This window comes from Homo sapiens, chromosome 11, assembly GCF_000001405.40.
Source record: "Homo sapiens chromosome 11, GRCh38.p14 Primary Assembly".
Lineage (NCBI taxonomy): Eukaryota > Metazoa > Chordata > Mammalia > Primates > Hominidae > Homo > Homo sapiens.
Window position 1 is genome coordinate 27,254,866 of NC_000011.10, and position 548,175 is coordinate 27,803,040.

Below are 548,175 nucleotides of genomic sequence, written 5' to 3' on the forward strand. Positions count from 1 at the left end.
CTACCTCTGACACCATAATGCATTTCTCTTCAACCTCCTTACCGAGGGTTTTGACAGCATTCTTTGGATTGCTGTTCTCCAGAATCACTCTCCTAGGCAACTTCATCAACAAGGAAATATTTTTTGACAAGTTACAGATGTTCTTCTTTTCCTGAGAAACACCCTAACACATACTGTTTTTCAAAATGTTGAGTTTCTTGCCATGAAAATTGTATTCCTGGCCTTGGGTTAGCATGATATAAGAAACTTGAATAACCATGACCAATGCAGGGATAATCTTTTGTTTTTTGACTTTTAAACAGACATTTTTGACATTGCCCATAAGTCTTCTACCCTTTCAGACATTTGTCTAAACCAAAATGAATTTTTCTGTCCTAATATATAGCAAGTTCAAGCTTGTTCCCATTACTTCACCTTCCTTTACCTCTACAATCTATCAAATATATTACACAGAAGACATCTAAGGCTACAGAGACTTGTTTGTGGGTTCTTGAATCTTTTTTCAATTAATTCATTTATTTTTACTGTATATATTTAAGGTATACATGATGTTTTGATATTCATATACATAGTGCAATGATTAGAGTCAAGCAAATTAACATATCTATCACCTTTCATAGTTACCTTATGTTTCCTTGTGGTTTTTACTCTTCATTCATCAGTTTCCTTACTGTAAATGTTAAGTTTTGATGCTCACAAAATGGGTAATTGTGTAAGTATGAATGAGAACAGGGCTATGGAATGAAGACAACATCTGATATGGTTTGGCTGTATCCCCATCCAGATCTCATCTTGAATTTCCAAGAGTTGTGGGAGGGACTCAGTGGGAGGTAATTGAATCATGGGGGCAAAAGTTTCCCATGCTGTTCTCATGATAGGAATAAGTCTCAGGAGATCTGATGGTTTTAAAAAGAGGAGAAGTTCCCCTGCACAAGCTCTCCCTCTTTGCCTGCTGCCATCCATGTAAGACATGACTTGCTCTTCTTTGCTTTCTGCCATGATTGGGAGGCTTCCCCAGTCACGTGGAACTGTAAGTCCATATTAAACCTCTTTCTTTTGTAAATTGCCCATTCTCAGGCATCTCCTTATCAGCAGCGTGAAAATGGACCAATACAACATCATAGAGGCAAGTAATTATGAAATTAGTGGCCTGCCCTCACTATGGAAATATAGATATTTCTATTCCAGTGCAAATTTTCACTAATTTGGATGTAATCTGATGTATCAGTCCATTCTTGCATTGCTATAAAAAACTACCTGAGGCTGGGTAATCAATAAAGAAAAGAGGTTTAATTGACTCACATTTCTGCAGGCTGTACAGGAAACATGGCTGGGGAAGTCTCAGGAATCTTACAACCATGGCAGAGGGGAAAGAGGAAAGAGGTACATATTACATGGCTGGAGCAGGAGAAAGAGAGAGAAGTAGGAGGCACTACACACTTTTAAACAAACACATCTCATGAGAACTCCTCACTGTCACAAGAAAAGCAATGGGGAAATCTGCCCCTACCTGCCACCAGACCCCTCCTCCAACACTGGGTATTACAATTTGACATGGGATTTATGCAGGGACATAAATCCAAACCATATTACCTGGGCATCTGTCCAGTCCTCACCATCTTCCTCTGCCATCCAACTTCAACCTCCCATCATCTCGCATGCCACCAGCTTATCTATATTGGATACCTCTTGCATGTAACTGTCCTTCACTGAGTCTCAGCTGCTTCACAGAACTCCTGCTTCTGTAACTGCTATTTGAAGTGTGGGATGCCTATGGGGATTGCTCAGTCATTCTGCTTCAGTCTGCCTCATCCCTCAGTTCAAGAGAGTTATCCCCATGGGCAGCCTGGACCAATGTGGGGCAGGAGCTGAGCACATCAGAGCTGTATCCCCACCCGACCTCTTAAAGGATCTCTAGTGGCTCAGAGCCCTACAGAGTTTATCAGCATCTTCCACCCCACCAGATTGACTTTGCGTCCTTTCTTGTCTAACACTTCCCTTTCCGCCACTTCTATTCCTTCAATAACTTCCTAAAATAAATGGCTACACACAAGCTCTTGTCTCAAGCTTGGTTTTGTAGAGCAACTCAAGCTACAATAGCCTCCTAATTTTTCCCAGCTATCCCTTTTAATCTTCTAGAGTCTGTTCTACAGCAGCCAGAGTAGGTTTTCTAGAATATAAATCATACTATGCCATTCTCCTGATCAAAAACTTCTAATTGTTTCCATCACACACAGAATAAAATCCAAAGTACTTTCAATGACTCCTGAGGCTCACCATGATCTGGCTACTGGCCATTCTCTGATCCTATCATGGTTTGCTCCATACCACTTACCATCAGGTGACATGATATTGTATGTTTGTTTATCTGTTTATGGACTATCTCCTCTACTGAAATGGAAGCTCTGTGACAGCAGAAACTTGTCTATCTTATTTACTAGTATATCCCCATTGCCTAGCTCAATGCCTATCACTAGGTAGGCATCAAAAAATATTTGTCAAATAAATGATGGGACATGTGATTTTCATTATGCACATGGTTATAATGCTATAACTAACATATCAGACAAAGGGGAAAAAACTTGCTCTCAGCTTTTTTGAGTGGCTTTGTGATATGTTTATCCAACAATGGGTGATAAATGTGATAAAAACGACTAAAAAGCTTTGTGCCAATGATAGTCTTGGGAGGATAGGGAAAAAAAGGCCATTCCTCCTCATCAAAAGCAAGATGTAATCAAGGCTGGATTTGCCCAGGGATATTTAGCTTTATATCTATAGACTTAAAGCTATGAAAACACCAGTATTATTGAAATGCCTGCAGGCAAAATTATTATTGTGATTTGAAATGGCCCAGCCTCAAATCCCCTATTTACTCTTTGAAATAATTATTTTTAAAGTGATTTATATAAAAAGACTTCTCAGGAATGCAAGTATAACACTATAGCACAGATTATACTCCTGCCTCAATGAATGAGAGAAAATCTGAATCTAATCTACAAGAAAATTTTTCTTGATATACAAAGGAGAGTATTAAAAAGAGTAAATTATGGCAAAGCCTCAGAAATCATAACCCTAATCTTAAAAGGAGATAGAGGCCCAAGGAAAATATCCCCTGTTGAGATCACAGTTACTCAATTTAAGAGTATGCGACAATTCCAGTGTGCCATCAGGCATATGTTTGGCAGCCACTAGGGAGACCAGACCATCCCTTGGTACAGCCCCAGATCTGTCACTAACTAACTATATGACCCTGAATGATTCGCTTAAACTTTATGTTAAATTCCCTTGAGGGCAAGGACTGTCTTGTTCACAGTATATCCCTAGCATCTACCACAGTGCCTGGCACAAAGACAGTGCCCAATCAATAGGTGCTGAATGAGTGGGTTTGCAGAACTAGGTGAGGCATAATTTGAACTTATAAAAGGCTGTGTAAGTTTTAGCAAGAATCAGTAGGAATTGCATCTTTATTCTTTCTATGATATCCATTTGTATTTTTGCTAGCATCTAATTTGCATTCCTTGGGCTAAGTTAGCTTTTAACTTCCATGGCCAACATGACTCTCATTAGGATATTTTGATTACTAGTTCATATTAGAAAAGAATCCCATCCCATCAACAAGGATTGTTGTGTGAGTAGACAGAAACTTCTATGTATACGTTGGATGTTATGATGTGATTTTGGACTGGAATTCTCTCTGAAACTGAAGATATTTTCATGGCTCTTCATAGAAAAGGCATTGGATGCTGAATCCAAAGACCTAAACAAGTGATTTCGGATAAGTTACTTACTCTCTCTGAGCCTCAGTATTTACATTTTTAAAGCAAAGGCATTTGAAGAGATGAATGATCTTTTCCCAGGATAAATAAGAGCTGTGACTATTCTGAACACCAATATATTTTTGGTGATACATCATGGGATGCTTCCATTTGGTCTGTCCATGAGTGCTGGAGGAAGGGAGAAAAGAGGTTATGTAGCCATTGTATATCGTGACATAAAAAAAAACACCCCAAAATGTAATGTCTTAAAATAACAATGTATTGTTATATTCCACAAGTCTGTGGTTGCCTGGGATTATCTGGGTGGTCCATCTGTTTCATATGGTATAGCTGAAGTCACTCAGGTACTGCATTCAACTCTGAGTTCAGCTCAAGTAGGAATGTCCAAGTTGGTTCTTATCCTTCAGGCTCTTTTCGCATGGTCTCTCATCATTTAGTGGCCTGTCCCAAGCATATTTACAGCATGAAGCCTGGAGTCCAAGAGGAAGCTTTCCAAGAGGACATGCTCCCATGTGCAAGAGTTTATCAAGTCTCTGCTTGCATCACAATTATTAATATTCCATTGGCCAATGCAAGTAACTTGGTCAAGCCTACAATCAAAGTATGAAGATGAGGACTATGCAAAGGTATGAATACCAGGAGGTGTGGTTCATTATAAGAGCAAGAAATGCAAAATGAAGACAGGACTTTGAAGATTAAGATGTTTCTGCATAACCTGGTTGTATTAGTCCATTCTCCCACTACTATAAACAAATACCTGAGACTGGCTAATCTATAAAGAAAAGAGGTTTAATTGGCCCACAGTTCCACAGGCTGTACAGAAAGCATGGCTGGGGAGGCCTTAGGAGACTTTCAATCATGGCAGAAGGCAAACAGGGGAGCAGGGACATCTTACATGGCCAGAACAGGAGGAAGGCTGGCAGGGAAATGTTACACACTTTTAAACAACCAGATCTCATACGAACTCTATCACGAGAACAGCTCTACAGGTATGGTGCTAAACCATTGGAAACCACCCCCATGATCCAATCACCTACCACCAGGCCCTACCTCCAGCACTGGGATTACAATCTGACATGCGATTTGGGTGAGGACACAGATCCAAGCCATCACTGGTTGTCTTCTCCCAAGGAAACTATTTGCTTGATCCACAAATTCTACTAGACACTAGAGGTCATTGCTTCTGACTAGGTAGATCAACATCTTAAAATAATTAAGCATTTTTCCCCCAAAATACACTTATGACATAAGTGGCAATTTCATCATTAAAGAAGTTATCTGAAATTTTTATACATGAAATATTTTTGCCACCAATAATTAAGTTCATTGCAATAATCTAGAGAATAATGAGGAAGGGTACATGGTCTAACAGACTAGAGAAAGAATCACAGGAATAGATTTCAATTCTGCCCCTAGAAGAAAAACACAGCAACAGCATTTATTGAGGCCCTACAGTGTACTCAGACCTATACTGGGCAACTAGACAGTTACAATATAAAAGTATAATACAAATTTCAACACACATCAAAATATAACTAAAAGTAGTCTTAATTTACTGGCATTACATACTAAAAATAACAATAATAGTTATTATTGGGCTTACTTCTACTATTGCTACTATTTTACTTTATAAAAACCACTGTACTCTGGTACAAAAACAGACACATAGATCAATGGAACAGAATAGGGACCCCAGAAATAAAGTTGCACACCTACAACCATCTGATCAAAAAAGTCGACAAAAGCAAGCAATGCGGAAAGGACTCCCTATTCACTAAATCCCTATTGACTAAATGGTGCTGGGATAACTGGCTAGCCATATGCAGAAGATTGAAACTGGACCCCTTCTTTACACCGTATACAAAAATCAACTCAAGATGAATTAAAGACTTAAATATAAAACCTAAAATATAAAAACTTCTGGAAGATAATCTAGGAAATACCATTCTGGACACAGGACCTGGCAAAGATTCCATGATGAAGATGCCAATAGCAATTGCAACAAAAACAAAACTTGACAAATGGGGCCTAAACTAAAGAGCTTCTGCATAGTAAGGGAAAATATCAACAGAGTAAATAAGCAAACTACAGAATGGGAGAAAATATTTACAAACTATGCATCCAACAAAGGTCTAATATCCAGGATCTATAAGGAACTTAAATTTACAAACAAAATAAATAAATAAAGTAAAATAAAATAAAAAGTGGGCAAAGGACATGAACAGACACTTTTCAAAAGAAAACATACATGTACCAACAAACATGAAAAATGGTCAACATCACTAATCATTAGAAAAATGTGAATAGAAACCACAACGAGATACGATCTCATACCAGTCAGAATGGCTGTTATTAAAAAGTCAAACAACAAGAGAAGCTGGAGAGGTTGTGGAGAAAAGGGAACATTTATACACTGCTGATGAGAATTTAAAGTAGTTCAGCCATTGTGGAAAGCAGTTTGGAGATTCCTCAAAGAACTTAAAACAGAATAATCATTCAACCCAGCAATCCCATTATTGGGTATATACCCAAAGGAATACAAATCATTTAGACACATGCACATGTTTGTTCGTTTTAGGACTATTCACAACAGCAAAGACAAGGAATCAACCTACCTGCCTATCAACAGTAGACTGAATAAAGAAAATGTGGTACATACTCACCATGGAATACAACACAGGGAGACCATTATCCTAAGTGAACTAAATACCGCATGAAATCAAATACCGCATGTTCTCACTTATAAGTGGGAGCTAAACATCAAGTACATATGGTCACAAAGAAGGGAACAACAGACACTGGAACCTACCTGAGGGTGGAGGATGGGAGGAGGGTGAAGGTCAAAGAACTGCCTATCGGATACTATGCTTATTACTTGGGTGAGGAAATAATCTGCATACCAAATTCTCACAACGTGCAATTTACTTACATAACAAACCTGCACAAGTACCCTGAACCTAAAATAAAAGTTTTTTTAATGTTAAAAGGAAAGAAAGAAAACACAACTAAAAGTACAGAAAACACACACACACAAACCCCCACTGTACTCTGTATTTTACGTGCATTAGTGTATTAATCCTTTCTCCCATTGCTATAAAGAAATACCTTAGACTGGGCAATTTATTAAAAGGACAAGTTTTAATTGGCTCACAGTTCCACAGGTTGTACAGGAAGCATGATGCTGGCAACTGCTGGCTTCTGGGGAGGCCTCCGGAATTTACAATCATGGTGGAAGGCGAAGGGGGAGCAGGCACTTCACATGGCGGGAGCAGGAGCAAGAAGAGACAGAGTGGGAGGTGCTACACACTTTTAAGCAATCAGATCTCACAAGAACTCACTCACTCTCTATCGTGGGGACTGTACCAAGGAGATGGTACTACACCATTCATGAGAAATCTGTCCCCATGATTCAATCACCTCCCACCAGGCCTCACCTTTAACACTGGGGATTACAATTTAACATGAGATTTGCTGGGGACATAGAGCCAAACCATATCAATTAGCTCATTTAATCATCACAGAAATCCTATAAGGAAGGTACTAGCACCCCATTTTACAGATGAGAACACTAAGGCTCAGTGAGATTAGGCAACTTTCCAGGGTCCCTCAAGAAATTAGAGGCAAAGGCAGAATTCAAATCTGTGTACTTATTCATCCAGCCACTAGAAATTTACTGAATGCTTTCTATGTCTCAGACTCTGGATCTTTATTTTATATTTTCACCCATTAAATGTTCAACAGTATCATCTCAATCACATACCCAGAGGAGTTCCAAAGAGAACAGATGACTGGATGCTGGGAAGGGGAAAGAAAAATTATAGTAAAATGTGTTTTTACCTCTAGTCAAAAGTTGAGTCTCTGGGAACCAGCATCACAAACAACCACCCTTTGCCCTATGAAAAATTGTACAGGACTGACACTCCTTCAGGGAAACTTAATGCATTGACTGCCCTAATCTGGGGCTCCTGGTGCCCTGCTATCTTTCCTCATCACATGAGTAGCCCCGGCCATGACTTTGAGTTTCTCTTGTCTCACCAACATCATCTTTCATCCTGCCTTTCAACATCACTTCTATTGACTTGGACACCTCAAGTGATAATGACTGAAGGTTGTCTTGGGAATAAAGACTGAAAGAGACTATGAAACCTTGGATCTTATATTCTTGCTTTAACAGTAAGAGTTTTGGAAATGAGAACCTTTGTCCAGAATACTGAATCCACAAGTTCTTGAAAAATTATGGTAAATTTCATGATATTCTCTAAACTTTATTACAGAGGCATAAAGGAAGAATCAGTTATCTTACATATATTTTGAAGGAAAAAAACTCAGATTAGTTTTTTATTTACTCACATTTATAGTAAAGTGTACCAGCCCTAAGCCCCCTCAATCATTCTGATTAAATGAGATTTTCCTATGTGAGGCACAGATTTGGCCCTTTGAGTCATGTCCAGGTGAAAGGCTAGCCTCTTTATAAGAAACAACTAAGGAAAAATACAAGGCTGGAAAGAATCAAGCAGAATAGACAATGAAATATAATAGGAATTCAAAGAAGACATAGACTAGCTGGGTGGCCTGTCCCCAATAAACAGCACTGGAAGCTGGAGAGCTGCCTAGGAGTGGGAAGTGAGGACTGAGATTAATTATTGAATGAAGAAATAAGGGAAGAGTATTACATTGCATTTTCTCCACATGGGAGCTTGAAGAGAAGGATGCATTTCTAAGAAGACAGAGTAAGTGGCTGCTTACTGGTCTCATTTGAAAAAGGTGAACAGCTCTTTCTTCCTGGTCTTCCTAAGAAAATTCTCCTGCAACCTCATTACAGGGAATAAAATGTCCGCCAATAAGCCACTCGCTCCAGTTCAGGAGTTTAAAGACCACTATTCATTTAGAGTGAAAAAGGCACAGGAGAGACTAAGGCATTACCATCCATAAACATTTTAGGCCAAATTGAATTATCATATGTATTTTTTAAATAGAGAGACCTTTCCTGATCTATATTACTTTTGGAGTAGGAAGAAGTAGGAATCAGAATCCGTAAACTTTGATGAAGGTCAGGAGAATTAAAGAAAGAGTTCTGGGATTAAGGTGGGTGCTATAGTGAGGACAGCACGAAGTCAAGGTACCTGAGGACTGAAAAAAGGTAAAGGAAAAAGGGAAATTTAAAAAAAAACTGTCTTCATTTCACAATTTTTCCTAAAAAGTTTCATAGAAAAAAAAAAAGTGTCATTCAAAAGAAAGGAGCCACAAACTTACAAAATGGTATGTAGGTACAATTTTAAGCTCTCTAAGTGGTTAAGATACAAGAGCATTGATTCTCCCAGTCCCTAAAAGTTTGTATGCCTTCTATTTCCTAAAAAAAAAAAAAAATCCCGATTCCTATTTCTATGAGAAAGCAAGACGCCTTAGTAGAAAGTACTGATTTTTATAAGAGGAATAGAAGTAGTTTTCCTATAAATGTATGTTTTTCATTATAAATGTGAAAACACATATTTCAAAATAGAGAAGAAAATTTGCTCATAATTTGGCATTGTACTTTTTCCATTTACCATATATCACATAGCAGAATCATTATTCTACGTTGCTACATAGTCTTTATAACCACCATTTAAATGGCCACTTACTATTATGTATCTTAATTTGTGAGTTTCTTTTCAAACATGTTAAGTGTATGCAGCAGGCAAGAGATCCAATTGGAAATGTCATCTAGACAGCTCCACAAAGAATGTATTTCTTGGTTGAAGCATTCAACTCTTTGCTTTCTATTTAATGCAACGGTCTCTGTAATTTTTTCTGTGGTCATATTATCATTGCCTGAAGAATGGACTCCAGGGGCATTCAACATATTTGCTTGTGAATTCGATGAGGCCTTAGCTAGCATATTTATCAAATTTGTAAGCGGCCCAGGAGTTGAGAGTCATAACCACTATGGTAGATGACAGATTCTGAATCCAAAGAGAATTTGATAGGCTGAAAATACGATACAATGAATCAAACAAGATGGCATTTCACAGGGTAAGAGTTGAAAGAACTGAGGATGTTTTGACTAGAGAAAAGATGTCTTAGAATGGACAAGATAATGGTCTTCAAATATCTGAGGGATTTTCATTATAAAAAGGGAATTCTAAAGAGAACTGTAACAAAAGGTAAATAAGACTATAAGATTCAAATTAAGAAATTACTTCCTAACAAATGGAGCTGTTAAACAAAAAGACGGCCACTGTCATTTGTCCATTTATTCCATAAATATTTATTGAGCACACCTGCTATGTGCCAAGTACTATGTGCTAGCAGGGAACAAGGCAATCATGCTCAGCTCCCCTCTCAGGGTGCCCACATTTTAGCCAGAGACACAACTGAAACAAAACAATCAAATACACCAATTAAAACTCACAGGCCAGGCACAGTGGCTCACATCTATAATCCCAGCACTATGGGAGGCCGAGGCAGATGGATCCCTTGAGGTCAGGAGTTCAACACCAGCCTGGCCAACATGATGAAACCCCGTCTCTACTAAAAATACAAAACAATTAGCCAGGCGTTGTGTCACACATCTGTACTCCCAGCTACTCGGGAGGCTGACGCAGGAGAATCGCTTGAACCCAGGAGGTGGAGGTTGCAGTGAGCCAAGATAGCGCCACTGCACTCCAGCCTGGGCAACAGAGCGACACTCTGTCTCAAAAAAAAAAAAATTCACAAATTGTGTGTTATAAACAAGAAAAGGGCTTGCAATAGAGATTAGTGAGAGGGATCACTGCAAACAAATAGTCAAGAAAAACTTTTCCATGTAGGTGACACTTCAACAGAAATCTAAAAAATAGGAAGGAGCCAGTCATATAAACAGCAACAAAATATTCCAGGCTATAGCTCGGAGGCAAAAAAAAAAAGGAGCTTATGTGTTTGAAATACTGAAAGAAGGCTAATGATGCTGGAGCATAGTGTGAGAAGAGGAGAATGGAGAGAGAGAGGGAAGGTTGGGGAAATAAGCAGAAAACAGCACCCTATGGGCATAGTAAGGAGTTTGGATCCTAATCGAAGGCTACAAGAAGCTGAAGCTGTTGAAGACGTTTAAGCAGTCAAGTTTAAGACTTGATTGATTTTTGTTTTAAAAATGATCACTGGCTTTGCTATGGATAATGGATTCCAGAGAGGCTGTAGTGGAAACAGGGAGGCCTGTTAGGAGGCTATTGCAGTGATCCAGGTGAGAGATGGTAGCTTGGACCAAGGGGGTGGCAATGGAGATAGAGAGAAGAGAGCAGATCTGGGATAGAATCCTGGGAGAGAGTGTGGTCCAAATCCCTGGAAGAACTTGGATGACCCCTTCTCAGTAGGCCATCCCTCAAAAGAACTGGGATGACCACTTCTCAATAGGCCATCCCTCAATATCCCTCAAAAGAAGGGTTTCAGATCTTTTGAAGCCCCTTCTGAGTCTACGATTCTATGGGAAACAGAGAAGAGATTCTGGAAGAGACATAGCTCCCTTGTGGGTTTGAGGCACTGTTCCCACTGATTTACATGCACAGGCCCTGTTTTTCTTGCATATTGAGCAATGAAAGACACTAGGTCAGGGCAGATTTCCCCAAAGAGTTAATTACTGGCCTGGCCCCAGGAGGACGGGAATAAAACAGGGGCGTGTGGAAGGCATCAAGCTTACATGAGCAGCACTAATGGGAGCAGTCCACTGCCAGACACCATCTCCATAATGCTACAAATTACCAGAGCCTCTGGAATCCAATTCTGCAGCTGCTGCACAGATGTGTGTGGAGCACTGGGCTGGGAGCAGAGAAAGGAGAGTGGCACATAAAGAAGATCCCAATCAAGCCAGGTCTCTTGGCATATAAGGAAATAACTACTATTCCTGTCTCCACAGCATAACCAGAAAGATCTATTCAAAATGCCAATGTGATCATGTCCTTATTCATTCTCATCCCCAATCGTGAACCTTGCAGTGGCTTAGCATTGCTTTTAGGTTGAAGACCAAAATCCCTAACACGTTCTATAAGTAAGGTGAGCCTATGTCCTGGTGTCCCCAGGGTAATTGGAGTTTATGCCTCTTTGGGTAGTTATTCATGCCCCTTTATTTTACTCTCACAAGTGTTTCAGTTTAGATGGTAAATTATGTGGTTCCCCCTCCTTTTAATGTCCCATGAGGTCTTTTCATCACAGATATCTCGATCCTCATCTCCTACTGTGCTCTGAGCAGTAGCCCCACTAGGCTTCTTTCTGTTCCTCCAACTCCCTATTATCCTCCTGTTAGAGACTTTACATCAGGTATCCTCTCTGGCTGGAAACCTTTTCCACTTCCCTCCCTTTCACCAAACCACTCCTCCTCTTCCTCCTCCTCCTCCAGCTTCTCCCTGGCCAGGGAGCTCTCCCTTAGACTGGTCCTTAGCTCCAAGGATGCTCCTCCTCTCCACAACCCTTATCACAGTGGATTTTGGTTATTTGCCTGATTCTTTGATCAATGTTCAACTATCTCTCCCATTTGAATGTGGGCAGGAACCATCTATTCTTCACCTTTGAAAGCTGAACAGTAGGCAGATTTGGACAGAATGAATGAATAAACAAATCAATGATGAATAACTGGTTACCCACTGTCTTCTCCTGCCAAAAAAAAAGAAAAAATATATATGTATTAATACATTTAGAAAATGGTAGGAGATAACCTACTGGTGCCCTTTATAATATAGTTATATATCTGTGTGTATATATACATATATATATAGGTTTTTGAAATATTGACTTTCATACTGTTTTCCTCTTAAAGCTGGACTCTTTTCCCAAAGATACAACAATAATTCAGTGTACTTTTTTTTTAATAGATTGACCTATTCTCAACACTTTATATAAATGAAATCATACAGGCTGGGTGTGGTGGCTCACGCCTGTAATCCCAAAACTTTGGGAGGCTGAGACGGGTGGATCACGAGATCAGGAGTTCAAGACCAGCCTGGCCAAGATGGTGAAACCCCGTCTCTACTAAAAAAAAAAAAAAAAAAAAAAGAAAAAGGAAATACAAAACTTAGCTGGGCGTGGTGGCAGGTGCCTGTAATCCCAGCTACTCGGGATGCTGAGATGGAGAATTGCTTGAATCGGGGTGGTGGAGGTTTCAGTGAGCCGAGATTGCGCTACTGCTCTCCAGCCTGGCGACAGAGTGAGACTCTGTCTCAAAAAAAAAAAAAGGAATCATACAACATGCAGTCTTTTGTGATTCTTTTTTCACTTAGCATAATGTTTTTTCTTTCTTTTTTTTTTTTTTTTTTGTATACTTTAAGTTCTGGGATACATATGCAGAACGTGCAGGTTTGTTACATAGGTATACATGTGCCATGGTGGCTTCCTGCACACATCAACCCATCATTTACATTAGGCATTTCTCCTAATGCTATTCCTCCCATAGCCCCCACTCCCTGAGAGGCCCCAGTGTGTGATGTTCCCCTCCCTGTGTCCATGTGTTCTCATTGTTCAACTCCCACTTATGAATGAGAACATGCAGTGTTTGGTTTTCTGTTCCGGTGTTGGTTTGCTGAGAATGATGGTTTCCAGCTTCATCCATGTCCCTGCAAAGGACGTGAACTCATCTTTTATTATGGCTGCATAGTATTCCATGGTGTATATGTGCCACATTTTCTTTATCCAGTCTATCATTGATGGGCATTTGGGTTGGTTCCAAGTGTTTGCTATTGTGAACAGTGCTGCAATAAACATATGTATGCATGAGTCTTTATAGTAGAATGATTTATAATCCTTTGGGTATATGCCCAGTAATGGGAATGATGGTTCAAATGGTATTTCTGGTTCTAGATCCTTTAGGAATCGCCACACTGTCTTCCACAATGGTTGAACTACTTTACACTCCCACCAACAGTGTAAACGCATTCCTATTTCTCCACATCCTCTCCACCATCTGTTGTTTCCTGACTTTTTAATGATCACCATTCTAACTGGCATGAGGTGGTATCTCATCTTGGTTTTGATTTGCATTTCTCTAATGACCAGTGACGATGAGCTTTTTTTCATATGTTTGTTGGCTACATAAATGCCTTCTTTTAAGAAGTGTTGGTTCATATCCTTAACCCATTTTTTGATGGGGTCATTTGTTTTTTTCTTGTAAATTTGTTTAAGTTCCTTGTAGATTCTGGTTATTGGCCCTTTGTCAGATGGATAGGTTGCAAAAATTTTCTCTCATTCTGTTGGTTGTCTGTTCACACTGATGATAGTTTCTTTTGCTGTGCAGAAGCTCTTTAGTTTAATTAGATCCCATTTGTCAATTTTGGCTTTTGTTGCCATTGCTTTTGGTGTTTTAGTCATGAAGTCTTTGCCCATGCCTATGTCCTAACTGGTATTGCCTAGGTTTTCTTCTAGGGTTTTTATTGTTTTAGGTCTTATGTTTAAGTCTTTAATCCACCTTGAGTTAATTTTTGTATAAGGTGTAAAGAAGGGGTCCAGTTTCAGTTTTCTGCATATGGCTAGCCAGTTTTCCCAGCACCATTTATTAAATAGGGAATCCTTTCCCCATTTCTTGTTTTTGTCAGATTTGTCAAAGATCAGATGGTTGTAGATGTGTGGTGTTATTTCTGAGGTCTCTGTTCTGTTCCATTGGTCTATATATCTGTTTTGGTACCAGTACCATGCTGTTTTGGTTACTGTAGCCTTGTAGTATAGTCTGAAGTCAGGTAGCTTGATGCTTCCAGCTTTGTTCTTTTTGCTTAGGATTTTCTTGGCTATATGGGTTCTTTTTTGGTTCTCTATGAAATTTAAAGTAGTTTTTTCTAATTCTGTAAGAAAGTCATTTGTAGCTTGATGGGGATAGCATTGAATATATAAATTACTTTGGGCAGTATAGTCATTTTCACGATATAGATTCTTCCTATCCATGAGCATGGAATGTTTTTCCATTTGTTTGTGTCTTCTCTTATTTCCTTGAGCAGTGGTTTGTAGTTCTCCTTGAAGAAGCCCTTCACATCCCTTGTAAGTTGTATTCCTAGGTATTTTATTCTCTTTGTACCAATTCTGAAAGGGATTTCACTCATGATTTGGCTCTCTGTTTGCCTGTTATTGGTGTATAGGAATGCTTGTGATTTTTGCACACTGATTTTGTATCCTGAGACTTTGCTGAAGTTGCTTATCAGCTTAAGGAGATTTTGGGCTGAGATGGGATTTTCTAAATATACAATCATGTCATCTGCAAACAGAGACAATTTGACTTCCTCTCTTCCTATTTGAATACGCTTTATTTCTTTCTCTTGCCTGATTGCCCTGGCCAGAACTTCCAATACTATGTTGAATAGGAGTGGTGAGAGAAGGCATCCTTGTCTTGTGCTGGTTTTTAGAGGGAATGCTTCCAGGTTTTGCCCATTCAATATGATATTGGCTGTGGGTTTGTCATAAATAGCTCTTATTATTTTGAGATACATTCCATCAATACCTAGTTTATTGAGAGTTTTTAGCATGAAGCGGTGTTGAATTTTATTGGAGGCCTTTCTGCATCTATTGAGATAATCATGTGGTTTTTGTCGTTGTTTCTGTTTATGTGATGGATTACATTGATTGATTTGCATATGTTGAGCCAGCCTTGCATCCCGGCATGAAGCCGACTTGATCATGGTGGATAAGCTTTTCGATGTGCTGCTGGATTCGGTTTGCCAGTATTTTATTGAGAATTTTCACATCAATGTTCATCAGGAGTATTGGCCTGAAATTTTCTTTTATTGTTGTGTCTCTGCCAGGTTTTGGTATCAGGATGATGCTGGCCTCATAAAATGAGTTAGGGAGGATTCCCTTTTTTTCTATTATTTGGAATAGTTTCAGAAGGAATAGTACCAGCTCCTCTTTGTACTTCTGGTAGAATTTGGCTGTGAATCTGTCTGGTCCTGGGCTTTTTTTGGTTGGTAAGCTATTAATTACTCATTCAATTTCAGAACTTGTAATTGGTCTATTCAGCGATTTGATTTCTTCCTGGTTTAGTCTTGGGAGTCTTTGTATAAGGTGGGAGTGTGTAAGTGTCCAGGAATTTATCCATTTCTTCTAGATTTTCTAGTTTACTTGCATAGAAGTGTTTATAGTATTCTCTGATGGTAGTTTGTATTTCTGTGGGGTCAGTGGTGATATCCGTTTTTATCATTTTTTATTGTGTCTATTTGATTCTTCTCTCTTTTCTTCTTTATTAGTCTGGCTAGCAGTCTATCTATTTTGCTAAGCTTTTCAAAAAAACCAGCTCCTGGATTCATTGATTTTTGAAGGGTTTTTCGTGTCTCTATCTCCTTCAGTTCTGTTCTGATCTTAGTTATTTCTTACCTTCTGCTGGCTTTTGAATTTGTTTGCTCTTGCCTTTCTAGTTCTTTTAATTGTGATGTTAGGGTGTCGATTTTAGATCTTTCTTGCTTTCTCCTGTGGGCATTTAGTGCTGTAAATGTCCCTCTAAACACTGCTTTAGCTGTGTCCCAGAGATTCTGGTATGTTGTGTCTTTGTTCTCATTGGTTTCAAATAACTAATTTATTTCTGCCTTCATTTCGTTATTTACCCAGTAGTCACTCAGGAGCAAGTTGTTTAGTTCCCATGTAGTTGTCAGGTTTTAAGTGAGTTTCTTAATCCTGAGTTCTAATTTGATTGCACTTTGGTCTGAGAGACTGTTTGTTAGGATTTCTCTTCTTTTGCATTTGCTGAGGAGTGTTTTACTTCCAATTATGTGGTCAATTTTAGAATAAGTGTGACGTGGTGCTGAGAAGAATGTATATTCTGTTGATTTTGGGTGGAGAGTTCTGTAGATATCTATTAGGTTTACTTGGTCCAGAGCTGAGTTCAAGTCCTGAACATCCTTGTTAGTTTTCTGTCTTGTTTATCTGTCTAATATTAACAGTGGGGTGTTAAAGTCTCCCACTATTATTGTGTGGGAGTCTAAGTCTCTTTGTAAGTCTCTAAGAACTTGCTTCATCAATCTGGGTGCTTCTGTGTTGGGTGCATATATATTTAGGATAATTAGCTCTTCTTGTTGCATTGATCCCTTTACCATTATGTAATGCCCTTCTTTGTCTTTTTTGATCTTTGTTGGCTTAAATCTGTTTTATCAGAGACTAGGATTGCAACCCCTGCTTTTTTTTGCTTTCCATTCACTTGGTGTATATTCCTCCATCCCTTTATTTGAGCCTATGTGTGTCTTTACACGTGAGATGGGTCTCCTGAATACAGCACACTGATGGGTCTTGACTCTTTATTCAGTTTGCCAGTCTGTGTCTTTTAATTGGGACATTTAGCCCATTTACATTTAAGGTTAATATTGCTATGTGTGAATTTGATCCTGTCACTATAATGCTAGCTGGTTATTTTGCTCGTTAGTTGATGCAGTTTCTTCATAGCATCAACGGTCTTTACAATTTGGTATGTTTTTGCAGTGGCTGGTACCGGTTCTTCCTTTCCATATTTAATGCTTCCTTCAGGAGCTCTTGTAAGGTAGGCCTGGTGGTGACAAAATCTCTCAGCATTTGTTTGTCCGTAAAGGATTTTATTTCTCCTTTGCTTATGAAGCTTAGTTTGTCTGGATATAAAATTCTGGGTTGAAAATTCTTTAAGAATGTTGAATATTGGCCTTCACTCTCTTCTGGCTTGCAGGGTTTCTGCAGAGAGATCTACTATTAGTCTGATGGGCTTCCCTTTGTTAGTAACCCAACCTTTCTCTCTGGCTGCCCGTAACAGTTTTTCCTTCATTTTAACCTTGGTGAATCTGACAATTATGTGTCTTGGGGTTGCTGTTCTCGAGGAGTATCTTTGTGGTGTTCTCTGTATTTCCTGAATTTGAATGTTGGCCTATCTTGCTAAGTTGGGGTAATTCTCCTGGATAATATCCTGAAGAGTGTTTTCCAACTTGGTTTCATTCTCCCCGTCACTTTCAAGTACACCAATCAAACATAGGTTTGGTCTGTTCACATAGTCCCATATTTCTTGGAGGCTTTGTTCATTCCTTTTCATTCTTTTTTCTCTAATCTTGTCTTCATGCTTTATTTCATTAAGTTGAATTTCAATCTCTGATATCCTTTCTTCTGCTTGATTGATTCAGCTGTTGATACTTGTGTATGCTTCATGAAGTTCTAGTGCTGTGTTTTTCAGCTTCATCAGGTCATTTATGTTCTTCTCTAAACCTGTTATTCTAGTTAGCAATTCGTCTAACCTTTTTTCAAGGTTCTTAGTTTCCTTGCATTGGGTTAGAACATGCTTCTTTAGCTCAGAGGAGTTTGTTATTACCCACCTTCTGAAGCCTACTTCTGTCAATTCATCAAACTCATTCTCTGTCCAGTTTTGTTCCCTTGCTGGTGAGGAGTTGTGATCCTTTGGAGGAAAAGAGGCATTCTGGTTTTTTGAATTTTCAAACTTTTTGCACTGGTGTTTTCTCATCTTCATGGATTTATCTACCTTTGATCTTTGATGCTGGTGACCTTCAGATGGGGTTTTTATATGAACATCCTTTTTGTTGATATTGATGCTATTCCTTTCTGTTTGTTGGTTTTCCTTCTAATAGTCATGACCCTTTGCTGCAGGTCTGCTGGAGTTTGCTGGAGGTCCACTCCAGACCCTGTTTTCCTGGGTATCACTGGCAGAGGCTGCAGAATAGCAAAGATTGCTGCCTATTCCTTCCTCTGGAAGCTTCGTCCCAGAGGGGCAACCACCAGATGCCAGCCAGAGCTCTTCTGTATGAGGTGTCTGTCAACCCCTGTTGGGAGGTGTCTCCCAGTCAGGAGGCACGGGGGTCAGGGACCCACCTGAGGAGGTACACTGTTCCTTAGCAGAGCTTGAGCACTGTGCTGGGAGATCCACTGCTCTCTTCAGAGCCAGCAGGCAGGAATATTTAAGTCTGCTGAAGCTGCGCCCACAGTTGCCCCTTCCCCCAGGTGTTCTGTCCCAGCAAGATGGGAGTTTTATCTATAAACCCCTGACGGGGGCTGCTGCCCTTCTTTCAGATATGCCCTGCCCAGAGAGGAGGAATCTGGAGAGCAATTTAGTGTACTTCTAAAACACCTCTTTGGAACTTGCCTGGAAAGTCTCAGTATATTCTTTTGGATTTCCTCAATAATGGCAAAATTACGACCTTCAGAAAGAGGGGTTTTGTTGTGTTTTGTTGTTGTTGTTGTTGTTTTGAGACAGGGTCTTGCTCTGTTGCCCAGGCTGGAGTGCAGTGGCATGATCTTGGCTCACTGCAACCTTCTTCCAGGCTCAAGACATCCTCCCACCTCAGCTTCCCAAGTAGCTGGGACTACAGGGGCGTGCCACCATTCCTGGCTAATTTTGTGTGTGTTTTTGTGAAGACGGGGTTTCGCCATGGAGGCTGGTCTCAGACTCCTGGGCTCAAGAGACCCACCCACCTCAGCCTTCCGAACTGTGTGGACTACAGGTGTGAGCCACTGCACATAGCCCAGAAAGTTTTCATTTCTGGAAAAACCATCTGGTATTCAATACCAAAGCTAGTGAACAAGCCTGGAGACCAAGCCAGAGATGGATGTTCAGGTCAAAAATGAGGTGAAATTTTACAGATACCAAATCTATCACATGTCTCCTAACTAGCTCTGGAGAACATTGCAAACATTCTCTGAGCCCTGGCACAAATATGGAAGAAGGTAACAAGCCTACAATATAACCATTTTGAAAGATAAGCCTTGTTCAGTCATTTGAAAACGTGTGAAAAATCAACCTCCAGAAACAAGTACCTCAGAATGGCTATCCCACCTCCCAAATGTATGGTCAATTTAAGCTTGTAAAATGTTTTCCCAAAATTGATCAGGGATGTCCTTTCCAAAAAGTGTCCACTCTAACAGACTTTGCTCTTTTTATTTTGGAGAGCAAGGCTAATAAAGTTGAGGACGTAGGAAAATGGAACCTGAGCTTACCTAGGGTCATGAGTTGTGAAGGCTTTAGAGAAATCTAACAGCTCCCAGGGCTATGCGTGGCTGGAAAAAAATAAATCCCAGCTCCCCAAGACAGCATCATAACGGGTTCCACTTAAGTGTACACATCTGTGGAGCCCACCTCTTTGTGCTCTTTCCCCCAAATCTCCCAGGGCCTGCCCTAGGATTGACAAACAAAACTCACCTCTGAAATTTCATTAGCACCACCAGAATGTTTGCCTCACAGCTTCCAGGTGGGACAGGAGGAGAAAAGGTATTTTCTGAGCCCCACCTTAAATATGCAAGCGCCAAGTTCAAGGAGGAGCTATAGAACCTAGAGCTCTAGATCATGTGACTTTCTCCACAGCCCTTGAAAGACATCAGGAAGAAAAAGGATAAATATACTGGGGGATCCTGGTAAGCCTGTGCCTTGAGGGCTTTCCACCTTCCCACTCTTGACCATCTGGTGTCAAATCCAGTTTCCATTTCTGAATGTCAGTCCAAAAATAAACAATGGTCTAAAAATGTTTTGCCTCCTTGCTAGCACTTGTAAATTAGCCCTCTACTTCCAACCTAGAGTGCAGACATTTCAGCTATTTGGAGCACCATCTCCTCTGTCCTAAATATGAATCAGGAGATACAAAGAACAAAGAAGCCATTAAGTGTCACAGAAATGCACTCTTCACTGTGTCACAGTGGCAACAGAAGTTCAAGGACATTGCAAACACAGTCTGGTCCAGGATGCAGGCAGCATAACCAGAAAGACAACCAAGACTGGAGGAGTCAGAAGTTAAACCAAGATGATAGAGCATGATTTAGGACTGGCACCAATCTGGGAATTGCTCAAAACATGCTAGGTGAACAAAATGCCCCCAAATATGTAGTACCCGGACAATTGATTGAAAGGGGATCTTTTTCCTGGCCCTGGACCTCAGCAACAAATAAAATCAGGGAAGAAGGAGCTCTATACCCATTGCTTATACCACAAGAGAGTTCTTTCTGTCCCAATGGTCTATTGCACTGAAAATCTCAAGTTCCTTCATTTTCACAGTCTTTGGCCAGTCACTTAAACCCATGGCATAAAGTCCTCTAGTCTATCAACTTTCAAACTTTTTGGCCATGGCTCACCTGAGAAATACATTGTATACTATGACCCACTAAACATACTCTCTCTCTTTCTCTCAATATAACTGGAGAGAGAGCTCTAGGCTCTATAGCTCCTCCTTGAAATTCGTGCTTGCATATTTAAGGTGGGGCTCAGAAAATACCTTTTCTCCTCCTGTCCCACCTGGAAGCTGTGAGGCAAACATTCTGGTGGTGCTAATGAAATTTCAGAGCTGAGCTTTTTGTTTGTCAATTAAAAGTACAGATAGTACTTTTAATGCATGCAAAATATTTCCTATTCAATTCAATGTTATTCTCTAAGCAACTCATTTTTCAGTTAATCAAAGTGCAATCCTGATAAGGGAAGGCACTTGCTTAAGGTGCCTTGCACCTTGGCTAGCCTTGCATGAGGCTAGTTGTGAGCAGGATGGAGACTGAAACCCAAGGCTTCAACCTCACAGCCATTGTGCCTTCACTGGGTTCACTGACAATGCAAATTCCAGAAATGAACTTAAAGGCAAGAGTTACCAAACCGAGATTGGGAATTAGAGTCCTTATAAGGAGAGATCACAAGACAGATGATCTCTCTCTCTCCACCACATGAAGACACAGCAAGAGGGCAACCATCTGCAAACCAGGAAGAGAACCCTCATCAGAACTCAACCATGCTGGCACCTTGATCTTTGGACTTCCAGCCTCCAGAACTACAAGAAAATGAATGTTTGCTGTTTAAGTCATTCAGTGTATGGTATTTTTGTTATAGCATCCAGAACTAAGACACCAGTGTATTTATTATGTATTAGTTTTCCATTTTAAGATATTGGTTGGCTCCAACACTGACTACTCCTGTCTCTGATCTCCTGTCATAGCAAGTCTACACTACACAAAGGGGCACCCAGATTCCCTCATCACTGCAGGGAACACATGCTTCTCCAGTTGGATGGTAATGATGCTGAAGACCAATGCCCCCTCAACCATTCTGGTAGCATCACGACACTAAGCACAGGACAGGCACATGGTAGGCACTCAGTAGCTACTTGTTATAGGCTTTTTGGTCATAGTATTTATGTATATATTTGTGAAACTATTTGATTAACGATTGTCTCACCCACTGAACAGAAGGGAATTAATGACTTTTGCTTACCATTGGATCTCTGACACTTACTTCAGGAGCTGATATATGGTAGGTGCTCAATAAATATTTCTTGATTTAAAAATACATGATTGAGTGAACAGACCAAAGGACAACCAGGGATTCATATTATTTCCATAAATTCTCCGGGTTCACCTTACCTTTCCCATTTAGACTGAATAGACAAATAATTATCCAGTGAATTTTGTTTCTGCACACACTGAAGCATGGCCTCATCTGCCCCTTTGTCATAGGCCAGCAATTCCATCACAGAGAAAATGTTTAGAATTTCCCTGAAAATTTAACTCTTTGGAAAACAATTACCTTTTTTCCCCAAAACAAATAATTCCCAACATTAATGCCATTTTTTTTATTTTGAAGTTTTACGCAGGGAATAAAAAGAGTTGCAACAAGAAGTTAACATTAGATTTTTTGGTCCAAGATCTTGAGTTAACTAAATCCTCTCCAATAGGGTTGCCAACTTGGTAAGCTTTAATATAGTTTGGGGAAAATTGCCTCTGAAAGTTTGTAAAAAACAAAGAACAAACAAACAACACTGGAGAGGACTATAATAAATAACAAGAATGGTTAGCTCCGTGTAGTAGGATTACAAGTTATTTTTATTTCCTTTTCTTCACTTTTTGTGTATATTACAAATTTTCTAAAATTGGTATATATTATTAAGATAATTATGGAAAACATTTAAGTTATTTCTTCTTGCCCTCCCACCACCAAACTGCTTCTCCTCCTGCATTTCCTAGCTCAGTGAATGGCACCATGATCTTCACATTTTTCCAAGCCCAAAACCTGGGATCATGTTAGTATCCTCACTGTGTTTTATCTTTCAGAGTCAATGTGATCTACACACTGAGATGATTATTGCTCCTTGCCTTAGTCAACTCAGACTGCTATGACAAAATATCATAGACTGAATGGTTTAAATAACAGACATTTATTTCTCACAGTTCTAGAGGCTAGGTAAAGTCCGTGATCAAGGTGGCAGCAGATTCAGTTCCTGGTAAGAGCTCACCTCCTCGTTTGCACACAGCTACCTTCTGGTTGTGTCTTCACATGTCAGAGAGAGACAGAGAGAGAGAACACAAACATTCAGTCCATACTACTATTACCTCCCCAAACTTAGTGCCTCAAAACATTTATTATTAACCCTCTTTGTTCTGTGGATTGACTGGGATTCACTGGGTGGTTCTCATTTGGGGTCTCTCATGCAGTTGCAGTCATGTGTCAGCTGGACATCCAAATGGCTCATTCATACAATGACAGCTGATGGTGACTGTCAGCTGGAAGCTCAGCTGGAGCTGTCAACCGAATTGCCTCTGCATAGCTTCTTCATGTGACTTGGGCTTCTCAGGGTATGGCAGTTAGATTCCAAGACAGAGTGACCCAAGAGCAAGCATTCCAAAAGGCTCAGGTGACAGTTAAGTGACTTCCATATTTCCTGTACTTTGATAATTAGATATAGAATATTGATGAGATCTAGATTCTATCTTTTAATAAGAATATTCCCTATGGTGGTATGGTGTGCTTCCATTGGGAGGCACATAACACATGATGTTTGTCTTTTTATGATATTAACAGCCATTGATTATCAAATGCCTAGATAAAATAATTCATCAGAAGTTTAAATTTGCATTTTTCAAAGTCATTCCGACTATAGTACAAGTTATCTTAAAAATGAATAAATGTAATAGCTCTTTAATTATGTGCAACCTCATGAGAATGACAATCAAAATCAAGTTCTAACAATATGAATATTTATTGGGTACCTCCTGCTGGTTTGGTAATTTTAATAGTCTGTAAAAATAAGTAAGTTGAAAGGGAAAGAAAACAGGAATAAGTTGTTTTGGCATTCTCTTTCACTGATGCTGTTCCATGATTTCAGAAAGATTTTTATTTTAAAAAAACTTTTGAAATAAAACAAGGGCCCTTAAAGATTAACAATAAATTCATTTGCCCCATAATCAAGATAAATAACTGGAGTATGAAAATAAACTTTTGGTTTGCGCAAATGATTGCTTTTGCTTTTCTTTCTTCTCTGCTCTTTTTTCTGTCTTTACTCCCTCTTTGCTTGCCTCGCTCTTTTTTCCCTCAGGTAAGAAAATATCTTAAACTTTTTAAAAAAATAAAGGCAGAAAATCAAAATGTAACAAAATTACAAACACTGTGGTTAAAACTGTTTTTATTCAGAAGTTCCCTGAGCTGAGGAGTTTGCAACCTGCTGTAGGAGCAATGCTCAGGCTTCTTACATGCAGGTCAGACTGCATTTCAGCAATAACTCAGACCCTACCTGCATCCACCAAAAGATGAGGCAGAGCAGCCAAGAGGAGAGAACATTAGACCTCATCTGGGTTTCTAGCTTCACCACTTTCTGTATCATCTTGGTTATGGCTCCACGTGGAGTGGTGCATCTCAAGCTTTAATGGGTGTGCCAAACACCTGTGGATGTTGTTGGAATGCAGAGTCTGATTCAAAGGGACTGGAGTGGGACCTGCATTTCTGATAAGCTCCCAGGTGATATCTATGCTGACCTGTGGACCACACCTGGAGAGGGGAGGCTATAGAATCCACAGGAGCCACTATCTCTGCCCTTAAAGAAAGTCAATCCTTTTTAAGTTTTTCCCATATGGAATAATATTTTCCCTATTAGACCATGAGCATATCAAGTGACATTGCTACTGCCTTAATGATCCCTATTAGTTGAAAATATTTCCCAGCTAGCTTTATAATAAATGGTATCACTTACTCCTCGACCACAGGGTATTTATGGTAACTCACTCCAAGTAATGTTGCATGTGAAAAAAGACACCGAGAACTGCCCTATGCAAAGAGCAGACAGTAAGAGGGTTTGGAAGCCCACCAAGAAGCAATACTCTTGTCTTTGTCCCAGAGAAGCCAAGATTTTACCACAGGGCTGAAGTCTGGGTGGCCCTTTGGGTTTCCAGTCTACATCCGAGGCAAAAAAAAAAAAAATGACTTTATGATAATTAGCCTCCACAACATGCTTTCAAGGGAGGCATTATTAGACTTACGTTGTAGGTGGAGAAACTATAGCCATAGGGATGTCATTGTGCCCACCCAAGGCCACCCAAAGTGTCAGGGATAAAAACAAGGTTAAGAACCAAAAGTATGGGTAATCAGTCCTCAACATGAGCCATGAGACATTTTCAGTGAGGAATGTTTATAATACTAGTGAAAATGTCTATGTTAAAAGTAAAAAGTAGGAAAGCACAGAGAGCTCTAGGTAAAATATTTTGTTATTGCTTATAATTTGTTGCAATTTGAACTTATTTATTTGACACAAATACTTTTCACAAAAATCATTGCTTCAATGTCTTTTATTATTATACCTGGACACATTATTTAAATTGTCTGTGCCTCAGTTAATCACCTATGAAAAACTAGGATAATGATGGGACTTTGTGAGGATGAAATGAAATAATACATGTAGGAAACTTTAGCAGGGTCTGGCATGTGGTAAGCATTACGTAAGTATTAGTTATTATTCTCCGCACAGATAATGCAATGCATCTTCTCAATCATGACACAAGTTTTTCTTTGGCAGGAGCCACGGGTTTCACTCCCCTTCTGTTCTCCACAATGCTTAGTGGTGCTCAACTCAGAGTAGACTTAAAAAATGATTTCCTGTCTGAATCCCAAAGGCCAAGCTCTGTGTAACTCAATTTCCTTCCCATGTTTCATACTTTACAGATGTACCCCTCTTTCCCAGAATATTTACCATTATATACATGAAATGCTCAGTTTCTAAGAAGATTTTATTTTCTTTTTTCTTCTTCTTTTTTTTTTTTTTTTTGTGAGACAGAACCTTGTTTCCAGATTGGAGTGCAGTGGCACGATCTCAGCTGACTGCAATCTCTGCCTCCCAGGTTCAAGCCATTCTTGTGCCTCAGCCTGCCGAGTAGCTGAGATTACAGGTGTGTGCCACCCCACCCAGCTATTTTTTTTTTATTTTTATTTTTAGAAGAGACAGGGTTCATCCATATTGGCCAGGCTGGTCTCGAACTCCTGACCTCAGGTGATTCACCTGCCTCAGCCTCCCAAAGTGTTGGGATTACAAGCATGAGCCACTGTGCCCGGCTCTAAGAAAATTTTTTTCTAAATTATCATGATTTTCTCGTAGTTTATAATCTTCAAAGTCATTACACAAACATCAACTCATTTAAATTTTATAGCAATTGGTTGAAAGAGGCAGAATTTCAATGTGTCCTTTTTATGGTTGGGGAAACTGAGACCCTCTGATGTAAAGTAATTCCATCAAGGTCATGCTGATTAATAGTAATAACAGCCATTACTGCTAACATTTTTGAAGACTTATGAAGACTTTTCACATTTTTGAAGACTCATGTGAAGAACAAATGAAATTGCTGATATTTATCATTTAACCTGTCAGGAAAGGTAATTTTATATTGTTCAACCTAAACACTAAATGCGTTATGTAAGTTAATCCTCCTATGAAGCCTATAGGGTAAAAATGTCTATTTTATCAACAGGGAAAATGAAGACTTAAAAGTGAAGACATTTGCCCAAGGTCAAAGAGGGGAGCCAGGATTCAAACCCAGGCCAATATGATTCCAAAACCCAGACTGGCAACAACTCTTACCATATGGCCTCTCTAGTGTATGACTAGGAAGTGGCAGAGTTTGCACTGCTGCTTAGCTCACTGACTGTTGATACAACATTTTTAGTATTTAAAACTCGGCATGTTTATACTCACTCCCACAAGAACCACATAAAGGAGAAAAGATCATCCCCATATTAAGGATGAGAAAGTTGAGACTCAGAAAGTTTTAACGTCTTGGTCAAAGTCACACAGTTATTAAGTGGTGGGATTGGGATTCAAACTAGGGCTGCACAACATCAAAGTTTGGGCTCTTTACCACTGTATCAGTGGTTCCCAAATCACCCAGGAATCTTTTAAAACATCCTAACTTCAGGTGGCCAATTAAATCACAACCTCTTGGGGTGGAACACGGGTATTTGTAGTTTCTAAAACCCCCCAGGTGATCCCATTGTGCAGACAAGCTTGGGAACTACTGTACTTCACTCCATTCCTCCCCACCCAGTCTACCACATTTCTCCCATATCAAACCAACAGGCTGATAACATCTGGCCTTGAGGTCTCTGCTGTCGGTTTAACCCCACAGTAGTGTTCTTAATCATGCTTTATACAGAGTGAATGCCTATTTCCCAGACACATTCTGCAGAGAGCTAACAGCAGGAACCAAAACCAGCCCCAGCAATGAGACAATCACAGTATCTCTCCATTGAGAACAATCAGCTGCAACTGAGGCTGAAATAGAAAATGTTTCATCAAGGGAGGCCCTCAGCTCTCCTAGGTATTTAGCTTTTGGCCTTAGTAAGTACCCTGAACCAAGACAGCTGAGCTGCGCTGGAGTCTGGATGGAGAGCAAGGAGGGAGGCACTGGCGAGTCTGGCCAAGTGGGACAGCCCTCTGCCCTCACCATTACTCATATTCGTCATGTTGGGGTCAGGGCCGTGCTACTGAACATAAACTGGGAGGCCTACATTCCCTCCAACTGTGTCCAGTCACGACCAGTTCAGAATACTTCATCTTTACAAACTTTGCTTATTTTAAAAAATGTTTCCTTGATTCCTGCAAGCCAAACCCATGGAAAAATAACGGAAACCAAATGCCAGGGAAATAGAGCCAAAGCAAACACATGTGAGCTCTGAAATAACAGGAGATACTGTGGTCACGTCTGACCTTCTGAACTGTGCTATGGGTTGAAGCAAAAACAGCTCTTGCTGCTCCTTAAGAGGTGCATGGTAATAGTTTATTTGTAATGTGGAAGAGCTTGGGTTTAGAGAGATCACCATTTAAAATAGTAGGGACTTGGCCACAGAGCCAGAAATAATATCATTTTGAGGAAAGACTTTTTCTTATAAATGGCCACCCTTCACCTCCAATGATCAACATTAACCCAAGATCATCTGATTTTTATCTTTTATCTTTTATTAATAAGACCTCCAGAGCTTCTACAAATGTTTCTCTTCTAATTACACCAATATTTTGGTGCAGTCTAATATAGAAGCAGGAATGAAGTTCACTTGTTTATTTCAGCAGCCTGCAAGAGACAAATGGAGAAGGGCCCAGATGAAAATGTGAAATGATGACCCAGGGTCAAAAGGGAAAACAGAGACGACTCCTGGTTTTCACACTAACCAGTTCAGTCCCCAGCAATATGGCAGCGTCAGACCTGCTGGGGGCCTGCCAACAGTTACATTCCTGTGAAAAGCCAGTGGCTGCATTTTGGGGCACACAAAACAAGTCACCAGGAGAAATTTGCTCCATGTTAACATTACCAAGAAAAGACCACAAGCTACAGAGTTTATGCAAATGACGACTGGTTCCCATGGAAGAAATGCTTGTATTAAAATTGGCAAGTTTGCCTAAGAGTAAAATACTTATTTTCATTAACATGAAAACATGTTTTTCAGATAATATTCTCTTCCTTTAGTTACATCATTAGATGGAAAGCTAGAAGGTACATTTTTTCCTCCCTGAAGGAGAAAAGAAATACATTGTAAAAATAGCTTTATTGTAATTATTGTGGGGGAAAATAACCTATACATGAAGTAATAGCAAATACCTAGTAGTCTTTACTGTGTGTTCAGTCACAATGAAGCTTCACTCCTCTCCATGTATGCTATTATTGTCCAGATAATCTGCATGATTGCTATTATTGTCCAGAAGTTTTATTTTTATTTTAATGGAGTCATATTTATCAATCATTTCAGCTGTTCTTTCTCTTGTTTAAGAATTTTTTTAAACCCCCAAAATCAAAATAATTCCTCTACATTTTATTCTACAAGGTTTAAATATTCAATTTTTATATTTAGGTATATAAATTATTTGGAACTTATTTTGGATTAAATAATGAGATAGCAATCTAATTTACTTTTTCCCACTGGAGAATAAATTTTCCCAATCTCACTTATTCCCACTACCTCCATCCTTTCCACATTGGTAATGCCACATTTTTTGTATGTCAAGTTTACATAACTGTATGGGTTATCTTCTGAGCTCTGTTCTTTCTATTCCTGTTATGATATCCACAATCTTAATTACTACAGCTTTGTAATATGTTTATATTTGGTAGGACAATTCCAATACCCTCCCCACTCCATTTTATCTATCTTCTTTTTTGACATTAACCTTTGCCCTTTTATATCAATTTTAGGATCACTCGATTAAGTTCTAGGAAAATCCTATTGAGATTTTTGTCATAATCTGCAAGGCAATTTGGAAGTGGAACTGATATCTTCTTGATACTGAATCATCACATTAATGAACATGATATGCTTCTCCATTTCTTTAGCTTTTCTTAAAAATTTTTGAGAAAAATTTCTAAAAATAAAATTTTACCATAAAGGTCTTGTACATTATTTCACACATATTCTCAAATGCACTAATTTTTATGCTAACGTGATGTGTTTTTACAAGATATTTTTCTAATTGTTTTATAGAAATTCAAATGAAGTTTGTACATTAATAACTTATCCAGAAATCTTGCTAAGGTTTATTAGTTCTAATAATTTATAGATGTCCTTGGGTTTTCTATTGAGATACTCATAATGCCTGTGAATAATAACAGTTTTTTTCTTCTTAAATTATTTTATACTTTCTTTTGCCCATCAACATAAGGAATCTTTGTTTTGTTCCTTATTTTGGAGAGAAAGATTTTAAAATTTCATCATTAAAGATGATTGCTGTCCCACAAAAGAAATAAAATTATGTCTATATTTGCAGCAATATAGATGGAGCTGGAGGTCATAATCCTAAGTGAATTAATGCAAGAACAGAAAACCAAATACTACATGTTCTCATTTATAAGTGGGAGCTAACCATTGAGCACACATGGACATAAACATGGGAACAATAGACCATGTGGACTACCAAAGATAGGTGGGAGGGATCAGGGAATGGGTCAAGACCTTTAGGAGGCCGAGGCAGACGGATCACCAAGTCAAGAGATCGAGACTATCCTGGCCAACATAGTGAAACCCTGTCTGTACTAAAAATGCAAAAATTAGCTGGGCATGGTGGTGCCCGCCTGTAGGCCTAGCTACTCAGGAGGCTAAGGCAGGAGAATCACTTGAACCCAGGAGTTGGAGGTTGCAGTGAGCCAAGATTGAGCCACTGCACTCCAGCCTGGCAACAGAGCGAGACTCCGTCTCAAAAAAAAAAAAAAAGTACCTATTGGGTACTATGCTCATTACCTGGGTACAAGGTACAATATACCCATGTAGCAAACCTGCACATGTACCCCTGTGTCTAAAATAAAAGTTGAAGAAAAGAAAGAATATGTAAAAGTAAAAAAAAAAAAAAGGTCATTCGAGGTTTTTAGTACCTATCTTTCATTTAGAAAGACTCCTTGTATTCCTATTTTGTGAGGGGTTGGCTAAGAGAATTTTCTAATCATGAATAGGTATTGAGTTTTATCAAATGCTATTGAGATAATCATATGGCTTTTCTCGTTTAATCTTTTTAATATAAATCTGTGCATTCCTATGACGAATTTTATTTTATTTTAATACACTTATTAACTTTCTTGTCGTTTGTTTAGTTGTACATATGATATACATTTATAAGTAAGGCTGATTTGCAATCTCCTTTTTTTATACTCTATTTATCTGAGTTGGGGAATATTCCTTTGTTAATTATTCTTCAGTTAAATTGACACCAACATGAGATGATCTGTTCCTTGAATGCTCAGCCAAACTCATCTGGGCCTATGTGGGGGACAAGAGTAAGCTTTTTAACAGCTGATTCCATGTCTTTAATGGTTAAGGCTGTACTCCTGCTTCAATTTCTTCTTAAGGTAGCTTTGATAAATCATATTTTCCTTGGACATTGATCATTTCCGTCTTTTCAAATTTATTGGTATAGTATCTCCTTTTTCATCTGTATGGCATCAGCAGTTATGACCCCTTTTTCATTTCTAATATTGTTTGTAAATGCTGACTTGTTTTTTCAAAAAGTTTGGCCAAATCCTTGTCCATTCGTTTTTTTTCACAGATTCAATTATAGTAGACACTGCTTTAGTTCCATCCAGATTCCCTAGGGCTCTTTTATTCCTCTTCCAGATTCAGGGTGGTTTCCCTTCCCAGGGCCAGTACCTAAAACTTTTTTTTCAGAAGACTGCCCTCAGGCTACTGGAGGCACTTTGGCCACTTACACAGAGACACTGAAGTGTCTAGGAATCCACATCCACTCCAGTTAGCCCTTAGCCAATAACTGACAGCTGTGGGAGTATGGAGGCCCCAGGAGAAAGAACGCTGAGTGTACTTCACACATCAGAAACCCACCGTGGGATCAGATGGGAGCTGTTCTCCCTGGGACCTGGCCTGAAATGGTACCCTTGCCTATTTTTCCCTGGCCAGTTTTCACTGCCCCCTTACCTGCTTCTCTACGGAGCTTTTCCTTCACGGGTGAAATACACACTCATCTTCATCTCAGAGTCTGCTTCCGAAGAAACTAAGACAACAGCAGTTTTTCTTTTTTTCTTATTCTTTTTATTGTGTTCTGTTTTCTTTTTTTTTTTTTTTTTTTTTTTTTTGAGACGGAGTCTCGCTCTGTCGCCCAGGCCGGACTGCGGACTGCAGTGGCGCAATCTCGGCTCACTGCAAGCTCCGCCTCCCGGGTTCACGCCATTCTCCTGCCTCAGCCTCCCCAGTAGCTGGGACTACAGGCGCCCGCCACCGCGCCCGGCTAATTTTTTTTTGTATTTTTAGTAGAGACGGGGTTTCACCTTGTTAGCCAGGATGGTCTCGATCTCCTGACCTCATGATCCACCCGCCTCGGCCTCCCAAAGTGCTGGGATTACAGGCGTGAGCCACCGCGCCCGGCCATTGTGTTCTGTTTTCTAAGACTGTGTCATTAATGCGTCTCGTACCTTTCTTTTTTTTCCCTACTATTTCTGGGATATTTAATTTTCTTAGATTAGATGATTAGCTCCTTAATTCACAGTCTCTTTTTCTTAATATAATTATCTAAGGCTGGAAATTTTACTCTAAGCACTACTCTAAGCACTACAGCCCACAAGTTTTTGTTTTTTTTTGTTTTGTTTGTTTTTTTGAGATGGAGTCTCTCTCCGTCGCCCAGGCTGGAGTGCAGTGATGCAATCTTGGGTCCCTGCAACCTCCACCTCCCAAGTTCAAGCTATTCTCCTGCCTCAGCCTCCCGAGTAGCTGGGACTACAGGCATGTGCCATCACGCCTGGCTAATTTTTTGTATTTTTAGTAGAGACGGAGTTTCACCATGTTGGCCAGGCTGGTCTCTAACTCCTGACCTCAAGTGATCCACCCCCGCCTCGGCCTCCTAAAGTGCTGAGATTACAGGCGTGAGCCACTGTGCCCGGCACCATTCCCCAAGTTTTAATGTGTTTCATTTTCATTATTTTTAAAGTGTAAATGTTTTCTCATTTTCATATTTATTTTCTCTTTGTGATAATCACTAGTACTGGTAACTGACCTGTCCAGCTCTCCTCTTTCTGGCCAGGTCCCCATCCTCTTGAAGTCAGCTATGCCAATGAATATGTTTTGGTCAACAGAATACGAGTGAAAGTGATGTGTGTTCATTCCACCACTGCAACTGGCAATATGCCAGGTGATGGAGTCTCCATTAGCTTGAGTCCCAACATAAGAAAATGTGGAAGGGAGCTCCCAGCTGACTTACACTGGAAATGTACCATGAATGGGAAATAAACCTTCATTGTTTTAAAATATTAAGATATTTTCAGTTTGTGTATTATTGCAGCATAACTTATACAATTCCAAATGCTACTTTGACCAAATAGTCTTTAGAAGTATCTTTCCTTCTCTCTTTTTAATTTTCAAATGTATAGAGTAATTTCAAGTGTCTTTTTTTTTTTTTTTTTTTGGAGATGGAGTTTCGCTCGTTGCCCAGGCTGGAGTGCAATGGTGCGATCTTGGCTCACTGCAACCTCCGCCTCCCAGGTTCAAGCAATTCTCCTGCCTCAGCCTCCCAAATAGCTGGGATTACAGGCATGTGCCACCACGCCCCCCACTAATTTTGTATTTTTAGTAGAGACGGGGTTTCTCCGTGTTGGTCAGGCTGGTCTCAAACTCCCGACCTCAGGTGATCCACCCGCCTCGGCCTCCCAAAGTGCTGGGATTACAGGCATGAGCCACTGCGCCAGGCCAGCTCAAGTGTCTCTTTCAAGTTTATATTTTATTAGAAGGTGGTCAGAGGATATGTCTTATATGTTACTGAGTCTTTGGTATTTGATGAGATTTTCTTTATGGCCTAGCAAGCAATCAGTTTTTGGGTTTTGTATGTGTTGACTAGATTAAGCTAGTTAATTTGATTATTCAGATATTCAATATCCTTATTATTTTATATTTTTTACTCCATCAATTACTAAGAGAGATGTTTTTTATAACTTACTGTCTATAGGTTTTTAAATTTCTCTTAACTTGATTGATTTCTGCTTTAAATATATTTGAGGACACCTTAAGTACGTGCAAGTGGTTAACTGCCTTAGACTAGTAAAACAACCTTTGTTTTAAAATCTATTTGTCAGAGTTGCTTCTGTAAGGTGCTCCAAAGTTGTCACTGCCTGGGACATCACTGGCCTTAGCTACCTTTCATATTTACTTCCCAGCTGGGGAAGTGTGGCATGTGATTTTAGAACTGCACACATGGTTTAAATTCAAGCCCCAAGCCCCTGTGATGTAGGCCTCTCTTCCTTGTCATCTTCTTGTATGGACGGTAGATTGTTTTCTAGCCCCCCTGTAGTAAAGACATAACCCTTCTCCATGAATGGTCTAAGTTTCAACTTTTCACCACAGGCAGGCCCACTGCCTCATCTCCCTTCACCACTTGTAGCCACAGCATCAGCTCAACTCACACCCTTTCTCCTTCAGTTTTTATGCCCTTTTGTTCATTTTTTTTTTCCCTGCCTCTGGAAATTTCACTTATCTTACTAGTACTTTCTAAAAGAAATTTTACAGTAGTAGAAAGTGCACTAGTACTTTCTAAAAGAAATTTTACAGTACAGATTACCTGGTCCCAGCAGACCTAGTTGTCTTAATTATATTTTATTTTTATTTTTTATTTAATTAATTAATTAATTAATTTTTTGAGAGCCTCACTCTGTTGCCCAGGCAGCAGTGCAATGGTGCGATCTTGGCTCACTGCAACCTCCACCTCCTGGGCTCAAGTGATTCTCCTGCCTCAGCCTCCAGAGTAGCTGGGACTACAGGCACACACCATCACACCAGGCACATTTTTGTATTTTTAGTAGAGACAGGGTTTTGCCATCTTGGCCAGGCTGGTCTCGAACTCCTGATCTCAAGTGATCCACCTGCCTCAGCCTTCCAAAGTGCTGAGATTATAGGCATGAGCCACCACACCCAGCTTTAATTATATTTTATAAGTGCATGTCACTAATGCTTTTGCCTTTCTGAGCAAAGAGATCAGGGGGCTGAAAGCAAGATTAGTGACAGGACGGAGAAAACAGCATTGTGTTCCTGTTCTTTGGAAGATATTCTTTTGAGTCCACCAACTCTGACTGAGATCACTATCATACCCTCATAAAAAAAAAAACAAAAAAACAAAAAACCTCTTAGGTTTCTTTTTTTCCCTGTTCCCTTATTTTTCTTTTGGGGCAATAACCAAGGAGAGGAGTTTCAGGGAGCTTAGAAGGAAAATCATAGAAGGAAAATCATAAAAGGAAACATTGATGATAATAACAACATTAATAATAAGAGCTAACATTTACTTATTAACATTTAAATAAGCCAGGCCCTGAGCAAAGTATCTGAAACCTGAAAACCCTGTGAGGAACTGGATCTTTAGAAATGTTAAACAGTTTACTGTGGTTCTCACACCTAGAAATGGTAGAGATCCCAACTTCAGTCATCCAAAGTCAGAACCTGCACTGTCCGACACCCTCCCTCAAACATTCCAGTTTGAATGTTTTAATTCCTATTATTTACTTATTACCTTCCAATGCCCACACCCCACAATATCTATTTAGTCATTTCATCTCTTCCCTTATTACATGGCAGAGGAATATTATGCAAATATAGATTTCTGGAGCATAACTTTTGACTATGCTTGCAAGAGCCAGCTGAGATGACACTTCCTCCGGGCAGCTTTCATGGATGCCTGCAGGCTGGTTACGTGCCCTCCTCAGGGTTCCTAGAAGCACATTTAGATTTAAGTCTTTGCTAGTCTATGAGCTTCCTGAGGGTAGAGGCAGTCTCTCATTCCTCTTTGTACCTCAAGCACACAGCACAGATCTCAACACAGCGGGGACACTTCATAAACATTTGATGAATGAATAAATGGAAATTGTCTTTCATGGAGAAGGGGATCTCAAACACATTTTAAAGAATGGAGATGTTTCCTTATTCATCTTAAAAATATAAATTTATTCTACTTGTATTCTAAAAACATGCAACAATCTCTCTGGAGATTCATATTTTTCTGATTAATGAATAAGTCTATTTCAAAATTGCTGAGGCATCATAGGATAAGTGTGACTGCACATAGGGTCCTGTGACTTTCTCAGCTCAGCACTTTCTGGACCTGCAGAGGTCTGTTGCCTCGTGGCTCCAGTCTAACTACATGTATTCCATCCAGTTATAAGGAATGTTTTGTTTTGTCCTGTGCCCAAGCACTGCTCTCCCTGTTGTGACAGCATGGCCACCAGATGTTGCCTCCTCTGTGGGTGGCCACCCTGGGAAACTCTATGAATTTTTGCAAACTGATGTGTTTATCCTGAAAGCAGCATTTTGGCATCTTTTTATTCCCTCCGTCCCTCCAAAAAACTTTCATGGGGATGCCCTTTAAAAAAATGTGACAAATCTAGGCACAGATACAAATGCTTCGGTCCAAGGCTGACACTGTAGAGCCTTGGTCATTTAAAGGTGATGAACCCATCTTGCCTTCTGAGAAATAGTACAGAGATATCTCAGTCACCCAGCTCCCCTGAAGCCATGCCATGCTTCCTGCACCAAAGAGTTGATGAAGCTGTTCTTCTCCTGAAAAAAGAAAAACCACGTACACTTGGGAACACAGTTCTTTTTAATTGGCCCCAGATGGGATTTTTTAGTATTCCCCCTCCCATTCCATAATAAATTCTTATAATTCAATAACAGATATTTGTTATTCTTGTGCATGTAGAAGCCAGAAAAAGCCTTTCTCAGCATAGAAAACTGGGAGAGATGAAAGCTGAGAGAACAGGGAAGAAGAAGGTGGTAGTTTTTTCACACTTAGATGAAGTAGGAAGGTTACATTGCAAGTGGACAAAGCAGGGCTTGTCTAAGGAATCTCACTAATCCTAGATTTCTGTTCTTCGGGTGATCAGAGAAAAGAAGGCCACATGGGCTTCAGTCAGACAGAACTTGGTTTGAACCCTGTCTCTGCAATGTAGTAGCTATGTGATGATAAGCAAATTACCTAACCTCTCTGTTAGGTTCTAACTGAGGTCCGAGGGGAGTTGGTGGGCAAGTGGCAGGTAGCTGGAAAAACACTCGAGGAAGCATAAACAGTTTTGACATGGCTTTACTCTCTCTCTGGGCATGAGTGAGCCTGGGCGCAAGCTGTATGTACAGCAACAGCAGGGTAGTTATACCTTTTACAGACAATAGTGGCTCTGAGCCAAGCAGGAACTCATGTGGGTGATCACCTAATGCGCCTCATGTGGCGTGGTTCCATAATGTGCAGAGTTGTGCACCTGCACTCCAAACCCGCTGAGTCATGCTATGCCACCTCAGCCTACCCCTGACTAAAGCACAACCATTTCCCTTATGCTCTCTGAACTTCAGTTTGCTGTAAAATGAGAATAATTCTTCCTACATGGCAGGATTGTTGTGAACATTAAATGAGAAATCGATTAAGCCCTGGACACAGTACCTGGAACATAGCAAGTAGCTGTAATTAATAATCCCATGTAATAAGAGCTGTTTTGTTGTTTATAGAGACTAGTATGATGTAATGAGGGAAATGCATGATGTGAACTTGTACTGAGGGACACACAGACCAAAACATTTTCTCATCCATGACCTTATCATGATACCTATCCTTCCTCACTATAAAGCCATTCCATAAGGGCCATCTGGAAACACGTGTTTGACAAGATTAAGAGATTATGACACTGAGGTAGACAGATAAAGCAAGAGCTATCTTACACATTATGAAGGATTTGTTAAGGGGAGAAAAACCCATTAGCAACCAAGTTCCCATTGCATAAAGCCAGTTGCTGAAAGAATAAGACAGTGGAAACAGGTAAGTTTTGAAGAGGAAAGAGGAAATGTATGGTCTAAGGCATAGATGATACTGCAAGGGAGAATCCCTGGAGATCAGATCACCCATGGAGCATAAAACAGGAAGGGTGGAAAGGTTCCGGAAGAGGGATAGGAAAGAAGGACCAAAGTCCAACTTTGCCAGTTTTAAAATTTTGCATTAGGTAAGGACTAAAGAAAAAAATATTTTGTAAATTGACACCATTTTAAAGATTCCTATTGAATGATCTTGTTGAGTGAAAATTCATGAGTAATCACGAATTTTCATCCTGCATTTGATTTAAGGCTTAAGTCAGGATGGGTGTAAGAAGGAAATGCAGGAAATGGTAAACCCCTGTAATCAAGCAAGATAAAGTCCGTATGAGGAGTGACTATTTTACTTCACCCTGGCTCAGGCAATTTCTGGCAGTGCAGCTTTGGACCTTGCCCCAGGTTTATTCCACAGCTCGGAAGTTAAAGGCTACTCTGCTGCATGAGGAATTGCCAAAGGCACAGAGAACCCCACGACCTAGGCCTGAACAAGTCATTATCCAACAATATGCATTAAGTGTCCACACCCCACTCAAGACAAAAGAATTGCCCTCAGTCAATAAAACTGGGCTAGTGGACAAAAGCCACAGGGAGACCACTCTAAATTCAATAATAGAAAAGCTTTCTCATACTTAGAGCCGTTCAAAGGTTAGAATATAAAGTAGTAAGATCCCCATCACCAACTGTATTTCAAGCAGAGGCTGGCTTGTAGAAATTCAAATATTAAAGAGGAAACGGGACTTGATGAGTGTAAAGTTCACTTCCAATCTTCCAGTCCTATAAAGATAGAGGCATGACCTCCAACTACAATGAACTTACAGTTTCACCAAGATAAGACAAATTGTAAAAATAACAGCAGCTCCAAAGCAACATAAAATGAGCCAAATTAATGGTCTAAAAACTCACTATAACAATTCCAAAATGCAGCTCTCCAGAGAATATTCAAGAAAAACCTGAAATTTCTCATCCCTTTGCATAAGCAATAATTGGATTACTTCCTGGTAGTAAGAGAAAGAAGAAGAAAACAGATGATTTAGAGCCAGAGGAATTGGTAGACTGAGTCTCATGCTGTCCTACTGTGTTCCTGCATAAATGTGGTATAGAACGTGATGCCCACCAATGAAAAATAACCTCAAATAGGCTGAGCATGGTGGCTCATGCCTGTAATCCCAGCACTTTGGGAGGCTGAGGCAGGCGGCTTACTTAAGGTCAGGAGTTTGAGACCAGCATGGCCAACATGGTAAAAACCTGTCTCTACTAAAAATACAAAAATTAGCCGGGTGTGGTGGCATACACCTGTAGTCCCAGCTACTCGGGAGGCTGAGGCATGAGAATCGCTTGAACCCAGGAGGTGGAGGCTGTAGTGAGCGAGCTAGCCTGGGCAACAGACTAAGATGAAAAGAAAGAAAAAAAGAAAAGAAAAGAGAAAAGAAAAGAGGGGAGGGGAGGAGGTGGGGGAGGCAGAGAGGGAAGGGAGGGGAGGCGGAGGGAGAGGGGAGAGGAGGCAGAGGGGGAGGGGAGGGGAGGCGGAGGGGGAGGGGAGGGGAGAGGATGCTCAAATAAACAGTTGCTTTGCAATCTCATGAGAAAAACCAGATCTGCTTGAAGTGTTAATTCAGAAGACAGAATGTGTGACCTCATGATTTTTCATATGCTTTGCAATCATTACTTATTCATTCTTCATTTCTGACAGATAGGGGGATAGCTTATAAAATGTATTCCTCATCCTACTAACATCGTGCATCAGCTTGAAACAGGAAACACAAGACATACAAATTATTTAAGGCCTTGCTACTCAGTGTGGTCCAAAGACCAGCCATACTGGATCACCTGGGAATGCCTTGGCAATGCTGAATCAGCTCTTCTACCCACTGACTTCACTCCCAGACCTATGGAATCAGAATTTGCATTTTAATGAGAACTCCAGTGATTTCCATGTACACTAAAATTTGAGAAGTCCTAAACTGGGCAACAATGATTCTGTTGTCCACCTCCTGACCTTCCCCACCTGATATGGATTGGATGCTTGTCCCCTCCAAATCACATGTTGAAATGTGGCCTCCGGTGTTGGAGGTGGGCCTAGTGGGAGGTGTTTGAGTCATGGGGGTGGATGCCTCATGAATGACTTGCCGCTGCTGTCCTCACAGTAATGAGTGAGTTTTCTCTGAGTTCACAAGAGAACTGGTTGTTTAAAACAACCTAGCACCTCCTCCCCCCTCTCTCTTGCTTCCTCTCACGCTTCCATGTGACATGCTGGCTCTCCATCTCCTTCTTCCATGATTATAAGCTTCTTGAGGCCCTCACCAGAGCAAATGCTGGCATTATGCTTCATGTATAGCCAGCAGAACAATGAGCCAAATAAATCTCTTTTCTTTGTAAGTTACCCAGTCTTGGGTATTCCTTTATAGCAGCATAAAGGGACTTATACACCACTTGAAAGCTTTAAGAAGAAACAGCCTCTGAAAAACAAAAAAAGGAGAAAATTACTTGGACTATAATCATGAATGGAATCATTGATCAATCCATTTGCCTTGTTCTAGAAAATTTCCTATTGCTAACATGGTGCAGGCATGCTTTAACTGGGCTAGCAGAGCCTCTGGCTTGTTCTGACCCAAGTCAGCTGATTAGTCTCAGGTAGTTATTACACTTCAGGGGAAAGGAGAGGAAAGCCTTAAACAAGCGCCTTGACAAAGAAAGGCAGCTGTTTCTCATAAACTGCAATGAACAAGCCTAGCTAGGCTTCATTCATCCTTTATAACCTTCAGTCTCCTGCCTTTGTCAACAGAGAGAAATCCCTTCCTGCTGGGATGACTTTGGAGACACTAATAGCTGCAACGCAAGCTCGAGCTTGAATGGTAGTAAAGAAGAGCTTATTGCACCTCCACGTATGATAAATACACAAAACAAATATAAAGTATTTCCAAAAATACTTGCTGAATTCAAAAAGGCCATTCACTGTAGGAAATACCATAGATTTAATAATAGCTCTTCAGGAGGGGTAGTCAATGCTTCTTTAAATGAGACACAGACATGTCCCTGTTTTTAAAAAAAGTTAAATTAAGGAGGGGAGGGTTTGTGGGAGTATATCTTAGAATCAAGGAAACTTGGCAGATCAGTGCTTGACCATTTCATTGGCCAGTTTTGCTAACAAACATTAGCAATTAAGTTTTTACATTGCTTCCTGCAAATGTATGTGAAAAAATGAAGTTCACTGTTTTTTGAAGGCATTTGTTATACTGCAGAATGAAAACACAATCTGAAGGGCCATAAAGAGAAATATCAAGACTCCACCTTCTCCAGATACATTTGGGTTGAAAATTAGATAAATCTAGGGGCTTTGTGCTCCTGCAAAACACTGCCTTTCACGATCTGGGGCCTGAGTCTAATCACCTAATGTCCCATACTTGATAAGGAATGCCCATCAGACCATGAGTGTATACATGTGGAGTACATGGGATAGTATTGGTCAGAATCAGAGAGAAAAACTGAGGCCCCAAAGGGGGACAAATATTGTCTCCAAAATACACAACGAGTCAGTGAAATTCTGATTCCCTGAAGTACAAGTTCAGTATCTTTTTTAAAAAAAAGATGGAGTCTCACCCTGTCACCTAGGCTGGAGTGCCGTGATGCGATCTCAGCTCACTGTAACCTCCACCTCCCAGGTTCAAGCAATTCTCCCACCTCAGCCTCCCAAGTAGCTGGGAATACATGTGCACACCACCATGACCAGCTAATTTTTGGTATTTTTAGTAGAGACAAGGTTTCACCATGTTGGCCAGGCTGGTCTCAAACTCCTGACCTAAAGTAATCCATCTACCTCAGACTCCCAAATTGTTGGGATTACAGGTGTGAGCCACCACACCCAGCCTAAGTCCAGTATGTTTCATTCTCTCATACCTCCTCCTTCAGACCATCCTGGGGTCCTCTGATGTAACAGTCAAGCTCTTTTCAAATGAGTAAGATTCCTCCCACTCTAGCACTAGCAGGAGGAAAACACACCAGTTAAGAACTTCAGAAGGTCCCAATAGGACATCGAAAGCCAAAGTTAGACAATGTACTTCCCCTGTCCTGCCTGGATACAAAAATCCTCTAACAGCATTACCATGTGCCATGGAATTTACAATGGATTGTTTTTGCTAATGGAAAAGTACTTTCTTCCTATGGCCTTCTGGAAAATTGTGTTTTCTACTTTCTTTTTCTTGCTGTTAAATTAATTCTACATAAATATTAGGATTTTCAACAAGCTAAATTTATCATAGAGAAAGTTAAAAGGAAGAATCCTGTGGGTTAATGGGTGGGAAAATCTATGTCACAAGGAACTGTGGTCATATTTGCTTTTATAGACCTTTCTCTGAATTTTCTAAAAAATCGAAGTGGATATTTATAAAGCGCAAGTTTTTTAAAGAATTACTTCTCATAGAGGCCTCAAGCTTTCAAGAATAAGTATCACTAGCTTATTCTTCCCCTGAATGCTAAGGCTCCCTCTAGTGACCAAGAACATACACCAACTACAGGTATGAGAGTAAACATCTCTTGCTTTTAGATAACGCCTTGAAGTTTCAATAGCATTTTCACACACATCTGATCATTTAAAATAAGGCCACATGAAGTATGGTTTCCTCCATTTAAAAGGTAGGCAAACTGAGGCTGAAATGGGACCGACACTTATGCAAGGTCACATGGCTGGTAACTAGGAAACCAGAGCTAGAGATCAGGTCTGCTGACTCCTAGGCCCTATTGCTCTGTTGCACTGCCTCATATTCTATGGCAATTACATAAAGTCATGGTCATAGTCCGTTTTATGTGGCTTATAACAGAATAACTGAAACTGGGTAATTTATAAAGAAAAATAACTTATTTCTTACAGTTATGAAGGCTAAGAACTCCAAGGTTGAGGGGCCATATCTGGTGAGAGCCTTCTTGCTGGTGGGGACTCTCTGCAGAGTCCCAGGGTGGCACAGGGCATCACATGACAGGGAGGGCTGAGAAGGCTAGCTCCAGTCTCTATTCCTCTTCTTATAAAGCCACCAGTCCCACTCCCGTGATAACCCATTAACCCACTAATTCATTAATCTACGAATGGATTAATCCATTCACAAGGGCAGAGTTTTCATGATCCAATCACCTTTTAATGACCCTACTTCTCAATATTGCCACATCAGGGATCAAAGTTCAACATGAGTTTTGGAGGGGATAAATATTCACACCATAGTGATTATCCATGAATACTGTCATAAATGCTACTATCCTTTCTACCTTCATGAAATCACTTTCAGGGAATTTATGGAAGTGATTCTTGATTTTCAAGGGATCCCATTAGAAATCAGATGAGAGTTATGAACCCATACTTACAAATGTTTCCATACAATATCAGGAAATTTGTGGACCACATTGAAGGGCGTCCACTGATCCTCCATGACTCCAAGGACCCCAAGTTAAGAACCCATCAATAACTACTGGTTACAATCTTGAGATGTCAAGAACCCAAGGAAGTTTAACTTTGTAGCTCTTACTCTTTCCCTTAATTATGGTGTTTTCCATGCTTATCCAGTTATCTTTTCAGCCCATTATTCAGAGTATTTTCAAAGAATGAATAAATCAGTGTATATTCACTAACATTTAAGAAAAAGTCTGTGGATATTGCAATCAAGGAAGGCATTCTAGCATTCCCACAGGCATGTCTAGGATTAGTAGCAAATTGAGACGTTTCTAGGAAAGTAGCAATTTGGAAGCATTTTTTTCAAATGTAGGAGCACACCACAGTCTCACTGGCTAGCTCTGTGAAGAGCCTAAACAAGCAACACAGTGAATATAGGAAGAGCTTTTTTCAGTCAACAAAACCCAGCACTGACTAAATTCTTAGCTCTTTTCATCCTGGCATTTCTTTTTTTTTTAATTGTTTAATTTTATATATATATATTTTTATTATACTTTAAGTTCTAGGGTACATGTGCACAACGTGCAGGTTTGTTGCATATGTATACATGTGTCATGTTGGTGTGCTGCACCCATTAACTCGTCATTTACATTAGGTACATCCTGGCATTTCTAATGGCTTTGGAAAAGCGTGAATGAACAGTGACTAATTCACTAATTAACATGAGTCTCTTCCAGGTAAGCTCCACGAGGGTAGGGAGCATGTTTATATTGTTCATTCAAATTCTGGACACCAAACACCACCCTCGACACTAGTGCACACTCAACAAATATTTAATGAATGAATATGTGAATGGTCCTCATTGAGTCAGCCCCTCTGGGAACCCACTCATTTCCCCCTAATCAATGGCCTCTGGTTATCTGGGCTTGTTATCTATCTGTATCTATCTGTATGTAGGGTTATCTAGAACTCTACATATAGACAACCTCAGGCTCTGGATACTGGGCCACTCTTATGAAAAGTTCTGTTCTTTACCCCGTGATCCTCTCCTGCAGTCTAGATTGGGTGACAAACCAACCTAAGCAATAACAACAGCTTCCTACCTTAAACCTCCCAGAAATGGTGTCACAGTTTAAAAGGGATATTTTAAAATGTGAGTAAAAATGCAAGATTCTAATGACTAGAAGAACATTTCAATATCAAGGCAGACCCCTAAGTGTTCCTCTGAATTAGGAAGGTTTTTTTTGGATCTTCTTATGTACTGCCTACTCATCATGCCTTTGCATGTGTCTGAGCTTCTATCATACAACTTTCCTGAGTTTTTCATAGACTCTGCCCACCTACTACAATGTCACCTCAAAAATGTCTTTTCCAGCTCCCCTGGTTGGCAACTCCTGCTTGTTTCCATAGCAGAGTTCATACCTTTATGACTGTGCTATGATACTATCATGATTATATATATTTTTCCCCATATGGCAGTAAATCCAACAACAGGAGCGGGAGGTGCTGAGTTCAAGAACGAACTATACCTCTCATTCTCCAGTTTATTTTGCTTATCTTGATTGCAAATTCAATTTTTTATTTTGATTCTGACACATCCAATTTTGTTTAGCAGTTACTGGCAACACTGTCATGAAGGCACAGAGGCTTCTAAATTAAAAATTAAGGGCTAAACCACTACAAAGCTGGGATTTTAGGTGCAGTTGGGTCCTAACCACCGCTCACTAGACTTTTCACCCATAGTGCTCCTCTTTTCACAATCATTGATTATCTTATTTAAATCAAAATTTCCCAAATTTTAGGTGTTTGAGTTCTACCTTCAAGATTTTTGCCATATTAAAGTAGCACCTGAGCTAATATTTACTGAAAAGCTTTCTTTAACTCAACTTTTAACATCACTTTTGCTTTGTAAGTACTGTAATATCCATGAAATATGAGATTTGACATGCCATTTTTCATGAATACACATTAAACAAAAAACTATTAAAATGAAAAAATGCGGGGCCGGGCGCGGTGGCTCACGCCTGTAATCCCAGCACTTTGGGAGGCCGAGGCGGGCGGATCACGAGGTCAGGAGATCGAGACCATGGTGAAACCCCGTCTCTACTAAAAATACAAAAAATTAGCCGGGCGTGATGGCGGACGCCTGTAGTCCCAGCTACTTGGGAGGCTGAGGCAGGAGAATGGTGTGAACCCAGGAGGCGGAGCTTGCAGTGAGCCGAGATTGCGCCACTGCACTCCAGCCTGGGCGACAGAGCGAGACTCCATCTCAAAAAAAAAAAAAAAAAAAAAAAAAAAAAGCATTAAAATAATCTCATAACTGTTAAAAGTTTAAAAACACCTATGTAGCCATGAAAATCACCTCCAAGTATTATCCATGGCATTACCTGATCCACTTTGTGAAATACTCTTTTTTTTTTGGGACGGAGTCTTGCTCTGTCGCCCAGGCTGGAGTGCAGTGGCCTGATCTCCGCTCACTGCAAGCTCTGTCTCCCGGGTTCACGCTATCCTCCTGCCTCAGCCTCCCCAGTAGCTGGGACTACAGGCGCCCGCCACCACAACCGGCTAATTTTTTTTTGTATTTTTAGTAGCGACGGGGTTTCACCGTGTTAGCCAGGATGGTCTCGATCTCCTGACCTCGTGATCCCCCCGCCTTGGCCTCCCAAAGTGCTGGAATTACAGGCGTGGTGAAATACTCTTTAAAGCCCCCACTACCCACCTCGTGCCTCCTATCCAAACCTATCCCTTCATTCTCAGCAGACCACGCCACCTTCTTGAAAAAGGCAGTCCGTCAGACTTGAATTCCCCCAACTTGCTTCTCGCCATAGTTTCCTACTCCATACAGAGACCTGAAAGCATTACTTCATCTGGTTCCCATCCTTGGATCTACTTGCTCTGCTCTCAGAAGAGAAGTTGCCCTTCTTTCTGTTCAAGAAATGTCCACTTGCTTGTGTTCTGAAGCTTATCCCAGTGGACTGCCTTAAGGATCTTACTCCATCAAATAACTTCTCTCTTGCTTGTCGTTATCTTAATTATTTTGAATTGTGAAATGTTATGCATAGAAAAGAATATAAACATATTTGTTTAAATTAAATAATAATGAAAATACAGGCCGGGGGCAGTGGCTCACACCTGTAATCCCAGCACTTTGGGAGGCCGAGGCAGGCAGATAACGAGGTCAGGAGATCGAGACCATCCTGGCTAACACGGTGAAACCCCGTCTCTACTAAAAAATACAAAAAATTAGCCGGGCGTCATGGCGGGCTCCTGCAGTTCCAGCTACTCGGGAGGCTGAGGCAGGAGAATGGCGTGAACCCGGGAGGCGGAGCTTGCAGTGAGCGGAGATCGCACCACTGCAATCCAGCCTGGGCGACAGAGCAAGACTCCGTCTCAAAAAAATAAATTAAATTAAATAAAAAAGAAAATACAAGCACCCGTATAACCATCACTCAGGTTAATAGAGCGCTACTGATACCTTCAAACACACTTTGTGCACCTCCTTGTTGTATCTCTCTCCCTCTCACCCAAGTGTAAACTAGCCATTCTTTATAGTTTTACTACCTGTGTATGTAGACTTAAGCAGTGTATCATTTAGTTTTGCTTAGTTTTAAATTTTATGTAAATTGAATCATACTGATTATACTCTGACTCATTTCTTTTTCTCAATATTATGCTCCAGAGGTTTATCCATGTGGGTGTGTATAGTGTTAGTTTCTTTATTTTCACTTCTGTGGAGTATTTCATTTCATGACTGATCCACAAGGTTCTTTCATCTGTAGAATATTCCATTACATGACTAATCCACAATGTATTTATCATGTTACTGTTGTTGGGTATTTGAGCTGTTTTGAGCTCTTAGTTATTATAAGAAATACTATTATTTATGACACTCCTGTACTGTGTCCTGATGCATATGAAGATTTCTCTAGGGAGGTGACTTTCAAAATTTCTCGATCACAACTCACAATAAGAAACACATTTTACAACACAACCAAAAAAGATGAACAGAACAATACAAAACATGACTATTAGCGACCCAAAAGATTAACAAAACTGCAGTAATGCATTCTGATATTTTCTGTTTCTTTGTTGTTCTGTTTAACTTTACCATATCCTGTTCTAATTCACTTTTTTAAATGCTGGTTCACCCACTAGTGTGACCTGACCCCAATTAAGAAAAATTAGAAAGTGCCATAGGACATACCTAGGAGTGACATTGCGGAGTTTTGAAGCACATGTATATTTTAACTTTTCAATAAATCATGTTCCAATGGCACACTCTCAATTTATACTACCACCAACAGAAAATGTAAGTTACATTGTTCTATGGCCTTGGTAACTTTTTAATTTATAATTTTTTTCCATTTGTTGTTATTACATGGTATTTCATTGTGGTTTTAATTTACATTTTCACAGTTAGATAGAGCATATTTTCCTATGTTATAGGTCATCTGTGTTTCCTCTTTCATGAAATGCCTGTTTATATTTTGGCCATTTTCCTATTAGGATATCCACATCTGATATATTCATAGAAGTCGTAAATATTTTCTGGGTACTGATTGTTTTTTGGAAATAAATTGAAATATCATCTCCCACTTCATGGCTTGTCTTTTAATTTTATTGTGTTTCTTAATTAACTGCAGTTATGTAACATGGTCAAATTTATCAATCTTTTCCTCTATGATTTGCATTTTTGTCCTTGTTTAATGTCGTAAGGCCTCTTTCTGTATCAAAAGATTATATTCTACTACCTAGTCTTCTAAAAGCGCTAAGCTTATGCTTTCACATTTAAATCTCTTATCCACCAAAAATTGATTTATATGTATGGTGCAAGGTTGAGATATTTATTTTATTAATATACATGGACCACCCCAGCACTTTTTATTTAATGGTTCATCTTTTCTTCAGTGATCTGCAGTGACTTCATCATGAATCAAGACTGCATGTGTGAGTGGGTTTGTTTCTAGATCTTCTCTATTCTGATCCATGAATCCCTTTTTCTACCTCTGGGGCAATACAATGTCTTCATCATTACAGCTGTCTAATGAGACTTAAATCTTGGTAAAGCAATCCCCCCTACACCTTGTTCTTCTTCACAAGTTTCTAGTCTGTTGTTGACTTTTTTTCCTTCCATATACATTTTAAAATCACTGTTTCAATTTGCTCACAAACCCATTTGGAGTTTTATTGGAATCACTTTGACTCTATTGGTGAATCTAGTGATGCTTGGCATCTTACAACACTGAGTTTTTCTACTCAAGATTATGGTATATATATTATTTAGATTATCTGGTTCAATTAATAATTAAATAATTTTCAATATGTTCATTAATATTTAATAATTTTCTTCATAAAGAGGTCTATACTCCTTAGAACTTTGTATTTTGCATTGCTATTATAAAAAGGCAACTAACTAATTGCTACTGGTAAATAGAAATGCATCTAATTTTTCTATGTTGAGACTATATCCAGCTTTGCCTACTTCTCTCATTAGATAAAATGTTTTATCTGTAGGCTCTTTAGAATTATTGGCATTAATGATGATCTTTTGTTCTTATTTTCTAGTCTTTATCATTTCATTTCGTTTTCTTACCTTATTGTACTGGCCAGGATACACAGTGCATTCAGATCCTAGCTGACCTCCCTCTTTTCCCTTGATCCTAAAGGGAATACTTTCAACATTTCATCATAAAACGTATTTGCTGTAGGTTTTGTAGTTCCCCTTATAAGTTAAGGAGGTTCCTTTCTATATAAAGAATTTTTATTATTTTATCTGTCATCTTCATGATCCTTACTTGTGGCTCCTTCTTTTCTTGCGATTTTTCTTAAAATTTTAATAGCATCATTAAAATGGCACTATTGAGATATAATTGGCATACAATGAACTGTACATATTTAAGGTGTTCAGTCTGATAAATTTTGACATATGTATACATCTGTGAACCATCACCACAATCAAAATAATGGATAGAACCCAAGTTTTCTCCTGTCCCTGTGTGAATCCTCCCTCAACAACTTCCCTGCCCCTACCCACACTTCTGTTTCTAAGAAACCAGTTTGTCATCAGAATAGATTAACTTGTAGTTAATGAACTATGATAAATAAAATCATACAGTATGTATTCTTTTTAGTCTGCTTCTTTTACTCAGTATAATTATTCTGAGGTCTATTCATATTGCGTGTTTATAGCACATTCTTTTTCACTGCTAAGTAGTATTCCACCACATGAGTAGGAGATTTTTGACTCTGGCTAGTGGAAGCAGGAACAATTACTAGTCTTCTGTGGGCATTTGAGATTGTATCTTGTAATCCTTTCAGGTGGTTCTTTCCTAGCCTTAGGTAACTTCTTAGCCTGCATGCACTTAGTAGTACTGAGCTGAAAACATGAGGGAGACTCTGCAAATCTTCAGAGTCCTCTTTCTGTGCCGTTCTTCCCACGCCAGTAATGGTGCCCTGCAATGTCTAGTCATCTTGATCTTCCTAGACTTCCAGCTCTATCTCCTCAACTCAGGCCTACCACTGCTCTCAGCCTGGGGTCCCCCTACCTGCACACAGGCAGGAAATTCTCTCCAGGCAGTAAACTGAAACAATGTTAGGGATCACGTGGCTTGTTGCCCATCTCTCAGAGGTCACTGTCTATTGTGGCCTAATGTCCAAAGTCTGAAAAACTGTTATTTCATGTACTTTCTTCTATTTTTTTGGGTGGGAGGATAAACCTGGTTCCTCTTACTCTATCACGGCTGGAGGTGAAAGTCCTGACTCGTATCCTTATGTACTTTGTGACATCTAACTAGGAGTTGCAGATGTTCCTTGGAACTTACCTTTTAGGGTAATTCTTCGAGGCTCAATTTAGAGCTGATTTCCTTCAGAAGAGATTTGTGTTTGCTTCTGTCGATGACTTGGAAACATTATCAGTTAAGGACCACTTTAAAGTTAAATTCTTCACTTGAATTGTGTGAATGAATGTGTGGTTACCAATTCTCAGGCAGAATTACCCCCACCCCCGACTCAGCACTACCGATAACAGCAGCAGCCCATCTGGAGTGGCTGCTGCAAAGACTTGGGGGTGTAGTCTAGGGGGTGTGGCAGGAGCTGCACTCCACAGATCCAACGGGAGCCAGGAAGAGGCGGGAGCCCTGCCTCCTTCCAAGTTGGTGGGGCAGGAGCCCCTGCTCCCAGGCGCAACTGCAGCCACCCAGCCATGGCTACAGACCCGGGCATTCTGTGCTCCCCAGGGCTCAGGAAGCCCTGCTCCCCCTGCAGGCTTGGAAGTGTCTGCTCCTGCTGCCTGGCCTCTCCCAGCCCCTGGCGCCTGCTCTGATTTTGGAGCAAAGTTGTGGCTGAGCCCAGGTGCTGTCATGATCCAGCCAGGTATCCACACGCTCAGGGTGGCACTGACACACCAGCCCCCTGCCGCCTCGGCTCCCTCCAGACTTTGGGCACTGACAAGCATGGGAGGAAGGCCGAGGGGGTGCTGAGGGTGGCTTGGTGCAGGCCTGCACGCACCCCTCAACACGAACAGCCTGGGCACCATGAATAGCAGTAGGAGGCAGGCAGGCTCCTGGGCTGAAAGGGGAAGGTCCCCAGTGAAACCTTATCTTCAAGTCAGGGACGGCCTGAAGCCTGGGGGCTTGGGCTTGGCTGCCAGTTCCACAAACCAGAATGAGACCTTATGGTGCTTTCTCCAGGTATGCTCACGACTGCCCATGGACCAATCAGCAGGCACTACCTCCCCTCTGAAGCCCATAAAACCCCAGGACTCAGACAGACTTGGGCAGATGGGGACACCCTGCCTGCAGAGAGGAGCTACCCACTGTGGGTCTCCTCTCCACTGAGAGCTGTACACTCATTGAGACGACCTGCCTGAAGAAAGGAACTACCCACTCCAGGTCTCCTCTCCACTGAGGGTTGCACAGACACCAGGACGACCTGCCTGCAGAGAGAAGCTGCCCATTCCAGGTCTCCTCTTTGCTGAGGGCTGCATAGATGCTGGAATGACTTGCCTGTGGAAAGGAGCTACCCACTTCCAGTCTCCTGAGAGCTGTACTATCACTTAGTAAAGCACCTCTTCACCTTGCTCACCCCCCAGATATCTGCATACCTCATTCTTCCTGGATGTGGGACAAGAACTCGGGACCCACCAAATGGCAGGACTGAAAGAGCTGTAACGCAAAGAAGGCTGAAATATGCCTGCCCCACCCCCGCCACTGGCTTGCCATGTTGTGATCAATGAAAAGGAGAGAGAAGAGCAGCGGCCCTTTGGGGACCCCAGACCTAGGAGCTCCCTGAGCCAGGGCTGTGACACCCTCTTTGGGGCTCTCTGGTTCCTGGCACCTCCAAGCTTCTGGGCACCACCACATTCCCCAGCATGCCTGGCTGTGCGCAGTGGCTGGACACTGCACTTGCTTGTTCACCTACCCCTTGCCACTCTGCATTTGGCTCACCCTTGGCAGGCATGGGATCCCAGCCTGTAGCGCAAAACAAGTGCAGCCTGCCAGGCCGAGTGGGTGGAACAAGCCCAGCTGGCTTGAGCAAAACTTGGGCAAAGGCACCACTGGCCACAGAGGTTTCTGGCTGGTGAAGTGACACCCCAAGGATCCTGTGACACTACTGTTGAGAGAGGAAAGTCTTCTTAATGCCACCTACTGCAAGACAAGGCTTATTTCTTGTTCACCATTATACTGAGTTGTTAGCCTTTGGGATCCCAGCTTTATGCATGCTGCTTCTATTGGGAATGCAACATAGGGCCTAGGTGTTAAGTCTTGTCCCCCACATGCCATGCAGCCATCAAAAGAGAAGCTCAGCATCTTCTGGGTTCAGAAATCCTCCAAACAAAAACCAGCTTTGTTGGTTTATCTCCCAGGGTTTACTTTTTCATATTGTTTTAAGTATCTGTAGATTCCTTATTTTTATGGCAGTTCAGCATTTTCCTTTTAAAATGTCACTTCTGAATTTTAGCTATTTTAATTTTACAATGCCTATTCTGTTATCATGACAGAATAAAGACTCTTGTTTGTATCTTTAGACCCTTTCTAGGGGCTAATTCTCATCAGCTGGTAACATACTCAAGTATCTAACATCCTTAAAAAAATCCTTGCTTAACCCTGGATCCTCTCTTTTAAATGTAGCACTCTCTCACACTACCTTCCAGCCAAGTTTTTAAAAAGAATTGACTACAGTCATCTTGATTTTATAATCTTTAATTCATCTTTTAACCCACTGTCATCTGCATCTGCCTCCACATCTCCAGTAAAACTGGTCTTTAGAAAACCAACAGTGATTACCTCCACCTACCAACTCCAATAAACATTCTTATCTTTCTGGACTAATCTGTAACATCTGGTATTTTGGATCACTCTCTCCAGTATGACATTCTCTCCTCTTTAGGTTCTTTTACATCATTCTAATTCTACTTCTGCCTCCCCTGTCATTTCTTCTCATTGGATCCTCTTTCTCTGCTCACTTCTTTTCAATACTTTGCAAAAGTTTTTCCTTCATTTTCTCTTTGTAGCATCATCTTTTACCAAATCTCACAAACCATATACTACTAGATGCCATCTTCAAAACCATTTTTTCCCTTCCTCAGTAAAAATCCCCAGAGTGTTTTGTTTTGTTTTTTTGAGACATGGTCTTGCTGTGTTGCCCAGGCTAGAGTGCAGTGGCATGATCTTGACTCACTGCAGCTTTGACCACCTGGGCTCAGGTGATACTTCCACTTCAGCCTCCCAAGTAGCTGGGAGTACAGGTCCACACCACCATACCTGGCTAAATTTTTTGTAGAGATGAGGTCTTGCCATGTGCCCAGACTGGTCTTGAACTCCTAGATTCAAGTAATCCACTCACCTCAGCCTCCCAAAGTTGCTGGGATTACAGGTGTGAGCCACTGCACCTGGCCAAAATTTGCAGATTTTATCTGGCATAATACTGCTCAGAATGACTCATTTCCCAGCCTTCTTTGCATTTAAATAGAGCCTTGTGACTAAGTTATGGCCAATGACATGGCAGTGTTGTATGGGATTTCCAGGAAGAAAAGAAGAGAGCTGGTTTGGCTGGGAGGGGCCCCTCTCTGTCCTTGTCTTCCCTCCATCTTCTGTCCTACAACATGACTGGAATGATTATGGACCTTCAGCATCCATCTTGGGACAAGAGATGACTGTGGGGTTGGAAGCCATGTACTACGAGGATAAGGCATGAAAACAGGATAGGTCCTTACTGACCCCATGGAGCCATATTAGCCTGAACCATCGATCTCTGAACTTCTTTATGAGAGAGAAGTAAATCTCTATGTGTGAGCTTCCGTTATTTTGGAAGAGAGAGGGAGTGTTCTAAGCAGCGAGTCTAGGCCTAACTAGTACCTCTCCGAAATCTCAAACCTCAGTCATGCTAGGTTATTTTCTTTTCCTTGCCACCCCCTCCTTGCCCCCTACCCTGCACCGCATTAAACACATTTTGCTTATTTTGATTCCTAAATAGCTCTCAAATCTTCCCTTACTGCTCATTTCATACTGCCAGAATATAAGTTCAGGACTTTAATATTTTTTGCTTAGACTGACACAGTAGCCATTGAAGTGGGTTTTTTAAAACATAAGCCTTTCTTGTTCCTTTAAAGCCCTACACAAGTTAATTACTTATGGAATAGAGTCTCAGTGCCTTAGTGTTGCTTTCTTGGCCCTTCACAACAAGATGCCTATCTTCTTTTCTTTCCCTTTCACTTCAAACATTATTGCCGATAATATACATAGCAAGTTTATAATTATCTAAACATACAAAGCGGTTTTATGCCTTGTGCCTTTGCACATGTTCTTGCTCTCGCTTGCTCTTGTTCTTTCTCCTTTGTTCATCTGGTTAGTTCTTCTTGTCCTTTAAACTCCAGTTCATGCATTAGCTCATCCTGCCAGTTTTCCTTGATGTCTTCCATCCCTTCCCTACATTTCTTCCTAAAACCATGTACTGAATGAACAAAAATATATTTTAGGAAAATTAAGAAGAAATTAATACTTGAAGCATAATAATTAAAATGACTCTTATGAAAAAAACATTTTATCTAAAAACTGAAGAGTTAGAGAATGGTGTTTTAACAAATTGACAGACCAAATAAAATCATCAAGAAAATGAATATAATAATAGCATCTACCAAGTGGTGGTGTTGAATGATGTGAGCTATGCATATAAATGGCTTAGCAAGGTGCTTAGAACATAGCAAGCCCTCCCCCCCACGTTAATATCATCATAATAATCTATTCGTTACAATAATAATTAATATTCATTGTAATTGTGTTACGAAGAAAAAAAAGTTTGTGAAGGTTACAGAAATCCTTGTGTGGTATAAAGAAACCCAAGACACTTTTAAGATACTGCTGGGAAATTTGTTTCACAAATGTGAAAAATAGATTTCCTTCCTAAAAGTGGGTTTATCACATAGCTTCCCTAAGTAGCACCATTGCTTGGGAGTGAAAGGTGTCCATTCATTTGCATGAGACCCTTTGGCTATTGAATTAGAGCCATAAAGCTATGTGACCCACCCTTTTTATGTGTATGAGGAGCCCAGACTCTAAGTCTACTTCAAGAACTCAAACCATATTTTCCAAGAAGTTAAGCTTGGGTGTTTGCTTGCATTTTATATGAATATATGTATAAGCAAAGCAATGTTTTAGCAGGATATGGGAGGAGTGTGCATGGGAATTCAAACAACAGACACATTGTCTAGATTTTCTCTGGTATGAGTGATTAAAGGAATGATCATAGCTTCACACATACTGCGTGTTTGTGCAGTAATTACGCTTTACAATTGGTTCTGCCATTAATGCCAAAGATTCTTTTTTAGAATGTGATAAACCTTTTTGGCTCTAACATACCAGTTCCAAACATTCCTTGGCTTTTTTTGTGCTTAATGATGGAGTTTTAAAAGCCTATTTTTGTATAGCTCTGTGTGTGCGTGCGCACGTGTGTGTGTGTGTGTGTGTGTGTGTGTGTATTGGGGCCGTGGATAGGGCTGGGGATAAAGGAGAAAAAAAGAGAAAACGGAGCTTGAAGGACTGACAGTATTTTAAAAGTGAACTCACATGGCAACCATTCATAGTCAAAAAAGATAGATAGCAAAATGTGCAAAAGAAAAACAGTCCCAAAACATAATTTTAGGACTCTGACTTACTAAATTCATTTAGGAGACAACAAAACCTAATTATACACAAACATGGGGATACGTATCTAGATATGACTGTCAATTATTCTTCATACTTTGCTTAGATATGTCCATTCGACTGGCCCCATTGATGAAAAAGTAGCAACTGTTGTTTTAATGTATCATATGTAACAGAGTTGAAATTGAATTTGCTAAAAATTATTTATTCCTTTCTGATTTCATCCTAATGCATAGGTTTAGATCATCCTAACTAGACACCATGAACCTGTTTTTTTCTGTACCCTTGTCCTTCTCCAAGATATATTAGTAAAGCCGTCAGGAGAAAAAGGAATATTTCCTGTTATTCTGTTATTCTGATATATTACTAACATTTCCCTTTCTCTAGCTACCAATAATAGAGTTATTTTTATGAAATGTTTATTATATGTCAACTGTTGTGCTAGATATTTTGAAACCCAGTTCTGCTGTCTATTAGCAATTTAACTTCTCTATGTTTCCTTATTTGTAAAAACAAAGATAAAAGTACCTACATAATAGGGTTGCTGTAAAAATTACCAATAAGTAGTTAGAAAAATGTGTGGTACATAGAAAGCACTCAATAAATGTCCAGTGCTATTATTACTTACTATTATTTAAATTAATCCCCAAAACCACCCTTTAAAGAAGGTATAATAATCCCATTTTACAGATGAGGATGTTGAGGTTCAGAGGCCAATAAACATGCACACTCAGCTAATTAAAGCCACAGCTGGAATTTGAACCCATTTCTGCATGCCTTTGAAACCCATGCTTCCTATTATTCCACATTGCCTCCTCAATCTGATAAGTTTTCAGTCTTACCTTGAACATATGCTCTTAGTCTCTGTGCCTCAGTTTCCTCATCTGTAAAGTGGAGACAACAACAGTGCCTACATCCCAGAGTTGTTAGAGTAAGCACTCTATAAATATTATTATTATTAGTCTGATGTTTGTCCTAATGATGACATTTCTTTCTGATATTTAGGGCTACCTTGAAACTTTCTATGCAAGTTTTTTTTTAAAAAAATTGATTGTCTATACAGTAAAGTGATGACCAATTTTAACCTCATCTTTCACCCAGTGACATGATCATTATATTAAAGGTCCTTTTAATCTGTTTAACATTTTATTTCTAAATTCTCTTTGAACCTCTCTTGGAAGAACCTTAACATCTTTATGTAAGAATAACACTCAAACCACCTGAAATAACAAAAGTGGGGATTTTTTTTTAGGGGATCTGTTTGTTCTGGAATACCATGAAAGAAGTCAGCTAATTCAGCAGATTACTAGCTTCAAAGCAGTTCAACTTGACCAACTTGGGAGCCAAAACAGTCTTCATGGTCAGCATACATATGTGAATTTAATGACTGGCCTGACAAGTGCATTATAAAAGTTGTAAGTAAGAGAAAAGAAAAAAGTGGGGGCCAACTGTTCATTTTTGATGGAACTCTGGTTTATGATTGCCAACTTGTTATTTCAACAGTCATAGTTAATGCTTTATGATGTCCTACCTGGCTCAAGTTGCTATTCCCAGTTGGAGTCATTTTTTTCTGAAACTTGACTTCATTTTCCTTTTCTTTAATGGCTAAGAATTTCAAATGACATTCTAAAATCCAGAGGACTGAACAGGGCATCCTTCAAAAATAGTGTTGTCAAAACTGACAGAACTCTAAACTCCTACAAGGAATGAAGCATCAAGTCTTCCATCAAGGATTGCTGATTATACGTGGCATCATCACCTCCTGATGATACACATTAGTGGAGGGGACCAGTGACCCAGATAATCCAAACATTATTTATTCAATTTTGGAATGCATTTTGTATTTACATTTGATCTTGGGCATATCTTCAGTTTCTGGAATTGGAAACTGAAACAAAATAATGAAGTCACACTATTTGACTCAAAGAACCAGGAAAAGCAGCCCAGATTCTCTACCTTGAACTTGTCTTCAGCCCCTTCTGCTTTCAGTTCCATCAGGAGTTGAGGTTTTATTTGCCAGATTAACAACCCAAGTGGAGCTTTTCCTTTTTTAGCCTGCAGTCTTTGAGGCTTACATCTTCCATTAAGTAAGGGAGAAAATTGCATATGGAGTGGAAAACCCTTCTAGTGGCTATTAATAGGGCCACACAATGCATAAATAAGGATAAACAGATTTTGGATGATCTTAAGTAAGTTACTGCCCTCAGTTTCCTTTCCTTTGCATATGAGCTGATTCTGGTTAGGGTTAAATGAGATGGTGTGGCAAATCATATTTAATTCTGTAAAAATGATAGCTTCATTATATTAGCTTTAGGTGGGAAGAAGCTCAACCTCAAGCTAAATCACATGATTAATTATCAATGTATGGGTAAGAATTAAATATAATCCCACAAGAAAAATATATTTAAACACCTGTGCAGAGTAAAGGAAAAACACCAATGCAACCCAATGAAGACTTACATAAAGTGATATATTTAAGAAGTGAAAAATGTCAAAAGGTCAAGACGGAGGAAAACATTTACAAGTGGATGAAACAGATTGCCAAAAAAACTACTGATTTTTCTAACAAAAAGCCCTAGTTTATTGCCTGCAACATATTCCCTTACATTATCCAAAGTATAACAAACTTGTTTCATTTCAATTACTTGCTACTAGCAAGCAATGTACTGTGTCACTTTTGTTTTGTGATCATTTCGTAATACTCCTGGATTACTTATTAATGGTTTGTTTATTTAATTCCTAGGACACAAAAGTGTGCATTATCTGAATGCAATGCTTTTAAAAGTCTGTTCAACCCTGTTCAGAACTTCCTTCTAATAGCAATAAATGATGCAGGATTTTTTTTAAATAACAGTGAATATTAACTCTAACTTGGAAGGTGTTAGGTAGCAATTGTTTTTGACTACACCTTCAGCTTTTGGAAGAAAAAGTAGCATTTCTTTATCTAATTATGTGGGAGTAACTTATGTGTTAATCATATACAGTGTTTTTCAATGATTTTATTCCATTTAACCTCAATAATGCTCAGGTTATTAGGGCTTCTTAAATTTTTAGATTATATTTGTTAAATTTTAAAACTGCAAGATCAGTAACATTTACTTGTAGACTCGCACCAAAAAAAATTACTTCCCAAATATCAAGTTGAAATCATCATACATTAAACATACAATTTCATTGTTTATTTTCCCCCATACCAACTTAAGTTAAACTTCTAATCTACCTGAGTTAGGCCAAACAATGGTACTAACTTCTCAAACAATCTCAGTGGTTCTCAAAATTTAGAGTACATAAGACTCCAGGAGAGCTTTTTTAAAAAATGCAGATTCTTGGGCTCAACCATTAGACTGTACTAGTGTGTAAATGCAAAGTTCGGTTTCAGGATCTCCATTTTTAACCAACACTACAGGCAATTCTGATGCAGGTGGTTCGCAATACACATCTTTAGAATCACCAACTTACACCAATGCGTTAATTAGACTTGAAAAGGGATTTAGTTGCAATAATGACAGCACAAAACTTATTTTTTTAATGTGCTGTCTGTTAATCCTGATTATAAGCATTATACTAAAACATGGAATTGTTCAACATAATGCTGAGAAATTAGGTATACTGCAAAGAGTCATTTTTCTGGTTTGGGGAGTCACTAATTCAAATATTTATTGCACACTTATCACATTTGTCCTGCAATGTAACATTTAAAAACTAAACACAAAACTAGATTCTGCTTAGTAAGGATTTATAATCTAGTTAGAGAGGCAAAATATAACCACAGAGAAGTTAAGTCATGTTAGAGTAAATGACAAAACGGCAAATAAAGAGAAATCAGAGGAGGCACTGATAGGGATTGAAGTGAAAAACAGGCCTTTGCAGGAGTGCATAGGCAGAAGGAAGGAGGTTAGACAGACCTTGAGGCTGAGTTTTAAAAAGCCAGAGGGGTGATTATACATTGGAGTGATTATATTCTTGGATTGCCAAAAACACATGACATCTCAGCAATGCATATTTTGCCTCAGAGTTCAGAGATGCCAACTATAATTAAACCCAGATGCATACATAAAGTCACTGCTTAGTATAAATGGGGCAAAGCTGTATCTCCAATTTAGATCTTCTCAAACTGTCCAATTTTTTAATGTTAAAAATAGAAGAAAATAAAAACAACCCTCATCCATCGTCAATATTTACCAGAGAGTAACCACAACTGTGGGAGAAAAAACAAAGAAATTTAGTGTATAGGTATATTTTTAAGAAAAAAAAAAAGAAATATTTTTATTAATTAGTTCAAGTTTTGTACTGAAAAAAAGTGCAGAAATTGTGGAGAAATGAATATGCTCATGCCCTTTACAAAGGCCAGAAAATGTAAATGCAAAGCTTATGGGGGCAGAATAATATAGCAGGTGGGTAGATCAGGCCAGGGTGTGGGGAAATAGGCACTTTGGGAGCCCGAGGCAGGCGGATCACCTGAGGTCAGGAGTTCAAGACCAGCCTGGTCAACATGGTGAAAACCCGTCTCTAAATAAATACAAAAAAAAAAAAAAATTAGCTGGGCGTGGTGGCACACACCTGTAATCCCAGCTACTCAGGAGTCTGAGGCAGGAGAATCGCTTGAATCCGGGGGTAGAGGTTGCAGTGAGCTGAGATCGTGCCATTGCACTCCGGCCTGGGTGACAGAGCAAGACTCGGTCTCAAAAAAAAAAAAAAAAAAAAAGAACTGTGGCTGAAATACCCCAACATGAATCAAAAATACCAAAAATGTGATATTCATTCCAACAAAATCTTGTACACAAGCATTCATAGCAGCACTATTCATAATAGTTAAAAGGTAGTAATAGCCAAATGTCCATCAACCTGTAAATGAATAAACAAAACGTGGTATATCCATATAATGAAAGTGTTATTTGGCCATAAAAGGGAATGAAGTACTGACACATGCTACAACGTGGATGAACCTGGGAAACATTATGCTAAGTGAGAGAGACATAGACAAAAGGTGACATACTGTATGATTGTGTTTATATGAAACATCTAGAATAGATAAACCCATAGAAGCAGAAAGCAGATTGGTGGTTGTCAGGAGAGCTAGAAGAAATGAAGAACGAGAAGTAACTCTTTGATTGGAATGCAGTTTTATTTTGGAGTGATGAAAAGTTTGGAACTCGATAGTGGTGGTGGTTGCACAGCTTTGTGAATGTACTAAATGCCACTGAATTGTTCAATTTGAGAAGGTCAATTTTCTGTTATGTGAATTTCACCTCAATTTAAAAGAAATCTATCTACAAAAACAACAAAAGAACTATGGTAAACTAGAAAGGGCATACCTTCCAATAGAGGCATCTACTACCCAGCCTTACCAAGTTCTGCCATATCAGAACGTGGGCTTGGTGTTGTCAGATCTGATTGTTTAAGAGAGAATGGAAACTCAGATTTTAATGTAAAAACTCCCTATTTTAAATATTGCCAATTAATTCAAAAAATTTAAAATTATGCCAGTCAATGAAAATACAGGGCTAAGGGCATCCCATGAGCTACCAACTTGCAAACTTGTTATAGTCAATCCCAATTTAAATCAGAATATTTTTAATTGTCTATAAGCTTATTGTATTTTTTGTGATTTCAAATTCTTAGAGGTGGATTAAGATAATGTGTTTTACTTTAATATGTATAGCTATACACAAACATGCACTTATTTTAGATAGATGACGCCATGATATAAAAAAGAAGCTACTTTCTCCCCCAAACAACACCATGAAATTACAGTTCCCTTTCATGTATTTAATCTGAAATAATGAATTTTTCTCTGTGGATAATGTTCTGTTGGAAATATTTTAAACACTAGTTCTCTGCTCAGCAAAAGCATTATGTTGAATGAAATGTAGCCATTCTTGCACATTCATAACCTATCTGACCTTAGCCATGATTATTATTCAGTTTGACTTTAGTTCTGTTTAAGACCTGTAAATAAGTGGAGTGAAGCTCTTACTTTAAATAAATTCCAGGTATTTATAAGTATGTTTAAATGCTGTCCTACCAAATGACAAGTTATCATGTTAAAATAGAAGAATAACAAGATAGCTAACATTTTAAAGAATAAGTAAATAATAAACACCCTTTGAATTTGTATAAATTTGCAGGGCAGCTTTTTTTTTAACTTTCATATTAAAATAATTTTGGATTTACAAGAGTTGAAAGCATAGTATTGAGATGTCCTCTTCTTTCGTCTTACTCTTAGCTATAACTATGGTTCATTAACATATAACCATTTATAAACATTTATATAACTATGATACATTTATCAAAACTAATAAATTTTCATTGGCACAATACCATTAACTACAACCTTATTTGGATTTCTCCACTGTTTCCACTAATGGCCTTATGCTATTCCAGGCTCCAATCCAGGACACTGCATTGCATTTAGTTGACTGTTGAAGTCTCCTTTAATCTGTTACAGTTCCTTAGTCTTTTCTTTTAGATCCTTACAATAGTATCTAGACAAAATATGGTTTTCCATAGTTATTTAGGTCAACTCCTTCTTTCCCCAGCCCCTTCAGAGGAGCTATATTTGTAATAGAGTTAGATTCATTTGTTACAGTCTGCATTCCATCCTGGATTCTCCTAACATCTTGGGTGTTTTTTTTTTATTTGCATACAGCAAAAGTCACTTTTGTGTTATACAATTCTATGGGTTTTGGAAAATGCAGAGTAAAGCAATCCCATACCGCAGCGCTATTAGACCAGCTTCTCACCTTAAAAAAATCTCCTTGTGCAGTGGGGCAGCATTTTTATCTAGACCCATATTCCTTTAAAACTCAAATATACAGCCAGACATGGTAGCTCATGCCATTAATCCCAGCACTTTGGGAGGCTGAGGCAGGAGAACTGGTTGAGGCCAGAAGTTTGAGAACAGCCTGGACAACACGGTGAGAGCCTGTTTCTATTTTAAAAAATACAAAAATTAGCCGGGCATGGCTACATGCCTGTAGTCCCAGCTACTCAGGAGACTGAGGTGGGAGGATAGCTTGAGCCCACGAGTTTGAGGTTATAGTGAGCTATTATTGTGCCAGCCTGAGCAACAGAGCAAGATTCTGTCTCTAAAAAAAATTTAAAAATTAAAAACAAAACTCAAATATATAATTGACCACCGTAATTATTTTTAGACTAATATTCTTTCACATTTGCTTTTACTTTTTTTCACTCAAAGTTCATATTCCACATTAAGAAACTTCCATTATTTACAGAACTCTAAAATTCTCTCTTGAAGACATTTCAAGTCTCAATTACTAATGACATGTATGAATCAACTGAACACATTTTGATCTTAGTATAGTTCCCAACATGTCCTTGTCCATACAGCCATTGCAGAATCATTTCCATGCTCAACCAAAGAAATTAAAATCAGAAAAATAGGTTAAAAAAAGCTTCATAATAGATTCATAATATGAATCACAATCAAATATAGCATTTTATTGTCCAGTGTTTGAATTTTCCACATCTTTGCTCTTTTCTAAGGCTGAGATGGACAAAAGTTAACTAATTGTACTTTTTTCCCATAAAAATTTAAGCAATCAGTTTTTCTATTTGTGCAAGCTAAAAATGTTTTCATTGCTTTCCTAAATTCTTTACTTTGAAAAAGGAAGAAATGAGGGTGAGCCACTTAACAGAAGTGAAAGTCAAAAGCCAGACAGGTGGAAAGGAGGTAAGTCGTGTTGCTGGTTAAAATTCTGAAGGAGGCCTTTTCAGAAACCAGGCTTGGAGAAGTACAGTGGCCAGCAGTCCTTAAGTTAGTGACTTGGTTAGTCAGTAGCCACGAATCCAGAAAATGTTCAATTGGCAAGCTGGGCAGTCTTGGAAGCACCAAGAAATACCTCTACTCAGCCTATTGCTCCCTAGGATAAAGCAAGACGGAGGATTTCTTCTAAGGCCTCCATGGATTTAGACCATCACCTGTCCTTGTGACCCCAGCAAGTTTTGGTATCTGACAGTGGAACTGTAAGTACTAATGTGGGAAAACATGGAGAGGTTCGAGGATATTTGGGGTGGTGGTAGAGTGAGCCACGAGAAATCGCATGTAAAATTGTATGCGTATGTGTGCTGATGTGCATTTTTCTGAGAACAGCGTCATTAGGGTTCATCAGATTATCAAAAGGTCCTGAGTCCCAAAAAATTTCAGGAACTACTTCAGTTTAGGTTATGGCCGAGGCCTTGGGGTCTCCATAAATTTACAAGTCTGATTCCTTAGAGGTTCAGATTATCCCCCAGTGGATGATCCCTCCCAGAGGATGAGTCACAGCAGAGAGTCACTTTGCAAGAACACGTGCTGTCTGAGCCTCCCCTGGAGTACTGGCCTCACAGGCAATCCCTGCTTTATAAAACACCCCTTTCTCTGATTTTTGTGACACTACACTGATTCCCTTTTGCAAATCTTCTGTCTTCTTAACTGGCATCTCTTAATTTCTTCATGTTTCCTGAAGGCAGGTGTTGTTTAATGATCAGTCTTCTGTGTTTTGTTCTTTTCTTCCTATACTCTCTCCTTTAGAAGCTTCACATACTTTTTCTATTAATTTCTCCAGCATGTACTATAATTTCATATTCTAAAATATGCTGGGATATTTCCATTTGGATAGACAGCACTATCTTAAAATTCATTAATTATAAAAAAATCAACTTTGGTGATTGAACAAAATTCCTTTTAAAAGTCCTTTCCAATATTGATGTTTTATGATTCTAGCTTCTGTTAATCACAATGCCCTTCTCTGAATTACTTAGCTTCAAAACCTCAGAGTAAATAAAACCAAAGTATTATAAAATTTTTAAATCTGGAGAACTTAGAGAAAAACAAATCTAGACCCATTACAACAGCTAATTATAGAACAACATAGCAAGATTAATGAGAAAAATACAAAGAGACCTTGATAAAAAAGGGTCCTCAACCCAGCTGGAGTATGGAGTCCAAGGCTTTATTAGAGGTAACCCCTGAATTGAGACTTATTGGTTACTTTCAAAATTTCAGGTTGCTTTAAGTGACAGCATTGAAGGGGAAAGTAAAAGGTAAGACATTCCATAAAGAGAAGATATAAGCAAAGGCCTAAAGGGCGGGAACAATATGGTTTATACTAGAAATGTTCAGAAGTTTGGAGTACATGAAGTAAAATAACAAGGTAAAAATTAGTATAATAAAAGATGAGATTAGGGAGACAGGGCTAGATCAAAAGGTGGTGCAGTGCTGTACTCCATTTTAAAGGTTGGGCCCTTAGTGGGCAAGAACATATCAGAATGGGGAGAAGGGGACAGAGAGAAAAAGAGGTGGTGGAAAGTATTTTTAAAGTTGCACAGATTAAGTCCTTCTCCATTATTCTTACACTGTCCCCCCAGGGGCAACATCCCCAAATAGGTTGAAAATCATCATGTACAATACTGAAGGACATAAGGACATGTATTATGCTGGTGAATGCTATGGAGGCAGGAAAAGAGAAAGGCTTGAGAAGCAATGCTGTATATGTGGGAGCCCTGGAAGAGATGAAAGCACAGCAGTGAAGTGACATGGTCAGATTTGCATTTCTGGGAGGTCACCAGGTTACTGTAGAGATGATAAATACGAGGGGGATAACATTAGAAGCATCGTGACAAACAGAAACTGGGTGAGTAATCCAAGTGAGAAATGACTAGGGCCTTGGTAGTAGGAATGCAGAGTCAGACTTGAAAAACATTAAAGGCAGTGGTTTCCAAACTTGTCTGCATGTCATTTGGGAGGTCTTCAAAGAAGCTTGTGATTTAATTGATCTGGGTGTGGCCTGGCCTTTGGAATTTTGCCCAGATTATTTTAATGTAGAGGGAATGACTAAGGGTATAAAATCAGTAGAAATCAGTTACTGATTAGATGCAGGTGAGAATGTGGGACAGGAATCAAGGATAAATGAAACCCCGGGTTTCTAACAAGGGTCACTTGGCAGAGTTGAACCAACAAACAAGTTACCAGGACCCCACATGGCTGCTGGTCCATGGTGGACATTCGATACATATCTGTTGAAGAGATGAGAAGATGACAGAGAGCAGGTTTTGGGAGAGAAGACAATAATTTTAGTGTCATATGCATTGAACTTGAGATATTGATGCTTCCTTCCTATCCCTTGGATCAGTTTCCAAACCCTCCTCCTCTACCCTAGTTCAGGCCCTTGTATCCTGATATTCAAGATGACTGTCCAAGGCTCCTCTGAATTAACCTCCAACTAGCTCCATGCTGCACACCAATGCCAGACTAATTTTCGTAAAATAGAGCTTTCATTGGGTCATTTCCCTACTCAAAAATCTTCAATCATATTTAACTACATGACTCCTTAGGCATTTAAAAACCTTAAAATTCATGGTTTTAATGTACTTTTCCATCTTATTTCCCACTCATACCCCATGAGATGCTGGTTATTTTTGTCTATTCATAGTTTCCCAAATACATCCTTTACTTCCCTGCCCCTTGAGCCCTTGGACACTCTCCCTCCAGCCTGCAAGCTCACTGTCTTCCTCTCTGCCAAGTCAAAATCTACCATCTTCCAGCATCCAATGTTGGTTCCTTGGGGCTTCCCTGACCACTCTTTAAGAAAGTAATTTCCTCCCCTTTTGAAGCCATGTGGCACTGTACATGAAAGCCCTCTGACATCTAGCATTCCCAAAGATTCTCTGAAACACATTCATTTTAGTAATCTGAAGAAGAAATGTGAATGTTTTGATCCACTTTCATGCCTGGAAATGCAAAAAAGGAAAACGCAGCCTGGCAGTGGCACACAAAGGTGGTGGTGGTAGAGGGTGGGTGGGTGGCAGTCTGCCCTGGCGGGATGGAATAACTGACATCCCTTAAGTTGCCAGCACATGGTGATCATAAAAAAGCAGACCACATTTTAGTTGGTTTTATTGTTTTTAAATTCTCTACAGATCAATTACCCCCTTATTGCCTGCTCTCAGGGCAGACCATTCATATTCTACCGTTACCCAGTATGCCACTGACGGCTGGGAGAACAGGACTGGGGCCCAATCTCTACCTTAGCTCCAGGTTGCAATTGAAAGTGCTTTTAAAATACTGTCAAGTATATCTCAAAGCAGCATTACATATTCCTTTTCAATAATTTTGTGACACCAAAACTTGAATATTCACTATATAGGAGATGAGACATAGGCTATTGGAAGTGTGGTGGTGTGGTATTTAAGTGTGGTGGCCATGAAAATGGGACTTTGAGATCTACTGTCAGAAACATCATTGCCCGAAGTCCCTAGATGCTGAGCTCTGAATCTATCACTGTGTTCCAGCTGAGGCCATCCCTCCCCTGTGTGCTCCCAGACAATGACTGAAGACAGTAGGGATTCTAAGGCTCATAACTACAAGAAGTAGACTCCTCTGATGGACAGTTTTGGTTGGAGGACTCCCACATCAGCCCTGCTGAACTGTTTTTAGAACTGCACTGCAATCTAAGACTTCCTACCCAACTTTTCTTCCTTCCCTCTCTCCTCCACAGGGATTAGAGTTATATCATGGCCTGATGGCTCTTCTGGCCTCCTCTGGCTCCCTCCCCATTTTCCCTCACAGACTATTACCCAGATAATCTCTTGCATGACTAATACTGTCTTACTGTTTCTCAGAGGATCCAATATAACACACTAAGGTTTTAACTGTTTTAAAATTAATTTTAATGAAGCAGGGCAGAGCATCGCCTCACCTGGGAAGTGCAAGGTGTCGGGGGATTTCCTTTTCCTAGCCAAGGGAAGCTGTGAAAGACTGGAAAAACGGGACAATCCCGCCCAAATAGTGCACTTTTCATGAGGTCTTAGCGACTGGCAGACAAGGCGATTCTCTCCCGTGCCTGGCTTGGTGGGTCCCATGCCCACGGAGCCTTGCTCACTGCTAGTGCAGCAGTCTGAGATCAAACTGCAAGGTGGCAGCCTGGCTGGGGGAGGGGCGTTACCATTGCTGAGGCTTGAGTAGGTAAACAAAGCAGCCAGGAAGCTTGAACTGGGCAGAGCCCACTGCAGTTCAGCAAGGCCTACTATCTCTATAGACTCCACCTCTGTACGCAGGGCATAGCGGAACAACAGGCAGCAGACAACTTCTGCAGACTTAAATGTCCCTGTCTGACAGCTCTGAAAAGAGCAATGGTTCTCCCAGCACAGTGTTTGAGCTCTGAGAATGGACAGACTGCCTCCTCAAGTGGGTCCCTGACCCCCGTTTAGCCTAACTGGGAGACACCTCTCAATAGGGTCCGACAGATACCTCATATAGGGGGGTACCCCTCTGGGACAAAGATTCCAGAGGAAGGATCAGGCAGCAATATTTGCTGTTTGGCAATGTTTGCTATTCTGCAGCCTCCGCTGGTGATACCCAGGCAAAAAGGATCTGGAGTGGACCTCCAGCAAACTCCAACAGACGTGCAGCTGAGAGACCTGACTGTTAGAAGGAAAACTAACAAACAGAAAGGAATAGCATCAACATCAACAAAAAGGACATCTACACCAAAACCCCATCTGTAGGTCACCAACATCAAAGACAAAAGGTAGATAAAACCACAAAGATGGGGAGAAACCAGAGCAGAAAAGCTAAAAATTCTAAAAACCAGAGCACCTCTTCTCCTCTAAAGGATCGCAGCTCCTCGCCAGAAACGGAACAAAGCTGGATGGAGAATGACTTTGATGAGTTGACAGAAGTAGGCTTCAGAAGGACAGTAATAACAAACTTCTGTGAGCTAAAGGAGAATGTTCAAACCCATTGCAAAGAAGGTAAAAACTGTGAAAAAAGGTTAGATGAATGGCTAACTAGAATAAACAGTGTAGAGAAGACCTTAAATGACCTGATGGAGCTGAAAACTATGGCATGAGAACTTTGTGATGCATGCACAAGCTTCAATAGCTGATTCAATCAAGTGGAAGAAAGGATATCAGTGATTGAAGATCAAATTAATGAAATAAAGTGAGAAGACAAGGTTAGAGAAAAAAAGGTAAAAAGAAATGAACAAAGCCTCCATGAAATATGGGACTAGGCCGGGAGCGGTGGCTCACGCCTGTAACCCCAGCACTTTGGGAGGCCGAGGCGGGTGGATCACGAGATCAGGAGATCGAGACCACGGAGAAACCCCGTCTCTACTAAAAATACAAAAAATTAGCCAGGCACGGTGGCGGGCGCCTGTAGTCCCAGCTACTCTGGAGGCTGAGGCAGGAGAATGGTGTGAACCTGGGAGGCGGAGCTTGCAGTGAGCTGAGATGGCGCCACTGCACTCCAGCCTGGGTGACAGAGCAAGACTCCGTCTCAAAAAAAAAAAAAAAAAAGAAAAAAGAAATATGGGACTATGTGAAAAAACCAAATCTACGTTTGATTGGTTTACCTGAAATTGATGGGGAGAATGGAACCAAGTTGGAAAACACTCTTCAGGATATTATCCAGGAGAACTTCCCTAACCTGGCAAGGCAGGCCAACATTCAAATTCAGGAAATACAAAGACCACCACAAAGATACTCCTCGAGAAGAGCAACACCAAGATACATAATTGTCAGATTCACCAAGGTTGAAATGAAGGAAAAAAATGTTAAGGGCAGCCACAGAAAAAGGTTGGGTTACCCACAAAGGGAAGCCCATCAGACTAACAGTGGATCTCTCAGCAGAAACCCTACAAACCAGAAGAGAGTGGGGGCCAATATTCAACATTCTTAAAGAAAAGAATTTTCAACCCAGAATTTCATATCCAGCCAAACTAAACTTCATAAGTGAAGGAGAAATAAAATCCTTTACAAACAAGGAAATGTTAAGAGATTGTATCACCAGCAGGCCTGCCTTACAAGAGCTCCTGAAGGGAGCACTGAACATGGAAAGAAACAACCCGTACCAGCCACTGCAAAAACATGCCAAATTGTAAAGACCATTGATGCTATGAAGAAACTGCATCAATTAACGGGCAAAATAACCAGCTAACACTATAATGACAAGATCATATTCACACACAACAGTATTAACTTTAAATGGAAATGGGCTAAATGCCCCAATTAAAAGACACAGACTGGCAAGTTGGATAAAGAGTCAAGACCCATCAGTGTGCTGTATTCAGCAGACTCATCTCACATGCAGAGACACAAATAGGCTCAAAATAAAGGGATGGAAGAAGATCTACCAAGCAAATGGAAAGCAAAAAAGAGCAGAATTTGCAATCCTACTCTCTGCTAAAACAGACTTTAAACCAACAAAGATCAAAAGAGATAAAGAAGGCCATTACATAATCATAAAGGGATCAATTCAACAAGAAGAGCTAACTATCCGAAATATATATGCACCCAATACAGGAGCACCCAGATTCATAAAGTAAGTCCTTAGAGATCTACAAAGAGACTTAGACTCCCCCACAATAATAATGGAACACTTTAATACCCCACTGTCAATATTAGACAGATCAGTGAAACAGAAGGTTAACAAGGATATCCAGGACTTGAACTCAGCTCTGCACCAAGAGGACCTAATGCACCAGAACTCTCTACCCCAAATCAACAGAATATACATTCTTCTCAGCACCACATTGCACTTATTCTAAAATTGACCACTTAATTGGAAGTAAAGCACTCCTCAGCAAATGTAAAATAGAAATCACAACAAACTGTCTCTCAGACCACAGTGCAATCAAATTAGAACTCAGGATTAAGAAACTGACTCAAAACCACACAACTACATGGAAACTGAACAACCTGCTCTTGAATGACTACTGGGTAAATAATGAAATGAAGGCAGAAATAAAGATGTTCTTTGAAACCAATGAGAACAAAGACACAATGTACCAGAATCTCTGGGACACATTTAAAGCAGTGTGTACAGGGAAATTTATAGCACTAAATGCCCACAAGAGAAAGCAGGAAAGATCTAAAATTGACACCCTAACATCACAATTAAAAGAACTAGAGAAGCAAGAGCAAACAAATTCAAAAACCAGCAGAAGGCAAGAAATAACTAAGACGAGAGCAGAACTGAAAGAGATAGAGACACAAAAAACCCTTCAAGAAATCAATGAATCCAGGAGCTGGTTTTTGAAAAGATAAACAAAATTGATAGACTGCTAGTAAGACTAATAAAGATGAAAAGAGAGAAGAATCAAATAGATGCAATAAAAAATGATAAAGGGGATATCACCACTGATCCCACAGAAATACAAACCACCATCAGAGAATACTATAAACGCCTCTACGCAAATAAACTAGAAAATCTAGAAGAAATAGATAAATTCCTGGACACATACACCCTCCCAACACTAAACCAGGAAGAAGTTGAATCTCTGAATAGACCAATAACAGGCTGTGAAATTGAGGCAATAATTAATAGCCTACCAACCAAAAAAAAAGCCCAGGACTAGATGGATTCACAGTCGAATTCTACCAGAGGTACAAAGAGGAGCTGGTACCATTCCTTCTGAAACTATTCCAAACAATAGAAAAAGAGGGAATCCTCCCTAATTCATTTTATGAGGCTAGCATCATCCTGATACCAAAGCCTGGCAAAGACACAACAAAAAAAGAGAATTTTAGACCAATGTCCCTGATGAACATCGATATAAAAATCCTCAGTAAAATACTGGCAAGCCGAATCCAGCAGCACATCAAAAACCTTATCCACCACGATCAAGTTGGCTTCATCTCTGGGATGCAAGGCTTGCTCAACATTTGCAAATCAATAAACGTAATCCATCACATAAACAGAACCAATGACAAAAATCACATGATTATCTCAATAGATGCAGAAAAGGCCTTTGACAAAATTCAACAGCCCTTCATGCTAAAAACTCTCAATAAACTAGATATCGATGGAATGTATCTCAAAATAATAAGAGCTATTTATGACAAACCCACAGCCAATATACTGAACAGGCAAAAACGGGAAGCATTCCCTTCGAAAACTGGCACAAGACAAGGACGCCCTCTCTCACCACTCCTATTCAACATAGTGTTGGAAGTTCTGGCCAGGGCAATCAGTCAAGAGAAAGAAATAAAGGGTATTCAATTAGGAAATGAGGAAGTCAAATTGTCCCTGTTTGCAGATGACATGATTGTATATTTAGAAAACCCTGTCATCTCAGCCCAAAATCTCAGGCTGATAAGCAACTTCAGCAAAGTCTCAGGATACAAAATCAACGTGCAAAAATCACAAGCATTCTTATACACCAATAACAGACAAACAGAGAGCCAAATCATGAGTAAACTCCCATTCACAATTGCTTCAAAGAGAATAAAATACCTAGGAATAAAACTTACAAGGGATGTAAAGGGCCTTTTCAAGGAGAACTACAAACCACTGCTCAATGAAATAAAAGAGGACACAAACAAACGGAAGAACATTCCATGCTCATGCATAGGAAGAATCAATATCGTGAAAAAGGCCATACTGCCCAAGGTAATTTATAGATTCAATGCCATCTCCATCAAGCTACAAATGACTTTCTTCACAGAATTGGAAAAAACTACTTTAAAGTTCACATAGAACCAAAAAAGAGCCCGCATTGCCAAGACAATCCTAAGCCAAAAGAACAAAGCTGGAGGCATCACACTACCTGACTTCAAATTATATTACTAAGCTACAGTAACCAAAACAGCATGGTACTGGTACCAAAACAGATATAGACCAATGGAACAGAACAGAGCCCTCAGAAATAACACATCTACAACCATCTGATCTTTGACAAACCTGACAAAAACAAGAAATGGGGAAAGGATTCCCTATTTAATAAATGGTGCTGGGAAAACTGGTTAGCCATATGCAGAAAACTGAAACTGCTGAAACTGGACCCCTTCTTTACACCTTATACAAAAATTAACTCAAGATGGATTAAAGACTTAAACATAAGACCTAAAACAATAAAAACCCTAGAAGAAAACCTAGGCAATGCCATTCAGGCCATAGGCATGGGCAAGGACTTCATGACTAAAACACCAAAAGCAACGGCAACAAAAGCCAAAATAGACAAATGGGATCTAATTAAACTAAAGTGCTTCTGCACAGCAAAAGAAACCACCATCAGAGTGAACAGGCAACCTACAGAATGGGAGAAAATTTTTGCAATCTACCCATCTGAAGAAGGGCTAATGTCCAGAATCTACAAAGAACTCAAATTTACAAGAAAAAAACAAACAATCCTATCAAAAAGTGAGCAAAGGATATGAACAGACAATTCTCAAAAGAAGACATTTATGCAGCCAACGGAGACATGAAAAAACGCTCATCATCACTGGTCATCAGAGAAATGCAAATCAAAACCACAATGAGATACCATCTCATGCCAGTTAGAATGGCAATCATTAAAAAGTCAGGAAACAACAGATGCTGGAGAGGATGTAGAGAAATAGAAACACTTTTATACTGTTGGTGGGAGTATAAATTAGTTCAACCATTCTGGAAGACAGTGTGGTGATTCCTCAAGGATCTAGAACTAGAAATACCATTTGACCCAGCCATCCCATTACTGGGTTTATACCCAAAGGATTATAAATCATGCTACTATAAAGACACATCCACATGTATGTTTATTGCGACACTATTCACAATAGCAAAGACTTGGAACCAACCCAAATGTCCATCAGTGATAGACTGGATTAAGAAAATGTGGCACATATACACCATGGAATACTATGCAGCCATAAAAAAGGATGAGTTCATGTCCTTTGCAGGGACATGGATGAAGCTGGAAACCATCGTTCTCAGCAAACTATCACAAGGACAGAAAACCAAACACTGCATGTTCTCACTCATAGGTGGGAATTGAACAATGAGAACACTTGGACACAGGGTGGGGAACATCACACACCAGGGCCTGTTGTAGGGTTGGGGGCTGGGAGAGGGATAGCATTAGGAGAAATACCTAATGTAAATGACGAGTTGCTGGGTGCAGCAAACCAACATGGCACATGTATACCTATGTATCAAACCTGCACATTGTACCCTAGAACTTAAAGTATAATTTAAAAAAAAGAAAAAAAAAGCATCAAATTTAATTAGGCAAATCAATCTAGCCAGAGAAAACCAACATATGTCTAGAGTTCCCTTACAGAATTCATTTGGAAGATTTCTGCAAAATCACAACAAAGAAACTGATTGCATTAAAGCTTCTAAATCCCATAAAGCATCACGTATTGGAAAATGTGTAACATCACATAATTTGTCAGTAGGCATATGCTACTGCTGTTATTAACAAGTACACAAAATGATTTATTAAGCATCTTCTATGTGTCAAATATTGTATGAGGTACTTTACATGGTTTGTTAATCTTTGCAATCACCTTATGAAGCAAGTATTATTAAGCGCATTTTTTAGAAGAGTAAACTGTGCCTTAGAGAGGTTAAGAGACTTGTCTAAGTTCCCACAGCGTAGGTAGTAGATCATGTATTTTGTTTGTTTTTTGAGACGGAGTTTCACTCTTGCTGCCTAGGCTGGAGTGCAGTGGCACGATCTCGGCTCACTGCAACCTCCAGCTCCAGGGTTCAAGTGATTCTCCTGCCTCAGCCCCTCAAGTAGCTGGGATTATAGGCGCCCGCCACCACTGCCAGCTAATTTTTGTATTTTTAGTAGAGATGGGGTTTCATCATGTTGGTCAGGCTGGTCTCGAACTCCTGATCTCAGGTGATCCACCGGGCTCGGCCTCCCAAAGTGCTGGGATTACAGGCATGAGGCACTGTGCCTGGCTCAGACCATGTTTTTAACCTCAGGTGAGTCCCTACAGCTCTCTTGAGCCAGGGTGCCTCTCAGCAGAAACTGGGCTTGGCCCAGAGGAAGGCTTCCTGAAGTCAGTTGTTTATGAACCACCCACTCTTTCAAGATGGGAATGACATTGTCCTCACCACCTTTACTAGAGATAAGCAGTGACCAATGTTCACATACTAAAAACACAAAAAATGAACCACACAAAATAGAATTTTTAGGATAGAAACGGGCCTTTGACATCAGCCTAACATCTTCATTGAACCAATAAACCGGTGAGCATTTCCTCTATTTTATTGAGAGATATCTTTCAAGACTTACCTTTTAGATTTACCTATGTAAGCACTTTGCATCTCAGCCTATACAAAGGGAAGAAAACTCTTGGCCCAGGGAGAGGGAGTTGCAGACTGGTATGTACTGGATGGTTGTTTTGGTAAATTTTTCCAACTAAGAACACATTCCACTCCCACGCCACCCTGTGCTGCCACCACCAGAGAAACAATGATAGTTTCCATCTCCAGCTGCCCCTCAGGTGGTTCCCAGGGACATGAAACAAGGAGGAAGGGAGAGGCTCTTTCTTTTTCCAAGGTCATACGCGCATTCTATCAGCTAAGAGCCCAGGAACGAGAAAAGGGAGAGGTGGCTCTGTTGTTTCTAGCAAAGGAAAGGGTAGTGTTCCCTCTGACTTCTGCGCATAAGGCATAGCTTTCTCCCAAATGACAGATAATTGAATATTTTCCCTTCTCAATTTTAAAAGGTAATTCAAGATACAATTGCCCTTTCTGAAAAATTTGCTCTCTTAGGCAGACTGCCATTATCAATAGTAGTAGGTAAATATTCACTGTAAAGTAACTGTGTTTTTTCCCTCAAGCCAACATATGAATTTAATTTATGATATTAATGACCACGGCAAATACATGAATATCATTTACTATATTTTTTTTGGAGAAAGAAAAATTAGTTTTTTGTCATAAAGTGTATTACTATTTTTTTTTTTTTAGAGCTTGAGAAAACACTCTTTTTTTCCTTTTCAGCTTTTATTTTAGACCCAGGGTACATGGGCAGGTTTGCTACCTGGATATATTGCATGATGCTGAGGTTTGGGGTATGAATGACCCCCACCCGCCCACCGAGGTACCGAGCATAGTAACCAACATTTAATTTTTCAACTCTTGTCCCTCTCCCTCCCTTCCCCCTCTAGTCATCCCCAGTGTCTACTGTTCCCATCTTTATGTCCATGAGCACTCAATGTTTAGCTCCCACTTATAAGTGAGAACACGCAGTATTTGGTTTTCTGTTCCTGTATTAATTCACTTAAGATAATGGCCTCCAGCTTCATCCATGTTGCTGCATAGGACATGACTTTGTTCATTTTTATGGTTGTGTAGTATTACATGGTGTATATGTACCACATCTTCTTTATCCAATCCACTGCTGATGGGCACCTAGGTTGATTCCATGTCTTTGCTATTGTGAATAGTGCTGTGATGAACATATACACATGCATGTGTCTTTTTGGTAGAACAATTTGTTTTCTTTTGGGTATATGTCCAGTAATGGGATTGCTGGTTCAAACGGTAGTTTGCCTTAAGTTCTTTGAGAAATCTCCAAGCTACTTTCCACAATGGCTGAACTAATTTACATTCCCACCAACGTGTATAAGCATTCCCTTTGCTCCACAGCCTCACCAACACCTGTTGTTTTCTGACTTTTTAATAATAACCATTCTGACTGGTGTGAGAATGGTATCTCATTGTGGTTTTGATTTGCGTTTCTCTGATGATTAGTCATGATGAGCATTTTTCATGTTTCTTGGCCACTTGTACGTCTTGTTTTGAGAAGTGTCTGTTCATAACCTTTGCTCACCTTTTAATTTTTTTTTTTTTTTTTTTTTGCTCATTCAATTGTTTCAGTTACTTACAGATTCTGGATATTAGACCTTTGTTGGATGCACAATTTGCAAATATTCTCTCCCATTCTGTAGGTTGTCTATTTACTCTGTTGATAGTTTCATTTGCTGTGCAGAAGCTCTTTAGTTTAATTAGGTCCCATCTGTCAATTTTTGTTTTTGTTGCAATTGTTTTTGAGGACTTAGTCATAAATTCTTTCTCAACATTGATATCCAGAATGGTGTTTCTGAGGTTTTCTTCTAGGATTGTTATAGTTTGAGGTATTACATTTAAATCACAGTGTAATTTGTTAGTGTAACATAACTACTGTATTCTTGATTCACCTAGGCCTTAGGTATCATAATAAGCAAGTCCATGAAAGAATAAGCTTTGAATTGCTAATTAGATCATTAGCAATTTATTTTCAAAATAAGAAGCCCCATCTTTATTACTCTGAGGCCACAGATGGCCTATGTTTGTCATCAAACCTCAAAGTATATTTTCCCATAGAATGTTAAATATTTTCTTTACAAATGACCAGGATTTTAGAAATTTCCTTTGTAACTTTGTAGTAATGTGTCAATATATACAAGCATCTGAAAGTCCCTTTGATGTTCAAAAGCTGTCATATCACCTATCCTTGGAATCTGAAAGAAAGAAAGGTTACATAGGGAACCACCAGTGTTCTAAGTCCATTCCTTACTCTCCAGCCTCCAAAATTATTAAATTCTAAGTTTTGTTTATTCGGGTGCCTCAAGCCTGAGTCTCAGCTTAATCACTTTGTCCCAGAAGCTTTTCCTGACTCCAACAAAGGTTAGCTACCTCCTCATATGCCCTCACAGCTTGTGCTTTAAGGTAAGTATGGCTTTAACTGTAATCTCTGCTAGAATGTAAATGCTAACAGATTCAGGATTAGTTCAGTCTTGTTTACCACTAGAATCCCCAGATTCTAGCATAGTGCTAGGAATTCAATACATACTAGAATGCCTTGCTCATTCTACCTGACTGCTTGCACAGCATTTGATATTCTAGAAGACCTTCTACTTCCCCTTCCTGAAAGCTCCCCTCTCTCACTGTGGCACACTTTCCTCTTTTGCACCTCCCACCATTTTCACTGGTCTTCCAGTGGCTTCTTTCCTTCTGCCTTACCTTTATACTCAACCTCTACATTCCATCCTAGTCTATCTTTTCTGGGCCAAATATGGCAGGCACTTAATATGGGTGGAATGAAGGAATAAAAGAATGTCATGCTTCAGACTCTTCTTGAGAAATGCTATTCACCTCCATAGTTTCAATGATTATGTTAAACTAATAAGGTCTAAATATTCCCAAAACTACACTTCTCATCTGGGCAACAAACCTTTATCTGTAACACCCCCTTATGTCAATATGTTCATAACTAAATTCAGGATGTCCAATTAAACATAGCAGATTAATCATACAGAATTATCTCCTTTCCCACTCCAATCTCTGCTAAGATGATGGCAAAGGAATTTCTTTTAAGAAAAAATGTACAAATCCACAAGGGCAAACAGAAGAGAATACAATGGTTAACCACAGATTCCTACAAATTTTGGGATGGTGCAGAGAGGATAGAGGTGAAACAACTGACTTAGGAGAGTACTGGAGTTAGGACAGTATGGATGTAGTGTTTTTCCTCATCTTTAAGGACATTAATGATAGTTGCAATTTTTTTTCTTCTTTCTTAATTGGCTCTGTTTCCTCTGAGTGCCTTTTTTTTTTCTTTTTCTCTTTTACTGTTTAAAGGTTTCTAAATGCTGAAATAAATACAACAACAACAACAAAAATTCAGCCTGCAGAATCCTGGAAGGGCTCAGCATAGGGGAACACTAGCTACTAAGGAGAATGAAGCTTATACACTAACTAGCTAGACTGAAAACACAGGAAGTGACAGTTTACCAAGAAATGAACTGTGATATACAGAACTACATTCCCAGGTCCTACTCCGGAATGCTGGCAGCTAGGCTTATATCTCTCCGGAAGATTAGAAGATCCTTCTCTGAGAAAATGAACAGCCTAAGGGGGAAAGACTTCCAGGTATTTGGAAGTCTACCCACAACAATAAAAAATCCACCATCAACAAGCCCTACCTATGCCCACATAGCTTCTATTCAGCCTTTTAATGCCCTATTCTTAAATAGGAACAGACAGGAATTCATATAACAAATATAAATGTCAGACAAGGATTAAAAAACGTTTGAGGAAAACCTCTAATAAAACCTCAGAAAAAGAGAAAATGAAGAAAAAAAGGCATCTGGAAGAAACAGAGCCAATTAAGAAAAAAAACTGCAACTAATGTCCTTAGAGATGAAAAAAGATATTGCATCCATAAAATAAGTATAGGAGGCTATGAAAAAGGAATAAACAGAAAAGAATGTTTGGAATTTAAAATAAGGTAGCCATAAAAAAATTATTCAAGAATTGGAAAATAACATCAAGGACTTCTCACAGAAAGTGGTCTCCCTCACCAGGGTAGGGGGAAAAAAGTAAGACAGGAGAAAAATATTTCCTTTTAAATTATTAGAGAATTAATTCAGGAAGACCAGTAATTGCCTAACAGGATTCTAGAAAAAAGGGACCAGAGAATATTATGAGAGGAAATTATCAAATAAATAATACAATAAAATATCCCCTTGGGAGCAAGACTGTGAGGCAGTGAGAAGTAAGCAAAACGCTCCTGTTTTCCATCAAACAACATTTAGTACTATTTGAATTTTAAACTATGTGCATATATTACTTTGATAAACAATTTGAAAGGGGAAAAAAAAAACCCTCAGTTTCTCACCCCCAAAGCTGTCATTCCTTTCTGTATTCCCTTTCTCTGCTAATATTATCATCACCCGTCAGCTCCAAAGCAGCCCTTTAAGTTCTACTTTTTTTTTTTTTGAGACAAGGTCTCGCTCGTCACCCAGATTGGAGTGCAGTGGCATGATCACAGTTCACTGCAGCTTTGACTTCCTGAGCTCAAACGATCCCCCCACTTCAGCCTCTTGAGTAGCTGAAACTATAGGCACAAGCCTCCATGCCAAGCTAATTTTTTAATGTTTTGTAGAGATGGGGTCTCCCTATGTTGTCCAGGCTGGTCTTAAACTCCTGGGCTCAACTCCTGGGCTCAAGTGATCCTCCCACCTCGGCCTCCCAAAGTGTTGGGATTATAGGCATGAGCCACCACACCTGGCCTAAGTTCTACTTCTGATGGATCTTTCACACATTTCTTCTCTTCAACCCTACTACCCTCATTGGATCCTCAATCACCTCTTCCTGGAATGTTCCATAATGTCATTACTGGTGGCTCTGTCTTTGGTCTCTGTCCCTCAAAACCATCTTGCTACGGCCATGCTTTAAACGTTTTTCATGCCTGCAATGGACTCCTGAGAAGTTTTTTAACCGTTTGTAGCCTCCAACCTCCAGGGGCTTGGAGTTGGTAGGTAGGAAGGTGTTTTCTCTACCCATCCTGTTCCCCATTGGCACCTCCAAACCACTTCATCTCCTTCCTCCTTCAAAACTTCCTACTCTTCTGAAGATTATTCCATCTGACCACATTAGCCAATATTACTCCTTTTGACTGTCATCTGGCTAGCCAGTTACCCTGGTTTGCTGAAATTCTAGCACCCAGCTTGCCATCTTCCTCTCTACCACAACTTCTATCATAATCTTGGCAATTTCAATATCCACATTAAAAAGTTACTTCCATACTTTTTGTTTTTTTAGAGCAGGGTCTCACTGCATTGCCAGGGTGGAGTGCCATGGCTATTCATAGGTGCACTCACAGTGCATGGAAACTCCAGCTCCTGGCCTCAAGTGATCCTCCTGCCTCAGCCTCCTGAGTAGCTGGGACTGTAAGTGCAGGCCACTGCACCTGGCTCTGGCCTCTAACATTCTTAATTTCTTCAACTTTGTTGTTATGTTCCATCTGGGCCACTGACTGCCATGGCCATACTCTGGTTCTTGTCATCAACATCCTGACCAAAAGCCCCTATCTCTCTAGCTTCCCTCAAGCACCCCCCACTCAACCTCAAAACAGCACGGGAAATCTACGAAGACCCCTTCCTCACCACCTGTGTTAAGTAATATGTTTCAGTACCATAATCACTCCCTTGAAAACACTTTAACTGCTTTGTTCCTTTTTCCCTCCATCCTACTTGCCCACTTGTCCAGCTCCAATTATAAGTGATTCTGGGTCTACATCTAACTAGCTAAATTTTCTCCAGAAATAAAGAGAAACATAACAGAACTTCACTAATTGGTCTTTATGCCCAAAAATATCAAATGGCAAACAACATTGCCCATCAGTCTCGCTAATCTCTCTGGCAAATTTCTTTCTCCAAAATGCTTACTTTTCTATTAACCTTTTCCTTTTCCTCAAACTTGGAACATCCTATTCTATCCCTCTGCTGATGACCTTGCCTTCCCTTCACACTTCACTGAGAAACAAGAAGTGATTTGACAAGAACTGCCTATCTTGTCTTCCTGCCACCAACATTATCAATCCAGCCAAATCAGAACCTGTATGTACAATTTGTTCTCCCTGTGAATAGAAGAAATTTCCTTGCTTCTATATAAACCAGCATTTTTGCTATTTAAGAACTGCATTCCTAAAATCACCCCTAATCTCTCCTAAATCTTCAGGTTCCCTTTCAATTGGATCATTACCAGCCTCAGAGAAGTATATTTAGTATCACCCAGCCTAAGCAAAACAAACAGAAAATGTCCTTGACCCTATGTTCTCTTCTAGCTCCTATCCCACTTTTTTTTCTTTTTTTTTTTTGAGACAGAGTTTTGCTCTGTTGCCCAGGCTGGAGTGCAGTGGTGTGATCTCAGCTCACTGCAACCTCCGCCTCCCGGGGTCAAGCAATTCTCCTGCCTCAACCTCCCAAGTAGCCTCCCAAGGAGCTGGGTGGCTCCTGCCACCACGCCCGGCTAATTTTTGTATTTTTAGTAGAGACGGGGTTTCGCCATGTTGGCCAGGCTGGTCTCAAACTCCTGACCTCAGATGATTCTCTCATCTCGGCCTCCCAAAGTGCTGGGATTACAGGCATGAGACACTGCGCCCGGCCCCTATCCCACTTTTCTTCTCTTCTTCACTATAAAACGTTTCCAGAATGTCTTTAGTTATAGGCTCTTTCTCACCTTCCATTCTCTCTCCAGCCTATTCGATTGTAGTTTTATACCTGTTTTTCTTATCATATATATTATATAGGAGAGGAAATACAGTTATTAAGTTTGGGCTTTGACCTCATGGGTTCTAATCCATGTTCTGTGATTTACTAGTTATAAAAGCAACGTAACTTCGTGCCTCAGTTTCCCCAACTTAAAATGAGGATAATAAAAGTAACTATCTCATAGGGCTGTTGTGAGGATTAAAATAGCACATATAAAAGCACAAGAATACCAGTCATATAGAAATTGTTCAAGACATGCTTGCCATTGTAGTCAACAATGACCCTCCTTCATCTTATGAAATACAACAGTGAAGACTCCTCTCTGTCAAGCAGCACTGGACAGAGTCCACATCTCACTTCTACTCATGGATTCTGTGACATCCTACTCTATTGGGTTTCCTTCTACTTCACTGGCTGCATATTTTCAGGATCCTCGCCGGCTGCTTAATCTCTAAATATTGGATTACTCAGCCTTCCCTTTTTACTATCTAAACTCTTCTGAGGTAACCTGATCAAGTCCCATGCTTTTAAATACCATGTATGTGCTGATGTTGCTCAAATTTGTATTTCCTATCCTGGCTCTCCCCAGAGCATCATATATTTAACCATCTCTACCAGGTCATTAAGTTGGTATCGCAAACCTAACAAATCTAGGACAGAATTCTTAAAGACTTCCCTCTCCCCATCTCAGCCCATACACCTGCTCTTCTCAATCTTCATATTTCTGGTATAGTATCATCATTCACCTAGTTATCAGGCCAAAAAACTAGTCAAATCTGATTTTTCTTCCTTCTCTCAATCTGACATCCGAATGTTAGTGTTTGTTTGTTCCACCTCCAAAATAAATCCCAAATTTATCTCTACTTCTTACCATGTCACTGCTGCCATTTTAATCCAAGCTATCATGACTTCTCTGCCAGATACTGCAAAGTCATCCCAATGGGTGTCATTGCTGCCATTCTTTGCCCCCAACAGGCCAACTTCCTCAGAGCAGCCATAGTAATCTCAAAAGATAAACTAGATCTTATCAATTGCCTGCTTAAAATCTTCCGGACACTTCCTATTATGATTAGAATAAAATTCAAACTAGTGAACTCGGTATACATATGAATGATTAATGATTGAATGACTGTAAAGACTTATTAGGATTATAGTTATAGTTGAAAGTTAACCTACTCTGTAGAATTGGTTTGTAAGATGTAACAACTGTATATAAAACCCTCACAAATTCAGGAATATGTATACTATATATGTTTCTTATAAACAAGATTATTGCTATCCAGGCAAACTCTATGTTCTCTCTATATGAGTGAATTTGCTCAAGTAGAATGATCATCTGGAAGTTTCACTGTATCTGACAGGTTCTGAGAAGTATGCTCATGCCTCTAAATCTCAGCAACATTTGGACCCAATGAACCCTACTGATTCCTAATAAACTGTTCTCTGCTTAGAATTAAATTTTCCTAGACTTCTGATGACATGAATACCCTTCAAAGAGTGTATTGCTGTTTTCTTGCATTGACCAGCACCACTGCAGATCACCAGAAGCTTGGCAGATGACTCATCTGGCAGAAACATGGAATATATTCTAAATAGAAGTCACTTTTAAATGAATTGATTGATTCTTATACTGCCACAATAAATTTTCATTTCTTGATCATCCTCTAAAAAAGATAAAACACTTTTAAATTTAATAAAAAATGCTAGGCATTGTTTTGGTAATCATTTGAACCACCATTCTTTTATTTTATTTTATTTTATTTTTTGAGATGGAGTTCGCTCTGTCGCCCAGGCTGGAGTGCAGTGGCGTGATCTCGGCTCACTGCAACCTCCGCCTCCCGGTTGAACCACTATTCTTAAAATATATTTATTAATAAGATCTGTGATTTCTACCTCAGTAAAATATCGCTTAACATTCAACATTTTTAATATTAAAAAATAATGCAGTAATCCTAATTTTGAAACTAGCAACCTAATTATAATTAATGTTTATGTATTTTTACAGTGTGGCAAAATATTATCCGTGTCTCAAGATTACTACACGTTAATCTAAGATCAGAGTACAAAACAATGGCTTTGTCTTTTGTTTTTTCATTTTTGTGGAGAATGGGGTCTCACTATATGGCTCAGGCAGGTCTTGAATTCCTGGGCTCAAGCTATGCTCCCGCCTCTGCCTCCCTCAGAGTTGAGAGTACAGGCATGAACCACCACACCCAGCCAGCGTATAAAACAATGTTTTAAAATTTTCCTTCGGAGGCCAGCGCGGTGGCTCACGCCTGTAATCCCAGCACTTTGGGAGACCGAGGTGGACAGATCACAAGGTCAAGAGATCGAGACCATCCTGGCCAACGTGGTGAAACCCCGTCTCTATTAAAAATACAAAAATTGGCTGGGCGTGGTGGCGTGCCCCTGTAGTCCCAGCTACTCAGGAGGCTGGGGCAGGAGAATCGCTTGAACCTGAGAGGCAGAGATTGCAGTGAGCCAAGATTGCACCACTACACTCCAGCCTGTGCAACAGAGCGAGACTCCATCTCAAAAATAAAAATAAATAACAAATAAAAAAATAAAAAAATTTCCTTTGGAAACCCCAACCCTGATTTATTTGTAACCAAACATGCCTTCAGTTATTAATTTAAAAATATCCGAGGCTGGGCAACATAGGAAGACCCCATCTGTGCCAAAAGAAAAAAAAAAAATTAGCTGTACCTGGTGGCATGCTCCTGTGATTCCAGCTACTCAGGAGGCTGAGGTAAGAGGATCATTTGAGCCCACGAGTTCAAGGTTACAGTAAGCTATGATCATGCCATTACACTCCAGCCTGGGCAACAGAGCCAGAGGGAGACCCTGTCTCAAAATAAATAAATTAATGTAATATAAATAAAATTAAAATATTTACACAGGGAAAAATATGCCAAAACCCATCAGCAAAGACTGTTTTTGATTACTCTAGGGTGCTAACCCACTTAAATTCTAACCCACCATCCCTTAAACTTTTTTTCTATTTCCTTTTTTTTGCTTTAAATTCTTCTAAGGGTTACTCAAGCATGCAGTTTAGAGGTGCTTGTTTTGAACAAATTAATCTTATGTTCATAAATGTAAACTAGTAACAATATAAAACAATACAAGAAAAATTGTTAGTTTTATTGGTATTACAGTGTACTTTTAATACAAGCTAAATACAAACACAATTCTTACATATTCAGCCACTTATTCTGCAAAACAACATGCCAAGATCAACCTTAAAAAGTTTATAAAAACCAAAATCCAGAAAATATCTTCCTCAACTCTAAGGACTCCATATACAAATGCAAAAATTGCTATTTGTCAATAATCACATTAAGTGTTGAGTTATTGACTGAGCAGTAAAAAACAATTTCTGATTTTTAAATTAAATAGCTCCAGATAAAAGCATGTTATTTTCCACATACGCTATCTTTGTATTCTGCACAGAGTTCCAAGGCAAAGATTGCTCCTGGCTTTATGAATTACCAGAGATGATGACTTGTGTGGCTGACTTATCACAGGTCTTTTACTCTTCCTTCCTGATAGATCCTTAGCTTCTTTGGGAGGTGGCATATGAATTGGTTTCCACGGAATTGGATTATAAAAGGCTGGTTCTGGATAGGAATTTCCACTGTAAAAACCTAAAATTATTGAAAAATCAGATCAAAACAAGGAAAAACTTTCTTGACATCAAAGAAGCCACTTAAAACTTCTAGAAAAATGTTAAAATGTCAAATGGACAAATTATCACTAATAAGCCAATGTGACTTATTTGAAACTTAAACTCCTTGATATTTTCAAATAAGTAACACTTTCCAAATACAGTAAATATTTAGTTAAAATTAAAGCATAAATGATAATTCTAAGAATCCAAATAACATTAGTGTTAAAACCTATGTAAATCAAACTCCTATAAAATTTTTACTAAGAAATTAATTTTATGATCCTTAAATTCAACAAAACTTTCATTTTCTTAACTCAGTCTGGGAAACTACTGATTGTGTACTAGCTTCCTCTTGTCAGATACTGAAGTTTACAGAAAAACATTTATTTTTCATATGAAGTTATAGTAAATCAAGGTTCTTGTTTAGAATCACAGAAATTCTGAATCAGTGTCAATAAGATTTCACAATATCACTGTAATTGTGATTATGAGTTACGGAGCATTCTTTTGCTAATGTATATGAAGTGTTTAAAGTATTGTGATGTCTGCCATCTAATAAACACATTTGAAGGAAGAACATTTTACATATCATCTCCAAATCCTTCAGTCACTACTGACACAAAAATTCCTTTATTTCATAATTTATAAAAATGATATGAGCATAAAGAATAAAGAAACTTAAGTACAGCATTTGCAGACAAATATGCTGTTTGTTAGAATTAAACTCATTAAAAATGCAAAAAATTAATAAAACAATCCATTATTTTAGCAGTTAACTTCTAGTCAATATGTTTAGTATTCCCACCTAAACTTTTAACTTTACTACCCAATTACTGGGTTAAAGCCACTGCTTATTACTCTTTTTTTCAAGCAAGAAACAAAAAGAAGGAGCGGGACATGCTCAGTAGCTAAAACAGATGACCTTCGTGACATATGAGAGAGGCCTAATCCTGACAGCAGGAATGTGTCTTTCAGACACTGGCAACCCACTTGGCATAGATATGCCAACACTCACTTCACCAAGATGGTCAAAACAAAGTCTGGAATATGTTCTATTGTGTGAACAAAACAGAATGGGAGTATTTTAATAATAAATCACTTAAACAAGTGAAGGCAGCTGTCAGCAAGGTATGAGCTTCCAACATGAAGCACAAAGAAAAACATGCACTACCCTTTATAATCAGACCAAGACTAAAGGCCAATCGGTTTTGTGTCTGGTTCATGTGCTGTCTAGTATTCTACCTCACACAAAGAATGTGCCAAGGACATGGGAAGCTCTGCCTTAGAGAGGGTTAGAAGGAGAGGAGGCAAAACGACCCCTTAAAATATATCCTGATTAAGGCTTTATCACTGAAAAAATGTAAGAGAACATTATTCATTTCTTAATGTTACAAATCACTACTTTAAAGAATAAGTTTGCAGTTTTGTAACTACTGCTTTTAAGAAATACAAATGTGGAGAATGACAGTACATTTGTAGCATCTCCATAGGAACATGACATGTTTATAATATAATCTTCTGGAAAATAGTAATTTGAAAGAAAAATAATTTTTACACATTTCTATTTCTGTCAAAAGGAGTATAATATTTGCTTCTGCAAACCATATTTATGTAAGCCACACAACATAAAAACCAACCTGTAAGTTTTCCATTGGCATAACCATAGCTCTTTGCAGCTGGACGAGGTTTATGTTTCGCATTTTCCAACCATTCTTGAAACTTTTTTTCTGCTATTTCCTTTTTCTCCTGTATTTCAGCTTGCTGTTGTTTTTCTTTTTCCTTAAAATGACAAGACCAAAATATTTCCAGGGATATTCTGTAACTATACATTCCATTCAAATTCTACTGATTTTTTTTTCTCCAGTAGCTTCCTACCCCAATGGCTTACTGGCCATAATACTGAATCATATTTTTATAATATGAGTAGAATATTGAACATGATCATGGACATACATTAAGGTGTCTGGCTCTGAAAAACAATAAGACATCAAACCCACAAAGAAAAAAGTATTTGCTGTTTTCAAAGAATAGTAATTTATAAAATGGCAGTAAGACTTCCCATAAAATGCACTGAAAAATATTTAAAAGGAGTAACAGCAACCAGTTTTAAACCTGACTGAAAAAATATCAACAGGCTTACTATTTCTCAACTTAAGAAAACTACAAATGCATATTCATTTTTGAAGTTTAAACACAGCGTAACAGGATAGCTTCTTGTGTTTATTTTATGCTAAGATAGTGCCAATTTTCTATTAGATACTTTTTCTAAGATATAGTTGACACATATGAACACCAAAGTTATGTATTCTAACTGGTCACTTTAATAAAAATACCTTTTCTTTCTTCTTCCTCTCACATTCTTCAGCATTTTTTTTCTTTAACCATTCTTGATATTTTTCTTTTGCTTTTTCTTGCAAGTATTCTTTCTCCAGTTCCTTTGCTGCTTTTTCCTCCATTTCTTTATTAATTTTTTGTTCTCTTTCTTTTCTTTTCTTAAATAAAAATAGATAAAGTTTAATTGTAATACCAGTAATTATACTCATCTAAGGAAAGACTGCTGCATTCAGCAATTTTCTAAACTTCAATTATTTTTAAAAATAGACATGATATCATGGCAGTTGGCACAACATGGTTTATGAAAATATATAACATACCTGCAATTAACAGTACAATGTCAGTCTACCTGCTGGGCTATAAGTTTCATGAGGTCAGTGACAAAGATCTTGCTCACCAATGTCCACTCAGAGCCTGGGGCAGTACTGAGTGAAAAGCAGGTGTTTGATATGGTTTGGCTGTGTCTCCACCCAAATATCATCTTTGAGGGACCTGGTGGGAGGTAACTGGATCATAGGGGCAATTCTTTCCCATGCTGTTCTCATGATGGTGAATAAGTCTTGCAAGATCTGATGGTTTTTTAAAAAAGGAGTTCCCCTGCACAAGCTCTCTCTCTTTGCCTGCTGCCATCCATGTAAGACGTGACTTGCTCCTCCTTGCCTTCTGCCATGATTATTAGGCTTCCCCAGCCACATGGAAGTGTAAGTCCAATTAAACTTCTTTCTTTTGTAAATTTCCCAGTCTCAGGTATGTCTTTATTAGCAGCATGAAAACAGACTAATACAGTGTTCAATCAAAATTTGTTGAATAAATGATAGTGAGTAAAAATTACAATCTGTTAGATTGTCTGAATCTTAGTATTTTTTAATGGATGCTTACTCTCATTCTAAAACAGGGGCTATATATATATATATATATATATATACACACACACACACATTTATATATAAATATATGTATATATATGTATATGTAAATATATATGTATATATATTTTTATATATACACACACACATATTTCCAGGACAGTTTGTCAATATTAATATTTGCATAAATCTTTGCCATCAGTGAATTAAGAGAGGAGAAGTGAATAATGCTCATTAAACACTGTATGTAAGGGCACATCCAGGCAAATCTCTGGCTATATAATTCTTCCATAGAACAAAGGGTGGCAAACTAAGCACTGACAATCACATCTGATCTACCATCACCTGTATTTGTAAATGAAGTTTTATAGGAATGTGGCCACACTCATTTGTTTACATATTTATTGTTTATAGTTGCTTTTGCACTACGACAGCAAAGCTGAATGGCTGCAACGGAGACTGCATGACCCCAAAAGTTTAAAATATTCATTAACTGGCCCTTTATAGAAAAAAAAATATTGATCCTTGACACAGACTATAACTCAATATTTTTTCCTCCTTATTTAAATGATAATCTACCAACACAGCTAAATTCTAAATAACCAATGACATAGCCAGTCTTCTTTATCAAAGGTTTGGAAACAAATCTGGAAGGCATAAAAAGTATATGCAATACAAATGCCATACATATCACCCAGGCAAATAATTATGAGCCAAGAAAAGAAATTCTTCCCTTGAAAGCAGCTTATAGAATACATTAATATAAGCAATTCAATGAAGACTCAACCAACAAACATCAGTTATAGACAAGATATGTCCAGGGCTGTGCAGGAAAGACAGGTCTTAAAAATCAAAGCTCAGGATGGGCATGGTCGTTCATGCCTGTAATCCCAGCACTTTGCGGGGCCAAGGCAGGTGGATCACCTGAGGTCAGGAGTTCGAGACCAGGCTGGCCAACGTGGTGAAACCCCGTCTCTACTAAAAATACAAAAAATTAGTTGGGCGTGGTGGCATACGCCTGTAATCCCAACTACTTGGGAGGCTGAGGCAGGAGAATTGCTTGAACCCAGGAGGCGGAGGTTGCAGTTAGCCGAGATCGTGCCATTGAACTCCAGCCTGGGAGACAGAGCAAGACTCCGTCTCAAAAAAAAAAAAAAAAATCAAAGCTCAAGTAATTCCCCAAGTTGTATCAAAGTTGCTGTATTTCCTTCTTGCTGGGCAGCCAATAGCTGTGAAACAGAATCTTTTCATGCTGAGAACTCAATAGCCATTGGAACAATACTGGATTTTAACTACTTCAAACTGTCAGAAGATCTACAAATTGAAAAGGACCTTGGAGTACATCTTGCTTAATCTCCATGTGACTCATGACTGTCCTCCACAACTTTACCTATAAGAAATCAACCAGTTCTTACATTGTTTTTAATTATAGCAGCTGACATTTATTGAGTGCTAACTATGCCTGTTACCATTCTACATACTTTATTTGTACACACTCTCAATTCTTATAATCATGATGTGAGGTAGATACCATTATTATCCCATTTTACAAAGGAGGAAACTAAGGCACATGGAGGCTAATTTGCCTAAGGTCATAGAGACGGTGAGTGACAGATCACACAGACATCATACAGAAATCAAAATGGGAGAATGTTAAAACCAATTTTATGCCAATAAATTCAATATTTTAAATGAAATGTCAAAATTCCTTAAAATATGCCACTTCCCAAAATGAATTCGAGAAAAAGTAGTGTCTGAATAATCCTCTACTTATAAAAACAATTCAAAATTAAAAACTTTCCTACAAAAACTCCAGTCACTGAAAGCTTCACTAGTTGATTCCATTACAGTTAAAGATACTCCATATTTTAATAACATAAAATATTATTGTGGCATATCTTAATAGTATCAAACCTTAAAAAAATGATTTTAGAACACAGAGAAAAAGTAAACATATCAAAGCTCATTTTAAGAGTCCAGCATTATTCTGACATCAAAACCAGGCATGGAAATTACAAGGTGATATCAGAAACGTTCCATATGAGTGTGGCTGGGAAAAAAACATATATATGTTATAAACATATGTATATGTTATAAACACATGCATGCTGCATGTTATAAACACATGCATGCTGCATGTTACAAACATGTATGCTATATATTATAAACATGTGTGTTACATATATGCTATAACATGTTACTTGTGTTATACGCATTGTTACATGTTATAAACATGTGTACATTACATATATGCTATAAACCTGTGTTGTACATACGTGTAAATATATAAAATATATATTATATATCAGGAACAAGGCAAGATAACTGCCCTCATCAGCAAAAACATGAAATACTGAGAAATATATTTAACAAAATACTGCTATACATTGAAAACTAAAAAACACTGCTAAGAGAAATTAAAGAAGACATAAATAACTGGAAAGAAAAACCATGTTTATAGATTTAAAATTTGATATTATTAAGATAGGAATTTTCTCCAAAATGATCTATGTGTTTATATTTAGCAGAATCCCAATAGTGCCAAGCACTATTAGGACAGGCATTATTAGGGAAATTGATAAGATGATTCTAAACTGTATATGGAAAGATGCAGGGCAACTAAAACAAGTTTGAAAAAGAATTGAAGACCTGGAGGATTTACACTATCTGATTTCAAGAATAATAAAATTCAGAACTATAAAACTATACTAACAAGTTAGTGTGGTACTGCACAGGATATAAATCAATAGAATAGACTAGAATCCAGAAACAGACCTATAAATATGTGGTCAATTGATTTTAAACAAAGGTGCCAAAGGTAGTTTAATAGGGAAAAGATTATCTTGTCAATATTGTTAGGACAATTGGATATCCACATGCAAACAAATGAATCTTGACCGTTAATGCATACTATACATTAAAATTAAACTCAAATAGACATACAGGTAAAGCTAAAGCTATAAAGCTTCTGGAAGAAAACAGTGGAGAGTATTTTTACCCTCTTGTGGTGGGCAAACATTTTTTTTTAATTTTATTATTATTATATTTTAAGTTTTAGGGTACATGTGCACAACGTGCAGGTTTGTTACATATGTATACATGTGCCATGTTGGTGTGCTGCACCCATTAACTCTTCATTTAGCATTAGGTATATATCCTAATGCTATCCCTCACCACTCCACCCACCCCACAACAGGCCCCGGTGTGTGATGTTCCCCTTCCTGTGTCCATGTGTTCTCATTGTTCAGTTCCCACCTATGAGTGAGAACATGCGATGTTTGGTTTTTTGTCCTTGCGACAGTTTGCTGAGAATGATGGTTTCCAGCTTCATCCATGTCCCTACAAAGGACATGAACTCATCATTTTTTATGGCTGCATAGTATTCCATGGTGTATATGTGCCACATTTTCTTAATCCAGTCTATCATTGTTGGACATTTGGGTTGGTTCCAAGTCTTTGCTATTGTGAATAGTGCCGCAATAAACATACACATGCATGTGTCTTTATAGCAGCATGATTTATAATCCTTTGGGTATATACCCAGTAATGGGATGGCTGGGTCAAATGGTATTTCTGGTTCTAGATCCCTGAGGAATTGCCACACTGACTTCCACAATGGTTGAACTAGTTTACAGTCCCACCAACAGTGTAAAAGTGTTCCTATTTCTCCACATCCTCTCCAGCACCTGTTGTTTCCTGACTTTTTAATGATTGCCATTCTAACTGGTGTGAGATGGTATCTCATTGTGGTTTTGATTTGCATTTCTCTGATGGCCATTTCTTAAATAGAATACAAAAACTACCAACAATTAAAAAAACTGAAATATGGAAATTCATCAAAATTTAAAACTTCTCTTTAAAAAATACCATTAATCAGTGCTTCTTCTTGTTAGTGAAAAAAAAAATACCATTAAGAAAAATTAAATGGGGATTTCATGACCAGCCTGGCCAACATGGTGAAACCCCATCTCTACTAAAAATACAAAAATTAGCCAGGTGTGGTGGTATACTCCTATAATCCCAGCTCCTCAGGAGGCTGAGGCACGAGAATTGCTTGAGCCCGGGAGGCAGAGGTGCGGTGAGCCAAGATCATGCCACTGCACTCCAGCCTGGTCAACAGAGTGAGACTCTGACTCAAAAAAAAAGAGACAGAAGAGAGGGAAACAGGAGGGGAGGGAGGGGAGGGGAGGAAGGAAGGGAGGGAAGACAGAGGAAAGAAGGAAGGAAGGAAGGAAGGAAGGAAGGAAGGAAGGAAAAAAGGAAAAGTTAAATGGGAAGAAATATTTGCAATACATATATCTGAGAAGAGACTTATAGTCTGAATATACAAATTCTCATATCTTAATAATAAGCCATACAACCCCTTCAAAAATGGGCAAATGACTTAACACAACACAAAACAAGCCAACAACACAAAACAAGCCAACAACAAAAGAGATGTAGAAATGGTCAATATATGTTATGGACTGAATTGTATTCCTGCCCCTCTCCCAAATTCCTATGTTGAATCCCTAATCCTCAATGTGACTGTATTTGGAGATTGCATCTTTAAAGAGGTAATCAAGTTTAAATGAGGTCATAAGGGTAGGACCCTAATTCAATAGGACTGGTGTCCTTACAAGAAGAGGAAGAGACACCAGGGATATATGTGAACAGAGAAAAGCCCTGTGGGGACATAAAAAGACAGCCGTGGAGAGAGGCCACAGGAGAAACCAAACCTACAGATGCCTTTATCTTGATTTCCAGTCTCCAGAACTGTGAGTAAAGATATATTTCTGTTGTTTAAACCACCCAATTTGTGGTATTTTGTTATGGAAGCTCTAGAAGACTAATATAATAAGCTTATGAAAATACGCTAAACATCATCAGATCTCAGGGAAATGAAAATTAAAACAATGGCATACCACTCCACACTCACTAGAAGGACTTAAAATGAAAAAGATTGGCCATACCAAATCTGCCAAAGATGTGGAGCAACTGGAACTTTCTTATTATAATAGTAGTGGAGATGTAAAATGGTACATGTACTTTAGACAAATGTTTGGCAATTTCTTATAAAGTTAAACACATACTTACCATATAGCCCAGTAATTTAGTTCCTAGGCATTCACACAAGAGAAATGAAAACAAGTGTCCACAAAAAGACTTGTACATGAGTGGTCACAGAATTTTATTCATAATATCCCAAACTGAAAACAACTCAATTGTCCATCAACTAGTGAACAGATAAACAATTTCTATGAAATTGAATGAAACAGATAAACATATTCTATGAAATGTATTTCATAGAATACTATAGTCAGCAATAAAAAGGAATAATACATGAAATATCAGGATAAGTTTTAAAACAAAAGACCAACACAAAAGACTATATATTCTATCATTCCATTTATATGAAATTATAGAAAAGGCAACTCTAATCTACAAGTACAGAAAGCAGATTAATGGTTTCCTTGGAGCTGAGGCTGGCTGGGGGCAGGGAGTGGGGGTGAATGCAAAGGGGCAAAAGGAAACTCTCTGGGGTGATGGAAATGTTCTGTATCTTTAATGGTGATGGTTACATGGGTACCTAAATTTGCCAAAGTCATCAAACTTAAAATAGTTGTATTTTATTGTATGCAAACTACAGCTCAATAGAATTAATTCTGAAAAAAAATCAGACAGACTTCTGTAGGATTTAAACTAAAGAAGTGTGAACAGAATGCCTTTAGTTAGCAAAAGGAAGACACAACAGGCACTCAGAGCAGTCACTACTACCGAGAGAGGAACCAGCCACTAAGTGGCTTCAGATTTTCTGGCACGCTAGTTCTACACCACACAGAGCACAACAATAAATCTTCCTTTTTTAAAGACGCTGCACCGAGAGAACCTTTGTTTCATACAACTAAAGGAAACTAACATAACAATTGGCTACTTAAAGTTTCTGGATTTCTGTTTTGCTTTCTCCAATAGTGCCTCGCACACAGTAAAAGCTGAGTAAATATTTGTTGAAAGCATGAATAATGCAATGATAACAGTGTTATCCATCATATACCTTGTTGATCTGAATTAATGTCTTACATTAGAAAATCAGTTGTGTTTTGAGAACGAAAAACGATTTTATTTTTAAATAATTTTTAAAAACATTAAAAGTAAAGGACCTTTTACAAAATATGTGATAACACTGTAATAAACACATCCAGAAAATAAATTACCACGGCAACACAAATGTTAGGAGTACCAGATGAGATAGAACATTTATTTTAAAAGCACTTAAGAATTTACAGTCATATTATAAGAAACTAGCTTTGCTAATGAATGCATAAATTCTTTGTGTCTGATTTTTTGATAAAACACAGTGAATATGACTTAGAGAAAATAGCAGCCACAGATACAGCTAAAATGTGAATGAAGCTGGAGGCAGCTGAGGACCACACACCATGAAATGTAAACAGAGGAGAAAAAAGCTAGATGCCAGACAGGAAGAGAAGAACCAGGAGAGCAGTCTTTACAAATAGAGGTAAATGTAACTATGTCTGAAAGAAGAAATCTGATAGGTCTTAAAGAAAAAAAAAAAAAAAAAAGAATAATCAATTATTCCTTAACATGAACAAGAGTTCTGCAGAACAGGTAAATATAACGTCTCAGTTTTATTTTTAAATAATTCTCAACATTACGGAATTTTGCCTTCAATAACTAGTGATTTATGTCAGGGCAAGCCACTTCCCTCCAAAAGAAATAATTTTTTTTTTCTTCAAATAATTGGATTAGGTCTACTGCCACTAATTAAAACAGTGAATATATTGTCTCCCAGAAGTATCTTACATTCCTAGACAAACAACAACTAGGTTTGATTGGCATGGTAAAATTAGCTTAATGGAGTTAGAAGATAAGAAGGACTTTTAGAGGAAAGAGCAAACTATTCTGCATGTGTAAAATAATTTTGTTTTATAGTTACAAATTTCAAAAAGATATTACCCAAAGTTTTATAACAGTCACAGAGATTTATTTTGATTTTTGAATTTATTCACAAAGATCTCTTTCATGTTATATCATGGGATGAAGTAAACTTTTTTAAAAAAACAAAGTAATTGACTTCTAAACAAATATGGTTATAACACACATACATCTAACCAATTTCCTTCTTATAATACTTGGATGAAGAAGGTTATATCATCTTCAATTTACTGAAATTATTTACTTAGTACTCTTATTAATACCATTAGGCATTAGATTCAACAATAAAGATAAAAAGTTAGAATTAAAATTTAAAATATTGTCCTACAATTTAAACATTTTTCCACATTTGTAAAACTGGATTATAATAATAAAAGCAGTACCACTCTAAATATGTAAAAATCACAACAGAAGACAAATTGACCACAGAATAAGTATTTTTAAAATTTCGAATGTGTGTGATCCATAGAAGAATATATTAAAATTAAAAGGAAAAAATGCAGCCATTCAATGAACATCTTCACTCAATTAAACTATTTTTGGACATATATCATGCGCAGGTATTCATCTAGCTCCTGGAAAACTGAACAAAAGAGGCAAAAATCCCTGCCCTTATGTAGCTTACAATCCAGTATAAGAAGTAAACAACAAGTTGAAAGATATAATGGAAAGAGATCACAAACAGGGGAGTAGTAATTGTAAAGAAAAGGAGGAGATGATTAGGAACAACAGAAGAATTCTAATTAAGCCTTGATGACCGAGAAGACAGCTGAATGAAACAGAGAAATGGGAGGATGGATTTACGAAGGAGAAATGGGCAAAATGGGTTGTTTTAGATTTGCAGACTTGGAGGCACTTGCCATAAGGATCCAAAAGGTCAGGCCTAGAAATACAGACTTGGTGACTGCCTGCAGGCAAATATTAGTGCAAGCCACAGGAGGGAAAAAGGAGAAAAGTAGAGGGCAAAGGGCAGAAGATAGAGACTTGATAAATGTCCACCAGGATAGAAAAACAAAACAAGCCAAAGAAGAAAGACTCTAAGAGAAGTATTTTTTAAAACCTAGGTAATGAAGTATAATAGGAAGAAATATTTTGCAAAAGAGATGTCAATGTGTGTATCCATTTTCCCCTCCTTACTTGCTCATTCTTTTTCTGAACCCATTCCTTGTGCTTTTCTTCAGCAATTATCTTTCTTTTTTCACGTTCTTCCATTTCTTTTCTTTTTTCTAGTTGTTGATTTAATTCCTGTGGATTTTATTTAGACAAAAGGCAACATTTAATAGAAGTACCCAAATAACATACATTTTAAAAGTCTGAGGTTATTAACCAAATTAAACAAGAATATAGTTTCCTTTATGGAGCATATGCCACTAGTGGCAATAACTTACTTAAGTAACCAGTCTATGATGAAAAAAAGCATTGGTAAAAGTATAAGTCATTTTTTAGAAATGTGCAAATAATTGCTTGGCAGCAAAACACTAGTTTCCTAGACTAAACTTCAGCTAAATTACCCTCATTGAAATCAACTTTCCCACACATAAATTTTGGCATCACTCTAAGCTACTGGCAGAAGCTCAAGAGAATTGCAACTTTTTTTTTTAAACAGTTATAAGAAGCTTCTGGATTCCTGATGAAGATAAAGCATAGAAATTAAATAATCCCTATATTAAAAATTTAATTCAGTTACACAAAAGAAATACAAAGAAACCATTCAATTTTCCTTAGGGAAAAAAGAACCCAGAGTTTTCTTCACTGGTTTTATAGCTGCTGAAGTGTAAAACAAAATCACATTCATATCCCAGATTATTTAACTGCCTTGCTGTCACTCGAATCTACACGTTTGGGCATTTCCTCAGGAAAAAGAATGTGAAAGGTATGGCCAAATAAAACTACAAGTTGAATGCCACCACTCTGTCACTCATCAGTTAAATTACTGCATTGGTTTAGAATGCTGTTCAAACTAGACTTCACTAGGACTCCACAACCATAATTACTGGTTATTTTTCTTCTCCGTCTTTAGATACTAATAGTCAGATACCTTACGTATCTTCTGTTGGTCTCCACACTCCTCCATAGCCCTTTCTTTCCCAAAGACCTACCTACTTGGGCATGGGTGGTAGTGGGAAAGACAATTTTCCAACCCTCAGACTAATTCCAGTGTCTTAAATGAAGATAAAACTTGACACCAAGAACATCTCTTTTGCATTTTAAACAACTGGTCACAGGAAATCTGTCTTCCATAATCACTCATCCTAAAATTCTGCTGCATAGAAGATAGCCGCCCTCACTCAGGAAGTCTTCCAACTTTTAAACACTATACCCCCAAAAGCAAATATCCATCTTTAAGGATTTTTCATCACTTCAGCAGCTATTGTTCTTTGATGACTTACTCAGTATACTTTTATGGTACACCTACTATGGACCTAGCAATAACTGATATAAATCTGATATAAAGATGAAATCCCAGAAGTCTCTGATCTGATTTTCTATACACTAAAGAAATAAGTGCTACATTGCGAGTTATTGCATATCATAAAAGTTCAGAGAAGGGAAGGGAAGATGAGGAGAAACATCTTTCCTTCCCCCTAGCCTAGTCTACCAGGCTAGTCAGAAATGAGCACCATACAAGGAACAGTGAAAAGATGGCTTCGAAAGGAGAGAGATTGGGAGGTGGGAGGGGGTAGAAAATTTGAGCGTGGTACTAGGTAGATGGAGAAGGTCTTTTGAGACAGGCAAAGTAAAGTGAACTATATGAAACAAGAATACCCGGCAAAAGGGAAAATTCAGAGCTCTTAATGACAAAGGCTGAAGACTGCATTTGAAGGGATGAGAACTATTCTGAGGAAGACTGACGAAGAGTGTGCCATAGTATATGAGTTATAAGAAAAAGAAGGCCTGGGCCTCTGGGCCAGGCGCAGTGGCTCATGCCTGTAATCCCAGCACTTTGGGAAGCTGAAGCGGATGGATCACTTGAGGTCAAGGGTTCGAGACCAGCCTGGGCAAAATCGTAAAACCCTGTCTTTACTAAAAATACAAAAATTAGCCAGGTGTGGTGGCAGGCGCCTGTAATTCCAGCTACTGGGGAGGCTGAGGCCGGAGACTCGCCTGAACCTGGGAGGCAGAGGTTTCAGTGAGCTGAAATCATACCACTGTACTCCAGCCTGGGTGACAAAGTGAGACTCCATCTCAAAAAAAAAAAGGAAAAGGAAAAGGAAAAGAGGGTTTGGACTTAGGAAACAAAAGGGGGAAAAATTATACATATATATACATGTACACATACAAATACATGTGTATATATGTATGTTTATATGTGCATGTGTGTATATATACAAATATATAAATATGAAAGACATTAATTAATTGGCTAGATATAGACCTGACAACTACATATCAAAAATTTTCCAAAATAGTCCCAAATTTTATTTTCAAGAAAAGTAATTATTTAAATGTATAACTAAAGACATGATTGACTATATATTTATGTACCTTTTAAGATTCTTCATTTACCTAAACTAAAAAATCAGAAAAAAAGAAACCCTGTACTCCTATTTGATGGCTAACAAATTTTAGTTAATGTTGATTGAAGGGTTAAAGAAAAAGGGTCAAAATGTATCTAGAAAATGCTACCAATAACCCAAACAGTGTTCTAATCTTGGATGTCTGTTCAAGTAATTTGTCAAACCAGAATATACATCACATTTTGAGACACAACCCTCCCTTCCAAGTCTGGCCCTTCTTAGAATTTCCCACCCTGAATGACTCCATGTTTACCACAAAGGCCAGTCTCCTTCAGGACACAGCTGGAGTCTTCCTTCGAAAGGCCCCTACATGGTCTTCTGGTATACCACTGAATTTCAACAGGATTACAGATAGCTATTAATATTTTCCCGTGGAATACAACACTTGATTATGGAAAACCAAAATCCAAAGAAGATCTTAAACATGCATTTTTATTTTAATAGGTTTTGCCTACTTTCAAATAATTTTTTACCACTGAAGGTAATAATAATCAGAAAAACTGACAGTTTTGAGTTTCACCAACAGCTCTATATCCTGCCCTATTCGTTCGTTAAGGGCTCATTAAGGGCTAATGAATAAAATGGCCAAAGGCAAGATGGTTAAAAAAAAAAAGAAAAAAGAAGGCACCAGGACTACTCACAAACTAGGTAATTTTTATAATTTACAACTGATTATAATATTAAAGCAAATATTAAGAATTAGAATCAGCCAATGACCATAGAGAACCTGGAGCAGTTGGCTAAATAATTATTTATAATAATTAAAAAGTAAATAAAAATTAAATGACCTATAAAACCAATATACTAGTTTTTCATAATGCTTGATAATTGATTCAATATTTACCATATTTATCATCTCAACAAAAGTTACAAATGTATACCATTTTGTAAGTGGGTAATTTTTATGAATTAAAATAATTTTTTAACTTAGTCCCACAGAGATGTCTGAAACAAACCAAATGTCTGATGCTCAAATCAAATTTATGAGTGTGGATGATCTTTTTAATGATTAAATTATCCTACAAATGTTCTCTTAAATCTTAAAGGAAGAAAATACGAAAGCCAGAGTTCATTAAAAAATAAATACTAAGTCTGACTCACTTATTTCTAAAATACATCTTGATATTGTGGGAAAAGCATTTAAATGGAAGTCAAAGAATTAGGTGCCAGTCCCAGTTCTGCCATGGACGAAGCCTTGGCAAAATTACTTTTCTGCCTTTCATGCTTTTTAGTTTTAATAGGGATCTGAGATGACTATTCTTTATGGTTAAAAATTTGATATGGTTTATAAACAAATTAGGGATACAGTAAATACAGAAAAATAAGGAAAACATGAGATAAAAACAAAATAAAGGAAAAGGCAGTGAAAGAATGTGAATACCACAAGAGCTCAACATGAGCTTACAACAAGCTGAGTAGTTGGCCTATATGTTAGGATATCCCTGGCATAACTGATATGTAAGAGTCATGCTAAAACTGAATCACTTCAGAGTTGAGTAATAAAGTAGCCATAAGAAATGTCAAACTACTAAATATATAAAAAGGTTTTAATCTTTGAACCAAATTACAAATAATTATACCCTGCTACATGCTTATCATTGTGATAGGGTTTATATTTATTATTTTAATCTGTTCTCAAAACAAATCTTCATAGCAGTTATTATGATCTCCTTTCACATATAATAACTTTGAGTGCTTTGTACATATTAGTCCATATCCTGATGTTCATTTAGTCCTCATAACAACACTATGAAGCAAATATTATCCTCCCCCTTTCACTGATAAGGAAATTGAGACACAGAAAGGTTAAGGATTTGCCCAAAGTCCAAATTTTGAATGCAGGAAGTATGGCTCAAGAATTTATGGTTTTAAACCAGGCACCGTGGCTCACACCTGTAACCCCAGCACTTTGGGAGGTGTCACTTGAGCCCAGGAGTTGGAGGCCAGCCTGGGCAACATGGCAACCCCCCCACCCCCACCCCAACAAACAACAATAAAAACAAAAATTAGCCAGGCGTGGTAGCGTGTGCCTACAGTCCCAGCTACTCAGGAAGCTGAAGTGGAAGAGGAGGGGAGGTCAAAGCTGCAGTGAGCTGTGATCACGCCACTACACTCCAGCAAGGGTGACAGAGTGAGACCCTGTCTCAAAAAACGAAAACAAAACCCAGAATTTACACTTTTAACTACTCCACTATTGTCTCTCTAACATCTGGCTTATAGATGAAGAAACTGAGGCTCAGAGAAGTTAATTAACTTTTCTAATGTCACAGAATTAGAATGGCAAGGCTAAAATTTCAGCCTTGTTCTGTGTGACTACCAAGCCCGGGCTTTACTAACTTTCTGAAATTCAATTAACTTCTCTCTGTACACTGACTAAAAATGACTGGAAGTGACCCTCCTTTTCTTAATATAACAAGTAACTTCTTGTGAGACTGTAGATAAAGCCCAATACCAGAAATTGAATTTTGTTCTACCATTAACTCACAGGATCAGTATTTTCCGAATTGTAAGTTTAAAACCAATTTAATGAATTATGACCAGCCTTTTGAAAAAAGAATAGAATACCAGGTTTTGCACAAAATTAAGATGCTATTTCACATACATATGTATAAATACATATATATAGAGAGATATATGTAGGTATGTGTTTTTATAACATAAAAAAATAGAGTGCTCACTATGAACAAATATTCTTAAAAGCTACTAACTAAATAATGGACTTAGTCATTGAGGTAAGAGAAGTAAGTCTGGGAATTCAAAAATACACCCCAATTCTGAAAATAAATGAAAAAGCTTTAAGAAGACTATGAATAGTAATGATATAAATAACAATACAAATAAAAACAAAGCCAGGCATCTTTATACTTTGTTACATTTAATCCTCACAAAACCCCTGTGACACAGGTATTATTTTATTCCTCTTAAGCAGACGAGAAAATAGAAACATAAAAGTTTCAATAACTTGCTTACACCCAGCAAATAAAAAGAACCAGGGTTTTTATTATTCTTGCCTAACATCAACCGTAAGGTCTTTCTCAAGCCCTGTGTACTGTCAAGAGGAAATAAGTGCCACTCTCACAGCGCACTTTTCCAGGAATAAATTTGTAATCTAGAATACAAAGTATCATACAATAGGAAAACAGCAGAATGTATTAGTTTTCATAATCATTTGAATTATGCCAAGCCTCTGGGACATGTGACTGCTTGCCTGGTTAGAAACTTATCAAATAATAACTGGTTTCAAAACTAACAGAAAAGTTATTCTAAGGAAGATCATGAAGCTTTTGTTCCCAGGATTTTTTTTTTTTTTTTTTTTTTTTTTTTAGACAGAGTTTTGCTCTTGTTGGCCAGGCTGGAGTACAATGGTGTGATCTCAGCTCACCACAACCTCCGCCTCCTGGGTTCAAGTGGTTCTCCTGCCTCAGCCTCCTGAGTAGCTGGGATTACAGGCATGCACCACCACGCCCAGATAATTTTGTATTTTTAGTACAGATGGTCTCTCCATGTTGGTCAGGCTGGTCTCAAACTCCCAACCTCAGGTGATCCACCTGCCTCGGCCTCCCAAAGTGCTGGCATTACAGGTGTGAGCCGCCATGCCCGGCCAATTCCCAGGATTTTTTTTTAGCAACAGTTACTAATAGACTGAAACATCCAACAAGAGTGAAACAGATAACTATATTTTAACAAATATGTAATACATTTTAAATATATTTAAATAATATTAGACAGCCATTTTTAAATGTTATAAAAATGTTTAATGATAGAGAAAAAGAGTTTTATCCTGTTTCATTAAAAAGAAGAAGTGTCCCTCATCATTCAAATCTATCTGGCTTCAGTGTTTGGATAGGAAGAATTCAGATAGTCTAGATAGTGGGTTTAGGGGATGCCAAATTATCCAAATCTATTTGGTTGCCATGTTCTGAAACAGTAAGAGTTCAAAAAATATGTGAATATTCTCATTAAAGAAGAGATGTGAAAATGCATCTACAACTATTTATTTTTTGAGTTCATATAGTAAAAGTTCAAAAGAGACTCACGCATGGAAATGTCCATAAGTGAGGGAGGCACAGAGAAACTGAAACACCCTGAAAGACTAGCAAGCAGTTTCCCACCGCCCAGCACATAGGGCACATGCTCACTGAGTGACACACGGTGGGGTGGGGTGGGGTTGGGGGTGGTGGGGTGGGGTGGGGTTGGGGGTGGTGGGGTGGGGTGGGGTTGGGGGTGGTGGGGGGGGGCAGGTAGATTCTTGCCTCTATTTTGTTTCAGTAAAGTTAAAAATTTTGCCGAGTGTATACAGTTGAATTTACTTTAGTTAAATGTACATATGTTGATGCTCCAGTGTATGTAGACATACAACTTATACATACATTTGTACGTATTTCAAAATAATTTACATAGAAGAAAATCTGGAAAGCTATGTCATAATACTAACAATGATTATCTTCAGACAGTGAAATTAGAAGAGATTTTAATTTTCTTAATTATGCTTAGCTGTATTTTCCAAATGCTCTAACAATGAACATATTTCTATTATTATAACTTATTAGTTATTAAATTTGATATAGTAAACTAACATAAATGCAAAGACTTTGTTTTCAGGAATAATAACATTAACATTTTAATTTACAACTGCAGCTCTACTTTGTGAGCTCACAGATTAAATAAAAAGAACACTGTCTAGTTTTACCTCTAGAGCTTTCAGTTGCAGCCGGTCACGTTCTTCTTTTTCTTTGCCAATAAACCACACCTCCCATGGTGTCAGGCGGCTTTCTGGTAAGCGCACCTGTTTCTGTTCTTCTTGGTTATTTTCTGATTCAACCTGAGTGCTACAAAAGAGAGGCTACTATAGTACTTGTACAAGAACCTCTTTTGCTTCCTAGTCCAAATCACTTAACTGTACAGTAAAAGCAAAACTTAATAGTGTATTTTCAATATTGTGATTTTTACAAATATACAGGAATTATACATAAGTATACATTTAAAAAATCATGAAAAGAAATTCTAATATTTGAATTAGTTTACCTATCAAACTGCCTTTGAATTCCTTCACCTTCTAAAACCACGTTATTTAAAACCCCATTGGGATAACCCACACCCTATACATTTGCCTCAATGCCAACACTTTTTTATTTCTAAAAATCTTACCTGGATAACTAATTACTCATTACAACATATAATCCTAATCAGATACTGAAGCAGACTCTTCCCTTTCCCGCCCTTAAGTAGTTCAGGAAAAAAAGATTATGTAGTGCACACAAAGAGAATAATAGAGCAAACATGTAACAATTAGGGACTGTGGGTGAAGGGTAAATGAAAGTTCTTTATATTATTTCACCTTTTTTATAAGTTTGAAATTGTTTTGAAATAAGAAGCCACAAAACATTCTTTAACATTTTGGTTGACACCCTTTTGCCAATCCTTAGACAGGGTGTGTATGACTCTCTAGTCTGGTTACCTCCTACCATAGTCTCCATCTCCACCATGCACCTCTGTCAGTCTGTCTCTTCTGAGGGTAAGGAAAAATAACAATTCAGGGTAAAGAGAAGAGGGGCAGGGAAATAAGTATATACATAAATAAAGAACACAGGGTCTTGGCCAGATACACAAGCCTCATGAAACTGAGAAAAAGCTTAACAATCAGCAGCCATAGAAAGCAAGGTTGTTCAGGACATAAGGTAGCTCTAAAGACTAGTTTATTACAGACTCAGTTCTTTGTCTCTTTCACATTCCTGCTTATAGCAACCAATTGCTTCACCCACTGCTTTGCACAACTTTTCTACTTCATAGATTCAGCTTACTCATTATTTTCTGCTACTATTATTTCTTCATTCATTCATGCCCTTATGAAATTTGCATTCTAGTGGGAAAGAGACACTGTTGATGTGTTATTTCTTATATGCGTCTTTCCTTCCCAGTCTTGCAGAAGGAACCCATCTGCCCCCACTGTAGTGCAGTTTCAACTACCACTACATGCTGATGATGTCTATATCAGTAATTCCAGGCCAGACCGTCATCTTGAGTTCCAGATCCTTATTTCCAACTATGTGATACATAACTCAACTTAAATATCAATCAGTTGAAAACAAATCTAATCATCCTCTACCATCCACCCACCACCCTTCCCACCAAGAAAGTATACTCCTCTTACAATCCTACGTCAGTGAATGTTATCACCCTCCAGCCAGTTACTCAAGCCAGAAGCCCTAGCTCTTTGACTCCACCTGCTCCTTGTCAACATGTGGACCCCCCCCCCCCACCGCCACCACCTCCCATACCCACATGATCACCTAGTCATGTTAATTCCTCTTTCCATTTTTGAAAGCCATTCTTGTTTCCTCCAACCTTACAACCACCATCTGGACAAAACTGGCCTCCCTTTCTCCCTTTCAAATCATTATCCACACCTCTTGCCAGATTCATCCCTCAAATGTTATCTTTCTATCATGTCACTCCTCATCTTAAAGTTCTTCAATGGCATCTTTACCCACAGGATAAAATCCAAACTCCTTAGCCTGACACCCATGAATCTGCCCTTTGCCTATCTTCCAGCCTCTTCTTTCACCAACGGCTGATCCAGACTCTACATTTCACTCACTAGGAACCCCTGCAGGTTGATGAATGTGCCACGCCCCATGCCCTGTAACTTTCACCTAAATCTGAAATTCCTTTCTTCCACCTCCGCATAAAGTCAGATTAAGAGCTTAGATTTGGGCGTAAAACAGCCTGGGGTGAAATCCTATCTGCTTCTTCCTAGCTATGTACATTTTTTTTCTTTTTTTTTTCTTTTTTTTGAGACGGTGTCTCCCTCTGTCGTCTAGGCTGGAGTGCAGTGGCGCGATCTCCGCTCACTGCAAGCTCCGCCTCCCTGGTTCACACCATTCTCCTGCCTCAGCCTCCCGAGTAGCTGAGATTAGAGACGCCCGCCACTACGCCCAGCTAAGCTATGTACATTTTTTAAAAAACTTCTTTAAGCTTCTGTTTTCTTGTCTATAAAATGGAGATGACAGTTGTGGCTGGCTACCTTACAGGCAGAATTGCATGAAACTATCCATGCTAAAGCACTTAATATAGTTCCAGGCACTCAGTAAGTACTTAGTAAGTCATTTATGACGAACTCCTACTGTCCCTTCAAAATTCAACTCCAGCACTGCCTGGAGCCACAACTCTTGGGCTTCCTGTCACTTGCTCATCTCTGCCACAGGTCATGAGTTCCTTAAAGAAAATATATCTCAACTCATTTTTTTATTTCAAGAGCCTGGCTTAGGGTCTAGAATATAGTAGGGTCCTAGGAAACAGTTGTTGAAAGACAATCAGATCAGTGGGCTTTTCTTTTAAGAAATGACACTTTGAATATTAAATTTCCTTCCTTAATATTTATAACAAATGTGTTCAAAATGTGTGGCGCACACACTACAGCTCTACTTATAATCAAGAAAGGCTTGACAAGTGGCCATTTGTGAACAAGATATTTATTACAGCATGGTTTTCCTAATGGATAGTGGTAGAAAAACCAGGATAAAGCTGAATAAACAGCAGGCCCAGAGCACATTGTAAAATATTCCAGGAAAACGCTTCTCATTATCTTGTCTGAAGCTAACTTTGAGCTTAATCTCAGTTCTGACCAATACCCTTGAAGGTCAATGCATCCTCTAAACATGGCACTATTTATACCAAAAATACCTTGAGGTAATATCCATTATGTGCAGCTGATGCCTGAGCCTAGCTCAAAGAAGCCTTACCCGATTCGTTTTGCCAGTCAGATCAATATGGCAGGTGAGGCATGGAGAAAAGGCATAAAATCCCACACAGCTCTAGGTTGCTCTCTGCTTCACACAGAATACTCAAAACCCAGAACAATGAAAGGGCTGACTCAGGTTGCCTGCTCTCTTCATCCTGTCACCCCCAAGCTGTCCAGGGCACCAAAGAGAGGTCAGCAGTTTGACCTCAAAAGCCAGATTGTGGACTCCAGAACTCTTATCCCAAACCTGAACACCAGAACGTGGTTTACTGCACCTTAGTAGTACCTGTGGTTGGTTATTCTGAAAACATACTGATTGCTAGTGAAGTAGGTTGTAGTAAACAGGTCACTTTTTATAACACAAAGTGCTGAAGCACAGAGATTAGCAATGTCAACCTCAGCATGTGGAGACATGGTTAGATAGGATCTGAGCATGCACAGAGGAATGGATGTCATTGTATCAAAGAATGTTAGGACCAATGGAGAGAAAGAATGAGGAAATTTTCTAAAAATCTACCTTTCCTGAAAGGAAGTGCTAAGTTTCTGAAGCATTTGACAATAATCACTGCATGTATCTGTTCTTTAGGAAGTGGGAAATGGACATGCAGTCAGCAAACGTTTATTGAGCACCTAATAAGCATCTGACACTTGCCACACACAATGCTTGACAACTTCAGCATTCTCTTTTCAAACCCACGTCCCAGCTACTCCTTTGATTCATAGGGACTGAAATGTGATAAGGAAGGCAGCCTTAGCCCTGTGGTGCTACCAGCTCATTCTGGCTTTGGATAAGTGAGACGTACATACGTTCACCTCCTCCCCTGGCAGGCTCCACTTAGTCAGGGCTTTGGCTCTTGGAAACTAATGCAAGGTTTCAGTAGCTGAGCTATAGTTCCGATGGTCATTTATTCCGCAGGTCACTAACTTGTGTCCAGATTGCTTAGTCCAGTTGATTATGCTCAGAAAGTATTTCCTAAAGCCTTCAAATTTACTTTAAATACCTTTGAGACCAACTCAGTCCTGAAGAATACCTACAAAGGCCCAGATGAAAACAATTTACTGAAACCCTAACTCTACCATTAAATTTTACTATCAGGTTGATCAGAGGAGGCCTGTTTCTTGTTGCTACAACCAGCCTGGATGAGTGGCTTGCTTGGTTACTCTTTCTGATCTCCATTCCCACCAATGTACTTACTTTTACTTCTCATTCGTAACTAATTCACTCCTGTAACCATGTATACGGGTTACTTCATATGGGTTCCATATTCCATTCACTCATGCTGGATATGAACACCCTGTACTGAAGGGGGAATCTTGCTATTTACACATAAAGCATGAGTTCTCTGGCCTGTATTTCTTAGAGCTCCTGTACTGTGCCTTACACAGCTTGACAATCATAAACTTGTAAATGATTTCCGAAGAAAACGTAATGAGTCTATCCCAGAATAGACCTGCATTACTGGGCCTGTCTCAGAAATATTCCTTCAGGGATTGGCCCTTTGCTCCTACTTCTGTATACCCAATACTAGGCATGCAGTTTAGGAAAGAGAACATGATCTGTCTATCTTCGTAGTAGACCCAGGTCTGCTAATAACTAGGTGCATGCCTTTGAGTCACTTTTTGCATTCTGAGCCATGGTTTTATTATCTGTAAAATAAGTGGATTGATTTAGGCTTCAATTCATGAGAGTAGAGACCAGTATCTTGTTTACGGTCCCCAGTACGTAGACTAATATGTGGCAAACAATGTTTGCTGAGTGAGTAACAGTAGAAATAAACAAATTAAGACAGTTTTAATAACCCCATTGGTCCTAACATTGATACAATGACATCCATTCCTCTGTGCATGCTCAGATCCTCTCTAACCACGTCTCCACATGCTGAGGTTGACATTGCTAATCTCTGTGCTTCAGCACTTTATGTTATAAAAAGTGACCTGTTTACTACAACCTACTTCACTAGCAATCAGTATGTTTTCAGAATAACCAACCACAGGTACTACTAAGGTGCAGTAAACCACGTTCTGGTGTTCAGGTTTGGGATAAGAGTTCTGCAGTGCACAATCTGGCTTTTGAGGATTCATAGAACGCCTGAAATGGTAGCAGAGTTTTGTGTGTTTGAGACTATGTACATTTTTCTGGGAAGTGAGACTGCAGCAATCATAATATCTCAGGAAAAAAGGATTAAGAGCCATAGGAAATCTATGGTCATTTGCAAGAATTTGCACAGGGCTCTTTATGTGCAAAAAAAACCACGGCACCTCAGTCTGCAAGTGCCTGCTCTGCCTTTGGGGCGGAGGGCAGGAGGATGTTAGAAGGGGGTACTTAAGAGGGTCTAAGGAATCTTGAAAAGGGCTGAATCGGCCGGGCGGCCTCGGGTTTACCTGGCGCACCCCTGTAACTCCATTCCTCTCAGGCTCGCCACTTTGGCCTCTGAATCATGGGCATCTTCATCCACGTCTTCCTCATCATCCACGTCTTCCTCATCCTCCCCGTCACCGTCGTCCTCGTCAAACTGGAAGCTCTGGTGGCCAAGGGGAGACAACAGCGACCTGGTGGAATTGCTGCAGCTCAGCGGCAGCGGCGGCGACGGCGAGCGCACCACCTCCAGCCCCTGCCCACGTGCGCCCGTCATAGGGACTGAGCAGGAGTCCGAGGAGGGCCGAGACCTGGGTCTGCAGTCAGCAGAGAAACCGGCGTAGGAAGAGGGAAAAGTAGGCCCCCAGCGCCCCGCCGCCCACATCTGGCCCGCCAAGTTCAAACTGGCGGAGCCGCGGCGGGGACGCGCTTTCCCAGCGGGCCCTGCGCGCGCCAGGCCGGCCAATCCCGGCCAGCACAGACCCCGCGTTGCCATGGCGACGCGTGGAGGCCGGGAGGACTTTGTCAGGGCCTGCAGAGCTTGGCTTCCTCCGCCCCGGCCTCCCTTAGCCAGCCCTTCCTCCTCAGTGGCAGGAAGGTGCCTGCTGTTTGCAAGCTTGTTTAGTACGGTGTCTCCCCACGCCACTGGCGGGGTCCTGGCTCCCTACCGACAACTTTGAGGGCCTGTCCCTTGTTTGCCGTGGTGTTGCAGTTCATTTTGTACATGAAATATGTTACCTGCCACTGAATCAGGGAAAGACGCAGAAACCAAAACCACCCCCTATATAATTACGAGGTCAGAATTGTGAGCATCGGTCGTGATTTCTTTCAGCACAAGTCGATATATTTTGAGGAGAGGGGAGGGAACTTGATCCAAGTTTACAGGTGTATCCCAGAACGCACTTTTAGGACAGTCATTGCGTGTTTTGGTAGCACTTCGTTTGCCTGGCATCTTAAGGGACCTAATTTGTCTACACATGTGAATTTTTGACCTCTTTGAAGCCTCTAGTGTATTGTAGGGTCTGCGTAAAGCACAAGGGATAGATGATTAAAAGTCTCGCCCTTAAGTTCCTCATCCTGTTGTCGTGAAAAATGATCTCAGTAAATATGCTGATATGCATTTTATGTGGGATCTGAGGGGCACTCTCGGGAATGGGGATAAAGGCAGTAAAGGAAAGGTAGATGCTTTATTCATGCTGACAAAACTGTACATTTGTAAATAAATAGGGCTTTTGTCCAGTTCATAATGTATATTACCGGTAGAAATACCATAAACGAAAATTGACCATGGCTAACACATCACACAAAACTTTTTAGTGACCAGAGTGATACAAAAACTTTGATGAAATCTAGATCTGCAAAATTTAACACAGGAGAATTAGCTATGGTAGAAGTAATAGCAACCAAAGGCAATTCAGAAGGCAGAGCTATAATTAATAAAATATGACATGATTAAATCTATTTAAATTGAATATTTTCTTTAAAATTTCGGTGAAAACAAAATGAAAGAAAATTGGAGCACTCCAAATGAGTAATAAAGTTGATCAAGGAATAAAACTGACCTAATGGAGTTTTCGTTCTCGACCCTAGTTATTCAATATTGGCATTTAAAAACCTTTTATCAGAACATCTCTAGAATCAGTAACATCGAAACGCACTGAGCTGCCTTAGGGCCTCATAAAGAGGTAAGCTTGAGAAGCTGTTTTCCAATAGATATAACCAAACATAACTGTAGTGGGAAAAACACTAGTATGAAAGGGACCTGGAATCAGTGGTTTTCTTGGTACTTGATAGGTTTTCCATTCCTAACACTCCTCTGAAAATAGGGGAAAAATTTACCTCACAGGGTCATATTATCTCATTAATTCTCAAAGTTTCTAAGCTCAGAATCAGAAAGATACAATGAAAAGTTGTGTGTAAACTTCAGAACTTTTTCACTTTAACCTCTACGCATGGGAATCTAAATGTCATATACTTCTTTGTCCCCTTAAAATGTTTTCCTAAACAAAGTATACCCTTTTCTTGATGCGCCAGGGTCATCATTATGACCAACTGTGACATTATGCACTAGCAATGCTGGACCCCCCCAAGGGTATGAGGCAGAGTCAGATGGTGCTGGTGCTGGTGTTTGAACATAATTAAGTCCAGCGGCCTCATTTCTTACAGTGCCTTTTCATTACTGGAGCTGAGAAGCCATAATCGAGATGGGTAGAATTATATATAAATGTACAAATGTATAAAAGAGTGTCTCTCCCTTTAAGTTTTAGGGTATTGACTTAGTGACATCTTTTCATACAATTAGTACTTTGGCCATGGTATATTTGAGGTAATTATGTTTTGCTGGCTCTGGAAACTTATATAAGAGTCACTTTTGCTTAAATAATTCCATCACCAGTTAGCCCTGTGGCATATATTATGCAACTTTAAAAATTTATCCCTAGACATTAGTATTTACAGATGAAACAATATAATGTCTTAAATTTGCTTCAAAATAATGCAAGGGGCAGAGGGATTGGAGGGGATTAGTGAATAGGATGAAGATGAAACAAGGTTCACTACATGCTGCAGATAATTGTCAAAGCAGTGACAGGTATGGGGTGAAGGGTAGGGAGGTGGGGTAATTATACTACTCTACTTTTTGTTATGGAAATTTCAAGCATATATGAAATTTAAAACAAACACACACACAAAATTATGTCCCAAATGAAGAGGCATTGGGTTCTGGTTTGGGGTCAAATTTGCTGTGACTCAGGGATTCACTTAAATTTCATTAAGCCTTTTGTTTTCTCATCTGTAAAATGAGGACTTAATGATTGTAAATACTGAAGTATTTCTAAGCATCTGGGCAACTGACTACATTTAATATCATGCAGATTTTTTAATCATTTGCTTTTTAGATAAAGATTGAATCAATGGTTTTTCTGAAATTTCATAATCTGTTTTCCATGAGTATAGTTCAGACTTAGGATAAAACCTTATTTCTAAGTTTCAGCAAAATGTTCTTATATGTTTACAAATAAATATCAAAATAGTGTTTTCTAATGGTTACTTCCAACATTTCTTCTAATACTGTCCACTTACAAATATTTAATTTGCTTACTTTAAAACTAAATTCATTAATATACCTAGTTTTAAATTAAGGCAAAATAGATTGCTTTCTAGAAACTTTAATAATTCAAAACACTGAGTACAATATTGTATTTCATACCATATAGCACAAAGATTAACACTTTTATATATCTGTTATTCTAGTTTTTAAATGAATAAAATGAAAAGTTTTCAATAACCTGAATTTTGGAAAAAACCTTTTAATTAGGAGTTTCTTACCAAGTTATGATTTAATATTTATCAGATGTGTAAATATACATGATAGCAATTTTTAAAACTTGTAAATAGTTGGCCTTACAAAATTACAACACACTGTAAATAAATCCTTCCCACATTTTATACAAACTACATGATTTTGATATACAAAGATTCTGTTTTTATTACACTGACAATGTACAACAAAGACTATTTACAATGCAAAAAGTATATAAACCACAATTTAACAGTCTGCTACTGGCAGCCACTATAGTTTAGGAGGTAGCTTTAATTAAACGAAATGAACAGAAGCCACATTTCCCAACTTGTGTTCTAAAAATAATTTACATAAGATAAAAATTCATTATATGCACAGTATGTACAGTTTAATTATTAAACTGCAATCTAGCTGGATTTTTTTAGTATATTCAGAATAACTAATATGGCAGTGGGTTTGCTATTGATTTAGCACACTGTTCAAAAAACATATTGAACAATTATAACTTTAAGACTCCACCCAGTAATAGGTCTAAAGCCCATAGATGGGAATCAAGTAAAATTTTTAATTTTTAAAGACACAGGACTAAGCTTTATTCTTTCTTCTTCTATTTTTATTAATAACATATTATCTTGTTTAACCAGAGTTCAACCTCTGAGCTATTGAATAGGCTCTTTTATAAAAAATAGTATGGGGAAGATGTATGGAAATTTCCATTTAATAGCACAGGTTCAAGATAATCCAGCTCACTAAGAAATAAACATAAGTACTTCGTGTCATAATTACTCCCCGTTTCGTCTAATTAAATGCAAGTATTGACCACAGTTTACTTTCTATATAATCCAAGCTATTGCTAGGTGACATCCCAGCAAATTGGAAAATATTAGTAGAGCCAACGATATTAGGAAGTATTCATTAATGAGAACATTACATGAAGCCACCAAATCCCTCAGATACTATTAAACCCCCACATTAGTTAGTAGTTTAGCCAAATCGACTAAACCCACACAGCAATTAGCCTTTTACTTTTTTTCTAGTAGTGTAATCACAAAACACTTAAGAAAAAATTACTGATTGGACCAAAGCAATGTATAATGACTGAAAACAAATGTCCAGCTATTTTTTTAACCTAACAGCTGTTAATATTGTTTTAAAAACATCTTCAGGTTTTAGATTTATAAATTGCTTAAACAAAATTTATAGTTCTCTTATGTCAAGGATGGCAAGTGAAAACATAATAAAGTAATGCCTATGTATACTCTCACAGTTCTAGCTGGGACAGTCCCTTTTTTGGCCCTGCAGTAAGTTGTCCTGAGATTAAGGATGAAACATTAGGTAAAATTAGCAAGATATTTTCTTCAGTTATAGAAAATCACATTTTAAAATAGATTTTTAAAAAATATTAACAGCTGTTCTTTATCTTGTGCTTAATACACAAATAGGTATAAATTTGCTTCTTATGGATCAGAAAAAACTAACATTATATTGCTCTACTACACCTAAGATCCTTTTCAAGTCATATATTTGTTTCAAACAGATCATACATTGCTTGGACATTGCATTTTTCACCAATTTATAATTTAGGCACCTGTTCTTTGAAAATGACTGGTTTGAGAAATAAACTGCCACCTCTCCTTCTTCTAAGTGACACCAGGCAGTGATTACAGAAGTGCTTCCCAGATGAAAGATGAGAATAGGGTTCACTCTATAAACACTGATTTTGGTTGACGGGGGAAACGGTTACACACACAGTAGTTCAGTCTTTAACTCTTGGTAGATTGTAAGCATAGCGCACCAAAGGGAATCCTCTACTCTGGTAGAAGCAGGCTCGTCCACAGGCCTGCACCTGGTCAGAACTGTCTGAGACAAAGGAATCTTCTTCATCTGCATAATCAGAGTGGGCCGACTGTGTGCCACAGTCGGACCAGTAGCCCTCAGGTCTTTGGCAAGAAGCCACTGCCAATGCAGGACAGCTGTGTGATTTTATCAAGTGTTTGCATGATACTGGCTTTGTTAAAAGAAACGATTCGCAGCAGTCGCAAACAGTCAGGTTGCCCTGCAAATGTGAGTACATGCCACAGTCGTAGTAGAAATCCTGTTCCAGACAACCACCTTGGCTACTGATGGAAACTGAAACTGATCCACTTTTCTTGGTAACACGTCGCTTCAGTAACTTCCAGTCTTCTTTAAACTTTGGGTTGAAGAAAACATACAGGACTGGATTCAGGCAAGCAGGCAATGGAAAAAATATCAGAGTAACAGACTTCATTATTTCGGGGCTGATAGAGATTGCAGTGATCAATGGTGCAAATGAAAAAAACGCCACAGGGCAGAAAAAGATGCAATTGGTGAAGATTAGCCAAGCGACATGCTTAATCATGCTAGATTGTGAGTTTTCTGAGAGGTCCTCTTTTTCCAAGTTGCAGTATAGTTTAGTGTAGATAACGGCCATTAATAAAAATGCTAGTGAGTTTAATAGCACTAACGTTACAGTGAATCCTAATGATGGCGTTTCACCTGTAGGAAATGGCAAACAAAGGGGTGATGCAGAATATTCCCCTCTATGGAAAAGGGGAAAACAGCCTGCTACTGTAGCACCTAGGAAAGCCAAAAGGGCAGCAACCCGGAACTGTTTGAGATGATTGCTCTTCCCATTTTTCATTATATCTTTTGCAGATAAGCTTCTTTCGACAGTTGCTAGCATTAATAAAAATATGGCACTTTCTGAGGAGAAAACTGCAAGAAACCCAGCTACTTTGCAGCCACTGCCAGTTTCCCACCAAATGCCAAATTCAGCGAATCTGCCCCAGGACACAGCATCAAGAAAAGTTAGGATGCCAGTATAGATTCCCATGAATAAGTTAGACACAGAAATCAAGCCTATAAACAATTTGGACGAAGGCAGTGATGTACAAGATGCAAATGTTGTTAAAATAACAAGCAGGTTGAAAAATAATGCAACCAAGAAAATGAACCACACAGTAAGACGAATCATCCAGCTTCCCAGTAAATATTCACAGGGCTTAAAAGCACCTAAAAAAAACACACACAGAGAGAGAGAAATAAAAGATAACTTAGAAAACAATTTAGAAAATGATATGGCTTGATAGAAAAACTAATGATATAGACTAATTAAATCTGCTCTCTACTTGAACAAAACTGAACTGATTACTAGTTCTAAGATATTTTGGTCATGGACCAGGCTATTTTAAAAATAAACTGACTTTAATTTATTTTATTAAATATTTGGTAAGGCTATAAATATTTCTTTTATTAAATATTTGATAAAGAGTGATATTTAGATGAAATTTTTCATTTTTTCTTGCATCTAAGCTAATTTACATAGCACAATATCTAGGGCATAAGAGGTATTTGATGACTGAGGGTCTGGAATGAGATGGTTCATAACTTGCTATTCTTACCTTAAGAAAGCAACTTAAAATTGTATAAATTTTAACCTGTATTCATTTTCTCACTTGTGGATAATAATGCCTGTTTCATACAGTTGTGCAGCTTAAGTAAAATTATACACATAAGGAACTAAGCAGGATGCTGGATATATAGTTAGACTTCAATAAATATTAGCTCCCTTTTCTTCTTCCTTTCTAGCCCCAATATACTTTATAATCATGTATGTATATGTATGTATCTACACATATTTTTTATATATTTTCTTATGACTTTCAAAAGCAACCTGATGAAGCAGGTTAAGACAGTATAATTATCCCCATTTTTCATCCAGAGAAACTGATATTTCAAAGAAACTGACAAAGGCCATTCAGTAAGATAATATAGCTAGGACTACACCTCGGTGATGTTAACTATTCATACAAAGCTATGTACAATAAAATCCTACATAATACAAACTAGCATTGCAAGAACTCATTCAGTCGCTGAACTCCATGTTCCAGTAACTGACTTTGACATGCTAGTTATGACACAAATTACAACTGTTTTACTGAAAAATTAGAAAAGAAAAACAAGATTTTGACTATGAAACACAAGAAAACTATGTATTACAACTGTCTAAAAAACATGTTTTATGAACTTTCATGAAAATGACATATCCAATAAAATGTTTTAAATTGTTAAGATATTCACAGACCTCAAAAGCCAGTTCTGCATCATTTATCAGGCTTCCAAATAATACAAGAAACTCTTATTTTAAATTTCCTTTCTATTCCCCCTTCAGGAAGTGCTAAGAGAAAGCTCGTTATCACCTTTATCTCTGTTATCTAAACTCATCCTTCATGGAAGGAGGGGTAGCTCATCTACCTGAGAGAATAGGATACCTTTTGAGAACCCTTTTATGGGTGAGAAAGGTTACTTTTCCAAAAAAGCCTGGGAAGCAGCCTCCACCGTCCCTGTCTTTGGAAGCCTGCTGCCTCCTCTGGTGCTAACAGAAGGATCCCAGCTCTCCTCCACTTCCTGCTTCTGCAGCAAGCACATCAGTGTCTGTGTGTTACTACAGCTGAGTAGGGGGAGGCAGGCCTGCATTTCATCCCCATGGCAGCCCAAGGAGATGAGCTCAGACCAGCTTTCCTCCTGGCCAATCTCCAAGTTTACATTTGGGGTGGAAGAAATGGAAACGCTGCATGTTGAAGTCCAGCCCCCCCTTTAATAAACCTGTTCCCTTCTCATTGGATCATCAGTTCTTTATGTACATTCTCTGGCACATGAACTCCAGTGAGACAAGTAAGCAAGCTGCACCCCAACCTTTAAAAATTAATATAGACACTAACACACAATAAAATAAATTACATACACTTAGATGATTCTTGCCAACTGCATTCACTTATCTAGTAACTTAGAGCTTATTCTCTACAAAAGAAAGTATTCATAAAATACATACGCAGCCCCTTAAGAAGCTCACAATTCAGCAGCAATCACTAGTGAATCCATAATACTTATAATTCTGAGTCATAAAATTAATGTCCAGATTATCCTGTGATATTATACCAACAAAGGAATCTACTTTGTAGCACACAATTTGACTAAAATATTTAAGCCTTCCTTTTACAGTAAAATTATAAATACATCTTCTCTAGTAGATTAGGCAGACTATGACAATCATGACCAAATATGTGGTATCAGTTTAATAACTTTCCCAAGACTACGAAGTTCAATGAAGTAAATGAGGGGAAATAAGGAAAGGCAAGGCTACATTAAGCACACACATACAATCTGCATAGACTACTAACTTACAGAATTAGTCCCAGAGTTAAAGGAGCATTAAGAAAGTGCCTCTGAAATTCTAACGTGTACAACCTTCACCTGGGGGAGCTTGTTAACATGCAGATTCTGATTCAGTAGGTCTGGGCCTGAGATTCTGCAAAAAATTCCTAAGCTGCTGGCTGGTACGCAAAGCACAAAATCAGAAGGCCTCACAGGATCCTCTAGTACCATCCCTATTACAGAAATCACATCTATACCCAGGACATTTAGATATATTTGCCTAATGTTTGTTTAACATGGGTAACTGTGAAAAAATAGGCCAGGCATACCTGTTGAAGGTGTACAATGGATAATTATTTGACTATGTTCTTCATTTTCAAGAGTGCTTGTGACATTTGCTGCATCAGCAGTACCTGAACATATAACACAAAGCATGTTTAATTAAAACCTTATGCAACTCAAAAGAACCATATTTTCCTGCAATTTTCTCTGTATATAAGTGTGAGTTCTCCTTATAGAAGGTTCAATAACATATTAAAGATGCTGGTAGCATAGTGAATGCCATTGTTTTTTTTGGTTTTGGTTTTTTTTAGAGACAAGGTCTTGCTCTGTTGCCCAGTCTGGAATGCATTGGCACAATCATAGCTCACTGCAACCTTGAACTCCTGGGCTCCGCTCAAAGGATTCTCCCACCTCAGTCTCCCAAGTAGTGGGGAATACAGGCACATGCCACTACACTCAGCTAGTTTTAAAATTTTTTATATAGAGAGAGTCTCACTTTGTTGCCCAGGCTGGTCTCGAACTCTTAGCCTCAAATGACCCTCCCGCCTTGGCCTCCCTAAGTGCTGAGATTACAGGCATGAGCCATCACACCTGGCCAGACAATGCCATTTTTCTCACAGATTTCCTATTGATCATTCACAAAGTAATTATAATAACAGGAACTTTAATCAATGCCTTAAAGGAGTGTTCTATTTTTTGAAACTCATGCACTTGCCTTTCTCCTGTGCCACACTGTGGTCCTGGAGGCTGTTATCTTCTGTGTTTAAATTTGCATAAGAGTCACAACCCCAAAATGCACAGCACTGATAAGCATATGGTACTGATAAAGACCTGGAAAAAAAAGTTGTAAAATCTACACTGAACAGCAACTCCGCAGTTATGGTTTTGTTTTGTAAAAGTATTTTAAACTTTGAAAACCTCAGCCTAGGAGTCAGAAAGATCTGTCATGTGCTTTAGGCTGGTCGTTCATCCTCTCTGGGCCTCAGTTTCCTCATCTGTGAAAACAGCTCTGGTATCAGATGACAACGAGACTTTCTCCCTTTCTATAAGATCTCTCTTAACAGTTGGATGTAAATCAAACTGTTTAAAATTTAACAGCAGTACTGTAATTTAAAGTAATATCTTATGACTCCTTTTATAAATGTATTAACTATGCACAATTTATCATACGAAACTGATAGTTTCACTTAAAATTAATGCCCCAGGTCATTTGTGACTTTATACCATTAAATATATTTACTTGGTTTAAATAAATGTAATGAAAATATTTATTCTCTTCTCCAACAATAATATTCTCTCTCTTTTTTTTAGAGACAGGGTCTTGCCCTGTCACCCAGGCTATAGTGTAATGGCGCAATCACAGCTCAGTGCAGCCTAGAACTCCCAGGCTGAAGTGATCCTCCCATTTCAGCCTCCCAAGTAGCTGGGACTACAGGCACGTGCCACCACATCCAGCTAACTTTTATATTTTTTGTAGAGACAGGGTCTCAGCATGTTGCCCAGGCTGGTCTTGAACTGCTGGTGTCAAGTGATCAGCCCACCTTGGCCTTCCCCAAAGTACTGGGATTACAGGTGCGAGCCACCACGCTCGGCCTCGTAACAATACTCTCTATTATATTTAATGCAGTCCCCCATAACTCTAAAACCTTCATGAAGTATTATAGCATTGTTTTCTGCAGGTTCACATTTACATGGTTTCTGCCATCTTATTGCTAATGAAAAGTCCACTGTATTAAAAAACCATTCTGGTGAATAGCTGTATTATCTCTTTGAGGCCATCAAGGGCTCCAGTTCACATTCTTAAAGACTGTGGAATAATGTTCATATTCTATTTTTCACCAAATTTGCAAAGACTGACGTAGAAAACACCCTTAAATTATAGCCTATCAGAAAATCTGAGAACCAGAGCAAAAAACCAGGACACTCTGTAATTTTGGAGCCTACCATAACTTCAACAAAAAAGAAAAATAAGCAAAAACACACCTGAGGTTAACAAAGTCTTTTGCTGCTAAGGCTTCTTTCAGCTTGAAGTTGCCCACAAGTTTCAGTTGATTTAGCCCATTCAGGCCTTCCGTAGGAAAGGAAGTTAATTCATTGAAACTTACATCTCTAAAATATGAATGAGACTTCAAGTTAATGCCCAATATATAAATCACATAAAAACATCTGTACACGTATTAACATCATAAATATTAGATCCCTAAGATGAAGTTCAAGTGGGGGTGCTAAAATTATAGTTCTAGCATGTATCTTGCCGTTTAAGAAGACTTTTACTATAAATACAGCTTAGCATTTATACAAGGGAATAACTAAACAGAAAAATATTTTGATTCGACAATGTTAAAACAGATGTTTCTATAGCACTAGTTACTACTTTCATGACATTACTGCATAATCATCCACTTACAGGTTAGTTATTGGCCCAAGTGTGGCAAAAGCTCTACTGTGAATTTCATGTATCAGGTTTCTACTCAGATCTCTGCAATTATAAGAGTAACATGTTAATCTTTCAAATAAACACTCAGAATGCCACTTACTTAGACTATACTTTAGAATTAGAGGTAGTAACACAATATCGCTGATAAGATAACAAAGATCTTCAATCTTGGCCAGCAATATTTTTTCATGTTTATGTTGAATGCCTCTCCTTCACAACAATCTATTTCTTGGAATATGTTCTGTACAGCAGTAATTCTAGCTGGCATCTGTTTCAAAACAGGTGTGAATTTTCCCACTTTATCATTCTGATACCAATTCAAACATATAAATGATATGATATAACCTTTGGTACTGCTAACTCAGTGAGGAAAAGCTCAGTTTCTGAAAAAGCTGAAAATAAAAACAGACTTCGTATTGTTTGCCTTCTCAAAGGTTAGTGATAAGGCCCCGAGAGAAGACAAACAATCAATATGCAAACAAGAGCATTCCAGGAGGGCTGCAGATACCCTTCTTTTCCTAAGCACGATATAAAAATTGCATCAACAGTACAGCCAGCTCCGTATTCAGGAACACACCCTGAGAAATTCTGATATTATAGAATTAATAAAACAGAAATAATCTACAAACACACTTACACTGAACCTTAAAGGAAATTTAAACATTGAGTAAATTCATTCTGAGACATATTTCCTAGATAACAAGGAAACTCAACACACTTGGTTCCAAATCACGAAAAGACCAGCTTCTTAGTGTCACTTATCAGTTTCTAAAAGTGATGGCAACTAGGAGCCAGTCTTCTTCCCTATGACTGCCCAGGCTTACACAAAGTTAGTCCACAACTTGAGATGATCCAGCAACCCAACTACCAATTAAATAGTTTCTAGTAGAGTACATGTCATATTTCTTAAAGGGGATATACTAAAAAACTGTATTCAATATATGTAATTTCATTCACTATCAATTTTTCAAACTTTTTCTATAATAGAAAAATGTTGTGCTGGGCAAGGTGGCTCACACCTGTAATCCAAACACTTTGGGAGGCCAAGGTGGGTGGATCACTTGAGCTCAGGTGTTTGAGACAAGCCTGGGCAACATAGGGAGACCCCATCTCTACCAAAAAAAAAAAAAAGAAAAAAATTAGCTGGAGATTGTGGTGTGCACCTGTAGTCCCTCAGCTATTCAGGAGGTTGAGGCAGGAGGATTGTTTGAGCTCAGGCGTTGGAGGATGCAGTGAGCTGTGATTACACCACTGCATTCTAGCCTGAGCGACAAGAGTGAGAGACCCTGTCTCAAAAAAAAAAAAAAAAGAAAAAGAAAAGAAAAATGTTCATTAATTTAGTGTACTATGTTTCTGTGCTAAAGTTCTAGGAAGATAGTGAGTGGCAAGGTTTGTCTCAGTCACCTCTATATTCCCAAGTGCTTATGAGAGTACCTGGAACAAATATGTAGTCAAATACAAATGATTTTTTAAGTAAGTGCTTCTGTGGCTTATGAACTCTATTTGTCATGATAGATACTCCAGTGCAGGGGTCAGCAAACTTCTTCTGTAGAAGGCCAGATAGTAAATATTTTCACCTTTGTGAGTCATATACTCTCCGCTGCAACTACTCAATTCTGCTATAGTGGGGTGAGAGCAGCTTTAGACGGCACTTTAATAATAAAGGCCTGGCAGTGTTCAATTAAACTTAATTGATAAACCAGGAAGCAGGCTGGATGTGGCCCATGGGCTGTAGTCTGCCTACCCTTGCCCTAATGAATTGGCAAACCTCACTATTATAACTTGAAAACAAACAAGCTACATCACTTCAGTTATACACATTACACATTTTTCTACTTGCCAATGTACAATTAGCTAAAGTAAAAAATATTGAAAGATTATTTATAAAGTTGCAAGTCTAAAAATCTTGCAATGTCTAAAATAATATTTTAGGTAAAGTCTAAAAATAATATTTATTGAACACAAATTATATCTTTTTTTTTTTTTTTTGAGACGGAGTTTCACTCTTCTTTTTCAGCCTGGAGTGCAATGGCACAATCTCAGCTCACTGCAATCTCCACCTCCAGGGTTCAAGCGATTCTCCTGCCTCAGCCTCCCGAGTAGCTGGGATTACAGGCATGCACCACTATGCCCGGCTAATTTTTTGTATTTAGTAGAGATGGGGTTTCACCACGTTGTTCAGGCTGAAATTAAAATTATATCTTTAAGTATATCTAGTAACATGGAAATCATAACAACATATTAACATAGTTTGGAAAAAATTTATTGTCTTTAATAATCATAGACAAACTTACAGAATCCTTAGAGATATCAGGCCTTGAAAGGTGCCTTCCTTTATTTGGTAGATTTGATTACGCTGTAAAGAACTAAATAAAAAAAGAAGAAGAAAGAAGACGAAGACAAAGACAAAGAAGAGAACAGGAGGAGGAGGAAAGAGAAAGGGATAGAGAAAAAGAAAAAAGTTACTTTCTATTTTGAAAAATAACATTATAACATTTCTTAGTTGAGTTTTTTCTAAATTTAAATAACTATTCTTATGTAACAGTGATCTTGTTGAAAGAGAATTGCCCTTTTCTCATCTATAAAATGAAAGAGACTAATTGGTATTTCATCCCATATTATACTGGGAATTAACTGGTATGCTATCTAAATTCCCCCATCAACCCCACTCAGGCATAAGAGAAGGAAGATGATGCAGGGAGAAAAGGAACCAAGACAACACAACTATGACAAATACCGTAGGAATAAAGTTACAGGACTACATAGAGTTAAAATGGGAGAATTAATGCCTCCCCCTTCCCATCTCCCAACCAGCTTCCACCAGAGCTGTGCAACACAGGACATGATGGGAACTGGCATTCATGTCTGGTTTCCCTCAATAGCTGGACAAGTTTTTGTCTTCTATTTCTTTTAAATATACACTAACTTCCAACTCCCCCCCGCATAGCGTTTCATGGGATGCCTGATAGCTAAGTGCCTAATACATGCTGGTTGCATGAACACATCTGGTTCAATTTGACATGTTATTTATGGGAACATCTGATTACAGGAATTTCTAATTTCTTACTATTAAAGCCATCTATTAAAAATACGAAATGCTCAACAAACTAACAATACACCACAACAAAAGGAATAAGTCAAAGACCAACTCACATTTCTTCCAGAGCATGGCAACCATTAAAACTTGGAAGGTCTCTTATATTATTGTAAGACAAGTCCCTTAAAACAATGGAAATTAACAAATTAATGCTATGTTATCAGAGTATTATATTAAAAGAGTGGTACTCAGAAGCGTTGAAAGCAGAGCTAAGATAAGTAATAAAGAGATATGCCTGAATAAGAAAAACAAGTCTTTTTTCCTAAGACTTGTCAGCTTCTCAAATACCTCAGTGATACAATAAGCCTAAGATTGATAAAGTTCAAGAATATATTGTTGAGCATAGACACTAATATATGTAAAAATACATTTCTATAAAGTATATATATAAAGTACATAACATAAATATATAAAATTAAATAGGCAAATATAGAAAAATATACAAAATATATAAAATTTAAGTGGTAAAGCTACATTTTTTTAAATTTGTATTTATACGGTTTAAAAATTTGTATTTTTTCAATATTGTTTATCCCATAAATAACTTATATGTTCTTTTGTTGAAAAGCTCTAAGAGAAATGGTATGCTTATCAACATTTTAAAAAACAGTTATATTACATCAAACACCAGAACTAGTTAACTTTCAGTCCCACTGCAGTTTTTCCTCAACAGTGATCATTATGTTTAAGTTTGATACACCACTACATCACTAAATTATAGTCATGACCCAAATAACAGTTTTGGTCAATGACAGACACCATATACAATGATATGGTCCCATAAGAGTATAATACCATATTTCTGCTCCAACTTTTCTATGTTTAGATATACAAATATTTACTATTATGTTACAACTGCCTACAGTATTCAGTACAGTATTATGCTGTACAGGTTTGTAGGCTAGGAGTAACAGATTATATCATATAGCCCAGGTGTGTAGAAGAAACCACCGAGGTTTGTGTAAGCATACTCTATGATTTTCACACAATGACAAAATTGCCCCATGACACATTTCTTAGAATGTATTCCTATTGTTAAGTGGATGTGTGACTTTACTTGCTTAATCAATCAGTCATTTATTTTGTTACTATCTCCTGCCACTGAGTACTTATTAACAACTTAATAACTTAATCGTTTATTCTGGAGACATTTTTACATCCTTTATTTACTTTTAGTTTCTAGGTCAGCCTAAAGTTTTTAGAAAGCGACAAGCTTTAGTTCATTCCAGACTGAATAAAGAGTTAGGCTCTGCTTAGGCTGCAGATGAAAGAAGGAGACTATGAGGAGAGATACCCCTGGAGAAACTAGAATAAAGACAAAGAGCAGGATGAGAAAAAATGAAGAAAGAACCTATCTTGGTTTTACTTTGTTCAAAATAAAGTCACAAGTATATGATATATTCAAAACCCTAAAACCTAATTCAAATGCACATTACCCACCCTGGAGATGACTCAAATATCTGCTCCTTTACAACAACTAAGAAGTAATTATACCTCAAAACCACCTTATGAAAGTAGATCCTTAAAATAAAATTGAACATGTGTGAATATATAAACAAAAGGTATGAGGGGAAGGGAAGAAGAATCCAACTTACAAAGTCCTAAGCATCTTTTGTTCTTGACACAAATTATTAGGTATGCTGCTTATCTTTGTACCTGTCAAAGTCCTGCGGAAAAACATTATTCATGTAAGAAATAATTCAACTCAAGATAGTAAGCAAAATTTATTCCCATATAGAATAAGTGCTCACATATTTACATATGGACTAGATTCTATACATCCCATGGCCTAATTATTCCATAAAGTTAGACATGCAAGAAGGTGAACTGAACCCCAATTCTGATATCATCTTCACAGTAACTCAAAAACACTTGTGACATTAGATGTTGATACTGGGCTTGATTTCCCACATGGACCAGGAGGAAAACACTAATCTACAGTCACACAGTCTGATCACAGTTAATTGCAAGTTGTCACCTTCTTACACCCAAGACCTTTGAAACCAACTTGCATTCTGCCCCCAAATCTTGTTTCTGTCTTTTCTTTCAGTCAAACTGGCTCAGCATTCGAAAATGTTCTCTTATTCCCCTCCCTTCTGTAGTCTATCACCAGTTCCTGTTATTTCTTCCTCTGTTGTGTTTCTAGCATCTAATTCTTTCAGAAAAAGAGTGAAGTGAGGCAGAGAGGGATAGAGGACTCTCAGACAGACCATGCTATTTGTCCTGGTGCAAATCCAGTGATGGATTAAAGACCTGGAGCTGTCATAATTCAATGTGTTCATCTGGTCAGGTAGACTATTCCCACAGCCGCCTCACTGTTCTCCCCATCTCTAGTCTCTTTCTCCTTACCCTCCTCACATTACCTGCTTAAACATTCTCAACACCTCCAACTGCCTTAAGAGTCAAGTTTAAACTCCTTACCTCAGTGCTTCCCAAATTCTTTTTTAAAAAATATCTTGTCACATGTGACCATTGTAACATTTAAATGGCACGCTGCAGTAAGACTCCTGTGGCTAGAGGTCCTAGCTGCCTCAGGCCCCAACTGACTGTCTGGAGGGCTGAGGTCATCAAGATCTTAAGTGCACCTGTAAACTCATGCACAGACCACTCACTGGGAAACTGCCACAACCAAATGTGCAACGTTCAAAGCTTGTCATTTCAAAGTCTAATACCAAACAATTCTCCGATTTCTCCATACCATCCCCATTCTATTATAAACATGCAATTCTAGCTATATTTGCTCATCTATATGCTATCTCTGAGAATACTTTTGGTATTTCCAGTTTTACTAATCCTGCCTTAAATTAAACACTCAGCTCTGGGAAACCTGACAGTATTCAAACCTTCTACCTCCTCCGTGAAGCCTTCTGTGATAGTCTACATCGAATGCCCCCACTTCTAAATTCTGAAAGCACTGCTTCTAATTTGGCACTTTGTTACTGCCTTGTATTTTCTGTGAACCTTTCAGATCTTATCCACATAATCGGCTCTACTCTGCCTAAGCTCACTGACCCCATACCCAATATATTCTTCTCCATGCATGATATATACAAAGGGAAACCGGAGGAATCAACATAAACCCATCATTGTCACTAAAAGACCCTGGCACCCTGCTAGCAGTCCAGTAGTGTTATCTTTATACAACCCCTCTTCAAAGGGCCTTACTTACAGACTTTCCAGGTGGACAGTTCCTGTAAGATTGGGGAACTGCTGCACCATGCTTGCACCACGAATGACTCTTTATGAAATTGAGAAAGACAAGGTAATTTTTAAATTTTTTTTCATATTTTATGTTTTAAACAGTTTAAAATTACAGTGCAACTATAACTAAAAATAAAACTAGTTTCATCTCTTGAATGTACTTGAAAGTATGATAATGTGGCAAAGTATTCACAAAAATAAGAACAATTATAAATTCTGCCCAAGGGAGAAAAAAATTTTAAAGATTTTGTTTTCTGGAGTTCCAGTAATAAATTCTTGTTTTCCACTAAAACAACTGTATAAATATCCAGGTTTGTTTTTAAATTCACATACTTACAGGGAATGAAGATCAGATAAATTGTGAAATGCTGAGTTCCCCACAAAAGACAGAGGATTATCATACAAATGTCTGTGAAAATATCCAAAAAAAGTAAAATTTTCATATGTTCACAAGCACTCTAATATTAACTCTATGTTCACAATGTACATATATCTAAAATCCTGACTTCTCATTCTTTATCAGGGTGTTTGGCATTGTACGGACACAGCTTCACATAATTATACATTAAAAGAAACTTTCAAAAATACTTACATAGTTCTTAAGAGTGGATTACCATCAAATGCTCCATCAGGGATAACAGAAATAGAATTACTATGAAATCCTCTAGAAAGATAGGAGAAAAGTATTTTGAAATGCATTATCCTCTTGCGAAATAAAACCCAAGTATCTACTGCTGTTCAGCATTATATAAAATACAACTGATAATGACTACATGAAAATTTTCAAAAGCATAGGAAATCTCAAATTTTAATTTTATTTTATCTTTTTCAGTATCATACCTAATTCTTTTTTAACCCACTGCTTAGCTTGGTATCTATCAGATCCCTCATATGCATTTATCTGTTGCTTCATCATAAAAAAAAGCTTTAGACCATGAGAAACAGGTGTTCTAACCTCAAAATCTCTCTCACTGTAGCCTGTATTTAGCCTCTTGGCAATGCATCTTAGAATGTTAACCATCAACTAGCTCATGACACACAGTCCCTGTTGTGCCATATACAGTCACTAACTCTACCCATGACAAACCCGACGTCCAGAATGTTCCCTCAGGCAGGGCACAGTGGCTCACGCCTGTAATCCCAGCATTCTGAGGGGATCACTTGAGCCCAGGAGTTTGAGACCAGCATGGGCAACATGATGAAACCCTATCTCTAGAAAAAATTTAACAATTAGCTGGGCGTGGTGGTGCATGCCTGCAGTCCCAGCTACCCAGGAAGCTAAGATGGGAGGATCACCTGAGCCTGGGAGGTCAAGGCTGCAGTGAGCTGTGATCATGCCACTGCACCGTGACACTCCAGCCTGGGCGACAGAGTGAGACTCCGTCTCAAAACATACAAACAATCAAAAAAAAAAATAAAAACAAAAATGCTCCCTCATTCCTGTGTTTAAATATTTTTGTTCTTTCAAGTCTGGTCAAACTCCTTCCTTTTGGTGATGTTTTCTGCAGTAACTCCAAACTTCAATTAGGTATTCTTCCAGAATGATTTATTTATCCTATTCATTCAGCATTTATTTCTACCTAGAAACAGCTGTCTGTCTTAACATGATCAGTTTCCCCAGTAAGACTAAGACTACAAGCTCCTTAAAGGCAGACGCTGTATATCAGGCCTTCTTGTTTTACCAGCATCTAACCCTATACATCAATCTATACTCAAAATTGTCTCTGTCATCGAACACAATCCAACTTTATGATTATTTGTGTGTTTGTGTGCATGTATTATGGATATACGTAATGGAACAAGATGTTCTAAAATCCCATTGTTGGAACATTAAATGGTGAGTTTCAGGGATATGAAGACATAAAGAGAATGAAGCAATACTCACAGCTCTTTAAGGCTAGGAAGGGCTTTAATAGCCTGAGGAAATTCCCCCAAGTTATTATAATTCAAGTCTCTAGAAAAAAATGGGTGAAAATATATCAAAATATTAAATAGTGGTCATAATTCATAAGGCATTTTGTTACAGACAAGTATTTTTTTAAATCATATCCTCTGTATGGTAATCTTTCTTTATCAACCATATCGTCATTCAAAACCATGTAGGAGTTTAACTGAATTTACACCTTTTCTTACAATAATGAATAGAGAGAAATCATTCTTCTTCCATGATGTTTTTAGGTCAAGAAACTTACAAGTTCAAATAATTTTCAGAATCATGTATTACTGATGCATTAAATACATAAATCATCTGAATGGTATTTCTCTGAAAATTCATTCTAGAATATAATTCATTGAATATCCATTTGTAAATGACAGCGTGAAACTGAGGTTTCCATTTGGAGTTCACAGTGGCTTCCTGAAATTCTGGTATAAGAGCAGCTGACCTCAGTTCCACCATCAGCGTGATGACCTGAGATAAAAATAATCAGAAGGAGGCCAGGCACAGTGGTTCATGCCTGTAATCCCAGCACTTTGGGAGGCTGAGGCGGGCAGATCATGAGGTCAAGAGATCGAGACCATCCTGGCCAACATAGTGAAAACCCATCTCTACTAAAAATACCAAAATTAGCAGGGCATGGTGGCACATGCCTGTAGTCCCAGCTACTAAGGAAGCTGAGACAGGAGAATCTCTTGAACCTGGGAGACGGAGGTTGCAGTGAGCCGAGATCATGCCACTGCACTCCAGCCTGGTGACAAAGCGAGACTCTGTCTCAAAAAAAATAAAAAATAAAAAAATAAAAAATAATCAGAAGGACCAGGGTAGATTCACACAACTGTTGTCCTCATACAAGTTATGAATTATTGGGAATTTTACATTAGTTAGGAGAAAGACAAGCCATAGTGATCTGTACTAAAAAGTCTTAGTTCTGAGAGTGTTTAAAGTTTAATTTCTTTTAACATAAAGAGCACACTGGCATACGATTTGCATGATTGATTTCAGAATGAAAGTAAAATAAAATTAAAAGCTCAGCTCCTTTGAGACCTATTTTGGTTTCCTTTTCCTTTTTGTAACAGAGAAGAAACAATGGCAAATAAAAATTTAACTGGGAAGAGGTTTAATTTTAACATAATTGAAATAGTGTACACAGCTTAGGATTAGGAAACCTATTCAATCTTTTATTTATAACACTAGAACTCACACACTTAGCAAAGGAGATCTGAGTTTGGAACTATCCTCTACAAGATTTTCAACTTTCATATATCCATTGATGTTTCCTATCCTCTAATTTAGATAGAAAAGTGAAATAATAGAGTCCTAAAAGATTTTAAGTCTTCTCATTAATTGACAGTTAACCAGAAAATTCAGTCAAATAAAATACTACATACCCTGAGCATTCTAATCAGGTTTTACTCACCCATGTAATTGGGACCTTCTCTGAATCATTTACTCATCACAACAGCAAAAATTACATTATCTTTGAATGAAGGCAATAAAGGCAACTAATATAGGCTAAAAGAACAAAAATAAATATCCTATTCTCAATTATACACAGCTACACAATGCCTTTTACTTATATAGTGGTGCAATGTACAGTTGAAACAGCCAGAGGTCTCAAACACTTTAGCTCGTGGAAACAACAACAAAAGTATCATAGCAGAATATAAAATCTTCATTTGTTACTTGTAAAAGCAGATATAGTATTCAAACCCAGTGTTAACAATTAGAAGGCAACTGAGATCATGGAAAAAATAACACTATCCAGAATTCATTTTAGAACTTTCTAACTTCCAAAACTGTCATACATTTAACAAAACCAACATTTCTGGAAAGGTATAAATCTTTGTAGATTGAGCTGTTTTGAATGTGTATTCTTTGGGGGAAAATATGCAATTCACACTTTGCCATTTTTAGCCATGGACTTAGATTAGTATTCATAATTAGGTTATTTGATAGCAAGAATTTAATCCAGTATCAAAGTGAATTAATAAGGAGCTGAACTTAAGGCCAATATTTTTTTCTTTTTCTGCAGTGAAGTATAAAATTATACTTTCAATATCACAATGCAGTTGCCCAAAATATGAATATACTTACAAGGTCTCCAGGTTATCTAGTCCATCAAAACAGTGTTGACTCAGGCTTCTAATTTTATTGTTATGAAGATGCCTAAGGGGGAAAAAAAGCATAAAATGACTTTTCCATCTCCCATTGGCAACTATTATCATTGTTTTATATGTCTGAGTTGGTGTGTAAAGGAATGATGTAGCTAAACATATCAACAGCTAAACAGCTAAACAGTTTTCTGTTGACCACAGAAAACAAGTGACATTGGATAGTTATCTCTTGCTATGTACACTGCACAGACTCACTAAACATAGACTACCTCATGGAAAGAGAAAGTATCTTTAGTGGAAATATGGTACATACATGGAAGATTAATATTTATTCATATCAAAATAAAGTTTTGATTAGCTCTTAAATATATGAAGAAAAATTTGATGAGCTCTCTTACTGAGGACATGAGGGTAATGGTGTGGAGGAAGTGTGTAGTTTACACCAGTGAGATCTCCAACAGATTTTAAAAGAAGCACTATTTTGTTATGTCTTGGAAGATTAAAAACACACTGCATCACATACTCTCTGAACAAGTGGAAAACACGAAATATCCCTGGGACTAACTTCTATGGACACCTCGAAATGACTTCCCTTCTTTTAACATTGAATACGCTGCTGGGACACACGTAAAAGCTGTATAAGTGTGTGCTGAATGACCCAATTTCTTCTCATGATTATAACTGGTCATTTGTCTTAGGGAGATTCAACAATTATCATCAGCTGGTAATGTTTTAAATTATCCTATTCTGTTTAATATTGTACAAAAGCAGCTCCCAAAGCACTAACTACTCAGGAGCATATTCAGCGAGATGCCTTGATAATAATCTGTCAGAAGAAATCTGTTTTTGTACCCCAATTAACACAAATATATGGAATTAAAAGGGATAGATACTTACAGAACTACCAGGCTTGAAAGGTTGGTAAATGCAAAGTCAGGGATGCTTGAGATCTTGTTGAGAGCCAGGGTCAGCGCCTGTAGGGTGGGCAGATTGCTGAGGGGGTGCACAGGCACCTCCGTCAAGCTGTTGTCATCCAGCCACAGATGCCGTAACTGAACAAGTCCTTCAAAACTGTCCTCGGGGACTGAGGTAATATGGTTGGCATCTAAACGCCTAACAGAAACAAAAACAACCATGTTCAGTAACAAATTCTAGTGAAATGAGTCAGTTCAAGTCTCACAACTCAAAGCTTTCAAAACAAAAAGGACTTATAAAAATTATCATCTTTAATTTTACTAGAAGTCCTCATAACATCTAATAACTTTTTCATGATCTGTATAGTGTATGAAAGTCAGTTCTTTCTCTTTCTTCATAAGAATGGCATGTATCCAAATCTATATTCTTCAACTATCTTTGGCTTTTGGCTAAGAAGTAACTTTATAGCAGAAAGATATATTTTTTAAAAACACTTGCAAAGTTCATATTGAAATTATGTTTTAGAGCATAATTATCAGGCATACAAAAAAAAAAAAGAAACTAAACTGACCAAATAGGCTACTTTGCTTCCAATGTTACATTATAACTAACATTAGACATTAAATTTAGTTGCTACTCTGATTCTGTACCAAAGAGAAATATTAGAAAATACTTAAAATTTTTGTATAGCAATAAAGAATCTAAATAGATTTTCAATCATCCTTATTACCTCTAGGCAAGTTAAAAATATAAGTGTCATGTACAGGCAAAGCAACTTTTTCTTCTTCTCTTAGCAGTTAAGTGCTTTTGAAAAATCAGTATACCAAAATTAACAGTTATTAAGGTCAAATTATCTGTTGGAAAAACCAAGCAGCTCCTGGAATCAATGTTACTGTGGCTTTAAAGGTTCTTCAATTTTTCCAAAAATTTTGGAATTAAGAACACCTTACTAATAGGATTACTTATATTTAAAATTAAGTCCCCATCTGAAAATCAGGAAACTAAGTCCTACGTATTATTGTTGGCACAACAAGATGTAATTGTTGGAATAATTGCTTTTCAACACAAAGACAATCTGGTATTAATATGATGAGGGACACTACGTGCCAGGCAAATCACAGCTTTCCTCACAAATCCCTTGTTGATGTATCTTCATTACTTACATTCATGCCTCACAGCCTTGGACTTCTTTGTGAAAATTACAGAACAGAAAAAAACTGGTTAAAAATTCAAAATGCCTGCATCTTTTTAAAGAAATAGTTTGACAACTTTCAGGTTCAGGAAATTCTGAGTTTTAGAGTGGTTTTTGTGCCTCCTGTTTCCTTGCGCTGTTCCAACTTCAGTTCCTGCCATAATTGTCCCTTTCCACCACAGTCAAGTTCTGGGCCCCTGGTCCCAATTAACTGCTCCCAGCCCCAGATGCATTTTCCCTTCCTAATGACAGATTAGCAGGGTTTAAAGATCATTGGTCCTGGTGAGTATCTGATGGAAGCTTTCTTTCTAATAGAGTCAAGATAACTGAAAGAACACTTAAAAAGGGAGAGCTTAGGATATTGAGCGGCTGCCTTAAGAATCTACCTAGAAACACACATTTTTAGACTTGTTTATTTTGGGGGCTTTTAGAACTTGCCCTGAGACAGGCAACTTTTACATAACAGACTGGCCAAGTACTGGCTACAGAGCGGCAAAGTACTGCCTACAGAGCTGTTTAGGAGATTTGCTTTAATGAGCAGATAGAACTGTGTTCAAACATGTGTGCACACACACATGCGCACACGCACACACACCCCTCATGGAACTTTTCCATTCTTAGGAAGAAAAAGACTTAAATACATAATCATACAATTAAGCATATTATATAAATAAATATTAATGTAGCTAAATTATACTTGTAGATAATTACCTGCAATTCACTCAACGCAGTTAAATTGAGCATCTTGTTAGGTACAAAGGATAAAATAGTTAACACAACAGGCATGAGGCCTGTCCTCAAGAGACTGACATTCCAGTGGCGGAGGTAACATACAACACAATAAACACGTTACAAAATGATAACAAATACTCTAAAAACTACCTCTGGAATAGATAAACAGGGCACTGAGGTTAAAGACTGAGGGACTCTGAGGAGGAGGGTAGTTACTCAAAACGCATTTGGTCAAGAAAAGTATTTCTAAGGTGACATTTAAAGTGAGACCTAAAGAAAATGCAAGAATGAGTCAAAGTAGGAGCTGGGCAAGGAGTGTTTTAGGCAAAGGAAAGAGCCACGTCAGAGACCCAGTAGCAGAAACCAACTTAGTATGATCCAGCAACTCCCAGAAGGTTAAGAGTGATTAAAACACAGGAGGAGGGGAGTAGAGGGACCAGGGACACACATGTGGCAGGGGATGCAAACAGGGTCCACATTCCTTAAGTCCCTATAGGCCAGGTAGGGGGTTTGGGTTGTATTTTCATTACAAATTGAAGTTCCTTAGTGTTACTGCAGCTGAAAAGTTTAAATTGTTTATTTTATCATGCTGATGATGTATATTCATATTCAATAAAATAGTATGTAATGCACCTCCAAATACCTACAATGCCTCCACTGATACAGAAAATAGTATAACAAGGAAAGTGGTCAGTGCCTTTTTAATATAAATTCAGTACTGTATACAACCGTTAAACTCTTGTGAATTCTGTGTCATCAAGGAAAAAAGATAGCCTTAACTTACTGCTAGAAAACTAGGTGAGTTTTGAGCTAAGACAGTAATAAAGCTATCTTCTATACAAAATAGCATAATACAACAATAAAAGCATGGATACAATTTCCTCCGTACTAAAAATTTCCAAAAAATTGTGAAGTCACATATAAGTAGGGATTAAAAAGAACTATGGAAAAATGAAACTCTTAAATAAGAGGTTAAATGAGAAAAACGATTTGTGATGACTCAAATGGTTAATCCTTATCTCTCAATTCACATGTGGGTGTGGTGAGGCACCCATAAGAGTAAAGAGTATGTACTTATACTGAGACCAGTGCTTCAGAGCACTGTCTCAGTGTGGCTTTGTAACAATGATCTATTCTATTAGTATTCACCCCAAATAACAGATGAAGAAAATACTATAATTCTTTAAGTAGATGCTGAAAAGCATCAGCTATCTCACAAAGTAGAAAGAATATGAGGGTTTATTCAAGGTATTTTTCTATTTAAACTCCATGTGGTAAGAGATTAAACTATTGCTTTGTTAATCGCAGTTTTCTTGTTAAACGGTGAATAACATATTTATTCACTCAATTTCTTTGTTATTTTTGTCTGGAAGACATGCTTCTATTTTCTATTCTCAAAAGCCTATTTTACAATTGACTGAAACTCATGTATTTTTAAATTTCTTGTTTAAACAAACTACAGTAACAAAATAATATTAAATGCAGATATTTAACTGTTGAAAGTCTTTGTTATCAATAAACACCTGTATAATCAAAAGATCTCCTTTCTCTCTGTTCTAACTTACCAATAATGTAAGTGTTATAAACATATTTTAAAACTGAGAAAAACCTAGGAAAGTTAATCTTTGAGATCTTTTAATAGTCAATAAAAATGTAATCTGATGTTAAAAAATTTCTAATGGAGATAATTATGACATGTCATTTTAATACCCTGCTGAGGTAATGTTTTAGTTATTTTAACTTTATGGGAGGCAATTATGCTACCTTTTTATTAGTATCAACAATTGGCTTTCAGATTTTATAGTCATTATCAAACATACACTTGCATCAAACCACTTCTGGTCAATTTCAATCCCTAATGAACTTTGCTTCTTTTAAGCACTATTCAAAACCACAATGAAATCTTTCATGTAATTCAGATCTGAAGAACAGATTTTCAAAATGACTCAAGTGCTGATAAGACTGTTTTACACCATGAGAGAACTTTAACTCTATCTAACTTCACCACTGCACCCACTCTACTAACAAACGTATGAACATTTCCTCCTTAAAGAAAACAGGCCTGACACAGAGCAGCTCTTTGTGTTTCTGATGTATATGAAAACATCCCAAAGCCTTTAAAAAAAAGTTTGTTTTACCTCCACTCCATACACTCATCCCAATTTTGGAGATAATTTAAACTAAGCAATTTGCTCCATGAATGATAAGCACAGTATGCTTTTCTAAAACATGAAAGAGAAACCTATGATTTCTGTGAAAAACATCACTTTAAATCATCTACATTACCAATAAATGTCTCGTACTTTAATGTACTTATTGACCACAAATTAGAGAGAATATTTGTATTTTTTTGGTAATTTTTCTGTTCTACAGTTGAAAATGAGATTTTAGTCTTCTCTTTATTACCCTTTAAACTAGACAAAATAATTGAGTATTTTGATTATTAAATCTTACAAAATGACAATTCAATATGAAGGTCTTGAAGTAAAATATATTCTTAAGAAGCAAAAGAAAACATGACTATTTAAAATGCCTGATGAATTCAGGTCCAAGAGAGGTCAGATGACTTGTCCTGTGTATATCCACCCGAGGTGAGAGAGTGTGTGAAGTCAGCCGAATAACATTTCTATAAGGGAACTCATTCCCATTGATTCATTTTAAGAGTCTACCTAGAACATACCCAATTAGCTGTGGTGAAAAACAAATCCTTATGTTCCATAACTTACCATTTTAGTGAAGGAAGCTACTTAATACAACCACCTTAAATTAAACTTTCATTTCAACTAAGAATTGAATGGCCAACACCGTGGATATTCCTTGTTTATGGGTTAGATACAGTTTAAAGTTTAACTTTACAGCATATATTTTTATTTTCACATTCATTGCTCATTAACTACTAGAATATCTAATCTAAAATCAAATGGTAACCTATAATTTATAATTTCCAGGGATGTCTCTTTGGTGCCGTTAAAAATGGCTTTATGTTAGCAAACTGATGGGACAAGCAGCTCAATCATTTTCACGCTGTATTTTCTAACTTGCGTGCATTTCCTACTATTTGCAGTTATTTCAAAGTATAATACAAAACCTAAGAGACAAATTGTATGCAAATATGTGATGTCGCTAAAACACAATTTTATACCAGCACACATAAGGGTGATAACTATTAACATTTTTTATTCAGAGTGCTTCTGGGGAGATTATTTGTTATTTAAAATTAGACTTCTGAATTCTACCTTTAAAAAGAAAACCAGCATTACTTCTAGGATATAGCCTAGGGTTCTGCATTTTAGCAGTCTCCCCCTAGTGAGTCTGTTGCAAAGTGTGGTCAAAGTACCACACTTAGAGAAACTATGCCCCAGAGTCCCATTGCATTTGGTATTTAGGACATGAAGTGAGGCAATGCAAATTTGTATTCATTATTCTAGTAGAAGCTAATGAAGTTCCTTGTTTTGAAGAATACTTTTTCATTTTTTCCGAGAAGTTCCCTTGACAAAATTGAGGAATTACAATCGATTTGTTCTGATTATCATTACCACACGAAACAGAAACCTCTTTGTGGCTGTTTCTTGACAGTCAAGGCACAAGACACTAAAACTTCTGTACACACATAACTGGTTCCAAAGGGATGCTGATCACCAGCAGTGCACAAGTTCATGGAAGTACACCCAGCAGTGAATACCCAGTAGCTTTCTCTCAGCCTCTAAGACAAGAGAAGAGGTAAACAGAACCACCTCCTTCTCCCTCACCAAAGGACGTTTTGATAACATTGACTAGCTATCTCTGTTTTTATCTCAGATGAAAGGATAAATCTCCTCTTTCCTTACAATTCTAGTTATTTACATCTTTAACAGCCAGAGTAGTCTCTTGGTGAGTCAAGAAACCAAGAAGTTACTTACAAAGACTGCAAAGCACTCAGCCCTCGAATGGCTTCACTGGGTACTGTTTTCAACTGATTATTCTGGAGCGTTCTGAAAGAAAATTTTTGGTTAGTGAGTAACAAGTGATAGTTACCATTTTTTCTTAGAAAAATTCAGAGCCTTTTTTTTTTTTTTTTCAAAAAATATTTCCAATGGGAAAATGGGGGGGAGGTGGAGGTGGAAAGCATCTAAGACAAGAGAATTGCAAAACTTCAAGAAGCACTTGTTGTAAAGCCAGAAAGGAAATCTATACTGCTATCCCAAGCCATGCCCTAATACAGACTTGCTGGGTAATCCATGTTTCCAAGGGTGGTTTTGTTTCTGGTAATTAAGGCACACTAGTTAATGTTCATCACCCTGGGTGCTATTAGTTAATGTTAATTAGGAGCTATAACAAGTTAACTGGGAGGTATAATAAGCAAATCCGTTGGAATTCCTAATGCCTTTTCAAATTGGAATAAAGCAGAGCCCGGAAACATGGACATTAGGTAAAGCCAATTTTTTCAAGCGGATGGCAGATCCCAAGCTCTTAAGGAACAGCAGGCATGTCCTCAATGCATGTGGGGCCAGAAGAGAAATAGAGCTTTGATCATCTACTAGTTAGGGCCTGCCAAATAGATGCATAGATCCATACTGAAAATGAAATTCTTTTGATTTTTTTGCCTGAAGCCATTCCTGTCACATTAATAAAATGACTGCCTGACGTGAGTCATAACCACAGAATAGAAGAGATAAAGGTCCCACCTAGCTCACTGAACCAGAGAGGTCTAATGACCTTCTGAAGGTCATCCAGCATGGTAGTGGCAGAAGTGGGGGCAGTCAGTTCACCTGTTTCCTAATCTGCCATACTCCAGGCTCCTGACCACTGCCAAGAATTTATTTCCTCACCATTCGCTGGCTATACAAATTGTAGGCATCTGAATTCCCTTGAGCTCTAAAATTATTTTAACATTTGGAGCACTTGTAAGCCTTTTTCCCTTTTAGAGTCAGGTAATTCAAAGTTCTTATAGCTATAAAATAAGTAGAAACAAAACCCTACCAGTAAAACTGAAGTAAGGGTTTGCTCCAATGCATTAGGCACCCAAAAAGCCTAACATTCAACCGTAATATACTGGAGGTCAGAATACGTATTATTTAGAGTTTTAACTTTTGTTAATCTAGATGCAGGGTTGCCTAAATCAAACTCTGGCCTCTCATACTACTCACTGGCCACTCCTTAAATCTTTTAATCCTGAACTAAAAGAAACTGTGCTTAACCTAGTTCCAAGCATGTTGACTACGCAGAAAGAAAATACACAGCCAGCTGTGAAACTCTAAAATTGCATTACTTACAGAACTTTGAGTTCTTTCAACCCAGACAAGGCCTTTGGGTGGATAAAAGAAAGGTCGTTGCCCGCCAATTGTCTAGAGAAAAAAAAAAAAAAAGTAGCAAGAAAAAAATAGTAATTCAGACTTAAAATTCAGAACTTACAAAAACCTAATCTGTGATTAAAACTCTATGTTAAACATTTCTCAAGTCTATCTGACATTAAACGTGGACTTAAACCCTTGCTAAAATGATCCTGTGAATCTTCCAATGAGATAAATGTCTCTAGAATTTTTTTTTAAGTCCCAATACAATAATTTAAGCAGGCACATTTTTATTCTGGTGAGGTCAAGCAAGCCAAAACACATTAAACCAAATTAAGTTTGCTATTCATGGTCACTCTGCAGCTTGCAGTGTTTTCTAAGGGCCTCATAAATACAAGACTACTGGTCAGCAGGCAAGAGTGTTTATACAGATTAGAGCAAACCAGTCTGTCAAGGAAGAATGCTTTTGGGAGGAAAGTCAGCCTGTTATCTCTGCATAACCAAGGGCAGCATATCCAGTGCAAAAGAGAGGCAAAAAGTGTGAGTCATTGAAAGCATAACTTTCCAAACAATGGCCTATATATTTTTTTCTGAAGTAAAGAGGTTTTCCTAAAGAAATTTTGACATGACAAATTCAAGTGGAGATAAAAGTAGAATAAGGAAAGGATAAGAATTCTTTGGATCCTTTTGTAAGAAATCTGAGCACCCAATTCATACTGAGCCCTACTTTTCCTCCTATTTCCCTGGGCATAGAGAAATAGAAGAAAAACTTGAACAGAGGATATTAGGGAGAAGAATCAGGATGCAGGGCAGTGATTCACATAAGTTAACTTGTAGACAGGTGAAGTGAAGGAAGGTTTTCAAATGTGTACTCAAAAATGATGATTGTGTGTTCATATGATCAAACACAGGACTCTCCTGGGTCCTGGTTCTGTCAGGGATACTCTCCTAAACAGCTAGATTCTGTAACTATGTATATATATATTTTAATGCTCTCTTCTACACATGTCTCAGGACCACATAGTCACCAAGTCCTCCTTTAAAATTCCTCTGTTAAAATTTATAATTAAATTTTTTAATTTAAAAAATATATAAAACTTAACATTTATAATCCCTCCTTTAAAAGGTATGTATTTCCACTATTCTTCCTATTCCCTCCCTAAAAACTCTGCATCCCTAAGCCTTATTCATTAATTCATTCATTAATTTAAAAATGAGTACCTACTAAGTGCCAGACACACAACATCTTTAGGTTCCCCCACTTCTAATCTGTTCTACTTGTATATCCTGATTTTAGGGATACAAGAAAGACACTTTACCAGCCTTAAAATGTGAAGTCACTGTGGCCTGAAGCTCTACTTTTAGATGCATTATTTTCTCTTGAAGTGGTGTTCCAGTTACTAATAAAATGCAAATTGCCCTGGGAAGTGTAATCCTTACCTAGCATTAACACAGAGGCGATTGCACTGAAGATTGGGGGGGGGGGGGGGCGCGGGAAGGGGACAGAAAAGCAAACAGCCAAAAGACCCAGAAACCAAAGGGGTAAGTATGAAGAATTATTTCTTCAATGGCAAGAATAACAATGCCGGATTCTCAGGCGATACCACCAAGTAGCACAGTTCATGCTCCTAAACTAAATTCTTCCTAAAAAGTCCTCCCACCATACACTTTGTTTCTTACAAGGCATCCAAGTACCTAAATTCTACACTGCATTGCCTTTCAAGGTTTCCCCATAACCCAGGCTCACAACAGCTTGCTTTGTGCTGTCAGCCTTGTAGCCTTCACCTCCCAGGGCTCACCAGAAGTAAAACAAGAGACCGAAGAAGATGGTTTTAAGGCCTCTTCAGTTGCTTCCATTTTAAAATATTTCTCTTTAGCAAATCCTCTTGGTTCTAGACTAGCCAGCTTTATCACTACATTTTTTACTTACTTATTTATTTTATTTATTTATTTTTTGAGACGGAGTCTCACTCTGTCGCCCAGGCTGGAGTGCAGTGGTGCAATCTCAGCTCACTGCAATCTCTGCCTCCTGGATTCAAGCAATTCTCCTACCTCAGCCTCCAGAGTAGCTGGGATTACAAACGCCCACCACCACGCCCAGCTAATTTTTGTATTTTTAGTAGAGACGGGGTTTCACCATGTTGGCCAGGCTGGTTTCGAATTCCTGACCTCAAATGATCCGCCTGCCTTGGCCTCCCAAAGCACTACATCTTTTAAATGTTTCACCTAGCAACCTCATTTGTACCCCCTTAAACACCCAACTGCAATGCTGCTCCTCTTGAAAGCTTCAGTTCTTATAAATGTGCCCTATGCTTGAACACTCGGAGCTCATAAACTTGGGTCACAAGCTACCGTCTACTGGTTGTTTCTTGTACATTAGTCTTGTGGGCCAAGTACAAATGCCTTCAAGAACAGGATGTGCATCTCAAACTTCTGTTACCACCCACCAACATGCCAATTCATGAAACAGAAACTGCTTTCTCAGAAGCTCCTCCTTGAAAATGCTCACCATTCCGATGCCATAGCATCCCAAAGTCTACCTTAGTGCAAGCTTGGTACAAGCAATCTCAAAGGGACCCCGGTCTCACCCATTAAATTCAACTGATAATGCTCACAGCTGTAATGCAAAGTGCTTAAAAGGTCACATTTTAAAAGATCAAATTGCACCATAAAAGCCATAAGAGGCAGTAGCCATCTTTCCCCAGGGCCTCAGATAGCCCTGTGACTGCTCTTCCAAGTGTTAAAAAGCTAGAGTCCTCCAAAAAAGAAACACTATAAACAGAGTAAGGCTGTTACAGGATTCTTATTATTCTTTTGTCTCTAATATTAGTTGTGAATGTCCTTGTATCTATGGGCTTTCCTTGAGTTCAGCCTATTGTGCTGGGCTCATAAAAAAAAAAAAGTATTTTATAAAGTAACAAAGTGGCAAAATGCAGAACACCTGATTATCTTAACTTGTCAACAGAAAAGAGTGTTTGACCACATTAGCCAAAATATTTGCTTCCTTTTCCCAAATCTCTGCCCGTTTTATAAACCATGAGAAAACTAAAGTCACCTAACTTCAAAAAGCATTCTCTTTCTCCTCTATTTATCTTTAATATAAATGACAAAATGAGCTCTGCATGAGGCTTATCCTGAAATACAAGCCAACGATCTGGAGAAATAAACACTACTAGTATGTGGTGGACAGTGATAATGCTGTCCAAGAGGACACTCTACTTTGATTACTTAGTTTGTTAGTAGAGTAAACATATCCTGTGGAGCCTTCAGGAATGTATCTACGTAAGTTTACGGAGCTGCTGTGTTAATGAGTAACAAGCACAGCAGCGTGGTAAAAGCTCTGCAGCTCCAGTAATTGCACCCGCCAGAAGCTCTTCACATGTTGCTTATTTTATGAGCTAGTATTTCTTATAGTAAACCTTGGGGATGCTTCATGTCTAAAAGCTCAGATTCAGAAAAGAGCAAAGTAAATAAATAGCAAGGTTAGGAAAAAAATCCCAAATTCTTTGGAAGAAAAAAACTATACGCCTACAGTAGTTGCAGACACTGTGATACTGATAGCTGGTACACAAACATTCTTTCATTTTAATCATCTCAAGACAACTGCCCTGCTTTTCTGAGTCCCTGAGTGGTTAGGTGACTTGGCATAAGTCACACTGCTTGTACATGAAGGAGCCAGCATTCCAGTTCTCTTGCCCGGCTGGCTGAAATACTTATCCACTTCTACCTGTATTGTGATGCCTCTGGTAGTCACCAAAAGATTAGGAAATAATTCACAGAAAAGGTGGGGCAGAGTGGACTTGAGCAAGTTAACAGCCTTGTCTGAGTATCAATAGATGTCACCTAGCAGAATAAAGCTAGTAAGGAGAGACTATGCATTAGGAGCCCAGAACTGCAGTTACGGAGAAGTTCCTAACAGACCTACAGTGCCATCCTTCCCATAGCCAAAGATGACCAGCAAGAGGGGCTGAGAATGGGATTCCCTGAGTGCCCAAAGGTAGGGCATGCCCTAAACTCAGTGAGACTTAGTTAAGGATACATACCATTCTCTGTTGTTTGTTTTTTATTATTATTTTTTTTATTTTTTTAGGCAACTCCGGAGGAAAAAGAGGTGGCTGATCCTGAGCAGGAATTTGGCCCTCTATTAGCAAAGACCAGCCACTTCCCATTCCATGCCTGGGTTTGCACTTCTGTGCTATAGCCAACAGTTTTCGTAGCTTCTCACTACTTCAGGACCTATTGGCTGCCCTCAGAAAACCTTTTTCATTGACTAAATCTTGTTATTTATATTTTTCTTTTTGTCCCACAAACAATATTCTTTTACTATTTTCCAGTGGCTGTGAAATACTAAAGGAAAAAGATAATTAGGGTGAAAAAATAAGAGTGAAAGTGGTATGGTTTTCTGTTTGTGAAGGTGGAGAGTCCCAGGCATCAGTTCTTTCCCCTCCGTGTTCTGTTTCCAAAGACCACGAGAGTGTCTCTCTGCAAGGTTTCAACCCATCCACTCTTTGACTCTTCCTGTTATCACCTGATTTTTTTTCCTCCTGGACTACTGCCATGAACTTCCACAGGATTCCTGTCTCAAACCACTTAATCTGAAAAAGCACAATTCTAAGCATTTTCCCAAAGGCTCTCTTTTCCCCTGGTGCAACTAAGCACCGTTATTACATCCAAACACACCATGCATTGCCACCTCTGACTCTTGGCTCACACCATCTCCTTCACTTGAAATACCCACAACTCTGCCCTCTACAAACTGAAGCCTTGTTCAAGTTGTCCAAGTAGGGTACGCTACCACCGGTATGAACTCATGATATCACCTTCCTTTGATTCCACGGGTACCTTAGACAAAGCTATCCCATTGGGTGCATCTTATTCTGCCTTTAGTTCCTTTGTACTGCTCTGATCTTCTTCAATGATCTTATATGTCCCTCATGAGCAGGGACTAGGTCATCTTTATTCTATATTCCCTTGTATGACCCCTTACAAAGACAAGACACTTGGTATTTGCTATAATGTCTCCGCTAAGCCCCATTGTAAGACTCTGGATTTGCAAAGCTAATATTACTACTAAAAGGGTGAGAAAGCTTCCTGATTATTTTCCCTTTTCTGCAACTTTTCTTATTTCATTTCTACTCCCTCACTCTCCTAACAGGAAAGAACTACGTGGCTAAAGTGTCGAATGCCAGGGCAAACATTTTATTTCTCGACATATGCTGGAAGCATATTTTCTTAAGGAAAGGTGGGGAGGAACTCTAAACATGGGAACATCAGTCCACTGGTCCACAGTAGTATCTCAACACACGCTGTGTTGTGCACATGATCACACAGAATTAAAACAAGTCTAGCAGGATTTCAAAGGGGACACCGTTTACCTCAAGGCAACTCCCACTTACTCTGTTTGCTACAACAGCCCCAGAAGCAAAGAGAGCAAAGACAGAGAATGGAGAGAAAGAGAAAGGGCAGAGGAGAAGCAAAAAGTAATCCTCTAGATTTCCGCTTTCCCACTGGATTTGGAACCATTCCAGGAAGCGGCATACAAGTGGCTCAGTGTGCAATGTCTCTATGAATCTCTTTTGTGTGCATTTATTATTCATAAAGACCATGGATTGACATTAGGGGCTCCTTCCAGGGAAAGCTTTTTGGAAAGCAAGAATTTTCAATAATATCCTTGACTCTTAATGCATATATGACCTGAAATTTCCTATCTGCTCTCCCTTCCAGCAGGGGGAAAATGCAGGAACTGCGCTGTCTTAAATATGGGGCACTGGTCAAGGGTGTGTGTGAAGGACTAGGCCACATGTCAGATGGTAATCTGGGCCAAAGTTAACTCCTTCATGAAATGCACTGAGCGACACTAGAGTTTCTTCACTTAGGAAGCAGCTTAAAAAACAAGAGAGGCAAGTGTGAAATAGAGAATTTACCAATTGGTGTTATTTCTCTGAGAAATGATGGGACTTAGGTTTCTTGTGGTCTATTACAGAAATTTCATTGTAGCCTTTTGGCTGGAATTCTAGCCAAGAATTAGTGGAGTAAGAAATACCATATATACACTGATTAGACATATGGACTGAGCAGCAGGGAGGGCACATGAGGATTCAGTGGCTTTCAGCAGCTGTTGCGAGGAGACGTCGGGCAGAAAAAGCAGAGGGAGACTACAGCAACTGTGCACACAAATAATAGAGTGCTTTCTTACTAATGGCAATTTCCCTTTCCCCTTATGGAGAGGTTGAAGACTAGATAATAAAGCCAGAAGACAGTGACCACAGCCTCCCATTCACTCATGTTCCTACCTTCCCTTTGCAGAGGTGGTTACCAGATGGCCTGGCATTGGGCTCCCGTCAAGTCCTGCCTGAAAAGTACTTCGAGCACCACCATTCCCTTCTGACCAACATTTATCTACCCCTCAGCAATGTTTTCTCCTCTTCCTCTTTCTCTCTCTCTCTCTTTCTCTTTTTTGAGACGGAGTTTCATTCTTGTTGCCCAGGCTGGAGTGCAATGGCAGGATCTTGGCTCACTGCAACTGCCGCCTCCCAGGTTCAAGCGATTTCTCCTCCTGCCTCAGCCTCCCAAGTAGCTGGGATTACAGCCATGTACCACCACACTCGGCTAATTCTGTATTTTCAGTAGAGACTGGGGTTTCACCAAGTTGGTCAGGCTGGTCTCAAACTCCTGACCTCAGGTGATCCACCCCCCTCAGCCTGCCAAAGTCCTGGGATTACAGGTGTGAGTCTGAGTCACCAGGCCTGGCCCTCCTTGTTTCTTTCTATACCTACTTTTGAAGACACACATAGGAAGTATCACAGGTGGTACCCAAACACAGCCAGGCTGCTTCTCCTGGGATGCCATTCTATTCCCTCAAATGGATGGATCACCACAGTGCCGCATATGTGTAAAGAACACTAGGCACAACCACCAGCCCATGATACTGCCTCCAGAGAAAGCATTTCTAGTTCAAAACTGAACTAAGGCATTTAACAGGATGTGAGTGACATTCTTTTATTAAATGTAATTTGAAATCAGCAAGCTCCAAAATTTTGGCAACTACTTTTTTTTTTTTTTCTTTTTGAGATGGAGTGGAGTCTCGCACTGTCTCCCAGGCTGGAGTGCAGTGGCGTGATCTCTGCTCACTGCAACCTCAGCCTCCTGGGTTCAAGCAATTCTCCTGCCTCAGCCTTTGGAGTAGCTGAGATTACAGGCGCCCACCACCATGCCCAGCTAATTTTTGTACTTTTAGTAGAGACAGGTTTCACCACGTTGGCCAGGCTGCTCTCAAACTCCTGACCTCAGGTGATCCACCTGCCTCGGCCTCCCAAAGTGCTGGGATTACAGGCATGAGCCACCGCACCCGGCTGGCAACTGTTTTAAAAAGCAAAATACATACTTCTTAAAGTCCTGAGCCATATATTTATTAATATGTCAAGGGCTGACTATGTGTTCAGAACTATGTTGGCTCCTGTGAGAAATAAAAACTGAAAGAGGTACACTGGTTCCCATGTAGGGGCATTTGGTATCAATATATGTAATAAAAAACTATCATTTGTGTAGTACTTCTCATTTTCGTCATCCTATTATTATACAGGTTGAGCATCCCTAATCTGAAAATGTGAAATCTGAAATGCTCCAAAATTTGAAGCTTTTTGAGTGTTGACATGCATGACACTCAAAGGAAATGTTCATTGGGTATTTTGAATTTCAGATATTCAGATTTAGGATGCTCAAGCGATGTAAATATTCTAAAATCTGAAAAAATCTGAAATACAAAACACTTATGGTCCCAAGTATTTCAAATAAGGGGTACTCAACCTACTGGCCCTCAAAACCACCCTGTGTCATGGGTCAAGCAAGCTTATCGCCCCCTACTCCTCCTGCTTTTTTTGTTTTTCTTTTTTAACAGATAAGGAATGTGAGCCTGTTTCCTACGTGCCTTCTCCAAAGACCTACAGCACCTAAATAATGTAAATCCCAGGAATAAAACAATGTAAATAAACTAATGTAAATCCTAGAAACAAAAAAGTGTTGTTTTGTGTTATTTTCTTTTCCTTTTTTTTTTTTTGAGAAGGAGTCTCACTCTGTCGCCCAGGCTGGAGTGCAGTGGTGCAATCTCGGCTGACTGCAACCTCTACCTCCCAGGTTCAAGCGATTCCCTTGCCTCAGCCTCTTGAGTAGCTGGGATTACAGGCGCCCGCCACTATGCCTAGCTAATTTTTGTATTTTTAGTAGAGACGGAGTTTCACCATGTTGGCCAGGCTGGTCTCCTGACCTCAAATGATCCACCCACCTTGGCCTCCCAAAGTGCTGGGATTACAGGTGTGAGCCACCGCGCCTGGCCTGTTTTGTGTTATTTTCTACCGTTGACTTCAAGAGGACCGGAGGATATGGTTACTTTCTTAGTGAATAAAGAGGGCTAACAACTAATAGCATCCTTTATAGTTCTGCTTCGACACTGTTGCTATCAGTATAAACCTCATCTAAGAAAGCACATCAGAACAGTCCTATATCAACTAATGATGTACTACCCCATTTCTTCACATACTAGGGAAGACTTTTGCATCTTCATATAACTCTTATGAAAGTATATGTAAAAATTTTATATGTTTTAAGAATATACATGAATTAAGAAACCCTTATTATGGAAATTCTCAAGGTTTTAGAATAGCTTTCATTTGCTGAGAAGGGAGAAGTTATTTCACACATATTTCATATTATATATTTCCATTTAAATGCACAACAATGAAAGCAGTAATGCTTAACAAAAAATAAGTACGTTTCTGCTAAAACTTGGTTTATAGGCCATCTAGAACTCTTCTACCTACTAAAGAGCTTTATATTCAATTCACGGAAACTTTAAGTTCCACCTGCACCGAATTGGCCTTTGCGTCTCCCACTTCTTACAGGAACCCATGGAATACTTTATTTTAGAGGTAAATCAGTAAAAACCCAGGCAACAGTTATACTTCCTGAGCAAAGTTATCCTGACAACCTAGTCATTTACCCTCTGGCAATAAACACATGCAATATCCACCCATGTGAGGAAATAATATGTTCCAGCTTTAAAAAAAAAATACAGCTAACGTCAACCAACAAATATTTATTGAGTTTTTACTACAGGCTAAGTACCCTAAGCATGGCAAAGGAGGTATTGAGTTTTCCCAGGACATTTCTCATTTCATTTCTTTTAAATAAGGACAGTTCATTAATCACAAACTTCAACAGAATTCCGTTTTTATATAGACTGATAAGGTTTCTTACATCAATCAATTCAAAATGAGAAGAAATCCTTTGTCTTAACCCCTCCCTCAATTTCAAGTTCAAGAATGTGGTAACTGTCACCAAGGTCATATAGAAGTGTGACAACAGGCCCTGCCCTTCCTTAGAGAAAAGTCAATAGAGTTGAGGGGATAAGTACACACTGACACACTTGAAGCACGAAATAACAAGGCATGCAATACGCTGCTAAGTGGTGAGAAGTAGAGAGTGCAAGAGGGGCTTGGAAAAGGAAGATCAGAGAAGGCTTCATATGGCAGAAAGGGCTCAAAATGGCTCTATAAAAATGGGTAAAATGTGAATATAGAGAGGTACTCTGGCAGACAGACCCTGTTGGTTGCCCACCTAACACCCATTCACGCCTTCCTGGCAGAGCCTATATTTGTTCAAATATCCTCCCGTCCACATGACTCAGCTCCATGAGTAAATACCAACTGGCCTTAACCCTTCCTGCTGGTCCCATTCCAGTAATTGGTTTAGGGATAGACCTGTGACCCCAGCTCTGGTTAATGAAGTGAGAGGAAGTTTACTAGGGATTTCTGAGAAAGACAGCTCTACTCCTAAATGAGAACGCATTAGAAGGATGACCCTTTTCTCCTTCTAGGTGCTTTCCTGTCTGAATATTCTATGTGGAGTGATAACAGGATGGTACAGACCCTCCTGGGGAAGAGCACACTAGAAAGTAAGGAGATACCCTGGGTTCTTGACGACGTGGCTGAGCAACTCCATAAATCAGCCCTGGAATAGTTCTACCACCTTGTCATGTAAGATAATATACTTCCTTACTGTTTAAAAGTTACTTTTAATTGAGTTTTGTCACTTGCTGCCAAAAGCACCTTAACTGCCTAAATGATAACTACTCTTCTTTTCTTACCTAGTAATAAAGTAAGAAAAGATTTTAGTCCAGGCAACAATATACCCAGCTCAAAGGTCCTGTTTCCCAGCATCCCCTGCCGTTTGGCCATGTGACTAAGTTCTAGCCAGTGAGATGTGAATAGAAGCATTGTGCGGTATGCTCAAGATGCCTTCTTAAAGAAAGCTGGCTACTGGGAACTATGCCCCTCTTTATTCCCTACTTCATCCTATCTACTGCTGAGGATAGGGTTTTGATGGCTGCAGCTCCAGTACACAGTCATCTAGTGATCTTGACGTAGAAGCAAATACACAAACAACTACAGAGCAGAATGTCAGGGCCTACGTCTCTGCTAACTTTGTGATGCATCATAGCAGCTCCAGGTCACCAGGCTGCAGATTTCATATTCAGGTAAATAAAATAAAGCCTGATGTGTTTAAAGACACTGTTACTTGGAGTTTTCCCTTATAAACAGCTAAATCTAATTGTAATGTAAGAATTTAGGAAAAGAGCTAAATTTGGCAAGCCACACTGTAATAAAAGCAGCACAATTAAAGACAGTACATCCAATAAACAAAGACTAGATAGGATAAGAATGTTCCACAGCTGGGTGCGATGGCTCATGCCTGTAGTCCCAATACTTTGGGAGGCCAAGGCAGGAGGATTGCTTGAACCCAGGAGTTAGAGACCAGCCAGGGCAACCCCATCTCTACAAAAAATACAAAAATTAGCTGGGCATGGTGGCATGTGCCAGCTACTCAGGAAGCTGAGGTGGGAGGATCTCTTGAGCCCGTGAGGTCAAGGTTGCAGTGAGCTGCACTGCATTCTAGCCTGGACAATAGAGTGAGACCCTGTCTCAAAAAAACAGAAAGTTTCTAAAACTGCTGTTCATAACACCACCACAAAGCAAGAGACTTGTTACATAAAATGTGAATCATCCAAATGATAAAGCACTATGCATTTATTAAATGATGGTAAAAACTAGATGTATTAATATGTAAAATTATAATAAGGCAGATATAGCATAAGTGGTAAATATAGTAGGAGTCTATTTTTTAAAGGAAATTGTATACATATACTCAGAGAAAAGTTTGGAAACATGTACAAAATATTAACCATAGTTATCTCTCCATAGTAGGATAATGGCTCCATATCTTTCAAATATGATACATCTTCAAGATTTAAAAAACAGTATCCACTTATTTTTGTAATTGTTTTTTAAAAGTCCAGTTTATATTAAGCATTTTTATAACTATGATTTTTTTAAAAAGCTGAATGTATCTGTGATACAAATATTCTAGCATCTCTAAAATGATCATCTTTGAAGTATGCATATAGTCCAAACTAACAGGTAGTGAACAGGGGAAAATGATGAACAAATTCTAAGTCAAAGGTCCTACTAAAGCACATATTTATTGTATTGAATAAGCATGGCTTGACTAAGAGTGGTCAATGTATGAAAGAATGACTTAGCCTATTTTCTTGCTGGAAAATTGAATCCTGCTAGTAGAAAATCAAATACATTTTCATTTACTTACAGTCAGTACTATATTTAGCCAAATAATAGTCAGTATTGATTAAAATAAATAAATGAGCCAGCAAACCATGGTTTCATTTGCCTCGCTACACTTTTGGAACCCCATGCCAAACACTATAATACTGAACCACTTGATTCTCCTGTTTGATTTCTACTAGTCTCCTATGAAGTCCTGATTTATCAAATCCAAATTTTGAGTCCATCACATCTTTCATCACCTTCGTTCCTGGGCTGCTAAGCACTATGGGACAAAATTAAAGATCTAGTTGGTTTCACTACAAATTTATACTATCTAAGCCCAACTGAGGGCTTACGATTCTTCAATAATACTTTGTTCATTTCAGACTGGCCCAATTAAACAAATGTTTCCCACAGTATGCCTAGTCCCTAGATCCTAGTGGCCAGTGAATAACTATGGTTTCTTTCTGCCCAGCAGGTCTTCCTTTCTCTTTTCTTCTGCTTCCTTTGGGGAATTCCCAACTCTAAGCAGTCCTATTAGGATGAGTCCAAAACCCAGGTTGCACCATACCATCTCAAACAGAGTGATGGTGCAAGGACAGGCATACGAGGTCAGTCTGGCCAATCAGGATCCCCCTAGGAGTTTTGCAGTGAGGAACACTTTTAGATATTTATTTTGGGTGCCTAGAAGCAACAATGTACTGAAAGGTGTATTTCCCCACTCTATGGAGACAGGCTATTTGCAACAGGAAAGAATGAAGCCAGAACACAAAAGTAGAGACAACTGAAGCTAAGAAATGGAAAGCATGAGAAAACTCTTGTAGCTTTTAAGCCTCGAGATCCAGTAACATATGAAGCCAACTCCACTTCTGGACTGTCTAGTTCTATCTACATGCAACAATAAATCCTCTATTATGCCTCAGCTGGGTTTCTGTCTCTTAAACCCAATAGACTCCAGTCAAATGCAGTACAACTTCTAAGCTTTAACCACTCTCCAAAAACCACCTATTAGCAGTCCCCAAATGTCTGTTTCCTGATGAGCTTCTTTACCCAAAGTCACTTTCAACAACTTACTGAAATGATTCCAAAAATACTTAAAGAAGTCAAGGCCCTTTCTCACTAGTCATGGGCATCTTTCTCCAGCATGTCAGTGTTGATCTCTCATTTCTTTGTGAAAAACCTCTCCTCCCACAGCTCCTGGGGCAGAGTTCTGCCCCAGTTCTCCTGCTCCTCCGGCACTTGGTCTTCTTCCCACACCCTGATTCAAGTGTTTCCCAAGGAGTTGTCTTTGGCCTTCTTCCCTTTTCTTCTACCCTCTCTCCCTTGGCAAGCTCTTTCAATCTAATGTTTCCAGTAATGACCTCAAAATAAAAGACTCCTAAATCTATACCCACGATACACTATTCTATAATCTATGCCCTTCGATCTCTATCCTGGACTCCACTCCTGAATTTCCAGATGCCTCCACCCATATCCCACCTGAACTCCACATGTATGTTAAAAACAGCATTTAATTATCTTCTCTTCTAAAAAAATTTCTCTTTCTGCATTATTGCTAATTTTCGTCAAAGCACCACCAGACTCCTGGTAATCTTAAAATTCATTGTTAATGATGTTACCCCTATCATCCCAGCCAAGACATTCTCTTGATTCTATTTCCATAACATCTTTTGAATAGGTGCCCTCCTCCCTATCCCTGCCTCCCATCTGCCCTAATTTGGATTCTCATAATTCTCACCTAGACGATTGCCAGTGGCATTTTCATTTCTCCCTGAACTCTCTCAATTTCAAACTCTCTGCTATGAGACTACATTTATTGAAGGTCATATCTGAACAAATCATTCCCTAGCTCAAAAAAACTTCAAGAGTCACTCAAGAGTTTAAAGTCTGTTTCAGTCTGCCAAAATGTCCTTAGTCTAGCCCTAAGCTCTGCGTATCTTTTCCATAACTTCCTTTCAATAATTCAAAATTGCAACCAAACCAACCATTTTTACCACCTATCCCAGTCTGTGTCCCCATCTTTGCTCATGCTCCTCTGCAGGTCTTTGTACATGTCCTCTTGAATAACTCCCCCTATCCCCTCTAGGCTCTCCAGAAATGCCATCGTTCCTTCTTGCTAGAAGTAATTTTCCTTCCAATTTGAATTCCCATAGCGAGTATACTATCCCTCTCCCTTGAAAGCAAGAATCTCATTTGATCCAGCACTGAACATAGTGGTTCAGCCAACAAAAGTTTGTTGAATTTACTATACATTGTCTAGCAAGTCCTTCCTCACCCTCTCCACATCTACAGGGGCATAGGCAGATCTGGGATTGACACCCAGCTTATAATGAGCTATGTAAACTTGGGTCAGTTACTTAACCTCTCTGATGAAAAGCTTCGGCTCCCAATCAGCAAAATGGGAATAATGATAGCTCACAGAGTTTTATGAGTTAAAATAAAACAAAACAATGTTTTCTAGAAGGGCCTATACGGCATATTAGCACAAACTCCCTTATGATTTATCTGTTTTCACCCTTAATCTCTACTCTGAGAGCTCCCCAAATGACACACTATAGGCAATGTCTTGAGTAAGATAAGTAACACTCCTCTATGACTTCTGTATGTGCTTCCCAACAGTAAGGGTCGTGATCTTTGCTACCAAGTCATCCTACCAGAGGGCTGCAAAGTGGAACAAGAGAATGCTTCCAAAGAAGTTAATATTTTTAACTGTGAAACATCACCAGAGCAACTGAGGAACTATTTTGCTTTTTCTGGGAAATTACTGCAGTCAAGAGAGCTTATCTGAGAAAGCTGCATCAAGGGAGTAAACGTTAAGTGAGTCAAACTTTAGTTTGGAAGCAAAGGGAATTCCTTGTATTAGAAGAGAACAATAGCTACTTTCTACAGCTCTGAACAACCCAGGAAGACTATTTGAGACTATGCATCTCAGAGATATAAAAATTGGTAAGATATAGAAGAGATGACATTGAACTCTGTAAGGTCTAATTCTGGCTTAGTTACATACTAACTGTGTTACTTTGGACAAGCCACTTATCTACTATTGGGTCTTGATATTCCCATCTGTAAAATGGTATGGCTAGATAAGGAAATTTTATTCTAGGAAGAACTCCTTGTTCACAAATTTGGTCAGCAAACTTACTACAGGAAATACTGGGCAGCTGATCCCCTTTGACAGTTAGATGTTGACCTACTTAGAGTTGCAGGTAATAGTGACTGGATGGTCCCTTTAGCTCCCCTCCAATTCTGTGCCTTTTGAGGCAACATTATAGCTTAGAAACTAAGAGCAATGACTTGAATCAGATGAACATAGATCCAATTCCTGGCTGTGCTTTTACTCTATGAGCACAGTTAGGTTTTCCACCTCTCTAAAGCCTCCGTGTCATCACCTGTAAATAAGTAATAATAAACTCCTCATAGGGGTCTCATGAGTATTAAATGCAATAGAATATATTTTTAGCACATAATTAAGTTTTTAGCATTAACTTAGGTAAAGACTATGAAAAAATACTTTTAGAAATTTAAAATGAATTATTGAAACACAGGAACCAGATATAGTTTATTATTCTGGATAATATCCTGGACCAGAATATTTTTTTCTTTTTCGCTAAAGGATATCAGTGGGACAGCTGTTGAAATTTGAATAAGAATTGTAGATCAGGTGATAACATATATCAAAGCTAGTTTTCTGAGTTTGACAATCATCTTGTGGTTATTCAAGAGAATATCCTTGTGTTTCTGGACTACACACTGCAATATTTAAAGATTTATCTAAAACTTACTCTCAAATGGTTCAGAAAAAAATGTACATATATTTTGTATGTGTGTGGAAAGAAAGAGAGAGAGAAAGTTAACATTTGGGAAATTGGAGTGAAGGGTATATGAAAAATTATGCTTGCAATATTTTGAAAGTCTGAAATTACCTTGATACAGAATATTATATAGATCTGTGTGCAGAATGTTTTAAATATGTTTGTATATGTTATTATCATGGATTGAATTACATATATGAATTGAATAGCTGTATTTGACATATGTTATGTGTGTGTGTATAAATATGTAATTCAATTATTTAAAACTATTTAATTTGACCCACCCCTGTTTTTATTTGATTTTAAACCTTTCTGTTTAAATTATTTACTAGCCCCGTTTGGTAAAGTAGTAATTCCATTTAGAATTAACTGTCCTACAGATGAAACAAAATGACAGGTAATCTTCAATTAGTATTCAGAGACCTAAGTTTCACTTTAGCATTGTGAAGTCTTCCAAAGTCAAATCATGTTTTGAAACAACTGGAATTATCCTAGTCATATAGTGTGCATTAAACAATAACTGTCCAAGTGCCAAAGCTGGCAATGGCTTCTACTGCTGTTGCCACATCAAAGTAACAGCCACAGCAATTTTTTCAGTGACAGCTTATGGAAAATTAGCTGGATATTCCTTTCTGCTGTTCCTAACTCCAACATTTTCACAGCTCCAAATTTCAGCCATCCCCCAAATGACTACCAATACCCAACAAGCCTAAAGGAGAGCCAAAAACATGTCTGACAACGTCACATCAGGCAGCAGAGCCTGTCAACGCTAAGTGAATGTTTTCTTAAAATTCTGGCTTTCCTTTTACATTGTGAACAGAAACTCCAACTTCTACCCCCAAGCAAAACCATCTCTCTTCCAAATGATATCAAGGAAGACTGCAATGTTTAAGATGATTAGTAAAATTTCTCACGGCGACATAGCATTTTATGGTTACAAATCACTTTTACATAAATTATCCCATATTTCCTTTACGGTAGTTCTGTGAGAAGTTCCATTGTAAAGAATAGGAAAGTAAAGTGCAAAGATTTCAGAACCTTTCATGTACTGAATTTGGGGCCACAATCTATGTTTCTATATTCCCAACAGGTGTTGGGGGAGAGCAGGAATCACTAGGTAACACTATTTATGAACTATAAAACTTTCAAAAAGTAGGTTAAATATACAGAAGAAGCAGGATTGGAAAAAGAAGGAGGAAAAAAAGTAGGTTAAATGTGAAAACAAAACAAATGGCAACAATAGTATCTAAAGTACATTTCACTGAAAAAGTTGGATGGAATATTTTCCTGAGAACAAATACATATCACTCACAGTGTTCCAGAAAGCACTGGGCTCTAGGGGCCTGACTTCAAGTCCCAGCACATCACTCACAGTGTTCCAGAAAGAACTGGGCTCTATGGGCCTGACTTCAAGTCCCAGCAAAACAGCATACCAGGCTCATGAACTCCAATAAGGCCCTTAACCTTGTCAGTTCAGCTTCAACTTTTGTGAAACTGACTTTCCTTACAGAGTTATGGGAATGGACTTCTGTTCATTGTAAAGCTCTAAACACATACTATTTACACTCTTATCTTTATCAAATGGAATTCTTTGGGTCCCAAATAGATCAGCTCTCTGTGTTCCCGGTCTCAGCAAATGGCACCCAGTTATTCAGGGCAAAAACCCTAGTCTCATTCCTATCACTCCCCAAATATCAAATTAAACTCCTTCAGAACAAGTCTAAATTTCTTATCTTAAAATGACCCTTCATTATCTGGCCTCGTCTCCTGACATTTTTCCATATGTACCCTTTAGTCTTGTCATAACAAGACACAACTTTATGCGTCCTAAAACTTCTGAAATTTTCTATGTCCATGCCTTCCACATACTATGAAGTTCTTCCTACAACACCCTTACTACTACCCTCATTTGGTTAATTCCTACATGTCCTTCAACACTCAGCAGAAGCTACTGTGGAAGACTATCCCAAATCCTACAGTCTTAAGAAAATACACTGTTTTAGGCCTTTCCTCCCTGCACACACGTCTTCACTATGATGCAACAAGTGTTAGTTTCATTTCTCCCCCTAGATCAATGTTGTCCAATAGAACTTTCTGCAATGATGGAAATGATCCACATCTGCACTGTCTAATATAGTAGCAACCACAGGCAGCTATATGAGCACGTGAAATGTGGCTAGTTCAACTAAGGGAACTGAATTTTTCATTTTATTTAATTTTATTCATTTTAAATCTAAACATAATAGCCACCTGTGGCTAGTGGCTACGGTGCTGGACAGCACAACTCTAGAGGGTCTGTCAACTTTGAAGATGGGTCATGCTTGTATCTGTATTCCCAGCACCTGCCACCTGGCATAGAGTAGGATTCAGAGTTTATTGAAAGAATAAGGAAATGTGTAAGTATCTATACATACTTCTTCTGTATTCTTGGGAAGTGATTTCTCCCAATACCCCAAGCATTCTATCACATTTAAACATTCATCACATCAAATTTTGCCAAACCCAGTCACATCTTGTAAAGCACACCTCATTAACTAACATGGAAAAACCCTCAGCAAATAATTTCTACTCAGGGCATTTGGCTTCATGATCACTCTTAAATGACTTCCAGATGACTCCTAGACAAACAGTTATGCTGTTTATGAAATATTACAATAGTCATGGCGGCATCATTTTGGAATGTCAAAATCAACTACACTGTTTAATAAGGAAAAAGCATAGGCTTTTTATATTTATTTTAGTATTTATATTAATGTGGAAAATAAATTCTCTTGAGTGCCTACAGTACTGTAAAAGTTATTAAAGACTATTTTGAAGTATTCTTTAAAAATAACATTCTGCTCTCCTAACTGAATTCATTTTTGAAACACCATACAACATTTAGAGAGAGTATACGGACTTGATTTCATGGGTTTCATTACTATGATAGGAGAATATGGAGAGAATATGACCTTGCTACAAAGAATCAGCAGTCAAATTCAATTTGGTTCCAATTAAAAGTCCTGGTTGGCAGAATTCATGAGGTTGGCATATGGTTGGTCATTTGAGATTTTAAGAAATCCAAGATGTGAACTTCGCTAAGCAGATTAACCAGGTTTGACTCCACATCCAGGTCTTCACTTCGAAATTCCTTAAAGTATAACTGGCAATCGAAGGCATCAACGAAGATGGTGTGCACACAGTGGCCCCACCCAGAATGAGGGGAGCTTCTCCATTGCTGGCCTGGTACATTACCCATCCCATAGTGATTATATTATACAATGGCTGAACAACCATTTGTTAATGTCCTTCCATCACATAATTACTTCTGTAAAGAGAGACTAACCCTATAGTCTAAAATTGTATGTGAAATAAAAAGGAAGAGGTAAAGCATCTTAAGGCTTCATAAAGGGGGTGGAGGTGGAAACTTCAAATGGATGGTTTGCTTCTTTTAAACTCAATTGAAAAATCTTAATTAAAAATAACTTTATTACAAAATAATTAATGTTCACTATAAGAAAAAAAAAAACAACAACACAGGAGGCAAAAATAAAACATATACTTCTACCCAAGGATAACATTTGGTATATACTCTTCTGCTTTTTTTCTTATGCACTTTGAAAATAGTAAAATAAACATTAGTCAGCATTTATATAACATTCATTCTGTTTCATGTACTGTCCTAAGCATTTAACATAAATGAATTCACTCTGTCTTCTCTAGAATACTATGAGGGAGGGACTATTATTAGCTGCACCTTTTTCAAAGAAATTGAGCAGAGAGAATAATTTGACCTAGCTCATAAACTTGTAAGTGGCAAATAATCTCTGTTCAACTTTTGCAGTGGGAGCATTATGTTTGACTAAGTAGTGTGGGAAGAAACATTTCTCTTTAACTACTATTTCAATATTCTATCAGAGTACATAACCTGGATATCTTATTAGACTCCTGTTCCCCATTCTCTAGGGGAGTGGCCGAGCTAAAAGATGGAAGACATTCGCTGACTTGGATCTAATACTCAACAGCTGGGCTGTATGACACAATCTGTAATATGAATTTAGATTCCTTCAGGGCTATATCTCTTTGATGTTCTTAGTATCAAACCATCACCTTCCTACCTCTATATATTATATAATCCATTAGCTTGGCCTGTAGAAGCCTATATTAACTTAATTCAAGTCGATTTTATTTTTTCACTGGGATTCTCAAAATATAATATATAGTTCCCAATTCTTTTAAAACCCGAAAGTGCCTATTTTGATTATGGACTTCAAAAAAGTGTGGAGAGCACAACAAAAAGGAGGTTGAAACAAGGAGAAAATATTTCCACAGTGCAAACTGTTAAATTGGAAATGTGAGATGCAACTGACAAGTTCAGAAACATTCTTAAAGTTAAAGGTGCTCTTAGAGACCTAGACAGTGTTTCATGCCTTCACCCCATTTCCAAAGGTCATCTGCAATTGTCCAAGGGGACCTACCCTCAGTTTTCTGCTGGCTCACTGTTGAAATTGTTGCTCATGGCCCTGAAACACCTTGTGTTATTTTTTGTGGTTCTGTTACCCATATAGCAACTCCTTGGTAACAATGGTAATTATACAGCAGCCTTGTTATCTCAGAATAACACTGTAATTAACTGGTGTCACTGCAGCATTTGTAGTTATAATAATTGCAGCAAAAAAGAAGTCCTATGGAAGTAGCATTTTTTTAGTTATGGCTTTCAAAAATAGCTTCAGCAACTATGCTGCTTAGAAAACCAAGTTTACTTCCCCCAAGAAACATGATTTCCTCCTCACAAAGCCCACTGAAATTAAGCTATCAGAATGTCTAACAGAAAACATCAGACTTTCTCTGTAGCAAAAGCTTCCAAAATGAATTGGGGAAAAAGACATACACACACATTTCTCAAAGTAATACTTACAGCTCTTCTAGAAAAGGAAAGTTCTTAAATGCATCTTCTGGCAACTGAGTAATGTTGTTCATACTGATATCCCTGGAAAACGTAAAGTTAAGAATATTGTTAATTAAGTGGTATGAAGCTTAAAGTATTTAATCCAACAGAAAACTAACTAGGTGTTACAATTTTGTGAAAGAGCATAGAAGACACATAGAAACAGTCACAATTTGGCTTCAGAATGCAATATTCAGAAAACACAGAAAAGTTAAATGTTCTGTTATAAATTATGTCCCATAATTTAGAAATGTACTCAGATCCTGTATTTTCCCCTCTTAAGTATCCTTGGAAAAAAGTCTCAAACCACCTAAAATAAGTGGGCCAGGGTGGCTTCCCAGTGCTCTGGTATTCACAGTACTACCTATACCTGATCAAAATAAACAAATGAATACCCTAGGAACGATATGTAGAATTTATAGGTGAGGGTGGCTTCTGGAGTCACTCAAGGACAATAAAAGCATGTCCTAGCTCTACCCTAGTCATATTTTCTTCAAAACCTATAAAAGTCCTCCAGGTAACAGTTGTCAGTGGATTTCATGTTCCGCCTATGAACAGATGCAGGCTAAGGACAAGTGCGTACATGATAGGTATGTGGTCCATTTCCAGTTTTCCCTTAAGAGCGTCCGCAGAAAGAAAACTCACCCAGCAATATAACTCAACAATTCACTAATTCAAACAGCTAAAAAATACTTTATTAACCATTTCCCTCCTCCCTGGCAGCTGCCTTTTGAACTGGCTTTCTCTGCCACACTCCACTTGACATCAGCACCATGAAAGACAGGTTAAAACAGCCCCATAAGGGAAAGTCCCAGCATGCGCTGGGGCAGTGGAGTTGCCTCCTTCTGTTCCATGGTGTTTAATTCTGTGGCTGAGCCCTTGGGTCTCCCCTCTCTAGAACCTGGCATGAAACTTCACATGTAGGACATGTCCATTAGTATAGTACATATATTGGTATGAGGAAGGAGAAGAGAAATGAAGCATACCGAAGTCAGCTTACAACAATAATACTGTGTTATTCCATCCATTCCATCAGGTAAAATTTTCTTTTAAAGGAGGCGACACCTTCAGTATCATGCTAGGTACGTCCTTTCTCCCCATCTTTCCTCTCACTAAAATTTAGAAATGGAATCTACATCCTTTCTTACTAGCCTTTCCCAAAGCAGGTTTGGAAAAGTTTTTGGCTTGGGAATAACAGTAACAGTAGCAGCAACAAAAACAGCAGGAGCAGCAGCTAAGATGCAGTGCATGCTTTTAACATGGTAAGACTACATAGAAAATCTTACTTTACAAATGGGGAAACTGAGGCTTACTGAGGTTAAAAAAGCTTCCCCAAGACCATTCAATAAGCAGTGTAACAGAAAACACCAGAGCCCATGACCTTAAGTGCAAACGATGAGTCTTCTTAAGTATTATTTGAATCCTGTTATTAATACTTCTCTCCAGTGGTAGCCAAGATGTAAAACAAATACTTGAGTCCCATCAAGCTTAAAAACTGGGAGGAATAATGCCCCTAACACCTTGACATAATTATCCATGAATCTCTGGAAGAGCACTTTTGCTTGACAACCGGGGTTTAAAAAAAAAAAGAAAAAAGAAAAAGAGGACCAGGAATAGCTTTAGCAATTAAGGAACCAACATTAACCAACATTAATATACATTTCTTAGCACAAGAAATTTCCCTTTAGATGAGTCTTATGACCATAGAGACATACATGCACTCTAAAATGTTATATCATTGAAAACAACTCAAATCCTACTAAAGGAGCTTAAAAGAAAAGCCAAATTACTATGCTTCTCTAGGAATTACTATTTTAAAACCCAGGCCCCAATACTACTTTAGTCAGTGATCATTATCCCTGGGGGAAGGGGCGAGGAAATGTTTTGTTTTTCATAAACACTCTAGCAAGATACTGGAGAAATGGCACCAAAACAGGGGTCAGAAAAGGCAGGCGCAACTCCCACACTGCCACATAGCCATTGTACGATAGTGGGCCTCCATCTGCTCATCAGTAAATTGAAGCTGATTGCTTGGGTGGCTTCCTGGCCTGACATGATATACTGTCACCTTTATACTGACATTATATACTGATTCACCCTTTTCTGTAGTTTATTCATGGAGGAGTCTACCTTTTCAGATAAAAACAGATGAGATTCATTTTATAGAATGTTTCTGAAAAGTTTATCATAATGCAAAGTTTAAAGACTATCCCTCTGTCATTATTAAATTACTAAGTCACTCTCACGGGAGATACATTTGGCCTTAACCAATAAAATCATTCTCAAGAATACAACAAAACATTTAATCATATCGAAAGCAAAATAATGATCCAAAATGAGTAAACAATGATTCTGTAAAATATCAGACAGTTTTGGTGCTTTTCAGTCATTCTAATAAAAAGAGGAAGGACAACAAGAATTGATTGCTTTACAAAATGAGGCATTCTGTACAGTTTCCTCTAAGCTTGGCACACCTGAATTCAGGTGAGTTATCACTGTAACAGAAAAACTGATTAATTTCCTCATCAGAAAAAGGTCTGGAGAGAACCAATTAATTGCCTCACCAGAAAAAGACACATAATTAGAGACAATTTACACCACACTATTCTCTGCATTCCAGTTTTTTAAAACATGCACACACACACGCACAGCTCTGATTTTTTTCCTTATAGTAACAAGACGTAACAGGTAGTTTTGCTGTGAGCTGTAAATGCAATTAGTGAGACTCCATATTTACAAACTAACATATGTAAAACACACGGTGAGTTTTTATTTCAAAGCTTCAGATTCAGGAGTAATACTTATTTCTAAATTTTTCTTAATTTCACACACCCGGAGAAGTTCCCTCTTTACAGATGTTTTCTCTCATACTTTCTGGGATTCAGTTACAACATTTATGAAGTAAAAAGTTGGGTGTGGGGGCAGTGGTGAGCTACAAGATGTTATCTCCGGAGAAGCTCTGGAAACCTGTAGTTACAGAGTATAGTTGCGTGGGTATCCATTTAAAATAATGAGGGCTGATGGTGATAAACAATCTATAGATAGTCTTAAGAGTAGATTCTAGATCTGACATTACCAACACCATAAAGAGAATCTGAAGTACACAGACTTTATAAATAAGAGGTTAGAAAGGATGACCTATGACAATAATTACAAATATATGAGGCTCAAAAGCCATATAAATTATTATGATACATAAATATAAGGAAGTTGTTTAAAGAATTTTCAGCCAGAAGATGCTCCTACAGATTAGTACCTTCAAATTCACATGAGTTGTACAATCTTACCAGTGGCATCAGTAATAAATCGCAGGATTTCACCTTCTGGGATAGAAAACCAAATGTAAATATATATCATATGAGGTCAAAGCACCACCAACTCCCAAATGTCTCAGAAGGGCAATTTCCAGAGAGCTGATGGCCTTACTGGGAGTACGGGCTTTGGCGCCAGACAGACCAAGGTTTACATATGGACTTACTACCACCAGCTGTGTGATCTTTGGCAAATTGATATTTTCTCTGCCCTGGCTTCTTCGTTTGTAAAACGGAGGCAGTAATAACTGAACCTTATAGATTGATGTGAAGATCAGAAAATGTCAGGTCATGTATAATAAGTTCAACAAGAAAGAGCTGTTATCTTATCATCATCCATGTTTTCGCTGCTCCTGGAAGCCATCTGAATCCAGTGGACCAAGACCAGACTAAAAGGAGACACCACACTGCCTTTGTTGGCCTTCTCAGAAAGAAACCACTTTTACAGAAGACACTAAATGTTGCAGAAGACCTAAAACTTGGAGCAGTTGTTCCTAAACACAAAACTAAACTCCAGAACCCCAGGAGACAAAGATTTTAAGCTGGGAGAACCCTTCAAGATCAAATACTTCATTTAAACAAAAGATTAGAAATACAAAAGCACATCACCTTCCTAGAAAAATAAACATGAACTCCCAAATACCAGCAGTCATTGATTTCAAAATTAAAATTTAAAGGGTGCAACTGTTTAATTGAAACTGCCAAATCTCTCCAGTGGTTAAACTCTCATCGTCTTTTCCCCCATAAAATTCACTAATGCTAAAGTATCTACAGAGTAAAGAATATCATGTTTCAACAAGGTACCTTTTAAGATCCCTGTAAAATGATCCCTAAGCAAGCCTAACCTGTTTGCTGATGGCTAAGCATGTACCACTGTGGACTCTAACACTGCATCCTTACTGGGTCTGGGCCTTCTGCCACAGAATTATTTAATTTTAAATATACCGTGATTGACCCAATGTTATCTAAATTTGAACAAGCCCTCCTATTTGTATTAGATAAAACTGTACTGCTACTACTATATTGTTAATTTTATCTCAAATATTATCTGGCAGTTTAAAAAGTCACTAAATTATATACAGGTTCAAGAGAACACAGGGTTCTCTAAAATGTTCTCTAGGAAAAGAAAAAAAAAATGATGGTGATGTCCATAAACTCAAAAAACACATGTTGATAATGACCAAGAATGTCACCTTCAAATCTTAGAAATAAATAAAAAAAACTCTCCCAATGACTTTTCCAGGGTCTTTGGTAATCAACCAGAAATTTCAGGCCAATCTCCAGTTAACGGATGTCTACAATATGACCAAAAACTGAAAACTAAAAATGAACTTTGCAAAATGCCTCCAGTGGAACAAATTTGAAGGGAAGGTCTCTCTCAACCACAAGTAGTAAAGACACACATAACACCAAAGTTCTAATCAAAGTTCATTAAGAATTTGATTTCTGACACTATTCCATATTTTGGGGCAAGTAATCTCATTTTCTCCCCACCTTTTTATGATAACAAAAGTAACCACTGTTGTTTTTAAAAAATTGAAATACAGAGAAAACCATCCACAATATCAACACCCACTGGTAACCACAGCCATATTTCATGGATTTCATTACAGATTTTTTTCTATGTATGGTATATATTTTTACAAATCTGAAATCGTATAGTTCTGAACATGTTCATCTCCTGACACCTAAAAGATTCTTCATTTGCAAAATGAAAAAAATCTTCCTTGAAAATACCTTTGAATGAAAGTGTAAACACTGAAGTCTAATATATATCAATGCTATTTTTAGCAGCCCATACATCATGGGATTGGAACATCTTTGCTATTGAAAGCCACCATGCCAAAAGGAATAGAGGTTAATTAAGGGCTTCCTTTACAAGAGGGAAAGGAGATATCCTGTCATCCATTGAACAAATATTTACAAAATATCCATTATGCACATATGTGCAAGGTACTGTACGTGGATAGTAAGGCTTTTATGTCAAAAGATGTTATTATCAATAGGTTTTTTTTTGTATTAAACTCCATTAGTCCACTCTATTCTTAACTTGCTATTACTGTTTAAGACACTGTTGCAACATTCAATTAAATTTAACTGTTTTCAAATTGCATTATTTCATTTTGAAAACAACAAGAACAGCTACATGAAGATACGGCTATTTATACGGCCGCAGAAATGCGGCCAAAACAGTATATGTGCCATGTTAGATTTTGCTCCAAAGATATTTTTTTGACCCTACATGTTTTAGCACGACTAGAATCCAACCAAGTGTCACAATAGACACCCTTCTAATGTCTGTGTTCCATTTCTACTACAAACAGTTTTGAGCAGTAGGATAAACTGGCTCCATGCTGTCTGACATCTTCTGTTTTTTTCAGGTACCAAGGCTGAGTACTTCCCAGCAAGAGGAATCCAAAACATGCTTCTCTACAGCCTTGGAATCCTTAAGAGGACAGATGCCACAACACCCATATTGACACTTAAAAATAAACATTAATTATGGCAGAGACAAGTTATCAACTTGTAAAGTCATTATCTATTTAAGGTACTTCAACACCCTAAGTATAATCTTTCTTAACAACTTGGAAAGGCTAGAGAAAATGTCACCTTCAAATCTTAGAAATGAATTTAAAAAAACTTGTTTCTATCAGAAAAATGTTTAATTCATTTTATGATCATCTACTTTCGTGGATTGAAATCTTTTTTTTTTTTTTTTTTGAGACTGGAGTCTCACTTTGTTGCCCCAGGCTAGAATGCAGTGGCACAATCATGGCTCACTGCAGCCTCAACTGCCCAGGCTCAAGCAATTCTCCCACCTCAGCTTCCCAAGTGGCTGGGACTACAGGCAAGCACCACCTTACTTGGCTAATTATTTTATTATTATTTGTAGAGACCAGGTTTCACTGTGTTGCCCAGGCTGGTAAAACCTCTACTTTAGTACCTTTTAGGATATTCCCTTCAAAGACTTTCAAAGCTGTGCTGTCATTGTTAAGAAAATGAAACAACACAAAAAAGATTGGGAAGAAATATTTGCAAAACATATAAAGAATTTATATTACAATGTAGAAAGAACTCTTATAATCAATAATAAGAAAAGTCTGATTTTAAAATGGGCTTTTAAGATTTGAACAGATACTTCACCAAATAAGATACACAAATGGCAAATAAGCACATGAAAAGATGTTCATAGTAGTTACGAAGGAAATGCAAATCAGACCACAATGAGACATGATACAACTTTTAGAATGGCTAAATTTTTTTTAAATAGCAGCTGACAATACCAAGTACTGATAAAGATGTGGAACAACTGGAACTCTCATATGCTGTTGGCAACAAGCAAGATGGTACAACCACTTTGGAAAACAGTTTGGTAATTTCTTATAAAATTAAACATATACTTATGACTATATGACCCAGCAATCCTAGACATAAATTATATATACATAATTATATGTTTTAATATATATGTATTATATATAAATATAATATATAATAATATATATAATTATATATATACACATATATATGTGTATATATATCCCCAAACTGGAAACAACCTAAATTAGTGAATGGATAAAGAAATTTTGGTATGTCTATACAATGGAATGTTATCCAGCACAAAAAGGAGCAGACTACTGATACAAGCAACAATATGGATGATTTCAAACACCTTATGCTAAGTAAAAGAGGCTAGATGCAACAGGCTACATATTGCACGATTCCATTTATACAGCATTCTGGAAAAGGTGAACCTATAGACACAGAAAATTGATCAGTGGTGGCAACAGTTGGGGGGTGGAGAAAAGGCTGGCTACGAAGAGGCATTAAAAAAATTTATGTGGTGATAGAAATGATCTATATCTTGATTTTGATAGCAGTTACACAATTGTAGTTTTTCAAAACAATTGTATATTAAAAAGTGTGAATTTGGCTGTATGTAATTAAGTCTCAATACCTGTATTTTGTGGGTTTTTTCTTTTATAACTAAGAGTATATATGATAGTGTCTTCTCACATTTCCCCCTCAGAAAAAAAATAATTCATCCTATGTCTAGCCATTCTCCAAGTCCTACTCTAAATGAAAAATTCTGATGCATAGCTCTGTCTTGAGAATCGAGAAATATGGGGCTCTTTTCTGTCTTTGCGATTTTGGCTATCAATTTGTAGCAGAACACTGGGTCCAGTTTCTTCATTATCTCTTTACTGAGCACCTATTAGGTCTGTGCCTGTGTGCTAGGACAAGTGAGACACAGTCTCTACCCTCAAGAGCTGTCTGAGGCAGTGAGAGGAACAAAACAAGTAAATACTATGACGTGTGACTCAGCAAGTGAAGATGATCGAATCAGACCTGGAGCTCAAAAAAGGCTTCCAACACCAAAGCTGTTGTGCACAGGTACAAAGGGCAGATATTACTAATATCAAAGTTAAGTATATCACATATAAAAATAAGTATGTTCATAACAATTATTTAGATTTTTATATAAAATATATATTACGTATAATATACATACACACATGTACATTCATACACACACACCTATATATGTATATGGTCATAATGTAATTGCAATCCACACTGGGTTCATACTAAAAGAAAAAATTTGTTGAAAGCCTCTGAACTAGATAATGTGTGTCTTGGGGGAAGGTGGAGGGCGCCTTCTTGTCAGAAAGAATATCATGTGTGAAAGCATGGTCAAATGAGATAAAACCAGAGTGGTCAAAGAGATAAAACCATCAAGGAATTAGAGAATTACAAGCAGTATGGTCCAAAAAGATAAGACCACCAAGGAATTTGATCATTATAGGCAGTATGTGTACAAGTGGTGAGAAAAGCTACCAAGACAAGCAAAAACTACATCCCAAAAGGCCTTCATATGTGACCTTTAGAAATCAGAACTTTATTCTAAAAGTGTGGAAAGCTGCCAGCAAAGTTTATGCACATCAAATTTGCTGTAGAAACGTCATCCTGACAGCCATATATTACAATGGGACGAAGGGAGGGGAAGCTAGGAAGAAGAAACCCAGACCTGCTTAATTCCAGCTTCCTTCACTGTAAAATATTTTGTACCAACTAACCTCTAAGGCCCTTTCTAAATCTATCATGATTACTCCTACTTTGACATTCCTGCTCCTGCACATTCCATGCATAATTATGGAACCCTAAGAAACCCTTAGATTCATGCTTTTCCTAGCTGTATGTGTAGGCCCATTTGCTTGTGTTAGCAAGTATGGGAGTAAGTACAGGCTAAAATAGACCCCCTTCAGAATTACAAGAGTTCAGCAATTAAGAAAGACGCATGACTTCATTTCCAAAGGTACCATTTTATGCTGTAATTGTTTACACTCTTGATGAAGCAATACAGCCTAGGAGACATTTAAGGGTGTGTTCTTCAAGGGGAAGCTAACACTAGAAGGTAGAAAAGAGTGAGGATAAAACACTGGTGTGTAAATATCACAACACAACAAAAGGTATGTGTGGCTTAAATTACAAATTCTTAAAAGGGTAACTAAAAAATAAAACTATTAGATGGTGCCCACCTACAAAGAAAGAAAGAAAATAAATAAAACTAGTTAGACTAATTCAATATTTTCTAGCTTTAAAACAAGTTCAGCTTCTTTTGGTTTTGTTTATTTGTTTGTTTTTCTTTTGGTCTTTTTAAACAGGCTAGTTTTCACAAGTGTGGGATATGTTCTAAAGAGAAAAATATAAAATGCTCTAATTCTGGAGTAATGTCTATTAAATGGCAAAGAAAAATAAATGCCAAAGACAAAAAAAATTACTTTCCTGTCTCTAATTTGATCAAGAACCCTACCATCTGGCAACACAGGGAATAGATAAGGGTTAAAACTATAATATTCCTTGTTTTCTTCCTACCTAACTGGTGTTCCCAGGCATCTCTGGGTGTCAACAGCTGTTCTGGTAACCCTACGATGACAAAACAGTGTTTATTACCAGCCAAAACACACAGACAAAATACTATTTCAATAGTCCATTTAACATCAACAAGAAGTATTATAAAGATTATCGTCTGGGCAAATTGGAAACACTCAATTACTTCATCCTAGCAGACAAAATGCACTATTCATAAAGAAAACAATCCAACAGCATTTACTATGGTAAATATTCTAATTAACTAAATGGGTTATGTTTTATTATGGCTACACTTATTAACGCGACTGATAGGAAAACATTACTTCACCGTCCTTGCCTTCAAACATGCACGCCCACGAAAACTTCTGTTTAGACGCGTATTTTTTAAACTTCAGCTCACAACCAATTAATAGATTGTGAAATCATTTCAATGGGTCATAGCCAACTTTTTTAAAAAATTGAAAGAGGAAAGAATAGAACAGAAAAATGCCAGAATGCATCAAATGTTGTAAAGGTAAGTATCAATTCAGGAAAATGTTTCAGCATGTACCTGCTTCTCTCTTCCTGACTGCAAACTCTGAATGCCCTGATTTAGCCTCAAGTTCGAATATATTGTCCATGAAACAGACTCAAAACCATGAGTTCAAGGAATTGCCTACTCAAGTCAAATATTTCTTATTCCTCCATTTAAACTGAATCAAAATTACAGCTGCCTTCCTAGTACCACAAGCTTGGCCCAGTGATTTTAAAAACCTTTAAAGTTTCCCTTTTCTTTGTCCATACCCTAATCTTTAATATTTTAGTGACATGGGCCCCCTAAAACTGACAGTAACAGTATGAGAGAATGCCACTGAGATCCCATGGGGTATTTACAAGAATTTCTTACACTTCTATTTTCAACTGTTTCTATAGAACTGGTGATAAACTGAGTTAGCTGTATTTTCACTCTGCTACTCCTGGGTTCTATTGAGTTTTTAGAAGTATACATTAACATCGTGACATTTTTTTCACTTACTGTGCATAAAATGTTTATACATAACCTGATAAAACCATCCCTAGATAACATATTGATTTTAAGATTAAAAAAACAAAACAAAGGGAAAAAAACACAAAAAACCTACACTCCAGTAAATCCCTCCTAATGCCCCCAGTCTGAAAGGGGCCTTCCAATAAGCACTGTTTGTACATCCAATAAGTGACCTAGGCAAGAACAGCTCCAGTTTCTAAGACACTAAGGCACTGACCTCATTATGTTGAGGCAAGAGGAGAATTCTAAATGATGAGGCAATCCATATACCCTGAAGACCAGCTGCCAACCGTCAGAGCCTGAACCCAAAGGCAAGCTTCCTGGGATTTCACCATCCCCATAATGCAGGCTTGTGGAGCAATCACTTCGCCTCAGGCGATGAGGCGTGCAGACTCCCCTCCCAAACACATACCCCACACACACTCTCTCTCCTTCTCCCCTCTGCTCTGATGGCCATTTTTTAAAGGCTTATAAAAATGTATTCTATCCTTAAAGAAATGACTCAAAATTATAACTGGGATGATTCAATTGTTTCTATTAACTGTAAGACAATAGACATTGATAATGATGGTTTATAAAATGTCACTAGAAATATTCCCTTGGGAATGACTTATAACTCATTAAAATCACTAATGATTTATTCAGCAGAGAAGAGGCTATGCCATCAGAGCATGACAATGTCCTGAATCTTGGGGAGCAAATATTCTTAAACCTGGTTTGTAATACTCTTGGACAGCTCCACTTGTGACAAGTCTTTAAGTTCTAAAAAGTCCCAGAAACAAACAAAAAGGTTAAATTCTTTTTAATTTTTGCAATCAGAATGAATCATATGGTCCCTTGTTTCTTTCTCCAGGGAGAAAACAACGTGCTACCATGAAATTTGCTTAATAAGAAAAAACAGAGAAAAAGCATACACACACCCAGACACAAACATAAATTTCACGGCAGAACATAGTTTTCTGTCCAGAGAAAGATGACTGAGAGTTACTGCTTTATGACATTTACCTGAGAAAATTTCTCAATTCTGCAGTTGATCTGGTGTTTTATTGAAGCAGTTTCTGTTACTAAATTAGTAAGCAGAGAAACAAATGTCTTAGAAAATAAGCTCCTACAAGGAAGAGAATATCTAATTCCTCTAACCTCCAGCAAAACCAGCCACACACCTCTAATTCACTTACATACACACACACATACACATTATAAAGACCATAATCTTAAAGAATATAAGGCCAAGCACAGTGGCTCACCCCTGCAATTCCAGTACTTTGGGAGGCCGAGGAAGGAAGATTGCTTGAGCCCAGGAGTTTGAGACAAGCCTCAGCAACATAGTGAGGCTGCTCGGGAGCCTGAGGGAGGCTACTCAGAGGCTGAGGTGGGATGACTGCTTAAGCCTGGGAGGTTGAGGCTGCAGTGAGCCAAGATGGCACCACTGCACTCCAGCCTAGGCAATAAAGTGAGACCCCACGCTTACTAATTCTCCCAGGCCCAGATGCACACTTTCTCCAGGTAGTCCCTCTGCTGTCACCTAAAACCAGAATGCAATGGGAGCTGATCACACCATTGCAGGAGAAACCCCACGGAGCTCACGGAGCTCATCACAGAAAGAAGGCCACATCACAGAGGGAGCCCATGACAGTAGAAGCCCCATCGCCGTGGATGCTCAGCTAAACTAGCAACCCGACCTGATCATGTTTGTAATATTAAGATTAGGTTTTTTGTCTGTTTGTTTGTTTTTGAGACGGAGTTTCACTCTTGTCACCCAGGCTGGAGTGCAATGGCGCGATCTCAGCTCCCTGCAGCCTCTGCCTCCCGGTTCAGGCAATTCTCCTCCTTCAGCCTCCCAAGTAGTTGGGATTATAGGCACGTGCCACCACACCTGGCTAATCTTTGTATTTGTAGTAGAGACGGGGTTTCACCATGTTGGCCAGGCTGGTCTAAACTCTTGACCTCAGGCAATCCACCCGCCTCAGGCTCCCAAAGTTGCTGGGATTATAGGCGTGAGACACCTGCCTGGCGATAATATTAAGATTAGTAGCCATCCAGTATATCGATCCCCTCTGCTTAACTTTATCAGTCTATTTGCATAATGTGGAGTCGGCTTTTGAACTTCGATATGTTGACAATCAGAAATAAAGTAATGGATCTTCACATGGTTGAAGAGATACATAGCAATAAAATAAAAAATAAAGAATGTAAGATTGGAGGGTCAACTCAGATACCATGAATTAGGTGACAACAATAATATATTCTGGTTGGCCTGGTACAATCGCAGTTTATAGTTATTGTCTCAGCACAGTTTTTTTTTTTGTTTTTTTTTTTGAAACAGTCTCACTCTGTCACTCAGGCTGGAGTACATGTGGCACAATCAGAGCTCACTGCAGCCTCGACCTCCTGGTCTCAATAGATTCTCCCACCTCAGTCTCCTCAGTAGCTAGGACTACAGGCATGCAGGGGCTGATTTTTAAAATTTTTTTGTAGAGACAGGGTCTTGCTTTGTTGCCCAGGCTGGTCTGGAACTCTTGGCCTCAGCGAAGATCCCACCTCAGCCTCCCAAAGTGCTGGGATTATAGGAAGGAGCCACCATAACCAGCTCCATCATAAATATTAATAGTACACCCTTTCACTCTCAAAGGTATCCTACTATGGACAGTAAATGAACTGACCATCCCACTAATAGCAGTAGATATGGCTGAATGAAGTTGGGTGGGTTGTGATGGGAAGAGGTGGAATTTTTGGTTTGGACTGCCTTGGAAAAAGGGCTTGAATAAAAGGCTAATTCCTCATCTGTACAATATTATGATAATATGAAAAACTTAAACTTATGGATAATCTGTAAAGTTTATAAATATCTCTTTGATGGATTCCCTGCTCTTCTCCCTGGACCCCTATGCTCCTCTGTTAGGGTAGGGTCTGTGTTTTGCTCACTATTATATGCCAAGCCTCTAGTGCCATGTGTGGTCATAGCATCTGTTGAGTGAATGATGTGCCAGACATTGCATTAAATGCTTTACATAGTAATAGTAGTAAGTACTTACTTGGCACTTCCAAAGAAAAAACAGGCTTAACAATTTTCCAACCATCTAAATCAAAGAGCTGGTTGCAGGCGGAAAGAAAGGGAAGACATATAAAATATCTTCTTTACATGGGACACCTAATAAGTTTCCGGGAAAGACCAACATTTCCTATGGACAGTAAAGAGCGTTAACGACAGATTTCCTCCCTGTCTATTGCTACAACCAAATAATAACTTTACATGCAAACACATTGGGGGAAAAGCAGGAAAGAGAGTAAGGTTTTCATTTAAATACAAGTTACTGCATTAAAAATAGCTTGGGAGGAATGATGTAAAATTGGATTTCAGTAAAACTAATTTTTCTTCCTCAAAATTTCAAAATACAGGCTTTATCCTATAAATAGTATCTCACAGAACCACTGAACTAGAAAGCACAGTGGTTAACAATTTCCCCAAGCCAGCCCAAGAGCCTGCTGTATAACTCTTACTAGTTGTATAACCCTGGGCAAGTCCCTTAATCTCTGTGCCTCAGTTTCTGCAAGTGTAAACGGAGATAACAATTCTGACTTTAGAACACTGCTATAAAGATTAGATGACATGACCTCTGGTGAGTCCCCAGCTCATAGCAAAAAGTCAGTTATTATTATTTTTCTGTTAACCACCAACATGCAATCACCATCTAATCTCACCATCTCATTTTAATAATGAGGGAACTGAGACCCAGAGGGGTTAAATAATTCATTAAAGTATCAAGATCAGACTCCAAATGATAAATCCTGGTCCATGATTCTTTCCACTACCTTAAGCTGGATTGTGTTGCAGTGATGTTTTAAAAATATGCTTTGGAATTTGGGAAAATAATTTCCCCAGAAACAATGGTCAAATGGTGCTTAGACTATGAGGTTAATGGGTCACAGTGGGGTGAGTCCCTCCCTGTAGCTAAAGTAATGACCTAATGTTACAACAAAACATCAAAACAAAGAGAAAAACAGTACTACCTGTACCTAACCAAAGAAATGCAGGAAAAGTCTCTTCTTGCTTATTAATAATAGTGGTGCTTGGAGAAGTTTAATAAATTTAAAATGAGGCAAAATTTATAACATGGAATTCTGGGTACCTTTAAAAGGAGTGGATGTATTATTGATGGTAGTATGTTCAGTTTTACTTAAAAAACTCACAGCTTTTCTGGTTGTTGATCAACATATCTTTATTGGCATGATGAGCAAAACATTCCCTCTGATCTTAAGGGGAAAAAGAGCAGCTGTATGCAAGTAGGGAAAACAGCCAAGTAAAGGAGTACAGGGAAGGGCCTCCGAAACGAAAGAACAGCTGGCATGAAGGTAGAGTCTAGAGGACAGAGCCATTCAGGAAACTGCAAGTAGACAAGTATGGCTGGGTTATGGGGCAGCACATTGGCAGGTACAGGCTGCAGTCTCGGAACAACCTAGAAAGATAACCCAGGCTCATATTACAGTTGCCAGGGAAGCTCCATATAATACAGAGTTTGAGAATGGAGCAAGAAGGTATGAAATATTTTTTAAGAAACATAAACAAGGTTGCTTTACAAAGAAATTCTGGTGGGTAGGCACAATTTTTACAATTCCTACACCTTTGCAACTACCTTTATTGAAACAGCACATTGGCACTCTTCTCCTGGCCCACAATGAGTGATGTTAGAAGTAGCAGCTTCAAGAAACTGATTGCTATGACTATTCCAAGAATGCCAATGAAGTTACTATTCAGGAAGTTACACCGAATTCCCTTATTAGAGCCCTTGGGAAAAAAGTTCTCTCTGACCTCCATTCCAAGAATAGCTGCGTTTCTCCTTCACAACTTGTCTTTTTTATCTTATGGACAACGTGGAATCACAGAAATGGACCCTCTTTCCCTATCAGCTAAAGATTCTGTCAGCCAAAATTGTAACCCGATGTTTACAAATGCATACATTAGGTGAGTAGCTTCAGTAATTCCTGTCCTGGATTCATATTTTCTTGCCCTGTTTGGCAAGAGTCGGGGGGTGGAAGTAGTTCCTGGTCATCTCATCGACTTATTTTGCATTTTATCTTACGCATTTTTTGGTAAGCTATCTTGCATTCTTTTTTTTTTTTCTTTTTCTTTTTTTGAGATGCAGTCACCCAGGCAGGAGAGCAGTGGCACGTTCTCAGCTCACTGCAACCTCTGCCTCTCAGGTTCAAGTGATTCTCCTTCTCCAGCCTCCCGAGAGCTGGGATTACAGGCATCCACCACCACGTCTGGCTAATTTTTTTGTATTTTTAGTAGAGACGATGTTTCACCATGTTGGCCAGGCTGGTCTCAAATTCCTGACCTTGAGTGATCTGCCTGCCTCGGCCTCCCAAAGTACTGGGATTACAGGCGTGAGCCACCACGCCCGGCCTATCTTGCGCTCTTTTTGGAATAAAATGGATTATGTTAGTATCTTGTGAGCACGCTCTACGTGCCTGGCATGCATACACCAACAAATGCACAAACATGTCTTGCTTGGAAGTATAAAAAAGTGATTGCAGAGTCAAGAAGGAAAGATCAACCATGAGGGATAAATGAGATCCTGAACCAATACAGCAGCACAAGGGACAGAAAGGTATAGATAGATAAGAGCCCCCTGAGGGGCAGAACCAGTAGAACTTTGTTACTGAATGTTACTGATTAGAGGTTGGAAAAAAAGGTGAACTTTTCTTTCTTTCTTTTTTTTGTTTTTTTACGACATAGGCTCTTGCTATGTTGCCCAGGCTGGACTCAAACTCCTGGACTCAAGGGATCCTCCTGCTTTGGCCTCCCAAGTAGCTGGAACTACAGGCATGTACCACTGTGTGCAGCTTAAAGGCAAACTCTGAAGATGACATGGTGGTTTTTTTGTCCATGTAGCCGGTAGAGTGATGCTGCTGTCACCTGGAGACACAACAGGAGGAAAAAGTGTGTTGGATCTGTTGGGTCATGTGATGTTATCCAGCAGGGAGTTGTAACTTCAAGCCTAGAATTGAGAAGAAATGCCAAAGAGGAGGTAAAGGTGAGGGAGTGGGCAACACGGAGCATTAAAACTGCAGAAGTGGATGGCATCACTTAGAGATAAAGAGGAGAAAAATAAAGAAAATGGCTGAGAAAAACATTTCTAGATATAACCAGAGTTGAGGAATAGAAACAGGCCAGGCACGGTGGTTCACGCCTGTAATCCCAGCACTTTGGGAGGCTGAGGTGGGCAGATCACTTGAGGTCAGGAGTTCAAGATCAGCCTGGCCAACATGGTGAAACCTCATCTTTAGTAAAAATACAAAAATTAGCTGGGCATGGTGGCAGGTACCTGTAGTCCCAGCTACTCAAGAGGCTGAGGCAGCAGAATCACGAACCCTGGAGGCGGAGGTTGCAGTGGGCTGAGATCGCGCTACTGCACCCTAGCTTGGGTGACAGAACGAGATTCCATCTCAAAAAAAAAAAAGGGAATAGAAACAGGAAGGGGAGGTGGGGAGGTGGGAAACAGGAGTGATCAGGAAGTGGAGGAGGAACCTAAAAGAAAAGCTTCCAGGATAGAAAGTGTTCTGCTGTCCAAACAACCTGCAAATAGAGGAGCCACAGGATTTGGTAATTAGATCATTTGTCAATATGTTTATCATAGCATGAATCTCACGCATATTAACCATGACTAAAAAGTTTTTTCCCTTATTTTGGCTCTGGAATAGAACAAAGAAAAGGAGAGAATTTCCTGAGGTGACTGGGCAAGATTTAAAAGAGCAAAGGAAAAGAAACACAAGGTTTGAAGAGGATGTGTGTAAACATGTGAGAAAGAGACTGCCTGAGGTGGAATTGCCTGGGCTGGGATCCTGAGAGACAGGAAGAGGGGGGACCTCCATGTGACTGTTCCCCCTGCAGCCCTGCAGGGCAGGGGGAAGTTCCCCCATCAGTGAGCAGGTGGGGCTACCAGCTGACCACACCTCAGCAGGGTGCAGTGGTGTAGATGGGGCCCCAGACATCTGTGAGTACTTGGCATCTATTCCTTTATTCTCTAACTCCGGTATGGTTCATTCTAGGCTCACTCTCACATCGAACGTACTCCTCTCACTCCTACATCACAACTATGCATTTTTTCCCTAGTGTGTTTTCCCAGCTCTTCCCCAGCTATAGTAATTAATTCAAAGACACCATCACTTAAGTGCCACTCAAAGCTCCATCGAGATCCAAGAAGAACAATAGTATGCTTATATGCAGTCTTTTAATTTAAATTACCAGTTGAGTCACTACATGCCAACAATTAAGCAATGACACACACAGATTATACTCCACGTTAACAGGGCTAAATCAGAGATCTCAGAGAACAAGTTGCCCTGGACAGCCAAGCTTTCCAGATAGCTGAGGTTTACCTTCAGGGGAATGGAGGAGGTGGAGGCACAGACACTTAAATAACTTGATAATGACTATTTTTCTAAAATGTTATCTGTGCTTCTCTGTTTTCTAAAACAGCACATAGGAAATATAATTTAAGCTTTTCATGGGCCTCCATTATGAGCATCCCCAGGCGGTGATAAGCCAGTAGAAACAAAAACAGTGCATTCCTCCAGCTCACTTCTATCTTGTTTCTCCACCCCTCGACCCCTTGCCTCAATCCAAGCCATCACCATCTCTCCCGGGACCACGACAGTAGCCTTCTGTTTGGTCTCCCTCTTTCCATGCTTGCCCCTCTGAATTTGACCTACACATGGCAGTCAAAGCAATCTTTTTAAAACAAGAAGACAATTCATGCCAATCCAGTGCTTAGCAGTCTCTTTGTTCTATATCAAGGCCCTACCTGAACTTGCTCCTGCATCCTCTCCAACATCATCTCAAATCATCCCCACCCCACTCCCAGCTCCCCCAACCCCCACAAGCACGCAAACCTCTCCTCCTTCCACCTTTGCACTTGTTCTCTGCCTGGTCTATTCTTCCCTAGCTCTTCCCATAGCACCTCCTTCTTACCTCCTGGTTTTCTCTCAAATGTCACCCCTTCAGACAGTCTCTTCTTAGCCCCCCTAAAATGGCCCCCAGTAAACTCTATATTACCAACCAGTTTATTTCCTCTGTCTAGTTATCATTGGATTTATCTTCTTTCCTTTTACTTTATTAGAAAACAAACTTTCTTCAGCATTAACCACTGAGCGAGGGGTTCTCAGAAAGTGGTCCAATGTCACCTGGGAATGAGAATTTGATAGAAAGGCACTTTCTTGTGCCCTACTCCAGACCAACTAATCAAACACTCTAGGGGTATTAACAAACTTTCCATGTGATTTTGATGCACATTCACATGTGAGAACCACTGCAGTATATTACAATGGCCCCTTATGCGTTCATGGTCTTCCCCACTAGAAAAGAACATTTATGAGGACAAAGAGCTAGTCTACCTTGTTCACTATCAATTTTCTAACCCCTAGCCCAACACCTAACATACTATAAACATTCACGGGGAGGAGATATCCTATTCCATAACCAATATTTGTGCTACTAAACTAAAGCTATGTAAACACCATGGACGTTTAAATGGTCTGCTGTTTTTCATCGTCCCCCAAAGACACTGCCTAGCCTGGGTTTGCTCTTCCTTCTGTTTTTCTTCTTCCATGACTCTTGGGTCACTATCTTTTTCTTCCATATTTCTTGGCACTCAGGACAAAAGGATTGTCCATCCAAAGAACTTACTAATCCGTGTAAGATGACCAATCTTCAAGAGCACTCCATCCATATAATATTATTTCAGTCTCAGGCAGTAGAACATGACTTTCAGCAAGGCTGCCTGAGTTCAAATCCAAGTTCTACCATGTATTAGCTGCGTGATCTTCCACAGATGGATTAAATTCTGTGTTTAGCTTCCTCATCTATAAATAATGAATCATGGCATCCACCTCACAAGGTTGCTGTGAGAATAAAGTAATTCATCATGTAAAGTGTTTGGATCATGCTGACATAAGGAAGGTACTCTATGCACATTGATTGTAATATGTCACATCCTGCCGGTTATTATCCCCAGCAGGATGGCAAATTCTTGGCCCTGGTGGTTCAGGACTGAAATACTGATCTACATAGCAGAGCATTGCCACTCACTCCTAGGCAAGGAATAAAAAGGCATTCCACATACCAGGAGCACTAACCCTACTTAAGATGGGCTAGTCTTTACAATTCCCTAAATCCTCCTTCCCACAGTTTCCTACTGTACGCTAGCAGCCTTTTCCACTTGAACACCTTCTCTCCCCAGCCACCATCTTTGACCTTGCTTTCAAAATGCTCAGAAATAAAACAAGTATTTGTTTAACAAATTAGACATTTCCTGGAAGATGTCTGCAATTGAATGAAATTGCCCAGAGGTGGTCAAGCCACAGGATAAGGAGTACAGGAGACTGGCTCACCTACTTCATATAAAGTGTTTGTCCCAGAGAAGACCCAATGGCAAAATTCAAAGAGGTGGACATGGAAAAAAGCAGCCTATTTCTGCCCTTCAAATAACAGAGGAAAATAAAGAGAAAAGAAATCATGGAAGAACAATTGACATATAACGAAGAAGTTCTGGATATACCTAGAACTTACAGACAGCAGCAAATATTTTAGAATTACTAGGACATCCGAGAGTGTCTAAAGCAAAGCGCTGACAAGCCTAAGATCTTACAGAGGACCCCCCATTGCTTCTGGAGGCAAATTTAAACTCCTCTCCACCCACTGGAAGAAATTGAGATTCTCCATCAGTTATACTACCTTAATCTTTTTCTTTGCATGCTTCACCTATATTCTTCCGCTCTGGCTAGGTCCTCTTCCCTTAGATCTCCTTACCCGTATATCCTCCCCACCACAACAGCTGGTTTCTTCCCACTTTTTTTCCCACTACACCATTGCTACTCAAAACCTGAGTAGTCTGTAAACTGTTAACATTCCACAATGAGACAAGCAGAGCTACTGAAAGTTCACATCATGGCAACATGACAAATTTTATGATTTTGAATCAATAATAAGAACTTTGGGTTTGTATTATGTAGGCTTTCTTTGCTCCATTTTATTTTCCTGAAAATTAATGTTTATATTTTATAAAAACACGAACCATATTGGATTGGAAATTAAAAACTAAAACAAAAAACTGACACATCAGAAAAGGAATGTTAAGGAACACTACCCTAGATCAGTCACAGGGAACACTCGTCTATTCTTTCTTTTTTTATTTTTTTGAGACGGAGTCTCGCTCTGTCATCCAGGCTGGAGTGCAGTGGCGCCATCTCGGCTCACTACAAGCTCCGCCTCCCGGGTTCTCGCCATTCTCCTGCCTCAGACTCCCCAGTAGTTGGGACCACAGGCGCCTGCCACCATGCACGCCCGGCTAATTTATTTTTATTTCTTTTTTTTTTTTTTTAGTAGAGATGGGATTTCACCGTGTTAGCCAGGATGGTCTCCATCTCCTGACCTTGTAATCTGCCCACCTCAGCCTCCCAAAGTGCTGGGATTACAGGTGTGAGCCACCATGCCCGGCCCACTCTTCTATTCTTTTCTCCCACAACCTAATGTTCTTCAGAGTGTGCTCTAAACTATCCTCCCTGTGAATGTTTCTCCTATAGTTTATACCCTATTATCATGTAAGCGGCTGGAATTTTTTAAATGAACTAAACAGAAAGGCAAAACAAATCATTCATTCTATTCCTGTGCAAGTTCTTTGCACTAAGGAGCCCGTTATTTGCTTTATGCTTCTCTCATCCTTTGCACAACACAGACGCAGCACAGTGTGGTGGTTCAACTTCTGGGTTAAAAAGGGACTTAAAAATGGAGTCCAATTCCCATGGGCCACAGCCAAACTTTGGCCATGTGACCTGAAGCAAGTCCCTTAACTCTTCTGAGCTTCTAGTTTCTCTTCTGTGATGTGAGGTCGGCATGGCATGCAAAGCCTTCCCAACTCTAAAATTAAATGATGTCTGTTTGTTCTTAGAAAGGCTCTCAGGTTCCTCACAGTCAAATGGGAAAATATCTCCCCTACCTCAGGGCTGGGAAGATTGGAAAGCACCATTAAAACCACAGAGCCTTCTGGGAACTTAAGGCATTTTTATTACTATCCTACATATACTAGGTGCCCATGCAGAATTCATGAACCAAACATAGAAACTTCACATATTCAGCCTCCAAAACTGAAGGCCAGGACAGTGAGGGATCTGGAACCTGACGAGGCAGCCACTGAAAAGAGAGGCTATTTGTTCTGGAGAAGATGAGATTGAGGAAGAAACCTGAAGAGCTCTCATGTAAATAAGAGAAGAATATCTCCATTGCTCTAGATGCATGAATTAAGTACAATCAATAGATGCTTTCAATGGGAAAGGAAGGAAGAAAGGAACTAATAATTCCAAAATGTTTAATATAGCTTAGTGTTTACATCTCATTTCCCCTTTTAATATTCACAACTCTGGCCTTACATACCCAAAGTAAAATAATTTTTGGTGAAGTAGAGGCCTGTGGTCTGTCCACTACACTGAACTGGGAAGCTAACTGTATCACAAAAAATAACAAAAAAGATTACTGTTAATGTCTTGAGCTGTTCAGTAAGAGAAGCCCCTGCCTTGCCAGAGATACTAAACGCAGTGGCTAAAGACAATCTGTCAAGGACACTAGAGAAGAGCTTCCTACCATGAATGTGACTCCTAGAATTCTGGTACCTTAAATCAATACAATGCCTATTCATAGCCCCTGAAATACCACACAACTGGAGAGACCAATTCAAGGTTGTCAACTTTTTTATTTTGACTTATAAGCACATTTATAAAACAACTCCATCAATCTAAAGAGGGGAGAGGGGAGGAACATTAAATTTAATATTCTCCCCCAAAAGCCAAACGGTATGATCTTACAATAAAAGATGGCCCCTTAAAGTGACTAATAATAGAGTCACTTAAAAATCATGACAATACCCCTAGTTTTCATATTTCACCATGCAACGTGTCAAACAGGCAGCTGGAAACCCACAACACTACACCAGATGACCTTCCTGACGAGCTACTTATAGATAAAACTTGGCCAGGTGCAGAGGCTCATGGCTGTAATCCTAGCACTTTGGGAGGCCAAGTCGGGAGATCACTTGAGATCAGGCGTTCGAGACCAGCCTGGCCAATATGGTGAAAACCCATGTCTACTAAAAATACAAATTAGCTGGGCATGGTGACGCACGCCTGTAATCCCAGTTGCTTGGGAGGCTGAGGAAGGAGAATAGCTTGAACCCAGGAAGCAGAGGCTGCAGTGAGCTGAGATTACACCACTATACTCCAGCCTGGGCAACAGAGTGAGACTCTGTCTCAAAAAACAAACAAACAAACAACAACAACAACAACAAAAACTCAGAGATAACAATGCTACTAGACAGAGTCTCTTAAATGATCAAATTCTAATGATGGTATTATCCTTTCTAGATAACACTTATTTGACCAAGTGCCTCTTCTGTTCTGTTCATCAGCTACTTTTTTTTTTTTTGAGATGAAGTCTCACTCTGTTGCCCAGGCTGGAGTGCAGTGGTGCAATCTCGGTTCACTGCAACCTCCGCCTCCTGGGTTCAAGCTATTCTCCTGCCTCAGCCTCCCAAGTAGCTGGGATTACAGATGCCTGCCACCACACCCAGCTAATTTTTGTATTTTTAGTAGAGATGGGGTTTCATCATGTTAGCCAGGCTGGTCTTGAACTCCTGACCTCAAGTGATCCTCCCACCTCAGCCTCCCAAAGTGCTGTGATTACAGGTATAAGCAACTGTGCCCAGCTCATCAACTACTTTGAATGCATCTAGTGCCAGGCTGGAGGCAAATGGTTCACATATCTTAACCTCACAATAATCCTAAGAGGTAGGTTCTATCGCTATTCTCATTTTACAGAACTGGAAATGGAACTTCTTTTTTTTTTTTTGAGACGGAGTCTCGCTCTGTCACCCAGGCTGGAGTGCAGTGGCGCGATCTGGGGCTCACTGCAAGCTCCGCCTCCTGGGTTTTTGCCATTCTCCTGCCTCAGCCTCCTGAGTTGCTGGGAGTACAGGCGCCCACTACCACGCCCGGCTAATTTTTTGTATTTTTAGTAGAGATGGGGTTTCACCGTGTTAGCCAGGATGGTCTCGATCTCCTGACCTCGTGATCCACCCACCTTGGCCTCCCAAAGTGCTGGGATTACAGGTGTGAGCCACTGCTCCTGGCCAAATGGAACTTCTTAAAGTCACCTCGAAATGATGTCAAGCCAGGATCTGAATACCCAGACAATCTTCAAAATCCTGTCTCCCGAATCACTACACCATAATGCAAAGAAAGAAAGAAATAAAAGACAGAGAGAGAGAGAGAAAGAAAGAAAGAAAGAAAGAAAGAGAGAGAGAGAGGATGGGAGGGGAGGGGAGGGGAGGGGAGGAAGGAAGGAAAGAAACTGTCAGGCACTAATGAATGATTTTAAGAAATATTCTAAAACTACTTATTTATCCAGGAAATTTATCCTGGATGGATAAATTATAAGGATGGATGTTTCACTTGGCTTGGTGAAAAGTGAAGACAACACTTATATAACTAACAATATATATGTAATAGTGTTTTCACCATATTTTTTTATCATGTATATGGAGAGGAAAAAGAACAAAATCCCAGGAAAATAAATCATGATAGCAGTAAAGATATTTTCTATAAGCCCTACAATTTTTGTCATTATAGTTTACAACATGGCAATAAAAATAGCTATTGGACCACTCACTCACCACAGGTGTTAATATCGTTTGTTCATATGTTATTACGTACCTATCACACAGCTGCAGGTAACTCTAACCCTACATGTCTTACGCTTGCAAATCTTGAATCTGTTTGATAGATAGGCCCTTAGCTATACCAGTCTTTGCACTGCATTGCGGGGATAGGAGGGGGTGTTGAAGGGAGATGGAGGGATTTGAGGGGGTGGGAATGGCACTAAAAAATCTGGCATATATCTGTCTGTTTGGTTACTAACTAGTTTTAATTTCAAAAAATCCCCCCTTCCATTTTACTTTGGTTCTTCTGCTGTTTCCACCCAATATTTAGATAGAAACATGAGCCAAAAAAGTTGGGATGGGTCTTAAATTTGGGGGCCAGCAGGCTAAAAAGCTTGGCCCAGAATGCAAACTGCCACTTATGTGGCTGACTCAGGACAACCAATGTAAACATGTAAGTTAGTCCAAATATACACACACTTGTTTATATTTTAAAACTTATTTTGCATCTTAGTAATTTCTTCCCTAAAAATAGCCAAGGAACCCTACTGTTTTGGCCAATTTTTTTTTTTATAAATTGCTGTTTTGAAAAGAAATTATAATTATCCATGTGTATTGAACAGACCAAAGACATGCTACTATTTTCTAGTGTTGAGAAAAGTTTCAAAGTGCTACCTAGAAGCAATCATTAAAACCAACGTACCTCCATAAAATGCATTTTTTATCAAATGCTTTATAAATAAATAGTGAGTTAAAATTGAGAAGGAGTGACTATTTTTATTGCATGTCACCTGGTCAGGTATTTCCTGCAAGAACAGGGACTAGATCCGTCCTTCCAATCCTTGTAATGCTAGGCATGAAAAGAAGGTGGTCCTATTTTTAAAGTCTTTATGGATTTTTACTTGAATCTCTTTTAAAGGACTAGTGTGTGTGTGTGTGTGTGTGTGTGTGTGTGTGTGTGTTTATGCTAAAAGAAATCATAAAGCTAGGCACAATGGCTCAAGCTTATAATTCCAGCACTTTGGGAGGTACAGGCAGGAGGACCTCCTGAGCCCAGGAGTCTGAGATCAGCCTGGGTAACATAGTGAGATTCTGTCTCTACAAAAAAGATTAAAAAATACAGCCAGGAGGGGTGGCGTGCCCTGTAGTCCCAGATACTCAGGACAGGGGTGAGGTGGCTGAGATGGAAGGACAACTTGAGCTTGCGAGGTTAAGATTGCAGTGAGCTATGATCGCTCCAGTGCACTCCAGCCTGAGCAACACAGCAAGACTCTCCACCCGCCCCAGGAAAAAAAAGACATAGAAACCATAGAGATGACCTAGTTCAAGTCATTCTCACCCCCACCTTTGGAACTTGTACTGATGAGTAAATCAAAGGCCATTTCTTTATTCAAAGCCACACAACCAGAATCAAGACCCAAATCTTGGTCTGTGCATTTTCCACATTTCTCCCAATACAAACTGATAACTAGTATGTATTACATAAAAACATCATTATCTAAAAATTGCAAGAGATGGCAAAACAAATGCAAGTCTAGAATGAACATCTATTTTCCTTACCTAAGACATTTATACTCTTCTGAAAAATGTATAGCAATAGTTCTCAACCAGGGGTGATCTGGCATTGGAGACAGTTGGCAATGTCTGAGGATATTTTTGGTTGCCACCACTTGGCAGGCAGAAGCTGGGAGGTTACTGGTATCTAGTGAGTAGGGGCCAGGGATGGTGTTAAGCCTCCTACAATGCCTAAGACAGACCCTATGATGGTTAATTTTATGTGTCAACTTACTAAGCCATGGAGTTCCCACATATTTGGTTAAACGTTATTCTTGGTATATATATAAGGGTGTTTCTGGATGAGATGATCATTGTAATCAGTAAACTGAGTAAACCAGATTGCACTCCTTAATATGGGTGGGCCTCATCCAATCTGTTGAAGGTTAGAAAACAATTAAAAGGTGAAGTAAAGGAGAATTTGCTCTCTCTGCCTAACTGTCTTTGAGCTGAGACTTTGGCCTTCTGACTCATGCTCGAACTAGAACTTACACCATTGACTCTCTTGGCTCTCAGGCCTTCAGACTCTAACTGAAACTTACCCCATCAGCTCTCCCGGGTCCCAGGCCTTCAGTCGTGGACTGGAACTATACCTCCAATAACCACCTGAGCCAATTCCTTTTAATCAATCTCAGTAAACATATATACATATATCCTATATATATTCTACTGGTCCTATTTCTTTGGAAAACCCAGGCTAATACCGGCCCCTACAACAAGAATTATCCAGCACAAAATGTCAATGCCAAGGTTAAAAAACCCTGATGTATAAGAATATTGACATTTTCATAATGGAGATGTCGTGATGGTAAATGGAGATTTACCATTTTAAATGTACAGTTCAGTAGCATCCATCACTACCATCCATCCACATAGAACTTTTTTCATCTTGCAAAACTGAAACTCTACCCATTAATCAGTAACTCCCTATTCCCCACTCCCCCTAGCCCTTGGCATCCACCATGCTACTTTCTGTCTCTATGAATTTTGACTACTCTAAGTACCTATATGAATGGAATTATACAGTGTTTCTCCTTTTGTGACTGGCTTATTTCACTTAGCATGTCTTCAAAGTTCATCCATTTTGTAGCATGTGTCAGGATGGATTTCCTTCCTTTTTAAGGCTAAATAATATTCTATTGTATGTGTGTATATGCCATATTTTGTTTATCCAATTACCCATCAATGGACATGTGGGGTGCTTCTACATTTTGGCTATTGTGAATAATGCTGCTATGAGCACAGGTGTGCAAATATTTCTTTTAAAATCCTGCTTTCAATTTGCGGGGAATACATATACCCAGGAGTGAAATTGCTGGGCCATATGGCAACTCTATTTTTAATTTTTTGAGGAACCACCACAGTTTTCCACAGAAACTATGTCATTTAACATTCCCTTGGGTGCATTTTTACTCGGCAATGCTCTCAATAGCAGAAGTTTTCTTTTGTCTACCTCTCTCTGCTCCACTTCCCTCCCTGTACCCTGGCCATTTTATGAAGCAGGTAGTGAGCGAATACTTTAAAAACTGGGACACTCTTAAAGACACCCTAGGGAGTGATTTTTTAAATATGAATTGTCACTCTCTGGTTTTCCTTGAGGTAGGATTTCTCTTTTTTTTTTTTTTTTTTTTTTGAGACGGAGTCTCGCTCTGTTGCTCAGGCAGGAGTGCAGTGGCACGATCTCAGCTCACTGCAACCTCCGCCTCTCAGGTTCAAGCGATTCTCCCACCTCAGCCTCCCAAGTAGCTGAGATTATAGGCACCCACCACCACGCCCAGCTAATTTTTATATTTTTAGTAGAGACGTGGTTTCACCATGTTGGCCAGGATGGTCTTGAACTCCTGACCTCAGGTGATCTGCCCGCCTCGGCCTCCTAAAGTACTGGGATTACAGGCGTGAGCCACTGCACCCAGCCTTGAGGTAGGATTTCTACAATGCATCTTGACCACAGTGGAGGGGTGTGGAGAGGCACGGAGCACATGGGAAGGAATACACCTGCCCACCCAGCAGATGGACCCTTCTCCAAACCAATCCTGAAAGCCAACCCAGACCGCAGTCTGTGAAACCTGAGAAAAATAATCCCCATGTCATCTCGAGTTTTCTATGTGACACCTGTTTGTATTCTTTGAGAAAGAGAGTCTTTCTATTTTTGAGATCTCTTATTTACATGCATCTTGTGGGAAAAGATTCCAGTTTTACAGAGCACAATACCACTGTTAAGGTGACTTTCAATACAAGTTCAATGGTTCTCATGAGTTAATTCTTGGCAAAATGTAGTTTTGCATACTTACATGTGGGACAGTAGTAGGTCCAAGCTGCTTAGGAAGAGTATGGATTTCAATTAATTTGTAACTTTGTTCCCACAAAGACCCGGAGGCTTCTCTTTATTTTTCACTAAGAAGTATGGTTAACATACTCACATGGAACTGTCTGAAAGGGTAAGGTAGTATCTCACATATCTAGAACTCCTTAAAGTAGGGGTTCTCAAATTGTGCTCTCAGAACTAGCAGCACCAATATCACCTGGAAATTTGCCAGAAATTCAAGTAACTGGGCCCCCACCCAGGTCGATGGAATCAAAAATCCTAGAGGTGGGTCTCAGCAATGTGTTTTACACAGCCCTCCTGGTGATTCGAATACACATTATAGTGGCACAACGGGGAACCACTGCCCGGCTCTCACAAAGCACTTTTATGCTCGTGAAAGTATTTGGACTTCACAGCAACTTTACAAGGCAGGTAGGGTTGGGAGAGTGTCCCCTTTTACAAATGGGGAAATTGAGGCCCAGAGGAGTCTTACCTAAAGTGACACTGACTTACCTGAAGTGACACAGTTAAGCAAACAGAATAAGAAATTCATAGAACTAGAGAAATATTGGGGATCATGTAGCCAAGTATCCTCAATGCATAGGTGAGGCAACTAGAACCCAGAGGCTAAATGATGTGAACAAGATCACACAGTGCCATAATGGAAAGCCTTTTCTCCTGTCAAAGTTCCATTCTCATTCTCCATTAAACCATTACATCTAAGCAGTCAGCCTCTACTAGTTAACTACCTCCTCAAATGATGAGTTAAGTCATGTATGATAAGTACTTAGTTTGGGACTTACTAGGTATTTCACACACAAAAAAAGTGGCATGGGTGACTAAATAAGATTGATTTCATCATTACATAAAAAATCGCCTTTAATAAGACAACAGGGTAAGAGGGTTAAGGACACTGAGGCTAAAGGAATGGACAGATCTTAATCTAACCAGAGAAAGAAATGAATGATAGAGAGAAAGTAAAAAGTTCAAGGGACATGAGGGCTTAATGAGGCTGAAAAATTTGTATACACTGAGCTAAAAATTTTCTTAAAAAGAGAGAGAGAGGGGCTGTAGTCAGAGGGATTTAGCAGTTCTGTGGTCACAAGGTCCAAGATTTGGTCATGGGAGGAAAAGGCTGAAGTGGAGTTGAGACAGGGCTCACCAATGTGATGGAGATAAATGAAATGAGAGGCAAAAGTGTCAAAAGGATTGTCCATGTTGGGTGAATGACAGAACTTACGGCAGGGGAGAGGATGGCAGAAATCATAAGATCATGAACTTGGCACCCAATCCTCCTTTAAAGGGGACCAACAGACAAGCCAGTAGATGACAGTATTTGCGAAGGATCAGAACTAAAGGTCAGGGACCACAGATGGAACAGAGATTGTGAGTTAAGATGAAAGCCCAGTGACCTATGGGCAACAATGAGGAGCGGTGAGAATCAATCCTATTCTCTTAACAGTGTAGGAAGATGAGCAGCCTCTAACCAAAAGTCTGCAGGGGAAGCAGTTCTTCAGAGAAGAGCTAGTGAAGAGGCTGAGATGGAGAAAAGCATATCAACCATGGAAGAGGGTTAGACAGAATGGGGCAAGCAAGGGCTTGGGATTAAGAAGAGGAGTGGGAAATCAAACCAGAGAAGAAGAGACTAGCAACCCAGCTCCAATACCACATTTTGTGGGAGGTCTACAAATAGAACTACTCACTCTTTTGTAGGGGTGAAAATGCCATCCAAAGAGCCTGATAGGCCACAAGATGAACCTCAATATTAAACACCTTGTTCAACTAATAACTTAGTCCCATGCAGCTACACAACTACGTTACCTACCTTGCCGCAAAACTTTATTTTGTTTTGTTTTACAATTTTAGGGGCCTCATTCTTCCATTTTAATGTAGTGATACCTACAGAGGGCTTATAAACCACTTATAATCATCTTCAAACACATCTGAGGGGTAGTGAGTTAAATGTTATTACCACTATGTTGTCAACAACAACGACAACAAAAAAACACAGGTGATTTTCAAAAGATTACAGAGCAAAACAGCACCAGACCTGAGAAGACTCTAAAATGAATTATGACAATCATTCACAAAGAAAGAGTCAATATTCCATGTTCTTCACATTATACACAAGAGCTGTGTTGGTTCTATTCTAGACAAATGAAGAAGAGAGGGCCGTAGAGAGAAGACAGTTATTTTCATTAAATTATCCCTGAAAACTGAATCCTCTGCTACTTGAAAATCTGGAAGGAAGAAGACTAATTGGGTAAGAAGCAGAGTTTGGTTTCAGATTTTGGTATAAGGAGCTGTTCACAGCAAAAGAGAAATAAAGGAAGTTAGTATTCATCAAATATTTCCTATATAACAGGGACTGTACTAGACACATATCGTGCTCAACTCATTTAATTCTCACAACCATTCTGAGAGACAGGTATTATTAACTCCAACTGGAGGATGAAACTGAGGCTCAGAAAGGTTAAGAAACTTGCCCAAGGAAACACTGGACAGGGCACTTTATCCACAACACAAGGATGCCTCAAAAATGGAAGGCCTAGAGTCTTACTGAAAGAAATCCTGGCTGATCTCTGGTCTCCAAACCCCATCTCCCACTCCATTGTCTAAGGGCATATCAGAGTTGGGTGGATCCTGACAGCTGAACCATGTGCCCCTCTCCCAGGTACACCTGTTATTACACACTCAAGTAATACCACTGCACGATGGGAAATTCCTCCCCAAGCTCATTCCTACCACTGAACACCAGAGAGGTTAGAAGTCTGAACTAATGGGTAGGTGGTCTCTGAGACTCATGCGTCCCACCTAAGTAGCCTGTATATCAAAACAGCTTCAGCAAGACGACTCTGTTTTCCCCTAATTACTTGGCCACTTTAACAAGCTTTGGGGGATTTTACTAAAATGAAAATGGGGAAAGGCTGAAGCAGCTTACAAATGTACAAATTAAAAAATATCTTTACATAACTTTAAGGCTGAATCCATACGCAAGGAGCTGTTAAAAATATGTACATAGGTATTTATATACATATACATTGTTTTTTAAAGAGAACTCTGGGACAGCTAGAACATTAAAATGACCCTTTCATGAAAATTCCAGGGCATATTCATAACAGGAGTCAGACAGATTTTGTTTTCTACCAGAGTTCTATAAAAATAAACTGTCATCACAACATCCTTGTGGTAGTAAAAGGCCATATTTGCCTGCAGTTAAATCCAACAGCAGCTGCTCTATGGAAAAAGACGGCCCAATAATTGGCTTCTTTCACCTCTGTTAATCACGAACAAAAGTGTCATTCAGTTTCAAAATGGACAAAATGCTCCAATGGATGGTCAGCTAGCTGAGCCAATGGGGTGGAATAACAATAACCCTGTAGCATTTTCCTTTTTCCTTTTGTTTGGTCTTTCAAAGCCCTTAATTAAGACCTGCACAAAGCACCCCTACAGGCTTTTTTCAATGAGGCATTACACGCCTGTTTTCTTGTATTTAAAGAAAAAAAAAATAGCAGGGATTTTCTGAAACACATTAAACAGAATACACAATTTCCATTTATTTGCAACTGAAACACTGTTAAAATTTTAGAGCTTAAATATTATCATCAGTAACAAAGCAAGTTCTTTCCATTTCAGGCTTGGGGAGTGGAGGGTGAAAGAGGGACTACTGAGAAGGAGGCGGGAAAGTTAGAGCTGAGACAGGCAGAAGAGTGCCAACTCAAAGAAGTGCTGTTAAACCATTTCTCCAGGAATAAAACTGCAAGCAGCCATAATTTAGAAAGACCTAGATTAGTCTCTAAACCTTTCAATAGCTTAGCACCTACAAACTGAAAGAAACAGCAAAACATGAAATATTCTTAGAGCAAACAACTAGTCAACCGAGACAAAGGGTCATACAAGTTGGAATTGAATCTACTTCTGAAACACTCCTTAAAAATCACACACAAGAAAGATATTTTTACAATTAAACAATCTCTATAAGAACTTTGTGTAGGTCTATAATTGATTTCTTTTTCTATCTTGGCCTTTAAAAAGCTTCATATAATTAGGGTGGATAAGAATCAGAATGTCCAGCTTTAAAAATATCCATAGCCTAATTAAGTTTTCATTATTCAATTTTCTTTTTGCACAACTTAAATAAAGGCTGTTGTGTTCACTTTTAAATGCTCTGAAATATAATCTTTCCGGGTTTTAGACTGTTCTGAAAATACCTAGTTCTGCCCATAATTTGTTCTTCCCTCCCCCTCTCACAAGTATCCTGAGTGACAGCTTAATGTGACAGCTTTCTTGCCACAATTCACCAAAGGGGAGTGGCAGGTAGGGTTCTCAGAGAACAAATACCTAACAAAGCCATCATTCTGGGGAGTTACTTTCAATCTGTCAATCCAATCCATCAAGTGGAATGTGCTCCACTATTCTCTTGTAAATGTGCTTATTTCAAACAAGGCAGAACTCGGGCAGCTGCCCTACAGAAGACTAAATGACCCAGCTCAAATGTCACCTCTGCTGTGAAGCCTTCCAATCCCCAAGGCAGAGTAAATTCCCCTCCTCTTTGCTCCCACAGCCCTTTGTTCATCCCTCCTTTAGGGTACTCTCATACTGTATTTGATTCGTGCATGTCTGTCTTTTCCACCAAACCCTATCACCTATGGACACGTGCGGGCCAGTGTGAGAGACTGGAGGGCACGAACTCTGGAGTCAGACTATGTGGGTTCAAATTCTGGTTACAGATTATAAATCATGACCCTGGATATATATTTTCAATATATTTGACTAACGCTTATTTAAACATTTTGTACTTCAGTTTTCTGAGCTTAAAATGGAGATAAAGAATACCTCTTATACAGCTGTTATGACGATCAAGTAAACTCACACATATAAAGCTCTTAGCATGATATCTGGTACACATGAAGGGCTTCATAAATGTTAAAACAGGAAGCACAGTTCATATTGTCCCTCCTCCCCCAACGAATACAGCAGCACACTTAGAAGTACAATAGAGGCTGGTTTCAGTGGCTCACACCTGTAATCCAAGCATTTTGGGAGGCCGAGTAGAAGGATGGTATAAGGTAAAGAGTTTGAGACCAGCTAGGCAAGACAGTAAGACCTCGTCTCCACAGAAAAATTTAAAAATTTTTCAAGCCTGGTGGTGCATGCCTGCAGTCCCAGCTACTCTGAAGGCAGAGGCCAGTAGATCACTTGAGCCCACAGGTGAAGGTTGCAGTGAGCTGAGATGGCGCCACTGTACTACAGGCTGGGCAACAGAGTGAGACCCTGTCTCAAAAAATAAAAAAAAAAAGTGCAGTAGCCACATATTTGATGTTCATGGTATAAACTTTGGCTAAGCAAGTTAATTAATAAAATGTCACCAGTAAAATATAATAGAATATCGAAAGACAATCTGTCTATGTCCTTCAAATTATTCAACATTTAAGAGTATGTTACATGCAAGGCACAAATATAACCAAGGGAAGAACTAAAAAGATGCTGAGTGAGAGTTGATTCCTGCCTATAGAGAGCTTAAAAATGGGGTTGTTTGATTTTTTCTTGTAAATTTGTTTAAGTTCTTTGCAGATTCTGGTTATTAGCCCTTTGTCAGATGGGTAGATTGTAAAAATTTTCTCCCATTCTGTAGGTTACCTGTTCACTCTGATGGTAGTTTCTTTTGCTGTGCAGAAGCTCTTTAGTTTAATTAGATCCCATTTGTCAACTTTGGCTTTTGCTGCCATTGCTTTTGGTGTTTTAGTCATGCAACAACCCCATCAAAAAGTGGGCGAAGGATATGAACAGACACTTCTCAAAAGAAGACATTTATGCAGCCAAAAGACACATGAAAAAATTCTCATCATCACTGGCCATCAGAGAAATGCAAATCAAAACCACAATGAGATACCATCTCACACCAGTTAGAATGGCGATCATTAAAAAGTCAGGAAACAACAGGTGCTGGAGAGGATGTGGAGAAATAGGAACACTTTTACACTGTTGGTGGGACTGTAAACTAGTTCAACCATTGTGGAGGACAATGTGGTGATTCCTCAAGGATCTAGAACTAGAAATACCATTTGACCCAGCCATCCCATTACTGGGTATATACCCAAAGGATTATAAATCATGTTGCTATAAAGACACATGCACACGTATGTTTATTGTGGCACTATTCACAATAGCAAAGACTTGGAACCAACCCAAATGTCCATCAATGATAGACTGGATTAAGAAAATGTGGCACATATACACCATGGAATACTATGCAGCCATAAAAAATGATGAGTTCATGTCCTTTGTAGGGACATGGATGAAGCTGGAAACCATCATTCTGAGCAAACTATCGCAAGGACAGAAAACCAAACACCGCATGTTCTCACTCATAGGTGGGAACTGAATAATGAGAACACTTGGACACAGGGTGGGGAACATCACACACCGGGGCCTGTCATGGGGTCAGGGGAGGGGGGAGGGATAGCATTAGGAGATATACCTAATGTAAACGACAAGTTAACGGGTGCAGCACACCAACATGGCACATGTATACATATGTAACAAACCTGCATGTTGTACACATGTACCCTAGAACTTAAAGTATAATAATAATAATAAAAAAAAGCGCTTACAAACGATTCTGAGCATGAAGCTGATAGGAGGTCAGCAGGAGTGGTTGCACAAGATACAGGTGGTAAAGACCACTCTGATAAAACAGGATGCAATAAAGAAGCTGGCCAAAACCTGCCAAAACCAAGGTGGTGTAAGCGTCCTCTGGACATCCTCACTGCTCATTATATGCTAATTATAATATATTAGCTTACTAAAGGAACCTCCCACCAGTGCCATGACAGTTTACAAATGTCATGGCGATGTCCAGAAGTTACCCTATATGGTCTGAAAGGGGGAAGAACCCTCAGTTCTGGGGAACTCCCTGCCCCTTTCCTGGAAAACGCATAAATAATCCACACTTTGTTTAGCATATGATAAAGAAATAACCATAAAAATAGCTAACCAGCAACCCTTGGGGTTGCTCTGCCAATTTATTCCTTTACATTCTTAATAAACTTGTTTTCACTTAACTTTGTCACTCTTATTGAATTCCTTCCTGTGCAAAGCCAAGAATTCCTGTGGTCTCCGAGGCTGAACCCCAATTTTGGGGTTCATCCTATGACAAAGCATCTAGAAATGTATGTCTATTGTATTCATGGCTGACACTATGCTTTCACAATATGTTTGACTAATGTGCATTTTGTCAACAGTGTGTTAAGTCTTTAAATTTTTAAAAATATATGTACAACCAAAGTATCGCATTTCACTAAAGGAATAGAAAGTAATAGGGTTTATGCATGTTATATTTAATATACTTCAATGAACCTTATAATTCTCACTAATGCTCCATGTTAACATAGCACCATGTATGCATTCCAGGTCTATATCCTGTGGTTCTATGATTACAGTTATTGCTCTCTGTAGCACTGTAAGAGTCAAAACTACTTATGTATGAAATTAAAGAATTTGGATCATGAACAAATGTGTGGTAAAATCATTTTGTTTCCATAATGCTCTTTTCAAAGACCTTACCATTAAATACAGGATCACTGGCTTAAATGTGGCAATCTAGTAAGACCTAGTTTAATAAAATCATCAGTAAGTTAGAATCATGTTTAAATTAGAATAAATCATCCAGAGTTTCAGTTGTTCTTTTTTTTCTTTTCTTTTTTTTTTTTTGAGACAGAGTTTTTGCTCTTGTTGCCCAGGCTGGAGTGCAATGGTGTGATCTCAGCTCACCACAAGCTCCGCCTCCTGGCTTCAGGCAATTCTCCTGCCTCAGCCTCCTGAGTAGCTGGGATTACAGGCATGTGCTTCCATGCCTGGCTAATTTTGTATTTTTAGTAGACATGGGGTTTCTCCATGTTGGTCAGGCTGGTCTCGAACTCCCGACCTCAGGTGATCCGCTCGCCTCAGCCTCCCAAAGTGCTAGGATTACAGGCGTGAGCCACCGCGCCCTGCCTCAGTTGTTCTTTAGCTGAAAAGAATGTATGGAAACAAAATGATTTTGCTGTACATTTGTTCACAATCCAAATTATTTTGTCATGAAACACTAATTTCATGAGTCTGAATAAAACATTAAAGCTACAGATATGTATTTGCATTTGAAAATATCAGGTAGGTTTACTGTATTCCATTTTTCTAGAAGAGAGTAATGAGACTAACAAAAATGAGCTCCTTAAATCAACCATTGGAGCAAGCCCCCTGAGGACAGAAGTATTGCCTTTCACTTCTACTCTCACTAGATTAAGACTACCAACAAATGCCTTTCTCATTCACTCACTGATACTTAATAAAAACTAAATAAAACATAATAAACACATACTATAATAAATTTTTACATCTTTTCTGATTTTTCTATGGAAGTATGCAAATGGGAGGTAAAACTCACCTAGTTGACAATATCTAACTATCATAAGTTAGCTAACTTATAATAATAAAACTATCAGAAGTCAAGACTATTATTTGCATTATCTTCATCCAAGAGAACATGCTGCCCATCATCAACACTGTCCAGTATTTATCAGCTGCTGTAAAATAATAAATACCTACTTAAGTATAATGAGTGAATCCTCAAGACATGCCTAAGAGTTTATTTTTTAATATTGAATGTATAGTATCATAATAATTAAAGTTTAACAAAAATCTATTCAATCATTTTGTCAAATGTCAGCCAGGCGAGATGGCTCATGCCTGTAATCCCAGCACTTCAGGAGGCCGAGGTAAGATGATCATTTGAGCTCCGGAGTTCAAGACCAGCCTGGGCAACACAGCGAGACACTGTCTCTACAAAAAATAAAAAATTAGCCAGGTATGGTGGCCTGTGCCTGTGGTCCTAGCTACTCAAAAGGCTGAGGCAGGAGGGTGACTTGAGCCTAAGAGCTTGAGCCTGCAGTGACCCATGATCACGCCATTGCACACCAGCCTGGGCGACAAAGTGAGATGCTGTCTCTTAAAAAAATCAAAAACTTGCTTGGTTATTTACTATTATTAAAAAAAGAAAAAAAAAAGAAGAAGACCAATAAATAAAAAGTAAATAAAATAAAAATAAAGTTTAAAATGTTGACAATTATATCATTTCTGAGAAAAATTCTGTAGGAGATACCACTTCCAGAATTCAAAGGACGTATGTCTATAATTAGCTGAATATTCTAAACTCTTTAAAAACACTCCAGAAAATATAACAGGATGACCTTCAATTGTTTCTGCTATGCTTCCTGATCAATATTTTAACAATTAGAATTGCTTTATTAACAATATCTCTTCAGTGAGTGTTCCTTTGACTTATTTCTAGGTTAGCTAAAAGTTGGTTCCCCTAGAAGCTGATGATTTGAGGCAAAAATGCCTTGTTCAACATGGAAACTGAAAGGCAGAACTTGGCTACATCTCCCTGAAAAACGCTTTCGTTAAGTCTGATGAATGTGATATTCTGCTTTCCAAAAGACTGGCATACTAGTATTTTTATTGTATAATATCCAATTCCCTATATGCTATTGTTATTCTAGATCCTCTGAGCAAAATGAAGCTGTTAATATTAAGGACAACGGAAGGGACAGAATTTTGAAGATGGGCAATAGGGCCTTAAGACTAAAGCTTAAAACTATGCTACCAAAAAAATTTAAAAAGCAACATTCAACAAGCCTTATAAATTGTCAGTAGAGACATGGGTATATTCCTCTACTTGAAACATGGTACAATTAATACTTTTCAACTCCTCCTGGCAGAATACTTTCCTTCCGGCAGAATATCTTCAATTTCTCCTGGTAGAAAATAGACACTTTCAATTCCACAAACTTCCACTTGGAAATGAAACGGAACTTCCCATAATGTTGTTGCTGTATAATAAAAAATACTCAACACAGAAAATTGTGCTCTCAGGCCAGGCACGGTGGCTCACGTCTGTAATCCCAGTACTTTGAGAAGCCGAGGTGGGTGGATCACCTGAGGTCGGGAGTTTGAGACCAGCCTGACCAACATGGAGAAACCTCATCTCTAATAAAAATACAAAATTAGCTGGGGGTGGTGGCACACACCTGTAATCCCACCTACTCGGGAGGCTGAGGCAGGAGAATCCCTTGAACCCGGGAGGCAGAGGTTACGGTGAGCTGAGATCGCGCCATTGCACTCCAGCCTGGGCAACAAGAGCAAAACTGCGTCTCAAGAAAAAAAGAAAGAAAATTGTGCTCTCACATCCATTCCTTGCTTTGGGATGCTAGATGCAATGCACCTATATTTAGAAACAAAACAACCATTTCTTTGCCAACTCTTCATAAACCTTTCAATTTCTCCAACAAGTCTGATACCCTGGGACAAAATAATGTCCAGTGGCAGGTTATGTAATGATCTATATACTACTTCCAGGATTACTATTTCTAGGTTATGTAAGGATCTATACTATTTCTAGGACTCCTTACAAAAACACTTCTTAAAAACACTACAGTTTTTAGTATTCACAACTAAATGAACGGTACTTTTCAATACTTAAAACTAAAGTTTAAAGAGTCAACTTTTATTTCCAAAGTTAGCACAATTTTTCACTTAAAATAAGGAAATGTTAAATTTAAAGAGACCACCAGAGAACTGTTTAGAACCATTTAGTTTGGAACCATAACTTCAGACAAATGCTTCACACCACTATTTTAATGAAGAGTACCCACCAGACATCACTTAAGAACTGAGGCCTAAGTCACTATATCAAAGGTATAAATTATGGTCCAAAGACAGCGCCAGGCACTGCTGAGCTTGGAATTGCTTACTGAGCAACCAAGTTGTTTCAAACAAACTAAATGTTTTAAGGAGGCTAAAGGGCAGTGGAGGCAATTATTGGAAGGAAATTTCTCACTAGGCCAGAAAGGAATAATTAAGTCTTTGCATGCTAAATCACATCACTGGGGTTAACAATGAAGTAATCAAGTGTAAATGGTGACAAAGCCCATCTACAAGACTCATGAAAGGAAATTAAGGTTGTGGGTAATCTAGACTATTGTTGCTTAAATACCACAAAAATTAGTCCCTAAAACTTCATTCATTCATCCCCTGTTTAGATAAATGTGTGTGCTTTTAGTGGGAGGCAAGAAATTGGTTAATCCAGTAATTAAGGCAAATATACTGAATCATCAGAAGTAAAACACCATTCAGCTACTAATTCACAGGCAGAGATCCAAGGTCATTCCTCATACTAAGACTGTACCAAGCACTCAGTAATAAAATACTTTCATAATAGGAGAGCCATGTCCATTCCATTCAAAAATATGATTCAAACCATTTAAATTATAAACCTAATGCATAATTTGCATATTGTACTTTCTCTGCTTTAGAACATAAAAGAGAATTCACATACACACATACATAGCTGGGGGGAATGTGGGCATGAAGCTGGGGGAAAAAATGGACACCCACGTAATCTTCCAACAATTGCTCAATAGCAAATTAAAACTGGTTATGCTCTCAGGGAGCAAAATAATGTTGATGTGAAAGTTAAAAGATCTAGATTGAGACTCTGGCTCTGCAACCTCAGGCTGTCATCTTACCTCAGAGACTCAGTTTCCTCATCTTCTTTAAGGGGTAAGGCCATGGCTAAGACTTCTCAGGACTCTCAACAGATCTGGTATGTTTGTTGTTGTTATTTTAAAAAATGGTTTAAGACTCACTAGAAGTTGCAAAACTAGTGCAGACAGTTCCTGCATACCCTTCACCCAGCTTTTCCCAATGGCAACATCTTACATAACCATAATATATCAGCTAAACCGGGAAATTTACTTTGATGCAACACTATTTACTAAAGCTACAGACCCTACTCAGATGGATTCATGTAACTACCACTACAATCATGGTAAGGAACTGCTCCACCACTGCAAAGAAATGCCCTCCTGCGACACTTTTCTGTCGCATCATTTTCCTATCTCCAACCCTAGCAACCACTGGTCTGTTCGCCAACACTATAATTTTGTCATTTATAGTAAACCTGGAATCATACAGTATACAACTTTTTGAGTTTTTTTTTTTTTTTTTTTTTTGAGACAGAGTCTCTGTCGCCCCGGCTGGAGTGCAGTGGCGCGATCTCGGCTCACTGCAAGCTCCGCCTCCCGGGTTCACACCATTCTCCTGCCTCAGCCTCCCGAGTAGCTGGGACTACAGGTGCCCGCCACCACGTCCGGCTAATTTTTTTTTTTTTTTTGTATTTTTAGTAGAGACGGTGTTTCACTGTTGAACTTGGTTTTAATCACTCAGCCTTAATACCGTTGAAAACTATCCATAGTCATGTGTATCAATAGTTTGTATACTTCTGTGTAATAGCCTGTTGTATTGACATACCAATTTATTCTGCCACATTGACTTCAAACCTTTTTATGTTTTTTCTTTTATCTTTTATTTTCTTTTTTAATGTTCCTACATGCACAGTGACTTTTATGTTTAATTAAGTTGTCACTATGGGGTAGGGAGAAACCTTTTTTTTTGAGACAGGGTCTAGCTCTGTCGCCCAGGCTGGAGTGCAGTGGTGCGATCTCAGCTCACCACAACCTCCACCTCCCAGGTTCAAGCAAATCTCCTGCCTCAGCCTCCCGAGTAGCTGGGATTACAGGCGCCTGCCACCATGCCCAGCTAATTTTTGTACTTTTAGTAAAGACAGGGTTTCACTGTGTTGGCCAGGCTGGTCTCGAACTCCCAACCTCATGATGTGCCCACCTCGGCCTCCCAAAGTGCTGGGATTACAGGCGTGAGCCACCACGCCCGGCCAAGAGGAACTTTTTAAATTTTGTTTTGCCATTGCTTAAGATGGATTCATATTCCTATAGATATTGACTAATTATCTTAATATCTAAATTTCATTCCAGCCTTCCCTGGCTACCCTACTTTAACAGCAAACCACCTTCATCTTGCTTTATTTTCCTTGATGGTATGTAACATTACCTGACCTTTTATATTCATTGTGCTTATTTACTGTCTACCACTAATCCCCCACCCCCCTGCCAGGTAAGTTATAGGAATGCAAGGATGGCATCAGATACTGTTCAATTCTGTGTCCCCAGCACCAAAAACAGTCCCTAACACATCAGACACTTAATAAACAAATGTTGAACAAATTAATTTTTAAAGTTCTGACTTATTATCTCAGTAAGTAATTATTATTTTAAAGTTGAAAGAGTACTGATTCTGTAAACCAAAAATAAAATTCTAAGGGCCCCAGCCTTCTGAATGGAACCCTCCTCTTGGCCAAAGGCATTCCAAAGTTAACCTGAAAAACTAGTTCAGACCATGATGGGAAGGGGAAGTTGGACATGCCTCATTATATCCTACACCCTTTTGGAATTTAGTAAGAGCCAACCAGCATTAGCATCAACACAGACCTGAAGACTTATAAGAAACATTTATAATACAATCTATTCTCTTTGAAGCCTGCTACCTGGAGGCTTCATCTGCATGATAAAACTTTGGTCTCCACAATCCCTTATCATTGGAACTCGGACATTCCTTTCTATTTATTCCAGGCTTTTAGATAAAAACTAAACTCTTTCAGCCAATTGCCAATCCGAAAATTTTTAAATCTACCTATAACCTGGAAGCTCCCTGGCTTCAACTTGTCCCTCCTTTCCAGATCAAACCCATGTCATCTCACAGGTATTGATTGATATATTATGTCTCCCTAAAAAGTATAAAAGTAAGCTGTACTCCAACCACGTCTTCAAGACTGTCTGTGGCTGTGTCACAGGCAAGTCCTTAGCCTTGGCAAAATAAACTTTCTAAATTGATTGAGATCTGTCACAGATACTTTTGGGTTGACAATTCCATGAACCATTATACAAATATTTGTAGCTCTCAAAGAATAGTTTGAATAAATAAAATTATTGGCCGGGCACAGTGGCTCATGCCTGTAATCCCAGCACTTTGGGAGGCCAAGGCAGATAGATTGCCTGAGGTCAGGAGTTCGAGACCAGTCTGGCCAAGATGGTGAAACCCTGTCTCTACTAAAAATACTAAAACTTAGCCAGATGTGGTGGCATGCACCTGTAATCCCAGCTACATCAGGGGCTGAGGCAGGGGAATTGCTTGAACCAGGGCGGTGGTGGTTGCAGTGAGCCGAGATCATGCCACCTGCTCTCTAGCCTGGAAGACAGAGCAAGACTCTGTCTCAAAAAAAAAAAAAAAAGCAAAATTATTTGCATTAAACATTTTTATTCACCTCCACAAATTATCTCCTACAATTTCAACAAAGTACTGAGCCCATGGAAAACTGGGAAGACAAGGAAGAAGCACAGGAAATTTTATCTTGTCATCCAACAGACACAAGCCACAGCAACACAAGTCAAAAGTCTTACTAAATGTTAATATTAAATTAAATGTTAAAGATTAACACAGTCAAAGAAAGGACCATCTCTTCTGATAATGCTCTTCCACTTGCCTTCTCTGTCTGTCTTTCTTTCTTTTTTCCAGGTCTCACTTTGTCACCCATGCTGGAGTGCAGTGGCACCATCATAGTTCCCTGCAGCCTCAAATTCCTGGTCTCTAAGTGATCCTCCTGTCTCAGCCTTCTGAGTAGCTGAGACTACAAGTGTGTGCCACCACGCCAGGCTAATTTATTTTTTGTACAGATGGGGTGTTTCATTTTTAACATACCCTGGAGCACTATAAATGATTCTGGTCAAGTCATACAACTAAATGTAACTGGATTTCTCCCCCATTAAATGGGGAATTTGAGCCAGATCAACTGCCAGCTCTTAATAGAGAAGTACACAAAGAAGGGAGGAAAAGTCTAAAAAAAAACAACAACAAGAATTTGGTGTTATGATTTATGTGACTGAAAAGTTTAACAAATAATAACTACCATGTCTATAAACAGGTTAATATAATATACACCATTGGGAGAAACTGACTTTTTGCTTTCCCCATGGAACGACATAGCCTTTTTGATGGGTGGGCCATAATAAACAAGAGTTTTAGATCCACTGCATTAGATGACCTTTAAGATCCTTTCCAAATCTACATTCTAAGGAGCTGAGAACACTTCAAGCACAGAACAAAACAAAACCTCTCCAGAATTAATTCCCCATCTACATAATGAGAAGTTTCCGATACCTAAGACATGTACAATGGATGAACGCCTACATTTAGGAAGAGCACTGAAAGATACTGTTATACAGCCCACTCAACCAAATAACCCTAGTCTATAAAAGCAAGATCCAACACCCTACCTGCAAAACCTCTCATTACTAGTGGTAATAAGTCCTCACTTGCCATGGTTTCTCCATCTCTAAAATGGGGAGAATAATAGCATTGCTTTGGAGGCCTATTGGGAGGATTAAATAGATAACACGTGTTACGCACTTCATTTAGTGCCTGGCATTCAATAACATTATTATGAGCATCTAAGTTAATAACAAGAGGATGGTGATGATATTATCTGAATGGCAGGACAGACCAGAGAGCTCTTCATGACTAAGAATGCAACATAAGTGAAATGAGAAAGCAAAATGCTTCCAGGGGAAGAAGACAACCTTTAGAATCACCAAGCAAATGACTGTTTAGCATGAGGCTGGCTATCACCAGTACATTCAAAATTAAAACTGTGGCCACAGATTCAATCATGAATAATAGCCCTGCTGCTAAAGGAAAGAGCACACAGATCCAAATGGGAACCCATCAAGTCTGTAAAACATTAACAGCTTAATAAACATCAGCTCACACCATCAACACACAGTGTTCGAGTCAACTAAAGAGTACCAACTAAATTAATACCAAGTTGACTAAATGAAATGCCTTGGGGGAGAAAAAGGCTCATGGGTGATTCACTTTTATGCTGACTTCCCTATAAAAACATCTTCAACAGGAGAGGCAGGAAATTCCAGTGAGTGAAAGGGGGCAGCTATATGGAAACCATCATACTGCACATTTTGCTTTTTAATCTACTGCAAAGTTTTGGTTTAAAGGAGCACATTCAGAAATTTGCTCCTTTAGAAACAGAAAAGTGAGTCTGCTAACAGATCTGATCCTCATATACCATGTAAGTGAAGTCCACGGAAGAAAGAAAAAGCCAGTCAAAAAGCATATGACTGATACTTTCCAGACACACACAAAAAAACACTATTAACATGGGAAATGATGTGAAAGCTTTTAAACAAGTATGTATAAAAAGCAAAAAGACCAAGTTAGAGATACTTTTTAAAAGTTCTGCTATGAATAACAGACAACTTCATTTTACACAACAGATTTTGAATCTATTGTGTAGATTTTTGACTCTAAATCAAGTCATAGTCTCCCAGTGTATGCAGACATATAGATGTATGTGTGCTTTTTGGGTACACATTTTTTTCTGTTCTGATTTTTTTTTCCTGTAATAACCTGTAGCTTCTCACCATTTTGTTTCTCATTTCACCTGTTCCTCTTCTGATAAATTGTCAAATATCTAAGCAAACTACAGGGATGAGCAAACTTAAATATGGAACACCTGAGCTTCACAAACTACCACCCACTAACTGTGGGATATTTGAACAAGTTACCTAATCCTTTTAAATCCCAGTTTGCTCAGTGATAAAATGGGAATCCTGCCATGGACCAAGATGGTTACTGTGGAAATTCTAGTTAGCACATGTAAAATGCATAATGTATAGGTAGGCCCAGCAATTCTTCACTAAATATCCATTTTTTAAAAAAATCAGACATTCCAAATATGAATACATTAATAATTCAAACTTTTTTCACTGTAAGCAAAATGCTTCACATTAGGGTAATTTCTACAGGAGTCTCTGGCGGGGATTACAGCAACTGCTAGGTATCATAAAGGGAGCTAAGAATTCTTCTCTTTTAAAAGCAGACATTCTCAGCATAGAGGAGTTTAAAGAACTTAAAGAAAGCAGACATTTAAACAAAATCAGTTTTTAACAGCTTTTGCTAATACTACATACCATGCTAACAATATATTGTGACTATAAGTAATTGGTGATAACAAACCTCACCACAGTCTAAGACATTAAAATTGAGACCAACATTTTCTTATAAACATACATTTACCATATGACCCAGGATCTCACTCTAGGTATTTATGCAAGTGAAATAAATACCTATGTTCATACAAAAACTCTGTGTGAATATTTATGGTGGCTTTATTTATAATAGCCAAAAAGCTAGAAATAGGGCAAATGTCCCTTGACTGGTGAATGGAGAAACAAATTATAGTATACGTACACAATGGAACACTCCTTAGCAATGAAAATGAGTACTGGCCAGGCACAGTGGCTCACACCTGTAACCCCAGCACTTTGGGAGCCAGGGCAGGAGGATCATTTGAGGCCAGAAGTTCAAGACTAGCCTGGGAAACACAGCAAGACCCCATCTCTGCAAAAATTAAAAAAAAAATTAGCCAGGCATGGTGGCACATGCCTGTAGTCCCATCTATTTGGAGGGCTAAGGTAGGAGGACTGCTTGAGCCCAGGAGTTAGAGGCTGCAGTGAACTGTGATCATGCCACTGTGGTCCGGCTTGGGCAACAAAGCAAGTCCCCATCTCAAAAAGAAAAAGAAAAGAAAGTGAGTATTACATATTAATATACGCAACATGTTAGAATCTCAAATGCAGTATGGTGAGAAAAATAGGCCAGACGCAAAAGGTTACATTGTTTTATTACATTTATATGGCATCCTAATAAAGGCAAAACTACATAAAGTGAGGAAACCAAGGTAGAAAATAGTTCAGCAGTTGTCAGAGGTTGGAGGTGAAGAGAGGAGATAACTACAGAGAGGCATGGAAATTCATCAAGTGAAGAAATGCTCTATATCTTCACAGTGATGGTGGTCACATGACTGTATACATTGTGAAACTCATAGAACTGAACATTAAAAAGGATGACTTTTAAAATTGAGGAGCTTGGGGGAGTTTTCTCTATAAATTCATAGTTTTTTTGTTTTCTTAATTTTTTTAAGTATTTTTTTTTTTGAGATGGAATTTCGCTCTTTTCACCCAGGCTGGAATGCAATGGCACGATCTCAGCTTACTACAACCTTTGCCTCCCGGGTTCAAGCAATTCTACTCTCTCAGCCTCCCGAGTAGCTAGGATTACAGCCACCCACCACCATGCCCAGCTAATTTTTGTATTTTTAGTAGAGACGGGGTTTCACCATGTTGGCCAGGCTGGTCTCGAACTCCTGACCTCAGGTGATCCGCCCACCTTGGCCTCCCAAAGTGCTGGGACTACAGGCATGAGTTACCATGCCGGGCCTTGAATTCACAGTTTTGAAAGTCAGGGAAGCAGTCAAAGTAAGGAAGATGGAACATCTAAGATTAAACCATTTATTTTAGGATAAAAATATGGAGGCAATAAATAAAAAGGGAACCACAAATAGATTCATTTATGAAGAACCATAAAACAGAAACTTTTAAAAATTTAACCTTAAATGAGCCAATAAATTTAAAGGAAATCTATTATAATCAAGAACTACAAAAGGAATCAGTTTTATGAGAAAATGTGAAAGGCAATAATTTCTTTTAGCATGTTGTTATTCAGCTTATGTTCAGTAATGATACCAAGAACCATCAGAAATAACTTCTAGAAGAGATGTCTATATAAATTTAAATATGTGGCTATATCTGAGATAAAATAATCAACAGGAGCTTGCTTCCTTTTAGATAAATCATCAACTTCTGTCTGTCAAAACCAGTCTACATGTCTGAAAAACAATGAAACTAGAAACTCAGGCTCGAGTAACTTGAGGGTTGGGAAGGACCCTGATGAAATGGATGTCATTACTTCCTCTGCCAACGTCATAAATCTTCTTATCCTTGGATGTCACAGCGGGGGGTTTTTCCTCCTTCTGGAATTCTGGAATGCCACCTCAGCCAGGATGGTGTGAAGGGCAAATTCTTTTTTTTTTTTTTGAGACAGAGTCTTGCTCCGTCACCCAGGCTAGAGTGCAGTGGTGCGATCTCGGTTCACTGCAACCTCCACCTCCTGGGTTCAAGTGATTCTCCTGCCTCATCCTCCCAAATAGCTGGGATTACAGGTGCCCACCACTGCACCTGCCTAATTTTTGTATTTTCAGTAGAGACGGGGTTTCACCATCTTGGCCAGGCTGGTCTCGAACTCCTGACCTCATGATCCACCCACCTCGGCCTCCCAAAGTGCTGCAATTACAGGCATGAGCCACAGCACCTGGCTAGCAAATTCTTTTAACACAGAATAAGCACTGAGAGTCTGGGTGCAATGGCTCATTCCTGTAATCCCAGTACTTTGAGAGGCCAAGGCAGGTGGATCACCTGAGGTCAGGAGTTCGAGACCAGCGGGGCCAACATAGTGAAACCCCATCTCTACTAAAAATACAAAAATCAGCCAAGTGTGATGACATGTGCCTGTGGTCCCAGCTACTCGGGAGGCTGAAGCATGAGAATCACTTGAACCGGGAAGCGGAGGCTACAGTGAGCCGAGATGGCACCACTATGCTTAAGCCTGGGCAACTGAACAAGACTCCGTCTCAAAAAAAAGAATAAGAGCTGAGAAAGGAATTAACTTACCCTTCTATTTCATGTTCTTGACCATCTCCTGTCACACCTGCTGATGAGCCTCAATACTATAGCTTCAGATGCCACAGACCAAAGCCCTCAATGCTAGCTGACCTGAAACCGAGCTCCCAAGAAGAAGGCTAATACTATATGCAACGGAAACCTTTAAAGGTCATTGCAGCAGTGTTTGGCTAGCAGGACAATGATCAATTGATCTCTTTCTGTGGGCTGACAAGAAGATAAACATAAAGGCAGGCAGTTTTCAAGGCCTATCCTACTGGGAATTCAAGCATCTGTGATCCCAACACACACCACATATCAAATCTGGCAGAGCAATACCCAAATCCCCTGTGCTCACGCATACACAAATGTCCTTTGGTGAAATACATGATTAGGTGGAAAACCCATCATGGAAGCCAGCCATCCTAAGTTAATTCAAACTGATATTAGAAATTGATTTATCCAAAACAAGGGATTTTCTTTCTACAGAATGTAATGAGGCTCTGGAAAACACAGTTTGATTACTAACAGCAGAGCCTGTGGTTTGTGCACAGATTTGCCAACCTACCATGAAGAATGAAGCGTTCTGCTGCATGCCCTCACAGCCCCAGACTCTGTGTGTGAAGGGTAGGAATGAAATATTCCATATGTTTTCTTTGTCAGTGACATGGCTATTGAAAGCAAGGCCATGGTAGTCTCCCTGCTGAGGGACTGGGTCAAGCTATTCATGTGTAACCAGGCAGATGTCAAGATGGTAATGGGAAAAACATCTCAAACTTTTTTTTTTTTTTAAAGAAGGAGACCCAGGGTAGAAAACGCACAACTGTATTTGAAACACTCAGCCAATCTAAATAGGTTGTGAGGGCTACTGCATACGTTAGCTACTATTCTGTCTTTGTAATTCATGTTTAAATCAGGTCTGAATCAAAACTCAGAGAAGTTTTTAGTTTCTGAGAAAGATTTAACCGTGCTTAAGAATGTCATATAAACTTTTTAAAATATGTAATACTTTAAAGAAAGGATTTTAGTTCTAAATTTACTTTTAAGATAATAAGCTTTTCTTTAGCTACAAAACCAAGCATTAATCTCAAATGTAAAAAAAAACATAGGAGCACCGTGGCTCACACCTGTAATCCCAGCACTTTCAGAGGCTGAGGCAGGAGGATTGCTTGAGGCCAGGAGTTCGAGACCAGCCTGGACAACAAAATGAGATCCTATCTCCATAAATTAAAAAAAAAAAAATAACACATAGGTACCCCATAACCAGTAAAATCATAAAATAAATACTTTCAAAATACTTAAAAAGTTCATGTGTAATCTGCATATTTCTAGAACCAAAGTGATGTGAAAAATAAGAATGCAGCCAAATTGTCCATGATAAGTAAATCTTACCCATCTTCTACATCAAGCTTGTCCAACCCACAGCCCACAGGCCCCATGCAGCCTAGGATGGCTTTGAATGCAGCCCAACACAAATTCATAAACTTTCTAAAAACATTATGGGATTTTTCTGCACATTTTTTTTTTTTTAGCTCATCAACTATTGTTACCGTTAGTATATTTTATGTGTGGCCAAAGACAATTCTTCTTCCAGTGTGGTCCAGGGAAGCCAAAAGATTGGACACCCCTGCTCCTTATGTCCACATGGAAAGAAAGAAAGTGATCCAAGAAACTACAGTGGGCTCTCATTGGCATGAAGGTTCCCAAAGATTGAGTTAGGATTTTTTTTTTTTTTTTTTTTTTTTTGAGGTGGAGTCTCACTCTGTCGTCCAGGCTGGATCTTGGCTCACTGCAACCTCCCCCTCCCGGATTCAGGCAATTCTCCTGCCTCAGTCTCCCAAGTAGCTGGATTACAGGTGCCCGTCGCCATGCCAGCCTAATTTCTTTTTTGTATTTTTAGTAGAGAAGGGTTTCACCACATTGGCCTGGCTGGTCTCGAACTCCTGATCTCAGGTAATCTACCCGCCTCGGCCTCCCAAAGTGCTGGGATTACAAGCGTGAGCCACAGCCCCCAGCCACTGAGTTAGGACTTTTAATGAAAGTCCTCAGTGTCACAAAGTCTGGAAGTAGAAAGTCAGTATCTACAGATCACATTGACACTGTCTTTAAAGGATGGGCTATCACACGCCCATTTGCTCTGAAGAGAAACCCTGCGTTCCCATGTTAGGACAGCACCTTTCTACTTGACCAGCCATCTCAGGAAGGCAGCAACAAGTCACAGAGACCCAGGCAAAAATGTAAGATTTCCCTTGAGCTCCCTCCTCCAGATAAACTGTACCTCTCCTCCATAAGGCTTTCTTGTTAGAGGGAAGTAGCACCATCTACAAGAAGGTATCTTTATAAAATCAGATGTACTACTGTTTCTCTACCAGGGTCTTCATGGATTTTTATATGAAGAATCTACCAGATGAGTAGCCTTTTTCCATTAGCACAGTGGCTCACCTGTGAAGTCTATGGGCTTTGAACCTGATATACATTCAAAGAACCAAAGAAACAGGGTTAGAATTTTAATTCACTGTTATAACACACAGACAACGGCTTAGTCACTCCCACAAGAAATGACAAATTGCATTCTCACTCGGCGTCACTCAAAAAAGTCATGCTGAAGCGTTTCCTTGGTGCAACCCTGAAGATAATGCAAGCTGCCTCTTCTTGCACATGGGAAATGCTAAGTCCAAAGTGGTTAAGTGACCTGCCCAAGCTCTACAATGCCCTCCTGAACTCGGATGTCTTCATTTCCTGTGCCAGACTCTTAAAAAAAAGAAAAAGAAAGGAAAAAAACAAACCATTTTTGAAAATCTATTCATAAAAATATGCCTACAAAAGAAGTCTGAGGGCCTGGCGCAGTGGCTCATACCTGTAATCCCAGCATTTTGGGAGGCCAAGGCAGTCAGATCACTTGAGCCCAGGAGTTCAAGACCAACCTGGGCAACATGGTGAGACCCTGTCTCCAAAAAAAAAAAAAAAAAAAAAAAAAAATACAAAAATTAGCCAGGCATGGTGGCACTCACCTGTAGTCCTAGCTACTTCGGAGACTGAGGTACGAGGATGCCCTTAGCCTGGGAGGTTGAGGCTGCAGTGAGCCATGATTGTGCCACTGCACTTCAGCCTGGGTGACACAGTGAGATCCTGTCTCAAAAATAAAAAGACTGGGGAGTTGATAGTAACATAAAAAGCTAGATGACATGACCATGGACTCAAAATGAACTTGGAGAACGGAAGGCCAACAAGAAAATTTTTCCTTGTAGAAAAAATTAAGATGTTTAAAAACTAATCAAATGAGATAAATAGCAGAAATAGCAGAGAAGGGATGAAAACTGAGATTATGATAAACTGCTAAATATCAGTTAATAAACCCATAATGTGTAATATTTAAAACATGACACTTGGCTGGGCGTGGTGGCTCACACCTGTAATCCCAGCACTTTGGGAGGCTGAGGCGGGCGGATCACCTGAGCTCAGGAGTTCGAGAGCAGCCTGGCCAACATGGTGAAACCCCGTCTCTACTAAAAATACAAAAATCAGCCGGGTGCGGTAGCAGGTGCCTGTAATCCCAGCTACTCGGGAGGCTGAGGCTGAAGAATCACTTGAACCCAGGAGGCGGAGGTTGCAGTGAACCGAGATCGTGCCACTGCACTCTAGCCTGGGCAACAAGAGTGAAACTCCATCTCAAAAAAACAAAACAAAACAAAAAAAATGACAGAAACATATTTGAAATGTATTAAATTCATTTAATGTTCCCTTCTTATGAACTCTGATTAAATTAAGTAAGAATTCCGCGTACACTTCAACTTGTGTGAGAGAAGGAGATCCTGAAGGGCAACTGAAGAGCAATTATCACATTTAAAATACGCAAAATCTGAATTAATTTAGTACCTAAAACAGAAGGCTGAAGAGCACATGAACAGTTTCCACGAACTGAAATCTGAAGGTCCACAGTTAACATATCTGCTTTCTCTTCCCTACTACAGAAAAGAGTTGATAGGCTGGCCTAAGAGTTCCTGTTAAGTTACTCAAGAGAGAGTGTTCTCTCATTTTCTGGAGAATTATTCTGCAAAAATGCAGTTCTCTGAGACGGTTTGCACACAGGAGAAGGCTGGCAATCTAGAATGGAGTGGCAACCATGAGTTTCCTCCCTCCTGAAAATATCTGGTCTGCCAAGCCCTTCATATGTGACCCTTATGGTTTCTTCAAGGGCTTCTAGGCATACAGCTGATCCCTTAGGGAAATGGGAGAAACCAGGAAGTTAGCCATAGCCCACTCCTTACTCCCTAGTTTCAGAGAAGAGATTGCCAGTTTGCAAACACACCTCCCATTCAGCAACTTCAAAACCAGACACTTGAAGAGAGTGCGAATTATAAAATTCATCTCCCCTCACATGAAAACAGCTCTAATAAAACTCTTTAGGGGAGTTTCGATGTCACCACTTGTACTAAATGACTCTGCTGTTTACACTAAGAGCTACATAAGGAACCTCAAAGCCTGAGGGGAGTGGAGAAGTGTGACCTGAAGCAATCCCAGGCACATTCCTTAGCTATGCCTAGTACAGCTCCAAGGTAAGGAGCTATCTCCCTGCCAAATTTATGTCACTCTTCTTAGGAAGAAAAATTTCCCCAAATAGAACTTTAAAAATATAAGGGGATAGAGAGAATGTAACTTGTTATTTTTTCTGGATATCGGGTTCTACACTCTGATTCAAATACCAAAAGTACTTTGCTGCCAGGGTACAATGAGATTTTCACTCTTTCAAGGGTCAATTTTGTTTTTAAAACTTTGAAAAAAAAAACCTGCATTCTCCTAGTGTCAATCTAGAAAACACAACCAGCTAAAGGGGTTTACGCAGCCTTTTAAAAAGGCTTATCTTGATTCAGATTACTTAATTACAAATTAAATATAAGGAATAAAGAACCACTAAATGTCTTGTAACATATTAAATATGCTTCCTCTGCACATTTTCTCACTAGCACAAACAGCAGGCCAGCCTGGGATCTAAACGTATACCCAATCTTGGCCCAGCTGCCTCCCAAAATATCTATGGTTTACATTTCCTTACAAGGATATGCTTATATTCTTATGAACCAACATGTTGCCACAGGAGGGTGGTTCAATGTCTTACCCATAAGATCTTTCATGACAGAAAGCTAAGAAGGATATATATTTTAAATATTCATTTCAGGGACCTGGACTATTAGAAAGGCATTGCTGAACCCAGATGCATAACGCCAAATCTTGTGGTTGGGGGAAGACCAGGCTAGTGAGCTTTTCTGACAATTAAAATACGTAATGGTATGAAAAACATGTTTTAGAGATTAAAACCAACCAACCCAATCATTCAGAGTTTTAATTGCCTGGACACGACACAGAATATTTTAGTATGCTTTAAAGATCTTGCTAAAAATAGCTCAGCCATACACAAAGTTTAATAACGAATATTTGTCTATGTGTGAGTGAACTCAGAGTATACTAGCACACAATTACATCTTGCAATTTAAAAGAGGTGTTTGAATACTAACTTGTTAGTCTTCGGAAAGTTGAGAAGTTATCAACTGTACATGAGCTAAAAAATCACGATCTGTCTCATGCTAAGACTGATTTCTAAACTCAATTTTTAACTCACACAATTTTAGACAATAGAGTTGACACCTAGCATACAGTGTGACCATCAGGTGCTGAAAGGCACAAAAGAAATGTCAAGAGAGGCAGACAAATTAGCCATTGTGTAAGAGTACTGATTTGCTAAATGTCCTAGATTTTTTTCTTCACTGACAGGATTTACAATTACAGCATTTTATCATCTTCAATCAAGCTTTTAAAAAACCACACTTCACCGAACAAAGTTGGGGGAAAAAAGAAAAAAAGTCATCCATATTCTTTTATGTATAGGAAAACAAGCTTTAACATTGCCAACAACTTGAAGGCCGCACGGGACGGTTAAATAGCAAGCTGGGTAACATATTTCTCACTCCAAAACCTTGAGATCAAGTTTAAAAAATTAAAAGAGCAAAGGTGTCTTATAAAGAATACTCTAAGTTACATTACTTTTATTTTTCAGAGTTAAAGGCACATTTGGCAGGGTTTTAACTTTTAACTCAAGTATACCAACAAATACTGTACTTTTATAGATATTTATCTTTTTTTAATAGAGAAAAGGCAGGAGACAGTCTTAAAAATATTTCCATAAATTACTAAATGATTCTTGCAACTTTACTTAATATTCTACTCAGATTCACAGAAATTCAAAGCAAAGAGAGAGGCATTAGCCATCATCTAGTCAAATGTCCATTATTTATTGATTAGAAGAATGAGAATAAAAGGCACAATCAAGGAGACCAGAAACCAAAATCCAAACTTGCAGGCTGCCAGTACTTTCCATTATTATAAAGATGACTAAAATAAGAAGCTGAGAGATAGACCTGACAGAGACAGAGGCCAAGAATATGCCTAAACTTGCCTGGATCTACCTACTAATACAGAACTTTGATCTTTCCTAAGAGATTAAGTTGTCAAATGTTACCTTACAATCCTAATGTTAAGAGCCAAGGGCCTGGACATTAAACACTTATGATACCATAACCGGCAGAGCATTTAGTTTGACTGGAAATTATAAAACATTATTGGTTACTGCAAGTGTTAAGGAACCCTAAGTGAGAGAATTACTGGTTCATGTCTTTTTTATTTTTTTTTCTTGAGAGGAGTCTCGCTCTGTTGCCCAGGCTGGAGTGCAGTGGCACAATCTCGGTTCACTGCAACCTCTACCTCTGGGGTTCAAGAGATTCTCCTCCCTCAGCCTCCCAAGTAGCTGGGACTACAGGCGTGCACCACCACGCCCGGCTAATTTTTTTTTATTTTAAGTAGAGACGGGGTTTCACCATGTTAGCCAGGCTGGTCTTGAATTCCTGACTTCAAGGGATCTACACACTTTGGCCTCCCAAAGTGTTGGGATTACAGGTGTGAGCCACCACACCTGGCCTCAAGTCTTAAGAATTGCTCAGATCATATCCAGTACACTTTTGCCTGTGAGGCATGAGTTCCCCATGCAATGGAAATATTCCAGGTGAACTGGACAACTGGAAGAGTCTCCTGGGTTGGTGAGAGATTCTACAGTTTAGACACCTATACTTCATTTAACACAATAGAGAGGACCCAAGGAATGTATAAAAATCAAAATAAGGCGGGGCACGATGGCTTGTACCTGTAATCCCAGCACTTTGGGAGGCCGAGGCAGGAGGACCACGAGGTCAGGAATTCAAGACCAGCCTGGCCAAGATGGTAAAACCCCGACTCTACTAAAGATACAAAAAAATTAGCCAGGCATGGTGGCGGGTGCCTGTAATCCCAGCCACTCGGGAGGCTGAGACAGAGAATTGCTTGAACCTGGGAGGTGGAGGTTGCAGTGAGCCGAGGTCGTGCCACTGCACTCCAGCCTGGGCAACAGCGCAAGAGTCCGTCTCAAAAAAAAAAAAAAAATCAAATTAAATAGAGAACAACAATAAAAAACACTTTTGGCAGTTAAGAGTTGTTGACTTGTTTTACAGATTTACAGATGAGGAAAATAAGGTCCTGAAGGGTTAAGAATATGACTCATTCAAGGTCACTCCTGTGAATTATTGACAGATCTGGAACCCAGCACTCCCTATGCCTGGCAGAATATTTTTTCCTCGCTTATATTTAAAGAGAACACATGGTTCACTAGTTTGGAAAATAAAGGACCTATACTTAAAGATATTCATACATCGTTCTTGTTTTGAACAAAGTTCACTTGTATATAAAACTAATGCATCTCTAGAAAGACACACAACACAAACTAAGCCAACAATTGATTTCTGTAATTCAGAAATCAAAAGATAACAAAACTCTACCATCAATAAATACAAACATGTAGCCACTGACTACTGACCTGACCTGCCAGGAAATACACAGTAGATATCAGAGAATACGTTAAAAAGTACTTTCAAATGGTATTAGTAAAAGAAGAAAGGTGCTTGGAGTAGTGGGGGAAAAAAAATACACCTTAGGGAAGAATCTGAGATGATCTTTCCAAAAGGAGATTCTTTAAAAACACTTTAAAGTCCTTCAGGTAACTCAATTCTAAATAAAAAGCTCAACAACCTGCTCATGTACAGGATACATACACTGTGAAGGTTTGAGAGATTATGACTAATTATATGGAAGTGAGGATGTTGAGTAACTTTTTGTACAGTATCCAAATTACTGAAACAGAGTGATTTTATTTTCCAAGTGTTAAGCCATACCCACAGGAAACAACCAGGGCTATTCTACCCTAGCAAAGTGCCTTAGCTAGTCATGCATTCTGCAACAAGTCTCCATGGCAAATTTCCTAACACACACTTCTAAACACAAAGAACTCCTCCAAGTAATAAAGAGGGTGGTGTGAGCTCAACTAAAAGGATATTCTGCTACTCCTGGGATATTTTTATGAGAGGATCATAACCTTATTGTCACCTTGCCATCCTAAAATGGTGTAAAAAATATAAAATCATAGAACTTCTGGAAGTAAGCAGCAGCCTTAGAGGTGATCAAGTGAATCCAGTTGCTTCACTTTTCAGATGAGGAAATTGTCACGAGAAAAAAAAAAAAAAAGTGAATGACTTGCCCAAGGCCATTCAATTACTCAGTGGCATAGTAAAGCTATGATCAAGGACTCAGGTCCACCACTTTCTTCACGAAGTCACAGAAATAGCCTTGCTAATCTTAAAACTATGTGCCAAACATAACCTAGGACATGCAAATTTGTGCTCGAGGTCTACGTTTCTCAAACACCGTAGCAATAACACACAAACCAGAGGACTCACATACACATTCCCCTCCCCATGACTTCATCTCTTCTCCCAATCTTGGAATGTAGGTGATTGAGTTATTAGCACAAATACAGTAATAACCTTGAATCCTTCTGATTAAACTTCGGAATTTTAATATTAGTAAGATTACTGCCTTGAACACTCCTCGGGGTGAATTGTGACAGGCCAGTGCATTGTGACACAAGATTGAATACTGTTGTTCAAAAACATAAATAGTTGCTACAGGTGCAGCAAATGGTGTGAATACAGGAATCCCATTCACAGTACTGAGGATCACATCTGACGCTGTCCCCAGACTCCGGTAAAGCGGCTTTCACCAGGAAATAGACACTGTTAGACTGAACAAGTTTCAACCAGCCTCAAGGAGAAGAAGCAGGTATTCTCTCTCTGGGACCTTCTCAAATCTGGACAAAAGGCTAAGTGCTGAGAATGAATCTGAAAATCCCCTGTGGGAATGGTGTCTGAATTCCATGCCACGGTTCTGCTCCTCGGTGTGGCCTTGCATCCTTATTTATTCACTCCAGCATTTTTAAGTGCCTCCTATGTACCGGGCTCTGGGGATCCCAAGTTGAGTAAAATAAAATCACTGCCCTGTCAGTCCCAGGATCTTTAAAGTGAAATGCACCCCCCACCCCTGTCCCCAGGGAAGGTGAAAGCACTACTCCAGGACAAGCCATTGAGCAATGAGAAGAAAATGAAGAACTCTGATTAGTAATTATAGTTTCATCTTTTTAACTTCTACTTTCATGATTGTAATTTTCTGTATAACTACAGAGGTTTTTGGTTCACATGCTCCAGCAATTAAGAATAGGTGAACAAACGCTTAGAGACCACGGAACTAGTCTCCTGATGTGTAACTGTATCTCAGTAAAGCTGCGATGGGAGAGCAGACTGGAAGTACTTGGAAAAAGACCCTAGGTGATCGCAACATGTCCCATATATGATCGACTGGAGTGTGCAAACCTGCAGCACTGGCCTTGCTTCATACATTGCTTTTGAGAATCACTGAATGAGCTAGTTTCCCCATGAGTAAAATGCAAATATGCTGTCCTTGAAAACCCTTTTAGAGAGGGTGGTTATATATATTTTTGAGGGTGAAATGAGTACTAAGGAGAAATAAGGAGTCACCAGAATGTACGATCACTCTACCTACAGGTCACAAATCTAAGAAAATAAAACACATTTGCACACCACCAAAGCTCAGAAAGTGCTAAGATAATGCTAGTTTAGGCACTCTAATTGAGACTGGTACCAATTATTTTTCTGTTTCCTAAGCCATGAACACTAACTTATTCTAAGGCCCAAAGTTGAAGATACAGCATTTCACCACCTTCAGTGAGTTCTACCAGAAGATGCTTTGGAGAGAGGAGTATGCTCTCATAAAAGTGTGATTATTTCTCTGTGGTTTTAGATACTAATGTAAAACAGCCCGTTTCCTTATAGGACAAGTCTACTCACTAAAATGTGAGGAATCTGCTAAACAAGGTCTTTACTACTGGTCAAAATAGTAAAATTGTGCTTTTCTATTCTATGCAGAGCCTTGCAAGAGGTTCAGGTAAAGGGACCTTTCTTTCTGCATTTCTTTCTGCACGAATTCCCTAAACGTTTCTAGAGAACTTGGGGAAAAATTAGTCCCATTTCCTCTCCACAGGTCTTCTTTCTCTTGATTCAATCAATTCCTGCTCAAACTTTCCCACTTAATGTAACTTTATGAACAAAATGCTCTTCACTGCAAAGTTAACTTTTTTTTTTAATGACAAGTTAAACTTCACTATACTGAAAAAAAAAAAAAACCTCAAATACATAACTAAAACTAACCTGAGACAGGAAAAATAACAAATGGGGAGGGGAAGGCTGAAGGTAGAAGAATGAAACAGGTTCCAAGACAACAGGCCTCGATGCTCACTAAAAGTCCATCCTGAGAGGGCAAGCGGAACACCTTTGCCACCACCCACCTGGAAATACAGCAATGCTCCTGCCTGCATAAAGATTTCTTCACAGGGTCCTTTAAAACTGTCTATTTCTAAGAGGTCCCTTCCACTACAGGTAAAAGGAAATTCCCTCTACCCTAGGGCCCCTCAGGATCCCTTCCTCTCTCACACGTTTCTTCGACTGCTCCTGATTTAAGCATTCAGCTGGCCACGCAACGCAAGAAGCAATAAGAACACAAAAACCCTACCCTGTTCCTCCTCTATCCGTGGCCTTTGCCACCACCTCCACAACCTAGTTCAGATTCCTCTTCTTTTCTCAAGGGAACGTCTAAAGCTCTCAAGTCCGTTTTGGCAGGGCGATTTTGTAAGTCTGAAACATTTCAGTGTGTCTCTCGATCTCAGGCAGCTCAAAAGAAAAGATCTGCTGGCTGCGTGAAGGTGCATTAGAAACCTGCTGCTACCTTGCAGCCTGGGCTGAGCATATGCTCCGGAACTTGCTTCTCTTCCAACATCCTGCACCTCAGGTCAGCATTCCTTCTTTAAAAGGCCTTGTTGGGTAAGAGCATGTCCACCAACAGAACCCTGTAATTCTCCCTTGTTTTCTCGGACTCCCCTGCGTGCTGCAGAAGCCTGGGCGTTAGTGGGGTAGTCCCGAGTGGAACTGGGCCGAGGTAGGTGCCGGGACGCACTACCTGGATGGGGCCAAATTGGAAGGAGATTCGCCCTGACTGAGGTACAGGTGTTTCTTCTCCCCACATGCTGGAACCCAGGAGGCTCCAGGTGCTTCCCCACGAGACATGCCTCGGTATGCAGACTGAGGCCAAGTTCTCGGCGCCCTCAGCCCCGCCAGTAGCGGAACTCCTGCCCGCTGAGCGAGGGCCCTCATGAGAAGGGAAGGTCGCGTGGACAGGCTGCCAGGGGCAAGCGTTTTTAGATTACTTCCTCCTTCTTGGCCCCAGATGCACTTGTGAGTTGGGGGTGTGCGCGGTGGGGTGGGAGGGTGCTTGTGCCCAAAAAGTCTGGGAACGAAAGCTACTGCTGGCTCGAACCCGGACTAGCAAAGTGCGGAAAGCCCGTGGCACAGGAGTGGGTGCCAGGCAGCCCGCACGCAGGTGACCGGCGGACCCCCTCCCCAGGCCCGGGCGGCGGCGGGGCGGGGTGGGGTGGGACTGACCCCTGGCTCCGCCCCGCGGCGCCCCCCGCTGGGCCCCGTTTCCTCCCCCCCCCTCGCGTCCCCGCCGCCCGCACTCACAGCGCTTGGGTGAAGGCGCTGAGCCCCTCGGGCACGGCCGTCAGCCCCTTCCCGGAGCAGTCCACCCGACGGTCGCCGTCGCAGCTGCAGGGCGCCGCGCAGAGAGGCGGCGCCGCGCCGCTGGGCCCGGCCGAGCCGAGCAGCCCCAGGGCGAGGAAGCAGAGCAGCCCTAGCGGGCCCGGCATTGCTGCGGCCGCCTCCCGCGCCGGCCTCTCCCGCGGCGCTGCTCGCTCCGCTGCCCTCCGATGTCCCCCGCCGCCCCCGGGCAGCCGGCCTGCGGGCTGGAGCGGGGGTCTCTTCCTCGGCGGTCCGCGCGGGCTCGGCCCCTTCAGCAGTCCGCCGCAGCGGCGCAGGGACGCGGCGCTCCGGAGTTTCGCCCTTCCCGCTGCTCCATGGACGCGCAGAGGCAGCCCCGCTCCTCCGGCGGCTCACGCCAGCCGGGCCGGCCCGGCGCAGCGGCGGGGGCCGCGCTCTGCCATCGCACCGGTCTCCCTGTCCCTGGCCTCTCAATGCAGCGGCTCTTCAAGGTTGCAGAGCGCAGCCTTCAGCCATGCCGGCCACTCGCCCCAGCCCCCGCCGTGGCTCTCGCACAAACACCCAGACTCTGGCTCGCTGTCTCCCAGCCGCGGCTCAATCTCTTCCCGTCCTTTTCCCTTCTAGGGTTGCACGCTCTGGTTCCCAAACCCCCGGCCGCTGGCTTATGCAAATCACTTAGGTACATGCAAAAGTATCCCTTCTCCCGGAGCGCCATTGGCCCGGGGAGGTCTCGAGCTCATTACTATGCAGAGAGGAGAGCCGCCATTGGCCAAGAGGAGGACCAGAGGGGCGTGTTTCTCGGGCGTGAGTGACAAGGTGGTGGTGGTTGTGGTGGTGGCGGCGGTGGTGGTGGTGGTGGTGGCGGCGGTGGTGGTGGTGGTGGTGGTGGTGGTTCAAGGCAAAATCTTGACTTGGCTGGATTTGTCTGGCAGGTTGTGGATTGAAGGTAGAAGGATAGTAGGACAAGGGGTCTAGTTTTTCCCTCCCCCACCCGTCTTTTTGTTCCCTCCGCAGAAATTGGATCTCCTAAATTGGATGACCTGGTAAGTAGAACTTCCCTCCAGCGTTCAGTTAAGTTTTAAATGACTCTCCGCTGTTCCAAAGGGCGAGGACGTCTGGAGCTCTGCAAACGGAAAAAAGATTTTGAAGAGGAGGAAAAAAGTTTCCCTCGATCTGACACACATCTTTGGGTTTTAGCTATACACTAAGTTAAAAGTGTACCCTCTCCAGTGCCTCACTTCACCTGGGATCTTTACACCTATCTTGATACACATTTGGTAGCTAAGTCTTAGCAATTCATTCTCCCCAGTCCTCTCTCTGTATTTGGTGTTTTTGGTGACTGCAAATTAGACTCCTTTCTCACGCACTTTAAAATCCTGAAACACAGGAATTTTGTAAAAGGTCAGAGAAAGTGATGTTTCTGAACACTGGACAATTTCCAAAACATCTGAGTGGGAGGTGACTACGGCTGAGAAGCCAGCAGCAACGTTGGTGTTAGGTAATTATCAGCATTCCCTCCTCTTCTGGATTTTGAGTCCCTGTGGCCTAATAGACCCCACGGAATCATTACCTGTACCAACTACGGCTTTAAGGGTACTTCGTTTCTTGCTCTCTGCCATGGCGTTGAGTCGTTTTACTCTATAATGGAGACATTTTTAATGAATACATTAAAACAAGCAGGATTCGGCCGGGCGCGGTGGCTCACGCCTGTAATCCCAACACTTTGGGAGGCTGCGGCGGGCGGATCACCTGAGGTTGGGAGTTCTAGACCACCCTGACCAACATGAAGAAACCCCGTCTCTACTAAAAATACAAAATTAGCCGGGTGTGGTGGCAGATGCCTGTAATCCCAGCTACTCGGGAGGCTGAGGCAGGCGAATTGCTTGAGCCCGGGAGGCGGAGGTTGCGGTGAGCTGGAGATCGCGCCATTGCATTCCAGCCTGGGCAACAAGAGCAAAACTCTGTCTCAAAAAAAAAAAAAAAAAAAAAAAAAAAAAGCAGGATTTAAAGATAATTATCATATAAAGTTGACTAGCCATCGTATGTAAATAAAACTTAGGACAATGGAAACAGGTTGATGCAGACCTATAAGTTTAAAATGAAAAAATTTTATCATCTTTGTATTTGGGAGTTTATCTAAAAGATAATGTCAGGTTGGGCACATAAGTCACATACAGTAAATCTGTCTAGAAGCTAGAGAGTTAATAAATAAACATATGCCTTCATTTCAAGTTTTAGGAATGACATATCTCCTCTCACTGCAGGGCTGAAAGACAACTTAAAGACCCCCAGAAAACTCTGGTTTTATAGATAAGAAATCTGAGGCTCGAGAGAGAGTGTGTTCTGCCCAACATCATCACGGAACAGCTCCTGGGCTCCTGGCTCCTAATCTGGTACTCTTAGAGCCTTCCCTAAATAGGCTTTCATCGTCTAAATCATTTCCATTATTTTCTAGCAACTGTCATGAACAAATAAGGAAGAAATTGTAAAGTTAGTTTCTGTAATCGTTTCTTTAAGATCTCTTCTTTTTTTTTTTTTTTTTTGAAACGGACTCTCACTCACTGTGTCCAGTGGCGTGATCTTGGCTCACTGCAACCTCCACCTCCCGGGTTCAAGTGATTCTCCTGCCTCAGCCTCCCCAGTAGCTGGTATTACAGGTGCCCACCACCATGTTTAGCTACTTTTTTTTTTTTTTTTTTTTTTTTTTTTTTAGTAGAGATGGGGTTTCTCATGTTGGCCAGGCTGGCCTCAAACTCCTCACCTCAAGTGATCCACCTGCCTTGGCCTCCCAAAGTGCTGGGATTACAGTCATGAGCCACGGAGTCCGGCTTATATGCAAATCTTGATTAAAAATGCAGAATGATTTAGTAGGCCTAAGTGGGGCCCAGAAACCAGCATTTTGTTGCACAGCAAGTGAAAGTGACACAGGTGATTCATGAACCACACTTGGAGAACTTTATTCTTTGTCTTCAAATAATAAAATCTTATGGCTGAAAACTTAGGTGAAAGGAGAGATTTATATTTTGAAAAAAGGGGAGATGCAGATTTTACTAAAAAATAAATTCCTATTGTCTATTAGATGACAAATGTAAGAAAGGAAGATTCAAATTTGCAGCTTAGCCAAGAAGATAAAAGATCAGGAACAAAAGACTTGGGTAGGGAACAGAAAAGATAAGATATATTGAAGTGTTTGTATTTCTTATTTGGTACATTTTGTATGCTTTGCATTAGAGATACATTGGTCAATTAGTCTCCATCTCTTGGATAAGATGTCCCAAGAAAGTATAAAGACAAAAAACAAAAAACCAGTGATTAAGGTAATATCTCAGATAACTAGAGAAAAATGATCAGCTCTTAAATAAATCATAAGGACTGGAAAGATACTGAGATAAACCAAATAAAAATTGACGGCAAGCAAAAAATAATAGGGTCTCTGTCTACAGATCGGTTCCTCTTAAAGTTTTCATTGGTTGTGTGTAAGTAAATTTGCGGCATCCACAGGCTAGATAAAAAATAGAACTGGGCTGCAACCCCTCTGCATATGTGGCATGGAGCTTATGGGCCATGAAGAAAGTACCCTATCGTAGTGATACTTGCCTTGGTGTCTTTGTGCAGAGCACACAGGACTTGTTGACTGATGGATAAGCTGGACTTCGGTTCTACCACCCCTTTACCCAAGAACTCTTGTAAACATAGAACCTGAACAAGTATATGCAGAGGCCCTACCTGTTGGGTGAACGGTTCAAGGTGCCCTGTTACAACAACAGCTCAGATACAGTGGGGGCTCTGAGTGCTGTAATGATTGACTGGATAAAAGTCCTCAAACATGTAGAATTTCACTTTTTATGAACTATTTCGACTTAGAAAAAGAGTTAACAGCAATCAGCTTAAGAAATATTACGAATGTAGTTGAAGCTCCCTTTGTACCACTCCCCAATCATATTCCTTTTCTTCCTCTCCCTGAGAAGTAAGCAGTTTCCTAAACTTTGTAGTTAATTCCCATGCATATTTTCATGCTTTTCGTATGCATGTATCCCTAAACAATAAACAGCATTGTTTTTCATATATAAATCAACATCATTGCGTACTGTTCTGCAACCTGCTTTTTCACTCAACCTGTGAGTGTAATCGACATTCACGAACTATGAGGCTTGTAACTTCATTTTTATTACTATATAATATTCCACTTAATGAAATGCCCAGTGTGTTAGGGTTCTCCAGAGAACAGAACCAATAGGATATATATAGAAATACAGAAAGAGATTTATTGTGAGGCACTGACTTATACAATTATGGAGACTAAGTGACAATCTTCCATCTACATGCTGAAGGCCCAGGAAAGCTAGTGGATTTGTTTTAGTCCAAACTTGAAGGCCTGAGACCCAGGGGAGTCAATGATGTTTTGGTCGAAGTCTGAAGGCCTGAGAACCAGGAGCAGTGAAGTCTGAGGGGAAGAGAAGACAGATGTCCCAGCTCAAGCAGAAAGCAAATTTATCTTTTCACTCTTCCACCGTTTTTTGTTTGTTTGTTTTTTTAAATGGTGTTTTGTTTTGTTTTGTTTTTGAGATGGAGTCTCTCTCTGCGGCCCAGGATGGAGTGTAGTGGTGTGATCTCAGCTCACTGCAGCCTCCACCTCCTGGGTTCAAGCGATTCTCCTGCCTCAGCCTCTCAAGTAGCTGGGACTACAGGCATGCACCACCACACCCAGCTAATTTTTGTATTTTTAGTAGACAAGGGGTTTCACTGTGTTGGCCAGGCTGGTCTTGAACTCCTGACCTCAAGTGATCCACCCACCTCAGCCTCCCAAAATGCTGGGATTACAGATGTGACCCACTGCACCCGGCCTTCCATTGTCTTTTTGTTCTATTCAGGCCCTCAATGGGATGCACAAGGGCATCTTCCTACTCAGTCTACTGAATCTCTTCCAGAAATACCCTCACAGACACATCCAAGATGTAATGTTTTACCAGCTATCTGGCTATCCTTTGCCCAGTCAAGTTGACACATAAAATTCATCATTATACTCAGTATTTATTTATCCATCCTCTTGGTTAAGATTATTTTTATTTTTTCTAATGACAATTCAACTATGAATATTTTTGTATATATTTGCTTGTTCATACATGTAAGAGTTTCTCTAAAATGTGTGTATTTTCTTTAAATATTCATGTGTATATGTGTGTATTGTGTGTGTCTGGAAGTGGAATTGCTGCTGGGCACAGTGGCTCATGCATGTAATCCCAATACTTTGAAAGGCCAAGGTGGGAGGATCATTTGAGCCCAGGAGTTTGAGACCAGCCTGGGCAACATAGCAAGACCCCATCTCTACAAAAAATTTTAAAAATTGGCCAAGCTTGGTGGTCCACACTTGTAGTCCCACCTACTTAGGAGGCTGAGGTGGGAGGACAGCTTGAGCTCAGGAGGTCAAAGTTGCACCACTGCACTCTAGCTTGGGAGTGCATGATTGGACCATTGCCCTCCAGCCTGGGACAAGAGCAAGACCCTGTCTTAAAAAAAAAAAAAAAAAAAAGCAGAATTATTAGGTTGCAGATTATGTGCATTTACCATTATTAGATGTTGTTGCTAAATTGCTCTCAAAAGTGACTGCAGTTAGCTGTGCTTCCCTCAGAAGGGAATAACAACCCCTGTTACTCAACATCTTACCAATACCTGATATTGTAAGGCTTAAATGTTTACGAATCTAATGCATAGGAAATGAAATCTGTGTGGTTTAAATTTGAGTTTCCCTGATTCCAACGGCATATTTTCATGTATTTATTGGACATTCTTGTGTGCTGTTCTATGCATTGCCCATTCATTTCCTTGGCCTGTTTGTTTTCCATTGGGTTGTTTATATTTGCTTTTATTGTTTTATAGTGGGGATCAGCAAAGGTTTTCTGTTAAGGGCCCAGTAGTAAATATTTTGGACTTTGTGGGCCATATGGTCTCTGTCACAACTATTCAACTCTGCCATGCAGCACAAAAGCAACCATAATACAAAATAGATGTCATTGTATTCCAATAAGATTTTTTTGACAAAAACAGGTGTTGGACTAGTTCTGGCCCATAGGCCATAGTTTGCTAACCCTGTTTTATAGGATGTTAATCCTTTATTAAAATATACTCATTATTTCTGTTTGTTTTTGTTTGCTTGCTTGTTTTTAAAGGACAGGATCTTCCTGTGTCACCCAGTTGCATGCAATGATCTTAGCTCATTGCAGCCTCAAACGCCTGGGCTCAAGGGATCCATCCTCCTCAGCCTCCAGAGTAGCTATGACTGTAGGTTCACACCACCATGCCAGCTAATTATTATTATTTTTTTGTTGAGACCTAGTATTGCTATGTTGCCCAGACTGGTCTCAAATTCCTGGCTTCAAGGGAGCCTCCCACCTCAGCCTCCCAAAGTGCTAGGGTTATAGGCATGAGCCATCGTGCCCAGCCTACTGATTGTTTTGGAAACAATTTACGTGATTATGTAAAATTCAGAGAGACATACCTCAAAGGGTAACCATCTTTTCTTGCAAGTTAAGATCACGCACTTTCTTTTCTTTCTTTTTTTTTGAGACGGAGTTTCGCTCTTGTTGCCCCGGCTGGAGTGCAATGGCGCGATCTCGGCTCACCACAACCTCCACCTCCTGGGTTCAAGCGATTCTCCTGCCTCAGCCTCCCAAGTAGCTGGGATTACAGGCATGCGCCACCACCCCAGCTAATTTTGTATTTTTAGTAGAGATGGGGTTTCTCCGTGTTCGTCAGGCTGGTCTTGAACTCCCAACCTCAGGTGATCCGCCCACCTCGGCCTCCCAAAGTGCTGGGATTACAGGCATGAGCCACCGCGCCCGGCCAAGATCAAGCACTTTCAAAATTCCAGTCTCCATGATGACCTCATGCTGAAGATTATGTTGCAGAATGAGCCAAGCAGAGTGCAAGCTTAAAAATGCCCTGCTTTCTGGAATGAAGGACACAGAGGGAGTCCTGGGCACTTAGAGTTTACCTCACCCTTTGTGTAAAAGGCACCCTAAATATTTTTGACCCAAATAATAACATAACCTGTGAGAAATAGTTATCGAGCTTAAATAAAAGCATAGGTGCCAAAAAGCTACCTGAAGTGAGAAGCTGGCTATACATTAAAAATATACATGTATCAGCCGGGCGCCGTGGCTCATGCCTGTAATCCCAGCACTTTGGGAGGCCGAGATGGGTGGATCACGAGGTCAGGAGTCCAAAACCAGACCAGCCTGACCAACATGGTGAAACCCTGTCTCTATTAAAAATACAAAAATTAGCCCGGTGGGGCAACGTGCACCTGTAGTCCAAGCTACGCAGAAGGCTGAGGCAAAAGAATCGCTTGAACCCAGGAGGCGGAGGTTGCAGTGAGCGGAGATCGCGCCACTGCACTCCAGCCTGGGTGACAGAGTGAAACTGCATCTCAAAAAAAAAAAAAAAAAAATATATATATATATATATATGTGTGTGTGTGTGTGTGTGTGCGCGTGTGTGCGTATATATATATACACACACACACGTACATACATACATACATACATACATGTACCTATGCTGGGTGCAGTAGCTCATGTCTGTAATCCCAACCTTGGGAGGCCCAGGCTGGCTGATCACTTGAGGTCAGAAATTCGAGTCCAGCCTGGCTAACGTGGTGAAACCCCATCTCTACTAAAAATACAAAATTGGTGGGTACCTGTAATCCCAGCTACTGGGGAGGCTGAGGCAGGAGAATCGCTTGAACCTGGGAGGCAGAGGCTGCAGTGAGCCAAGATCATGCCACTGCTCTCCAGCCTGGGCAATAGAGTAAGACTCTGTCTAAAAAAAAAAAAAGAAACTATGTGTGTATGTGTATTTATATGCATATAAATTTATATACATATACATATAAATACACACACAAAGATTTGTATACATAAATGCGTAAATATACATACATAAATATTTCAAGACATGATAGGGTTAGGGAATAAAGAAAAGAATATCAAGTCTAATCCCTACTGATCAGATATCTTACATGCACCTACTCTAGTGAATGAATCTTCAAGGTAGTGCATAGTTTCTAGGCTTTGATGCCTCCATATTTGCATGGGAAGCTTTGGGATGGAAGAGCTTTCACATTAAGCCCCAGAGGCTTGCAGTCATTCTATCATGGTCTCAAATAAGATACTTTTACACACCTTATCAACATCTCTAGTGTGGTCCTATTGGACACAGGAAACAGCATCTAATTTTTTAGGGCTAATTGAAAACAATGATTTATTTTGAACAAAAAATAACAATGTAAAATTGTCGACAAATTTTAAACATCCTTTTAAGCTACACAAGTGACCAAATTTGGGCTCTGGGCCCTCTTTACTGTACCTAGAGCTCGAGCAAGGGTGAAGGATGGCTGGGAGCAGCACATGCCACTTGTGTAGAACTGATGGGACCTCTGGGATGCGAGGGCTCGTAGTGAGGCTTCTGGCACGACTGGTTGAAGGCCATTCTTGAAGACAGCCCTTTTTCAAAACATCACCAAAAAGCATCTTACTCTTTTGAGCTGGTTGGATACTACGGGGTTAGATAGCCTTTCAATACTTCTGAAGACCCATATTGACCCAAAATTTGAAAACATTTGGATAAATATCAGAAATATGGAAATGCCTAATCTTTTCATTTTCTTTTTTCTTGTTTGTTTTTTTCGAGAGAGTTTCGCTCTTGTTGCCCAGGCTTCAGTGCCATGGCACAATCTTGGCTTACCACAACCTCCGCCTCCTGGGTTCAAGTGATTTTCCTGCCTCAGCCTCCCGAGTAGCTGGGATTACAGGCATGTGCCACCGTACCTGGCTAATTTTGTATTTTTAGTAGAGACAGGGTTTCTTCCTGTTGGTTAGTCTGGTCTCGAACTCCTGACCTCAGGTGATCTGCCCGCCTCGGCCTGCCAAAGTGCTGGGATTACAGGCGTGAGCCACCGTGCCCGGCAATGCCTAATCTTTTCTAAATCTGATTTTCTTTTCCTGATCTTTCCCTTTCAATTCTAACACAAGAGGAAAATGAGACTCAAGGGAGCAACTTCTGAATTACAGAACCACATGTGGGTTCGTTCCAAAGTCTGAGTGCATAAACTACTGGTGAGAAATAGAAGTAGGCAAAAATTAAATGATTCTTAAAGAAACTAGATGTTATAAGAAAAGAGATAGAAAAGTAAAGGTAGAAAAATCAGAATAGAAAAGCAGGAAGATTACCACCTGGTCAAGCTGATAATTTGTTAAGACCAAAATACCAACACGAAGTTCAGCCATGGAATTGGGTAGTTTTCACTTCCTCAGAATCCCAAATAAAAGTGAACATTTTAGAAAGATCTTAGCATGACACAATTATTTCAAGAAACTACATGCAAAATCTGCGCATGCCCTGATGATGTGTAATCAGAAAACCAGCACTTAGGGTGGAGTAGGGGGCTGTGGTGGTGGTGGTGGTGCTGAAATGTTCTGAAAAGCTCTTCTTTGTCTACATCAAATATTTTGAAAGAAATCTGAAATGGAAAGAGGAAATTAAATGTAGACCCAAGGAGAAATATTGGGTAGGATGTGGAGGGAAGACTCCATATTCTGTAAATTGTCTTTTTCCTAACTAGACACCAAATACTGTCTCAAAAAAAAAAAAAAAAAAAAAAAAAAGACACTCTTAAATACCTGTTTGCTAATTCCCAAGCTGTTAAGTTATTTTTGTCTAGTGACAGCTACCATGGCTATCTTCAAATAAGAAAAGCGGCAGCCAGAATGAAAAGGTTAACAATCCAAAAGTTTTTGAAAATGTCTTTTAATTTTCAAAATAAAACACCCTGAAGCAGTGCTTTTAAAAACACAGGCAAACTGCCAGTCATTTGTAATTTCCAAGATTACTTTGGAAAGGGGCAAAGCAAAGAAAGCTTCAAGGCTGGGTTAGTGGTGCTGGGTGTCAGGATGATGCTGAAGATGGTATTTTCTAGGACTGGTTGGCAAAATCTGGTAATATCTGCTAATACCTCTCTCTCTCTCTCTCTCTCTCTCTCGTTCTCCCTCTGCCTCAGGCTAATGTTAAAACATACTTCGTGATCTGTAGAACGTAAGAGAAAATTTAGAAAATGTTTGATATGAAAGAGAAAATGAAGGATGTTGCGATAATAGGGAAAAACTTTATAGTAATTCTACCAATTTGCCCCTTTTATTCTAAAATAACACAAACTTGTCAAGCTTTTCAACATTTTTTGAATTTTTTTTTTTTTTTTTTGAGATGGAGTTTCACTCTGTTGCCCAGGCTGGAGTGCAGTGACATGATCTTGGCTCACTGCAACCTCCACCTCCTGGGTTCAAGCAATTCTCCTGTCTCAGCCTCCCAAGTAGCTGGGATTACAGGCCTGCACTACCATGCCTGGCTAATTTTGTATTTTTGGTAGAGACGGGGTTTCACCATGTTGGCCAGACTGGTCTCGAACTCCTGACCTCAGGTGATCCACCCCGCCTCGGCCTCCCAAAGTGCTGGAATTACAGGCATGAGCCACTGCACCCAGCTGGATTTTGTTTTTCAAGGACTATTTACCACATACCTACTTTTCAAAATGTACTCCGCTAGGTACTGAAGAGTTTTGACTGATGCAGGGCTGTCTGCATGTAAATCACCCTGGGAAGGTTTGTAATACAGAAGTTCCAAGATTCCATCTCCATTGATTCTATTATAGAAGGTCTCTGTGGGTCCCTGAATTCCCAGTGTTTAAAAAGTTCCTGATTCTGATGTAGGCCTCCACCACTAACCAAGACGTATGACTTTTTGCTACAAGATAAGGCAAGTGTGGGTCCTCTGAGAAGCAGACATCAATATGGGATTACTCATGCAAGAGATTTGTTAGGGGAAGTGATTGTGAAGGGAAAATGGGGAGGGAGCTAAGGGCGTCTGAGAAACCATCAGATTGAGATGTGGGTCTGGCCCCAGGTGAGGAGGTGAAGGAAGGAAAAGAGTCTTAGATTTCAGTGCAGTTCTATAAAATTTCAGCAAAGCCACAAAAATTATCTGCCAGAGTCTCACGTCTCCCAGGAACAGGACTGCCTTAGTATCTCAGCCATGCTCAGTCATGGGCTGGGACCAGCCCATAGGAAGTGTGGCCTTGGCACAAACAGGGTGAAGGATTTTACCTTAGGACTGTTAGTCAATTAGTGTCCCCACAGTGAGAGGTCTGACAGGTGCCTTTCACTGCAGCCCCAGGATATAAGGTACGACATGGAGCTCTCCTACAAGCAGTTTACAATTCAACTTTCAGAATGTAGAAACACAGGGTTAGAAAAGACATTAACGCTAGTTTAATTACCTTCCTAAGGCTTAAGAAGGCTGAACAGCATCCCTGCTATTCTTGGATACCTTAGAGTTGGCATATTCATACCTCCATGGGGAGTAGTCCATCTTTGGGCACTTCTGGCTGTTAGAAAGTTGTATTACGTTGTGACAAACTGTTTCTTCTTGATGCTTTAAAAATTAGAAATAAGGCTGGGTGTGGTGGCTTACGCCTGTAATCCCAGCACTTTGAGAAGCTGAGGCGGGAGGATTGCTTGAGCTCAGGAGTTCAAGACCAGCTTGGGCAACAGCGAGACCTCATCTCTACTTAAAAAAACAAACAAACAAACAAACAAACAAACAAAAAAACACATAGCTCTCTGGGCTTAGACTTAGTTTGCGGTGACATGGCCAAATGCACCAAGAAAGTCAGAATCATCAGTAAATATGGGACCCGCTATGGGGCCTCCCTCCGGAAAATGGTGAAGAAGAATTGAAATCACCCAGCACACCAAGTACATTTGCTCTTTCTGTGGCAAAACCAAGATGAAGAGATGAGCTACGGGGATCTGGCACTGTGGTTTCTGCATGAAGACAGTGGCTGGCAGTGCCTGGACCTACAATACCACTTCTGCTGTCACGGTAAAGTCGCCATCAGAAGACTGAAGGAATTCAAAGACCGGTAGACGCTCTTCTACTCTTTGAGACATCATTGGCCTATAATAAATGGGTTAATGTATGTAACAAAATTGCCTTGGCTTGTTAACTTTATTGGACATTCTGATGTTTGCATTGTGTTAATACTATCGTTTTGGAGAAGCATGCTGTGATGGATTATTTTAATTCAGTTTCTTTTTTTAGTAGTCAAATGATAAAATATGGCATAAGGATACAAGTCTTCCAAGTTAGATATATCTATTAGCTTTTTATAAGTCTGTTCCTACCAGTTTGATTTTGAGATACACTGGAGCAAACTGCAAACTTTAGTGTTTGTTAGTTTGTTTTTTGAGACGGAGTCTTGCTCTGTTGCCCAGTCTAGAGTGCAGTGGGGCGATCTCTGTTCACCACAACCTCCACCTCCTGGGTTCAGGCAATTCTCTGCCTCAGCCTCCCGAGTAGCTGGGATTACAGGTGCCCGCCACCATGCCCGGCTAATTTTTGTATTTTTAGTAGCGACAGGGTTTCACCATGTTGGCCAGGCTGCTCTTGAACTCCTGACCTCGTGATCTACCTGCCTCGGCCTCCCAAAGTGCAGGGATTACAGGTGTGAGCCACTGCACCTGGCAGTTTAGTTTTAAAATTACAGTTAATATTTAAAAAAAATGTTTTTAGGCTGGGCATGGTGACTCAGGCCTGTAATCCCAGCACTTTGGGCAGCCGAGGCAGGTGGATTACTTGAGGCCAGGAGTTTGAGACCAGCCTGGCCAACACAGCGAAACCCTGTCACTACTAAAAATACAAAAAATAGCTGGGTATGGTGGTGCATGCCTGTAATCTCAGCTATTTGGGAAGCTCAGGCACCAGAATCACTTGAACCCAGGAGGCAGAGGTTACAGTGAGCTGAGATCATGCCACTGCACTCCAGCCTGGGTGACGGAGACTCTTGTCTCCAAAAAAGTTTCTAAAGGTTTAGGATATACTAAATAATATACGTATACTGCCTCTTCTATTATACTTTTGGTGTTTTCTTTGACCTACACTGTATCAGCATTTTCAGGAAACAATATGAAACAATTATAATTTCCCATTAAATGTCTCTCTATATATGTATACATATGCATATATATATATAAAATGATAATTAGCAGGGTGTGGTGGCCTGCACCTATAGTCCCAGCTACTCAGGAGGCTGAGGTGGGAGGTCACGTGAGCCCGGGAGGTTGAGGTTACAGTGAGCCATGATGACACCATTGCACTCCAGCCTGGACGACAAAAAAAGACACTGTTTCCAAAAAAAAAAAAAAAATCCTCAGAAATAGAAGAAACTTTGGGGATATGTGCTAAATCCTCTCATTTAATAGTGTGAAATCAGACCCACAGAGGATAACCAAATTACCCAAGGCCACAACATACCTAGTTATAGACAGAACTGGAGCTAATATCTAGGTCAACTGCTCTTTCTACTCTGTACTCGGTTTAATTTTTATTTTAAATTTTCACGGAAAAGAACATTTTTGACAAGTTTATTGTCACACACAACAAGTTAATCGCAATGATTCCGATGGTCTCCAGTTTATTTAAAAGAAGCTGCCACATCCCCTATGAAATTACTTTTCTCAAACATCCTGTGAGGGGTGAAGACACGTAAGAGAAGCAAAGCCAAAGATAATTTCCAGTCATCTAAAGTTGTTTATATTTAGTAGAAGGACCGAAAAAGCAGTATTAAATACACCACCCCACCACCTTCCCAAACCTTTATACTAAGTGGTAGATGACTATTCATGTAGTTTGGTATTTTACATGTTTGTTTTATTTAGGGTTTATTTGGGAGGAGTTGTTTCTCCACATTTACAAAGCTTTGAATTTTATAAAATACATTTCAATTTAAATTTTGAATTAAAAAGAAAAGATGGAGTACATTTTAAATCTTTGGTCTGAGCTTCAGTTAGCAAGAACTGCTAGAAAATTCTAAAATAGAAACAATAGCACTTTGGCGTCACCTTGTGGTCAAATGTGAAAAGGTAGGAGAAAAGGATTATGCATATAGCATAATAAATTTGTGAGGAGTTATTTGTATTTACAGAAGGCAATGGGGGGAAAAGTGTGTGTGTGTGTGTATGTGTGTGTGTCTGTGTGATTAAGTCCTTCCCTCCTTAGCTTTAAAAGAAAAATATCATATTATAAATTCCAATACTGCCAATATTTGCAACAAAGGTTTAATTTTGTTTGCAGCCATTCTATTTTATAATTATGGATAGGTTCATGTGTTTGCCTGGATGCAGGGATACCATCCTTTCTAGCTTTTATCATGTGAGTGATCACTCCTACCCGCTTCCACCCTTGGTAAAATTGACTCCATGGGAGTGGAGTGGCATCTGACTGGTAATCTGAGAGGCAACAGGCCCTTATCCTAGCCACTCCTAGAGAGGGGGCAACCTCTGCCCCTGCGGGATGGGCACCATCAGAGTTCAGTCCCGACCATGCCCATTCCATGCCTGAAAATTGGCCAGACTGAGCCCCCCAGCCACAGGCTTCTCTGAGAAGTTTTCTCTGGCCAGTTTTCAGAATGCCCATTTTCTTCTCAGGCCTCAGGTACATGCCCCTGCCCAGCCTTGAGCAGAGTGTCAGCTCTGTGAGAGCAAGAGCTTTGTTTTGTTCTCCACAGAATTCCCAGCCCCTAACTGTGGCTGGCAAATAGTGGACATCCGACAAACATTTGTGGTCAGTATAAATTAATAAATAATAAAGCTCATATTCTGGCCCTCATCTGCCACTCATTTATTTCCTACTGTACCTAGAACCCAAGTGGGGAAGGGAGATACTCTTTATTGGTCCCTGTCAAAAACCCCGATTTCCCAGATAGTCCGAGAGTGGCTTCTTCAGTTCACGCCATTCAGGTCTCTTTAAATGTCATCTCAGATGTCCTTTCCTGTCCTATCAAAAATAACACCACAGTCTTCTTTCAAATTGTTTCTTCTGTGAACAAATATTGTTTACTATGTGGTAGGTGCTGTTCTCCGCTCTAAATACACAACAGAAAACTAAACAGGGGCCTGCCTGCCCTCAACAAGTTTATAATCTTGAGGAGGGAGTAGCCAAAATTGACAAATATATAGCAATAGAGGGCAAAGGAGGTTCCAGGTAGAGAGAACCGCAAGTGTGAAGGCCTGTCCTGTTGGAGACACTTGGAGACAGAGAGGGAAAAAGTGTATGAGTGAAGGCTGGGGAGGGAAGCAGAAGCTGGATTATGCAGGGCTTGGTGGGTCATAGAGAGGGGCTTGGGTTTCTATTCTAACTGGGCTGGGCAGCCAATGGATGTGTTAAGGATAACTGGTGGAAAGGGCTCACCAGCACACAGCAGGTGCTTTCAAGATAATGAGTGCTGGTTAGGTGCAGTGGCTCATGCCTGTAATCCCAGCACTTTGGGAGGCCAAGGCAGGCGGATCACCTGAGGTCAGGAGTTCAAGTCTAGCCTGGCCAACATGGCGAAACCCTGTGTCTACTAAAAATACAAAAATTAGTCAGGCATGGTGGTGCCTGTAATCCCAACTACTTGGGAGGCTGAGGGAGGGAGAATCACTTGAACCTGGGAGGCGGAGGTTGCACTGAGCTGAGATTGCGCCATTGCACCCCAGCCTGGGCGACAGAGGTCCAGAAATATGAGCTCAAAACTCTGTTTCAAAAAAAAAAAAAAAAAGGTAATGTGAGTGCTTAGTGATGACAAGCATAATGGGAAGTGCAGTTGGTGCTGTATGGAGGTTTTGACAAAAGCCACAATAAGCTGCTTAGACATGTTGAGCCCATGTCCCTGAGTCCACTCCAGACATACCCCAGTGTGAGAAGGGACTGTGGGATTTAGCTGGCACCTTGACAAGTGATTGAATTTCCGTGAGTCTAATTTTTTTTATTGCTCTCTAGCGCTCGTAGCCTGCTGGACTTTATAATACTTGTCACTACCTAAAATTACGTTATTTGTTCTCTTGTTCTTCTGCTTCTCCCACTAGAATATGTGTTCCTTATCAGGATTTTATCTTGTAGACTGCTATATCTTAACTACACTGTCCAGTACATAATAGATGCTCAATAAATACTGTTGAGTGAATGAATAAATGAATTAATTTTATGGTATGTACCCAGTAAAACAAGACTCAAAATCATGCTCATTTTATTGAAATGTATAAAACCATAGCTGATCACTTTCTTCTTCCAATTTTTCCCATTGTCATTTCTTCAGTTAGTTCCTTCCACCATCATTAACAGTTAATAGAATGCTATTTCATTATTTTTTAATGAAAAATTTATGTAGAAATGGGGTCTATGTTGCCCGGGCTGGTCTCCAAATCCTGGCCTCAAGCAATCCTCCCACCTCGGCCTCTGAAACTGTTGGGATTACAGGCGTGAGCCACTACACCCAACCTATTTTTTTTAAATTTTTTTTCCCCCTATGGAAATAATTCACTTAAATTGCTGCCATTTTCCGTAGAATTCATCTCTTAAAAATTTTTAATTGCTACAACATACGTATCATTTATAATTTTGTGATACAAAGTAACAATAGGTAGAAAATAATAGGTGGTATTTTCAATGTGCTAATGCTATTTAATGAAATAATACCTATATACTGGGGAAGAGATGCCAACTTAAAAATATCCAATTGAATATTGACATAATATACGAGTTAGATTCATACTCTGCTTTTTTTGTTGTTGTTCTTACAGGGCTCTAGATTAAAAAAAAAAAACCACAACAAATCCAACAAGAAACCTAAAAAAATAAAATAAAATGAATGAGAGAGAAAATCTTGCTAAAAGTGCAGTGTGGTATTGGGGGAAAATTATGGGTTTTGAAAATAAACTTGGGATTAGAATCTGGTCCATGAGTCAGTGTAAGTGTGTAATTATGAATAAACTATTTGGTGTTCCTGATTCTGTGAAACAGAATAACACCCATCTTATTGGGGGGTTATAAGGATTAGATGCAGTGCTTAGTAGATGCTTTATGAAAGGCAGCCATGCATGATTATCAATATTTCTGATATTTTAGAAAATACCCCCTTTGTGCATAAACTAGCTTATATGTCATTACATGATACAAAATAGTTCACATCAAACCAATTGCGTGTTAATGTTATTGCACTTTTAGAACAGGAATGGACTTTAAACTGGTCCCTGACCTTTTTGGCACCAGGGAATGGTTTTGTGGAAGATAATATTTTCCACCGGGGTTGCGGGGGAAGGCTGTGGTTCACAGGGAGATAGGGATGGTTTCAGGATGAAACTGTTCCACCTCAGATCATCAGGCATTAGATTCTCACAACAAGTGGGCAACCTAGGTCCCTTGCATACATGCGCAGTTCACAAGAAGGTTCACGCTCCTGTGAGAATCTAACGCCATCATTGCTGATCTGACAGGAGGCGGAGCTCAGGCGATAATGCTTGCTCTCCCGACACTCACCTCCTGGTGTGCAGCCTGCTTCCTAACAGATTTACCAGATCCTAGCAGATCTGCGGCATGGAGCTGGGGACCCCAGCTCTAGGACAAAGGTTTTCAAACTGTGCTCAGAGGAACTCCTGTCTGCAGCATGGGAAGGGGGGTTGAAGGGGACAGCCTTCTTGAACCAGCGTAGTTCTATATATTAGGCTTTGGCTGAAGAGAGGACTTTTCTAAGGAATAAAGAAATGAAACCAGATTGGAAACTACCAACCTCCCTTATTATACAATCAAGAAAATGAAGACTTAAGGATCATATGTTAATGGCATAATTGGAATGTAAGTCCAGTGTTTCTTCCACTACACTATGTCATTGCTGTTATTTTTTGAGACAGGGTCTCATTCTGTCACCCAGGATGGAGGGCAGTAGCACGATCAGGGCTCACTGCAGCCTCGAACTCCCAGGCTCAACTGATTCTCTGCCTCAGCCTCTCCAGTAGCTGGGACTACAGGTGTGCACCACCATGCCTGGCTAACTTTTGTATTTTTTGTAGAGACAGGGTTTCACCATGTTGCCCAGGCTGGTCCTCAACTTCTGGGCTCAAACGGTCTGCCTGCCTTGGCCTCTCAAAGTAGTGGGATTACAGGTGTGAGCCACTGTGTCCAGCCTTGTTATTTTTTATTTAAAATTACACAATAGACATTTTAAAAATTAGGTCTTGGTTAGCAGTACACAATTTTTCATTTAATTTTGGTTGTGGCAATACCCAAAGAAAATCTTTGTTCTATTTTTAAAAATTAGGTGTTACTGTACAAATTTTATCTACTATTAACATTAGTTGGAACAGTTTTACATAAAAGATGAAAGTAACCTTCATTGTTGTCCTCCACAAATGGTACTTGGCATGTTAATGGAGCAAGGTAATAAAAGATTGACAAGGGTATTGTCCCTATAGTATTTTGATCCTTTCTAGGACATCTAACATCAAGATCAGTTGATAAATACTGTGTCTACCTGATACACACATCATTGTGTTTATACAGTGCCAATATAAGTTATTGATCTACCTGTGGAATTATGGAAAGCCAGTCAATTCAACAAGGTATAACAAGACATCATACCGTTTTAGGCACTGTGTTAAGTAATGGGGGTACAGTCGTGTCCTTCTTGCTGTCATGCAACTTAAATTTTAATGGAAAAGACACAAGCATGTTAATATAAACAAGGTGTTGGTTGGGCACGGTGGCTGATGCCTGTAATCTCAGCACTTTGGCAGGCCGAGGTGGGTGGATCACCTGAGGTCAGGAGTTCGAGACCAGCCTGTCCAACATTGTGAAACCCCATCTCTACTAAAAATACAAAATTAGCTGGGCATCGTGGCATGTCTGTAATCTCAGCTACTTGAGAGGCTGAGGCAGGAAAATCTCTTGAACCCGGGAGGCGGAGGTTGCAGTGAGCTGGGATCATGCCATTGCACTCCAGCCTGGGAAACGAGCGAAACTGTCTCTCAAAAAAACAAAAACACCCCAAAAAACAAAAACGACAAGGTGTTGCCATGTTAAAGGATGAGGAATCAGCCTTTAGATGGTGAACTTAACAGGCAACGCAACTTTGGCTGACACCTGAATGAGGGGCAGCCAGTTAGTGGAAGAACCAGAGGGAAGCCTTCCAGCAAGGGAATAGGCTGTGGAGCAGAACAAGTAGGGCAGTGGACTGAGATGAGGCCTGAGAGGAAGTAGGGCAGGGATTATGCAGAACCTTTGAGGTCATGGCAAGGTATTTGGATTTTATCCTAAGTACAATGCAGAGTTTTAAAAAGGGAGCAACACAATTGGTTCTGGCTTAATTAATGCTTGGTACCAGGCCCATGGATCATAAGGAACCTGTACAAACCTTTACAGGCTGAATGTCCCATGTCAAAGACAAATCCTCATCTCACCCAGCTGGAGCAAGGACTGCTGCATAAACTACTCTCAGTGCTGAAGGAGACAATGCCCTGACGATACCAACTCCTGACGAGTCCTGGAGTTAAGACGCATCCATGCAGTAACTGACAACCTAAAGTGAAGAAACGGCTAGGTGCTTAGGTGCTCATGAGTCCAGGGGGCCAACGTGGAGGCACAAGCTCAGTTACACAGCTGCACAGGTATCCAAGGAAGCATTTCAACCACAGAAAGCAAAGAAACCAGCATTCTCCTCATCCCCAAGGGCCAGGAATCTCATCCTTTCTTAGCCAAAGCCACTTCTACTGGAATGTTTTTATCACACACTGGAGAACCCACATTTAATTTTGCTTCTGTACCCAGTTTTGGTAGTGATGCCGCTGAAAGGTGGATTCTCTCACATATTAATTTTCTAGGGCTGGCATAACAAAGTACCACAAACTGGGTGGCTTAAGTGAAAGTTAATTGTTTCACAGTTCTGGAGGCTGTTAAGTCCAAGATCAAAGTGTCAGGAGACTTGGTTCCTTCTAAGTGTGAGGGAGAATTTGGTCTATGCCTTTCTTCTTGCTTCTGGTAGTTTGTTGGTAATCTTCAATATTTCTTGATTTGTAGAAGCATCACCCCAATCTTTGCCTTCATCTACCCATGGTGTTCTCCCTGGGTGTGCGTCTGTGTTCAAATCTCTCCCAACTTTTCAAAAAATATGGACACTAGCCATACTGAATTAGGGCCCACCCTAATGACCTCATTTTAATTGGATTACCTCTGTAAAGATCTTATCTCCAAATGAGGTCACATTCTGAGGTACTGGGGGTTAGGACTCCAACCTATCTTAGGGGAACACAGTTCAACCCATAACACTGTAAAACACAAAGGTTAGATATCATTTAAAGTCTGGGCTCAAAATTATGTCATTTAAGAGATACCAGTAATAACTTCCTACTTCATGGTTTTATTGCATTTCTTTGCCAAATAAAAAACAAACACAAAATTAGTTTTGGGTTTTTAATACCCTCTGATGAAATGAATTACTTTCAGTAACTGCCATATACAGGAAACTTACCTGCTGCAGGGGCTAAAATTTCTATCCCTATTGGTTAGAATGAGAAATCATCCACACTTTCTTACCTAGAGACAAACTTTAAAAACACCAAATCTTTTTTTTTTTTTTTTTTTTTGAGATGGGGGTCTCACTCTGTTGCACAGGCTGGAGTGTAGTGATGCTATCTCGGTTCAGTGCAATCTCTGCCTCCGGGGCTCAAGCAATTCTCATGAAAGCCTCAGCTTCCCCAGTAGCTAGGACTACAGGGACGTGCCACCACACCCAGCTAATTTTTGTACTTTTATTTATTGACTGATTGATTGAGACAAGAGTCTCATTCTGTCACCTAGGCTGGAGTGCAGTGGTGAAATCTTAGCTCACTGCAACCTCTGGCTCCTGGGTTCAAGCAATTCTCCTGCCTCAGCCTCCCAAGTAGCTGGGATTACAGGAACATGCCACCATGCACCGCTAATTTTTGTATTTTTAGTAGAGATGAGGTTTCGCCATGTTGGCCAGGCTGGTCTTGAACTCCTGCCCTCAAGCGATCCACCCTCCTCGGCCTCCCAAAGTGCTGGGATTTATAGGTGTGCGCCACTATGCTGGGCCTCAATTTTTGTATTTTTAGTAGAGACGGGGTTTTGCCATGTTGCCCAGGCTGGTCTCAAACTCCTGGGCTCAAGCGATCCACCTGCCTCGGCCTCCCAGAGTGCTGGGATTACAGGCCTCCCAGAGTGCTGGGATTACAGGTGTGAGCCACTGCACCTGGCCCCAAAACACCAAATCTTGATGTTTGGTGATTTTAAATATACATACTGTGGTGTCCAAATAGACCCTGTCTCAAAAAAAAAAAAAAAGATTTGGTGTTTTTAAAGTTGTCTCTAGGTAAGAAAGTGTGGATGATTTCTCATTCTAACCAATAGGTATTGTTCATGAGAATTAGGAGAGGCCTTACATATACCTTGTTAAAATGAAGTATTTGTCCCTTTAAAATTTAAAATTCAAAAAATAAAATTGACAAATGGGTTCTGTATGAATTTACCTTTTGCCCTGTATATAAAGTAAATCTTCAAGATTCCATCAGGGAGATTATCTGCCACTAATAAGTAAACGTACAAAATATGGGTCAGCAATTCATTATAGTAAAATCAGAATAATCAAAATAGTGAATATAACAAAACCCGAATAGAAAAATTTAGTGAATGGATACTCTGGTCTACTAAAGTTTTGAAAAAAACTGAGTCCTAACACTAAATGCTTTTTGTTGTTCCTCGGCTGTGTGGCACATTTCCACACTTTTTTAAAGTTAATGGTGGTGATGCCTTGGACTGTCTAACACCTAGTCCAGTAGTCTCCTGTCTCTATGCCTAGGTCATCACCTTAAAGGTTAATTTAACAAATCCTTACTTGGACTTATTTTCCAATGATTTTCATTAGAATATGGCTTCAATCCTCAAAGCTCCAATTTAAAAATTCCGAGTTTCTTTGATCAAAATATAAATTTGATAATTTCTTATGAATCTTATTCTTCTAAAGTTTTTAAGCATAAAGGTTGTTTTCTAAATACCAAAAATAAAAACTTGCTAATTTTAATTTTTTGACCAGAATTATTTCCTTTAGCTCATAAGGTTCTGAAGCTATTTTACATGAACAAAAGCAAACACAAACAGTATTTACTATGCCAGGCACCTTTTTAAGGGCCTTACAGAAAATGGCATGACACTTACAGGCATTCTTATTAACAAATGACAGGTGAGGGAACTAAGGCACAAAGAAATCAAGCAACCTGTCTAAGGTGACACACGGTAATGGTGGAACTGGGATTGAAACCAGAGTTGTTTGGCTTCAGAATCTGTGCTCTCAATCACGTCATACTGCCGCTCTTGAAATAACACAAGAAAATGTTTTCTTTAAATTTTATGAAAGACAAAGCAAAATATAGAAATTCAAAGTTTCATTTCAGCAGCCACCAGGAATTATGTTTTTTTATACATACCTTTCATAAACGTTATCTATTGTGTAGTTATATCAACTTTTTTCAAATCCAAAGAACGAGGACATAACTCATACAAATTTATTTTAAATAAGCCTTAAAATCAGAATTAAATTGATAAATGAAGTAATCTATTGAAAAATGTTATTTTACATCCATTCTGGGTATTACCACAAATTTTAAAAGTAGAAGCATAGCATTTGCCAGTTATTTTAAAAAACCGAGTCAATACAAATTAGTCTCAAAGTTCTTGAAAATTAATAAGTGATTTTTCTCACTACTTAACCATACCTGGAATAACCTTTGAAGAAACACTACTAGCAAACTTTAGACAACAATTATAAAACCAGATTGTTGGCAGAGGACACAACAAAATGTAAGTTAGAAAATTCATAAACATACATTTATTCAGGAAATACAATTACTAGAATCCTTGATATTTCAATGATCATTCCACATTATAAAATATTCACAAACATGTAGTTTTTTAAGTCTACACCAGGTCATGCTGACATTCTTTTTGGATAAGCCATAACCATTTCTTCTATTAAATGCTATAATATCCATTTTAATTGTAAACAAAGTACTTGAGCCAGACTACTTAAGTACTTGAGCAAAATAACTTAAAAAAATCTTAAGAGGAGGAGGACAATGATATTTTTTAAAAACATATTTGAGGCTGGGCATGGTGGCTCACGCCAGTAATTCCAGCACTTTGGGAGGCCGAGGCGGGCGAATCACGAGGTCAGGAGATCGAGATCATCCTGGCTAACACGGTGAAACCCCGTCTCTACTAAAAATACAAAAAAATTAGCCGGGAGAGGTGGCACACGCCTGTAGTCCTAGCTACTCGGGAGGCTGAGGCAGGAGAATTGCTTGAACTGCCTTGAGGTGGCGGAGGCTGAAGTGAGCCGAGATCACACCACTGCACGCCAGCCTGGGCAACAGAGCAAGACTCTGTCTCAAAAAAAAACAAAAACAAAAAACAAAAAAAAAATTTGAATCGTCAAATCCTAAAGAACTAGGCTGCTATTATCTAGTATTATACTAACAAATGAAGTGCCCACATTAAGACAGTACATAATTATTAACGACAATATTTCTCATCTGCAATTTTTAAACATGCTTTCTCAAATAACAAACACGTATTTTTGTAAGTTTTAAAGGCAAAGGGGGCAGAATGATGACAGACATAAAAAGCTCACATTTAAATTACTGGTAGATTTTATTAAAAAAAAGAAAAAAGAAAAAAAAAGATAAGACTGTAATTACTTCCCAAATAAGGAATGCCAAGTACCTTTTATTCCTAAAAGAAATTACTTGGCCAGGTGCAGTGGCTCACGCCTATAATCCTAATGCTTTGGGAGGCTGAGGTGGAAGCCAAGGAGTTTCAGGCTGCAGTGAGCTATGATCACACCACTGTGTTCCAGCCTGGGAGACAAAGCAAGATCCTGTCTCTTTTAAAACAAAAAACAAACAAACCAAAAAAAAAACAAAAAAAAAACCTAAGAAATGTAATTAATCATTAAGTAGCTGCAAATTGAACTGTTCTATTTTGATACTTCCTAAGAGTGTCCAGTGTAATCAGATCATTTTATAATGGGTTATTGACCCTAGGTGTCCTTTAGAACCACCTGGAAAGCTTTACAAAAAAAAAAAAAAGGGTGATTTTGATTTAGTTGTTATGGAATAGGACCCAGGTATCAATTTTTTAAAGCTCTGCCAGGCTAATATGTAGCTAAGATTGAGAATCACTAAGTCAACACATTTTGATATATCAAGAAAATAAATGGAAATGGGGGTGATAATTTATATTTGTAATTTACAAATCAAACATCTATCATACACTTACTATGTACCTAGTTTTATTCACGAATCATCCATTTCTAAGATAAAAATTCCCATCATTTCCTCACTGCACTAAACCACCACTGTACATCTTTGCCAATGAATGACTGTATTTTTCTATGGTCAAGATTTAAAATTCTGGGATACATTATGAAAACTGCATTAATGAAAACAACCTACTGCTATTCATGCTCAACAGTAGCAAGCTAAACTACTGTACTTGGCTCCTTTGAGCTACCCTTATTTTAAGAATTATAAATAGGTGTCAACCCACACAAAGAACAGATTGTGGATTACCGTAGGGAAAAAAATAGCTTACTCAACTTACTAAAAGTTTCAACACCAAAAAAGATTTAACTTGGCTGAAAGTTCTGAAACAGCTGAGACACAGAACCAGGAAGCTATAATTTATAATGAAATGTTGATACATACTTAAAAGCTACTGCAGCTGTAGCTATACTAAAATAAGATTTCTTCAGGGTTTACTTACCCTGAAATGCAAGAATACAAGCATAACAATAATATTACTGTTTTTATATGCACCAATACCTCTCTTTAATATATAAAGCTCTACAACAAATACCTCTAATAATTTTACAATTAAATTAAGTCCATACTTCTATACTACTTTGGTCTCAACATTTTTAAAACATCAATTAATTTTGAAAATTTACAATTTAACAACATGATCCTATCAATAACAAGCACATTTTGTAGTGGATTAAAGACACATTCAACCATGCAATCCAGTGTTCAATACCTTAATGATAAATAACAATGCTGATTGACTTTTATTTTGAAAAATCATTGAAAACTGGAATAATCATCTGAGACTCACAGTGATCACAAACATGCAGAAAAAAGCATACAATTCTATTCTTCCTGAAGGAATGTTACAAAATGCCCACTTTTTTATATAGGGTCAATATGCCAAATTACTTATATTTTTCAATCCATCATCTTCTAACATTTGTCACTTAAATTTTTCTTAAAGTACAAATGTTCCTGTAAGTTGTAACAGAAAATGAACCCCAACTCTTTCAGTCTTTAAGACCTCAGTCACAGTCCCACACTAATAGCTGCCTTTTAGTAAAATAGTGACATCCAGTGGACAAATGAAATATTTCTCAAATTCCCATATTTGAATCATAAACAAAAGTTGCCTCTTTAAATCCAACAATTTTAGTATGAGTTCCTACTTATTTTGATGGAATCTACAGATTCTCATGAATACTTCACATCATAATTTCTATGTATCTTAAATATATCCTCTTTTCTTCCTATTTAAAATCAATTATTTAAATTGAGCTAGTAAGAATGTCTACTCTTGAAGCTAGTGAGGTTAAAGGTATTACTTTTCCTTCTTTGCTTCAGCTACTTCCCACCACCAAATAACTGGTTTGTCTCTAGGAATGGAAGGACTAAAATATAGGGGAAATACTGTGCATTTAAATAAAAATGAATAGTATTTAAAAGAAATCACAAAAGATGAAATCTGAACCTGTTTTGCATTTATAATTTGATGTACGGTTGAACATAAATAGGGATGTAATAAGTAATGCTATCAATTACATCCTCTTGCCTCAATGCTCAAATATTAAGAATATGTATTTTAGCAATGATTGTTTCAGTGTTTAAAAACTTACTTTCATAAATCAGTATAAATGAATATCCATTATATATTATGTTTAAGTAAAAGTGAAAAAACTTGCACTGTACTGAGTCATGATTTACCACTGGTTATATATATTATGTGTGTGTTCAAAGTACAAAATGCAGCAATGATGTTAACATTGACAGTGTAATGAACTGCCGTAGATGAGACTGTTATGCTTAATTTCTTGGAAAACTGTAAAGAAATTTCACAGGTTAAAAAAAATAGAGTAAGCAAAAAAAAAGAATTGGAGAACTTTACTTTTAAATCAGCAGCTAAATGAAGAAAACTTTTCCTTTCTAAAAAAAGATTAAGAATGTAAAAGTACATTTTAATATTAAAAAAGCATTTTAAAAAATCTATAACAACTTTATGACAAAATCTGCATTTGAAAAAGGCCTGTAAAAACAGTAGGACAGAATTGCCCTCATCACCTTTTACTTTTTCTTGTCAGAAAAAAGTGTATGCATCTCTGGAACCATAAATGATGTTAAAATAGGCATTTATAAAATGACAAGGAGAATTTCATGATAAATTTGTTTGTTTTCTTACAATCATTGGCATTGCAGCCATTAGTAAGTCACAAGGAAAACTTCTCTAGCTAAAACGCAAAATGAAATATCAAGTTTTGAAATGTATTAGGTCTGTTGCCTGCGTTTTGCTGATCTCATTTTTTCAAAGCGCGACTCCATTTCTTCTAAGACTTTGGGTGTGTATCGTACCACTAATTTAACCTTTCCTTGTGCGGCTTTCAGCAGTTCTACAGCTTTTTCATGATGTTCTCCTTCAACACTCTAGGGGAAAAAAAAACAACCAACCATACACTAATATCTAAGTTTTGAAAGTAACTCAAAATGCAAAAATGTTTACAATATATATAATGAAGAAAAGTTTTAATGTTATATTATTCCAACATTACAAAACTAAGAAATAATCCTGCCTTACCATTTTAATCTATATGAAATCCTCTCTTACATCATATTCTGTTTATAGTCTAAAAGCTGGCTTTTAAGTTCCAAATAATTAGCATATTAATCTATATGCCTTATTATTTCAGTAGATCAAGCAATTGGCATTTTATAAGAGTAAAATGAGGGTAGACTTCTAATTTAATGTATTGCCTTTAATAAAGAGCTTATGTCATAAAAATGACATTAAGCACTGCTAATTTACACTGCAAAATACACTTATAGTGCTTAAAAAAAAGGATCACTGTATTAATAGTACTGCCTAGGATTCCCTCAAGGCATTTCTAAACCACAAGTTTCTTAGGTTTCTCCTATTACTCAAATACGCCCCCAGGTGGTCACAACAGATCACTACAAATAGAAATAAAATTCATCCTTACCACTCCATTAACAGAGAGGAGTTGATCTCCACGTTTGAGGCCCCCATGTCTATCAGCAATTCCACCTGGAATTATTCGGGATATATAGATTGGAGAGTTTTGTTCTTTGCCTCCCATAATATTGAATCCAAGGCCCTCTTCTGTTTTTGGTAGCTCAACAACTCGAGGATGAGAATGTCCTTCACTGGCAGCAAATGCAGCAACAGTAGCCTGAAAGAAAGTTTTACATATTAAAAATATGACTTTTATTTACTTCAGTTCTTTCATCTTTTGTTTCCCCCCGAGATGGAGTCTCGCTCTGTCGCACAGGCTGGAGTGCAGTGGCGTGATCTTGGCTCACTGCAAGCTCCACCTCCTGGCTTCACGCCATTCTCCTGCCTCAGCCTCCTGAGTAGCTGAGACTACAGGCGCCTGCCACCACGCCCGGCTAATTTTTTTGTATTTTTTTTTAGTAGAGATGGGGTTTCACCACATTAGCCAGGATGGTCTCGATCTCCTGACCTCGTGATCCGCCCGCCTTGGCCTCCCAAAGTGCTGGGATTACAGGCGTGAGCCACTGCGCCTGGCCTCTTTTGTCTCTTTTTAAAAACTACTTTTGAGCACGTATTTTTGACGTCTGAATGCTCACAAATTCACTGGTGATTCTGAGAAGGTAAGCTAAACAGAAGGTATTTTAGAGACGACAAATGAATAATTTCGAGTTATGCAGGAAATGTTACGATTTTTTGTTATGATTTTTTAGGTCATTCCTAGCCCATTCAGTGCCCACTCTTTTGTGCAGTCCTGTATGCGCAGGGCTTGGCAAGCAGACTTACTGGGCAGACTGATATTGTACATGGTAAGGAGGAAAACCCCTTCCCCAGCATGCTAGCAGCCCTGGGCTTTAGATCTGGATCTCCCAACTCCTTCAGGAGCCTTTGTGCAGGACACAACCTACCTATATAATCAACATGGAGTTGCCCTTATATGTAATCATTTTGGCTTCTGTACTATTTGTACTATATACTAAATATCTAAGATGTCAAGAAATAACTCAATATTGAGAAAAAGAGAGGTACATATAGCCAATCTGAATGTTTTGTTGCTTTAGTTAACTAGACACAACTAAAAATCCCCACAGAAGATGAAACAGAGCCGTATCTTCTTTAAAGCTCAACTTTAGACTAATCCAAACTAATTATAAAGTTGAGATTTTGTTTCACTTTGCTTTAAAGGGTAATTATCTAGTACCATTTTTTTGTGATGGATCACAAAAATGGGGAGGAGGAAAGAAATCAAGATTTACTGAACACCCGTTATCTTTGAAGAAATCAAGATTTACTGAATACCCGTTATCTTCGAAGCTCTGAAAAAGGCCTCATTTTTCAGATAATGGAATTAAGGCTCAGAAATTCAGTAGGCTATCAAACTCACACAACTCAGCAATTAAAACCATGTTTCTCTGGTCTTTTCTACACTGATAAACTATATCCACATGTTTAAGTATTTGTATTCAACAAAGAATCCACCATTTCCTTTTGTGAGCCAGTAACTATCCATAAAAAACTATCTGCTGATGATTAATTTAAGTCACCGACTGCTGATATTACCCTGTTCAAACCCCCTATCATGAATAGTGAGGTCAATACCTAAATTATTTGAGGAAAACAATGGCACAGAAATGCAGATAATGTAAAGAAGAAAGCAAAAATCAACTCGGGGAAGTACCCCAGCTCTATCATATGCTATTTGTGTGGTTTGCGGCAAATCACCTCATGCTTCCTCATCAATAAGATGAGGATAGTAATTCATATCTTAAAATTCTGATTAGATTTTGTATAATGAATATTATATAGTATCATATATATAACATATACAACACAATTATATATTGCATGATACATATTGTATGCAAGTACATTTCTATTGCATTATCTAAACTGCATGATAAAATAGCTTATGTAAGCTATTTATCATGCAGCATTTATGTAAAGGCAATAGAAACAAATGTCTTATTTCTTAGTACTTGAGAAATTTGGTGTAGCTTGAAAGATACATGTTAGTCTTCAAAGTAAGTTTATTATGAATTTAATAACTCCATATTTTAAACTTCTAATTTATGAAGAATTCTTACTTTTGGAAAACAAAAAAATTTACCTTTGCAGTAGCGTTCGCTCTCACTTCAGGACTGCTACTGATGTCCACAGTCTCATAGACATGTTCATATACCTGTAAAAGCCAAAGTTATATCTCAGAATATACCATGCTTGAGTTCTCTGTGAAGTTAAAATTTCAGGCAAAGTTATGCATCTTTATAAAATGGTTTTATCAGAAATTCCAAAAATGAGAGGGACTGGTTTTAATGTTTTCTAAAGTTTTTCTTAAGAAATGTTGAACCCAAATTTAGAGTATTATCTGACCTAATTAACTCAAATTTTTGTAAATTTTAATGATGTTTACTCACCTCTCTCACAGCATTGCAGAATTCACTTTGAAGGACTCTTTGCAAAGCCTGAAGTTTCTGTGGTGGTACTTCTCCACTCCTTTGTAGTTTTTCCAATAATTCAATTGCTCTACAAATATCTAGAGTTAAACACACACACAGATAATTTTCTCCAAGGGTTTTCTCAATGCCTATGTAACAGTGGGGCAGTTAGGATTCATTCCTCAAGGGCAAATAATATACAGACAATCGAGGGGAAAAAAAGCATTGAATTTGCACATTTGGTGGGAAGGAGACTGTGTGTGTGTACACACATGGAGGGTGAGAATGTAAAATGTAAGAACACTAAATTTTACAGTAGATAGGAAAAACTACTGAGATTACAGAAGCATAAAATAAGACCTTGGAGAAACACAGGCAAATTGAACACAAAATACCAAATGTCATCGGAAAGGACTGTGACTCAAATGTGACCGATACATGAACATTGTACTGCTTCAGAAAAGCTAGCAATATTGTCAGAAACTAGTCAATAAAAATTTACCTAATTATTATTAGTAACCAAAGCACTGAACAGTACAAGGCACTATAAGCTAGTAAAATCACTGGTCATTCCTCGAAAGAAACATGATACATAGGTAGATAACCACTCGAGAGCAGATGCAGTTAGTGGCAGGGACACATTTAAAACAACCATAAAAATGCAAAAAACAAGCAGTACAAATGAAATAAACTGATTTTTTTTCAACTTAATTAACACTGTTAATTCAAACAAGCTCCAACACTTATGTTTACAAAAAAGAAAAATAAAAACAATTAGCTTTATCAATCTGGTCTCAATACCACCTGTGTGACCTTGGGCAAGTTACATGATGTCCTTATGTCTCAGTTTCTTTCACTGTACAATGGAAATAACAGTACCTTCCATATAAGGGTTATGAGGAAGAGTTATGAGTTCAGTTAACAACTGAACCACAAAATACATAAAAAAGGGCTTAGCAAGCAAAAGTGTTATGTTACATTGGTACCAATTAATCATAAGAAATATTGGCTGGGAATAGTGGCTTATGCCTGTAATCCCAGCACTTTGGGAGGCCGAGGCGGGTGGATCACCTGAGGTCAAGAGTTCAAGACCAGCCTGGCCAACATGGTGAAACCCCAACTCTACTAAAAAAAATACAAAAATTAGCCAGGCATGGTGGCGGGTGCCTGTAATCCCAGCTACTTGGGAGGCCGAGGCAGGAGAAGCGCTTGATCCCAGGAGGTGGAGGTTGCAGTGAGCTGAGATTGTGCCACTGCACTCCAGCCTGGGTGACAAGAGTGAAACTCCATCTACAAAAAACCAAACAAAACAAAAACAAACAAACAAACAAAAAAAACCCTAAGAGGTTGTATACATTTATACAAATGTATGAAGCACATTAGGGAATTCTCACTGAGAAGTGTGAGGATAAGTGTTTTATGAATTGAGACATTTTAGAAGATTCAGGAAGTCAGCTATAACACTGTTAACTATCTCTACTTTTATTTTTCCAAAAACTGTTTTGGTATACTGTTTTTGTACCCCTGGTACTACAATGCCCAGTATTCTATTATTGCTTTGCTTCCTTTTGACTTAAGTAGAAGTTCCTGATTTCGTTACACTCAAGGACTGGAAATTTTTCTTTATAGAGTTAGTATGGCCTTCTTCGTGTTTGCAGATAGAAAACTATGAATAAATGTAGTAAAGAAAGATATTTATTTATTTATTTGAGATGGAGTCTCACTCTGTTGCCCAGGCTGGAGTGCAGTGGCGCAATCTCCACTCACTGCAACCTCTGCCTCCCAGGTTCAAGCAAGTCTCCTGCCTCAGCCTCCTGAGTAGCTGGGATTACAGGAGTCCACCACCATGCTCGGCTAATTTTTGTATTTTTAGTAGAGACAGGGTTTCACCCTGTTGGTCAGGCTGGCCTCAAACTCCTGACTTCATGATCCACCCACCTCAGCTTCCCAAGGTGCTGGGATTACAGGCTTGGGCCATCACACCTGGCAGAAAGATTATTTATTTATTTATTTGAGATGGAGTCTCCCTCTGTTGCTGAGGCTGGGGTGCAGTGGTACGATCTTGGCTCACTGCAACCTCTGCCTCCAGGGTTCAAGTGATTCTCGTGCCTCAGTCTCCCGAGTAGCTGGGACTACAGGTACCTGCCACCAGGCCCAGCTAATTTTTGTATTTTTAGTAGAGACAGGGTTTCACCATGTTGGCCAGGCTAGTCTCAAACTCCTGACCTCAAGTGATCTGCTTGCCTCGGCCTCCCAAAGTGCTGGGATTACAGGCGTGAGCCACTGCGCCTGGCCAGAAAGCAGATTTTTAAATTTGAGGTAAAGAAAGCTTAAACTTAAAAAGTTAATCAAATGCAATGGAAGCAAATAGACCTTCACCATTCTGATTTCCCATCACCAGAATGACCGATACATGGGGACTGTTGGTTCATCAATTATTTTGATTTATAAAGTTATAATATATAAGCCATATAAAAATTTCCAGTGAAGAAAAAAATGGAAAAAAGTAAAATGCTTTTGACTAAATCTAAAATGTACCTACTATGTGCTCAAATTTGTGTTTCATTAAATCATAGTTTGATGATTTAGAAGGCACTCTAAATCATCATATGTGATCAGGCACTGTATTGTAATTGTACTGTAGGATTTTCTACTTTAGGATCGTTGGGAGTGTTTGTTAATAGAGTCTGTTAGAATTCTAAACAAGAATCAGAGGTGATGTAATCTGACTTTCTTACCCTGCTAAATGGCAACCACTAGTACAGCTGTCTTGGTAACAGTGGGGGATTCATTAGGACCTTCTTCAGATACCACAGATATCAAGATCTGCAGATGCTCAAGTCTCTGATATAAAATGATATAGTATTGGCATAAAACCTATGCATATCCCCCCTCTATACTTTAAATAATCTCTAGATTACTTACAATATCTGACGCTACGTAAACAGTTGTTATATCACATTGTTTAGGGAATAAGGACAAGAAAAAAATGTCTGTACATGTTCTATACAGACACGATTTTTTTCTGAGTATTTTCAATCTGCAGTTGGTTGAAATATGGAACCCATGGATATGGAGGGCTGACTGTAATTCATCCTACTAAGAGGTGGAGTCTTCTACTGAAGAACAGAAAAGAAATCTGTAACAGCAAAAAACAAAGCCAAGACTATCAAAACTAAATGCCACAGAAGTTCCACATTTTGTGTTGCATTTAAAAATACAAAGACCGGCCGGGTGCAGTGGCTCACGCCTGTAATCCTAGCACTTTGGGAAGCCGAGGCGGGCGGACTTCCTAAGCTCAAGAGTTCGAGACCAGCCTGGGCAACACGGTGAAACCCCGTCTCTACTAAAATACAAAAAACAGCCGGGTTTGGCGGCGTTCGCCTGCAGTCCCAGCTACTCGGGAGGCTGAGGCAGGAGAATTGCTTGAACCCGGGAGGCAGAGGTTGCAGTGAGCCGAGATCGCGCCACTGCACTCCAGCCTGGGCGACAGAGCAAGACTACGTCTCCAAACAGCAACAACAAAAACACAAAAGACCAATACGTTAGAATCTTAACTAGCTTTCAAAGAAAAAACTTACTCCTGTTAACACCAAACAGATTTGCTCCCATCTATAAAACACAGTGCCACTGTGCTCAAGAGGAAGATGTCAGAGACTTAGGCCTAACTCGGCAAGTCTTCCCAGAGTAGCTAGTCCTCTAAAATGATGCTTTAATAGGCTTAACGGAAACAATCTCATTTACAGTGAGGCTTCCAAATGGTGAACACGGTAAAGAGCAAATCAGCAACATTAAGTGCACATTTGTTTGTGGGAAGGCATTAGGAAAGAGGTTTTTCTAAGTACAGTAATTCTAAAAATGTGTTTTCTTAGGGAACAATAGTAATATTTAGACTAATTGCAAATGTTAATATGTGCAATATAATTTCAGTCTCCATCCTACATATACATTTTTTTTTACCACCAGTACTCAAAATGTTTATTTGTACTTCTCAATTCCTATCAATGATTTCTAATGCTGGTGTATGAAAAGCATGCTTGAAATTGTTTGAAATAAAGGACTTAGGGACAGAGTGGAATGCTGGAAATCTGTAAAAGGACTGGAAACGCTGGAATGCTGGAAATCATGGTAGGCGCATAGCCAGTTATTTTCGTAGGCTTCTCTATCTCTAATTACTCAGCAGAGGTGGTTTTATTTTCCTTGACAGTCTGCTCTAGGAAGCAATCAGCCAACCAGTTTGCAATTGTAGGGTTTGTAAGAAATGAAAAACACTGCACCTGCAAGTGTTTTAGCATCTACCACTATTCGGCTTACTTACGTAACCTCCTTCCCAAGACCAAGTCAGTAGGATTGTTTTTAAAGCAACCTCTCCATTTCTAGGAGGGGCACAAAAGCTAGCAAATACCCCAACCCGAATACAAGCGAGGTTGTGGAGAAAGTAATGAAGGAGTTTGTGTGCAAACAGCGGGGAAAGGAGGTTCTGTTGAATTGTACCGTGTGTCCGTTCTCGTGCTGTACAGGCAATGAGTGTAGTCTGTGCGAACCGGGTGTGTGACGTTTGCTTTTCGGGTGTACGGGTCTCCGAATGCTGCTTCTGCTGTGCTCACCAAGGGAGCGCGTGTGCGGCGTGTGTCTGCGAAGCGGGCAGGTTGTGTTTAGTTGTGCTGTGCCTTGGAACAGTCCGTGTGAACAGAGGAGGGCTTACGGTTAACAGACAAAATACCGTAAGCGCCCTTCCTAGAGCCAGGCACAGAGACAACGGCGGCCTCTGGCGCCGGCACAAGGGACAGCGTGGCCCGGATCTCAGAGCCTGGGTCACTCCTCCTCCCCTCCAGCGACACAGCACTCCCCCAACCCTTCCGCCCACCTCCGCCGAGCCTCGGCTGCACTCACCTCTCTCCAGCCGCACGGGTTCCCCTAGCGCCGCCATCTTCTCCCTTAACCTACAGACCCACAGGAAATGACGACAGAAGGGCTGAGGTGGGGGGGCGGGGCCTAGGGGAAGCCGGAAAAGTGAGTACCGGCTAGTATCGCGAGATCAGGAAGGTGGCCGAGTGTGTCGCCGCGGCCATCAGGGTAAGGGTACCTGGACTTGCGGCTTTTTAGGTCGGCCTGGCTCCGCTCCTTCCGCGGTGACGAGGTCCCCCGGCCTCCTAGGGTTGGGAAGAGCTGCTTTCCTGACTCTCGTTCCCTGCCTCAGGCTTCCCTTATCCCAATCGCTTCGAACCCTTGGCTCAGCGTAGAGGAGTCAAGCCTGGATTCTAGTCCCACCTTGCCCATTAGCAGCTCTGTGACCTGGGACTGTTCACTTACCCTCTCTCAGCCTCAGTTTCCGCATCTGTACAACGAGAGGTCCTATCTCTTAGGTCCTTACAATTTTTAAACTCTGGGATTCGGTGGCAATTAAATGTGTAATGACATGTTGTCAGTTCTCAATTTGTGACAGCATTGCTTTAAATTTAAAAATCCACGGCTTGAATCTTCCCTCCAAATCTGTTAAGGGGTGGAAAGTACAAAGAGCATGAAACATATCTGGGTGAGGGAGAGAACAAGGTGCTTTGGTGCACCACAAAGTAACAATTTTATAAGCAGCTGATTCTTATAAAATCTTAAGTAAATGAAATATTGTGAAGCAAATAATATTCTTAATGCATTACAGATTTTTGAGCCACTTCTGAAATTTTCGCGAACCAAGAAGAATTTTAGTACTTGGATTTGACTAACATTTATCCAAGCCCTTAGTCTGTACTGATACTGTGGTAGGTGTGTTTACATCCAGCATTTCAACACTTCATGATGGGACTGTTTTAATAACCTGTTTGCCCCTGGTCCACCCTTTCCATTCACCTTTAGTATTTTCTTCTCCAAATCCATCATGGATGCCACCACTATGCTCCTTTTTCTCCCCTTGAATTCTGATTTCATCATCACAAGTTCTGTTCAGAAACTTTCAATGGTTTCTCTCCTGTTTCCTATTTCTAAAGCCTTGCATACTCTGACCCTAACTCATCCAACTAACTTCATTTCTCATTACCACTAAGTGCAACCACCACTTCAGTCCAGATAGTATAGTTTCAACCATATTTATTCCTGATTCCAAGTCTTTTTGTTTGTTTTAGAGACAGAGTTTCTCTCTGTTGTCCAGACTGGAGTGCAGTGGTGCAATCACAGCTCAAGAGAGCCTCCTGTCTCAGTCTTGCCAGTAGCGAGGACTACAGGCAAGCACCACCATGCCTGGCAAATTTTTAAATTTTTAGTAGAGATGGGGGTCTTGCTATGTTGCCCAGGCTGGTCTCAAACTCCTGAGCTCAAGCAGTCCTCCTGCTTTGGCCTCCCGAAGTGCTGGGATTACAGGCGTGGGCCACTGTGCCAGGCTCCAAATCTTCATTTGTGTTGTTCTTGTGTGGAATGCCCTTCTTCATCCCTTCCTAGTCTCCAAACTTTGTACACACTCAGTTGAACCCATTTCGTGGGTCCCTGCTGAAGGCATGCCACTTCTACCAAGCCTTTTCTCCATATTATTCCCCTTTTTTGTCCTCTGATGGCCTAAATACGTTGCAGTAACACTCAGGTGCTTATCTCTTACTCGTTGTCATTTTTTTTTGCTGCAAATGTGTTCAAGAAATGTTTATTAAACACCTAATATATACCAGGTGCCTTGATAGGAATACCAGGTAGAGCAAGACAAATGCAAACATTGCCCTTATTTCTTCAAATATTTTTTCTTTCCATTCTCTTGCTCCTCTCCTTTGGTGTGACTATTGGAGTCATGTGCATGTACATAATATACATGTATATTGAACTAACTGGCATTGTCTCACAGCTCAGTGACGCTCTGTTCATTTTTTTTTCAAGATTTTCTTTATGTTTCCTTTTGGATAATTGCTATGTTTTCATATTCATTAATCTTTTTTCAATATCTAATATTGAAATCCTGTCCAGTTCATTCTTCATATAAAACATTGTAGTTGTTGCCTCTACCAGTTTGATTTGGGTGTGGGTGTGTGTCTTACATCTTTTATGTCTTAACATGCTCAACTTTTCTGCAGCTTCTTAAACACATAGACTACAATTATAATGACAGTTTTAATATCCTTGTCTACTAATTCTATGATCTATGCTATTTCTGGCATAGTTTCTATTGATTGATTTTTCTCTTCATTACAGTTCATAATTTCCTGCTTCTTGCATGCCTGGAAATTTTTTTTTTTTTAACAAGATGCTAGACTTTGTAAAATTTACTTACTTGAAAAACAATTTTGTTCTTTTGGGTTTTGATTTTTTTTAGGTGGAACCAATTCAGTCATTTATGTAGGGTTAATTGTATCCCACTACTAAGACAGTACCCTTCAAAGTTCCTTACCCCATACCCAAAGTGAATTATGTGGTTTTTCTACTTTGGTAGGAACGGGAACTATTCTTAGGAACTGAGTTTGTGGACTTTTTTTTTGCTCTTTTCCTTTCCCTGTCTGGTAATTTATTTCTTCTTCTTTCTTCCTTCTCCTTCTTCTTCTTCTTTCTTCTTCTTCTTCAGATGGAGTCTTGCTCTGTCACCCAGGCTGGAATGCAGTGACGCAGTCTCGGCTCACTGCAGCCTCTGCCTCCTGGGTTCAAGTGATTCTCATGCGTCAGCCACCCGAGTAGCTAGGTTTACAGGCACCTGCCACCGCACCCTGCTAATTTTTGTATTTTTCGTAGAGATGGGATTTCACCATGTTTGGCTAGCTGGCCTCAAACTCTTGTCCTCAAGTGATTCACCCACCTTGATTTCCCAAAGTGCTGGATTACAGGCGTGAGCCGCCACACCCGGGTGGATGTTTAACACATGTAATCATCATAAAATTTCAGAATCCTAGGAATAGATAGAAGATCCTAGAAGTTTCCAGAGAGGATAAAAAATTATATTCTAAGGATTGGAAATCAGAACAAGATTGTACTTCTCCTCAGCAGCACTGGAAGCTAAGACACAGAGAGCAACTAAATTTTTAGAAAAAATTATTTGCAAACTAGAATTCTATATCCAACTGTATTAGGTTTCTAGGGCTGCCATAACAAGATACAACAAACTGGGTGACTTAAAACAATAGATAGTCACTGTCTCACACTTCTGGAGGCGAGAAATCAGAAGCCAAGATGTCATGTGCTCTCTGAAAGTGTAGAGGATTCCTTCCTTGTCTCTTCCTAGCTTTCTGGTAGTTTGCTGGCAGGCTTTGGTGTTCCTTGGTCTGCAACTGTATTACTTCAATCTCTGTTGTCATTATCACATGGCGTCTTCCCTTGTGTTATCTGTTGTCAGCTGGAAATCATCTTACAAGAACTTCCTATTTCGGTGTGACCTTACCCTAAATTAGTTGCATCATCAGTGACCTCATTTCCATATAAAGTCACATTTTGGGGTTCTGGGAGTTAGAACTTTAATTTTTTTTTTGAAGGGAAGAGATACAGTTCACCCCGTAACACCAACCAGAGTATCAATCAGGTGTGAAGGAATAATGAAAAATATTTTACACATGTAAGTTCTAAAAATTGTTAACCTTCCATACATACTTTCTCAAGAGCTACTAGAAAATGTGCTCCATCAATAGTAGGAAGTGAGCCAAGCCAAGTACAGTAGCTCATACCTGTAGTTCAAACAACTCAGAAGGCTGAGGTGGGAGAATCACTTGAGCCCAGGAGTTTGAGGCTGCAGTGAGCTATGATTGTGCCACTGCACTCCAGCCTGGGTGACAGAGTGAGATCCCATCTTTAAGAAAAAAAGTTAGCTGGCCAGGGCTGGTGGCTCATGCCTGTAATCCCAGCACTTCGGGAGGCTGAGACATGTTTATCACTTGAGGTCAGGAGTTTGAACCCAGCCTGGCCAACATTGCGAAACTCCATCTCTACTAAAAATACAAAAATTAGCCAGGGGTGGTAATCCCAGCCCCTCGGGAGGCTGAGGCAGGAGAATCACTTGAACCCGGGAGGTGCAGTGAGCCAAGATTGCGCCACTGCACTCCAGCCTGGGCAACAGTGCAAGAATCTGTCTCAAAAAAAAAAAAAAAAAAAGTTAGCCAGTAAAGGTATGTGTAATCCAAGAAAAAGAGGATCCAATATAGAGGAGATTAAGGTGATTTCAAAATGATTAGTGTATCAGGGTGCCTCACAGAAACAGAACCAATAGAATATATTTAGATATATAGAAAGGATTTATTATGATGGATTGGCTCAGGAGACTACAGAAGCCAAGAAATCCCATAATTTGCTGTCTTCAAGTGGGAGACCCAGAAAAGATGCTTTAGTTCCAGTCCAAGCATGAAGAACCAAGGCCTGAGAACCAGAAGAGCCTCTGGTGTAAGTACTAGTCTGAGTCCGAAGGCCTGAGAACTGAGAACACTGGAGTCCAAGGGCAGGAGAAAGATATCTGAGCTCAAACAGAAAGGGCAAATATGCCCTCCCTCTGTCTTTTTGCTCTATTTGGGCCCTCAGTGGATTGGATGATGTCTGTTCACATTAGTGAGAGTGATCTTTACTCAGTTTGCTGATTAAAATGCTAATCTCTTCTAGAAACTTCCTGACACACTCAGAAATATTGTTTTACCAGCTATCTGAGCATCACTTAGCCCAGTCAAATTGACACATAAAATTAATCCACCACAATTGTGAAGGGAAGCCTAGGGTAGCAGACATGCAGCTGGCAAAGAGAGCAATCCATTCACACTGAAGCAGGGCAGAAGTGGAGGTGAGGTGTTGCCAAGAAAAAAATGAAATATGTAGTTCACCAGTGTGGGTGAGCATACTGATAACACATTTATGCATTTTAGTGGAGAGTTTGGGAATAAATTGGTGATAGGCACATAGAAAACTAAGCAAACGGGAGGAAATAAAGCAATTATTAACTCCAAAAAAACCTGAAAAGCCATGTAATAAAGGAAATGTTTATGAGTATAAGGTGGATCAGCTGCATACAACATATTCAGCAACTTTTAATTTTTTTGAGTATAAACCCTGTAATGCTGTTTGCATTTTTAAAGACATTTTAATAAAAATGAAAATTAATAAATAGGAATCACAATACTAAAGATAATATTTGATATATTTTATTTTGAAATATTTAATTTGTATTGGCCTCATCTTTTCAATTTGAAATCTTTGCTCTTGGGAAGGGGAATAAGAAAACTTAATTATAAGCACAATTTGCTGAAAAAGCACAGACTTACTAGGTTTAAAGTAGTGTTTAATGATTAGACAATTTTCATTTAATAGATTTGTACATCTGCTTTGTTTGGTATTTGAATCTCATTGTGCTGTAGTCTATGGATTTGCTACCCTTGATCAGATACTCACCCTTGGTTCAATCAATTCTATCTGGTACAGTGGAAGTAATGGTTCACCCAGGTCCCTGATAAGTCTGGGGGTAGAATATCTTCCCTTAGAAAAGGCTAGAGTACAGCAGGCAATGTATTTGGCCTGTCTAATATAGTACATTACATATACATTTGGGAAAAATGTTGCAAATTCCATAAGAGTAGCAGCCTGACATTATGGGAAGAGCACAGGACTAAGTGTCAGGAGCTCTGGTTACTAATCATAGATGAGCCACCTTGTGATAGTGTGATCTTGACAATGTCACATTCTCACTCTGGACCTGTTTCCTTATTTGGCACGACCACTGAATAAGATCTGTCTGAGCCAGCTGCAGTGACATCCACCTGTATGTAGTCCCAGTTCTTGGAAGACTGAGGCAGGAGGATGGAGGCCGGGAGTTTGAGGCTGTATGATTGCGCCTGTAAATAGCCACTTTTCTTCAGCCTGAGCATCACAGCAACACCCCAAATCTTTAAAAAAAATCTGTCAGCACATTAAAAATTACTTTACTCTATGTCAATAAAGTAATTAATATAAATACAGATTCCCTTGAACTTCATGGACTTATCAAATCAGAATCCTTAGGAGAAGGCTCTGGGAATCTATATTTTAAAAAATCCCTAGTGATTCTGACACAGCTAGCCTGACACAGGGACCTGTGTTCAGGATTTAAAAGATTATTTCTAGGGCCTTTTTCTACTAAAATTCAGTTTCCCTATAAAACTGCAGAGAAAAATTATTGAGAAAATGATTTTCATTATAAAAGAATATGTAGCTCTTGCATAAAGGGCAGCATTTCTAGCTAATTTTAAAATTTATTTTATATTATTTTAGGCATAGATAAGGAAGAAAAAAGTTTTGGAAACTACTTCTGAGAGGGAAAAATATGCCTGAAATTAACCAACAGCCAGCTTGTACTTAACATACAAAATAAACAAAAGAATCAACTATTGTGTAAGGAGAGAACCCCGAAATGTTCCTCGTTAATCGAAATTCAAGAGTATTAGCGTCGGGAAAGATCTAGAGAGTCAACTCCCTCATATTAAAGAAGAGAAGATGGATTGCTGTCCTACATTCAAAGGAGGCCATTAGGAGCATGAACCAAGGGAAGCTGGTTTTCCTTCTATGCCTCTGCCAGGTTATTAAATCACCAGGCCTCCTAATCAAGAATTGCTCTTCGTGTGGAAGAACTCCTCTTCACCTGTTGCTTCCTCATATTATTTCCTGCCTCAGAGATGTAGAGGAACTGTAAAATTAGAATAGGATGTTTGGGTCTAGACAAATCCCAGTGAAAGCTAAATTATGGAAATTTAGTCTTTGTATAACAAATGAAAACCCTAAGTAGGCTGCCAAGGTACAAAAGCTTTCTTAACCCGAGACATTGCAAATACAACGTACTAAGTGAAAAAAGGAGTGGGTGGGGAACAGTGGGAGTAGAAGGCTGTCTAAAGGGAAGCTAGGAAAATGGAAAGTAATATGGAGAAGCAACATGCTCCAAGTGGAGTGTTTTACTATTTCATTGCCTGTTGAACTGTACACAAATAGGCACTACTACATAAAATAGCTATTTGAAACAGTTATGCCATTGCAGGGTAGAACATTACTCTCAAGTAAAGGCTTCTAACTGTACAATTAAAGTCTCAATCTTCTTTTTTTAACAGAATTTCTCTGATGTACTCAGCAAAGTAAAATTTTGAATAGATTATTTTATTTGAAGTGAATGATATTGTCAAATGTTAAAGAGTCTGCATTTTAAAATAATTTAAACAATATATAAAAACACTTGGCCTAATTAAGTAATCATAACAGTATGGAAAAATCTCTTCAAGAGCACCTTTGAAGGGAAATTTTATCACAGATCTCAGATCAGAACATAGAAACCCATCTGTGAGTTCCAGAGATCTAACATAAACCCTACTTTTCCTTGTAGGATGAGTTGCAGATTCTATTAAAGTGTAAGGGTTGACTTTTTTAATGTCACTTGTTTCATCATCACTCTGTAGTACATGTAAAGGCACAGATTGATGTATTTTTCTGGCATCTTCCTGACGCACCCTTGCCCTATATAAATCGGTTTGCCAGGATCTTGTTGCTTAAATTAGCGATTGCAAACTCTTGGTCCTGCCAACACAGCCGATTGTGCCAAGGTTCTCAGCATCTACTGGCACATGAACTGTTGCCTTTTCTTTGGCTTTCTGCATGTACCTGGGGCCATCATCCTTCCTTCACAAAGCAGCAGTCTGGCTTAGTTGTCCCTGAGAAAGACTTCAGGATTGGTTGGACTCAACTCTGGCCCTCTTCAGGTTGTGCATCCTGCACAATGTATTTTCAGCCACACAATGTATTGTTCAGGATTTGTCGTGCACATACTTGCAGATTGGCAGAGCCAACTGCCAGAGATGAGAACCTTTTAAGTTGTTGTCAAACGTCATAAAATGTGTTCCGTGATTAATTTTGTGGGCACAGATTGGTTTTTGCACAGAGTCCAAAATTTAGGATATGTCACAGTGACTAAATGGCACCGGCATGCTGAATGAATTTGGAATTTGTTTTGTCAAGTGTGGGAGCAGGCACACAGATGGGCTTTGATCCAGTGGTGCTGCTTGGAATTCTCATTATAGCAATGATGTCACTTGTCACGTGGAGTAAGTGATAATGCTGCCAAATTGTGGAAAAAGCAAGGCAAATAGGAAAGTACACAGACCAAGAGAAAGGACTTAGGTAGCACAGTAAGCTTTCACTATCAGATGAATGGACATAAACATTGCTTTTGGGCTGCCAAAAATATGCATAGTAAAAATACAGGCAGAAAGGAAAACTTCCAACTGAAAGGGCCCTTAAAGTAGGGCCCCTGTAATCCAAGAAGTCTTCACTTCTTAGAGAAAATCAAGTAAAGCAAACATGTCCTTGATTTTTATATTAGGCTATGAAAGAAATTTCTGAGCTGCAATCAAGAGTCTTTCTGCAATATCTAACCAAACCAAAGCCAAAGTATTTTGCTTTATAAAAAAAACCTTTGTCTATGAAGAAGATCAGCAGTCATGCTGGGAAATTGAAAAAAACAAAAACCTTATAGTGGCAAAGAAGTACAGTATACTCTCACCAAGCATGCACATCAGAATTCTCTGTAGGGCTTTAAAAATATATTCTTGATGCAGCTACAGCAGTGCTTAGAGGGAAATTTATAGCTATAAGTGCCTATATTAAAAAAAAGAAAAATATCAAATTAACAACCTAAACTTCTATCTTAAGACACTTAAAGCAAAACAAACTAAACTCAAACTAAGTAGCAGAAAGGAAACAACAAAAGTTAGGGCAGAACTAGAATAAAATAACGATACAGAATAGGAAAACATAGAATATAAATAAAAACAATTGAGAAAGATGATGAAACCAAAATCTGGTTCCTTGAAAAGATCAACAAAATTGACAATGCTTTAACTAGACTGACCAGGAAAAAAAGAGGAATTACTAAAATCAGGAATGAAACGGGACATTTCTACTAACCTTACAAGAATAAAAAAGAATATTAGGAAATACTATAAAAATCTCTCTCTCTTGCCACACACGCAGTATATACTATATATAACTGAATGTATGTCATGTAACTTATCTAATTTGTTGAAAAATATATTTGTCACACAATTCACGTCAGAGGGTCACCATGTAAATTTTGATTCAAAAACTCGAGTATGGCATGAACATTTGTATTTTCTGAAAATATAAAGGTTTTTGTGAGTGACATGTACTTTTTGTTGAGAACCATTGATCTACCACATGGAAGGCATAAAAATTGTGGAATTACAATTAAATATGCATCAATTAGAATTAGGTATAGCTGCATATAAACACAAAAATCCAGGCTGGGCATGTTGGCTCATGCCTATAATCCCAACTTTGGCATGATCTCAGCTCACTGCAACCTCCGCCTCCCGGGTTCAAGCAATTCTCCTGCCTCAGCCTCCCCATTAGCTGGCATTACAGGCGCCTGCCACGACGCTCAGCTAATTTTTTGTGTTTTTAGTAGAGATTGGATTTCATCATGTTGACCAGGCTGGTCTCGAACTCCTGACCTCAAGTGACCCACCCACCTTGACCTTCCAGAGTGCTGGGATTACAGGTGTGAGCCACCGCGCCCAGCTATTCCCAGTATTCTGGGAGGCTAAGGCAGGAGGATCACTTGAGGCCAGGAGTTTGAGATCAGCTTGGGCAACATAGCAAGACCCTGTCTCTACAAAAATAAAAAATAAAAAAAATTAGCTAGTCATAATAGTGTGTGCTTGTAGTCCTAACTACTTAGGAGGCTGGGGCGGGAAGATTGCTCAGGCCCAGAAGTTCAAGGTTGTAGTGTACCACTACACTCCAGCTTCGGTGGCAGAGCAAGACCCTGTTTTGGAAAACAAACAAAAAACTATTTTGAAAAAAAAAAAAAAACTCACAAAAGTCCAAAATAATAGTGCATTTAAAGTGAATGAAAGAAATCCATAGATAGGTAACTTGGTGCAAGTATGACAGCCCCATGGTATCACCAGGATCCCAGCTTTTTTCATTTTGCATCACCATCCTAGGACATGGCTTCCATAGTCAAGTTCACTCATAATCTGAGATGGCTGCAGGAATTTCAGTCATTACATGTGAGTTGCATGCCAGAAAAAAAGAATAAGGAATTGCAGAAGGGTAAAAATCACCCTTTCCAGTTGAATAAGCATCTTTAAAGCACCCTTTTCAGATGTCCAACATAATATTTTGACCTATATCTTCTTAGCCAGACTCAGTTACATGTCTCCATCTTACTGCAAAAGAACTAGGAAGTAAAATCTTTTATTTTGAGTGACAAAGAGCCCAGCTACAAAATCTCAACTCTGTCCCCAAGGAAGAAAGGTAAAATAAATATGGGGATAAGCCTTCAGCAAGCTTTGCCATACTACACCACAACTTCTGGAAATTACCTTTAAACCTAGTTCCTGCAGCATTCCCGGTCAATAGATTTATTTCCCTTCATTGGAAAGTTTTCAACTTAACTCAAAAACGTTTACTAGCAGGTGCTACAGGAGAGAGGAGAAATGTCAGATGTGTTCATGTCCTTGAGGAACTTTCAGGCAATTTCAGCAAACGGAAACTACACCAATGAGACAGTAGGAATGTTATCTACCTGTATGTACTGCAATGCTATGTTTTATGGTTTGGACCACTACTTTATATTTTAAACCTAAAAACCCATTGTCTGCAAACTGACTCAAACTAAATTGAAATAAGCCACATTACTGTTTTAACCCAAACTGATTCTGAAAGCTAGTATTTACTCAACTACAAACCATTCAGTAGTGTGAAGATTAAACAAACAAGCAAACAAAAAAACCCTCTCCAGATCCTCCAGATCCATGTTTCCCCTTCCTTCCTTTCCTGTCTGTCTCTCTCTTTCTTTCTTTCTTTCTTTCCTTCTTTCTTTCTTTCTTTCTTTTCTTTCTTTCCTTCCTTCCTTCCTTTCTTTCTTTCTTTTTCTCTTTCCTTCTTTCATTCTCTTTCTTTCCTTCTTCCTTCCTTCTTTCCTTCTCTTTCTTTCCTTCTTCCTTCCTTCCTTCTTTCCTTCTCTTTCTTTCCTTCTTCCTTCCTTCCTTCTTTCCTTCTTTCTTTCTTCCTTTCTTCCTTTCTCGCCCAGGCTGAAGTGCAGTGGTCCAATCTTGGCTCACTGCAACCTCTGCCTTGATTCTCCTGCCTCAGCCTCCCGAGTAGCTAGGATTACAGGCACCTGTGACCATGCCAGGGTAATTTATTTTTTATTTTTAGTAGAGACGGGATATCACCTTGTTGGCTAGGCTGGTCTCAAGCTCCTGATCTCAAGTGATTTGCCTGCCTCAGCCTCCCAAAATGCTAGGATTACAGGCATGAACCACCATTCCCTGTTCTTAGTGTTTCTTATAACTTCCCAGATATGAACAAAACCTTGCAAAAGAGCATTTCAATAATCTTTAGCTTCTCGATCTTCCAACTGATGTGGCCATCAAATGGCTAGTCAGAAGACAAATAGATGAAGACAATAGCTTTATTAAAGTCAATTCAAATTATGACCTACTATGGTAAGACACTGTGCTGGGGTCTAGAGGCACCAGGACTTCACCCTTCTCTCAACAGCTCACAAACCCAGTGGAAAGGGTCAGACATATAAGCAACCAACAGAAACAAAGGAGATGGCATTAAATATTATTCTGCTCTTGTTGCTTTAGTTGTTGCTGCTTATTGTTGGTCTTGTTGTTGCTTTAGTTATAGGGGTTTTTAACAGAGTTGCAAAGTGTTGTGGAGTAATGAGTGGGGAGAAATGATTTCTCACTGGAGGTAACCAGAAAACAGATTAGAGAGCAGTGATTCTCAACCAGGGGCAATTTTCAAACCCATAGGACATTTGGCAATATTTGGAGATATTTTTAATGGTTATGACAATGGATAGATGGATAGTCAGGGTGAGGGTTGGTACTGGCACGTAGTGAGTAGAGGTCAGAGATGCTGCTAAGCATTTTTCAATGCATAAGACAACTCCCTACAACAAAGACTTACTCAGCATAAAATGTCAGTAGTACCTAGGTTGAGAAACCCTGCTTGAATAAGATGGATACGTTGTACAAGAAGGATCAGAATTTTCACAAGTGGATGAATGGGGACAAGAATCCCAGAGAGAGTACTAAATGAGCAAAGCCCCATTGGAAAAAAAATATAGGCCCTGTTCAGGAAGTAGGAGGGAGGGCTTCAGTGGGGTATAGGTTACACAACGGAACCTGAGGAAGCTGTAAAAGGAAAGGGGGCTTAGCATTTAGATTGAGGCTGAGTGCAAGCTGCTAAAGTTTGGATTTTATTCTTTTGGCCAGAGTGAGCTATTGAAGGATTTAAAAAATGGAAGCAATAGGATTAAAAGTGTGTTTTAGAAATAAAATCAGAGGGAAAAGCTTTGATTCTCATAGCAGATTGTAAGAAAATTCCTTTAAGGGAGTCACCCTTATTTTGGGTGTTGTCTGATGTTTATTAACCTCTGGTTGTTGGAAAATAGCAAAACTGCAGAGAAGGGAGAAATTCTGCATATTTGGGCCTGGGTTGGATGGGCAGTGAGGGGTGAGGAAGGCCAAGGGAATGAGAGAGTGGTGCAATGCTGATGTTTGTGCTGTGAGACCCTTCTTCATGGCTTCCAGAGCTTTGGTAATCTTTACAAAAATTATAATATGCTTGTGCTTGGATTTCTTGTGCAAAATGACTATATTTGGGTTGATTGTGAAGATTGGGAGAGGAGGTTGGTGACAATGGTGCAATGGTAGCATAGAAGTAATAATTTGGATGCTTCTATAATGGGCAGTTTCTTCTCCTACTTCTTCCTTTCAGATCCTGTAGTCCTGTCCCACAGAACTGCTCATGCTTCTCCAGTACGCCAGTCTGCATCATACTTACATGCTCTTCTTTCTGCTTGGCACGCTTTCCTTTTCTAACAAACTTCTGCTCATCCTTCAAGACCCACTTCAAATGTTCCATTCTCTGCTCTGCCCTGTATACAAAATATCAATATTGTATTGTGTTTGCTAAAGTGTTTATTTTCCCCAACCAGAGAGTGAGCCCCTTCACGGCTAAGAATGGCATTGTAATCATCACTGACTCTCCAGCAGGTAGCAAAGCATATTACCGAAGCTCCTTGATCATTTGCTGAATGAACCATGGGTAATAAAATCAGTGAGTGGCAGAAAGATTGTGGCTCTGGGCCTACATAGCCTTTGCCTGGTTGCTGTTAGAACTACATTTTCTTCTCTTTATTAATTTTATATTTTAAACTTCATCCCCAAGCTTAAACATTTCCTTCCAATAGATGATATTCTATCAGGAAGAGAAAAAAAAAAAAACCCAAAGTACAACTTTAATCCTTGAGTGAATGGGCTAAAATCAGGTTTCAATATGCTTTTTAGAATACTTCCATGTAATTAATTTAACATTGACCTGCTTATTAAGAGTCCATTATTAAGGAAACAATTGTAAAAGTCATTAAGGGCATTTCCACAGATCTTAGCTACTGACTCATCTTGCTAGTTCTCAATAAACGTGACCTGAAAATCTCTCATTCGCAGTATCAGGTAAAATGTTATTTTTCTAACCATTAGGAAACATTTACTCTTGGGCTGATTTTTATGTGTTTTTATTGTTGTTGTTAATGTGAAGAAAGTCCTATACAGGAACAGCTGCGCATATGGGTAAATGCCTGGGAATGGTTTAAAGATGCCTTTTCAAAACATCTTCCCCACACTGGTATTATGCAATGCCTCTGTCTCAACAATTAATAAGTATTTCCTTTTGAGTTAAACCATGAAGTATATAGTCACACTAGCTCATTTTGAGATAGGGCAAGACTCTTCTGGCATCAGAAACCCATATTTGGAATGTGGATATTTTGTCTTTTCTGTTTGTTATTTCATCTTATGTTTTCCTTCAGGATTTAGTAAAATTCTTTATGAAAGTATAAGCTGGCTTAGGTTAGGGGTTTTCAACTCTGCTAGGGGGCAAGTTTAATGAGGGAGCCATTCATCCTGGATCTGAGGAAGTCGTAAAGATGACACCAAAGTTTCAAAGGGCCCCAGAACCCTGGCAAGGTTCTGGCATGACCCTCATCCCTCGTCCCCCAACACTGACAGCCTCTCCACCACAATCTGCCTAAGAGACAATCCAGGACAATCTCGCCACTCCCTTCATCCCATATACCAAACTATAAGGTCATTCCTAATAGTCTAGATCTACATCCTGTTTGTTTATTCCCTATTCTGACCCCATTGCCCATTTCCCACTTCCACCCCTTTTCTGTGCTCTGTGGCCCATTATCGGCTAAAGCCCTCATATTCTCAACCTTTTCTCTTAGTGTCTCCTACACATTATTTTTTTAACTGAAACCTGGACCTCTGAGTCCTGCTTTCTTGTAGCCTGGTTGAGTGGTGCTTATTTTCTTTTCCACACCCCTTTGAGTTAAGGCAGGAAGCCTGTAATTATTCCAGGTTCCTTTAGGATAGAGTATGACTCTTGTGAGACCAGAAACATATAGCCTATATTTGGAATGTGAATTTGAATAGAATTCCGGACTTAGAGATGGGGAGATGTCTCCCTGGTTTTTATTGCTCCTATTAGACCAAGTTCTCTTCTCCCTTGGTGTGAAATTTAGACATCATTACCAGCTACCCTTTCTTATTGCAGTTATCTGCTGACTGGGTTACTTTCCACGTTCTTTGAAGATGTAAACTCCCAGCTTATCCGCACTTGTTTGTGACAACAATTTTTCTGTCACAATTCCTAGATGATCATTTCAATACTCTCTGGCATCTGAGTCCCTTGACCTCTTCTCCTATAATGATTTCATTCTCTTCCAACCTCAGCCACTCATGCTCATGGAATGAGCCATTCATAGCCTCCCCTCAACTTTGTCCTTATCAATAACTCCTCATCTTCCATAATCTCCATCTCCCATCCAAGAACTAACCAGGTCCGACCATGCTTAGCTTCTGAGCTCAGACAAGATCAAGCATGTTCAGGGTGGTATAGCCATAGATCAAAATCTCAATCTCAAGCATTCTACCCTAGGCCCACCACCTCATATCTTTCCAGCTCACTGTCCCTCACATTCTGACTTAAAAATCCGTTGACCTAACAATGAATTTGTCCTACCATCTTTTCACTGTCCTTTACATCCTGTGTATCCTTACCTCCTTATCCATCCTAGATCTTATAGTCTATCATAATCATCACTCACTTTATACAACTGTAACTCCCTGGAGCCTCTTTCATGTTTTTTTTCCTTCTTTGGAAAACCCCCAATCCTAGTTATTTGCAGCCCTTTTCTTACTCTGTACCTGTTTTCTGGTTGCTGAACTTGGCTGGAGGAAAGTACCCAATCTACTGCTTGGTATCACTTTAAACTCATGAGCCCCCAAATTTAAGTGGGCCCAGCAATTCTAATTCATTCAAAGAGTTTGTGAACTCTTGCTTCACAAACATGATCTCAAACCTTCTGCTCTCTCCTCAAACTTTTGCGACTTCTTGGTTCTTTATTCTCAGCTGATGGCCTTGATTTCTTTTACACGGCGAAAATGGAAACAATCAGAGGAGACCTTCCACATGTGGTTCCCATCACTTCTTCCAAACCTGCTTGCATCTTCGCCTGTGTCCCCTCATCCATTCTGTCCTCTGAGGAACTGTCCATGGGTCTGTCCAAGGCACAGCCCTCCTGTTCTACACTAGGTCCCAGGATCTCACATCTACTCAAGGAGATCACTCTAGCAATTTTACTCTAGCCATTTTGGAGAGGCTCTCTCTTCCTGTTTGTTTTTTTTTTTAATTTTTTTAATTTTTATTTATTTATTTATTTATTTTAGATGGAATCTTGCTCTGTCACCCAGGCTGGAGTGCAGTGGCATGATCGTGGCTCACTGCAACCTCCACCTCCCGGGTTCAAGAGGTTTTCCTGCCTTAGCCTCCCGAGTAGCTGAGATTACAGGTGTGCACCACCACTCCTGGCTAATTTTTGTATTTTTAGTAGAGACGGGGTTTCACCATGTTGGCCAGGCTGGTCTCAAACTCCTGACCTCAAATGATCCACGTGCCTCGGCCTCCCAAAATGCTGGGATTACAGGCATACGTGATGACGCCCAGCCAAGGCTCTCTCTTCTTCCTCCTGATCAATTTATGTCCATCAGTATATAAATATGCTTTATTTCTATATTAAAATACTTTCCCTTGATCTCAAGCTTCCCTGCAGCTACCTTTGCATTTTTCTTATCTTCTTTATAACAAAACTTCTTCAAAGTATTGTTCATACTTGTAGTATCCATTTCTGCTCTCTTACTCTCTCTTCAATAACTCTAAGTAGACTTTTATCTACACCACTCCACCAAAACAACCCCGTCAGCATCTCCAGTGACTTCCACGTTGTCAAAGCGAATTGTCAGTTTTCAGTCCTTATCTCACTCGAAACAATTGATCACTGCCTCCTTGATACATTTTCTTCATTTGATTTCTTGGATATCATCCTTTCAAGTCTGAGCACTTACAGTGTGGCCATCTCAAATAGAGATGTCTGAGTCTTCTATCAAAATCTTCGCTGACCTTATTGGGTACTTTCTCAATCTTTCTAATGGTTTCTCTTACTTGGCTTCTTAATTTTGGAGGACCCTGAGAATTCTATCCTTAGACCTGTTCTTTGTCTACACTCACTCACTAGATGACCTCATTTGGTCTAATAACTACATACTATCTAATAACTATATACTATCAGTGCTATCCCATACAAATATAATGCAAGCCACATTGTAGATAGGTGAGTCACAGATATAATTTTGAATTTTCTAATGGCCACATTAAAAAATGAAAAGGAAACAGGTTAGATTAATTTGGTAACATATTTTATTCAGCCCAACATATTAAAAAATTAACATTTCAACATGTAATCAATGTAAAATGAGTAATGAGATGTTTTTCATTTTTTAAAAATATTATTTGAATTTCAGTGTGCATTGGCATTTATAGCACATCTCAATTTGAACTAGCCACGTTTTAAGTGCTCAGTAGCTGCATGTGGCTAGTGGCTACTATATTAGATAGCACAGACCTATATGCTGGACATTGGCTTTTACTGAGTGAGATAGCCAATGGAAAGGTTTTTTATATACAAAGTTTTAAATTTAAAAATATATATACAGATAGGGTCTTACTATGTTGACCAGGCTGGTCTCAAACTCCTGGCCTCATGTGATCCTCCCATCTCAGCTTCCCAAAGTGCTGGGATTTACAGGCATGAGCCACTGTGCCCAGCCCAAATGGAAAGTGTTGGGGAGGGAAATGACATGACTACTCTTTTTTTTTTTTTTTTTTTGAGATGGAGTTTCACTTTTGTTGCCCAGGCTGGAGTGCAATGGCACGATCTCGGCTCACTGCAACCTCTGCCTCCTGGGTTCAAGCGATTCTTCTGCCCAGCCTCCCAAGTAGCTGGGATTACAGGCGTGTGCCACCATGCCTGGCTAATTTTGTATTTTTTTTTTTTTTTAGTAAAGACGGGGTTTCACCATGTTGGGCAGGCTGGTCTTGAACTCCTGACCTCAAGCGAGTCACCCGCCTCTGCCTCCCAGAATTCTGGCATTACAGGCATGAGCCAGCATGCCCAGCCATACTACTCATTTTTAAAAGGCCATCCTGGCTGCTCCGTTGAAAATAAACAATGTGGGAGTAAGGGGGCAGCAGAGAGACCAGCTAGAAGGTTAGTATAGGTCAAAGATGAAGGAGAGAGTGGGATAGACTGGAAGAAAAGTGGTATGTTGAAGGTAGAACATGTTGAAGAATAGGATTTCCAGATGAATTGTACAGAAAGAAAGCAGTCCAGGGTGATCCCTGGATTTTTAATCTGAACCACTGGAGGAATTGGAAGAATAGAGTTGCCTTTAGGTGAGATGGGGAGGACTGAGATCAATAAATTTTGGAGAAGCAGAGATCAGTAGTTTGAATTTTGGATTTGTTAAGTTTGAGTTTTCCATTAAACGAACAGACGAAAACCACAAACAACAACAAAAAAATGAAGATAGCTTCTGATAGCAACATGTGTCATGAAGAAAAGAAAATAGCCATAGAGTGACTGAGGAGGAGTTTCTTAGACAAGCTTGTCAGTGAAAGCGTCTCTGAAGAAGGGGCATTTGAACTGAGTCCTGAATGATGAAATGAGGCCAGCCAAACAAAAATCTGGAAGAAAATCATTTTTAGTTAGAGGGTACTACAAAGATAAAAGCTTGGAGGCAGGAATATCTGAGAGACAGAAAAGCGGCCAATGTGTCTGAAGTGGGTAAGATGGAGAAGCAGATAGGGACCAGTCATACAGTGCCTTGTCAGTCACAGTGAAGGAGTTTGGATGCTATTTTATGCACTGAAGGAAGCCTTTGGGAGGTTTTAAGCTAGACGTAGCATGATCTGATTTATGTATTACAAAGAAAACTCTGGCTCCTGGATGGCGCATGGATTTGTATTATACTAATTATTATTGCTATTATTATTACAGGAGACAAAAGTAGAAGCAAGGAGAGCAATTAGAAGCTTTTACACTAACTGGGCAATACATTATGGTTCTTTCCACTACACAGCTCTTCTTCTCTTGCCTCTAAGTCTTTTCTTGATTTCAACGAATTCCTGGAGTGAGAGAATGTGTATTCTTAGTCTCTGTGCCCTCTGACATGCCCAGCACTATGTCCTGCCCACAGCAGAAGGCTCAGTACTTATTTTTGAGTGAATTATATGGCTCTTCTCATCAAGGCTGAGGAGCACATTTTTAAAAAATATATATTTGTATTTTTTGTACATAGCATATTGTCTGTCCCATAGTTAAGACTCAATGAATGTCTGTTGGAGTGGGGCAAGACCTCACTTCAGATAACCAGTTTACTGAGAGAGATCCTTGGATAGGCAGAGGCAGCAAAGAGGGTTTGGGCCTTGCTAGCATGGAGGGTAGGAGGAAGGCAGGGAAGGTGGAGCATGTTGAGAGAAGAGAGGTGGATAAAGTCACCCAGCTCTGAGCAGGCCAAGGGTAGATTTGGTCTATATTTTAATTTAAGGCTGGCCTGGTTTCATTGATGGTGATATGATCCCTATGTGTGGGAATAGGTGAAATGGTTTGATCACAATGGGACCATAATCCATTACCCAAAGCCTTCATTAAGGAGATAATTCTGTTCAGCCTCACACATAGCCAGGCCTACAGGAATTTGCCATCCAGCACCAATACTGATGCTACAAGTCCCAGCAAACACAGGATGGCAGGCCAAATTCAAGCTTTCTGGCACTCCTCCTCTTCTGGCTGAGCCCGATGTCCTCAGGCCTAATCTCAGGCTGGCAGAGAGTTAAGTGCTGGGCTGAGTCTGTGCTTTGCTGCATGTGCTGGACTTGCATTTGATTCTGTCCAAAAGAGGTCTGTGGACCAGAGGGATGACATTTGGCACCAAGAAAGTAACCCAGGTGTCTGTCTCTTTTTCAGTCCCAAAGCCTTATTCTTTTCCCTCAAGTCTATGCAATCGTTTGGAATCCATCACTCATCACCTAGAGGTTTCAGTGCCTTTAGATTAGGGTTCTGCACCCATAGCTGATGATCCACTGGACTACCACACTTGGCACCTGAACAGAGCCAACAGGACTGGTTACAAATTCGTTGTTAATTACTGTGTGTAATTACACTAGACCCAAGGTTGGAGGGAGACACCCTACTCTGTTGTTGTCTTATATACGAATTCTGTATAATTTTTTAAAAGCCCACCATTTTTACTTTCTAATTAGGATATGGGGATTTGGGGCAGCAACCTTTGTTATTTAATCATGCTTTTTCTGGGGAGGGGAGGAGAGGAAAATATTTTCCTTTTTCTATCAACAATTGCTCTCTTTTCCGCATTAAGAGGGTGGAAACTTGGTTCCTCCCTCATCCCCTTTAGGCAAAGAGTCCATGGCTCAGATTCATAAAGGTTGTTGATTTTGACTTTGGGTTGCCCTACTCTGTTTTTCCCCACCTTTCATGCTAACTAACACAATACATAAGTCTTCCTAGCCAGCACTCCCTAAGGGTGGGGTAGAAACACAGCCCATTAAAAAAATTTTTTTTAAAGCTTTGAGTAATCTCCTTTTTATATTCACCCAAATGAACCAGGTTGGTGGCATATTCTCCTTTGTTTTTACATCTGAGACGTACTTAAAGTTTAAATAGTGCCAGAATGAATCACATTGCTTGTGTTCTTATACCCAGCTGCAAATCATGCCAGGCTCAAGCCCAGGAACACAAGATTGCATGCACGCAGAGAGGGTCACTGCTGTCTTATCTACTCCTGCTCTGCTAAAAAATTGCATTTATTTATTTATTTGTTTTTGAGATGGAGTCTTGCTCTGTTGCCCAGGCTGGAGTGGCAGTGGCATGATTTCAGCTCACTGCAACCTCTGCCTCCTGGGTTCAAGCAATTCTCCTGCCTCAGTCTCCCAAGTAGCTGGGACTACAGGGGGCCTGCCACCATGCCTGGCTAATTTTTTTGTATTTTTAGTAAAGACGGGTTTTCACCATGTTGGCCGGGCTGGTCTGGAACTCCTGACCTCAAGTGATCCACCTGCCCCGGCCTCCCAAAGTGCTGGGATTACAGGCGTGAGCCACCACAGCTGACCAGAAAATTGCATTTATTATATACTGCCCCGTCCCCATCTTGGCATTCTGATATCATTGTTGCCCATCCTTTCCTTCCCATTGAGAGAGTCAACATTTCCCCTTTCCCATCCTATTCTCATTCCTACTTCTAGCTTTACTATCTACTGTATAACCTGCTGAGCCTCAGTTTCCTCAGGAGTAAAATGGAGATAATAAGAAACACCTGCCTTGCCAGTGTCACACAGCTATTGAGGATCAAATGAGATAATGGGATAGGAAAGTGCTTTATTTCTACAAATGCAAGCTATTGTCAGTATCATTTACTTAACTATTCTTCGTTAGCTAGCTACGTAGTCTAGCTTACCTTGTCGTGTTCCAAATGTGGAAGGCTTGCTGTTTCTGGTAAGTTGAGGACCATTTCAAAGCCTCAAGAAAATGATTAGAAATGAACCAATGTGAGAACATTTTCTTTGTTGGGTAGTTCATCCGATTATTATGTATGTTGTTTGTCTTCTTTTAATTTGGATATAGGTTGCCTTCAGCTGCCAGTACTGTGAAATAAGAGACGATATTATAAATCCTTTGGAGATTAAGCATTTCCATCCTAATAGCTGCTGCTCAAAATTTGATTTCCCCTTGATTTTCAATAAAAGGAGGATAACAGAATGTTATTCATTCTAATTATAAAGCAACGGGAATTCTAGGCATTACTTTACAAATAGCTGCTTTCATGTCAGAATAATGAGTGTTGAGAGGAAGAGCTCTGAGCCCTTTACTATATTCTTTGTTTTCATTATTTTTGTACCTGTAAGGAAGATGGACACATTGAGGGACAGAGACTCCACAGAAGTTGTCTGAGTTGTGACAGCTTCTCATCTTCTTTTTCATTTCCGCATTTAACATATTTTCTACAGGCTTTGTAAAGAAAATAACTCAGTCTATGTTTACAATTTTCACACTGGCTTTAACTTATTTTAACTTATTTTATTTTTGGTTGGTGTTCACCCTGGGTTTCTGAGGGTTTTAAGCTGTCTGCAAAAAGCTGCTATCTTTGTCTCCAAAGAATGGTTAAGCCACTTTTGTAGAATCAGAATGTTAGGTGAAGCCCATCTTTACATAGGAAAAAGCAAAAGGAACTAATATTAATTGAATGTTCACTACATGCTGGGTCTCATGCGAGGCTCTTTACACATATCATTTTACATAATCCTCATAGCAGCTCTATATTATATAATATGATCTACATTTTTTTCACAAGTAAAAAAATATTTAAAGGGAGCAAGTTACATCATCAGAGCTTAAAGATACCTGTGCTATACCCCTATAAAAAATCTAATTCACTATGTGTTTTGGTCTATGGCATTTACATTTTTGAAACATTTTATCTTTCCTAAATTGTAGTTACTTCCCCCTACCTTGACAGATAGATATTGTATTGTAAAAATACAATAGAACAAGTATCTTTTAAAAAATATGAAAACAAAACATTTCTAGTCAATTGTTGAACTTCTTTCAAAGTTCTGGGTTAATATCAGGTAGGCCTTTTACTAATGCATTTTATTTCCTTCTGTCTGCCACCAGCTGGAGCTACTGTATAAAAGCCAACCATTTTGAGTTCAAAATATAACTCTGCAATATGAAGGTAGACTACTTTTGCTCCTAAACAATTTGAGAATAAATTGCAAGGAATTAAAGATTGAGAAATGCAATGTCATAGATGGTTAAGTAATTGCTATTGATCACTTACTAGTTATGCAATTTGGGCAAATTATTTTGACTGTGACTCCCAGTTTAGTTAGTTATGAAATGGTTATAACTACCAATCTTGTGGGGATCACTGTAGGGAAAATTAAATGTTAAGAAATTAGTAAGGAGCCTACCACATAGTATGTACTCCACATGTGTTCATTAGTATCATTGGCAGTTATTATTATTCATTTTGTTATCAGTATCACAGCCCCAGGGATGCTCAATTCATTGTAATTACAATTCATATTATTACTCATTATCGTGTGCCTGGCAAATGGCAAGTGCCACTTGACCTCCCATTGCTCAGTGTGTGATTTTTGGGTTTCAGTGTGGTGGACTGTAGGATGGCACCCACACAAAGAGGCATTCTGCTTGGATGTCAAAGGAAAGGAACCTGTGAGAGGCATTTTTGAGGTTGATCGGGTCATTTTGGGTCAGAGCAGTATTTCCCAATATATGTTCTGTAGGATTCTTGTCTCAATGGATCAAATAAGAATGAGAAATATACCATATATATCCCTTTTCCACTTCACGGAGCCACAGTGCATGTAAGTATATTTAAGGCTCTGAAAAATACTGTGAGAATCAACCCTTCTTCTATTTATACCTAATCATAAGTGATTTCTCCATTTTCTCCATGAAATTTTAAAAAGTTGATATGTAATATATAAATTTAGATGAATATAGGTATTCATGATTTCATATTATAGAAAAATATGTTTAGAAATATGGCTTTTAACTCAAATTTTATGTCTTTTTTCCACTTAAATTTTATGAGAAAGACATCAGTGTTTTCCTCCTTATTAGCACCACCTTTGGAGTCATGTAATTTTCTGGAGCACTTACTGGCTCACTGGTTTGAGTCACAGCGGTTTTTAAATGTGTATGATTTGCCACAGTAGATTTTATTTCTAGTTATAAGTATCCGTTTGTATAATACCTGAATTAAAAAATTCATCCTAGTGTATTTTTATAATTGTTATAATAAATGATCTTTAAAAGGTTTTTTTTTTAAAAAAAAAAGCAAGTAAAATTGTGAGGTTGTAATTTCAGAAATAATTGTGAATTTTAGTTAAATTTACTGGCCTTCCATTTAATACTTTTTGTCAGGTAACCTCTACTAATTTGACACCAAAACTAGCATTTATTTGGTTAATATGTTCGCCCTAAATAATACGTGGTTGATAAAGCAATTATAAGAGAGCCCAGTAATACAGGAGCTGCTATAAGAACTGGAATATATGACAATTCTTTCTTTTCTGAGGGATAATTTGAGGAAAAACCTTGTCTCATATCTATATTTACATAACCCAGTGTTGTTTGTGTGTGAATGTGTATATGTGTGCTGAAATACCTGTTTACGTGCTAGAAACACCCTCGTGGTAATGGTGGCATAGTGGGTAATTGTTTTCATCAGGATTTTTCTTGAGAATAGGCTGCTAGCAAGTGCTGTATGTGACAGAAACTTTGGCCAAAAATCTGTATTTATAACTATATCAATTTCTTGTATTTTCTTGTTCATTTTAACTTGCTTTTCCCTCAGAATTTAATCAAGTCTTCAAAAAAAATTATGGCAGAGTCACTCCCATCCCTGAGACACTTGGTCAGGAGCTTTACAGAAGGTTAGATACTCCATTAAGGTTAGAATGGTGGTGGATTGGTGGTTAGACCACAGAAGAACCCCCAGGGGAAGGTAAAGGCCTGGGGATAAAGACATGGCCCTTTTTATTCTGTCATCCTTCTCTCCTTGTAATCTCAGCACTGATGAACCATTAGAATCTCCATGGAAGGTTTTAAAAAAACACATGCTGTCACCTGAGAACATTTAAGTCAGAATGTCTGGGAGTGGACCCCAAGCATTAGTGTCTCTCAAAGTCTTCTTCAGGCTTAAAAGGGTTAAACCTTCTAGACAATCATCAGTCCTTTTGTGTCTTCCTCCTAAAAATTTGAACAGTAGTGACCTATTAGAAGTCAAGAGTTGGATCTAAACTGAGAAAGCATCTGTGCATTGTGCTCTATTTCTTCGTGTAGCTTCTCCCCACTCCCAAGTCACTCCTAATATTTCCATTATAGATTTAGACACAGAAAACCCAGATGAAGAAGCTGCATGCTCCCGATGGGATGGGATGATATTGGTAATGGGAAGTCTCATTTCTGAATTGAATTTGAGTGCTGGGAAAGCATATTGGCTAATGTTTCAGTCCTTTGGTTGAATTTGTGTCTTTGACAACAAATGCTTGTGGTTGAAGTTATACAATTCTCATCTCTTTCCATTTCCCCTCACTGGGGCAGGCTTCCTCTGTGTATTTTTTTCCTCTGATGGGAAAGAGCATCTGCAGCTACTTTTCTTCTCAGCCAATAGACTACCTTCTTGTGAGTTATAAAGAGGATAATATGTGAATCAGAAGCCAAGACTAGAACCCTTCTCCTATGGACATGGTCTATTCAGGAGGCAATTTTAGAGATAAAAATCAGGAACACCAGTTCAATAATAATAATAATACCTTAGAAGTTAACATACCTTTTAAAACACTTTCATATTTGTCCCTTTTCTCTTGAACATTCCAAAGAGATTGACAGGACAAATACCAATCGCCTCATTTTAAGATTAAGAAACGCAGATGCTGTGAAGATAACTCAGTTCCCCATGATAACATGGACAGGGACAGAGGTCGGACTAATAACTGGTTCTTCAGTAATTACTCACCTTGAGCAGCTCTGAAGGTCATAGAGTAGACCAGTGAGTGGTTCCCAAACTTGGCTGCTTACTAGAATGGCATGGGAGGATTATAAAATAACACAATTATGCCAACTTGCCTCTGGGGCTCTAATTCAATACACCTGGGATGGGGCTCAGGGAATCTGTCATTTAAAATAATTTCTTCATAGTTGTTCTCAATTTTGACTAAATATTAGAATTACCTGGCAGGGAGGGGCTTTAGAAAATCCCACTGGAGAATCACTTGAGCCCAGGAGGTTGAGGCTGCAGTGAGCTGTGATCATGCTGCTGCACTTCAGCCTGGGTGACAGAGTGAGACTCTGTTTAAAAAACAAACAACAGCAACAACAAAAAACATTTCCCAGATTGTATTCCAGACAAATTAAGTTAGAATTTCTAGTGCTGGGACCCAGGCATCAGAGGGTTTGTAAGTATCTCCAGGTGATTCCAATGTGGAACTAAGGTTGAGAAACACTGCTATAGACTAGAGCTTTACAAACTCTGTTTTTCAGAATTTCAGCACAGCAAGAAGGAAAAGACAAGTGTAGAATTGTCACATGTCTGGAGTAAGAAGACCAGGATTCAAGTCCTGGCTCTGCCTCTTGGGAATGTCACTTCATCTCTCTGAGCCTCAGTTTTTTATTTCATAAAATGAGGAAAATGAGCAGTACATACCTCTCAGGGAGGCCATGAGGGTTAGATGGGATATTGCAGGTGGAATAACCAAGCACCAGCTATTCCTGCTGTTTTCCAAAGAACTCCATTAAGATTGTGTGTGTGTGTGTGTGTGCGTGTGTGTGTGTTTCCCCCTAGATGTTCCCTTTGTGTTCAAAGTTTCCACCCTCAACCTTACACAGAGTTAGACTTGTAGGGCATGAAACAGAGCTCCAAAAGTTTCCACTAATGAAATAAGGTTTGGAAATTAAAGGAATGTCGTTAAGGCTTCTTTTTGCTGTTGCTATTGGCATGTTCAGCCCTCTGAACCTTGGAGTTATGAATCTGCCAGTTTGCTAAATGCATACTCAGAAGGGCAATTTCGTTTTCAGAATACAAGGACACTTTAGCTATTACTACTCACCCTCCCCATTGCTCCTTTCTAGCTCTTTGAGCTCCCCTGAATGTGCCCCCAAGCACCTCTTGTTTATTCCCATTCAGCAAATTAAGGAAGGTTCTAGTATGCGTTTCTTATGCAGCAAATGCTGAGTTCACTGGAACTCAGGCCTGCTGGAGAACAAATTAACCCATACTATAAACACCCACTCTCTTGCCTGACAATTTGCACTGGTTAGAACAGAACCTTCTAATATTAGGAATGGTGGTGTGAGGATCATTTCATAACCACAAACACAGCAAAAGCAATCATGAAATTATGGATGACTCATTGTCAAAGGAACACTTGGATCATTTTGAGCAACCCCCTAGGTTGATCAAATGAGGAAACTTCTGCACCAAACTCACACCGTGCCATTAGTCTTCTCTGTAATTGATTGTTATTGCCAGATTTGTCTCAACCACATCAGACCTATTTTTAAACCTCTCATAATTGCCTTCTCACTAAGTAAAATATTGTTTTTTGAGCACCTTTCTTTTATTTCATATGTGTCTATTTGTTTCTTTCTTAAACTGGACAGTGCATTGAGAACAGAGATTATTTCTTATTTATCCTAAATAAAATAGTACCTGGTGCACAGTAGGTTCTAGTACATAAATGTTAAATGTACCATAAATTGTACATTCTTTCCCAATGAAAGAGGTTGTTTCTAACAAGCTAAGGAAACTAAGATTTGCTTTGTATACCACTTTCTCTAGGGTTCCATGAACAAATAAATTTTGCCATGATATATACACATATATATTTTAGAGAAAGAAAGGAGCGGGGAGGAAAAGGGAATGGAGAGGAGGGGAAGGGAGGAGAGAGGAACAAAAGGAAGGGTGAGAGAGAGATAATACTAAGTTCTTGATACTATTTAAGGTGTTGGGATACAAAAATGAACAAAACTGCCCAAAATACTTGCTCTCAGAGTTTCCACTCTTGCGTGTTTATGTGTGTGTGTGTGTGTGTGCATGCATGTAATGAGGAAACAGACAAAAAACAAAAAAGTAAGTACAATATAATAGTGTTAGATCATGATCAATGCTGTAGAGAAAAATAAGTTAGAGTAAGGGAATAGAGAGTGCTGGATGGAGTGGGCTATTGGATTTTAAAATGGAGTAGACAGGGAAGGCCTCGCTGTGAAGATGAAACTTGAGCAAAGACTTGGAGGTGAGGCTGAGAGTCTTGAAGCTATTTGGGTGAAGAATATTCCAGGTGGGAGGAATAGGAAGTGTAAAGTCTCTGAGGTGAGACAGAAATTCAGGAGTTTCCAGGATGACGCAGGCAGTTGGCCTGGAGTGGAGCAGTGCAGGTTAGAGTGTAGGATAAGAGATCACGGGAGTGGCTGGACAGCTGAGTGGCAGTGTTGGGAGAGCTTTGGAGGGACCTGTCATTGTAAAGACCAGCCTTTACTCTGACTGAGATGGGAAACCATTGAAGAATTTGATTTGATTTAAGGTTGAAAGGGTTATTTTTGCTGCCAGGATAAAAATGGTGGGTGGGAAGGTAAAGAGGGAAACAAGAAAATCAGTTAGGAAATTATGGTAATAAGACAGGTGTCTCAGACCATGATGATAGAAGAGGAAGTAGTGTATGTTAAAGAATCTGAATAGATGTTGAAGATAGAACTAATAGAATTAACCCTCAGATTGATCATGAATCATGGGAAAGAGTGAAAAATTATCCCAAGTTGTTTGATCTGAATAGCTCAGTGGATGGATGGAGTTGCCAGTAATTGAGAAAGGGATTCCTAAAGAAGAGGTTTTGAGGTAAAGGGGAAGATGATCTATCTGTCTCTTTCTCTTTCTCTAGCTATTTATCTACTTATCTATCTATGTATCTGTCTAGCTGTCTACATACTTACCTGTCTGTGTCTATCTATCTATCTATCTATCTATCTAATCAGATGTTTTATATATGAGGTATTAAAACTCAAGATGTTAGGTATCTGGCTGAAGATCTCATAGCTAACATGGGTGATGCTGAGTTTGAAGTGAAGTATTCCTGTATAGACTTCAAAATCCCTAGTTTCCCTACCCTACCAGACCTTTTTCATATATCATTGCTTTTAATCTTCACAACAGCTTTTATCCACACTTTAAAATTATAAAACCTAAAGTTTAGAGAGTTTACACAACTGGCCTAAGTCATGCAGCTAGTGAGACAGCAGAGATTCAAACTTGGTCTCTGACTCCAAAATTCATATTCTTTTTTTTTCACTTTTATTTTAGGTTCAGGGGTACATGTGCAGGTTTGTTATATAGGTAAATTGCATGTCACAGGGATTTGGCGTGCAGATTATTTTGTCATCAAGCATAGCACCAAATAGGTAGTTTTTTATTCTTACCCGCTTCCCACTCTCTACCCTCAAGTAGGCCCCAGTGTCTGTTGTTGCCTTTTTTGTGTCTATATATACTCAAGTGTTCAGCTCCCACTTAGAAGTGAGAACATGCTATTTGATTTTCTGTTCTTGTGTTAGTTTGCTTATGATAAAGGCCTCCAGCTCCATCCATATTACACTATAAAAGACAAGATATTGTTCTTTTTATGGCTACATAGTATTCCATGGTATATATGTACCATATTTTCTTTATCCATTCTACTATTGCTGGGCATTTAGGTTTATTCCATGTCTTTGCTATTGTGAATAGTGCCACAATGAACATATACATGCATGTGTCTTTATGGTAGAACAATTTACATTCCTTCAGGTATATAATTAATAATGGGATTTGCTGGGTCAAGTGGTAATTTTGTTTTAAGTTCTTTGAGAAATTGCCAAACTGCTTTCCATATGGCTGAACTAATTTACATTCCCACCGGCAGTGTATAAGCATTCCCTTCTCTTTACAACCTCGTCAGCATCTGTTATTTTTTGACTTTTTAATCATAGCCATTCTGACTGGGTGAGATGGTATCTCACTGTGGTTTTGAATTGCATTTCTCTAATGATTAGTGATGTTGAGCCTTTTTTCACGTGCTTGTTGACTGCATTTATGTCTTCTTTTGAAAAGTGTCTATTCGTGTTCTTTGCCCACTCTGTGGGCTTTTTGTTTGTGGGGTTGTTTTTTGCTTGTAAATTTGTTTGAGTTCCTTATAGATTCTGGACTTTATTGTCAGATGCATAGTTTGTAAATATTTTCTCCCATTCTGTAGGTTGTCTGTTTACTCTGTTGATAGTTTCTTTTGCTGTGCAGAAAGTTTTTAGTTTAATTAGGTTCCATTTGTCAATTTTTGCTTTCATTGTTATTGCTTTTGGCATTTTCATCATGAAATCTTTGTCTGCTCCTATGTCCAGAATAGTGTTGCCTAGGTTATCTTCCAGGGTTTTTATAGTTTTGAGTTTTACATTTAAGTCTTTAATCCGTCTTGAGTTTTTGTGTATGGTGTAAGGAAGGGGTCTAATTTCAAACTTCTGCATGTGACTAGCCAGTTATCACAGCACCATTTACTGAATAGGGAGTCCTTTCCTCATTACTTGTTTTTGTTGATTTTGTCAAAGATCAGATAGTTCTAGGTGTGTGGCATAGTTTATGGGTTCTCTATTCCGTTCCATTTGTCTATATGTCTGTTTTTGTACCAGTACCATGCTATTTTGGTTACTGTAGGCTTGTAGTATAATTTGAAGTTACGTAGTGTGATGCTTGTTGTTTTGTTCTTTTTGCTTAGGATTGCTTTGGTTATTTGGGCTCCTTTTTGGTTCCGTATGGATTTTAGAATAGTTTTTCTCATTCTGTGAAGAATGTCATTGGTAGTTTATAGGAATAGCATTGAATCTATAAATTGCTTCGGGCAGCATGGCCATTTTTATGATATTGATTCTTCCTATCCATAAGCATGGAATGTTTTTCCATTTATTTGAATAAGCTCTCATTTCTTTGAGCAGTGTTTTGTAGTTCTCCTTGTAGAGATCTTTCACCTCCCTGGTTAGCTGTATTCCTAGGTGTTTATTCTTTTTATGCCTGTTGTGAATGGAACTGCATTCTTCATTTGGCTTTCAGTTTAGATTTTCTTGGTGTATAGGAATGCTACTGATTTTTGTACATTGATTTTGTATCCTGAAACTTTGCTGAAGTTGTTTATCAGATCTAGGAGCTTTTGGGCAGAGACTATGAGGTTTTCTAGGTATAGAATCATATTGTCTGCAAACAGAAATAGTTTGACTTCCTCTCTTTCTATTTGGATGCCTTCTTTCTTTCTTTCTTTTTTTTTTTTTTTAAAAGAGTTTCACTCTTGTTGCCCAGGCTGAAGTGCAGTGGTGCAATCTCAGCTCACTGTAACCCCCACCTCCCAGCTACAAGCGATTCTCCTGCCTCAGCCTCCCAAGTAGCTGAGATTACAGGCATGTACCACCAGGCCCAGCTAATTTTGTAAATTTTTAGTAGGGATTGGGTTTCACCATGTTGGTCAGGCTGGTCTCGAGCTCCTGACCTCAAGTGATCCACCCATCTCGGCCTCCCAAAGTGTTGGGATTACATTTGTGAGCCACTGCGCCTGACCTGGATTCCTTTTATTTCTTTCTGTTGCCTGATTGTTCTGGTTAGGACTTCCACTACTATGTTGAATAGGAGTAATGAGAGAGGGCATCCTTGTCTTGTTCAAATTTTCAGGGGGTTTGCTTCCAGCTTTTGCCTATTCAGTATGATATTGGCTTGGATTTTTCATAGCTGACTCTTACTATTTTTATGTATGTTCCTCCAATGCTTAATTTGTTGAGGGATTATAACATGAAGAGATGTTGAATTTTATTGAAAGCCTTTTCTGTATTTATTGAGACGATCATGTGGTTTCTGTTTTTAGTTCTGTTTATATAGTGGATCACATTTATTGATTTGCATATGTTGAACCAACCTTGCATCCCAGAGATAAGGCCTACTTGATTGTGGTGGATTAGCTTTTTGATGTGTTGCTGGGTTTGCTTTGCCAGTATTTTGTTGAGGATTTTTGCATCTATTTCCATTAAGGATATTGGCCTGAAGTTTTCCTTTTTAGTTGTGTCTCTGCCAGGTTTGGGTATCAGGATGATACTGACTTCACTTAGAGAGGAGTCCCTCCTCCTCAATTTTTTGGAATAGTTTCAGTAGGAATGGTACCAGTTCTTCTTCATACATCTGGTAGAATTTGGCTGTGAATCTGGTCCTGGGCTTTTTCTGGTTGGTTGGCTTTCTTTCTACGAAACTATCCTCCCTATTATTTATGCCTTGCAAAAAGGTGGTAAAGATTAAATGTATGTAACATACCCAGCATATACAACGTCTGGTGCATAGTATATTTAAATTAAAGGATAGCTATTAGAGATTAATATAGATTTCATTTGTGTATATTGTGCTTCTACCTAAGGGAACTATAAATTCATTAAAATACGGGACTTAAAATAATTATTTAGTGGCCTCAAGGACATCATAAATATTTATTATTTATTGAGTATGTACAACTACTATATTTCCATAATAATTAGAAATAATAACTTTTTAAAAAACAAAGATGATAGCAACCACAAAAAACATTTATTGAGTGAATCACGTTGGGTACAAATGAGTATATTGTAAAAAGTATACCATCAACACACTGACAATCTTTATCAGTATTTCCTAGTAGAAGAAACATGAAAGTCGGAGCAGGTAGGACTAAAGAATGCTAGTGTACACAGGACCATCAGATGCCTTTTAGTAGAAGAGGTCTAGAGCCTTGCGGAAGAGCTTCCCACCCTGTACAGAGAATGTGTTGCCTGTTCTTTGCTTTCTGAAAACTCTTGCCTATTATCACTCTGTGATTAATTCTGCACTAGGCTGTCTAGAGCTTTCACATTTGGGATCATTTTATCCCCGTCTCTCAAATAAGTTCATGGGTTCATTATGTCGCACATATCTTATCTTACATGCAAATGTAAATCTGTTGCACCCTTAACTCACAGGTCTGAGTATTTTTTCTACCACACAAAGTTTTTTGCAAAAATTAAAAAAATTGATAACATTAAATGGTTACCTGAGAAAAGAAGAAAGTCCTCAAACCCTTCACTTTAAACAACTAGAAAAATAAAACTAAAATAAACCCAAACAAGCAGATGGAAGAATATAACAAAGACAAGAGCAGAGAGCAATTAAATTAAAACCAGAAAAACAATAGAAAAAAATAAATAAAAACAAAAGCTGATTTTTTGACATTAATGACATTAGCAAAACTGACCAAAAAAAGAGATAAGCCATAAATTATTAATATCAAGAATGAAAGAGGGGGTATCATTACAGATCCCATAAACACTAAACAGATAATAAAGGAATACTAAGAACAACTCTATAGACATAGATTTGAAAACCTAGATGAAATTAAATTAAAATTATATTAGTGAACTGAACTTTCAGTTAAAAGTTTCCAAAAAAGCAACCTTCTAGCTCAGATGGTTACACTGGCAAATTCTACCAATTATTTGTGGAAAATTAATACCAATTCCATACAATCTCTTCCAGAAATAAGAAGAGAACACTCTCAATTTATGAGGCCAGCATTACCCTGATGCAAAAGACAGCGTAAGAAAAAAATCTTTTAAACACAACCAAATATACCTAATTAACATAAATGTAAAAATCTTCAGTAAAATATTAACCAGCTGAATTCTTAAACATATAAAAACAATAATAATACACCATGACCAAGTAGAGATTGTAGGGGGAATATAAGACTGGCTCAATACTGGAAAATTTTTCATTGTAGTACACCATATTAACAGTCTAAAGAAGAAAAATCACATGATCATATCAATTGTTGCAGGAAAAGTATTTGACAAAATTCAACATTCATTCGTGATAAAGACTCTCTGCAAACTAGAAATAAAAACTTTCTCAACCTAATAAAAGGCATACAGAAAAGCTAACATTATACTTAATGGTGAAAGATGAATGCTTTTTCCCTCAATTTAGGAATAAGGCAAGGATATTGATACTTTTTGTCTCTGTGTCCCCACCTAAATCTCACCTTGAATTGTAGTTCCCATAATCCCCATGTATCATGGGAGGGACCCAGTGGGAGGTAATTTAATCATGGAGGTGTTTACCCTCATGTTGTTCTTGTGATAGGGAGTGAGTTCTCATGAGATCTGATGGTTTTATATGGCGATTTTTTCCCTTTTGCTCAGCACTTCTCCTTCCTGCCCTTGTATGAAGAAGGATGTGTTTGCTTCCCCTTGTGCCATGATTGTAAATTTCCTGAGGCCTCCTCAGCCCTGCAGAACTGTGAGTCAATTAAACTTCTTTCCTTTATAAATTACCCAGTCTTGGGTATGTTTTTATTAGCAGCATGAGAACAGACTAATACAGATATCTACTCCCATCATTCAACAAACATTTTACTGGGTGCCCTATCCAGTTAATAAAGTTAGGAAATTAAATAAAAGGCATGCAGATTTTCAGATGATATGATTGTCTATGCCAAAAATTTCAAGGAATTCATAAGCAAATTCCAAGTACTAAAAAGTGAGTTTAATGAGATTACAGGGTACAGGGTTCAACACACAAGAATCAAATGTATTTCTTTATACTAGCAATGAATAATTGGCAACTAAACATTTTTAAAAAATTTACATTAGCTCCAAAAAATGAAACACATAGGTGTAAGTGAAACAAAGCATGAACAGGGTCTGTATGCTGAAAATTACAAAAACTTAGTGAAATAAAGCAAAAAAGACCTAAATAAATGGAGAGATACACAGTTTTATGGATTGAAAGAATTAACATAGAAAAAATGTAACTCAGCTGGGCGCAGTGGCTCATGCCTGTAATCCCAGCACTTTGGGAGGCTGAGGCGGATGGATCACCTGAGCTCGGGAGTTCGAGACCACCCTGACCAACATAGAGAAACCCTGTCTCTACTAAAAATACAAAATTAGCCAGGCATGGTGGCTCATGCCTGTAATCCCAGCTACGGAGGCTGAGGCAGGAGAATCACTTGAACCCGGGAGGCAGAGGTTGCAGTGAGCTGAGACTGTGCCATTTCACTCCAGCCTGGACAACAAGAGCGAAACTCAGTCTCAAAAAAAAAAAAAGAAAGAAAAGAAAATATGTAACTCTGCACAAATTGATCTATAGATTTAATGCAATTCCAAGCAAACCTCAGGAGTATTTTTACAGATCCAGACAAGCTGATTCTAAAATTTATATGGAAAGTCAAGGGAACTGTAATAACCAAAACAATTTTGAAGCAGACTAGTAAAGTTGGAGAAATCACACTATCAGATTTTAAGATTTAATATAAAGCTGTAGCAATCAATTCAGTGTGATATTGGCAAAAGGATAGACATAGATCAGTGGAACAGAGAAGCCAGAAGCAGACCCACACAAATATATTCTAGTTATTTTTCAGAAAGTTGCAAAAGCAATTTCATAAAGGAATGATAGCCATTCAACAAATGGTGTTGGAACAGCCAGACAATCATGGGCAAAAAAATGAACCTTCATCTTAATTTCAAATCTTACATAAGAATTAACTAAAAGATTTACATGTAAAATACAAAATTATACAAATTTAAAGGAAAAAATTTAGGAGAAAAACTGGCCCAGAGTTAGACAAAGAGTTATTAGACATGATACCAAGAGCACAATCATGAAAGAAAAGATTTATGTATTGGATTTCAACAAAATGAAAACTTTTGCTCTATCAAAGACACTGTATAAGAATGAAAAGACAGGCTACAGACTGGGATAAAATATTTGCAAATCACATATCCAATAAAGGACTTGTATCTGGAACACAAAAAAACTCTCATAACCCAACCATAAGAAAATAAACTACCCACATTAAAGAAAGTACTGCGTTCATCAACTAGAAGTCTCAATATAGTAAAGATTTAGTTCTCCTCAAATTGATTCATAGATTCAACTCAATTCAAATCAAAATCCCAACAGGACTTTTTGTAGGTATATAAAGCTGATTCTGGAATTTATATGAAAAGACCGTATAGCATAGGGACAATAGTTAAAAATACTGTATTGTATACTTGCAATCTGCTAAGAAGATAGATCTTAAATCTCCTCACTATACACATACACAAATAGTAACTGTAGAGGTAATAGATGTGTTCATTATGGGGAATGTGGTCATTATTTCGCAATGTATACATATATCAGAACATCAAGTTGTATACCTTAAATATATGCTATTTTTTCATGTCAGTGATAGTTCAATAAAACTGTTGAAAAGTAGAAAATAAAAATAGGTTATGTGAAAGACAAAGGAACTAAAATATGACAAACAATTTGGGCAAAAGGAATGCAAATAAGCAAATTAACAAATGTTAATTTGCTATTCAGAAAATGAAAGTTAAAACCACCATGAGGTACCATGGCACATCTATTAGAATAGCTGAAATAAAAAAATATTGACAAGGGCTGGTAGGGATGTGGAGCAACTGGAACTTGTATACATTGCTGGTAGCAAAATGAAAAACAGCCACTCTGGATAACAGTTTGGCAGTCTCTTGTAAAACTAAACAAACACTTTCCATATGACCCAGCAGTCCCATTTCTAGGTACTTGCCTTAAATAAATGAAAACATGTTCACACAAAAACCTGTACATGAATGTTTATAGCAGCTCTATTCATAATCACCCAAAATGGAAATACCTAAATGTCTTTCAACAAGTGAATGTATAAACAATCTCTGTTACATTTATCCAACGGAATACTACTCAGCAATAAAAGGAACAAACTATTTGTTTACAAAACAACTTGGATGATTCTGAAAGGTATTATAGTAGTTGGAAGAAGCCAGTTTCATGAGGCTGCATACGTATAATTAGTTCCATTCATATGCCATTTTCTAAAAGACAGAACTGTAATGATAGGGAAAAGATCAGTCATTTCCAGGGATTAGGAATAGAGAGAGGATATGACTACAAAAGGGATAACAAGAGAATTTATCTTTTGGTTATATGGAACTCTTCTGTATCATTATTGTGGAGGTAGTTACAGAAACCTATATATGTGTTAAACTCTAAAACTGGACACAAAAACATCAGTTACATTGTATGGTAATCTAAAAATAAAATATTTACTTGAACTTTTGGTGCTGAAGAACTTGATTTGTGTCTTAAAATCAGACTTTCCAAATTTTGGTTTCATTTGCTCCCTGGGTTGTCTGTATTCATCTATCACCAGCAGAGAGACAGAGAGAGAAAGAGGGAGAAAGAAAGTTGATTAGTTTATATACTTATACACACTAATGAAGTTGGAAAAACTTTGGGTGAAATATAATGATTTTGTGGGATGATTTATGCATTAAGGTATATGTGGAATATTTCTGGTAGAGATATTTGTTATAGATGTATCTAAAATTCAAGTAAGGGTGGGGAATTTTATTTAGAAAGTAAGAGATGTAGATGTAGATGAAAGAGAATACATAGGGCGAGAAAAAAAACTGAGAATAGAACTCAAGGATACTAATATTTGAGGGAAAATGAGAAAAGGAACTCATAAAGGAACTCATGAGTGTAGGAGGAGAAACAGGGCATTGAAGAAAAGAAAAAGGCCATGGAGGCTATAATAGTTCATTCTCACACTGCTATGAAGAACTACCCGAGACTGGGTAAATTATAAAGGAAAGAGGTTTAATTGACTCACAGTTCCACAGGGCTGGGGAGGCCTGTGGAAACTTACAATCATAGCAGAAAAGGAAGCAAACACATCCTTCTTCACATGGTAGCAGGAAGGAGAAGAATGAGAGCCAAGCAATGGGGGATACCCTTATAAAACCATCAGATCTCCTGAGAACTTACTTTCAGGAGAATACCATGGAGAAGCTGCCCCTATGACTAAATTACCTCCAACCGGGCCCCTCCCACCAGACGTGGGGATTATAGGAACTATAATTCAAGATGAGATTTGGATGGGGACACATATCAGAGGCCAAGAAAGTTGAGAAAGAAGAGGCAGCACTCTCCAATGGCATGGAGAAGTTGAGTAAGATGAGGTTTGAAAAGTCTCAGTGTGTTTGTCCAATAGAACAGCAGTTCTCAACCTTTTTGGCACCAAGGACCGGTTTTGTGGAATATAATTTTTTCATGGAGGTGAGGGGATGGGATGGTTTGGGGATGAAACTGTTCTGCCTCAGATCATCAGGCATTATTTAGATTCTCAGAAGGAATGGACAACCTAGATCTCCCACATGCACATTTCACAATAGAGTTCACACTCCTATGAGAATCTAATGCCCAGCTGATCTGACAGGAGGCAGAGCTCAGGCAGTAATGCTCGCTGGCCCACTGCTCACCTCATGCTGTGCATCTCAATTTTTAACAGGCCATGGACCAGTATCTGTCAGTGTCCCAGTGGTTGGGGACCCCTGCTCTAGAAGGTCATCGGTAATGTTGCAAAAGCACTTTTAGGGTTGATGTGGGGGCAAGAATCTTAGGGACATAGCTTTAGAAATACATGAGAGGTAAGGAAGTGCCCTCATAAAGCTTTGGCTTACCTGTATTTGGATTCTTGAATAAAGTTTTGGTGGGAAGATTACTCTTATGTCAAATCATTAGGCCAAGCTAAGTAAGAATTTTAGTGAAATTTTGCATTTCTGGCAAAACTTAAAGCCAAGTAATAGTGGCCTGGACTTAAGCTTTAGACATAATCTTTTTTTTTTTTTGGTAGTACTCAAAATTAATAAGTCAGTTCAACACTAGCTGAGTACCTACAGTGTTGCAGATGGTGAAAGGTATACAAACATGTACAAGAAATAAGAACTGAATTTATTTAACCCAACCTTCTCATTTTAAAGATAAAGAAGCTGAGACTTAGGAAGGAAATAACTTGGCCCAAGGACATGCTTAATCTGCCTCCCTCCTCTCCCATTGCCATATTTTGCTAGTTCCCCAATTTTTCCCTTTACATAAGCTACTCTCCACCACAAATATAGTACACATGCAGAAGATACTCATAACTACATGGCTAGTCCATTTCTAAATGTATTCATGTAGTTTGTTGAATCAGATTTTTTTTTTTTTTTTTTTGAGACAGAGTCTTGCTCTGTCACCCAGGCTGGAGTGCAGTGGTAAGATCTCAGCTCACTGAAACCTCTGCTTCCCGGGTTCAAGTGATCCTTGTGCCTCAGCCTCCTGAGTAGCTGGGATTACAGGCATGCGCCACCATGCCCAGCTAGTTTTTGTATTTATAGTAGAGACTGAGTTTCACCATGTTGGCGAGGCTGGTCTCGAACTCCTGACCTCAAGTGATCTGCCCACCTCAGCTTCCCAAAGTGTTGGGATTACAGGCATGAGCCACCGCACCTGGCCTTGAATCAGATATTTATGAGAAAAGAGAAAGTACCTACCTAGGCAGTAGCTGGCAACAAATTCAGTGTGCAGAGGGTATGATTGCAAATGGTTGTGTAAAGGAAGAAGAGGTATTAGGAAATAGATTGCCTTTTGAAAACAAAACAAGACCTTTGGCAGAAAAATATTGGGGTAGATAGGTACATATTAACAGATATTTGACTCTCTCCCTACCTGGGGATTATTCTTCTAGAATTCTTTGCTAAAACTCTAAAGGATTCTTGGTTTGCTCTAATGAGACAGGCAGTTTCTTTACCATACTTCCAGTTAGTGTTTTGAGGGAACATGGAATAGGACAATATGGCTGGAGTTTGCCTCCAAGATGAATTGGAGAGGAAGAGTGGATGGCCTTTAAAGCAAGACTAAGTTTAGAAGCACAGTGAATAAGCATGTTCATGCTCAGGTTCGGTGGGTGGATGTCTGCTTGAGTTCATTCAGTTACTTATGGGGTGTGTAACCTTAAAAAAGTATCTTGACCTCTTTAAGACTCAGTTTCCCCCTCTGTAAAATGGGTTCCTTGTGAGTACAAAAGATATACAATATACCTAGTGCAGTGCCAGACTTATTAAACAAAATACTTCATATTAGATTTTAATTTTATGATTAATTAGAAATGTGGTTCTATTCTTTAGGAAATGGCCAAGGACACGGCAAGCCAACATTTTCAGACAGAAATAGTTCCTGTCTTTTGTAAATTGATCTTTGTGTGGCTTCAGCTGGCATGACTAGGCCCCTCGATGGGAATTGCAGAGATATTTAGAGTTGAATGCAAAGCCTGAGCTCAAATGGGATAAATGATGAAGCACTACTAAAGATATAAATGGATAGGCACACTACACCAGGGGGCTGGTGGGTGGGAGTGGAGGCATTATTTGTCAAGTGGCATCAATGTACACAGCTGACTGTGTCTGTGTGAGGAGAGGAGATGGCAGTTGCTGTTGCAAAAGGGACCTGGAAACAGAGAGCAGCATGAGCAAACTGCTGATCAGGTTTCTTTAGGAGGATGAGGGGATTATAATGTTCTGAGAGATTACTGAAGCTTAGAAAGAGGAAGTAGTAGAATCACATCTTCCTGCCCCTGGGAATTTATGCTGCTGGATACCATGTTTCCAATGCTTCTTATTTTATCCATTCCTTTACAAAGTTATTTTAAAATAAAGATGAAAACATAGGTGAAAAAATGTCTAACTTGTTTGTTTATTGTAGATTTACTCTTGGATTCCAAAGTAAAGAGGCAATGGCACAGGGGGTGCTGTTTATATTCCTTTCATCAATCATTGCTGCAACTTAGATATTTAGTATATTTATGCCTATACACAGATACATATGGGCAAAAGATATTCTATAAAATTCATTTATGAGGACTCACAGTTGCACCTCTCAGAAAAATTTCTCCTCCAGTCATTAAAAAAATTTTTTTATGGGCTTGTAATTCAGTTACCTCTTCCCTGGAAGTAAAATTCCAGGGTAGACCAGAAAACTCACTAACAAGGCCCAGTGGTCTTAAACCCCGGCTGCATGCAAAATCAGCAGTAAACTTAAAACAAACAAACAAAAACAAAAACAAAAACAAAAAAAGTATGTGCCTGGCCTGGGTCTCATTCCAGAGCATTTAAGTTAGACTCTCTAGAAGTAATTGTCTTCAGTTTACGCTATAAAAATTTAAGATTTTAAAAAACCAGGCCGGGCATGGTGGCTCATGCCTGTAATCCCAGCACTTTGGGAGGCCGAGGTGGGCAGATCACTTTAGGTCAGGAGTTCGAGACCAGCCTGGCCAACATGGTAAAACACCATCTCTACTAAAAATACAAAAATCAGCCAGGCTTGGTGACGCATGCCTGTAATCCCAGCTACTTCGGAGACTGAGGCATGGGAATCACCTGAACCTGGGAAGCAGAGGTTGCAGTGAGCTGAGATCCTACCACTGCACTCCAGCCTGGGTGACAGAGTGAGACTCCATCTCAAAAAATAATAATAAAAATAAAATTCAAGTTGGCACAACATTTTTAGCTCTTATAACAAAATTCTTGACTTAATGAATCTTCTGTGAATAACTTTGGGAGTATTAAAACTTTGTAAACTCTGACCCAGCATATCCATCCTGGGTAATAGAGCAGGAGGAAATGGTCATGGATGCATGCAAAAATGTATCAATCTTGAGTCATTACAATAATACTTTTAATAATAAAAATCAGACGCATTATAAATGTGCAATAAGAAGAGATTTTTCTTTCAAGCATGGTACATCCATTTAGAGGTCTACTTTCTAGCCATTAAAAATAATGTAAGAGAAGAATTTAATGCATATAACATGCATGCAATTCATAAAGAGAAAAGAAAGATATTATTCAAGTATGGGGAGATATACTTCTTTGAAAAAAATCCATTTGAATAGAAAAAAGACCAAATGAATATATTCCAAAATAGTAATATGCATTATAAAGAAATAGCATGAGAAATGTGATGATTTTTATACTCTTCCTTAGGCCTCATATTATTTTTCAGATTTTCTATACTAAGCATGAATTATTTTTATAAAGAGAAAAATGCTATTAAATTAAAAGCAGTTATAGAACTCTAAAGATTTATATTAAAATACTACTCTGTGGAGCTGCCCACTTCATATGTTTAAAGTAACTGACACCATTTTGCATATGCTACCTGTGTGAATAGATTCCATAAATAAAATAGGCTTATAAAAACACTGTTGATTTTTGTGTGAAAGTAACCATAGGTAAGTCCTTCTTCAATGTATGACTTTGATTTAGGAAGTGGAGTCTGGAACAACTGGCTTAATTTGACAAAGGTAGAGGAAGATGAAATTTTATGCTCTGTGATTGGTTTTTGCAGTTGTTCTGAACTAATAGGTTGCTTTCTTCTTTAATGTGTTATAATGAGGAACAGCTGCTATGAGCTGTGCAGTTCGTTTTTTTCCCTCCTTTCAAACCTCCATCTCCTGAAGTTAAATCAATCTCTGTAATTAAAGAATTGGTGAAATAGGCAAGGAGGTGGGCTGGCAAATTTATATATTCTGTTTTAAAATGTTTAATTTAAGTATCATGTGGAAGAACTGGACTGTTGTGACATGGTGGAATAACATTTACATTTTCCAAAAAAGTGTCTTTCAACATGTGTTGTTAGACCTGGAGAACACAATAATATTAATTAATTGGGCATTCGATGTAAACCACAAAAGTGAGCAGACTCACTTCTCCTTCAAGTTGATGGGAGTTCAGATCAACCAAGAAGCTAAAGATGAGATGAATTCAAGACTACACTGTTTGAAGATATATCATTATCCCTTGTGAAAGAGTAGGTGAGGTGTGGTTGATCCTAGTAACTTCATGGACTAAAAGGAAAAAAAAAAGTCTCATTCCTTGAGTATATTTCCTAGTTGTTTTGGTGTTTTGATAGGTTTGTTCCCAAACTGAACTGAACCAGAAAGCCCCTATGACACCTCTTTCCAAGGGAAAGATGCACCTAGAAGGAGCTGGGCCTCTGGTGACAGCTGGAGGAGTCATTCTGAAGCCTCACCTCCCACATCACTGTCATCTCTAATAGTGGAGACTGGTTGAACTTCGGAAAGGGAAAAATCGATGGCTGAAGATGAGCCTTGGTGATTGTATTAGTCAGGATTCTCCAGAGAACCAGAACTAATTGGAGGCCCAGAAGATCCATGATTGTTTCTTTGCAAACTGGAGAACCAGAAACGCCAGTGGTGCAGTTTGGTCCATGTCCAAAGGCCTGAGAACCAGGATGAGGTGGCTGATGCTAGTCCTGGAGTCTGAAGACCTGAGAACCAGGCGCTCTGATGTCGAAGGGCAGGAGAAAATGGATATCCCAGCTCAAGAAGAGGGCAAATTCTTCCTTTCTCCACCTTTTAGTTCTATGTGTGCCCTCAACAGATTGGGAACCTTAATGGGGGTGATTATTCTTATCCTGTGAGGTAAGAATTAGTGAAAGTGATTATTCTTACCCTATCAATTCAAATGCTAATCTCTTCTGGAAACACTCTCACAGACACACCCAGAAATAATGTTTTACCAACTATCTTGGCATCCTTTAGCCCAATCAAGTTAACACATAAAATTAATCATCACAAGTTCACTAACCCCTTGTCAAGTCCGCACTTATGCATATCTCTTTAAACCATACTTAATCTCCAAGTAAATACAATAACAAGGTCAAAATCCCATGTAACATCATACAACTAACCTGTGTACAACCAAAAACACACTAATCCCTTCCCTCAAAGAGGAGGTAAAATTCTTGAGTGATGTTTTCTCTTCTCCTGGAATCCTGTAACTTAAATACTATGATGTAAAATTAACACCATTTAAATATGGATGTAAAGTCAATATATCTTTTGTTACTATGATAAGGGAATAGGAAAGAATACAAAGATATTTTCTTTACACATACACACATGCACAAATATATTTATAACAGAAGGAGAATATATGCAGGACAATTACAGTTCTCATTTCTGTAACTGGTTACATGGTTGTAAGCTGATATTTATAAGGACCTTCTTCTACTACCATTCTGTATTCTCACTGCTTTCAGCAAGCACCTCAGCTGGTTGTGGTTCTTTACCACAGGATAAAGGTGACCCAAACCTTTATTCTTGAAGGGTCTGGGCCATTCATAGTTTTGCCTGGACTGGGTTGTTGTAGTTCCTATTGACCTTAATCACAGGACATGGCAATACTCAGAAACTCTTTAAGAAATCTGTATTCCACACATACTCTTCTTTACCTCCATTGTTTAGGAGTAGTTCAATTTTGGTGGTTTGGATCAATCACTCCAGCCAACACTGTAACTCCCTTCTTTGCTTATTGACATAGAGGCATTAGGAGCCCAACATGGTTGGGTGGCAGTCTTAACTTCCAGTTCAATGGAGTCATTGTTGTATCTCCTGGTGGAAGCAGTCTTCCCTCTAGAACTATGACCTCTAGGCCAGTAGAGCATAAAGTCATGGAAACAAGAAGCAAAAATTTTGCCAGTGTGTCTCCAGGGATAATAGTGAATGTTGCCACAACCATGTTCACCCCTTGATTCCTGGACCTGTGATTCTGGCTATGGGAGAAACAGCACCATATATTGGTTGCTGATTCAAAGTATATGGAGCCTTATGGAGGACCATGCCCAAGCACTGCACCTAGCTGGAGCTGTAACGTGAGTCTCAAAAGGCCATTCCACCATTTTATCAAGACAGCTGCTTCAGGATGGTAGGGAACAAGGTAACACCAGTGAATTCCCTGAGTGTGGGCCCATTGCTGCAATTCTTTTGCTGTGATCAGAAGTAATGCCTGGTAGAATACCATGATGGTGGATAAGGCATTTTGTAAATCCATGGACAGTAGTTTTGTGTGCAGGGAAGGAAAATCCATATGCACTGTTGTCTATTCCAGTAAGGACAAAATGCTGCTCCTTCCATGGTAGAAGTGGTCAGTGTAATGAATCTGCCACCAGGTAGCTGGCTAATTACCCTGGAGAATGGTGCCATACTGGAGGCTCTGTGTTGGTCCCTGCTGCTGACACATTAGGCACTTAGCACTGGCCATAACAAGGTCAGCCTAGGTGAGCGGAAGTCCATGTTGCTAAGTTCATTCATGACCTCCATCCCTGCCACCATGGCCACTTTGTTCATGAGCCCACTGCGTGATGACAGGAGTAGCAAGGGAAAGAGGCTGATTAGTATCCACAGAACAGGTCATCCTATTCACTTGACTATTAAAATACCCTTTGGCCGAAGTCACCTTTTGGTGAGCATTCTTGTGGGCTACAAATATCTTCATATTTTTTGCTCAAAGAGATCTATCCATATATCTCTTCCCCAAATTTCTTGTCACCAATTTTCTAATTATGTACCTTCCAAGTTCCTGACCATCCAGCCAAACCATTGACTATAGTTCTTCAATCAGTATATAATCACATGTCTGGACATTTTTCCTTTTAAGCAAAGTGCACAACCAAGTGCACTGCCTGAAATTCTGCCCACTGGGAGAATATCCCTTCAACACTGCCTTTCAGAGATGTCCCAGAGAGATGTTATAGTGCTACAGCTGTCCACTCTTGGGTAGTGCCTGTATATCACACAGAACCATCTGTAAACCATAGCCAAGTCTTCACTTCCTCTGTCAACTGACTGTGGGGAACTCCCCATGGAGCCATGGGTGCAGCTGGAAGAAGAGAAGGCAGTAGCAGGAATGAGGACCATGGATCACTTGATGTGACTTCTTTGTGTCTTCAGGGCTTGCTTGGGCCCAATTACATATATACCACTTCCACTTGATGATAGAGTGTTGCTGTGCATGCCCAATTTTATGATTTGATGGGTCAGATAATACCCAGTTCATGATAGGCAGCTCAGGTTGCGTAGTAACTTGTTGACTCCTGGTCAAGTATTCAGTTTCCACTAAAGCCCAGTAGCAGGCCCAGAGCTGTCTCTCAAAAGAAGAATCATTACCTGCAGATGATGGCATAGCTTTGCTCTAAAATCCTGAAGGCTTAAACTGCAATTCACCTATGGGAGCTTGCCAAAGGATCTAAACAGCATCCCTGTCTGCCATTGACACCTCAAGTACCATTGGATCTGCTGGATCATATGGCCTAAGTGGCAGAGCAGCTTACGTAGTCTCCTGGATCTGTTGCAGAGCCTTTTCCTGTTCTGGGACCTACTCAAAACTAGTAGTTTTTTTTGAGTCAGTTGGTAAATGGGCCAGAATAACATGCTTAAATAAGAAATGCATTGCCTCCAAAATCCACATAGGCCCGCTAGCCATTGTGCCTTTTTTTTTTTTGGTTAGAGGCCAGGTGCAACAACTTAGCCTTCTCCTTGGAAGGGCTATTTCAACATGCCCACACCATAGACCCCTAGAAATTTAACTGAGGTAGATAGATCACACCTAAACTTTAATTGGATTTATATCCCACCCTGTAACACGTAAATGATTACCAATCAAATCTAAAGCGGTTGCTACTTTTTGCTCACTAGGTCCAATCAGCATAATGTCATCAACGTAATGAACCAGTATGATGTCTTGTGGAAGGGGAAGGTGATCAAGATCCCTGTGTGCTTGACATTGTCTAAATTATGACATATAACTGGAGAGTTAATATAACCCTGAGGTAGGAAAATGAAGGTGTATTGCTGGCCTTGCCAGCTGAAAGAAAACTGCTTCTGGTGGGCCTTATTGACAGAGATGGAGAAGGGGGCATCTGCCAGATGATAGCTACATACCAGGTACCAAGGGGTGTGTTACTTTGCTCAAGCAGTGAAACTAAATCTAGTACAGCAGCTGCAATTGTAGTCACCACTTGGTTAAGCTTACCATAATCCACTGTTATTCTCCAAGCTCCATCTGTCTTCTGCATAGACCAAATAGGAGTGTTGAATGGGAATGTGATGGGAATCGCCACCCCTGCATCTTTCAAGTCCTTAACGGTAGCACTAATCTCTGCAGTCCCTCCAGGAATGCAGTATTGCTTTTTATTTACTATTTTTTGAGGTGGAAGCAATTCTAGGAACTGCTTCTCCTTGGCCCTCTTCATCATAGCCCCCAGTCCACAAGTCAAGGAACCAATGTGGAGATTCTGCCAGTGGCTAAGTATGTCATTCCAATTATTTCTTCTGGAACTGGGAAATAACTACAGGATGGATTCTGACACCTATTGTGAGATGAACTTGAGCTAAAACTTCCATTGATCACCTGACCTATATAAGCCCCTCCTCTGAATGAGAGGCTACAGTGACATTTTGGGTTTCCTGGAATCAGTGTCAGTTCAAATCTAGTGTTCAGTAGTCCCCCAAAGGTCTGATTATATGTTTTACCCTGGTGCACAGTTACCCTGCTAAAATTCTGTAGGTCCTTTCGGAGAAAGCTGGGAGAAAGATTCACAGTATAAATTTTCATTTGAGGGCTTCTGGGTCTGTAAACTGGCTCAAGTCTGAAAATTGATTGAGGGGCTCTGACTCTCTAATTTTATGATTCAATTTAAACTTTGGTTCATTTGACCTGGAACTTTTCTGTTTATACAGATCAAGTAAAAATTTAATAGGCTTTCTATCTATTTCACTTCTAGGAACACCATGATTAACTAGCCCACGCCACAGATCTGTGTGAGTCAGACTATTCTAATTGCTGCTTTGACTCTGCCACCCAACACAGTAACTACGCCCACCTCGCCTTTGGCAGTGGAATGCTGCCACTTGGCCTCACCACTCTGGATCCAATTACTCCCATTGCATTTAGATTTTCCAATTAAGTGGCTGTGGTTCCCACTATAAGGTCTGGCCTACAAAGAGTAATCACAGAGTTCTTCAAGAATACTGGGGCTTCCTTTAGTAATTTATTTCTTAAAGTATTGATAAAAGTGTGTCTTCTAGATCTTCTCAGTGTTGGGGAATATATCATAAATTATAAATCCACTCTTTCTAATCTCCCTAAGCCTGTGAATCCCTTCCTCTACATTAAACCTAGGGAGAGCCGACATTTCCAATTTGCTTACAATGGGCCATCTTTTGATTGTGTTTCAGCCAACCAATCAACCACATTATTAGAGCCTTAACTCCCAAGCTGTAATATTAAATGCAGAATCTCTGCTTAGTGGGCCCACATCAATAAATTTGACCTGATCCAACATTATGTTCCTTCCTTCATTATCCCACACCCTTAATATCAATTCCCAGACATGTTTCCTAGATTTCTGCTTGTATAAATTAGAAAGGTTAGGTAGTTCTTTTGGAATATAGCATGCCTCCTCATGGGCCACACTTTGTACTTCCCCTTTAAGGGCCTGCTAGGGTCTTGAGTCTAGTTATTTGTCTAGAAGAAAAGAGGAGTGTTGGAGGTAGCTCTTGTGGAGAATCAGCAGTGTCTTGCATGGCAGCTGCCTCAGAGGAGGCCATTCCTCAGGCAATGCAGGGCTAATCCCTTCAGATGGAGGTAAATGACTCAGACCAATGTGAATGAGGAGATGGCTCCTACTGGAGGTGGGGATGCTGTTGACACTGGGAGTAGGGGGTCATTTCTGCTGGTATTAGGGATGCCACTTTTGCTGGGATTAGGGAGACCAACTACTCTGGGGGTGGGACCTAAGCTCTACTGAGGGTGGGGAGACTTCTTTCACTGCCAAAATAGATAATCACAGTTTAGGGACTCAGTGTCCCCAGCTTCTTTAGAGTCTTCCCACATACCCCCATCCCAACTTGCAAGATCCCATTTTTTCACAGTGTCCTCACTTTACAGTATATACCTTGTGAGGCTGAGAGTTTCACTTGTGTTGTAATTCAGCCAATTACAGGATGAGATCCTACATTTGATTTTCAGCAATTTTAGCCCTGCACTGCAGGAGATAATGCTGTCCCTCAGGGCACACCTATAAGCTCTTAGGTCATTTATGTAGCACTTGAGGTGGGAATTTGAATCCCTTAGCTCATTTTTTTTTTTGTAAACTACTTTTTCCAGTGATTCAGTGTCATATTCCTTAGTTTTCCAAAAGTGTTCAAAGCTAATATATACAGAGTTACTAAGCTCCTTGCATCTTAGAAGTGTTTGATTAGGAATATCCATATTTTGTATATATCTACAGTTTGTGCCACGAACTGTTTGCCTCTTTACTACTGGAAAAGGAATCATTATCATCTTTAAACTGTGTCAGATTAGAAAGCCAATTTCAGAAACTGCAGAATGATTTTTTTTTTAAAAAACCCTCACTTTTGAAAATCTGTTTCTCCAGAGCCAATCTCAATACCAAAATCTGTATTAGCCAACGTTCTCCAGAGAAACAGAACCAATATGTACTATGTGGTGGTGGTGTGTGTGTGTGTGTGTGTGTGTGTATGTATGTGTGTGTAGTCATCCCTTGGTATCTGTGGGGTATTGGTTTCAGGACCCTCTAGTGGATACCAAAATCTGAAGATGCTCAAGTCCTTTATGTGAAATTATGTAGAATCTGCATATAACCCACATAATCCTCCCATATACTTTAAGTCATCTCTAGATTACTGACTATCTAATATTGTATTGCTTAGGGAATAATGATGTGACAAAAGTCTGTATATGTTCAGTACAGATGCAACCATCCATTTTTTTCTGAATATTTTTGGTTTGCAATTGGTTGAATCTACAGATTTGGAACCCACAGATACAGAGGGCTGACTAGAGAACCAATAAAAGCCAGTGGTATAATTCAGTTTTAAGTACAGAGGCCTAAGAACCAAAGAACCGATGATGTAACTCCCAGTCTAAGTCCAAAGGCCTGAGAACTAGGGTGGTTGGTTGGGGTGGTGGCTGATGTTAGTCAGTCCTAGAGTCTGAAGGCCTGAGAACAAGGAGCTGTCCAAGGGCAGGAGAAGATGGATGTCCCAGCTAAAGAAAGAGATAATTTGTCCTGATTCTGCCTTTTTGTTTTATGTGGGCCCTCAATGGAATGGATAATGCCCACCCACATAGGTGAGTGTGATCTTCTTTACCTAGTCTACCAATTCAGATGCTAATCTCTTCTGGAAACACCCTCAGAGATACACCCATAAATAATGTGTTGCCAGCTATCTGGGCGTCTCTTACCCCAGTTAAGTTGACATATAAAGTTAAGAGGTCATCTGCTTACCTGTGCCATTTCCCAGTTGATGAAGCTTGCCACAGTTTATCCAAGAATACACGGAGTGGGAAAGGTAGAATTTAGTTTGCCCAGGTAATGTTCTCGCAGTGATTTCCCTCTGGGCCTCCCACCAACGCTGTCTCTTGTGATGAAACTGGGGAGAACTGTAGGGAGGAAGATAATTTCTGCCTCTCAAAACTCACAGGCTGATGGAAGGAGATCCCATAAAGCATTTATTGTAGAAAAGGAAGAAGTGGCAGAGGAAAATGCTGGAGAAAAGAAGATAGAAGAACAAAGCAATTGCCAAGCCCAGGTGTAAGGTGACCAGGTCTGCCTGGGATGATGGCAGCTTGAATGGTGAGGAAAGACAAAATGTGAGAAGAACATGTAAGAAGATTTGACCATGTTTGTATAGAGACTATCTTCCTTGGTTCATCCTTAAATGAAATGAAAATCCTGTAGCACCATTTCTAGCATTTGGTAAGTACTCAAGAAACGTGAGCTTTTACTGACCATAGACTGAACATATAGGCTACTAATGAGAAAATTCCTATACTTGAAGAAGCCTAACTTGCTAGGCCAATTTTATATTTTTGCTGGGCTGCCATAGGGTTAGAATTAAAGGCACATTAAAATATGTATTAAAAGGCCAATAGTGGTGGCTCATGCCTGTAGTCCTAGCACTTTAGGAGGGTGAGACAGGTGGAACACTTGAGGAGTTTAAGACCAGTCTGGGCAACATGGTGAAACCCTGTCTCTACAAAAAATACAAAAATTAGCCTGGCATAGTGGTGCATGCCTATAGTCCCAGCTATTTGGAGGTGAGATGATTGCTTGAGCCTGGAAGTCGAGGCTACAGTGAGCTATGATCATGCCACTGCACTCCAGCCTAGGCAACAGAGTGAGACCCTGTCCCCCCCAAAAAATTGTATTAAAGATACATTATAATGTGAATGTGTCTGTAGTATACATTAAGTCTTTATGTCTGTAAAGACATGCCACATTCTTTCTTTTTCTCTCTCAGCATATGTACACACATACATACACACTTAAATCTCTGTGTGTGTACGTGTGTGTACATATGTACACAAATGGCACATTAGCTTTATCTAGAAATGGATACATATGCATTAAGCTACTGTAAAGTTTATGCACACTTAAAGGCACATTAATTCTATCCAGGCATATTTCTCTATAATGTACTGTATATCTGTATGTATACTAATACATTATTCTATCATCCATCATAAATTTCTGGCCCCCCCACAGGAAATGACCTTGTATTTTATGATCAATGCAAGGACAAAAGATTTTGCATCCTTAAATTATATTCAATACATACTCTGTGAATAAAAATGCCATAACTTAAAATATTGCCCTTGGTATTTGCATAGTGCCTTTCATTACTGTTGAACAAAAACTAATCTATGCATTCATTCTGTGGAGATAAGTTGTATAAATGTGATAAGTGAGATATTTTCTTCCTTAGTCCTTAAAATGATAGTGTAAGGAAATGGAATTCTTTTGCCTGGAGATGAGATTACCCAAGGGTATAATATTTCCAGAATGGATACTATGAAGTTGTAGGAAGTTGCTGTATCTCATTTTCAGTGAGGCCACAAGAGAAAATTGTTGTAGCAAGAAGTTGTGGTTTAGGCTTTAAAATGCCTTTGCTGTGAGGTTAACATAGAAGGAATGGGCCATTAAAGAAGTTTGTATATTCTTCCTTTTTTCGATGTTTCAATAAAGTAACCAGTTCTTTGAGGTTAAGTCAGTCTGTTCGACAGCCTATTCTAAGAAGAAATGGCGCCTTCCTACCCACAGTGGGTGAGTCTAGGGAAGTAGTTTTATATCACCACAACCCTGATACACCTTTCTTTCCCCCACAACATGTGCTGATTGGACCAGGGATGGGAATTGTAATGACGGGAAACCAATTAGAAAACTGGTCAGAGACACCATGTAGCCTGACATTAAAGAATGAACTGCACCTATCCTGTTTACTTTTTCAGTAAATTACTCTAAGAGAAAATGTATTTTAACAATGGGAGCTGAAGTTGAAGGGAAGCCATGAAATAGAGGGGAGTTGTCTCTAGCCATTTGCTTAGAAAAGTAGCAGGGACACACACACACACACACACAAAATAAAAACAATAAGACATAAGACCTACTTACTATTTGATAACACAACAGGGTGACTATAGTCAATAATTTAATTGTACATTTATAAATAACTAAAAGAGTATAACTGATTGTTTGTAACACAATGGATAAATAGTTGAGGGGATGGGTACTCCATTTTCCACGATGTGATTATTACGCATTGCATGCCCGTATCAAAGTATCTCATGCACCCCATAAATATATGCATTATATACCCCATAAACCTAATATGTACCCACAAAAATTAAAAATAAAAATGAAAAAAGTAGCAGGTAATATTAACAAGCAGAGGAAATTATGACTAGAAAGCGGAGGTTGGATAGACGCAGGAGAGAGAAAAATGAGCAAGAATGCTCATGTGACTAATGAGAGACCTGCTTTAATTCGTGTCTTCCCAGACCTCATGCCATGCACCCTATTCCCATTTTTTCTTAAAGAACTTGAGAGTCTGTATCAGTTAGATGATTTGGGCTGCAAGAAATAAAAATAGTCATCTGAAAGCAGTGTAAACTAGGGACATTTATTATCTCACATAACATGAAGTGTGGAGACCAGCACGGTTTTAGGCTGTCTCAGTGATGTCATCAGGGATACAGTTCCGTTCTATCTTTCCTATGTGCTGTACTCATCATTTTGGCTGACTTTGGTGCATTCTTGTGAAATTGAGTTGCTTCTCAGCTTTCTCCACGGAGGGCTTACATTCAGCTCATTCAGCTTTCTTGGGTCTGCAAGTCAGTTCTACTTGTCTGTATGCTTCCTACTTTGTAAAATTTTCTTGGTCTTCTCTCCCCTCCTATTTTCCTCATTATTACAAATTTATGCCTTAAAGGAAATAATACTATTATTTTAGTGGTGTTTTGAGAGGAACCAGTGGTAAATACATGTATTTAATCATTTAATCTGATCTGCCAACTTTATTGTGAAGTCCCTTGCGTCTCTCTTTTAAGATGAAAGACATTTACTTGAGAAGTTTTCTCACTAGACTTCCCCTCCCATATCATTGGCCAAGATGGAGCTATATGCTGTATGCAGAAGACAGAGTCATAAGCCAATCACTGGCAAGGGGAATGAGGTCACTTTGGCTTGGACAAATTGCCATTCACTTTTGGCAATGAGAAGGAGCACCTTCCTTTGAGCACATAGCTGTATGGAGGATGAACAACTAGAGAATGATCTTCAAAATACTGAACAATGGATGGAGCATGGACCAACCAGTCAAAATGGGCATGCTACCCAAATAGAGCAAAGAAAACCCTATAAATACCCAAATGAAATCTGGTTCAACCAACAAGGAAGAAGATGGAAACAAAAGTCTTGGTTTCTAGCACCTAAATAACAATTGCAGAAAATAAAGTACACAACTGCTTCAGAGGAAGGACCAAATCACCTCATAAGGACCATTCCAGCCTGTAAATTTTTACGCAGAAGAGAATTGTTCCATTTAATGAATATTTTATTAAAGGAGTCTACAACCTGAACTGAGTATCACTGCAGGGAGCCAGAGTACATGTAAATTACAGGGTTGTGGGCACTTTCCAATTCTGGCACAACCTTTATGTAAAAGGTTACCCTAGTCCTTTAAGAGTGAACTTTTAGAGAAAGGTTCTACCTCAATGGTATTTGCAACTAATTGGCTTTATCTTACTTGCCAGCTCTTGATTGATGAAGCTGGCTGAAGGGTTGGATTGAATAGAACTCGGAGGTTGAGTTGGAATCAGCTGGAAAGAGCACTATGTTCATTTGGCAGTGTGTGTGTGTGTGTGTGTGTGTGTGTGTGTGTGTGTGTTTATTGGCATGGGGAATGGCAGCACTTGGGCCATGTATTTTCTCTCTTCTTTCAGGTCAGTTTTGTATGGGCTGAGACTCCATGGAGTCACCTAAGCTGGAGGCTTCCAAATTACAAACTGTACCTAAGACAAGGAGACGACCTTTCTTAGTGGGTGACATTCTTAGTCTAGGAAGAGGAGCATTCCTGTGGAAGAGTTCTCAGGGATTTGGGTAACATCAGAGTCAGAAGGAAAAGGAAGTTTTGTTGAGTTTCATATTTGAGAAGAAAGCTAGAAGGCAGAAGTCCAAGGGTGTGTCAGTTATTTTGAAAAGTAAAACATGAAGAAGAGAAGTATAAAATATTTCCAAAGCTCTGGGTTTAATGACACCAAGTTTGCTAGTTTTGTTTCCTGGTGGTAATTAGCAGTCAAACAACATGTGTGCTTTGGGTCATCAAATATTATTGTGGGTAGGGAGAGCAGCCAGTCTTGAGCAACATGATTTCAAGGGATTGAGTGAGTGATGAAAATTATTGCAGGATAGGAAAGCAAGTTGGATTTCTGGTAACTACAGTAAAGAGGAAAAGAGAATGTGAAGAATAGACTGACAGGGAAGCTCTAGGTTGAGCGACAGAAAGGCCTGTGTGGAGGTTTCCAAATATAGTGCCTTATACTACTCAAAGCCCTTCCTATTGTCTTGTATAATTCTCTTACTACTCTTTGGATTGGGTACACTTGATATTTTTAGTTCTGTTTTTCTGAATAAGTTAATTTTCAGAGAAGGTAAAGTAACCCAAAAGTACACAGCTAGATGGAAGCTGATCTAGGACCAGAAATGAGTTCTTTCAACTTATAGATCAGGGCCTTTCCTACTATCCTGCAAGGCCACTGAGATCTAAAACAGAACTGTCTGATCTGCAGGATATCTAGAAGTATATTAGGCACAGGTGGGGGTGTATGGGTGGGGAAGACAGTATTCCAAGTAGAGGAAATAGCACTTGCAAGACCCTGGGGAATGAGAGAGAATGGTGGTTCCTAAGAACACAGAGCAGACCCGTAGAGCAAGAGCAGGAAAAGCAATATGGACACTGGTGTAAGATGAGGCTAAACATGTAGCAGGGGCCAGATTCTGAAGCCTTTGAGGGCTAGCATTTTACTTATTTAGCTAAATCTCACACTCACCAGCAGTTTCCTTTCTAAATAGGATCAACATGCATTTCTTTGGACCTTTGCTGACACCAAATGGTACCAGTCTTTGAGCCTCTCAAGTGAGGTGGGAGGTGGGGAAAGGAGGACATAAAATTAGCATAAGTACATAAACCTAGTTGCACACCAGTCTTAGTATGAGTAAATAACATGTTCTGCATTTTCATGTGCTACTACTTTCCAAATGAATATAGATGTTATGATGAATAAAACTCAAATTCATTTCAATGTACTCCTGAATTCCTGGGAGCTTTTAGCTGTTATGCATATAACCCTTCTGCCTCTTGCCTTATCGGTCTGTGACAACAAATACAGTTACAACTCCTTTTGCTCTACAAATTATTGTGGCTTGAAAGTTGACCCCACTCAAAGTATCATCCAGCTATTTCTGGGTATTTCCATGGGGATGGAATAGATCCCTTGGGCTCTTCCTACCTGAGTTTCTCCACCTCTTCTCTTCTTCTCTGAGTTTCATGCTATTGTCCATGCTCTGTTCTCCTTGTGGTTCACTGCTTTTCTGTGCCTATCTTTGTTCATTCCCACCTCCCATGAACCCATCACTACCTTTCTTTATTCCCGCCACTCCTGAACCCCTTACTATGTTTGTTCATTTCCATTGGTCATGTCAGCACTGCTATTGTTGGGCTCAAAGGCTGAGATAGTTTGTTTTCTACATGGAATGGAACTGTGACAGAATCTCCTGAGGGTTGAGGGTGGCTCTGTCACTTCCCTGAGACTGGCCTCTTCTCCAGCCATCATCTCTGCACTTCTACACCCACAGCTGCAGCTGATGTAAGAGGACCAGCATATATGCTTGTGGAAAGCCCAGACTTGCTCTTACTACACTCTTCTAGCCTCCCCAGTTGTACAAGGGCTGCTTACTCCCAATGATGAAATTTCTCTGAGGGTTTGATACCTAGGATTTCAGTACAAATGGCCCAACAGAAATAGAGGAATTCCTTTCTTCCTCTAGTCCGGGGATCAGCAAACTAACTCAGGGGCCAAATCCACTTGTTTTTATAAATAAAATTTCACTGAAACCCAGCAACACCTATTTTATTTATATATTGTTTATGACTGCTATTATACTACACTGGCAGAGTTGAGGTTATGACAGAGATGGTATGACCTACAAAGTCAAAAATATTTACTATCTGGAATTTTACAGAAAAAGATTCTCAGTTCTTTATCTCATCCATAAAATCATTCAAGGAATTGTTTTAAAATGAAAAGTGGGTGATATGATCAGATTTATACTTTTCAAAGGTCACTCCAGTTGTAGTGACAAGAGTGGACTCAGGGTGGGAAAATAAAACTGTAGACAGAGACCAGATAAGAAGCTGTTCCAGTAATTCAGAGAAGAGGTGATGGTGGCCTGAACCGAAGGAACAACAGTGAAAATGCAGAGAGGTGATGGATTTGAGAACTATTGAGGAGGTAGAAATGATAAAACGTGATAATGGATCAGGTGCTTCATGCCTCTTCTCTGACACTCAGCCGCCAGGCTCTAGGTACTAGAAGTCTGATCATGGATTTGCTTCTTTGTTTCTGTGGTCTCCTGATTCCTGTCTGGGTCTTCTTCTAACCCCACTGGAGCATTAGAGTTCTATTTTCCTACTTTTGCCTGATTGCTAGGGCTCTGCTGCCTCTTGACTATCCTCTGTGAGGCAATTAGGGGAATTCAGTATTAGGATCCATGTATCTTGTCTTTGTCCACCAATAGAAGATACTGCTAACTTGGACTTGCATTGCCTTCTGATATTATAGGCAGAAACCTCTGTGAGAGGTTCTGTGATTTCTCTGTCAGGCTGAACTTTCTGCTAGCAGTTGTGTATTCCAGGAAATGAATATAGCTCTAAATCCAAATTCTCACAGTTTGCTTGGTTCTTTTACAGTACTTGAGATGTGCTGGGCCAATTCCAAAGGTAAAGAAGAGTAGGTGGGTATCCTGGGGCTTCATTATATTAAAAGTGCTAATTCTTTGATTTTTATTCACTTATCTCAACTGATTAATAATTTTTGATGGAATGAGAAAAGATAACTCTGTTTTAGTCTTCCCTCTAGGGTTCTGTCTTTGTTTATTCTATATCCCTATATGCTGATAACTTCCTAGTTTCTGTCCTAGAATCTAGCATATATCCAGCTTCCACTGAATTCCTCCACCTGGATGTTACCAAAACACTCAAGGTTCAATCTGTCTAAAACCTGAAACCTTTATCTTATTGCTCCTTTTCCTTTTCTTCTTCCCATATCCTTTGTGCTAATGAATGGCCCCACCAATCAATCCTGTCACACAAGCAAAAGATGTGGAAGTCATCTTGGAGTTATAAATTCTTCCTATTTCCTTACTCTACAATCTATCAGGATTCTGTCTCTTAAATACATTTTAAAAATCCTTATCTCTTCTACATTCTTGCTGCCTTAGTTTAGTCTTTTTATGTCTCATAATGACTAGTCATTTCCTGGCTTGTCTCTCTGCCTCTTGTCCTGTTCTGATCTAATCCTTCAAGGACAGGAACAAAATGACCATCATTTTAGTAGCCTCAGAACTGAGGATGAGATGGGAACACAGAAGGTCCTTGTTGAATATGCACCAATCTAAATAAAGAGGAAAATCAGGATCACATGTGTCTTTTCCTTTTGATACTCCTGATCTAAGATTTTCTCTTGTCGGTATCTTCCTTCTGGTTCCTAGAAAATTCCTCCTATGCTATGGAAGACCTCAAATGAGGTTTCTACCAAGACTTTGAGAAGATTTGAAGCTTTTTTAAAATAAAAAGTTTAGCTTTTTCACAGGCACTGTTATGGCTCACTGGGGAGGTGGGAAGGCCTTCTGCTGGGGTGAGAATACAAGTCAGGCTCCTAAATTTTCATAACGGAATGTCAGCCTTGCCACCTGACAGTCTAAAACATATGCCCAAAGCATATGGATCTCTTTTCAATCAACACAACGTCTTCACTTCCTCTAAAGAGCTCAATCTTGGACTGACTGATATTCAGCCCTATCCAAGAAGCTCAGCTAAAAAGAGTGATATTTGAGAGATATTTGGAGCTAATCATTCAGTCTCTAAGTTTGGACTACAAGTTAAAAATTCGTTTGGACCACAGCTCTAATTCCATTAGAAATGTCATCAGTGAATAACATTTAAGTAATGTGCTTTCTGATTTTTTTCCCTTTTTTTTTTTGAGACGGAGTCTCGCACTGTCACCCAGACTGGAGTGCAGTGGCGCAATCTCGGCTCACTGCAACCTCCTCCTCCTAGGTTCAAGTGATTCTCCTGCCTCAGCGTCCCGAGTAGCTGGGACTATAGGTGTGCACCACCAGGGCCAGCTAATTTTTGTATTTTTAGTAGAGATGGGGTTTCACAATATTGGCCAGGATGGTCTCAATCTCTTGACCTCGTGATCCGCCTGCCTGGGCTTCCCAAAGTGCTGGGATTACAGGCGTGAGCCACTGGTGCCCGGCCTGTGCTTTCTGATTTTGTGCAGGATTGATAAAAAGATGCCTACTACTGAAGAATCACCCCCAAAGTATTTTTCCATTATCTTAATGTGTCTTTGAGAAAAAAAAAACTTCTAAAGAAGTAGCATGCTTCTTATATTGGGTAATGAGAACTACTATAGTTCTGTTCAAGACAAAGTTTCAACATCTGAGCTATCCCTCTTCTTTGGATAATAGTAACTATAGATAAAATAACAAAAGAGAAAATTTAAAATACAATAACACTTTAAGGAACAAACTAAATATGTCTTTGACTAGAAAAGAACAGAAATGCAAAGCAGTAGGGCTGGAGATGAGTGTCTGCTGGGCTGTAGCACTGTAGGCAGGCAGAGATGATTAGGAGTTCAGCACTCACAAGGTGACAGGATCTAAAAGTGCCAAGCAGGTGGCAACCAGACATTGGATCATTGTTTGAAATCAGGGTCTGAGGTGGAGTACCACTGCATAAAAGGAAGCTTAAAAAAAACAAAAACAAAAAACTGCTGTCTAATACTACCAGAATATCAAGAAAGGAAGTAAAGATGAAGCTACAGTTTTGAAGCCAGAGCTTCTGTGAAGCTGCCTTCTGGCTCAGTGACGAGTGATAATGTCACAATTATCCCAATGAGGCAGGAACACTGATATAACAATATAAGATGTATTTCTAATTTGGGATCCTAACAGGGTTGGCTGAGGGCCATTGAAAACCCACCAGAAAGGGAGGAAAGAGATGGAGGAAGAAAAGCCTAAATAATTGACAAAGCTTCCGCCTACCCAAGACAAACCTGAAAATCTAAATTCCATAATTAATGAAGAAAAAAATGCTAAAAATAGCTGTGAAGATAAATTATTGACATCAATTCCTTCTCAGATGAAGTGAAAATAATTATACAATCTGAAAAATGCTTTATAATAAGACATTTATGATCTTTCACAGATAAGATAAAAAGGAAAAACATTCATAATGAAGACTAAGAAAATATAAAACAAAACCATGCAAAAATGATATGATAACAGGCAGATCTAAAAATAGCTTATTAAAAATTAGAGAAATAACATGGCATAAACTTTTGAAAAGGCAAAAGCAAAGAGAGAATTAGTAAATCAAAAAAATAGACCTGAGACATTATGAAAAAGCAGTTCAGAGAAAGGGAAGGAGGATTGAGGAGGTGAAAGGTATAGCAGAAGCTCCAGAAGAAGAGAGAAAAGAGTGAAGTAGCAACAGTTGAAGAGACTTTGGCTATGCATTTTTCAGTGTTGAAGACACAAGTCTCAGATGACAAATGTAATCCAGGTTCTAAGAAGGATGAATGAAAATAAATGCATACTTAGATACATCTTAGTAAACTTGAAGATAAGGAGAAAATATTATAAAGTTTTAGTTATGCAAGATGAATAAGTTCTAGAGATCAGGTGTACAACATTGTGCCTGTAGTTAACAGTACTGTGTTTTGTACATAAACATTTGTTGAGAGAGTAGATCTCATGCTATGTTCTTACCACAATAAAACACAAAGCAAAACAAAAAACTATTTGAAGGAAAAATCAGATTCTTAAAGAATGGCCTTGGCCGGGCGCGGTGGCTCATGCCTGTTATCCCAGCACTTTGGGAGCCCAAGGCGGGCGGATCACCTGAGATCGGGCGTTCGAGACCAGCCTGACCAACATGGAGAAACCCTGTCTCTACTAAAAATACAAAATAAAAATACAAAATTAGCCGGGCATGGTGGCACATGCCTGTAATTCCATCTACTAGGGAGGCTGAGGCAGGAGAATTGCTTGAACCTGGGAGGAGGAGGTTGTGGCGAGCTGAGATGGTGCCATTGCACTCCAGCCTGGGCAACAAGAATGAAACACCGTCTCAAAAAAAAAAAAAAAAAAAAAAAAAAAAGCATGGCCACTAGCAGACAGTTGACTTCCAATTAGCAACTGTCCAATAGAGCAATATCTACAAATTGCTGAGGGAAAGCCACTGTCAATCTAGAATTATATGCCTGGCAAAACCACCTATGTGTAAAAGGTTACATCAGGCCAGGTACCTAAACATAACAAGGCTTTCCCGGGAAGGAAACATCGGTTCTCACAACATCATTTCCTTGGATGCTTACTGAGTTAACATAAATATGGAAGGCCAGGCACGGTGGCTCATGTCTGTAATCCGAGCACTGTGGGAGGCCGAGGCAGGTGGATCACTAGAGGTCAGGAGTTCGAGACCAGCCTGGCCAACATTGCGAAACCCTATCTCTACTAAAAATATAAAAATGTGCTGGGCATGGTGGCAGGCATCTATACCCAGCTACTCAGGAGAATCCCTTGAACCTGGGAGGCAGAGGTTGCAGTGAGCCGAGATCACACCATTGTACTCCAACCTGGGTGACAAGAGTGAAACTACGTCTCAAGAAAAAAAACCCAAAAAGATAAATATGGAATACTGCATGCTAAGAGCTAATGATCTGTCTTGTTTACTCTGAAATTCCTGATTAGAGAGAGCATATCTGGACTGAGATTATTCTATGTGGGCCTACAAGTTTTGGGCCTATATGACAGGAACAATATATAAGAGAGGTGGGAAACTAAGGCAGTAGCTTCTCTGTGCTAAGTGAAACCATATATGTGTTGAAGTCATCCCCATTTTCTGTACACATGCTGTGTAGGTAAGGGGAGATAAAGGAAGCTGTGCATACATATACTTTTAGGACCTCTAAGTAGTAATAAGGCTGTTTTTCTTGACTTCTATGCTTCTATAAATCTGAATAATTTAATGATAGATTAAATCCTATTGTGTTACATGAATTTGATTCCAGTCTTAACTTGTGATCACTGCTAGTAAAATAAAACATTTTTTCACATACAAAAATTAGGAGACTTTTCCACTCACAAACTATTATGGAATGAACTATAAAGGATGTACTTTAGCAAGAAGAAAATTGAACTCAAGGAGGAAGACTGAGATGCAAGAAACAAAACCAAGTAGAGAAACTTAAAAATTAAGTGGATAACTAATGGTTATCTACCCAAAGGAAAATAAGTAATTATACGAAAAAAGATACTTGCACACACATGTTTATAGCAGCACAGTTCACAATTGCAAAAATGTAAGCCAACCCAAATGCCCACCAATCAATGAGTAGATAAAGAAACTGTGAGATATATATATCTAGATATATCTATATTTATATCTAGTATCTAGATATTTCTATATTTATATCTAGTATCTAGATATATCTATATTTATATCTAGTATCTAGATATATCTATATTTATATCTAGTATCTAGATATATCTATATTTATATCTAGTATCTAGATATATCTATATTTATATCTAGTATCTAGATATATCTTTATATCTAGTATCTAGATATATCTTTATATCTAGTATCTAGATATATCTTTATATCTAGTATCTAGATATATCTTTATATCTAGTATCTAGATATATCTTTATATCTAGTATCTAGATATATCTTTATATCTAGTATCTAGATATATCTTTATATCTAGTATCTAGATATATCTTTATATCTAGTATCTAGATATATCTTTATATCTAGTATCTAGATATATCTTTATATCTAGTATCTAGATATATCTTTATATCTAGTATCTAGATATATCTTTATATCTAGTATCTAGATATATCTTTATATCTAGTATCTAGATATATCTTTATATCTAGTATCTAGATATATCTTTATATCTAGTATCTAGATATATCTTTATATCTAGTATCTAGATATATCTTTATATCTAGTATCTAGATATATCTTTATATCTAGTATCTAGATATATCTTTATATCTAGTATCTAGATATATCTTTATATCTAGTATCTAGATATATCTTTATATCTAGTATCTAGATATATATATGGATATATATGTGGTAACTGTGATATATACATACATATATATATAAAATGGAATACTACTCAGCCCAAAAAGGAATGAATTAATGGCATCTGCAGCAACCTGGATGGGACTGGAGACCATTATTGGAGTAACTCAGGAATGGAGAGGCAAACATCATATGTTCTCACTCATAAGTGGCAGCTAAGCTATGAGAATGCAAAGGCATAAGAATTGACACAATAAAATTTGGGGACCTGGGGAAAGGGTGAGAAGGGTCTGAGGGATAAACGAGTACAAATTGGGTTCAGTGTATACTACTCTGGTGATGGGTGCACCAAAATCTCACAAATCACCACTAAAGAACTTGCTCATGTAACCAAACACCATCTGTTCCCCAATAACCTATGGAAATGAAAAAATTTTTTAAAAAGTTGAATGGAAACTCAAAAAAAATTAAGTGGATAAGGTTTTTTTTTTTTCAATTAAAAAGTGAAACAAATTGCTAAACCACAATAATAGAAGATAAGGTGAGTCTTCACTGGATACTTAATGTGTTAACATCTTTGTCCTATTTGAGAGGAAGATAGAGATACTATGCTGAATGACTTTATACTCTCCAAAAAAAAACACTGAAAAAAGGATACAGTTTTAAAATTATAAAGTATATATTTTTAAAACTTATTTAAATACATATTTTATCATTTTAAAACTTAAGAATAACCATTAAAATGAGAGTAATATTCTCCATAGCTTCTGAATTCACAGAGCAAAAAGGAGTATAGAAAATTTTATCAGTACCCCAGGAGGTAGAAAAGGAGGAAAAAAAGAAGCAAAAAGAAAGGAGGAGAATTAGATAACCAATGAGTTTTCGTTTTTCCTATGGCTGGCAGGAAGACCAGATAAAAAATATTTTCCAAGTATTTCATCCTATATTCCTAATATGATTATTTTCACTTTTCATAAGATAGTTTCATTTCTTTTGCCTTCATTTTGGATATCTATATAGTCAAGTTTAAAAAAAGCCACAAGAAAATCACATGGGGGGTTAGGGCTTCAACATATGAATTTTGGGGGATATAATTCAGTCCATAACTACCCTGAACCCCTGTCCTGCAGTAATGCCCTGCCCTCTCTGGTGGAGCCTGTGTGTGAAACCCTGACTTCCATCTCTGCCCTGCATTAACAAGGAAACAAAACTGGTAAATTAAACTTCATCAAAATTACAGTATTTTGCTCTGTAAAATACCTGCTACAAAGATGAAAAAACAAGCTGCAGACTGAGAGAAAATACTTGCAAATTACTTACCTAATAAAGGACTTATATCCAGAATATATAAAGGACTCTCTAAATTCAGTAGTAAGAAAACAAACAATGCAATTAGAATATGGTCAAAATCTTAAACAGACACTTTTCTAAAGATGACATACTGGTGGCAAATCAGTATACGAAAAAATAGCCTCTAGGAAAATGCGAATTAAAGCTATATGTGCTACCACACCTATTAGAATAACCAAAATAAAAATTACTGATAGTACCAAGTGCTGATGAGGAATGTTAAATGGCATAGCCAATTTGGAAAATAGTTTGGCAGTTTCCTATAAACATACACACACCATAGGACCCAGCAATCTCTTTCATCAGTGTTTATCTTAGAAAAATGAAAAGTTATGTTCACACAAAAACCTGTACATGAATGTTTATAGCAGCTTTATACTGTACCGGTCAACACTGGAAACAACCCAAATGTCCTACAACTGATGAATACAAAAACAAACTGTGGGCCATCTATACTATAGAATACTGCTCAAAAATTAAATGGAATTAACTGGTTCATGTAACATCTTGGATGGATCTCAAAAGAGTTATGCATAGTGAAAGAGGCCAGTCTCAAAAGGTTGCATATTGTATGATTCCATTTATATAATATTATTGATGTGGCAAAATCATAATGCTGCATAGATCTATGATTGCCAGGAGTTAGGATTGGGGGTAGGATATGATCATTAAGGTGTAACTCAAGGGAGTTTCTTTGTGGTGATAAAACAGTTCTGTATACTGACTGGTGATGGTTACACCAATCATAGAACGATATACACATGCACATACCCCCAAAAGAAGTCCACACAAAATCTGGTGAAATCCAAATAATGTATTGTACTGTTGTGATACACATTATTATTGTATTGTATGTAACAATGTCAGTTTCTTACTTTTGACAACGTTCTATGGTTATGCAAGATATTATCATTAGGAAAGGCTGAATGAGGGGTACATGAAAATTCTCTGTACTATATATGGAATTACTTTTGCATCTAAAACTATTTCAAAGTAAGAGTTATAATTTTAAAAAATCAGTTGTAAGAAATTTTAAAAAATGTTCTAGCCTCAAGCCTGTCTGACTTCAAAGCCAGTGTGATTAAACCACTACACCACATGGTAAAGATCCCTTAGAAAAATGCCTATGTCAGCAGGCACAAATAAGGGACACTCCTAGCTATTCAAAATTATTTTTGTCTCCTTAAACCCTAAAATAAAAAAGCACAAAACAAGAAATGGCTAACTGAGATAACTATAACATTTGAGGTGGGATGATTTTAATAGACCTTATATACCATTTTAACTCTTTTAGGTTAAATCCCACTTCGTTGTTCAGTGATCTCAAAATGTGTTATGAATTCTTTTTGGTAGATTTTCACATCAGTATTTCAAATCACCTTACTCTAGATGTTTTTCTCTTGGGTGTTCTTTTTGTTAATATTTTTAACTTCACAAAGCTCTTTTCTATCATTTTAGTCAGTTAATTGAAAGCAAAGCTTAAAGGAAACCAACATGTTTAAAATAAACTTTTTAGGGTTGGAGACTACATGCTTTTTGTTATTTTTCTTGCTCTGATATCTCATTAGTGTTATTACATTCCTGAAATACCTAAAATGGTTAAAAGCATGAAAAGCACAAGTATTGAAAGACCTTAGGAGACTGCATTTTGAAGCCCTCAAAAATGTGAACCGGGAAATACATAAAACAACTTTGTTTGTTGGGGTTAAGGTCATGGGAAATACATCTGTTTGCATTTGTGGAGTATACTGTCGTAGAAAACTACGCCGCATGAAGCAATGGAGCAAAAAGCACAGCAGCAATATGCGGTTACATCATCTGCTAAGCATGTATATTACAAATTACTTGAAAGCAATAATCATGATATTCTGGATCCCACCAAAATGTTATGATTTAAACATCCACAACAAAGGCTGTGCCCAGAAGCCTTTGTTCTGAGCAGGGTTTATTTGAAGAAAATGGAATGTGATTGTAATAAGAAGCCTGGGCTGGCTGTGTCTCTCCAACTCATTAGGCTGCATGAGGTGGTAGGGTGAAGGGAGATGGGCTGGGGAGAGGCTGGTGAGTTCCACACAACACCCTGGGGCTTCACAAGGGAAGAGGAATGACAGGTGCAGAGGAGATATATGAAGTTCTCCATCAGATAGCTCCTGCAGAGTTGGAGTCCTAGCCTTCAGGGCAGAACTCTCAGGAGGTGCACTCTATCATAGTCAAAAATTCCAGTGATACATTGTTCATGAGAAAAATCAGACAAGGCAATTACAGGAAAGAGCAGGAAGCCACCTCCGTCTTCCAATCAGATTTTCAATATTTAACCATCACTTCCTAAGTACAGTTGGGCTCTCTGAATTATGCAGCATCCACAAGACTGTCGGAGAAGATTTGTTCCTAATAATGGATTTTTGCATCACAAATGAATAGAGTTCTTTGTCTTTATATTCATCTCTCTTCTCTGTGGTTACTTCTTCCTAATTTGCGTTTTTACCTGTCACTTTGCCTATAAGAAATGTGAAAAATATGAAGAATCCTCTTTTATTATCATGGCCTATGAGTGCCCAAACTGTTTGACCCTATATGAATTAAATACACTTTTTTGGATATTTTGTTCTCCCTGTATGTAGGGTTTCAAATGGGTGCAAATAATATACAGTTAAATCTAAATGTGCTCTTTCCACCAGAAGAATAAAGTCTGTTACCAGCTGAAGATGAGAAAGTGGAAATAGGCATAGCTGAGATAAATTAAAAAAAAATGGGAGCCTTGGGCATTTTTCATAACAGCCCTGGAGTTAGTGGTTGGCTGGGAGGAGGGACTGTCCTGTGTGTGGCTTTGAAGTTATGTGGAAGTCATTCACATTTAGCACATTATTCTCAGGCTATGGGGGTAAGGGTGATGCTCATATCTCGTAGAGAGAGAATGTTCACTTACTGAAAGCCTGCCTGGACTTTGTCCTTTTCCAGGCACCATTTAACTATTAGGAGTTCTAGATCATACTTGGCATTAAGGATGTCATAACAAACTCCACTTTCTAAGGTTTCTGATCCTTAAATATAATCAAGAGAAGTAATGGTTTATTTTCATCTGCATGCATTCTCATGCCTTTGTTGAGACTATGCCAGGGAAAAGCAAGAACATCCATTTAATGGGAAGTGTCATATCTTCCTCCGACCCACCCTCCCTTCCTTTCTTCATTCCTTCCTTCAGCAGAGGTTTTCAAGTGCTTGCCATGTGCCAGATAGGCACTGTGCTAGGCTCTGGGGAAATCACAACTAACGACATGCAGCCTGTGTTTCAGGGATGATTTTACATTCCAGTATGGAATACAGAAAAGTGAACAGGCAATTGCAACTCAGTGTAATAAGTAGAATACATCTTCTGATTATAATTATAACAATAATAGGGATGTATTTCTTAGGTCATTCTCTCAACTATCCCTTGAGCTAGGTAGTAATTTTATTCCTGTTTTACTGAAAAAGCTTGAGGCTTGGTCAATTTTGCAAGTTCATAAACTTAGCAAGTGTAAAGCTGGAATTTGAATCCTGGCCTGTGGAATTTGAATCCTGTTTGTGCAGTCCTAGAACTCAAGCACTTAACTTTGACACTAATTGGTTGCTATGGGAAAACATGGTGGTGGGAATGTACATCTGGCATGGTCTTGGAAGTCCCAGAGGGTGGTTACAGAAGGCTTCTTAGAGGAAGTTACAACTAATCTGAGGATTGAAGAGAGAATAATAGTGAAAAGAATAAGGCATGAAGAATAAGCTATATTTAGGTTGGAAACCTGGCCATTCCTACCTCTTAGCTTGGGTAAAATGTTTAACTTCTCAGCCTCAACTGCCTTATCTATTTAAAAAAATGAGGCTAATATTATCCCTATTTCAGAGTTGTTAGAATGAAATGAGATAGCATAGCATATGTGAAAGTTTTAGCATAAGGCTTGGCATTAGGAAGACACCCAGTAAATGTTTATTTTCTACACTTTTCCAAGCAATAATAGCGTTCTGCATTTTACCGTGTGTACCATGGAATGTGTGATCTGCCTTAACCCAAAAGCCATGGGATAATTCAGATAGTTTAAAATGAGAGTTTAGATTATTTATTCTAATTTATATTAGTACTAACCCTAATATTGCCTTGGTTATTTTGGGTATTTCACTTATCTACTTGCCTAACAACTCATTCAGCTATTACTGGGTGTATTTTAGAATAAACATTCCTGGAGGAAAAAGATGTTTGGCTATTTCTCAGAAATAACGGAGCTTGAAAGGAGCATTTATCAAAACAACTAAAAAAAAATCTCTGTGACTGGTTGCTGGATTAAAGGAAGAAGACATGAATCTACAACATAATAAATTACTAATTGTTTCTCAAGTTCATGGCCATTTGTAACATTTAAAAATAATTATGTACATTATGATAGAATTACTTTCAGATGTAAGAAACCCCTCTTCTCCACACCATTTAATTAAACATTAGGTACTGTTGAAACAAATGGATGGAATTGGTTTAGGATAAATGGTTGTACCACTGTTACTGCAAGATGAATACTCATAAGCAAGATTCATAATCTTTCTCATTAAATCTCTTTTCCTCTTATGTGTCATATCTCAGTTCATATCTCAGTTAATATTATCACTATCCTCTAAATTACTCAGGCTAAAAACTTTGACTTATTTTTGTCTTCTCTTTATATCAAACCAGCTGTTAAATGTGGTAGGCAGAATTCTAAGATGGTCCCCAAGATTCCTGCAACCTGGTTTAACACTTTCTATATAATTTCTTCCCTTTAAGCGTAGGTGGGACCTATGAATATGATGATGTCACTTTAGCGATTAGGTTACATTATATGGCAAAGGCAAAGGGATTTCACAGATGGAATTAAGGTCCCTAGTCACTTGATTTTGACTTAATCAAAGTGGATTATCCTAGGTGGGCCTGACCTAATCAGATGAGCCCTTTAAAACAGGGATTTAGCCTTCCTGAGTCCAGACATTTGGAGTAGCAGATGTACTCTTGCTGGTTCTGAAGAAATAAACTGTAATGTGATCAGAAGAAAGAGCATGCGGTGAGAATATGAGAGTGACCTCTAGGAGCTAAGAGGTGGTTTCCAGCCAGTAAGTACCAAGAAAAATGGGGAAGTCAGTCATATAACTACAAAAAAAAATGAATTCTGCCAACAACCCAATTAAGCTTGGAAGCAGATTCTTCCCTAGTCAAACCTTCAGATAGGAATGTAACCCAACTGAAACCTTTACTGCAGCCTTGTGAGACCTGAGCAGACACCTAGCTAAGCCACACCTGAACTCAACCCACAAACTGTGAGATAGCAAATGTATGTTGCTTTAACTGACTACACTTGCATTAGCTTGCTATGCAGCATAGAAAACTAACACATTAAGTTCTCTTCATTCTCCCCTTCCAGTGTCTTTATCTATCCCCTTTTCTCTATTACTATGGCCCTCATTTATGTCTTCATGTCTCTCACCTGAACTAATAACTTTCTAACTAGTCTTGTCATTTTCAATTTTTCACTTCTCCAGGAAATCCACTGCCCCTATATCCACTGTATTCTGTCTTATAGAATGTAGTTTTGATTATATCTCCCCCTTTAAAAATTCTCATTGCTCCCAGTTTTCTCCACTGTCAAGGGAGTATAGCTTTGTCATTTGGGCTACGAGTTTTTGATTTAGAGAGCTATGGATTTGAATTTAAATTCCAACACTTAACTAACTTTATGAACATGGGCAGTGAATAAACATCTTTAAGCCTCAGTTTGTAAAGCAGAGATTATAATTTTCCCTTCCTTATAGGGTTATTGTGAGAATTAAATGAGATAATGCATGTAAAGATTATGTTACATAGTATGTGCTCAATAAATCATAGCTATTATTGTGGTTATTATGTAATTAAATTCAAACTCTTATTCTGGTACTCAAAGTTACTAATGATCCTCAATAGCTTTTTCAGCCACATCTCGTACATCTTTATGCAAATCTTGTGGATCAGCCATGACAACCTATCAAAAAACTTGAAGTCCTTGGTTGCATATTATGCAATACTTTTTTTGGTCTATTTTCTTCCCTCAAATTAGAGTCCCTCCCAACCCTCCACTCTACACTTATCAAAATTTTGTTACTCTTTTGAGGCCTCCCCTCTAACTAGGGCTAGCTTTCAGCTAGCACCTGTAAGTATTCCTTTACTGAGTACTTACAACCCAAGTGTGTTCTGCTTTGTTGGAGGCCCATTCTGATTTGTGGTGCCATATAACTTGTTGGTTTTTCTATCAACCCTACCTACAACCTTCCTTTTCTTTTATCTTTTGACTCAGAATTTATCTTTGTGTTCCTGCAGCAGTTTTCTTGCCCCTATGCTTAGTATGTCAAACTATGTTTTGAACTCCAACCTGCTCACATAGTTGGGTACCTCCCCATATAAAAAAGGGATCATTTTTTATATTCCCAGTTCGCTTGGCACATAATAAGTACTCAAAACCTTGTTGGATGATTAAGAATTAGTTTCACTGACCTCCTTGTCAGTCCTAAGAATGATGGAGCAAATTTTTGTAATGGATAATAACTACTAATGGTTGACTGGCTTTAGAAACATCTTATTTGGCTTAAATAATTAAATATTCTACATAAGAATGCATCAAAGTAAACTATGTGTGCTTTATAAAGCACAATAAAATCCATGAAGAATCTAGATGGCCAATTTATTTAAATAAACATATCTCTATCTTTATATATGCTTCTTTGACGGAATAATTTCAGATCTTCATTGTTCCAACAAATCTTTTTATTCCAAACAATTGCATTTATTATCCTGCAAAAAGTCTTGAGATACCACCTAGTGTAGAGGTCTGGAGACCTGAATCCATGTAAAGTAGGAACTGTGTCTTCCCTTTCTCTCTGTTAACATACGCCTGTTGATACATACACTCTGCCTGGCTTCTTCTTCCATAGCCAGTTGAGGACCATTCTTGCTGGAAAATGTAGACCTCAAATAGAAATTATGCAGCCTTGCCTTCTTTTCATCTGGTAATTATGCATAGATGTTCCCAAGAAGTATTTGAATGCTGAGGAAATCATTTTGTCTTGAGAAATATAATCTTTTACTTTCTTTTTCTCTCCCCGTCTCCCTCCCTCCCTCCCTGTCCCCCTCCTTTCTCACTCTCTTTCCTTTTGAGGCAGGGTCTCACTCTGTCACGCAGGCTGGAGTGCAGTGGTGCGATCTCAGCTTACTGCAGCCTTGGCCTCTTGGGCTCAAAGCGATCCTTCCACCTCAGCCTCCATAGTAGCTGCAACTACAGGCACACACCACCAAGCCCAGCTAATTTTTATGTTATTTATAGAGACAGAGTTTTGCCATGTTACCCATGCTGGTCTCGAACTCCTGGACTCCGGTAATACACCTGCCTCAGCCTCCCAAAGTACAGGTGTGAGCCACTGTGCCCGGCTCACTGTACAGGATTACAGGTGTGAGCCACTGTGCCCGGCCAACCTCATTTCTTTCTGAGCAATAGCTTTTTAAAACTTTATTCTTAGAAGATAATAATAGCAATGATATCCTTTTGTGTTATTAGTTGTATCCTCCTTTATTTCACTTTATATTTATTTTAAATCGGAGCTAGGCAGACTAGTTTCTTTCATGAATTTCTTACTTCTTTCTTAGAATTTTAGAGTCCATGAAATACTGTAAATAATGTGTGTGTGTGTGTGTGTGTGTGTGTGTGTGTGTGTGTGTCTTTAAAAATGTTCACTTTTTGTTAAACTCAGTGCTAGGTATTTTATGTGCATTTTCTTAGTTAATATTCCCAACAAACCTACATGGTATATACTATTACTTCCTTCATTTTTCCAAGTGAAAACAACAAGCTTAGGTTAAGTGATTTTCCTAGGCACTTTCCTTTGCTTTACAAAGGAAAACTCTGAGACTTAAAGAGGTTAAATATCTTGCTCAATGTCACACAACTGGTAAGTCTCGCACCTGGGATTCAAACTTATATGTTTCTTGAGTCTATAGTCTGAGCTTTTACCCTCTGTGCTATAGCTCCTTCCTTTCCTTTGAAGTTCTTGACATCTGCTTTCTTAACATCTTCAGCACATGCCAGCCTCTGCCCTATATTTTCTTTCTTATTACAAATTCCAAGATGACATGGTAACCATTCAGTTCTTCCTTGTAAGACAGAAATTGGTCCAAAAATAGCAGTCTCTTTGCTGTATCTGCTATCATTTCAGAGATGATATTGTCAGTAAGGTAAGTAAAACAGTTTTTAACTACTTTACTTTGAGCTGCAAAGACTTCTAGTAAATGTTGTGAGAGTTTCCCATGAACATATAGCTTACCTCTGTGCCAGTTTTGTCATAGAAGCAGTCCATTATATTTAGTACATGAATGTCCCCAAGACTGTGCAGGAAATCAGATCCACACATATTGAATCGTAGACTTAGGCATTATAATGGAGGACTCTGTTTCCAGAAGAATAAAGAATCCTTAATTATACCACAACTTTTAGAAAAGACAAAAGTTGACAGGACATAGTGGTTGACATCTGTAATCCAAGCACTTTGGGAGGCTGAGATGAGAGGATTGGTTAAGCCCAGAAGTTCGAGACCAGCCTGATCAATGGTAAGACCCTATCTCTACAAAAAAAAGCAAATGGGCATGGAGGTGCATTCCTGTAGTCTCAGCTACTTGGGAGGCTGAGGTGGGAGGATTGCTTGAGCCTGGGAGGTTGAAGCTGCAGTGAGCTATGATTGCACCACTGCACTCCAGCCTGGATGACAGAGTGAAAGAAAAGATAAAATAAAAGTTGATGATGTTCTACTTTTTAATTCAATTTCTTTAATATTAGTTTGTTCCTTTATAACCAAGCATCAGTTTGGCGTCTTGACCCCAATGACCTCAGTTGATGGCAAAGGCTCTGCTATTTTTGTTTTCAGACAGGATTTCACTCTGTCACTTATGCTGGAGTGCAGTGGTATGATCACAGCTCACTGCAGGCTTGACCTCCTGGGTTCAAGTGATCCTCCTACCTCACCTTCCAGGGTAACTGGGACTACAGGCATGTGCCACCACCCCAGGCTAATTTTTAATTTTTTGCAGAAACAGGGTCTCACTATGTTGCCCAGGCTGGGATGGGCTACTTTTGACATACCTAATGACCTCAATCTTGGTTTTAATTGTAATAAGTTTAGGAAAATATATTCTTTATTAGTAGCATTAATATGTTCACCCTTTTATTCCACACTCATATTTTAGAAAATAACTACAGAGATATAATAGATACTCATAATTGCATATACACTGTATTAAGGTCAAAGGTGGCTACATTGTTAAAACTAAGCTGTTTTGGCCAACCAATGGCCAATTTCACCCAATGATAGCTTGAAACATTTTTCAAAAGTTCATGGATAGCTTAATACTTAGGTGGTGGGTTCACAGGTGCAGTAAACCACCATGGCACAAGTTTACCTGTGTAACAAACCCACACATCCTGCGCATGTATCCTGGAACTTAAATTAAAAATTTTAAAAAGTTCATGGATGAATGTCCAAATTCAAGTATTAAAGTAAATTTAGGAGTATAAATATGTCATTATGAAAACTCAGGGCTGCCAGTATATTTTAAAAATGAATTAATTATCTGTAATTTTTATTTGATTGAATAGGCTGTAGCATTCTTCTATAATGATTAACTCTGTTTCTCTCTCACTTTGTCTTAACCCAAATGGTCTTCACTATGCTCCTGGTGACAAGTTTAAGAATTCCCATTAAGATTATATCTTATGTATCACTGGGCTTTCCCCCTTCCTTTTATATTTAATCCATTCATTTCCAGAAGAAATTCTCTTTAGTTGTCATATTCTTCACTGGAATTATACCAAATATTAATAATAACTCATTTATTATTGTTAGCATCAATGGTAGAGTTACCATATAATTTCTTACCTACATCAGAAAATGTGTGAGAGTGAAAGGGAACACTATTAATTGTTACTTTCTTATATTAAAATATCAAATTCACCCTTGTTATCTGTCTTAAGGTCTTTATTTGCAACAAACATAAATCCACTGAAATTAATTTAAGTAAATGAAGAATTTATTGGAAGGGAATGGGGATGGCTTATTAAACCCTAGGATAAGAAATGAAGCTGAGACTTTTGAGGATCTGAACCCAGCACATGGAAAGCCAAGAGCTTGACGTGTTGCTCTGCTTTTGAGGGGTCATAGATTACTAACTTAGTGATTAAGTCCATGCCTTTTTTAGGAGCCATAAGTAATGAACCATTCTCAGAATGAATAGATCAAGGATGCCATGAGGTGTCTTTCCATTACCATTATATACCTATTTATTGCTGTCGTAGTTCATTTTTCACGTTTTCACAAACACCCGTAATTTGCCACGTAAGCATGCTGCCATGTACATAATAGAAGATGAGTAAACATTTGTTGAATGAATAAGTATTATAACTCACTTTTAGAATGCTGTCACATTCCTTCTTTTACATGAAGATGTGACAGTGACATTTGTTCCCCCATTGACTGATTATGCACATCAGTATTGCCCTGGGCAGGATTGATGTGACTGATCTGACACTTTATCTTTGTGTTCCTTGCAGACTTTAATTTTCCACCTAACACATGAAAATCTTAGAAGATCAAATAACACTAGTCCAGGATAATTATCTTCAAAAACCATTTGATTGGTTTTCTTTGAAAGTCAGGCTTACTGACTTGAAAAAAAATTTTTTTTAAGTAATTGAGCAGTTTGAATTAATTAAAAGTCTGAATTAACAAAATCTGCCAGAATAGACTTCATTTAATTTTTTTTTTGTAGAAATTACAAAAGTGCCAGGAATTTAATTCTCTGAGTGACATCCTTGTGGTGAGATTAGGTCAATAAAAAGCTGGAGAAAACAGCCAGAAGTTTCTTCGCACAATTGTTCTATACCAGACCCTCCCTGGCTCCTGTCTGGGGTTTTTCCCTCCCCTTATTGTTCCTCATCAGAATTGGTCCCTGGGACCCTGGTCTTTGGATCTGCTTTCCTCCCAGCGTCTTAGCAAGTCATTTCTGATTCCCACCCAAACTCTTCTGCTCCCATTACCAACAATTCCAACTGGATTTCTAGCATCTATCTTTAAATATCTCTTGACATCCCTTTGTGAAAACATTAATTGTTGCCTCTACTGCATGATTTAGCTCCGCCTCCCACACCACAGACTAAGACTGATTACCAATTATGCACTGCTGGTAAAGATTTGGTTCCTAATTGTGAGGATACATTGTTTTTGTTTGTTCGTTTGTTTGTTTGTTTTTTGTTGTTGTGGATGTTGTTGAGATGGAGTCTCGCTCTATTGCCCAGGCTGGAGTGCAGCGACACAATCTCGGCTCACTGCAACCTCTGCCTCCCGGGTTCAAGCGATTATCCTGCCTCAGCCTCCCAAGTAGCTGGGACTACAGGCGCACGCCGCAACACCTGGCTAATTTTTGTATTTTTAGTAGAGATGAGGTTTTGCCATGTTGGCCAGGCTGGGCTTGAACTCCCGATCTCAGGTTATCTGCCCGCCTCTGCCTCCCAAAGTGCTGAGATTACAGGCGTCAGCCACTGCACCCGGCCTCATTGTTCATCGTTAATATATTTCCAAGCATGGATCTTTGTATCTGCTCTAATGAAGAGATACAACTCGTTTATTATTGTTAGCATCAAAAGTAGAGTTACCATATAATTTCTTACCTACATCAGAAAATATGTAAGAGTGAAAGGGAACACTATTAATAATTACTCTGGAATAACAGGTGCACATCAGGATTGCCCTGGGCAAACTGAGACTATTGTCACCCTAATCATTACTGATTATCTGGCTTCTCTAGGAAAATATTTTGTTTCTGTATTGAGATTCATTTATTTTTCTTCATGTGTTTAAATCTCTTTTTGAGTTTGCTAATTTCTGGAAATAAGCAGTTCAGTAAGTAGATTAGAGATCAGTCTTATTGAAATGCTCTTTAGTCCTTTTTGTCCGACATCTCAGCGAGGCTGCGGTGTCTGCTGCTGCTGTCCGAGCTTCACAATGCCACCCAAGGATGACAAGAAGAAGGATGCTGGAAAGTCGGCCAAGAAAGACAAAGACCCAGTTAACAAATCCGGGGGCAAGGCCAAAAAGAAGAAGTGGTCCAAAGGCAAAGTTCGGGACAAGCTCAATAACTTAGTCTTGTTTGACAAAGCTACCTATGACAAACTCTGTAAGGAAGTTCCCAATTATAAACTTATAACCCCAGCTGTGGTCTCTGAGAGACTGAAGATTCGAGGCTCCCTGGCCAGGGCAGCCCTTCAGGAGCTCCTTAGTAAAGGACTTATCAAACTGGTTTCAAAGCACAGAGCTAAAGTAATTTACACCAGAAATACCAAGGGCGGAGATGCTGCAGCTGCTGGTGAAGATGCATGAATAGGTCCAACCAACTGTACATTTGGAAAAATAAAACTTTATTAAAAAAAAAAAAGGAAAGAAATGCTCTTTAAAAGCGAACAAACGCCATGCCAAAACCTTAGACTTTCAAAACTAAGGAACATTTGACATTTTACAAATACTTGACATGGACACTTTTCTTTTAAAAGTAAGGAATTGATTACCTTGTCAGAAGAAGTTACCTACTTTTTTCTTTATTCACAAATAAGTACTAGTTTATGTACATCAGGATGGCATTAAGTCTTTAGGTTTTTTTTTTTTTAGAAGCCCCTGTGACGTAGACCAGTATGGACCATAATTCAAAGTTCTGTAATAGAAACATGCATCCAAAATTGACTAAGTAGTTTTGCCTCTTTTATGTAGCAATTTCTAAATTTTTAAGTTTTGGATAATTCTTTATATATACATTATATACATATATATTTATAGAATATCTGAATTGATAATTACCTCACAAACCATCTAATTTGGTGGTTTTCCCCCTTGGCTGCATATCTGAATATTTGGAGAGCTTTAAAAAAATACTGTCTTTTCTATCTCCAGAAATTCTAATTTAAGTGGTCTGGGATGGAACCCAGGCATAGACGTTAAAAAAAATGCCTCAGGTGATTCTCATGAGCAGTCAGGGCTGAGGCGTCTCTGATTTAATTCAACCCTGGTGTTTCACATCTGAGAAAATTGAGGCCCCTCTTACTTAGCTGTTACTGTGGGTTAACAATCTAAATATCTCTGTGAATCTCTAGATGTTTTTAAAAGGGCTCTGCAAATGTGACATCACCTTCTTTATTTAGAACTGATCATAATTTTTATGGCTTCCAACAGATGTCTTGGTTTCTTGAATTATCCTTTCACGTCATGGGGCTTCTAAGGCACTTGCTGCCAAAGGAGCCGGAAGGTATGCCTCTTTTTCTGTTCTCCAGGTAGTAGAGCATATTTTAGCTTTTTATTTCTTGCCAGTATTCTTGCTTCACTTTCTTCATTTATCTTTTGTGCACTAAAGTTTGTCTTCTAACACTTTAGATTATGTGGATTACATGCCTGAAGATGTCAAACTTCAAAAATGCTTCTCTTTTGCCTTTATATTTGAATGATAGTTTAGCTCAGGGATCAGCAAATTATGGCCCAAGGGCCAAATGCAATAAGCTGCCTGTCTTTATAAAGTTTTATTAGAACACAACCATGCCCTTTGATTTATATGTTGTCCACAGCTGCTTTCAGGCACAACAGCAGAATTGAGTAGCTGTGACAGAGATTGTACGAGCTGAAAATATTTACCATCTGGTCCTTTACTTTAAAAGTTTTCTAACTGATTAGCTAATTAAACTCTCTGGACTGCAAGAAATTTGTAAGCATTGCGCCTCTATCTTCTAAAGGTAAATAAAGCTGTAGAGATACCAGAGGTCAACTTGATTCCCACCTACACTTCCATTACCTACATTAATGACTTGGTCTTTTTGCATGATTAAAGGGTTTTTTCCTTTATCTCTGAAATCTCATAACTTTTAGGCTAATCTTAGTGTCACTCATTCTTCATCAGTTTTTCTTATCACACTGTACATTTGATTCTTTTTTGTTATTTTTGAATGTTGTTTTGAACACCTATAATCCAAGGATGCCAGTTATCTACATTTTCATTTAACTTTGATGGGCTTGTATAGTTCTATCTTTTTGCATATATATTCCTATTGCTTACTTTTTTAGCCCCGTATTCTGTGTATCTTATAGTATTTTCAGTAATGCCTATTCATCTTTTCCCTGGCTCTTGTATCTCTGCTTTAAGATTGTTAAAAATTCTTAAAATATATGACAATATGCTTGATCATAATTTTGTCTGCCTGGTGACAACATTTTTTTTTTTAAAAAAACAAATGTTCCTTCTTCATCTGCCATTTGTTTTTTCTGTTTCCTTCCTCCTTTTTTTCTTGCAATATCTTTACATAGTTTGTATACTGGTTTCTTTTTAATCACTGTTTATCTTTCAATGAGATAAGTTCTTTCTGACTATTTGCAGGAGATAGGACAGGGTTATGTTTTGAGCTGTAAAGAATTTTCTATGGTTCATAGTTGTGGCATAAACTACTAATTGTATCTTTCAACACTCATTTCTCCTTTCTTCTAAAACAATAGAAACCAGGTTCTATTCATTGTCACTGTGCTCAGCTATAGCCCTAAAATTCTCAACTTTCCTTGCAGGGGGTTATAGCCATGTGACTGATCTTCGTCCAAGAATATGTAAAGAAAAAGTGTTGAGTTGGCTTTTAGGTAAGTACCTTAAATGTGAGAGGGAAATGGAGCCTTCTTCCTCATCTCTGCAGCCTAGAATATGGATTTAATGACCAGAGCTCCAGAAGCCATCTAAAACCATGAGGCGTGCTTGAAGATGGAAGCCATGTACGGAGGGTAACAGAGCAGAAAGTTAGGAGCCTGGCTTCCTGATGACACCATGAAGCCACTATACAAATCTTATTCCTCGAAATTTTAAAACAAAAAATAGCTTTTTTGAGATATAACTTATATATACAGTTCACCCCTTGAAAGTGTACAATCCAATGGTTTTTAGTTTGTTCACAGAGTTGTGCAACCATCACCACAATCAATTTTAGAACATTTGAAATTCTTTTAAATGAGAGAAAAATAATCATGTTAAAGTTTTTTGGGTTTTTTTGATACGTAGTTGAACTTCATCTTAACTGATATGGTAATAAAGCTTTTTATAACACAGAGTTGTGTTAGTGTGAGTACGTGGGTATGCAAGAGAATCGCTTTGCCTTTATTTTTTCACTGCTTACCAAAAGTGCCAGCTTGGAGTTCAGGATCTTCCTCTATCCTGCCTCATCTCACCAATAACTTGCTTCCTGTTGAAATGTCATGTCTGTGCGGTTCTGCTTTCAGTCCCAGCTTCCCTACTTCTCTAAGGTGCCAAACAAGCACCAAAGAAGTTTCCCCTCTAAGCCTGCATGTTCCAGCACCATTGTTTAGACAAGGAATTGGTGGTTGCTGTCCCACTTCTTAGGAGAGCACATGCTCTGCAGGGTTGTCTGGGCTCTGCATTTTCCGGTGGGTCCTGGCTTTGTCTTCCTCATGGGCCAATTTAATGGGCTCTTCCCACTGGGCTCTTCCCAGTAGACTCTACATTAGGCAGCCCCTTCCTCATAGCATGCTTCAGATTTACAGTCATTTCCTAGTTTTCTCAAGGATGGAACTTGCATTCTGTTTTCCTTCTTCTGCTTGTTGCAGTGTGACTTTGGAGAAGAGAAAGGAGACAGATGTTTTTACTCCACCATTTTAAAACCAGAAGTCTCCTTGCTTAATTTTAAAATAACTCTTTTTTATTTATTTAGCAGAGGATATATGGTCACCAATCAGTGGTAACTACTATTAACTTTTGGGAGAATATTTTTCCAAATTTTCTCTCTGTCAATCTCTCTCTCTCTCTCTCTCTCTCTCTCTCTGTCTCTATCTATCTATATTAACCTATTTAATTTCTGGAAAACATGATATAGAATTATTAAATAGTCTACAACTTTGTTTTTAATTGGCCTTTGGCATCTCAGTGTATGAATATACCGTGAGTTATTAACCAGTCCCCTAGTTTGGGCCACAGGCCACAGGGTTGAAGAGCATTACCTCAACTCTAGTGGTGAGGTTGACATATGAGCTCTAGGCTCTCATATGAACTCTAGGCACAAAAGGCCACAGACTTTCAAGGACTGGGATACCTGCTCTGCTGGGGGTTCCCAACATCATAAGACCCAATGGCCCTCTCTACTTCCCATTGAAGTCTTTTAAAAAATACTTTTAAAATTTTAAACCAATTTTAGACTTATGAAATAGTAAAAGTAGTACAGAATTCCTTATATTCCTTACCCCATGTTCCTTAAAGTTAACATCTTACATAAGCCTAATAAAATGATCAGGAACGGGGTATTAACATTGGTACAATACTGGCAACTAAACAGAAGACCTTATTTGAATTTCATCAATGTTTCCATTAATGCCTGTTTTCTGTGCTAGGATGCTAACAGTGATCCCAGATTGCATTTATTTATTTCTCCTTAGTTTCTTTCAGTCTATAAGTCTATAACAGTTCCTCAGTCTTTCCTTTTTTTTTTTTTTGTGACATTCACACTTTTAATAAGTACCAGTCAGTTAATTTGTAGAATGTCATTCAATTTGGAATGTTTTCTCATGATTGGATTGAGGCTGTGTGTTTTTGGCAAGAGCACTACAAAAATACACCTATATCTTTCTCAAGGTATCATTATCCAGGAGTAATGATCTTGATATGTCTTATTGCTGGAGGACTTTATCTTGATCAGTTGTTTTAAGTCGGTGTCTGATCAGTTAGGCCAAATTAATGTTTTTTAGCCACACAGTGGCCTATCGAGACACTATCTCCCATATTTACTTAGGTTAGTTACCCATCCATTTCAGTGTGGTTATGTTATTCATTTGTGTATGATTAGGTTCATTTGTTAGTGTTTCTACTCGGTTCTGGGTTCTCCTTTCCTTGCATCCTGGTTGATTTTAAGTTTTTGTTTATTTTGAGGATATGTGAAGGGTTTGTGAAACTGTGGTTCTAAGAGTCAGAGCTATACAAAAATAGTACTTGGAGAAGTGTGACTCCCTCCTCATCCCTAAAACTCTGTTTCCATTCACCTCTTTTCTTCTCTTTTTCCACTTGCTTCCTTAGGTAACCACACTACTAAGCTTCTATTTATCCTTCTTTTAGATCTTTTGCACAAAAGAGCAGACACCTTGGTATTTTCTATCTTCTTCTTATGTCCTAGAGATACTCTTTCGGGCCTTGCCTTTTTCACTTAACAGTATGTCCTGGAAATCATGCCATGCCTGTTCAGAGACCTTCTTCATTCTTTTTTTACCACTGCATAGTATTTCATGGTGTGGATGTATCATAGTTTATTCAACCACTTTACTATGTATGGGCATTTGGGTCGCTTCCAGTATTGTACAGCTACAAACAAAGCTGCAATGAATAACCTTGCATATATGTATTAATGCGTAGTTGAAAGTATATCTTTGGGGTAGATTCCTAGAAGTGGGATTGCTGTTGAAAGGTAAAAATGTATGTAGTTTTGTTAGGTATTGCCAAATTTATTTCCAGAAGGGTTGTACCATTTGTATAATTGGTACATAAAACCCATAAAAATGACTTTTTCCTCACAGCATCACCAACAGAATGTGTCGTCAAGTTTTTAAACTTTAACCAGTCTGGTGAGAAATGATACTTACTGTGTTTTAATTTGTATTTCTCTAATTATGAATGAATTTCAGCATTTTCCCATATATCTGAAGGCCATTTTTAATGTCCAGTTTTTGTGAATTGCCCATTCATGTCTTTTCCCATTTTTTATATTCTTAATTTTAATTTTTTTTTTTTGAGACAGAATTTCTCTATTGCCCACGCTGGAATGCCCTGGTGTGATCATGGCTCGTGGCAGCCTCCAACTCCTGGGTTCAAGTGATCATTTTGCCTCGGCTTCCCCAGTAGCTGGAACTATAGGGACATACCACCATGCTCTATTATTATTATTATTTTGGTAGTGATGGGGGTCTCACTATTTTGCCCAGGCTGGTCCTGAATTCCTGGGCTCAAGTGATCCTCCTTCCTTGGCCTCCCAAAGTGCTGGGATTATAGGTATGACCCACCACGCCTGTCCTCCTATTTTTTTAAATTGAGTTTTCAGTCTTTTGTGTCTCAGTTATTAAGAGTTCTTCATATGTTAAAACTATTAGCCCTTTGTCTGTGGTATATGCTGTAAATCTTTTCTCTCAGTTTTATCAGTCGCTTTTGACTTTCTTTGTGGTGCTTTTGTTATATAAAATATTTTTTATTTTCAAGTAGTAAAATTTATAAATTTTGTTTTTTATTGCCTCTGATTTTTTTTATTTTTTATTGCCTTGGGATTTTGAGTCATCCTTAGAAAACTTTTCCCTACACTGAGATTAAAAATGAGTTTACTCATAGTTTCTTCTAGTACTTTTACAGTTTTATTTTTAAATATTTAGATCCCTAATTTATTTGAAGTTTATTAATATGGATGATGTGAGAGATGGATCTAATTTTGTCTTTCTCCAAATGACTACCCAGGACCATTTGTTTAAGAGTGTCCATCTTTACTCCAGTGATTTGAGCTTATAAATGAGAACATGATATTTTGTTTTCTGTTCCTGCATTAATTCTCTTGGAATAATGGCCTCCAGCCGCATCCATGTTGCTGCAAAGGACGTGATTTCATTCCTTTTATGACTGTATAGTATTCTATGGTATATATGTACTATATTTTCTTTATCTAGTTCAGTGTGGATGGACACCTAGTTTGATTCCATGTCTTTGCTTTTGTGAATAGTGCTGCGATGAACACACAAGTGTATATGTCTTTTTGGTGGAACAACCTATTTTCTTTTGGATATATACCTAGTAATGGCATTGCTGAGTTGATTGGTGGATCTGTTTTAAGTTTTTTGAAAAATCTCGGCCAGGCAAAGTGGCTGACGCCTGTAATCCCAGCACTTTGGGACACTGAAGGTAGGCGGATCACTTGAGGTCAGGAGTTCCAGACCAGACCAGCCTGGTCAACATGGCAAAATCCCATCTCTACAAAAATACAAAAATTAGCTGGGTGTGGTGGCACATGTCTGTAATCCCAGCTACTCAGGAGGCTGAGGCAGGAGAATCACTTGAACCCGGGAGGCGGAGGTTGCAGTGAGCCAAGACCATGCTACTGCACTCCACCCTGGGCAAAAGAGTGAGATTCCATATTTAAAAAAAAATATCAAAACTGCTTTCCACAGTGGCTGAACTAATTTACATTCTCATCAACAGTGTATAAGCATTCCCTTTTCTCCACAGCCCTGCCAGCATTTGTTTTTTGACTTTTTAATGATTGCCATTTTGACTGCTATGACATGGTATCTCATTGTGGTTTTGATTTGCATTATCTCTGATGATTACTGATGTGGAGCATTTTCCCGTTTATTTGTTGGCCACTTATATGTCTTCTTTTTAGAAGTGTCCATGTCTTTTGCCCACTTTTTCATGAGTTTTTTTTTTCTTGTTGAGTTTTTTAGGTCCCTTATAGATTCTGGATATTAGGCATTTGTTGGATGCATAGTTTGTCGTATTTTCTCCCATTATGTAGGTTATCTCTGTACTCTGTTGATAGTTTCTTTTGCTTTGCAGAAGCTCTTTAGTTTAATTAGGTCCTACTTGTCAACTTTTGTTTTTGTTGCAATTGCTTTTGAGGACTTAGTCATAAATTCTTTCCCAACACTGATGTCCAGAATGGTGTTTTCTAGGTTTTCTCCTAGGATTCTTAGAGTTTGAGGTCTTACATTTAAATCTTTAATTCATTTTAATTTTTGTAAATGGTAAAAGGTAGCAGACTGGTTTCATTCTTCTGCATATGGCTAGCTAGCTATACCAGGACCATTTATTGAACAGGAAGTCCTTTCTCCATTGCTTATTTTTGTTGATTTTGTTGAAGATCAGATGGCTGTAGGTGTGCAGCTTTATTTCTGGGTTCTCTATTCTGTTTCATTGGTCTATGTGTCTGTTTTTGTACCAGTACAATGCTGCTTTGGTTACCGTAGCCTTATAGTCAGGTAATGTACCTTTGAAGTCAGGTAATGTGATGCCTCTGGCTTTATTCTTTTTTGCTTAGGATTGCTTTGGCTATTTGGGCTCTTTTCTGGTTCCACGTGAATTTTAGAATAGTTTTTTTCTAATACTGTGAAAAATGACATTGGTAGTTTGATAGGAATAAGTGCTGAATCTGCAGATGGCTTTGAGCTGTATGGCCGTTTTAACAATATTAATTCTTCCAATCCATGAGGTTGGAATGTTTTTCCATTTGTTTGTGTAATCTTTGATTTCTTTCAGCAGTGAGAAAACTGACATCTTTATACTGTTCACTTACCTAAACCAAGAACATTTTATTTGATTTTATTTTAGTTTTTCTGGAGTAATTTACAATTTTTTGTGGAGTCTTTTGGTTGATCTAGAACTAGGAAAAGACTGTCCTAGGCCATAAGTGGTCAGGAAAGAAAAAATACACTAGAAAATGTATCAAAGATCTGGTAAATATGCTTACATTGTCTCAAAGTTCTTCACAACCACTCTGTGAAGCAGGCATTGTTAGCTACATTTTACAAATGGTTACAATGAGCCTTAAGTATTAAATAAATAGAAAGTGGTCAATAGTGAAGGCAGGATATAAATTTATGTGCCTGTATGTCACCACTCCATATATTATTTGCAAGAGCATGCCAGGTAATGGAACATCTAGGGAAGGAAGCATTGATAATAAAGTTTAAAATCTTCAGAATGAGGCTAGAATGGTGGTTAGCTTAGATCCAGTATTAGAACCCAGTGTTGAGCCTTGTATTTAGTTCTGCACACTTCACTTTTAGAGGGACATGGCTAGGCTTGGATAGCAACAAGATTTCACCCTCTTGTTAACACTACTTGATTGATCAGAGCTAGAGAGCTGTGCTGAAATTGATTACAAGACTTCATCTGGGCATATTAGTAAAGTACATAGGGATCAATATGCAATGTTTTCCATGAGTATGAAGATAGGGAAATGGGGTGTGTCAGCTATCTGTCAGTCAACCTTGGGCTATACAACAAGTCCAAAGGGAAGTGACAAAGATGGGGTGGGAACTTTATAAGCATGCCATGGAATGGAAGGTTTGAAATCCAGGATTGGGATGGAAGAAGTTTTGCTAGTTTTTTGTTGTTGTTGTTGTTGTTGTTGTTTTTAACGTTCGAAAAAAAAGTCATGTCAACTTTTTATGTGTGATTCCTGTGGTTAGAACAATGATACTGTGTAGAGTGCCAACTCAGGTTCCATAGAAGGAAGAACTCTTCTAATAATCAGAGTTGCCTAAATATGGGGGAAAATGGCCTGGCAGCGATCATGCACTTGCTGACTTTTCAGTGTGACATAGACATTGAGAGTTCAGGCTTTGGGATCATAAGATCATGGGTTACTTGTGTTGAATATATTACAGAAGTCAAATCCCTCCATTATATATACTCCTAACCCTCTAGAGCATGATGTGGGACTTATTTTACATTTATTTGTGTGATCCTTTGCTTAAAATACATCTTTCTCAGCACATGAGTACTCTAATGATGGCAGTGACTGTTTTGCTCATAGTACCTGGCACAGAATAAATGCTCAATAAATGTTTGCTGAATGAATGAATGAATGAATGTAGGTTTGTCACTCTCAGTTGTTCCCTCCTGGGAGCTACTATCAAGCTTGTGCTTGAGTCACTTGCTTTGATGTGCCAAAATATGTTAACCAATAGGGGCCCCAAGAGACACAGAAGTCACAGAATGGTGACACTCAGGCTTTGTGTCCCCGATGCCAGTTTCACTCATGGATCAAGGGAGGGATGAGGCAGGGGAGGAGGGATGTTCAGAAGATAAGTGAGGGAGGGGTGGTAATCTCCCGATAGTTGTTCTTTCAGACTTTGCACTTCCCTTTTAGAAACCTCATCATACTTCTATTAGTTGTTCAATATTGTCTTTTCTATCAGATCCTCCCTGTTCAATTTCTAATTTTTCTGTTATGCAGTATGCCCCATGAGGGTAGGGACCATGTTTTCCTTAATTATTTCCGTAACCCGAGCACCTAGAACAGTGCCTGGTGTATAGTAAGTACTCAATAAATTTTTGTGAGATGAATAAATACATAAATGAAATGTGGTCTAGAATCTGTGTGCCCAATAAAGTAGTGTATGAGATATTAGGACATGCAATACACAGTCTCTGTTTTCAAGTTGCTTGTGGCCTAGGTAGATACTTAGTAATATGCAGACAAAACTCTAATACACAAAGAAAAAAGGCACTGAAGCAGAAATTAAGTTTGAATCTTTGCCTGCAGTGATTTGCCTGTGAATAGGATTTCAGTGACCAATAAAAATTACCCTGCTCCTTTATGGTGAGTTGTCATAAAGTATATGTGCCCCTGCCTTTTCTTGTATCTTCTAGTAGCAAAAGAACACAAGGCTGCAGCTTAAAAGTCCAGAATGTAGTCTCTTCAGTTTCCCTCAACTGTGACAAGTTAGTGGGGAGCAATAATTCAAAAGGATCTTTCTAGAGGTAATCTTGCAAAATTCTTAGAAAAATCTAAATTGCAAAGTGAATGTACAAGGGGGTAATGGTGCAAGCATCTTCAGCCCAAGATGCTTCAAAAATACTGAGTCATCACCAAGGCCAGAAAAATAGACCTTATCTTATATAACCACACACTGAACTTAAAATATGTAAAGGGAAATTAAAAATTTTTTGCATATTACACAAAACAAGTCCCTGAGAAGCCAGAGAATGATATCTTGGCTAAAGGAGTATTTGATGTTAGTTGAACTGTAAATTTTTAGGAATTTAATATTGATTACAGTTATATGCAAAGAGGACATGAGGAATGTGATGGGCTGCCATCAGCCAGGAGAGACTGTTGTACTTGGAACCATAAGAAACATGTGTGAGTGGTCAGGGTGCTGAAAGAATAGGACTGAAATGGGCTGTCAAGAATGCATGAATGATTAATGTGTAAGTGCAGTGATGTGGATTGGAATATATTGCAAATTTGATTGAGTGGGAAAAGTGGGAGGGGAGACTTAGTGCCTCTAAATGTATGTGGGATTGTTTTAATATCATGCATTAATAGATACTAGCCAGATCCATTAAGAGGTTGTCACCAAGACTCATCAATTTTTCTTACCTTATATTTCTTGTATTCACTCTTCATTTCCTCTGCCTTTTCTCTAGTTTGGACCACACATTTCATGTCTTGGCTATTTCAATAGTTTTCCAGTTAATCAACATGACTAGTATTCCCCAAATTGGGTTAACAACATCTAAAACCACCAGGTCAGTATTTCTAAAACAACACTTTTCTATCTTAATCCTTCATTGTCCTTCTCCCCAACCCCCCAATATTACCCAGAATAGTGGGTTTCAAACTGTGTCCTACGATCATACATAGAATGCTCCAGAAAGAGAGATTATGTTTGTTTTTACTCAACGAATATCTTTCTATCACTTAGCACAATGTGGAGGCAGAAATATTCAATGAATATTTGTTGAATGAGTGAACGAGGTGGCTCATTGGTTGCTGGGAAATGGAATTAGAGAAAGACAAGAAATTGGATTCTGGGGCTCCTACTTCCTATCAAATCAGCAGCTCCATTATTATCTGCTTATTATGTAGGTGTTTTGAGTAAGTTTTGTCTGAAAAAGAGTCCTGTTGCTCTAAGTATTTGAAAGCCAATTAACTAAAAATATTTTAACTCGTACACCTAACATACAAATCCTAAATTAATCTTTCAAAGGAACCTGCTAGTACTCCCCAAAATACAGAGAATATAATGTGGTTTGTTGTTGTTGTTGTTGTTGCTTCTGCTGTTTTTTTTTTGTTAAATGTTTTTTTGTCCAGCAATCCTCTCCAAAACCCCATGGGTCTATGGGGCTGCCATATTTGTTAGTATATGATCCCATTCCTGAGAAATAGGTTTTGACCCAGGCCTGGCCTGTTATAATGTCTTGACATCCAGGCCTGAATTTGTTTGTGGGTAGATACCTGACCCCAGCTGGGCCATTTGTTATCCTTTCCTGGGATTTTAAACAGTTTTTATCAGAAACCAAGCAATAACAATCTGATCATTTCTGTGGCTAACGTTTTTCCCCCGGTGGCTAACATTAAGAGAAACTCTTCATGATCAGATTTCCCAGTGTTTGGAGAAGCAAACTAGAGTGGAAGAGTCAGAAGCAAAGATCCAGAAAGATGGAGATATGAGAGACAGAGAGAGCATCCTACTGGTATTTGAGTTCATTTCCAAGGCTGTCGAAGGTTGGGTTTTACTGAAACAGTCCCTGTGATAGAATTTGTGGTGTAGGATATTTATTAGGGACCAGCACTTATGGGAAGGAGGAAGAGAAAGCAAGATTGGGAAGAGGAAGAAACTGAACTCAATGCAAGTCTGACAACTCCACAGAGAATTATTGAGCATAATAAGTCCATTGAGCATAAATGGCCCATTGAAATTGTGCTGCATGAGCTGAGATGTTCTGGCCTTTATACTTCCACAGTGATTAGTCACTGGATATGGGCTACCCAGGGAAGGGCAAGCTCTTGGACAAGGCAACTCTCAGCATCTGAGGCAAACCCTGAAGTAGATGATAGATGAAGGCTGTCTACTGACCACATGGCCAGCATCTGGGAAAACATATTGTTCTGTGAAAGGGTATCTGAGCGGCACTTCTCCATGTCCACCATGTAGGCCCACCTTTACCCTGCCTTCAACATGTTTGATCTTCAACTTCTTTTAATGATGTGAGATATTCCAATATGCTTCCAATACATTTCCTTTTTTTTTGTTTTTTCGCATTCTTTTTTTATTATGATTATACTTAAGTTCTGGGATACATGTGCAGAATGTGCAGGTTTGTTACATAGCTATACATGTGCCATGGAGGTTTGCTGCACCCATCAACCCATCATCTATATTAGGTATTTCTCCTAATGTTATCCCTCCCCTAGCCCCCCACCCCCCTCATAGGCCATAGTGTGTGATGTTCCCCTTCCTGTGCCCGTGTGTTCTCATTGTTCAACTCCCACTTATGAGTGAGAGCATGTGGTGTCTGGTTTTCTGTTCCTGTGTTAGTTTGCTGAGAATGATGGTTTCCAGCTTCATCCATGTCCCTACAAAGGACATGAACTCATCCTTTTTTATGGCTGCATAGTATTGCATGGTGTATATGCGCCACATTTTCTTTATCCAATCTATCATTGATGGGCATTTGGATTGGTTCCAAGTCTTTGCTATTGTGAACAGTGCTGTAATAAACATACGTGTGCATGTGTCTTTATAGTAGAATGATTTATAATCCTTTGGGTATGTACCCAGTAATGAGATTGCTGGGTCAAATGGTATTTCTGGTTCTAGATGCTTGAGGAATCGCCACACTGTCTTCCACAATGGTTGAACTAATTTACACTCCCACCAACAGTGTAAAAGCATTCCTATTTCTGTACTTCCTCTCCAGCATCCGTTGTTTCCTAAATTTTTAATGATCACCCTTCTAACTGGTGTGAGATGGTATCTCATTGTGGTTTTGATTTGCATTTTTCTAATGACCAGTGATGATGAGCTTTTTTTCATGTTTGTTGGCCGCATAAATGTCTTCTTTTGAGAAGTGTCTGTTCATATCCTTCACCGACTTTTTGATGGGGTTGTTTGTTTTTTTCTTGTAAATTTGTTTATGTTCCTTATAGATTCTGTATATTAGCCCTTCATCATATGGATAGTTTGCAAAAATTTTCTCCCATTCTGTAGGTTGCCTGTTCACTCTGATGATAGTTTCTTTTGTTGTGCCGAAGCTCTTTAGTTTAATTAGATCTCATTTGTCAATTTTGGCTTTTGTTGCCGTTGCTTTTGGTGTTTTAGTCATGAAGTCTTTGCCTATGCCTATGTCCTGGATGGTATACATTTCCATTTTTTAAAAATCAAGGTCAAGTTAGATTGTTGTCACTTGCTATGAACATCCTGACTGATATCCTTCAGCCAGCCAGATTGCCCTCCAGAATACTCTTCTATCCTTTTGGTTTTGAAATACGTGTGTGTGTGTGTGTGTGTGTGTGTGTGTGTGTGTGTGTGTGTTATTCTCTACTGCTAAGGTCTGAATGTTGGTGCCTTCTCCAAATTCATATGTTGGAACTGGAAAACCAGTGTGATAGTATTAAGAGGTGCAGCCTTGGCCAGGTGCAGTGGCTCAAGCCTGTAATCCCAGCACTTTGAGAGGCTGAGGCAGGTGGATCACGAGGTCAGGAGTTTGAGACCAGCTTGACCAACATGGTGAAACCCCATCTCTACTAAAAATACAAAAATTAGCGGGACATGGTGGTGGGCGCCTGTAATCCCAGCTTCTTAGGAGGCTGAGGCAGGAGAATTGCTTGAAGCCAGAAGGCGGAGGTTGCAGTGAGCTGAGATCATGCCACTGCACTCCAGCCTGGGCAACAAGAGCGAGACTCCACCTCAGGAAAAAAAAAAAAAAAGGTGGGGGGAGGTGGAGCCTTTGGGAAGTGAATAAATAAATCATGCAGTTTCCACCCTCATGGATGAGATTAGCACTCTTATAAAACAGCCTTCAATGGACTCCCTTGTTCCTTCTGCCACATGAGGACACAGGTAGAAGGCGTAGTTCATGAAGCAGACGTTGAATCTGCTGCACCATGAACTTGGACTTCCCAGGCTCCAGAACTGTGAGAAATAAATTTCTGTTGTTTATAAACTGCCCAGTCTAAGGTGTTTTGTTACAGCATCCTGAATGGACTAGGACATCTATACAGTCATTCGTGCGACAAATACTTCCAGTGTACCCACCATGGATCAGGCAAGAATCTAAACCCTCCCTTTCCTAAAGCTTCAGCCCACTGCCTTTCTTCGCACATGACTCCTTATGAAGTCTGCTCTCCTTTGAATGACAATAGCACTCACATTCCTCATCACCTCTACCATTCGTCCAGCACTACTTTGTCTTCCACTGGATGGCTGGCCTCTGGCAGAACTGTTTTTTGTGACACTGTTTTATGAAATAATGGGTCTCAAATGAAGGATGGGGTGAGAAAAATTCCATGGGACTTTGTCCCAACCTCTAAGGATGTTGTTCACTACATTGCAGTGTTCTTTCTACAAGACCCTCAGGAGATATTTCTTTTCTATCTCAATATCAATACCACATGTGCTTCTGAATAACTGCTTGGTTTTTATCTCACTACCTTGTGAACTGTGCAACTGGCTAAATTTCTCTTTTCACATTGGCTGCTGGATAACTCAAGCCAAACTTGCACACCCTTAGCAAATGTGTAACATACTATGTCAGATGCCAGTAACTGTTGCCTCCAGGTCATTGAGACTGAGGACGTGATTGTTTGTTTAAGTGTGTTGATATGGTTTGGCTGTGTCCCCACCAAAATCTCACCTTGAGTTGTAATAATCCTCACATGTCAAGCATGGAGCCGGGGGGGATAACTGAATCATGGGGGCACTTTCCCCCATACTGTTCTCATGGTAGTAAGTAAGTCTCAGAAGATCTGACGGTTTTATAGAGGGGCATTCCCCTGCACAAGCTCTTTTGCCTGCTGCCATGTAAGATGTCCCTTTGCTCTCTGACTTTGTCTTCTACCATGATTGTCTGGCCTCCCCAGCCATGTAGAACTGTGAGTCCATTAAACCTCTTTCCTTTATAAGTTACCCAGTTTTGGTTATGTCTTTATTAGCAGCATGAGAACAGACCAACACATGGGGTTTCTTAAAAATTTAACCTGGGCCAGGCACAGTGGCTCACGCCTGTAATCCCAGGACTTTGGGAGGCCGAGGTGGGTGGATCACGAGGTCAGGAGATCGAGACCATCCTGGCCAACATGGTGAACCCCCATCTCTACTAAAACTACAAAAAAATTAGCCAGGCATGGAGACATATGACTGTAGTCCCAGCTATTCTGGAGGCTGAGGCAGGAGAATTGCTTGAACCCAGGAGCTGGAGGTTGCTGTGAGCCAAGATTGCACCACTGCACTCCAGCCTGGGCGACAGAGTGAGACTCCGTCTCAAAAAGAAAATAAATAAATAAATAAAATAAATTAACCTGAATGCATTGAGGTTGGGCATAGAGTCTTGGTTGCCTCAAACATACTCACCCCCTGTTGTAAACATCACTTGTCACTTCATATATGTATGCACACGCTGGCCCCCTTGAAGTTCTTTGATTTTATTATTCTTCCTCTATAGCTTGCATTAAAAAAATTTTTAAGAATAATATTTTTAATTTAACCCACCGTATTCAAAATGTTATCATATCAACTTGCAATCAATGCAGAAAAAAAGTATTAATGAGATATTTTTCATTTTTTTGTACTAAACCTTTAGAGTCCAATCTGTTTTTTATTGTTGTAAAACATATATAACATAAAATTGACCTTTTAACCATTTTTAAGTATACAGTTTACTGAAATTAAGTACATTCGCATTGTTGTGCAACCATCACCACTATCTACCAGCAGAACTTTTTCATCTTTCCAAGAGAAAACTCCATACCATTAAACAATAACTCCTCATACTCCCCTCTCCCCAGCCCATGGCAACCACCATTCTATTTTCTGTCTCTATGAATTTGACTTCTCCAAATACCTCATGTAAGAGGAATTGTACACCATTTGTCCTTTTGCGTCTAGCTTATTTTACTCAGCATAATGTCCTCAAGATTCGTCAGCGTTGTGGCATGTGTAAGAACCTCCTTCCTTTTAAGGCTGAATAATATTTGATTTATATATATTCCATATTCCACGTTTTGTTTATCTATTCATCTACGGTTTCCATTTTTATATTAGCCAATTTTATGTTGTTGCCCTTGTTTTCTCTGTAAACTGCCTTTAATTATTTTATGAGCAGTGTGCAGCTTAAATACATTCATAGTTTTCATCTTCAATAAGACAATAAGCTCCTTAAAGGTAGTGTCCAACACATGTTTTGCACAAAGGGGATGTTTGACACGTGTGTTCATTGGCACAAGTAACACTCTGTTCTAACCTATAGGTGAGGTGAATGCAGTGGGGAGTCAGGGGATGCCTGCACCTTGGCTTGGGGTGATGTAGAACACAGAACATTTGTGTCCCTGTGTCCAAGCCTTTGGTAATCTTATCTATCTGTTCTATGCTCCTGCATTTACTTTTCTTCCCCAATATCTTTTTAATGATCATTTTAGTAACAGTACTGTCAACATATATTACACTGAAAATGCTGAAAGGAGTCCCTTTGGGAGGAGGCACACAGGCTGAAAAATTGCTCTTCTTATTTTCCTCTCCTTGCTATTCCAGCCTCAACTGCTCTTCTTGGTGGAGACAACCACTATGGGACCAGAGTAGATTAAAATATAAGGCTGCTTTAATGGTAAAAAGTTTCCCAGTATTCAAATTCAGTGAAAAATGCCCTTAAGCTTTAAAATATAGAGATATAATTCAGTGATTTTTGGGGAAAACCTTTAAACAGCAATCTAAAAAGAAAAGTTTGGAAAGAACCTATAATCAGAGCCTGGTTGTCCCAGGAGGTAAGGTTATATGGGCATGGTGGCTTCTTCTATGGTATAACTAAAGAACATGAAAGTCCTTCTGAACTTACACCCAGCAGACCAGGAGAATTTTCCCTTGTGTAGTGACACTTGATTGGCATTCATGCCAAAGGGCTCTTGTGAAATGGTTGCCTGAGCAGAGTGAGGTGGCGCTATAGTAGCACATCAACACTGATTCCCCATGTGCTCCCTGCACTGTCAGTCCCTAACAGGCAGGCATAAAGCCTCTGCTGGAGCCACTGCAGGGATGGGAGCTCAAGACCACTCATGCCTACCCTCACCTGAGTAGCCCACTGTGGTTTGGGACAGCCTTGTTGTTAGAAAAATCTTTGTTTTATTGAGACCAAAACTTTCTCTATAAACATCACCTTTGGCTTAAAATTTGCCTTAATCACATCTAATCTTTTTTTTTTTTTTTTTTTTTTAAAGACAGGGTCTTGCTTCATTGCCCAAGCAAGCAAGAGTGCAGTGGTGCAATCATAGCTCACTGCAGCCTCAAACACCTGGGCTCAAGTGATCCTCCCACCTCAGCCTCCCAAGTAGCTGGAACTACAGCCATGGGCTACCATGCTTCCTGGCTAATTTTTAAATTTTTTGTAGAGATGGGAGGTCTCACTGTGTTGCCCAGGCTGGTCTTGAACTCCTGGCCCCAAGTGATCCTCCCACCTCAGCCTCCCAGTTCCATAAAAAGGAGAACTCACCAGGAGTTGCTGCACAGTTCATGTTCACAGGATGCACGTTCTTTCCTATTCAGCACTAAGAAAGCCATTGGCTTTACCACTGAGGTGAGGCCTGTGAACGAGTTAGGGTACAGCCCAATATATGGCTTCCTTTTATTTTCTTGTTTTAAAATGGCCATCTGTAGAGTCTTCTGGAAGCCACCATATGTCTCCTGTGTTCTTGACAACAACCATGAAAGGTGGGGTAGGCTGGCTCCTGTTCTGCAGATGGTGAGATGGCACATGGGGAGATGGTGTTGTACAGTGGGAAATGCAGGCTGAAGCCAAACAGACCTGGGTTGAATGCAAGGTCCACCAAGCATCTGGGTCCACACTCCCTGTCTGGCCTTGGCCTAGTCATTTAAACTCTCCGAGCCCAGGTTCCTCATCTATTAAGTGGGGGAAAATAATAGTAGCTACAGAACAGGGTTGTAATAACAATGAATGTATAAAGTTGTATAGCCCTAAGCTTAAAGCTTGGCTTGTGTTATTGTTGTTAATAAACTATTCTCCACCCACTCCCTTTCATTTGAGTAAATCTGCAGCCCAAGCTTTACTCAAAAGAAAATATTTTGCATTATGGGAAAAGGGGAATTTTTAAAAAATCCCTTCTCTATGATACCTGGAGTCTGTTTTATGAACCTAGAAACTAAATATTCTTATCAACTTGGCAGGTAAATGAAAACAAAATTATGTCACACCAAACTGAAAAGGCGAATGCATCTTTTTGCATCTGACTTTAAAAGCTGTCAGGTCTAAGCCACCTAGATTTCATTCTAATGAGGATTCAGGGCCAGCTTGTGAATCGTGAGTCATGTGCAGGCTCTGAACCCAACAGTTGGTAAGCTGGGCTTCAACAAAGAACTTAATTAAGGAGAACCACCCTCTTCCCACCCCCCACTTATTACCACCCTCAATCCCCACCCACAAACCACAAAGGGATATGCACCTTGCACTAGGTTTTTGACCTTATTATGCACAGTGTAACATTTATTACTTCACTCAGCACTGCTGGATGAAAACAGTCCTCTTTCAATTTACAAAAACGCACTTTACAGGAAATGTAGGAGAAAGGCCAGAGTACAGATTAATGAATGCTATCAAATACATCCACCTGAAAGTGTCACCAATTTTGCTGTGACACAGTTCCTGGAATTGCCTCAGAGATTTAAACTTGTGGATACCCCAGTATTGTATCCCCAAAGACTTTGAAAGAAGTGCAAAAAATATGTTCTGTTCATAAAGCATTGTCAAGGTTATTTGCAAGGGGGTTTGGTTTGTTTTATTCCTAGGGCCTCCAAGAAATTTGGCCCCCCTGCCTTTTCCATTTTTTTTTGTTCCTTTTTGGTTTAGCCAACCTGGCCTTTTTGTTTCCTGAACCAGCAAAGGTAGCCTTGCCTCAGGATATTTGCCCTTGGTGTTACTTTTGGTTAGAAAATCCTTTGGTTGGGGGGGTTTTTTCCCCATACAGGTTTTAGCCAAAAAACCCCCTCCTTAGAGAAGCATTTTTTCATCCCTTCTATGAAGTAGCAGCCCTCAGCTTTTTTTTAGAACATACTTTTTTTTTTTTTTTTGCCTTCATTGTACAGTCTTCCCTTGGTATCTGTAAGAGATTTGTCCCAGTACCCCTGGAGGATACTAAAATCCTAGGATGCTCAAGTCCTTTATGTAAAATAGCATAGTATTTGCATATAACATACACACATCCTCCTGTATACTTGACATCATCTCTAGATTACTTATAATACCTAATACAATGCTTACACATCATTTCATTTGCTTGAATTAAACATAGCACTTGGCATGTGGCAAATTCAAGTTTTGCTTTTTGGAACTTTGTGGAACTTTTTTTTCCCGAACATTTTTGACCCGCAGGCAGTTGAATCCATGAATGCAGAACCCACGAATGTGGAGGGCCAAGTGTATTTACCACTATGTCTCAGTGATTTTAGTTAATGGAGGTGACAACATGGAGAGGTCAATGCCATTGGAACAAGACTTATTACTTACATTTCCCAAGAGAAGGGGATATACGACACCACGCAGGGCCACAGAGAAAGCACCAGGTTTTGGTAGGAGGCAGAAGCCAGAAAGGGGAGAGTCTAGGCCACGGTCTTTATCAGAGATTCCATGGGAAAGTCAAGACAGGGCAGAATAAATACTTTAGGACTGGCTAGTTTTGATAATTTCTGTGGGCTTTGGGCTATAAAGGTGGTCTCTAATTGCCTCATACGTGGTTCCAGGATAATTTAGGGCAGGGAAAATATTAGCTTGGTGTGTGAGGGTTAGATAAAGGGGGTAGTTGGGGATATAGACTCTGGATAGGTTGGTTGGCATGTGAAAGGAATGCCTTTCATAAGAGCTCAATCCTGAGCTTTTAACTATCTCTAAGAATTGGCTAGTGTTGCAGGAAAAGTCTCTTTCCAGACAACAAGATTTTTCAGGTGTCAAAATGTCATAAGATATACAAAATAAAAAAATATGATTAATACAAACTATATGAAATAATCTCATTTATTTTTGTCTGTCTACTTTAACAGAAGGTAAGCCCCATGAAGGTAGGGACCGTGTCCTTATTGTTCATGACCATATGGCCAGCACAAAGTAGGTGTTCAATAAATATTTGTTGCATGAATAAGGAAATACGAGCTCCTAGAGTCTGGGACTGTGTGGTCTTCACAGTTGTATCTCCCTGTTCCAACTCCATCCTTATTCTTTCTCTAGCACAGTGCAGAATACATAGTAACTGTCATTTAAAAAGGGTTGTTGAATTAATTTGAACTGAGAAGGGTAATATACCATTTTAATTTGTGTAGTTTAAAATAGTTTTAGCAAATGTATTCATTTGTCACAGATAAAGTGGATGGCACAAAAAATCATACATTTTAGTAAGAAGAAATAAGATCAAACAGATTCAAAACATATGCTCCTTTTAATCAGGGATTAGCAATAGCATATTCAAATATCAAGGACAACACATCATGGATTATAGTGACCCGATCTCTGCATAAAATAGATATTTAAATTCACCTTTAAAAACAGGAGCACAGCCAGACAGGGTTGTATACAGCTGTAGTCCAAGCTTCTTGAGAGGCTGAGGTGGGAGGATTGCTTGAGCCCAGGAGTTTGAGTCTTGCCTGGGCAACACAGCAAGACTCTGCCTCTAAAATAATAAAAATAAATAAGTAAATAGGAATGTAATATACCAAGATGTTAAAAGCATTAATCTCTAGACAGCAGGAGAAGTATCTTTTTAGTTTTCCACATTTTCCTTATTTTTTACAATGAATGTACATGACTTTTAAAATAAGAAAAAAAATCATTCAAAAGAAATTAGCACTTTGGTTATATTTTATTCTGACTTCCTCATTAGAGTATGCCAGCAGATTAATAGAACTAACAAAGGAGCCTAAATTCTGCAACATTTTTTTCTAGCTCCTTTTTTATTTATTTATGCCTCAGAAGCAATGTGAATTCTCAAATTATCCTTTATTAAATCTAATCAGAGTTTTGATGGACTCCAACAAACGAGAGCACAGCATGTTAGTTACCATGTCATGCAAGAACAGAAAATAACCTGGTAGATTCTCCATGTCCCGCTACCAATGTCAGCCCTGCCAACGATCCTTACTGACGTTCCCAAAACTGACATTCCCCTTTCATTGATGTCACTGAATCAGGAAGCCGAAAAGCTGTTGCAAAATGACTGTTTCTATTGCAAAGGTTTAAAACTTTAGAGATTGAAAGGTTAAAGTTAAAAATATGTATTTTAATTTGAACAACAGATGGCCTTGGAGTGACTACAAGGCTGAATTAACTCTCAAGTCTCTATGGCTGTTTGTGGAAAGAAAAAATAAAAAAGACAACCAAAACCCTTAAAAAGCCCACACTGGAACACACAGCTCAAGTGCTGGTGACATCAGCAGAATCTCTCTGTTGAATTAGAGTCCCGAATTTGGCTTCAGAGCCATCTGTTAGCCTCCAGATAGAATAATCTTCTATGAAATTATACTGCATAGTTTCACTAATGAACATTTCCAATTGTCAGGGCCTCAGTCTCATAGCTGTCCCACCTCTTGGAGCCTCCATGGCTCCCTAAGCCCCTGTGATACACGGAGGGATCCTACTTGCTAAAGTTCACAATGGATCTGTCCTTTGAAAAGATGTGTCTTATCTTAGATTGAGTTCTATGAAAACAGTCTTTGAGATGGAGAGCTGCATGCAGAAGGTTTATTAGAAAGTGCTCTTGGGAAATACAGCTATAAGGAAATGAGGAAGGCTGCATTGTGCAAAGGGAAAAGCTGACCTACAAGGCAGTTCTAACTCAGGCCTTGCTGTCCTGTGGCGAGCTCTGTTGCTGGGAAGGGCCGTCAGAGTTGTCCCAGATTGAATCACAGAATCTTGGGTCTTTGCATCTTCATATCAGCTGTCATTGGATATCAGCTGCTCCCTGAGAAAATATTTAGTAAATGATTGCTTTATTATTATTACTATTGTTTGCTCTAGACTGAATGTTTGTGTCCCCTCAAAATTAATATGTCGAAACCTAACCCCCAAGGTGATGGTATTAGGAGGTGGAGCTGTGGGGAACTGGTTAGGTCATGAACATAGGGCCCTCATGATGGAATTAGTGCCCTTATAAGGTGCTAATAACTCTGGTCACCCTTTCACCATGTGAGAACACAGCAAGGTGGCACTGTTGATGAGCCAGAAGGCAGGCCCTCACCAGACACCACCAAATCTGCCTTGATCTTGGACAGCCCGGCTTCCAGAGCTGTGTGAAATAAATTTCTGTTGCTTATAAGGTACCCAGTTTATAATATTTTGTTATGAGGGTCAAATGGGCTAAGATATTATTAATCCCAAAGTGAGTGGATCCTTCTGCTCAACACCAGGCACCAGTTGGGGAGCTTTGGGGCCATTTGTATGGGTGATGAGGAAGGATAAAGGGCTGAGTAGAACACAAGTCAGATGTGCAGTGCTGGAATTAACAGAAAGGCAATGTCACCCTGGCATGCCTATGCACATGTACGGAATATCAAAATGTGGGGAGAAGGCAGCCACCCTACCCAGCAGCGATGAAGTCCTAGAGTCTACTGGCTTGGGCATCTTGCTGCTCTAACCAGAAAGCTCCGCGTCTGGGCTGCTGCCAGAGTGGGTATAAGTAGTCCCTTTTTAGGCAGAACATTATCTAGATTGGATTACATGCTTGTAAACTGATCAGTGCATCTTCATATGCTGTCAAGCATCTGAGTTCAAACAATTGAACTATTTTAATAAGATTAGCAACTTGGCCCTTTCCTATAGTTTTTCTCTCTACAGGATTCCATTCAGAATCCTCTGGAGAAGAGTGTCTTAGGGAAGTAGTAGGATTTCAGGATGCCCTGCATCTGCCTTCCTGAGGCAGATACAGCTAAAAAAGACCTTCATGTCCACTAGAACCACCTGTACACCCCAAAATGTGCCAGAGAAATGTGCCCAAAGTCAAGGGAGTGGTATTGTGGACAGGAGGTTTAATAGGATTAATATGTATTCTTGGTTGGTAAACCTTGCAATGAGTGTGCTTATAACTCACCCATGGATTGAGAGCCAATCTCTGCCTCCAAAGGCTAGAGTGTAAAAAATGGCCAGATGGCCAATAATGAGGCAGAATTTCATAATAATATAATGATTAAGGGTTTGAAATAAAGGTTATGGAATTGCACAGATCTGCTTTTCAAATTTCAGTTCCTCCACTTACTAATTTTGAAAACTTGATGAAGTGATTTAACATCTCTAAATCTTACTAGTTTCCTCCTCTTTAAAGTGGGATAACAATGCCTACTTGTGGCAAATGGACCTAAGCCAGTTTGCTCATTCACAAATACTAGATCCTTCGAGGATTATGATTGGGTTCTTTTTAGTAGATGGTAGGTAGATGGTAGATGTTATAATCGTTGCAGGTAGAAGGCTTTCAGTTTCCTCCTCAAAATTTCTCTACCAGGTGCTACTTGCTACATGAAAGCAAGTCTCAGGCCAGATTCTCAAATTCTTCCAGATAGGTAGGCACAAAAACAGTCATCTAACTCATTCTGTAAGTGTGACAAAATCCCAGCTCTCTCTGTAATTCTCTATTGGTTAATAGGACAATTTTTAGAGGTAGAATTCAACTTAAATTTCTAGTAGATTCTAGGTAACACCAGCCTCTCTTCAGAATCCTAAATCTAGGGATTCTTTTTTGAAGCAATTGGGCTATTTTAGTAAAGGGGGTGTGTCTGTATGATACTTATAGACAGTGCAGTGCCTGGAACACTTTTATTTATTTCACCAATGAGAAATGATTTCTAACATTTTTATGCTAATGAATAAACCTTTGGTGTTGACCAGAAATCATGATAGCTAAAGAATAAAGTAGTTCTGTGGGAACTCTTTCTGGAATACTGTATTCTAATATAGTCTCACAAAAGCTAGTCATTTTTGGAGAGTGTTTTCCTGATTAGAATTCTTTGAATATTAATTGACCACCCTAAGGTGGTTTTAATTAGGGCAATTAACTAGGGTAATTAACTACTTTAAGATGTGGATTAAAATACGTATGCAAACACTCTCTCACAGACAAACTACTGTCTATGCTGATATATTTTAAAGTTAAAGACCACATAGAATGTCTCATAGAATTAAATGACATAATCAAGTGGTAACTGACAGCCTGCCCTGATTTATGGGAATGAATGATACTTCTTTGGTGGCCACCAGAAATACATTGACGGTGGGGGAGTTTTTGCAAGGGATTGGAATTCTTGAGTCAACAGCTAAGGGGTGGGTGTAGAGAGCTTTAGATGTTAATGTTAATGTGATATTGATAGATATCACTAGAGGGTAAACTCCATAAGGACAGGAACATTTCCCCTTTATTTCCCTGCTGTATTTCAGTGTTTAGAACAGTACCTGGTATATTGTAGTTGCTCAATAGATAGTTGTTGAATGAAGGAATGAATAAATTTTAAAAATCTGATCTGATTCTTTTGAGGATGTTCAGGAGTTAGTGCAGTGCTAGGCATAGAGTAAATGCCTAATGAATGTTTACTAATTAGTATGAATGAATGAATGAATGAATAAGCAATTGAGTGAACAAGTAAAAGAATTTCCTAAAGGATATTGTCAAACTAGATCAATATAATGCTGCACAGAAATTTAATTTATGCTGTGTTTATAGCAACTCTAGCGATGATATTTTAGATAAGATGGCCTGAGCATAGTGGCATTATAACCAAATGAATGTCTCTATCTGAAGAATACAGGTTAAGAGACCCATATTGAACTGAAGAAAGGGCTCTATAGTAGTCGTTGGAAGGCTCCCTTCTAAGCTCATCAGAGTCTCCATGTAGAGATTGCCATTTTCCACGTTGTATATTTTGCTTTTTATGAACAGCTCTTAATTTTAATTTTCAAATCTATCAACCTTTCCCTTTTTGGTTTGCACATTTTATACCTTGTTTAAGAAATTCTCTTCTAGATCAAGGTTAAAAATATATACTTCTTTATTTTTTATTAAAGTTTTGAAAACTTTGTCTCTCTCAGAGGTCATCAAACCATCAAGAATTGATATTTTGCATATAGTATAAGGTAGGAAAATACAATTTCATTTTCCCTTATATGGTTGGTCATTATTTAAATATAATTTTATTTAGTCCAATAACTACATTTTATCATTTCCATCTAAATCTTGACTAGAGGCTTTTTTGGGAAGTGGAAAGGGCAGGTTGTACAAGTCATGTTAATTTTATCCTCCCAACTTGTGTAAATGGGAGCCTGTGCTTAGGGATTTGGTGAGAGGAGAGATCCTTCCTCCCATACTCCCTCCTTTCCAGCTCCAACTGTCTCAAGTCTGAGACAGGCCATGACTTTCTTCTCATTGCAAGTTCATTAATCATCTAAGGAGGATGTCAACCTTTGGGTTGTGGGAAACTTTATTCTAGAATCTCTGCTTTACCTTCTCATTCTGCTTTATTCCCTCACATCTCATGTCTGCCCCAATAAAACCAAGGCTTTTTGCTACCAGGAGTAAGGAATTTTAGTACTAGATTATTTCTCCTTATTGTTGATTCTGGCCTCAAGGGCTTTGGGAATTCCCTTTAATCTCCTGAAAGCTCATTCATGCATTAATTTTTTTTTAATTTAATTCAAATTTGTAGATGTTCTGAACCATGAGGAAGTCTGCAAAAACCTAGTCTTTCACGTTTTCACGTTGCTGAAATAGAAGTCTATGGTATCTTTTTTGTTTATTTATTTATTTTTTGTTTTGGGGGTTGGTTTGTTTATTTCATCAGTGCCTTTGGAGACTAATGTTTTTTACACTCACATCTTTGATCCATACAGACTTAATTTTGATATAGTAAAGGGTATGGTAGGGAATCCTGCTTTATTTTTTCAAAGTCATCCAGTAAACACAAAACAACACTATTTATTGAATAATTCACAGAATGGAAGTTTTAGAATGTAAATACTCAATATGTGATAGGGAAAAGAACACTAATACAAAGTATAAAATCTTCCAAAGCAAGGCCAACCCCTATTATTACTGTCTTACCAGTCTGCACTGGATGTGGTCAGCTTCTTGAATCACCAGGGCTGTCCATGCTAGAGATACTTCCATCTCTTTTAGCTCAAAATATTTACAGAAATACATATACTGTTGGGAATATAATGGAGGATATATAATCAACTTTTTCATGTTCATTGTTTTGTTACTATACATAGTAGATGAGTTTCAGAAAAGTTGTATTACATTAAAATCATATTTTTAGTTCCCCTGGCAAGTGTTCTCTTTAAAGGGATTTTACTTTGAATTATTTTTGAAAATCATCTTAAAGGGTAAATAATGACTCCCTAATTTTTCTATGATGCAAATAAGAGTTTTTATTTACTAAGTTTCTCAATGCAAGATATACTTGCATAATGCAGATTCTTTTCTAATACAGGAGAAAAAAATGAGGAGGCTAAATTTTAAAAGCAAATCAATGTGTATTTTAAAAAATGCGATTGTTGGAATACAGACTTAAAGACATTTCTTAAGGATCATTTACATGAATCCAATTTGCTTGCCTCTATATGAGAGGCAACATTTTGGGTGATTTTTTTTTTCAAAATCTAATTTTTAAGCTTTGTAGGGTAGGTGCCAAATGGTATTTTAAAAACACACATTTAAAAAAGGAAGAACGTGCAGTTTTGCCTGGAGTACAGATGGAGCCTGTGTCAATTGAAGGCATTTTGCCTAAGGACACAGAGAAAATCACTTCTTCATAAAGACCATAAACTCCACTCATGTTTCTGTTCATTTTAATTTGTAGAAAGTGGGAAGAAATCAAATAGGGGGGCATACAGGTTCATTTGTTTAAATAATCTCATCACTCAAATTTTATATCAGTTATGCTCTAAAAATTATTTGACCCCCAAATCAGTAACGTAATTTTTATATGAAAAAATATGGTCATTTCTGGTTATTTCTTGTTGCTTCTCTTACTGATTTTTTTTTCTGTCATGTACTGTGTATTGTGTAGATAGGGCCCAATTCTATTCCATCTCCATACCTCATACATATCTTTTATATCTCCTCACTTTGGTCCCCTGCAGCATACCTTATATTAGTAATTTAAAAAATGATGATAGTAACCCTTATTCCCTGTGCCAGGCATTGTGCTCAGGACTGTACAGGTAACTTTTCATTTAAGCTGCAAAACAGAAATGAGGAACCACAGAGTATTTGAGAGACAAGAGGCAGAGCCAGTATCTGAGCATGCGCTTTGGCTTTTAAAACCCCTTCCCTTTACCACTCTGCCGATATTCTTTATAAAGACATAAATGTGAAACTGCTGGTAAGAAGATAATATAAATCTTCATTGATTGACATGGAAATGTGTCTATTATAAATTGCTATGTAAAAAACTCAGATTGTAATACAGGGTAGGCATCAGGATCCCATTCTTTTAAAAATAAATTTGCATATGTACAAAAATGGCTGGAAAGATAGATTCCTAAATGTTAATAGCAATTCCCAGTGGTTTAAAATATTCTTCTTTAAATTTTTGGATTTCACTTTTCAGGGAGCGTTTTTCAGTCATGGTTCTTTATTGCAAGCAACAACTCTGGGGGAAAAAAAAAGCAGCAGCACATGGCCAGACGTGAGATCTTTGGTTTTAATACCATGTGCTGCTGTATCATTTATAGATGATAATCTTTTTCATTTTATTTCTTCCTTCTACTTTTGATTATTAAGCCAATTCTCATATTATCAAATATTTGGGACAAAGTTAATCCTGCCTGGCAATAATTTCTCATCGGTTTTCTATTTTTAAAGATTAACTCATTTTAATCTGTTCTCCCTGTGTCATTAATATTGTAGTGGCATCAAGCTACAGCACAAACTGACCTGTATGAAAAAGGGAAATGTATTGAGTTATAACTGGAGCACAGAGGTTGAGTCAGAGATTCTCAGTGTCATCAGGGTATTGAAACAACTTCTCTGTGATTCCTTTCCCTCTACTCTCCCCGCTTTGATAGGCTCATTCGCATTCTGCTTCCTCATCCTTGTATAAAAAGCTGCAGCTATTACAGTCTCCACATCCTTACCTTCCTCTCTTCAGCTGGAGAAAGACCATCGCCCCTGATAGGTCCTGGGAAACCATGAAGAAACTTCTTTCCTAGAGAAACCTCAGCAAATGTCTGTTTCTTATTTGCCCAAATAGGGTCACCTGTAAATTCCTGAACCAATTTCTAAATATCTAACTACTAAATACCAAATTCATTACTCAATACTAATTACCATGAAGCTGAGTTGGGTGGGTAGGTCTCCAAAGGGAAATTTGGCTGCTGTTAGTAGGGGAAGAGGAAAATGAAGGCTGGGAAGCCACTCATTCTCACTGGCTTTTATATCCACCCCCCAGTACCCCCACCCTCCCAACTGCCACTCTTAACTCTTCCTTACTTCATTTTTGTGACAGTTTTATTCCACCTACCTACTGAATTATTTTCCTCATTAAGGTTTTATGACCACTTTAAGAATCTAACATAACTTGCTTTTGGCCACAACATCAAACCCAAACTCTCATATCCATTTAAATTTTTCCCTCCCCAACCATTCACCACCACTTGATCTATTATCCTAAAACAGCTCTCACTTTGCCCCTTCTTTACTGAAAGTTGTCTGAGTCCTGGCTGCATAACAGGTGATGTTCATTCACCCTATCCTGTCATTTGAAAATTTTGACAATCTGGCCTCATCTACAATTTAACTTTTTCTCTTGTCCTTCCCCTTACTATTTCTAGAAAACACCATATTCTTTCTTACCTCCACAACTTTGAAAACACTGTCTCTTTCCATCTGGAAATCTTTCTTTTCATAGATTTGGATAACTAAGTAACATTCTATACCATATATTTCTGCATACTTATGTCTTTTTCTGTGAATTATAACTGTTCATAAAAACACAAACTAGCAATATTTATATGAAGGCATGTTTCATTCATTAGTTTATACACTGATCGTGGTCTATAAGGTTCTGCATGAGCAGATGTCCACCTACCTCCCAGTCTTGTGTCACATTCTCCTTTTTCTTGCTTGCTATGCCTTACCACACAACAAATGCCTAATGCTGTTTCCTGTTTTAGAAATTCCATACACATATCCTCCACCCAAAATGCTCTTTCTCCACTTCTTCACCTGAATAAACTCTACTCCTCTTTTAGGTGTCTCCTTGAATGTCATTTCTTTAGAAAGACCTCTGACTCTCAAAAGCTTTGGTCCTCCTGTTATGTGCTTTTATGGGACCCTTTACTTTTCCTTTGTAATATTTATTTCAGTTGTAATTAATTATCCATTCTATTATCTCTTGAATGCTTATTACTCTTAACATACTCTAAACACCTAACACGATAATTAGTACTGGTGGATGCTCCATTCTTTTTTTGAATAAATAATGGTGGATACTTTTTCTCCACAGCAGTGCTTTTTTTCATTAATCTTCACTGGCTAACAGGTGCTGCATAATCTAACATTGCTTTTATTTTTGGATAAAGCATTGCATTCAAATCATTTCATTAGATTTAGAAGTCTTCCTGGAAATAGACGTGAACTACCAACTCTAGAGCTTTGGAGGTGACTTTACTTCCAGCTCTTCTGCTGTCTTCTCCTCCCGTCCTTGATCATCTCACTTGCCTAACAAGTGAGTCATTCACATAACATTTAAGAAGAAACTCCCATTTGCTACTTTGTGTCCTGTTTGATGTCTTCTTTTCCTTAAGGACAAGACACAGGATAAAAGATAAGTATTACACGAACATGTCTTCATCATGCCTGGCCTTTTCCAATCAGTATTCCAAATATATACATGCATATAATGCACTCTGTTCATTTCAAATGAGATCTAATTAAATGCTATTTTATACCAAATATCAAAAATCCAATTAGCTATTCAAGTAGACTCCAGAATTTTTTCTGTTTGGCCATTCTTACTGAATATTTCAAGATTTATTGAGTCAAAATTTTATACTATTTAAACTGAGGCTACAGAGTTTCAGAATGAGTTTTAGAGAAACTAATTCCAGGTGTATTCTTACTGATCCTATGATATCTTTCTGTGAGAAATATAGGACAAATACTTCTCTTCTGACTTCAAAAAATGAAGAAATAGGGATTATGTCAATAGCCCACTTCTCTTTGGAGCAATGAAAATGTTCTAAATCTTGGCTGTTCAATATGGTAGCACTAGCGACATGTGATTATTGAACACTTGAAATGTGATTAGTGCACTGAGAACCTGAATTTTAAATTTAATTTAATTAACTTAAGGTTACATAGTCGCATGTAGCTAATGATTAGTGTATATCACAGCACAGCTTTATATGCTCAAAGTGATGGATAAATGGGCTTCTGGATTTGTAAAAGAAGAGAGTCAAGAAGGGACTGTTAGCCAAGCGCAGTGGCTCATGCTTGTAATTCCAGCACATTGGGAGGCTGAGGTGGAAGAATTGCTTGAGGCCAAGAGTTTGAGACCAGCCTGGACAACATAGTGAGATTCCATCGCTACAAGAAAAAAAAAAGATTGATTGTTAATTCTGGTTCTCTCCTCATTTCTCATTCAGGTGAGGGGACAATTCACAAGCAGACACTTGTTTCTAATAGGATGTCCTGACTATGTGAGACATTCCATGCCCTAAAACTACACATCACCTCATCGGAAACACTGAAAGACAGACTTCTGCCAAAATAATTTGCTAAGCTTGTTTAAACAGACAGGCTGGGTTTCTTCTCTCTCATAAGACTCAGATATAGAAATGTTTAAAGGGTTCCGAATCATACCAATAATATGAGCACGTATTATGGCTGAGTGTTTGTGGAAATATTGCACATCCACCCAACTCATCACCTGTTAAGTCACATCTTTGTTTAATTTTCAAAAATGAAATGATTCATAGTCATTTCATTCATGGGAATTGGTGCCAGTTTATTTCTGGGAGTTCAATTGCCAGCTTCTGGAATTGAGACACAAATATCTTAATATAAACAGGCTATATGCAGGAGCTTTCAATCTTCTTTCCCCTTGGAAAAGCACCAGTAATTTCATATTTGGTCTAATAAATCAGTTTCCGGAAGAATGTTTGCTGACGTCATTTTTTATATCCCTCATGGATTTTATATGGAAAAACAGCCTGGTCATGTTCAAAGCAATAGATTAGTTCTGGTAGTGTCTTTCGGCCTGTGGGAGCCCTCATTCCTCTGCAATCACGGTTTGGGAGTGGTTCTATATCCTGATACAAGAGAAATGCTTTTGTGAAAGGCAGCTTTGGAGGTATGTTGAGCAGAGAAGCTGGAAACTGATCTCCTTAAAACATTGATTTCATCATGTCTGTGTTTAAGTTGTGGCTGCAGTTTGCTATTTTCGGAGACAAGGCCAATGTCAGCCTGTATTCAAAGCTCTCTGTAGTAAAGCAATTTATACTTACTAGGTGAACCACACTGCAAAGGCCCTTCTACCTCACATTTAAAATTTTATCTATGTGAATTTTGATGAAGATTAACAGTAAAGGAAGGCTTGAAGCCAAAGAGATGAGAAGATTCCACCAAAAAAAAAAAAAAAAAAAAAAGCAACATGCAGCATAAACATACTTAAAAAGAAGAGAGGTTTTCTGTCTGGAGCCCACACTGCTGTGATTGTATGTTTAGGAGAACAGGGTGATTTTCATTCATCCTGTAGCTGTTTTCCATGCTCCAATTCTAGTAATTCATAATACACCTATTAAGCACCTACTGTGTGCATAGAACTGGGCTCAGTGGTACAAGAGAATCTGTTTTCAGCCTCATTGGCTATTTTAAGCCATGCATTTTAAATGAATCTTTATTTAAAACAATTTCAAACACAGGAAGATTGAGAGACTAATACAATGATCCTTTATGTAGTCATCACCCAGCTTTAACAATTAGCAAGCATTCATCATGTTTGCATCACTTATTCTTTTCTGTTGTAGTTATTGTTGCTAAATATTTTTAAGCAAATCCCACATTTGATGTGACTTCCCAACACATTTGTGCATATCTCTAAAAAATATTAGCATTTTCTCCCATAACTACAGTGCCATGATCACACCCAAGAAAATTGAGAATATTTCCCTGTACCCTCCAATAACCAGTCCATATTCAAATTTTCCTACTTATTAAAAAAATGCCTTTTTAAAAATTAGTTCGTTCAAATCAGGAACTAAACAAGGCCTAACATTACATTACATTAACATAGCCATTACCATAACTGTAAACATTACATTAATCCAATCCAAATTTTCTTTTATATATAATATACTTTTATATAAAAATATTTTTATTATATTTATAGAATAAACACACACAAACACACATATATTTGACATGTTGAAGAAATTTGGTCAGTTGTCCTGCAGTCCCTGCACTCCAAAATTCTAAATTTTTCTGTTTACTTCTTTGTGGCATCATTTATCTTAATCCTTTATCCCTCCATTTTCTTTTCTCATTTTTTTTTCTTTTCTGAGATAGAGTCTTGCTCTGTTGCCCAGGCTGGAGTGCAATGGCGTGATCTCAGCTCACTGCAGCCTCCACCTCCCAGGCTCAAGTGATTCTCATGTCTCAGCCTCCCAAGTAGCTGGGATTACAGGCATGAGCCACCATGCCCAGCTAATTTTTATATTTTTAGTAGAGACAGGGTTTCACCATGTTGGCTAGGCTGCTCTTGAACTCCTGGCCCAAGTGATCAGCCTGGCTTGGCCTCCCAAAGTTCTGGGATTATAGACATGAGTCACTACTCCTGGACCCTCCATTTTCAATAAACTTGAAAGTTTATGTTCAATTTTTCTTTTGGCAAGCATGCAGTACTTCAAAAGCGGTGCTATGTGCTGCACATTGTATCACATCAGGAGGCACACAATGTTGTTCATACCACTCTCTAAGCATCCTCCATCTTCCCCTACGAAGTTTAAGAGAACCTTGGGGAAATCATTTAACCTTGCAGAGCCTCAGCTTTCTCATAGAGACAATGGGGATAATAGTAGTACACCCTTGCAAAGTTTAGTGTAAAGATTACACTATGTAATCTTTGTAAAGACCATAACATGGTGCATAGTACACTGAAAAATATAAGAGACCTTAACTTATTATGAATAAGGCATGCAAAGTAGTTAGTACAGTACACTGGTCTAGGAGAGTGTTAATAATGTTAGCTATTATTGCCTTTATAAATTATTTTGGCTGAACAGGCCAGGTAAATTTCATTGAGTAGACAGTATTTGAAGGATGAAATGAAAAGGCATAGACCGCAACACACTAAGCCTCAGAGAAACCTCTCTGATAAGTTTCTTTGTAGGACTAGATTATAAACTTCAAGATGGCAGGAATGTATTAATTATTTATCCATAATATGTAGTTCAATGCATGGCCCTCAATAATATATGAGTAAAAAATCCTACACAAACTCAACTTTAGACTGGCTGGTGTCTTATTGTGAAGTCCCCTGCCCCCATCCCTATGATACCCACATAACATCCCCTTATTCCCAGCTCTGGACACTTGCCTCTGCCATTTCCACTGCTTAGAAGACCTAGGCCCAGCCAGGCACAGTGGCTCATGCCTGTAGTCCCAGCACTTTGGGAGGCCAAGGAGGGCAGATCACCTGATGTCAGGAGTTCAAGAGCACCCTGGCCAACGTGGTGAAACCCCATCTCTACTAAAAATACGAAAATTAGCCAGGCGTAGTTGCGGGCGCCTGTAATCCCAGCTACTTGGGAGGCGAGGCAGGAGAATCACTTGAACCCGGGAGGCAGAGGTTGCAGTGAGCCAAGATTGTGCCATTGCACTCCAGCCTGGGCAGCAAGAGTGAAACTGTCTCAAAAAAAAAAAGAAAAAAAAAAAAAAAAGACCTAAGCCCTCTGATTCTACCAATGTAAGTTGGACCAGTTCTTCCATGTCTTTCTCTTACCTGTGTCCTTTGGGAGGACTTTTCTGAGACTGTTCCACCCTATATCCCACTTTTTCTTTTCTCAATACCTACATCATACTCTTTGTTCACAAAGTTTGATGCTTATACTTTACAGATTTGTAGGTTGTCTTGCTTTCTAATAACTCCCTACACTTCCATCTTATTTCCTCTAAATAAATTGTAAACTCTTTAATGGGTGATGTGTTAGTCAGTTTTTGCTTTGTTACAAAGAGATATCTGAAGCTGTGTGCTTTATGAAGGAAAGAGGTTTAATTGGCTCACGGTTCTGCAGACTGTACATGAAGCATGGTGCCGGTTTCTGCTTCTGGAAAGGGCTTCAGGAAGCTTACAGTCATGATGAGGGGGAAGGGGAGCCAACATGTCACATGGTGAGAGGGAGTAAGAGAGAGGAGGGGGAGGTTCCACACCCTTTTAAGTAACCAGATCTTGTGTAAACTAACAGAACGAGAACTCACTCATCACCAAGGGGATGACACTAAGCCATTCATGAAGGATCCACTCCCCTCATCCAATACCTTTCACTAGGCCCCACCTCTAACACTGGGGATTACATTTCAATGTGAGGTTTAGAGGAGACAAACATCCCAACCATATCAGCTGAGTTGGTGTTTTCTGCCTTTCCATCTTCTATTCTCCTCTTACCCAATACTCATTCCCAACCGAAACACCTGGCACAGGAGTAGACACAGTAGAACTTCATATAAGTACTACCTGCTAATTTAGCATCTCCTTATTACACCTTTTTCAATGTACTTGGGAACTCAAGGACATGGTCATCAATACACTGCCTGGATGAGAGTGGCATATCCCTACTACCACTGCATTATGATTGTCTGCTTATGTGCCTGTGTCCCTATCAAACTGATAGAGTCCTGGAAACAGAGATTATGGATTTTTACTTCTGTTGCCCTAGGAACTTGCACAGGGATTGGCACATCACAGATAATCAATCAATGATGAATTTAAGAAATTGTGGGCCAACCAATTTGATGAAATTCACTTTTGCCTAAAAAAAAAATTTGACTGACTATTTAGACTAGTTCAGTCAACAAAGTAAGATGTTTCAACCATTTACACATATGGGCCCAGCCCTCATGAGAATATGAAACATATTTTTAGGAGTCAGATAAAATTAGAACTAAAATTGAAATGGAAGAAAAATATTAAAGACGGCCATTGACTACTAATGGCTTTATTGTTCTACTCAGGAGCATCATGGAGCTTTCAAGGTTTTAAACTTAAAGAAAAACTCTTAACAGTAGAATTTAAAGCAGGAGAGAGAGCTAGCTTGAGGCCTCTTGGTACTGCTTAATTCACACTCAAGAGATATCTCTCTTCTCTCTTCTGGAAGCTATACTATTGTTCCTCCTTCCCCACCCAGCGACCAAAAAACAAAGCAGCTTCAAGTCCTGGAAAGTACAGAAGAAAAATCTTCTCTGCTCATGTTGTAGGTGTGTTTCTTCCACTACTTGGGGTGGAATTCATCAACCAGGTTGGGGCATGTCCAGGCTGTGTTCCACACATCTTCTCCTGAATCCTCAGCCCAAGCAGAAATCAGACACCTCCATGCTGTCCTTTAAGAGAAAAGCTGGCATTTCAGTGTTTTAAACATTGGCATATTCTGGTTCAATGGCCCAGCTAGATGTAAGGAAGGTGTGTTACCCAATTTTTTTCATGCTTTGAACCAAAAAGATGTTCTTCCTTATGTTTTACTCCACCTGACCATTGCCTGGCTTGAAGAAAAAAAGAGAACACTTTTCAGGAGCTGAGAAAATTGGCATTGATTTAACATAATTTAGTTAAAAGTTAGTTCTCCCCTGCCATGAGCCACAGCTGATTATTTAGAGAATTATTACCATTCATTGTTCATTGAGTTTTATCTTTCTAAATTTTCACTGATTAGCATGATTTGTTACTAGGAAAAATATTATGATTTTAATTGCATTTTGGCATCTTAAAAGAATGTTTCACACTGCTTAACATCTGCAGTCAACAGATGTTTAAACACAACTCCCTCAATGACTAAAATTTGGCAAAATGTATAATAGTTGGAACAGCTTAAAATTCTAAATATACTTCTAGGAACATGATACAGGCAGATGAAATACTACTTGTGTGTGTTTTATATTAAATATTAAAATATTACATATACCATCCCTCTCGGAGATGACAGGTTTCAGGGAAAAAAACAACAGCCAAGAGATGTTTCAACCCTACCATACCAGATATATTCTATCTATAAGCAGGGCTATGTCTTATGGTCACTGTCAACTGCAGTGGGGACCCTTTTTTAAGTGCTATTTATTGTGGTTAACTCTAGAGGCTGGCAGAGGCAAAGCTGTGAGACAGACACGTTTGTCCCTTTTGCTTCCCCTTTTGGCATCCTTCTTTTCTCTGACTCAGATCCTCAGGAGCTTTCATGAAGATATATTCTAAGATTAATATGTCAGACTTGAGTTTAAGTTAATTGGTCAGCCTTCAGTTAATTGGGGCAAAGATTCATTCATATCAGAGTGTGTGTGTGTGCGTGTGTGTGTGTGTGTGTGTGTGTGTGTGCACGTGTGTGAGTGTGGTGTCTGTCTGCTGTCTGTTTCTCAAGGCAGGGGTTCAGAGAGGAGAGAGGATGACCCAATTAGCATTTCATCAACTATTTGACCAACCATTTAAGCCGTTATGTTTAGCATGGCTTAAAGAAATCCAGAGAAAAATCATGAATTTCATTTCGATCACAACTTTTAACAGTCTGCTCCTATGGGCACTTTATGACAGTTGATGACTCGGGGCTTAGCAGAGAGTTGCTTCCTGTCCCCTTGTTGAACTCATCCCCAATGAAAACGCCATTTCTACATCAAGAATCCTAGAGGCTGTAGCAGCAAGAATGAGAAATCCACATTTTCTGTCCCTGGATGGTTAAGTTCACAGTCACAGGAACTGTGCAGATATAAAGACTTTCAATCAATGTATCTCTGCCTAAGCTTATGAGGTCATTCTGTTCTCTGTTACTGATTTAAGTCAGTAAATTTTGAGTACAGCCGATTACTTAATATATTATGGGTGGGTCTACTCCAATCAATTGAAGGCCTTAGGAGCAAAGACTAAGGTTTCCTGAAGAAAAAAGAAATTGGCCTCAAAACTGCAGCATAGAAACCCTACTAGAATTTCCAGCCTGGCCTGACCTGCAGATTGTGGACTCAACACTGACTGAAACATCAACTCATCTGAATTTTCAGACCACCAGCTTGCCCTACAGATTTTGGACTGGCTGGCCCCCACAACTGAATAAGCCAATTCCCTAAAATCTCCTCTCTCTCTCCTCTCCCTCTCGACTAGTACACATGTGTATATGTAACATCTGGATTCAGAGAAAGTGACTATAGCCAGGAGGAAGTAGAATCATGGAGAGATAAATAGGACTAGGCTATGAGAAGTGCAATGCAGGTGGTCCATCAGGAAGGGGAAGCAGCTTGTACAAAGACCAGGAGATGGGGGTCTGTGCTTTTGAGGGGGAGAATGGAGGGAGAGAGCCTGAGAGTCTGAGTCTGGAGACTGTGTTAGAGAGCAGTGAGTACTAAGACTGGATGGATTGGTAGGACCCAAGAACTGATGTGTAGAAAAGAGCCTCTTCTTTTTTTTCCACGCAGGGGGCTTAGAATTATTGCATTTTTTAAACACTGAGTCATCTTTTCTGTAGTACTCTACAACAGAGTCCACTTCAGACTGTGCAGCTGTCCCCAGCTATCACCATATCCTCTGTCTTTCATATCTATCCTAAAAGGCATTTGCTCTTCCTAAAAGGGATGCCCTCCAAAGAAATTTTAAAAGAATCTTATCAAGGGGCCCTGGAGAAGAAAGGGATGTGAGGGTCAAGTCACAACTTTGAGGGGAAATAGAAAGAGGGCTCCTTTCTGAGAAAGAAGAATTTCAAAGAGTCCAAGAGAACCAAAAATTCAGGACCCAGGAGGGTAAGCATTCCTGTTTTTGCAAGCTTCACAGACCATTTGAGTGAGTGGGTTTTTCAGGTGACATTTAAATGAACAAATAATATCCATGTCTCAGGGTCAGAAATGGTACTTTGCAACTGATTCTGTCCCTCTTGAGAGGCTTCTGCAAGACTGAGAGGGTGGGATGACTTAATGAACATTAAAAACAATGTTATTAGGCTGGATATGGTGGCACATGCCTGTAATTCTAGCACTTTGGGAGGCTGAGGTGGGCAGGCCCAGGAGTTCAAGACCAGTCTGGGCAACATGGTGAGACCCTGTATCTAATAAAAATACAAAAATTTAGCCAGGCATGGTGGCACACACCTGGAGTCCCAGCTACTCAGGAGACTGAGGTGGGAAGATCACCTGAGCTCAGGAAGTCGAGGCTGCAGTGAGCCAAGATTGCACTACTGCACTCTAGCCTACATGGATAGGAGTGAGACCTGTTTGAAAAACAAAAAACAATCAAAAACAAAAAAAAACAACCCACACAATGTTATTTTTAAAATACTGAGGGGAGAGAAGTTGGGGAAAAAAAGGGAAAACCTAAAACTCTCCATAATCCTACCATCAGAAAATTACACTAATGTGATAAGTGACTTTCTCCCCTCTGAATCTCCAATTCCATTACTTGTAGTAAATATGAATCTTATTCCACAAACTCAGACATGCAAAAAAAAAATACCACTTTACTTTTTACATAAAATTAATTCTAAGCCTATAGCAACTCTCTTTATCATATTAGGTAATTAGGAATTTGGTCTCAGATATTATTGTCACCCTCAGGGATGGACAAGGGTCTCAGGGTTTTGTGTAGCACCAAACCCTAATAAGATCTCTTCAGCCATTGAACTTACTCTACAATATTAACTGCTGAGGTGTCCATGGTCTCAGACTACAAGGTGTCTTCCGGTTCTGGCTTCTCTGCTGCCGCTTTTCAAATCAGGAGAATCTTTGGTGAGGCTTTGGAATTCCCAGCTCCCTAGCCCAGCCTCCCTAGGGTCTTCCTCCTCATCAGAGTGCTCCAGAATTCAGACTAGGATTCCATTCACACTCCAAACACCTTCCCTTCTCTCTCCAGTTCCTCCAGGACACCAAGCATAATCTCCTCAATGGGTTTAGGTTTTACAAAATTCAGTACCAGAATCGGAAGTGTCTTGCAGACAACTTTGGCTTCTGGCCCTATGACAAACATCTCCCTTGTGGCAGGAGGCCACAAAAAGCCCTGACCATCTGCTTACAAGGGAGGAGGGGAAGAAACACTGGGAGGACAAACACAAGTTAATATTCCAAAAATTATACCACTACAAACTGTTGACCGTTTTCTAAGTCTCTTTCCAGAATGTTCTTGTGCTTATAAAGCAAAAATCTCTCTACACATAAGCTTTTCTTTTTTAAGCAAAAAGGGGATTGTACTATATATATGCAGTTACAGCTTGCTTTTTTTTTCACATAGTATAGTGTGGACACTATACTATGTGAAATAATAAGGACACTTCCTAGAGTGTCCTTATTTTATTTGTGACATTGGGTACTGCTCCACTGATGGGTACTCAGGTGGTTTCTATTGTTTTGCTCTTTCACACAGTGCTGTATTGTGCACGTACTTGTACGTCTCTGTGTTCTTTTTCTATCATCACTTTCTAGAAGTGAACTGACTAGGTTGACCAAGTGGCTAGTGAATCAATACAGAAGTTTATTTGCAAACAGGAGCATAGTTATCTGTTTCTCTGCACTGCGAGCCCCGGCCAACTCTGGTGGGTTGGTTAGCATATGCTGGTTTTAGAGAAAGAGCCTGAAAATGCATTTCTCAAGATCGTAGTCTTCATGCATTTGATAAAGTTGGTGGAGTTGGTGCAAAGATTATTCTAAAAGTCTCTCTAATTAGCCTTGGTGAATAGGACTCTCATTATTAGTGTATAGGAAACAATAATCTGGGCTTTACAACTAACTAGCTAAGAGACCCTGGACAAACCATGTCCACCTCGAGGTCTCAGGTAGATCATGTAAAATGGAGATGGGACACAGATAATCTCCTAAAGACTTCCTGAAGTGATATCATACATATTGTTATACATACTCTGCATTCCTAAACATACACTGTCCTGGGCAGGTAACAAGTATCTGTCTGTGGATTGATGACAGACTTTGGGCTATATTGACTTTGCTATGCCTCTTCAGTTTCCTACTTTATATTTTTGGAACGGTATAATACATTTGTGTTAGCTTGTGTTCCTCCAAAAGCTGACCCAGGGACAAGGGTTCAAGTTTAAGAGGTTTATATTTGGAAAGTGCAGGAAAGATCAGGAAGGGAGGTGGCTGATATAAGGTATGTTATCAAGCCAGCTGTCACCGGGCTTAATCCCAAAGGGCAATGCTGAGAAACAGCGTTAAAACCCATGCTTCAGAGTTATCTGCCTTTAGATCAAGGGTGCTCGGGTGTTTATACATGAAATCCCATCAGCACACCGTAATGTGCTAATGTGCTAATTACCAGCACATCTAGCCTGCCATGCAAAGGCTGAACAGCCTGCCTTGGTTTAAGGAAAAGCCTTCAGGTCAAGAGTGCAAAAAGAGTTTTCTGGAACACAGCTAAGGGATGCGGGCATGGCCACAGTGTCTACTGTGTAACTCTCACAGTTCCCCTCACACCAGTGTTGCTTTACTCTTTTGTGTCTTTGCTCATGTTGTATTCACTCCTTTCCCTTTCTGATCAATTTCAAATCCTCAGACTTCCTATGTTTGTGTCCTGCCTCTGCTACTTCCTAGCTGAGTGACTTTGGGCATGTTACTTAAGCTCTCTGTGCCTCAGTTTCCTCATCTGGAAATAGGCATAGTGATAATTCTCATCTCATTAAACAGTTGTTAGGATCAAATGGTAATGGTGGAAAGCACTTATGGCAGTGCCTACCACTTAATAAGTCTTCAGTAAATGTCATCATATTTATTATCCTTCAATAGCTACTTCAAGTGGTAGTGCCTTGAAGAAAGCATCCCTGAGACTTCAGGCAGGGTTAAGGGCTCAGGCCCCTTCTTAACACATTATGATGACACTTTCCATATGCAAGTTTATCTTCTCCTATGGACAGTGAGTCCAGGAAGGCGTCACTGTGGCTTACTCAGGTCTGCGTCCTCTGCAATTCTTGCAGGACCTAACCTGCCATTCTGTTAATGAGTAATAGACAGAGACTTTGCTTTCATTCACTCATAAATAAACCTTTGCTTTAAGATTGACCCTGAGTAAAACGTAAATTTCATCAAACTGTAGTAACAATACACTTTCTTTATCCTAACACATACATTGCCAACACTGCTCCCTTAAAACACACACACACACACACACACACACACACACACACGCACACACAAAACCACTGCTTAGTATTTCTGAAATCAGGTTGTCAGTCTAAATACTGAGATTTGTTTTTCATTTTATCTGCCTTTCTTTCACAAAGTAGGCTATTATTAAATAAATGCTAGACTCTAGTATTAAAATTGACAAATGTATGGTTTAGACCTCAAAGTGAAGGATAACTTGGAAATAGTTCTCGGTTGCTCTTCAAGAAGAAAACAGGTTCCTGGGGTGCCTCGCCATGTGGTGGATCTCACACTCCCGTCATTCTGCTAACACAATCCCAGGAGCTGATTCTGTTGCGTCTCGCAGGGTATCAGTCTCATCCAGATCAAGTATGAGCAGGGCAGACTGGTAGGTCCTAGGAGTGGGAAGGGACAGAAGAACTAATTTGATGCCATGTTGGAAGGTCAAGACAGAGATGCCAAATCAGATGTCAGGATGGAGGAGCCAACAAAATGGGCAATAGGGGACACAGTTGAGGAATGGAGTGACAGTAGCAAGAGAGTGAGAAGTAGGAACTCAGCAGAGATGCACACCCAGCCAAGAAGTTACCCTGCATTAAATGACAGTGAGCTGGCCTGGAATGGACACCCCAAAACCAAGATCCATGGCAGAGGGGACACTGGCAGTACAGGGTCTGGCCCTGGACATCAGGTGGGTGAAACTGTTGGGGATGGAGGAGAAGAAGGCATTGATGATGAACCATGAGTGTTGGGAGGGTTTAGTCAGATATTAAACATTGCCTCATTTAATTTTGCTTGAAAAGAAAAATAACTCTGGTTAGAATATTTTAGAATGCAGGCTTGCTAGTATCACTAAACCAGAAAAAAAAATTGTCAAAAATATATATAAAAAAGAAAAACAAGAGCAAATCCAGATTTGAATCCAGTCTACTTGAGTTAACAGCTGGATGAATTTGGGCAAACAATTTGGACAAGCGAGTTCTCTGCATTTAACTTTTCATCATGAAATACACATAATATTCCTGGGCTGTTGTGAGGAATTATTAAGATAAGAAGATAATGACAGCAATGGTCTACTGAATACTTAATATTTGCAGGCACAGTACCAAGGGTTTTCCCATACTTGGTCTTATTTTCTAAAATTAGCCTACAAGGTAAGTACCATAGATTCTTATTTTATAGCTGCAAATTGAGTTTCAGTGTGATTAAGTAACTTGTGCCATGTCTCGCTAAAGAATATATATAAATCATCACACATAGAATACAGTAGGTGTTTAACACATGTGAGTTTTCTCCTTTCACTCTGCTTGCAATGCTAGCCATAGAAGATTTTAAAATTGTCTGATTTTTGAAGAAAAAACCCTTGGAAGAGCACTCCCTCTCTGCTGGACTAGAGTTTAACTATCATCATGTTCTTTGTGAATTTGATAGCCTTTTAATCCACCGAGGCCATGACCTTCTTGTAATGTGTTGACTTCCTCTACCGCCAGTGTTTCTCTCGAGGGACCTCCATCTGCATTTGTTTGTGGCTGTCCCTCTCAGTGACATTTCCTCCTTTACCTGATTCTCAAGATAATTTGTTTTTCATTTGAGCTTCAGCAGCCTGAGAGATGATGTCAAAATCAATCAATCCTCCTACAAGCTTTGTAAATACAATCCCTTGGCTTTGCAGAAAGGGTATCTCTATTGCCCAGTTCTTCCTGGAGCAGTGGGGCCACCCAAAGGAGAATCAGGAGGTTAGAACACATCCTAGAACATGAAATCTCATGCATGAGGGGATGTCAGCCTCATAGCATCTGAGTCCTAGTGTGGGAAGATGGGAGCTGAGGAGGTGTCATCCCCTGGGACTTCTGGGAGCTGCAGGTGGAACCTTAGAGCCCTTGGTCCAATGTGGATAATAAGGAGCCCTGTTAGAGAGCCATAGAAACCATCCCTGAGTCATGTCTTCCTTTCTCCTTCAATATGACCTTCTCTGGGAGTCTTCTTGCGGGGAGGCAGCAATGCCTTGGAAAGTTTGAGCTGGTTTCTGATGAGAGGTTGAGGCAGGGATCTCATGGTTATCTCCTTCCTCAAAATGGAGCCAGAAGATGCAAGCCAGCTGTCATGGACTGATTGAAGCCTGTTATGGATTTGCCTTTTAATGTGTTTGTTAAAAATTTGAATCAGGTGCAACATTTAAAATGGGAGACTTCACATGAAACTCCAGATTTCTGGCTTCCCTTGAAAAATCACACCTGATAATCCTGGGCTAGCATTTCTATGGGCAAGAGTAGGCTGGATCTAGGGAAGCCTCTTCAGGTGGGGCAGGTGCAGTCCTGTGTGCCCCAGTCCCCACCTGACCCCATGCTCCCTTAGGTTACCTGTCTTGTTCCCTGGGCATTTGAGTTTTGAAAGAAGGAACGGGAAGGAAAATAACAATAGAGTTACAAGACTTACAACCTAACACAGTTAATAACAGGAAAAGTAAAAGGCGCTTCAGGTAACTATTTCCTTTACATATCACGCAAAACATCCAGTTTTGCAGAAAGATAAATTGGAGACCAGAGAAGTGAATTAAGCTGCTTAAAGTGTTGGTAAATGGTACAACCAAAATTTGAGGTTTGGTCTCTTTGACTCCAAGTCATGTGACCACAAAATCCCACTTTGCTACAGTGGCCTCCCCCAGAATCTGCTTCCCTTTGATTAACAGGATGCCCTCACGCTTCTGCATATCCAGGGCACCTGATGCCCTGTCAGATATCAAAGAGTTAATGTTATACCAGTCATCATTCTTGATACCAAGAAAATTCAAGAGGAGTCTTGTTTTTCTCTGATGCTGGCTGGCATCCTCTCTGCTCCCTGAGTCTCTAATGAGAATGTGTACAGTGGTATTCAAATAGGGTAGGAGAAACTTCTTTGTGTATCACTGAGGTCACCATTTGCATTAAGGGAAAAGAGGTTCGATGACTCTCAGTTCGGCAATTCAGCAGCCATCTGTACTTCACATCACTGGCCTGAATTTTCAGCCTCATTAAATTCTTTCAGGTCGTCTGGTCCCAATCTTTGTGGTTACCCAAGTGTATATTTATGTCTCATGAGTTATTGCCATTTCTAACCTGTGCTTAACTGCTCCCACCTCCCACTACCCTTAATTGATCTTGCAGTACTTCTGGTATTTTTTTTAAAGTCTTCCCTTTCCCAATTATTTCCAAGAGCCCACAGGGGTTACTGCATGTGTATCAGACACTGTGTCCTCTGGGTTTCTACATGGCTTCTACCTTGTTCTGTCAAAGCTCCCTGTGAACTATTTTTGCTGGGTACCACCATCTCCCACTGGACACCGCCGCCAAGAGGTGTTTAAGGTCATTTGGGGTTGCATGCACTGGTGGGTAGAATGAATGTTTCTTTCTCATGGTCTGTGTTTCACATGGCTACCAAACTGCTGGTAGTGCCATGTCTTAGGGAGCTTAGCTTGGTTGGTTTTTGTCACAACATCCCTCTGCCTCCATACATACCTTTGCATTGCTCCACAGGATTCAGAGGAGATGCCGTGGGGAACTGGGCTGAGAGATATAATACTGAGCTAGGGTTTGCTCCTTCCCTTTGATGACTAAGGCTTTATTTTTGCACCAAGACTATCTGCCTAGTACCCTCTTCCCTTAGGCTGAGTTTTCTCCCAGGTGGCTCTTTACTCCCCTGTGCAACCCTTGCTATCTTGCCTGTATTGGGCATGACTGGGTCTAAGTGATGGATATGTCTTGGTGGCTCGCAGTCAAATTGGAACCCCTGAAATCTGTTTTTTTGTTTTCTGTTTTTTTGTTTTGTTTGTTTTTTTTTTTGTTTTGACAAGGTCTCACTCTCTCACCTACTCCAGAGTGAAGTGGCACACTCTTGGCTCACTGCAGCCTCAATCTCCTGGGCCCAAGTGATCCTCCCACCTTAGCTTCCTGAGTAGCTGGCACTACAGACACATGCCACCATGTGTGGCTCATTTTGTGTATATTTTGTAGAGGTGGGGTTTTGCCATGTTGCCCAGGCTGGTCTTGAACTCTGGGCTCAAGCGATCCACCTGCCTTGGCCTCAGAAAGTGCTGAGATTACAGACAGGGGCCACCATACCTGGCCGGAACCCCTGAAATCTTAGGTGGCAGTATTTTATATAATTTTGTGTCCTTAAAGCCCAAATCACCTGAAATAGTTTTATCATACAGCCTCAACCCAGACACAGATTGGCTTAAGTGTTCCTCTAAGTGCTTGGGTATGCAGCTTCATTGTCTTCTTTCCTAAAGAAACAAGCCTGTAACTCAAAGATTTTGAAATTTGGATTCTTGCTTGATGTAAGCTGAGTAGCACGGTTATAAGGCTACAGACACCACTGCAATAGGTGGGACTCCTTGAGCCAGCTTAAGCCACAAGGAGGAAATGGAAGTGGAACCCAAGGAAAGGATTATGGCTAGGTCTTGGGAAGAAGGGATTGAGGCAGTGAACTTCCTCTTGTTCCTGCCTTCCTCTGTATCTTTATGCAGACTGTCTACCTTTGACTCCCAGTTCACAAGGTGGCATATGACCATCCCATTCTTTTCAGGTTTACATATAATAGTTCCAGAAATATGCAAGACTTTTCTAGTCCCAATTTAAAATTCCCAAGAGGAAGAACCTGATTGTTTCTGTTTAGGTCAGTGTTCATCTCTGATTCAATCAACTGTGTTCCATTCACCAAGTCTGTGTCTAAGGATCAAAGATAGACCAGAGAGGTTACAGTGAGCTGACAGCCACATACACATCCATTCTACTTGACCATTTTTTTTTTTCCCATTTTCTCACATTTACTTGTACCTTTCTGGAAAGGCACTGAGTAGAGGGGCAATACTCAAGATAAGCAATGAAAGTTAACCATAATGTTTTCTTTCTTTTCTTTTCTTTTCTTTTTTCTGTGACAGGGTCTCACTCTGTCACCCAGGCTGGAGTGCAGTAGTGTGATCTCAGCTCACTGCAACCTCTGCTTCCTGGGTTCAAGTGATTCTTATGCCTCAGCCTCCTGAGCATCTGGGATTACAGGCGCACACGACCACACCAGCTAATTTCTGTATTTTTAATAGAAACGGGGTTTTGCCATGTTGGCCAGGCTGGTCTCGAACTGTTAGCCTCAAGTGATCCCCCCACATCAGCTTCCCAAAGTGCTGGGATTACAAGCATGAGCCACTGCACTCAACCCTAACAAAGAATCCTAGTAGCTAATGTTTACTAGACATTTCGTATGTAACAGATACTGTATTGAGTGCATCACAGGAATTATCTCACCTATTACATACAAGAAGATCTTATCATTGATTATTATTATTTTCATGTGCGTCCCTGTGAAGAGACCACCAAACAGGCTTTGTGTGAGCAATAAAGCTTTTAATCACCTGGGTGCAGGTGGGCTGAGTCCGAAAAGAGAGTCAGCAAAGGGAGATAGGGGTGGGGCCATTTATAGGATTTGGGTAGGTAAGGGAAAATTACAGTCAAAGGGGGGTTGTTCTCTGGCGGGCAGGAGTGGGGCTCGCAATGTGCTCAGTGGGGGTGCTTTTTGAGCCAGGATGAGCCAGGAAAAGGACTTTCACAAGGTAATGTCATCACTTAAGGCAAGGACCGGCCATTTACACTTCTTTTGTGGTGGAATGTCATCAGTTAAGGTGGGGCAGGGCATATTCACTTCTTTTGTGATTCTTCAGTTACTTCAGGCCATCTGGGCGTATATGTGCAAGTCACAGGGGATGTGATGGCTGGGCTTGGGCTCAGAGGCCTGACATTCCTGCCTTCTTCTATTAATAAGAAAAATAAAACAAAATAGTATTGAAGTGTTGGGGCGGCAAAAATTTTTGGGGGGTGGTTTGGAGAGAGAATGGGTGATGTTTCTCAGGGCTACTTCAAGCAGGATTAGGGGCAGCGTGGGAACCTAGAGTGGGAGAGATTAAGCTGAAGGGAGGTCTTGTGGTAAGGGGTGATATTGTGGGGATGTTAGAAGAAACATTTGTTGTATAGAATGATTGGTGATGGCCTAGATACGGTTTTGGATGAATTGAGAAACTAAATGGAATAACAGAAGGAGAAAAACAGGTATAAAAGGTCTAAGAATTGGGACGACTCAGGATATCTGATTAGAGAGTGCCTAAGGAGATACAGCATAGTCCTGCCAGCAAAGATTATTTATTTACTTCAAGAGTTAACAGTGGCAGTTTGGGGATAGCACCAGGAGATATCAGCTGTGATGGCTTGGAAAAACAGTGTAAACTGGCAGTGTAAACAAGAGCAGGGTATGAGTAGTTGAGAACGGTGAATAGGAGTATGACTAGACAGAAGATAGTAGGGATGACAAGATTTTTGGGGCACAGTCTAAGTTGGTCTGGTGTCTGGAATGAGACCGGGGCCTAATAAAAAGGAGCATCTATACAGGAGCTTAAATGGGCTGTACCCTGTAGCATTCCGAGGACAGGCCTGAATTCTGAGAAGGGAAAGTGGTAAAAGTATTGTCTAGTCCTTTTTAAGTTGGTGGCTGAGCTTGGTGAGGTGTGTTTTTAAAAGACCTTTAGTCCATTCTACTTTTCTTGAAGACGGAGGACCGTAAGGGATATAAAGGTTTCACTGAATACTAAGAGCCTGAAAAACTGCTTGGCTGATTTGACTAATAAAGGCTCGTCTGTTATCAGACTGTATAGAGGTGGGAAGGCTAAACTGAGGAATTATGTCTGACAGAACGGAAGAAATGACCTCAGTGGCCTTCTCAGACCCTGTAGGAAAGGCCTCTACCTATCCAGTGAAAGAATCTACCTAGACTAAGAGGTATTTTAGTTATCTGACTCAGGCCATGTTGAGTAAAGCTAATTTGCCAGTCCTGGGTGGGGCAAATCCTGGAGCTTGATGTGTAGGGAAGGGAGGGGGCCTGAATAATCCCTGAGGAGTAGTAGAATAGCAGATGGAACACTGAGAAGTTATTTCCTCGAGGATAGATTTCCACGATGGAAAGGAAATGAGAGGTTCTAAGAGGCGGGCTAGTGGCTTGTACTATAGTATAACCTGCCTTTGCTGGTGTGTGGCGATTAGGCCTGGTGGAACTGCCGTCAATAAATCAAGCGTGATCAGGGTGAGGAACAGGAAAGAAGGAAATTTGGGGAAATGGGGTGAATGTCAGGTGGATCAGAGAGATAGTCATGGGGGTCAGGTGTGGTATCAGGAATAATGTGGGAGGCCGGATTGAAGTCTGGGCCGGGAACAACGGTAATTGTGGGAGACTCAACAAAGAGTGAGTACAGCTGAAGGAGCCGGGGAGCAGAAAGTATATGCGTCAGGTATGGGGAAGAAAATAGATTTTGGAAGTTATGAGAACTGTAGAGAGTGAGTTGAGCATAGCTTGTGATTTTGAGGGCCTCTAAAAGTATTAAAGCAGCGGCAGCCGCTGCACGCAGACATGAGGGCTAGGCTAAAACAGTAAGGTCAAGTTGTTTGGACAGAAAGGCTACAGGGTGTGGTCCTGGCTCTTGTGTAAGAATTCTGACCATGCTAGCCATGCCTAGGAAGGAAAGGAGTTGTTGTTTTGTAGAAGGTGCTTGGGTTTGAGAGATCAGTCGGACACGATTGGCAGGGAGAGCACGTGTGTTTTTATGAGAATTATGCCGAGATAGGTAACAGATGAGGAAGAAATTTGGGCTTGATTGAAGTAATGGGGGCTGTCTGTGAAGCTTTGCAGCAGTACAGCCTAGGTAATTTGCTGAGCTTGATGGGTGTCAGGGTCAGTCCAAGTGAAAGTGAAGAGAGGCTGGGATTAAGGGTGCAAAGGAATAGTAAAGAAAGCATGTTTGAGATCTAGGACAGAATAATGGGTTGTAGAGACAGGTATTGAGGATAGGAGAGTATATGGGTTTGGCATCACAGGGTGGATAGGCAAAACAATTTGGTTGATAAGGCACAGATCCTGAACTAACTTGTAAGGCTTGTCTGGTTTTAGGACAGGTAAAATGGGGGAATTGTAAGGAGAGTTTATAGGCTTTAAAAGGCCATGCTATAGCAGGCGAGTGATAACAGGCTTTAATCTTTTTAAAGCGTGCTGCCGGATGGGATATTGGCGTTGAGTGGGGTAAGGGTGATTAGGTTTTAATGAGATGGTAAGGGGTGCATGATCGGTCGCCAAGGAGGGAGTAGAGGTATCTTATACTTGTGGGTTAAGGTGGGGGGATACAAGAGGAGGACGCAAAGGAGGCTTTGGATTGGGAAGAAGGGTGGCAATGAGATATAGCTGTAGTCCAGGGATAGTCAGGGAAGCAGATAATTTAGTTAAAGTGTCTCAGCCTAATAAGGGAACTGGGCAGGTGGGGATAACTAAAAAGGAGTGCTTAAAAGAGTATTTTCTAAGTTGGCACCAGAGTTGGGGAGTTTTAAGAGGTTTAGAGGCCTGGCCGTCAATACCCACAACAGTTATGGAGGCAAGGGAAACAGGCCCTTGAAAAGAAGGTAATGTGGAGTGGGTAGCCTCCGTATTGATTAAGAAGGGGACAGGCTTGCCTTCCACTGTGAGAGTTACCCGAAGCTCTGCGTCTGTGATGGTCTAGGGGGCTTCCGAGGCCATCGGGCAGTGTCAGTCTTCAGCTGCGAAGCCGAGAAGATCTGGGAAGGAGTCAGTCAGAGAGCCTTGGGCCAGAGTTCCAGGGCCTCTGGGAGTGGCTGCCAGGTGAGTTGAACAGTCCGATTTTCAGTGGGGTCCCACACAGATGGGACACGGCTTAGGAGGAATCCTGGGCTGCAGGCATTCCTTGGCCTGGTGGTCAGATTTCTGGCACTTGTGGCAAGCTCCTGGGGGAGGAGGTTCTGGAGGAACGCCTGGCCGCTGAGTTTCAGGCATTTGGAAGTTCTTGTGTGCTGGAGATGTGGCTGGGGTTTGTCTCACAGTGGAGGCAAGGAATTGCAACTTTTTTCTATTATTGTACACCTTGAAGGTGAGGTTAATTAAATCCTGTTGTGGGGTTTGAGGGCCGGAATTTAATTTTTGGAGTTTTATTTAATGTCAGGAGCAGATTGACATTATTTTGAGAATAAGACGGCCTTTTGAGCTTTTAGGGTCTAGGGCTGTAAAGTGTCTCAGGGTTGCTGCCAAACAAGTCATGAACTGAGCTGGATTATTATATTTGATGAAAAAGAGCCTAAACGCTATCTGATTTGGGATAAAGAAAAAGGAGCATTAACCTTGACTATGCCTTTAGCTCCAGCCACCTTTTTAAGAGTAAATTGCCGGGCAGGAGGGGGAAGGCTACTCACGGAACGAAACTGTAAGCTGGACCAGGTGTGAGGAGAGGAGGTGATAAAAAGATTATAGGGTGGAGGAGCAGAGGCTGAGGAAGAATTGGGACCTAGCTCGGCCTGGCGAGGAGCAGCCTGGGGAGGAAGGGAGAGGTCAGATGGGTCTGTAGAAAAGGAAGATTAGAAAGACTCAGCGACGCTTGGTGTTGGGACTGAGGGGACAGGCGGGAGGGAAAGAGGGAAGATTTGGGACGAGTTGCACTGGGCACAGAGACTGGGAAGGGACTGATGTGTAAAAGAATGCCTGGATGTCAGGCACCTCAGACCATTTGCCTATTTTATGACAAGAATTATTTAGATCTTGTAGGATGGAAAAAGTCAAAGTGCCATTTTCTGGCTATTTGGAACTGCTGTTGAGTTTGTATTGGGGTCAGGCGGCATTGCAGAAGAAAATAAGGCATTTAGGTTTTATGTCAGGTGTGAGTTGAAGAGGTTTTAAGTTTTTGAGAACACAGGCCAAGGGAGTAGAAGGAGGAATGGAGGGTGGAAGGTTGCCTATAGTGAAGGAAGCAAGCCTAGAGAAGAGAGTAGAGAAACAGAGGGAAGAGGTTTGGGGGTTCTTACCTTCCAGAAAAGTGGAAAAAGGGGTTGGGGCACAGAGATAAGGGGTTGGGGCACGGAAATAAGGGATGGGGCACAGAAATAAGGGATGGGGCATGGAAATAAGGGATGAGGCGTGGAAATAAGGGGTAGGGGCACAGAAATAAGGGGTCGGGGCACAGAAATAAGGGATTGGGGTGCAGAGATACGAGGTTGGGGTACTTGCCCCTCCTCTAGAAAAGTGGGACTTGCCACTAAGAGTGAAGGAGAAGGGGTTGAAGGGTACTTGCCCCTCCCCCAGAAAAGCGGGACTTGCCGCTAAGGGTGAAGGAGAAGGGGTTGAGGGGTACTTGCCCCTCCCCCAGAAAAGCAGAGAAGGGGTAGAGACAAGGAGAGAAGGGGTTGGGGTACTTGCCCCTTTCCCAGAAAAGCGGGACCTGCCGCTAAGGGTGAAGGACCAAGGCAGGCATCCCTGCATGGTCTGACACCTTTGAAACGTGGGTGAATAATCAGGCGTCCCTGCAATGATTAAACACCAAGGGAAGGCTGCCTTCCCAGTCCGTGACCGGTGCTGGAGTTTTGGATCCACAGATAAAACGTGTCTCCTTTGTCTCTCCCAGAAAATGAAAGGAATTGAAATTAAGAGAAGGGAGAGATTGAAGAGTGGAAAGGAGAAAGTGGTTGAGGGACAGTGAGAGAGGTTGGAGAAGAGAGTAAGAAGAGGCCGCTTACCTGATTTAAAATTGGTGAGATGTTCGTTGGGCTGGTCGGTCTGAGGACCTGAGGTCGTAGGTGGATCTTTCTCACGGAGCAAAGAACAGGAGGACAGGGGATTGATCTCCCAAGGGAGGACCCCCGATCCGAGTCACGGCACCAAATTTCATGTGTGTCCGTGTGAAGAGACCACCAAACAGGCTTTGTGTGAGCAATAAAGCTTTTAATCACCTGGGTGCAGGTGGGCTGAGTCTGAAAAGAGAGTCAGCAAAGGGAGATAGGGGTGGGGCAATTTATAGGATTTGGGTAGGTAAGGGAAAATTACAGTCAAAGGGGGGTTGTTCTCTGGCAGGCAGGAGTGGGGGTCGCAAGGTGCTCAGTGGGGGTGCTTTTTGAGCCAGGATGAGCCAGGAAAAGGACTTTCACAAGGTAATGTCATCACTTAAGGCAAGGACTGGCCATTTACACTTCTTTTGTGGTGGAATGTCATCAGTTAAGGTGGGGCAGGGCATATTCACTTCTTTTGTGATTCTTCAGTTACTTCAGGCCATCTGGGCGTATATGTGCAAGTCACAGGGGATGTGATGGCTTGGCTTGGGCTCAGAGGCCTGGCAATTATTAGCCTCATTTCACATGAGGACACCAGGGTTAGGGGGCGGGCTGGACCAAGATCTATGTGGAGAGCAGAGTTCAACCCAAAATGCATGCTTTTTATCACTATATTTAGAGATAGACACACCTGGTTTCAATCCTTGAGGTTGCCACTAGCTATGTGATTTTTGAATAATCATTCTGAATCTTAGTTTCCACATCTGTAAATGAAGATAAAAATACCTTTCCAATTAAAAATGATTTTAAACTAGGCAACTTAGGCAAATTATTCTTTTCCTTCATGTACCTGGGCTTTCCCGCCTCATCTAAGCACACTTGTTCTTTCTAATGCTCCCTGACTGTAACCAAAACCTCCAGAGCCCTTCATCCATCCTCTGATTGCCATGAATTGCCAACATCAGATAAATAGTTTAAAAAGTGGCAAGAAAGTAGGATTTCAAGTCAGAAGACTTGGATTTGAATCTTGCTTCAGCTTTGTATTAATTGTTATCATTCTGAATCATAGTTTCCCCATCTGAAAAATAAGATGTGGAGTTGTTATTATTGGTGGTGGTCTGTTCTAAGCATTAAATGAAGAAATGCATGTCAAACCTTCTGAAAACTCAGACACCAAACACTTGGAAAGGAGTCTGTTACAGTCTCACCAATGCACCACAATGTAGCAGTCTCTCCTTGTGAGGTATCACCCAAGACCAAGAGAATTAAGGAGTATGGACCCAAAGGGTGAGGTCGGAGTGAAAGTTTAATAAGTGAATGAAGAAAGCTCTCTGTTGCAGAAAGGGGACCTGGAAGAGGATTGCTGTTTTTCACAGTTGAATGCAAAGGCTTTTATAGGAAACTGATGAGGGCTGGGCATTTTGTTTGCATAAGGCATGTTTTTCTGGTAGCTCCACCCCATCCTCCTAAGGTGCATGTGGGCCCTTAGCTTGAGTTACCCATATTGCTTTGTTGCCCTTATTATGCATGTGTCAGGGGATGAAATTTTCCACTGCTGGCATGTCTGGGCAAGTCACCTGTGTAGCCTTTCTTATCTGTGCAGCTGTGGGCATGTCTTAGGCAAGTCCCCCAGTGTAAGTTCCCTTATCTGTGCCTGCAGGCTGTTCTTTTGTTTCTAAAAATTCAATCCAGGGCCCATCCTAACTGCCTGCCTGACCGGTTTCTTTCTTTTTCCTCTCTCAATTCTTATTAAGGCAGAAAAATTCTAGAATGACTTTTTGTCCTATAGCCTTGTTCCCAGAATGCTTTGGAAATGTAACAGCCAATTTATCAAGACAGGGGAATTGCAATAGAGAAAGAGTACTTAATGCAGAGCAAAGAGAAAAAAGATAAAGTTCTTTTAAATATATATAGCTTGGATATTCATGTTTAATTAAGCAAATTTTAACCATAGAGCTCTTTTGTTTAAAGAAAATCTCTTTTAAATCTCTTATTACCAGACTCTAGTCAGGACAGCCAATATTTCTGGCCTTTGAATTCTACCCCAGGTAACCGCCCACATGAAATTAGTAAGTTTTAATTAAGGTTATAACTTAACCATGGATACAAAAGGTGTTTTAAAGAGATGGTAAGCAGCTTTTTTTTTTTAAAAACAAGATTTAGAATATCCCCAAAGGTAGTACAGTGAAAGGAAAATTCAAGACAGGAAATCAGAAGCTATCTATGGGGTGAAAAAAAAAAAACCTCAATAAATGGCAAAGTTCCACAAATAACAAACCAGAAAGGAATCATTCTGTAAGCCAAGAATTGAACCTGGGCCACCATTGTCAAGAGATAAAAACCTTAGCTACTGAGCTACACAGCATTGAGCAGTTTCTACTGCTCTCCCCCGAAGAAGTCTACAGCAGCTGATCTGAAGCTTGCAAAGGCTTTTAAGTGCTCAAGATAATTCTTAGGGCTGTGATATGAACCCCCAAATTCCTGTCCTCTGGATGGTGGAGACCAGGATGAAGTACCTCTACATGGTCACAAAGTTAAGCTCTTAAAGACACAAAACAAGACAGAAATTTCATCTGGTATTGGTTTCAGGGACCCACAACAAAGTTTATAACTGACCAGCCTGCCGGGTTGGCTTGAAAAGCAGGATTACAGGGGTCCTAAACTCATGTTCTATCCTGTGACACCCTTCTCTCCATTACGGAAGGACAAATTCTTAGTACAAAGTGCACCAGATTTGCCACAGCCTAAGACTAGTCTCACAAATCCTTTTTTACTATTCATCAAACCTTTGCAGAGACACACAGTGACATTTATTGCTTACCACTGCCCCCCTCCAACACACACACACACACACTCACACAGACACACAATGCAGAGAGACAGAGAGAAAGAGAGAGAGAGAGGCCAGACACTTTTCTGGTAAGAATTCTTGCCCTTTGTGCCAGCATATCAGGTTTCTGGGTCCCCTTTCTCTGCAGCTTCTAGAAGAATGGAGCAGCATTTGATGGCCCTGTTCACCGTGCCATAGACGTGAGGGGACCAAGCCCCATTACAAAAGAAAATGATCCTTTTCTGTTTTATGGAACCATAGGCAAAAGCTTCTCAATGTTGCAAGATGCTGCCTGATGGGCTACATGGGGAACCAAATTAACATTTTCCATTCCAGTGGAAGCAAAATACACATAACGCTACAGACATTGGTCACCTTGTTCAGCACCCAACATCGACCTGGCAAGACTCGAACTTTTTCCCGTTGGTCCCTGTTGTCTTTGATCTACACAAAGTGGGGAATGGTGACCTCCATCTGGGAATTCAATGGGTGATCTCTGGGCAAGATGAAGAGCAGTCACAAACCCGATCCAGGGCTGTTAAACTTCTTTCAGGACTCACTGAATGTGACCAGATAGATAAGGAGAGTTCTCTGAGTTAGGCCTGCTAGACTTCCATCAGCAATTCCTTCAGAGATCTCCTCCACATATACAAATACACACATATAGACAAGACAGACAGAAGGCTTTCCAAATCAAGATTCCTAACCAAGAATTCCAGAGTATCTCTTCCAAACTATCCTCCTATTCTCTGTTTGAGAAATCTCCCTGAAATCTTCTTGATTGAGGAGAAGTCTCCCGAACCAAGACTCTTTTTACTAGTTAGGCAGAGCCAACCGAGACCCCCCAGGAGCCAAACCAAGACAGACACCCCATGTTGTAGCTACAGACACCTCACAATGGAGCTACAGAACTAGTTGCGAAAAGGAAGGAGACATTGGCAGCACCTAGGATACTCACCAACCCAGACACCCTACAATGGGGCTATAGACAGACACCCTGTGATAGGGCTACAGTTATGGGACGTCTCCCCAGGACTGTTTCTCTATTAAATCCATGCCCATTGGGTCGGGAGTGCCCTGTCAGTAGAGAGAGTACCAGAGTCAACTCCCAGTCCAAGTGAACTAGGTGGCTGCTTGGGCTGGCCCCTGGATCCATTGCTGGAGGGGGCTACTGAACCACGGGCAGGTAGCCACAAGGGCAATCCTGGATGAGCCTCGAAATTTGTAACCACCCAATGGATTCACCTTGCCCACTGCTTAGACAGAGCTGATTTATTAAGACAGGGGAATTGCAATAGAGAAAGAGTAATTCAGCCAGAGCCAGCTGTGCAGGAGACTGGAGTTTTATTATTACTCAAATCAGTCTCCCCAAAAACTCGGGGATCAGAGTTTTCAAGGATAATTTGGTGGGTAGGGGGCCAGTGAATCAGGAGTGCTGATTGGTTGGCTCAGGGATGAAATAACAGGGAGTCAAAGCTCTTCTCTTATGCTGAGTCAGTTCCTGGGTGGAGACCACAGAACTGGTTGGCAGGTCCAGGTGGGGCCGTCCAGTTGGTAGAAATACAGAAACCTGAAAAGACATCTCAAAAGGCTGATGTTACCTTTAAGAGTAACTGGGGAAGTTGCAAATCTTATGACCTCCGGAATAATGGCTGGTAATATCTAGAATTCCAGCCCCTCTCATTCTAACTTGGTGGCTGGTGGCCTTTCCTTCATTTTATAAGAACAGTTTAGTTTTGGGGAAGGGCTATTATTTAAACTATAAACTAAATTCCTTCCCAAGGTTAGTTCAGCCTACGCCCAGGAATGGACAAGGACAGTTTAGAGGTTGGAAGCAAGATGGAGTTGGTTATGTCTGATATCTTTCACTGTCATAATTTCCTTAGTTATCATTTTGCAAAAGCGGTTTCGGGAAGGCCATTGTTTGCACAGTATTTTCATACTCTTAATTTGTAGCTGCATATGTTTGCATGTCTTACTTTTTAAGTGGCAGGAGTTTTGAGTCTAGGGTGTGTCTTTCAAGTTTCTTTACAGAACTTAGAAATAATGGATGTTTAATAAACGCTAGATGTACAGATAACATTCAAGCTTTCTATGCATCTGTCTTTCATGTTTTTGTTGGGATGTTTTTCAACAGTCTGGAGACCTCTTAACAATGGAGTGAAAGGCTTTGAAAAATCTCTAAAAGCCTGTATAAATGCAAAAGTATTTTAAATTTACAGGAGGTGCTGTTACTACTAATACTGTGCAAATTTATGAGTAGTTGTGGAAATAATAACTCTATGAGCAAAAATGCTTCTATTTCTGTTTTGTTCTTTGCATTGTGCAAATATAGCCTATATAAATCAAATTTCTACATTTCTGCATCCTGTGTGCCTTAAGACATATGTTGAGATATCAAAAGAAGAAAAAAACATATAACAACCTGGAATCACAAAAGGCTGAAGCTTAAAGATCATTATGTTCAGCCCTGCCATTGTACAGACGAGGAGACTACGTCTAACGGACACAAAATGACTGGCCTAAGGTCACACAGCAAAATAGTAATCTTTTTTCTGTCATTATTCGTTCTCTGAAATATGTGGGTGTGTTTAGTATTGTTGACATTTCCTTGGAAAAAGAACAATTTTTAAAATGAAATCTTTTCTTTCCAGGGCTAGAGCAATGTATCTTAGGCTCACTTAAGGAAGCTGTAGAGATGAGCCCAAGGAGGGAAACCAGAAGAGCCCCCCAGGCTCACCAGTTGTTTGTTGGCTCCCTACAAACATGTCATTCAAGTGGCTAATCTTACAACAGCACAAATTCATCTAACCAGGTGAGTTTCTTCGAGTCACTTCAAATAATTATTTCTTGAGCATCTACTTCATGCCAATGGTGTGCTAGATTCTATAAGAAAATAAATGTGAATTACTCACAGATAAAAATAAATAACAATCAGGCTGCGTACAGTGGCTCATGCCTGTAATCCCAGCACTTTGAGAGGCCGAGTGGGGTGTATCACTGGAGGTCGGGAGTTCAAGACCAGCTTGACCAACATGGTGAAACCCCATCGCTACTGAAAATGCAAAAATTAAGTGGGCATGGTGGCACACACTTGCAATCCCAGCTACTCAGGAGGCTAAGGCATGAGAAACGCTTGAATCCGGGAGGCAGAGGTTGCAATGAGCCAAGATCGCACCATTGCACTCCAGCCTGGGCAACAGAGTGAGACTCCATCTCAATAAATGAATAAATAAATAACAATCAAGAGAATAGAATCAATATAGCCCAGTGGACAAGACCATGGATTATGGAGCCAGACTAGCTACTTACTAGCAGAATGATTAATTTTGAGCAAGACCCTTAAGCTCTTTGGGAGTCAGGTTCTTCATGTATAAAGTGTGGCTTACTTAATAGTTTCTGTGAAGTTGTGAATTTAACAAATATCAACCTCCTTGCCAAAGCTAACTAATTTGCTAATCACTGATTTTGCAAAGCGTGTTGTGGAGATGTGGCTGGACAGGTTTGCCATCAGAGTCGATATACCGTTGTATTAAAAACAAGATAAAAAAGCTGCCAAGTTCTTTCGTGAGTGGTTGGTTAGTCTGAAATCTTTGCAAGATGCTGATGCTCAAGCTGTTGACCTACTCATTGCCTACTTTAACAACTGTCAGAGAAACATGATGTGGGGTAAGGAGGTGCTTTTTAAAAATCATTCATAGACTTCTGTAAAATGCAAGATAAAGTTATTTTAACAGTGGAAAAAAAACAAATATCAGGTGCTTTCAGGGTCCAACATATAATAAGTGCTATAGTTAACAGTTATTTTACATTTATTATCTCCCTGGGTCTCACCCTAAGCCTATGAAGTAGGTAGCATTCACCTTTTATAGAGGAGTAAACTGAAGTTAAGAGGTCAAGTAGCCTGCTTAGGTCACCCTGCAACCAGCAACAGAGCCAAAAGTCAAGCCCAGGTCTGTCTGACAGCCAGGCCTGGCCTCATAAACACTGTTCTGTGTGCTGTCCTCAGACACAAACCTTGCTCTCCAGAAAGTCATATTCTAGAAGCCTTATTGCAGGGCTGAAAACACTAAGTGCCACTAGAGAGATAGAAATAATGTGGATGGGGATTTCACAACAGGGCCTGTGGGAAATTGTTTCCAGCTTAGAAAATCAGAGGGAGTTTTAAGGAAGAAATGGAATTTGAGTCTTGAATGATTTATTTGTGCAGAAGCAGGAGTGAGAAAGGACAAACAAAAAACCAGGGATGAGAGGGGTGAGGTATAGTTTGGAAACAGGCAATAGATGGTTCAATAAAAGTGGACCCTGGGATATGTGCAGGAGAGCAGGGAAAGGTGAGGCCTGCAACCCTCCCTAGGTGAAGTCAGATCACAAGGGGCCTCAAGTACCAAGCTAAAGAGTGTGCATCTAAAATTGAAGGTCCTTAAATAGCTTTTTAAAAGACAAATGGGCGAAAAGACCAAATGGGAAAAAGGAAAAAATAAGACCTAAGACTTTGAGACATGGTGATTATTTGTCAGTAAGAATTGGCGGAATATGGGCTTATTAACCTAGTTAGTTCTCTTCTGAAAAAGCCACATAGGTTTTACAGAAAAAAAAGTTGATTTTGCAAACAACATACTTGTTCATTTGAAGAGTTGAAGCATTTTTTCTGAAATGTGATATAATTTTTATATTTAAGTTAAAATGCAATTATAGGTATTTTTCCTTGATTGGATAAAATAGATCCAGAATTTAAATTTTATTTGTGAATTGTTCCCCTCCTTCCCTCCCCCTCTCCCTTCCTTCCGTCCGCTTGCATTTGTGTTTGGTTCACTCCTCTCTCTTAGACAAAAGGTATTTTCTCATTTCTTAATCCCAATTTCTCCTTCATGTTTTGAGTGCTGTTTTATGTTTCAATTTCATATTTATTGTAATATGAACCCTCAGCCACTAGGACATCCAACATCCCTAGAATGGCAGAGTTGAAATGAACAGTAGAGATGATCTATTCTAACATTCATCTTACAGCTGAGACAATGAAGGCTCAGAGAAAGAACATGACTTTTTCAAAAACACAGAGTGAGTTCAAGGCAGAAGTGGGACTTGGACTTGTTTTCTGGCTCCTTTCTAGTGCTCATTTCAGTGCATCATCTGAGCACATGTGTAGGCAGGGCTCTGGGCCTTTACCTTCTTGAGAATGGTTTAGGGAGTCTCAATAGACTTCTCATGTACTGCTGCAGGACTTAGAATCTATGAAGTATTTAGAGCTGGAGGGAACCTTAAGATCCTCAAATTCTGCATCGTCCTGGCTATGGTCTAAATGGTCCCTCCAAAATTCATGTGTTGAAAAGAATTCCCCGTGCAACAGTGTTGGGAGGTGGGGCCTTTTTGGGAGATGTTTAGGTAAACAGATTAATGCCACTATAAAAGGGCTTGATGAGAGTTTGGCCCATTTTCACTCTCCCATCCCTTCTTCGATGTGAGAACACAGTGTCCTCCCATCTGAAAAATGCAGCATCAAGGTGCCATCTTGTAAACAGAGAGCAGCCCTCACCAGACAGCTGAACCTGCTGGTGCCATGATCTTGGACCTCCCAGCCTCCAGAACAGTCAGAAATAAATTTCCATTCTTTATAAATTACCCAGTCTCAGCAATTCTGTTAAAACAATACAAATGGGTGAAGAAACTCCTTTTGCAGAGGAGAAGACCAAAGCTGAAAGAAGTGAGGGGAGACCTGCTTAGCTTATGTGGCTAGAGACGTACAGAGCAAGGTCAGGGATTTCAATCTGCTGACTCGAGGCCCATGTTTTCACTCTGTACATGCTCATCCTTATTTTCAAAGTCTCCAGTTCAAAAATTCATCTCTTTGCAGTCACATATACTGAAGGGAATTCTGCTTCACAATGCCTGGAGGAGCTTCAAGTGGAATGTGTCCAAACCAGGAGGAAACAATTCCCTTGGTTCTCCTCTGGATGTCAGTGCAGGTTGGTGTGCAGTGAAGGTAGGGGTGTGGAAAGCTGGCCAATTCCACTTTACAAGTTCTTTATTCTCTCATACCCGGGAAGTACCACAGCTACTGAATTCTTGGTGAAACCAGAACCTAAAACAGTAAAAGTGGAGTTGGGAACCTGGGGAAGCAATACTCAACCAAGCCAAAACTAAGATTGCATATTTACATAGAATGGCTGTAGCCATGTTGTTCTTCACACTCACAAAGTGAACACACAGCTCAAGGCTCAGTGGCCAGACTATGTGGTGGGGGTGGGATGTGGCAAGATGTGCATGCATGTGAAAGAACAGTGTAAACTCTAAAACATCTACAACAGGGAAAAGCAAAAAGAAATCCGTATTTCTCCCTCTGATTATCTTGGTCTCTCTCTTCTGTCATGGATTAGACCCAGAGAAGAATACTAGTCCAAATCTCCAGCAACTGTTCATCATTTTTAACCTTTCCTGCCTGGTAAAATAACCTGGGAGCTTTGAAAATAATATTGATGCCTGAGCTTCACTCCCAGAGATTCTGATTTACCTGATGCAGGGATGCAGGATGGGGTCTACAATTCATAATTTTTTTAAAACTCCCCAGATGCCTAATGTGCAACTAGGGTGGAGAATTACTCAATTAAACTATCAAGTTGCTTTCCCTGACTGCTGGGATCCCTTCCTTGGCTGCTGCAAACAATGTTGTAGCCACTTAGGGCTAAATACACTTATAATGTGGCCTTACACTGCATTCATTCAATTTAATAGACACTTGTTGACTGCTTTCCGGTACATGGCTAGGTGAACTGCAGTGGGTACACAGGTGAATGAAAATGTCCACTGCTCTAGAAGAGTTTATACAAATAACTGCAGCTTAGTAAGGGAGCAATTATTTTACCCAAGAAAATGCTAAAGGCTTCATGCAATTGAACCTTTAACATATAGAAACATTTTTTATATTCATAGAAAATTCATTTGTTAAGAGAAACCTGCCTAATCGAAAATTTGCTTTGATAAGTCTACCATGGTATACAAACAAGCCGTGGACTAGTGCCTAGGTTTGAAAAGTGAAAGCTTCTCTGCATAATAGAGTGAGAGCAGGTGATCAGCACTAAATGCTGTGTAGGGAAATGGTCAAAAGGACACTTAATGACTTTTAGAGATGGGATCTCAATCTGTCACCCAGGCTGGAGTGTAATGGCATGATCTTAGCTCACTGCAGCCTCAAACTCGTGGGCTCAAGTGACCCTCTCGCTTCAGCCTCCTGAGTAACTGGGACTACAGGCACATGCCACCACACCCAGCTATATATATATATTTTTAATTTTTTTGTAGAGACAGGGTCTCGCTATGTTGCCCAGGCTGTTCTCAAACTTCAGGTCTCAAGCAATCATTTTGCTTCAGCCTGCCAACGTGTTGAGATTACAGGCCTGAGCCTCCATGCCCAGCCATAAGGCCATTTTTAATAAGAACTGTTAAAAATAAAATGTCAATTATGGAATGTAAACTTCATTTTCACATTTATTAAGAAGTCTTCCATAAAATACACATTGCTCATTATTCAGTGAGAGTGAATTGTGTATGAAAAATTCGAAGAAGTGCTAAATCCCACCTTGAGATGGCAGAAGAAAACCAGAGGGTATACATGGGGCAACTGCCTGATGTGTGGGTTTGCTAGATTTTACAATTAAAATTGCAGGACACCCAGTGAAATTTGAATTTAAATTAATACAAATCATTTTTTACTATAAATATGTTCCATAGAGTATTTGCACACACTTATATTAAACAATTATTCATTTGGTTTGATGTTTTTTCTGGCAGCCCTATTATGGGTTATGGTTGGGTAGGGATTTTATAATCAGAGAGGGAGACAGGGAATGGACAAAGATGCAGAGGAGGTAGAGTGTAAGGTACATTTAGGGAATAGGGAGAAGTAGGGTTGGAGTGCACTGTCAAGTGTGTTGGAAGTTGTCTGGACATTAAAGTAGGAAAATAAAGCTACATCCTATAAGGCCATAATGCCAATATCACCAATTTGTTACTCTGTCAGCAATGGATAGCCCTTTGATATATTAAAGGGAGGGAAATCATATGCTCTATTCATCCATTCATCTATCCATCCATCCATCCATCCATCCACATTAATGTATCTGTATCAATATGGCACACTTGAAAAGCATATGTCCTCTGAATTTATATTCTAGTTCTGCTATATGCTCACTGAGTGATCTTCTGCAAATTACTGCCTCTCTCAGCCTCAGTTACCTGAAAAATAGGCATAATTAGATCTACATCTTACATCTCTCATCAGGTTTATCACAGTGACATACAATTGCCAAGCAGGCAAGTCCACCTTGAATGCCTTTTTGACTCGTTTGAGGGTTCCAATACTGTGTGTGCCAACTTAGACCATTATTTCCCAGAAACATTCCTCTTAGTCTATCGATTTCATTCCCTTGCAATGCACTGGCCTTTACACCTGCATAGTCAACAGTGATTAAAGACAGCATTTCTGTCTCTCCTGCCACATCGGTACATTTGTGTATAGGTAGGTGTTGCTATTTGTGTAACGTATTACGAAGTGTTTTCATGTTCATTATTGTCATTGAACCTTCAGAGAGATCATTCTGCTATCATGGGAGGATGTTGGAAGTGGGTTGGGGTAGAGAGATTGGGGGTAGAGAGATGGGTTGGAAGGCTGCTGTGATAGCCCAGGCGAGATGCAATGAAGACCTGAACCAGAGTAGTGGAAAGGTGAGCTGAAAGTGAAAGGAATGGATGAAAACAAACGGCACAGAAATAAAAACAAAGGGAAGTTCTGACACCCGCGTTTTGGTCTCCTTGACATTGCTTCCATTTCCTCTAGGGACATGTCCTGGATAAGGGTGAAACTGGATGCTCCTTGGCAGTTTCAGATGTCACCACCCCTAACTTTCCATTGGATAAAAGAAGGCCCAAAATAGCCTCTGGTCCCATAGGCTAGTGATTACTGGGACTCAGATTCCTGTCCTGAAAACACGGGGAAGAAGCCAGGCATTTGCCCACTTACCCTCTCACCAGCTGACCCAGGGCATTAGCACCCTGGTGCCTGCTGACGCAGAGCATCTGCCAAATTCGATTAGCCCCGTGGCCTGGCTAAGCTGGGCATGTCCTGCACTGCTTCTAAAACAAGCCCTCCAGGAAGGGGCTGCGAGACTCGGAGATGTTTTTTCCTACTGTCAAGCAGGAATCACTGCTTGGCAGTTTGAGGTAGGGATGGGGAGGAGATAAAAATATTAGAAGATGCAGAAGATAAAACCAAATACTAATCTAACAGTCACTTCTGAAAACAGAGAAAACACTCCAAACAGTCAACATGGATTGTTTTTTTTTCTCTTTGCTTCAACTTAGTAAAGCCCTTTGGAGTCCAGCAGAATGAGCCAAGCAGTGTGAAATGTGTGGAAACATGTTGTTGGCTCAGAGCAGGTTGCTTGGAGGCGGGACAGGTGACGACCTGCCTGTGAGAAGCCCATAGAGCTCTCTTCTCCTCACCACTGGGTCAGTTGATCCTCATCTGTAGATGAGAGATCCTCATCTGTAGACTCAGCCCTCCTGCAGCCATTAGTGCCTCTCCTGTTTCTAATCACAGGGAATCTAAAGAAATTTAAGGAGCCTCGTTCAGGAGCTCAGTGTTAGATTGAGCTTTCTGGTGGGTCCATTCTGACTCTGAATGTTGATTTTACTATCTAAAATCATTATTCTTGTTTCTATGGCTAGGGTCCTACTTGTATTCAATTTCCTATAGAACTAGCGTCCTGTCTTGTTAATTCCCAGTCATTAGAATCCCACACCCAAGTTTGGGACCAGGTTAGGGCTCTGAGTCCCATGGGCAGAAATCTCTGATACCTCTGACTCCTGTTTACCTAGAGGAAGAAGAATCTGGAGCAGCAGTTCTACCCTGGCTGGTCAACAAAACCACTGGAAAGATCTTTAAGAAATACAGATGCCGGGCGCGGTGGCTCACGCCTGTAATCCCAGCACTTTGGGAGGCCGAGGTGGGTGGATCATGAGGTCAGGAGATCGAGACCATCCTGGCTAACAAGGTGAAACACCGTCTCTACTAAAAATACAAAAAATTAGCCGGGCGCGGTGGCGGGCGCCTGTAGTCCCAGCTACTCGGGAGGCTGAGGCAGGAGAATGGCGTGAACCCGGGAAGCGGAGCTTGCAGTGAGCCGAGATTGCGCCACTGCAGTCCGCAGTCCGGCCTGGGCGACAGAGCGAGACTCCGTCTCAAAAAAAAAAAAAAAAAAAAAAGAAATACAGATGCCTGGGCCCCACCCCCAGAGATTCTGATTTACCTCGTCTGGGTATAGATATATTTTTTAAATTCCCTATGTGATTCAAATGTACAGGTCAGGATTGAGAGCCACCAGTCTGGTGGTTAAAATTCGAGACCTTGGGATTATATAGATGTGGCTTCAAATCTGACTATATCATTTATTAACTGTATGACCTTGGGCAAGTTATTTAGGCTACTGTGTTGTCAGTTTTCTTGTCTCTCAAATTACATCTATCTCATGATTATTTTAGATAGCATGGAAAGCATTTAGCATGGCATCTGGTACAAAATAGGGATGTAACAGTATTGCCTATTGCCAAACACTTGTCCTTGTGTTCAACCAATTGCTAGGGTAATCTTACCCTTTACTTGATTTACATATGATTCTTTGCATATGGATCGTCTGTCTGAAACCCATCGATAGAACTCTTTATACTCATTATAGAACATTCTTCACCCTTTCGCATCTAACTTCTGCTGAACTCAAGGGACACATCAGTCCTCAGCACCTTGACTTTACTACCTGATCTACCCCATCACCAATGGGATCTGTTCTTAAGAAAGTGGGAAAGCCAAGATAGCAAACTGAGTTCATCTTTTGGTTCAATTCAATTCAGTTGGCAGTGGAGCATGACCTTGACATGACTTGTGAGGCTGAGGTGCAGCAAAGACTTACAAGTGATGTCAGCCATACATGGAAGAATGGGGGAGAGAAGGCTGGCGCTGGTGGCCAGGGCTATTGCAGACCCAGCAGGCCTGAGTCATTATCCTTTCTCTTCTCCACCAATCCCAAACACAAAATAACTGTAAAGTATTGACCTAGGGAGGATTGGGCACTCCTGGGTCTTGCAAGTGGTTCCACAACACTCTGCCTATCTGCCCAATCCCAGCAATTCACAGGAAGCTCATCAGATTGTCCATGAGGTTAAAGGGGTGACAACTGCCCCATATCCAAGTATTGGAAATAGCTGACATGAAGCTCTAGAAACCCTACATTCAGGTTTTTCAGCACAGAGTAGGGTTGTATCCACTTTTGGAAAGGCCTCCATGCAATGAAAGACTGTTTGCATGTTAACCTTAAAAGATCAATCCAGGACTCTTCTGAAAGCTAAAAATTCTAAGCACCACTGGTGGTCTCCCTTTTTGAAGGAAGCCAAATCCCTTGGACATGTAACTAGCTATTCCACCCCCCTCCCCACAACCACGGCCTTTTTTTTTTTTTTCCTTCTGTATGTTCTCAATGCCCTTTGCACTTTTAAATTTTTCAGTGGTTTAAGAGTGGCTCCAGATCCAGGCTGCCCTGCTACTCACAAGTGTTGCAGCCTTTGCCAACTTAATTGAATTCTCTGTGCCTTAGTTTTTTTCATCTCTAAAATGGGAGTACTAAAACTACCACCTAGTTTATGGATTGTTGTGCAGTGAGAAAATCTGCATAAGATGCCTTGAACACTGCCTGCTTATAGTAAGTACTAGTCACTATAATTGTGCAATGGGTTAAATGTATGTCAAGGACATGGGGCAGAAGTTGAGGTAGGATTTTCCTGATGTGCCATGTCTATTTTTAGAAATGTGACTGTGGCCCCTTGTTTCTTTCAGACTATGTGAGTTCATCCATTTCACCCTGGCTTCAGTCATTGCCATTCAGCTGGGATAGACACTTAGGAATAATGGGCTTCATTTGGAATGTACAGTCTAGAAAAACACCCTTTATTGTAGTATATCTCTTCCATTTGCTTGAGTGTATGTAGTGGCCACAGTTTAACTGCCAAGCAGTATTATTGCTAGTGGGTAAACAAGAGTTATCTCTCTGAGTCTTCCAGAAAAGACAAAGTGACCCTGGATGCTAATGGCACAGATGAGATGGGATCTCTTCCAGGAGTCTGAATATGAGAAAAGAGTCTCTGAAGTGTGTACTAGATGAGCCCAGCTTATTACCAGTCAGCAGAGTGACTTCCAAGAGTTTGTAAACATTTTCTGAGGCTTTCTCATGGGTCTGTAACTTTCCTAAGTGCTTTATATGTATTACCTCATTTAATTGTCACAAAATCCCATGAGGTAAGTGGGAATATTTTTACCTGTCCTTTGCAGGTGAGGAACTGAGGCACAGAGAAGTTAAGTGACTTGCCTACAGTCACACAGCTCTTGTAGCAGAGTTGGGATTCAGACTCCACTCTTTACTATATTATGTGCCCCCTGAGTGGTGAGATGTTGGATCCCAGAGGAAGCAGAGCTCTGAGGTCATCAGGAAGGAAAGCAGGGCATGAAGTGGGAGCAGAGGTGGATTGAACAAAAACATAGATTTCTCAGAGATTCAGGCACAAAGGACTCAGGGCCAGGAATAAACCAAAGTTGGATTGCTGAAATGAGGAGTTTCAAACACTGGCATGCCAGTGAGGTTTGTCTCCTAAGCTAGCCAAAGCTCCACTCAGAATGACCTCTTTACCATTCTGAAATATCTGCTGTTTCTCTGAGGAAATCTGCTGCTGAATGTGGTGTTGCTGTGATTTGTTATGAGATACTTTTGTTCTCAAGGCCATCCTCTCAGGAGGAGGAACTATCCAGAGTACTCGGGAGGTGGTGGTGAAACAGATTGGGAACCGTACATCCTTGGTGAATTTATAAAGCCCCAAAGAACAGAGATGCAAACCCATTTCATTCAAAGAGCTCTGTTAACAGTGACTCTACAGGATGCTAATCCAGCAGTTTCATGCAGAGTTTCCTGACCCTGCAACTTGGCAAAACACAAGGAATCTCTCCTTGCCAGGCACCATGTAATACAGTAAGAATGAGTGACATAAAACAAAGGTAAATACATTGCCTGGCTTTGAAAGTAAGGTTAGACCCTGGTAGAAAATTTGCATCTTGAGGAATATATGGGCACCTTCCCCAAGGTATTTTCTGCCTGCTTGTCAGACAGTTGGTAATATTTTTATAGTTGCATATGAAGTAGAAACCTTCCTTTGGTCACATCCTCCCCAACCGCCACACTAACCCAAGGTGCCTCCTGCTTTTAATCTTGTGGCAAGTACCATGATATAAGGACACCAGCTATGGAGGGAGGCAGGAGATGCACAGTGAATTATCTCAGAATGCTTCCCAGCCTTTAAGTGCTTCAGAAACCTCTTTAATCTCTTTTTATGGCAAATAATGAAGTAGGAAGAATGAAATTGTAATATTAAAACTGAAATTTACCTCCAAGACCATCCTCTTGGGAGATCCCCCAAGTTCACCCTCTTCCTCTGACAGTTGAGGGCATGGAGGTTCAGATACCGGAAAGGGTTGGCCAACCTGATGATTGAACTACCAAGATACCTGGCTCCCAAGGTAGGCTTGTTAGAATTCAGGCTTCTGTATTGCCTAATGGATGGGTAATACATTTGGACACCCTCCCCTCCATCCTAGAAATAGAAAAATCTTCTAATGCAATTTGCCTTGTAAAATGTGCAGGAGTGTGCACACACACATACACATACACACAGAGATGGGAATAGCTATGTTCAGGTCCTCATTTCCAGAAACCAGTTCCTACAATATAGAAAAGCTTTGCCACAAAGTCTGAGGAAGCCCTTTGTATTTATAGTCTGGTCATTCTAGAGGTGTGAACCTAGATTTCCTCAGCTGGATGTTAATAGCTGATTAATTCAGGATGCTGATTTAATTTGTGACCTATAAAACGCTATTTCACAGAGAATGGGCTGTGTTGGCATGTGCAGAGACCAGCTCCCCAGATGGAATAATCTTTTCCTTATTAATTTGCTGCATGTTGCTTCTCATTTCTCACAGTCGTTCCAAATGTGTTACAAACGACTACGTGCTCTGGGTCCTGAATCCACTACTGCTGTTGCTTTGAAAGAAAAAAAAATTGTTGACTATGAAGGGCACTGAGCTTTCCTGGCTCACATTTGCATGCTCACTTTCAAACCATCAGTGCACTCTTCTCTTACAACACTAAGCCTTGCTCCACCTGCGAGCACCCATCACTTTTGTGTTGTTTAGGAAATGCAAACATAGATAGTTTGATGTTTTCAGGGCCAAGCAAATAGGTAGTGACATGATTGGGATCAGATCTACAGTTTCAAATTCTTGGGTTGTGCTATCTTCCTATTATCTAGAACATGTGAAAGGCTGTTTAATCCCCTTAGTCCAATGATCCTCAAATTTGAGTGGGCACAGAATCACCTAGAGGGGTTGTTAAAACTCAGACTGTTGTACTCTACCCCCAGAGCTTCTTATTTAGTAAGTCTAGGATGGGAACTGAGAGTCTGCATTTGTAAAAAGTTCCCAGAGATGCAGATGCTGGTTGCAGAACACACTTTGAGATCATTCCATGAGTCTAACTGGAGGAGAGTATGGGTACTGTTATCTCCAAGTAAACACTGCTTGGTATCTGTTGGAGCAGGTCTCTGCTGGGTAAGGTTTCTATTTTATGTCTTTTTCCTCTTTCCTTCCTGATATGCACCAAATCCCAGTTGAGCAACTATTTTTTAAATGTTAGGGCTCAATGGAGAATGCAGCTTCACTAAATAAATTTAAATGTGTACTGCAGTACTTGACATGGATTTTTTCAAATTGTGAGCACTTAAGCCAGACAAAAATATTTCCCCTGGGTTCAGCCATTCTATGCAGACCAGCCCCTGGTTTCTAAGGAACCATTTGAAATAGAGTACAGTACCAAAGTGCAGAGCTGCAGAAGCATCTTTATGTCCTTTCTAAATGTAGAACATACACCTCAAGCTCAGGATTTCAACTAACACTTTTTGGTCATTTACAGGCTTGAGACAAGTCCTGTCATTAACTACAACATTATGTGTGAGGCTTTTTTCAGGACAGATAAGCTTATTTTTCTAAAGGAAAGGACTTTTGTTTTTCCAGATATAAAATAGCAGCTCACACTTAAATGCAAAGGTCTTGTTTATTGTTTGTGTGGTGAGGTTTAATTGGAAGGCCTGCTTTTTACAATTCCATGCTACTGACATTACCAAGCACACAGGATTGTTGTTAGAAAAGCAAATGCCAGGCTGGGGAGCTCCTAATCTGGTGGTCTGTGCCTTGTAAATAATTAGGGTGTGGGGGTGAGGTAAAGGCCTATGGAAATCCTACAGAGTGCCACAGAAATGGGTCTTCTCAATTATGATAATGTGTAAGATCACAGTGCTTTTTCTGTTAATATTTAAACATAGTCTTCAAGTAATTTACTGCAAATAATCACATATTAAAAAGCAAGGAGTTTGCTTTTTTTTCCCTACAAATAATTCAAATGGTGGCCAGAATTGAGAGAATGGATGATCATACTCACAAGATTGGGGATAGACATGCAGGCAGTGTGTTTATTAGAAGGAATGTCCATAAACATGGGCTGGTTTGGAGTGGCTTCACCTACTCTAGTTGCTAAGTTTAGCTATTAGGTGGGGAGTTCACCAACCACCAGTTAGTTCAATGTAACCAACAAAAGTCAGATTCCCAACCATTACCCCCGCTTGTCACCAAACCAAGCAGCCAACCAACCTTTAAAACCACAGTTTAAAAACCCACAGCTAAAAGGATGGCCTATGTTCCATAAAATACTAATTTTGCTGGTCAACATTCTGAGGTTGGATCAAATCTGTGAATGGCTTTTTGCAAGCTAAATGCTTCATCTTCCTAAATTTATGTACACGTATATTGTTTCTTATCCCAATTAACAGTCTTTATTTAACAATGGCTTATCAAAATATGCAGCCATTTCTACTTTAACTTGTAGACCAGGCTTGATGTTAGAACATGATGGAGACAAGTATGTTTTACAATAACCTTAAACCTTAACACTATTGGGAGTGCTGGCTGAACTGAGGCAATGCCTGAAGCCATTTGTTGCAGTTCAAAAAGTGTTTGACATTTTATCCAGATCTAGAAGTCACTTAAATGAATGAGGAACAATTTAACACTGACCCATTCTAAGACTTAGTTCAGATTCTCATTTCGAACTGTCTTATTATTCACTGAATTAGTACAGCTCATAAAAAGATTTCATAGACACAGCTAATGACCACAGAGGCTTATCAGTATGGTGAAAAACAACAGATCAAAGCAATGATCTGAGTTATTTCCTGGCATCTTAGTAATTAAACAAGTTTAACTGCTTACTCAATGAATGCAGTACACATTGGTTACTCCTATTAACTCCAAGTAGGATAATTTAGTAGATGTCTCTATTTTGTTTTTTTCTCCAACCTCATCTTCTAATGAAAACTTTCAGTCATGTTTACCAAACTCGTTTAACTTCAAGTAATTTGGATGTCATGTTTAATTTTTACTTTTTTTACTCAACCATTTAAAAAATATTTTAGTCCTCTGACTATGAAAATTGGTCAAGCCTGAAGTTTATCAAAGTTCTAAGTCCATGGCTGGGCTGTCATGACTGGCAGTCAAGGGCTTCTCTTAGAGTACTTTTCAAGTTCACTGGACAGATTAGGATAGAGTAATTCATCTCATTCGATCTGTTTTTCCATATACACAACACAAGTCAATGTTTGTTATGACTTTCCTGATCCTTATTTATAAGACAATACAAGAGGAAACCATGTGTGTATGTTTAGAAATAGAAATGATACATTGCACAGATATAGTTCACCACGTTATGGGATGGGTTGTCAGTGTTCAAATGGGGAGGCTGAAGAGTAAGAACAGATGCTTTTTTTCCTTAATGGCCCCTTCTCTGATTTAAAATCCTTCCATTTATTTCCCTAAGATTTAGTGATAACTTTAAACACTTTAACTAAATTACCCAGCGGCTTGGCAGCCATCACGGAGGCAAATCCTTTTAGAAATCCTAGCAATCTGTTAGATTGTGGGTACTATGATATAAAATCTGTGTGCTCCACGTACAAAAATTAAATCAGTGCTATGGATACAAATACATACTGCAAATGGCACCACTTCCAAACCGAGGATATGTGACCTGTCTCCAAATATTGAATTTCTTTTTTTACTTTTTTCCCCAGTACTTGACTTTCTAAATTTGGGCCAATTTATTCTCATTATCCCTAAGTAAACCTACTTTGATTTTTTTTAACAGTTATTTTATAGTCAAATAGAGCCAGCCAGCCAGCCGTGATTCGTGGATCCTGATGTTGCTAGGATACATGGTTTGGTATCTGATGAAAGTATATCACTTCAAAGGGGTAAAACTTTCAAGTGTCCGAGAAAATGACACTCCCATCTTCCACCATGGAAGACAGATCCAATCCTACAACTTCTCAGAAGCTCACAGACTGCAGGATTGGCCTCCCAGGCTTTCAAATAAGTATCCTCTCTGGAGGGCTGTTTAATTACTAAAACTAGTCAGATTAGTCTTAAAGCAAGGAACACACGTATTTATAATAAAACACGTTTTCATGTTTGTTTTACAGTAAAGAGAAAAAAACCCAGAACCCCCAGATTTTATGTACTTTGAAAATATATTTAAAAACATTAAAAATTCTATATTTAAAACATATATTATATGTTAATTAGTACACTTAAATAGAACTTGTATTTACAATAGGCTTCTGATGCGGTTAAGTTTTAATGCCAATTTTTTTCAATAACATAATTATATAAATATACTAAAATACAATAAATATTGTTTTTTGTTTTACATGGTGAATAATATCTTTACCATAGAGAGAACAAGGCCACAGACATTTACTTACATTTTCAATGGGAATCGCCATAAAAAAGCAACAGGCCTGCTGCCATGCATGAAACACTTCTGCCACAAAGAGACCACAGCAAGACTTTAAAAAACAAAACAAAACAGAACAAGAACGAACACAACAGAGAGAGATTTTAACAAAATAAATCTTAGGTCAACATAAACCATCAAGCATGTGACTGTGATGTATCTTATTGGGTAAAAGAGCCACTGACCACACAATTGCTGGATGTGTCTCCTATGAAACCACTTAACAGATCTGGCCCTTGCAATCCTTTAAGTTTGTGATGGGGGGTTGTTTGTTTTAAATTTGTCCCTCAAAAGGAAGCTGCATAAAGTTGACATACAGCAGATATTCCAAGCATTCCTTACATATTAAAAATAATTACAAAGATAATATTTTCAAACAACACAAAACAAATCTACACTACGTAAAGTCTTCCTTCTTTCAAAGAGGTATTCAGATGGTACTGTGAAAGACTAGCTCTAAATGAAAGACTGAACAAATTGAAATTCTTTGCTGATGGTATCTTCATTCCTGGGTTATGGTGAACATCCTCTTTTGCTTATCCCTCACCCTACTAAGATGCAGCAATTGCTTGGGGCTTTCTGATACTTAAGGATGCTGGTCCAAGTGGTGATCACTAACATTTTCAGGTGTGAAATGGGCTGAATGGGCTTAGAGCTCTAGTTTTCACTGGGGATCCATTTTTCCAAGAACCACTATTTCAGGCTCCCAACTTGACTTCTCCTAACCCAAAATGGCAGAGGTGAGGCAGGGACCCTCTCCATGAACAGACAGGATGGGCAGAAGGTTGCTGTGGCCTTCACTGGGGAGCAAAATTTTGTCAGCTCTGTCCTGGCCTCTTCCATTGAGCAAGGCACCTTCAAGTCTTGGTGTTCTGAATGTCCAGACACCTTCCCGAAGTCTTGTCTCTGGACAAGATTTCCTATGGGTCCCCTTGATCATTCGGCCTGAGTTTGGGGTTTCTTTTCCTGTTCCCTTTTCCCTTACCAAAAGTTCTCAAAAGATAAACCCTGGTTTCCTCAAGTCTAGTTTCAAAGCAATAAGTGTTCAGGTAGCAAACATCTTCTATCTCATTGCATCAATCTCATGATCACAAATGCCACATTTGGCTCCCAACCTGCTCCAGGCTAATCCAATTTTATGCAAAATTATCCAGAGGTGGGATGGTGGGCATAAGTCGGCTTGAGTGTGGTCCTCCAGTCGAGAACCTCTTGAGCACAGTTAGATAATGTAGGCACTTAAAGCACGAGGTCCAAGCAGCTTGACACATGTCATTCCAGAGCCACCTCTGAAGGGTCCTTCAGAGGCCTTCGTTTTGGAATGTCTCAAATACCATGCCCCACCTCCACCTAGACCTTGGGATGGCCACTCAGAAATTCCTCCCGCACTGCCGGTAAATGCAATGCCAACTCCACATAGCCTCCATTTGGCTGTTCAGTCTCATGTCACTGGCAATGTGGATTCCTGTTCTGATCTAGGTGTTTCTGGGTTGATACAGGGCTCTACCTTTTGCTTACAAGACATTGTTAAGCCTCACCATGAGTTTTTTTTAAGCTTAGCCATGATTTACCCAAATGTTCACTCCTCATAAAAAATAATCTTCATTTTGGGGTTATTTTTTGTTGTTTTCTGTTCTAAAAAAAAATCACTGTTCTCCATGCTTATACGAGTGTCATGATGTGACACAATGTGTTCACTTGTTCACAGCAGTGGTAAAATATTTCAGAACGCGCAACTGATTTTTCTTCCTTAAAACAAAACAAAGAGGAGACCAGAGGGGGAGGGGGGGAAAGAATGTGTTCTGAGCAAACATAGGTCCTTCCGTCAAAAGCAGCTTACTCTGACCAACGCCCAAAGAATGAGCGGGGCCTGGGAGGTGCATCACGGGATGTGGAGTGTGAGCATTTTTTTGTTCAGTTGCCTTAATTTTTATTCACTTTCTAGTCATCTGATCGATATTGCAAACATCTTCACAACATACAAATGTATCTTTTATCAGCCAGAATATATATTGTAGGAATTCTTTCCCCATCTCTACTCCCTGTGGGAACTAAAAAACAAAACAAACAAACGAAAAAAAAACACAAAACAAACAAAAATATACCCCCCATCCCCCATCCCCTAAGCCAGTAAAGCAATGACAACAGCACCTTGACATTGTTTTAATTCCAACGCTATCAGAAGTTAAAAGCAGTAAAACAGATATAGTACTAACAAGAACGAAGATACTTACTGTCTAAAATGTAAACGGAATGTTTTGGTTCAAATTTTTGTTGTGTGTGTGTGTGTTTTTTTTCTGTTTTCTGAAAGAGGACAGTTTATTATCAATTCACAATTAAAGCAGCATGCAATTTATTATTTTTTTTAACTTTTTATGTTTTCAGTTCTTGGCAACGGCAACAAACCACAACATTATCAAGGAATGTAATGCAGACTTTTTAAGTTGTGCGCAAATGACTGTTTCCCTTCTGGTCATGGACATGTCCAATAAATAGATTGTAGAACCACTGTACTGTATAAACTTCATTTATACATGCAGTTCATAAAATTATTTTTTTCTTAACTGAATAATTTACCCTGTTATGTATATATACAAATAGATAATTTTTGTCTCAATATAATCTAATCTATACAACATAAATCCACTATCTTCCCCTTTTAATGGTCAATGTACATACACAAGAAGTGTCTATCCTTATGAATCGCCAGCCAATTCTCTTTTTGCTATCCATGGTAAGGGCCCGCACGTACGACTGGGTAGTTCGGCACTGGGAGTTCCAATGCCTTTTGTCTATGCCCCTGCAGCCTTCTTTTGTGTAACCCATGGGATTGCACTTGGTCTCGTAGAAGTATTGCTTCAGTTGGCCTTTTGATACAGGGACCTTTTCAAGGACTGTGACCGTCCCGCCCGACATGTCCACTGCAGTCTTTTTGTCTGCCGCCGTTACCCACTCACTAATACTGTCACACACGCTCAGCTCCCCTCGGCGGGCAGGGTCAGAGTGGCGCCGGACCCTCATGGACATGTTTGCAGCATCTAGGTAATTTTTGTATTCCTCCAGCAGAAAGAGAAGAGGAGGCTCCAAAGGCACTTGACTACTGAGCATCACCCTGGACGTGTACAAGTCTGCGTCCTTATTGTTTTCTTCATTGGGCCGAACTTTCTGGTCCTCATCCAACAGCTCTTCTATCACGTGTTCGAAAGTGTCAGCCAATGATGTCAAGCCTCTTGAACCTGCCTTGGGCCCATTCACGCTCTCCAGAGTCCCATGGGTCCGCACACCTGGGTAGGCCAAGCCACCTTGTCCTCGGATGTTTGCTTCTTTCATGGGGGCAGCCTTCATGCAACCAAAGTATGAAATAACCATAGTAAGGAAAAGGATGGTCATCACTCTTCTCACCTGGTGGAACTGTAGGGAGAAAGCAGAAACAAGACAGAAAACTGGTTAGGGCTTTCTTTCACCGGGATGCCATGTGGCCCATCTGATTGTAATTCCAGGCCATTCTGCAGGGTCAAGGTTTTTTTATGTCTTGGTGATAAACTCCAGCTGCACCAGACACAAATCAGTGTCAGTAGTGTGCTGTATGTGGTTTAATATAAACCAGAGACATGCAGTGTTTCCCCCAAGATCTAGCATATAAACCTGAGATTAGATGGCTTCTAAGCAAGTGCAAAAATTGTGGCTTCAAGTTCTCCTTCTTCCCACTTTAGCAGCTTTGTAAGTTTAATTTTTAATGATCTCTGCTCATGCTGTCACGAGAAACACAAAATCATAAATGTTACTAAGCAACAACTGCAAGTGTAATTAATAGTAATTTTTTTCAAGTTAGCAACATGGTCCTTTGCAGGAATGTGTGACAGGAACAGCAGTGGCCTGAGGGGTCTGATGGGCCTTTCTAGCTATGTGATGTCTAGGCATGAATAGCACAATAAAACAGCAGTTGGGGAACTATAAGGAGCCTTTAAATTGACTTTTTTTTTCCTCTTCCCACAGAGATACTCTATTATAGCAAAGAAGAAAGATAATTTCATTGAGCCATCCTGTTTTACAGGTAAGGAAACCAAAGGCCATAGAAGACTTGCCTTATGTCATGAAGAAAGTTTATGTTAGAACTCAGGGCTCCCAATTCCACTGTTCTTTATTCTACACCTGGGTGGTCACAACTGAAAATGTTTTGCTTATTTCTAAACAGAAATCATTTTTTGACATGTTCATTTTAATGATGTGTCTATGCCTGGGGCTAATGTCATGAAAACAATGTGTCTGGTAAGGAGAAAACTGAAAAAGTCAGCATTAAAAAGACATTTAAGTCCATTTCAAATGCCTCCCATATGCAGACTCCACTTTATCTCCTCCAGTTCTCTAAAACCCTTCACTCCTTGGCTTTTTCTGGCTAATACACACATCTAGCTAAGAAAGCTCAACTTTTCTTTTTACTAGAGATGTTCTCTCTGTGTGTGTGTGTGTGTGTGCGCGCGCGCGTGTGCGCGCGCTCTGAGTTTATCCTACTTTTAAAAAGCTGAGTGGTGTTTTACACATTTTGGAATAGGCAGCTAGTGCTTCTTTTTCTGCTTTTGAAGTTTCCTGGGAAGTCCCTTAAAAGCATACCACAAAATTAATCTCTTCCTGTTTGCCAGAGGGTTGCTCTACTCTAAATTTGGCTCTACATCTACAAGCATGCTCTAGGAAGCCAATTAAAATGGATGAACAAGCAAAATGAAAACATACCTATGGACCAACCCAAGGTTACCGTCAGGTGGTGAAGGACTTCAGAATCACTTACCTGAAGCATTGTGTTTCTCAGCAGCAAAGAGTAGCATCCCCAGCCCTGACCCTAATTTTATTCCTACTTCTCAGTTCTGAGGCATGGACTTACAAAAAGACACATACATGCAATGGCCATCATGATATCCAAATAAGTAGGAAAAGGAACTGTGTTTCTGCCCATGAAGTTTTACTGAATTCAAAGGCAACCTACCTCCAGTCAATAGGTCAGAATGCAGAAATGGCTGAAAACTCTGGTATTGAAAAGCAAATGTTCTCCACTTTTGTAAGAAATAACATTTTCAACCACTAAGAGACTTTATTACCATCCCTAAACACACAAAAAAATTTCTTTTAGATTTACTCTCACTTTGCACGAATAGCAAACATGCTTAGAACTGCTTAGATTGCACAATGTTCTCAGATTAGGAAGGGAAAATTGGTTTGAATAAAATACAGATGTCTATTCCGCTAACAACTAAATCTTTGTGAATGTTCTGAGTCCTGTACCATCAAAGAAATAGATCGTCCATGGGGGTTTCTATTTCTGGTAGATTGTACTTACACACTGAATGAAAAAGCTTTCTCCTAATATTCCCAGTCCAAATAAAAACAACCCAAGGGGCACCTCTTATTTAGGTCAATAAAAGTTTGCAAATGTGGAATACTTTAGCCATCTACATCACACTGGTAGAGACTTTCTGTGATCAGCTATTTTTTAATACCATATTTAATCAAATCTAAGATACCATCATTGTGAAACTCGACATTTTATATATCACTAAGAAAGCAAAAATGCAGCCTGGGTGACCAGAGTGAAACTCCATCTCAAAAAAAAAAAAAAAAGAATTAATGAACTATAGTTTAATACATATTTACTAAGTGCCCACACTAACTACTTAAAAATGGTCCAAAATACTGAGGCATCTTAAGCTGTTGGAAAATTGTTTTGTTTTCACCACTACAGTAATGAGTCTTTGAATGATACCATTTTCTATACTTGGCTTCTAGTTTACTCTGCCTTTCACTGATCTTATCTTTTTATTAATAACTTTATGAGAAAAATAATTAATGCTTTATATATTGTTCTCTCAGTTCCATGAGCAAATATTTCAGAGGGAAAATTGGCATCTGAGTAAATATTACTTGGCTTTCATTCTGAAGCCCAAACATGGGTATTCCTCAAGCTGAGCATCTGCATAGAATTAGGAATTAACACAATGGTGACAAAGTCCAACCCCACATTGCAAGCCCTGCTCTCTGAGTGGCACTTCTGCAATTCTAACTAACTGTCTACTCACTTGTAAGGCCTTGAAGTTAAGTGGGTGCAACACCAAACTCAATACTTTTTGTTGGAACAGTGGTATCTCCTACCTTTTCTAACAATGGTTCCCTGATATTTTGGGCAACCCAGGCATAGGATAGAAATCCTGGAATCAAGTTTGACAATATATTTCCTGCATAGCCTTCCAATCCAGTCAGTAAAGATGTCCTGTTAATTTTTCCTTTAAAATATTTGTCCTGGCCATCCCTTTTTATCCATCCCACTGCCACCATCTTGGCTCAGCCCTCACCACCTCATTTTGTGACCACAACGTCCCGATGCTGTATCAGACACTCTTTCTGCTCCATTCAACTCTGATGACCACTTCCTGGGTAACCACCCTAATACTATTCTCTTACACAAAAACTGGCAATGGCATTTTTGTTCTATCTGCTCAAATCTAATGTCTTCTCTCTGATACTCAACTCTCTCCAACATCTGCCCTCACCCTTCTTAGCTAACTTTCTCAAACTACTCAATGCTTCATCACTTCTGCTCCGATCAGGACAGAGTCCTTGGAGTGCCGTACACATTACTGCCTCCTGACTTGTTCCATTCCTCTGACAAACTCCTCTCTCCCTCTCACTTGCTGCCAAAATCTTGCTTATCCTTCATGATCCAGTTCAAGCATCAAATCATGCATGCCCCTTTCTCTAATTACTCCAGCATACACTGCCTTCCTTCCCTAAAATTCCACATTACATCTTACGTAGTACTTGATTCCCTTCTCACTTGTTTTGTTTTGTTTTTTTCCCAAGACAGAGTCTTGCTCTGTCGCCCAGGCTGGAGTGCAATGGTGCAATCTCGGCTCACTGCAATCTCCACCTCCTGGGTTCAAGCAATTCTCCTGCCTCAGCAGGAGGTAGCTGGGATTACAGGCGCCCACCACCATGCCCGGCTAATTTTTGTATTTTTAGTAGAGACAGGGTTTCACCATGTTGGCCGAGCTGGCCTACTCACTTGTTAATTGTTAACCGTATTTGCTCATTCTAGTCAGTCTTCAGCTGAAAGGTAAGTTCTTTGAGGGAATGGATCATGTCTGAGCCCCCATAATGCTTAACAGAGAAAAATGTAATAGCAGTACTCAGTAAAAACTTACTGATAGGTTTATTAAACTAAGAGAAAAGACAGTTTGGATATAATTTTCGTAAGAAGCCTTTTCATTTGGAAAGATCAGTGAACCCATTGAAATTCTCAGGTAAATATAGGCTGTGCTAACCCCAAATTATAAACTCTAAGGCAGTGGTCCCAACCTTTTTGGCAGCAGGAACCAGTTTTGTGGAAGACAATTTTTCCACGGTCTGGGAGTAGCAGGGTGGATGGTTTTGGGATGAAATGGTTCCACCTTAGATCATCAGTTAAATTATCATAAGGAATTGGATTCTCATAAGGAGCACACAACCTAGATCCCTTGCATGTGCAGTTCACAACAGGGCTCATGCTTCTATGAGAATCTAATGCTGCTGCTGATCTGAAAGGAGACAGAGCTCAGATGGCAATGTTTGCTCACCCGCCGCTCACTTCCTACTGTGCAGCCTGGTTCCTAACAGGCCAGGGACTGGTAACAATCCATGGCCTGGGTGTTGCGGATCCCTGCTCTAAGGAATTTGACAGATAGCAATTATCAGCCATGACCAACTTCTTGAGTTCCTCTAATGGAATAAAACCTTACTTGAATAATTAAAAAGCAGATAACACTACCACATACTAACTGTCCTACAATTTCCTGTGTAGCTCTATTTCTAACAGATCAATAAGAGACTTGGGAAGTAATAACAATAATAATAGCAAAATTTGTAGTTTTCAGCCTTTTAACTTCTTGTTTCTTATTCTGCTAAGCTTTCAATGAGTAATTTTATATACTGTATTAGGAAATAATAAAAGATTAAGTAAGAGCTTCCAGGACAATTCTTCATTTTCAACCTTCGGATGACTCTTTATCACACATAAGATAAAGAGGCTGTGTAATATTGCTAAGCAGATTATATATTTATTTATACTTAATAAATTCATTGATGCTGTCTAATTCTGCTTTAAGGCTTACAGCCATTAATTCAACCACATCTATAAAATGCTAGGAAGGCTTTCATAGCCCCACTGTCAGGAAATTCAATATAGTACATAGAACTAAAAAGAAAATCAATGAAGTAGATATCAAGTTTAGCTTTAAGTGTGACTCACAAGTCTTAGACATTTCACTGAAAGAATGTCCATAACAACATGCTCTTTTACTCTTGCTGTAGTCATAACTTACATTTGTCTAAGAGACTATAGAACATTCACAGGCGTCATCTAATTTGATTTTTACAAGGAGACAGGATGGGTATTATTATCCCCATTATATAGATGAGGCAATTATGCGTCAGAGAGGTTAGGTAACCTGTCAAATGCCATAAAGCTAGTAGGTCACCTGTCTCCTGAACCAAGCTTTTACCATCAGGATGTGTTGCCAGTTTTAGAATATCAGCCACAGAGAAGAGAGTGGCTGTGACAACGAAGGAGCTTACAAAATGTGGACACTGCAGCTATGTGTGTCCTGGAACCTAACTTTCTAAAAGGAGTGCCATTAAGATACTACTTTGTAGGTCTAGATTAATCATGACCAAGATCCTTCAACTTTAAGGCTTGATTACTTAAATGGATGAAATTTCAGACAATGTGGTCTTTTTCTAAGAGAAAGAACTGCAAAAATTGTAGCATGTTAGAACTAAGTTTCTATGGCCAAAGGTGGGAAAACAAGCAACAGTACAGATAATTCAGGCATACAGAAAAAAAAAAAAGTCTTGTTTGTTCCCAGCCCCTTTGGGTTTTACCTGTGAGCGTGTAATCAGAGAAAACACAGTTTAAAGATATGGCTGCTCATTTTAGACAGTCCTATAAAGATAATGGTAATGCTGAAGAAGTTATTAATATTTGGTTCCTAACATATATGATACAAACTATTAAGAGTTGACCTTAATGAAATCTTGCAAATCAATATTTAAAAATTTTTAATTTGCATCCAGTTGACTATATCCATATGTTAGACTTCCTTTTGTTCATTCATTCATCACACATGAAGTCTACTTTCCAGTCTTACTTACCTCCCTCCCTAGGAGGGAGGTAGGACATACGTAACTAGAATATAAAGGTAGAAATGACCCAGAAAAGGTACAGATACAATTTTATAAAGAGAAAGAAGTTACTTCCAGTTAGGGAATAAAGGAATGCATTGTCAAGAAGGTTGCAAAGGGCCAGGTGCAGTGGCTCACATTTGTAATCCCAACACTTTGGGAGGCCGAGGCGGGAGGATCACTAGAGCCCAGGAATTCGAGATCAACCTGGGCAACACAGTGAGACCATGTCTCTACAAAAACTTAAAAATTAAAAAAATTAGGTGTGGTGGTGCACACCTGTAGTTTCAGCTACTTGGGAGGCTGAGGTGGGAGGATTACTTGAGTCTAAGAAGTTGAGGCTACAGTGAGCGATTGATCATGCCACTGAACTCCAGCCTGGGTGACAGAGACACTATTGCCCTAGGAAAGCAACTGTTTTGCTGTAATCAATGAAGGCTCCCGATAGCCAGAGCCACCCAGAATTCACAGTCACATCGAACCTTGCCCTCATCCTCTGCCTCCTTGTCACAGAGCAACACTGCCCCAGTAGCACACATCTCCAGTCTGTAACAAAGAAGTCTTAGCATCAAGCATACTCAAGCCACTTGGATAGCAAATGAGGTCATCTGAAAATACTTTTAAAGTTTACTTTTTTAAAAAACAGTTTTTTGTTTACAGGACCCAAATGGCAGTTGACATTCCCTGTAAAAGTTTAACCTCTTCAATTAGAATTCTGTTTTCTTTAGAATTTCAGGTGGGATCTGTTACAATTCACTGAAGTTTAGATTTGACAATGTTCTATCTACTATGTTATTGAAACCATATAATATTTACCAAATTCCCATACATGGTAGACAGTGACATTAATTAAGAAGATAATTTCCAATTTGTTCCATGAAGTTTCAGTGACCCACTCTGTAATAAAGAACTTGGAAAGGGAGGTTCCAAGATGGCCAAATATGAACAGCTCCAGTCTACAGCCCCCAGCGTGAGTGATGCAGAAGACGGGTGATTTCTGCATTTCCAACTGAGGTACCGGGTTCATCTCACTGGGGCTTGTCAGACAGTGGGTACAACCCACGGAGCATGAGCCAAAGCAGGGTGGGGCATCACCTCACCCAGGAAGCACAAGGGGTTGGGGAATTCCCTTTCCTAGCCAAGGGAAGCCATGACTGACGGTACCTGGAAAATCAGGACACTCCCCACCCTAATACTGTGCTTTTCCAATGGTCTTAGCAAACGGCACACCAGGAGATTATGTCCCAGGCCTGGCTCGGAGGGTCCCATGCCCACGGAGCCTGGCTCACTGCTAGCACAGCAGTCTGAGATCGAACTGCAAAGCAGCAGCGAGGCTGGGGGAGGGGTGTCCACCATTGCTGAGACTTGAGTAGGTAAACAAAGCAGCCAGGAAGCTCGAAATGGGTGGAGCCCACCGCAGCTCAAGGAGGCCTGCCTGCCTCTGTAGACTCCACCTCTAGGGGCAGGGCACAGCTGAACAAAAGACAGCAGAAACTTCTGCAGACTTAAATGTCCCTGTCTGACAGCTTTGAAAAGAGTAGGGGTCCTCCCAGCATGGAATATGATATCTGAGAATGGACAGTCTGCCTCTTCAAGTGGGTTCCTGACCCCTGAGTAGCCTAACTGGGAGGCACCTCCCAGTAGGGGCCGACTGACACCTCATACGGCCAGGTGCCCCTCTGAGACGAAGCTTCCAGAGGAACAATCAGGGAGCAACATTTGCCGTTCTGCAATATTTGCTGTTCTGCAGCCTCTGCTGGTGATACCCAAGCAAACAGGGTCTGGAGTGGACCTCCAGCAAACTCCAACAGACCTGCAGCTGAGGGTCCTGACTGTTAGAAGGAAAACTAACAAAGAGAAAGAACATCCACACCAAAACCCCATCTGTACGTCACCATCATCAAAGACCAAAGGTAGATAAAACCAATAAGATGGGGAGAAACCAGAGCAGAGAAGCTGAAAATTCTAAAAATCAGAGCACGTCTTCTCCTCCAAAGGAATGCAGCTCCTCGCCAGCAATGGAACAAAGCTGGACAGAGAATGACTTTCACAAGTTGAGAGAAGAAGGCTTCAGATGATCAGTAATAACAAACTCCTCCGAGCTAAAGGAGGATGTTTGAACCTTTTAGCAAAGAAGCTAAAAACCTTGAAAAAACATTAGACGAATGGCTAACTAGAAAAAACAGCATAGAGAAGACCTTAAATGACCTGATGGAGCTGAAAACCATGGCACGAGAACTATGTGACACATGCACAAGCTTCAGTAGCTGATTCAATCAAGTGGAAGAAAGGGATTGAAGATCAAATGAATGAAATGAAGCAAGAAGAGAAGTTTAGAGAAAAAAGAGTAAAAAGAAATGAACAAAGCCTCCAAGAAATATGGGACTATGTGAAAAGACCAAATCTACATCTGATTGGTGTACCTGAAAGTGATGGGGAGAATGGAACCAAGTTGGAAAACGCTCTGCAGGATATTATCCAGGAGAACTTCCCCAATCTAGTGAGGCAGGCCAGCATTCAAATTCAGGAAATACAGAGAATGCCGCAAAGATACTCCTCAAGAAGAGTAACTCAAAGACACATAATTGTCAGATTCACCAAAGTTGAAATGAAGGAAAAAACATTAAGTGCAGCGAGAGAGAAAGGGCAGGTTACCCACAAAGGGAAGTCCATCAGACTAACAGCATCTTTCGGCAGAAACTCTACAAGCCAGAAGAGAGTGGGGGCCAATATTCAACATTCTTAAAGAAAAGAATTTTCAACCCAGAATTTCATATCCAGCCAAACTAAGCTTCATAAGTGAAGGAGAAATAAAATCCTTTACAGACAAGCAAATGCTGAGAGATTTTGTCACCACCAGGCCTGCCTTACAAGAGCTCCTGAAGGAAGCACTAAACATGGAAAGGAACAACCAGTACCAGCCACTGCAAAAACATGCCAAATTGTAAAGATCATTGAGGCTAGGAAGAAACTGCATCAACTAACGAGCAAAATAACCAGCTAACATCATAATGACAGGATCAAATTCACACATAACAATATTAACCTTAAATGTAAATGGGCTAAATGCTCCAGTTAAAAGACATGGACTGGCAAATTGGATAAAGAGTCAAGACCCATCAGTGTGCTGTATTCAGCAGACCCATCTCATGTGCAGAGACGCACATAGGCTCAAAATAAAGGGATGGAGGAAGATCTACCAAGGAAATGGAAAGCAAAAAAAAGCAGGAGTTGCAATCCTAGTCTCTGATAAAACAGACTTTAAACCAACAAAGATCAAAAGAGACAAAGAAGGCCATTACATAATGATAAAGGGATCAATTCAACAAGAAGAGCTAACTATCCTAAAAATATATGCACCTAATACAGGAGCACCAGATTCACAAAGCAAGTCCTTAGAGACCTACAAAGAGACTTAGACTCCCACACAATAATAATGGGAGACTTTATCACCCCACGGTCAATATTAGACAGATCAACAAGACAGAAAATTAACAAAGATATCCAGAAATTGAACTCAGCTCTGCACCAAGCGGACCTAATAGACATCTACAGAACTCTCCACTCCAAATCAACAGAATATACATTCTTCTCGGCACCACATCACACTTATTCCAAAAATTGACTACATAGTTGGAAGTAAAGCACTCCTCAGCAAATGTAAAAGAACAGAAATTATAACAAACTGCCTCTCAGACTACAGTGCTTTCAAACTAGAACTCAGGATTAAGAAACTCACTCAGAACCACTCAACTACATGGAAACTGAGCAACCTGCTCCTGAGTGACTACTGGGTACTTAACGAAGTGAAGGCAGAAATAAAGATGTTCTTTGAAACCAATGAGAACAAAGACACAACATACCAGAATCTCTGGGACACATTTAAAGCAGTGTGTAGAGGGAAATTTATAGCACTAAATGCCCACAAGAGAAAGCAGGAAAGATCTAAAATTGACACCCTAACATCACAATTTAGAGAAGCAAGAGCAAACACATTCAAAAGCTAGCAGAAGACAAGAAATAACTAAGATCAGAGTAGAACTGAAGGAGATAGAGACAGAAAAACTCCTTCAAAAAATCAATGAACCCAGGAGCTGGTTTTTTAAAAAGATCAACAAAATTGATAGATCACTAGCAAGACTAATAAAGAAGAAAAGAGAAAAGAATCAAATAGATGCAATAAAAGGTGATAAAGGGGATATCACCACCAATCCCACAGAAATACAAACTACCATCAGAGAACACTATAAACACTTCTATGCAAATAAACTAGAAAACCTAAAAGAAATTTATAAATTCCTGGACACACACACCCTCCCAGGACTAAACCAGGAAGAAGTTGAATCTCTTAATAGACCAATAACAGGCTCTGAAATTGAGGCAATAATTAATAGCCTACCAACCAAAAAAATCCATCAGGACCAGATGGATTCACAGCTGAATTCTACCAGAGGTATAAGGAGGAGCTGGTACCATTCTGAAACTATTCTAATCAATAGAAAAAGAGGGAATCCTCCCTAACTCATTTTATGAGGCCAGCATCATCCTGATACCACAGCCTGACAGAGACACAACAAAAAAAGAGAATTTCAGGCCAATATCCCTGATGAAGATCGATGGAAAAATCCTCAGTAAAATACTGGCAAACCGAATCCAGCAGAACATCAAAAAGCTTATCCACCATGATCAAGTTGGCTTCATCCCTGGGATGCAAGGCTGGTTCAACATATGCAAATCAATAAATATAATCCATCATATAAACAGAATCAAAGACAAAAACCATGATTATCTCAATAGATGCAGAAAAGGCCTTTGACAAAATTCAACAGCCTTTGTGCTAAAAACTCTAAATAAACTAGGTATTGATGGGACATATCTCAAAATAATAAGAGCTATTCACGACAAACCCACAGCCAATGTCATACTGAATGGGCAAAAGCTGGAAGCATTCCCTTTGAAAACTGGCACAAAACAAGGATGTCCTCTGTCACCACTCCTATTCAACATAGTATTGGACGTTCTAGCCAGGGCAATCAGGCAATAGAAAGAAATAAAGGATATTCAAATAGGAAGAGAGGAAGTCAAATTGTCTCTGTTTGCAGATGACATGATTGTATATTTAGAAAACCCCATCATCTCAGCCCAAAATCTCCTTAAGCTGATAAGCAACTTCAGCAAAGTCTCAGGATACAAAATCAATGTGCAAAAATCACAAGCATTCCTATACACCAATAACAGACAAACAGAGAGCCAAATCATGAGTGAACTCCCATTCACAATTGTTTCAAAGAGAATAAAATACTTAGGAATCCAACTTACAAGGGATGTGGAAGACCTCTTCAAGGAGAACTACAAACCACTGCTCAAGGAAATAAAAGAGGACGCAAACAAATGGAAGAACATTCCATTCTCATGGGTAGGAAGAATCAATATCATGAAAATGGCCATACTACCCAAGGTAATTTATAGATTCAATGCCATCCCCATCAAGCTACCAATGACTTTCTCCACAGAATTGGAAAAAAACTACTTTAAAGTTCATATGGAACCAAAAAAGAGCCCGCATCGCCAAGACAATCCTAAACCAAAAGAACAAAGCTGGAGGCATCACGCTACCTGACTTCAAACTATATTACAAGGCTACAGTAACCAAAACAGCATGGTACTGGTACCAAAACAGAGATATAGACCAATGGAACAGAACAGAGCCCTCAGAAACAATACCACACATCTACAACCATCTGATCTTTGACAAACCTGACAAAAACAAGAAATGGGGAAAGGATTCTCTATTTAATAAATGGTGCTGGGAAAACTGGCTAGCCATATGTAGAAAGCTGAAACTGGATCCCTTCTTTACACCTTATACAAAAATTAATTCAAGATGAATTAAAGACTTACACGTTAGACCTAAAACCATAAAAACCCTAGAAGAAAACCTAGGCAATACCATTCAGGACATAGGCATGGACAAGGACTTCATGACTAAAACACCAAAAGCAATGGCAACAAAAGCCAAAATTGACAAATGGGATCTAATTAAACTAAAGAGCTTCTGCACAGCAAAAGAAACTACCATCAGAGTGAATAGGAAACCTACGGAATGGGAGAAAATTTTTACAATCTACCCATCTGACAAAGGGCTAATATCCAGAATCTAAAAGAACTTAAACAAATTTACAAGAAAAAATCAAATGACCCCATCAAAAAGTGGGTGAAGGATATGAACAGACACTTCTCAAAAGAAGACATTTATGTAGCCAAAAGACACATGAAAAAATGCTCATCATCACTGGCCATCAGAGAAATGCAAATCAAAACCACAATGAGATACCATCTCACACCAGTTAGAATGGCGATCATTAAAGTCCGGAAACAACAGGTGCTGGAAAGGATGTAGAGAAATAGGAACACTTTTACACTGTTGATGGGACTGTAAACTAGTTCAAACATTGTGGAAGACAGTGTGGCGATTCCTCTAGGATCTAGAACTAGAAATACCATTTGAGCCAGCCATCCCATTACTGGGTATATACCCAGAGGATTATAAATCATGCTACTATAAAGACACATGCACACGTATGTTTATTGCGGCACTATTTACAATAGCAAATACTTGGAGCCAACCAAATGTCCATCAGTGAGCAAGGACATCATTCTGAGCAAACTATCGCAAGGACAGAAAACCAAACACCGCATGTTCTCACTCATAGGTGGGAACTGAACAATGAGAACACTTGGACACAGGGTGGGGAACATCACACACTGGGACCTGTCATGGAGTAGGGGTAGGGGGGAGGGATAGCATTAGGAGATATACCTAATGTAAATGACGAGTTAATGGGTGCAGCACACCAACATGGCACATGTATACATATGTAACAAACCTGCAGGTTGTGCACATGTACCCTAGAACTTAAAGTATAATTAAAAAAAAAAAGAACCTGGAGAAATTATCAAGTAAGCATCATATTTAATGAATTTATGGTGAAATCATGTGGGAAAAATTTTTCTGTACAGGGATGATGACTCTGGAAATGGTGGAGAGAGAGACAGAAAAACAAATGTCACTGTAACACAGGTATTTAAATTGTATTTAAATACACAGACTTTTGAATTTATAGAAAATTTTCAAGTATGAAATTGATTTCATGCAACCTAAAGTCTCAAACTTCAAATAATTTTTTGTGTTAAATTTATAAATTGTGTATTAATGCAATTCAAATTTATTCCTAAAAATATTTTAACTAAAGGAGAAATTCCTGGGGCCTGAGATTAGAGTTTTAGGAAATGTACATATGGGATAAACTTACACAGGCTGAAATTAAGTGAAACCTTACTTCTCAATGTTGAGATGGATTAGCCATTTTAACATAAAGTAGAAACTTCTAAGAAATGCAGAATCTCAACTTCCCCACCCTCATTCCACCTACCCCACCCACTCAATCAGATCCTGCATTTCAATAAGATTTATTTAGTGCAATAACTTTTTTACTTATCAAAGTTGAGAAGCACAGGACTAAATGATAAAGAGAAAAGAGGCTGCTTAGGATAAGGAAATAAAAGGTTGAAGTTAACTTAAGTATTATGATACTTTCTTAGCGTGTCATACGGTTACCTGTCATCTTTCCTCTTTGGTTCAACTTGTTTTATGGGGACATTTATGTGGGAAAATATCTTTGCTTTTGTAATTTATGTGGGAAAATATCTTTGCTTTTGTGTTTTTACTTAAGTAAAATCTGGGCTCCTTTTATGTCAACTAGCTTTTCCACTATTGTTATTATGATAGAAAGTACAGGCTACTTATAAACATGATTAGTTCAATGAGAACTTTTAGAATATTGCTGACCTAAATCTGGACATCTACACAATCATTAATTCTTACCAAAATGCTACAAGGCAATATAAGCATAATTAGCCTCCCTGATCCCTGAACATAGCCTAATATCACTCACTCAATCAGAATCATACTGGAAACGATATGACCAACTATGGCAGGTAGTAGATGTCCAGTCACACTAGTATTGCTTTCAGCCAGATGTCTCTGGTCCTTGTGAGTTCCTTTCGTCCTTAATGGTGAAATAGCAACAGAGGGAACCAACTCACTCACTCAAGGCAGATTTCTTATTTCTAGACTTGTCCTGAAACCAACAGATCCAGCTCTCTCCTACCAAATACCATGAAATTTAAACAAACGAAACTCGCAAAATAATACAGCAGCAGCAGCAACAACAACAATGAAATATTAAAATAGTAAATATAAGTATCAAACATCAAAACCCCCTCTCCAACCAAAATCTCTCTTCTTCGATAAAGTTCCCAGGAGGTAACCCAATTTCTAGGTTGGTGTCCAATATTTGGGATCATTTGATTCAAGACTGAAGTACTTAAAATGGCTTTTAAAAAAGGAAAAAAGGTTAGATTTCCAGAGAAAAGTGTAACATTTTTTAAGTTGAACATTATGAGGGATTTGATGGGGGCAGCTTTGCAAGTAGAACTGGAGACTGGTCCACTGTTCAGGCTTTTTACGAAAGACTGCAAAGGTTGTTTGTTTCCAAACACCAAGAAGTCACCAAGTTCACCAGTCCAAATGCAAATGACTCACACTAGGAACCCTAATAGTGCTGCTGTTAAGTCATTTGCAAATGGGTGGGGCTGAGATGACACAGAACCCTATTTTCCCAGGTGGCATCTTAAGTATGGTTGATTCTACCTTCAGCCCCACATTTAAAAGTACAGTGTAAACACAGCTAAGGGACCGCCTCCTTCAAATTACACACAAGGCACACCTACTAATAGGAGATGTTGTGAAAGCCAGGTGGGGCTTTGTCTTTCAAGTCCCTGCATCCAAGAATAAGCATGCTGTGTACAAAAAAAAAAAAAAAAGCAAGGGTGATGCAACTGCATTCATTGTCCCTAAAGGGAGAACATGCAATAATTCTCAGATCCAAGGATAAAGGGAATCCCCCTTTAAGAAAAGATGTTGGCATTATGTGGGGATTGGGAACATGCCAGAACAATCACACATTTTTACAAGAGAGAGAAAGAGAAAAAAAGTTAAGACCCATTTGTCTTATTTCAGTCTCTTTCTTCAGAATTGACGACTTTAATCAACAGGTCACTTTCAGAGTATTGCTGGACACCTTGACTTTCTGCCATGAAATGCTATGGGAATTCTGGCAGTTGAGAGCCAACACCCCACTAGACACCAGTGCTGCATAACCACACTTTTAATAGACCCCAGAGCTGTGGTGACAGCATGCCCTTCCCAGTTTTTCCACAGACGGTGCTCCTGAAATTTTCCATAGACAGTGTATTCTTGTGGTTAATTAGTTATCTGAGCAATTTCCATTATAGAAAGAGTATCTGTACATAATTAAACCCATCTTAGGACCAAACTGCCGGGCTTCAATGTCATTAATTCAGAAGGGCTAAAATGAAAATGAGATGAATAATTCTCACCTGATGAAGGGACCGCACTAGATTAGATCCTATCCTCTGAAATACATAGAGCATTAAATTTAAAAAAACAAGAGAGATGAAAACAGGTGATGGAAGAAACTGGAAAGGTAAGTTGCCTCTAGAGACCAAAGAATAACACTCCTTTTCAAACTATTATCAAGAAATCTTGGGGGAAAGATAAAATTAGCAAGAGAAGGCTATTAGCTCTCTGTTACTCACCTTTATGAAACCATTTTCAGGGATCAGTTTGTTAAATTCCACTGAAACGTGGAGGTACACAGCACAGCCCTTCTTCTGGGATGCACAGTCATGCCATACAGAAGCGTGTGGGTAGACGCCAAAACATGTGTGGACCTGCAACCCTTTCTGTAGAAACTCAGCATTCTGAGTAGTAACAAGGATTAACCTTGTGCACTCATGGAGAAAACTGGTGGCTCCACACATCCAGTTGTCCTTCGGGTTATTTTTGCATCCCACTCTATAATTTCTTTTAATTACTTAACTGTAAAGCACAGGAAAGTGCTCATTACTTGTAGCTTAATGCAGGAGGAAATATAATTGAATATGTTCTCCTAGCCACTGCTCTACCCCAGCTCCCAGCTCTTCTGAAGTGTCACGGTTCATTTCAACAGCACGAGTAAGGCAGTTTCCAGGCCCTGTGCATAATGAGCCATGTGGACCCTATTCAAGAAACTGGCTGTACTCCAGAACTACTATAAAATATAAGGAAAATATTAACATCTTAGATGACAAAAGATCCATATGGCTGGCCAGAAAATATCTGCATCATTTAAGCCATTAGAATGCACCTATATGGAAACATTCAATTTGGCGGTACTGTGAACAACAGGACTGTGAAAACATCTGTTTATCTCCACCCGTTTTCACTAAACACTGATTCCTATAGAAGACATGCAAACTCAAATACCAACATATTTCATCTAAGCATAGGACAGGGACTCCATTTTTACATAGTTGCTATAATAAATACAATACAGTATTTGTTGGTGATAGGATTTTGGAAGATGCTCTGGATAGCTGGAAAAATAAGTAAAATGTTTCTCTTTGTATTAAACTTGATAAAAAATAATAGCTAACATTTATTAATGGTGAGGTAAATAATTTGATTATCCACCATTTATAGCTGAGGAAACTGAGGCCCAGAGAGTTTCGGTGGATTCCCTAAGATCACATACCCATTATGTGGTGGAGAGGGAATATGAACCAGTGCTGGCTTGCTATGCCTCTTTCCATATGGGGTCAGACATAGATGTGGTGTCTTATAATGTGAGGGAGGTCTACTTGGCAGAAATATCCTGCAGACCCTATATGCCAGTTTCTTATTTATTTAAACAAAGCCCCATATGAGCATTTCTGATAAGCAGTTTGTTTACACACTAATTCCACAGAGGTTAAATATAACCCTAATGTTTCTTTGTTGCTACTCTGTTTCCAGTATTGAATTATTACCACAAGGTACCAACCATATATGCATACTTAATAGGGTATTTTGTCAAAACTATGCATGAAGGTCATTTGTTTGAGATGTCAGAACATTTTCCCGTGAGAAGATCTCATTGGGCATTGAAACAGAACCACATGCTCTTCAGACCAGCAACCGCGACTACCAAATACTCCTCTGTCAACTCTACTTGAGTAAGAACGCTTTCAATTAAGGCCTAAGTGTCAACATGCCTTTAAAAAAAATCGTGGTGACACAAAATCTTTCTTTTTAGCACCCAACAGAATCCCTTCAAAGCCTCGTGGTCTGACACCCTATGCTACGTGACTTGTGACCCATCCATTTGTCATGTTCTTCGGGAATGTGGCTAAGGGGCTAAGATGTGACTTGAAAAGAAAGGTAGAACAAGATCATCTCAAATTTATTATCAAGGAATAGTTCAGAAAACGACTTCAGACCACAGAGACAGCAGAACAGATGGTCCGGCATGGATAGAGCATCAGACACTCACAGACTGTGCCAACAAGAGCCATCGAGTCAAAACAGCCAAAGGAAGGAGGGTCATGGAATGGGTTCTCTCACACCAAACTGATGCCCAGAGGCCCTCAGCATGAATAACAAAGGCAACCAGACCCACAAGCCATACTGAGTGGATACAAAACCTATACCTAGGCTGACATCCCAAATGTGTGTGGCAAGTTAGATGATGATGGCACAAAAGACAGAACACCTTGCTTCTGGCCATTGTCAGCTCTTGGAAGAGAGCACACTTTTAGAGGAGCAGCTGCAAGGAGCCTGAGAACAAAACTGGAAATGTCTGTTATGAAAGCCTTCACAGGTATTATTAACAAAAGAAAATGTCTATTTGTCAATGGTGTTTCAGCTAGATTTTGGCAGTCCATTCTTATGCCCAGGAATGACCTCTTGTGTAGACTGGATACAGTCATCAATGCAACTGTCCAGGTGCAACTCTTCTATAAAGGGGAAGAGGAGTGACTTTCCCCTATACAGTGGCCCTGTCAAAATTCTATAAAAAATATTGTCCATTTAAATTAAATAACCACTGTGCCCGGCTCCATTTACCACACTTTTCTATGCAGTGGAACTGAAGGGGATTTTTTTTTTTGCTGTCCTCAGAGAAAAATAAGACTAAGAATCAACCTTTCTAATGAGAATGGTAAGGAGTTATGTGGGGATGACCTGGAATATATGCTGCTCAAATGGTGGAGATGTTATCTAGGCCGTAAATCATGGCATTTTTATATGATCCCCTATTTGCCTAATGCAGGAAACCACTTGGCAACTTTAAGGAAAAAGTCTAGCAATAATGCATCATAGTTCAATGTTTATATTGTACTTGGACAGTTTAAATTTATCTTATAAAGTACTAATTATTTAATTACAAATGTTGAGTAAGTGTAAAATCATTCCTCAAAAAAGCATCCCTTGAGTATGAAAGTTCCAAGCTTAGCAAGACATCCCTGTGATTTGGGATACATCTCTTGAACTCAGTCCTGAAAATAATGTTAATAGCTGAGAAAAGAGCATTGAAAGCCTTATACACAGTGTGTTGTAGTGAAACAATTTTCTTTTTGGTTCTAAAAAACACTGTTGTGCTCTTTAGATCCAGCATGGCTAGTTAGATGAATAATGAATGCATGTTCAACTTTCTGCTACAGGAAATTCTGCAAGTGGCAACGTGGGTCCATTCCGTGTGTGTCACTAGAGCTGGCGCAAGCCCATGGCCATGGTGAGGCAGCGTTTCCACTGGAACTAATCTGATACCTGCACCAGCTCTTGCAACTGTGCAGTGTTCCCACTGCAAACTACGGATGGGGTAAAAGACTGCTCACCTCCTATTTCTCATCTAATCTCACACACTCTGTTTGATGAGGCTATGGAGAAACAGGTCTTCTCATACACTAAAGGTGGGAGTACAAACAATTCAAGCCCTGTGCAGGACAATTAGGCAATACCTATCAAAATTATACATGATTTTTCCTGCTGACCCAGCAATTCCACTTCTGGGAATAATTGACAGATATAGGTGCATATGTACAAAATGATGGAAAGCTCTCTGGTATATATTAGTAAGTGATAAAACAAGGTGTAAAATAGTGTATATATGGCTACTACCTTTTGTTTTAAAAATGGGGGAAAATGGTGGAGCTTGCGGTGAGCCGAGATCGTGCCACTGCACTCCAGCCTGGGCGACAGAGCGAGACTCCGTCTCAAAAAAAAAACAGGGTGGGGTGGGGGGGAAATAATAGTACATACTCATATTTACCTGTATCTATATAAAACACACTATCAAGGATTCACAAGAAACTAATACAAATGATCACCTTATAGATGGTATGTATTGGGGGATACTGAGGTGAGCAGGGTATAAGTGGGGCAAGACTTTTCAGTGTAAACTTCTTTTAAATTTTATTTTGATTTTTGAATAATGTAAATTAACTGTCAAATAATTAAATTAAAAATAACCAATTTATTAACAAAACATTTAATCTAGTGGCTTTACTTTTGACACAAGACAATCTCCAAATCTCCACCAATCACCAAAAACAGAGATTTACACCAGTTCCTTTGCTTGTTTTTCCTGGTAATGACTACAATTAAGAAGTCCTGTGGGTGCCATCTCAGTTTTGGAGATATTTCCCTAGAAGAAACTGATTCAAGGTGGGACAATTGGGTATAGAGAATAGTCCCTGGGACCGGGGGCTGAAGTCCTGAATTCTGGTCCTGCCTAACTCCCACTTTCTATTAAGCTGACCCTGTGAAACGGCTGATACATGACCATTTTTTACCAACAAATTAGACAAATTCATGGGTGATCAAATTCAAAAACCCTGTTGCCTTACCACTGTAATATGATGAGGACACGTATACACACCCTGCCTAACTCACAGCATCACACCAGGGATTGTCAACATATGGGAAAGAGCTTTGTACATTGTAAAGGTCAACCCTACAAACAGCAGCTGTGAAACACAACACAACCCTGAGGGGGTGGCCATGGCCAAACATAGGAGGGGAAAAGGACCCAGTCTCAAAAGCATCTGAGATACTGAGATAGTGCAGAGGAATGAAATCTTCCAAAAGATGGAATCTAAACATAAACAGACATCAAGAGCGGGCTGACTTGCAGTGGAAGATGTGGTTAAATGACTCCACATGTGGTCATCTGCCATTGCATACACTGCAAATTCTGTGAAGCCTACTAAGGGAAATTAGGGAGATGTAACTGGGAGCGCACTGTAAAGATACTGATACGAACACGAATGTGAGATCAATGTTGAATGATGGACCCAAAAGGATGGCTCTTAGTCCTTGTGAACATATAGTTGTTGGAGACATGTGTCTGTCATACACAGATAGGCCTCCAACTCACCTCTGAAATCAGATGCAAACTTCAAATACTTTTGAAAAGTCTCCCTAGAGGACCTTTTACCCCCAAATGTAGAGACTAAATGAAAAACCATTCTTTAAAAGGGGTTAAAAAAAACACTCAAAAAACTTCTCCTTTCCACATGTATAGTCATCTGGAAAACAGATCTCCCATTAAACGGATGGTCAAAGCTGTATCACAACATTAAACTAAGCACAAAAATTCAAGACTTCCCTTCCTCACCCTCCTAAAACGAAACATTCCAATAGGCTAGAAATAACCTCATGAGGAAGTTCATTGAAGGTACTCCCACTTGGCACTACTATCCAGACACTGGGTTAGGAAACTAGTTACTTGGAACTCAGAAAAAATAAGAACTATTTTGATTAGGCAAGGCCCCTGTGCAAGGTGCCTAGTTCCAGCTGGGTCTCAGTAGTCTGATGGGTGTCATGCACTCCTGGACCTCCTCTTAATGAAACAAGGGACCTTGACTTTGGGCCCCATGTTGAGAAGCTCTGAAGCCAAATATAATGGTCAAATATAATGTCCTCTCACTTCTAGCTTCATAGCAGACCATGTTTCCATATAGAAATTTCTCTAGGAGGCTTACTATCCTATGTTATCTCAAGCCGAGGCCTCCTCTTACACAAGAGGCTTAAACTGCCCGTAAGTAAGAATTAAAGATATGTTACATTTTTTATGAATTAGTCATTTATTCATTCAGCAAAGGTTATTAAGAAGGTACTGAGTTTGGATGTACTTTGCTTTAGGAAAATCATTTTCAAGGTTGCTTCATGCAAAGTGGGAATAATTAACTTGGTAACTCAATAGACTTGCTAAGTGATTGCCCCAAGTTTAAACTGTCACTGATTTGCAAGTATGACATGAAAACCAGAGACCCAAGGAGGTGGGCACATTCCCACCTGTCAATAGCCCTCAAGAGAAGTGCTTCAGTATTACCCCAAATGGCCAACTTTGCATGGTTAATCATTTAGTTAGAGGCTCACAAGATCAAAAACAATTCTTAAAAAACTATTTATGTGAACAAAGGGACAATGAGCTGACACCTTCAAGGTGCACGTCAGGGGCACAATACAAGTTCCTGTTTCACCAGCAGAGCTCTGGTCGCTCAGTTGAAGCTGAAAGTCAGAACCAGCTGTGTTTCTGTCATTCCCTCATATGAAAAGAACTCAGCTGTAGACCTTTACTCCATGAGAAAACATTTTTTAAAAACCCACAAATAATTTTTAGGTTTCATTTTTGCCTCTGCTTTCTCCAGAGCTACAAAGGTCACCCAAATTTCTGTGGCGAGGTTATTTAGGAGAGCCTTTCTTTTGGATGTCAACTTGTCAAACTTGCAGTTTAGATGAGTGTGATGTAGTCTCCTAAAATTTACTTTTGCACTATTTTTTCAAATAATAGATATTCTCTGAGCACAGGCACTGAGGACATCAAAATGAATGAGACTGAATTTCTGCCCTTGGGGACTGCAGTGTTAAGGGTGGGTTAGACCCAAAAACCAACAATACAGTGCAATGTGGTACATGCTGTAACTAACATGCACAAAGGGCATTCCCAAAAAAGAGAATGAAAAGAGGGAGGAAGGTGGCAAAGGAGAAAGGCCTTTGGCCCAAGTTTTTGTTCAATAAAGATCATATTTTGTAGATCAAAAGATTATATGATCTGCTAACCCCTTAGCATGTATAGCTCATGAAGCAAGACAAAGTACCCATGAAGAGTTCAACATTAGCGAGCCTCTGGGGCAAGTAAGTTGGAAATCATAACCCATTTATGGATACCTGCCTAGAACTGATTTCCTATTCAGAGTGCCTTCCTAGCTGATAAGAACAATACTGAAATCTTTCTTTTCCATGAGGGAAAAACATGTTGAATCATTTAGCAAGTACCTACAGAGCCACCTACTATGTATGTGCCCAGCAGTCTACTGTGTGCTATCAGGAGTAAGAAAATGTAGAAATATTCTTGCTTTTAAAGGGTTTACAATCTAATTGTAGAAATAATACTAAAATACATGAGAGGAAAGAAAAGCAAACTTAGCTTCTCTGGGATAAGGACTATATCTCATGCAACTTTTAAAAAGTTACCATTTATTCAACTTCCTACCACCATTACATACTTCTGGTAATCAATTATCTTCCTTCTCCCCTTGGGATTTTGAATTGGGAACAGAATAGAAATAAGTTGCCAAATAAGAATCAAAATACAGGGTCAGCCTCAATTTCAGTGCAAGTGGTCCATTGCTTTGGTTCACAGGCTCTACAGTCCAGAAGATGAAAGATTAAGGATTTCATCCATCAGATTAACCTCTCCTCTTTTCACAGAAAGAACAAGTAATGGGGATAAGAGAAGGGCCTAGAATATTCCCCTGAAAGTGTTACTTATTAGGAAGCAAGTTCCCTTGTGGAAACACAAGGATGGGGGAAAGGGATTTCCCTCAACATTGTTCTATCTACACACAGAGAATTCAAGTAACTTGCCCAAAATCACAGAGCTAGTAAGTGGTGAGGCTTAAATCAAACTTGATCATCAGGTCCAGGAACACAGGTACAGGCTGGGGCTGCCTCATGAAGTGTCTGTTTAGGAAATGTGTCTTTAAAGTCAACAGACTGTCCTGAGTAGGACATTCTAGAACATTTTTCTAGACAAAAACATCATATCTACAACTTCCAGCCTAGAATCTGATACAGCAAAGACACACAATAATGTTTTGTTATATAAGTGCATATACAATTAATTACCAAATTATGAGGTACAGACCACCTAGGAACTCAGATAGGGCAGGTTTATTATTATGGGCAAGAGTCTTTCTAGAAACAGGATTCCAGCTAGGTCTTGAAGAATGAGTAGAATTCAGATGAATAAACAGCAGAAAAAATCATTAATAAACACATGAGACTCAGAGAATTACAACAAAACAGTTTTAGTCTTGTAAACTTTGCTATAAAGTGAAGCATATTTAGGTATGAAGCATGCTGATTAAACTTTTTATTGTCTTAATACAAGTCTAAAAAAAGTATCTTTTTGGGGGAGCTGGAAAGTACTAAAAATAAAAACAGTGGCTGAAATTCATTAAGCATTTACTATGCCAAGCACTGCTCTAAGCACTTCACAGACACTAACACATTTAATCCCTACCAATACCCTGTTGAGAGGTTGAGATACAGAGAATTTAAATTACTGACCCAAGGTCATAGACCTAGTAAGTGTTAGGCCTGGAGTCAAACTCGATCCTCCTCTGGCTCAGGAATATTGTTCCAGGCCTTTGCTCTCACCTGGAAGTTTCTAATTAGAAAATTTATTTCAAGTCAGAATAAAATCTTCAGCAGTTCTCTCATCTCAAAATGTCTGAATTTCTGATTATTTACAAGGCTGCAAATCCCTTCTAGCCACGCTCTAATGCAAGTACTTGGATAGTGAAATAAACGATAAGTCTCTCTAAATCACAGGATATTCAGTTTATTTGATTTTAGTTCAGCGATTCTTAAACTGTCCCATACATCCAAACCATCTGTAGAAGTTTCTAAACCCAACATAGGCCCAGGGACCCAATACCAAACTTACAAATCTTGGAGACTAAGATCTCATATGTATATATATTTTAAAGATTCAAGGGTAATTCTGATGCTGAATGTGTTTGAGAATCACTGCTGTATGCTGCATTCTATTTTATTGTATTTCTTTTATTATTATTATTATAATAATAATAATAATACTTTTAAGTTCTGGGGTACATGTGCAGAACGTGCAGGTTTGTTACCTAGGTATACAGATGCCATGGTGGTTTGCTGCACTCATCAACTTGTCATCTACATTAGGTATTTCTCCTAATGCTATCCCTCCCCTAGCCTCCTACACCCTGACAGGCCCCAGTGTGTGATGTTCTCCTCCCAGTGTCCATGTGTTCTCACTGTTCAACTCCCACTTATGAGTGAGAACATGTGGTGTTTGGTTTTCTGTTCCTGTGTTACCTTGCCAAGAATGATGGTTTCCAGCTTCATCCATGTCCCTGCAAAGGACATGAACTCATCCTTTTTTATGGCTGCATAGTATTCCATGGTGTATGTGTGTCACATTTTCTTTATCCAGTCTATCATTGATGGGCATTCGGATTGGTTCCAAGTCTTTGCTATTGTGAATAGTGCCACAATAAACATACATGTGCATGTGTCTTTATAGTAGCATGATTTATAATCCTTTGAGTATATACCCAGTAATGGGATGGCTGGGTCAAAAGATATTTCTGGTTCTAGATCCTTGAGGAATCACCACACTGTCTTCCACAATGGTTGAACTAATTTACACTCCCACCAACAGTGTAAAAGTGTTCCTATTTCTCTACATCCTCTCCTGCATCTGTTGTTTCCTGACTTTTTAATGATCGCCATTCTAACTGGCATAAGATGGTATCTCACTGTGGTTTTGATTTGCATTTCTCTAATGACCAGTGATGATGAGCTTTTCTTCGTATGTTTGTTGGCAGCATAAATTTCTTCTTTTGAGAAGCATCTGTTCATACCCTTCGCCCACTTTTTGATGGGGTTGTTTTTTTTCTTGTAAACTTGTTTAGGTTCCTTGTAGATTCTGGATATTAGCCTTTTGTCAGATGGATACGTTGCAAAAAATTTCACCCATTCTGTCGGTTGCCTGTTCACTCTGATGTTAGTTTCTTTTGCTGTGCAGAAGCTCTTTAGTTTAATTAGATCCCATTTGTCAATTTTGGCTTTTGTTGCCATTGCTTTTGGTATTTTAGTCATGAAGTCTTTGCCATGCCTATGTCCTGAATGGTATTGCCTAGGTTTTCTTCTAGGGTTTTTATGGTTTTATGTTTTATGTTTAAGTCTTTAATCCATCTTGAGTTAATTTTTGTATAACGTGTAAGGAAGGGGTCCAGTTTCAGTTTTCTGCAAATGGCTAGCCAGTTTTCCCGACACCATTTATTAAATAGGGAATCCTTTCTGCATTGCTTGTTTTTGTCATGTTTGTCAAAGATCAGATGGTTGTAGATGTGTGGCGTTATTTCTGAGGCCTCTGTTCTGTTCCATTGGTCTATCTATCTGTTTATGTACCAGTACCATGATGTTTTGGTTACTGTAGCCTTGTAGTATAGTTTGAAGTCAGGTAGCATGATGCCTCCAGCTTGTTCATTTTGCTTAGGATTGTCTTGGCTATACGGGCTGTTTTTTGGTTCCATATGAAATTTAAAGTAGTTTTTTCTAATTCTATGAAGAAAGTCAATGGTAGCTTGATGGGGATAGCATTGGATCTATAAATTACTTTGGGCAGTATGGCCATTTTCACGATATTGATTCTTCCTATCCATGAGAATGGAATGTTCTTCCATTTGTTTGTGTCCTCTCTTATTTCATTGAGCAGTGGTTTGTAGTTCTCTTTAAAGAGGTCCTTCACATCCCTTGTAAGTTGTATTCCTAGGCATTTTATTCTCTTTGTAGCAATTGTGAATGGGAGTTCACTCATGACTTGGCTGTTTGTCATTATTGGTGTATAGGAATGCTCGTGATTTTTGCACATTGATTTTGTATCCTGAGACTTTGCTGAAGTTGCTTATCAGCTTAAGGAGATTTTGGGCTGAGATGATGGGGTTTTCTAAATATACAATCATGTCATCTGCAAACAGAGACAATTTGACTTCCTCTCTTCCTATTTGAATATGCTTTATTTCTTTCTATTGCCTGATTGCCCTGGCTAGAACGTCCAATACTATGTTGAATAGGAGTGGTGACAGAGGGCATCCTTGTTTTGTGCCGGTTTTCAAATGAATGCTTCCAGCTTTTGCCCATTCAGTATGATATTGGCTGTGGGTTTCTCATAAATAGCTCTTATTATTTTGAGATATGTTCCATCAATACCTAGTTTATTGAGAGTTTTTAGCATGAAGGGCTGTTGAATTTTATGAAAGGCCTTTTCTGCATCTATTGAAATAATCATGTGGTTTTTGTCATTGGTTCTCTTTATGTGATGGATTATCTTTATTGATTTGCATATGTTGAACCAGCCTTGCATCCCAGGGATGAAGCCAAATTATCATGGTAGATAAGCTTTTTGATGTGCTGCTGGATTCAGTTTACCAGTTTTTTATTGAAGATTTTTGCATCAATGTTCATCAGGGATATTGGCCTACAATTTTATTTTTTTGCTGTGTCTCTGCCAGGTTTTTGTATCAGGATGATGCCGGACTCATAAAATGAGTTAGGGAGGATTCCCTCCTTTTCTATTGATTGGAATAGTTTCAGAAGGAATGGTACCAGCTCTTCTTTGTACTTCTGGTAGAATTCAGCTGTGAATCCGTCTGGTCCTGGGCTTTTTTTGGTTGGTAGGCTGTTAATTACTGCCTCGATTTCAGAACTTATTATTGGTCTATTCAGGAATTTGACTTCTTCCTTTAGTCTTAGGAGGGTGTATGTGTCCAGGAATTTATTCATTTCTTCTAGATTTTCTAGTTTATTTGCATAGAGGTGTTTATAGTGTTCTCTGATGGTAGATTGTATTTTTGTGGGATCAGTGGTGATATCCTCTTTATCATCTTTTATTGCGTCTATTTGATTCTTCTCTCTTTTCTTCTTTATCAATCTGGCTAGCATTCTATCTATTTTGTTAATCTTTTCAAAAAACCAGCTTCTGGATTCACTGATTTTTTTGAAGGGTTTTTTGTGTCTCTAATCTCCTTCAGTTCTGCTCTGATCTTAGTTATTTCTTGTCTTCTGCTAGCTTTTGAATGTGTTTGCTCTTGCTTCTCTAGTTCCTTTAATTGTGATGTTAGAGTGTTGATTTTAGCTCTTTCCTGCTTTCTCCTGTGGGCATTTATTGCTATGAATTTCCCCTAAACACTGTTTTAGCTGTGTCCCAGAGATTCTGGTATGTTGTATCTTTATTCTCATTGGTCTCAAATAATGTATTTATTTCTGCCTTCTTTTTGTTATTTACTCAGTAGTCATTCAGGAGCAGGTTGTTCAGTTTCCACTGTAGTTGTATGGTTTTGAGTTAGTTTCTTAATCCTGAGTTCTAATTTAATTGCACTTTGGTCTGAGAGACTGTTTGTTATGATTTCCATTCTTTTGCATTTGCTGAGGAGTGTTTTACTTCCAATTATGTGGTCAATTTTAGAATAAGTGTGATGTGGTGCTGAGAAGAATGTATATTCTGTTGATATGGGGTGGAGAGTTCTGTAGATGTCTATTAGTTCCACTGGGTCCAGAGCTGAGTTCAAATCCTGAATATGCTTGTTAATTTTCTGTCTCGTTGACCTAATATTGACATTGGGGTGTTAAAGTCTCACACTATTATTGTGTGGGAGTCTTGGTCTCTTTGTGGGTCTCTAAGAACTTGCTTTATGAATCTGGGTGCTCCTGTATTGGGTGCATATATGTTTAGGATAGTTAGCTCTTCTTGTTGAATTGATCCCTTTATCATTATGTAATGGCCTTCTTTGTCTCTTTTGATCTTTGTTGGTTTAAAGTCTGTTTTATCAGAGACTAGGATTGCAACCCCTGCTTTTTTTTTGCTTTCCATTTGCTTGGTAGATCTTCCTCCATCCCTTTATTTTCAGCCTATGTGTGTCTTTGCATGTGAGATGGGTCTCCAGAACACAGCACACTGATGGGTCTTGACTCTTTATCCAATTTGCCAGTCTGTGGTCTTTTAATTGGGGCATTTAGCCCATTTATATTTAAGGTTAATATTGTTATGTGTGAATTTGATCCTGTCATTATGATGTTAGCTGGTTATTTTGCCCATTAGTTGATGCAGTTTCTTCATAGTTTCAATGGTCTTTACAATTTGGTATGTTTCTGCAGTGGCTGGTACCGGTTTTTCCTTTCCTTATTTAGTACTTCCTTCAGGAGCTCTTGTAAGGCATGCCTGGTGGTGACAAAATCTCTCAGCATTTGCTCGTCTGTAAAGGATTTTATTTCTACTTCACTTCTGAAGCTTAGTTGGCTGGATATGAAATTCTGGGTTGAAAATTCTTTTCTTTAAGAATGTTGAATATTGGCCCCCACTCTCTTCTGGCTTGTAGGCTTGTAGGGTTTCTGCTGAGAGATCCACTGTTAGTCTGATGGGCTTCCCTTTTTGGGTAACCCGACCTTTCTCTCTCGCTGCCCTTAACTTTTTTTCCTGCATTTCAACCTTGGTGAATCTGACAATTACATGTCTTGGGTTTGCTCTTCTTGAGGGGTATCTTTGTGGTGTTCTCTGTATTTCCTGAATTTGAATGTTGGCTTGTCTTGCTAGTTTGGGGAAGTTCTCCTGGATAATATCCTAAGGAGTGTTTTCCAACTTGGTTCCATTGTCCCCGCCACTTTCAGGTACACCAATGAAATGTAGGTTTGGTCTTTTCACATAGTCCCACATTTCTTGGAGGCTTTGTTCCTTCCTTTTCATTCTTTTTTTCTCTAATCTTGTCTTCATGCTTTATTTCATTAAATTGATCTTCAATCTCTGATATCCTTTCCTCTGCTTTATCGATTCAGTTATTGAAGCTTGTGTATGCTTCACAGAGTTCTCGTGCTGTGTTTTTCAGCTCCATTAGGTCATTTATGTTCTTCTCTAAACTAGTTATTCTAGTTAGCAATTCCTCCAACCTTTTTTCAAGGTTCTTAGCTTCTTTGCATTGGGTTAGAGCATGCTCCTTTAGCTTGGAGGAGTCTGTTTTTACCCACTTTCTGAAGCATACTTCTGTCAATTCATCAAACTCATTCTCCATCCAGTTTTGTTCCCTTGCTGGCAAAGAGTTGTGCTCCCTTGGAGGAGAAGAGGCATTCTGGTTTTTGGAATTTTCAGCCTTTTTGTGCTGGATTTTCCTCATCCTTGTGGATTTATCTATGTTTGATCTTTGATGTTGGCGACCTTTGTACGGGGTTTTCGTGTGGACATCCTTTTTGTTGATGTTGATGCTATTCCTGTTTGTTAGTTTTCCTTCTAACAGTCAGGCCCCTCTGCTGCAGGTCTGCTGGAATTTGGTGGAGGTCCACTCCAGACCCTGTTTGCCTGGGTATCACCAGCAGAAGCTGCAGAACAGCAAAGACTGCTGCCTGTTCCTTCCTCTGGAAGGTTTGTCCCAGAGGGGCACCCACCAGATGCCAGCCAGAGCTCTCCTGTATGAAGTGTCTGTCGACCCCTGCTGGGAGGTGTCTCCCACTCAGGAATCACGAGGGTCAGGGACCTGCTTAAGAAGGCAGTCTGTCCCTTAGCAGAGCTCAAGTGCTGTGCTGGGAGATCCACTGCTCTCTTCACAGCCAACAGGCAAAGAACATTTAAGTCTGCTGAAGCTGGGCCCACAGCCACCCCCTCTCCCAGGTGCTCTGTCCCATGAGATGGGAGTTTTATCTATAAGCCCCTGACTGGGGCTGCTGCCTTTCTTTCCCAGATGCCCTGCCCAGAGAGGGAGAATCTAGAGAGGCAATCTGGCTACAGGGGCTTTGCTGAGCTGTGGTAGGCTCCACCCAGTTCAAACTTCCCAGTGGCTTTGTTTACATTGTGAGAGGAAAACAGCCTACTCAAGCCTCAGTAATGGCGGATGCCCCTCCCCCGACCAAGCTGGAGCATCCCAGGTTGACTTCAGGCAGCTGTGCTGGCAGTGAGAATTTCAAACCAGCAGATCTTACCTTGCCGTGCTCCATGGGGGTGGGATCTGCTGAGCTAGATCACTTGGCTGCCTGGCCTTCAGCCCCTTTCCGGGGGAGTGAATGGTTCTGTCTCACTGGAATTTCAGGTGCCACTGGGGTATGAGAAAAAACTCCTGCAGCTAACTGGGTGTCTGCCCAAATGGCCACCCAGTTTTGTACTTGAAACCCAGGGCCCTGGTGGTGTAGGCACCCAAGGGAATCTCCTGGTCTGCCGGCTGCAAAGACTGTAGGAAATGTGTAGTATCTGGGCCAGATAGCACTGTCCCTCATGGCACAGTCCCTCAGGGCTTCCCTTGGCTAGGGGAGGGAGTTCCCCTGACCCCTTGCGCTTCCTGAGTGAGGCAATGCTCCACCCTGCTTTGGCTCACCCTCCATGGGCTGCACCCACTGTCTAACCAGTCCCAATGAGATGAGCCCGGTACCTCAGTTGGAAATGCAGAAATCACCCACCTTCTGCATTGATCTCTCTGGGAGCTGCAGACTGCAGCTGTTCCTATTTGCCATCTGGCCAGCCACCTAATATTTCTAATCATTCACTTAGCAAGAGTCTCAGGTTTAAGTAAAATTATAACTAAGTTACTAAGGAACAATACATCAAAAGTCATATATTCATTTTTCCCTCTAAGAGTTTTTTCTTTTTTAAAAAAATTAAATTAAAAAACTCCTTGGAAAAAACATTTTTAATCTTCCCATTACCACTTTATTCCTTGGCACACAGAAGGGTACCAGTCTCTGCTGGAGACAAAGGTGGACAGTAGGCCAGGGTGACAATATCAGCCTGTTCCTGCTCCAGGTCTCACATTAATGCATCAAGGGCAAGATATGGTTTCTTACTTGAATACTGCAGGTTTTGGTTATAGACAGCTGGAGTGGTGGTAAGGGGACTAGGTTAGGTGAAGTCACTGGGCTATCATCCTTGCTCTGGTTCTACAGCTGTGCATTTTGGATTGCTATTTAGCTTCTCTAAGCTCCAGTTTCCTCCTCTGTTATATAGAAATAATGTCTGCCAATCTTTTTTATAGAGTTATTTGTAGGATCAAATGGAATGAGATATGTGAATGCATTTTAAAAATGTATGGAATACCACACATTTGGACAAGATTATTATTGAAGTGTGCAATCTTGTCTACATGACAAGTGAAATCACGTAGGAATCGTAGTAACAACAAACCAGCTGAATTTTGGTCTCAGTACCAATGCCTACTGGGGCACTGCAGTAGAGCAAGTTTTCCTAACACCTCATGGAACAGTGACAGTGAAGGTTCTCCTAGGTTTTTATGTGAGACTGCCTGAAGAGCAATTACAGGCTCTGGAACAATAGATGCTACTAAGTTTATTTTATTTTATTATTATTTTTTATTTTACTTTAAGTTCCGGGATACATGTGCAGAATGTGCAGGTTTGTTACATAGGTAAATATGTGTCATGGTGGTTTGCTGCACCTATCAACCCATCACCTAGGTATTAAGGCTCGCATGCATTAGCTATTTGTCTGTTTGTCCTGACGCACTCTCTCCCTTCCCCTGCCCCCTGCTCCAGGCCCCAGTGTGTGTGGTTCCCCTCCCTGAGTCCATGTGTTCTCTCTGTTCAGCTCCCACTTATGAGTGAGAACATGCAGTGTTAGGTTTTCTGTTCCTGGCTACCAAGTTTAAGAAAGTCATTGTCAGGGATGTGAAAATCAGAAAAATAATCTGGTATTTTAGGAAAAGCACTTAAAATAAATTGTATTAATGACACCACATTTTAATGATTAATAAAATACTTGATAAGGCAATCCTGTATTAATATTCAACCATTTATACATGATTATTTCTAAACATTATACAATGCAAAAAAATTCACATGTTTAAAGAAGTATCTACTTTATCAGGTACCATTTGTGAATACTCTCAACAAGCAGGTGAATACAACTCTCAATGCAAGTGAATATACACAGAAATGGGCAGCAGGATGGTCATTTGCCTGTCTGTCTTGCTTGGGAGTAAAAGAGAAGGCTAGGAACATGGCTGTAGGTTTGGTACTAGAAGAAAAGTGGGACCTATTCCGACTTCCTGATCCTGTGATTTTTTTCTTTTTTTGAGATTCACACACACACACACACACAAACTATGCACAAGTTTGCTTCCATGTTGTATAGCAAGAGTTTAAATATTTCTGAGTTAATGATGCCAAACTGTGCTCCGATTATATCAGCATATTTACATGATCCTTGAACACCACATATAGATTCCTATACTACACATTTAAGCAAAATCACCTCCTGACTTCACAATGAAAGAGACCTATTGGATTAAAAAGTGGTTTCTAGTAAACCCCAAAGAGATACTGTTACTAAATTACTAAATTTAAAGGCAAAATAGTATTCACTAAACTGATTTTTCTGTCTTATTTTCCTTATTTGGCATAATCATTAACCAACTTCTAGTAAATGGAAGCATTCTCACAATTTAAGTTTTTTTAGGGGGAAACACACAATTTATAAATACTGTCAAGTGAAGAACAGATTCCTGAATACTAAAAGACCCATGCATATCCTTGTATGTAAAAAAAAAAAAAATCCATCATAAAATCATAGACTCAAACACCATCTTTGATTCAGTAGTTCTCCCTCTACTGTGGCTTCTGCTATAGAGTCATTGTTAAAAAGAGTTCTTCATGAAAGATTCTCACATAGCAAAATGCTTTAAGAAAATGTCTAACAAACATTTTTATTGTCTCAATTTGTACACAAACTGACACCTGAAAATCAGAGAGGATAAAGAACTTCAATCTTTAAAAAAGAGAGGTAAGTTATTCCAAAATGCTACCAGTCAATAATTAAAAATACAGTTTGGGGGCAAGAAGTTCTGAAATAACTCAGAGAACTTGCTCAAGATTTTACTTTTGGACCAGTCCTCTTTGGGAGGGAGTATGTGAATAGGTAATGAAAGCCTTATATGAGAGAGTCAATGGAGAGCCATATCAAGGAGCACCTGAAGATATATGGATCAATACAGGGAAAAGAAATCCAAGTAGCCCAGTGCCTGACACTCACTGGGCACTCAATTAATGCACGGTGAATTAACAAATGAATTAATGAAAGAACCATTTGCTACATATAACATTCTTACTTTAAGAAAAAAGAATTTGAAACAGAAGAAAACATACACGCAAGAACACATACAAACTATAAACTATATGATATCCTAAAGGAGATGTAAATATTAAACTGTTTGCTTTGCTGACTGACACTATTAATACCTAAAAGCAGTATGAGAGATCACAAAGAATAAGTACTCATTCATACTTGGAGTGGGCTGCTCATCTTATGGTCTAACTTGCATTTTATGTCATGGCCATGTTGCTTAATCTCCAGCTGTTCTACAGAAGAGCAAAATAAGTTATAAATAAATTATTAAAGAAAAAAAGTAACTCTATCCATGCTGAGGCCTGAGGGAGTTGGGGGAGGAGTCAATTCCTTTTAGTTTATATTTAAAAAGAGAAACTCTTTGGAAAACTGTAATATCTGAAGATTTTGTGGTTTCCAAAAGTGAAGGTGAACGGTGAGAAGTTTTCTTAGTTTAGCTACTGAACCCTAAAAAAATATAACCTCAAAAGTTAATTTCTTAAGCAATTTGGGCACCTGAATTTGATAAGAACTTTTTTTTCCAGACATTCTGTTCTGTCTAACCCAAAGGAAAAATAGCCAATTTTGAGAATCTGTATACAAATAAGGAAAAGTAAAATACAGCGCTTTGCAAAGAAATGGGAGGGATTTCTGATACTCAATTCATGATGCTAAACACTTCAAGTAGATGATTCAAAGGCAGAAATATATAACTGTTCTCATTAGGATTGTTTATGGACTATAAATAAGGAGCAGACTTATGGCCAATGCATTAGAAAAAAACAAGTACAAAGGCACTTCAGAAAATACCTTACTCCAACCTCCCATTTTAGTGTCATTTCTAAAAGGGTTTCATTTCAGCCTTCCTACCTTTCTTCCTTCCTTCCCTTCCTTCCCTCCAACGGGGTCTCACTCTGTCACCCAGGCTGAAGAGCAGTGGGACAATCACGGCTCACTGCAGCCCCAACCTCCTGGGCTCAAACGATCCTACTGCCTCAGCCTCCCAAGTAGCTGGGACTACAAGTGCCTGTCACCAGGCTTGGATAATTTTTTTTGTCTTTTGTAAAGATGGGGTCTTGCTATGTTGTCCAGACTCGTAATGATCTCCTGGGCTCAAGTGATCCTCCCACCTCAGCCTCCCAGAGTGCTGGGATTACAGGCATGAGCCACCACACCAGACCTCTTTTTTCTTTATTATATATTCCTCTAATAAAGTGCTCTGTATGCAGTGAGCATTCAATATTTGCTAAATTAAATTAATGGAAAGTTTTCTAACTACCATGTAGAGTATCTAAATTTACATCATTGGTTCTAGAACTGCTGTCTGAAGCAACACAAATTACACTTATGACAGTTCGTCAAATCTTTGAAGCCCATCCTCAAAATAAGGATGTCAAAAATACATCACACATGTTGACACTCTAATCTCCCAGCCACAGTAGGCATTAGCAATCTGAATGTTATTTTTACTAATCCTTCACAGTTTTAGAATTCTTCTCAACCCAACATTCAAAAACCACTTGCCATTCCAGCCTAAGTTTTCTTGTCCCTAAGTCATGCATTCCAAGTCCCCTCAACCATTGCTCACATGCAATGCTTTCAAATTCCCTATGCATCCTGGTCACAGTGATTTGAATGTACACTAATTTATCGATGATGTACCTAAAACAACTTATTTCATTTCCTTGAACTGATGATAATATTCTAGATACAGTCTATTTAAAAAGTGAAGAATTATTAGCTTCTCCATTTCAGTATTATATTTCTAGCAGTGCAGCCCAAAATTTCAGTAGCTATGATAACAGCCTCTTGTCACACCACTGGCTTATACTGAACTTGCAGTTAATTTAAAACATTCAAGCTTCCTTTCTACAATCTGCTGATAAGTCATCCCCTAAAACCGTGCCCGCAACTCTCTATTCTCTCCTAAATTGATTTTTTTGTACTTAATCATAGTATTTTACATTTAAGTAAATGTAAATGATCCAGATTCTATCATTCAACAGAATGTCTGCAATATCTGCTGGCTTTATGTTTCATATGATAAGCATATCGTCTGTGCCTTCAGACACATTATCAGCCAACATGTCGGTGCTGGATGTATTTTCCCAATGTTGCATAAGAGGAATACCTTCGAGAGTTTGGCCTAGGAATGTGGCCTGGGACTCCGCCAAGCATCTCTCTCCAGCAAAATGACTGCAAATTTCTCGACCTTCAGATTCTACATGATGTAAAAGAAGTTTGTCTGTGTTTAAAAACACATTCAAGAAATAAGTGAACATGTGAAAAGACAGAAAAACTTGTTTTAATTTGGGCATAGTTTCAGTTTTCAAAGGCACATGAAGGCAGAAAGAAAGAATCACAAAATGGAACTACTGATGATAGCAACTCCAAAACCAAGACTGATTAGACTAAATCCCATGTGGCAAAAATTTTATTTAGTAAGTTTCCTTCTCCCTCTCTCCCTTTAGATATATGTGCATACACACACACGCACCTTTATTTTAGTAATTTTTTTTTTCTGAAAAAGAAAGTTTTCTGCACCTGATTGCTTCCATGAATAACACAAAGCACAAACAATATGACTTTCTTTGGTTATCATGCAATTTTTTCTCTGCTTACCAGAAATTGGCACAAATTTAAGATATACTATATTCTACTCCCTGAAGCACAGTCGCTGGCATCTCCACTGGCATTTAAAAATTTGAAGACATTTAAAAGAAAATCCACAAGCTTATAGTTGCTGTCTAAATCAACTTTAACATTTCATATATTCACAATTTCATAAGTGAATCAAATTACACATAAGAAATTATAGAACTAAGCCAACTAAATGACTTTTATAATAGGTACTGGGGAAAAATATTATTAAACCTTTTCCTCCAATTTCTGCCTTTCTTCCAGCAAGACAAACCATTTTCATGAAGTTTCTGTCTACATCACTAGTGATAATCTGAAGCAGCCATTAATCAATCTATTAGTGCATTCAGCAACATTTATCAAAGTGCCTCCCCAGAACTGTTTTGGATGCTGTTGTGGGCGCATGCAAAAATGAACTAAATATAGATTTTTGTCATCCAAGAATTTTAAGTCAATTTGTAATTATTGGTTCCTGGTTCCATAACTTTTTTTTTTTTTTTTTTTGGTGCTGGCTCAGATGTATACCTTCATCTATTCTAAGGTTAAGGCAATCCTTATAATTTTCTTCCTTTTTCTTGTTTGTTTGTTTTTTGTGTGTGTGTTTAAAATCTTGCTTATATTTGACTTTATTTTATTCTCACATCTTCTGAGTACATTAAAGTTAAAGGTAGATCATAAATCGAAAACATTCTTAAAGGTCTCTCTACTCAAATTATTTGGTGTTATTGTATCTCAGAAAGTATAATGAATTGCCTGTAGCAAATAAATAAAATCAGAACCTTTATACTCAATGGTTCGGTTTGGTACATATCCATGAAAATAATAAATGTTAAAAAGGATGCTAGCCGTTGATTCCTGGCATGCTATTCTACATTTGGCTACATTACAACGTTAAAAGGATTTAGTGCATATATCAAATTGTGGATCTGCTTGTTTTAAAATTTCATCTGTAATTCCACATGCAACCCCCACCCCCATACACACTCACAAGATCTGAATATGGTAACAAGGAAATCCTAGTAACTGTAGCGTTGGAAAAATGGTTCATATGGAAATAAGCCATTTGGCTAGTAAAGCTGGTGATTTTGTTCTCTAGGTGGCACTATTACTTCAATTTTTGGTGAGTTGCTTAAATTACTTGGAACTGCCCGTTTATTTTCTTTGAATTCCCATTTTATAAATTTTAATTTTATACAAGCTAGTTGTAATTAAACGACAGGTTGCCTTCTAGGTTTTATTTCAGTAAGTCAATTTGAAGTTCAGTGATTTTTTATCATATAATTTTATGTTTCCTTACTATACTGTCTTAGTTTTAAGAAATCCTCCCTTGCCTGACCTCCTCTCTCCAAAAATGCAGAGGCATGTCAAAAACACAGAGGGTCGTCATAAAGTTTCCGTCAGACCAAAGGAACCAAGATGAAAGCATGTTTAAGAGCTACTAGGTTCTGGGAGATTTCAAAATCAGGACATTACTACCATGACAACCAATGAAAAGTTCTTTCAAGTGAACCTTTGGGGAAAACTATATAACGTTCCTTACTCTCTAGGCTCTCTGGAAATAAACTTTTACTTTATTATGGCTGTCACTAAAGCTTGTAAATTTACTTTGCTTCCTTCCAATCGTTCTCCTGTCCCACACTCAGCCCCCTAACTCACTTAATGCAACCCATCCTCAAACATCAATCTATAAATGAGACATCAGGGCAATGAGCCACTTCTTAGCATCTAGTATATTTGATAAGATTTGTCTCATCAAGAGGATAAGTGCCCTAGAGCTTCTACTTGAACTTAAATACTTAATTTAAATGAAAGCTTCCACACTTATCTGACCAGATACTCAAATTTTTCTACAGAAAAGAGAATACCTTCCTGTTCCACTTAAAGAACACACACATTTACCACTCCCCCTCCTCTCCCCTGCAAAAGGTTTTCAATGTCAGTACATTAGTGAGCTCCATTTTGCATCTGCCATCAATAATGATTCCATATAGTCAATAATTGGGTTCATGACCTTTCTAAATCTTTACAGTGTAAATATTCTGGAAATCCAGTGAGGCACTTAAGTATAAAATTATTTAGGATTAAATAATTCTATGCCTTAAGTAGAAGTTTAAGAGGACGTTTAGGACACACATGACTAAGCCTACAAATACCAAAGCCACTCTATGTTTCCTAGGTTTAAATACCACATGCAAATAACATACGGATTTCATTTGCCAGCATCATTTATTGCCTAACATTACTCCATACTAAACAGAGTAAATGGATGCAGAGTGTAACCAGTAAGTTTGCTCATTCACTTTTGAAGCTCATCTGTGCATGTTATTCATCCTAATAAAGAAAATTTATCACAACACAACTTGATGCGATTCTTGTTCAAATGATTTCCTCTTCCATTGAACAACAGCCAGCACTTAAAACCTAGAATTCCACAGAATTCTCTCCTCGATTCCTCTTTAAAATGCAATTCACAGTTTGAGATCACAGAGCCTGCCAGTGGCTGAATGGCTGCACTAGATGGCTGAGAGTCCTTCAATTAAGCAACAATTTTGCAATTAGTGGAAACTGAGTGCTCTATAACAATTGTTTGAAAACAAGTTGAGACAAGTTAGCAATTACCCTATAAAAGGGACATATTCACTTTTGTTGGATAGGCGAGACCCCTCACACAAATTGAACTCTTCCACACAGGGAGATGCAAGTTGAAAATTAATGTTTTAATCACTAAAATCAAATCCATATTATGGGCACCTGAAATGGGAGTGCCTTTCTTCTCAAAAGATATTCAGAGTTTAGCTATCATCCACTCTCTATGCTGTCTGTTTTTATTCAGGAAGTCTGAAATTGTTCTTCTGTACTCCGGGATTAATTTCCTACATCTCAAAATGTTAATAAACTACTTGAACATGACCTTTCCATTCTGTAAATTTCCTTAAGAGTAAGTCTACGATTGAGACCCAAAGCTGCTGGCTGTGTTATATTTCACAGTTCACAGTTCTCTCTCTCTCTCTCTCCCCCTCTACACACACGCGCACGTGCACGCACACACACACACACACACACAGAGAGAGAGAGAGAGAGAGAGAGAGAGAGAGCACCCCAGGTTTTAGAAGATGAATGTAAAAAGAATGTAAACAAGTTCTCTGCTATACTATCAGGTGGGCGTGCCCAGCTCACTGTGCGTGCTGAACTACAAACCAGTGCTATTCATATAAGAAATGATATCAATCATCTACATTTTGACTATTGAAAAGCTGGGACTCTTAAAGATTCCAGGAAAAAGGGAATAGCTTACATTTTCATGGCGCCCCTTTTAAACAGGAAACCCACGGACTTTGAGCCAGGATTTTAGAAATTTGCATTTCTTTTTTTACAGGATTTTCCCTCCTGGTGAGTCAAAATGAACAAGAAATACCCCAGGACCTCCCTTCCCTCCTTGGCCATTAATGAGATGAAGGCAATTAACTCACATAGTATAAATGAATCATTTGAGGTGATGACTGCATTTTAGGCAAATGATGACTTTCTTGGTTCCATTGGTTTGCAAGTAAAAGTTACACACATTGAAAAGACACTGAAACAGATTTCCTAAATGCTTCATTTTCTGGATGCACCAATGTTGACCTACTATACATGTTAAATGGTTTTAAAATATCACCTTAAAATAAAGGAAACTTCCAGCTACTAACTCAGCTCTGAATGGGCTATGAAAGGCTCCAAAGGTATGTGAAAAATTACTGTTATTTTGCTTTAAAAAATGTGATGTCTAAGAGTGTCTGCAATGTTCTAATGCTTCAAAACATGTACGTAAGCCTTGTTTATCTGGAAATCATTTCTTTCTGCTTATATCATTTATAAATAGAAAATGTTCTGTAATAACTTAAAATAGTTCCACATACATAATGCTTTTAGTGTCATAATACTTACTACTGGTCTATATTTACCAACATTTATCACATTTTACAAAATGAAGTAGAAGAAAAAAAAGACAACGACTTTATGGCCCTGGAATTCCAGTAATGGTGACCAACATGTTTTAAATTCCAGTAAAGGTTATGGTTACATTTCAACAAGTGTCTCTTTCCTTTTTTTTACCTCTCCTGCTAACCCAGAGGTAAATTTCCCAAAAAAAAAAAAAAAAAAAAAAAAAAAAAAGTCTTAAGCAAGGCATTTGCAAAATCAGAAAACAGGAACAGGAGTTTAGTGATTGTTTTTAAAAGGTGCTGTTCCCAGGGTCAAAACTTTGTGGTGTAATTTCAACATGCTATGTTACCTATTATGTGTAATGCCTTGAAACGCTACATGCCATAACATCAGAAATCTCCAACCTAAAAATTATGTTGCATGAGATAAGCATTGAAGGCACACACGTTCATACAAATTAAATCTGTAATTATGCCTCAATAAGTTAAAATGTAAAGACATATCAAATTGTAAGACCAAAATGGCTTTTGACCTTACAACAAACTCATATAAAAATAGATTTTTCCATAATAATAAAGGGGAGAGAGAGATTTTGCAGGATATTGAGTCAGTAGGGAGGGGTCTCATTTAATATCATGTCGCCTTTTATATGCAGTTAGAAAATCAACGTTCCCAATTACATATTACTTTGCTTTAAAAGATTACTAGGAGGATTAATAAACACTCAGAAATATGCCTTTCTTTGCTTCTGGCCAAGAACATTCCTGCGTGCTTGTCGGAAAATGTTCTTTGGTTGCTACTGACATTAAGGAGTAAGTGCAGGATAACTAGAGGACCCTAAAATAAGATCCAAGAAGCCCTAACACACCGCCAATCGAGGCTTATCAAAGCTCCCCCAGCGCGAGGAAAACTTGCATAGAAGCCAAACAAGAACGAGGAGTCAAAATCCACCGACGACGAGTCGCACGCCCCACCGAGCTGGAGTCAGCAGCACCATTCAACAAGTCCCTCCTACCAGCTCTCTAAGGGATCCCGCAAAACCTTCCTTTACCACTTCCCCACCCCCAGCCTCCCGCCCCCAGTAGCTGCTCTTGGCAGCATGGCCGGCAGAGGGCACCCTCTACCTTCCCTAGCTTCGTTCTCTGGGTCCCCTCCTCCTCCTCGCCTCCCCTCCACCCCGGTCCCTCATCCCCGCTCTACCCCCAACACACAAACACTGCATCCTCCAGTTCACCCTCGCAGCCCCGAGGCTTCTTCCTTAGGGATGCCCCTAGTCTGTAATCTCCCCTTCTTCTTGCCCGTCAGGCACAGAGCCCCCAATCCTCAGCTATTTCTTTCCAGGAGTAACTCACTCACCCATTCCTCTTCCCGGCTCTGCATCCCCAGAGACTAACCCGAGTCAAGAATCCCCCACGTACATCCCAACCACTCCCCGAAAGTCAAAACTCTTAACTTCCCTGGAGGGCGCTTCAGAAGAGGGGCGCAGGATGGGTAGAGATGTGGGTTCGGCCTGCCCGAGAGTGTCGCAGACCCTTTCAGTTCCCAGCGGTAGGAATTCCGCCTCCCAAGTTTTCCAAGCTACATTGGCTTCGGACTTGTAAGTCCACTTCAGTCTCAATTCCTGGGGAGCAGGTAGCCGTGTGCAGCTCCGGGGAAGGGATGCGGGCTGAAGGCGCAAGCTTCCCTCCCACTCCCCCCGCAAGTCGGCGCGGGGACCACCCACCCCCTGGAAGGATTCCTAGCCTAGCCCCAGCACCCTCCCCTCAGTCAGGACCCTCGACAGCTCTGGCCCCCTAAGTCTCTCTCGACTACTCCTGGGCTGGGGGAGGGCTGCGAGGGATCCCCGGGTCGCCGTCTTTGCTCCCATCACGCAGCTCTGGGTCTCCTCCAGGCCTTCCCTCCTCTACTTCGTGACTTCCCCGGGTCCCTTTTTCCCTGGTGGTGCCGGCTGACCTTCTGGGTTGTGGGATGGGGGAGAAAACTCCCCAAGAGTAACTCCAAATCGTCCCTTCTACCGGAGGGGAGGAAAGAAGGAGACTGGCCTCGTCCCACAACTTTGGGGTGGGGGATCCCCCAGTCAACTCTCTCCCGCGGACGGGCAGCTCCTGCACCAAGCCCCATTCCCAGCGCTTGCCTACCTCGGGGTCCACACAAACCTCACGGGTCCCCGGCGGCGGAGTCACATCGTGGTTCCGATTCTGGCTCCAGCGCCCAGCCCCGGTCCCCGTCGCGGTGCTGCTCCCCGCCGGCCCCACAGCAGCGGTGGGTGTCTCATTAAAGCCCCCCGAGCAGGAGGTGGAGGGGCGCACCGGGCTGGCTCCTCTGTCCGGCCCGGGAGCCCGAGGCGCTACGGGGTGCGCGGGACAGCGAGCGGGCGGGTGCGCCCGGGCGCGGCGGCGGCAGCGTCGGGGACCCGGAGCTCCAGGCTGCGCCTTGCGCCCGGGTCAGACATTATTTAGCTCTTCGGTTGAGCTTCGATTGGTCAAACGGCGCCGCCCCCCCCCCCCCGCCCCCCGCCCCCCGCTCCCCGCTCGCCCGCGCTACCGATACCCGTTCGAGGCGGCCGCTTAAAGGGAACGCCGCGTCTTTTCCTCGCGCGGGGAACCGAGGGGCGCCCGGAACTCCCCGCTCCCCCGGGGCCTGTCCTCACCTCCTCCCCTAGGGCCCCGCGACATCGCCCTGCGAGTCCTGCGCCCTCCTGGGGCGCCTTGGACAGGACGCCCGCGGCTTCGAGGGGTGTTCCAGCCCCAGCCTCAGCCCCGGGGAACCCCGCGTCCCGCGCCCTCTGCAGAAACCCCGGCTGTGGGCGCTGGGGCGGGAGGGAGCGAGTGAGAATCGCACGCCCCGAGGTCTCGCTCCCCTAGCTTTCAACTCTCCCCTTCCTCCCCATCCCAGCACCCAAGTTCTCTGGGAGAGGGCGTGCGTTTCCCGGGCCACAGACACACCTTCCCGCACCTTCCTGCACTACGGAGCTTGCGAACGCGAGCACACAATGAAATCGCACAGAGCATGGGGGCTATTGGTTTACTCTGCTGCCTTAAACACGCCGGCTTAAACAGAGTTCGCGCACTGACCTCTCTAGAGTTTGCCTAATAGGAATTCAATCAAGATAATAACAGCATTTTTTATTGATGAACGCCCCCAGATAACGTTACACCAAGTTACTTGTTCCAGCCAGGAAGCCCAGGCAATGACAGACCTCGCTAAAGCCACACGCTTTCTAGCCGACCAAACAGAAAAACGGAAAGAGAAAGAAAGAAAACAAACCCACCTTTTCAGTCACTACTTGTCAAAGTAACCATCAAGGCAGCTGCTCCGGGAAAGACTTCGGCCCCAAAACTCCCACACTCTATTATTTTTTCACGTTCCCTTCGCTTAATTAAAGGGGGGAGGGGGCGCGAGTCTTTGGTGCCCGGTATGTACTCCTTCTGTTCTGCAGCAAAGAAGTTAAATTATTGATAGTGGAAATTGCATGGCGGAGGTAATACTCGCACCCCATCAGCGAGAAGCTCCATTTGATCTCGGCAGAGGCAGGGAGATTTCATGCTAGTTCGCCGGGGGGAGCGGCAGCGAGAGCAGCCCTCTCCGCGGTGAATGGGAAAGTGGGTGGGAGTCCACGAGAGGGCTCCACGGTGCCTTGACGTGCGCTGTCATATGATACCTCCGCTGCCTCGAAATAGACACTCTAGTGCACGAATTACCAGAATCAAAATTCAGCGCATTTAAAATGATACATCTTTTATTAGAAGAGTTCCGTTCCAGGGCATTGCATGCTTTTGCAGATGTTTTCACTTCCAGCCCCAGCAAACACACGTATAAGCTAACCCTTTTAATAACGAACCAGGGCAGCCAAGATAAATAAAAAGTCTTCTGCTTTAACCAGAGTGGGGGTAGGTGATTCGAGGGTGGGGGCAGAACTGGCTCAGTTAATCCTCCCCCGCCCTCCACCCCCACCACTGCCCGCAGCAAAAGAGCAAATAGCCTTTCGGGTTCTCATTTGCCTGTAGCCAAGACCCTTGAAGAGAACTTATATGGCTAGGGTCCAGAGGACATTTTCAATTATCCATTTGATGAACTCTGTCAACCGTCTACCTGTGTTTCTGCTTTAAAGCTGAATTTTCTTCTCATTAGTTCAACCAATTTGTGCAGACCTTAAAATTTAGAATAAAGAATAAGACAGCAGTACCGTACTTAACTTGGAGTCCCTGGACCTCCTCGGAGCATAAAAATCACCTGGGTGAGTGTTAAAATGAAGGTCCCTCCTCCTGAAATTGTGATTTAGTAGGGGTGGGGCAGGGCCCAGGAGTTATAATTTTAATAAATACCACAAGCAATTCGAATGCAGACAATCTGAAGTCACACTTTGAGAAACACTCTCTTGGGGGTACAACACTGGGTATCAGAGGAATCTCCCACCAAGCCCACACCCAAATTCTGCAGGCAGCTTTCTGTGTGTGTGCGTTTTTCTGTAATCTCAAAGGGGTTTGACCTAATAATTGCGAAGACTATTGCTGTAAGAATTTCCCTAAAGACTCCAACATTAATTTTGCTAAAGGGAAAGATTTATAAACAGTTTCCTTTCCTGGACCCTCTTGTGGTTACCAAGAATGTGCTGTTGAACTGAATATATAATATTATTACATACTCAGTTCAATTTACCTAAGGGTTTACAGTTAGCAAAATGAATTCACTAACATTAGCTATTTTAGAACTTCTAAAGACTAGTGACAGAAATTATTTACCCGTTTTATAAAAGAAGAATCCGATCCTCTGCCAGGAAATAATTTACCCACGTTCACACAGTGAAGTACCAGGGACAAGACTTCAGTGAACTCAAGAATTCCTGCTAGAAATAACCCTGCTTCCATCTCCCCCACCCCCTAAGTGAAGCTATCTGTTCCTTGGAAGTGTTATCAGAATGTGTGATCATTCAGAGCGCCTTTGCAAATTGTTGGACTAAATAGTCAAATTATTCAAATATATGCATATTCTTCGAGTGTCACACATTTAGCTTTGCACCTCTGTCAACTTGACAGAGCACATGACCAATACAAACTACCCTACAGCACAGATGGCAGAGTTTATTGTGGAATATTTAATGTATGTGAAATACGCAGGCTAACCAGAAAGCAATAAAGGACAGAGGGCATGAAGCTGGATACCGCTACCCCACAGACCCTCTGCGTTGGTTCCCAGGTTGTAAGATGAATGCAGGCACAATTTCTTTTAGTAGCACAATACAATTTAAAAGGCTAGTGTTATACATTTAAAAAAAATACTTGTACTACATTATAAAGGACTGGAGGAACCCTACTCCAAACTTTAACTTTGTTAACTTCAAACTGATGCTTCACATTTGCTTGAAAATGAGTTCTACCCTCAGGTTTTTAAGCTCAATTGTAATTTATTTCCTTCCTGAAAAAATACCTGGCAAGTTAATGCCAGGAATCTAAGCTAGCATTCTGAAGGCTGCTCACTTAGAAGTTATGGCAAATCTTTTTTCTGCTAAATTCACATTGGCACGTCAGCATTTCTGCTGAAGGAAAAAGTGTTCTCATTTCCCAGACTCTGATTGGGTGGGTCTATGGCCAATCTTCTTATTCCTACTCTCCCTTGACATTATATAAATAAATGTGTGTATCTTCGCTTTCCAGTGTGTGGTGCAGTTTTACTGAGGAAAAGACAGAGGAGTCAGAAATGTCAGGGATATTTAGAAAGAAAAGAAGATCAGATGCCAATTCAGATAACCATGATGAATCACACCTCTTAACACTTGTAAGCATTTCCAAACTTTCTGATTTGTGATTATAGCATTGCCAATACTGTATGCGACCAGCTTAAAACATGTACTTATTTGCCTTAAAAGTACATCTTACATTCAAAAACAATGAAGCCAAGATAAACAAAATTGTACCAGTGCCTTGCATGGAATTCTAAATATTATTTTTTATTTGCTTAATTCAGGTAGCATATAGAGATAATTTTGGAGGTCTAAAATCAAACATTTTACAAAATTATTTCCCTATTGTGGGCAAGGATGATGCTGAGAATATAGAGCATGCATTTCTCTTCTTCTTAAAAATTGGCCTCTGGCATAATTGATATGTTAGGAGCAAAGTTTCCAAGTTTATAATCTGAACATTTTCTCTATTACTAAAATGAGGGAAAGTTTCACAGCTTGAAAAAATAATGCTACCTATTTCACTTTTGTGGGGCTTAAAAATTAATTGTGAATTCGTCTGAATCTTTATTTCTTTTTGGTTATGTTCTAATATGATCCTAACCCAATGTTCCAGGGGGAACAAAGGTCAGGAAGAAATTTGAATTCCCATCTATTCTTGTCGGGAAATATAAACTAATCCTCATTACTCAAGTGAGAACAGAGGTAGTAGGCTTGACATTGACATGTTTTTTCTATTAATAATTTTAATTGGCTGAGGTCAATTCTATCACTATAAGCATTTTATATTTATGTTTATTTAAGCTTCCTAGTTACTCCTACCTTCAGTATTCCTTGCAAGAAAAAAAAAATAAGTTGTCTAGTCTAGCATCAAATAAGTTGGCCTAAAAAAACTGTTGAAACTTTCCGTAATTAGCATAGGGAAAATACTTAGTAAACAGAAAACTCTGCTGTTGAGCAGAGTGGCACAGGTGTTTTCAAACTCATCCTGGATAATTTGAAAGGCCTGGTCCAATGTTAAACTATGTCACTCGCAATCCTTGAAATTCTTGTATGAGGCCTGTCCTGAGAAAAACCTTAAGGGAGAAGTAATTTCCCTATTCATGAGATGTTACGTTCTCACTAAGCTTTTTATGAACCATAAGAATAGCTCAATACCATACCAAAATGTGTTCAAATTGGTCAACACCTGTTACAGGAGTTATGTAACCAGGCATAGCCATTAGTGGCAGACAAAAGAAAGGAACCACAGCAAGAAACTTTTAGAAGGGCCAAGACTAGGAGAGTAGAACAAGAGGGTCAAAAGCTGATCCCATCTGGGAATAATATTTAGTTGGATCAAGAAAAACGGCATAGAAACCATTAAGAAACTGTTGAGACTAAACCCCCAAACATATGAGAAATATCAACTTGTAGCCCTCCAAGTTACCAGATTTGTGCTGAGAACATTTAAAAATTAATAATGAAGAATAAATTTGGTTTACTTGTTGTAATAGTTCTATAAGCGTGGTCAAAAGGGATGTGAGATTGTGGGCATAAGTTAGAGCTGACAGTAATAAATAGCTGTGGTATTAGTTGGTTTTGCTAGGAGAAAAGCCATGAGAAGAATTAACAAATTTAAACCAAAGGGTTTCAGGACATTGAATCAGATGAAAGATGAACATTAGCTTATTTTTGAGACTCACCTATTTAGGCTGTGTGATGTTTGGAGTGAGAGATTTTCTACAGCCAAATTTTAAATTCTTCATGAAAAAAATGAAAAAGAAGAATATGCAAAAATAATTTAGAAAAAAATAAGTGAACTTCCTAAAGTCTTATTTTAAAAACACACACTAAGAATTTGGCCTACTTTCATGTGATTCTGATACATGAATCTACAAAGCACTCTTTAGTGGTCTTTTTGACCAAGGACTTGAGCAGGATGTGCAACTGGCCCTCTTTCTACCTCCAGATAGCACAGGCATGGTGAGAATGAAATCCTTAATAGTGCATGGTTGTGAAGAATGGGTTAGGCTTTAGATTAGTCTGGCATACAGAATCATTTGGAAACATCCGAAACTCCTGACTTTCTCAACTTTAGTTGCCTTTCACTTCATAGTTACAGTCATTCAGTTGATGAAAGATTGCTGAGTATCTACTATCTGTCAGGAGGCTATTCTATGGGCTGATACAGGCAGATGCATAAAATACATTTTAGCCCTTTACATGCTCATATTCTAGGACATAAGAGTTGTATTTTAATCCATGGTGACACTTGCAAATTTGTTAAGTCTAGGAAGTTTTGTTTTGTTTTATTTTCCCTTGCCGTAGGTTTGGTGTGTAGAAAGATGATGGTAAACATGCCCCTAGTGGCCAGGGGGTGGTAGTGATGGACAAGAAACTTGCTCCCAAAGCTGGAGTGGCACTTAGAGGCGGGGGAGGGCCCACCACGGTTAATCAGTCCCCAGTTATTTCGGTTAGCAGTGTTTTACAAAAGGTAGACAAAAGAGAAGGAGTGGATAGGGTGAGAGGGAGGAAATCAGATAATTTTTGTTTGAGGCAAATAATTTTTCTAAATATGATAGATAGACCTATAAAAGATAGGTCCAGAAGGGATCTTAAGAGATTATCTCATCTTTCTCACTATTTATAGGCCTGTCATTGCAGACCAGGGAAGTAGACTACACATCCTTCTTTTGGGGAGCTATCTAGAATCCAGCAATGCTGGTGCTTGGAAGTCCTCACTTGTAATGCATTTTTGTTCCTGTTGCAATTTATATCTTATTTCATTTCATTCAACCTTAGTGAAGATGGAGAACAGCTGCTTACTAACCTCCTTATGTTATTAAGTCACCACTCAGACTTTTCTCGTAGCAAAAGATCAGATCTCACAACCTTTCTTCATAAACTCCAACTTTCAACCCATTAATCATTTCCCTTGGTCTACCCTGGACCTCCTCCAAGATTTCTATATTTTTCTGAAAATGTGGAGCCCCAAACCAGACATGTGTGTGAAATTATCCAGGGCTCAGGAAACACAGGAGTCATGAATTATCTGGACACAGCTGTTGGGAAAAACTAAAGGGAAGATTCAATCAGATTGACAAATCTTCCCTTTGCAACTTGGAGACAAAGTAGTGGTTGTTTAATAAAAAGATGAGCCTTCATAACAAAGCTACGTCTTCTGTCCTTAGCTTTTAAATGAAGCATTATTTTCAAAAGAAACAACTCTTGAATAGAACATTTAGCTTTCACTGTTTTCCCCCTCAACAAAATTGTTTAAGAAACAGTGGCTTTTCTGTACTCCATTTAAAATCCCAAGTTGTAGACCTTTCACATTTAAATTGGATTTGTGCTTTCATATTCTCAGGTGCTTATTATATACTGATATAATTTCTCTCAAAGGTAAGGTCTATGAAATACTACACTACTTTTGAAGCTTTACCTTTCACCTAAATTGAACCATTTCTTTTCATTTGGTCTGCACACAAAATCCAGTTAGAATAAAGTGAATAAAACTAAGTTGAATTCAGTAAAAGAGAATTATGCTAACCTACATGATACCTAGAATCAAGTCTTCATAAATTCATCAAGTATGTCTCCATTATGGCCTAACAACCCAATGAGACCAAATCATGGGATCAGCAGAAATATTGTTCCCATTACTCAGGAGATATTCTATGGTGTCTGTAAAATCAGTCCAATTGGCCTAAGAAGACATTAAACCAGATATAGAATAAAGTTAGCACTCTAAAAAGAAATGGGGTAGCAGAGGAGAATGTTTACTTCCTCTTCATAATATCGCCTTGAGAAATTGTCCAGGGACTTTGTAACCAAAAAGAGACTGCTGCAAGTGTTTGCTGTAAGTAGGTACTTCTGAAACCTTAGTCAGCCAGTGAGAGGCACCAAGAAGTTATAAGTCTAGTTGGATATAGGAAAGGCTGATGCTGATACAGAAGAATAGGACAAATATAATGTTTCATAAAAGTTGAAGACAGAGAGATGGGGTGGAATGGGGAATGAATTGGTGAGAGTACAGCCATTAATTTAAATTCCAGCCCCTATAATTGTTTTTTGTTTGGTTGGTTGTCACTGCCATGTATGTACTCTGGGAAATTACTTCTTTTTTTGCTGCTTGGACAGTAGTCATGACCTGGGAATGGGGGGTGGTGTGTGTGGGAGGTGAGGTACTATACGGCTAGATATCCAATTTTGGAAGTCAGATGTCGACGCCATGATTCAGACTAAATATATTTCTGAGACACAAACTAAGACCATAGTCAGTTTTCCTCAAGATAGTTTCCATGCTGAATTAGAAAAATGAAGACCAACACTTCCTTTATTACCAGATTTCATGTGTCCCCCAAATGCAGTAAAATGTTTAATATTGAGGATCTTTTATTTCATAGGCATGTTTTCCTGAAGGCCTTGAGAAGAATGAGCCAAACATATGACCATCCACTGGCCTTTTTAATTTAAATAAGTTCCAAGTGTAAACAACTTAAGTTAGCTTTGCATTGTTTGTCCCTTTATGTTCATACTAAATACTGATTTGAACTACTATTCCCACATAATATTCTTATAGCATTATAACCAGATTGTGGATGTAGATCATGTTAGAACTACTTTGCAAGCCAAATTTCCATTACCTTCCATCTTGTCCGCACACAAAAACTAATTAGAGCAAAGTGAGTAAAAATAAGTTGAATTCCATAAAGAAGAATCATGCTAATCTACATGATGCCAATTTATCTCAAAAGTATGTACAAGTTTGACATATTCTTGACTATTTCCTAGATTAATTTTTTTCTAATTTTTTTTTATTATTGTACTTTTGGAAATTCATATTGTTATTTATATGATTTTGCTCTCTGTTTCTAGAAAGAATTTATAAAACATCAGATTTACTCTTAATTAACTGATGTTTATAAGAGCACAATTTTAGAAGAGTAGTAATAAAAGTTAATCACAAAAGCAGAATTATATGTATGGATATTATATGAGGAACAAAGAAATTGCTCCAAAGAGTATTTAGTTGGAATATAAGGTGGTTTTAAAAATAAAAATTTTAAATGAGCAAACATTTTCTAACGTTTTAAGAGTAGGGATATTAATAGATATAATTAATTTTAGAATTCCTCTTTTTTTTTTTTTTTTTTTTTGATACAGAGTCTCACTCTGTCACCCAGACTGGAGTGCAATGGCGCAATCTTGGCTCACTGCAACCTCTGCCTCCTGGGTTCAAGCAATTCTCCTGCCTCAGCCTCCCAAGTAGCTGGGATTACAGGCATGCGCCACCACACTTGGCTCATTTTTTAAGTTTTAGTAGAGACGGAGTTTCACCATGTTGGCCAGGCTGGTCTCGAACTCCTGACCTCAGGTGATCCACCCGCCTCAGCCTCCCAAAGAGCTGGGATTACAGGCATGAGCCACCGCGCCTGGCTAGAATTCCTCTTTTATTTCTTGATCACTTTAGGGAAAATATATTAGTAGCTGTTGTTTTCTTGGGGTGGAGGATCAGGAGTGAAAAGAATTTTGTCGCTGAAAATCAAATAAAGCTGTTGTCCAATCTCAGATAAAAGAACCAAATGAAGTAACTCTGAAATAAGTAATAATATAGGAATCAATGAAAACTTGAAGTTTCAAGTTTTAGCTAGTGTCTCAATAGTCATAAAGTAACTATAGGATATTTAAGAAGTATAAAGTATAATTAGTTTTGTCCTACCATTTTGAAATTAATAATATCTGATTAGAATGCTATTAAAGTGTTGTTATGCTTATGTTTTAGTAATAATCTGTTTTTAATTTTATTTTGAACATTAAAGTAACTAAAATCTTGCACAAACTGTCCATTGTTTCCTTTTGATGTGACTATTAGGAAACAGAAGAAATATCTTTGTCATATGATATTATTTTAAGGCCCAGATAGTAGTCAAAAGAACTTTGGTCCTAATTTAAAACTGTCAGTTTCTGGCCATGTAACCTGGGCAAGCAACTTCACTAGCCCAAGATTGTTCAGATAGATATCGTAAGGGCCATATAATTGTTTATTGAATAAATTGAGAGATCTACCACTGTGCACCTCAGTTGCCCAATCAATCAAATGAGGTCAGTGGGCTACAAACTGAGTTTGCTAAAGCTGGCAACACATTCAGACCTTATCTCAGAAAGAAGAGATGATTTAGGTGATTTCAATGCATGAAGGGAATCAGTGAACTAGATCATTTGTAAGGTACTTTTTCTATCTAAATTTGAACGACAAGTTTAGTTTACCAAATGATATACAGTTCCTGAGCCAAGGTAAGGACTTACAGTCTACCAGCCATCATATTACTTAGTTATCTCTGACAAAGCTTTAGGTGGACTTTTTCATACATCAAAATGTCCTTCAAGATTATCCTTTTTTGCTAGGCTGCTTTCAGAGCTCTGGGACGTATCAAATCCATTATGTGTTCATGGGGTCCTTCCCTGAATAAATCAGAGTGGAGGTGGGATGAAGTCTCTTCATAGACTTCCGCATCTTTGATTACTTATATGCCTTTGGCAGCTCTGCAAAGACCACTGACTTGTGTGCTAAGACATACCAGTATGCATCCAATCCCTCATTTAAAACCACATCTTTCTAGGAGGTGCTCTCTAGGAGGAAGATGGATGAAATAAATGTATCAGGAAGATGCCCAAGTAGATATGCTACTCCCTTACCCAGAATATATCCCAGCTTAGTTTCTAGAGCTAGTATCCAGAGTTCTGAGTTGGTGCAAAGACACAAAGGACCCAGACACCAATTCCTGGCATGCTCCCAAATGAGATGCTATTTTCAGGAAAGTTCCAAGTTTGGAGTGGATCCTTTGGAGGAAGAGCATTGAATTGCACAAGGAAAGCCAATAAACATTCTAGTCCCCAACAGGGACTATAAGCCTTGTAATTACGTTTTAGACTGTGCTTGTCCATCCTCTTCTTCTCCATATCTGTAAACAACATGTTAGCTTTGGAGGTTTGTCATCCACTGTGTGTCTTTGGAGAGGGTGTTCCTCATCACAGCATCTGCAGTATTATAGCCAGTAACAGTTCGCAAAGGCAAACTTATGAAATAGCTTCTAAACATACTAAATCCTAATCCAAACAATTTATAACATTTCTTACTCAATAACTCTCAGAAGTCAACTAACTTGGAACTGCCCTAAACAAGTTAAGAAAGGAGTCAGACATCATCCATTGGGTTAATAAACTAAAGTGGAAGGAAGAACATGCAGGTGAAAAGTTTCAGATTCTAATCTCTTCAGTGACTATATACTTATGTCTGGATCATTCTGTATCTTGATAGTGTTTTAAGTGTGATGATAATTATAATAATAAAAGCTAAGATTGAATAGTGATTTGCAGATTAGTGATTAAAAAAAGGGCTTTGACATTAGACAGACCTAGGTTTGAACCCAGCTTTGCCACTTATTGGCTCTGCTAATTTAAGATAGTTAATTAATTACTGATGCCTCAGTTTCCTTATCTTTAAAAGAAAAATAATCGTCTTAGCCTAGAAAGATTGTTGTGAGGATTCAATGAACTAAGGAAATGCAGAATGCTCACCATAGTGAGCTCAACAAAGTTAGATTTTATTATTAATGTATATGATCCTAACAAAACATTGTAATACTGTTTCCATTTTATGATTATGAAAACTGGGCTTCAAAAAGGGTAGGTGACAATTAGCTATTTGAAAATCTCTCATCGGTTAGCAAAGATCAAAATGATTCTAAAGTAGCACTCCTGGAAATGAATTGTGAGACTCATGGCCATCTCAAAGAGTTGTGGTCAAGATCTTGTAAGAAAATGTGTATGTAAACCATCTGATAATGGGAGACCCAGATTAAATCTGGGTGGTAGCTATAAGATGGGGAGGCACAACTTCATAATGGACTTTGGAACCAGAAAACTTTGGGTTTGAAGTTTAGCTTCTCCACTTCAGATTTTCTGTGTTAGTTTGGGCAAGTTACTTAAATTCTCTGAGCTCTAGTTTTCTTAATCTATCTCTGAGAGTTACTTTAAGAGTTAAGTAATATATGCCAAATACAAAACAAATAACAGCACTGGATGAATGCAGAGTAAATGTCATCCCACATCATTATAATTTCCCATGGTGTAGTAATGACAAACAGGAAGAGTTTCAGTAATCTCTTGGGTTAGTGAGGTCAGAACAGGTATCTTAAGCAATGCTGAGTTAATGACCAGAATCTGAACTTTTTATCTTTTTCAATGGAGTGATGGATTGCTAGGGTAATGGGGTTGTGCTGGTGATGCTAAAGATAAACGTTAGAGTAATAGCAAGCTCAGTCAATAGAAACATGCTTACCATACCCTGGCCTTCTCAGTATTTGGTCCTTTCCCCACTTGACAGCTTGTCTAATGGCAAATGTGAATTTTAAAAGTTTTCTCCCAATGCTGATTTCCTTTTGCCAGGAAGGAAACAACAATGGCTAATGTTGACATTTACTAAATTAATATTTCTGAATCTATGCTGTGTTAATAAGTGCTTCTCAAGTGTTCTGTTGTTAAATATGTGTGGGAAATGTTACACAGTAGTACTTGCATGCTTTCTCACCAGTATACATCACAGACACCTTCATATCACGTCAGTTTTATAGATATTTCAAAATACATTGATACTTATCATTATTTCAAAATTATAATATTTACCTTGCTGTTAGATCTTATTTAATGTATTAAAAAGCATATATATTACTATATCACACAATATATTATTTTAAATGTTTTTATAACTGTACATCAATGCCACTGGCTTCCTTTGTAATCTTATACATTTATTTCATTCACTTAGAATTTTTTTTTTTTTTTGAGACAAAGTCTCACTGTGTCATCCAGGCTGGAGTGCAGTGGCTAATCTCGGCTCACTGCAACCTCCACCTCCCAGATTCAAGTGATTCTCGTGCCTCAGCCTTCCAAGTAGCTGGGATTAAAGGTACATGCCACCACGCCCAGCTAATTTTTTTTTTTTGGTAAAGACAGGGTTTTGCCATGTTGGCCAGGCTGGTCTGGAACTCCTGACCTCAAGTGATCCACCCGCCTTGGCCTCCCAAAGTGCTGAGATTACAGGTGTGAGCCGTCGCGCCTGGCCCCATTTAGACATTTTTATGAGAAGGGTTTACATAAGCTTTACCAGACTGCCAAGAGAGTTGAGTCCATGGCATGAAAGTCATTACAGTGAGCAATTCTTTCTTTCTTTCTTTCTTTTTTTTTTTTTTTTTTTTGCCAGGCTGGAGTGCAATGGCATGATCTCGGCTTACTACAGCCTCTGTCTCCATGGTTCAAGTTAGTCTCCTACCTCAGCCTCCCAAGTAGCTGAGATTACAGGCATGAACCACTAATTTTTTGTATTTTTAGTAGAGACAGGGTTTTGCCATGTTGGCCAGGCTGGTCTGGAACTCCTGACCTCAAGTGATCCACTCACCTCGGCCTCCCAAAGTGTTGGGATTACAGGCGTTAGCCACCACACTGGGCATCAGAGCAATTCTTAAACATTGATTATGGAAGTTATTGGCAAGTAAGAAGTCCTTAGCGGAGGAGGAAGGTGAAAGCAGAAGAAATCATTGTTTCCTACTAAAGTAGCCAGAACAACAATGAGCATGGAAGGTAGAGAACAGTCAATTCAAGAGCCCCTGTATAATTAGAACTCCACTGTGACTTCCCTTTTTATTTCTCAATTTTTTCCCACATTCTCTTTCTTTTCTCTATTCACTCACACTGCAATGCCCTATCCCAAAGGCTTTGGATGTTTGTGACACCTTTCTGCAATCACCTAATTTGTGTATTTTTTCCCCACAGTAACCTTGTTACTTAGAGACAGGAGGTGGTTGATATATTTCCTTGAAGCGGGAGGAATCAATTCTAACTCCTTTTGGTACTGATGAGCATGGTGCTACAAGGAAATTTCTAGATAGCATAACATTATAACATTCACTCTGGGAACAAAGATCTCAGAGCATTTTCTGCCGCTATTTAGGAAAATTGTTGGATCACCTTTCCCAGGTTGCGAAGATTTTGGAGTGGATTTAACATTCACTCAAAGGTTAAAAACTTTGACAAAGTACATTTTACTTCCTGTAGTGGTCTGGGAAATGCCCAGAGTGGATCAAAATGTCCTATACAAGCTACAGCTTTCTCCCAGCTTCAGGCTGAATTCTTAAATCCAGAGGTTGCATGTTACTAAACTGCTGGTTTTTAGACACTAGACTTTAAAGATTTTTTATTTTTAAATTAATACTTTGTAATACATTTTGCCATTTGTCTAAAATAGAATTCAAGAATGATGTCTGTTATGCCTAGTGCATCAGAAGTTATTTTAAATATGACATCTTTATAAAAGTCAATAGCTGCCTCATCAAAGGGCAATCATGTCTAGTGTGGGTGGCTGTGCCAATTGTTTTTGAACTACTGCAGCAATCTAGCCAATCCCAGGGAATGGCTTGCAGTCTTTCTACACCCACATTTTTTTTCTTAATTATCTCCACCAGGCTGAGTTAGTTAAGGACAGATCTATAGCATTTCCTGGATGTCAAAATGCCCACACACCTTCTGCAATCCTTGGGCTACCTGCTTCCTTTCATGTTTCTTTTGGCTTGTCCATCTAATTATCTATTATCATGTGTATATAATGCATTATTCATGAGACCCAGGCAATTTCAGGATGTAATATTTTTGATTTTAAAAGGAAATGACCTGAAAAATTATAACTTCTGCTTGCACAAAGAAAATAAGCAGTAAATTTGATAGCAGGTCTTCCATCGCACCACCTGCTTTTAAAAATAATCCGCAGAAATTTGAGATCATTCTCTAAATTAAAACTTTCCTAGCCATCATTCCATAAATGAACAGGTTCAACACCTAGATTCCTTCTATTCTGGGTTCAAATATGTTACTTTGATTTTTTTCATGATATACTTCTTAACAAGTTAAAAATTTGCGGTACCCACCCAGAATTGTAAATCACCAAAGGTTAGGGTAACTTAGGCCTTAATTTCCCCTACACTGCAAGAAATAGTTATAGACTATATCTTTTATATCACTCAAACTTGGAACGGAAGTGGAATTTAGAGTTTATTCTGAGAACATCTCTTTTGTTTTATGTGTGAGGAAGCAGAGATCAAGAGTGACTGATTGACTTTTTTGGGTACTGACAAGCGGTTGGAAGTAAAGCCTAAACTCAGGCTTTTAATCTTATTCACTGTGTTCTCTTGAAAAAAGGAATCTTATGAGTCCAGAGGTCTGTCCCCTTCTAAGGATTGGAGCAAATAAAGAGACCAGTCTTTGTCTCTAGGCCACAAGATCCACCAAGATAGGGACCATTTGGTCTTGCTTGTTCTTGAATCTCCAGATTGTAATACAGTTCCTGGCACATAATGGCAAATTATGTGTTGCCAATTAATACTTACAAAATAAAATTATGAATGCTAGAGTCTCTATAGAAAGTATACCTTTTGGGCAAAATGGGAAATGATCAGCCAAGCTCATGATCCACATAAGTATCAGAACATCTACCAAGATAAACAAGTACCCAGTGTCCAAGACTGGGATGAAATTCCAGAGGATTGAAACAAAACAAGCCAGCATGAATTCATGTATCAGATATGAGCTGGGCTAAGTGACCTCTGAGAACCTTCCCAGAACCCAGATTCTATGATTCACAAGTAAAGGTAATGTACATCTTGGCTTTGGTTCTTCTTATTCTTTGTATTTGTTTTTTGGGGAATTAGCAACTATGACTTAGATGGTATGTCAACTAGAGGAAGAGTCCTGCTTTCTTTGAGTGTCTAACTGTGGGAGAGGGAAATACTGTCTTAGGAAGACTAGTTAAAACTTTCCATTAGGCCTGAAATTTTGAAAACTATTTGTAAAAAATGTTTTTAATTTAATTAAATAAATCAAAATAGGAGAAAATAATGCCTACAGCTCCCTCTGATGCCCTAGTGGAGTTTAAGGCAGCATGGTCTAGAGAGGAACAAACACAAATTTCCTTAAAATTTGAAGAAAGACTCTGAGTTAGTCTTTACATCTTACTGGCAGTGTAGTGTTAGATAATTCTGCACCTTACTTTCCTCATCTGTAAAAGGTGATTGGTGATTCCTACCTTACATGACTGATAAGGAAATCAAATGAAACCTATAGAGAGCTGTCAAAGTACTATATGAATCTAAAGTGTTATTACTAGGAAATACAAATAAAGTCTGCACTATAGCAGAAAAATCTCTTATAGGATTGTTTTATAATGTTGGAAAGAAAGCAGAAAAAAAATCCACCTGAATTTTTAAAAAGTCAGAATGAATACTCCAAAAATTGCCAAATGAGATTAGAGGCAGGGTTAAAGAATTCATCCTTCCCTCTCTGCACCATAGTGTTTTAAGGGTATTAATCTTTATGAAACACGTGTATCTTTCTCAAAAGACACTTGTTAAAGCAGCAGCTCTACATTCCAAAGTAAAAGAGGAAAGATGTCATATTTTTGAAATTATAATCACCTTTAAGCCAAAAAGGGGAAAAATTTTTTTGTTGAAAAATTTAATCTTTCTTTAAGACCTCTATTTCCATAGCACTCAATGATGGTAAGCTTTCACTAGATGCTAATGTTTATTTTTATTGCTAAGTAGTACGCAATGTTCTTGACATAGATTATGGCATGTAAATTTAAGAGACTCACTGCTTGTTAAATTCCCACTAGAAAACACACACAGAGACACACACGCCCATACACACACACACACAGACACACACACACACACACACACACACACAGCAGTAGCAGATCAGCAGAGAAAGACACCAGCCAAAGAAAGATAATTTGAGATACTTCTGAGGTAGCAGTTGTAAAATTAAAATAAGCAACTCATTAAATTATCCATAGAGTGAAAAGAAAGCTGCAAAAATAGATATTTTTCTGGCAAGTCAGTGCTTTTCAGAATAAATTTAGTTTTCAGCAGAGCTTTTAAATCTGATGATATCAGTTCATATTCATTAGAGTTATTTAAGTGGTTAGACTAGTTTGTCTAATTAAAACCAAAGAGTAGCTTTACTGGCCTTTGAGAGAAGTATATTTAATAAAAAATATGCTCAGTTAGACATCATTTTAACTGACAGATTGTAAGCAATATGATCGAGTGAATGTTACTTGAGCAAGTTTGAGCCTGGTCCCAAAATTACAGAATTACAAAATAAAAACCCTTTGTAAGTCATGCTTTAATGCTGGTTTTCCCTCATTTCTGTTTCTTGGCTGATTATCTATTTTGTGGTCATCCAGTCCCTTGCCTTCTCTCTCGCTCACTGCCTGATTTTGGAATGTTGTTTCTTACTAAAGCTTCCCCTAGAGGACAGGCCAGGAAAAGGAAAGAAACTAAATTCACCAGCTTCTCTTCTTATTAAGAATTTAGATCAGAAATCTGATAGGGAAAGAGTCTGGCAAATGAAAGGGGAAGCTTATTTATGTTGATTTTAGATCTTTAAAAGCCTTCTTTCCAATGTACATTAATAGACAATTGAAAAATAATATTTTATAAGCCAACTAATCACTTGCTTTTAAAATCCCCACTTACTACCTTGAGCATATACATTAGATTATGTTTTAAAATAACTAGTACTCTGGTTCAGTGAAATGAAAATGATATGTGCAAAGAGAATGTCATAATGATACCTCCCATTTATGGAGTGCCTGCTTCCCAGTTTGCAAAGCCCTTATATATATTCTCTTCTATCCTCCAAAAATTGCTGTGTTGTAGGTCTTACTATCAATGACACTGAAAAAGCTACTGGCAGGATGCTCATATTCTCATCTGAATCAATACTGGTATACTCCATTGGGGGAGCTAGACCAAGCTAAAATCTCACATACAGAAATATTAATATGCAAGACCAAGGGGTATAAAAGTAGGCTAGGTTACTGTTAATTTAATAGCATCTAGGTTAAAATTCTCTCTCTTTCCTCTTTCTTCCCTTCTTCTCTCCATCACCTTCTAGTCTTCTGACTGATTCCAAACAGGACAATTGAAATGTCTTGCCTTCATGCTGAAGAGCTCTTTGTAAATACACATAAACAGTGAATATCAGGTGCACCATTTTTAAAGTGCTATTCATTTCCACAACAGTTTAGGTGAAACCATGTCATCTTACAAGTTGAGTGTGTGTGTGTGTGTGTGTGTGTGTGTGTGTAGAGGATGACGTGACACTTTTGAGGTTTATTTAAGTTGTTAAAGACCTCAAGGTTACAAGACTTAGACTGTTAAGCATTTTTCCTCCCAGAGACACGAAATCTACAATTTTCTCGATTCAACTGTCAACTAAATTGGCAAGTCAACTAAAAGGATAATATTCCCTTAACGATGCATTCATTTGAAGCCCTAGCAACTGTATTAGGCAGCAGCGAGTATTCGCTAGCAAGGGATGGCGCGGGGAGAGGGAACTCTGCAATTTAGAGTGACAGATGATTTCTTTCCCATCCATCAAGCTGCCTCAAAATGTCACAATATTTACACCTCTTTCTTGGTGAATTAGAATCCAGAGACAAGCAGACAGAAAGAAAAAAATAATAATTCCGGCCGGTTGCCGCCTGATTGGAAAAAGCAAGCGTTGCACCTTTAAATTCTGCTCCTCCATTCCCCGTTCCGCACACCACCCCCCCCCGCCCCTCCCGGGATTTTGCAATAAATCTCCCAGTTCTGCGTTCAGCCCTGCAGATCCGTATTTAAAACAGCACCATCTGGGAAGGGTGGGTGGCGATGGTGATGCGGGCGCCTTGGAGTTCCTTTGCAGCACGCTTGGAATTGCATCAGACTGATCAGAAATCCCCCCGCCCCCAAGCTCAGCCCCTCCCGCCACGCTCCCCTGCCCGCCCCTCCCCTCCCCTCCCTTCGCGTAGATCTGACTGAGAAAACGACTGGATCTCGGAACAATCTGTGCCCCATTCGCTGCAGGCTTGCTCCGTAAACCCTGCCCTACGCTCCCTTTGTGTGCCGAGCAGCCTATCACCGTCATCTGATCCTAGCGCCTGTTTTTTATCTTTTCCTTCTGAATTTCCACAATATCCTCGCTTCGCCTATGAATCCACCTGCGCAGAGTTGGGATTCTTTCTTTCGTTCGTTAAAACAGTGGTCTTGAGTTTCGGAAACAGATTTTTCCTACGTTCCCCTCACCCCTACCCCAAGCTCTTGCCTTTTAATTAAGAAGAGCTGATCGGGGGAGGAGTCCAGAACGACCAAACCCTGGGGCGAAAACTGCCACCGGGCTTGGCTCTGTGGCCGGAACAAAAGGCCTGAGAAGGGGGTGGGGGTGAGGGTTATAGGAGTGTGGAGAGCCTGGTGGCCCCCGCCCAGGGGCGCCTAAGTCCCTGAGCTCCCTGAAGAGTGGCAAGAGGATAACGCAGCCGCGCGTTCCGGCAGTTCGCTGTCCCCCGGGGGTGCAGGCGGGGGCGGGAGAGGTAGAACACAGGTCTGGGCGGCTCCGCGCCGCTTCTATCTCACCCGCCAAGCCCCTCACCTCCACCCACCGCCAGTCCCCTGCCCACCCGGGTGGCGGCGGCGGCTCAGCGACTAGCCGGCCGCCCTCCACCGGCGCCTCCGGACGCAACCTCGCCCTGGCAGGGCGGTCTGCGCGTCCAGCTGATTGGTGGCTCTGTCCAGCCGCCGCACGGAGCTAAAAGTGTTCTTCTCCACCGCCTCCAGCCGCCCAGGCCCCCTCGCCCGGCCCGCTCTCTGGCTCTTCGGTCCGGAAAGGACCTTCTACTCCCAGGCGGAGGCTCCCCTTTCCCTGAGTTACCCCGACTGACTCGGACCTGGGCTCAGTGAGGCATCCGGCCCGGCTGGGGAGCGGAGCGCGGTCTCGGCAGCTCCCCTTCCCTTGAGAAAGCGGGAACCCTCTAAGCCAGCGCCCGAAACTCGCGGGGAGGGAGGACAGAAGGGAAAAAAAAAAGAAAACCCAGAAAGAAGCATCCAGCGAGGAGCGAGGGCGACGGAGAGGAAGAGATAGAATGAGGGAGGGATGGAGGCTGGAGGAGGGGGCGGGGTGGAAGAAGGGGGGCGGGAAGGAGGGAGGGAGGGGGAAAGAGAGGGAGGGAGGGATACAGAGAGAATGAATCCTTCTCACTAGAAGAGCTGAAATTACCTTGATTCATTTTTTTGTGTTGGAGGTTTAGCTTTACCTCCTTCCCTCTTCCCAACCTCCACCTCCTCTCCCCACCGCACACCACCTCCACCGCCTGATTCTAAATGCTACAAAGTCAAATTTTAGGAATTCGAATGTTTTGCAAAAGCTTCATAATTAGTAATGAATCTACTGTACACACACACACACACACCAGCAAAGAGAACGGAAAAGAGGGAGGTGAAGAGGAGAAAAAGAGAGATAAATCTTACATTTGAATCAGACATTTGCAGGTCCAAGTTAACTAAACTCATTATATCCGCAGGAAGACTGAGTTTCTTTTTTTTCTTTCTCCCTTTGCCCCAGGGTTCTCACCTAGGGCAATTCAAACTGGGCAAATACCAAGAAACAACCCCCTCTCATGCTCTCCCTCTACCTCCTCCCCTCCACCACGCGTCCTCTCCGGAAGACAGTATCAAAATAGCTCAAGAATTGGGGATGCAAGGGGTCCCCGCCCTGGTGCTTACCTTCTTTGCGGCTTACACCACCCCGGTGGCTAGATCCTGGAGATAAACACTTGCATTTCCCAAAGTTAACCCAGTATACCAACCCGGAGCTTGCCAAGAGTCTATTCCAGCCTACACCGCTAGGAAGCCAACTTCAGCGAGCTCAATGAGGGGACCAAACTGGGGCTCGCTTTCCAAACGCTCCGCTCCAAAATCTGACTCTCTCTCCAGCCCCGATCTCAGTGTGAGCCGAACCTCAGAAAAGACGCTTTTTAAGGGCGACACAGGGTTGGCTTTACAGCGGGGCCAAGAAGACTACCTGGGGGTACCGCCACCTCGGACAAATCCGTTGGCTCTGTCCAAGGTGCTGAATGGACTCCTATCGCCCGGATTACACACCCGGCACAGCAGGAGGAAAAGGCTTAAAAATCTCTAATTAAGTGATACTTGATATTGCTCTAGACGGTTTCTTCCACTTCCTTACGGTTTGTCACGTGCGGATGGCTTTGCCAAAGCCATCCTGTTAATAGTTGATCACATGTTGATGAGAACCTTTTCTTCTACGAGAGGATTACCCATTACCGGTGATATGCACTTCTGACTTATTTCTCTCCCCCCAACCCCACCCCCCATCTACACCTAAACTCCCAGTCTTTACCCCACCCTTACCCCCACTCCACCCCCTAACCCCAACCTCTAACAGCATTATTGTTTTTAGATGGAAATTAACCCCCTTGCAAATGTCAATTACATGCCCACATATAAATCATAGAATATGATCATACACCATACACATTAAGGAAAAGAATAGAATGCAAGACTGCTGAGAGACAAGCATCAGCCTTGAACAACCAATATAACACACACCCCCCCACCCAGCTCCAAGTTTGTTCCACGCAGTTCCACATAGCTGTGTCAAATCTCAAATGATTCCAATTAAAGTTGCACTGTGTAAAAACCCGATTCCCCTGGCCTGAGTAGCTGCTGTTCTTTGGCGTGTGAAGTGCTAGGAAGAGCCGTGATATGCCCGTTGTTAAGCAACATGTCAAGATTTTTCAATTATAATGCAGGTTTTATTGCTACTCACCATTGTGCCTTTGCTGTCCTGGAGACTCAAGTGTCTTAAAATCTCGTCTCCCCAACAGATGCTGGAAGGTAATGTGTCTTGTTTGAAGTCATCATGTGAGAAGTTCGGCTTTGCTCAGTGGATCGCCCACCACTTGGTGTGACTTATGAATCTAATAACCCTTTGCAATATCCGCAAGCTTAAACTCTCAACCACCTTGGCGACTACAGAAGACAAAGCAACTGGCATCGATGTCGAAAAACCTATAGATTTACGCAAACGCCCTCACTCCGAGAGACACGTTTCCTTTTGAGTTCTTACGTGATTCTAATGAATGAGCGAGGTTACCAATGATTGCCCAACTGCCCTGCTATGTAGCAGGTGTTTCCTAGGGCTGCCTTCTAACCGCCCGTTACTGGGTCCTGGCACTGAAAGTTCCCAGAGAAAGTGAGGAGTTTCAGGGTACCCCTGTAAAAAAAAAAACTCAGCCTGCACACCGCTCCCTTGCCCACTACGCAGGTCACACCTGGGGCTCCGGCGAAGCTGAATTCGGCTCGGGAGATTTCCCTGTCGCCAGGTAAGAAAACCTTCGCCTTGTCAGGCTAGGGCGGGAAGACCGCTGGGGAACTTGTTGCTTATCAGCGCCGGCAGACTACCGCTTTAATAATAATACCAGAAAAGCGCAGCAGGGAGGGGGTGGGGGGCGGCAACGGCGACGACTAACCTCGCTGTTTACGTGACCGACTCACTGTGACTCTCTGGGTAAAAAAAGGAAACTTCTTAGAAAAGTTCGTGCCCCTCCCCCTCCCCCATCATGACTAAGGGTCTCCAGCCGATGAGGTCGTGAGTGATGATCAAATGGGGACTGGGGGGAGGGGGGCGAGTAAGTGACTTGTCCTTGGGAACATCTGCATGCGTCGAAGCGCGAACCAGCCCAACAACTTTCCCTTTTCCTCTTAGGTACTGATGACTAGGCGAGAGGCACCAAGGCGAGCCACTAGTTGCCCACAGGAACCTGTGTAAGCCGAGCTCTCGAGCGGCTGAGTTGAATGAAGTTATGACTGCGTTTGCTCTAATGGGTTATGGCTTCCCAAATGTGAGTTAACAGCCCCGGTGCGCAGCTAGGTCGGAAGGCGAGCCGCGGAGAGCGGAGCCGCGGGCCAAGGCAGGGACGGGAGGGGAGGCGGCAGGTTGGGCGCTCCGCTGCTGCTCGGTGCTGCTTCCCCGGAGCCGCTTCCTCATCCTGCGGGGGCTGCCCCGCCGCCGGGGTGCCGGGGTGAGCGCGGCGGGAGCCAGGGCTGGGGTGGCGAACCTCGGAGGGGGCTCTCCCAGGAAGCCCTGCGGTTAGCGCCCGCGCTTCCCCACCAGTGGCTGCGCAAGCTGGGAAGCGAAGAGGTCACGTGTTGGCGGAAAGTAACTTGGAGGCGAAAGGATGAACTTTGAGAAGAGGAAAAAAAGCACAATGAAACAAACTACCCCCTTGGAGTGTCTAATAGAGGGGGAGGCGGGAGGGGGGGCGGAGGGGCGCCGCTCTCCGCGGGAGATGTGGGGACGACTCCGGAAATCTCGGGAAATAGGCAATAACTCGAGCTTTGGCAACGTCCCCCAGCCTAGGGAGGCGCTAACGCAAGGTATCTTTCCACTGAAGCTGCCCTTTGCCTACCCTCAGCCATCGCTAGCACAGCAGAGCAGAAGAACCAGGGATGAATGTAGACCAGTTGTTATGGAGATGTCCGTCGCTCTGAGGAGCGCTAGTGCCCTGGGAAGTCCCCAGACGCATTTCAGGTTTCGTCGTTTTGGCACTGACACCATGATTTTACTCGCTCTGAGTTCCCACCAAGGGGAGCCCACCAACGGCGTCACAGGCCCTGGCCGTGGCGCTATTGACTGCAGGGATGAGGCACAGCGATGCTGCAGAAGATGGTGGATAGCTCTTAAGTTTCAGACCACCCAGCCCTTTCCAATTTCCAGTTTCTTTATTCCAGTCAAAAGTGCTTTGTTTGAATATCATTCTTGCTTGCTTATGTAGAAAAATCTTACTTACACGATAGGATGATTAGAAGCAACAGAACATAAGCATTCAGTGGCTGCTTCAAGGTCCTCCCTCTCCCATCCCAGAAATGCCTTCCTTATGGAAAATAAGTTTTACTTCCCAATTATGTGCATGGACCTCTGTTCATTGCAGCCCCCATTGGTACTGGGTTATTATTATTAGCAGTAAGTCTAGTGTTGAGTTCATGCTTCTCTAGAAATGTTTCCAAAGTCAAACAGGCTTATCTTAGGCTCCAGATAAAATATCTGTATACAAAAGCTTCCTGGTTCTCATTAGGAGTAGTTCTAGATTTGCCAGGCTCCTGGAGACCTGAGATGGGTCCTTATGAAAGGATTTCAGAAACCCTCACAGTCATCAACACAACAGTTCTCGCCAAATGAAAGGACTGCTCAAATTGCCCACAAACTGCCACTTTTTGTCCATCCATGAATTAGCCAGCAGATGCTGCCCTAAGACTGGGACAGCTGGTACATACCATTCTCAGAGGTCTTGGGGTACAGGCTTTGTGGACAAAACTGGTTTTTTGAGAATGGAATCCATAATGCTGTTAATAACTTTCCTTGCCTACTGACAAATTCAATGACTAGCACAGATCTGCAATCTTGAAAAGACATAAGGAGATGACCACTGTATATGAACATATTATTCCCCATTGCCATCAATGTGATATATTTTTCTGACTCTTTTGTCAACAGTTTGTGGTCTGTATAGAAACTATCAGCTACTCCTCTGCTGGATCTTTATTCTGAAAATTATATCTTACAGTGGGATACCCTGAATTGTTGGTGTAGGTGCCTGAGGATTCAGAACATGAATGACTGATTAGTTTGAAATCATTTAGACACATGATTGTACTGAAGATATTTCCCAAGAAATATGTTTAACCAGTGCTCTTATTTCTTGGAACCATTACTAAAACCTCCAACTCAGGGACCAAAATGATGGACAAGAGTTGCTAAATAATAAGGGTTGATATAGGGAGCTAGGGAGAGTGGTGAAGATATGGTGTTTGCCATATATCTATATATACCTATTCCCACTTTGGATTTCTCAGTGATCTGATAGACAATTCTCTTCTCTTGGTGCACTATCAACTCTCCAACCTTTTATCTCCATCCACTCACTTACATAATTTTTTTCCATCTGCAGAAATCCAGTGTCTAATGTAAGTAAAGATTGCCATAATTTCATTTGTTAAGATAGATGCCAAGCACTGTATGTGTCACAATTTTCATCTCAGTAGCACTTATTCCTGGGGTTATCTTATTTTTTCATACAACCCCAATCAGCTGTGATATGAATATCACACTTCTCTGGCTCATTTGACCCCATTTATATTTAGTAATGGCAAGAACATTTCAGACTGAATAGTGAACAAATCTTATTCCTTAAGGATCACTACCTAACAACATGACCAAACTTAAAGCAAAATGTATTAATACAACCTAGAAGGAAGGATTTTTGCTTTCAAAATATGGGTATTGCACTCCTTATAGATGAGCTGTTTAATATTCACAGTTTTCTACCTATGCCACAGTTATAAAGCTTGTTCTTTGCCCACATCTTTATGAAGATAGGTTCAAAAATTAATACGAGGCTCATCAGTATTAGGAGGCACAAAAACTTCACTCAGTAGATGTGTAGTCTTGGAATTGGTGGGAGATGGGTAACAAAGCAGGAGTCTACAAAGTCAGAAATGAAAGAGAACTCCTTTTTCTTAGAAAACTAAGAAATAATTGGAGTACCTCTTAAGACAAAGTCCACTGTCTTTATTTCTAAAAGGAAATTCAGTAAGTCACTTTTAATAGGATGGTTTGTGTATTCCTTACTATATATCAAGGAAGACAAAGATGAGATAGTACTTCCATTCTTTTCTCCCAACTTGTCTTTCCAAATCTATTTGGTTGTAGTTAATTTCCAGGCTCTCCATCTCACCTGGAGTTGGATAGATTATTTCCATCCTTCCTTCCCACTCTTACTTCTCCTTCCTTTTCAGTACTTATTCTGTGCCAGGGACTCTGATGGGACTGGTGATCCACATGTTAACAATTCTCTACCTAAAGTATCTCAGAAGTTAAAGAGTGCTTGGTTAATAATAGCTGAGAGGTCAACAGTGCCTTCCCCTTCATTACCTCAGGATCACTTGTTACAATCAATGCAGAAGAGTAGTCACAGAGAAGCTCCTGATGGTGATATAATTGCTATCTTGGAGCCTAAAAAACAAAAAACAGGTAGCAAAAGCCTTCTGTTTATGATATAAGAAGAGCTTCTGACCAGGTAGGAAGAAAGATTGGCTCTCTTAGTCACTTCCTGATCTCTAATGGTTCTCCACAGGTAATAGAAGGAGAGGCAAAGAATCACGACACACAATTTGGAAAGCCTTCTGAAAGCAAGAATAGGCAATGATTGCCAAGAACCTGGTATTGAGCTCATATTTAAAAAGAACTCAAAGAATCCTCAATCTACCAAACCTAGTTATAAAGGAAACAATCAAAACTTCAAAAAGAAGTAAGCAAGAGAAAGCCTTGGGAAAGTCATGATTTAGTTTGCAATAACCTCTGTGCATTTCTGAGCCTGACAAGCAAGCATGAGACAGAAGATCTGGACATGACTTAACTCAATTTCAGAACACCAGACAACCCTATAATGAGGCTGAAGCAAGACCACATGGAATACTGAGGAAGAACTGAATGACTCTTTCTAAACCATCTTACAGAAAAGAGATGAATAAGAGGAAGTATGGGTAGCAAGTAAGAGAGAAGTGACATTGTTAATATGAAAAGTTGACAGGGAGATTAAGATGGGTCAAGAGCATGTCAGGTCAGGACTTGCAAGATGTACTTAACTAAATGTAAGTTCATATTAGGAATTGGATAAAATGAGAAATAAAAACTCCAAGGAGTCACAAAACTTAGGATCATGGAAAGGCAAGTGAAAATTAGTAAAAAGAGCCAATTTTATATCATGATAGGGCCTACCAAGGTGTGCTTGACATCTAATCTGCCTAGAACATCTGGAAGGAAACTTTCACAGATGCTAAACTGTGCTTCTTATAATTTAATGTGCACATGAATCTCCTGGGCAACTCTTTAGAAAGCAGATTCTAAGTCTGGGGACAGCATCAACAGTTGGCATTTTCAACAGATTCCCAGGTGATATGAAGTTGTGCCACATTTTGCACAGCAAAATACTAAAGCTTGCTGCCCCAGCCTATGGTTTCATTTGCATTATGGCTTCATTAATACACTTCATTAGTAACTGAAGTGAATGCTATATAACAAAAAATAATTCAAGGAAAAGACCTGTTCCTTTAACTCTAATGTTACACAAACCACAGACTCTAATTTGCTCCTGAACCCATTAATTCTAGAAAGTTCTTAAGCACAGTGGACATCAACCTCTTATTATCAGTAACATTGGCTATAGTTTGAACATTTATCATTTTGTACCTATTGGAGTAAAAGAAAAGAGAATCCATTTGGAATATATTGGGCACATTGCACAATGGAAAAGTCAGGGAAAATTATTCTAGTCATGTAAAGAGGATTGGTTAGGTCATATTCTGAGTCCTGAGCTCATTCTGGGTTTCTTTCTATAAATAGGATATTTTGGAACTAGAGAAAGCACAGCAGAAGGCAACCAGAATGACAGAGGGATTTGGGGAATTTGCTTCTGCTGAAAGGTTAAGGAAACTAGGTCTGTTTTCTTTTGTAAGGAGAGAAAAGATGGTACCTCACTGAGGTGATATCATTCTAAAAGTAGTGGAAGTAATAGGATGAGACAAGAGTGCCTTATGGAAACAAGAGTAGAAGGATTCTGGCAAGGAATGAAGGCCAGAAGAATGGCTCTAGCTTTTCTAAAGGCCCTCAGTTAGCAGTGTTCCTACTGGCAGAACTCCACTACTCGCAAAAGGAGGGGTAAACACTAGATTGGGATCAGGAAATAAGTGAGAGAGAGAAAATGAGGAGGCAGAGGGGATCTTATGTCGTTTTTCATTGAGAACATTTTCAAACAGGCATTTATTAATCCTATAGAAGCCCTGCACTCAAGGCATATGGTGAACTTTACCAACATTCCCCAAGCTCAAGGGTTCTGCTTCTGTAACACATCACATCTCTGCTTCCTCTTCATCCCAAAATGGCATTTTGTCCATCAATTCAGCAAAGAAATGTAAATAGTTATAATATGCAGGGTTTTCCCTCTAAATTACTTTTTCCTCTTCATCAATCCTGGAAAACATTCTCTTTTTATTTTATTTATTTATTTTTAGAGACAGGGTCTTGCTGTGTCACCCAGGCTAAAGTTCAGTGGCTCGATCTTGGCTCACTGCAACCTCTGCTTCCTGAGCTCCAACAATTCTCCCACCTCAACCTCCCGAGTAGCTGGGAACACAGGTGCATGCCACTACACCCGGATCATTTTTACATTTTTTGTAGAGACAGGGTTTCGCCGTGTTGCCCAGTCTGGTCTTGAACTCTGGCACTCAAATGATCAGCCTGCCTCAGCCTCTCAAACTGCTGGGATTACAGGCATGAGCCACTGTGCCAGGGCTGATTCTCTTTTCAGTTGGTAGAAAAGCACTGTCCATGACTTCGCATATGAGACCTCAACATCTTCATTTGATCCCTGAATCTCAGAGATGAAAGGACTTGCCGACCATCCTGGGCTACCCCATAATTTTACAGCAGGGGAATATAAAGCTCATAGAGTTGATAATCATACAGATTTTACGTGTATGGTACTGGAGCATATATGCTTTCGGGAAACTGAAAATTCACCAGTGAGCTATGTGGAAAATGTCAATTATTCCATGAGTTAGCTCACTACTCTGGTCCTCTGTCAAAATTGATATTCAGCTCTGTGTCTTTTTACTTGGACAGCCTTTGAGGGGAGTTGCTCTATGTCCACTGCTTTAGGTAGTTGACCCAAACTTCCCCAAAATGTAGGAAAGTTGGTTAACTAACTTTAGGTGGGTTAAGCAACTTTTCCATAGTCACACTGCTTGTAAGTAGTAGAGGAGGAATTAAAATTCAGGATTTTCAGATCTAAAGTTCATGCTTTTAAGCACTGGACCATATTTACCCCTCTTGCTTTCTTCCTTTCTGAATACATACATTTTTGCTTTTGTTGCAGTTTGCTTGTGTTACAGTATTGGGACAAGCCAGTCTCACTTAACTATACTGCTTCCCTCTCTCCCAATACTTTGACTGCTATGTAATAGAAACTTAATATAATTTTCCTATATGAATTAGAATCAAACTGCTTCTGTTTATCTCTGGGAAGACTTGTTTTCTAACTTTATCCAGCACAGCAGCATAGATTGCAATGCAAGGAGAGACTGAAGAACAATGGTGATCACCAATTGCCGTATGTTCTGGGGAGGCTTAAACCACTTCTGGAGCCTCCTTTTCCCCCACCTCCATCCTAGAAGGTAGCAGATGCATCCTTGAAGAGGCCTCGACAGAACCTAGGCCAATTCGCTTCTAAGATGCAGGTTATTCTTGAAATCTACAAGCAGCAAATCGAAGATGGGGTATACACTGCAAATTAGGGGGCACTAATGCGATGACTCAAAGTCCCAGAATGGGCCTGAGTGTGCAGATCACTGTGGAGATGTTCCCAAAGTCTTGACAGATCTATGTTAAGGCAGAAACAAGGACATCATATTCTCCAATATTACTGTGATTCAGAATCTAAATAGTGACCTGAATGCCAGAAATGTCAGCCAAGAAATGGGAAAAGGAATGGGCAGTCCAGAGATCTGGGCCTGTTGAGAAGCCTATGAACCCAGTGACTTGGAATAAAGACAATTGGGAGAAGCCTGAAATTTCAAGAGAAAAAGAGGAATCTCTGGCCCTAATGCTGGGCCTTTCTTGGTGTTCCCTGTCTCTGTACTCTATTTCCTACCTCCTGTAAGACAGGACATCTCTTGGAATCATCTGATGTGTTGGAAGGGGGCTGGGAGGGAAAGAGCATTGATGCTGACTGTGTTACAAGCTGGATCGTCTGACGCTGGCAAACCATTTTCTTTCTCTGGGCCTCAGTTTTTCCACTTATATAGTGGCCTTAGATTTGACATTTGTTGTGGGTTGAATTGTGTCCTCTCTGAATTAATATATTGAAGTCTCAACCTCCAGTACCTCAGAAAGTAACCGTATTGGGAGCTGGGTCTTTAAAGAGGTGATTAACTTAAAATGAGGCATTAGGGTGGGGCTCCAATCCAATATACCTAATTTTTTTATAAGAAGAGAGAAACTGGCCAGGCACAGTGGCTCACGCCTGTAATCCCAGCACTTTGGGATGCCGAGGCGGGCGGATCACCTGAGGTCGGGAGTTCGAGACCAGCCTGACCAACATGGAGAAACTCCATCTCTACTAAAAATACAAAATTAGCTGGGCGTGGTGGCACATGCCTGTAATCCCAGCTACTTGGGAGGCTGAGGCAGGAGAATTGCTTGAGGTTGCGGTGAGCCGAGATTGTGCCATTGTACTCCAGCCTGGGCAACGAGAGTAAAACTCTGTCTCAAAAAAAAAAAAGTAGAAGAAGAGAGAGACACCAGGGATGCACACGCACAGAGGAAAGACCATGTGAGGACACAGCAAGAGGACATCCATCTGCAAGCCAAGAAGAGAGGCCTCAGAAAAAATCAACCTGGTTGGCACCTTGATCTTGGACTTCCAGTCTCCAGAACTGTGAGAAAGTGAGTTTCTGTTATTGACATCAAGTGTGTGGCTTTTTGTTTTGGCAGCTACAGCAAACAAATACAGATTTCAAATGGCCCAATTATCTGCCTTCCAATTTCTGTGAAACTTCCTTCAACAAGTTTAGTATTGGGAGGGATTGCAGTTGACTGCAAATTCTTTGATAGTTCTTTCATCAAGAAATGGGGTTGTATCTGCTCCTCCCCTGCTTTCGGGTGGGCTCAGTGACTGCTTTGACCAATAGAATAAGGCAAAAGTTACACTTCTAGTTTCCTGGTTCCAAGCCTTAGGAGACTCTTCACTTACTCTTCCTGTGTCATGGAATGCCTGCTCTTGGAGCCCTGGACCACCATGTAAAAAGTCCAACTACCCTGCTGGAGATGCAATGTGAAGCAGTGATGAGATTACATGGAGAGAGTGAAAGGCCCAACTGAGCCCAGCCTTCCACTTTGCCCTGCTGAGATGCTGGGCATGTGAGTACAACTCACTTGGACACTCCAGACCAGACCAGCCACCAGCTGAAGGTCACTAAGTGACTCCAGTCAGTGCCATGTGAAATGAAAGAATTGCCTAGCCAAGACCTGCCAGAATTCTTATTCATCAGCTATAATATGGTTGTTGAGTAAGCCACTAAGTTTTGTTACAGTGCTTGTTAACGTGTTACAATGATGTAATAAAAGTTTCTGAACTGATTTACTAGACATTTGTGACCACATTAATTCTGTACAGGCTCATTCTTACCAGGTCTTGTTTTGTGCTCACGGAGAAAGTAAGGTGCCATTATGAAGGGATTGGGGTTTGGACTGAGATTTGGATTCAGGTAAGCTCTGCCATTAACAAGTCACTTGGTTTCTTCAGACAAATAATTTGACATCTCTGAGTCTCACTTTCCTTATCTGTAAAATAGGGATAATCACACCTGCTGTGTGGAGTTTTGTGAGGACTTAATGTGTTAATTAGATATTTTATTGCTAGGCAGATAGCATCCTATAAATGGTAACCACTCTCACTGCAATAGTGATGCCACTGCTGCTGCTGATAATCATGATGAAACCAGGTCATCTTGCCTATGACTGCCAGTGGAGTTGGATGAAATGCCCCTTCCAAACAAGCAGCCCTCCTCGGTCTGCCAGAAGGCTAAAATCTCACCATTGGCTTTTTCAAGTTATGGCATTTCAGTTTAAGGACTCGATATCCTTTAAATTTCCAGTTACACCTGGCAAGGTTAACACAGGCAAAAACATTACAAACTGGAAACAGAACAGCAAAGTGAAAAAAAGCATGTGATTTAAAAAATTTTAGAACTAGTTTTGGTTACAAGTCCTTCCAGATCTAAACTAACAGTGGATTAAATGTGTTAGAAATTTGACTTCCATGTAAATTACAAGTAGGTCTGGAGCCATATGATGTTCTATAGTGTCAGAGACCCAAGCTCTTTCTGTCTTCTGTCTATCTTCTGCTGTATGTAGTTTTATTCTGCATGTCGTCTCATGGTATAACATGACTGCTGCTTCTTCACTATCAGGAAAGAAGACTGGTTGGGAAGGATGCACCCTATTACTTTAAGGACACTTCTCAGAAGTTGGACAAATTGCTCTTGCTTATACATTGTTGCCCAAAACTTAGTCATAAGGCCAAATCTAGCTCCTACATAGGGTGGGAAATGTGAACTTGACATGCATGTGCCTAGTACGTTAATTCTATTATCAAGGAAGAAGAGATGCTTACTGGGGAAAAGAAGTAATCTTTGTGACAGTTAACAATTTCTTGAGCACTATTTCAAGTCAGGAGTGGTGGTAGGCAATTCAGGTACTTTGCAGCCCTGTGAGCCTTTTATTTTATTATTTTATTTTATTTTATTTTATTTTATTTTATTTTATTTTATTTTATTTTATTTTAGATGGAGTTTCGCTCTTGTTGCACAGGCTGGAGTGCAAAGGCACGATCTCGGCTCATTGCAGCCTTCGCCTCCCAGGTTCAAGTGATTCTCCTCCCTCAGCCTCCTGAGTAGCTGGGATTACAGGCACCAACCACCACGCCCGACTAATTTTTGTATTTTTAGTAGACACGGGGTTTTGCCATATTGGCCAGGCTGGTCTCAAACTCCTAGCCTCAGGTGATCCACCTAGCTTGGCCTCCCAAAGTGTTGGGATTACAGGCGTGAACCACCGCACCTGGCCTGTGAGCTTATTATTATCATCCCTATATAAGAGAGAAAGAAAGTGAAACTGAGAAATGATTTTCATAAAGTCACACAGGTAGTTAGTGCCTGGGCTAGGATTGGATCCAGGTCTATGTGATCCAAAATGCATACTCGTTTCTCTAAAACGACCCTAGTTTCAGTCCTGGCTTGACGACTTTACTGACTATGTGACATTGAGCCAGTCATCTGCCCAAGCAAAGGCAGCTTTACCGTGAAGCTAATGAAACATCTCACTTGCACAGACTCCTGAAGAGATAGGAGTGTCCAGGAGCTGCAGAGTATTGAGGGTGGGGTGGAGGGTTAGAAGCCAGGGAGCATTCAGGAAGTATTTCTATGTAAGCCTTTCTTGCAGATTGACAAAGAGACTGAAGAAGAAAGAGACGTAACCTCTAAGTCTACAACAATTTTTTGTGATTTCTTTTCTTGTCTTTTTTTTTTTTCTTTTTGAGACTTGGTCTAGCTCTGTCACCCAGGTTAGAGTGCAGTGGCAAGATCATGGCTCACTGCAGCTTCAACCTCCCAAGGCTCAAGTGATCCTCCCACCTCAGCCTCCCAAGTATCTGGGTCTATTGGAACACACCACAACACCTGGCTAATTGTGTTTTTTTTTTTTTTTTTTATTTTTTGTAGAGATGGGGGTCTCACCATGTTGCCCAGGCTAATCTCGAACTCCTAGGCTCAAGTGATCCTCCCGACTAGGCTCCAAAATTGTTAGGATTACAGGTGTGAGCCACCACGTTTGGCCTCTTTTCTTATTCTAAATAAATATTTGCGAGATTTGTGTTTGGACCTACAGTTGTATCTGTAACAGTGTATTCTTTTCTTAAAGAGGCTCCCCCCAAATTGTATATACTTCAGCTCTCACAAAACCTGGATCCACCCCTACTGCCAAGCCAAAATTCAGCAAATTTTGAAAGAATGAATTTGAGACTTATCTTAAATTTTGACTAAGATTTAGGTCTCAGAAATGGCAGAGCAGAGACCCTGACCAAGAGGACAAACCCAGAAGGAAGCTATGGTGGGGTTCTGGAAACACATAAAGACAGACCTCCCCCAGGGATCTCTCCCAGTTTCCTCCAGAGAGGGACTCTTTCCTTCTGGCATATTCCAATCGCCCTGTAAGTGTTCTTTAGCTCATTATACATTCTGCCTTCTGAAAAATTACTAATGTCCATATCAATCCCTCCACCCAGAGTAGCAATTGTCAGAAAGCAGAAACCAGGTATCCTTCATCTCTGTACCAAGACTTCAGCAAGGGGCCTGTTGCAAACCAGGAACCAATAAGTAGTTGTTGAATTGAATTGAATTGAGGAACCCATGGATTTAGGAACATAAAAGAGTGCACAAAAGCAAAGTTACTAACTCATTTCTTTATTGCATGATGTTTTCCAGATCTCAGTTTTCTTCTGTGAAATGAAGGCATTAAATCTATTGATCCCTAGAAGGGCAATTGTGAACCTGACAGTAGTGAACTAATTAACATCTCTGAACTCTATATTCTCAGAGTGCAGGTTTTATGCCTTGAATTGAGGTGAAATCCAATCTGGAAGCCTCATGTTCATTAAAAAAGCCTTCAGCATTCCTTGGAAGTGTCAGATGTTGGCCTGACCAAATTTCAGCAGGGATAATTGCATTCTGACAACTTTGAGTTCCCCTGAACTCTTCAATTGAATAAGGTAAGCTTCGCTTCCCATCCCAAATTATTTTACACTGCTGTCCTTGGCCTTTAAACAGAGATGTCACCTCATTTGTAAGCTGTTTTATTCTTTCTTATAAAGGGTTATGTACCTTTGCTGAGGTTCAATAATTTTTAACACTTAAGGCATCGTATAATTTCACATAATTCCTTTGGATGAAAGGCTGTTCCTGCAAACTATCTCCAAACTATTTTAGGGCCTTATAATTTGTTCTCCAGTGCTGACGACAGTTACTTTGAATGATATGAAAACTCCTTCATAGTGAATGATCTCAGTGTTTATAGGAGGAGAATGAAATGAGATAAAAATTCAAATACTCTTTCTCATAGGTACACCATCTTGGCTCTAAAAGTTTTCAAGGGCCACACGTGTTATCTAGTCAGTAGAATAAATACAGATTCCAGTGGGTTGTACACTGGAGACTCAAACATCCCCAACCTGACTTGATATAACTTTCAGTCTAATAAAGGAATGAGAACCTGTGTGAAAGGTATTGGAAAGTGAGGCAGCTCCATAAATACTTGTGGGATCACAATGACATTTATTTGTTTATTTTCTGCCTTTGCTATGGAATGCAGTAACAGAACACTAATGTGCCATGACTTGCCCTCATACCCATTTACAGCAAGAAAGCTCTGTAAAATCATTTGTTTAATATTAGGGAGGTAATTTAACCCATTTTACTGGGCTTTATTTTATTAGAAGCTGCTATAATAGGTTTGCATCTAATAATTTTACTTTGGTTATAATAATAACATCCTTTTCCTCATAATGATGAAATTTTTTCCACTCCTTTGATGTCTGTGCCAATTGCTATCTATTGTAATATTTAACTTCAGAATTAAAATGAATTCCTTCCTTCATCTGTAGCTCTTTAAAAAGCCAGGTTGTGAATACAATGACAGCAAATCAAACCCAAACCTGAGGTTTGCTTAACAGCTGAATGACCCTGCTGTTTTAAATAGACGGTTCATTCCTTCCATCACCAAATGTTTACTGAGTACTTCCTTTGGCCAAATACAGGTGTTAAAAAACTTGCTATACCAATATGACCCTCTTACTTTGCTGCTTCTTGACATGGATAGTGTATACCTTGGAAAAAAGTAACAATTTCATAAATTATATCTGGAGTTAAAATAAATAAAAATGGGACGTGGAGGAAAGGAAAGGAAAGGAAGAAAGGTATGGTCATGAATTAGAAAGTAAAGTTCCTGTAGGAGGTCTTCTTAACTATTTTTGGACTTCTGGAATCTCTTTTCTAAAAAACATATGCACTTTCCAAATTTTGCTTAGAATTTTGGCATATTTACAGACTCACAGAAGCCCCTCCAAGCAACCCAGCTCCATAACAGTACATTTGGATGAAGTTGAGGAAGCATTCAAGTGGCCACACAAAGCACGCAATGTGCCCCTTGAAAGATTTCCCATGTGGTTATTGACCTTGTGCCAGAGTTTTATGCATTGCTCAGCCATGTCACTCCAGACAGGGAGCTTCCTGTTATGACCTTAAGTACATTATTATTATTATTATAGTTAGTGAAAATTCTCCTAATCTTGTGACCATTTTATTTATAGTTAGGGAGCCTTCACTGGAGTATGAGATGAAGCAGGACAAGAGAAAGGAGTGGTTTTTCAAGAAAAAGCATTTGAAAGTAAAAAAAACAAATAAAATTAAAGCACCCACTGGGAATGAATGGGAAGAATATGGAAATTAAAATTACTATATGACTCTCCCCTCCACTTGATGTGGGAAAAAATAATATTGATTTTCCTCTTCTACCTTAATGGAAAGAAATCTGATTGTCTTTTAGATCAGCTTTTTAAAGAACATCTAATCCTTAATAGTTAAACAAATCATAGAAGAGTATTTTTAAAAGTGAGGCATTTCAATTTAGCAAGGACTTTCCTTAGAACCCCTAAAATTTTTTTAAAATGCAATGGATATCCACACAATGCAAAGAGAAATACTGCATCAGCAAAAGGGCCATAGGTATGGTGTTTGTTAAAAAATAAAGTAGGCATATGTACTACTAAGCAGACAATTTTGAGCCTCATTGTTTTCTAGCTCATTTTTTTCCTTTGAGGGAATTCTGGGCTTAATTTTTTTTTTTTTTTAATCAGTTGCTGACCACCAAGTGCCTTGGTGTCATCCTGGCTCCTCTCTTCCTCTCACACCCCATGTCCAATCCATCAACAAACCCTGCCAGCCCTCTATCTTTGAACCAACAACTTTCTACCCCCATACTCACTTGGTCCTTGCTGTCATTACCTTTCCTTCTTTTTCTCTCTCTTTTTTTTTTTTTTTTTTTTGACAGGGTCTCATTCTATCACCCAGGCTGGAGTGCAGTGGCATGATCTCAGCTCACTGCAACCTCTGCTTCCGAGTTCAAGCGATCCTCGTGCCTCAGCCTTCCAGGTCACTGGGGCTACTGGCCTGTGTCACCATGCCTGGATAATTTTTTATTTTTAGTAGAGATGGGGTTTCACCATGTTGCCCAGGCTGGTCTTGAACTCCTGGCCTCAAGTGATCAGCCCACCTCAGTCTTTCAGTGCTAGGATTGCAAGCGTGAGCCACTGCGCCAGCCGTTAGCTTTCACCTGAGTTATTTTATCAGCTCTCCATCAGCCTACCTGCTCCCACCCTGGCCCATTTTCAGTAGTGTGTCTACAGTATCCCAAAGCACAGCACTCAGATCATTTCCGAACAGAAGCCAGGTCAAGTGGCTCCTCTGTTCAAACTCTCCAGGGGCTTCCAACCTCATTTGGCACAAAGCTGGCATTCTTATAAGACTTACAGCTTGGTTCTTATGGGATCTGTGAGGCTCTGCATTATTTTCCTCCTCCTCAAGGCTCCCACTACTTCTCTGACTATATCTCCTTCAACTCTCACCATCGCTCATTTTGTTCCAACCACACTGACTGTCTTACAATTCTTTAATCATGTCCCTCTTCAGTACCTATGAGTTCCCTTCTCAGCCTGCTAGAGACTTGCTTCTGACAACTACATGTCTCATTTTCTTACTCTCTCACATTTTTGGTTAAAGGTCACTTTGTCAGAGAAGTCTTCTTTGACCACCTCAAATGCACCTTATCCCCACTGTCTGTCCTCTCCTCTTGCCCTGCACCCCTTGGCATTTCCTAGAATGGTATTCTACTTTATTTTCTTCTAAAGTATTTATCAATGATTGACATTTTGTATCTTTGTTTATTGTTTGAATCACTCTATCAGACTACAAGCCCTGTGAAGGCAGGGACTTCATCTATTTTGTTCCCTGTTATGTATTAATCTCTTGGAACGTATCTTGTGTCTAGTTGGTACCCCATAAATGCTTGCAGAGTGACTGATGAATGAATGAATGAGTGAGTGAATAAATGAGTAGAGATTGACTATGAACTAGACACTGCTATGGTTAGAGCAGTGAAAAAGACAGACCTGGCTACTGGCTTTATGATGCTCACACTCTACCAGTTATTGGCATTCTTATTTTCTCTAAAATGTAGCTCAAATTCCCTTTACAATCAGTTGAAAACAGAATGAAGAAAAAGTGGGGGAAAGATACAGTGGTACAGTATGATACTGGTTAAGGAAAGAGGAGGGTCAAGATTTTAATGTACAATGTGTTACAGAGTTTCAACACTTTCTGTACTATATTAGTGTCATAAATACTGGAGTTCATTTAGGAAGGCTTCAGATACATCCTGTTCCAAAATTTGCCCTGTGGACTCTCTTTATAATACCCATCAAGGGAAGGAAGATAGAAGTCAAGCCAAACTGCTTGACGATGTTTTATCTCACAGGCATTCTTCACAAATGCTTCCTTTACCCAACATTATTCTTAGAGCACATTCTGCATGGAAAACTCACACCTTATTACTTGCTTTGTTTCACTGAATACCTACTTGCTTTTTCTGGCTTATTCATATGTCCAGTGTTTCATGTGCAGCAAAACCCAGGAGCATCACAGGCTACCTGAATTCTCAGGGGCAAGTTGGAAATTTTGAAAATTATTTTCCATGTCCCCATAGAAAATTCTTGAGCCATCCTTGACCTTCTTCTTCTGCCTTTTTTTTTTTTTTTTTTTTTTTGACAAGGTCTGGCTCTGTTGCCTAGGCTGTAGTGAAGTGGCACGATCTCGGCTCACTGCAAACTCTGCCTCCTAGGTTTAAGTAATTCTCATGCCTCAGCCTCCCAAGTAGCTGGCATTACAGCTGTGCACCACCAAGCCCCGCTAATTTTTGTGTTTTTAGTAGAGATGGGGTTTCGCCATGTTGGCCAAGCTGGTCTCAAACTCCTGACCTCAGGTGATCTGCCCACCTCAGCCTCCCAAAGTGCTGAGATTACAGGTGTGAGCCACTGCACTTGGCTCTGCATAACTTTTTAAAGCTGGTTTAGTGATAATGGATTTTCCTTTTTTTTTTTTTGAGACAGGTTCTCGCTCTGTCATCCAGGCTGGAGTGCAGTGGCACGATATCGGCTCACTGCAAACTCTGCCTCCTGGCTTCAAGTGATTCTCGTGCCTCAGCCTCCCAAGTAGCTGGGACTACAGGCACATGCCACCATGCCCAGCTAATTTTTGTATTTTTAGTAGAGACAGGGTTTCACCATGTCGGCCAGGCTAGTTTTGAACTCCTGACCTCAGGTGATCTGCCTACCTGGGCCTCCTAAAGTGTTGGGATTACAGGCATGAGCCACCGTGGCCAGCTGGATTTTCCCTTCTTAATCTATGGACAGTTCTCCAGCCACTTTGAACTGTGAAGAAGCCATTGTAGGAGCCTTGCTAAGTAGAGGGGCAAAGGTAAGCTTCAGGATCCTTTAAAGACTCATTGACATTTTAGGGATGGCTTAGGACAGTAATTGATTATTTTGCTACTGTGGAAATGGGCCTTTTTATTTCCAGCTGTATGGCTCAAGGAGTCAGAAAATAGACCATTTATTTATTTATTTATTTGTTTATTAGCTAGTGGGTTTTTCCTACAATCATAGAATACTGAGTAGATTTATTTTGCTTCTTGAGATTAAATTCATAATAGAGGATGGTCAGAATTTGCCTGGGGATTTTATGGGTATAAATTAAAATGACAATAGTTGTTATAATATAGGAAGTGCAGGAGTGCCACACTGTCCTCCTTCAGTGCTAGTTTTCCATCTGGTTCCACCAAATAATATCTTGGCTAGATATGAAGGACTTCTATTTGAACCACTATCACCCATCTAAGTTGCCTGGACCAATGAGTGTTCTGGTCACTGAGGGGAATTGCAGAATGGGTTGGATAGTTCTGAACAAAGTCTTGAGGGAAAAAATGGGGATCACTTTCAGACAATCATTGGGTGATCCTTGGATGACATGTTGGCTGCTGTCATTGGGTGGACCTCACTAGCTGATGAGAAGAAAGCTAATATAGCTGCTCAAGTCAGGTGATGCACAGGGGTCCAGGAATGGAAAGGGAACTATATGTGGGCACTGAGCCAGTTCTCTGCTGGTGACTGCTTTGGGCTGACAACAAATGGTACTTTGGCCACCTTCAGCTGTCTCTCCCTATTCTGTTCGAATCCTGTCTGTCTCAACAGTCATCCTCTCTTCTCAGTCCTGGAATATTTACTTGGTGTGGAGAAAGAAAATAAAATGTAATCATTTATTCTTATAAATATTTTGTTGAGTAACACTTAGATCACAGTTCTTGAAACTCGAGAGCCAATCAGTTACTTTCTTCCTTAGTTCCATGCTCACAACCTTCTCTAAGGCAAAGGGGGAATTTACTGCAGCTGCCAGGGCTGAGGAAAGTGTCACAGAGTCTATGTGAAGAAATGAAATGGGGAGTTGAGGTGGAAGTGGTGGAGGTGGAGTGGGGAAGACAGTGGATCACAGTTCAAAATATTCTCTTGCCCTACTACCATTTCATTCCTGGTTAGGATGCTCTATGCCAAACCGTGTATCGGGCACCTTATTTAACTTTTATAACAACTCTGTGGAAAATATATTGTTTTCTGATTTAATAAATGAGGCAAAGGAAACCCAGAGAGGTTAAGTAATGTATACAAGATCATACAACCAGTAGGCAGCAGACCTGGTGTTCAAAGTCAGGGCTTTCTAATTCCCAGATCTGTTTGCATGACCACTCATTCACTAGCCATATTGTGAGCCCAGAGAGATGCATTTTGAGAAAAAAAAAATGCCATGTCCTCTCCCTTACTTTATTTCTATATTTCTAACACCAGTTTAAATGGAGGTCTCATACAAATTGGTGCTGTGGGGTGACCATTCTTTTCGGCTTAGACCTGGACTATGTGGTAAGGGTACACATATAGCTGGAATGTTAAGAGGTCAAGCTTCTTTTTGCTATCTGAGCCATTACAGAGGTGTCAGCTTTTCTTTTATCTTCTGGGGGTATCTCCTATGGAAGTCCTAAGGACCTGCAGGTACCCAGCCTGCATCTAGCACTGTCCTTCCTTAGAAAGCGGTGGAAAACAGCAAGCGATTGTTTTCTTCCCTTTCACTCACAAGTCTCTTTGCTTTCACCTGGGACTCCTTCTAGCAAACTCTATTCTTCCATTTTCCTCTGGATGGCTACTCTGGCCCATTGCCAGCTCTGCAGGAAAACAAGAAGCCTTCCTTTCTGGGATAAGAGATTTCTCATTCCCCACTGCAGCTCCCTCAGTAGATAAAGATTTTTGGCACGTTTTCAAGGATGTTGCAGCTGAATTATCCACCTCTGTGCTTCTTCCATTTGCTTTTATGACATTTCTTCCGTTCTCCATTGTTTCTTGCAACTTTTCTTGATGACAAAAGATACCCCCCATTTACATTTGAAAAAGGGTAACGACTGCTGTTACAAAGCCAGAACAATACCCACTGAAGCTGAGCTTACTCAGTTGAATAGTCGTTTAATATTTTAATAAAATAAAGACCTCTTTTAGTACCTGCTGCTGCGTCTGTGAAGTTTATGATGCATCTTTTATATTCATTTCCACTTTTAAATTATAATATTTTCCCTCTCACCCTAGAACAGCTTAATACACTGCAGGGAACACTTTCCCTTGATGATGAAAACAATATTTTTAAGGTAAGTGGGGCTAATAGTTTAAGTATAACCAGAGGACTCATTAAAGAATGTGTTCAATGTCCCAGTACCTGGAATCTCACTTCTAAACCACTACTATTTGTGCTTCAGTTTAAAATACTGTTGATTGATAATTTCTGGAGGGAAATAAAGCATTTGTGTAAGGTTAATAAAAATCAGTTAGTAACTCCTGCTAGCTAACCCCTACAAAGCTTCAAATGATGACATTATCTTGGTGAAGTTAGATGATCCAGAATCTGAGCTTTGAGACTTACAGCCTCTGAAACCCGATTTGTCATTACATAGAGAGAAGTATTATTCTCTCAAAGTCAGATTTATATTAACTGGGCATATCAAGATTGTTATATAAATTGCCAATATTAGTTGATCAATTTTTAAAAAGAAATGTAGTTATCATTTGCCCTGGAATAATTGTGTAGCAGGAATCAGCACATTCTTTCCCTCCGTGAAGACCTACAGGTGAAACCAAATTATAAGCAGAAGATTGTAGCATGATCATAGAATCTGTATAAAGAGATTAAATTTATTCCAATGTCAGGCTAAGATTACCTGACACAGTGGTGATTCTCCACTCTGGCTATGTCTCTGGGACTATTGGAGTCTACAAAATTTTCAGAAGCTTGGGATCCATTTCAGACCTACGATTAGGGCAAGACATTTGTATTTGTTTTCTCTTAAAAACCATATGTGATTCTCTTGGTTATCAGGGTTGAGATAATTGGTCTGAAGCATTTGTCTCCACTACAGGAATGATTTTGCAATGGTGCCATATTATTCAAAGTCCACTGGGCAAGATTCTCTCCCTCTTGGATAGTATGTAGAATCACAGCACCAACATTTGCTTTGTTTGTTTGTTTGTTTGTTGTCACAGGGACAATCAGTTCTCTCTTTAGATAGGTTTTTGCATCTAGACAAATGCATACTCTGGCCAGATTCCTTTCAATTTTTGGTAACTTTCTCCATCTCTGCTCTCATCCGGCTTGCCTGGAACATACAATTAAATCTTCAGAAAATATTGTTTCTTTCTTTGCAAGCTTTGAGAGACCCCTGTTATTTTAATCCCACGTTCCACTTTGTCAACCAAGAAAAATCAGTGGGCAAAAGATATTTTTCCAGCTAAGTAAGTTTATGCAAAGATAAGATATTCCACGGAAGTATGTACTTGTTTTCATAAGGACCACATCCAGAGGCTTTCGGCCCTTCCCCATGTTGTAGCTAGATCATCTTTCTTTTAAACATAAGGTTTTTTTTGTTTGTTTTTTGTTTTGTCTAAACTCTGAAAACTACTTCCAAGGCAGCAGGAAGTACGATCTGTGCACTGCTTACTTCTCTCATCGCATCCCTCTCCCTCATCTCCTCAGTCATGCTTCAGCCATTTTTGAACTTTGTTCAGTTCCTTGAATGTGCAATTCTTACATTTTCTCTGCCTAGAACACTATCATCCTCTTCTTCATCCATTAGCTCTTCTCTTCCTTTGGTTCCTCAATGTCACTTGCTCTGTGAGGCCTTCCCTGATTTCCTCACTTGATTTAGAAATCTTAACCATGTACTCTCATGGTACCCTTGATCTCCATGGTCAAAACTCATATCATGTTTCTTAAAATTGCTCAGTGACTTGCCATTGCTTTTAGGATAAAGTCCAAATTTAGCCTACTATTTAATCAACAGTCCACCTCTTGGGGTCTTATTCCTCTGTCCTCTGGACCATTCTTTCTCAAGGATGCTTTATTTTAGCCATTCGTGGTTACTTCTTAGCCATCTATTAAGTATCTTTATTATTGGGTCGATACATTAGAAAGATATCTTGGCTTTTTATGTTGGATCCATATTGCGATTAGAATTAAGCATATGTTCTTTGCAAATCATTATAGACAAAAGAGTAGAGAGGTGTGATGTTTTCAAGGTGGATTTAGTTAAAAAATTTTAAGATATTCTCTTTCGTTACTACTTCTGAGTTTAATTTCTGGAGGCAACCACTCTTGTTAATCACTGCGCCCATGTGCTACCCATGTCTATGTCTTTACTGAATTGAATAAGGGGGAAAGAATCTTTTTGTAAGCATAGAGTCACAGTCAATCACATTTCCCAGGCTTAATTGAGAGGAAGCTAGCATATCAATGTGTTTGCTCTAGGCCGATCCCAGATTTTCCAGTAGAGTTAGAATTTCATGTAATTTTATATTTTCTACATTGGCATTGTGTTAAATGCGTCCCTAAATGGAAATTCATTTTTAGAACTTGTAAAGGTATAAGTAAATTCACAAACTTTTCAAAAACCCTTTGTCAAGCTATGTAACTATAAATAACTGTATCTCTCTGGTTTGGCAAATCCTGTGGCTGTGTATATAGAAGCTCCATCTTTCTCCAATAGTCATGTAAAGGGAACAACGTTTCCTCAGCCTCTTTACAATCTTTCCTCCCATCTTGGATGCCCATACTCTTCATATATACCCCTCTTTTCAGACAGACCTGGATTCAATTTTGGCTCACTTTCTTATTAGCTCTGCTGTTTGAATTTTCACTCTTCTGCTGTAAAGGCTAATAATATGAAATGGGGGAAATTAACTGAGATAATGTATGCCAAATGTTCGGCATGGTTCCTGGTTAAGACAAAAAAGCTGCTGGGCATGGTGGCTCATACCTGTAATCCCAGCACTTTGTTAGGCAGAGGTGGGATGATTGCTTGAGCCCAGGAGTTTGAGACCAGCCTGGGCAAGAAGGTGAGACTCCATCTCTACAAAATATTTAAAAATTAGCCAGGCAAGGTGGCATGTGCCTGTAGTCCTAGCTACAGGGGGAGCTGAGGCAGGAAGATAGCTTAAGCCTAGGAGGTAGAGGCTACAGTGAACCATGATCACACCACTGCACTCTATCCTGGGCGATGGAGCTAGACCCTATCAAATAAATAAATAAATAAATAAATAAGAGTTTGGTTTGATTTCCCTTCAGTGACACTAAATTCTCCATTTCCAGAACCTATCTTCAAGCCCCAATATTATTGCATATTCTTTTTATTCTACCATGAAGCCTTCCCAAACTCTTTCAGAGTTAGTTTCTTCTTTCTCCAGGCACCCTCAGCCTTTTTGTTCTTATCACTCTAGTAAGACTTCTCTCCCTGTTTTGGAAATCAATAACTTGCCCCAAATTCTGTCAGCTGCTCCAGAGATAGGCACTGCCTTATTCATTACTCTGTCCCTAGGGATTAAAATAGTATCTCCTCAGAAGTTGTTGTGAGGATTAAGTGAGTTAATACCTGCAGAGCTCCTAAAAAAGTACCTAGCACATAGGAAATGCTCCATGAGCATCAGCTATGTCATTAGTTTTTTATTATCATTAGTGCCCAGCACAGGGACTTGTATAGAGCAAGTACTCAATATAGGCTGAATGAATGAGAAATGGGAAGAGGGAAAATATGCACACCTTTCTTCTCATTATAGTAGCTTATCATCTTAGAAACAAATAGTGCAATTGACCACTTATTTTCATCTCCTTTTTAAAATTATTTTTCTGAGACTCTCCCTCTGTTGTCCAGGCTGTTGCCCAAGCTACAGTGCAGTGACAGATTCACAACCCCTTTACTGCAGCCTCCTTGAACTCCTGGGCTGAAGGAATCCCCAGATATCAGCCTCCCAGTAGCTAGGACTACAAGTGCATGCCAATACATCTGGCTAATTTTTCAATTTTTTATTTGTAGAGACAGGGTCTCACCTTCCCAGGCTGGTCTTGAACTCCTGGGCTCAAGCAATCCTCCCACCTTGGCTTCCCAAAGTGCTGTAATTACAGGTGTGAGCCACCACTTCCAGCTCATCTCCCTTTTTATGATGACAACTCTTTTTTTTTTTGGAAAGCCATCTCTCTTTGTGCATGCGGTTCAAAGGGTACTGAACCCATTTCCTCAGCTCGAGGTTGAGCAGGCAATCTAGACATGGTTGCTTAGCATGTCTTATTCCCTATTGTGACATTGTGCTTGGAGGATAAGGACATGACTCAAGTGGTCCAATGAGAGTCAGACTTAGGACTTTGGTTGGCACTCCCAGAAAAGAGGTAGTATTTACCACGGGTTTACTAATTTACTCAGATATAAGCCTGGGGCTGTGAATGGCCATGTTTGCTGCTGATGGGAGAGAATTAGCCTGGGAACAAAGCCAACTCAGAGCAAAGAAGAGCCAAAAGATATAGACAGATGTTTGATGATACCTCCTAAGCCCTTGGATTCAGCTATACCTGAACCCAAGATCTATCTCTGAAAAATACACACTGGCATGTAACTAAAAATTGTTGTCCGAGAAACCCTGGGGATCCCTGAGAGCCTCTTAGGTGTCTAAAGGGTTAAAATTATTTTCACAATAATAAGATGTTATTTATATTTTTCACTGCCATCCCCTCAGGAGCATATGGTGGAGCTTTACAGGCTAAGTTGTATGTGACAGTGCAGTTGATGGAATGTAGAAGCAGATAGAAGAATGTAGCTGTCTTCTATTAAGCTAGACATTACAGAGATTTACAAAAATGTAAAATGATGGCATTCTTCTCATGATATATTTTTACTTTGGAATATATAGCTACTTTAAAAATAAAATATGCTATTAGATAAGCATATAATGGGTGTATAGTTGCTATTTTTAAGTGAATAAGTAAATATTTAGAAATGATTATCAGTATGAATTTCTAATCTGGTAAATACTGATCAATATTACCCATATAGGCAAAAGGTCTTTGGGAGGTCATCAGTAATTTTTAAGAGTGTAAAGGGATTTTGGAGCCAAAATATTTGTGCACCTCTGAATTATACAAGTCAATAAATTATATATATATAGCTGAGGTCATTTTTAGTTGGGTCTCAATCACTTTCAAATGAAAGAGACTTGATACTGTATTGCATTTTACAGAAAAATAATATAGCCTTGAGAAATTGGGGATGTCTTTTGGCCAATAGTAATCTCTCTCTCTCTGTTTTTTTTTGTACAAGAAAATGTCCCCCTATCCCCTGTAATCCAAAAATAAGGAAGAGGCTTGTAATAAGTGAAAGAATTCAGGTCCAGAGAATGTTAGAGTGTGTTGCAGTGTGAACCACCTACAGAAAAGAGACCCTTCTGTATCCTAGCAAAGGGATTCATGAATTCTGTCCTTATGGGAGTACTGGGGGCTGTTCCAAACCTTTGGGATGTGGGTATGATTTCAGGTCAGCAGGACCAACGTTTTAGGTTAAAGAACAGCAGTTCTTTTGTCTTTGTAAACTGTCAAAACAAGATTTTATAGCCTGAATACTTAAAATCACTTTCTTCTAATGGGATTTGTTACTTGATTTTTGATTTTTCACCAAAATTGCTCTCAGTTTCACACTTCATATGTCAAGAAGCTGCTTTGAAAGTGTCTGAAGATTCAGCTGAATGCTGATTTCAGTACTTGGGCAGAACTGATCTATCTGCAGATAAGCCAACTTTGGAAAAAGGCCTATAACTGTATTTTTTTTCTCTTAAATTGCAAACATGGATGAGAATGTATGGACCTCTTTATTCAAGTAACACTTAAGCAGAAAGTCATAATGACATATCATAGTGACATATGGCCAGAGAAGGCCTCTCAGAAGACATGATGTTTGAGCTAAACCCTGTCATGGGAAGATGAGGAAAAAAGAAGTTACTGGCACAGTGAAGAACAAATGCAAGAGGCCTACAAGGCAAAAGATAAATTTGAAGATCAGAAGGAAGTCAGTGGGGCTGGAGTAGAGTGAGTAAACAAATTCCATGAAGAAAGAGAAGCAGACAGGAAACCTATCATGCAAGCACTGTACTATAAAAAGTCATTGAAGGATTTCAAATGGTGAGCGTAGACAAGATGTATAGAGGTATAGAAAGTGAGGATGTCTTCTCCTTGGTTTAGCATTTCTGAGAAACAAGACCATTGATTGTTCCTACGTGTATCCTAGCAAAGGGATTCACGTTTTGGCTGCTTTGTCTACACATGCTGTTGTTTGTTTATTTATTTATTTTTTTGAGACTGAGTCTCCCTCTGTCACCCAGGCTGAAGTGCAGTGGCATCACCTTGGTTCACTAAAACCTCCTCCTCCCGGGCTCAAGCGATTCTCGTGCCTCAGCCTCCCAAGTAGCTGGGATTACAGAAGCATGCCACCATGCCTGGCTAATTTTTTTATTTGTAGTAGAGATGGAGTTTCACCATGTTGGCCAGGTTGGTCTCAAACTCCTGACCTCAGGTGATGTGCTGGCCTCAGCCTCCCAGAATGCTGACATTATAGGCGTGAGCCCCTGCACCCGGCCTACTCATGCTGTTATTTGTATTCAGAGACAGTCTCTCTATCTGCACCTGTTGAAATCCTATCCAACCTTCAGAGAAGCCTTCAGAAACCATAGCTCCTTGATGAAGCTATGAAGTTTGGCTGTTTGGTGCATGAAAAGCCCATGGGCATTGGCATCCAGGAAACTTGGTTTTGTATCCTGCCTCAGTCACTGGCAAAGTCATTGTGCATCTCACGTAAGATTCTTAACCTTTCTGAGATACTTGTTTCCATATATGTGGTAATGATATCCATCTTGAAGAGGTACTGTGAGGATAAAATAAGATGGTATTTGTAAAGAACATGGTATATGATAGGTGCTTCATAAATGTTAGTTTGCTCCTGTCTTGCAAGGCAGTATGGTAGTGTTTAAGACCATGGGCTTGGCCAGGCACGGAGGCTTATGCCTGTAATCCCAACATTTTGGGAGGCCGAGGCAGGTGGATCACAATGTCAGGAGTTCAAGACCAGACTGGCCAATATGGTGAAACCCCACCTCTACTAAAAATACAAAAAATTATCCAGGTGTGGTGGTGCGTGCCTGTAGTCCCAGCTACTCGGGAGGCTGAGGCAGAAGAATTGCTTGAACCCAGGAGGCAGGAGGTTGCAGTGAGCTGAGATCGTGCCACTGTACTCCAGCCTGGGTGACAGAGCAAGACTCCATATCAAAAAACAAACAAACAAACAAACAAAAAACAAAAACAAACAACAACAACAACAAACATGGACTATGAGTCAGAAAGGTTTGGGTTTTCATCCCATCCTGCTATAAGCCTCCTGGGTAATCTTAGGCATTATTTCACCTCTTCTCAGGTTTCTCATTTGTACATGGAGATAATAATAGAACTAAAACTATAGGATTACCATGAGGATTAAATGAGATAATTTACTGAAAGCAGTTGGCACAGTGCCTGACAAATAATAAGGACTCAATAAATATTGGCTATTATAGACTAGGGCAGTACCCAGCATGTGTGCTGTGTGAAACACTGTATGTGTTATAATGATCTATAATACTTTCTCAATGAATAACTGCTGATGGGGTTGCTAAATTCAGATCTGGAGCATGGGCAACTGGGTAAGATCAGGGGGCAGAGGAATGGGGAACTGATGCAGAGTAAATTCAATAAGCAGGCACAGAGAGCAACGTGGGCTAAGGAAGCTGGTGGTGACAAACTCTGCTCTCTTTATAATTTTGATGCATGAAAAACACAAACTGAATCTCCTAAGCTATAATCAACAAGAATAAACTTAAAAAATACAACTGAATTTCCATGAGTCATATTTCTTTCTTGATGATATTTGGAGAGATTTAGGGTCCAGACGTGATTGCTCCCACAGAATGCATGCATCTTTATCTCTGCTGGTGCAGTGTCAAGCTTGCCAGCTCCACTCAGGAGGGGGTGGACATCCAGGGTGGTGGTACTTGACTAGGTTACATATCACGATCATTCTAATGCTACCCCCATAATCAAGGGGGTGCAACTGACCCAATATTCTTGAGCAAGGAATCTTGGGGAAATGTCAAGAAAGAACCCTTCAACATTAATATTGATCACTGATGACATGATGACTCTCTTTCTTGGTATAAGCTCATACTCCAAATGTAAGTCTTTGAGTTCTAAAATACTCCCAAATGAATGACACATGCTCAGCCTCTGGCACAGTGGCTTTCATGATGAATGTTCAACTCAGTTTATTGGAGTGATATTTGGCTGAAGAAAGATGAAAAAAATCTAAGGATAATATTGATACAGAGTCAGAGAGTTGTGAAAGTCAAACCTTTTCCAAAAGAACCTCTTTACACAACCCCATTCATATCACAGTCTATATAATAGTGCCCCCTAGAGTTGTGCAGGGCATGGGTTGTGTGACCATTTAGGGCATCATTGGAATTTCTAAACTGAAAACTTTCTGATTCCAACATACATAGATGAGTATTGAACCCTTATGTGCCGAATACTTTCTTAGAGATTATCATAGTTTATTAAGTCAGGCCAAAAATCTCAGGACCCATTCTTGATTTTTCTCTTCCCCTCGCCTTACCTCCAACCCAACAGCAAGTCCTGTCAGCTTGACTTTTAAAGTACAATGTGAATCTGATCACTTCTCAGCACCTCCTCTGCCACTACCTCAGGTCACACCTCCATCATCCCTCACCTGCAAGATCTCAGCAGTCACCTAACTTATCACCTGCTTCCATTCCTGTTCTGCTCTGTAGCTGGAATGTTCTTTGAACAGTGTAAGTCCAATTATATTTTCTTTTTCCTTGGGATCTTTGCACTTGTTGTTCTTTCCTCTTGGAGTACACTTCCCCGAAATCAGATGTCTTCTCTTTTTATCGTTTTTGATCAGATATGACCTCCTCAGAGATGCCTTCCCCAACTACTGCTGAATCCGAAATAATATTTCTCAGTGCGACTCAGTCACTCACTATTCCCTAACCTGCTTTATTTTCTTCAAAGAACTTAGCATAATCTGAAATGTTATTGTTTATTTATGGGTTTATTTATTGTCTATCGCCACCACTAGAATGAAAGCTTCATGAAGGCAGGGGCTTTGTTTTGTTCACTGCTTTTTCTTTCATACTGAAAACAGTTCCTAGTACACAGTAGGCACTAAATAAATGTGTGTTAAATATGCTTAATACATTTAATCCTTAGAGTAGGGGTTCTCAGAGTGTGACCCTGGACTGTTAGCATCAGAAACAACTGTGAAATTGTTAGAAATGCAAATTCTCAGTTTCTAACTTAGACCTATCAATACGTAATCAAAAACATTAGGAGTGGAACCCACCAATTGATGTTTTAAGACGCTCTCCAGGAAATTCTGATGCATGCTCAAGGTTGAGAACCACTGCATTAAAACAAACACGTAAAATATTATTAGGCTTGTTGTACAGATAAGAAAGTTACATTTTAGAAAGGTAACATAGTTCAGATAGAAAGAACTAACATTTATTGCCAAATATCACATTATAAGCACCCTATAAATAGTATTAATAATAGTATTTGTAATTGTATTGTTACCTACTATGCCAGATGCTGTATTTAATCTTCATAATAATTCTGTTCAGTATCATTGCTTCTATTGTTTATATACATTTATTGAGGCACAGACATTTAAGTAATTTATCCAAAATCATCTAGCAAAAAAGAGACAGAAAGATCTGTTTGCATCTTTCCTTTTTTCGAAGAGATCTAACTAAGGACAGATCACTGATGTGCCAGCAGATATGCAAGGAAAACACATTTGGCATTTTCTGAAACAAATGCCAAGTTTCCACATTTGGAAATGATGAATGGTGGGTCTTGACATCAAGGGTACCCTCAAAAGGGGAAGTAGATGCTCTTTCATTCTGGTGGCTTCAACTCAGAGATACTGGCTCTAGCTGACCTTGATGAGCCCCATCTTTTTCTACCTTGGAAATAGCAGCTTCGTGGACTTTGGATGTGGGCTGTCAAAAGCCTGGCTTGGACATCAGGAAGGATGAATAATTGTGGGCTCAGCAAATCACATGAGCCCCACTGCCTTCATGGAAGAGAACTGACATTTGATGGTGATGGAGTAGACGATGATGGAAATATATAAATACATATACTTCTGAAGTCGAGTCACAGCTGTTCTTGGAACTGTACACCCTGAGCACATACAGACAAAACCCCAAACAGCAAACTCCTAAAATTATGCTATAGCAATCTGGTCAATTTAACCATGAATATTGATGGGGAAATTACGTCAACTGGCCTTTCCAATTCCTCCTTATTCCTTTCTGTTTTGGTTTTTATGGCAACATCAATTCATTTCTTATTTTTTAGTTCCCTTATAATAGGGAGGCAAGCATTCATGAGACAAATATGCTTTAAGTCTCTAATGTAGACAAAATCACAGTTGTATTAGTTTCTGCTTAAAGTTGATATCTTTACAGATGTGCATTTATGCATGGAGGATATCTCAAGGATCCAAGGTGTTAATATTACCGTTGAAGTTTTGCTTTTAGGTGGCTATTGGCCATGGGACAATTGGACTTATAGAAAGCAAAGACAATAGGCTTTGAGTTGTCAGAGAAAGGGGACACTGTCTGAATCATGTGTGTCTCCAGCCCTAATGTGCAATACCTAGCACATAGTAGAGACCTAAAAAATCTCTATGGAGTGAATATTTAGAAGTTGAACATACAATGGGAACTCAACAAATAGTTTTTGATTGGATAAAAGAAGGAACCAGGGAAAGACTCTCACTATATCTGCTATAAGATAAGCATTCAACAAACATTTCTTGATTAAGAAAGTACTACTGAGATCCTCAGTGAATACTAAGTGAAGGTTTGAACAAATGCTTGGCACATGGCAGGTGGTCGAAAAACGACACCAGAATGAACAATCAGTCATATTTTCTGCCACAAAAATGCTGTCCTCAGAGTATAATGGAAAGACACTGGGCTACTTCTCGAGAGCAGAATCCTTATGCTTGGAACATATCTTTCTAAGTAAGTCTCTGTGTATTCCATAGGATTAACAGAAACTTGGGCTGTTCATTTGTGCTGTAACAGCTTTGTTTCTTTTCTCACTACTTCTCGGAGGCACACAGACACTCATTTATCCAAGTTCGCACATTAAGACAAGGGTATGGTCCAGGCTTCTGACACGTCCACACTCATTAGAGCCACCAGGAAAGTCGTTCTCCCCCCAAATGCTTAAAGAGTGGCTCTGTTCGTGCACATAGATCCTTTGTGTCAGTCCACATGGCAGAGTTCTGACACATTTGATGTCACGAGCCTGTGATGTCATGGGTTTTTCTAGACATCTCTCTGTGCTACCCAGACACCAAGGCCATGTAACCAACTTGGCTTAGCTCTCAAAACGGACTATTATGGAAAAGCTTTTCTGAAAAACAACATTTCACCTGTGACTGGCATTTCCTTCAAAACCAAGACACTATTCTCTGCTTGATTTTAGTTCCCTTTGGGTTAGGAGACTAGATATCGCTGAGTATCTGAAATCTCTTGTCATTCTGGAAGGAGGCACTCATTGCAAGAAGTCTTCATTCTTGGGTTTGTTAATCAAGCTCTTTGTGCCTCAGTTTCTTCTGTAAAAAAAGGTTAATAATAATACCTGTTGCATACGGTTATTGTGAGGATAAGGAGTAATGGTATGGAAAGCACACAGAAAGGTTCATTGGAAGTCCCCAGGAAATCTATCTTTCCTTAGGAAAAAAAGTCAAGTCTGGGAGACTGCACAGAGATCGTGGGCTTCCATATCTTGCAAAGTGGCCTTGGTAGGAGAGATGGAAGGGCAACAAGGCTTTGGTCCCATTGGAAGAGCTCTGTATTCCTGTGCATTTTCATCTGTGTAGCATACTTACTTACCTAATAATTTGGGGCTCTATGTCAGATTGCAGGTAGCAACACCTTTCAGCTGCTGCCTAAGAACAACAACAAAAAATGAAAACCATGGATTAGTAAAATCTTCCATTTTACAAATGAGAAGAGTGAGGACTCAAGGTCTCCTGATACTCACATCCAGTGATTGTTCCATTTTCCAGCTGTGGTCCTGACTTACCTCTCAAAATTGATTGTTCTCACCCTATGGCTATAACACAGACCCCATTAGATAGACCTAAGGGAGACATAAGTCAGCTCTCATTTTCCAGTTGAAATGAAGCTTGTATCTTTTCAATAACTTGTCTGAGGCTATGCAGTTTGAAAGTTGCTTGAACTGTAATGTGGGTTCATTTTATTCATCATTCATCACTATTTATAGAACATCCACATTTCAGTCACTTTTGGCACTATTTCTATGTACGCTCTAGAACCCTCTGCTTAGAATAGGGCTGCCACCATAGGCACGAAAATTCCCATAATGCTAAAAGATCACTTTCCAAGGTCATGTTCTCTTTCATTCCTCTTAAGGAGCCAAAAAGGGCTTCAGAAACCTTTAAGCCTTCCAGAAAAAAATACCTCATAACCTGAGTTGTGAGGAGGCCAGAATCAATCTTCAACTGGTACCTTTGCTTTCTTGGTGTGACTTTTCTTATTTATAAAATGGATATGAAAATGCTCTTCTCACAATGTTGATGGAATAGTCGGATGAAATAATGCTCACCCCAGGCCTGTGGTCCATCCTTGCAGAAGAAATTCAGCCAATTAGATATACCCTCTCCTTTCCCAGGGAGTATGTGCCCCTCTGTTTTCCCAGGTTCCTTTTAGGGATCCACCCCACTTGGGTGTACTAAATTCTTGTTTCTGGCCTTTTTCCCACTGACCCACACGAACATTTCTGTTTAATCCTAGCCCCTCAAGGTCCAGTTCCCTGGATGGCACAACAGTTGTATTCGAGAGTGATTGTGAGACCCTGTTCTCCACAAAAAGGAAGAAAAAAAAGAGGCAAAAAAAGAAAAAAAAAACTTCACATTAACTCCTTGACATAAGCAGAACACGTGATGTTACTCCCATTCCTCAGACAATAACACTGAGTTTCAGGAAAGTCAAGTGACTTGCCCAAGGTCATGCAGCTCATGGTGTCTGAGCTGGAATGCAAATAGAGGTTTTTCTAACTCCCTTGGCTGCCTCATGTTAAAACCTTTGTCTATCCTCCCCCAGCCTGGGGAGCTGTATTTTTATATAAGACAATTTTAGTCTCCTCTCAATAGGTGGTAAAAATACTGGTGAGAGAGGTCACTCCACCTTGGCGGCTGCTTCAAAGGCCTGGAAACGTGTGGGAGGCAGAGGGAGAGGGTTGGAATGACATTTGGTCCCCCACACCGTGAGAGTTGAGGAGGTGGGAGACATTGCAACAAGTCAAGCGTAAAGGAAGAACGAGGCCTTCCAAGCACTGCCCTGTATAAACACAGCCGTGGCAGAGGGAAGGTTGCCTACAAGGACACACTTGATGTTTCCTTGGGTTTTCGAGGGGAAGGGCTGAGTCACCACGGAAACACCGTCACTTTCCCTCCCCCAGGGTGTAGACAACTGAGATGTGACTCTAAAATAATGCAACTGATGCTTTGCATTCCTTAGCTGCTCACATAGCCAGAGAATTGTCCCCCTTCACCCACCAATTTGCCCCACACCCACTTCACCCTGTGGTTTGAGGTTCCAAACTACTGTTTTAACTCCTGCCCCCGCCCTCACCCTGCTCAGTATTCTTCTAATCCAGAGACAGACATATTGACCATTAACTTATAGGCAATATATCCCCTACCTACTTGGAAACTCATATGTAAAATTTTGCCTGCAATTAACAGAAGACCAACTTAAGGTGGCTTAAATGTAAATATATATATATATAATCTTAAATAAGAAGAAATAGAGAGGAAAGTGGTTTCAGGGTTGATTAACTCCGAGGCTTAAAGTCAGCGGCTTCCCTTCACCTTTCTCTCATCTTTAGTGAGTTAGTTTCATCTTTAGACTCATATGATTATGGTCCCAAGAAGGCTACCACAGCCAGCCGCAGGCTTCACATTCTTAAACAGATGCAGAAAGAGGGGTCATTCTCTTTGTGAAGTTTTTGTTTTTTTAATCAGGGAATAAAGCCTTTCCACAAGTCCTCTGGCCAACATCCAAGTGGGGAGGGTGATAATTTCTTTTTTGGTCAAATCTCAACTTGCCCTTAGCTCAAACAATCTACGCCAGCAGGATTAGAATTAGTGTTACAGGCTTAGATGAATAAAGACATCTCCTGGAACTGAGGAGGTGCTCTTCTACCAGGACAGGTCTGTCCACGGGGAATAGCCAAAATTAAATCAGGTCTTGGTGGCAAGGGAGGAGGACGAAAAAAGCTGTTGGGTAGGCGACCAGAAGTGTCTTCGATAATGTTACCTAAGACTGCTGTGAAGATTAAATGAGATATGTGTAAAACACCATGCCTGGTTTCTGGCAGATCATAAATTTCAAATAAATGTTAATCGTTATCTTTTCTGTTCTGATTTTCATCCCATCTTGCACTTGCTATTCCTCCAATTGGCTCATAGCCTTAACCCATATTCTCTCTGCTTAGCATGCTCTTTTCCTATTGCAATGCTACCAATACCCAAAAGCTCATCTCAATTGTCAAATCTACAATAATGTTTTCCTTGATTTCTCAATCCTCCAGGGTATTTGTTTCTTATTTATGGCTTTAATCATGCTTTGTCTTGTGTTTGTGTACTTTCTGAGATTTCTCTAGAGTTTGAGCTCCTTGAGGATTACACAGGTCTCATTGATTCCTCATTTCTTTGAATAACCTCTAGTGGGCCTTACACACAATAGACACTCAGTAAATAGCCTTAGAATTGAATTGAATGAATTTTGTTCAAAGCTATTATCCTGGAGCTCCAATATTGGCCAAAGCATGTGGTACATCCTTTTTTCAATTGTAATAGACACAACATAAAATTTACCATTTTAGCCATTTTTAGATATATAGTTCAATAGCATTAAATACATTCCCATTGTTGTACAACCATTACCACCATCTATCTCCAGAACTTAAAAAATTTCCCAAACTGAAATCCTGTACCCATTAAGTAATAACTTTCCATTTATCCCTCTCCACAGCCTCTGGCAACCACCATACTATGTTCTGTCTCTATGAATTTGACTACTCCAGATACCTCATATAAGCGGAATAATACAATATTTGTCCTTCAGTATCTAGTTTATTTTACATGGCAGTTGGTCCTCAAGGTTCATCCATGTTGTAGCATGTGTTAGAATTCTATTTCTTTTTAAGGCTCATATTCCATTGTATGCAAGTACCACATTTTGCTTTTCCATTCATCCATTGATGGACATTTGGGTTGCTTCCATCTTTTGATTATTGTGAATAATGCTGCTTAAACGCCGGCATACAAATCTGTGTTCAAGTCTCTGTTTTCAACTCTTTTGTATATTTAACCAAAAGTAGAACTGATAAATCATATGACAATTCTATGTTTATTTTTTGAGGGGTTGCCATATTGTTTCCCACAGTGGCTACACCATTGGCACATTCTTTTGACTTGTACCAGTGGCAATAAATCTCAGAACCTGCAGCATGGGTATGATTTTTTATTATTTTTTTATTATGCCTTAAGCTCTGGGATAATGTGCAGAATGTGCAGGTTTGTTACATAGGTATACATGTGCGATGGTGGTTTGTTGCACCCATCAACCCGTCATCCAGGTTTTAAGCCCCACATACATTAGGTATTTGTCCTAATGCTCCCCCTCCCCTTGCCCCCAACCCCCGACAGGCCCCGGTGTGTGACGTTCCCCTCCCCGTGTCCATGTGTTCTCATTGTTCAGCTCCCACTTATGAGTGAGAACAGAGCATGGGTATGATTTCAACATCACATGCATCCTCCAGGGTGTCATGTTGGTTCATGTCTATTACAGTTGATCAAGCCTATGATGACAGCTTTCAGTAAAAAAGATGTAAGGCAGATCAGCATAGAGATTTAGAGTTCATGGCCTAAGCCACATGGGCCTAGATTCCAAATGCTGTTGCTATTACTGTATGGCCTTTGGCAAATTGCTCTACCTCACTGAGTCTCAGTTTTGTCACCTATAAGATGGGGATAATAATAGAACCTACCTCTCCGGTGACTGTGGAAATTAATAGGATAGTGCAGGTAAAGTTCTCATGGCTGGGCATGACAAAGTAAACGTCCAATAAATGTAGTAATTAAATCATATGATAATAATAATTAATAATGGGATGGGCCCAGATACTGATTTTGAAAGCCATTCTCAGAGAGAAATTTCAAACTGGCTTGATGAACAGTGATATTGAGTGTTTAGTCCCTGAAGGTATCTATCTTGAGGCACAGAATTTATTCAGATATCACAGTTTTGTCACGTGTTGCCTTAGCTGAGATTCTTTTGGTTTCTAGTAAGAGAAGCCTGCTCAAACAGGTGTAAGCAAAATGGGGAATGTATCTTAGGGATACGTGGCAGGGGAGGGAGCTCTTAAAGAACCCTGGAATAAGATACAGCCAGGTAGTGTGTATTTGGGTCTGGGGCCCTATGGTATCTTATTGTGATATCTCTTCTCTCTGGGCATCTGCTCTGTTTTCATCCTTTCTGAAGATTGGCTTACTTCGCTGGTTGTTGTACATGATATGGCCACAGCTCCTGAGTTTTGTGCTTGTTCACTCTAGCCTCAAACACTAACTTGCTGAATCTGAATTCCCATCACAAATTCCCAGGAAAATCTGATTGTCCCTGGTGGGTCAGCTGCCCATCCTCTGTGAAACTGGGCCAGGAGGCTGTGTGATGGCCAAAGGGAACAAACATGGCTGCCCAAAGTAGATATGGTGGACTTCAGAAAAAGGAGGTCCTTGAGTTTTTTGTAGATCCACCAAAAAGGTGTTCACAACAAAAGACTTTAACATACAATATGGCTCCTTGTTGTCATATTTTTAAACCCATTTAAATAATTTCTTCAAACATTTAAATAGCTTCTTGGCTGTCCAAAGAAGAGGGAGGCTTTCCTTCTTTAATCAGAAGTTCTGCCAAGAAATTGGGTTAACAAAAACCTCAGATCAAGTGTTCCCCCTCACGTTTCTTCTCAGTCAAAATATTTCATATGTTTCAGATGCCATTCTCTTTTGAGAAGGGCCCAGAGTCCACACTAGACAGGAGGACTGGTCCTTGGCAATGTTACAGACTGATGACGGATGACTCATTATTACAACTCTATACATGTGTTTTGCCAGCATAAAAGGGGAAAAAAATACCACAAAAGGAGAAGACGAAGGATAAGGTCTTTAACATTTTGGCCATCCAAAGTCTTGTCATCCATCAGGTCCTGGAATTCTGCCACCCACCCACTTGGCCAGTACTGGACTAGAAATAATGAACATAAGTCACTGTGGTTTTTTTGGGTTTTTCAAAAATAGAAGAAAAGAGATGTGGCTAGAATGTGGCATGTCTGGGTTTCCAGATATATCTGCTTATACAGGGAGATGAAGGCCCCAGGGCATGCTATTGTAGATGTCATTACAGTTGTCCTCCAAATCTCAATGCTATCAGTTCCCCTAGATCAGAGGAAGATACTTTTACTTGCCTTATCTTTTTTTATGATTATAAATGTAGTAGATTCTCACTCTTAAAAAAGAAACTTTACAAAAACAAATGACTTCTCCATAATCTTATTCCACAGATATAACCACTGGAAGTCATTTAGTTTATATTCTTTCAACATTTTTTCTATACGTGTATGCTAATATAAGTAAAAGCATGCTTTTTCTACATGCGATATTTTACCTAAGTGAACTAATACAATAGTGTGGCTCTGAAATCCTTTTTTCATAACGATGTATCTTACACATTTTTCCCTGTCACTACCTAGAGCTCTCTCTCATTCTTTACAGGCCGCACAATTTTCCATTTTATGGGTGTACTTTAATTTATTTATTCAGCCCCAATAACAGCTATTCAGGAAGTGAGAAAAATATTTAATATTTATATTTCCCCTCATTTTCCCTCTTCTTTTTTTGCTTCCCACAATCTATACTTTTTTTTTTTTTTTTTGAGACAGAGTCTTCACTCTGTCGCCCAGGCTGGAGTGCAGTGGCGTGCGTGATGTCGGCTCACTGCAAGCTCCACCTCCCGGGTTCATGCCATTCTCCTGCCTCAGCCTCCTGAGTAGCTGGGACTACAGGTGCCTGCCACCATGCCTGGCTAATTTTTTTTTCCCACATCTGTACTATTTTATTGCAAAGGTGATTTTTGGATTGAAAGTCAGAAGTGGCTTCTGTTTACTCCGGAGGCCACATGGTTGCTTTAAAATTAGCATCTCTTTTAGTTATTCACTGTGGGGCTCAATTATTTGGTTAATTATTCTCAACTCAAATCACCCTTCATCTGTCAATTAAATGTATAGAATGTTCTCAGAACTACAGAAATCTAAGGGCTGGGAGAGATATAAGAGCTGTAGATCTGGGAAGAATCGGGGAACTGAGTCAGAGGGCTCTTCTGCAGTTTCTGGACTGCTTTTTTATTTTTTCCCTCTTGTTTCATTGCCATGGGAATTGGTGGAGTGCATGGTGTGTGTGTGGTGGGGGGGCTTGTGGGGGAATGCATGTGTGGGTGTCTGGGGGAAAAAAAGGCCAGAGAAGGATGACTCCCCAGAGCAAATGCTGATCTGTGCAAAGCCCAAAAAAGTGGCCAGGTGGAATTTTGGGGTCACTAGGCAGTAGGGGAAGTGACCTTTGTAAATTAGGACACAGCTGAGGGCCAAGGTTGGATGCTATTTCTGTAGTTTTCCTGAATTTGGAAAATTGATTTCTTTGCCAGTGTGATGATGCCTTGGGCATCTCTGATTAATTAAACCCCTCTAGGCCACTATTGTGACTCATCTTGTGGACTTCTGTGTAACATACCATTGAATAAACTAGAGGATCTTGAAAAAAGTTTGTGATGGTCCTTATTATGTATAGCTTATTTGGGCCACAAATGTTGGAAAAGAGCTTCCATTTAAGATGGATGCTGGCTACCAATGGTGTGGGGTTGGGAGATGTGATTGGAGAAGGGTGGATAAGGTTGTAGGATGAATTCAAGGCATCCAGCAACTGCTTTCAAAACACTGTTGTCTGTAGTGATAGAAATGTTAGTCTGTGTTGCTTAGAAGGGCAGCCTATCTTAGAGAAGCTTTTATTCTTCAAATGCTAATTTAAGCACAGCGTGGTTTCCCAAGTATAAATACAGATTTAGTGTGTACTCTACCCTACTCAATATACGATCGTGTATCTGCAAAAGCCACCTTGTTCTCAGTCTCACATTGCTGGGTGCAGACAAGAACCGTCAGCCTTACAGTTCCGATTTTTCTTGGGATAAAGATTGTTTTCTAGGGACCAAAGGGACCATTACAGCTTTTGTGATCATAAGTAAAAATTTTTTACATTTCTTTTAATGTACAAAGCCCCTTCGATCCACGGTTTCATATGCTCCTCTCTAGAAATCCTGGAAGGTAGGCATGGGTTATTTTTTTTTTTCAGATGGGGAAGATGAGCTCAGAAATAGCAAGTGGGAGCCAGGTGCCATGGTGATTAGTAACATAGTCTCCAGGGTCTGGCAGAACTGGGTTCAAATGGGAGCTTTACCCTTTATTGCCGATGTGACCTTCTGCAAGTTAACAGATTCCTCTGCTCTTCAGTTCCATTTTCTGTATAGTGAGGATAGTAATTTCTAGTCTATATGGATCACTGCAAGATTAAATAAAATAAGCCATGTTAAGCATTCAGTACAGTGTTGGCACATAGAAAGTCCTCAGCAAATGCAGAAACTGAATAATATGTTCAAGGACAAAACTATGGTAAGTTACAAAAGAGGACTAGAGTTAGAGTCTGACTCGGAGCCAAGTCTGTTTTTTACTCCATCATACAGCCTATCTCAAGACTCTCTGTGGGGAGTGAATTCGTTCCTGTTGGAACAATCTAGAATCTCTCCTTTGTGGTAGCTGTACATTTGAAATGTACTGATTCTGCCACCTTGGGGCATCTTTAGGACAGAAAGAATGCAAAAGGGGAGAACACATTCTGAGTGTCAGGTACTACTGTGTGTCAGGTAGCCTTACAATATTGTCTCATTTTATCATGACACTCTCACTCATCATAAAGATAAGGAACAGGAAGCTCAAGTAGATAGTTTTCCCCAGGTCAGGCAGAGCTGCCCGATACCAAAGACATCTTTCTGCTGCTCCAGCTAAGGGCTACAAAAAAGGCCCAAGAGACAAGTTTGGGCCGAGAAGGTGTGGGCTGTATTTGGTTTGCCTGCCTGTTCAAGACTCCTTCCTCAGTCTGACTCCCTGGACTATTTCGAGGCTGCCATGTCATTTCAGTCCCCCTCAAAGAGCCCTGAAGAATGTGCAGAGGAAAAAAGAAACCCAAAGAAATCTATTATTGGCACTCGCCCTTGATTTGTTATTATGACGTCCATCCTGCAAAGAAGTGTTTATACCCTTATAAGGTTCCTAGCATCAATTTAACTGTGTTATCTCCCAGTAGATGGTACAAAATGCAATCTCAGTAGCATACGGCAGAGAGAGGTGGGAGAGTTTCTTGGCTGAGGAATGAGAGAGAAATTAAAAAGGGCCTACTATGCTGAGTCACTAAGGCAAAGCAGCTTACTATGGACCACATTCAGGCCTGAGCCAAGACACAGCAGCGAGTCAGTTACTGGTTAGGGCCGCTGAGATGGTTCTTCATTGGGAACGCATCTTCTGAGAAGCTGCAGCCAAAAAAAGGGGGAAAAACGCCAACATCCTGAACATTTTAAGTTCATCGGTTATATTTTTATACAGTTAAATCAAGTACAAAAACAGAAAAAAAAGAAAGTCATGTTTCCACCAGCTTTCCTTGAGCCTCCCCCAACACACGCTCACCAGCCGGATGAGTTAGTTCTCCTCCCTTTGTCCTCATAATAATCCATTTAGAATTACTGGGAGTTGTTCACAGGCCAGACACTGAGCCCAGAGCATCCAGTGCTTTATCTCATTTAATTATTGCAAATATCTCATGTGGGTAGGTGCATTCCCATTTTTGAAATGAGGAAACTAATGCTTAGAGATGGTGTGTAGTTTCAGAGCCAGAGAGTTACACAGCCAGAATCAGAATCAGATGCTTTCTAACCCCAGAGATGGAATTCTTAACAGCTGGTCACTACTATTTCACCAATACCAAAAGCTAAGAGGGACAAGAAATCTTTCAGTTCAGGAGTCCCAAACCTGGCTTATTATCAGAATAACTTGGTGAGCTTAAAGCAAAACTAAAAAATGAAACAAAGCAAAAAAGATGCTTGTTTAGAAGGTTTATGTTGGACCCTGGAAATTTAAATTTATTGAATCCCCCGCCCTCAGGTGATTCTAATCAAACCTAAGTTGGAAAACTTTGGTCTCATCTATCCTGTTTCTTAAAAAGCAGCAGCTTAAAATAATAGCACTTTGCCTACAGAAGTACATCAATTTGATGGTAAACCAGAACTTGATCCTTGGTCATCTTCTCGTATTACCATGTCCATCAATCGATTAATGAACCAGCAAGATAGGTGGCCAAGTCATTAATTCTGTGAACTAGAGGATGTGCCTTGCCTTATTTTCAGGGAGAGGGTACTGGGATATTAGTGAGGACTAGATTCATTAGGGAAGGTTCTTGGATGGGATAGACCTACATTCACCAATGTTAAATTAACATTCCAGGATCTTCATTCTCAATAAGTAAGATTTGGAGAGTTGCAGAATTGTGAATAAAATACGGGGTATTTTCAGAAAGAGAGAGAAGAATTGCCGTGAGGACTTACCATTTTGTTTACTGCCCAGAATCTGAAGTGCCTTTCCATATTTGGTGATTTTGCTCTGTGTTAATCTATGGAAGTGGAAGAGGCTTTATAGATACTTTCACTCTTTGCGTTTGGAAGCTGGTATATAGACATGGTGGACAATTAGATACTCCCAACCAGATTGTACATCTAATCAACTGATATTTGGAATTCAATTGGGTGACTGAAGTCAGGCATCCAAGGTCCAGCAGTGGGCAGAGGTTGTGTCCAGTGTCTAAGCAGGCTATTTCTGTGATGCACCCTCGGCTGTGGACATGGCCACTTAGTTTCCCTCAGCTCCTGCCCCTTGCTCAAACCAGGCTCTCCAGCCTCCTCACTAAGTCTGGGAGCCACTCAATGGCCGGCCAAAAATTTTCTTCACTGCTTCACTTAGCCAGAATCAGTTTATATCCTTTGCAACAAAGAATCTTGGCCCATGTGCCTTTCCACACATGGCTCCCTACTGGCTCCCTGCTAGAATTTCTCAACAATTTTCTGTTTAACTTATTCCGACATTTTCCCTAACAACAATGCACTGAAGAGGTCATTTTAAAGTGCTTCATTATAGTATGTCTTTATTTGTGAGGCATCTATCACCATAACTTCAGTTTTCAAAGATGAGGAAACTGGAGCTATTAGAAATAAGTAAGAACACCTGTGTTCAGATCCTTATTGTGATACTTCTCTCTGGGATTTTAGGAGAATCTTATTACCTCTCTCAGTCTTCATTTGCTTGTCTTTGAAAGGAAGACAGTGATCACTTATTTCCCAGGGTTGCTGGGAGGATGAAATGTATGGCAAAAATAATCTAAATGTTATAAAACATATCTTAAATAAAAGTTATTATTATCACTGTGACTTTATCCCCCAGATAACCCTGTGCATTTTAATTCACTTTAAATTCACTGTATTTCAAAGGGATGAAAATTACAGCCTGAAAACCCTCCCATCCTAGAGGACATTCAAGCCAACATGTAAAAATTGATTTTCAACAAAATTGGTTTTCAACTGCATTTTGATTCCAGTTCTGTTGATGGTTCATTTTGGGGGTCCCTGATAGAGTATTTTATCTGAGTTATGGCTATTTTACAGGAACACTGGGCTGAAGGCATCTCTTCTGAGAAAGATGAGCCAGTACTGACTCCAGTGGTTTGGGCATTTTCCCTAAAACATGTTGGGAGTGGGAAGAAAAATGATCTCTTTTAATTGGAAGGCTCATGAGGCCTGACCTACCAGAAACAATGAAGCTATCACTTAGAATACTTGTCAATGGTGAGGGCTCCAGAAGCTCCCCCTAGATGAAATGCCAAGGGCTTAATGGGCAGCAGAGGAGTGTTGGGCTCTTCCCTTGATACTGAAGGGAGGAAATGCCTTTCTGGGCAAAGAGGCCTTTTCTGGAGAAACAATCCTGCTGTATGCCTGGCTGGTGCTATGATGGCCATTTTTCATTTAGAATCTAAGGGACTGATATTAAGCTCTCCCAAGAAAGATAGGGAAGTTTGGCCTTTTCCTTATTCCCTCCATGTCCAGAGCAGGGAATAACTGGATTTTCTGTTTATGGAAAGCTCTTTTGAGCTATGCACTTTCCCCATGCCTTTCGGGCTGCAGATCCTTCTGAGTACCTTCCAGAAACTAAAATACAATATGTATCTGTTTCCATACCTGTCCTTTCTTCCTTCTCCTAATTCTATGACACCTTCTCACTGTGACATCTCAGAGGTAAAGATGTTATTCTTCTTATCAAGGGCTGACCATTGCCCTTGGTCTTGACTCTATCATTTCCTACGTGTCCTATCTTCATCTCCTTTCTTCCCTGCTTTTCTAACTCTTTAATATCTTCCTTTATTTTGCCTCTATCTCCACAAACTATAAATTCACTGCAAGGTTCTTTTGTCTTAAAAATCACCTTTCTCTTGACCCTGTGTTCCCTTCTAGCTCCCATCACTTTAGCTTTCCTTTACAGTCAAGCAACTGAGAGTTACCTCCACTCCCTGTCATACTCCCTCACTTCATTCAGCTTTTTATGACTGTTCTCTCTGGCTCCCACTTTTCTACCACCTCATTGAAACTACACTTCCTCAGTTTATCAATCACCAGTTCAGTTGATCCTTTCAGTTCCAATCCTAGTGAAGACTGAAGCATTTGAGTGTGGTGACCTTTCTCTCCTCCTTAAAACTTTCTTCTTTTTATCATTTCCTTGACACTTCCTCCTTCTTTTCCTCCAACTTCCATGATATGCTTTCTCATTATCTTGCACTGTCTGTCTATTTTCCTTTTCCTAGCCCCCTTAAATATGTTGCCCAAATGTGACAAGTGACAGCTAAATTTTGTTCAGCTCTTAGGAATAGAGATCTATTGATTTTAGAGAAGGCAGGTTCCTACCTCAGATCTGAGGTAACATCATGATAGGTCTAAGAAGGAATATTAATCCCAGTTTCCTTCACTAGTGAATTATTTTTTCATATGATCAGACAGAATCTCACAAAGTAAAAATTTTTTCTGTGCTTAATATTCTTTCCTTGAACCTGGCTGGGTGAGGGCATGGAGTTCAGGCTATGGCAGCCATCTTGAGACCATGAAGCAACAAGCCTGGGGGCAAAAAGTCAACACGCAGAAAATGGCAGAATAAAAAATAGAAGGAGGCTGAGTCCTTGATGACATCATTGAACTCTGGACTAACCTCAGAACCAACTAACTCCATGATTCCAACTATGCAAGATCATTACAGGGCTTTATTAATACATTAAGCTATTGTTGGTTGGATTTTTGGCTACTTGCAGCTGAATGCATCCTAACATCCCTGGCTTAAATTATCCCCTGTACCCTGATGACTTCCAAATGTGTAACTCCAGCCAATTTCTGCATGAAGTAAGGTATTAAGTAATTACTATGTATCAGGCGCTATTCTCGACACATTACATGTTTTAATTCATCTTTGCCACAATCCTAAAATGAATGTCTTATTATTATCATTATTTTACAGGTGGGGAAACTGAGCCAAAGAGACTTAACTTGCCTGAAATCATAGAGCTATTACAGGTCAAAGCCACAATTTGAACCCAGTGGTCTGACTCCGGAGCCTGAGTTCTTGAGCATTATAATCTGCTTCCCACTGCCAGAGTTCAAATGTTAAAAAGTGCTTCTTTTTACAGATGCTTAATCTTCCCCCTTATTTATTTCACCTTGGTTGGTGGTCTGCTTATTCAGAATGTTTCTTCTGTCTTCCTCCTGTTAGCTCTTCAAATATTGGAAGAATCTCTCTTGTTTTTCTTCTCTTCTCCAGGCTAAAGGACACCTCAGAAACAATTACTAGAATCGTTCCTCAGATATTGGGGTTTTCAGACCACTTACCATTACCCTTTAGTCTAGACACACTCTAGTTTATTTCTGTCTCTTTTTAAAAAGGGATGCTTCTCACTGGACATAACACTAAATACACATGTGGTCTGATCAGTGAAGAGCCAGTGGGATAATCACATCTCACAAATTCCAAATAGAGACATTTACTAATTAATGACCACTTACTTGTGCTAAACCCCATGAGAGGTGTTGTATGCACACCAAAGCTTCTCAAATTTTCTACTGACATGCCCTGAAGACAGAAAAAGTGAATGTGTATTCCTAAGAAACAAAGGGCATAGACCATGCAGAAGTTGTTTGCTGTCTTGAAAGTTCTATACCATTTTGAGCTTTAAAAATGGCATCGGATTTTTCTTTCTACTCAGTAATAGCTCCCTGTTTGGCTTAATGTAAAAATAGGTTGTAAATGATTTGCCATTGAGTAAAATAGAAACACTGGGAACATGCCTTGTGTTTATGCCATGGCCTCCCATACTCCCAATCATACTGCCAAATACTCCTAGGAATTTGCCAACCTAATCTGAGAAGTGTGGCCATACATTATCTTTATTACTTACAACAACCAGGCAAGAGAAGCCTATTTGGGGACAGCTCAAGAACACAGGCTCAGAAGTAGTTTGCCCGAGTTCTCCAAGGTAGTAAGTTGGACTTGGCTTTGAATCTAGATCTGTCCAGCTCCTTTCCACTACACTCTGGGCTGCCTTTGTACATAATATGTATGAGTATATATCTGAGAATCTAACTTTAGTCTTCTGTAAAGCAGAGAATTCCACTCTTGAACACTTTTGTGCCAGCCTGATTCACAAACACAAACATTCTTCCATTAGCTCAGCCCAAGCTGGTGTGTGGAACTGCTGGCTGTTGTCCACCTTGGAGCCTGTTTCCTAGGATCTGCTGCAAGGATTCTGTATGGTGAGAAATTTAATTTTTGGATCCAAATGCTGGACTTGATGTTTATCTCTGCTACCTTTCCTTCATGCCATCTGTTTGAGCTTGTCTAGGTAGTTTTGAATCCTAATTTGGTGAATAAACCTGCTTCCTTAACCTCATGATAGGAATTGCATCTCCATTGCTCCAGGAAGTTTTCTAGAGGCCATCTTAGACTACAGAACTATTAGGTAAATTTCCTACTGAAGCACCATTAAAGACAAGTGTGTATGTGTCTGTGTGGTTTTCAGAATTGAAAACTACCTGTCTCTAGCAAAGCAGGATTTGACATTCCCTCCTCATTCTTCTCAATGCTGACAATGAAGAAGCGTTCCTGGTGATTCTGAGAATATAAGATGTCAGGGAATGGGTGGGGCTAAAAATCTAAGCACCCAAGCCCTGTTTGCACCTTCCCTGAAATTTAGCAAAGAGAACTTTTTATGACAAAATCTGCCCTTCTGTGTTCTCCATGGTCCTCTGCGACCCCTCTCCTCTTTGGCATCTTTCCGGAGGGCTGCTCCCTGACTGCTTCACCCTTCTCCACTAGTCCTTTCCTTGCCACCAGCACAGTGTCTGGGTCACTGCCTCCATGACAGCTCCTACACTACCATCAAAACCAAGAGCTTGAGGAAGGTAGAACAGGACAGCCAGACATGTCTACAGTAAATGCAGCTTCATTAGAGCCCACACTTACCTTTTAACAAATGGGAAAGGTGAGGGCCTGTATTAGTCAGGGTTCTCTAGAGAGACAGAACTAATAGGGGATATATTATATATTATATATTTATATATATGTAAAGGGGAGTTATTAAGGAGTATTAACTCACACAATCACAAGGTCCCACAATAGGCTGTCTGCAAGCTCAGGAGCAAGGAAGCCAGTCCGAGTCGCAAAGCTGAAGAACTTGGAATCACGTTTGAGGGCAGGAAGCATCCAGCATGGCAGAAAGATGTAGGCTGGGAGGCTAAGCCAGTCTAGTCTTTTCATGTTCTTCTGCCTGCTTTTTTTTTTTTTTTTTTTTTTTTTTTTTTTTTTTTTTTGAGTCGGAGTTTCGCTCTGTCGCCCAGGCTGGAGTGCAGTGGCGCGATCTCGACTCACTGCAAGCTCCGCCTCCCGGGTTCACGCCATTCTCCTGCCTCAGCCTCCCGTGTAGCTGGGACTATAGGCATGCGCCACCATGCCCGGCTAATTTTTGTATTTTTAGTAGAGACGGGGTTTCACCGTGTTAGCCAGGATGGTCTCGATCTCCTGACCTCGTGATCCGCCCGTCTCGGCCTCCCAAAGTGCTGCCTGCTTTTTATTCTGGCAGTGCTGGCAGCTGATTAATTGTGCCCACCCAGATTGAAGTGGGTCTGCCTTTCCCAGCCCACTGACTCAAATGTTAATCTCCTTTGGCAACACCCTCACAGACACACCCAGGATCAATACTTTGCATCCTTCAATCCAATCAAATTGACACTCATTATTAACCATAATAAGTCTACCCCTTATCAACTTGAACCCATACACATCTCCTGAGATCATACATAATATTCAAATAAAGATAATCATAGGTCATAATTATGCCTAACATAATACAACTATCCTTTGCACAATTGGAAATGCATCTATCCCCAATCCAAATGCTATCACATAAAGTTAACAACACTTAAATGCTGATATGAAGTCAATAAATCTTATGCCACATGATAATGGAAAAAGGAAATAAAATGAAGATTTTTTCTTAATACAACTGTATACATGCACAAACATCTTTTTAACAAAAGAAGGAGGAAAGACTCATGATAATTACAGTCCTCATTTCTGCAGCTGGTCACGTGGTCTTAGCTGGTATTGATGACTACCTTCTTCTACTACCTATTCTGTATTACCTTTGCCTTCAGTAAGCACCTCAGTACGTCATGGATTTTTCCTGGTAGAGTGACCCAAACTTTCATTCCTGAAGGGTCTGGGTCATTTGTAGTTCTGCCTGGATTGAGCCGTTGTAATTTCCCATTGACCTTAATCAACAGGGCATGGTAATATTAAGAGACGCCTCAAGGGATCTCCTGTATTCCATGCATACTCTTCCTTACCTCAACTGTGGAGTATTAGACTGATTTCATCTTAATAGTCTGGGTCAGTCACTCCAGCCAACACTGTAACTCCCTTCTTAGCCTGCTGACTTAAAGGTAGGAGGAGTCCAAAGTGTCCAGGTGGCAATCTTAGGACTGATAGGCCATTCTACTGTTCTATCAATCCAGCTGCTTCAGGATGATGGGGAACAGGGCCAGAGAGAAGTAGTAGAATGGAGAGAGAAATAAATGACAGAATGAAATTAAATTGCAGGCTCCCTGATCAGTGGTTAAATCAGCTAACCCAGCAAAACTGGTCTGCACTGTCAAGGCCAAAACAGGACTCTGTTTCCTTATATTTATCCAGAAGAACTTCTTTCTTTTCTAATGAAAGCAGGGGAAATAGTTAGAAGCAACGATGAGGTCCAATGGCAGGGTGCAGAAAGGGTGGGAGGGATAAAATGTTTCTTTCCTTAGAGAGAATACCCAGATCAAAGAAAACAGTTGCCTCAGCATCTTGGGTAAGGACGTTTTCATAGCCCTGGGCATAACCATAGCAGCTATCCTTGATGACCAAGGAAACCCTGTAACTGCTTGAGCCCTGCTCTGGTAGTCAGCTGTCTGTTCTTGTAGATCAGACAATGGAACAGATGAAGGGCAATGGTATAGGCTTGTGCTTCCCACTGTTTCCAATGCTAGCAGTACTGAGCCTAGGTGAGCCTCTCACCTCCCCACATCCCTTGGCAATGCACCAGTTGCATTGACCTAGCTTGTTCACTGGCCTTGACCTCCAGCACTGTGCATTTTCCATTGTACCAATCTGGTTTCTACTAGATGTCTGAAGATCCTGAAGGTTAAGCCATTAGAAAAGGTCTTTTAGTAAGGAAGCAGGATTAGGTAGTACTGCTTTAAACTACTTGGTTAAACTTTTTGGTTTTAAATCCCACTTTATCCTTATAGCTACAGAACCCTTGGCAAGTTATCTACCCTTTTTAATCTTCCACTCTCTCAGCTATAAAATAGGGATAATAACTAAGACACCTGGGGTTCTGGAGATGACCAAATAAAATAACACACATAAAGCAATTGGTGCTATAGCAAGTGCTCAGTAAATGTTAGCCATTGGTAACATGCAATTAACAACTCATTTTCCTTTCCCAAGTAGTGTGAGATGAAAATGGGAAATATATTGAAGCCTATGTGATTTTGCATATGGGATAATAAAAAAGCACTGGACTAGAAATCTACTCTGTTGTTGCCTTTCTGTCTCACCTAGGGAAAATCTCTTTTATTTCAGGCCTTAGTATTCCCATCTGTAAAATGAAGGCTCCCTGAGGTCCTTCTGTAACTTACATTTTATGCCCCAGTTTTTAGCGATGCAGCAAGCCATTGGGAATAGTATTCGAAGAATTAGAGTTAGTTATACATGCTGATCAGCACTAAAAGCTGCCTATTTTCTTAGCCTCTCCCTTGAGCAAATGCATGAGTGGTGGGGGCAAGGGAGGGCCTGTGTTTGAAGCATGGGAGACATAAGAACATCTGATTCAAGAGTAGACTTTTTTTGTGTGGGGGGATGTGTGTGCATGTATTTTAAATTAGAAGTCCAACAGAGAGATGGGAAATGGAAATGGCTTTATTCTTATGATCAGAAAGTTAAGTGTGACAGAGTTATGACTAATTCACAGGTAACGCAAGCTCCAGAGGAGAGCACTCAGGAAATAGATTGGCATGTGTGCTATTTTTACTGCCTCCCTTCCTCCCTGGCTGTCCAGAGCCTCAAGTGAGCCTTACTCATGGGCAGGTGGGGAATTTCCTTGAGGTATCGAATGTGCTGATGTCGCTTTGTAGCCTAGTTATGTCATGAAAAGAGAGGTGGAGGAGCCAAGCAAAGGGTGCCTGGTAGGATGGAAGCAGAACTCAGAAAAACGTAATCCTTCATTGCCAAATTCTGTCTCTGAAGGTCTAAGCTCTGGAACATTATCTGGGTCTGTGCTGGGCATCTTTTGTGTCTGGGGATCTGGCCAGCATGCTTTCTTTCTGTCTCATTTGAGGTACTGCAGGCTTCTACACATTAGGTCAGAGAGCCATCAAACACTAGTGTGACCAGTGAGAAAAGAAGGGATCTAAGACCTATTAAGAGCCAGTGAGGCACCACACACTAGGCTTGTTGATTTACACACTTTCTCTCCTTAATCTTCACAATATCCTATGGGATGGGTGCGGTAGTTCCCATTTCAGTTGAGGAAACTAAGGTTCAGGGAGATTAAGGAGTTTGCCAAAGTTCAGGCAGCTAAGAGGTGGCAAACCTGGTATTTGAACCAAGATACATCTGATTTCAAAGTTTTTTTTTTTTGAGAAAACCACACTTTCATGTCAGCATCATATGTTCAGCCAAGAGTCAGGGGATAGACTTACCTTTCAGCCAATTCCTTACAACACTACCCGTTTTACCTATTTTCCAGCTCCATTGCCTCCCTTGGTCCATACTGGAAGATCATTATGGAAAAGACCAAATCCAATAAGAATATATTCAATCTGTATCATGCAGACTAAACTTAAGTTTCTGACAATCCTGTGTCATGCAGACTAAACTTAAGTTTCTGACAATGCAAAGGCAAAGGAAGAATGTGAATCAATAAATATTATATAAAGCATGAAAGAAACATGCCCAAGGGGAAGTATTATATTTTACAATGCAAATTCTTTGAGCAAGAATAGTAAATAGTGTATACCACAACTCCTACTCCTAAGCTCAAAACAGACATGATTAATTGATCACAGAACTCCTTCTCCCATAACCTGAGTGCAGCCTCAGAATTCTCAAATCCTCCTCAGGAAGCAGGCACCAATTAATTTGGAATCTCTTTATCATTCTGTCTGACAGAGAAGCTATTCATTTCTTCACCATTCCTGTCTTACAGAGAAGCTATTCATTTCACCTCAAAGAAGTAACACAATTTTCTTGGAAGAGGGTGTATTTGAGAAAGATCTTGAGAAATGAGCAGTATGGTAGTGGGTAGGGAATGGTCATCCTAAGGGGACAGCATAAGCAAAGTTAGGGAGGCCAGGAGGGAGAAGAACTTAGGAATGACGAGTAATCTGGTATGAGTGTTTGTGTGTTAGGATAGGGGATGGGAATTGTAGTCCTTAGGAAAAAAAGAGAAGTTAAGTTGGATTAAAGTACAGAGGGCCTTGAAAATCATGTTAAGATAGCTATTCTTTCTTTCATAAGTTATAAAGCATCATGTTGAGATGTGTTCTAGAATAGCACTTCTGGCAGTACAGTGCAGAAAAGGTGAGAGAGGGTTCCACGAGGTGTAAGTATTTCAAAAATTCTAGATAACAGAAAATAAAGGTCTGAATCAAAACAGTGGCAGTTGGGAAAAAAGGAAGGAAAGAGGGAAGGAAGGAAGGAAACAAGGAAGGGATGGAGGAAGCCAAGTATTTAACATGTATCTATCATGTGCCTGGCATTATTCAAGATTCTGGGATATAGTGGTGAACCTGACAGATAAAAATCCCTGGCCCTCATGTAGTTTCCATGGATGATACAAGTAATAAATAGTAAACAACAACTGAAAGATTAGGATTAATTAAGACAGAGATAAGTGTAATGAAGAAAATAAAACAGGGTGAAGTGCTAAGGAAGTGCCTGGAGGAGACAAGACAAGATTGGAAAACCAGAGAAGACTGACTGTGGAGGGGATATTTGGGCTGAGATCTGAATCGTATGAAGAAACTAGCCATGCAAAAATCTAGGGAGTCAAAGGCCTTAAGGTGGAAGACACTTAAAGAGCTTTCAGAGCAGAAAAGATCCAGAGTGGCTGAAGCCTGGGGAGTAAAAGGAAGGTGATATGGGTGAGGCTGGAGATAACAGGGTTCCAGTTATTCTGAACTATCCAAGACTGTTCAGCAGCAGGATGCCTTCATTGCTTTATGTTTTGAAAAGAATAGACTAGAAATCAGTTAGGAGGCTATCTTAATAGTCTAGTCTAGAGCTGATGGTGGCTTGACCTAACATGGTAACCAAGGAGATGAAGAGAAGCATGCAAATTCAGGATATATGCTGGAAGTAGAAGTGATTGGAGTAGATTCAAAATTAAACATGGGAGTGGCAAGGAAAAAGAGGAATCAAGATTAATTTGTAAGTATGGATTGAGAAACTAGGTGGATGAAAAGAAAAAAAGGCAAAGAAGAGCATAATTACTACCTCTATACTATGTATACTATGTTTTACCCTGGATGGGTTTAACATTTAATACAGTGCGAGAAGTGCCATGTCACCGTTCTTGTTTTACAAGGAATCTTTATGGTTTTTTCAGAGCCCAGGAGGTATTGCATGAAAGAGCACAGAAGGAAATGCTAGAAATAAGAATGACCTTATTCCATTCTCATACACTGCTAAGGTAAAGTACATGGTTATAGTATTTCTGAAGAGCTATTTGGCAAACGATATCAAAAGCTATAAAAGTGTTTACATCTCATTGGCTAAGAAATTCAATTCATGGAATAGATCCTAAGACAACACTTAGAGAAAAGCATAACTATTAAGAACATATGTTAATGTCAACATTACTTATGAGAACAAATGGAAACATCCTAAATGCCCAACAATAGATGATTGCCTGAAAAATTGTCATATATTCATGTTATATTAGATAACTGTTACAAAAATGAAATTTTAGTGGAATAATTAATGATGAGAAATGCAAAAGCAGAGTACAGAACTATAAAATGATCTCTATTCTGTAAATAAGCATATAGGTGAGAATAGGGAAAAAAAACCTATCATCTTACCAGCTGGTATTACTATTTCTCTGGGTTAAAGTACTGCAGACATTTAGAAGCTGTGCTTTGATAAGTTGCTTGGATGGGTGTAAGACCCCCAAGGTTATACTCAAGTAATAAACCATAATCCCTAAACTCTTCTGCTTTCTAAAGAGGTGCATTCTATTGATTGTAGGATTTGCTGAGCAGAAGATAGAGAAAATATGCACATCTGCCGGTAGCACAGCATTGTTTTGCATAAGTGAGAGAGGGCAGTTAGGAAATCTACCATGTCACATAGGAGAGAGGAAGGAGAGAGAGAAAGGACATCTGGAAGGTGGTGGTTGGGTGAGGGATCACAGTGAGAAGGGAACTTTGGCAAAATGTTTAAGTGGTGTTGTCAGGTTGTTTGCTGTAAGCTTTTTGTTGTACATCCTCTCTTCCATGTCCCTTAAGGTATCTTCAGTAAATTATCTGTTTTTCACTAATTAGATTGGACATCTGTTGTTTATGCCCATCCACAATGTATTTCATCTTCTGCTAACAACGCCTTGGTTTTCTTCTGGGCAACCTCCCATCCTTCCCTCCCAGTCCACATGGTTTTGGTGTTACTGACCCACCCCCTCACCCCCAAATCCAGGGATGGGTACAATGACACAGACCAGGCTAATGAGAACATCACATGTCTCTCCCTTAAGGTGATCAATTCAAGGATGGGCATGGGATCCCACGAAATGGAACCATGCCATTCTCTTCGAGACTGTTGAAAGAGTGGTATGCTCTCTCTCTCGCTCTCTCCCTGGATTTTTGAGGGGAAAGTATGAGTTTATCAGCCAGAATTGTGAGAATATCAACCTAAAGCTTTTTGTTACCCCTCTCACCACCACAAGAGGAGAGCTTGCCTATAAATGAAGTTAACCTGGAGGAAGATGGAGCTGAGAGATAAACTGAGACAGGGATAGAGCCATGCCATATGCTGGCATTATCACTGGACCTTTTTTGGAATGTGATGTGTGTGTGCAGGAGAGGGCAATGGTTTTTAAAAATATACTATGAAATAATCTGACAAAGGGCTAATATCCAGACTCTACAAAGAACTTAAACAAATTTTGAAGAAAAAAACAAACAACCCCATCAAAAAGTGGGCAAAGGATATGAACAGACACTTCTCAAAAGAAGACATTTATGCAGCCAACAGACCCATGAAAAAATGCTCATCATCACTGGTCATCAGAGAAATGCAAATCAAAACCACAATGAGATACCATCTCACACCAGTTAGAATGGCGATCATTAAAGTCAGGAAACAACAGATGCTGGAGAGGATGTGGAGAAATAGGAATGCTTTTACACCGTTGGTGGGAGTCGAAATTAGTTCGACCATTGTGGAAGGCAGTGTGGTGATTCCTCAAGGATCTAGAACTAGAAATACCATTTGATCCAGTGATCCCATTACTGGGTATATACCCAAAGGATTATAAATCATGCTACTATAAAGACACATGCACACGTATATTTATTGTGGCACTATTCACAATAGAAAAGACTTGGAACCAACACAAATGTCCATCAATGATAGACTGGATAAAGAAAATGTGGCACATATACACCATAGAATACTAGGCAGCCATAAAAAAGGATGAGTTCATGTTCTTTGCAGGGACATGGATGAAGCTGGAAACCATCATTCTCAGCAAACTGTCACAAGGACAGAAAACCAAACACTGCATGTTCTCACTCATAGGTGGGAACTGAACAATGAGAACACTTGGACACAGTGCGGGGAACATCACACACTGGGGCCTGTCGAGGGTGGGGGGCTGGGGGAGGGACAGCATTAGGAGAAATACCGGCTGGGCGCGGTGGCTCACGCCTGTAATCCCAGCACTTTGGGAGGCCGAGGCGGGCGGATCACAAGGTCAGGAGATTGAGACCATCTTGGCTAACACGGTGAAACCCCGTCTCTACTAAAAATACAAAAAATTAGCCGGGCGCGGTGGCGGGCGCCTGTAGTCCCAGCTACTCGGGAGGCTGAGGCAGGAGAATGGCGTGAACCTGGGAGGCGGAGCTTGCAGTGAGCCGAGATTGCGCCACTGCAATCCGGCCTGGGCTAAACAGCGGGACTCCGTCTCAAAAAAAAAAAAAAAAAAAAAAAAAAAAAAAGGAGAAATACCTAATGTAAATGACGAGCTGATGGGTGCAGCACACCAACATGGCACATGTATACCTATGTAACAAACCTGCACGTTATGCACATGTACCCTAAAACTTAAAGTATAATAAAAAAATCAGATTTTTAAAAATGCATAGAATGAGTATAACAAAGCCTAGATGTGCCTCACCACCCAACTAGGATATAAAATATCACCAACATGGTTAAAGCATTCTTTTCACTTCTTACTAGTCACAATCATGTCCCTGCCTTTTCAAATTGAGTTTTATTTCTTCCAATCTCCCTTTTTCCTTTTTTTTTTTTTTCCAGATATATATGTATTCGGGAGCTACATTTGTATATATCCTTAAACAATTATATGTACAATGATGTTAGAGTATATGCATTATTTTGCAATTTGCTTTATTTCATTCAATGTTATATTTGTATAATTGTTTATATTCCAATGTATAATTTTAATTCACTCATTTTCTCTGCTTTATAGTATTTCTTTGTATGCATATACTATAGTGTATTTATTCCTTCTCCTGTGGATGGATATTTAGGTTATTACACTGAAATTTTCTATGATCCAATAAATTTCATTTTCTGCTACACCAGTTTGAGGTGAGTTTTCTGTTACTTAGAAGAGTTCTGACAAACACAGAAAGCTTTTGTGTGGCCTATTTCAGGCTCAAAAAGAGTAAGAAGAAACAGCCAATGCCTGGGTTACAATTATGCATATGAAAAAAAAAACTGTAATAAAATACACCAAAATGCTTGCTGGTGACATTGTGGATAATTTTTTAAAATTTGTTTTAAACCTTTCTTGTTTTTCCACATTAAATATGTACTATTATTATAATCAGAAAAACTATTATAAGTAAACATTAGGAGACGGTCATTGCAAAGTGACTCCTGCAGGGTAAATATGGCACAAATTCATTAGTAGAGTGCAAGTAAAAGAGGATTTGTAATATGTACCCAATAGCAAACAACAAGACAAATACCACTTAAATATTTCTCCAAAGAACGCTTTTTTACTGTGCCACTTTACTCCCTGGGGGTAAAGGTCCTTATTTCTCAGGAAGGTCTGGAACCTTGGAGATGGGGGTCTTTTTGCTCAGAGGGTCTTATTTTTGCCTGTTGTGCGTTTCATGGGAATCAGGAGAGGAGGCAAACAGATGGGAGTGGCAAACTAATGCTCCTTGTTTTTCTTCCTCCCTCACAGTCTCAGAGCTCCCCCACTTAGAAATGAATAACTTTTGAACCCCTAGCTGGAAGTCACCCCACTTAATAGCTCTAAAGCGTGGAAAAAATAACAACAACAAAATACTATCAGTCTTTATATAGGGTGCCTTAGACGATGGTGCTGAAATGAAAGAGGCAATGAGAAATTGTTCCCCAAATTAGGGATAAGGCAGTTCAGATTTAGAATCTGCCAACAAGTAAAGGCCTTAAAAGTGATCTAATCCAACCCCCTTATTTTATAGACATGAGAAGTGACTCAAAGAGAATCAAGGTGATTGGCCCAAGGTCACACACCTAGTTCATGGTAGGGCTTAGATTTGACAATAGATGTCTAGATTCTTCTGCTCCATTATCTTAGCTGAAGAACAGTGGCGAAACTATTGCTTTTGCTACCAGCTATGCTGACATTGCCAGAATTCACATTAAATGCTTCCAAGTTGCCTTTTTGTTGCAAGACAATCTTGTAGGCAGTATACATACATGAATGTCTATATTTGTAACAAGAACAACAGATGCCAATTTGGACTGGCACCATCTTTAGATTGGGAAGAAGGTAGATGTTAAGAATATCCACTATGGTATTTAGGATAAGAGTGACAGAGTTCATGGACTGATATTTAGTAACTTCAATATTAACTCCTTAAAACAGGAATGCAATTATGAATATGAAAATTAAAAAGCAGACTATAGAAATTTCAAGTTGTGGGAAGATTTTTCTCTCATAGGTGGCAAAAAATTAGGCAGACATTGGGGATTTCGTGAGAAATATTGCTAACTGATGATGGAAGATATCTCCAAGCTAAGTCCTAGGGCAAATACTTACTTAGGTCATCTCCTTGGGCAAGGTGCATTGACATTCAAAAGGATAACTTGGGTTCCTGGGAACTGCTCAATCATCTGAGTTTCTAAGACTCAATTAGGATAACTGTATGCTATTGTTAAAGTAGAAAGCAAGACTCAAGATTTTATTTTTAAAAAGTTTAAACATTTTTTAGAAAACAAAAGTGTATTTGGAATTTATCCTAAGATAACTAGGATATCAAATTAACTAGACACCCCATTCCTTTTTCTGATCCTTTTAGGTAATTTGTGTCCTCCAATGCACAAAACGGTAGCGGTCAAAATTGTACAACAAGCTGCAAAAAGGGGCAGCTTCAGATGTTATTGCCACTAGATTTAGAAAAATGGATCTGTATAGATCAAAATTCTCTAGTGAGCAAATGCACTCACCATCCTACACCATTTTCTCAGAAGCATAAATGTTCATTTATCCAATTAGGCAAAATTTTAAACGAGTCACTGAACGTAAACTAGAGGGAAAGAACGGCTAGGATTGTAAAGCAGATCCAAGAACAAATATTTAAACTATAAAATAGAGCTGGGTTACTTCAGAAGTGCATTCAAAAGGAAGAGGAAGACAATCCAACAGGGAGCAGGTGGCTGGAACATCAATGGGTTCAGGGAGTGGACAGGTCAGTAGTGATGCTTTGATAAAGAACAAAGAATCTGAAAAAAACAATGGGTGAGTTAGGGAATATTTGTGGGTTTTTTCCTTCTTTTTAATTTAATTTAACTTTTTCTTTTTAGAGATGGTGTCTCACCATGTTGCCCAGGCTGGTCTTGAACTCCTGGCCTCAAGCAATCCTCCCATCTTGGCCTCCCAAAGTGCTGGGAATACAGGCATGAGCCACCACACCCAGCTTGGAATTCTTGTTTCTTGAAAGCATTTTTGTTGAAGTCATTTCAAGAGGCTAATCTATATACTTTTTTAAAAGATGTTTTCTGATAGTTGTACATAGTTCTGAACTCAGTATCTGTTCAACAAACACTTACTGAGCACCAACCAAGTTCTAGGGAATCAAAGATAGCAAATAGTTTTCATCTATACTTGAAGCCATTGCTTCCCACTGGTGTCCTCTTTTCCACATGAGACCACCGGCTATGTAGATTGCCTTATCACTTATTAAAATTTTGCCCATCCTTCATCACACATCTCCTGAGCCTGCTTCTTGGTGAAGCCCTCCCTGATCATTCTAGCCAGCTGTGTTCCCTTGCCTTGTGAGGTCTCATGGTATTGAGTGATGGCATCTCACAAACTTGTTATCTGAGGTCTAGCTTGTTGGCTATTTGTAGACATGTCTTTGGTACCTCTGTCCCAAAATCATTAGTGATTATAACTTCCTGGAAGACAGGAAACATATTGCAACAAATTTGGTATAGAAAAAGAACTTGGAACTTTGGAGTCCCAGTGTTGGAGATACAAGGATGAACAACACAAAGGTCGGTCTTCATTGTGTTTACAGTCTAGTGGTGAGGATAGTAGGCTACAATTGCTCTAGTGAAGATCACTTGATTCCATATGTGGTGTCAGGAAGGAAGATGCAGGTGCAATGGGAACAGATTATAGAGGAGCCTAATTTGGCTCGTAAAGTCGGTGGTTTCTTTAAGGAAATGGTGGTTTCAGCTGAGTCTTAAAAGATACAAGCTATCTGGAAGAATTCAGGTGGGATAGAGCTTTCCAGGCTGATAGGACATCATGTGTGAAGGCCCTGAGGTATTCAAGAAGCAGACAGAAAGCTGGTGTGACTCAAACCTAAAGAGTTAGTGAGGGAAAGTGTGATGTGAGATGAAAGAGCACATGTGTTACGTTAACCAGAGGCCTTGAAGTTGTTTTAAAGACTGGAACAACTGGAAACCTCTGGAAGATTTGGAAGATAGCGACCTGTTCAGCTTTGTGTTTTAGAACAGTCACTCTGAATATAGAGTGGAGAATCGATCAGAGGTAGGCAAGAGTGGATGACCAGTTAATAGACTCAGAATATTCCACATGAGAGATAGCAGGGTCTTGAAAATGGTAATTTAGCATGGTGGAAAGAAATAGTTGGCTTTGAAACCCATTTGGGAGACAAAATCAATGGAACTTTGTGACTGATTAGATATGAAAGCAAGGAGAGGTAGTTGTCAAAAATGTTTCCTGGATTTTGTCGTGAGCCACTGAATAGGGTGCTGATCAATGAAATGGCAAACACACCGGGTGAGCCAGTTTGGCAGAGCTAGTGAGTTACATGGTGGCCACATTTAACTTCACAGCAGCACTTCAGATGAGAAAAAAATGAGATTCAGATAAATTAAATGACTCCTTATTTTCACCATTAAGGATAATACTGATCAGGTGGGAAGTTCAGACTTCCTGATTACAAAGTCCCAAGTTCTTTTTCTATACCAAATTTGTTGCAATATGTTTCCTGTCTTCCAGGAAGTTATAATCACTAATGATTTCGGGACAGAGGTACCAAAGACTTGTCTACAAATGGCCAACAAGCTAGACCTCAGATAACAAGTTTGTGAGATGCCATCACTCAATACCATGAGACCTCACAAGGCAAGGGAACACAGCTGGCTAGAATGATCAGGGAGGGCTTCACCAAGAAGCAGGCTCAGGAGATGTGTGATGAAGGATGGGCAAAATTTTAATAAGTGATAAGGCAATCTACATAGCCGGTGGTCTCATGTGGAAAAAAGGACACCAGTGGGAAGCAATGGCTTCAAGTATAGATGAAAACTATTTGCTATCTTTGAGTCCCTAGAACTTGGTTGGTGCTCAGTAAGTGTTGAACAGATACTGAGTTCAGAGCTATTTACAACTATCAGATCTTATATATCCCAGATCCTCCCAGTAGAGGATCTGGATATATAAGATCTGATAGTTGTAAATAGCTCTGAACTCAGTATCCTCCCAGTAGAGGATCTGGGATGTATAAGAAGTTTCTGTAAGGTTTTTAGTCTCAACCAATAACACTCAACATGCCCTTCTTATAACAAGTATTTTGTAGTACAAACTTTCCTATCCTGAAATGAAAATCATGGATAAAATAATCTGCCTATACTCACAGTTTCAAAAAAAATCAATTGTGATGTTTTAAGTGTGAGGAAAAGACTAATTAAAAGAAAAGTAAATGATAACATGGTACATATTTTAGTATGAGATTGCTAGTAGGTAAGCACCCTAGAAGACATTATGAAGGAGTCAGATACTTGCAATGACACAAAGAATATCCAGGAATGTAACACATGCAGACTGACACAGGTGCCATTCTTAAATTCCACGAGTTATGTCACCTTCCATCACGTAATTTTTTTTAAATGGTAAACAACTTTTAGTAGAGTTATTCTTTTAAATTACAAACAACTTTTGATTTACATGGAAATTGTGTTCCTGGAACATTTAGTGTATATTAAAACCTTGAAAATAAATGAATTTTTATATATGCAAAATGGAATTTGATGTTAGACTCAGATAAATATAGCTATGTTTCTTTCTCACGTATATGAATAATGAGTGGAACATTAGAAAATTATGTGGAACACTAACAGTTTTTTACTTGGCAAGATTATATTATACTTTTCAAAGTACCTGGCATCCCTGACCCTTGTCTAATAAATGTTGATATTGCTCTCTCAAATCAATAAAAAATGTCCCCACAATTTTCCAAAACATTACCCCAGGGGTGGGACTGCTTCTATTGAAAACTATTGACATAAAGCATGATTTCATATCACTGAAAGGTTTAAATTTTTACTTTGCATATAGTAGCAAGGTTTAAAAAATCTCGTGAATGAATGGGATACAAAAAGTAAATTTTCATAAAACAGTAATTTCCATGATGCTAGTACAATGAATAGATTTCTTTGCTAAGTCCAAGTTGAAGAGATCAGGCTAGGACAGCAAATATGGGCAGCTGCCATCTTTTACCAGGTGTAAATAGGGAGACATGTTTATTTTCTCTTGTTCTGCCAACATGAATTAAGCATCTCCTAGCCATGAGGTCTATGCTGAGGCTGCGGGATCCACAGTGACATACAACAGGCTTCCCACACGGCAGTTACACCAGGAAGGGACAAAGTATTGAAAAAGAAATGGAATGTATTCAGCAGTTTGGCAGTTAACAGAGCTCATAAAAAATGACTTTCCCTTAAGACAGTTTTTACTGGGTTGTGTTTTTATTGAAAATCCTAGTTTTTCTCCTGAGAGAATCATTCTGCTGGAGCAACAAGCAGAAACAAAGCAGAGTGGGTGACATCCAAGAAATGACTTTGGAGCCATAATGTACCTATCCTACACAATAAACACCGTCACTTCATGTAAACTGGCAAGAGTGGGGTAAGAAACTGGCTAATATGGAAATCACTCTAACACTTCTCAGTTCTACAGATGTAGTCTTAAACAGACAAACAAACAAAACTCTACAACCATAGTGACATGGAAACAGGTTGCTGGATTCAGCAGGAAGGTTGACAGGCAGTGAACATTTATGTTAAGAATATTCCCAGCAAACTCTTTCCACCTCTGGGTTTGACACTGGCTCTCAACTAGGGAATGCTGCTAAGGGATAGAGTGCTGGGTAACAGGGTGGCCCTGTCACAGCAGCCAGCATAAACCCAATGGCTGAAATAAAAAACCATGATTTACTCACTTACCCTGTACATATTTACAGAACACCCACTATGAGCCAGGCACTGTTTAGCTGCTAAGTTATAATATTAAATAAGGTACATAGAGTTCTGCTTATAGGCATTTCCATAACACAAAATAAGTATATAAATAGGTCAACATATATGTCAATATCTATAGTGAAAAGTATTAAGAAAAGAATAAAGCAGTGTAATGTGCTGATGGGTGACTGGAAGCGCAGATAGGAAGCTATCTGTCTGGGGTGATCAGTGAGGATGTCTACTGCATTGTCAGGGATCATTTGTGTCTGAGATGGTGACCTAGGAGCTGAGATTTGAATGGCAACAATATTCACTTAACCAGAGTCCTCATCGCAAAATGTTTGGGCCCAGTGAAGTGGGTCTCATAATGCTGGGTCCCTTAATTCCTAATAGAATTGGGAAGTAGGTAGGAGATGCCTGTGTTTCTTCTTTAACTCAATAAGTACATCCTAGACTCCTAGGAGACAACATAGTATACTGCAAAAATCTCGGGACTGGACATTTGGAAACCTGGATGCTAGTTCTGATGTCCCTTGATAATAGGCTGAGTGACCTCAGGCAAATCATCCATCAGGCTGGGTGTGTTTCCATAATATGAAAACAGACTGTACACTCCATAAGAGAAGACATTGTGTCTGAATTGTTACCTGCTGTCTCTCCAGCACCCAGCACACAGTATCTGGCAATGGTGAGTGCCCAATGGAAGCTATTATTGTTGCTTTCATTATTAGCTGATAGGTATGATTCCTTCCCATCCCAAAACTCTAGTACTTTGGCTCAATCTCCTTGTGATAACAACACCCCCCACCACCAAAAAGAGAAATAACAAGAAATTTATTTCTGAGTTTGCCACATCTGGCTACATTACACAGGGGCTAGTCCCTTCTTTCTGGGACTCATTTCCCCTCATCCATAAAGTGAAGAAGTTTATCTCAGCAATTCATCCTGGCTCTAGAATTACAGATTTTTAATTAAATTCTGCAAATAAAATTGTATTTCAAATACACTAGGGGGACCCCGTGGTGAATTTTAAAATAAACATGTAGTGGAATTATTTCCCAAAGCAAAATGTATCATTTTCGATACTATTATTTTAATCTGGGTCTTATTGCATAAGAATGAGCTTTCTTAGAGGAAGGCATCACTATTGCTTGCTTCTATTAAGCTCTCAGGGTCATTTCTGGCTCTTGCATAACACCCTAGGCTGTTAAGGAGAGAGATGCGAGCACAAGAATTTGGCACTCTCCTGAAAGCTACGTTCTGTTTTGGAAATGGACATTTACTTTCTTATTCCCTCCCTCCCTCCCTCCCTCCCTTCCTCCCTCCCTTCCTTCCTTCCTTCCTTCCTTCCTTCCTTCCTTCTTTCCTTCCTTCCTTCCTTCCTTCCTCCCTCCCTCCCTCCGTCCCTCTTTCCCTCCCTTCTTTTTTTCTATTGGGAATCTTGACAACATTACCAATAAATCATTTCTAAATGAGGAAGACCCAGAAAGTATACTCTTTACCAGGAATAATAGCAGCAGAGAAGAATAATTTTTCTAAAAAAATCTTTCTTTGAAAAAATGGAAAAGTAAAGGAAATAATAAAAATAATAAAGAAGGAAGCTAATATTTATTAAGTGCATAGTATGTCCAGGCACAACAACCCTATGCCCATTTCATGGATGAGAAAACTGCTATCTCAAGTTAAACCTCATGGAGATGAACCACCTTACACAGGCTTAGAGAAGAGTAAATGAGAACAAAAGAAGGGATGGAGGAAAGAATGGGAGATGTTAATCGCGAGGTCAATGGTATCAATTGGAAAGAGCCTGAACTGAAAGTCAGGAGACTTGAGTTGCAGTCCTAGCTTCTCTACTCATACATCTGTCCAATGGAGAGATTACATTTACTTTGAGGGTGATGTGAAAATTAAAGCAAGATTATTTATAGGAGAGAGCAGCTCAATATCCAGTGTTCAGCAGGAGCTAGTTGTTTTCACAAGCCACCATTGTCTTCTTGCCTGACCTCAAGCAAACCTTTGTTTGTTTTTTGTCCTTCTCTGCCATACCACTGTTTGTACTCACGCCCTATCCCAGATCTTTTCCAGTCAGAACCATAGGGTCATGAGGAAGGCCTCCATTCATCCTTTTAAGTCAGAGATCCCCAAATGGTGGCCCACAGAGCAGGTCTGGACTATGACTATTTGTCTGGCTAATGAGGTATCTATTTAAAAGTTTGAATTAGTTACCAGCACCTAACATTGAGGAGTTTCACAAAAAATACAGTTTTGACTTGTCTTGAAATATGAGAAAATTTGGCTACATGGGGTCTTCTCCTATCCATCAATTGTTGGCTGAATCTGATTGGGGATGGGAGATCTCCAATCACCCAATTTCCGTCACTACCTATTGCATTATGCTTATTTGCATTTGTGGTCTCTGCAGGCATTTGAACTTGTGACTCTCTGCATTGGGCTTCTTTCTCTTGGGCTTCTTTGAAAAATGCAAATACTTCAAGGAGAGGAATCAAATAAATAAGTTTAGAAGATGGATTCTCTATTAAATGCCCAAGATAAGTCAAAGATAGCATTTCTTCTACAGGGGTAGGGTGGGGAGGTCTAAAATTGGATGGATTGAGGATGGAAAGCACACACTTGGCATGTAGGCACTCAAAACATTTTTAGTGAATAAATGAAAGAAGAGTAGTACGTTATGATGGGGACTGAAGTCAAGCTTTTGCTACTGAGTTGCACATGCTCCTGCCACACCAAGATGTACTCTGTGTAACAGGAGACTCACTTGAACAGGCTCTGCATGACCCGTTCCTGGGCCCTTATCTTCATATTACCTAAACTAAATATGGGACCAAATTTCCTAAGCTAAAAATAAGAACAAAGTCCAACCAACCAAAAATTAATTTGTCACCTGAATTCAAGTTAGTCTAAAAATATTATTAGCTATTCCATGTGAGGTGCTTTGCTAAGCTTTGAGGGTGTAGGATGAATAAGAGATGTTTCTTGTCTTTGTGAAACTCATTCTTGTCAGGAATTCAGAAAATAAGTCAGCAATAATAGTGTGAGATAGGGGCTATGATGAGAAATACAGGGTAGGGTTATAGGAACACCTGAGGACAGGGTGTACTATGTCTCCATTAGCCTATATGGTGCTTTTACAAGAATTGGAAAGGGTGTCTTTTCTAATTCTAAATCTTATTCTAATCGGGGGGGGGGGGTGGGTGGATAATACAGCCCAATTCAGGGCACAAAGCTTGTTAAATACAGCTTGACCTGGAAATTAAAAGTCTTGATCCCGTGCCTTTGGCCACAGATGAAGCGACACTACTAGGTAGGTGGCTAAGTCAATTAAGATATGTTCTGCTACAAGTAATAGAAAAATCAATTAGCTGTGGCTTAAACCATAAGACATTTACCATTTACTTAACAAAAGTTCTGAAGATACTCACAGGTAGATCCAGGGTTGATACCGTAGTTCCATGGTCTATGGGTCCATGGATCTATGTCTTGGCTGTTCTGCAGGTTTTCTTCTCATGGTCACAAGTTAATTGTTGCAGTTCTGAGTATCCTCACATGATCACTTTCAATGGCAGAACATGGGGCAGAATGAAAAAATATACTTCTCCTTGCATGTTCTCTGCTTTGGTCAGGAAGGAAAATCTTGCCATAAAGTACTCTGAGGAGATTTCCCTGTGAATTTCCTATATCAAAGTTAGGTCATATGATTACTCCAGTTGAAAGACAGGCCAGGAAAGCAAGTATCTGGCTTTTTCATTCTTTTGAGTGAGAGGTTCTCTGGCAAGAAGAGAGGTTTGGAAATGTTTGTTGGGTTGGCAACTTAGAGTGTCAGCCACACTGACTCAGATTTAGAGGGTAAGAAAAGCTTTCTTAGAAGAAGCGCTTTTTGAGCTGAGTCCTTAAAAATGAGTTAACCTCAAGGAAGTGGTGAGGGAGAAGCCAGAAGATTCAGACTTTAAGAGTAGATGGAAGAACAGTATGAGAGAATATGGTGGTAAATTCCACAGGGAACGGTAAGATTTTGAGAAACAGAAAAAGTATGATGAAAAAAGGGGCAGAAGTAAGGATTAGCTTAATGATGAAGAGCAGTGTAAGCTGGATGAAGAGACAAATTGTAAATTGCAAAATGAAATAAAAAGAATATCTGACATGTTGGTAAGGCATGTGAAATTTTTAAATGGGTATAATCTTGGATCACTTCAGGTGTCTGGACGTTCATGGTGTCTCAATTGTGAGCTCATAGGTAATGGAGAATGAGAACCCACAGGGAAAGACTCTGAAATTGATTTGTCCTTCCTTGAACAATAAAATTCAACAGACTTTGTGATGATGATGATGATGATGATGATGATAATGATGACAATGATATGATGATGACAATGGTGGCTAATACTCATTGAGTACTTATTATAGAGCAGACACTGTACCAAGTGGTTTACATATATTAAGTCATTAAATCTTTTCAACAACGCTATGAAGCAAGTGCTATTTAGTGTCCCATTCTGCAGATGAAGCAAACTGAGCTGCAGATGGGTTAAGCACCCTCACCAAGATCAATGCAGAGTGGCTCAGCCAGGAGACAGGAAAGTAAGTTGGTATTTAATTGCTTTGTTGTCCCTCTGTCAGTGGGCCATGCTCAGCATATACTGTGTTTGACCCAGTAGACATTAACCCTAACTGTCCTGGGCTCTATGGCTAACACGTCAAGTAGTCAGCAAGAGACACAAGTGAGAGCTGGATGGTACTCTCTCAGGATTGCTTTGCCTAGAACAGCCTGAAAGCAAGGAGCCTAAGAAAGAGAAATCAATATGTCAATTTAGATGTTTTATTAAATCCCTAGTCTTGGTTTCTGGCCCAAAAAAGTGTACTGCTTAGAGCCTAATCAGAGCTATTGTTGTTGCCACCCAGATGCTGTAGCAAACAATAGACTCAAGTAAGTTTGGGTAATTAATTTGAGATTTTTAATCCACCTCCCCTTTTCTCCTCCCCCAAATCTTATATTAAATACTAGGTGTATGCTGTGTCCTGCATGAGGCCTTGAGGATGACTAAATAAATAAAATGCAATCCTTGCCTTTGAGGAATCAGATAGTGATATTTGCCTTCTAACTTTCTCTCTAGTCTGTTCATGATCTCTTTGTGTTTTCCTTGGAGATGATAGAAGATAATATATTCTCAGATTTGGCCCAGACACCACCAAAGCAACTTTGTGTGGTGGAAAGAATGTGAGACTGAAATTCAGGAAACTAAGCCTCTGATTTGATTTCTGCCACTTACTCGCAAGTCCTTTGGACTGATGACTTAATGGTTGGCAATTTGGGAAGAGCACTAGATTTGGAAATGTGGATTCTGTTACATTACTGATTGGTTGGTTGTTTGCCTCTCCCTCTAATCAGCATGAGAAAAAGCCAAGCAATGGCTTAGTCTCAAGGAGAAGCTATGTTCCCAGTGCCCACCCAGCCATATTTCTCACTATTACTATCAGGCACTCAGAGTTCCAGGAAGTAGCAGAATAGACTGGAGAAATCAGAAGGTCTGGTATCACACATGGGTTGAGATGCATGTTCTGCCTCTTCCTAGCTATGGGATCTTGGGTCTGTGATTTAGGAAAATGCCCAAATAACCACTGCTTAAACAAAATAAAAATGTATTTCTCTCTCATGTAAGGGCATGCCACCTAGGACTAGTATATTAGCTATACTCATCAGGAACACCAATCCCATCTATCTTGTTGCTGTTCTACCATTCTCACATGTGACTTCCATTTCAAAGTGCAGATTAATTGCTCTAGTTACAGTCATCACAACTAACATCCCAATCAGCAGTAAGGCAGGACAAGAAGGAGAAGAAATTGCTTTCCTCCATATAAGAACATTATCCGGAAGTAGAAACATACTTATTTTGTTTCTATCTCATTGGTCAGAACTTGGTCACGTGCATACACATACCTACAAGGGAAGCTGAGAAATGTAGTCATTATTCTGGCTAGTCATTTTTCTAGTTAAGAAGTGGGTGTTCTATTACTGGGAAGGAAGAGGAGGGCAGACATTGGGCCACAATTAACCATCATAGCCACAATAAGTGGCTCTTTGGCCCTTCATGTCTTAATTAATAAATGGGGCTAATATTATCTGCTTCATTAGGATTTAAGAGGATTAAAGAATATATGTATGTCCAAGTACCTAGCATATAGTAGGTGCCCAATTGATGGAAATAAGTATAATTATGCATGTAAAATACCTTGTGCATGGTGGGTGCCAGTTCTCCCTCTTGCTCCATTCCCCCTGATTTCATAGATGTTGGATGATATGTATGAAAGCTAAAAGGAGTCAGGGCTTAGACCAGCGACAGACTAATGCATGTAATTCTTACTGCTTCTATCCATTTTCTCTCACCTATTCCATCTGAAATAGGTTAGATGCTAAACAGTTAGGACATGAAGACAGAAAAGTGACCCCTTGGCCAATTGCCTCTCAATTAAATCCATCTTGTAGCAATTTTTGGAGTAATCATTATCAGGGATCTGTATTAGGAGGAAGCAAAGGTCATACGGGCTTCTTTAATGATTAGAAACTCTTCATTCTAGGGATGAGGTTAGATAAATTAAACTAAGCTCTTAAAACAATCAGGCTGACCTCATCATCTCAGAGATCCAGAGCCAGGAGCCAAGCTCATGCTGGGTCTCCCTCTATGGGCCCCCAGAGTATGGCTGTCATTGATGACATCTAGACCAGGCTCTCCTGAGTTTCTCAGGGCAGAGAAGAGAGCTGATGGGGAAGGGTTCATCCAATATCTCCAATATTACCAATATCTCTTCCACAGAGATTGGATGGAAAGACTCCAGTCAACAACCAGATAGAGGCCACTTGAGTGAAACAACATTTAGGACTCTGGAAAGCCAGATTTTCTCCCAAAATTCTTTCCCTAAGCTACTGTGAATAGAGTCAGCTATGAGATAGTATAGGGTATGGGGCACCAGGGTCAAGGTTGAGCCCATTTGAAGTAGGGACATTCTCAGTCATGCACTTTGCATCTGGTTTGAAATCCATATCATTGATCAACTAACACATTCATTCATTCTTTCAACAGTGATAATTAAATACCTACTATGTGTTAGATCCTGGAAATGTTAAAGCCAGCCATAAAGGAAAAAACTTGACGGCAACTACAAAAAGCAATAGGCATTATGAGGGAAGTCAAGATTGAAGATGTGTGGGGTAAAATAGGAGAAAGAAATACAGTTCCACTCTTTGTGCTATTTGTTATTTATATGGCAACCATTTTCTCCTTCTCCTCAAATAATATCTTTTCTTTTCTATTTCAAATCTAATACATATTCATCACAGAAACCTTGGATACAGAAAAGCAGAGGGGAGGAAATACGAATACTATATAACCTCACAGGAGTGATAAGCACTGCCAGGTTTTTAGTTTATGGCCATCTTCCTACCACCCTCAGTTCCCTCCTTCCCAGAGTCCCTTGCAGCAATATGGGGAGCCCCTCCCCACTCATTTCCAGTAAAGTGAAGAAAGCTGGGACATTCCTTTAGGGAATGGCTGTGCTCTGGATTCCGCAACAGTAGATACAGTCACCCCATCCACCCCCATTTAAAAGGTTTTAAAAGCTAAATAGGGCCCTAATTAAAGAACATGAACTTGGAATCAGAGAAGGCAGAAGGCCATTACAAAGACTTTGGATTTTAGCTCGAGTGAGATAGGAAACTGTTGTAGGGTTTTTACCAGAGGAGTGACACACTCTGGCTTATGATTTAAAAGAATTATTGTAGCTGATGTGTGATGACAAGTTAGGAGGCAACTGTAAAAATCCAGGCAAAATCTAAGACTAGTTATTTGACCTCTCTGAGGGTACTAGCCTGAATAAAAACTCTCTGAAGATATCAGGTCCTAAACAGATGTTCTGGAACCTGTAAATGTTATCTTAAGAGGAAAAATAGTTTTCGAAGATGTAGTTAAATTACAAATCTTGAGATAGGAAGATTATTCTGCATCACCCAGGTGGGCCCTAAATGCAATCACAGCTGTCCTTATAGGAGACAACCAGAGGAAGAGAAGCCGTGCATAGCAAAGAGAAGGTGATGTGAAGATTGAGGCAAAGATTAGAACGATGAGGCCTCAAGTCAAAAAATGCTGGCAGCCACTAGAAACTGGAAGAGGCGAAGAACAGAGTCTTCCGTAGAGCCACCAGAGTGAGAGTGTGGCCCTGTAGATATTTTTATTTTGTTCCAGTGGTACTGAGTTTTGACTTTTGGCTTCCAGAAATATTATGGAATAAATTTCTGTTGTTTGAAGCCATCCAGTATGTGGTATTGTGTTACAGCAGACTAGGAAACTAATACAGATTACGGCACTGGGAAGGAGGAGCTGCCTTAACAAATACCTAAACATATGGAAGTGACTTTGGAGTTGAATAATAAATTTTAAGGTACATGCTGGAAAAAGCCTATATTTCCTTAAACAGAGTATAAATGTGGATATTAACAGCATTTCTGGTGAGAATTGAGAAGGAAGTGAGGTGCATGGTAGAGAAAGCCCATATCATCTTAGAGGATAAATGTATTATCATTTAAAAAAAATTTATAGAATATGAACATTAAAGGTGCTTCTGGTGTGAACTGAGAAGAAAAAGAGGAACAAGTATTGGAAGCTGGAAAAAAGGTGATTCTTGTACAGTGGTAGAAAATTCACTAAATTGTGTGCTACTGTTGTGTGAAAAGAATTTGTAAGCAATAAACTTGGATATTTACCTGAGGGGATTTCCAAGCAAAGTGTTTAACGTGTGGCCTGATTTCGTCTTGGTGCTTATAGCATAATATGAGAAGAAAGAGATACTTGATAAAGAATTGTTAGGCAAAAATGAACCAGGATTTGTTGCTTTTAAAAATTCTCAGTCTATTCAGATTACAAAAGATGCTAAAATTAGGAGATTTACTGTTAGGAAAGAGCACTCTGGAGAGAAGGCCAAGGGTGTAACAGGACAATTTTTTGTAAAGGCTAAAGAGACTGAAAATGTGATTATTCAGGGAATATCTGTTGAGGGCCCTCTGGCCTAATAGCATAAATCCCTGTGGGATAGAAGGGAGATACACAAGATTTTTGAGAATGTTATAGCAGCAGTAATACTTCCAGTTTGGACTGAAAGGGGCAGAAGGAAGATAAAATAAACAAAGGCTATTGGACTTCCAAAAGGTCTACACGCAAGACACAAGACTGATAAAATGACTCAGCTGAAAACATGTGCTACACTTAGTGGACTCCAACAGCCACCTCTCATGAAAAAAAATCACGCTGAGAAACGCAATGCTTTTTGAATAGCAAGATGGGCTTGCCAATTCTTATATCACATTCATTCACAAATAGAGATGCCTGTGCACAACTATCACACAGTTGTCCTTTGGTGTCCATCGGGGATTGATTCCGGGACTCTCCAAGGATACCAAAGTCCATGGATGCTCAAGTTCTTTTATAAAATGATGCATACAACCTATGCACGTAACCTATGCACATCCTTCCATATAATTTAAATAGTCTCCAGATTATTTATAGCACATGAAACAATGTAAATGCTGTCTACTATTGTTATACTGTATTGTTTAGGAAGTAGTGACAAGGAAAAAAGTCTATACATGTTTAGTACAGACACAACCATCCATTTAAAAAAAAAATTTCAATCTGTAGTTGTTTGAATACATGGGTGTAGAATCCTTGCATAAGAAGGGCTGACTGTATTAGCTAAATATAAATTTTAAACAACACTCATTTCACCGGTGACAAATTATTTCTAACACTTCTCATGCTAATTAACAAATCCTCTACAGTTACCTTTCTAGTACTATTGATTTGCTTCCTTCAAATGCAAACTAACCAATTCTAGACTATGAATTCTCTTTAGGGCACTTCATTTGTTTAATTGACCACTCCTAGTTGGCTAATTACCTACATACTTGTCACCATGTTTATGCTGATGCGTTTTAAAGTAGACTATACATAATATGACAAATTTGAAATGTTTTCCACACTGGTACTTTAGTTACACCATCTATAAATGGTCAATGAGAGACTTGTCTCATTATAATCATTGTGTAATAGTACAATGCCTGTCATAGGTCTGCTAGACCCTGAGATGAGAATTTGTGTGCAAGTGATTTATTAACAAAGTATTCCCAGAAGAAACAATAAAGGAAGGAGAGAAGCTGAACAGGGAAGGAGAAGTAGCCTAGCAAGATTATAACTTCAGGCACAGTTTCAGAACATGTAGCTTCAGTCTGATCTCATAGGAGATTTCTGGATTTTGCCTCATCCCAGTCTGCTGCAGAGGAACTGGGTTCCAATAGTCTCAGAAGAGTCATGGGTACAGGCTCTTGGAGAAAGAGCACACCCAAGTTAAGAGAAAGAACACACAAAAATGGCAAAAACAATCTGAGAAGACTTGGTCAAAGCATTGGCTATTTGCTCAGTAGTGACAAAGTATTTTCCCTGGACCAGTGCCTGTCCAAGGATTGTTACAGATCTGCAATGAGATAAATACAGAAATTGATAGTAAGCATTTAGAAATTTGTACAGCAATTTGACAGTAATTTTATGTCCATTGAATCTAATAATTTTAAAATTGGCTTCATTTTATTTCATTTTTGTAGTAATTTGTTTTAACTGCACTTTACAAAAGAATTGCTCTATGAGGTATTAGGAAAAAAGCTTGGGTCATTTACCACAGAAGCACTGAGCTATGGTACACATAAAACTGTAACTATTATTAAAATGGAAAACCATTCATTGTTCACACACTCATTTAAAAATGCTTATTGAATTTCTGTTATAAATCAGGCATCAAGTTTGGAGATTCAGTTATGAATCCTTTTGGATTTTAGTGGAGGGGAAAGATGATAAGCCAATATTCAAATAAAAAAAATTTTCAGTATCAGATGGAGGTAAATATAGAGAAAAATAAGGGAAGAGAAAAGAGATGATGGAGAAGGAGGTTTCATAGGATGGTTGTATTTGTTGTCTGTTGCTGCACAACAAATTAGCAACAAGTTGATTGCTTAAAAAATACACACTTATTATCTTATGGATTCTATGTGTAAAGATCCACACATGACTTAGATGAGTCCATTACTTAGAGCCTTGTAATGTTGCAATCAAGGTACCAGCCAAGTTGTGTTCTCATCTGGAGGCCCAACTGAGGAATAATTTATTTCTAAAGTCATTCAGATTTTTGGTAAAATTTATTTACTTATTGCTCCAGAGCTGAGACTTCTGTTTTCTTGTTGATCTGGTCAGAGGTCTCCTTCAAATTCCTAGAAGCTGCCCTTAGCTGTTTGCCACTGGACTTTCTAACACAGATGCTTATTTCTTCAAAGCCAGCAAAGGAACTAGTCTCTGAAGTGAGTCTGATAGCAAGATGGGGTCTTATTTAATGCAACATAATCACAGGAGTGCCATATTCCATTTTCTATAGGCATGTCACAGGTCCCACCCACACTCTACAGGAAGGATTAGACAAAGGCATGGACACTAGAAAGTGGGCATCATGAGGGCCCACCTCATGTCTGTCACAGTGGCCAAAGAAGGCCAGAATAAGGGAATATTAAAGCCATGACCTAAATGAAGCAAGAGAGAAAACCATATAGATACCTGGTGAAAGATACATGCAAGCAGAGAGAATGGTAAATTTAAAGACCCTGAGACCAAACTTGCTTGGTAAGTCAAGGAAAAAAAATTGGCTGGAGCAGATTGAGCAGAGGAGAGAGTAATACGAGGTGAGCTCAGAGGGATACTGCAGAGCCAGGTCATACAGGGCTGTGTAGGACTTGATAAGAACTTTGGAATTTGAGTGAGATGGGATGATTAAAGTGTTTAAAGCAGACGGCTGTCATGATTTGGCTGTCCTGTGGTGTATAAACTATGTGAAGAGGTGGCAAAGAAAAGGAGAGAGAGCAGTTAGGATTCTATTTAATGATAGAGGCAACAGTGGTGGCTTTTTAGACCAGGATAGTAAAAGTATCAGTCAGCCTGAAAAATAATCAGATCACAGATATACTTATAAAGGAATGTCCACCAGTGTGTTAGGCTGTTCTTGCATTGCTATAAAGAAATACCTGAGACTGGATAATTTATAAGGAAAAGAAGTTTAATTGGCTCACAGTTCTGCAGGCTATACAAGGATGGCACCAGCATCTGCTAGGCTTCTGGGGAGGTCTCAGGTAGCTTTACTCATGGTGAAAGTTGAAGTGGAAGGGGGCACGTTGTAGAAGTTCATAGGTAAGGTCAATGCTGGAAACGAAAATTTGGTAATTATCAGCATGTGGATGGTATATAAAACCACGAGACTTGGAGTGACTTGGGGAGTCAGCATTGATAGAAAGGGAAAAACTGATATCTAAATCTTGAGCTAGGGAGATGAGGAGGATTCAGCACAGGATGTTAAAAACGAAAAAAAAAAAAATTAACTTTTTTTCAATAATGTGTTGCAGCTTTTTGTACATATGGGATATTTTTTCTTACATTTATTTTTTGTTTTTAGATGATTGTTGTAAGTGGCATTGTGTCTCAAATTTCACTTTCTAATTATATTTAGTATATAGAATTAAAACTGATTTTTGTCTAAAAAAAAAAAAAAAAAAAAAAAAAACGGAATGACCACAGAGGTAGGAGAAGCAAGAGAGTGATGTCTTGAAAGCCTGGAAGTCTGGGAGTGTGTCAAAAAGGAGAGAGAGATCAACTGTGTCCAATTATGCTAATAAGTAAGAGGAAGAGTGAGAATTGACCATTGGCTTTAGCCACATGGGAGCCATTGGTGACCTTGACAAAAGGGTGGTAGGCAGAAAAGACGAATTGGAATGGCTTCAGTGGAAAATGGAGGGAAGAAATTGGCATACAAAATACAGACGACTTTTTCTGAGAAATTGCCCTGTAAGTGGAGAGAATAATAGGTCATCACTGGAGGGATGTATGTCAAAAGGTCACTTTTTGAAGATGGGAGATAGTCACATTTGCGTGCTGATGGGCATGACCCATTAGAGTGAGAAAAGTTGAAAATGCAGAGATGGAGAAGCAATAGCAATAGCTGGAGTAAAGACTCTGAGTATGAAGAGGGGATGGAAATAGTAATGCTTCATAGAGTTGAGGGGAGGCTATAATGAAATGCTCTGTGTAAGACCTCAGAATGATACCTGATGCATGACAGTTGGTCAGAAAATGATACCTTTTACTATTATTATATAGTAACTTGGGGCAGGTGAGAGGGTAAAAGGACTCCTCAAATTCAGAAAACTCAAAGTTGAGATTAGAAACAAGTGTAAGTGGCATGACTGGTGATAAGAAAGCACAAGTCAGAAACTAGGATCATTGAGGCAGTTCAATTTCTCCAACTGGGAGAAGCAGGGAAGCAACAGGCTACAGTGTCAAGTGCAAATAGCTTTTGCCTCGTAATATGGTCTCTCTCCGTCAGTAACTAGCTGCACAATAATAAGCAAGTCCCTGAGTCACTTTATGCCTCCATTTTCTCTCCTATAAAAGGAGTCTGGTAATACTCATTCTCTTGGTTTGAAACATGATTTCTAAGAAGCCGGCAAGGCTAAGCAGGAGAAAGTAGTTTAAAGTAGTGTTCTGCAAATGAGAGTTGTTTTCAGGAAGAGGTGTTTCAAATAGCAGAGAAGTGGGGATTCCAAAGACTCCCTAGGGTGAGGAAAAACAAATACTGTACTGTATACAATAGGTCCTTGAGTCAGAAGGGAGGGGAGGGCGAGAAGGCAGAGTGGTATTCAGGGATCAGGAGTCAAACAGCAATTAAGGGAACAAAGGTCAGCTGGATGATAATTACAGGCAGTTAGGGAGGGAATTAGAGCTAGAGAGGTACTAATTACATGGGCCATTTAGACAAGGGTGGGGCTTCGCCTAAAGGAACAAAATGAGGGCTGATTACCTGCTAAAAATAAAGGCTGCCCCTCGGAGCCAGGGCTCACACATCTGGCATAGTCCCAGGCAGCACGAGGCTGTGTTCTCTGCTTTGCAGTGCCTACTCTGCTTCTAGTGTGGGCAGAACGTGCCTCCACCCTTCCCCAAGTACTGACATAAGGTCTGGGAGCTGTCTGTGGATCACTCCCTAGCTCTGTAGGAGATGGTGGCGTAGGGGAGAAGGGCTTGGAGATAAAGCATCAAAATTGGGTACACCAGTCAATCAATATAATCAGTCTAGGGGCTGGCTGTGCCCTGCAGAAGGATGCCAACCAGGAGGGCCACAGGGAGTGAAACCCAGGCCATATTTTGTTCTTTGTGCCAGTGCCCTGAAGTGGGGCTGTACCTGCTGGAAGGAAGGGGTACCTTTCCTTTATTTTCATTAAGTTGCTATATGGACTATCTCAGTCCTGTGGCCAATGCAAGAAATTTGGCTCAGCTTTCTGAGGGGCTGGTACTGTATCCTCTATTTCTTCAGATCACTTTGTGAGGTCATTATTCTCCAGTGGGGGCTTGTGGGAGAGGCAGTGGAGGCAGAAAGCGCATGCCCAGACCATATTCTCCCAGCTCAGTCAGGCTTCTCTACCTCTGATTGAACCTGTACTCACTGTGAAGCTTCCTGGGCCACCTGTATCCAGCAGCTGACATGGATGATTTCTCTCATACTTGTGAAGATTCTCTGATGGTAAAATAGACTACCATATATTAAGACCTCTGTGTGCTTCATTTCATATTCTTACCATTTTGGGGGTGGTTGTGTTTTTTCTTTGTAATAGTTACCTATTGTTGCATGACAGATTACCCCAAGACTTAGTGGCTTAAAACAGCAATTAAAATTTATCCTATTTCAGCCAAGCGCGGTGGCTCAGGCCTGTAATCCCAGCATTTTGGGAGGCCGAGGTGGGCGGATCACGAGGTCAGATCGAGACCATCCTGGCTAACACGGTGAAACCCCGTCTCTACTAAAAATAACAAAAAATTAGCCGGGCATGGTGGCAGGCGCCTGTAGTCCCAGCTACTCGGGAGGCTGAGGTAGGAGAATGGTGTGAACCCGGGAGGTGGAGCTTGCAGTGAGCAGAGATTGCACTACTGCACTCCAGTCTGGGCGACAGAGTGAGACTCCGTCTCAAAAAAAAAAAAAAATTATCCTATTTCACAGTTTCTGTGGGTCAGGAGTTGAGGAGCAGTTTAGGTGCATGGCTCTTCCTTAGGGTCTGTCATGAGATGACACTCAAGATGTCAGCTGGGACTGCAGTTGCTCTAAGACCTGATGGAGGCCAGAGGATCTACTTCTAACGTGGCTCCTCACGTGGCTGGCAAGCTGGTGCTGGCTGTTGGTGGGAGGTCTTAGTTTCTCTTCTTCTAGGCCTCTCCACAGAGCTGAGTCTTCTCCTGACATGGTGGCTGGCTTTTCCCAGAAGAAGCAATGCAAAACCCAAGGTAGAGGTGACCATGCTTTTTTTTTTTTTTAATCTAGCCTTGGCAGTCCCACATCACACACTGTAACTTCTGCAGTATTCTGTTAATCACACAGTTCATCCCAGAGTCACAAAAGTATGAATACAAGGAGATGGAGATCACAGGGAGTCATATTAGGATACTGCAATAGCCATTCTGTTAGGCATCTTAGTCATGCCTACTACACTCTGAAATTAAAAAATATTTGATATTTACTGCATAGTTATTAGTTCTCCAGCAGGCTTTTGATCACAGTAGCCTAATCTTCAATTTGTAAGCAGGTAGATATAGATATGTATTTATAGTCACTCATTTATTCATTCATTTATATATCCAAAAGTATTTGTTGGGTACCTATTATATGCTAGACACTGTTTCTAGTCACCTGACAGATGGAGAAACTGAGGCATGGAAGTCCAGTGACTTGCCTAAGGTTTAGTGGCAGAAGATGATGAGAACTCAGGTGATATGGTTTGACTTGGTGTTCCCACCCAAACCTCTTGTTGAATTATAATTTTCAGGGTTGGAGGAGAGGCCTGGTGGGACGTGATTGGAACTTGGGGGTGGATTTCCGCCTTGCTGTTCTCATGATAGTGAGTTTTCTGTGAGATCTGGTTGATTAAAAGTAAGTAGCACAGACTGGGTGTTGGGGATCACGCCTGTAATCCCAGCACTTTGGGAGGCCAAGGCAGGCAGATCACAAGGTCAAGAGATTGAGACCACCATGGCCAACATGGTAAAACCCTGTCTCTACTAAAAATACAAAAATTAGCTGGGCGTGGTGGCACACACCTGCAGTCCTAGCTACTCGGGAGGCTGAGGCAGGAGAATTGCTTGAACCCGGGAGGCGGAGGTTGCAGGGAGCCGAGATCACGCCACTGCACTCCAGCCTGGTGACAAAGTGAGACTCCATCTCAAAAAAAAAAAAAGTGTGTAGCACTTCTGCCTTTGCTCTGTCCTGCTCTGCCATGGTAAGACATTCCTGCTTCCCCCGGATCCCTTGGGGCACTGCCTAGTAGATCTGTGAGAAGTGGGTCACCATCCTCCAGACCCCAGAATTGTAGAACCACTGACGAATTTCACTGTGTTTTTGGAAAACCTGCAGGCACTCAACACCAGCCCACGAGAGCAGCTGCAGGGGCTGTACCCTGCAGAGCCACAGGGCTAGAGCTGCCCAAGCCTCTGGGAGCCTACCCCCCGCATCAGGGCATCCTGGATGTGAGACATGGAGTCAAAGGAGATTATTTTGGAGCTTTAAGATTTAATGGCTGCCCTGCTGGGTTTTGGACTTGCATGGGGCCTGTAACCACTCTGTTTTAGACAATTTCTTTATTTTGAAATGGAAGCATTTAACCAATGCCTGCACTCCCATTGTATCTTGGAAGTAACTAACCTGGTTTTGATTTTACAGGCTCATAGGCAGCAGAGACTTGCCTTGTCTCAGATGAGACTATGGACTTGGACTTTTGGATTAATGCTGGAATGAGTTGACTTCGGAGGACTGTTGGAAGGGCATGATTGTGTTTTGAAATGTAAGAATGACATGAGATTTGGGAGGGACAGAATGACATGGTTTGGCTCTCTGTGCCCACCCAAATCTCAAGTTGAATTATGATCTTCAGTGTTGGAGGAGGGGCCTGGTGGGAGGTAACTTAATCGTTGTGATGGATTTCCCCCTTGCTGTTCTCATGATAGTGAGTTCTCACAAGATCTGGTTGTTTGAAAGTGTGTGGCATTTCTCCCTTTGCTCTTTCTGTCTCTCCTTCTCTGCCATGGTTAAGATGTGCTTGCTTCCCCTTTGCATTCCACCATGATTGTAAGTTTCCTGAGGCCTCCCAGCCACACTTCCTGTTCAGCCTGCAGAACTGTGAGTAAATTAAACCTCTTTTCTTCATAAATGTACTCAGTCTCTGGTAGTTCTTTATAGCAGTGTGAGAAGGGACTAATACGCCAGGTGTCCAACCACTGTCATTGAGCATTTGAGCAGCAGTTGAGTGCCAGGCTTTGGGGGCACAGATGTGAATGGTATTACTGCCCTGAAATAATTTATGGTCCAGTGGGGGACTTTTACTGGTAAGACACATATACACAGAGCTGGTAATTGTGATAAGTACCACAATACTATACAAAATAGCCATGGAAGCTCCAAACATAGTCACTCCCAGCTGGGATGGTCAAGGATAGAGGCCTGGGCTAAAAGACAAGTTAAGGAAAGGACTGAGAATTGACTTGACAGCATGAAAGTCTTTGCTGAGTTTGACAAGAGTAGGTCAACTAAAACTGGGGCCTCTCTGGTTCAAGTCAGATTGGGATGTGACTGGGTTCTGCTAGTGGTGGTGGGAGCAGGTTGCTGGAGCCAACTGAGTACTATCTGCTCTACACACACAGACACACACACACACCTACCTCTTAACTCAGAAGTGGCCCTCAAGGCCCCTTTCTAGTAATGTGACCAGTCCATGAATGGAGTCCTCCATAGGGCCTCTCTTGTCTCAATCACACTAGAGTTATACTGTAATATGGAAGGTGCTTCCTGAGCCCCGCATTTTTTTTTTTTTTTTTTTTTTTTTTTTTTTTGAGACGGAGTCTCGCTCTGTCGCCCAGGTGGGACTGCGGACTGCAGTGGCGCAATCTCGGCTCACTGCAAGCTCCGCTTCCCGGGTTCACGCCATTCTCCTGCCTCAGCCTCCCGAGTAGCTGGGATTACAGGCGTGAGCCACCGCGCCCGGCCGAGCCCCACATTTTTATGTTTAGGTTTCATGTGTGTGTATTCCAAGACAATTCACCCCCAGGGGTCAGAATGATGACATGCCACCCCCTTGTTCTCAGTGCACTCAATGGACTTGTTGATGAAAACAGTTAAACTCTGTAAAATATTTGAAGAGATTTATTCTGAGCCAAATATGAGTGACCAATGGCCCAAGACATAGCCCTCGAGATATCCTAAGAACATGTGTCCAAGGTGTTGAGTCACAGCCTAGTTTTATACATTTTATGGAGACAGAAGACATCAATCAAATACATGTAAGATTTACATTGATTTAATCTGGAAGGGCGAGACAAAGTGTGAGGGGACTTTCAGGTCATAGGTAGACTTAAAATTTTTCTGATTGGCAATTGGTTGAAAGTGTTATTTTCAATAAAAAGGAATGTCGGGGTTAAGATAAGGGGTTGTGAAGACCAAGGTTTTATCATGCAGATAAAGCCTCCACGTAGCAGGCTTCAGAGAGAATAGATTCTAAATGTTTCTTATCAGATTTAAGGTCTGTGTTGATGTTAATGCTGGTTGGCTTTTCCTAAATTCCAAAAGGGAGGAGGGTATAATGAGGCATGTTTGACTCCCCCTTTCCCATCATGGCCTGAACAAGTTTTGCAGGTTAACTTTGGAATGCCCTTGGCTGAGAGGAGGGGTCCATTCAGATGGTTGGGGGGTCTTAGAATTCAGAATTTTTGGTTTACAGGCTTTGATAAATGCACTTAAATTTTCCTATTATTGATATTATCTCATGTAGAGAGGCAGTGAGATGTAGTGGTAAAAGGCATAGCCTCTGGAGCCAGATTGCCTGAATTCAAATCCCAGCTCTCCCATTTACACACTTTGGTTTTTAGTTAGTTTGTTTTTGTTTTCATTTTGTTTTATTTTGTTTGAGATTCTGTCCTCCAGGCTGGAGGGCAGTGGCATGATCTTGGCTCACTGTAGCCTTGCTTCCCAAGCTCAAGTGATTCTCTTGCCTCAGCCTCCTGAGTAGCTGGTACTACAGGCATGTACCACCATGCCTGGCTAATTTTTGTTTGTTTGTTTTGTATTGTTTTTGTAGCGACAGGGTTTCACCATGTTGCGAGGGCTCTACTAACACATTTTGAATTTATGGAAGCTCCTTAATTTCTCTGAGTCTCACTTTCCTCATCCATAATATGGGGTTAATGATCTTACCGTTACAATAGGTTTTGTCTTGAGCCTTAAGTGAATTCATATGCATAACACCTTAGAACAGTTCCTGGAAGCTAGAAAACGCTCAAAATGTATTCATTATTATTTATACTTAGATTATCTACATTCAGGTAGCAGATAACTATCTCACTGGCTCCTTGAGGGCAAATGCAACTTGTTTCCAAGATGTTTTACAAATTCCAGAGATACACTGTTAATTTAAGAGTAACTTTCCAGAGAATAGAGGGGTGAGTGGCTCGAGGCTGCAGTGGAGAAAAGAAACACTGTATCAAATGTACATTGAATATAAGTTGCTTCTCCGGAAATACTAAAATGAGAAAATGTGGGTTTATAATTGAGGAAATGCAGTACATAAACATTTAAGCACCTTGTCTTCACCTTTCCCAGCTGGGGCATATCTGCAGCTGGAGGCTCGGATAGGATGTCAGAGGGCCTTCCAGAGAATAGAAACATGATCCCACTATTTGGGGAGGTGAGAGAGTAGAAAAAAATTTTTTAGACATAATTTACATACAGTCAAATGCCCAAGTCTTATGTGTACAGCGTAAGCCCATATTGAAAATCATATATGCTTCTTTTACGATATTTTAAACAAGTCTGGGTCTGAATACAGCTGTATTGAAATTTGGAGTAAATGTGTCTAGATATAACATTTATTATGGGGGAAAAAACACCTCTTACTCAATATCAAAACAGTTTTAGGGCTTAGGAGGAAAGATAGCTTATATTTAATGAACAGCTTTTATGTGCCAGGCATTTAAAAAATATATATATATATATGTGTATTTTTTGAGATGAAGTCTCACTCTGCCACCCAGGCTGGAGTGCAGTGGCATGATTTTGGTTCACTGCAACCTCTGCCTCCCAGGTTCAAGTGATTCCCTTGCCTCAACCTCCTGAGTAGCTGGGACTATAGGCGTGTGCCACCACTCCCAGCTAATTTTTGTA

The 548,175-nt window shown here is 39.7% G+C and overlaps 4 protein-coding genes, 5 long non-coding RNA genes, 1 other non-coding gene and 3 pseudogenes across 33 annotated transcripts, besides 27 other annotated features; 5 read left to right on the forward strand and 8 right to left on the reverse strand.

Moving 5' to 3' along the window:
• Positions 1–35,977: 35,977 nt before the first annotated feature.
• LOC105376601 (uncharacterized) lies at positions 35,978–43,125 on the reverse strand. The gene is made up of 2 exons (XR_931142.3): positions 41,143–43,125; positions 35,978–39,704 (listed from the first exon to the last, which is right to left on the reverse strand). It is a non-coding gene; the product is annotated as an uncharacterized LOC105376601 (long non-coding RNA).
• Positions 49,637–49,931: a silencer, noted in NCBI's record as "tiled region #9357; K562 Repressive non-DNase unmatched - State 8:EnhW". NCBI's record gives its function as "represses a minimal TATA promoter and a strong SV40 promoter by Sharpr-MPRA in K562 cells {active_cell/tissue: K562}" and the evidence as "EXISTENCE:reporter gene assay evidence [ECO:0000049][PMID:27701403]".
• Positions 63,858–65,057: an enhancer, noted in NCBI's record as "CDK7 strongly-dependent group 2 enhancer chr11:27340270-27341469 (GRCh37/hg19 assembly coordinates)". NCBI's record gives its function as "activates an origin of replication core promoter dependent on BRD2, BRD4, P300/CBP, MED14 and CDK7 cofactors, with strong dependence on CDK7, by STARR-seq in HCT116 cells {active_cell/tissue: HCT116}" and the evidence as "EXISTENCE:reporter gene assay evidence [ECO:0000049][PMID:35650434]".
• Positions 83,647–108,350, reverse strand: CCDC34 (coiled-coil domain containing 34). 2 transcript variants are annotated; one of them, NM_030771.2, is made up of 6 exons: positions 107,971–108,350; positions 102,538–102,676; positions 95,467–95,574; positions 86,527–86,685; positions 85,831–85,972; positions 83,647–84,170 (listed from the first exon to the last, which is right to left on the reverse strand). In NM_030771.2, the coding sequence occupies exons 1-6, from the start codon at positions 108,327–108,329 to the stop codon at positions 83,956–83,958; spliced, it is 1,122 nt and encodes a 373-aa protein (NP_110398.1). In that variant the 5' UTR covers positions 108,330–108,350; the 3' UTR covers positions 83,647–83,955. The 2 variants fall into 2 exon arrangements, with proteins under 2 accessions (NP_110398.1, NP_542385.1); NM_080654.3 differs by lacking the exons at positions 83,647–84,170; positions 85,831–85,972; positions 86,527–86,685 and having other exon boundaries at positions 94,004–95,574.
• Positions 106,157–106,451: a silencer, noted in NCBI's record as "tiled region #11938; HepG2 Repressive non-DNase unmatched - State 6:EnhF". NCBI's record gives its function as "represses a minimal TATA promoter and a strong SV40 promoter by Sharpr-MPRA in HepG2 cells {active_cell/tissue: HepG2}" and the evidence as "EXISTENCE:reporter gene assay evidence [ECO:0000049][PMID:27701403]".
• Positions 107,744–108,611: an enhancer, noted in NCBI's record as "H3K27ac-H3K4me1 hESC enhancer chr11:27384156-27385023 (GRCh37/hg19 assembly coordinates)". NCBI's record gives its function as "activates a minimal SCP1, AML or CMV promoter by ChIP-STARR-seq in naive H9 embryonic stem cells {active_cell/tissue: H9 hESC(naive)}" and the evidence as "EXISTENCE:reporter gene assay evidence [ECO:0000049][PMID:30033119]".
• Positions 108,297–108,366: a silencer, noted in NCBI's record as "silent region_3208". NCBI's record gives its function as "represses an Ori minimal core promoter by ATAC-STARR-seq in GM12878 lymphoblastoid cells {active_cell/tissue: GM12878}" and the evidence as "EXISTENCE:reporter gene assay evidence [ECO:0000049][PMID:35858748]".
• Positions 108,607–108,776: an enhancer, noted in NCBI's record as "active region_4543". NCBI's record gives its function as "activates an Ori minimal core promoter by ATAC-STARR-seq in GM12878 lymphoblastoid cells {active_cell/tissue: GM12878}" and the evidence as "EXISTENCE:reporter gene assay evidence [ECO:0000049][PMID:35858748]".
• Positions 111,096–217,925, reverse strand: LGR4 (leucine rich repeat containing G protein-coupled receptor 4). Of its 2 annotated transcripts, NM_018490.5 has the most exons (18): positions 217,253–217,925; positions 157,924–157,995; positions 137,582–137,653; positions 136,229–136,300; positions 130,388–130,603; positions 129,471–129,542; positions 127,323–127,391; positions 126,030–126,101; positions 125,775–125,846; positions 125,406–125,474; positions 123,832–123,903; positions 122,293–122,358; positions 121,434–121,505; positions 119,110–119,181; positions 118,686–118,811; positions 117,418–117,533; positions 116,750–116,833; positions 111,096–114,278 (listed from the first exon to the last, which is right to left on the reverse strand). In NM_018490.5, the coding sequence occupies exons 1-18, from the start codon at positions 217,435–217,437 to the stop codon at positions 113,002–113,004; spliced, it is 2,856 nt and encodes a 951-aa protein (NP_060960.2). In that variant the 5' UTR covers positions 217,438–217,925; the 3' UTR covers positions 111,096–113,001. The 2 variants fall into 2 exon arrangements, with proteins under 2 accessions (NP_060960.2, NP_001333361.1); NM_001346432.2 differs by lacking the exon at positions 157,924–157,995.
• Positions 185,806–186,418: an enhancer, noted in NCBI's record as "NANOG-H3K4me1 hESC enhancer chr11:27462218-27462830 (GRCh37/hg19 assembly coordinates)". NCBI's record gives its function as "activates a minimal SCP1, AML or CMV promoter by ChIP-STARR-seq in naive H9 embryonic stem cells {active_cell/tissue: H9 hESC(naive)}" and the evidence as "EXISTENCE:reporter gene assay evidence [ECO:0000049][PMID:30033119]".
• Positions 188,799–189,541: an enhancer, noted in NCBI's record as "OCT4-NANOG hESC enhancer chr11:27465211-27465953 (GRCh37/hg19 assembly coordinates)". NCBI's record gives its function as "activates a minimal SCP1, AML or CMV promoter by ChIP-STARR-seq in naive H9 embryonic stem cells {active_cell/tissue: H9 hESC(naive)}" and the evidence as "EXISTENCE:reporter gene assay evidence [ECO:0000049][PMID:30033119]".
• Positions 192,477–192,771: an enhancer, noted in NCBI's record as "tiled region #4633; K562 Activating DNase matched - State 5:Enh". NCBI's record gives its function as "activates a minimal TATA promoter and a strong SV40 promoter by Sharpr-MPRA in K562 cells {active_cell/tissue: K562}" and the evidence as "EXISTENCE:reporter gene assay evidence [ECO:0000049][PMID:27701403]".
• Positions 206,754–207,254: an enhancer, noted in NCBI's record as "H3K4me1 hESC enhancer chr11:27483166-27483666 (GRCh37/hg19 assembly coordinates)". NCBI's record gives its function as "activates a minimal SCP1, AML or CMV promoter by ChIP-STARR-seq in primed H9 embryonic stem cells {active_cell/tissue: H9 hESC(primed)}" and the evidence as "EXISTENCE:reporter gene assay evidence [ECO:0000049][PMID:30033119]".
• On the forward strand, positions 216,866–227,568 carry LGR4-AS1 (LGR4 antisense RNA 1). 2 transcript variants are annotated; one of them, NR_131169.1, is made up of 5 exons: positions 216,866–216,967; positions 217,913–218,092; positions 218,303–218,786; positions 219,553–219,681; positions 220,904–221,356. It is a non-coding gene; the product is annotated as an LGR4 antisense RNA 1 (long non-coding RNA). The 2 variants fall into 2 exon arrangements; NR_131170.1 differs by lacking the exons at positions 219,553–219,681; positions 220,904–221,356 and adding an exon at positions 227,343–227,568 and having other exon boundaries at positions 218,303–218,331.
• Positions 217,039–217,098: a silencer, noted in NCBI's record as "silent region_3209". NCBI's record gives its function as "represses an Ori minimal core promoter by ATAC-STARR-seq in GM12878 lymphoblastoid cells {active_cell/tissue: GM12878}" and the evidence as "EXISTENCE:reporter gene assay evidence [ECO:0000049][PMID:35858748]".
• Positions 217,349–217,518: a silencer, noted in NCBI's record as "silent region_3210". NCBI's record gives its function as "represses an Ori minimal core promoter by ATAC-STARR-seq in GM12878 lymphoblastoid cells {active_cell/tissue: GM12878}" and the evidence as "EXISTENCE:reporter gene assay evidence [ECO:0000049][PMID:35858748]".
• Positions 217,649–217,698: a silencer, noted in NCBI's record as "silent region_3211". NCBI's record gives its function as "represses an Ori minimal core promoter by ATAC-STARR-seq in GM12878 lymphoblastoid cells {active_cell/tissue: GM12878}" and the evidence as "EXISTENCE:reporter gene assay evidence [ECO:0000049][PMID:35858748]".
• RPL37AP7 (ribosomal protein L37a pseudogene 7) lies at positions 228,954–229,526 on the forward strand (annotated as a pseudogene).
• A 10,026-nt stretch (positions 229,527–239,552) lies between these two features.
• Positions 239,553–251,904, reverse strand: LIN7C (lin-7 cell polarity scaffold C). Its single transcript, NM_018362.4, has 5 exons — positions 251,851–251,904; positions 246,937–247,055; positions 246,630–246,701; positions 244,494–244,703; positions 239,553–243,939 (listed from the first exon to the last, which is right to left on the reverse strand). Exons 1-5 carry the CDS (start codon positions 251,885–251,887, stop codon positions 243,784–243,786), a joined length of 594 nt encoding a protein of 197 aa, NP_060832.1. The 5' UTR covers positions 251,888–251,904; the 3' UTR covers positions 239,553–243,783.
• Positions 251,465–252,664: an enhancer, noted in NCBI's record as "CDK7 strongly-dependent group 2 enhancer chr11:27527877-27529076 (GRCh37/hg19 assembly coordinates)". NCBI's record gives its function as "activates an origin of replication core promoter dependent on BRD2, BRD4, P300/CBP, MED14 and CDK7 cofactors, with strong dependence on CDK7, by STARR-seq in HCT116 cells {active_cell/tissue: HCT116}" and the evidence as "EXISTENCE:reporter gene assay evidence [ECO:0000049][PMID:35650434]".
• Positions 251,821–251,950: an enhancer, noted in NCBI's record as "active region_4544". NCBI's record gives its function as "activates an Ori minimal core promoter by ATAC-STARR-seq in GM12878 lymphoblastoid cells {active_cell/tissue: GM12878}" and the evidence as "EXISTENCE:reporter gene assay evidence [ECO:0000049][PMID:35858748]".
• On the forward strand, positions 251,987–443,306 carry BDNF-AS (BDNF antisense RNA). Of its 5 annotated transcripts, NR_033312.1 has the most exons (9): positions 251,987–252,033; positions 285,155–285,251; positions 384,980–385,140; positions 403,376–403,597; positions 404,306–404,363; positions 420,712–421,275; positions 422,117–422,274; positions 436,241–436,275; positions 442,613–443,306. It is a non-coding gene; the product is annotated as a BDNF antisense RNA (long non-coding RNA). The 5 variants fall into 5 exon arrangements; NR_002832.2 differs by lacking the exons at positions 436,241–436,275; positions 442,613–443,306 and adding an exon at positions 329,404–329,472 and having other exon boundaries at positions 420,432–421,275; positions 422,117–422,940; NR_033315.1 differs by lacking the exons at positions 420,712–421,275; positions 436,241–436,275.
• Positions 252,021–252,310: an enhancer, noted in NCBI's record as "active region_4545". NCBI's record gives its function as "activates an Ori minimal core promoter by ATAC-STARR-seq in GM12878 lymphoblastoid cells {active_cell/tissue: GM12878}" and the evidence as "EXISTENCE:reporter gene assay evidence [ECO:0000049][PMID:35858748]".
• MIR8087 (microRNA 8087) lies at positions 260,105–260,182 on the reverse strand. The gene has a single exon (NR_107054.1). It is a non-coding gene; the product is annotated as a microRNA 8087 (primary transcript).
• Positions 266,740–266,861, reverse strand: RNA5SP339 (RNA, 5S ribosomal pseudogene 339; annotated as a pseudogene).
• RPS25P1 (ribosomal protein S25 pseudogene 1) lies at positions 326,756–327,235 on the forward strand (annotated as a pseudogene).
• LINC00678 (long intergenic non-protein coding RNA 678) lies at positions 362,761–379,762 on the reverse strand. Its single transcript, NR_102708.1, has 4 exons — positions 379,466–379,762; positions 369,085–369,280; positions 363,247–363,317; positions 362,761–363,158 (listed from the first exon to the last, which is right to left on the reverse strand). It is a non-coding gene; the product is annotated as a long intergenic non-protein coding RNA 678 (long non-coding RNA).
• Positions 373,877–374,171: a silencer, noted in NCBI's record as "tiled region #104; K562 Repressive non-DNase unmatched - State 24:Quies". NCBI's record gives its function as "represses a minimal TATA promoter and a strong SV40 promoter by Sharpr-MPRA in K562 cells {active_cell/tissue: K562}" and the evidence as "EXISTENCE:reporter gene assay evidence [ECO:0000049][PMID:27701403]".
• Positions 374,274–375,060: an enhancer, noted in NCBI's record as "OCT4-NANOG-H3K27ac hESC enhancer chr11:27650686-27651472 (GRCh37/hg19 assembly coordinates)". NCBI's record gives its function as "activates a minimal SCP1, AML or CMV promoter by ChIP-STARR-seq in naive and primed H9 embryonic stem cells {active_cell/tissue: H9 hESC(naive and primed)}" and the evidence as "EXISTENCE:reporter gene assay evidence [ECO:0000049][PMID:30033119]".
• Positions 377,019–377,908: an enhancer, noted in NCBI's record as "NANOG-H3K27ac-H3K4me1 hESC enhancer chr11:27653431-27654320 (GRCh37/hg19 assembly coordinates)". NCBI's record gives its function as "activates a minimal SCP1, AML or CMV promoter by ChIP-STARR-seq in primed H9 embryonic stem cells {active_cell/tissue: H9 hESC(primed)}" and the evidence as "EXISTENCE:reporter gene assay evidence [ECO:0000049][PMID:30033119]".
• Positions 378,799–379,688: an enhancer, noted in NCBI's record as "OCT4-NANOG-H3K27ac-H3K4me1 hESC enhancer chr11:27655211-27656100 (GRCh37/hg19 assembly coordinates)". NCBI's record gives its function as "activates a minimal SCP1, AML or CMV promoter by ChIP-STARR-seq in primed H9 embryonic stem cells {active_cell/tissue: H9 hESC(primed)}" and the evidence as "EXISTENCE:reporter gene assay evidence [ECO:0000049][PMID:30033119]".
• Positions 379,689–380,578: an enhancer, noted in NCBI's record as "OCT4-NANOG-H3K27ac hESC enhancer chr11:27656101-27656990 (GRCh37/hg19 assembly coordinates)". NCBI's record gives its function as "activates a minimal SCP1, AML or CMV promoter by ChIP-STARR-seq in naive and primed H9 embryonic stem cells {active_cell/tissue: H9 hESC(naive and primed)}" and the evidence as "EXISTENCE:reporter gene assay evidence [ECO:0000049][PMID:30033119]".
• Positions 380,837–381,131: an enhancer, noted in NCBI's record as "tiled region #8127; HepG2 Activating non-DNase unmatched - State 24:Quies". NCBI's record gives its function as "activates a minimal TATA promoter and a strong SV40 promoter by Sharpr-MPRA in HepG2 cells {active_cell/tissue: HepG2}" and the evidence as "EXISTENCE:reporter gene assay evidence [ECO:0000049][PMID:27701403]".
• On the reverse strand, positions 400,028–467,165 carry BDNF (brain derived neurotrophic factor). 17 transcript variants are annotated; one of them, NM_001143811.2, is made up of 4 exons: positions 446,106–446,188; positions 419,195–419,477; positions 405,291–405,407; positions 400,028–403,720 (listed from the first exon to the last, which is right to left on the reverse strand). In NM_001143811.2, exon 4 carries the CDS (start codon positions 403,697–403,699, stop codon positions 402,956–402,958), a length of 744 nt encoding a protein of 247 aa, NP_001137283.1. In that variant the 5' UTR covers positions 403,700–403,720; positions 405,291–405,407; positions 419,195–419,477; positions 446,106–446,188; the 3' UTR covers positions 400,028–402,955.
• Positions 432,509–433,416: an enhancer, noted in NCBI's record as "NANOG-H3K27ac-H3K4me1 hESC enhancer chr11:27708921-27709828 (GRCh37/hg19 assembly coordinates)". NCBI's record gives its function as "activates a minimal SCP1, AML or CMV promoter by ChIP-STARR-seq in primed H9 embryonic stem cells {active_cell/tissue: H9 hESC(primed)}" and the evidence as "EXISTENCE:reporter gene assay evidence [ECO:0000049][PMID:30033119]".
• Positions 433,417–434,322: an enhancer, noted in NCBI's record as "NANOG-H3K27ac-H3K4me1 hESC enhancer chr11:27709829-27710734 (GRCh37/hg19 assembly coordinates)". NCBI's record gives its function as "activates a minimal SCP1, AML or CMV promoter by ChIP-STARR-seq in primed H9 embryonic stem cells {active_cell/tissue: H9 hESC(primed)}" and the evidence as "EXISTENCE:reporter gene assay evidence [ECO:0000049][PMID:30033119]".
• Positions 467,115–467,623: an enhancer, noted in NCBI's record as "H3K4me1 hESC enhancer chr11:27743527-27744035 (GRCh37/hg19 assembly coordinates)". NCBI's record gives its function as "activates a minimal SCP1, AML or CMV promoter by ChIP-STARR-seq in primed H9 embryonic stem cells {active_cell/tissue: H9 hESC(primed)}" and the evidence as "EXISTENCE:reporter gene assay evidence [ECO:0000049][PMID:30033119]".
• Positions 467,377–475,972, forward strand: LOC124902652 (uncharacterized). Its single transcript, XR_007062633.1, has 2 exons — positions 467,377–467,621; positions 470,913–475,972. It is a non-coding gene; the product is annotated as an uncharacterized LOC124902652 (long non-coding RNA).
• Positions 485,653–486,344: an enhancer, noted in NCBI's record as "OCT4-NANOG hESC enhancer chr11:27762065-27762756 (GRCh37/hg19 assembly coordinates)". NCBI's record gives its function as "activates a minimal SCP1, AML or CMV promoter by ChIP-STARR-seq in primed H9 embryonic stem cells {active_cell/tissue: H9 hESC(primed)}" and the evidence as "EXISTENCE:reporter gene assay evidence [ECO:0000049][PMID:30033119]".
• Positions 541,164–542,030: an enhancer, noted in NCBI's record as "OCT4-NANOG hESC enhancer chr11:27817576-27818442 (GRCh37/hg19 assembly coordinates)". NCBI's record gives its function as "activates a minimal SCP1, AML or CMV promoter by ChIP-STARR-seq in naive and primed H9 embryonic stem cells {active_cell/tissue: H9 hESC(naive and primed)}" and the evidence as "EXISTENCE:reporter gene assay evidence [ECO:0000049][PMID:30033119]".

Coding starts and splice junctions, on each gene's coding strand:
- CCDC34 (NM_030771.2), bottom strand. CDS start 108,329: ATGTGGGCGGCGGGGCGCTGGGGGCCTACTTTTCCCTCTTCCTACGCC. Junction 102,677..107,970: donor GAGTTACAGGGGTGCGCCAG/GTAAACCCGAGG, acceptor TCTCTTTTGTAG/CACTCAGGTTGAATCAGAAA. Junction 86,686..95,466: donor TTCAGAAAAAGAATGAGCAA/GTAAGGAGGGGA, acceptor TTTTTATTTAAG/AAAAGAAAAGAAAGAGAACA.
- LGR4 (NM_018490.5), bottom strand. CDS start 217,437: ATGCCGGGCCCGCTAGGGCTGCTCTGCTTCCTCGCCCTGGGGCTGCTC. Junction 157,996..217,252: donor AGCGCCTTCACCCAAGCGCT/GTGAGTGCGGGC, acceptor TACGTTTTCCAG/GGATATCAGTATGAACAACA. Junction 129,543..130,387: donor CTTTCAAGCCTGGTAGTTCT/GTAAGTATCTAT, acceptor TTTCCCCCTTAG/GCATCTTCATAACAATAAAA.
- LIN7C (NM_018362.4), bottom strand. CDS start 251,887: ATGGCGGCGCTAGGGGAACCCGTGCGGCTGGAGAGAG. Junction 246,702..246,936: donor TCTGCAATGCTGTGAGAGAG/GTGAGTAAACAT, acceptor TGGCTTTTACAG/GTATATGAACATGTCTATGA. Junction 244,704..246,629: donor GAGCGAACGCTACTGCAAAG/GTAAATTTTTTT, acceptor ACTTTCTTTCAG/GCTACTGTTGCTGCATTTGC.
- BDNF (NM_001143810.2), bottom strand. CDS start 419,419: ATGTGTGGAGCCACCAGTTTTCTCCATGAGTGCACAAGGTTAATCCTT. Junction 403,721..419,194: donor CTGAAAATGGTTTCATAAAG/GTGAGTAACAGA, acceptor TTCTCCCTACAG/TTCCACCAGGTGAGAAGAGT.